At 34.8% G+C, this 576716-nt stretch overlaps 33 protein-coding genes and 1 long non-coding RNA gene across 71 annotated transcripts in view; 23 read left to right on the top strand and 11 right to left on the bottom strand.

The window, feature by feature from the left end:
• LOC139994196 (uncharacterized) overlaps positions 1 to 2188 on the top strand; it is an 11477-nt gene extending 9289 nt beyond the window's left edge. The window contains exon 2 of the mRNA XM_072016607.1: positions 1 to 2188. This exon is cut by the window's left edge and continues 1589 nt beyond it. The gene's annotated coding sequence lies outside the window, so the exon portion shown is untranslated.
• Positions 2189 to 17877: 15689 nt separating this feature from the next.
• Pex1 (peroxisomal biogenesis factor 1) lies at positions 17878 to 27055 on the bottom strand. Its single transcript, XM_072016940.1, has 15 exons — positions 26916 to 27055; positions 25046 to 25261; positions 24861 to 24975; positions 23555 to 24533; positions 23020 to 23234; positions 22534 to 22690; positions 22304 to 22466; positions 21826 to 21985; positions 21085 to 21401; positions 20915 to 20979; positions 20697 to 20756; positions 20432 to 20618; positions 20057 to 20230; positions 18453 to 18565; positions 17878 to 18148 (listed from the first exon to the last, which is right to left on the bottom strand). Exons 1-15 carry the CDS (start codon positions 27006 to 27008, stop codon positions 18076 to 18078), a joined length of 3087 nt encoding a protein of 1028 aa, XP_071873041.1. The 5' UTR covers positions 27009 to 27055; the 3' UTR covers positions 17878 to 18075.
• Positions 26967 to 32360, top strand: Cycb3 (cyclin B3). The gene is made up of 8 exons (XM_072016924.1): positions 26967 to 27107; positions 27672 to 27886; positions 28569 to 28827; positions 28917 to 29255; positions 29340 to 29789; positions 30259 to 30414; positions 30485 to 30792; positions 30896 to 32360. The coding sequence occupies exons 3-8, from the start codon at positions 28606 to 28608 to the stop codon at positions 30945 to 30947; spliced, it is 1527 nt and encodes a 508-aa protein (XP_071873025.1). The 5' UTR covers positions 26967 to 27107; positions 27672 to 27886; positions 28569 to 28605; the 3' UTR covers positions 30948 to 32360.
• On the bottom strand, positions 31213 to 37900 carry Rubicon (run domain Beclin-1-interacting and cysteine-rich domain-containing protein rubicon). Of its 2 annotated transcripts, XM_072016919.1 has the most exons (9): positions 37540 to 37900; positions 37185 to 37390; positions 36683 to 36834; positions 36336 to 36519; positions 34631 to 36228; positions 34374 to 34556; positions 34115 to 34297; positions 33886 to 34039; positions 31213 to 33788 (listed from the first exon to the last, which is right to left on the bottom strand). In XM_072016919.1, exons 2-9 carry the CDS (start codon positions 37362 to 37364, stop codon positions 33591 to 33593), a joined length of 2832 nt encoding a protein of 943 aa, XP_071873020.1. In that variant the 5' UTR covers positions 37365 to 37390; positions 37540 to 37900; the 3' UTR covers positions 31213 to 33590. The 2 variants fall into 2 exon arrangements, with proteins under 2 accessions (XP_071873020.1, XP_071873021.1); XM_072016920.1 differs by having other exon boundaries at positions 33622 to 33806; positions 37185 to 37900.
• A 179-nt stretch (positions 37901 to 38079) lies between these two features.
• On the bottom strand, positions 38080 to 40543 carry Tfiis (RNA polymerase II elongation factor). Of its 2 annotated transcripts, none has more exons than XM_072016938.1 (4): positions 40319 to 40543; positions 39443 to 39620; positions 38992 to 39344; positions 38080 to 38915 (listed from the first exon to the last, which is right to left on the bottom strand). In XM_072016938.1, exons 1-4 carry the CDS (start codon positions 40388 to 40390, stop codon positions 38580 to 38582), a joined length of 939 nt encoding a protein of 312 aa, XP_071873039.1. In that variant the 5' UTR covers positions 40391 to 40543; the 3' UTR covers positions 38080 to 38579. The 2 variants fall into 2 exon arrangements, with proteins under 2 accessions (XP_071873039.1, XP_071873040.1); XM_072016939.1 differs by having other exon boundaries at positions 40311 to 40537.
• Positions 40544 to 42858: 2315 nt separating this feature from the next.
• On the top strand, positions 42859 to 45462 carry LOC139994426 (uncharacterized). The gene is made up of 8 exons (XM_072017039.1): positions 42859 to 43059; positions 43194 to 43334; positions 43386 to 43876; positions 44508 to 44609; positions 44696 to 44786; positions 44860 to 44996; positions 45076 to 45208; positions 45287 to 45462. The coding sequence occupies exons 1-8, from the start codon at positions 42859 to 42861 to the stop codon at positions 45338 to 45340; spliced, it is 1350 nt and encodes a 449-aa protein (XP_071873140.1). The 3' UTR covers positions 45341 to 45462.
• A 2687-nt stretch (positions 45463 to 48149) lies between these two features.
• LOC139994364 (odorant receptor 9a-like) lies at positions 48150 to 50750 on the top strand. The gene is made up of 9 exons (XM_072016925.1): positions 48150 to 48646; positions 48781 to 48906; positions 48974 to 49091; positions 49200 to 49461; positions 49679 to 49780; positions 49891 to 49981; positions 50055 to 50191; positions 50271 to 50403; positions 50494 to 50750. The coding sequence occupies exons 1-9, from the start codon at positions 48440 to 48442 to the stop codon at positions 50545 to 50547; spliced, it is 1230 nt and encodes a 409-aa protein (XP_071873026.1). The 5' UTR covers positions 48150 to 48439; the 3' UTR covers positions 50548 to 50750.
• A 971-nt stretch (positions 50751 to 51721) lies between these two features.
• On the top strand, positions 51722 to 55316 carry LOC139994367 (uncharacterized). The gene is made up of 10 exons (XM_072016931.1): positions 51722 to 52490; positions 52665 to 52828; positions 52963 to 53088; positions 53170 to 53287; positions 53396 to 53660; positions 54096 to 54212; positions 54302 to 54392; positions 54469 to 54605; positions 54858 to 54990; positions 55066 to 55316. The coding sequence occupies exons 1-10, from the start codon at positions 52484 to 52486 to the stop codon at positions 55117 to 55119; spliced, it is 1212 nt and encodes a 403-aa protein (XP_071873032.1). The 5' UTR covers positions 51722 to 52483; the 3' UTR covers positions 55120 to 55316.
• A 4198-nt stretch (positions 55317 to 59514) lies between these two features.
• LOC139994374 (uncharacterized) lies at positions 59515 to 62581 on the top strand. Its single transcript, XM_072016941.1, has 10 exons — positions 59515 to 59664; positions 59839 to 60002; positions 60137 to 60262; positions 60344 to 60461; positions 60564 to 60828; positions 61276 to 61392; positions 61482 to 61572; positions 61657 to 61793; positions 62123 to 62255; positions 62331 to 62581. Exons 1-10 carry the CDS (start codon positions 59658 to 59660, stop codon positions 62382 to 62384), a joined length of 1212 nt encoding a protein of 403 aa, XP_071873042.1. The 5' UTR covers positions 59515 to 59657; the 3' UTR covers positions 62385 to 62581.
• A 3294-nt stretch (positions 62582 to 65875) lies between these two features.
• Positions 65876 to 69753, top strand: LOC139994368 (uncharacterized). The gene is made up of 11 exons (XM_072016932.1): positions 65876 to 66399; positions 66659 to 66929; positions 67104 to 67267; positions 67394 to 67519; positions 67601 to 67718; positions 67828 to 68092; positions 68533 to 68649; positions 68739 to 68829; positions 68906 to 69042; positions 69372 to 69504; positions 69580 to 69753. Exons 2-11 carry the CDS (start codon positions 66923 to 66925, stop codon positions 69631 to 69633), a joined length of 1212 nt encoding a protein of 403 aa, XP_071873033.1. The 5' UTR covers positions 65876 to 66399; positions 66659 to 66922; the 3' UTR covers positions 69634 to 69753.
• On the top strand, positions 69686 to 74978 carry LOC139994425 (uncharacterized). Its single transcript, XM_072017037.1, has 10 exons — positions 69686 to 69694; positions 71557 to 71712; positions 71803 to 71928; positions 72007 to 72124; positions 72247 to 72511; positions 72638 to 72754; positions 72824 to 72914; positions 72990 to 73126; positions 73208 to 73340; positions 74539 to 74978. The coding sequence occupies exons 1-10, from the start codon at positions 69686 to 69688 to the stop codon at positions 74590 to 74592; spliced, it is 1206 nt and encodes a 401-aa protein (XP_071873138.1). The 3' UTR covers positions 74593 to 74978.
• Positions 74979 to 75026: 48 nt separating this feature from the next.
• On the top strand, positions 75027 to 77462 carry LOC139994424 (uncharacterized). The gene is made up of 7 exons (XM_072017036.1): positions 75027 to 75924; positions 76058 to 76183; positions 76253 to 76370; positions 76494 to 76758; positions 76884 to 77000; positions 77100 to 77190; positions 77271 to 77462. Exons 1-7 carry the CDS (start codon positions 75874 to 75876, stop codon positions 77460 to 77462), a joined length of 960 nt encoding a protein of 319 aa, XP_071873137.1. The 5' UTR covers positions 75027 to 75873.
• Positions 77463 to 78552: 1090 nt separating this feature from the next.
• On the top strand, positions 78553 to 83294 carry LOC139994423 (uncharacterized). The gene is made up of 10 exons (XM_072017035.1): positions 78553 to 78650; positions 79147 to 79324; positions 79458 to 79583; positions 79655 to 79772; positions 81186 to 81450; positions 81577 to 81693; positions 81793 to 81883; positions 81964 to 82100; positions 82179 to 82311; positions 82590 to 83294. Exons 1-10 carry the CDS (start codon positions 78553 to 78555, stop codon positions 82641 to 82643), a joined length of 1317 nt encoding a protein of 438 aa, XP_071873136.1. The 3' UTR covers positions 82644 to 83294.
• Positions 83295 to 84143: 849 nt separating this feature from the next.
• Positions 84144 to 85817, top strand: LOC139994422 (uncharacterized). The gene is made up of 7 exons (XM_072017034.1): positions 84144 to 84495; positions 84617 to 84881; positions 85004 to 85120; positions 85220 to 85310; positions 85386 to 85522; positions 85594 to 85726; positions 85812 to 85817. Exons 1-7 carry the CDS (start codon positions 84462 to 84464, stop codon positions 85815 to 85817), a joined length of 783 nt encoding a protein of 260 aa, XP_071873135.1. The 5' UTR covers positions 84144 to 84461.
• Positions 85818 to 88182: 2365 nt separating this feature from the next.
• Positions 88183 to 90431, top strand: LOC139994421 (uncharacterized). Of its 2 annotated transcripts, XM_072017033.2 has the most exons (4): positions 88183 to 88443; positions 88708 to 88798; positions 88864 to 89000; positions 89955 to 90431. In XM_072017033.2, the coding sequence occupies exons 2-4, from the start codon at positions 88769 to 88771 to the stop codon at positions 90103 to 90105; spliced, it is 318 nt and encodes a 105-aa protein (XP_071873134.2). In that variant the 5' UTR covers positions 88183 to 88443; positions 88708 to 88768; the 3' UTR covers positions 90106 to 90431. The 2 variants fall into 2 exon arrangements, with proteins under 2 accessions (XP_071873134.2, XP_073968154.1); XM_074112053.1 differs by lacking the exon at positions 88183 to 88443 and having other exon boundaries at positions 88462 to 88798.
• Positions 90432 to 91534: 1103 nt separating this feature from the next.
• Positions 91535 to 93846, top strand: LOC139994375 (uncharacterized). Its single transcript, XM_072016942.1, has 9 exons — positions 91535 to 91696; positions 91870 to 91995; positions 92078 to 92195; positions 92300 to 92564; positions 92691 to 92807; positions 92907 to 92997; positions 93078 to 93214; positions 93293 to 93425; positions 93704 to 93846. The coding sequence occupies exons 1-9, from the start codon at positions 91559 to 91561 to the stop codon at positions 93755 to 93757; spliced, it is 1179 nt and encodes a 392-aa protein (XP_071873043.1). The 5' UTR covers positions 91535 to 91558; the 3' UTR covers positions 93758 to 93846.
• A 640-nt stretch (positions 93847 to 94486) lies between these two features.
• Positions 94487 to 97168, top strand: LOC139994420 (uncharacterized). The gene is made up of 10 exons (XM_072017032.1): positions 94487 to 94642; positions 94998 to 95161; positions 95295 to 95420; positions 95492 to 95609; positions 95731 to 95995; positions 96118 to 96234; positions 96304 to 96394; positions 96470 to 96606; positions 96678 to 96810; positions 97115 to 97168. Coding segments are annotated over exons 1-10 (1206 nt in total). The 5' UTR covers positions 94487 to 94641.
• A 1091-nt stretch (positions 97169 to 98259) lies between these two features.
• On the top strand, positions 98260 to 114839 carry LOC139994369 (odorant receptor 13a-like). 5 transcript variants are annotated; one of them, XM_072016937.1, is made up of 11 exons: positions 111155 to 111404; positions 111475 to 111909; positions 112559 to 112728; positions 112861 to 112986; positions 113054 to 113171; positions 113262 to 113415; positions 113646 to 113762; positions 113863 to 113953; positions 114161 to 114297; positions 114370 to 114502; positions 114586 to 114839. In XM_072016937.1, the coding sequence occupies exons 3-11, from the start codon at positions 112696 to 112698 to the stop codon at positions 114637 to 114639; spliced, it is 963 nt and encodes a 320-aa protein (XP_071873038.1). In that variant the 5' UTR covers positions 111155 to 111404; positions 111475 to 111909; positions 112559 to 112695; the 3' UTR covers positions 114640 to 114839. The 5 variants fall into 5 exon arrangements, with proteins under 5 accessions (XP_071873035.1, XP_071873034.1, XP_071873036.1 ...); XM_072016936.1 differs by having other exon boundaries at positions 113262 to 113526; XM_072016934.1 differs by lacking the exons at positions 111155 to 111404; positions 111475 to 111909; positions 112559 to 112728; ... (6 more) ...; positions 114370 to 114502; positions 114586 to 114839 and adding exons at positions 98260 to 98470; positions 98605 to 98730; positions 98800 to 98917; ... (4 more) ...; positions 106391 to 106523; positions 106590 to 107033.
• LOC139994366 (uncharacterized) lies at positions 107419 to 110137 on the top strand. The gene is made up of 10 exons (XM_072016930.1): positions 107419 to 107563; positions 107963 to 108132; positions 108306 to 108431; positions 108514 to 108631; positions 108736 to 109000; positions 109206 to 109322; positions 109411 to 109501; positions 109578 to 109714; positions 109797 to 109929; positions 110006 to 110137. The coding sequence occupies exons 1-10, from the start codon at positions 107557 to 107559 to the stop codon at positions 110057 to 110059; spliced, it is 1218 nt and encodes a 405-aa protein (XP_071873031.1). The 5' UTR covers positions 107419 to 107556; the 3' UTR covers positions 110060 to 110137.
• On the bottom strand, positions 108553 to 110113 carry LOC139994376 (uncharacterized). Its single transcript, XR_011801630.1, has 2 exons — positions 109989 to 110113; positions 108553 to 109012 (listed from the first exon to the last, which is right to left on the bottom strand). It is a non-coding gene; the product is annotated as an uncharacterized lncRNA (long non-coding RNA).
• On the bottom strand, positions 114558 to 118223 carry Mus81 (mus81 structure-specific endonuclease subunit). Of its 3 annotated transcripts, XM_072016922.1 has the most exons (9): positions 117216 to 118221; positions 117030 to 117135; positions 116821 to 116941; positions 116223 to 116735; positions 115937 to 116153; positions 115647 to 115859; positions 115442 to 115555; positions 115234 to 115372; positions 114558 to 114871 (listed from the first exon to the last, which is right to left on the bottom strand). In XM_072016922.1, the coding sequence occupies exons 1-9, from the start codon at positions 117579 to 117581 to the stop codon at positions 114867 to 114869; spliced, it is 1794 nt and encodes a 597-aa protein (XP_071873023.1). In that variant the 5' UTR covers positions 117582 to 118221; the 3' UTR covers positions 114558 to 114866. The 3 variants fall into 3 exon arrangements, with proteins under 3 accessions (XP_071873023.1, XP_071873022.1, XP_071873024.1); XM_072016921.1 differs by lacking the exon at positions 114558 to 114871 and having other exon boundaries at positions 115020 to 115372; XM_072016923.1 differs by lacking the exon at positions 114558 to 114871 and having other exon boundaries at positions 115230 to 115391; positions 117216 to 118223.
• A 320-nt stretch (positions 118224 to 118543) lies between these two features.
• Shc (SHC-adaptor protein) lies at positions 118544 to 122577 on the top strand. Of its 4 annotated transcripts, none has more exons than XM_072016928.1 (11): positions 118544 to 118783; positions 119200 to 119307; positions 119398 to 119468; positions 119586 to 119646; positions 119714 to 119887; positions 119984 to 120147; positions 120235 to 120473; positions 120552 to 120701; positions 120765 to 120892; positions 120957 to 121067; positions 121148 to 122577. In XM_072016928.1, exons 2-11 carry the CDS (start codon positions 119209 to 119211, stop codon positions 121280 to 121282), a joined length of 1332 nt encoding a protein of 443 aa, XP_071873029.1. In that variant the 5' UTR covers positions 118544 to 118783; positions 119200 to 119208; the 3' UTR covers positions 121283 to 122577. The 4 variants fall into 4 exon arrangements, with proteins under 4 accessions (XP_071873029.1, XP_071873027.1, XP_071873030.1 ...); XM_072016926.1 differs by having other exon boundaries at positions 118545 to 118783; positions 119180 to 119307; XM_072016929.1 differs by lacking the exon at positions 118544 to 118783 and adding an exon at positions 118790 to 118998.
• Positions 122578 to 124263: 1686 nt separating this feature from the next.
• Positions 124264 to 125717, top strand: Frg1 (FSHD region gene 1). 2 transcript variants are annotated; one of them, XM_072016267.1, is made up of 5 exons: positions 124264 to 124482; positions 124572 to 124648; positions 124721 to 125013; positions 125199 to 125398; positions 125475 to 125717. In XM_072016267.1, the coding sequence occupies exons 1-5, from the start codon at positions 124424 to 124426 to the stop codon at positions 125620 to 125622; spliced, it is 777 nt and encodes a 258-aa protein (XP_071872368.1). In that variant the 5' UTR covers positions 124264 to 124423; the 3' UTR covers positions 125623 to 125717. The 2 variants fall into 2 exon arrangements, with proteins under 2 accessions (XP_071872368.1, XP_071872369.1); XM_072016268.1 differs by having other exon boundaries at positions 125199 to 125402; positions 125478 to 125612.
• A 1723-nt stretch (positions 125718 to 127440) lies between these two features.
• Positions 127441 to 133678, top strand: LOC139994033 (exportin-4). The gene is given in 13 exon segments (XM_072016307.1): positions 127441 to 127640; positions 128298 to 128687; positions 128758 to 129044; positions 129163 to 129589; positions 129660 to 129921; positions 129994 to 130256; positions 130363 to 130796; positions 130873 to 131144; positions 131289 to 131473; positions 131575 to 131828; positions 131906 to 132134; positions 132208 to 132932; positions 132988 to 133678. Coding segments are annotated over 12 exon segments (3336 nt in total). The 5' UTR covers positions 127441 to 127589; the 3' UTR covers positions 132490 to 132932; positions 132988 to 133678.
• Positions 132598 to 168405, bottom strand: Unc-104 (kinesin family member unc-104). Of its 12 annotated transcripts, none has more exons than XM_072016270.1 (29): positions 168012 to 168405; positions 153651 to 153824; positions 152287 to 152369; positions 151832 to 151910; positions 150874 to 151219; positions 150418 to 150673; positions 149786 to 149943; positions 149309 to 149448; positions 148664 to 148702; positions 146690 to 146824; positions 145886 to 146332; positions 145290 to 145492; positions 145091 to 145208; positions 144192 to 144364; positions 143434 to 143612; positions 142814 to 142951; positions 141564 to 141701; positions 141110 to 141228; positions 140098 to 140467; positions 139919 to 140009; positions 139673 to 139788; positions 138985 to 139525; positions 138652 to 138841; positions 138067 to 138314; positions 137648 to 137950; positions 136772 to 137059; positions 136554 to 136690; positions 136369 to 136470; positions 132598 to 136186 (listed from the first exon to the last, which is right to left on the bottom strand). In XM_072016270.1, exons 2-29 carry the CDS (start codon positions 153748 to 153750, stop codon positions 136087 to 136089), a joined length of 5337 nt encoding a protein of 1778 aa, XP_071872371.1. In that variant the 5' UTR covers positions 153751 to 153824; positions 168012 to 168405; the 3' UTR covers positions 132598 to 136086. The 12 variants fall into 12 exon arrangements, with proteins under 12 accessions (XP_071872371.1, XP_071872370.1, XP_071872373.1 ...); XM_072016269.1 differs by lacking the exon at positions 168012 to 168405 and adding an exon at positions 159844 to 160265; XM_072016272.1 differs by lacking the exon at positions 168012 to 168405 and adding an exon at positions 159844 to 160265 and having other exon boundaries at positions 138661 to 138841.
• Positions 168406 to 168544: 139 nt separating this feature from the next.
• On the bottom strand, positions 168545 to 170459 carry Sod2 (superoxide dismutase 2). The gene is made up of 3 exons (XM_072016306.1): positions 170279 to 170459; positions 169137 to 169426; positions 168545 to 169057 (listed from the first exon to the last, which is right to left on the bottom strand). Exons 1-3 carry the CDS (start codon positions 170314 to 170316, stop codon positions 168729 to 168731), a joined length of 657 nt encoding a protein of 218 aa, XP_071872407.1. The 5' UTR covers positions 170317 to 170459; the 3' UTR covers positions 168545 to 168728.
• A 406-nt stretch (positions 170460 to 170865) lies between these two features.
• On the bottom strand, positions 170866 to 177391 carry Fl(2)d (Pre-mRNA-splicing regulator female-lethal(2)D). 4 transcript variants are annotated; one of them, XM_072016293.1, is made up of 6 exons: positions 176953 to 177391; positions 175588 to 175948; positions 173252 to 173376; positions 172977 to 173155; positions 172735 to 172889; positions 170866 to 172653 (listed from the first exon to the last, which is right to left on the bottom strand). In XM_072016293.1, exons 2-6 carry the CDS (start codon positions 175817 to 175819, stop codon positions 171935 to 171937), a joined length of 1410 nt encoding a protein of 469 aa, XP_071872394.1. In that variant the 5' UTR covers positions 175820 to 175948; positions 176953 to 177391; the 3' UTR covers positions 170866 to 171934. The 4 variants fall into 4 exon arrangements, with proteins under 4 accessions (XP_071872394.1, XP_071872396.1, XP_071872395.1 ...); XM_072016295.1 differs by lacking the exon at positions 176953 to 177391 and adding an exon at positions 176567 to 176699; XM_072016294.1 differs by lacking the exon at positions 176953 to 177391 and adding an exon at positions 176395 to 176549.
• Positions 177392 to 177530: 139 nt separating this feature from the next.
• LOC139994026 (uncharacterized) lies at positions 177531 to 180675 on the bottom strand. Its single transcript, XM_072016287.1, has 5 exons — positions 180157 to 180675; positions 179208 to 179483; positions 178724 to 179072; positions 178248 to 178635; positions 177531 to 178177 (listed from the first exon to the last, which is right to left on the bottom strand). The coding sequence occupies exons 1-5, from the start codon at positions 180583 to 180585 to the stop codon at positions 177988 to 177990; spliced, it is 1632 nt and encodes a 543-aa protein (XP_071872388.1). The 5' UTR covers positions 180586 to 180675; the 3' UTR covers positions 177531 to 177987.
• A 718-nt stretch (positions 180676 to 181393) lies between these two features.
• LOC139994031 (transmembrane protein 177) lies at positions 181394 to 182468 on the top strand. The gene is made up of 2 exons (XM_072016305.1): positions 181394 to 181544; positions 181614 to 182468. The coding sequence occupies exons 1-2, from the start codon at positions 181444 to 181446 to the stop codon at positions 182410 to 182412; spliced, it is 900 nt and encodes a 299-aa protein (XP_071872406.1). The 5' UTR covers positions 181394 to 181443; the 3' UTR covers positions 182413 to 182468.
• Positions 182469 to 182686: 218 nt separating this feature from the next.
• Positions 182687 to 189675, bottom strand: LOC139994022 (uncharacterized). Of its 2 annotated transcripts, XM_072016281.1 has the most exons (9): positions 189293 to 189674; positions 189019 to 189106; positions 188771 to 188940; positions 188334 to 188675; positions 184530 to 188271; positions 183944 to 184260; positions 183734 to 183763; positions 183303 to 183605; positions 182687 to 183053 (listed from the first exon to the last, which is right to left on the bottom strand). In XM_072016281.1, exons 1-9 carry the CDS (start codon positions 189377 to 189379, stop codon positions 183030 to 183032), a joined length of 5103 nt encoding a protein of 1700 aa, XP_071872382.1. In that variant the 5' UTR covers positions 189380 to 189674; the 3' UTR covers positions 182687 to 183029. The 2 variants fall into 2 exon arrangements, with proteins under 2 accessions (XP_071872382.1, XP_071872383.1); XM_072016282.1 differs by lacking the exon at positions 183734 to 183763 and having other exon boundaries at positions 189293 to 189675.
• Positions 189676 to 190082: 407 nt separating this feature from the next.
• Prp40 (pre-mRNA processing factor 40) lies at positions 190083 to 193625 on the top strand. Of its 2 annotated transcripts, none has more exons than XM_072016285.1 (8): positions 190083 to 190221; positions 190545 to 190773; positions 190854 to 191247; positions 191343 to 191780; positions 191870 to 192338; positions 192411 to 193046; positions 193113 to 193259; positions 193353 to 193625. In XM_072016285.1, exons 1-8 carry the CDS (start codon positions 190219 to 190221, stop codon positions 193548 to 193550), a joined length of 2514 nt encoding a protein of 837 aa, XP_071872386.1. In that variant the 5' UTR covers positions 190083 to 190218; the 3' UTR covers positions 193551 to 193625. The 2 variants fall into 2 exon arrangements, with proteins under 2 accessions (XP_071872386.1, XP_071872387.1); XM_072016286.1 differs by having other exon boundaries at positions 190088 to 190149.
• Positions 193626 to 194494: 869 nt separating this feature from the next.
• On the top strand, positions 194495 to 250764 carry P5cdh1 (delta-1-Pyrroline-5-carboxylate dehydrogenase 1). Of its 5 annotated transcripts, XR_011801533.1 has the most exons (9): positions 194495 to 194734; positions 196539 to 196752; positions 196845 to 197279; positions 197409 to 197819; positions 197890 to 198068; positions 198143 to 198331; positions 198397 to 198633; positions 200730 to 200830; positions 201151 to 202764. XR_011801533.1 is itself a non-coding variant. In XM_072016292.1 (8 exons), exons 1-7 carry the CDS (start codon positions 194691 to 194693, stop codon positions 198629 to 198631), a joined length of 1707 nt encoding a protein of 568 aa, XP_071872393.1. In that variant the 5' UTR covers positions 194495 to 194690; the 3' UTR covers positions 198632 to 198633; positions 249249 to 250764. The 5 variants fall into 5 exon arrangements, 4 of the variants coding, with proteins under 4 accessions (XP_071872393.1, XP_071872390.1, XP_071872392.1 ...); XM_072016292.1 differs by lacking the exons at positions 200730 to 200830; positions 201151 to 202764 and adding an exon at positions 249249 to 250764; XM_072016289.1 differs by lacking the exons at positions 200730 to 200830; positions 201151 to 202764 and adding an exon at positions 237822 to 238022.
• Positions 206981 to 211957, top strand: LOC139994419 (uncharacterized). Its single transcript, XM_072017030.1, has 2 exons — positions 206981 to 207007; positions 207218 to 211957. The coding sequence occupies exons 1-2, from the start codon at positions 206981 to 206983 to the stop codon at positions 208013 to 208015; spliced, it is 825 nt and encodes a 274-aa protein (XP_071873131.1). The 3' UTR covers positions 208016 to 211957.
• Positions 250765 to 306701: 55937 nt separating the features above from the next.
• On the bottom strand, positions 306702 to 539593 carry Carpa (Carbonic anhydrase-related protein A). Of its 5 annotated transcripts, none has more exons than XM_072016301.1 (10): positions 538313 to 539589; positions 414892 to 414939; positions 382820 to 382956; positions 361613 to 361804; positions 335138 to 335233; positions 329061 to 329127; positions 311523 to 311677; positions 310302 to 310427; positions 309470 to 309518; positions 306702 to 309384 (listed from the first exon to the last, which is right to left on the bottom strand). In XM_072016301.1, the coding sequence occupies exons 1-10, from the start codon at positions 538365 to 538367 to the stop codon at positions 309317 to 309319; spliced, it is 993 nt and encodes a 330-aa protein (XP_071872402.1). In that variant the 5' UTR covers positions 538368 to 539589; the 3' UTR covers positions 306702 to 309316. The 5 variants fall into 5 exon arrangements, with proteins under 5 accessions (XP_071872402.1, XP_071872403.1, XP_071872404.1 ...); XM_072016302.1 differs by having other exon boundaries at positions 306702 to 309366; positions 538313 to 539587; XM_072016303.1 differs by lacking the exon at positions 310302 to 310427 and having other exon boundaries at positions 538313 to 539593.
• Between the last annotated feature and the right edge of the window lie 37123 nt (positions 539594 to 576716).

Here is a 576716-nt window from a genome sequence, read left to right as displayed (position 1 = left end):
ACTTAACCTGTTTTTTACGATTGTATATATGATATCTCGTTAAGAGAAAATTCTAAAACCTGGTTGGAGACCTCGAGAAATACCACATCATCCCAGTGATGTTCCACAATGTCCACGAGTGATCTTACTCTTGGGGGTTGCAGCTTTTTCGCTAGGAAGACGGAACGAGTCGAACTTTTCGACGAGAATTCGTTATGCGACTCGACGGTGGATTCCAAAGCCGAATCGATAACTCGCCACGGCCAAAATCCTACAAAGAGAGAAGCGAAAGGGTCCTTTCTGGCAAAGCGTGTACAGGGATGCCAGAGAAGAGTCCAATTTTGATGAGATAACCAACCCTCTCGGTGGCACATATTACCGCACACGCGAGCCCAAAGCGTCACGGGAGGACAGAAAAGAGCCCCCATACGAGCGAAGAGAGGTAGGAAAAAAATAAAACCCTCTTCGAGCAGAGGCAAATCTCTTCTTTAGGGCGCGGCCATGCGAAATAAGCCAAACATTCTGAATGCTAACGTAGATGCGACACAGCGGACCTGTATACGCGTTATACCACCCCCCCTCGTCTCCTCACGAGATGATTTTATTGCGTCGCGCATTGATACTGCAACTCCCTGATATTTTCCCTGTGTCTTTCTCATTTTTCTTTTCTGTTTCTGTTATTTGTTAATTTCCTTTTTTAGCAACCTTGTAATTGCTAGATCGCCGGTTAGTGGTGATTGTGAGGGAGAGATTGGTAAGTGAATCGACGAAATGAATTTATTTTTACGTCTTTTTTTAGCTTTCATAAAGATTTTGAAGTCTTGTGATCCTTTTGAGATCCTTTTGCACAATTGAATTGATATTATTAGCGAAATTTTATAAATCACAAGATGTTAGTGTCAATATATCTTCCCGTGCAATACTAAAACGTTTGTTAATGAAGCAAATGGAATTTGAGGAAGTATACGTTATCTAATTGTTCTATTTAATGTAAAATTTTAGAAAGGAAATTATTGACTCATAACTTATAACTTGTTGATTTACTAATATTTATTGTGCAAGAGGACCCTGGTTATTACTGTTGTACTTTTTTATGTTATTTGTGGTTCTATTGTTGTTTTGTTTTCCAGTTAGAAAATATTGACGAAAGAGTTTATAATAAATAGACTATGAATATTTATGTATATATATGTAGAATACACATAATATAAAAAGATACATAAAATATCCAAAGTACTCATTATACTACCTTAAAGGTAAATCTTCTATTTTCTAAATTGTGTGCATAAAAATTCACAGTCCAGTAATGTGCAGCATACAAACTGTATAACTAACAGTTTAGTATTTATCAATTAATTTTATACTTTAGAAAGTTTCGAAGCTAAAAATAGTATTAAAAAAAAACTTGTTTAAAGAACGAAGTTCATACGTGATCTAGTATCGTTTATCATATCTCTCTCATAATCCTACTGAAAAGAAACTACATAAAAGCAGGACGCAAAAGTGTCGAACATTCTTTTTCGAATGGCATAGAAATATACGAAGCTGTAATTTATTACTGTGAAGCTTTAAACAATTGGCCAGTAATAATAAAACGTTCAATTCGAGCAAATTGTTTGCAGACGTGCCATTCTGTCCGCGAATTGCTCAATTCGTTGCTGGTCCCCTTTGACCTCTTCCCCCTGTTCACGCAGTTTTATTGCAGCTGATTTTTCGCGATCGACGCACACCCGTATATTCAAAATTTTATACGCTTGTTTTGCCGCGCGAGACACGTATTTTTCGGTGAAAAATTTCGACCATGACGATCGAGCCTCACTACCGACCAGAATGGAAACTAATTCCCACGCACACTTCCCCCACATCTAGAAATTGTATACAGTTAACAAAAAAAAAAAAAAAGAAGAAAAAAGAAAATCGTAACGATCATAGAGAATCGACGATACAAAAAAAAGAATACCTATAATGTAAAGCGTATTGTAAACAAATAGAAACATATCTTCTTGATATTTACATAAGTTCCTCGGCTACCGTTCATTTTCAACGTTAAACGAGAGAAAAGACGAGAAATATAGAGGATCATGTAGGGGTTTTCCATTAATCACAAAAAATGGCTGCGTTAACGCCCCAGGCGATATGCACGTAATCATTGTTAATTATTTGCTGTAACATAACGCGACGTTTGTAAATAAATTGGATCTTAACCGAAGCATTTGACTTGCCTGTGCTATATCCTAATTGCGTAAAAGATTCTTTGATAGCAGTAACATCACGTTTTGCATGTTTCCTTTAAGCATTTTTATAATACAAGAAATTAATTTAACTTTTCCTGCACGATCATTTTATGGAATACTCAAATTTCTATAATACCACAGGGCTTTGATTATTCGAACTAATCATGACACGCTCAAGGTAATCGAATATTTTACCACCAATTATTGCGAGTTACTTTATAAAAATTAATATTAGATAGAAACAAAAGCTTGTAAATAAAAATGTAACTATCTCTTTCGATTTTTGTTCCTGTTTCACGATGTTTCTTACAAGAAACCATCCTTAAGTTTTTCATTAATTAATATCCCTATAATTATGCGTTTCGTTAATCAATATTCCAATAATCAAACCTCTACTACATTTCAGTTTTAAACTACCTATTGAATGAACAGTATACTTCTTATTTCACCGAAATATTACAGATGGTTACATGTGTGCTCGAGAACTAGTCCTTGACACAGAAGGTGAAAAGTAACCAGGATCGATCAAGAAACCATCGACACGTATCTCCCACGTATTTGTAGAACTAATCGGAGGTTATGTGAAGGAGGAATCGTCGTAGGGGAAAATCTAAAGGACGAGAAGGAGGAACTTTCACGCCTCCCCTTCGACCCTCGATCCTCCCCTCCGTTGCGTCGTGTTTTATTTCTGATAGCGACGCCTCCGTCGTCGCCGCGAGGACATTATCGCCACCGCGAAGGACCTTTTCTTCCCCCATAAAGGCAATCACGCTTTCTTCGTGGCGAGATAACAGCAGAATGGAGAGCCAGAGACGTCTCCGTTCGCGCCAACGAATTCAACCACGATTCCATAATTCTTCGTACGACCATGAAGCGAGCAAAGCGATTCTTTCCACTTTCTTTCTTATTATGAATAGAATTCTGTGAAACCTACGAGCATATTGTTTTCTATGTCGATTTTCAATTAAGTAATACATGAAATTATTCGCGGTAATTATATGTTGAAAATGTTCAAGTCTTGAAATTATTTTTTAATTGCTGCTTAGTGTGTAATTAATCGTAATTTTGATCTGAAGCAACACACAACGCGAAATATTATATTAATCTTCGTTTTGATCAATTTAATGAATATAGCTATAGGACTGTAATCGTACTCTTCTTGTGTCCGTATTTTCGAAGATTTATAAAATTGTGAATTTTTTTAAGAATTAGTACGAACTAATGAAAGAATGATCTTTAATTACAATGAAATGAAAACATATTACAATTCTTTGGAGAATAGACATTTGAGACACTACTGTGATAAATTAAAACCTGAGCTTATAAGTTATAGTTATAATATATTATACAATACATATCTCAAATTATATTTCAATAACTATAACATGATTATACTTTAAACGTGTGTTTCTTTATAACTGTAACTTACAAGTTCTGATATCACAATACCTTACCAAGTAATCAGCATATGTATTTCCAATTCATCAATAGTTAGTATCATTTCTTCGTTATCGAAATAATTCGTAGAGAAATTCATGACTTTCTAGCCTCGAAAGGACACGAATACGAATAGAAGTAGTTCGATCGAAAATGTGGACGTTTAAAATCTGAAGGAGGGCACGAGGAACGACCGGAAGCCCGAAGAACCGACGTAGACTCGAAATGCACGGTGGGTGTTCCGATTCGAAAGTGATTACATTTGACTTGGATTCGTGCCTCCTTACGGCAAAGGCAGCCTCTGCCGGTACAGAGCCTCGGCAACGAGGACATTCTTCCCCGACAATACCTCCCACAATCGAGCGAGCAGCACTTCCGCGCATACTAATGGAGAGGCGCCTAGACTCCTTTGGCCAGCCAGTAGTCGACGCCCCAATCCACCCTTTCCCCCTTTTCACCCCTTTGCACGCCGCCGTGGAAAACTTCTCCTAGCGGAGAAGACGTCCTCCTCTAGTTTCTAGCAGAAAAACACCAGACCACGATGCATTTTTCCAAGGAAGTCGATTTTACGTTCTTCGACCACTTTTGTAAAATGGGAAAAAAATTAGAGATGAAATGGTTGTTTTAATGATAAAAAGAGGTAAAGGATTAGATAGGAAGTGTGTTATACTGAATAAGCTTTAATACTAGTGTTAGTATCCAGTTTCTAACGTGTACTTACATACTATATAAAAATAATTACAATAAAATGGAAAATGAAAAACATATGTAATAAAAAGCTGTTTCAAAATTAGAACTGCTAAATTTATGAAAGTAACGGATTTTAATTTTCTTGTTTATATGTAAATTATATTTTGATCTTAATAAAAGTGAACATTAATTTTATTAAAAGTATCCACTACTTTGCTAATGTACGAAGATAATCTTCAAAAAGTTCACAAACTTCTTACTCCACACATGATGCTATTACAAAGTCTTTAGACAAATGAAGATCCACGCTGAAGGAGGAGATTAAAATATTCAAGCAACTTCTTACAGATTCATAAATTTAACTATGGGCAGTTATTTATGCAAATACTTTTACGAATATAATTAAAGAAATAATAGCAGGAAAAGAAGCAAATAGAGATTTGTTTTATCCCATTAAATATTGTAAAGCACACTTTGAATACTTTAACTTTAAATCGATAAATGCATGGACACCATCGTTTTCTCATAAATCTGGCTTACTTTATACCTGCCATAACCAGTTCACAATGGAAAGAACAACGAGCTCACTGTCTATAAGAGAAATTAGAAATGTTTAACTTTTATCCTTCAGTGTGTAAAACCTACTCCATAATATCACACCTTTTTCCAAGACTCTTTTAGCTTCAAAAAATTCGGACGACATTTGAACGCGAAGAAAACAAATTAAAGAATATGAAGAAGACGACACGCGACTCGATAGACATTTTAATTGCAAATTATATAAGCGCTTTTGTAAGCACCGCGTGAGTGGTAGCTCGAGCGCATCGCACGAATCGTTTGATTGCGGAAAATGACGGGCGGCGATGGCGCGAGTGGAAGTTTTGAGTGGGCGTCGGTCCTGACAGACAATGAGGCATTCAGGGGTGGCATTGTCGGGCCGACAACTGCGTTACCGTAGACAAACCCGAAATCACCGGCGCTATCGCCGTCCCAGATCCGATTATGCGAATAATAAAATGCAGCGAAGCAGAGGAGAAGAAAGAGAGAGAAAGGGATGCAACGTGGTAAAGCAATGGATGCAGGGGTAGCGGTGAGAAGTTTGTTAATAGCGTCAGGGTTGCATCTTTTTCTTCTTTTCAACCTCACCCTGCTCTCCCTTTTTATAGGGCGACGATAATCCTATGAATTCTGATAGTGGGTTAACATAAAAGATGACTCGAAGCTCTGAACATAGTCGCAGTTCTTTTAGGCAAAGTATTTTTATATTATATTCTTAATCTATTTTAATTCTTTATATTATTTAAAGATTATCCGATTTTTATGAGAATAGAAGTGAAATTTATTAAATTGCAAATATTTTTATGAACATAATTAAAGAACAATCAAAGTACGTCAACTAAACTTTATCATCTGTATCATGTATTTCTTGTTCTTTAATTTCCAATGTTTCATAACTCCTAAAATTTTCATCACTATATACCTTATTTCAATTATATAACTCGCATTTACCATCGTAAAACAAAATTACTTATTAATAAATGATAAAATCCAGAAAGAATCAATTTTACAAATATTACACGTAAAACATTGAAGTCGGAGAATGAATTCAGAGCAAGAATACACAATGTCTTCGATAGAGGATCAATTGACAAAGTGGGTCGTGCGAATATTCGCCTGGAAACTAGGTAACAGGGACGTTGATCGGTCGTAAGGAAGACAAACGTGGCCAAGAATCGTCGTAGAAACGATATTCTCCCAAGCAGCGGCTATAATTATGCATCAAGGGTCGTCAAGTCCGGCCCAAGTTGGGGAACTTGGTTAATTAGGGACGGTAGTCAGACGCCGCCCGGTATTGTCCGGCACTGTTGACTTCCGGCCTCTTCTCGCCGCCACGAAAGCCCCGCAGAGAGGTAGTACGGGGTTGATTGTTTCATTGTTTCCGACCCCACTGTCAAATGCCACCACGCTGAATAGCGTTATTGTTATTTCAGGCCATGGCGCAGACAATCCAAGGGTTTTCGGGATCCCCACCCGCTTCGCGGTTTAATGTCGAGGTATGTCGACTTCGGGCACGTCAACAATCGCGTTGCCTTCTTCTGCTATTGCGCTTGAAACTTTACCAGAGAAAATGAACGGAGAACTGGACAAGAGTTTAATAAGTATCTCGATATATCGGCAATAAATTAGAAACGCTCGTAACAAAAATGACCATCGTCCATATCTATCTCTTTCCCGAAAGACGAGAGAATATTGTAGCATTTTTTAATTTCTTTAATTTCTGAACATGGAACTGTGTTTAATGGAATCATGAAGTTACGAAACTTTGGTAAAGATTGCTTTGTAAAACCATCTAATTTCTATTTGGTAATAAATTATGACATGGATCATTTTTCATAATAATGATAAAATTGATCATATCACAAACATTACCTTTTGTAATCTAAGAGATTAAGTTAATTTGACTTAATTTAAGAAAATTGGAATTTATAGTACCTATGTCTGGTTTCTAATAACACGATAGTTGAAAGCAAACTTTTCACATTCTTATCGTTATCACATTACAGAAGGTCGTGGTTTCAATTTTTATAAAATGACTAGCTAAAAATGATATTATTAAAAAAAAGTCCAATTTATATCGAAGATTATGATTTCCTTGCAAAAAAAATTAAATTCTAAAATATTGATAACGCTTCTGTTACGATCTCCGATAACATCCTTCGTCGATTTATCGATTTTTCCGCAAGAATCGTGTGACCCTCGGTGGCCCACCTTCGTGTCGACCGGAAGTCCGTCCAAGCAGCGCCCACTGGCCGCTTTCGGTTTTTCAATTTCGCATAATGTCTGGGCATGGTCTATCGGCGTCTTGGAAAAGCGCGCACGTGATAAGATAGCCATGGCCAATACCAGGGAATTTACGTTCGGCATAAGTTTGCCTTATATATGAGCGTCCACGGGAAATGCGACGATCCTATCGGTAGCGGCTGGGTCATGAAGATCCGTCCGTGAAATGTTGCCCTGGCTAGTATTTTACTAGTCGTGGGGGATGCGACGTGTTCGAAAAGCGACCGCGAAACCGTTCAAAACGAACGGAGATAAACTGAACCCTGTGGTCAAGTGCTGTCTTTTAAAATGGTAATCTGTTACCCGGAAGTCGATCGATGATCGTGCCACTACTATCGAGTGAACATATATCTTTGCTCATAAATATCAGAATACTTAAAAAAATTTAGATAGATCTGAGAAATCATTAGGAAATTATTTGAACCTAAGAACTGTTGTCTCATTTGACTTTCAATATTTCAGGAAATATTTTTTAACATAGGATTGAAACAAACATAGGAAGTCATACATATCAACAACGATTTCTTCATGTTTAGAAATCGTTTAAGAAGTCGTTTAAGAAGATAAAAGCTCAATTACGTCAAAAATGATCTTTAAAAAATGCAATAGGATTAACTTGGAGGATTTTAATTTCAGTATGGACGTTCAATAAATACCAAAAGTGGACTTCGAACAGAGTAAAGTGCACATTCAATGATAATAACACCCAAGGAAGGGAGTAAATCTGGGAAAGATCATTTCCGACGGAGCGTCCCATGCTTCAAGCTTCGAGAAAGAATCGCGTGTAGGTCTGCCGAAGGAAGGAAGAGAGGAGAGAAAAAAAAAGGTTAGCAGAGGGGGCCATTCTGGGGATACTTCATCACGATTTAACGCCATAAAAGTCGCATAAGGCCCGACACCGGTGATGCCCCGACACCTTCTACCGCGGATTGGAAACAAAATGTCGTAAAATATCGGGTGGGAAGCTTCGGCCAATGATTCCCTCCTTTCCTCACCCCTTTCACCCCTGCCTGTTTCCAACAGTATTCCGGCTTTCCCTCTCGTTTCCGCGCCATACCGGCTGACCTGAGAACGACGGATATAAAATCGCGGCTGGTAGGGGCTGGCAGGCCACGCGGCGGTAAATATAAATAAAAATGGAAAGCCGACCATAATGGTCGATGGAAAGTATGACGCATACCTATACCCGTGGCTGTTTCAAATTGATATTTCGAAAGTGCCCCCGATGCAGGCGAACGTACATTTTTTCTCCACACGTTCTACTCTATTTTCTCATTCCTACCTTCTTCTACCCTGTGTAACATTGTCGAGCGTGGTTCTTCCGGTTTCAATGGTCCTCCAACTGACTGTTAAGCCTTGTTGCAGTCCTGAAATTTTTATAGCTATTCTCGTTCTCCTTCTCGTTCTAGTTCCCGTTTCAACAAACGCAAAGTTTTTTAACTTTGTATTAATAGTTCTTTCATATTTCTGTCAATCCCGTGATAGTCTTCGAATTTTTGTTTTTTAATTTCGCTCAGGAGAGAAACGAAAGACTCCTAATATTCTGTTAATGATTCCACCTTTTAAACTTTTCGTAGCCCTTTATGTCATATGACTATTAGCTTGTTTACTCACACATAAACAACAGATAAGTATTGTTTACCCAAGAAGATAAATAAAAACTTCTGTCAAAATGTTAATGTTCTTTTATCGCATTATACAAATCCACGTTACTCAGGATACGTTGTACTTTATTTTCGTTTTCCTTACTCCTCAACAGTATTTCTGTCTATGGCATATATAATTGATTTTATTTCCTTTCAACAGTTCTCAGCAGACACGGCATATCGTGACATCTCAAGTCCTACTTGGTGATCCCTTCCTTCGATCGCATAAAAATTAGACCACTGTTCTGCACGCCATTTCTGGAATCCCTTGATCACTGGATCAGCCGCTGAGAGGAGGATTCGATTTTAGCAAAAGAAAATTCTATCTGCTGGCAAATCTTCGTTTTTGGTTTCGTGTACTTATATGCAGAATATAGAAGATACTACATCACTGTGTTTCATTTGAAAGAATTTACTGACAATGTAAAGAATTTAAAGGAATTCATTTGAAGATTCTTTTAATTTTTTGTTAAAATTCATGGAGAAAATTTGATTATCAATAAAAGGTTCGTTTAGGTATGGAATAAAATTGAGAGTATTCGTGCGATATTCGTTTCGTTTCAGAATAGCTGGTATTCCGCTAGTGGCTCTAGACGGTAGTTCTAATCGATTTCAAAGGTTATAACGTCTTCAACTTATCCATACGACGCCTGACATCGACTGCATTGCACCAATATCGCGAATAAATCGCTTGATAAATACGTAAAACCGCCTAGACTCGCCAGTCATTATCGTTCCTCCGACGATTCACTTTAAATAATTCAATCATAGATATGCAAATGGGTAAAACGGTACCAATATACTAGCTTCCTAACTATATCACTGGCGATTTCTTCAAATGGTCAAAATTATTGTACGTGTTGCATATTGCTAAAATATAATAACGAAACACTGTATACTATAAACTCGTCAAATTTCAAATAACCAAAAAAATAATTAAAGAATGACGCGTTTGTCTTAAAAAAAAAACATTAATAGATACGCATTGTTATTTTTATAAAATTCATTTTATTAGATTTTTATTTTTGAAAAATACGTATATTTGTCTTATTAATCTTATCTTCTTTATCTAAGAAGAAAAAAGAATGGTTTACAATCTGTAAAATAGAAGAAAAAAGAAGAAATTTTCAGTGGATCGGTGAAACGAAGGAAATCGACGAAGGGTGAATGGAAGAGAAAAAGAACGATGCTCGCGGAGACGCGACGCGAGCGCAAATTATTTTTCACGGTGACAACCATCCCCGATAGAGGCTCAGGAATCCATGCACCAATGAATATGCAGCGGAGGCAAAATATAATGCAACGTTCGCTTCTCTCTTCTCTCCGCTCTTCTATTTCCCCGTAACCAACAAAGGAAGGATTTGTCGCGAAGCGAAGCTCCGCCGCCGACAAAACCTTACCCTCTCCTCTCCACACCCCTCCTTCACCTATCTATTCGTACGCTTTGTAAAGCTTTTAGCCCATTACAAGAGCGTGTGTAGCGCGTTCGGCTCGTCGATTGATGTAATGCTATTCTTGTTGCTATATTTATGCTTAATGCATATTCCTTCAACGTGACGCTGTTGAATTATATGTATATATATTATACGTATTTGCGAGTGTATTTCAATGTTTTATACAATGAACGAGAATGTCACATGTACTCTGTGTGTTTTATTATTCCTATTGATCTGATTCTTTTACATTTACGAGGATGGTGTGTAGTTGCCTGCGCGATATTGTATGGTAAAGTCGGTCAAATGTCAAAGTTCGCATGTGCATAGCATGTTGAAGAGAAAATTGAATGAGGTTTATTCTTAGTTGTGGTTTATTCCATTCATGAATAGTTGCTATTATTTGATGATACAGTAGAAGTCCCTTTATATGATCTTTCTGAAAGACAAATAGATCGTGTAATTAGAGTTCGTATTATAGTTTACCAATATTGTCCACTACCTGTTAGTTCACATAATAAGAGTTCACATTCAGATAAATAGACTCAATTGATAGGAGTTCGTTTAATCAGACACCAATTGAAATTTCGTTGCTACAAAAGGAATTCTATTTGTGCTTCATTTAACGTTTTTATGCAACGATAATAATGTCATCGTGACTTTTTTCTACTTTTTAATTATATTAATGCAATTTAATGTATTCTAATTTGTAATGTATTTAATGTAACGTTAAGTCAGTGAGCCCTCTGAACAACTAATACGTGGTTACTACATTTATTAAATCAAATATCGAATTATGCAGAAAGCATGTTGAAATTGCCGTTTGCTCATACTTTGGTAACTAGTTCAAGAGAAAATTCGTTTGATAAAAAAAAAGACTTGGTGTAACTAATATCATCGACGACGGGCATAATTTCTGTTTTTAAATCTCGACCCATCCTTTACCATCCCCCAACACTCTTCGGTAATTGAATTCTTGGCCGAGATTACTTTAGCTTTCGCCATTTACTTCAGCTGGAGCATCTTGCAGCGAAGCTCGAACGATGAAGACTCCTTCAACGACGCTTGAACCCCGCAGGTTATTTAAGATAGATTATTATTCTCCGAGCCGTGGCAGCAAGGCATCAGCGAAAATGAAAACGCTATCATTTACAGACGAATTAATTGCCGCGAATCACTTTATCCGTCATTCCTCTCTCCGCGGCTCCTTTCTCCTTGCTGTTCCTTGCGTCGAATGTTTAATAGCATCCTGTTGTTGCACCACGTTCCTGCCATTGCTAGTTACCCGTTGTCCGGATACAACGTTTGTGAAATGGAAAATATCGTGAGAGAAATGTGTAATTGTGTTTAACGATTTACAAAGAGTGGACTGAGTACTACACTTATGTAAGTCAACATTTTGAGACTTTAATAACCACCAACTTCGAAAAATTAATCTTAAAACCTGATCAGCAGTCGAACATTCCCTTGACCACAAGGTTTAACTACATAATGCCCTATCTTTCTTTAATGACCAAAATACTGTAAGCTAAAATGATCCAGTTGAAAATTCAGAAACTTACTGCCTTCTAAGAATCGAACCCCAATAATTAATCAAAAATCAAATCTTTTCGTTACCACTAAAACAACCATCTTTTGCTAATAAGGCAAAATACAGTGACTGAAAACGATACAATTGAAAATATTTCCAAAATCGCCCTTAAAGTATCCAATCTTAAGTACTGATCAAAAATCAAATTTCCTTCTGATCGCAAGAACCACCAATTATAAAAGGCTCTATCTTTCTTTAATAGCCAAAACTACCATAAACTATGATGATCCAGTTAAAAATTTATTCAAAGTCACCGCCTCCGAAGAATCGAACCTAGACGATAGATCAAAAATGAAATTGTCCGGAGACCACGAGGACTAGCGTCACGTTACCAGAGGTCCGATTCTTGATCCTCGATCGTCTCCCATGGAAAGGGGTTGGAGGGCCTGGATTGGAATAGGATCGGAGCGAAGCGTGAAGAGGCCGTTATTGTGGGCGCTGGCGCGCGTCATTTGATCGCGCACAGTGGAAGCCAAGGCCTCTCTGTGTGCACCATTTCCCTCCTGCCAGGCTTGTCGGCCGATCCGCCACCCCCGTTTTCCCTCCACTCTCCCCTTCGCCATCGGTCGTCTATCGTTTCTCCCCGCGCCGCCGTCGAAGTTGCGCAACCCAGCCCGCAGGAAGGGTAGGTGGGCCTGTGAGGGTGGAATTTAGCCCGCAGGCCGGCCAACCTAATGGAAACAAGAAATTGCGGCAAACAGCGTTACCCACGCCTCGACGCCCCGTAAATATCGCGGCCGAGAGAGACAGCGTGGCCGAGAGCGGCGCCCACAACGGCGTCGACTGTCCTCGTCAAAAGATCCTCTGGATCGGCTACCCTGTAAGGGGAGGCCGCTGTAAAGGGTGCCAAGCGACGTGAAATGTCATCATGAACATCTTTCTACTCAGTTGTTCGATGCTATTTAATGTTTGGACTGTTTTGTTTGTTGGGGGTGAACCGCGATAGGTAGTTGGAAAGAAAAGTACGTATGTAGTTTAGAAAGCTGGATGAGCATTCGGATGATTTGTTTGAATGATTGGAGAGCTTATTTCCGGGGTTGGAATGGGGGTAATTGTTTGGCAGAATTGGTTAGGGTTTTTCGAAGATCTGCCGATTATTTTATATTGGAAGTTTTCAGTGTAAAAATTAACACATAAAACACGTGATTACAACTCCAACTACTCCAACTATTGGCTGGTGATCGGTAGTTAATTGCTGTTATTAAAAAACGAGTTTCTTTTGTCTATTGTGCATTAGTCAGGTATAGTCATGAAAATTATATTATATCATTAGACTAGTATAGTCATATAGAATTAGCATAGCCATATAAAGTTTCGGTAAAAGTAACTTAACTTCAACTAGTTACATCCCGAATTTAAGTCTCGAAACTGTAATAGATTCAACTATAATAAACTATGACAAATTCAACCCTATCACACGTAAAAACACGTAAATATGAATTAGTTTAAAATTACTGATTTAATTTATTCTTTAGATTATAGACAAATTTAACTAAAGAAATTTTCAGAGATTTTTCTATATAAGGGAAAATAATTCAATTGCCATTTCCAAAAGACAGTAGAAGTGGTTCAGTGCGATAAAACGTTGGTAACAATAGAAACGGAAACCGTAGACATTCTTGTAATGCAGCTTCCGGACATTGGACGCGTTCGAGTGGGTAGTACTCATTCCTGGTAAAAGCGCATTGGCCATCGTCTATTTATCTGGGTCTCTGATAATCAAGTTATCGCTGCTTTCTTTTCATTCGATTCGACCGACACCGAGAGATATCGGTGACACTTTCGAGGGATCGGCCACGTTTCGAGTGCAATTTATTAGAGAAACTCTCGTGTACAACGTTCCGACGATTTCCACCCCACCAACAGAATCTCCCGTGTTTGCCAAGAACGTTTGTTCTCCAAGCACAACTTTACATCATGCCATTTTTCCTCCGCGACATTCACATCGTTGCATTCATTTTTAAATTGTTCAATAATAATTTTATCTCTTTAATTTTAAACATTTTTGCTTTATGCATTAATTTATACATTTATGGGAAATTAAGAAATATAATAATATGAAATATATAACATTTAACATATGTGCATACAATACATAACAAATCCAATGTATAGTTCTCGTTACAATATTTAAATGGGCGAAACGAATCTTTGCTCATATTCCACTTTTTCCTTCGATAAAATAAAGCTAAACTAGTATTCTTTATAGAAATATGAATTTGTATAAAAATCCGCAGTCTAATTATTACAATATGTATATAAGTATATTGAATAATTATGACATAAAATATAGTAATAATAACAACCATACTTTTAAAAATCACAAACCTCCACAAAATATACGATCCAAACTACAAATCGAAATATACTCGAAGTAGCGACGGGATGCAGAAGAAAATAGTATGAAGGAAAGACGGTCACGACTTTGAAAAAAGGCGAGAACGCGACGGAAAGGGGGTACGCTGAATGTCGAGTTTTCAATCTGCCATTCTATCATTGACAATTTCGCGCAAATGGGATCGCGGTGCAAGGGCGTTGAGGCGTGCTCTCGGCGCACATTGGCGTTAAATAAGAGTAACCCAGCCAGCACGCTGCCACGACATAATTGCCTGTGAAATCACTAGATGGATTTTGCCTCCTTGTTCTGCATTTCCATCCTGTATTTTTGCAACACCACCCACGCCTAGTCCAGCCTCCAGCTGTGCCGGCCGCGTAATTCTGGGATCGAATCGCAACCGCGAAATTGTTTCATATCACAGCCGCGAATGTGATTCGTCTGTACACCCGAGAGCCAACCATGACGCGAAATTTCAATCTTCTCTGGGTGGATTCCTTTAATTTCGAAATTCTATCATAAGCGGGGATAGAAAATGAAATTTCATAAAAACAGAGCTTTCATGGAAGATTGAAAGGGAATATGATAATCCTTGGGATTTTTATTGGAAAAAGAAATCGTTTACTGTGGTTGTTATTTTTCAACTGAGAATATTTGTACGTTTATAAAGAAAAAATTGTAATGTGTGCGGAATATATACACATTTAAAATATCCAGAGCGAAACAATTGTTACAATTAGACTCCGAAGTTGTATGCAAAATATAAAGGTATAAAAAAACACACTAAAATTGGTATAAAAATGGAGTTCGTTCCGGGAATACGTTTCGTTCCCGTCCAATTTCGCTTTGTAGAAGGGGAACAATTGTTGCAGTTGGAGGACGGTGAATCTTTTCCTTTCGCGACTTCTACCACAAAGGTGCACTGGTACTTTGACCAGAGAAATGTATTTCCGCGATTCGGTAATCGCCTTACCGCGGCACAGACCGCCGTTACAGCCTTATCTTGTAGCAACCGCGAGATAGAGAGAAAGGAGACTGACGCTATAAAGAAAGAGCACGTAAATCGGAATGTACGACCAACCCAAAATTGAATTCTCTTTTTGGAAATTATTCTAGATAATAAGTTGGAAGTTTGCGAGCTCCGTGAAGAAATGAACTTCCCGGTACGAAAGTTATCGATTTGTTAGCGATGAGGATATTCTTTTCGTCCTTGGAGATTTTTACTATTTCTTAATCGAATTCTTTTCTGCAAGAAAATACAATATAGTTATCGATTAACACGAATAATGATTTCTCATAAATAATTTTTATCATATAGTATTCCATTAAAAAGTGAATTCCTTAACCACATTAATAGAACGCTCCTCGATGCATATTAACTACATGTCCTAGGATAGTTACACAGCTTCCACAAAAGACGAAACTAAACATTTGAATTTATGCAAGGAACGCCGCCGTCTTTTTAAAATTCCAAGTTTTTAAAAAGACCAATTCTCTCAGGAGTGGAAAGACAAAACCATAGGACGATCAAACGGAGGTAAGAACGACTAGAAGAAAAGCGGAAACGAGAATGCGAGGTAGAGTAACAGCCACGGGTCTGCTTAGCATAAAAATGGCCAATTATCCGGCTAACAAGCCGGCCGAGCGACGAAAACCCCGTGGAAACGCAGAGGCTGGCTGGTCCTAACTCCGTTAGCGCCTCCTCGCCTCTTGAAGCAGATTAGTTAGCGTAAATGCCGTCGGTCCTAGCATTTTTATTCCTGATTACCGTTTCTCGTCGTACTAATCTCGTTACCTTGACATTCGAAAACTTAACTCTCTCTCTCTCTCTCTCTCTCTCTCTCTTTTCCTCCACCTCCTTTTTCCTCTACTTTTCATCGACAAGAAGGGCGTCTTGAAGCGAAGAAGACGTTACGAAGAAGAGGTGAGAGAAGCTACAGAAACGTAGAGGCACCCAGCCAGTTCGAAGAACACGCGACAATGCCGTCATGATTTCCAAGAGGACTGAATGCCATCCTAATTCTTCGCGGAATAATCGCGAGTGCAAGTTTGTTTGCCTCCGCGTTCACCGGTACTGTGTGTTGCGTAATGGCTTCTGATGGTTGCGGAAAACTCACCACCGGAAACGTCTTTCACTTGGACTTTAACTGAGACGCTTAGTTTTTTAATTTTGTTATTTAAGTAACAGTGGCAGCGATGAAAAGTCGATAGAAAAGTTTTTCTTTTCGCAATATACTAGCCGCTCATACATATCCAGATATTTTTGTCAATTTGTAGTAACAGTTCATGAATGTTGATAAAATGTATAAATTAATTGGAAGCTAATGGCTGAAAGTAGTACTCATTGTCGCACACGTATTTCAAAAGTGTCAGAAAATAACTCAGTCTCGTGTTAGAATATCAAAGAGAGATGTTTTTTAAATACTTGACCTTTAGATATTTCGTAGGATCTATCTTTTTTGTCAACATTATGTGTTTAATATGCGTGTATAAATAATTCTTTTGTAAGTTTTGAAATAGTTCTTTGCTCTTTCTAATGAACTTATTCGAATTGAAATACTGTACATGCAACGATATAACTGTGTAACAACATAATTTTATTCCCATTTTTCTTCCAATAAAATATACACACCTATGAAAGGAACTCGTCGAGAGACTAGTGAACAAATCGGAACCGGAAACGAAGATTCCCGACGTTATTTCAACGAGCGCGTAATTTCTTTGGAATCCGCTTATCCCAGCCTCGCAAAACTATAAACACATGTCGACGTAGAGAGGGTTGGGTGGTCGTAGGGTAGATGCTGGTTAACCAGGCTGAAGTAGGAGGCAGCTGAAAGCTAGAGGCGGATGTCGCACCGGGGCAAAGTTAAATTAAATCACGGGCGAAGGCAGCTAATATTGTAGTTTATCTGGCGGGACATTAGCGCGGTGAAATATGCGCCTCCTTCGCCTGAACTTAAAATCAAGATTCACCGAAGTTCCCAGAGCCTCGTTCTCGCTCTCTCACTCTCGCTCTCTCTTTCTCCTTCTCACTGTGTTTCACTTCTGGAACTCGTTCTCTGTCTTACATGCGGCCACATCCTTCCTGCTAAGTCGCGCATGAAAATACTAATTATTATACCGATTATTAATACGAAAAGTTCCGTGGCGCGCTATGCCCGTGCTGTTAAGCTTCAGCATGGCGTGCAACGACGCCGCCGGAGGCTGAGTTTCTTGAGAGACGCAGGCATCCGGATTACGCTTATGCTCGGCTAAACGAGGAAAACTGGGCCCCCGTCTACGCGAACGGCTCCGCGAATCTGCAGAACCGTATATACGCGATAAAACGAAAATTAGAGCGCGTTCTTCTTTACGTCAGGCGATTTCGGTTTGCCAGAATTGTTCGAGCACAGTCTGTCTTGGCGGAGAATTCGATAATATTGTTACAGAATCGGGCTTCGTTTTCATTCGTACTCTTCACGTTATACTATGTTATATATTGCATATTATATGTATATCATGCGTATATTATATATTGTATAAAATGTGTCGGAATGTAACTTTGCGAGTGTACTCTATAGATAGATATAATCAAGTAAAAAATGTCATATAATCATAAATCGTTTAAAGGTTTATTAAAATGTTGTGTTAAAAATACGAAACACGAAAGAAACAGTAATGAGCGTACAGTTATTATGTTATAAGACAAAAATATGAATAATTATTAAACTTTGGTTTATTGGAAATAACTTTATACAAGTCAATTGTACTCTTGCAAAATTCAACATATAAGTAATCAGTATTGTAATGTATAAGAATAACGATATAAACATATTTCTTATAATGAAACGTACTTTGAAAATATATTCTTAACTACACCAAATAGAAAATCCAAATCCTTATCTTGTGTTCATGCCAATGTAGCTTTCTGATTTTGCAATATATCTTCCACGAAATTATCATTCTTTGCAAATTTGGCATAACTGCGGTGAAAAAATATAAAAATTACCAAGGATGAAACATCCGAAACCTCAAAATTCTATGAAATTCAGAAAGTTTCGTGTTCTCGAATACAGGAAGCTTTGATTAAACAAATTGATCTTCTAAAAAAAAAATCATTAAGATTTTAATTCCTAGCAAAAAATATGTACATTCTTTAGAAAAAAAGGAAAGAAATAAGCATTCCTGGTTTCGAGAGTTTCGAATTGTCACAGATCTAGAAATCAGGTTTCGACCTACTTCTAAAAATTGGCTAAGATGTATGGGTCGGTTTAAGGAAATACTTACATCCTTTTATATTTCTCCTTTTCGGCACGGGATAAAGAAGGATGAGTAGATTTGATGGAATCGATTAAATGAGTCTGAGAAACCTTAATGTCCTCCGCTTCGATCTTTCCGTCCTGAAGTCAAGGTAAGAAGACAAGGCTATTAATTGGTAGGTTAAGCGAGAAACGGCCTGTAAGTCTGCCTATATGCGTTATCGTTTATCAGTAAGATGCGTTCCTCTCGAAACGTGTCGCGCTCAGGAAACTCGCTCGCTAATTAGACGTACAGTTTGGATATTCGTGTTCTTCCGGTAGGTAAGTGCCGGCGTAACTTCGTTTTCTCAGTAGGAAGTTAATTAATGACTCTACCACCTTCAGCGTATTAGACACAAGACACTCACACCTCTTACACGTTACACGTGAAACGCGAATATTTACACGTATATCGTTTCACTTTTTACGTTTACTTTACCGCTTGTAAGTACGTGAATACTGGTATTTAAGTTAGTATTACCAACACACGAATACTACTAAAATATATAATAGCATGATACCAAAATATGTATATCATATACGCCGTGGTCCCCTAAATTCGTGATACGATTAAAGTCAGGAAGGTTCTATGATTCAAAATAGAACGAAACTCAAGAATAAGAAAATTACGTCGGGAACTTTATTCACGAGAAAATTTGATACGACATGAGGTATATCTTCTATAAAAGATATAAATTACATTACCTATATGTTGTATAAGTAACTTTTCTGATTGATGTAATGGAGAAGAATTGAAGGTCAGGTTAATAATGTAATTTACAATTAGTGTCCTTTTAGAATTGAATCGACGCAGAATAAGCGTCAATAGCAACGAGTATATTAATTCTTAAACTAAAGACTACGCTCATAAGTCGCTGTAATTTTAATAAAGTATCGAAGAAAGTGATCTCGTGGTTCAATCGCAAAATTCGAACTCTTGGAAGCAAGGTGGCAACGGAGGGTGTGGGTGGTGTCTGCCTTTCGATTTTACAGGACCGCTGCAGGCCCTAAACCGTGTATCATTATAACGCATAAGATAATAACCCCCTCGACGTTCAGTGAGGCGTAGGCCAGGATGAAGTGGAGCGAAATGGGGGATGGCTGGTGCTCTCGGCAGCGTGCGCTAATAAACCTGGTCTACGTTTCCTCAGTTATATCGCACCATACCTACCCACCTAGCCAGCTCGACACTCTATATACATAGGACATAAGCAGAAAGGGGTGGGAGAGGAGTATACACCTAACGATATTATCATCATTACGCACTATCTTACTTCGGAAGCTCCCTACAAATGATTCTCGACCGGAGTCGCGCTAAAATGCTTTTCATTATTACAGAAGAGAGATACAACGGGCCGTGTAACAAAACGGCGCGATCGTTAGGAACAGAGGAATAATTCTTTGGTCCGTAATATGTACAATTCGTTTTCGTTATTTAAACATTGCCTTATGAACTTATGTTCATGCTAGCGTTTAAGTGGGGTTCGTTGATAAAGGGTTCGTTACCTGACATTTTATCATACGTAACGTGGCTAATGTGGTGTACATATATATATTTTGTACGTAGTCCTAAATCAATTTAGACATACTTACAGGAGCATTCGCAATAGCATCTTCGAAAGCTGATAGTCTGGCCTGTGTTACCACAGCATTTAAATCTGCACCCGTAAATCCTGAAGTAAGTACTGCCAGTTCTTTTAAATCTAACCCCATCGTATCTATGTTCTGTGTTTTACACAGGGCAATTAAGATTTCCTCCCTATCCACCTATATAATTCGAGAAATAATTTTATTCAACTGTCCTTCTTATCAGAGAAACTATTACATAATTTTATTGTACCTATATAGAATCTTTGTCTGTATATAAACTTTTATTTCGAGTTATAAGAATATAGAATTTTTATTAGAATTTATTAGAATATATTACTTTTATTTGGAATTATAGGAATAAAATCAAAAGCTACCTACCTCATTCGGAAGTGGACAATATAAAGCTTTATCGAGACGTCCAGGTCTTAACAGTGCTGGATCCAATAAATCTGGTCTTGAAGACGCTGCCACGACTGCAACACCTTCTCTGTCCTCCACCCCATCCATTTGCGTTAATAATTGGTTTACCACTCTGTCAGTAACGCCAGTACTATCGTGACCTCGTCTGAAATAAGTTCGGTAATAAATGGTGCAATTTAAAACGGTTCAGGAACGAACATTAGTAAAAAATAAATAAATTTACCTTGGAGCAAGACTGTCAAATTCATCGAAAAATAATACACATGGTTTGGCACGAAGAGCTCTGTAAATTTCACCAACTTTTATCGTTAATTTTGAAACGAGAAATCACGCATATTTGCAGATAAGAATTTCTCTCATCTTTTTGACATAAAATATTTTTTAACGTTCGAAAATTAGGTCAAAAATAACTGGAAGAACATAACACAGTTAAAAACTTACTTTTCGAATACGTTCCTAACAGACTCCTCGCTAACACCAATATATTTTGATAATAATTCTGGACCCTGCAATACACATTTATATATACACATTTATATATGTAATAATTAAATTACTAAGTTGAATAAAAGGAAAAATAGAGAAGAAGGTAAAAATGTATTCGTTCATACTTTAACACTGATTAAATTAACACCGCATTCATTAGCAATCGCTTTGGCGAGCATCGTTTTTCCAGTGCCAGGCATGCCGTACAATAAAACCCCATTTTGCAACTTAATCGGAGCATTCTTGAATATTTCAGGATATTTTAATGGCCACTGCAGAATCTCTACGAGAGATCTTTTCACTTCAGCCAGACCGCCAATATCGGACCAAACGTGGCCCGCCCCTTTGTACAATTGTACATCTTGCAAAGATATCGGTGTGCAATTCTTCAGGGCGACCGCTACATCCTCTTCTGTGACCTCGACTGGAGGCTTGACCGTACCTTTTGTGTAAAAATCAACATTACAAATATTTATCTTATGATCAGAAATGGTACTAGTTATTCGTACTTCGCACAAAACATTAGAAAACTTGTAACTTTGTACCTTTTGTACAAAAATTAACATTATAAATATTTATATTAAAAATTATGCCATAATTTATTCCAATCTTACAGATGAAATTATCTATAATTCCTATTTTCCATATCTATCAATTATTTAAAACCAACTCTATTATCTCATAACAATAAAATAATAATATATAATAGAATGTACAATAGTTGGTCATTATACGAGTACATATTAATTGTGTTCATTACGACAAAAAAAAATTGTTTGATGTTAGATAAATTAATAAATGATAAAAATGAAAATGATATGACATTTTAATCTAATATTTGTTTTAAATGAAGGTAAATGTAGTACCGTGACGCTTCCAAGCGGCAAATGCAGCTTTCTCAGCCATATCCACGAGATCCTGAACCATCCATCCCTCGGTCTTGTTTCCATAGTAATCCCAATTCACGTCTCCAGGCACGTACAACTTGTCCCCAAGCATTAATTGCAAAATATCGATTCTATCCGCCTAATTAGAGAGTATACGTTATATCCCAAACGGAAACACTGATCACGATATGAGTTATTTAAACACGATGACTTTCTAATACATGGTTCGATCACCACGTACACGTTCTCTTTCCTCTCTTTCTCAAGTTATAACTCTTAATTTATATAACTTTCATTTTAACTAACTTGGTCCTTAATAGTTGATCTATTTCTAATTAATTTATACACTTATAAATAAGCGTATTATGAATTATAAATGTTTGAGACATACATTGTGTCTTCTTATACTGCAACCGAACATCTATTTTACAAATAATGTACAATCAAAATAAAATACCTTTTCTAGATTAGGAACTGCTAAAACGGTCCTAAAAAAGTGACAGCCCCTAGCCGGTCTCAGTTTTTGACCTATCGTGCTAACACTCGCACACGTAGCAATTACTGATACTTGACAACTTTCTTGATATTGTGTCACTATATTAATCAACATATCTGTGATCCTGATAACAAGAAATTAGAAAATAAGAATAAATTTTTACAATTTTATTTCAAACTAGACGGAAATACCTGGCAGCGTTTATGGTATCGGGACTGTTCTCTTCATCATTCATGGACGCACTAGTAATAGACTCTAAATTGTCCAAAAATAATACCGAAGGCTGATAATAAATACATTCAGCTAGTACGGTCATAATAATTTTTTGTAACATTTCAGCCTTTTTTCCTGAAAATTAACAAGTCCCATAGATCGAGAAATTCTTTAAGGAAACAGGGTTAACTATAATATTATATGTATAATTATATATATTTTAATACATTATATAAATAGACTGAGGATGCAATTTTATATCTTTATGAATATAACCAGAGAAATAACTTTTAAGTAGAGATATATTTCATTGGTTAAATATTTTATTATATGTTTTATTTTTTTATTTCATATATTTTTAATATTATGTGCATTTTGTTCATTTCTCCACCCTCAAATTTTCCATAAATGAACTATTTTCTATAAATAGCTAAACGATCACAGCTTACTTATGGATTATCTACCTTTTAAAGATCTACAGTTCATCATACGAGTATGTACAAAATACGGTGGATTCCGTAATTTTTCTACAAGTATCTTGCAGATAGTGGTTTTGCCTGAACCAATTGCTCCAGAAATTAAGATATTTTCAGGTTCGTATTCGAATGGTAGTTGTGTTTTCAAGCCTAGACCAAGATCTAACGCGAGTTCGCATTCTGATAAAATTTTGTTTAAGTATCTAAAACAAACAATATTTGAAGTAGAAGAAAAAGTATCAAACACGATAAAAACAAAACACATGGTGCTATTTAAAAAATTATTCCGATTTCTTTTTAATAAGAAAAATAATACTTTTGAAATTATCTGTTACATCAATAAATTCTTCATTTAATAACAATGAAATTTTACTCGAAACCTTCGTTTTATTGAGTTGCCAAGATTAGCTTAAATATTGTGGTGACGAATACATGAACCATTCTGTATATTTTGAATAATTTTCAAATAAAAAAAAAAAAAGAAGCTAATAATTTGAATGCATACAGAGAAGGGAAACAATACCTCGTGGATGTGATCCCTAGCGAGGGAGTTTCTTGATCCAAGTGTTCAGATATTCTCAGTTGACTTTTCTCTTCAACATCCCTCACATACACCCATATGTTTTCTAAATTGTTCTCCGTGATCATGGCAAACTTACATTTCTTCGGTGAGATATTCACTATACAATGACAACCATTATCCATAACGATAGCAGCACGTGCGTTGATTAACAATTCTTTATGAAAGGAACGCGTTTTAACGTAATTCTCGAAATCTCTCATAGACACAGAATTTCTCCATGAGAACAGCTCGATGGAAAATGGTAAAGATGTTTCAAAAGTATCTACCAAACACAAACTTACTTTCGCACCTACTTCTAAGCTCAAACTGCTTCTCAAACTGGTCGAAACGTACACGCTTTTATGACGAAAATTTACGTTAAAATAGTTCCTGTCCAACGTGGAGGATTTCTCTAATAAATCTTCTAATATAAACACTCTCGTTATCAATTCCGTAGAAAGCTTTGGAACCGGGGATTCGTCTTCCTCGAGAAAATTCGTGATTGTCATGTTCACGTATTGCTTGTCCTCTGAAACCTTCTTTATACGACAGATAGCAAAATTGTTTGATTGTGGGAATTCTGGCGCTTGAATTCTTGGAATAAACACGTGATAGGGGCAACGCGCAATCTCGTCGTATTCATTTCCTTCGATTGCATTCACACTGGGCATCGGATAGACTCGGTACACCATTGGTATTTTCCTATCGCGAAAACTCTGCAAAAGTTTGTAATTCTTTGCTGCTCGTTCTTCTTCTGAATTTCGATCGTTTACGCTTGGTAAGAATTTTTTAAGAGCGGAAAGCAGATTGTTCGCTATACTGAACGACTGTTTGGAATTTTCGTCTGACTCGTTCTTTTTTGTACTTGCCACTGTATCAGAAACGTGGACCTCGGAAAATTGCTCGAGTCTTCCGTATTTCATTGCTGGCTCTAGCGATTCTGTAAAAAAGAAACGACTCTGCTGTCTCTAGATATGTATGTATTTCTAGTCGCAAAATAATAGAAGTCACTACATTGATAAAAACTTATCGACTCTGTAACCTTAACTAACCACAGCCGGTAACTAAGCAAATTTTAATTATTTTTAATGGCCATTCCTATGAACATTAGCCATTTTAATTACGATATGAATTTTTACACTATAACTTCTTTCACGTTATGTCCATCTGATCTTTGTTTGTTGTAGCGTTCTAATTTTATTGGTAATAAACGATCGTTGTAGGGAACATAGGGTATCTCATTATATAGGGAATTTTAATTACTTGCCTACGATTAGCGTAATTGATGTATGTTTCGAAACCCATGCGACAATTGGCTGTCCCACAGCTACCACGTGAATTTGGCTTAGCAGTGTCGATTGCACCTTTTCCATTTGTATTTCCTAAAAGTAATACAATTTTATATCCAGTCGAGTATACGACAATGGTACCTGATTTTTTTATAGGACATACCAAAATTTCCCTATCAGGCGCAGTGAGAGGTGCAACGTTAATTTTTGTTGAAATTGGAACATCCTTCAAGAGGGATACAAATACTTCGTCACCTTCTTCAATGTTCAAACTTCTTGCAAAAATTGTACCAAGGCACAGTGTTCCACTGGGATTCGATCTTACGTTATAGGACATGTAATATGTTTCATCCTTATGCATTATTTGAATTACATTCTCCTATAATTTATAATAAATGATATTGAATTATTAAAAAAAGAAAAAAGACAGAATGTTTATATACTAATACAATTGCAGAGCCTATAACAGAAACGTGTCAAATTTGTTATATCTTTGATAATAATTTACTCTAATAGCTAAGAAGTTAAATTCACAACAAAATACAATTGATATTATAAGAAACGATTTATATCTTGTCAAAGAATAATTCATCTCTATTTAGGTTCCACTGATTTACTTCAACTTTAAATTTTATTCATATATTTTATTAAAAATTAAAATATTTCAACGCCTGGAATGGGCATTTTTGAAGCGAAGATATACGCCAGGTCATACATTTAGAATCATATAATTTTGCCTAATACTAAACTGTTGTTCACCTTTTATCATTTTGAAGTTATATATACCCTGTGTAGTAGTAGGCAAAATCAGAAGGGAATTCCTTATTCGATAACACCCAATAACGGCATCAAACAATGTATAAGAATAATAGCCGTGGATAACTTTTTCGAATTAAATTTAATAAGATAATAACAAATTTAGTGTAATACGACTTAAGCCGTTTAACCGATAAGTCACAAAAGTAAAAAATAGTTAAGAGATATCTGGCGTTGTGCACTCTGAATGTCTGGTTTTCACAATACTAATTTTAGATTACACAGGTATGAAAACCTGCATAACGGCTTACAATAAAAGCGGGTAACGCAAATCGGACTATTTTATTTTGCCAGCCGATCTCTACCATCAGTTGAACATAAATTTATTTAGGAAAGTAATACATTAGCAGCCGAAATGTTATATAATTTTTCAACTTATTGTATACCATTAAAATACCTTCTGACCCGTTTCTATTTTTACGACTCTAATTTTATTGAAATGATGGAATAAAATATTTCACAGCTCTGGTTTAATGTTTATATTAACAAGTTTAAACAAAGATAGAATAACAATGTTTAAGAAAAATATGAGAAAAATAAATGATTCCTAATATAATTTTTATATAGGTTTATATTTTTGCTTGCAGAAAACTGCTGCTGTAATTAAATTTTTTGTTAGAAAAATACACAATATTTTTCAGATCCAATAGTTTTTAAAGTGTTAAAAAAAATTCCCTAATTTTGAGAGCTGCTTTCAATCCTTATCTATATATTAGTAAATACAAAAAAATACGTGTCAAATATTTTTCCAAAAACTGCCGGATCTTTAAATTTTAAGGAATTAACCTGTTTAAATAATTACTTTAGAAAAACTTTTTTGTGTATACACATACATACGTAATTACCAACACTCAATGTTCTCCTTTTATCATATAATGGTAACAGAAACGAACAAAATCGTTTATAACGAAATCAATATAAAAATTTAAATTATTACTTGTAATAAAGTGACAATACTTAAAACTATTACGATTAATGAATAATATATAGATCTGTAATCGTCGAAATATCTTCAATGCCAACGAGAACTTTCTTATCCACTTAACCGAAGAAAAAATTAATCTCGACATCTAGCGAGACGACAGGATACTACCGCATTGAAAATCGACTCGTTGAGTTCCAATTGGTGTATCAGATATTCTATCTACCATTATATGTGTGATATATGTTTCACAATCTATACGTTTCCTAGTTGATTATAAGAACAAAGCACCAACCTTAGTTTCCAATTTACGTAGCCAGGTGTCCGGCAAATAAGCAAAACAGTTGTTCACTGTTATATACTTAACTACAAAACGTTCACTTTGCATTCTTTTGGTTCATAAAATCAAAGACCAATAAAAAACGAAAATCCGGATCACAGCACGCGAAGGTACACACGTATGAAGAGAATATATGATAAATACTCGGTATGTGACAAAACTTTCACAATATCCAAACGAAAATCCTGTTTAGTTAGGTTAGCGAACATCAAAGAAACGAAATACTCTTTATAATTACTCAAATAGAATTTATGCATCTACCCGAAGTTTCAAGCATGCTAATGTTTTACTCTAAATCGAACGATTAAATACAGGTCAAAGGTTAATTATTTATTACAATATTAAGTTCAAACTATTCACATGAGACCAAGTATTTGCAGTAACAATGTATTGTAGTATTCAACGGAACAAACAAGAGGAAGGTAGACATAAATGTTCTGTATATATATATTTATGTATATATAATAGACAATTTTTTATACATATTGTTTTGTTTTACATTATAGACAATCATAAATTGAGTATACCAAATTGTTAATCAATTAGTATGTTTTTCTACTTAAAGTTCAGAAATGTGATGCACGCGTTATATTAAAGATTAATTGAAATTGTACTTGTACAATATAAGTCATTGATTATATAAAGTATAAAAAACGGATGTATACGTTTTAAATAAACGGAACAGTATTGAATTGTATATTTTGTCGATAGGTGGCGGTCGGATTAATTTCGTCTCTGATTGGCTGGCGTAAACCGAAGTGGTCCAATAGCAGGAAGAGTTAACAATAACTGATAATTTGAACAGCGTCAACTTCAGTTGCTCTCAAGAGATAAATGGACACAGCAATCTGTTAGTAGCATAAGAATTTGATAAATGAGACACATTATTAAACTAGAACGTACTAAATCATAATTCATACTTACAAGTAAGTCGGAATAATTTATATATTGTCAGAAAATAACCTTTTAAGTGAATAGTCAATTTTCCTCCTGTATACAAATTACTAGTTTTGGGTCGTTTTTGCGATCGCTTGTCTTTATAGTAGTCATGATGAATTTATTAGACTTATTTTCATTCTTCTTTGATATTACTTTTAAAGATTGCGTATTGTAGTTTTGAAATGATAAAACTTGTGCTTTCGTATCTCATTTAACGACGTATTCTTGGTGTATATTCCCGCGCTTTTCTCTCGTCCTGAATAGACCGTTTCATGAATTAAGTCAACAATCAAAGTACGGGTACAAGAAATGTAGAAAACTCTCCCGATTTATAACAGAAAGTGATTCCAATTTTTTAATAAATTGGTTAAATATTGATCAAAGTGCTATGAAATTGTGCCAATGAACAAATAAACGATCGAATTTATTGATCATCGAGCTTTGCTTTCTTCGTAATTTAGACCACGTATATTTAACATATTGCTATTGAAAGTCTCATATTGCGTTAAAAAATATTGCTGTAATATTTATTTATATTTAGATATTTTTAAATAAAAACTTTGTTAAAATCTATTATTTAATAATGGATTTAAATAGTCGTTGATTGTATTTTTATTACTGTAAAATTATATATTAAATCTAATATATTAATACTTGGTTCCTATATAGGGGAAAATCTGAATTTTAATCTTAAGTAATTATAAGGATGGCTCCATCAAAAATTTTAAATATACAAAATAAACAAAGTGGTACTAATGTGACAAATACAAGAAAAAGAATAGCCACGAGAAGTCAAAATTCTGCACTAAACAATGTTTTAGTTAAGCCACCTGTTCTTGGTAAAGATCCCCGTGTCAAAAGAAAAGCAGAAGCATCCCCACCAAAAGAAAAGACAACAAAGAGATCTGCACTAGGAAATATTACTAATGTATGTTATTTAATTTTTCATTTTTCTTCTTTTATATTTTGTTGATAAAAGTGCCACGAAATATAATAATAGAACATATAAAATTACAGGCAATTGGGAAAACATTGGGGACACATCAAACACAAGAACCAAAGAAAACAGTAAAAAAGACAGCTGTTACTCAAGTAAAACCCTTCACACAGACAAGTTCTATTAGAACGCTTGAAAAAGTTGTGACTAAGCCAGAGGTAATACCTCAAAAACCAAAGCCAGTGCCACGTGTGAAACCAGTAAAAAAGGATGATGGAAAAGTTGAAATACCTAGTAAAATTGTAAAGGTTAGACGTAGTTTAGATTTAGAAAAATCAGAGGACAGTTCTTTGTATGTAAGTGCATTAGAAGATATTGGAGATGACAGTACAAAGAAATCCAGAAAAAGCAATGTACAGGTAAGCAATTTTTATTATATATCTTTACCTATATCGTGTACTTTTATGTGACTTTTAAGTGTTCAAATAAATATTTAAAAACAGTCTGAAGAAACCGAGAAAACAGATGAAAAAAATGAACCAAGTGAGCTCCAAGTACCTGCAAAAGTTGAAGAAAAATTAGTAACGAATCAATTGGATGCTGTTCCTAAAAGAACATTACCTGAAGGTGTTCAGTGGGATTTTGATGTAGAAAATTGGTTGGATCCATTTCAAGTTTCTCACTATGCCATGGATATTTTCAATTATTTAAAAGAAAGGGAACATCTATTTTCAATTGGAGATTATATGGAAAAACAAGTATGCCTCTCCCGATGGATGAGAGCTTTATTAGTTGACTGGATGGTAGAAGTTCAAGAATCCTTTGAACTCAATCATGAAACTCTATATCTGGCTGTGAAACTAGTTGATCTATACTTGACAAAAGTAATTGTTGGAAAAGAAACATTACAATTATTGGGAGCAGCAAGTCTTTTCATAGCAAGTAAATATGATGTTAGTATTGAAATTAATTGTATTATTTTTATTTAAGCCTTTGCGGACTACCGCCGCATATATGCGTTCTGCGTAAACCATCAATTTGGCCGAGGAACTCACATATTCATTTGGCGAAAACAACTGATAAAGCCGAAAGACTCATATCTGTGTCCTACATAAACGCGTCCCTATGGTCGAGCAACTCGTGTATCTCATATATGCGTATATATAAGAGACTCATATATGTATCATTTTAATTATCCTATGGAGAATCTGTGCATGTACATATGTCTAGAATTTGACATCTTGGAGTGCTATAAACGAAAATCGCGTCTAAGCAGAAATGTGCGCTAGCAATTTTAAATGACTATCGCGGCAGCAGCTCGGCCTCATGGTACGGTTGACTTTGAACCGTCCCGTCCGCAAAGGGTTAATTTCTAAACAAATTTAGCGTGTCTCATTATTGTTCAATTGTATAATTTTAAAGGAAAGAATACCTCCAATGGTAGAAGATTTTTTGTATATATGTGACGGTGCTTACACACAAAGAGAATTAATTAGAATGGAAATGAGCATATTGAAAGTAGTCGATTTTGATCTTGGTATACCACTTTCTTATCGATTTCTTCGACGATATGCTAGGGTGAGTTACGTTGATAACGCTTTTTTTTCATCATAATGTAACAAATTATAATTATGTTGTTTTCGAACAGTGTGCAAAAGTGTCGATGCCGACATTAACTTTAGCTCGATATATTCTTGAATACTCATTAATGGATTATTCGACAATAATGTTCAGCGATAGTAAAATGGCTGCATCTGCACTTCTCCTAGCATTACAAATGAAAGATTTAGGAGGATGGACTCCTACTCTAAAATATTATAGCGGTTATAGTGTTGATGACATACGAGACATCGTAGATATTATGAACCAAGGGTTACATCGGAAACTTAAAGAAGATGGACTACATCGGAAACATAAAGAAACTCTCACCACTATACGCAACAAGTACAGTCATAAGTAAGTATATCAATATGCTTCATATATATCTCTAATATATAATTAGAAAAACTAAATGGAGATTAAAAGTAATAATGAAATTTACAAATAATTTTTATTTTAGGATATTTTTTGAAGTAGCAACGCTGCCATTAAAAGATACTTTAAATATATAATTAGTTTAAGTAAAGATGTGTAGTTGCCAATAATATATAGGATTGCCTAATTATTGCTAGGTAATCTGTAATGACATTTATAAAAAATTGAGATGGTCACTGAGCATTAACTTATAAATCAAAATGATTGTTAATTTATGTAATAATGAAATTCCAACAAGAAAATTTTCAAGTTATCTATGCGCCATAAAAAAATCAAATAAATTATGCTCAGTATAAATTTAATATGTCCAAAAGGATCGACAAATACACGGTTTCTCTCCTTCTTTATATTTTTTTCTTTTTTTTATTATTATTAGTATTTATACAATATTAGTAATCTCTATCTACAATCTCAGTATTTGTAAGTTAATTTTTTCTTTTTTTCTTTTTTTTTTTTTTTTTTTTTTTTTTTTTTGTTGAGAAATTTATTTTAGCGCCACGCTTTTATACTTCATAGAAATTCTGATAAAAATTAATATTTTTAAATCCGTTTTTTAGCATGTAAAGATTGAAATGAATCTTTTACTCCTTTTTTTTTTTATTTATATATAATGCTATTATATGATGTCTTACTGAAGATTCGGTTGGTACACATATGCAAATATCAGTAAATAGAAAATTAAGTGGTACTCATATTTTATAGAGAGTGGCGTATTGTTATGCATTGTTGTTGCACTTTATAGACTGATAATAAATTGTATGCTCCTAAGGATAGTTACATGAAATACCAACAAATATATATTTTTACGCATTACACTCATTATCAAAAGAAAGAGATTATTTCCTCTTTCATAAAGAAATTTAGGAATTTAAAAAATTTAGATGTTTTCGATTGATACATTGCACGAAATTAATAAATTTCAATATATATATATATATAAATATGTAGTTTATAGAGGAAATAATTTCTCATTATTTGCTATTATACATAAAATTGTATTCTTCACTACTTTAATTAATTGCATACATATTATAAGTGTAACAAAGAGGTCTGTTTTTCGGATTTTACTCATAGTCACTAGTTGTGTCTGTAAGGCATGTTCTTCTTTACAAAATACCACCTGTGATATATATGTATTCAAAACTTTGGTACAGTCAAATTCATCACAATTTTCTCATAAACAATATTTATGGAAGGCATGTGCCTATCAATTAGAACATGTTGGATCAGGAGGGTAGTTGTACATAGTAAACACAATTAACGATGTGTACATATTTTTAACAATTATTAGATCAAATTTAAAGTGATTTTTTTATAATAAAAATTTATCATATAGAAATACAACATAGTAAGACTTATTGACATTACGTGGTGTACATAATATCATATTTTTGTACCAGCAGTGAATGTATTACCTATTATTTTATAAGATGTGTGTATGTGAACCATTGTAAACGAGATGTAATTTAATAAAAAATAATGACTTTTCATTTTTCGTACATATTATTCTTGTATACAATCTTCCAATACAATTTATTAAGCCGATGAAATATACAGAATAGACGGACATTAAATGAGACTCCGTGTCTCATAACCTGATCCATATTTTATTTATAATTTCGTACGTATAAAGCTTTATTTAGTTTTAATTCAAACCAGTACTATATACTGAATCGATAACATCACATATGGTACGAAAGTGGTAGGGGAATATCAGATAATCCCCAAAACGTAGGACACGAAAGAGCATTGCATATCATGTCTATTCTATACCTTGTTTGTAATACATATATTATAAATACTTCCGGAAAATAAAACAACCTATTAGATTTTAATATTTTATTATAAACTTCGACCATATTAACAACTTTTATAAATAAACAATGCATACTTTCAATCATGATAGGAACCAGGTACAGCATTTATGACTATTATATTTTTTCAGTATAAAGATAATATTTTTATAAACCATTGTACTAAAAATATTATTGCCACTTTATAATCAATATTTATAACATGTAATAATTTATTTTTATTTTATTTTTAATCATATTAAACGTCTATCAAATTAATTCATAGTTAAAAAAATAAAAGCAAGATATAAATACATACTTAGAATAATACATTTTGCAAATACGTAATATTTACACTACCTTTTGTCATATTGAAATAATTTATATTATTTAAGTCGAAAACTTATAAATAAATTATATATATATCGCTATCTTCGTGTTGACTGGTAACAGTAATACATACTACAGCATGAGTAATTATGTAATATAAAAAAAATAAATAGAAAAAATACTTCAAGAATAAAGTTACAATTACTTTAAATATCACATTTTCTCAGTCTTTACTACATTTGTAATGTACACATAATTATATTAAGTAAATTTTTTTATAAAATGCTATACTTTAGGCGTTTCAAGCAATAGAATGTTTCAATTCGTGAAATTTGCAAATATATTAAATTTTTAAAATTAAAATATAACTTTTACATTTTAACACATCTATGTAACTAATAATATAATGGAGATTTTTGGTAGTTTGAATTTACTTGTTGCTACTTGACAATTTCAATTTTGTATTAAATATGATAGAAACCAAAGCACAATTTGGGAATATCCTTTTTTTTACAAATAATAATTGAAATGAAATTTATAAATTACTAATTCGATACTTATAGCTAAAAATATGACACAAGATAATCTTACCATATGTCAAAATTGTTCTCTAGATATTCGTCTATCATGTAAACGAATGCAGCGTGGACAATCTACTTTATTAAAATTTTGCTTGCATTCATTATGAAAACATGCACCACATATTTCACATCTACTAACTTTTGTGAATTCCCACGGAAATATGACATCTTTGGAACGACATAGCTCACATACAAATCCCCTAGCTTGGCATAGCTAAAAACAAAATTAGATCTTATTAAAAGTACAAATATATAACATACATAACTCAGCTTTCATTAAAAATATAAATATTTACTATAAAAAATACTACCTCACAGCCCATAATATGCATATTACACATTTCAACTAATTCTTGCAATCTCATTGGCAAGATACCATATTTAACATGCATCAGATCTTGAATGGAATATACATGGGGTTCATTTATTATATAATTTGGTTCCTTCTTCAGTACATCTTGAACACTAAAAGAAGTAACACAAATTTCAGAATATTATCTTTTCTCACAATAAAAAAGAAAAAATGTTTGAAATTCATACCTTGTCGCAAATCGACATGTAAATAGAAAATCTTTAAAGAAAAATAATTGTAAACGTAATAATCTTGTTCTGGCTAATTGTTTTATTCGTCTATATAATGATGGATTTAAGTCATTTATTTGAAATAATGGATCTGATGTCATTTGATCCAACAGTCTATATGAAAAGTTTGATACAGAATATCTAAATGGACAAATAAATGAATATATAGTATCATTTTATAAATTATAAATGTATGTTGTCTTATTAATTGTTATACCTGTTAAAATCCCACTTAGTTAAAATTTTTCCTGGTATTAATGCTACCTGATTAGTATGGCATCCAGTACAGAAGTATCTACCTAAATACTCACAGTAACGAAATTTATTTGCATATTTTATTGCAACCTTCATTCCACATCCTGCGCACCTGTAATTCTGTTTGGCTATAAGAGTCCGTCGCCTATGTATAAAAAATATCATGTTTAACTGAATAATGAAATTATATATATATATCTCCTAAATTCATAAACATACACTGGTGGAGGATGTGATGTAAAAATAATTTGAGGTCTTGGTGGAGCCCATTCTGTTGTTCCACGCAGAGGAATTGACTGTGGATTTTCTGCATCATCTGGATTTATTGGCCAACTTTTTGGCAATGGTAACAATCTTTGTGGTACATCCTTTTCAGAGACCAGCCATTGTAATTCACTCGCTCTCGGTAATTGTTTCTCACTAAATTTACTAAGAAGTGACAAAGCTACCCCTTCCGCGGACATACTACTCTCAGTTAAAGTTGATTCTGTTCCATGTGCAGGGGATGATTGATACAAATCTGCATCTGAATATAAAGATGCCATGGATATGGAAATTCCAGCATTTTTAAGTTTTACTGCATTTCGCTCGTCATCCACTTCTAAATCTTCTATGTCATCTGTAGATATATTTTCTGAGGGAGTATCAGACGAAGTTGATAATGGACTAACACTTTGATCAGTGGTTGTAGTATCAGTTTTGCCATCACTCAGTAGTTCGCGATTCCACGTCCTTCCTTTGTACCGCTCTTCCTGTCGCTGACGCCGTCTTAATCGTATCCTTTGTTTTAAGCTATTTATTTCTTCGTCACTTTCTTCAGTTGCTTCTTCCATAAGACGCCATTGCCTGTTACATTTTACTTGTTCTATGGCAGCTATCATTGCTTCGGAAACACTGAAATGTGCGTTTTCTCTGTCCAATTCAGCATTTGCTCTAGAAAATTGTGCAGAAGCTAAAAAATTTGTCAAACTTTGACCTTCCGTTGGACGCGGAAAATATCCTATTGCCATAGGTTGAACACTGCTTCCTCCATCTTCCATGAAACTCTTCTTTGCTGTTCTTATATCTTTTTGCCCCTCAATTTCTAAATTCCATGGACTAGTGAATTCAGGCGCTGAACCTGATAAAAGAGAAGTTTTTCTTCTTGGCGTTTGAGAAATTCTAATTTCTGTAGAATTTGTGTTATATGCATTTGGATTTGCTTCATTTGGTATAAAAGAAGGAATCCGGTATTCTTCTACTGCATTTATTGATCTATCTTCAGAATTTAACACATCAGAATCTTCGCTAGATTTCTTCATACTTTGATTCTGTTTCACTTTAGTTTTGTTTTGTACTTTCCTTACAGGAGTCCTTGGCTTTACAAGTTGTTTATTATCCACATTTGATGTTGAATGTTTTAATTCGGCATAATTTACATTAATTATTTTTGATAATTCAACGGAAGATGTTTGAGGATCATTACTTTTATGTGAACTATTCTTTGCAACACATAATGAAGATGCAGAAACACTTTTTTCTACAGATGTACAATTTTTAGTTAGTGCTGAAAGACTACTCCAACTTTTCAAAGGTATATCATTAATTTCTTTAGAATCTAATGATTTATCTTCATATTTTTCATTAGATTTAATATCATCATGTTGCATAATTTTGTTGTCTGAAGCTATTTTTAATGATTCTAATTGACATTTTTCAATATGTATTGCTTTATCTCTTGCAACACTAAAATTTATTGTTGAGAAATTAATTGGATATGAAGAAGATCGACGATGTCTCTTTGGACTCGTTTTAGGAGAAATCCAACAAGGTAAAAACTAAAAACGAAAATGCTAAGTGAACGATTAGATTAAAATGTGTATAAATCATACAAATACAACGATATATACATTACAATAAATAAAATTGTTTTTGGACAACTTACCAAGGATGGATCAATTTCTGTAAGCAATGTAGGTTGGTTTCTTTCAACTGCTCTTAAACATAAGAGTGTGGCTTCAGCTAAGTTTTCTTGACACAAAAATGCCCATGGTTCAAAACAAGAAAGTAGATGTTCCTTATCAGACAAAAGCCATGGAAGCTTATGTGACAAAGAATGACTTTCCAAACTATGTCATAATAATTATTAAATTATGTTATGTAAATTTAAGTATCTGTGATTTTATATATATATATATATATATATATATATATATATATATGTTACTAAACTAATTGAGTTTGTTATTAAACATTAATAGATTAAATCAACATATTCCTTTTGGTAATTACCTCTTGTACAGCCATAACATATCTTTGTGTGAGACAATTCGAGTTGGTAAATTTGAAAGATAATCTTCTGTTTCAGGAACAACAGGTGACAATGCTACAGAAGGCTGCAGCCAATTTAATCCTTGAATAAAGATCCAACAATCTGGTTCTCCCTTGTAATAAATTTTATTAAATTCTTTTCAACATTAAGTTTACATTAAATATTTCTCTATGTAAATAATATAAAAATATATTGACCATAAGTAAAAACAGTAAAATTATTCTAAATATAAAAAAGGATAATGACATCTTCAATGAAAGAACCAATGTCACTGTCAATGTAAACAAACAATTATAACAGAGTACAATTTCATATTACATTGCAATCAAAAATTTCAATTGTATTAAACAATAGTAAGGCAGAAATAAAATATGGTCAAGTATAATTACAAATAGAAGTAAATTATATCATATTAATAACTATGCATGTCAAGCAAAAACAAGTTAAAGGATTTAATCTTACATTTCGATTAAATATTCGACAGCCATGTTTGAATATCCTTTCCATTACATTGTGAAGACGATTTAAACCACCGTAAACATCCCATACGTTTAAAACACCATCGACCAATAAACCTTCTACCGTAGATCGAAGGTTTTGCAAAAGTTGCCATTGCTCTTTGATGTGGGCGTCTCCGCACATAGTGATGATTAGAAATCATTCACTTTCTATTTTAATATATTCTTTAATTATTTTTCGTTGTGTCATCAAATATTTCAGAAAAGTTAACGACCGTTACATATTATATAAACATTATGTATAATTATTGAAAAACGTTACTTATGCTTTCCTGGATATTTATTAAATTTTCTATTACCTTCAAAAAACTTCATTTTAAATGTTACATCATTACGATCAATTTTACTATAATACTTATATGCTATCTTTTAACGCAAACAGAATCACATAATTTCATTCTTTTACATGACCTGTTAATAAACCGTAAAAGATTTAGAAACCATTAGAAAAGTACATACTGATGGACATACTTTAATAGTTACACAAATGACATTGATATTAGGTTAGAAATTAGCGTACGCGTGAAGTACGTAAACCCTTAAATCTAAATTGCTAGAAACATCCAGTGCAGTGGCGGCCCCCAACGGTGATTCATAAAAACTATCAAGTTTATGGTAAAGTCAATCGACAAAAAAAAAAAAATTATACCCGTGTGTGGTTGTACGGTAACATGTACAATTGTTAATTAACCAATCCAATATTTTCAGATGATATAATAGAAATTCTTTAATTTAAATAAAAATGAAACTTACATTCGCAATCATATATCATATCTATTTTTAAATATGAAATTTTTAACTACTATATTGTCAAAAAGGGTTCCAAAAATACTACAATGTAATTACATACATGTATTTCAGAATTGTACCCACAATTTCTAATTTTTCACAGATAAAATACGATGTAATCTCGCACAATATAAAACGAAATATTTTTATTTTAATGTTAGTTGCATACTTTTTAACAGCAACAATGCTGTATATACACAAAATAAGAATATGTATCATTCAATTTGTTTAATTTAATGAATTCCTTGTTAATATATTTTAGGTCCTATAGAGCTTCTGTGAGTCTTTAATCTTTAAATCCTATAAGACCTCTGGTAAATCAATCAAATATGAGTATATACAATTGAATGAAAACTACATACTTTTTGAACTCGTGGAAAAACTAAAAACACCATTAAGCATCCAATGTAATCTGTGAATTGTAAATATGCAATATATTTGCACTGAGTGTCTTTAACTCTAATAATAATGATTAATAATAGGTAGGTCTTGAACGAAATACATTTTCCTCTCCATTGCAATCAGAAAAAACTGTGGAAGGTAAGGATATTTAGCAAAACTTCCATCGATTTCCACATTCGTTGCATAGCACAAAAGTAGTCATAGGTTCATCAGCTGAACGTGTCTGCACTTGATTATAAGTACAATTACGTTTTTTGCACTTTCCACATTTTAATAGATCAGTTTTCGTTCCTTGTACTGTAGCAAGTTGTGCATCATTAATTGCTTCCTTTTTAAACTGTTCCCTTAATTGTTTTATTTCGTCGCTTGCCATCTCTTCTGCAGTCATAACAGCAAGCCTAGCAGGTGTTATAGCACCAGCAATAAAATTTGTTCGAAGATTAGGATTTTTTGCGTCACGTAAATTAGCGACTCTGCTTCGCACCTAAATAATTAGATATATACAATTAGGTTTCATATCTACAGGAAAATATAAAACTATAAAGAAATTAGGGCCTTACTCTGTTCTTATATCTATTATCAGTATTTTTAAATTCTGCATAAATTGCTTCTTCCAGTTCTTCCGCTAATTCCTCTGGAGTAGCACAGCCATCAATTGTATTTCCATCTACTCTTAAAGCTGCTGCCAGTAGCTCTCTACATTTAAGCCTTACAGCATCTGTGGTTGTAGGAGCAGGAAATGTAGACTGTTTTCTTTGCATATCTTTATGAGGTTTCTCTTCCTTCATTTTAACATCACTTCCATCTGTATTATCCTTTTCTTTTTTCTGATCTCCATCATCTTTGCTTTTCTCTGATTTATCGTCTTTCTTCTTTGAACTACTTGAAGTAGAATCTTTTTCTTTATTGGACCCTATAAGAAAGATATAGAATTTTAATTTATCTAAGAGAAATTTTACTTTTATGTTTACTTCTTTATTTTTAATTTTATATTTAAATTTATTTTCTTACCAGATAAAAATTTCTTCCAATTTTTAATAAGAGTTTTGGATAACGATATAACTTCTTCATCTGTGCTTGATTTTCTCAATGCATTCACTGTCATTCCAATGCGTGTCTTGGTCAGAAGTTCCAAGTTCACAGGCAACTTTTGTAATATTTTAAGTAATTCGAGTGCTTGTTCTTGTCCCTGTAATATGAACACACTTTTATTATAAAAAGAAATCTAAGTGTACATGATCCATTTATATTTCTTTAATATAGATTACACATATAGACATACATGATATTTATATAATCTACTGAATACATTATTATTATGTATCTTTATCATCAAAACATGCATTGTAACCAATTTTATATAAGGATATAATTTGTGTATGTAACGGACAATTTTTTTAAAGCGATGTTAAATGTAATCAGTCGAACTGTACAAATAATCGTTATAGCATAAACGAAAGGTCTATACTAATAAGCTTTGAATTAGTGCGACTACAGACTTTAACGACGACTTCGATACTTATGTGAATAGAAAATTTTATAGGCTGCATTTTCGAAAACTCTACAACGAAAATAACATGACTCGCCTTTCTTAAGTTTTATGAATGCATTAAAATTGTCGTGCCAAATATTAAAGTACCATAAATACGTTTTGTTGCTTTAACACCATCGAATTACTGTGTATACAAAAATTCATACGAATAAACATTTATTTTTGGAGAAAAGTTTCAAACAATATCTGTATTTGTTATATTTCTTTGTATTTGTTAAACATTTACGATGATGTATTAGAGTAATCACAGTTTATATTGGAAAAGAGCTTTGCTTAATGAACAGCCTCCAATATGCCGAGCAGGGTACACAACTATATTTTACTCACTTACTCACCGTCCCGTCTCCGCTCGACATCTTGTTTAATTTTTTCTGAATCCGTAGCACTTCTTCCTCAGCACTCATCATGAAAATTTTGTAGTTTTTACACAAGAAACCAATATAAACACATACAACACACCAATCAAATGAATAACAAAATCCGAGTAAGCTTATAACCGTAACTTGCGATGCAGAGTTCGATACTGGATAGGTAACTTGCAACACGCTAAGGTTGCGGTCATTACGTGATATTATAGTGCCATCTTTTGTAGAGGAAATAAGTTAAAAAATGACGGGAATATTTAAAAATTCTATATGAAGAACATTTCTCATTGTCAGAGGAGGAATGTATAATAAATACATTTGATGAATTTGCCAAATAGTTATCTCCTTGTCGATTTTGATATCCTTAAAATATTTTATCAAGATCATTCTGAACAATTTTTTTCTATACTTATATGGAGTGGTCGATTTTAGTTTTCGCGTTATACACAAACATATATTTGGTATCATATATGCATTTTCTTCCTATATTTTGTATAAAATTGTAGATTAGATTTTATTATTATTGCCTGTACATGCGTGTATGTGTCCATATTATAATTGTGTTGATGTATCCGTATTATTGGTATTACCCTCACGACTTTTTCATATTTATTTATCTAAACTAATTGAACAATGAACAGTTCATACAATAAAAATTCTGATTCTTGATACCGTCTATAATTTTTCGAATAATTGAAATCGACTACTATTCTATTATCGACTATCGACTATGCTATTTCAATCCATTCTGATAAGCGTAGTTTATTTTTTTCTATTTTTCGTCTATTACAGAATCGCAAACATACTGAAAAAAAGAAATGAAATCGAATGAATCTAATTTTCTTATAGACAGTAAGTATAAAGTATAACATTAATCATACGTATACACTTATCCGATATCAAATAACTTGTGCTACCTATAATAGTGAAAATAACATAAATTGTTGCAGTACTGTTATTGTGCTGTATACAGTTATTGAGTATAAAAGATTCATCCAATCATTTTACTGACATTTCTTATTTCCGGTCTATAAAGAATAGATTTACGCTTCAGCAACGATATTATTGAAACCTTCGTGGCCACGTATCTACCTTACGTATCTCGAAACATACGTATAATCGTTCAAGACATTTGGAAACATATTCGAGAAATTTAGGCAGTAAGGTTGTGCGCGCATTAGCGACAAAATTGTTATTTTAGCATTTATATAATAGAGGAACGTAGGGTATAACCGGGTATGTAAGACAAACTGTATGGTGTTACATTCGAGCTGACCTTAAGTCATTATGAGATAAGAGTAGAGCAGAGAACATCATAGTGTTTCATCCAGTGAAGTTAAAAAATTTCAGGTTGGAAAGTATCAGTGTTGTGTTGGTAAATAATTTTTTATCACTTGAATTTAAAAAATTATTACCATAAGTACTGAATTGTATTTTGTAGTCTTTACATGGTATTTTGATATTTTACTCGATTTCTTATCGCATGCTGAAATGTAAATATCTAATATAAATTATAAGATTAGGTATTTGATTATATGGTAAAACCGGTAACCGATGCTGCTTTGCTATACTTGCTTTCTATCTATAATGTAAATGCGTTTCAGTATTCATTCAAGAAATTGTTCGGATTCGGAAAAATATCATACGAAAAAAGAATTTCTAAATAATTGAAAGAAGTTAATGTAAGCTAAAATAAGTTACTATAAACTGATATAAAACAATATTTGTCAAAATTATATAAAATAACTTTCCTTTACAAGCTTTCCTTATTACTTTTGTCGAAAAGCTGCCTACCTCCGATTTTAATGGTTTTCAATGTCAGTTTTTTCGCGAATATCTCGGAAACTAAGCAAATGCATCCTTTCTACGTATAGGAAAGAGTTGTTTAGAATATCGATTTCTACAACACATCCAAAAATCATCAAAATTTGAGGGTAGGTAGTGTTTCTACAATTTCACCGTTTTGTAATAATAAAAATAAAGATGATACAATTATATCATATTTTATGTGTTTTTAATAGGTACCCGATATTAGCCACACCTATAGGATAAATATTTGCACATTTCCAAACAATCTTGATTTTCTATATCCTAAATAGCTTTTTCAAAGACGGCCTCTCATTTTCTGATTCCGTACGGTCTAATTAAGATTTTCAGCGGTATACAAGGTTCTTTTTGCCACTTGACCTTTATCAAGTACCCGGTTATGTCCCTGTGGCATTATTAACAGAAGCAGATATTGAATTTTTTTTTTATATATGAACGAAAGGAAAAAATAAGTCGTTCCCTAGTCGCGTCGTCAAATACGTATACGCCTATATTTCATACAAAAATGTTCTTTTCGTAAACGATAAAATTGTCGCTAATGCGCGAGGGCTTTAAAAGGAAGAATATGCAATACACACATATCACGATTAAAATATTTTCCATGTCTTTCTATAGATACTATATTGTTATATCAAATATATATATATATATATATATATTGTTTAATGCTATTGTTTATATGTATGTTTGTACAATGTAAACTGAAGATCATTACAAAACCGAAGAATGAAAGACGCACAAGCACTGTATTTGATATTTCTTCTTACAAAGTATTTAAAAAATATCTACTATTCTTGGGACAGTTTCCAAATCAATCGCGCTGGAGTAAGAAATTTAATCTAACCGTGATGATAGGCAGTCTATTGACATTACACTATCCAGGTGTAAGTAAAATTATTATAGATATGTTAAACATGTGAAAAATATTTATGTTGTTAAATAAATATTGTGAAAACTAGTTACATGAAATTGATGAAAAGATATTGGATACAACATAATTAGAGATTTTACTTAACAGTTTGTACAAATTTATACGTCATTATATGCAAAAGATGTGGCAAGTTTCTTGGAAGCCATACCTGTAATAACTACGTTAACAGCTGTCTTAATAAAATTGCTAAATCATGTAATTTACAAGGAAAATATATATAAATTTATAAAAAAAATCCTATAATGAAAATAAAGAGTATAAAATGTAACTATTTTCTAGTTCGAAAAGATGTTCGATATCATAAAAAAAGACTGGGAATTGTTAAGCAATAAGAGCGAAGCGCATATTCTTAAGGAAATTACTAAGGAAGGAAAGAAGCTTGGTGAAATATATAGAAGGAACTGTTGTGGCTTATTTTTTGATAAATTTTACATATTGATTGTGTTTCTATATACCAACATTTTTCATAATTTTTATACAAATGGTAAATTATTAATATTATTTTCAGCTTTTATGTTATCATGTATGTCAGGATTTATAATTATTCCATTGTCCCCTGTGATCTTGGATATCATCTCACCGCTCAATGAAACTCGCCATCGAGAACAAATGTTTAGAGTAACATATTTTCTAGATAACGATCAGTACTTTTATCCTATATATTTTCATTCACTTTGGTGTGCATTCATAATAACGATGATTGCAGTCACTATCGATTCATTATACATACAAATTGTTCATCACGATAGCGCTTTATTTGCCATATGTGGGTAAGTATATAATAATATGTACAAGTATACATATAGCGAAAGGATATCTAGTGATTTCCTTCATTCGCTACAGTATTTATGAAAAATAATAAAAATGATATTTTCTATTGAGGTACTGGTGAATCTGTAAAACCGTTACGTCCTCGTCGATTTAGATGATTTTTTAATATGTTATAAAACTCAGCAAATTGGACAACTCTTTCTTTTATATGTAACTAGCGTGTAACTTTAACTAAAACCTAAACTAATACGTGTATGATATTCACTTTTAAATCAAGCTATAAGTTATACGTATACAACAGGCACCTTTTGCAACCTCGGGTATACAGTTATTATACAAGTTATTATTAATTATTATTATTAATAACAGAGTTATTGTACAAGTCCGCTACATAATTAGCAACCAATAGTAACATGTTCACTGTTACGGACGTACAATTATAGGCAGAATTCACTATAGTGATATCGTTGGATTTTTGCTAACATCTTGGAAATTATGACCCACTGACTGTTACACGTAAATGAAAGAGTTGCTTAAAATGTTGAGCTTTATAACATATTCAAAAATCATCAAAATCAGACAGGACGTAACAGTCTTACAGTTTCACTGAGATATTTGACAATGATGTAGGCAGGCCCTCGTGACAGCACGAAAATCTACTGATGTTGACACAAATGAAACTTACATTGAATGGCTTAGGCAGTGCTTGGCTATGCATAACGATGCCCTCCAGTTAGTAACGATAGAATTATAGTTATATAACGATATAATTAAAAAGTTATAATAAAAGTTGACTTTTTCTTTGGTTGTATTTTAAGATTATTCGAGATGCTAGATGACAGCAGCCGTAGGAGTTACTTTTTTCAAATTTTATTGACTATGATCGGCATGACCGTAACAGCCGTACAAGTAAGAATTATTTTGCAATTATAGAAAATATTAATAAACCAAACACTGAAACCTATTAATACCGTTTAATTAGGCCGCTATGAATCTGCATCAACCTGAAGAAGCTCTTAGAATTGGTCTGTTTCTTGTAGCTCAACAATTCCACTTGCTTATTATTACTCTACCTGGGCAAGTGATCTCCGACCATAGTTTCGAGTTGACTAACGATATGTATGTTAACAAATATGTTGTAAACATTCGAAAAATCATCAGTTCGGTATAACATCTGTATTAATCTTATATCTAATAGATACCGCTCAATGTGGTACAACATGCCAATAAATGTTCAAAGAGTACTTTACATGATGCAAATGAGATCTAGTAAACCATGTAAGTTGACAGCAGGAGGAATATACGAAATGAATATAGAGAATTTTGGAACGGTACGTACTTGCAGTGTTAAGTTTGTAATTATTTTGTTGTACTTTAAATAATGATATAATAATATTTTTTATTTTAAGACATTTAAAACATGCGTATCGTATTTTACGGTTCTCTTATCCTTGGGTGACTGATTCGTTTTCAAAGTGAATTCGCTTTGTTCCGTCTGTTCAATTTATAAGATTCTCCGGAAGCTAACCATTTGTATTGATGTGGTAATGTGTATCTATTATACTTTTTATGGTGTTATTAATATTAAATGTGTATGTAGACGTACAATGAAATAGTGTTTATATAGAATACTATACTAGCATCGAGGTACAATAATTATAAGCACACGTAAATAAAATCTCTATATACCTCATTTCTTCTTTGATATTATTGCTTGAACAATATTGTTTCTCTTTTTAAATAAATTTTTATCACTTCAATATCATCAAATGTAGATGACATTTTGTATTTCACGTTCATAGCTATATCTTAGCGTGTAAAGGCACAGTATTTAGAACGAAACGATGTTTAAATAGTGTTTAAAACTTTAACATGACACCAAAAGAAAGGATTTAAACTAAGAACGAAAGCACGAAAACAAGCAAGACAAGCATAACACAGTAAGAAAGTTTATTGTAAAAACTAAATTAAATTAAACTTAACAAATTCCACTAAACTGAACTTGATGTAACTTAACAGCGGCGATGAAATAAATATGAGCACGTACAATTATTTCGATTAAGAATATTAAAGCGAGCGCGACTATTTAACTTGGTTTCATGCGACGCAAAGCCTGTACCCTGCGGCTACTAACACCTCGTAATGAAAGATATTGCACCGTTCTTTCTACGTCTGTCGCCTGTTCTGGCCAAGCGTGAACTGGTGGTATAAGTACTACCTTGCTTCTGTCTGAATCGAATCGTTCCGTAACGTTGCATACTTGAACGGATAATATAAATCAAACTACAATATAAGCGAAACACCGCCGATGAACACATTGATATTACCCGACCTGTGGTCTACGACTCAAACATGATACAAGAACAGATGGTTTGACCCTAACTTAAGTCAACGCTGTCCAAAATTGTCTCTCGGGTGATAAACATCGTTCCCACCATCGTACCGTTTTAACAAATATGTCGCACGTTTCATCTGTTAAGACGCTATGGTTGACTACTTAAGGTAGAAAGTGTAGGAAAAACATTACTATCACGTCATAGCACGTGACTTCACATAACATTCGAAAAGTGTAATCCGACACATTCTCATTGTTTTAAATCTATTGGGAACAAATTACTATCGCGTCATGCTATTTATATGCAATACGCTATGTGATAGTATGTGATTTCACGTGATGCGATATAATGTATTTCTACCTATAGCGTCATGCGGTTTCTCTGAACAAACACACTGCACAAAAGAATGATGGGAAGCAGGCAAGTGAAGAACCTCTATATTGCACAAATAAAAAACCTGGCATTGGTCGAAGTGACTCAGTATTATTTAAAAAATGGAAAGCTCAAACTGTTCGTAATACACAGTATCTGTTCTTATGAATTCAAATATTTTCAATTACTAGGAAGTCAATCTGTCACTGAATATTCCATGAAACGGTCTAATCGCCGTCTTTAATACTTCATCTCACTGAAATCGATGATTGTCCGAAAAAATTGGACAAATTTTGTCCACCATACCTAATTGATTTCTTTGTCCACTACAAACAATTGCCATAGAATGCTTTGGCTTGAACATAGCATAACACTCATCTGTCTGGTCTTCGTCATATTTCACCTTGAATTTACATATGAAAAAGATCTTTAAATATTGGAGAATTAGTGTGTATAAAAATCACTACTGTTATTGTACGTTTTCGATAGCTGAATCCTCGAATAGTAAGAATTTTATAATTAACACTTAATTTTAGATATTCAATTATTCCTCGTCTTATGATAAGATGTCACATACTGTTTTAATCATACATTTTCTAAAAACGTTGTTCTCGAATAGAGCCTTTCTATACAGAGTGTAAGTTAGTTAGTTGACTCTAGATTATTAGAAATCAATGTTTTTGATGCTTCCTTATCCTTTGCTTAGTAAACCCTTAAAAACACACAGCCGAACTTATCACGATAGAACTCACAGAAAAACGTTATTGCATGCCTTTCCTTTAGCTTAGGTACTCTATAAGTATAGTCGTAAAAGAAGACGACAATTCTTGTTATAGAGTCTTAAAAAGCACTTCGATAACTTTAATAAACACTCTTTTTAAAAAAGCAATTATGTTATTTACGTAGAGCCCACACTGTAATGTCGCTGAAAAATTCGTAAGAGTCGTATTTTCTTTTCTTTTCTGATGAATAGTAAAGGATAACATTAATATGAAGATAATCTGAATAACAGTATTAATGCTTAATATATGTTAATATATGTTAATCGAGATAAATTACTTTGACAAGTTAAGTTATTTCTTTTCCCAAAATTGTTAGTTAAATACTGTGCATGTACGATAGTATGACATATTTCAGAAAAAATCAAAGAAATATTTTAAATATGTTAAATTCATCGATAACATGTAAAATGAACGCAACGGCATTTATGCAAAGCATGAAACTTGCACTAAGATTTTTACAGACTTGCTACTAAGATGCTAAATATATGGAGAAACAAACGATACATACGGTAAAGATTTTGATTCTCGCTACTATTTTCAAATAATCGGAATTTGAATAAGAGAATTCAAACGAAAGGAGTTCACCTCATCGGACAATATCGTTTCAACTACAATGTCGTTTTAAATCGTCCAAATAGACATTGTATAAATGAAATCCTATAATAATTTTTGTTTAACGATTCAGAAGTCTCTAACGATCAATTTTCCGTTTATCGCGGAGTCATTCAACAAACAGATTGAAAAAAAGGAAGATAAGTACATCATTTTCTTATAGACTATCTCATAAATTTTAATGTACACATACTCTACCTGTAATAATGAAAATAACATGATGTCACTGAATGTAAAAGATATCCATATCTTATCTGACTAACAAAATGTTTTTTTATTCCAGATCTCTAAAAAGTAGATTCATACTTCGTCTTCAGCAGTATTGTTGAAACGTTCGTACTACACTACGTTTCCATAATATTACTCCAGAAATTTTGTGGACATTGGCAGTAAGAGAAAGAGATACAATATACATCTTTCACGATTAAAATATTTACAATTTCGTTCACTAATAACATTAATGTTATATCAACTATATGTGTATATATATTATTTAGTGTTTCAGAAAAATGAAAGACGCACAAGCACTGTATTTGATATTTCTTATTACAAAGTATTTAAAAAGTATCTACTCTTCTTGGGACAGTTTCCAAATCAATCGCGATGGAGCAGCAAATTTAATGTAACCGTGATGACAGGCAGTCTATTGACATTCTATTTTCCAGCAGTAAGTAAGAATATTATAGATGAATTAAATACGTTAAAAATACTTATGTTATTAAAAAAATATTGTGAATATTGGATACATGAAATTGATGAAAGGATATTGGATGCAATATAATTGGAGATTTTACTCAACAGTTTGCACAAATTTTTACGTCATTGTACGAAAAAGATCTGGGAGGGATGTTGGAAGGCATGCCTGTAGTGGCTTCGGTATCAGCTGTCTTAATAAAATTGCTAAATCATGAAATTTACAAGAAAAATGTATACAAATTTATGAAAACGAATTCTGTGGTAAAAATGAAAATCACTAAATACAATTATTTTCTAGTTTGAAAAGATGTTCGATGTTATAAAGAAAGACTGGAAATTATTAAACGATAAGAGTCAAACACGTATTCTTGAGGAAATTACTAAGCAAGGAAATAAGATTGGTGAAATATATAGAAGTAACTGTTGCAGTTTATCTTTCGATAAATTTTATACATTGAATATGTTTTTATATATTAACATTTTTAATAATCTCTATACGAATGACAAGTTCCTGATATTTTCAGCTTTTGTGTTGTCATGTATGTCAGGATTTATAGTCATTCCGTTATACCCTGCATTCTTAGATATCATCATACCGCTCAATGAAACTCGCCAAAGACATCAAATGTTCAGACTGACATACTTTCTAGATGAAAATCGGTACTTTTATCCTATATATTTTCATTCACTTTGGTGTTCATTCATAACAGTGATGATTGCAGTCACTATCGATTCATTGTATATACAGATCGTTCATCACGATTGTGCTATATTTGCTATATGTGGGTAAGTATATAATAATATTTTAGAAACGTTTCTACATAAAATCACCTGCTGCAAGAAACGATATCATGAGATTTCCTTTGTTCGCTACGGTATTTGTGAAAAATAATAAAAATAACATTTTTTCGAAATTACTTCTATCTTGAATTCAATTTATCTAGCTTCTTTTAATATAAAGAAAAATGGACTTCCTTTATTCAGATTCTTATCAATGATATAGACAGAACATTGTAACAGCAACTGGATCTACTGGTGTTCGTATAAATGAAACTTACACTGAACGGTTTAGACAATGCTTGACCATGCATAAGAATGCCCTCCAGTTAGTAACGATAAAGTTATAATTAACGTTATAATAAAGAAGTTATAATAGAATAAGTAGCAAAAGAGTTTACAGATTACGGTTGACTTTTTCTTTGGTTGTATTTTAAGATTATTCGAGATGTTAGATGACAGCAGCCGCAGGAGTTTCTTTTTCCAAATTTTATTGACTATGATCGGTATGACCATAACAGCCGTACAAGTAAGAATTATTTTGCAATTATAGAAAATATTAATGAATCAAATATTAAACTATATCGATACTTTTTAATTAGGCAGTTATAAATCTGCATCGACCCGAGGAAGCTCTCAGAATTGGACTGTTTCTTGTGGGCCAACAATTCCATTTGCTTATTATTACCCTACCTGGACAAGTAATCACGGATTATAGTTTCGAATTGACTAATGATATGTATGTTAACAAATATGTTGTAAACATTCGAAAAATCATCAGTTCGGTATAACATCTGTATTAATCTTATATCTAATAGATACCGCTCAATGTGGTACAACATGCCAATAAATGTTCAAAGAGTACTTTACATGATGCAAATGAGATCTAGTAAACCATGTAAGTTGACAGCAGGAGGGATATACGAAATGAACATAGAGAATTTTGGAATAGTACGTACATGATAGTATAAAACGGGTATAATCATTTTTCGTCATAATGTAAGTAACGAAATAGTAATTGACATTTTTTCATATCTTAAGACATTTAAGACATGCGTATCATACTTCATGGTGCTCCTATCATTGAAAGACTAATTCGTTCTCGGAAGAAGTTCATCCTGTCAATCCTGTTTTTGATGTAAAAGAATACCGAACAATGATCATCTATTGATACGAATATGGCAATGCGTATCTACATAGTAGCTAGTTAGATATATATAATAAAAAGGTGTAAATCAATGTATGGTACAATAAATAAACATACACATAAACAAAGCGCTTATTTCGGTATTACTGTTTAAGCATGAGAACAATATTGTCTTGTCTTTTTACTTTGTTCTTTCATTAATTTCAATAAAATAGCACAAAACACTAATAGTATTTTCTAAGTAAAATACATAACGATACTTGTATCATGATTTCATGTTTGTCAGTTTTTATAATTTCAAATTTAATGCTCATAAGCCCAAAATAAATTGGGAAAATGAAACTTAGCAAGATCATTTTTTGTGAAAGAACAAACATTTTAAACTTGTGAATTTCAGCAATACACGCTACGTAAAATGACAATCAGTGTTATTTATGCAAAGTATGAGATTTGCAACTACGAGCATACAGACATCTACAATATTAAAATATTTAGAGAGAGGTATGAATATGGAATATCTATTTTATTTTTTAGTGTAGAGAGTTTCAGAAGAGACAAAAATAGAAAAAACATACGAAGAAGTTTGGGAAATTTTATGTCAAATGTGCTGTATAAACATAGATCTCTTATGGATCTTATAGAACTCCAGATCTTTTTTTGGGCTTTTGAACTTTTTCCAAATGAAGGTAAAATTGAACTATTAAACATTATGGTAGTAGTATAGTATAGTGCAAATTCTTTGCTAACTCTATGCAAGATGCATATATTCTCAGCAGTAATATCTTGCAGTCTATCGCCACACGTTATAATGCTTTCACTGGACTAATGTAGTCAAATTTCTTTAGTTAAACAGCTTTCATAGCTTGTATCATATTCTTTTCGAAATAATCATTTCTTAAATTTTTCTATTTTTTTATCTAACTGTATTCGTGGCATTTAAAGGACAGATTGACATCCATTTGATTATTTACTGTATAAACTATATAGACGGTTATATAGCAATACAATATTTTTCACACTTCTGCCAATTCGTCATTTTACTTTTTCTTATTATGTCATAATCAAAACCATAAACACTTCACATCTTCATTGATTTACTAGATCTCGATTATCATAGTATAACTTCCCTTTTTTATTTTGATTCAAAATCACAAAATAAACCAACGTAAATTTCACTTCAATAAGGATGCGAAGACACTTCCTACTGCGGCTGGAACGTTAAATGTACATTAAATAAAAGAACGACAACTATCGGCAATGGTTGCTAGGAGAAAGTGTTCAGGTCCTCATAACGCGTGATGTACAAAATTCATATCGATCGACATTATCAAAACTGTCAGAACTGTACTGTAACTGTAACTGTAAGTACTATGTACAGAATACAATTTTGTTTTCTCATATTTCTACCCTATCTCATATTCGTAATCTCTCCTCTGTCTATATCTCAACATTTATCTTTGAGGTATCTATGTTCTTCAATAATAGGGGACCAATTTTTTGTCTTTCATCGAATCGTGCAACAAGCGACAGTTTTAGAAAGAGATGATCGATATTTTATGATGTGAATCCTAACTGAAATTGGCTGTCCCTTAAAAGAACGATTACGTCATTTTCTTATAGGTATGTACATATGTAACTACCGTATAAACTGCTAATACAATAACACCAGCAATCAAACAGTTTTGCCTCGATACAATAAATGAAATAATATGAAAATACTGTCATTAAGTTTCTTTACACTTTACCGAATCAATTTACTACCACTTGATACTTAGGATCTATAAAGAATCGCTTCATGCATTCGGCACGGCATGACAGTTTTATTGAGTTTGTGGTTCCGTGCGTTTCGTTTCTTTACAAGTTGTTGTTTTGAAATTTGGAAACATGGACGGTAAGATGAAGAGACGCAATATATTTATATTATACTGTGATCAAAATATCTATCGTTTCGTTTTCTAATAGTATTAACAATATCTGAATTATATTTCTGTAAACATTCTATATCGATAATTTTACTCAAATATAAATCACTCAAATAATTTTATTCAATTTTCGAAATATTTAGTATTTCAGAATACCGGGGAACAGTATCCTAATATATATGACATTCCTTATTATAACACGATCAAGAAGTATTTAAGATTTTTGGGCCTAGATCCACACCAAAAACATGGATTGATCATTGTAATTATAATGGTGATTAGTATGACAAGCGGACTTATTCCAATGGTAAAGTAAACATATCAGGGATACAAGTTATAGAAATAGTACTATAGTTAAAATGTGGTAATTGATTGAATTCTGCGTAATAAATTAAATAGTCAAATAATGTCATTAAGCAACTGAAACTTATAATTCATTAGTCAATCGTATTGTACGGATCATTATACACCAAGAATCTGGACATGGTGCTCGAGTGTTTGCCACATTTAGGTGCACTTTTGACCAGTATCGTTAAAATATTGAATGTTCATCTCAACAGAGATAATGTACGCAAATTTATTACTATTGAACAATCTTTTCGGAAGAAAGCATGTTATAAAGCTATGACAATATGTGTTATGTTCTAGTTTAGAAAATTGTTCGATTCTATAACGAAAGAATGGCAGCAGCTGAAATTAAGCCAAGATTTGTACATTCTGGAAGAAGTCACCATACGAGGCAGCAAAATGGCAAAATTGTATCGAAGTAAGTTATCATGTCTTAATTTTTTAATTGGCTTACTTCTAGTACACGTAAAAACGGTTTCGTACTACTTTATATTCATACATAAATGATCAATTCTAATCTTTTCAGATACTTTATTAATATGTATGGTACTTTTTTTACTTGTTCCACTGCTTCCTCCTATGTTGGATATCGTTCTTCCACTAAACGAAACTCGACCACGACAACAACTACTTAATGTTAATTACGTGTTTTTTGACAGCGATAACTATTTTTTCTACGTGTATTTACAGTTATCTTGGACGTCAGTAGTAGTTTCGATAATCATAGTTACCGTAGATTCTTTATTGATGCTTATAGTTCACCACAATAGTGGACTATTTATAGTATGTGGGTGAATATGATTTAATCGATACAATTATATTACATATAATTATGTATATATATTACCGCTTAAAAATTGTTAATACGTTGCAACATAATTATAAAATTACAGATGATCAGATTGTGGAGATATTTATTACAGTGGGTCACGAAAGTACTTGAACATCCAAATACTAATCTTTTACTTCTTTGTTACTAAATGTTTTATAGCTTTTATATCCATTTATATACGTTTATATATATTGATATACAATTTTAGAGTGGTTTGAAAATTTACTAATACAATAATGACAGATGTGTTGCATTAGTATTAATAAAATTTCAAAACATTTCATAAAACATATGTTGTAGATGTATACATGAAACAACATATATACTTTTGTCAGCCACTGTATATATCAATAGACATTATGATAATTTCTTTTAATTCTCGTTACATATCCAGGCACCAAATCCAGAAAAATACAAAGCACCTAAATTCATTCACTAATGAAGCTATGTCGGAACGTTACACATACAAACAGGTCAAAAATTGCGTGATCATGCACAATAAAGCCATACAGTTGGTATTTAATAAATAATGATAAGGGATAATAAACTTCCAAATTGTTATTGAATGGCATTAATCATTTTTGGTCATTGCATTTTTAGCTTTTATGATATATTAGATGAAAACAATCGACTTAGCTATATGATTCAAATTGGACTAAATATGATTGGTATAACCACAACAGCTGTTCAAGTAAAGATATTCATACAGTGAAAACCTACCAAAACTTTAAAAATCATTAACCTAATCAATTGTTTTATATTTGCAGACAGTAATTAACTTAGATAGACCGGGAGAATCAATTAGAAGCGCTGTGCTATGCGGTGCTAATCAGTTTCATTTGTTTATGCTCAGTTTACCCGGACAAATACTTATAGATCATTGCACCGAGCTAACGAAACAACTGTAGGTGTTTGTTTGTTTGTTTTCAAAACGTAAGTGCGGTAGAATCTCGAATATCAGATCACAGATTAATGAAAATTTGTGGATGGTCCTATATATGAAAGACTGAAAAGTAAGAGTAGGAACTGATTTCTTATGTTCAAACAGAGCAATTCGATTAACCGGACAGCGCATACCATGGTTAGATCGGATAATCAAGATTCTACTGTAATGTTATTAATCATAGAAAGTAATGTTTTACTGACATCGAAACAGATACAATTCTACATGGTATGGAGCACCAGTAAAAGTTCAAAGAATGCTCTACATGATGCAAATAAGAACTAGACGGCCATGTACATTAACTGCGTGTGGATTGTACCAAATGAATATTGAGAACTTTGGAACTGTATGTAACACAGCATAAGTAGATTGTAATTGTTGTATTATATCAACCGTTATTTACAATCCTTTTCATTGTAAGACCTTCAAAACCTGCATGTCGTACATTACGATGATAATGTCATTGAAAGGATGAAGTTCGCCGTTACCTCTATATCCGTTGCATTTTATACTTGGACTGAGTAAGCACGAAGATGGTACAAAAACTGACATAATACTTTGTCATTATATCGAACGTACAAGTAGTGTTAATAAATCACGATGATTAGTACATATACTTTAATTCGCAAGTGATACTGTAAACCTTCCCAAAAATTACAATGCTGGATATTTCTAAATATCGCCAGATACAATGTGTGTATCGTTTATTAACGTCATGAAGGTAAACAGATATGATACAAGTACTCAATTAATCAAGCACGTAATAATTGTTTTTTTATTTTTTGCATCACATAAAAAACATCTTTGCACAGTTATATCGGAAAACACTGCAAACGAAAACATAATGGCTCTGGTAGAAATTCGAACGACTTCAGTGAGCAATTACATATTTATCAGCGAACGCGTAAGCAGTGCAATGCGTAATTAATATTTCAGAACAACTACAGATCTTGATCTTTCAAGGAAATCGACAGGTGGCACGACAATGGCGTTCGTGTTATTTTTACCTACTATACGGTTTTTACCGTACTTTGAACCTGCTTTAAAAATAATACATACCTGTCCAGTAAACAAAATGATTCGCAGCCATATTTAATGATTGCAATTTCATACTTCATGTAATGCCGAGTATTTAGTACAACTGTTTACCAGATACTGTCCGCCAGTTCTGGAAATAAATAGGTACATTTATATACTTTACGACCATTAAATAGTTACATACAGTGTTACGCTTGCATATGGTTTCATTAACTACCATGGCGCTATTCTAAAAACCTGGTCTCATGGACAATAAGGCAAAGCTACAACGAGATAATATTTACATCGCGATTACAATATTTAAAATGGCTCGCAAATGTATTATATTTAGTATTTCAGGGAAACGTAAAACGGTATCGTGATATTTTCGAAATCTAGTACCATGAAGTACTCATGAAGTACTTACAATTAGTGACACTACTATTGTGTCAAAAGCAAGAATTCCGGAAATACTAGCGCAATTGTCGTGGTGATTAATACACAAGCATACTCCTGCCATCTGTAAGGAGAAGAATATTTTTTAAAAAGATGTTACAGATAAAATGAAGAAACTGTAGAGTGAATTACACGTAATAAATTAAATAATCAGGTAAGATTGATAAAAAATCGGAATACGAATCGTTAGTTATTACAACTATATGCGGGAATCTGTACGCTCAATGTGGACGCCGTGCTTGAATGTCTACTGAATGTAGCTGCTTGTATGCCCAGTATTCGTTAAATTATCAAATATACATAAGTATAGAAAGGACGTACGTCAATTATTTATCATACAAAGAAGATTTCAGGCAACAACGAAATGTTAAAAAGACATGCTATTTTATATATTGTAGTTTAACAAGATGTTCGATTTCGTGTCGAAAGAGTGGCAGTAGTTGTAATTAAATAATGAATTATCCGTTCTAGAAAAAATAGTCCTGCAAGGCAATGAAATGTCCCAATTGTATGGAAATAAGATTAGTGTATAAAGTTATTCACGAAATTGACTAACTTTTTAAAAGTTGGACCAAGCAACTTGAGTTTTTGTTTTAAGACGATAGAGACAGTAGTTTACTGGATGATGTGTGAGAAAGTTTCGAAAAAATAGCAAAGGTCACTTTATACTTAGTTATAATTTACTTCAATGTTCCGTACTTGTAAATGTAATTTTTTGATTTGAACCTGTAATGAAAACTTAAAGAATACGTCTTGTAGATTTATGACAATTATGTACATGCTACAAAATTCAGCGAAACCGATTCATATAGAAACAAGTCATAGGCATCGAAAGATGTAACAATGTTTAGATTGATTACAGTTATAGGCCGAAAGTTATGAAAAACTACGATTTTCACCATTTTTGACAATGTTTAGCTCATAACAACGCTAACCCAGTTCAATAAAATTACTTATCGCAGGATACCAGCATACATATGTACATGAATTATAGTAATATCAACTTTAATCAAGACCCTTATGTTTCAGACAGTCGTCAATCTTGATACACCAATAGATGCTCTTAAAGGTGCTGTATTTTGTGGAGCCAATCAGTTCCGTTTGTCTGTGCTCAGTTTACCTGAACAGTGCTTCCAGACTATTACGATGACTTAATGAAACAATAGTACGTGTTTAGTGTCGTATTTAGTGTGACAATCATATGCAAGTTATCATACTAATCTGAAATGAAACGTTTGACCGAATTGAAATAGGTACAATTCCACATGGTATAACATATCGGTAAAAATTCAAAAAATCTTTTGCATGACGCAAATAAGGAGGAAGAAGCCATGTGTCTCAACAGCAGATGGGTTGTAGGAAATGAATATGAAACACTTCAGAATATTATGTATTTCTATAAAGCTGACATAGTTATTTATATGTACTTGTATGTGTATTCCGTAATTGTATATTATCTACACTCCGATTATTTTAAATTTTAGGACCGTTAAAACGTGCATGTAGTCATTCACAATGATAACGTCGGCAAAATAATGCTTCCACGTCAGCTGTGGGAAATATGGTAGCATAGTCATTATGTTCTGACATTGAATTTGGACTAAGCAAGAATGCAGATAATAGTAAAAATAACCCACATATATTATTAATTTTGTACTATTTAAATCACCCTATCGAATATGCAAATAAAATTACATGTCTAAATTAATAATTAACTACTATTAGCACTTACTAGATTTCTTCCTCTATATATATATATATTATTCTTCTATTATATGTTCACAGTCAGTTTCATCTTCGTGTTATAAAATAAGGAGTAGAATAAAGCGACCATAATTTTAGTTACAATTATGATATGTGCATCTTGCACAATAAGTAACATGATTATATACCTACCGAATGAAATGATTTTGTCGAAAATGCAAATAACATTATTAAACAACATTTTTCATATATTGTTTTTGTTTTTAATCGATCCCTGTATCTGTGAACTTTACTGAAATGATTAATAATATCCTATTCCACTGAATTTTTTGTATATTATCTCAGAAAAAGTTTATATTTTGTATTGTGTGTAACAAGATTTTCCATTGTTCAACTATAACACGGTAGGAAACAAAATTTCAGAAATACGCATACCTTGTAAGTAACATTATAACCTTGACTTTCTTGTTCGTAGAAGAACCTTTAATTGACTATAATATCTAAAACAACAAAATAAATTCGCAGTACTTTCTTAAGGAATTAAATAATTTCAATTATGTGTACAGCAATCCTCTCTTAAGATCCGCAATCAACATTTCATTTTGAACTTTTTCCAAATGTAGGTAAAATCAGACTATTAAAAATTACGATAGTAACGTAAAACAGTGTTACTTTTGAGAGAAATAAGTTGATCGACACGATAGACACTGAATATACAATACCCTTCTAAAATCTTTGGAAAATTTTATTCTTGCCGTGAATAATTCTGGTTGGGCCTCTCAATTTGTGGAGTGGAATTTAAATCAATTCATCTACTACAATTTACGTTCTTGCTGATTTTTCTTTACTAGAGAGTGCAGGTTCTTTGCTAATTGTGTGCAAGATACATAAATTCTCAACAGTAATATCTTCATTAATTTTAGCGCACATATAGGCCAACTATATACAACTAGCAATATAGTATTTCTCATATTTCTACCATTTCGTTATTTCAGTTTTTCTTATTATGTCGTAATCAAAATCATAAACACTTCACATCTTCATTGATTTACTAGATCTTGATTATCGCAGTATAACTTCCCTTTCTTGTTTTTTCAAAATCACATAATAAACCAACGTAAATTTCACTTCAATAAGTACGGGAAGACACTTCCTACTGCGGCTGGAACGTTAAATGTACATTAAATAAAAGAACGACAACTATCGGCAATGGTTGCTAGGAGAAAGTGTTCAGGTCCTCATAACGCGTGATGTACAAAATTCATATCGATCGACATTATCAAAACTGTCAGAACTGTACTGTAACTGTAACTGTAAGTACTATGTACAGAATACAATTTTGTTTTCTCATATTTCTACCCTATCTCATATTCGTAATCTCTCCTCTGTCTATATCTCAACATTTATCTTTGAGGTATCTATGTTCTTCAATAATAGGGGACCAATTTTTTGTCTTTCATCGAATCGTGCAACAAGCGACAGTTTTAGAAAGAGATGATCGATATTTTATGATGTGAATCCTAACTGAAATTGGCTGTCCCTTAAAAGAACGATTACGTCATTTTCTTATAGGTATGTACATATGTAACTACCGTATAAACTGCTAATACAATAACACCAGCAATCAAACAGTTTTGCCTCGATACAATAAATGAAATAATATGAAAATTCTGTCATTAAGTTTCTTTACACTTTACCGAATCAATTTACTACCACTTGATACTTAGGATCTATAAAGAATCGCTTCATGCATTCGGCACGGCATGACAGTTTTATTGAGTTTGTGGTTCCGTGCGTTTCGTTTCTTTACAAGTTGTTGTTTTGAAATTTGGAAACATGGACGGTAAGATGAAGAGACGCAATATATTTATATTATACTGTGATCAAAATATCTATCGTTTCGTTTTCTAATAGTATTAACAATATCTGAATTATATTTCTGTAAACATTCTATATCGATAATTTTACTCAAATATAAATCACTCAAATAATTTTATTCAATTTTCGAAATATTTAGTATTTCAGAATACCGGGGAACAGTATCCTAATATATATGACATTCCTTATTATAACACGATCAAGAAGTATTTAAGATTTTTGGGCCTAGATCCACACCAAAAACATGGATTGATTATTGTAATTATAATGGTGACTAGCATGACAAGTGTACTTATTCCAATGGTAAGGTAAACATTTCGTAGGTACATGTGACAGAAATAGTACTATAGTTAAAATGTGGAAATTGATTGAATTCTGCGTAATAAATTAAATAATCAAATAATGTCATTAAACAACTGGAACTTATAATTCATTAGTCAATCGTATTGTATGGATCATTATACACCAAGAATCTGGACATGGTGCTCGAGTGTTTGCCGCATTTAGGTGCACTTTTGACCAGTTTCGTTAAAGTATTGAATGTTCATCTCAACAGAGAAAATGTATGCAAATTTATTACTATTGAACAATCTTTTCGGAAGAAAGCATGTTAAAAAGTTATGATAACACGTGTTATGTTCTAGTTTAGAAAATTGTTCGATTCTATAACGGAAGAATGGCAGCAGCTGAAATTAAGCCAAGATTTGTACATTCTGGAAGAAGTCACCATACGAGGCAGCAAAATGGCGAAATTGTATCGAAGTAAGTTATCGTGTCTTATTTTTGCAATTGGCATAGTACACCCAAAAACAGTTTCGTACTACTTTATATTCATACATAAATGATCAATTCTAATCTTTTCAGATACTTTATTAATATGTATGGTACTTTTTTTACTCGTTCCACTGCTTCCTCCTATGTTGGATATCGTTCTTCCACTAAACGAAACTCGACCACGACAACAACTAGTTAATGTTAATTACGTGCTTTTTGACAGCGATAACTATTTTTTCTATGTGTACTTACAGCTATCTTGGGCGTCTGTAGTAGTTTCGATAAGCATAGTTACCGTAGATTCTTTATTGATGCTTATAGTTCACCACAATAGTGGACTATTTATAGTATGTGGGTGAATATGATTTACTGAATACAATTATATTACATATAATTATGTATATATATTTCCACTTAAAAATATTTGCACATATTTTAATGCGTTGCAACATAATTATAACATAACAGATCTTCAAGTTTTTCAGATATTTATTACAGTGGGTCACGAAAGTACTTCATCATTTAAATACTAATCTTTTACTTCTTTATTTAGTAAATGTCTTATAACTTTTATATTCGTTTATATGCGTTTATATATATTTATATAAAATTTTAGATTGTTTTGAAACTTTACTAATACAATAATGACAGATGTATCGCATTACTGTCAATAAAATTTCAAAACGCTTTATGCAACATATATGATAGGTGTATACATGAAACAACATATATACTTTTGTCAGCCACTGTAGGTATCAATTGACATTATGATAATTTCATTTAATTCTCGTTACATATCCAGGCACCAAATCCAGAAAAATACAAGGCACCTAAATTCATTTACTAATGAAGTTATGTGGGAACGTTACACATACAAACAGATCAAAAATTGCGTGATCATGCACAATAAAGCCATACAGTTGGTATTTAATAAATAATGATACGGGATAATAAACTTCCAAATTGTTATTGAATGGCATTAATCATTTTTGGTTATTGCATTTTTAGCTTTTACGATATATTAGATGAAAACAATCGACTTAGCTATATGATTCAAATTGGATTAAATATGATTGGTATAACCACGACGGCTGTACAAGTAAAGATATTCTTATGTATTCCTAGTGATAATCTACCAAAGCTTGAAAAATCATTATCCTAATCAATTGTTTTATTTCTGCAGACAGTCATTAACTTAGATAGACCAGGAGAATCAATTAAAAGCGCTGTGCTATGCGGTGCTAATCAGTTTCATTTGTTTATGCTCAGTTTACCTGGACAAATACTTATAGATCATTGCACTAAGCTAACGAACCAACTGTAGGTGTTTAGTGTTTTCAAAACGTAAATGCGATAGAATCTCGAATATCAAATCACAGAATAATGAAAATTTGTGGATGGTCCTGTACATGAAAGATTGAAAAATAAGAATAGGAACTGATGAAAATTTTTATATTTCTATTCAAACATTTTTGTTCGTTTCTGATATTAATGTTCATAAAATAATTCAAAGTAAATGATGTTTTCCTATGCTTAAACAAAGCAATTCGATTAACCGGACAGCGCATACCATGGTTAGATCGGATAATCAAGATTCTACTGTAATGTTATTAATCATAGAAAGTAATGTTTTACTGACATCGAAACAGATACAATTCTACATGGTATGGAGCACCAGTAAAAGTTCAAAGAATGCTCTACATGATGCAAATAAGAACTAGACGGCCATGTACATTAACTGCGTGTGGATTGTACCAAATGAATATTGAGAACTTTGGAACTGTATGTAACACAGCATAAGTAGATTGTAATTGTTGTATTATATCAACCGTTATTTACAATCCTTTTCATTGTAAGACCTTCAAAACCTGCATGTCGTACATTACGATGATAATGTCATTGAAAGGATGAAGTTCGCCGTTACCTCTATATCCGTTGCATTTTATACTTGGACTGAGTAAGCACGAAGATGGTACAAAAACTGACATAATACTTTGTCATTATATCGAACGTACAAGTAGTGTTAATAAATCACGATGATTAGTACATATACTTTAATTCGCAAGTGATACTGTAAACCTTCCCAAAAATTACAATGCTGGATATTTCTAAATATCGCCAGATACAATGTGTGTATCGTTTATTAACGTCATGAAGGTAAACAGATATGATACAAGTACTCAATTAATCAAGCACGTAATAATTGTTTTTTTATTTTTTGCATCACATAAAAAACATCTTTGCACAGTTATATCGGAAAACACTGCAAACGAAAACATAATGGCTCTGGTAGAAATTCGAACGACTTCAGTGAGCAATTACATATTTATCAGCGAACGCGTAAGCAGTGCAATGCGTAATTAATATTTCAGAACAACTACAGATCTTGATCTTTCAAGGAAATCGACAGGTGGCACGACAATGGCGTTCGTGTTATTTTTACCTACTATACGGTTTTTACCGTACTTTGAACCTGCTTTAAAAATAATACATACCTGTCCAGTAAACAAAATGATTCGCAGCCATATTTAATGATTGCAATTTCATACTTCATGTAATGCCGAGTATTTAGTACAACTGTTTACCAGATACTGTCCGCCAGTTCTGGAAATAAATAGGTACATTTATATACTTTACGACCATTAAATAGTTACATACAGTGTTACGCTTGCATATGGTTTCATTAACTACCATGGCGCTATTCTAAAAACCTGGTCTCATGGACAATAAGGCAAAGCTACAACGAGATAATATTTACATCGCGATTACAATATTTAAAATGGCTCGCAAATGTATTATATTTAGTATTTCAGGGAAACGTAAAACGGTATCGTGATATTTTCGAAATCTAGTACCATGAAGTACTCATGAAGTACTTACAATTAGTGACACTACTATTGTGTCAAAAGCAAGAATTCCGGAAATACTAGCGCAATTGTCGTGGTGATTAATACACAAGCATACTCCTGCCATCTGTAAGGAGAAGAATATTTTTTAAAAAGATGTTACAGATAAAATGAAGAAACTGTAGAGTGAATTACACGTAATAAATTAAATAATCAGGTAAGATTGATAAAAAATCGGAATACGAATCGTTAGTTATTACAACTATATGCGGGAATCTGTACGCTCAATGTGGACGCCGTGCTTGAATGTCTACTGAATGTAGCTGCTTGTATGCCCAGTATTCGTTAAATTATCAAATATACATAAGTATAGAAAGGACGTACGTCAATTATTTATCATACAAAGAAGATTTCAGGCAACAACGAAATGTTAAAAAGACATGCTATTTTATATATTGTAGTTTAACAAGATGTTCGATTTCGTGTCGAAAGAGTGGCAGTAGTTGTAATTAAATAATGAATTATCCGTTCTAGAAAAAATAGTCCTGCAAGGCAATGAAATGTCCCAATTGTATGGAAATAAGATTAGTGTATAAAGTTATTCACGAAATTGACTAACTTTTTAAAAGTTGGACCAAGCAACTTGAGTTTTTGTTTTAAGACGATAGAGACAGTAGTTTACTGGATGATGTGTGAGAAAGTTTCGAAAAAATAGCAAAGGTCACTTTATACTTAGTTATAATTTACTTCAATGTTCCGTACTTGTAAATGTAATTTTTTGATTTGAACCTGTAATGAAAACTTAAAGAATACGTCTTGTAGATTTATGACAATTATGTACATGCTACAAAATTCAGCGAAACCGATTCATATAGAAACAAGTCATAGGCATCGAAAGATGTAACAATGTTTAGATTGATTACAGTTATAGGCCGAAAGTTATGAAAAACTACGATTTTCACCATTTTTGACAATGTTTAGCTCATAACAACGCTAACCCAGTTCAATAAAATTACTTATCGCAGGATACCAGCATACATATGTACATGAATTATAGTAATATCAACTTTAATCAAGACCCTTATGTTTCAGACAGTCGTCAATCTTGATACACCAATAGATGCTCTTAAAGGTGCTGTATTTTGTGGAGCCAATCAGTTCCGTTTGTCTGTGCTCAGTTTACCTGAACAGTGCTTCCAGACTATTACGATGACTTAATGAAACAATAGTACGTGTTTAGTGTCGTATTTAGTGTGACAATCATATGCAAGTTATCATACTAATCTGAAATGAAACGTTTGACCGAATTGAAATAGGTACAATTCCACATGGTATAACATATCGGTAAAAATTCAAAAAATCTTTTGCATGACGCAAATAAGGAGGAAGAAGCCATGTGTCTCAACAGCAGATGGGTTGTAGGAAATGAATATGAAACACTTCGGAATATTATGTATTTCTATAAAGCTGACATAGTTATTTATATGTACTTGTATGTGTATTCCGTAATTGTATATTATCTACACTCCGATTATTTTAAATTTTAGGACCGTTAAAACGTGCATGTAGTCATTCACAATGATAACGTCGGCAAAATAATGCTTCCACGTCAGCTGTGGGAAATATGGTAGCATAGTCATTATGTTCTGACATTGAATTTGGACTAAGCAAGAATGCAGATAATAGTAAAAATAACCCACATATATTATTAATTTTGTACTATTTAAATCACCCTATCGAATATGCAAATAAAATTACATGTCTAAATTAATAATTAACTACTATTAGCACTTACTAGATTTCTTCCTCTATATATATATATATTATTCTTCTATTATATGTTCACAGTCAGTTTCATCTTCGTGTTATAAAATAAGGAGTAGAATAAAGCGACCATAATTTTAGTTACAATTATGATATGTGCATCTTGCACAATAAGTAACATGATTATATACCTACCGAATGAAATGATTTTGTCGAAAATGCAAATAACATTATTAAACAACATTTTTCATATATTGTTTTTGTTTTTAATCGATCCCTGTATCTGTGAACTTTACTGAAATGATTAATAATATCCTATTCCACTGAATTTTTTGTATATTATCTCAGAAAAAGTTTATATTTTGTATTGTGTGTAACAAGATTTTCCATTGTTCAACTATAACACGGTAGGAAACAAAATTTCAGAAATACGCATACCTTGTAAGTAACATTATAACCTTGACTTTCTTGTTCGTAGAAGAACCTTTAATTGACTATAATATCTAAAACAACAAAATAAATTCGCAGTACTTTCTTAAGGAATTAAATAATTTCAATTATGTGTACAGCAATCCTCTCTTAAGATCCGCAATCAACATTTCATTTTGAACTTTTTCCAAATGTAGGTAAAATCAGACTATTAAAAATTACGATAGTAACGTAAAACAGTGTTACTTTTGAGAGAAATAAGTTGATCGACACGATAGACACTGAATATACAATACCCTTCTAAAATCTTTGGAAAATTTTATTCTTGCCGTGAATAATTCTGGTTGGGCCTCTCAATTTGTGGAGTGGAATTTAAATCAATTCATCTACTACAATTTACGTTCTTGCTGATTTTTCTTTACTAGAGAGTGCAGGTTCTTTGCTAATTGTGTGCAAGATACATAAATTCTCAACAGTAATATCTTCATTAATTTTAGCGCACATATAGGCCAACTATATACAACTAGCAATATAGTATTTCTCATATTTCTACCATTTCGTTATTTCAGTTTTTCTTATTATGTCGTAATCAAAATCATAAACACTTCACATCTTCATTGATTTACTAGATCTTGATTATCGCAGTATAACTTCCCTTTCTTGTTTTTTCAAAATCACATAATAAACCAACGTAAATTTCACTTCAATAAGTACGGGAAGACACTTCCTACTGCGGCTGGAACGTTAAATGTACATTAAATAAAAGAACGACAACTATCGGCAATGGTTGCTAGGAGAAAGTGTTCAGGTCCTCATAACGCGTGATGTACAAAATTCATATCGATCGACATTATCAAAACTGTCAGAACTGTACTGTAACTGTAACTGTAAGTACTATGTACAGAATACAATTTTGTTTTCTCATATTTCTACCCTATCTCATATTCGTAATCTCTCCTCTGTCTATATCTCAACATTTATCTTTGAGGTATCTATGTTCTTCAATAATAGGGGACCAATTTTTTGTCTTTCATCGAATCGTGCAACAAGCGACAGTTTTAGAAAGAGATGATCGATATTTTATGATGTGAATCCTAACTGAAATTGGCTGTCCCTTAAAAGAACGATTACGTCATTTTCTTATAGGTATGTACATATGTAACTACCGTATAAACTGCTAATACAATAACACCAGCAATCAAACAGTTTTGCCTCGATACAATAAATGAAATAATATGAAAATACTGTCATTAAGTTTCTTTACACTTTACCGAATCAATTTACTACCACTTGATACTTAGGATCTATAAAGAATCGCTTCATGCATTCGGCACGGCATTCCAGTTTTATTGAGTTTGTGGTTCCGTGCGTTTCGTTTCTTTACAAGTCGTTGTTTCGAAATTTGGAAACATGGACGGTAAGATGAAAAGACGCAATATACTTATATTACACCATGATCAAAATATCTATCGTTTCGTTTACTAATAGTATTAACAATATCTGAATTATATTTCTGTACATATTCTATATCGATAATTTTACTCAAATATAAATCACTCAAATAATTTTATTCAATTTTTAAAATATTTAGTATATCAGAAAACCGGGGAACAGTATCCTAATATATATGACATACCTTATTATAACATGATCAAGAAGTATTTGAGATTTGTGGGCTTAGATCCACACCAAAAAAATGGATTGATCACTGTAATTATAATGATGACTAGTATAACAACCGTACTTATTCCAATGGTAAGGTAATCATATCGTAGGTGCAAGTTATAGAAATAGTTAATATGACGGAATTGATTGAATTCTGCGTAATAAATTAAATAGTCAGGTAATGTCATTAAACAACTGGAACTTATAATTCATTAGTCAATCGCATTGTACGAATCATTATACACCAAGAATCTGGACGTGATGCTGGAGTGTTTGCCACATTTAGCTGCAATTGTGACCAGTTTCGTTAAAATAATGAATGTCTATCTCAACAGAGAAAATGTACGCAAATTTATTACTATTGAACAATCTTTTCGGAAGAATGCATGCTATAAAGTTATGACAACATGTGTTATGTTCTAGTTTAGAAAATTGTTCGATTCTATAACGAACGAATGGCAGCAGTTGAAATTAAGTCAAGATTTGTACATTCTGGAAGAAGTCACCATGCGAGGCAGCAAAATGGCGAAATTGTATCGAAGTAAGTTATCGTGCCTTAATTTTTTAATCAGCTTACTTCTAGTACACGTAAAAACGGATTCGTACCACTTAATATTTCGCACTTGAATGATCAATTCTAATCTTTTCAGATACATTAATGATATTTATGGTACTCTTTTTACTCGCTCCACTGATTTCTCCTATGATGGATATCCTTCTTCCACTAAACGAAACCCGACCACGACAACAACTACTTAATGTTAATTACGTGCTTTTTGATAGCCATAACTATTTTTTCTGCGTGTACTTACAGTTATCTTGGGTGGCAATAGTAGTTTCAATAAGCATAGTTACCGTAGATTCTTTATTGATGCTTATAGTTCACCACAATAGTGGACTATTTATAGTATGTGGGTGAATATAATTTACTCAATACAGTTATATCACATATAATTATGTATATCCACCACCGCTTAAACATATTTGCACATTTTTAATACGTTGCAATTATATAATTACAGATGTTCAAGTTTTTCAGATATTTATTACAGTGGGTCTCGAAAGTACTTGAACATCCAAATACTACTCGTTTACTTCTTTGTTACTAAATGTTTTATAGCTTTTATATCCATTTATATACGTTTATATACATTGATATACAATTTTAGAGTGGTTTGAAACTTTATTAATACGATAATGACAAATGTGTCGCATTAGTATTAATAAAATTTCAAAACATTTTATAAAACATATGTTATTGATGTATACATGAAACAACATATATACTTTTGTCAGCCACTGTATGTATCAATAGACATTATGATAATGTCTTTTAATTCTCGTTACATATCCAGGCACCAAATCCAGAAAAATACAAGGCACCTAAATTCATTCACTAATGAAGCTGTGTTAGAACGTTACACATACAAACAGATCAAAAATTGCGTGATCATGCACAATAAAGCCATACAGTTGGTATTTAATAAATAATGATACGGGATAATAAACTTCCAAATTGTTATTGAATAGCATTAATCATTTTTGGTCATTGCATTTTTAGCTTTTATGATATATTAGATGAAAACAATCGACTTAGCTATATGATTCAAATTGGACTAACTATGATTGGTATAACCACAACTGCCGTTCAAGTAAAGATACTCATACAGTGAAAATCTACGAAAGTTTGAAAAATCATTAACCTAATCAATTGCTTTATATTTGCAGACAGTCATTAATTTAGATAGACCGGGAATATCAATTAAAAGCGCTGTATTATGCGGAGCTAATCAGTTTCATTTGTTTATGCTCAGTTTACCTGGACAGATACTTGTAGATCATTGCACCGAACTAACGAAACAATTGTACGTGTTTAGTGCTTTCGAAACGTAAGTGCGGTAGAACCTCGATTATCAGATCGCAGATTAATTAAAATTTGTGAGTGGTACTGTATATGAAAGATTGAAAAATAAGAATAGGAACTGATGAAAATTGTTTCATTTTTATCTCAAAATTTTTGTTCCTATCTGATATTAATATTTATAAAATAGTTCAAAGTAAATGACGTTTTCGTACATCCAAGCAAAGCTACTCGATTAACCGAACAGCGCATACCATGGTTAGATCAGATAATCAAGATTCTGCTGTAATCTTATTAATCATAGAATGTAATGTTTTACTGACATCGAAACAGATACTGTTCTACATGGTATGGAGTACCAGTAAAAACTCAAAAAATGCTTTACATGATGCAAATAAGAACTAGAAGCCCATGTACATTAACTGCGTGTGGATTGTACCAAATGAATATTGAGAACTTTGGAACTGTATGTAACATAGCATAAGTAGATTGTAATTGTTGTACTATATTAACCATTATTTACAATCGTTTTCATTGTAAGACCTTCAAAACCTGCATATCGTACATTACGATGATGTTGTCATTGAAAGGATGAAGTTCACTGTTACCTCTATATCCGTTGCATTTTATACTTGGACTGAGTAAGCATGAAGATGGTATAATAACCGATATAATAATTTGTCATTATATCGAACGTACAAATAAAATTAATAAATCACGATGATTAGTACATATACTTTAATTCGCAAGTGATACTGTAAACCTTCCCAAAAATTACTGTGTTGGATCTTTCTAAATATCGCCAGATACAATGTGTGTATTTATATACGTTTATTAACGTCATCAAGGTAAACAGAAATAATACGGTTCCTAATTGAACTAGCACTAATAAAACTAGCACTATTATATGTAATTACAGAAGTGCACAAAAATTTCTAATTTTTCATTTCATATTGTTAAAGCGATAATTTGAAGAACTTTACGAAGTACATACTACACTATGGGCATAAATCAATTATGATTTGTGCTACTGTATCTTTTTTCTTGTTATGCTGTCATATTCAGTATTGCATAAGACTCTCTTAAATATCGTTTTTACAATATAAAGTGAAGAACCTGGCTGAAAACTTCCTAACCACAATAGTTACGTATATTATATTATCTACTATTTACGAATATTTTAATCTTCAGACCATCAAAGTGTGCATGTCCTATATTACAACGTTAATATCAGTGAAATATTGAATCCGCACTACCTGTCGAATGCAATCGTCCATACATTCGCATTATCTGTCGAATGTAATCATTTCTACTGTATGTTCTACAGAGTTTTATCTGACATAAGAATAAATAGCCAATTTGTCATATTGAATAAATTGAACGATTTCAATGAATCTGCAAATAATGATATAAAACCACACATTTCAAATACAATGTTAATACTTTAGTATATACATCGAACCTAAATAATATACATTCACTATTATTTCACTGAATCCTCCTTACATTTCCTTTAAAAATAACTTGACAATCTTAAGAAGTTGAAATAAATGCAACTTCTATTGTTACAATATTCATGTGTTGCAAACACTGGGACTTTTCAATTGAAAGTCGGAGGAAGTGTTATAACTAGGATACGCTGTGCATAAGAAGAAATGTTTTCTAGCAATCAGCGCTACGAATGCTTTGCTAGCACTCACGATCAATTGTTTAGTTGGTGTACCATAGTTAATTATAATAACAGCTGTACCATGTCCCGCAGAGCGATATAACATGTCTTACAGGAGCGTCGGGAAACCATCATTATGATGTCAAGGATGATATCACAAACTTAAAAATGATATCGTAGTGAGGTACTTGGCAACAAATCGATTTACTACAATATTTAATGACGAAAATTACGCATTTCCAGTACATTGAATGTCCAGTATAACTACCTATGAAGCATATTGATTTCTACGAGAAGGGAATCTCATGCTCCATACGACGCTTCTTATACACGCGATTTCTTCTAAAGCGGTTGCACGAGTTAAAAAGGCCAACGTTTGAAACCTGAAACAACAGCCAGTAAGGGAAAGAGATTTACACTAAAACTAAAATATTTAGTTTTCTTTAAACTAATAATTGGGCTGCAGATGTTTATGTAAATCCTACTTTGTATGAATAGATTTTAGAAATCGAACCCAGGAAAAAGATGTTTTTACATCCTGTTACATATTACAGGCAATATTATATTTTGAATATTTTATATATTTTTGCATATGATATGATCATTGATGATCGTTTTATTTCGGCTTCAAGAATCACCCCTTAAATTTCTTGACACCTGTAGCCGAAAACCCTGTATATTTTTGAATACTATATGCATTCATTACATCTCTTTTCCTTGCAACTTCACATAAATGTATAAAAACACATAGTGACTAGTGGTATTAATCCTATACTGATGTTATTTCTATGCTATTTGATATAACACGATGGTGTAATTAATCTGGGTTTTGAGTATTCAGTGCTTCAGATAACCGGAGGCCCCGAAATATTTCAAGTGCCTTATTACAGCAAACTCGAGCGATATATCCAACTTTTGGGACAAGATCCGCGTCATAAAAGTAGCACTAGAAATATTATTGTAGTAATAGTAGTGACTAGTATTGCTAGCATTACTATCCCAACGGTAAGAAAAACACAACAATCATTATATGGAACAGTAATAAAGCTAATAATCAGGCAATGTCATTAAACAATTGGGATTTGCAATTGATAGACAATAGAGTTATTTGCGTCGTTGCATAACAAGGACATGGATGGAGTCATCGAGTGTCTGCCACACTTTGTCACATCTTCCGCCAGTGCTGTTAAAATATTAAATATGCATTTCAACAGGCGAAGTGTGCGCTGATTTCTTTTTATATGAAGAAATTGTCAACTACACACGTTGTTAACTGGACAAATACTTATCTTTTTCAAGTTTAATAAACTGTTCCAACTTGTGGCAAAACAATGGGAACAACTGAAATTAAATGGCGAATTGCACGTTCTGGAAGAAGTCGTCAAGCAAGGCAACAGAATGGCGCACTTTTATCGTAGTAAGTAAAGGTATCCCAATTCTTATCATGATTACCAATATTTTTAATTTTTAACCAAAACAGTCCTTCCTAACATACGTAACATTATTTATACATAAACAATCAATTGTGTTGACTTTCAGACACTTTAGTATCTTTTATGGTATTGTTCTTGCTGGTACCACTAATTTCCCCCATTCTCGACATTGTCCATCCAATAAACGAAACTCGAACACGACAACAACTACTAAGAGTTAATTACATATTTTTTAACGATGACGACTATTTCTTTTACATATATTTACAATTATTTTGGAGCTCTGTCGTTGTAGTGTTCACTATAATAGGTGCTGATTGGTTATACATGTTACTAATTCATCACAGCAGTGGACTATTTGCAGTCTGTGGGTAAATGTCATAATGTTATGCAAGGCTAGGTTATAAGTTGGCATTCTCGCATGTACTAGTAAATACTATAATCACAACATTTATACTAAGTACACACATGCTCATTATTTGTTATCATAACCGAAGACATCGAGTTCAAAAAGCAACTGTGAATCCAAAGGTCTTTACTGCTGAATCTGTTTCTGAGAATTACACATATGAAAAGATCCGGAATTGCGCGATAATGCACAATGAAGCCATACGGTGTGTATTTATTAGAATAATCAAAAAATTAAGAGATGTCACTAATATACATCTTCATTAATTTTAAAGATTTTCAAATATATTGAAAGAAAGCAGTCGAGGCAGTTACTTAATTCAGGTTGGATTGAATATGTTGGGGATAAGCGCGACAGCTGTTCAAGTAAAAACAATCTTCAAAATGATAACAAACATTAAAAATAGTTTCAGGCAAATAATTGTTTATATTATTCTTCAGACAGTGATAAACTTAGACAGACCGGAAGAAGCAATACGAAGTGCTGTATTTTGTTGGGCTTGTCAATTTCATTTGCTTTTACTTAGTTTACCTGGCCAAGTGCTCCTGGATCATTGTTCTGATTTAGCAGATAATATGTATGTGTTTAGAAAGTAGTCATATAAACTATATATATTGATCACAAGCTGGAATAAAATTAAATGCTCGTATCAAAATAGTTACAGCTCCAAATGGTACAAGGCACCCGTGCAGATTCAAAAAGTACTATACGTGATGCAAATAAGATGCAGAAGGTCTTGTTCATTGACGGCAGGTGGATTGTATGAAATGAATATAGAAAACTTCGGAATAGTATGTATAAATTTAACAACAATATATGTACGTTCAATAGTGTATAAAAATTTCAGATTATTCATTACATATCGCAAAAACGATATTTTAAAGAACCTTTCGAAGTACATAGTATAGTATGACCATAAAGCAAGTATCATTTGTTATACTGTCTCTTCCTACCTGTTATGCCCTTATATTCAATATCGGACAAAATTCTTTCAAATATCATTTTTATAATATCATGTGAAAGGTCTATCTGGCTGAAAACTACTCTATACTACTATACAGAGTGTTTAGCTACAGGTATAAGAGAATTTAAGGTGTGATTCTTGAAACTAAAAGAAAATGAAAATCAAGCATAGAAAATTTGCGTTTTCTGATTTGTTTGTTGATTATTGCCAATTAAAAATTGGTTGAAATATCACTGTATACGAGCAAGAACCCTTACAGGAATGAAATTAGGTCAACCTAAGCAGCGGGATGCACAGTGATCCACAAATCGAACGATACATGGGCAGCAGCTTCCCTCGCACAAGCCGTAGAGAACAAGGTAATGACATTCGAAGACTTAAATCATCCTACACAATGTTTTCTAAGAAAAATCGTAGATTACACATTATACTTATTTACTCATTAAAATACATAACAGCATATCGAAAATCGTCTCGTGGAATTTTCAAGTAGAGAGGATTAATATTTCCTCTAGCTCTTTGTTTCCATAAATAATTAATAAATAATGGCGTACATAAACAACGTTTATACAAATTTCACACACGTACCGCCATCGCGCCGTCTGTGGTTGGCTTATTTTTCTTAGAAAATGTTGTGCAGGATAATTTGCGACTTTGAATGTCATTATTTTCTTCTCTACAGCTTTTCTCTTTTCTTTTATCTCTATATTTGTGCGAGGGAAGCTGTTGCCCGTATATCGTTCGATTCGAAGATCCCTGTGCACTCAAGTGCTTAGGTTGATCTAAATATTTTTCGTCCCTGTAAGGAGGCTTGCTCGAGCACAGGAATATTTCGGGCAATTTTTAATTGACTGAAAAATTTTTAAATGACTGAAAAACAAATCAAAAACAGAATTTTTTAATTTTTGATTTTCATCTTGTTCTAGCTTCAAGAATCATCCCTTAAATTTTTTTACGCATTCAGCCGAATATCCTGTATATACGTATATGTATTATCCACTACTTACGAATATTTTAATTTTCAGACCTTCAAAACGTGCATGTCCTATATTACAATGATGATGTCGGTGAAAAATTAAATCAGCACTATCTGTCGAATGTAATCGTTCATACATCCACTGTGTGTTCTGTAAAGTTTTACCAACTATAGAAATAATGTGATAGACAATTTACATGTAATACTGGATATATTGGACTACTCAGACGAATAGAAATATAAAACCACACACTTCAGAGAACGTGTTAATATTTCAGTATATAATTCGTACCTAAATAATACATTTGCTACCATTTCACTGAATTCCTTCGACACCACTTCAAGAATAATTATACAGATTTAGGCAGATAAAATTTGTAGAAGTACAAAGATAACAGTGCTGTTCTTAGAATATTCGCGTATTGCAAACAGTGATAAACATGTCGATGGAGAATTCTTAATTGAAAATCAAGGAAAGTATCCGAACTCGAAAACACCGCGCACAAAAAAAAAATGATCTCAAGCAGTCAGCGCTATGTAAAATTTCCTAACATTTATAATCAATACTCAGTTGGTATACCAACACTCAATTATAATAGCTGTCCTTCTATGTTCTGCCGAGTGTCGTAACATGTGTCACAAGAACTCCGAAAAGCCGTCATTGTCATATCAAAGACGATGTCACAAGTTTAATGGTGATACCGTAGTAGACTACCTGACAACAAATCACTACGCTAAAATATGTAATGACATAATAGCCGCATTTCCAGTAACATTGAATATCCAGCATAACTACATATGAGCATATTAATTTTTGCGACTTCAGAATGCGATCTCATACTCCACACGACACTTTTTAAACGCGCGATTCCTCCAAAAGCGATTGCACAAGATAAAGAAGCCAACGTTTGAAACCTGAAGCTAGAACCAGTAAGGGGAAGAGATTTACACCACATCAAAATAAGTGGTTCTTTTTAAACTAATAATAAGCTTGTGGATATTTATGCAAACCTATATTTGTAGAAATATAATTTAAAAAATCGTACTCAGTCAGAACTTGGCTTTACCTAATAGAATCTATGAAGAATATTATATTTTGAATATTTTATTTATTTTTGCATATCATGTGCATTCTTTGCGTTTCTTTACCTTGAAAATCCTATAAATGCATAAATATCCGCAGTATAGTAATATTGATGTTATATTGGTGTTACTTCTACGGTATTTAATATAACCTGATGGAGTAATTAATCTGAGCTTGGAGTATTTAGTGCGTCAGAAAACCGGGAGCCTCGAAATACTTCATGTGACTTACTACAATAAACTCGAAAGATACATCCAACTTTTGGGGCAAGATCCGCGTCATAAAAGTAGCACTAGAAATATGATTGTAATAATAGTGGTGACTAGTATCGCAAGCATCACTATCCCAACGGTAAGAACAACACGTCAATCATTATATAGAAAAGTAGGAAAGATAAAATAAGGAAACTGAATTGAGTGAATGCTACGTAATAAAGCTAATTATCAGGTAATGTCATTAAACAATTGGGATTTGCTATCGATAGACAATAGAGTTATTTACGTCGTTGCATAAAAAGGATATGGATGGAGTCATCGAGTGTCTGTCATATTTTGTCGCATCTTCCACCAGTGCTGTTAAAGTATTAAATATGCATTTCAACAAACGAAATGTGCGCAAATATCTTCTTGCATAAGAAATTTTTCCATACAAAAAGTATAAAAACTTATCCTTTTTCTAGTTTGACAAATTGTTTCAACTTGTGGCAAGGCAATGGCAGCAACTGAAATTAAACAACGAATTGCACGTTCTAGAGAAAATAGTCATGCAAGGCAACAGGATGGCGCACTTTTATCGTAGTAAGTAAGGAATTTAAATTCTCAACACGATTTCCAATATTTTTAATGTTTAAAGTAAAAGATCCTCTCTGACATATACATAGAATTATTTACACGTAAATAATCAATTGTCCTAAATTTCAGACACTTTAGTATCTTTTATGGTATTATTTTTACTGGTGCCACTAATTTCTCCAATTCTTGATATTGTCCATCCAATAAACGGAACTCGAAAACGCCAACAACTGCTAAGAGTTAATTACATATTTTTTAACAGTGACGACTATTTCTTTTACATTTATTTACAATTATTTTGGAGCTCTGTCGTTGTGGTGCTCACCATAATAGGTGCAGATTGGTTATACATGTTAATAATTCATCACAGTAGTGGATTATTTGCAGTTTGTGGGTAAATGTCATGATGTTATGTAAGACTTGGTATCAGTCGCCATACTCACATGTACTAGTTAATATTATATTCATTATATTTATATTAAGTACACACATTATCATTATTTATTTTCATAACTGTAGATATCAAATTCAAAATGCAACTGCGAATTTAAATTACTTTTCTGGTGAAAAAGGTTCTGAGAATCCGACATATGAAAAATTCCGAAATTGCGTAATGATGCATAAGGAGGCGATACAGTATGTATGCATTAATCAACAACAAAGCATAATAAAAGTCGACAAAATAATTAAAATATTACGAAATATGATTAATATACATCTCCATTAATTATAAAGGTTTTACAATATATTGAAAGAAAGCAGCCAAAGTAGTTATTTAATCCAGGTTGGATTAACTATATTGAGTATAAGCACAACAGCAGTTCAAGTAAAGAACAATCTTGACATTGATAACGGATATAAATTAAAATAAATCTTGGTAAATAATTATCATGTTTTGTTTTGCAGACCGTGGTGAAGTTGAACAAACCAGAAGAAGCAATACGAAGTGCTGTATTTTGTGGCGCTTGTCAATTTCATTTGTTTCTACTTAGCTTACCTGGTCAGGTACTTCTGGATCATTCTTCTGAGTTAGCAGATAATATGTATGTGTTTAGAAAATATCCATACAAATTATATATATCAAACAGGCTCGAATAAAATTAAATGTTCACATCAAATAGTTACAGCTCCAAATGGTACAATGCACCCGTGCAGATTCAAAAAGTATTATACGTGATGCAAATAAGATGCAGAAGATTTTGTTCATTGACGGCAGGTGGATTGTATGAAATGAATATAGAAAACTTCGGAATAGTATGTATAAATTTAACAATGTTATATGTATGTACGTACAGTGGTGTATAAAAATTTCTGATTTTTCATTACATATCGCAAAAGCGATGTTTTAAGAAACCTTACTAAGTATATACTATATATTAGGTTTATACTATAACCACAAAGCAGTTATCATTTGTTCTACTGTTTCCAATTATCTATTATGTCCCCATATTTAAAATTAAATAAAATTTTATCAAATGCCGATTTCACAATAAAAAATTCGAAAACCATCTGGCTGAAAAATTTTCCAAACCAATATGTTTACATATAGTATATTAAGTACTGTTTACGAATATTTTAATCTTCAGACCTTCAAAACGTGCATATCCTATATTACAATGTTGTTGTCCATGAAAGATTGATGCATTACCTGTCGAAGTATAACCTCATTAGTGTAATCTCATCCACTGTATGTTATACACAGTTTTATCAAGTATGCAACTAGTATAATAAATAGCTGATATGTAATACTGGACATATTGGATGACATTGGCGAATAAAGATATAAAAACACACCCTTCATATATAGTATTAACATCTTAACGCATAAATCGCAACTAAATAACACACATTCACTACCACTCCAATGAATTCTTTTTACGTTACTTCAAAAACAATTTCACAACATTAGAAGGATGAAATTGATGCCGCACAATGGTAAGTGTAAGAATAAGATATATCTATTTTTACAATATTCGCGTGTTGCAAACCGTGATAAAATTATCGATAGAGAATCCTTCATTGAAAATCGAGAAAAGTATTCAAATTCAAATACACCATGCACAAAAAGAAATGTTTTTAACCAGTCAGCACTATGAAGAATTTCCTACCACTTATAATCAATACTCAGTTCGTTTACCAACACTCAATTATAATAGCTGTCCTTCTATGTTCTGCCGAGTGTCGTAACATGTGTCACAAGAACTCCGAAAAGCCATCATTGTCGTATCAAAGACAATGTCACAAGTTTAATGGTGATACCGTAGTAGACTACCTGACAACAAATATGTAATGACATAATTACCGCATTTCCAGTAACATTGAATATCCAGCATAACTACATATGAGCATATTGATTTTTGCGACTTCAGAATGAGATCTCATACTCCACACGACACTTCTTAAACGCGCGATTCCTCCAAAAGCGGTTGCACAAGATAAAGAAGCCGACGTTGAAACCTGAAGTCACAACCAGTAAGGGAAAGAGATTTACACCATATCAAAATAAGTGGTTCTTTTTAAACTAATGATAAACCTGTGGATATTTATGCACACCTATATTTGTAGGAATATAATTTAAAAAATCATATTCACGCAAAACATGACTTTACCTATTACATTCTATGAAGAACATTATATTTTGAATATTTTATATATTTTTGTTTACTGAAATATCCTATAAATGCATAAAAATCCGCAGCGTCTAGTGATATTAAAGTTATTTTGATATTACTTCTACGGTATTTAATATAACCTTATGGGTTAATTAATCAATTAATCTGAGCTTGGAGTATTTAGTGCATCAGAAAACCGGGAGCCTCGAAATACTTCATGTGACTTACTACAATAAACTTGAAAGATACATCCAACTTTTGGGGCAAGATCCGCGTCATAAAAGTAGCACTAGAAATATGATTGTAATAATAGTGGTGACTAGTATCGCAAGCATCACTATCCCAACGGTAAGAACAACACGTCAATCATTATATAGAAAAGTAGGAAAGATAAAATAAGGAAACTGAATTGAGTGAATGCTACGTAATAAAGCTAATTATCAGGTAATGTCATTAAACAATTGGGATTTGCTATCGATAGACAATAGAGTTATTTACGTCGTTGCATAAAAAGGATATGGATGGAGTCATCGAGTGTCTGCCACATTTTGTTGCATCTTCCATCAGCGCTGTTAAAATATTAAATATGCATTTCAACAAACGAAATGTGCGCAAATATCCTCTTACATAAGAATATTTTGAACTATACAAGAGGCATAAAAGGTTATCTTTCTCTAGTTCAGCAAACTGTTCCAACTTGTGGCAAGACATTGGCAGCAACTGAAATTCACCGATGAATTGCATGTTCTAGAGGAAGTCGTCATGCAAGGCAACAGGATGGCGCACTTTTATCGTAGTAAGTAAAGAATTTAAATTTTCAACACGATTTCCAATCTTTTTAATGTTTAAAGTAAAAAATCCTCTGTGACATATCAGGTCTGTAAGTATGAAACCGGAATTTGCCTTTAGATGGCCCTAGCTAATAATGTAGTTATCACTAAACTTGCGCCATTGATGCCAAAAGTCTTTGTTGACTTCTTACAAACATTTTCGACTCAGAACAATACAAGTTTCACACAACAGCATAGTTTGTAATAGCGTTGAACATGTCGAATCTTGTGCCTGGAAACTACGATTTGTGGACAGCATTGATTTTCTGTTACCATTTGAAGAAAACTGCTGCAGAATCGCATCGAATGCTTGTCGAAGCTTACGGTGAGAATGCTCTTAGTAAATCACAGTGCTTTGAGTGGTTTAAAAAATTCAGAAGTAGCAATTTTGACGCGAGGAACGAAGAACGTGGAAGTCCACCGAAAAAGTTTCAAGACAGAGAATTGCAAGCATTGTTGGATGAGGATGACGCTCAAACGCAACAACAACTCGCTGATCAATTAAACGTGACACGAGAAGCCGTCTCCATACGTTTGAAAGCCATGGGAAAGATCCAGAAGGTGGGAAAATGGGCTCCACATGAACTGAATGAAAGACAGCAGGAAAACCGAAGAACCACTTGCGAAATGCTGCTCGCCAGATACAAAAGAAAGTCATTTCTCCACCGAATTGTGACTGGCGATGAAAAGTGGATATATTTTGAGAATCCTAAGCGTAAAAGATCATGGGTAGCTCCAGGCGAACCACCGACATCGACTACAAGACCAAATCGCTATGGACGGAAGACAATGCTCTGTGTTTGGTGGGATTAGAAGGGTATGATCTATTATGAGCTGTTAAAACCTGGCGAAACCGTTAATACTAAGCGATACTGACAACAAATGATCGATTTGAATCAAGCTTTGCGTGAAAAACGACCAGAATATCAAAAAAGGCAACACAAAGTAATTTTGCTTCATGATAATGCACCATCACATACAGCAAAACCGGTCAAGGAAACGATTGAAGCGTTCAGTTGGGAAATACTTTCGCACGCGGTTTACTCACCAGACTTGGCTCCATCCGATTACTATTTATTTGCATCGATAGAACACGCACTTTCTAACCAGCTCTTCACTTCTTACGAAAATGTACGAAAATGGCTCGATGACTGGTTTGCCTCAAAAGAACGACAGTTTTTTTGGCGTAGCATCCACTAATTGCCAGACAGGTGGGAAAAATGTATAGCTAGCGATGGGCAATACTTCGAATAAAATATTTTTAATCATTTTCATACAATAAACGTCTATTTTCTATACAAAAATTCCGGTTTCATATTTACATACCTGGTATACATAGAATTATTTACACGTAAATAATCAATTGTCCTAATTTTCAGACACTTTAGTATCTTTTATGGTATTATTCTTGCTGGTGCCACTAATTTCTCCAATTCTTGATATTGTCCATCCAATAAACGGAACTCGAACACGTCAACAACTACTAAGAGTTAATTACATATTTTTTAACGATGACGACTATTTCTTTTACATATATTTACAATTATTTTGGAGCTCTGTCGTTGTAGTGTTCACTATAATAGGTGCTGATTGGTTATACATGCTAATAATTCATCACAGTAGTGGATTATTTGCGGTTTGTGGGTAAATATCCTGATATTATGCAAGATTTGGTTATTAGTCGCCATTCTCGCATGTACTAGTAAATATTATAATAACTATAATCTTTTTAAGTACACACGTTTTCATTATTTGTTTTCTTAACAACAGATGTGAAATTCAAAGAGCAACTGCGAGTCCAAACTACATTACTCGTGAAAATATTTTTGAGAATGCGACGTATGAGAAGTTTCGAAATTGCGTGATGATGCATAAGGAAGCCATACAGTATGTATACATTAATGAACAACAAAACATAATAAAAGTCGACAAAATAATTACAAAATTATAAACTGTAACTAATATAGATCTTCATTAATTATAAAGGTTTTACAGTATATTGAACGAAAGCAGCCAAGGTAGTTATTTAATTCAGGTTGGATTGAATATATTGAGTATTAGCACAACAGCGGTTCAAGTAAAGAACAATCTTGACATTGATAACGGATATAAATTAAAATAAATCTTGGTAAATAATTATCATGTTTTGTTTTGCAGACCGTGGTAAAGTTGAACAAACCAGAAGAAGCAATACGAAGTGCTGTATTTTGTGGCGCTTGTCAATTTCATTTGTTTCTACTTAGCTTACCTGGTCAGGTACTTCTGGATCATTGTTCTGATTTGGCAGATAATATGTATGTGTTTAGAAAATATCCATACAAACTATATATATCAAACAGGCTCGAATAAAATTAAATGTTCATATCAAATAGTTACAGCTCCAAATGGTACAAGGCACCCGTGCAGATTCAAAAAGTACTATACGTGATGCAAATAAGATGCAGAAGATTTTATTCATTGACGGCAGGTGGATTGTATGAAATGAATATAGAAAACTTCGGAATAGTATGTATAAATTTAACAATGTTATATGTATGTACGTACAGTGGTGTATAAAAATTTCTGATTTTTCATTACATATCGCAAAAGCGATGTTTTAAGAAACCTTACTAAGTATATACTATATATTAGGTTTATACTATAACCACAAAGCAGTTATCATTTGTTCTACTGTTTCCAATTATCTATTATGTCCCCATAAAATTTCTAGCTGAAAACTTTTCCAAATCAATGTATTTGCATATATTATATTAACTACTATTTACGAATATTTTAATCTTCAGACCTTCAAAACGTGCATATCCTATATTACAATGTTGATGTCCCTGAATGGTTGAATATGCATTACCTGTCGAATGTAATCTCATCTACTGTATGTTATACACAGTTTTACCAAGCATACAACTAGTATAATAAATAGCTGACATGTAATACTAGACATCATTGGATGACATTGGCGAATAAAGATATAAATCACCCTTCTTATACAGTGTTAATATTTTAGCACATAAATCATACATGAATAATATACATAACACACATTCACTACCATTTCAATAAATTCCATTTACATTACTTCAAAAACAATTTCGCAATTTTAGAAGAATGAAATTGATGCCGGCAATGGTAAGTCTAACGATAACATAGATCCATTGTTCAAATATTCGTGTGCGGCAAACAGTGACAACCTTCTCAGTCAAGAATCCTCAATTGGAATTCCGAAGAAGTAATGCTAAACTATTAGAGACTAGAATACACTGCATAAAAAGAACATCGTCTTTCAAGATCAATGTCACAGTTTCGAAAACTCTGCTAGCATTTACTATTAAGATTTAACTGGCCGGTCGTAGGAGACGATATCAATATTTCAGGATAATTATATATAATAGTCAGCCTTTTATGTTCCGCAAAATATTTTGATGAGAGCCAGAAGAACATCAGAAAATCGTAATTCCCTTAACCATAATCATGTAATAAATTTAAAATGATATCAAATTGCACAGCTGTTCGACAAGAAAATGAATCAGTATAATATATAATAATCAAAATTATACGTTTTCAGTAACATCTAACGTCTGGTAAAAATACATATGAACCATATTGATTTCCACGACTCTCAGATAGGAACTTGTACTCCATACGACATTATTAAATACGCGATTTCTCCTAAAGCACTCGCACCAGTTAAAAACACCAGCGTTAAAAATCTCGAGCTATAGCTAGTAACAGAAAGACATTTACACTAAAACTATAAATAATATTTAGTTCTTCTTAAACTAATGATAACACTGCGGGTGTTTATGCAAACTTATATCTCTATGAATATAATTGAAAAAATCGAACCCAGGCAAAAAATGTGTTTATCTGTTACATATTATAGACAATATTACATATTGATTATTTTATACATTTTTACATATAATATACATTTTTTGCATCTCATTCTCTTAAAATTTTCCATAAATGCATAAAAACTCGCAGTGGCTAGTGAAATTAATGTTATGTTGTCGCCTTTTGTATTTCTATCGTCTTTAACACAACGCGAATGTATAATTAATGTGAGCTTGGGGTATTCAGTGCTTCAGATAACCGAAGGCTCTGAAATATTTCACGTGTCTTACTACAATAAACTTGAACGGTACATTCAATTTTTGGGGCAAGATCCGCGTCATAAAAGTAGCACTAGAAATATGATTGTAATAATAGTGGTGACTAGTATCGCAAGCATCACTATCCCAACGGTAAGAACAACACGTCAATCATTATATAGAAAAGTAGAAAGGATAAAAAGAGGAAACTGAATTGAGTGAATTCTACGTAATAAAGATACTAATCAGGTAATGTCATTAAACAATTGGGATTTGCAATCGATAGACAATAGAGTTATTCGCGTCGTTGCATAACAAGGACATGGATGGAGTCATCGAGTGTCTGCCACATTTTATCGCATCTTCTATCAGCGCTGTTAAAATATTAAATATGTATTTCAACAGGCGAAGTGTGCGCTAATTTCTTTTTATATGAAAAAATTCTGAACCATGCAGGAGGCATAAAAACTTATTTTTTTCTAGTTTGACAAATTGTTCCAACTTGTAGCAAAACAATGGCAGGAGCTGAAATTAAACGGCGAACTTCACGTTCTAGAGGAAACCGTCATGCAAGGCAACAGGATGGCGCAATTTTACCATAGTAAGTCATGGTATCACAATTCTCATCATTTCCAATATTTCTAATTTTTAACAAAAACCGTCCTCCCTGATATACACGTAGAATTCTTTACGCGTAAATAATCGATTGTACTAATTTTCAGACACTTTAGTATCTTTTATGGGATTTTTCTTACTGGTGCCACTAGTTTTCCCCATTCTCGATATTGTTCATCCAATAAACGGGACTCGAACACGCAAACAACTACTAAGAGTTAATTACATATTTTTTAACGGTGATAATTATTTTTTCTACATATACTTGCAATTATTTTGTGCAGCAGCTGTTGTTGTGTTCACCATAATTAGTGCAGACTGGTTATACATGCTAATAATTCATCACGCCAGTGGATTATTTGCAGTCTGTGGGTAAATATAATATGATGCAAGATTTGGTTATTGGTTGCCATTTTCGCATGCACTTGTAAATATTGAAATCACTACATTTATAACACGTACACATATGTTCATTTTTGTTATCATAACCGTAGACACCGAGTTCAAAAAGCAACTGTGAGTCCAAACAACTCTACTGGAACAGGTGTTTCTGAAAATTACACGTATGAAAAGATCCGGAATTGTGCGATAATGCACAGTGAAGCCATACTGTATGTATTTATTAATTGACGATAAAGCATAACAGAAAACGATAAAGTAATTAAAAAAATACGAAATGTTACTAATATACATTTTCATTAATTTTAAAGATTTTACGATATATTGAACGGAAGCAGTCAAGGTAGTTACTTAATTCAGGTTGGATTGAATATGTTGGGAATAAGCGTGACAGCTGTTCAAGTAAAAACAATCTTCAAAATGATAACAAAGATTAAAAATAGTTTTAGGCAAATAATTGTTTATATTATTCTTCAGGCAGTAATAAACTTAGATAAACCGGATGAAGCAATGCGAAGTGCTGTATTTTGTGGGGCTAGTCAATTTCATTTGTTTCTACTCAGCTTACCTGGCCAGGTTCTCCTGAATCATTGCTCTGATTTAGCAGATAATATGTATGTGTTAAAAAAGTATTCATATAGACTACATTAGTTACAGACAAAATTAATTACTCGTATCAAAATAGTTACAGCTCCACATGGTACGGAACACCCGTACAGATTCAAAAAGTACTATACGTGATGCAAATAAGATGCAAAAGATTTTGTTCGTTGACGGCAGGTGGATTGTACGAAATGAATATAGAAAACTTCGGGATAGTACGTATCAATCTAACGCTATTATAAATTTGTGTGAAGTACTGTGCAGATATGTTTCAGATAGATCTCGTACTTTATATTCTAGAACTGACATTTTAAAGTTTTATTTAGCATTAATAGCGCTCCTTATTTGTTCTACTGTTTATGTTTACTTGTTATGCCGCTATAGTCAATATTAGTTATAATTTCATTAAACATCTATTTTGGACTACAAAGTAAAAAATCTATTTGTCCACAAACCTTTGCACTGTACTTATATATTGGTATTACATTACTTACTATTTTCGAGAATTTACATTTTCAGACTTTCAAGACGTGTATGTCCTATATCACAATGTTGATGTCATTAAAAAATTGAATCCAGGTTACCTGAAATATATAATTGTATCCACTGCGTTTTGTACCCAGTTTAGCCAGGAGTACAAATAGTATGATAAATAGCCGATATAACGTAATACTTGACATTTTTGATGATTTTGACGAATGTGCAAATAAAGACATAAAGCCACATAATTTTGATACGATATTGATATTTTAGTACATGAATCGTACCTAAATAACACACATTCCGTACTATTTCACAGAATTTACTTCGTACATTACTTCAAGCATAATTATACAACTTTAGGCACATGGAATTGATGATAGTATAAAGATGATAACGCAATTCTATTGTTACAATATTCGCGTGTTGTGAACAGTGATAAGCTTATCGGTAGAGAATCTTCAATCGAATGTCGGAGAAAGTATTACAACTAGAATACGCTATTCATAAAAAGAACAATGTCTTTCAGGATCAATGATACTATTTCGAAAAATCTCTCGACAACTAATATTTAAGAGACTAGTTATAATGACAGGTGTTGCATGTATTGCAGAACGTTTTGACAGGCTATAGTAGAACCTCGGAAATCATAATTTTCTCTCCAAGTATGATGTCACAAATTAGAAATTATACCATAGTTCATATTTGTGTGACAGCAAATCGAAAAAATTCGCATTAACACTTGATGGAAAAGTTGCAGATGTCTAATAGTATAGATTGTCGTGTAAAATTACATAAGTATATCATATTGATTCCTACGATCCTGAGAAACAGAACTTTCATACTCTCCCCATGACAGTCTGAAGCGGCTACTCTAGTTAAAAAGGAGATATGGCTAGTAAGCGAAATAGGTTTACACAAAAATCGAAATAGTTACCACTTTTTGAACTATGATTAGATCGCGGATGTTTGTGCAAATTAGTATTTTTATAAATAATTAATAAAATGGAAGCTGAGTAAAGAGCTTTTTTACATATTATACTTTTAATGTCTTGTATATTTTTGCATATGATATGTACCCTGTACATTTTTTTACCTTGAGATTTCCCATAAATGCATAAAAATCCGCAGTCTACTAGTGATAGTTATAATTTTATGTTGTTCTTTTATAGTTCTTAATGTAAATTATCAGGAAATTAATTTAAGCTTGGAGCACTTTAGCGTTTCAGAAAACTAAGAGACAATCTCCTGATATATTTGATGTTCCTCACTATAAAATGCTAGAAAAATACTTGCAACTGTTGGGGCAAGATCCACGTCAAAAAAATGGATTTAGGAATTTTATAGTAACTGCTGTAGTGATCAGTATTACAGGCAACATTATACCAACGGTAAGGAAGGATCTAGTAAACCTCTCGTAGAAAAATGTTATAGATAAATTGAGAATACTAAAATAAATGAATTCCTCGCAAGAAAGTAAATAATTGGGTAATGTTATTAAACAATTGGAACCTGCAATTATTAGTCACTGGAATTGTATACCTCGTTATGTGACAAGAATATGGACGCAGTAATCGACGTTCTCCCACATTTTACGGCAGCTATGATCAGTGCTACTAAAATATTAAATATCCAGATCAACAGACAAAATGTAAGTGAATTTATTATTAGATAAATAGTTTCTTGTATATAATAAATATTTGCACTATATTATTCATAGTTTAACAAATTGCTTCAATTTGTGGCAAAGCAATGGGAACAACTGAAATTAAACAATGAATTGTACGTTTTGAATCAAACCGTTATGCAAGGCAATAAAATGGCTCAATTGTATCGAAGTATATTATCGTGTTACTATTATCTAACAAAAATTCTTTCATTCAGTATTTTTCAGGTAAATTATCGAGTTTATTCATTTCAGGATCTTTATTGAGCGCTTTGATATTATTTTTACTGGTCCCACTGGTTTCTCCCATTCTCGATGTCGTTCTCCCACTAAATGAAACTCGACCACGTCAGCAACTGCTTAAGATTAATTACATTATTTTTGACGACGCCGACTATTTTTTCTACGTATATATACAGTTAGCTTGGGGGTCAATTATGGTTGTGGTAATCATAATTTCCGTAGATTCATTATACATCCTTATAATTCATCACAACAGCGGATTGTTTGCAGTGTGTGGGTAAATATGGTGCTATCAGAAACATATAGACATACGTCATAATTATAATATATTTACAAAAGATATGCATAAGTATTCAAATGCTTCCACACGGTACTACAATGAATTTTAAAAGATGTTACAATTATTTTTTCTATCTGTTGTTAAAAATACAGGAACCGAGTGCAAAGAGCAACAAAAAATTTAGATACCAATCCAATTATTTCGGAAAGTTACACGTACAAACAGATTAAGAATTGCGTGATCACGCACAACGAAGCCATCCAGTTTGTATTTGTCGAGTAACAATAAATTATAAATAGACTGTGAATATTTACATAAAATATTTTTATAAACACGACTAAAGTAATAACTAAATATCATAGTGAATACTATACTTTGAATATTTCATATATTTTTGCATATTATATTCATTTTGTATTATTTTGCATCTTTGAATTTTCCATAAACGCATAAACATTTGCAGTCTAACAGTAGATTATCCAAAAATTATTAAACGCGACTAATTTTTCCTCTTATTTTATTTTGAGGTTTTATAATATTCTAAACGAAAGCAGTCGAACTAGTTATTTGATCCAAGTTGGATTAAATATGTTGTTAATCAGCGCAACAGCCTTGCAAGTAAGGAGCAAAGCCGAATAAAATTAAAAAGAGACATGTATTTAACTGATAGCTTTATTTTTCAGGCAGTAATAAATTTCGATAAGCCGGAAGAAGCAATTAGAAGCGTGGCATTTTGTGGAGCCAATCAATTTCATTTATTTGTGCTTAGTCTACCCGGACAGGTGCTTCTGGATCATTGTACTGAGCTAGGAAATAATATGTACATATATGTCTAATATACGCCTGAAATATGTAAACCGTGCGAGACAAACATGATAATTCCATTTATTGTTGATTTCCTCTTCAGTTTTGGTGTCTATATATATATATATAAATTATATAATATATAATATAATATAATATAATATAATAATATAATAATAATATTATAATATATAATATAATATATATTATATATAATATAGTATAATATATAATATATGATATAAATTTAATAACGAAAAATAGGTAACAGTGCAATATTTTAAAAATGAAACAACTAATATAATTAAGTTCCTTTCTAAATTAGATTTTGAACTTCTACGATACTGAGATGTCGTAATATCGGATCTTCGGGAAAGATCGTATAGCTGTTGCACTTGCACTTTGCACTTTACACTTACACTTTGCACAGTTTCGTAAATGTTGCAGTCTACTTCTTCAGGGCAGACCTGAAACTGAGGGTTTCGAACCCCATTGTCATTATTTATACTGATCGATGTTCCGCTTGGTTGATCAAACTGGTGGCTCAACTTGGAAGTTCTAACCAGGTGAATGAAGATCTTCCTAGTTGAGCCATCGGTTTGATCAACCAATCGGAATACCGGTCAATATAGATTGAGACAATGAGACCCAAAACCCTCAATTTCAGATCTGCCTTGAAGAAGCAGACTGCAACTTCTACGAAATGTTGGCCCAAAGTGCAAGTGCAAAGCGCAAGTGCAATAGCTACGCGATTATTTTCGAAAAAGCTGATATAATTAATATTATGACAATGAATCAGAGATTTGGTATTGGGAGATTGACTGACGATTAATATAAAATTAAAAAATAATAAAATATAAAAAAGTTTACCTTATCATGTTTTTCTCTGTGGTCTTCATATGTAATTAATAATTAGTCTCAATCAAGAATCGATTGATTCGAATATTGTGTTTTCTCGATGTTATAATAGATATGGTGCCATGTGGTATAGAACACCCGTGCAAATTCAAAAAATACTTTACATGATGCAGATAAGAAGTGGGAAACTATGCAGCTTAACGGCAGGCGGATTGTACGAAATGAATATAGAAAATTTCGGAGTGGTATGTATCACTATATGATTCTAATAATTGCTCGTCTTATATTAACTACTTACAATTTCTTTCAAGATCTTCAAAACGTGCATGTCGTACTTCACGATGTTATTGTCGCTAAAATAATGGTTCTACCTTATCTGTTGAAATTATTTAGTCAAATTCACTGTGCTGTGATACAAGATTAACCAGGAATGCGAATATTAAGATCATATAGCCAAGATATGTACTGTTAATATTAAATCGTTTAAATTACTATATTAAATACGTAAATAGAATTATTGAACCATCTTTCAATATTACTTGATATTTCAGAGTGTAAAACATGTTATATACCTTACCGAAATAATGAATTGACCACTATTTTACAGATTTCTTTCAGTTCGTTCCATCGAGCCACAGAGAAAAATTACATTTATGTACTAATTTTAGCAAAATACATATAATGAAAATCCAACAGTTGAGTCTAGTAACTAACTGGATCCACCATTTTTTTTAATTACATTTACATTTCGCAAATAACACCGTTGCACTTTTTTCCGTGTCAAGACTTCAGCTAGAGGTCAAAGGAAATATTATCACATCAGCCACTGCAAATAGAGGTACGATACTTTTCTGAAAATTCAAGACTTTTCAGTGTATAATTACTTCTACAATTATTTATACATCACTGAATACCTAGCTAATACCATATTGCCAGTAGCTCGAACAATATTTCACTGTAATCATAGATCTTCGATTTTCAGTTTAAATGACAGGCATCGCTATAACCTTTGATTCGTTATGTTCTTATCTATAATGCACTTGTCATTCAGCAATAGCTAGCATAGACATTATGCTATATACTGCATACTTGTCCGGCAAAGAAGTCGATTCGTAGTCATACTTAATAACCGTAATTGCAAGCTCATTAATATCGAATATCGAGTGTAACTGCATTCGTAGATTGAGTTTCGCAATTTTAAGAACAGAAACATTTATTCAATCGGCACGACGATAGTCCAAACGTTAACTGAAGTCAATTAATTGAAAATCTGGAAATATGGATAGTAAGAGATGGAAATGAGCCATTTAGAAGTCACGTCGATCAACTCTATAAATTGAAGAGCACATAAAAATGATGATATTAAAACTATTATTGTTTTTAAATTTATCTTAGAATTTACCATCATTTACGTCACCTTCTTACGATAAGTAAATTTATGGAAGTAAATTTGTTTCTGGAAAATTGAATATTAATCATGTGCATGTGTAATGCAATTTAAAAATTAATAAAAAATGCGGTTGGATCAGTGCCTGTCTTCTGAATGACTCAAATGCAATTTATATTATGACTATAATATAAATTATAAATAATTAAAATAGTTCTTTGTCAAAATATAATTTTTATGGTACTTAAAGTAAACTAACTAACTTTCATGAAATTAATCTAAACTTAGGACATTCAGCATTTCAGAAAGTCAGAACACAGTCTATCGATATGTTCGACATTCCTTACTATAAAATGCTCGAGAAATATTTGCAAATTGTAGGACAAGATCCACGCCAAAGAGATATATTCAGAAGTATTATTGTGACTATAATGGTGATTAGTATCACAGGCATTCTCGTTCCAACGGTAAGGGAAACATATCGTATAGTACATTGTATAAAAATGTATCTCTACAAATAAAGAATACATTTCTATAAAATGTACTATAATCGAAATGAAAAAACTTAGTTGAACAAATCCCTCGCAAGAAAGTAAATAATCAGATAACGTTATTGACGATTGGAACCTACAATCACTAGTCATTAGAAGTATATAGGTCCTTATATGACAAGGATATGGATGGAGTGATCGAGTGTATGCCGCATTTAATCGCAGCTATAACTAGTATCGTTAAAATATTAAATGTCCATTTCAACAGAGAAAATGTACGTGAATTTATTGTTACGCGATTAAACTTTGGGGATGAAAACATATTATAAAGTCGTAAAAATGCATGTTATATCATAGTTTAGAAAATTGTTCGAATTTGTGAGAAAACAATGGGAGGAACTGAAGTTAACCAATGATTTACGCGTTCTGGAGGAAGTTACCATTCAAGGCAGCAAAATGGCACAACTGTACCGAAGTAGGTTATCATGTCTTAATTTTTCAATTACAGTGCTTCTATGTATATAAAAGATTTGTTCTATTAATATTTTGAACATAAGCGATCAATTATAATAATTTCAGATACTTTATTGATCTTCATGATATTGTTCTTGCTGGTTCCATTACTTTTTCCTATTCTGGATGTCGTCCTTCCATTAAATGAAACTCGACCGCGACAACAATTATTTAGAGTTAATTACATATTTTTTGATCATGAAGAGTACTTCTTTTACATATATTTACAGCTTGCATGGGGATCTGTCATTGTTGTAATGATAATAGTTACCGTAGATTCGTTATATATGCTTATAATCCATCACAGTAGTGGATTATTTGCGGTGTGTGGGTAAATATCCTGATATTATGCAAGATTTGGTTATTAGTCGCCATTCTCGCATGTACTAGTAAATATTATAATAACTATAATCTTTTTAAGTACACACGTTTTCATTATTTGTTTTCTTAACAACAGATGTGAAATTCAAAGGGCAACTGCGAGTCCAAACTACATTACTCGTGAAAATATTTTTGAGAATGCGACGTATGAGAAGTTTCGAAATTGCGTGATGATGCATAAGGAAGCCATACAGTATGTATACATTAATGAACAACAAAACATAATAAAAGTCGACAAAATAATTACAAAATTATAAACTGTAACTAATATAGATCTTCATTAATTATAAAGGTTTTACAGTATATTGAACGAAAGCAGCCAAGGTAGTTATTTAATTCAGGTTGGATTGAATATATTGAGTATTAGCACAACAGCGGTTCAAGTAAAGAACAATCTTGACATTGATAACGGATATAAATTAAAATAAATCTTGGTAAATAATTATCATGTTTTGTTTTGCAGACCGTGGTAAAGTTGAACAAACCAGAAGAAGCAATACGAAGTGCTGTATTTTGTGGCGCTTGTCAATTTCATTTGTTTCTACTTAGCTTACCTGGTCAGGTACTTCTGGATCATTGTTCTGATTTGGCAGATAATATGTATGTGTTTAGAAAATATCCATACAAACTATATATATCAAACAGGCTCGAATAAAATTAAATGTTCATATCAAATAGTTACAGCTCCAAATGGTACAAGGCACCCGTGCAGATTCAAAAAGTACTATACGTGATGCAAATAAGATGCAGAAGATTTTGTTCATTGACGGCAGGTGGATTGTATGAAATGAATATAGAAAACTTCGGAATAGTATGTATAAATTTAACAATGTTATATGTATGTACGTACAGAGGTGTATAAAAATTTCTGATTTTTCATTACATATCGCAAAAGCGATGTTTTAAGAAACCTTACTAAGTATATACTATATATTAGGTTTATACTATAACCACAAAGCAGTTATCATTTGTTCCACTGTTTCCAATCATCTATTATGTCCCCATAAAATTTCTAGCTGAAAACATTTCCAAATCAATGTATTTGCATATATTATATTAACTACTATTTACGAATATTTTAATCTTCAGACCTTCAAAACGTGCATATCCTATATTACAATGTTGATGTCCCTGAATGGTTGAATATGCAGTACCTGTCGAATGTAATCTCATCTACTGTATGTTATACACAGTTTTACCAAGCATACAACTAGTATAATAAATAGCTGACATGTAATACTAGACATCATTGGATGACATTGGCGAATAAAGATATAAATCACCCTTCTTATACAGTGTTAATATTTTAGCACATAAATCATACATGAATAATATACATAACACACATTCACTACCATTTCAATAAATTCCATTTACATTACTTCAAAAACAATTTCGCAATTTTAGAAGAATGAAATTAATGCCGGCAATGGTAAGTCTAACGATAACATAGATCCATTGTTCAAATATTCGTGTGCGGCAAACAGTGACAACCTTCTCAGTCAAGAATCCTCAATTGGAATTCCGAAGAAGTAATGCTAAACTATTAGAGACTAGAATACACTGCATAAAAAGAACATCGTCTTTCAAGATCAATGTCACAGTTTCGAAAACTCTGCTAGCATTTACTATTAAGATTTAACTGGCCGGTCGTAGGAGACGATATCAATATTTCAGGATAATTATATATAATAGTCAGCCTTTTATGTTCCGCAAAATATTTTGATGAGAGCCAGAAGAACATCAGAAAATCGTAATTCCCTTAACCATAATCATGTAATAAATTTAAAATGATACCAAATTGCACAGCTGTTCGACAAGAAAATGAATCAGTATAATATATAATAATCAAAATTATACGTTTTCAGTAACATCTAACGTCTGGTAAAAATACATATGAACCATATTGATTTCCACGACTCTCAGATAGGAACTTGTACTCCATACGACATTATTAAATACGCGATTTCTCCTAAAGCACTCGCACCAGTTAAAAACACCAGCGTTAAAAATCTCGAGCTATAGCTAGTAACAGAAAGACATTTACACTAAAACTATAAATAATATTTAGTTCTTCTTAAACTAATGATAACACTGCGGGTGTTTATGCAAACTTATATCTCTATGAATATAATTGAAAAAATCGAACCCAGGCAAAAAATGTGTTTATCTGTTACATATTATAGACAATATTACATATTGATTATTTTATACATTTTTACATATAATATACATTTTTTGCATCTCATTCTCTTAAAATTTTCCATAAATGCATAAAAACTCGCAGTGGCTAGTGAAATTAATGTTATGTTGTCGCCTTTTGTATTTCTATCGTCTTTGACACAACGCGAATGTATAATTAATGTGAGCTTGGGGTATTCAGTGCTTCAGATAACCGAAGGCTCTGAAATATTTCACGTGTCTTACTACAATAAACTTGAACGGTACATTCAATTTTTGGGGCAAGATCCGCGTCATAAAAGTAGCACTAGAAATATGATTGTAATAATAGTGGTGACTAGTATCGCAAGCATCACTATCCCAACGGTAAGAACAACACGTCAATCATTATATAGAAAAGTAGAAAGGATAAAAAGAGGAAACTGAATTGAGTGAATTCTACGTAATAAAGATACTAATCAGGTAATGTCATTAAACAATTGGGATTTGCAATCGATAGACAATAGAGTTATTCGCGTCGTTGCATAACAAGGACATGGATGGAGTCATCGAGTGTCTGCCACATTTTATCGCATCTTCTATCAGCGCTGTTAAAATATTAAATATGTATTTCAACAGGCGAAGTGTGCGCTAATTTCTTTTTATATGAAAAAATTCTGAACCATGCAGGAGGCATAAAAACTTATTTTTTTCTAGTTTGACAAATTGTTCCAACTTGTAGCAAAACAATGGCAGGAGCTGAAATTAAACAGCGAACTTCACGTTCTAGAGGAAACCGTCATGCAAGGCAACAGGATGGCGCAATTTTACCATAGTAAGTCATGGTATCACAATTCTCATCATTTCCAATATTTCTAATTTTTAACAAAAACCGTCCTCCCTGATATACACGTAGAATTCTTTACGCGTAAATAATCGATTGTACTAATTTTCAGACACTTTAGTATCTTTTATGGGATTTTTCTTACTGGTGCCACTAGTTTTCCCCATTCTCGATATTGTTCATCCAATAAACGGGACTCGAACACGCAAACAACTACTAAGAGTTAATTACATATTTTTTAACGGTGATAATTATTTTTTCTACATATACTTGCAATTATTTTGTGCAGCAGCTGTTGTTGTGTTCACCATAATTAGTACAGACTGGTTATACATGCTAATAATTCATCACGCCAGTGGATTATTTGCAGTCTGTGGGTAAATATAATATGATGCAAGATTTGGTTATTGGTTGCCATTTTCGCATGCACTTGTAAATATTGAAATCACTACATTTATAACACGTACACATATGTTCATTTTTGTTATCATAACCGTAGACACCGAGTTCAAAAAGCAACTGTGAGTCCAAACAATTCTACTGGCACAGGTGTTTCTGAAAATTACACGTATAAAAAGATCCGGAATTGCGCGATAATGCACAATGAAGCCATACGGTGTGTATTTATTAGAATAATCAAAAAATTAAGAGATGTCACTAATATACATCTTCATTAATTTTAAAGATTTTACGATATATTGAACGGAAGCAGTCAAGGTAGTTACTTAATTCAGGTTGGATTGAATATGTTGGGAATAAGCGTGACAGCTGTTCAAGTAAAAACAATCTTCAAAATGATAACAAAGATTAAAAATAGTTTTAGGCAAATAATTGTTTATATTATTCTTCAGGCAGTAATAAACTTAGATAAACCGGATGAAGCAATGCGAAGTGCTGTATTTTGTGGGGCTAGTCAATTTCATTTGTTTCTACTCAGCTTACCTGGCCAGGTTCTCCTGAATCATTGCTCTGATTTAGCAGATAATATGTATGTGTTAAAAAAGTATTCATATAGACTACATTAGTTACAGACAAAATTAATTACTCGTATCAAAATAGTTACAGCTCCACATGGTACGGAACACCCGTACAGATTCAAAAAGTACTATACGTGATGCAAATAAGATGCAAAAGATTTTGTTCGTTGACGGCAGGTGGATTGTACGAAATGAATATAGAAAACTTCGGGATAGTACGTATCAATCTAACGCTATTATAAATTTGTGTGAAGTACTGTGCAGATATGTTTCAGATAGATCTCGTACTTTATATTCTAGAACTGACATTTTAAAGTTTTATTTAGCATTAATAGCGCTCCTTATTTGTTCTACTGTTTATGTTTACTTGTTATGCCGCTATAGTCAATATTAGTTATAATTTCATTAAACATCTATTTTGGACTACAAAGTAAAAAATCTATTTGTCCACAAACCTTTGCACTGTACTTATATATTGGTATTACATTACTTACTATTTTCGAGAATTTACATTTTCAGACTTTCAAGACGTGTATGTCCTATATCACAATGTTGATGTCATTAAAAAATTGAATCCAGGTTACCTGAAATATATAATTGTATCCACTGCGTTTTGTACCCAGTTTAGCCAGGAGTACAAATAGTATGATAAATAGCCGATATAACGTAATACTTGACATTTTTGATGATTTTGACGAATGTGCAAATAAAGACATAAAGCCACATAATTTTGATACGATATTGATATTTTAGTACATGAATCGTACCTAAATAACACACATTCCGTACTATTTCACAGAATTTACTTCGTACATTACTTCAAGCATAATTATACAACTTTAGGCACATGGAATTGATGATAGTATAAAGATGATAACGCAATTCTATTGTTACAATATTCGCGTGTTGTGAACAGTGATAAGCTTATCGGTAGAGAATCTTCAATCGAATGTCGGAGAAAGTATTACAACTAGAATACGCTATTCATAAAAAGAACAATGTCTTTCAGGATCAATGATACTATTTCGAAAAATCTCTCGACAACTAATATTTAAGAGACTAGTTATAATGACAGGTGTTGCATGTATTGCAGAACGTTTTGACAGGCTATAGTAGAACCTCGGAAATCATAATTTTCTCTCCAAGTATGATGTCACAAATTAGAAATTATACCATAGTTCATATTTGTGTGACAGCAAATCGAAAAAATTCGCATTAACACTTGATGGAAAAGTTGCAGATGTCTAATAGTATAGATTGTCGTGTAAAATTACATAAGTATATCATATTGATTCCTACGATCCTGAGAAACAGAACTTTCATACTCTCCCCATGACAGTCTGAAGCGGCTACTCTAGTTAAAAAGGAGATATGGCTAGTAAGCGAAATAGGTTTACACAAAAATCGAAATATTTACCACTTTTTGAACTATGATTAGATCGCGGATGTTTGTGCAAATTAGTATTTTTATAAATAATTAATAAAATGGAAGCTGAGTAAAGAACTTTTTTACATATTATACTTTTAATGTCTTGTATATTTTTGCATATGATATGTACTCTGTACATTTTTTTACCTTGAGATTTTTTTACCATAAATGCATAAAAATCCGCAGTCTACTAGTGATAGTTATAATTTTATGTTGTTCTTTTATGGTTCTTAATGTAAATTATCAGGAAATTAATTTAAGCTTGGAGCACTTTAGCGTTTCAGAAAACTAAGAGACAATCTCCTGATATATTTGATGTTCCTCACTATAAAATGCTAGAAAAATACTTGCAACTGTTGGGACAAGATCCACGTCAAAAAAATGGATTTAGGAATTTTATAGTAACTGCTGTAGTGATCAGTATTACAGGCAACATTATACCAACGGTAAGGAAGGATCTAGTAAACCTCTCGTAGAAAAATGTTATAGATAAATTGAGAATACTAAAATAAATGAATTCCTCGCAAGAAAGTAAATAATTGGGTAATGTTATTAAACAATTGGAACCTGCAATTATTAGTCACTAGAATTGTATACCTCGTTATGTGACAAGAATATGGACGCAGTAATCGACGTTTTCCCACATTTTATGGCAGCTACGATCAGTGCTATTAAAATATTAAATATCCAGATCAACAGACAAAATGTAAGTGAATTTATTATTAGATAAATAGTTTCTTGTATATAATAAATATTTGCAATATATTATTCATAGTTTAACAAATTGCTTCAATTTGTGGCAAAGCAATGGGAACAACTGAAATTGAACAATGAATTGTACGTTTTGAATCAAACCGTTATGCAAGGCAATAAAATGGCTCAATTGTATCGAAGTATATTATCGTATTACTATTATCTAACAAAAATTCTTTCATTCAGTATTTTTCAGGTAAATTATCGAGTTTATTCATTTCAGGATCTTTATTGAGCGCTTTGATATTATTTTTACTGGTCCCACTGGTTTCTCCCATTCTCGATGTCGTTCTCCCACTAAATGAAACTCGACCACGTCAGCAACTGCTTAAGATTAATTACATTATTTTTGACGACGCCGACTATTTTTTCTACGTATATATACAGTTAGCTTGGGGGTCAATTATGGTTGTGGTAACCATAATTTCCGTAGATTCATTATACATCCTTATAATTCATCACAACAGCGGATTGTTTGCAGTGTGTGGGTAAATATGGTGCTATCAGAAACATATAGACATACGTCATAATTATAATATATTTACAAAAGATATGCATAAGTATTCAAATGCTTCCACACGGTACTATAATTAATTTTAAAAGATGTTACAATTATTTTTTCTATCTGTTGTTAAAAATACAGGAACCGAGTGCAAAGAGCAACAAAAAATTTAGATACCAATCAAATTATTTCGGAAAGTTACACGTACAAACAGATTAGGAATTGCGTGATCACGCACAACGAAGCCATCCAGTTTGTATTTGTCGAGTAACAATAAATTATAAATAGGCTGTGAATATTTACATAAAATATTTTTATAAACACGACTAAAGTAATAACTAAATATCATAGTGAATACTATACTTTGAATATTTCATATATTTTTGCATATTATATCCATTTTGTATTATTTTGCATCTTTGAATTTTCCATAAACGCATAAACATTTGCAGTCTAACAGTAGATTATCCAAAAATTATTAAACGCGACTAATTTTTCCTCTTATTTTATTTTGAGGTTTTATAATATTCTAAACGAAAGCAGTCGAATTAGTTATTTAATCCAAGTTGGATTAAATATGTTGATAATCAGCGCAACAGCCTTACAAGTAAGGAGCAAAGCCTAATAAAATTAAAAAGAGACATGTATTTAACTGATAGCTTTATTTTTCAGGCAGTAATAAATTTCGATAAGCCGGAAGAAGCAATTAGAAGCGTGGTATTTTGTGGAGCCAATCAATTTCATTTATTTGTGCTTAGTCTACCCGGACAGGTGCTTCTGGATCATTGTACTGAGCTAGGAAATAATATGTACATATATGTCTAATATACGCCTGAAATATGTAAACCGTGCGAGACAAACATGATAATTCCATTTATTGTTAATTTCCTCTTCAGTTTTTGTGTCTATATATATATATATATATATGTCGGAGTAGAGTTGTTTGAGTTTTGATTATGGGCGTGTAAAGAATCTTCGCCTGGATTGTTCATTGTAGTTTCACAATCAAGATAACGTTTATTAACACAAATACAGAAGAAATAAGTTTGAACAATAACAATGGTAACTAGACGCTGATGGCAATGACCTTAGATTCGATGTAGCGAATCCACGGCCCACGGGATAACTGATCTACTTTACTTCTAAGTCGAACTCGACTTACTCCTTGTGATGCAAGGATCGCTTGATTAACTCTTTACTAAGACGTAGAGTATTCACTGATCGTACAAACACAATAGGTATCTAACCAGTGCAACTGTAAGAAAAGAATGCCTCTCCGTCGCGACGACGCTGCAGAGGAAAACTATGGTGGGATGTGCCTACGGGCACGAGGTCATAGGATTCGTCAAAGAAAACCTCCGCTCGGAGGGTGAGGGAAATAGACGTTGCTGTTAATTAGTTAATCTCCATGTTGGTGATTAGAAAAGGATGCTAGCCGCTCTCGAGAGAGAGTTCCTAGCGGGAAACGTCGCACTTAAGGAAAGCAGACCTCACGTATCCTGCCGCAACAGGCGACAGACACACGGGCTGATATAACAAAGACTGTTTGCCAATCTAAAGGACTTTAGTTTTGCGTCGGCATCTGGCGACCATCTCACCCAAAGAATGGAGTCTGTGCGTGGCTGCTGGAATGTTTCATTGTCAAGTGCCGGTACGGCCAATTCTTTAAAGGAAAGCTATGTAACTTCGTATCTCTGTTAGGTGGAACGTTCATCCCGTGACCGTGGCTACACTCGGCGACCGGTTGTCGCCTCGATCCCAAGTTCATTGTCTCAAGTTTCGAATGACTGTTTTTTTATTTGTTTTATTAAATTTTTACAATTTGTCCAGAAGGACATTTGGTAAAATGTTATAGCTTAGAGAATAAAAGACTAAAAAAAAATAAAAAATAAAAAATAAATAAAAATAAATAAAATATAGCATGTGGATGGTTACCCCCAGCGGGGTTCCATCTTCTAGGTTTCCTATTGCATCTCTATTTCGAGGTCTGCGGGATGCTTCCTCTTCAGTCTTCTTTCTATTTTGGTTTTATTTGTTTCAGCAGCCAGCTGGTTTGGGTGTGCTGCAAGTCTTTCTTTGTACTTTTTTGCGTATCTAGCGATTTCCTCTTTGACTGTTGGAATTTTTAGATCTTTTCGTAGGTCTTCATTTCTGACGTACCATGGAGCGTTAACTATTGTCCTTAAAATTTTTGCTTGCTCTATTTCTATTTTGCTTATGTGACTCATTGCTGCCGTCCCCCATAATGGGACTCCGTATGTCCAGATTGGTTTGATTATTGTTTTGTATATATTTAGTTTATTCATTGTGCTTAATTTAGATTTTCTATTGATTAACCTGTACATCTGCTTCCTTTTTGCACTTATTCTGTTTATTATTGATTTTATATGGTGCTTCCATGTAAGGCGTGTGTCTAAATTTATTCCTAGATATTTGACTTGCTTTGTTTGTGCTATGTGGGCGCCGTTCAGTTGAATATCTGGTGTTTTTCCTTTTCTAAGTGTAAATGTTATGTGGTTGCACTTGCTGGTGTTCACTTTTATTTGTTTGTTTTGCAGCCATTTTTCTATTTTTGTAGTGTGTTCTTGTAGTAGTGCGGCGGCCGTTTCTAGATTTGCATGCCTCACTAGTATGGCCGTATCGTCCGCAAACGTCAGTGTTTTACTGTTGACAGTTGTTGGTATATCTGCCGTGTATAGTGTGTATAATATTGGTCCTAAGACACTTCCTTGTGGTACTCCTGCCTTGATGTCCTTAATTTCAGAGTATGCATCATTTATTTTTACTACAAAGGTTCTGTTGTTTAAGTAAGATTTGAGTAGTTTGTAGATTTGTTCTGGAAATTGCTTTTTGATTGTTTGAAGAAGTTTTTCATGGTTAACTTTGTCGAATGCTTTTTCGATATCCATAAAGAGTGCTGTGCAGTATTGTTTTGTTTCAAGCGACTGTAAGATTTCATTGACAAGTCTATGCATTTGTTCTATTGTGGAGTGTTTATTCCTGAATCCAAATTGATGGTTCGGTATTAGTTTTTCTTTTTCTATTGTTGGTTTTAAGCGGTTATATATTATTTTCTCTAATAATTTGGAAAACGCAGGTAGTAATGATATCGGCCTGTAGGATGCAGTTAGATGTGGGTTTTTGTTTGGTTTGGGTAACATCACTATCTGTGCTATTTTCCATAGTGTAGGAAAGTACTGTATTCTTAGAATTGCGTTAAATATTATCGTTGTTAGTCTTATTGCCTTTGGGGGGGAGGTTTTTTAAGATTTTCCCATTGATCAAGTCAAATCCTGGTGCTTTACTTGTCTTTGTTGCCTCAATTAAGTTTGTAACTTCTTGCGCTGTTGTGCTGAGTATGGTGCAGCGTTTATCAGTTGTGTTGCTGGCATTTTCCACTTCTTCGTTTGTTTGCCATCCAGGGATGCTGTTATTAATTTCATACGGCGAAAATATATTTTGTAGGTGCTTTGAGAATTCTTCTGCCTGTTCTTCGTTGGTTCTGGCTCATGTGTTGTCCATTTTTCTGATTGCTGGGATTGTTTTTACTGTTTTCTTAATTTTGTTAGTGACTTTCCATAGGGAGTAGTCGGTATTCTCATGCGCGGATAGTGATTCGATGAATTTTGAGAATTCGTTATTATGATGTTCCCTTATTTTATTCTTTAGTTCCTTTGCAAGTTTATTTAGGTTTTTCTTGTTTTCTCGTGTTCTCTGTTTTTGCCATTTTGCTTTCGCTTTTCTTTTTTCCCTGATTTTGTCTAGGATGTCCTGCGGAATAATTTTTGATTGCCTGCTATTTGTTTCATAGGTGGTGGTTGCCCACGCTGCTTCCTGTATTATTTCTGTCAAAGTTGCTACTGCCTGCTCAATGTGTTCAGGTGTTTTCAACGGGATATTGCAGTTGATTTTGTTTTCGATCAACTCTTTGAAAGTTTGCCAGTTGGTGGTTTTATTGCAAAGCGACTCTGACTTGTTATAAAGTAGTGGTTTGCTTGTATATTCTATTATAATTGGTGTATGGTCGGAGTTAAGCTCGAGGCTGGTTGCTATTTTTAATTTGCTTACATTTAGCCCTTTTGTTACTACAAAATCCAACAGGTCAGGTATTTTATTGGGGTCTGTCGGCCAGTACGTTGGTTTTCCTGTAGATAGTACGTTGAGGTTGCTGCTTCTAATGTATTTTTCCAATGTTCTACCTCTCGGCGTGCTAATTCTCGAACCCCATAATGTGTGCTTTGCATTAAAGTCTCCTGCCGCTATATATTTGTCGCCTAAGGATTGGAAGTACTCTTCCCATTTTTTAAGTGTCATTTTGTGTCTCGGAGGTACATATACTGCTGACATCTGGAAGTAATTGTCATTGGTTTGTATTGTGACAGTGGTTGCTTGTAGGTGTTCTTGATTTGTTTGACTATGTAAGTGATGCTTGATGTCATTTTTTATTATTACTGCAGTTCCTCCATGTGCTTTACCTGAGGGATGTTTGGTATCGTATATGGTGTAGTACGGTATTTTCATGTAGTTTTTTAGGGTGAAATGTGTTTCTGAGACAAGTAGTATATCAATATTATTTTTATACAAAAATATTTTAGTTTCGTGGGCTCGCTGTTGCAAGCCATTGGAGTTCCAGACTGCTATTTTCAAAATGTCCATCTCTATTTTTTACTTAGCAAGTTAGTGAGTAGTTGTAACATGATTGTTGTTTGTTGTGCTTGTTGTCTTAGTATTGTGTTTAGATCACTTACCATTTTTCCTAACATTTCCATACCTTTAATGGATTGTTTGAGCATTTCTTTGATGTCTGTAACGTCTTCGATGTTATTGTTTTCATTCTGATTGATTGCAAGCGTTGGTTTGCTAATGTTTTTAGTTACTTGTGCGTAGCTTCGTTTACCTTGGGGATCTATGTTTCTGTTTATAGCGTTTAGTTCGTGTTGTGCTTTCAATGTTGTTTCGTTATCCGTTATACTTTGTTGTGGTTGATGGTCATTGTGTGATCTGTTGTGAAGTGGAGGAAACAGTTTACGTTGTATTTGTTTCCTTATTTCACATCCTTTGTAGCTGGCTGGGTGGTTTCCGTTACAATTATAGCATTTAACTTCTTCTATTTTTCCTGTGTATGGGCAGTGTATTGTTAGGTGATTTTTTGCACATTTAACACATGCCGGGCTTCTGTTGCAATAATTTTTTGTGTGTCCGTATTGTTGACACCGCATGCATTGTGGTATATCTTTTTTGTAGCGTGGTGGTTCCACTGTTACAATTGTATTTAGTATTTTTTTGATTTCATAGATTTCCTTGTTATTGGTTCTGGGTTCCAGTTCTATTAAGAATAGTGGCAATGGTTGCTTCGTATCGTATCTTGTCATATTGTTTATTGCTCTTGTTTCATGGCCAATTTTTCCTAATTCTTCACTTAAATTTTTGTGTTAGTTTTTGGATGTAAACCTCTTATAACTATTTTATAGCTCCTTTCTGTTTTGAGTTGGTACGTGTGGTATATAGCATTTTTTTCCTTTAGTTCATTTATCACTTTCCTATAAACTTCTGGGGTGTTTGTTTGAATTTTTACTTGTTCTAATTTTGTTTGTTTTATTGTGTAGTTATCCTTCCCGACTACATTGTTTAGTAGATCAATAAGCGGGTCTATTATTTGGGCCTCAACAAATATTGGTGGTGGTTTTGATATGTAAGGTGTTTTAATTGTGGTTTTGCTTGTCGGGTCATTGTCTATTTCTTCCGTTAGTGAGCTGAAGGAGTTTCTTAAAGGTAATTCTTGCAGCCATCGCTGCTTTCCTGTATCTGGGTTTCCTGCAGCATTTGTGCCTGGAATTATTTTACGTTTTTTGCTAGTCTTTGCTAGCTTCCAGTTTTCGTCCTGGTAACTTATTTTGTTGTCGTGTCTGCACTCCTCCTGTCTCCGCTGCTCTTCCATTTCTTCTATTTCCATATCATTTTGGTTGTTATTATTTTGCTGTTGTTGCTGTAAGCCTGGTAAATCTGACGACCCTTTTATGTAATATTTTTCTCCATTGGTTGCAATCTTGATCGTTGATATCTGCTGTTTCATTGTTTGTCACTATCACTATTCGTAGCACTTCTCTGAATCACTTGACTGGAGCACACGTTTGCTTACACACATCTGTTCGCCTCGGTTGCCCGAGCGAGACTACGAATGACTGTGTCTGGGTTATTTCGTGAATGCTATTGAGGCTTTTCCAAGCAATTCCAACGGGTGGCCCCGTTGTCCTTTCATCTCCGACATATATATATATATAATATAATATAATATAATAATATAATAATAATATTATAATATATAATATAATATATATTATATATAATATAGTATAATATATAATATATGATATAAATTTAATAACGAAAAATAGGTAACAGTGTAATATTTTAAAAATGGAACAACTAATATAATTAAGTTCCTTTCTAAATTAGATTTTGAACTTCTACGATACTGAGATGTCGTAATATCGGATCTTCGGGAAAGATCGTATAGCTGTTGCACTTGCACTTTGCACTTTACACTTACACTTTGCACAGTTTCGTAAATGTTGCAGTCTACTTCTTTAGGGCAGACCTGAAACTGAGGGTTTCGAACCCCATTGTCATTATTTATACTGATCGATGTTCCGCTTGGTTGATCAAACTGGTGGCTCAACTTGGAAGTTCTAACCAGGTGAATGAAGATCTTCCTAGTTGAGCCATCGGTTTGATCAACCAATCGGAATACCGGTCAATATAGATTGAGACAATGAGACCCAAAACCCTCAATTTCAGATCTGCCTTGAAGAAGCAGACTGCAACATCTACGAAATGTTGGCCCAAAGTGCAAGTGCAAAGCGCAAGTGCAATAGCTACGCGATTATTTCCGAAAAAGCAATATCATGCTGATATAATTAATATTATGACAATGAATCAGAGATTTGGTATTGGGAGATTGACTGACGATTAATATAAAATTAAAAAATAATAAAATATAAAAAAGTTTACCTTATCATGTTTTTCTCTGTGGTCTTCATATGTAATTAATAATTAGTCTCAATCAAGAATCGATTGATTCGAATATTGTGTTTTCTCGATGTTATAATAGATATGGTGCCATGTGGTATAGAACACCCGTGCAAATTCAAAAAATACTTTACATGATGCAGATAAGAAGTGGGAAACTATGCAGCTTAACGGCAGGCGGATTGTACGAAATGAATATAGAAAATTTCGGAGTGGTATGTATCACTATATGATTCTAATAATTGCTCGTCTTATATTAACTACTTACAATTTCTTTCAAGACCTTCAAAACGTGCATGTCGTACTTCACGATGTTATTGTCGCTAAAATAATGGTTCTACCTTATCTGTTGAAATTATTTAGTCAAATTCACTGTGCTGTGATACAAGATTAACCAGGAATGCGAATATTAAGATCATATAGCCAAGATATGTACTGTTAATATTAAATCGTTTAAATTACTATATTAAATACGTAAATAGAATTATTGAACCATCTTTCAATATTACTTGATATTTCAGAGTGTAAAACATGTTATATACCTTACCGAAATAATGAATTGACCACTATTTTACAGATTTCTTTCAGTTCGTTCCATCGAGCCACAGAGAAAAATTACATTTATGTACTAATTTTAGCAAAATACATATAGTGAAAATCCAACAGTTGAGTCTAGTAACTAACTGGATCCACCATTTTTTTTAATTACATTTACATTTCGCAAATAACACCGTTGCACTTTTTTCCGTGTCAAGACTTCAGCTAGAGGTCAAAGGAAATATTATCACATCAGCCACTGCAAATAGAGGTACGATACTTTTCTGAAAATTCAAGACTTTTCAGTGTATAATTACTTCTACAATTATTTATACATCACTGAATACCTAGCTAATACCATATTGCCAGTAGCTCGAACAATATTTCACTGTAATCATAGATCTTCGATTTTCAGTTTAAATGACAGGCATCGCTATAACCCTTGATTCGTTATGTTCTTATCTATAATGCACTTGTCATTCAGCAATAGCTAGCATAGACATTATGCTATATACTGCATACTTGTCCGGCAAAGAAATCGATTCGTAGTCATACTTAATAACCGTAATTGCAAGCTCATTAATATCGAATATCGAGTGTAACTGCATTCGTAGATTGACTTTCGCAATTTTAAGAACAGAAACATTTATTCAATCGGCACGACGATAGTCCAAACGTTAACTGAAGTCAATTAATTGAAAATCTGGAAATATGGATAGTAAGAGATGGAAATGAGCCATTTAGAAGTCACGTCGATCAACTCTATAAATTGAAGAGCACATAAAAATGATGATATTAAAACTATTATTGTTTTTAAATTTATCTTAGAATTTACCATCATTTACGTCACCTTCTTACGATAAGTAAATTTATGGAAGTAAATTTGTTTCTGGAAAATTGAATATTAATCATGTGCATGTGTAATGAAATTTAAAAATTAATAAAAAATGCGGTTGGATCAGTGCCTGTCTTCTGAATGACTCAAATGCAATTTATATTATGACTATAATATAAATTATAAATAATTAAAATAGTTCTTCGTCAAAATATAATTTTTATGGTACTTAAAGTAAACTAACTAACTTTCATGAAATTAATCTAAACTTAGGACATTCAGCATTTCAGAAAGTCAGAACACAGTCTATCGATATGTTCGACATTCCTTACTATAAAATGCTCGAGAAATATTTGCAAATTGTAGGACAAGATCCACGCCAAAGAGATATATTCAGAAGTATTATTGTGACTATAATGGTGATTAGTATCACAGGCATTCTCGTTCCAACGGTAAGGGAAACATATCGTATAGTACATTTTATAAAAATGTATCTCTACAAATAAAGAATACATTTCTATAAAATGTACTATAATCGAAATGAAAAAACTTAGTTGAACAAATCCCTCGCAAGAAAGTAAATAATCAGATAACGTTATTGACGATTGGAACCTACAATCACTAGTCATTAGAAGTATATAGGTCCTTATATGACAAGGATATGGATGGAGTGATCGAGTGTATGCCGCATTTAATCGCAGCTATAACTAGTATCGTTAAAATATTAAATGTCCATTTCAACAGAGAAAATGTACGTGAATTTATTGTTACGCGATTAAACTTTGGGGATGAAAACATATTATAAAGTCGTAAAAATGCATGTTATATCATAGTTTAGAAAATTGTTCGAATTTGTGAGAAAACAATGGGAGGAACTGAAGTTAACCAATGATTTACGCGTTCTGGAGGAAGTTACCATTCAAGGCAGCAAAATGGCACAACTGTACCGAAGTAGGTTATCATGTCTTAATTTTTCAATTACAGTGCTTCTATGTATATAAAAGATTTGTTCTATTAATATTTTGAACATAAGCGATCAATTATAATTATTTCAGATACTTTATTGATCTTCATGATATTGTTCTTGCTGGTTCCATTACTTTTTCCTATTCTGGATGTCGTCCTTCCATTAAATGAAACTCGACCGCGACAACAATTATTTAGAGTTAATTACATATTTTTTGATCATGAAGAGTACTTCTTTTACATATATTTACAGCTTGCATGGGGATCTGTCATTGTTGTAATGATAATAGTTACCGTAGATTCGTTATATATCCTTATAATCCATCACAGTAGTGGATTATTTGCGGTGTGTGGGTAAATATGATACTGCAAAAAGCATAAGGTCGCGTTAATCCGTAAAGGCTATCATGCGTGAAATTTCTCCCTTGATAGCATAGACGTGATATTCTTTAATGATAGCTTTTAAGGATCAATAACCATATGCCTCATTTTGTACTAATAAGAATAAGAAGATAAAACTAATAAGATTTCATTTTTTATAATTATATTAAAAATATAGGCATCAAGTCCATAAGGCAACTAGTAGTTCAATCATATTCTCTACAGAAGCTGTGACGGAGACTTACACGTACCAACAGATAAAAAATTGTGTGATCACTCACGATAAAGCGATCGAGTTTGTATTTATTAAATGACGATAAAATATAATATGGTGCGAGATGATTATTGATTGCAATTAATGTGTTTTTTCGTTATATTTTGAGGTTTTACAATATTTTAAATGAAAACAGTCGAAGTAGTTATTTGCTTCAAGTTGGATTAAATATGATGGGTATAAGCATGACAGCTGTTCAAGTAAAGAGAATCTAATAAATGAAAACAAATGAAAATTCTGGAAGCATTTTCCTAATCGAAAGTTTGTATTTTTCAGACAGTCGCTAATTTAGAAAGACCGGCGGAAGCAATTAGAACCGGCATATTTCTTGGAGCTGAACAATTTCATTTGTTTGTGATCAGTTTGCCTGGGCAGGTACTTTTGGATTATTGTTCTGATTTAGCAAATAATATGTATGTATCTAGTGCAATCTAGTATAAAATGCAAATATTCAATCGTAGAAAAAAATATAATTTATTACTCGTATCAAAACAGATATGGGTCTACTTGGTATAAAATACCAGTAAAAATTCAAAAAATGCTTCTCATGATGCAAATACGGAGTAAAAAACTGTGTACATTAACGGCAGGTGGATTGTACGAAATGAATATGGAAAATTTTGCAATTGTATGTAATATTATGGGACAGTTATAATTACTTTATATTATTAATTAGTAGGTACTTACGTCACTTCTGTTTTAAGACTTTCAAAACATGTATGTCGTACTTCACGATGTTAATGTCACTGAGAGAATGAGTTGGCTTATAGACATTTACTCATATTCATTGCATTTTATACCTGGATGGACCTACAATGAGAATAATGAGATAAATAGTCACTATGCATTGTTAATGTTGAATAGTTTAAACAACGTTATCGATGTAAATAAATTTATTAAACTATATCTTTCATAGAATATTTTTAAATATTTTTAAATATAGATTGATCTCGCTTAATAATGTAAATCATTGTTACTTAATCATTTTTATAAGCTAATGATATCTTGAAAAAATTTTTTTTTTTATTTGCGTTTATTTTACAATCAATTCTCGTTAGAGAATTTTAAGTAAATTTATCTGGCGTGGTATTATGACATGGTTAATAAGTGTTTATAGTATGTTTGATTCTATTTGAATCTAGTGCTTAGGTCTAAGGTGTAATGTCTTTTTAGCCTGCGGATCTGTTCCGACGTGTCGAGTAGTTGAGTAATTAGAGGGTTTTGGTGGTTGTTAACTCTTGTGCTATATCTATTGCTGAATTTGGATAATTCTTCTTTGACTGTGGGTATCTTGAGGTCGTAATGTATTGTTTAATATCTTGAAAATGAGAGGGACATTTCGCCACCTTTTGTAAGACTTTCTGAAGTAATCATTTTGACTTCTTTATTTCTCTATATAAAGTTACTTAAACTCTTCTCAAGACTAGGCTGATCTATAACCATTATTTGTGCAAAATTTCATTTCGCTAAAGTATTGCTTAATAATTCCTAAACAAATAAATGAGTAAATATAATAGTTCCTATAAGAATTGTATCAAAACTATGCAAACATTATATCACATGGTACAAGGTATACATATTTTATTCATGAATGTCCATTTATTTGGATTTCAATTATTGACGTATAGAGATCTCAATTGCAGAAAATAATTCTGCCGAAAAGAAATAGCGCTAACATTAACAGTATTGGGTACGGAGAGTTTAAAGAATATGTGATGTTATGTTATAGATCTCTTCTAAACTAATAATCGATAAGAAATTAATATAACTAGACCTGAGTTTGGTTCTTTTATCATATTTCTACTAAAATTACGTTGTTACCAAGCATTTTAACAAAATTAGTAGTTAGTTTCAGAACCATTGTTCGCGTAAGATATCATTTCGCCAATATACATATACAGGTTTTCAGTATGCTGGATCTTATATATGGATTTTACTCAGTAGGCATAATGAGTTATATTTTCGAATGTTATAATTTTCTTCCCTACGGCTTGTACAAGGTAAGCTGCCATCCATCTATCGTCCGATTTAAGGAACCCTATGTACCCCGCTGCTTAGCCTCACCTACTTTCGTTCCTGTAAAGTAGGTTGCTCGGCACAGGGGTATTTTGAATAATATTTAATTGTCAATAACTAAAAAAAGAAAACCGAAAACACAATCTTTTTATTCTAGATTTTCATCATATTTTAACTTCAAGTATCACCCCTTAAATATTTTTACACCTGTAGCCGAATACACTATATAGCAGCTTATTAACATAATATGCGTATAAAATTTCGAACGATGCGTTACAAATATACAACGCAACAAGTAATTGGGTGTCACTCCAATGACCATCGCACACATATGCGTGCTCCTTGCTCGTAAGATATTAACCACCAAAGAATTTTTGAGAAATAAATTGATTGAAAACCTGCTGCTATCGCTGATCGTCATCGACTAAGGCTGTGTCACTACCAGTGAGATCGATATTTCAGGGTAACCACAGGTTTTCAATTCCCAACGCAATTGATTGACACTCCAGCAACTGATGGCCTATTATTTTCATATCTACGATATTATTCGATCTCGTGCTATCCAACATCGTGCTATAATGCATACTTGCCGGTAAGCAAACCATCAAACTAATTCGATGGTAAAAATTACATGCTTTCACAGACATCGAGTGAAGGAATATAAGTGCATTCGTAGGATCCATTTCAATTTCTCGCTGTACAATATAAAGAACAACTTTCATACTTCATACTTCATACAACTTTGTTAAATCACATTCGCCGCCTCGTTTGCTAATAAGTCGATTGTACTGGACAAATCTAAGAAATTTAAATAGTAAGAGAAAACAGAATATATTCTATACTGTGGCTGACTGTGGATTCTTTTGCAATTATGCGAAATTTAAAGATGCAAAAATTCATAGATTTCTCATAATATACCAAAATATATTAATTTTAATCGGTAAAGAGAATCTCTATATAAGTTCCATTTCTTTACTTGTGTACATAAAGGTACAAAGTTGTACAAAAATTTGATATCAAATTATGATTATTGCGGTAACTCGGTCTTATAATTCACTGACTATAAGTGTTTTAATTACCAAAAAATAGATGTCGAAATAAATTTCTTATTTTAGTACATCATATCATTGTTTTCTTTTCCTCTTCATTCTACTACATTCTACATTACGATATCTGATTCGACGTTGAGTCACATTTTTCAATAAAAGACTTGAATTGTTAGTTTAAACGGCAATGTTCAGTGTTTCAGGCAAACAGCAAGCAAGATTTTAATGTATTCGATATTAGCTACCATAAACCGCTTAAACAGTATCTGTCAATTTGTGGGATAAATCCGTATCAAGAAGATCGTACCAGTAATATTATAGTAATAGCAATAATGTGCGGTTTTATTAGCTTATTTGTTCCAACGGTAAGAGAAACGTATGCTATATCACTTTTTATGGCTGTTATTATTAATCGACAAATATAATGAAAAATAAATAAATAAAAAAGTAAGTAATCAGGTAAAATTATTACACAATTGGGATTCACGATTCCATAGTCTATGCAGCTATATGATGCCATACGTGACAAAAACTTCGATAACGTCATCCTGAATTTACCACAAGTACTTACAATAATTGTCAGCGTTATAAAAATATTAAACATTTATTCTAACAAAAAGCAGGTACGTATGTATTTAAAACCTCCTGCATGTACAAAATATATAAATTAATAATCAAGGACATCATTAGTTTAGAAAATTATTTAGCTCCCTGGTAGAAGATTGGAAATTACTGGAATCCACAAACGAAACATACATGCTACATATATTTACCAAACACGGCAATAAACTTGCATCTCTGTACAGAAGTAAGTGATCATCTTATGATTTTTATTATATACTTCCACAACAATTGTTGGATACAGAACAAAATTTTTAATTAAAAATAATTCTTCCAGGAACTTTATTAACAGCTCTCGTAATATTTCTGTCCCTTCCATTGCGTAATCCCGTCCTAGATATTATTACACCATTAAACGAAACCCGACAACGAAATAATGTATTTGAAGTTCATTATGGTGTCCTAGATAACGAAGAACACTTCTACATCGTGTATGTGCATTTATCTCTTTGTGCAATTATTGTCGTGGTGACGATAATCTCGGTAGATTCGTTATACATTACTATTATTTATCACGCTTGTGGATTGTTTGCAGTATGTGGGTAAATACAATTTAAATAAAAATACTGTCAAAACTATTCAAAAATTGTATTTGGTGGTAAAAGGTATACTTCATTTATATATGTTTACTTATTTGTATTTCAATTAATCACATGTACAGATCCCAGGTTCAGAAAACTACAGAAAATAATTTTGTCGAGAAAAATGGCACTAACATAAGCAACATTGGATACGATGCTTTCAAAGAATGCGTGATGATGCATTATAAATGTCTTCAGTCCGTATCGTCTTAACTCTGATTACTTAAATGTAAACTAATAATCGATAAGAGATTAATACAACTTGCACTGATTTTGATTCATTTGTCATATTTTAAGACTTTACGACGTCCTCGAGAAATGTTGCCGGAATTTGTACTTGATTACGATGGTGTTGAATGGAGTCATTCTCAGCGTAACAGCAGTTGAAGTAAGAACATCTTTTACACACCTTAGAAATTACTAGATTGTTGGTTTTTTCTGCATTTCTTGAAAGTACAAATGTTGACATATGTAAAACAGTTTTTTATGTAACTACCATGTTTTTTAATTCTTTTCATAAAAGTTTGAATTAGGAGGAACACCCTGAGTCAAATAGGTATTGAGAAAGAACGAAACCAATGCTTTTACCTTCTAGGTAATTGTGTTCTTAGACCGACCGGCAGAAGCCATCAGAGCTATTGTCTACCTCGCAGCACAACAATTTCATTTGTACATGATTAGTCTACCAGGGCAAACGTTACTGGATCAAAGCGTAGAATTGGCCGATAAAATGTATGTTTCTAATACATATAAAATAAAGGAAGTTGAAAATAGTCTACACTTTACGAACGAATTTCACAACAGATATGACTCTAATTGGTATAAGATACCAACAAAACTTCAAAAGGTGCTTTACCTAATGCAAGTGAGGTCCAACAAACCGTGTATATTGACAGCAGCGGGGATATACGAGATGAACATTGAAAGTTTTGGAATAGTACGTAATAATGGTAATTAATAAAAGTATCATGTTATAATAATTTAAGCGTGTGTTAGTAATGATAACTCTTTAATTTCAAGACTGTTAAAGCTTGTATGTCATATTTCACCATGTTCTTGTCACTGAGAGAATAATCGTTCGTACCTACTCGAAAATATTAGTTTCTAATAATTTTATGATTTAATGACAACCCAATCTTACATTTTCTAAGAGTTATGTTAATGTTATATGATTATGATTACATTCTGAATGGAAGAAAGACATAGATTATTGAAATGAAATGATATACTTTACCAAGTACATAAATAAATTGTTATATACTGGTTCAATAAAATTTTTTATCAATTTGTCACTGATGCTGCTATTCTCAAATTTGTGGCATGTACTCATTGGGGTATTATTGCTAAATATTTTGAAAATAGTAACTAGTAGTGATCATTAATGAGCCCAATACCATATATATAATAAAAGGTTTTACAGAGTTTTACAGAGAGTATGAATATTGTAAAATATTTAATTCTATAAAAATATTATTCTCTATATTATTATTGTATAAAATTTTGTTCTTTTTTTGTACATATAATATTCATTTATGTCTTTATTCGTGTAAAATTTCAGTTATCAGTTTAGATCTTTTTTCATATATAATTGATAAATTGTTTTACTAATTACTGATCCTATAAGACGTTTTTTATCACCAAATTCAATAGCAGCTAATAATAACTCGCCATTGCAATCAGACTTCTGAAAAGCTTCAACTAGTAATCGGGGAGTTGGATAATGTTCTACAATTGCTAAGGCTTTATCTATGGACATTCCTTTCAACTGCAGTAGTTGGCGGACAAACATTTGATTTACTTTAAAAACCTAAAAAATGTATTAACACCTAAAAATGTAAACATTAAATCAATGATCAGTGATAAATAGCATAAATACCTTTTGTTTAGAAGCTGCTTTATTAAATTCTTCAAATACCATGAGACTACAGGTATTATTTAAAACATTTGTTCGTGTGATAACTTCTTTTTTACAACCTACCAAGTCTTTTTCCTAGAAAAATATATTTGCTATAAAATACGATTCAAACTAAATTACATAATTACACAAAAATATAAAAATTTGTTATAAAAAGATCACGTACTTTGAAAATTTTTATTAAAATTCTAGTTAATGATGACAAATAAAACATAGAATCTTTATGATTCTTAGTATATTTTACAGAGAAACCATCTTGTATCAAAGTATTAATGGAAGCTTGCATCAATGATGAATGTGGTATTGTCAATCTTTGACCCTTCTTATAATCTTCAATTATGTATATAAGATTTGTAATTCCAGATTGCTTTAATCTAAACTATATAAAATAATATTCTATTTAACTATATAAAAATATATAAATATGAATTATGTATACATATGTCATATATATACCTTTTGTTCATGAAATCTTCCATCTGTAATACTTGCACTTAAATCATCTATTCGTTTCCTTTCTACTATAAAGGGTAAGATTAATTCATTATTTTTATTTCTTCTACACCTAGCAATCCATGCAAAATCACCAACTTTTAAATGACGTATCTCAAATGATACACCAAACTCTGTTAGTCCTGTGATAGTAGCATCATGTTGAGGTTCTGTCCTACCACTATATGAAAATTGTTTACAGATATATGATAAAATTTTAACATTATAATTTAACAAAATGTTAACATACCCAGCAGTCTCTTGTGTATCTACTAGTAGTATTATATCAAAATTGCTCGATTCTAAATAATAGTTTCTTTGAAAATCATCTGTAAAATCTGTTTCATTATTTTCTAAATTATATACATGATTCATATCTTTTACTTCTTTCGTTTTTTCTTGCACTTTTTTTGGGTAGACAATATTTTCCTTTGATTTTTGTTTTACAAAATTCTTATCAGGTTGTTGGCAGTGATTTTCAATAGTAATAGTTTCTACAGATTTAGACTTATATGTTGTTGGAGGTTCATTTAAATTCTTGATTTGTATGTCCTTAGCAGATTGTATAAATATTTGCGTATCCTCATTCCTATTATTAAGATCGGCTGAATCTTTTATTAACTTAGACTTCTGTGTAATCAATGGTTTTAATGAGATTTGAATTCTATTTAATACTTCAAAAGAATTTAATGATATTACATCAGTAGTTGTAATTTCACATATCTTCTTTGAAATACTTATACCATGCTCTGTAAGATTATACCTATACAAGTTATACTACTTTTAATACTACAGAAATGTTAAATTCACATATAATTTTAAAAATTGTTATTAATAAATATTATTACCTAATTGGTCTACCTGTCATAGAAATTAATCCATTTTCAAACAAATCTAAGACTGAAGTTTTTGCTCCATGCCCACATAACTGTTTCATTTCCAACAGTAGATCTGTTTCTGTAGTATATCCTAATAAATTATAGCATTCATCAATAATTTAATAATTTAATAATAGAATACACTTACACAAAAATTAAAAATATTCCTTGAAAAATACCTAAATAACATGTGTCTTGTGTTTTCTTATATAATATCAATAAGGCAGCATAATTTTCTACATTCCAAGATGATAAATTTAAGTCATCAAATGTTGTTAGTTCTGTCTTGGAACAAAATATTTATTATGTTTATTTCTTTGATATGTTATTACGTCTGTATGTAAGAAATATATAAATATATTTACTCTTTCAGGTACAAAATCTGCGTCCACAATAATTTGTTGTGATCTGTGTTTCCTTTTAAATACAGGTTGTTCGTTAAAACTGCAGTGCTTGCAAACATTCTTCACACCTGTTGAGTCATTATTTTGAACTTTATATTCTTTGAGTTTTCTATCTAACATGGAGCATAATTTTGTGCCAAAGTGTTGCAATATTATACAATCCTTCCCAGATTTTAATGGCAAGGGATATTTTTTTAATGCAGCGAGTGCTTTCGAAAAATGATATTGCAAGTCGGAATTTCTCGATGCAGCCTCTTTTCTCCATTCTTCTAACCAGAGCTCAAACAGTGGGTTTGGATTCTTAGGCTTAAGTTTTATTCTTTTCATAGTATGTTTATATCATGGTATGCAAAAGATTATATCATGTATATTATTAAGTTTAATAAATTATGAAATTAATACTTCAACCAAACACAAAACATTTTTAAGGTTGAAATCTGTATGTATATCAATTTTAAGTGTAGAACTTCAAATCTTCACGATTTATACATATATTTATATACATATCCTCTTTTAAATAGAAGATCATTACTTTTATAAACATATGAATAAATACATTAAATAATGAATATTTTAAAATTATTCTTAAGAAATTTTCTTAAGGACAGATTCAAACAATATAGGATGTTAAGTGACGGTAGCTCTGACATTTCTGACGGTATTAATCATGATTTTCTAGAAAATTCTCGACTCTTCACACTCATATAATACTGAAGCTTAGGGAAAACCGAGTTTGACTACCTGTGAAAAATCAGCATGGAAGACAAGGAGCCTGTCTGTCTTACAAGAACTTGGATTTTATTGAGCTTCCATGATGATTTTTCACAACTAGACACGACTCAATTTTCGGACGGTTTTCTCTAGCGAGTGTTGAAACCTCTTTATATGATCGTAGTAGTGATAGAAAAATTTCGATATTACTAGAAATCTTAAGAAAATATTAATTCATTTAGAATTTTATAAAATATAATAAATATAATTCATATATATTAATTCATATTACTAGCCAACCAAAAATAAGAAAAATTTATATGTGTAGTACAAATATGTATTTTTGATCTGTTTTGTATAAAAATTAATATATATTTAATTCTCTTTTTCGTAAAATAAAATTATTACCGATGGAGCAATATTAATAAATTATTTATATTTAACTACAATTGATTTTAATAGATATACTTTTATCTTTTAATAATTAATAATAGAAAAGTTGTGCTGTACATAATGTGAAATGTGTAATACGAAAATTGATTACAAATCATGATATACTAAATATACATTTTAAAATAGACAAAGCATACTGGTTCAGTCGGTGATAAAGGGAACATAGTTAAATTGTCGATAATTTTTGTTTGGCATTTATGGAATTTTCTACAGGATAGTAAATGTATCTTCTAGCTTAACTTCTAACGAATTTATTATAGTACTACATTTTATATGGTGAACGAAAAAAATTTCTATGAAATGATTAGTGTATCAAATGAGTATAATTGTATCGTAGACGTGTGATTCCAGTAACCGTCTGCGAGGTATGATCTCATTTCCTGATAAATCATGTATTTGTGTGTTAATCGAAATTTTCTTGTTCGCAATTTACGGAATATCTTAGTTATTCGCATTCGGTTGTCACTGCCAGAAAAATGTATTTCAATTGAAGTATAATGTCAAGTAGCGTTGTCTGCATTATGTAATAATCATTGTCGACTTACCATCATAACTATAATTACAAAGTGTCAAAGACATTGTAGGCGATACTGTATTTATACATATTTAATTGGAAAAATGTATGATTATTAGTTTCAAATTTGAACAAAAATTACAATCATAATATGCCTACAAAACATTCTGAATGATATTATTTTCCTATCTATCTTATCGTACAAAATTTTATATTTTGTATAATATTTAAAATGCTTATGTTGTAGTTGTATACTTATGTGCATAGAATTTAGAAATGGCAACTGGAGGTAGTAGTTTTATAAGTAAACCAGCCAGAGGATGGTTACACCCTGATCATTTAGTGAGCAAAGAAGGAATTACCTATACTGTTAAAGTAAGTTTATTTTTCTATTATCAATATGTAACATTAAAATAATTTTGTACAAATTATAAGTGTTTAATTATTATATTATATGATTTTCAGTATATAGGATGTCTTGAAGTATACACATCTATGAAAAGCTTAGATTTTGAAACAAGATCATGTGTTGCCAAGTAAGCTTTTTAATAAATTTTTGAAACACATTTATTTGTAGAATTTATTTTATATGTAAAGAAACACTAAAAGTATAAATGTATGTTCTTAATATATTATGAACAAATTTTTTTTAGAGAATGTATAAACAGAGTTTGTGAAGCAGCTGGTTTAAAATCTGCAGATAAAAAGAGAAGGGTATGTATGTTATTAATTTTTACTTTTATAATTGCAGCTTTACATTTATAATAATTTATATTTGAAGGTGGATAGGAAAGTGTTAAGAGCAATAGCAGATAAACCTCGCATGGAACATACAGGTGCTACAATAAATTTAACTATTAGTAGCTGCAGCTTAGCTTTGACTAACATAGAGACTGGACATACTATTGCCAAACATGAAATGCCACGTATATCTTTTGCTTCAGGTGGAGATACGGTAAATTATATGTTACGAATTATTAGTTTTTATTATCATTTGTATTATATAATAATTGCCAGACATATGAACTGATTCATATATTTTTTTTTATAGGAAATATTAGATTTTGTAGCATATGTTGCTAAAAATATGCAAGAATGGCGTGCTTGTTATGTATTAGAGTGTGGAGGAGGTCTTGCACAAGATGTCATATCTACTATTGGACAAGCTTTTGAATTACGATTTAAAGAATTTCTTACAAAACCAGCTTCATTACAGTAATTATAGATATTAAAAACAAATTTTATTTATTATAAAATTAATCTTTAATATGTTATTTAATATATATCTTTTTTATAATACAGTCCTATGTTAAATGGCATGCGAGAAGCAGATAGAGATTATTATAATGATCTGCCAGGGAAAGTACCACCTGATATTGGCCCTCCACCAGTTCCACCATTACCAATTTCGGCATCAACACTACCTAATTTAAAACATCATCATTCTACTCAAAATCATGTGTCACGTAGCAATGTACAGAACTCTGCATTACATGACACATTTTCCATAAATTCTGATAGACATCATCAACAATGGGCAGGTAACATTCTTTTAAAATTTTATTACAATTAATAATTTCATTTAATAACGAAAACTAACTTCATTTCTGTTATTGTAGAAAGCGATAACTTAATTGACTTGAATTCTGATGGAACATCAACAAATTTCAATATTCCTCCTGAACATAACTATGTAAATGACAGTGTCATAGCAGCTACAAGAGAAAGTCATCGTGACCAAACATCACTTTTCGATGTGTTTGATATGCGTGAGTAATTTAATGTTGATACAGCATTTAAAATTCCAGCATATAACATATATAATTTTATAGAGCCATTTAGTTCTGCGATATCAGATTTGAATAGATTAAGCCCCCATTCTCAAAAGCAACAATTAAAACAAGAGATATGGTTCCATGGTAGTGTTAGTCGCGCTGAAGCAGAATCAATGTTAACGAGGGTAAGTATTGTGATTAATATTTATATATAAGTTATATATATTTGTAATATAACATATTTAACAGGATGGTGACTTTTTGGTTCGAGAATCTCAAGGCTCGCCTGGACAATATGTCCTTACTGGTATGAACAATGGTACTCCAAAACATTTACTGTTAATTGATCCAGAAGGCGTAGTAAGTATTTTAGAACATAACATTGGAAGAAATCTACATACATTGAGAAGGCAAATATTTATGATTTATTGTAATTCCAGGTTCGCACAAAAGACCGCGTTTTCGATAGCGTTAGCCATTTAGTAAATCATCATTGTGACAATGTATTACCAATTATATCAGCAGACAGTGTTTTAGTACTTCGGTATCCAATTCCCAGACGTGCAAATAATTGATTTTTACAAACTTATAATAGTGCACAAAGTAACGAATGAGATTCACATTTGGTATCGATCAATCTCACTAGTATTTACTAAAAAAAAATCGATACTGAATATGCTCCTCATAGCAAAAATCTCATGCCATGAATACTTTTCTTTAAAAGAGGAGAAAAAGATTTATCAGAAAAACGGTTTATCCTAATTTTACGTTCTATTCTTATCAAAAGAAAGACTTAATATTTCACGAAATATAATCCTATAATATTAGTAATATCACTGTGCAGAGAGAAATGTTGAATCATATTCAAAATTAAAGAAGTTATTAGATGTTAAATTATGATGATTAGTGTGTAAAAGATTTTATCAAAGTATTTTTATGTATGAATTTTTTTGTAAAAAGAAGTATATGTATAAAAAATGGTATTTACAGTATTTTTTGTTTAATTTATTAAATTGAATTTTTGAGATACTTTCTCATACATAATTTTTAAATAGTACCAGTATACTTCCATTAAATATGAACATAACATACGTATCTTTAATTGTTTACAAATACTTTATAGTTGTAAAAATACATGAATTTCTCTTTTCATTAAATATTAAACTTAAAATATATAAAAAGATAACATTAAATGATATTGACGAATATTAAAAGATAACATTCAACTTAAAATATATCAATGTTACATCTGTTAAATATTAGACGAAGATTTTTTTAAATTGACTAAAATCAATTATTCGATATAACTCAATATTAAATCAAATATAATTTTTTTATTCAATTTACATCTAATTAGTTCAACTTTTGTGTAAGACTCAAAATAGTATCTTACATATGCCATTACCACACCTCAAAGTGTGCCACAATTTAATTTTTTAGTGAAGATTTGGTACTGACTACTGAATAAAATAAAACTATACACTTTTAATTTTATATATAACTTTACCATATAGATTATGGCTTTCATAAACAAAATGTTTTGTAATTTTAGTCATTTCATGTTATAAAACTTGCAAAATAGTTATGTGCATAAAATATATATATATATATTCCATATTTGTGAGGTAATTTGCATTTGTAATCTCAATTTTAATAGAGAATTGTATATTTATATTTTATCTAAATATATAATAATCAAAGTGAATTTTGTATTCTGCATATTTATTTGCAGAAATATTTGAACTGAGTCCTGCAAAGGACCTCGCGTTTGCACTTTTATATTATGCATATATTAAAATATTTATTGCGCTTAAATATGGCCTATATTGTAATGTTTTTAGTATTAAAATATACAAATTATAATATTTAATATTTTTACCTTCCATGATTTTAAAATAGATATATATGATGATAGTACATACAGTATGAATTATTGATTATACGCTACAAAACTACAATATTAAATCGTATCTGATAATTTATTGCTTATATAGTTTCTTTGAGAATAATATCGTATATACACAACAAATTTAAATATTTGTGAATAATCACTAATATTTATATTTTGCTTAAAAATTTCGATACATGCATGTATTGTGTAAGTATATACGTATATTATTGTTTTCTAGCTCTTTCAGATATATAATAATAATATAAAATAAATATTCATATAAAAATTTTATATAGCCATGATTATGATTGATTCTAACTCTGATTCAAATACGTATGTTTGTGTAGAAAGATATATTTTTTTGTTTTATATGCTTAATCATATTCTTAACCACATTGTAAAAATTAAGAATAGTGTGGTGCCTCATAATCTAAATAACTAGCATTTGTCTATGATTGGTATATACGCCTTCCATTCCATTCGTATAAACAGAATTAGTTTACTCATCTCTGATATAAGCTTCATGCTTTAGATAGAAATACAATAAGAAAATAAATATGATGCACAATTGATCACGATCGAAACTAGGAAACTAGGGAACTAGGGAACTATACCGAAACCTAGGGAAAACGATTCGAAAATTGAGTCGTAATTAGTTATGAAAAATCAACATGAAAGACAAGAAGGTTTTCGTTTTGCCCATGTTTGACATGCTATGAATGTCTCAGACAAAAACAGAGACACTCTACTCATCTCTGTCTGTCTCGCAAGAATGCGAACTTTGTTATCTTCAGTATTGTTTTTTCACAACTAGTCACGACTCAATTTTCGGACGGTTTTCCCTAGCACATGTCAAGGTTGAGACCTGCTATATTATAGTTGTGCGATTAATTGTGCAGTAGTGCTGTTCAAGAACTTGAGGAATTTCAGGCTGGGTTATTAGTCTGTAGGAATTTTTAATTAAACAAATGAGGAATTAACGAATGGTTTAGAAAGAATACAGAAAGAATTAAACTTGAAACAAATAACTATATTTTGATAAACCAATTACAAATTGAAAAATCTTTAACCTATTATGATTTCCACATTTTTAGAATAATGTCGGGATGTCGGGATTAGCTTTACAATTCTGTCTTTCGTACTTTCGTCTGGATTACTTGTGTCTTCGGTTGTTACATAAAAAATGCAATGTGTTTACGATCAAATAAGAACAATTGTTATTAACTAATATCAATAACGGTTGTTCCCATTAGAATTAATCATATATCAGAACGAGCGATTTGTGCCTTGACAATGTTCTTTTCTATGGTAATTTACATTAATTTACATCAATTTACATAAATATGCAAATCAGAAAGTGATTAGAATTATCAGTGGCAAATAATTTGGCAGTTAAGTATTATATTTTTATATGGTTATCTTATGTTTATCTTCTATGATTATATATTTTATATATGATTATATATTATCAAAATCATATTAAAATAAAATATTTACTTAGATAAATTGTCTCTGTTCATTGCTTCTATTACGATCTTTTACAATTTGAATTTGGCGCAAATTAGTTCACACAGAGCTTAATAGAGGGCGTACATGACGGTACTGATATTAATTAATAGAACCAGTTTCCTCTCTAATAAAATTTTAGGAAATATAAGAAATACAGTTAGTAAAACGTAACTACATCGTGGATGTTTATTCTTTTTTGTAGTCTATAAGAATAAGTGCAAAACATGACAATGTTATTGATATAATCTTTATTATTCAAAATATTAATAATAATTGATAATCTTTTCATTTATATATTTACATACGTAACGTGAAAATGTCAGAATATGATAAAGTGAGAACTGGAAAACTTGTTTTGAAAGGTGAAAAAAAAAGGTATACAAATTATTCCCATGCATAATATGTTCATTTCAATGCATATATATTTTAAGAAATAATGAATTATTGTCTTTTGTTTTTTACAGAACAAAAAAGAGGAAATTGAAAAAACAAGAGAAAGGACATATTATAACCTCAGAAGATAAAGATACCATAAGTCATGGTATTTTGTTGTAATATATATGTACTTTCTCATATTGATTATCAAAGTAATTGTATTGTATGTTATTCATAGGTGGTTGGTGGAAAGCTACACAAGTGTCAGAAGTTACAGGAACAGTAGCAATTGAATTTGGAAATCATATCTACATGAAAGCGTTAGATAATGGACTATTTACTTTAGGTGCACCTCACAATGAAGGCGAAGGGCCTTTACCAGAAGAGATTCTAACAGCTTTTCCAATAAGTGAAACTAAAGTTGCATTGAAATCTGGTTATGGAAAATACTTAGGTATTGATAAAAAAGGCGTTGTCATTGGAAGAAGTGATGCAGTAGGCATGATTGAACAGTGGGAACCAATATTTCAGGTAAATATATTATTCATTGCAAGTTTTGATTATGCGTTATTTCATTAAGATTATCATTTTTATTAGTTTGTATAAAGAAATAAGATTATTCATTAAATTTTACTGTCATTAATTTAACACTACAAATGTAAAAAATATAACCAATTTTTATATATATTTTATAAAAAAAACTATGATTTTTTTAGGATAACAAGCTTGCTATTTTAAATAGCAACGATTGTTTCATATCAGTTACAGATGAAGATGATATTATTTGTCAGAAAAGAACCGCTGGATCTTCTGAGTTTTGTACTATAAGAAGTATAACTCAAAAAGCTCAAGATCCAAATAAAGACATTCCCAAAGAGGAACAGGGTTCTCTTCATGATGTTGAAGTGAATTATGTGTAAGTAGTATAGATTTTATATGAAAAGTTGTTTTAAATATAATATAAGGAACACAATATATTGACAATATTATAGGAGGAAATTCCAGAAATTCCAGGATAAAAAATTAAGAATAAGTAAAGAGGATAGTTCTAAACTAGAGAAAGCAAAACGAGAAGGAACTTTACATGAAGCTTTATTAGATAGAAGAAGCAAGATGAAGGCAGATCGATATTGTAAATAATTTTATACAAAATAGCATTATGCATTTAAACATGTATTTAGACAATTACTGACTTCTAAAATGTATAAATCTTTAATAAAAATATGAAAAAAGTATATGATTACGAGCTTGAGATAAAAACGTTCTTTATACATATATTTATTATGTACATTCATTATATTACATAATTTAATTTTCAAATTCATTATCTTAAATCATCATAATCTTCATTTGCAATCATTAAAAAGGTATTCTTTTCTTTTATAATAGATTATTCTTCCTTCTATATTGGTAGCAGTAATAAGAAATCATTTGAAGAAATGCAATATAAGAAACAAGTGAAATATGTTTAACACTACACCTACCGACACTTCTTATATACCTATTTCTACCATATCAGGTCAAAATGATTGGTGATTAAAAAAGTAATAGTTTCTATGATTTAACTTAGATAATGGTTAATTTATAACTGAATATATATAAAACGATGAACTTTCAGAAAATTTCATCCGAAGTTACTTTTGCTTAATTTCAATTATAGACTTAAATAAAATTACGTTTTTACGCTAGGTATGTCTTAATGTATGCCAATTTCGCTGCATTTTTTACAAATTATCTTATTATATGTACATTTGCCGCATCTTGTACAGATTTTCGTAGTTTTGTAACCTCTACAATATTTTACTTGACAAGTTTTTTGTAGCAATGAATCTGAACTTGTTGACTGTTTTATTGCATGGTTTTTTTCCCCGAGATTCTTTACACAACAGTAATGTATGCACCAGGTTTATAAGAATTTTGAAAATTCTCTATAAATCGATCCCATACTGTAGATACCATTGCAAGTTTATTGGTTCGTAGAAGTTAGCTTTTTTCGCTCTTCTTATCAAATCGTATAAACCTCATAATTTCAGCAAAGTCATTCCTGCTCATTGTTTTTGAAAAAAATACAGGTCCCCAAATTTTATTCCACAAATATGAGATATCTAAATTTTTTGCCTAATATGCACCGCGGGCATATAGCAGAGCAATAAATGCATCTAGTTTTGTTGTATCATTTTATTATACATTTTATTATGTATATTTTATTATATGATCCCTTATACGGGATCAATGATAAGATAAAATGCCGTCTTTACTTGTCCTTTCATTGTATGTCGTTTAGCGTATGCTGTTGGACCCTAGCAATAGTCCTAAGAAACTTCTCGACTTTTAAAATGTTTGTAACAATTGACCGTAAAAAATGCTAAATTTTATGGCGGTTCTTTAGGATTATTATGGGCCTGAGATATGTTTTGAAACATGATGGCCATCTTGATCGAGGGATGGATTATGGTTTATGACAATATTACAGACGTAACAGTTGTTATTATTTGTTATTACTGATTTTGTTTATCATCTGACTTTGAGATAACCTTTTATTTGTACTGATTGTATTTATTTTAAGAGTAAATAGAATGTTTTATCGAGCGATCAAATTGATCGCCCGCGGTAGGCAGGACAGACTACAAATATTTCTTAGAAAAAACAAGCAAATTGAAAGTAAATACCGAAAAATATATTGTATGCATGTTCTATGAAAAGTCATAGGATAGGAAGCGATATGATAACATTTAAATATGGTTAAACTTGTGTAGAAATTTTTAAATGGTCAATTTGACCGGAAGTGATAGGTTTAGTGATAATGCACTGCAATTTTATTAACATTTTACAATATACTGATTGATTTTTATGTCATTAGTTAGTCAGTTTACATATAAATATTTTATAAATTTAAATAAATTTATAAAATAATATAAATTTAATAAATTGTGTAAATTTACAAGTGATTTACATTTACATTTTTGTGCGTAGAGTATAGGTACATACAGGTTTAATTTAGTTGGTGGGAATTGTGCTGGGTTGAAGTATGCAATGAATATTGTGTATTATACAAATTTGTTTACAAACACTATTTTAGCTTAAAAACCTTTAATACTTTTAAACAAATGGCAGAACAATTAATGGATGAATTAGAGAAGGCTGCACAAATAATTTTGGTATGTTTACATTTAATAAAATTGTTTCACGAAAGTTATAAATAAACTTATTTATTAAATTTTTAAGAAAGTATGTTTACGAATATAATATATGTTACAGTACATATTATATACATAATATAAAACAGTATAATTATATTGCTATAATATATATTACAAAATATTAGAATAATTCAATGTTATTTCTTTGTTAATTTAACGTGAAAGAAAATATATAATATGAAGAAAATAGTACTTAATGTTTAGTTTCAAATGTAATCATAAAACGAATACATAATTAGATAATAACTCTTTTCAGTTCTTATACTAAAAATGTAATTTATTTTTTTACTGCAAAATTTTATAAGTTATGTACATTGTATATATGCGTACATTTATATTATATACATACCTATACATTTTATATTATGTGAAATTAACCAATTACATAAATTATTCAAAATGTTTTCATATATGTTTTGATGTAATAATTAATGCAATTTAATATATCCTGAGAAACTCATGACTATTAATGATATAATTCCATAATTACAATGTTTGTTTATATATATCTTTTGGCTAATATTTATATTATATTTGGAAGTAAATGTTTTTATTCAGTATTAATTTTTTTATTAAGTATTAATGGTTGCATTCTATTTCCCATTTTATTTTTAGGCGGCACCAAATTTAATTACAACAGAACAACGTCATAATGCAGAAGAAGTTTTCTTAAATTTTCAAAGACTTAAATCTCCTTATGAGCTTTGTAGACAAATTTTGGAGACTAATACAAATGATTATATTGTTTTTGAGGCAGTTGGTTTAATAAAAATAGCATTAATACGGGAATGGCCATTATTATCACAAACACATACTTCTTCATTAAGAGACTACCTATTACATTATGTTATGAACAAACCAAATTTACCTCCATATGTCGAAGGATCTATATTACAACTTATTGCTCTTTGGATAAAAAAAGGCACTGTAAATGACTCTGGACAAACACGACAAGCCATATTAGAAGAAATTGAAAATTTGATAATGACTGGCGATTTACCAAAAGTAAATAAAACCAATTAAATTTGCATTATTTTATACTATTGTATGCTGTAATGTTTTCTAACACTTTTAGAAACTTGTGGGATATAATCTTATTTTTATAATAACTCAAGAATATGTATTTAATTTCATGTATGTAAATATAGGTTTATCTTTGAAAACACATTTCAATGAAAAGAAGACATTTCAAGATATTGATTTGAAAAGAATTTTTATGTTTTGTTCTGGGGAAATTGAAAAATGAATTAAAAAAGATGTAGAGGAAGATAGTATAACTCTTTTAAAACCACTACTCCAAATTCTGGAAAGTGTATTTACATGGACATTTGTTCATGAATACTATAAAAATATCCTTTTCACAAAAATCTGCTCTTATAGTCTCTATGCCTTTAGATATTTTTAAATTATTTCCTTTCCTATTGTTACTCTTATTTTAATTCCTTAATTTCATTGCACAGCCAGATGCGTTTAGTATTTTGGTACGAGTAAATATTGAGTGTGTACCTTTGGAAATGGATATAAATTGGCAACGTATATTGTTAGTTCCAGCTGTAATAGATTTAATGTTCACATTGTATTCGAAAATACGAAAAAATCCACAATTAGCTCATTATGCAAGAGCTTGTTTAGTTCAAATGGTACATATGAAAAGAAACTATGAATATAACGAAACAAAAATAGAAAAGGAATATGTTATTATCTATGTGGAAAGATTTTTAGAATTTATTACAAGCGTTAATATTATCGATGAAGAAGCAAATACAATTGCTCATATTTTTAAAAAACTTTTCGTAATTTTTGATAAAAGATTTAATTTTTTACCTATTAAGAAGTTCAAAACATTAGTGGAACAAATGTCGCAAGTGACTTGCACATTTTTAAAAAATTTGGCACAAAAAGAATCAGTAAGTTACAATAAGTTATAAATAAAGAATAAGTATATGATTACTAATAAAATTATTTTATTCATTGTAGTTATGTGTCAGTGAATGCTTATATAAAGAAGCTGTAGATGTTATATTTAGTGCCTGGGTATCTATTCTGACATCTGATGAAAAATTAATCTCTCGGGAGTTTCTTAAACCACTTATTGTTCAAGTATTTGATACATATCTGCACTGTCATCTATCACCTCCTGAAGGTATAAGAAATTTTGAAGATAAGGATCTTGAGAAAAAAATACTGGATGAAAAAGATACTGATTTGGAAAATTTCAAAAGACAGATAGATATAATTGGTAAATTTTACATGTGCCCTTACATGCATAATAGATGCATATTTCCCATATCAAACATATTTCTCATTTTAGGAATGTTTGGGAGACTGATACCAGATTATACTCTTCCATTATTGGCACAATTAATCGAAGATCGTACTTCCAAATTACAAGAAATCTTCAATAAATTAGTGAAACAGACTGAATCACTTCATACAATGAAAAATGACTCTCTGCCTAGATTATATAAAGATATACATTGGCTAATACTTATAATGGGTGGTGTCATTTGCTGTTGCTCTTTCTCTGGATTTAGTTTAATACCTAATGAAATAATAAGATATGATATCGAACAGGTGTGTAGATAGAATGAGTAGAATAAGACATATATGATATAAATTAGAATTTCGCTTTATAATAATATATATATATTTTTATGAAGAATAATGTATTCCTTCGTAGATAAAAGAGGGAAACGTTGATACGACTCTTACATTAAAATTCTTCGCTTCATCAAGAAATATTTCCATCGACATTGCTACAGAATCAGTAGATTATGTTATTCGTTTAGTCGCAAGCGTTTTCCGTCTGTGTGCCATAGAAAAAGCTGCAATGTTTGTTTTATCAGATAATATACTAGGTCCCGAATTATGTCTTACTATAACGTCGTTTTTGCATATGTGGTCCTCACAATACCTTTTATCATTAAAATACTTTTATAATGAAATGTCTCCTATATTCTTAAAATGTTTCGGAGCAGATAATCAAATTGTAATATGGGCTCTAAATTTTCTTTTTGAAAAAATAGAGTTCAATATTAATGCCTTTAAAAATGAACCTGTAATATTGGAAAGAACTATGGAGATGTTGATATCACTTACCAGAGGTTTCGGAAAGTAAGTTTGCGTTAATAAAGAATGGTATTATATTTTATGTATATCATTTTACATGTAGTATGTATATGCTTTTCAGAGCCACGTGTGTATTAAACTCCAAAGGACTTGAAAGTATCATAAATTTAGCCACAAAAGAACATGACCTTCCACAAGTAGTCAAAAGAGGATTAATGAGATCAGTGGTTCAAGTTGGGCTTGACGCTGAGGTAGATCAGTCATATTGGGCATACACTCTGCAACCATTGATAGACAAATTTAAACAAATTATCTCTAATGAAAAATTTTTACAATGTTACCATCAAGAAGAGATTAAAATTCAAGTTATAGATATTTTAGAACGTTTTATTGGTAAGTTTGGATTTTAAATTTTGCTTTAAACTTAAATTTTTATTGGTTAGTCGCTTTACTAATTGATTTTTACTAGTTTAACATTAAGCGCACTGTATATAAAATATTTACTATTAATATTTAAAACATACTCTAATATTATAGGAGTAGTGCAAGCTACTATACCATTATCAAAAGACACATTACTATTTCACAACATTCATCCGATATTATCTGAGCTACCAAATTTAATATCTTTGTACCATAATTATCAAGCTATACAATTAATTTTAGAATTACTTTTTGATTATGCACATAGAACAAGACCAATTCTTCTTTACATAACTGAGGTAAAATAATTTTCAATCTAATCGTACTGCTTTAATATAACAATCGTCATGAAAAATAATATTTATTTCTATCATAATGTCAAATAAATTCATTCTTTTAGATTGATGCTGCACTTGCATCTGAGATATATGTAAGTGCAATGCGAAATTATATACCTTGTAATATTAATAGACTGACTATAGATTCAATTACAGAAGAAGGTAATTATCAGGATATCTTATTCCCGATGAAAATTTTAATTAATATTGTATCCAATAATATGTCGCGCAATGAAACAATGTCTTCACAAGGCTTAACTATAATTATGCCTATGATGACTATAGATTTACTTAAATTTCCAGATTTGTGTTTACAGTAAGTTACCATTATTTATTATTGTATCAAAATCACTGTAAAGTTATTCTAATTAAATTAAAATACATTTCCTACAGATATTTTAAAATGACGTTGTCTTTTTGTAAGGATAATCCTCAAAAAGTGCTCGATTTACCGTCCGAACTATTACAACCACTTTTAACATCAATGAAATTGGGTTTATTCTCATTTGGTTCTGAAGTAACTAAGTTGTGTTGTAATATGATTGAAATTTTAGTAAAACAGATTATTAAAAATGTGAACAAAGGCCGTCCAAAAAATGAAATAATGGCACCATTCTTAAATGTAACCTATTTTTCAAAGTAATATTACAATTAAGTTATATATAATTTTGTTCTAATTGATGTCTCTTTTTCAGTTAGTAATTACTGCTATTTTAACACGTCAAGTTGACTTAAGATTTATATCGGATGTGTGCATATCTGTTTTTTATTTGACACATTGTTATCAAGACGAATATAACCAGATTGTGCAAAATCATCTATCCACTCAATCAGATGAACAGGTTGCGCAGACATTAGACAACGGTCTTAAAAAGTTGACTAAACGTATGAATTTTCTCTGGAGATTTTATGACGACACTGAAATACAATTTAGGGATTCTTATGATGAGTTTTTTGCTAATTTACTGATTTTTTAATGATTAAATAATATCTTATTGATTTTTTGTCTCCATCTAAGGAACAAAAAAGCAAATTTTACTTTTGATGTCAAATTTAACACAAGGATATGTCACAAAAGGAATTCATTAAGCATGTAAGCTTTTTATTGACCGATTTATTACACGTTACCACTTACAGTGAGTCTAGCGAAAATCGAATAATTATAATAATAATAAATACAAGTTACAGCATCGATGCATGTCTTTTTCCATAGCAAACGATAAAAAACGAAAACGTTTTTGCAATAAAGTTTTTAGTTACCATACAAACAAGTAAGTACATGAACTTACATACTTGGTACAGATCAAATCATCGTTAGCCTTTTTATCGTATGCCCCCAGATGGTCTTCGACATTTGACAAAATGCTTATATTAATATTAAATTTATTTATATATTTATATAATATACTTTATATATAAGGTGTGTGTGTGTGTGTGTGTGTGTGTGTGTGTGTGTGTGTGTGTGTGTGTGTAAGCAAACATGTTCTTTCGCGCTATCTCTTTCGCGCTATCTCTTTCGCACTCACTCTCTCTCTCGCATACGCGCTTCTCCATTCTCTCCCCTTTAGTTCTTCCCTTTCTCTTCTCTCGTCTCCCTTTAATTTCGCATTTTGTCTTTTAATAACAACAATGATTATTAATCTTATCGACAGCGTTCCTGTATTTTTATTCACAACGCTCGTATCATTTTTCTTTCTGCTTACTTGTCCTATTTTCCTTTAATTAATTTTTTATTTGTCTACTTCATGCTTAATATTCAATTTCTTTTCCTTCTTTACGTAGTAATAAATTATGTCTTTAACCCCCTGAAGCAATACTTTTCTTTTGGTTTTATTTACTTACATGCACAGTTGTTTCTCGTATATAGTATAACAAATAAATTATGCGTAAATAACACGATTAAAATATAAATGCTATGTATCGTAGGTAATATTCATAAATACATTATGCATACGTATACGTACTATGCTCTTGTACAATTCATAGATGTCTTCTTACATGTTAAAAAAAAATGAATAAATATCTGAATTATGCATTGTTTATTTTTTATTTTGTTGTGTAAAAGCGCATGTCGTAAACCTTTATTTTAATCCTAAGTCTGTAAGTACAGTTATTCTGTAGATATACAATAAACATCTTAGAAAATAGCAATAGAGAGAGAGAGAGTACACGTTTTGCATCCTCCAGTTCGGATTTTTAATGTGCTTGCTTTCAAGAATTAATATTATGAATATTACATTTCTTATATTTATTTTCTATATTTATGTTACATGGATTCTACCATTCCCATTTTAAACAGGACTTGGAGTCTCTTTGATATATTATTAGACATAAGCAACAATCTAACAATACTAAATATCACCTTTCAATAAGAAAGAAAGATAATTAAAAAACTTTAATATTGTACAGTGTTTTTCATACATTTTGAAGGATGAAAGATCATTTAACTTTAACTTTAAGAATTAACCAACATTGCACTCCTATTGTTATACTAGGAAAAATGAAATGTAATATTTCTGGGGATGTACTGAAACACGACGTAATCAAATAACTAATTTTATCGCGGTAATTCTGTCCATCAATTCGTTCATTTTATTGTATAATAGTAATTATACGGTTTAATTCAAATTTCTGCCAATAAATAAATAATCGAAATTGATTACCCACTAACTTTTTGTATTTGAGGCTGTTTCATATCTACGCACAAATTTTCAATTGTGAAATATATATATTGTATACTTGGCAATATTAATTAAATACATTTACAATTTCAATTAAAAGGTCATAAATAATCAGTCTATCCCTTAAATTGGGGTGTGTAATTGCAATTTGATTACCACTATATGGTTGTAAAAGTATAACATAAATTAAAATAAATAATTAAAGCTAATATGTATATAAATATGTACTGAGCAATAAAATTCATGTATATAAAAGAAAAATGATTAATGTCAATACCATCGGTTCGTTTCACCTAAATTTTTGCTTCAAAGGGTTAAAAAAGCTGAGTGCGTATATAACTTATTAAAGTACGGTTTCTTGTTCTTCATCGACATGTCCTCGTTAACAAAATAAAACTATCAGACTTTACAACAGTATAGTAAGCAAAAACGGTAACAGAAGCGGGGTTCACTTTTGTGTAGACCTCCGCGTACGAACAACCGAGAAAATAATCCGCTTACAAATTTCCCATTTTATCTGCCGTTCAACAAAATATGTTGGTAATCGTTTTTCATAGATAACTTGGTTAGGTAAGATTGATAGAAAAATTGGAATATAACTGAAATTAATGAAGAAAAATATTTCTTAAATGATAATGAGGATTATGCCAGTAACTAACACTGACATAAAAGTTTTAACGAATGTTTGTACTGAATATAAAAATATACCTGACTCGTCATTTCGTCTAAATAATACTGCAAATTATCCGTATTGTTATTACGAACATTCTCTGTTGAGACAGAAAAATGTTTCCCTCGATCTTTATGTTTGAATACTGGTCTATACAGTAAGAGTACAAATTTGAGTGAAACTTGTTGTGACCTCGATATTCTACTTGTGACTCAAGTATTCGTTATTCGAGGTGTAAAAAGGTTAATACTACAGCAACACGAAACAAGAGGAAAAAGGATTATTTCGATAACGGTCATAATAGACAAACAGAATTACATAAACGAATTACTAACAATGAATTGTTCAACGATTATCGTTTAGAATTTGCGTTCGAAATAATCCGCACCCTTTTTGGTGTAGAATCTATTATTTCTCTCTTTCCTTAATTCCTGTTCTCTTCTTCTTTTCGTTCTCTTTTTCTCTCTTTCTCTCAGACATAAACACTCAGAAATTCATAATTTCGCTACATCGCCTTTTCCCTACTTCTCTTTCTCTCTCTCTCTCTCTCTCTCTCGTTCTCTCCCTCTCTTTCTTGCTTCCTCTCGCGCCACATCTTCTCTTTAATGAGTATACCTACAATGTGTATTCTCTTGCCTCGTTTTCTATGATCGTCTTAGGAATGTTTTATTTAGGCATAAATATGTTGCTCTTCACTGTATGCGTTCCACGCTTAAAAGAGAATCGCTTCGTATGACCGACTAATATCGAGAAATTCGAATATATTATAAGATAGGTATCGCGAGCTCGTGGTAATGTCTCATCAACGTTATTGTACATTTTGATCGTGTATCAAAATGAACGGAGAGACCACTGAAGGAGAATTTGCGATTCCGAAAGTAATAATGTCAATAATTCGAACACGTATAACCATTTTTTCTTGTCGAAAGATAAACATGCCCTTGCATTTAAGAGTCGTTCCGATTTTCATTTCTCTATTCGGTCGCCAGGAGTAAAAGGGCTGACGGGTAGTTAAATCAGATGTCACGAGATATTAATCGGCGGCTACCGAAGCTGGTAGTCAATCGTTAGTACGCATTTTTCGAGGCGTTTTAATAATCGAAAACTACCGAAAATCGAAAGCTACAGAGATCATGAGACTCGAAGGCCGAGTGCGACCAGCAAAGCACTTTTTCGGAAGCTTTTGCAATGACGCTCGTTACCTCGGCCAACGTGTCGGCCACTCACTTATTTTGGTTCGACTGTTGATCTATGGGCGGGACTAGACCAACAGGCGAAGCGTTATTCAGATTCGTAGCTGGCCCCTTGCGTGCTAGTTTTGACCTGGAACAATTGTCAAGTATATTTCGTTAGCGAAATTTGTTAACGTTATAAATAAATTTTTATGAATTATATATTGTGATACAAATTTATAAATACTCTCAAAACCTAAAATCTTTACTTGTTCGTATAAACGTATCGGATTATAGACTTTTTCAAATATAATTTCAAATGAACAGCCTTACCTGATTTGACCAGCAAGAAGAGGATTAATAGCGTACAGCCAGTCATAAACCTCCTTATCTCCTAAAGTTTGCAACAAATATCCTCGATGTTTTGTAACGACGCTGTAAAATAAAGAATGCCGATTTGAGATGTCTAACATGGATTATATCCAAAAGTAAATAACTTTATATACTCGATAACTTACCTGAAAGTATTTGGTACTTTCACCATAGCTAATTGATCTTCAGAATATTCAACTTGAGCAGTAGCTAAATTAATGAGAGCTCTCTCCACTGGGTCTTTTTCTTCCCGAAAGATTAAAACGTATGGTCGTCGTACAGCCTAATAACCAATGATATTTTTAGTATATCAATCAACTCTAGAAACGGAGAAATAAAAATACTGTATTCAAGATATACATACCACCCAACGTTTCTTCCAACCATTAGTCTTGTGTTCGAGAACATTTAGGTATCCTTTTCTGGCAATAACCGGACTGATGCGAATTTCTTCGACTTCCGGCACGTAGAGTACCAAATTCTCCTTTGATGGGGAAGATGAACCCAATGGAGCCGGTGCAATTGTACACGGTTGATTAGCGGATTCACTGGCTAATATACTCTCCTGCAGTTCCTGCAGTCTAGCTCTCTCCGGTGAACTTAACCTAAGGATGCACGACTTAGATCTGCTCCATACTATTATACCAGCAGCCTGCAAGTAACACTCCAGCATCACCCTGACCGTGTCCAATTTTACTTGCGGTTGTCTTTGACTCGAGATTTTCGAGTCATCATCTACCAATTGTTGTGTTTCAAAGTAGACAGAAAGCGATTCTTAGAAGCTGATTGCGCTAAAAGCGCGACTTTCACTCAGCGAAGCTACTCGAAACGTTGCGTAACAAACGATTATTGATCGTTCTTAAAAGCGAACGTGAATCGAACTTCGATCTGATACAATAATTTCATTGAGTTTGTTGCAAGCTCGTATGTGGAAGAGACAAGTCGACCTTCAAATTGAATCGAATCCTCGCAATCTTCACTCATAATTGTTAAGAAATATTTTTAAGTTTTTCATTTCAAGATATTAGTTATCCAGTTTTTAATTTTACATTTTTAATTTACATTTTATTGGCATTAAATTATGTTCGATGATAATGTGAATGAAGAAAGAGAGTATCGTTTTTCTTTGAATCTCGAAAAACAAATATCTATTTTTGCCATCGAGATAAAAATACGATGATGCGACGAAGCGTGGACAACCGCTACTAGCAGGAGCACTCAGGCATGCGGGGAGGGTTACCTGCTCTAAGTAATCACTAGCTCTCTCGTATACTGACTCTTGGGACGAGGATGATATCACCGAAGATATCATAGATGCCGTCATATCGGCCATAGTGTCTTCTCCGGGTGAAACGTCGGACAATAGAATGGGTTCTTTGCTTGGAATGCGACCTTGAATAAGTTTGATATACTTCGTGGCTAGTTCTTTTTCTCTTTCGGTCATCTCCCAAGGCTCGTAAACGTCTTTACTAGTTGAACGCTTCAATTTCACCGGACTGGCATGCGTTTCATTCGTCGCTTTCGCCATCATGTTGCAGACCTCCTGTATTGAATAAATATAATGGATGTATCTCGTTTGTTTAACTTTTCTTCAACTCTACTCAAATGTTTAAATATTATATAAAGATTCTTAGATCTTTATAATATAAGATACTTTACCTTCTCACTCTTTGTGAAATCATGAGATATTTTATTGCAGAATGACACTTTGTCGATACCGAGCTTTTCTCGTAATAATAGTGTGTGTCTTACTCTTTCCACTTCTTCTAATCTTGTTAATTTTTCTAACTCCCATTGGTGATCGAATATTAAGCTATCTCCCCGTGGTCTCCATCCGTGAAGATTCTCCTCTCCTCTAACATACGTAGAACTGGTGTCCAATACACGCCGTTGTCTCCTCTGAACGCCTGCAAAAAACAATTGCAAAAGTGGGGTAGGTACTGAATGTGGGAAAAGCGAAATGTTAGAAAGAAGTATGAATATGTTTCGTCTTGGCCAAGATTGGAAATTTCTTTGTCGAAATAATTTAAGAAGGAATAAAACATAACGAAGAAAATTGCCAATTCATTAATAACATGATATAATAGTCATCGTGATTGTCACTGGAGTTTATTATTATATAATCTAGTAATGTAGTAACATCTTTCTAATAAAATATCTCCTTTCTTTAAATTTGTGCGACTATTATATCGACGAGGAGGGAAAGGATCAAGAGGGGTCTACGCTAAGGGTAGCAAGACAAACCTGGGCTACCTGCTTCCGAAGAACGACGCAAAACCAGCTCGTAAACACCACTGAGTCTGTTTGCTTCTTGATTGCGGTAGCTTCCGCTGAATAGATGCTTCAGAGAACGTGGCCCTACTCTGGCGTCTCTGCCATAAATGATCATACTCAAGTCTTTCGTGATGATCGCTGGTCTTCCACAATTCTCCAACTACAAGAAATGATATGAAGAAATAAATCAGAGAACGAATCTTATAGAGGCATTTAATCTCTATTAAATATACAACGCATAGTCTGTGATTAAATCCCTAATAAATATATAATACAAAACATTCGAATAAAGAATAAACGTACCTCGAGGTAAGCAGAAATTGTCATGAAGATTTGTTCTCCGTAAGCTGTAACTCTATTGAGCAAGGCCGAATTATGAAGAGAACTATCCCACGCTGCCTCGAATCTGAACATGCATCTATCATCACCAGGTACTTCTAGATATTCGCCAGGGAAAAGCCCTAATGAAAGCACCGACGAATCATTGTCCTCTTCTTCCGGTTCTGGCGTGTTTCTAATACGTCCGACAACCAACTCTCTCACATCTTTCCATCGCAGCTCAGACGCTGGTTCGTGTACAATAGTAATTCGAATCCGACGCTGGATTCCCTGATGGAGCAAAAATAATCCACGACACGGTAGATCGTCGCTATGATCGACCACGGATGGTACGTATTCACCGTTCGGCGCTAACTCGCAAATCTCAAACCAAACTAATACATCGTATTTCGCATGCACGTGCGACGTGCTCGGAGATGGTAAAACACTGCCGAATTTCGGTGAACGTACGGGTTGACTGATAGGTATAGATGGCGGAAGCATTCTCTTCGGTGGTTGTCTTACGCTATGAAATACAATGCAACTGAGTTTATTCGTGATTTAAGAAAGACAATAATATCTTACCAAATCGTTATAACTAACCATCTTAAGGATTAAAAAAGACAATATCTTGTCGAACTGATAGATTTCATAGAAATTATTTAATGCTTACTATTCCAGTTTTGCATCTTTATGCAGAGGATGTTGCTGATAGTGTCCAAAAACTTCGAAAACGATTGGCTGAGTTTTTAGATATTCCAAGAATGATTTTGTTACTGTCACCGTGATCTGAACAGTATACGAAAAGAAAGAATAAAGAAATACATAATCGGAGTTGATCATATATAAATTATTTCTTTTTTTTTTCATTTAATGCAAATTATTTGTTATTTCTTATTTTAATGTAAATGTAGCTTACATTTTGTACGTGATAAAATCCAGGAGGACATCCTTTTCCTGTATTTTTTACTGGCTCAGTTGAAAATGCTTCATCGTGTCGATGCAAGAAACTAGATATAACGCATCATAATCATACATTAACTATCAATTTCTTACATAAAATATCTTTATTATTGTATTATACAAAACTAAACATACTTGAATTGGCAAAAAATGTCAGCATATTCGGTGGAAATGCCCATGGCCTGTAGCACGGTAACCCTGAATGTGAATTCAGAGCCAAGTTGCAAATGATCCGGTAGATCCTCTTCCTTCATGTCGCTGGAAACTGAGCTATCCCCTCTGCCACTGTCTGCATCGCCGATATCGTCTTCGTCTTTCACCTCCTTTTGCTCGTTGTGGCCTTCTACGACACGTTCCTCGTGTAACAGAATTTGTCGGTTCTTCTCAAGAGTCTGAGTTAACAGAGTGTTGCGTTTGTTCTGCTTTTGATTTCCAAACAAGTCATCCTCGAAAGAAATTCTAGCTGACTGTCTGACGCCACTTGAGTATTCACTGTTTTCCTCTTCTGGAACAAGGGTTCGTTACGAAAATCCTACGCCAGAATACTTTTTCCAAAAAAATATAACGCGTTTCGTGTTCTTATCGATCGCGTGCAGTAAATTTCTTATTATGACTGATATAAATTGACGTAAAGACTTCTAACATTAATACAAGCAGTGATATCCAAATAATAAGCGTATGTAATGAATAGTATGTAAAATATATTATGTATATATATTTACTTATTTAAGTGCGTGTGCATATGTGGTGAATAGTAAAATATATTATTGTAACATCTTTTAAATACTAAATTTAAATTTATATGAACAATAGTGTACGCGTATAAATATTTTAATCCACAGAGCAAGGAAACGATACAACAGTAAAATTATATGACGATAACGTCATTTTAATTACTTCTTTAATTACTTCTGAAATAATTGGTGGTACTGTTGTCTAGTTTCATTATATCGACATTGTTTCGCAATCAACTGTGTTACTGATAATATACATCTAGGTATACGCATATCAGCGATGCGGTCAACTTAATATCGCCTAATCAATCACGTAATATGTATTTAATTTCCTCCATCAGAGGAAATAAAGGAGTTAAATAAACTTAAGGTAGGAGATAATAAAAGAAAATATACAGACACTGATTACGTACCAACAACAGCTTGCACAGCTACACGCAAGTAGCCTTTTACGTCTCCCTTTTCGTTTACTATCGCTACTTTGTGTATCAATGGTACGGGATACATAAGATTGCTTAGATATACGAAAGACCTATGGCAACAAACAAATTGTACATTTATTATCAACGTTTTTTTACAGGGCCATGAACATCAAAATGCTTCGACACTACAAATACAACACAAAATGTTTCATATTAATAGAACAAAATTCATTAAAATATTTGGTTTATTTATCAACTAGGTCGTTAAATATTTATAAAATACAATTTTTGGTAATGGCTATTTTGTAAAATGTACTCTTCACCGTCTCAAAAGAAAGTTCATGAAGATTCGTTTCATCTGTCAGCTAGATTGTTAAACATTTATAAAAAAGATAATCTAAAGCATAGATTTTGGAAATGTCTGATGTTTAAAAAGGTTTCTTACCTGCCAACCATTCGGAACCAGGGAAAACGGTCGTAGAATGGATCACCTCCAGTGATGGATTCGATATTGAAATCTGGGGATGTCGGCGACAATTCTGCCTCATTATGATACATTTCTCGCATCAGTTCAAGTCTTTGTCTGCACAAAAGCGAAAACGTCGAATCTCCGTTGTTAATAGGTTCGTAACTTTCTTAGCCATAAGATAAAAACGTAATCAAACATTGTCGAGAAGCACAGTGAAGGACACTCTGTACATAATACTACACCGTATGCGTGGTGTTGTGTTCGGATGTATTCGAAAGTGGTATGACAGATATTGTAGATGTTCAAATAAAGGGACATAACATGAGAACTTCAGTGTCTTTTATTTTTCTTAAACGGTGACTGAAATTTTCGTAGAAATGCAAGTTCTATTTCATCTGAGTAATAAAGTTGATATATTAAGGACAACATTTTACATATTTCTGCTGTCCCTGTATTTTCATAATAAGAAGGAGTTACGTTACGAGTTACGATGATGTAGAACAGCTAGAATATTCTATATGATTTTTATCAAAATTGTTCGATCATAGTTGTTTAATCATAGTTTCGTGTAATTCGCAGTGACACGTGCACGGTGAAGTCACGAAGCGATAATGTGAGAAAACTTCAGCAGCAAGGAGCGCACGTGTTCAGCGGGACGCAGTTGAAACGTGTACAGGAGTTAAACCCTTCGACTAATTTTCAGTTAATGTCAATTTAATAAATTTGATTATATATTTCTTTAGTTAATATACAGACTATTTCTCTAATTTCATTCTAATCGTTGAAACTGGTACAACGAAACTTTAAACTGCCTAAAGAGGAAATAAAAAAGAAAGATGTAAATATACTAAAAAATAAGATACAAAATAAGATAAAAGAATTTTGTAAAATATACGGAGGGGTTAATTCCGCTCCGACTGTTAATATCAAACAGACTAAACACGCTTGGCCATGCAGAGATCCTTGATCGATGTACATTTTCGTTGAATTTAGCACAATTGCAAAGCGAAAGTATATTTCGTTGGTAGGGAAGAGATGAAGAATAGAGAAACTGTTTAAATCAAACAGACAGTGTACTGAGACGTAGCAAAAATACAGTGATAAGACGAGATTAAGACCGACATTTTGCACATAATCGTATATATAAAAAATTTGACAGAGTTAGAGGATGGGCGTGAAGCGTGTGACGATAAAGAGGAAAGAGTCTCACGCGTTCGAGCACCAACCTCGAAGGCAAAAGATTTGCGAGCGAGAACTTCGGATTAGAGTAGGCGGTTAGACATTGGAAAATATCCTCTTTGGCCTCCGGAGTGCTGGGGCTCGAGTCCTCGTTGTACACGTGTCGCATCAACTCCAAGCGCTGTCTATAAGTTAACACGTATTACTTGCGTGAGTGTCCCTGTGCGGTTTCATCCAAGCACGCGTCTAATTAAAAGCGATCATAGATCTTGATCCGCGAATCCGCACTTTTATCAGTTCTTTAATCGACCTCCTTACTATTCGATCGTACGACGAATTTAAAGTGCTGTCAACACTTACCGATTCTGATCGTATGGCCGAGAATAAAGAAATCGATAAAGGAACGATATTTTATTTTTTCGCATTTGATACTGATATTAGAAAAAAGAAATAAAATTATAAAATAGCTAGTAGCTATCGTATTCGGTACAAATAATGGCAATAAGAAGAAAGGTGGCAATAAGAAAGCTTTCTGATATCTAGTTTTACTCGAGAGATATGTACTGGAGTTTGAAATAAATTATGTGACTCACCCTGTATATATAAACATAAAATAATAAGGTAAAGCATGTTTAAGAAATGAAATGTTAAATAAAATGTAACACACCTAAGTTTATCGAGTGTCCAGTAATGTGTCGCGCCATTCTTCGTGTCTTGAACTTCTACAGCAACTATGGTACGCGGGAATGGTCTTTCCTCCTCTTCCTCGTCGTCAATGACAGGCAAGAGATCCGAAGGAAGTGGCGAATAAAGCGTATCCGTGAGCAAGGTAAACTGGAATTGTACCTAAAAAGGATATATATGATATTTGTGAAGCAAAAGTAGAGAAAGCTTTTGTCGCCTGGAATAAATATAAAGATGTACCATTGTGAAAAAATGAAACGACCAATAAAATGTTAAATTATAAAAGTGATGGTGAGGTACGAAACAAGCGGATGGAATTAATAAAAAAAATATCAGTAATGAATAAAAGATTAAACAATTAGAACAACAAAGGGATCGATATGGGAATTTAAAGTAATTACTTGCGAATACAAAGTATTTTTTTGACTATTAGAACGTCAAAAAGGGGGTACGCAAAAGTGCATTAATCGTCAAATTTGAAAATTTGTTAAGTTTAAGTAATTCAGGCTTAAATTAATATTATGACCGATAGTTGATTAACAAAAAGCTTTTTTTGAATAATTTATTTTAAAATATTTGATCATTTTTGTGAAATTGATCAAATGTTCATGATAAATGGCTCTTAAAAGAATGTCAAAAGATATGATGAAAGATATGAATGTTGATGATTTGTAATCAAAAGAGAGCCGTATATAGGTTTGAGTTTTCGTTAGTTCATCGAAGAATGAACCACGGATGTACCTTCTTTTTGAGTTCGACAGAAATAGCGTTAGCTTCTTTGAGGAATATAGCGTTGCCCCATAGATCATCCCGAAGACTTGTGAATTGATGATATTTCCACTTGCGGAAGGCCCAAGCGGCCAGTTGGAACTCTCTCTCGGTCCAGTTGCTCTCTGCGTCAAACAAGGGGTTGACTGAAATGCAAGCCATTACCAGGCAAAACAGTCAGAGAAGCCAAGCATTTCGTGGATACTGGTTCCTTCGTTAAAAGAAGCGACTGGCGTTCTGTCCACGATCAGATGATACACCATTTCATTTTGCAACAAGCGATCTTTCTAAGAAACATACCTCGAGACTGCCAACAACTTTTTAATAATGGGGAAAAAGTAAAAATTTCAGGAGCACAAAAGAAATATAGTGATGTCATACCGGTTAACTACATGCGTGCATCGCAAGTTAATTGAAAGACAAAATCGAACAATCAACGTACATTCAGAGAACATATTATTAACAATTCGTTACGTACCACCATCTGATCGTCTCACAGATCCGTACAATGATAAAATTTGTAATGGAATGAAACTGAAATTATATGACGGACAACGATGTATGCTCCTTTAATTAGATTTTTCTAAAAAAGTTTACGATATAAACTATAGGTGAGTCCATTACAAATTCAAACCTTTTAACGAAAGGAATATAACGATCTATTATATATGTGATCATTCCTCATTCGTATATAGAACTGTGAAAAATGTTTGATCAAAAATCACTGGCTTGAAATTATGCCTATTGAAATTATGAGAGTCAAGCTATAATTGTTGATCTTATACTATCTTGCTTACGTGAATTTCAATAATTGTAAAAAGTCAGAATATGCTATATCATAATTTTAAAAACCATTCAATATGTGTACTCACCGAAAATATCTTCCTCGATATTGTTAAAGTCTTCGGGGGTATAACTGCTGTACATTGACATCGTCATACTTTGTTCCTCAACCTGTCGTTGCAGTGCGTCTATTCGAGCCTCGTAGTTCTACGTAAAAATACAAGAAACCATATGTATGAATATTCACATTGAGTATCCATTAGTTTATAAAATATTAGTCGTACTTACCTTTCTTTGTTCTTCGAACAATTGGTCCGCCTCTTCTTTCTCTTTACGAAATTGTTCTTCCAAAGCTAATAATCTCTTCTCCATCTCAGCTTTTAGATCAATTCCTTGTTTTTCTAGCAATTCGATCTGTGCAAAGTTCCAGTCGACTGTTTCTCCATTTCCAGGAGTTTCTGCAGGAGATCCCTTCTCTCTTCGTTCACGGACTGCACAGCCAACAAAACATCTTTTTTCACATAATATCATTATAGACATGTTGAGTTATAGGCGGGTCTCTCCTCATTAAATATAAGATAACGTAGATAAAGCTATATTTAGTAATAAGATAGAAATAAAGAATGTAATAAGAATAACTCTTGGAACAACTTTTTCAGTTCTGAATACTTCAACGGTTCACACATAACTTCCATCTGCCAATCATATCGCACTCTTAAAGGTTACACACGCACAATACACATTCTTGCCGTACGTAGTCAAATTCAAATTTAATGCCCAGTCTTTCATGCTTGTGCGAAGCTTATTCTTATTGAGGGCATTTAGGTATAAATGGTATCGAGTGTAAAGGGTTGAGCATAGAACAAAGTATATACACTACTTACCCTGATCAGGATGATTGAATCTGAACACATGATTCTTTCCTAAGATGACGCGAGATCCGGTCTTCAGAACGATCGATTCAGTGACCTCACGTCCATTCACGTAAATTAAAGCTCCTTTCTTCGGAATCAGGGTAATAATACCCTCGTGATTCTCGAAGACGCAGTGCTCGCTCAGTATGTGAGGACCACATAACTGTATATCTTGCGGTATGTTAGCTTCGGCGCTACCGATACGTGTGAAGCCATCCTTGATGTAGTAAATCAAACACTCGGACATGAGCGGATCCTCATTCAGATTCACCAAGTGAGGAGTTTTTTTTGGAGAGAATACACCAACCGTGACTCCATCCTCTTTCACAGCAACCCCCATTTCGGCGAACACCGCCTCGCGTTGTAAACGAATTATCTCGGTTCGTTTTAGCTTCTCTTCCCATGTTTCATTCAATTCTGAGAAGTAAATGACAGCAAATTTCGTACGTCATAATTTTTACCATTTCGTCTAATGTTATATATATATATAATATATATACATATAATATATTATATATTATATGTCACGTTGTCATATTATATATTATATATATAACATACACAATATATTACACACACACACACACACACACACACACACACACACACACACACACACACACACACACACACACACACACACACACACACACAAAATTGTTTCTAATAGCGTTCTTTTTTAACTTTAAAAGAATATGTATCTAAGCATAGAATTTATTTTCTGTACAGTATTTCGTGTATGTAGTTTGTTAAAAAAATTAATATTTTATTTACCGGCTATAAGTTTTTCTGAAGCTTGTAATTGATCCACTGCTTCTTCAGCGATAGTCGATGTGGTATGAGACGGGATTCTGGGCCGACTTTCCTTCACATCGTCCTCGCGTTTGGTTGCTCGGACGATTTCATCCCCTGTGGGATAAATAGAATCGAATAAAAATACAGAAGGTATAAGGGGTTGAATTTAGAATGGCGAGTCTCAGCCAGGGGTATAACACGCGTCTTGAAAACATCAAAAGCCATAACTAAAGCAGTGGCGTAAGTGAAAGAGAAAATTTTTGCCAAGATCTGTCCCATGATCCGTATCACAATGAAAAATGTTCTTTAGAAAAAAACAGGAAATAGAACATATAATTTAGACATTCTCCTTCACGAATAAAAGCTGTTATTATATTATTTCATTGAACAGAGAACTTCTTTGAATAATAATATATATTGTATATAAAAGAAAGTTGTTTCAAAGTTATTCACGTACATGAAAATTAACACATTAAAACTTATATCTTTTTTCTTATGAAATACCAAGGGATTAAATTTTACAAAATATTAAAAATTCGTTTTCTTATTTTGGTTATCGCATATAAAGCAACGTTCTATCTTAAAAGAAACTAGGGATGAAATTCAATGTGAAATCTCTGATTATAAAATTGAGATTGCATACTTCACAAATTTCTGAGAATAAAAAATATCTTCGTGACATACAATACTGTAAAAATGACAAATACAAACGATCCGTATATATTTATGCAAATCAAGCGCAGCGCTCAATCAAATATTGCTATCCAGCTACAATGTTCATTAAACTTTGGTTGAAGTCTAGTAAACGGTGCTCGTGTCACTGCGTCCGAGATGCGTTCGAGATGTTCATTGTCGAGTGCCATGCAGTATCTTTAGGCTGGTTCGGGAACAAAGTGATGGATCTAAGTGGATAATAAGCGAAGCAAACAACACGTGTTTACTGGAGAGGAATTCTGACACAATGGAAAACTATAAAGCCTGAATTTATATGTGGTCGCTCGACGCGAAATGAATTGTAATTACATGTTTACATATCATTTAAGATTCTCTCGAAGACGCTAACAAGATTTTTCCAAAACATGATATTATGATGACGATGATACATTGATCTCAACCAAATTGTTCGGCTCATAACACAGTCAGTTACATTTTATATGACTATTTTTTCCTTATAACTATACTACAGATGTTTATATATTTAAAAGTGCAAAAATATACAGAATATATATAATATACAAAAATCCTCATTTAATTTTTATTTCTTGAAAAATATGAATTTCCATCAACATCCACAATCTACTTAGAAGTTTATCTTAGAAGAAATGCTACCTTTCTGAATTTCCGATCAAGATCGATTTACTTGTAACGATTTGTTTTTATCGCTCAGTTACAGCAATCTATTTTAATCCAAAAAATGTGGTAATATCATAATGAATGATTAATTGTAACAAGGATCAAGGTATCTGCTTATCCTCATATGCTGCTTACTAAAAAACTGTATCGAAAAGTCCATCGATTGTACATTGGTTTAATTTAACGTTGGTTTATAAAATACACAAGAATGTTGCGTTCTATGCAACCACTCGATGTGTCCTTCCTCTATTATTCATGTTTATTCTTATATTTTTCTTTTTAAGGAGGAACGCTAAAAGCCGCTAATTATGCAGCCTACGAGAGGCAGGAACAATGATAATCATTAGGCACTGGTTGTCACAGGGTTGTATATATATGTTAAAGGAAAAAACAGAATGCGTATCGCGAAGCATATGTAAAGAGAATTTTGTCTGAAAATCGATAAAAACACAGAGAGATAGAAATAGATAGATAGATGACACGCATTATGCACTTGGCCGTGAATGAAGCGGACGTTCAAAGAACAGGCGCAGAAGAGTGATCGATTGTCTGGCTTTTATAAGACTTTTCGTTGTGTGGATTGTCGGTTATTTTACTTACTAGATTCTTTCTTTTCATATGTGACTTTACCATCTGGCCCTACGTCAAGCACAGGGGAAACAAAGAAAAAAAAATGTACTATGTAAATGGTGGCTTGTCTACCGCACACTACTTTTTTACAATTTGTTTCTCCTTCTCCTTATTTTTTATTTCTCTCTATATATTTTTGTTTATCATCGTTTGTCCTTTCCTTCAGCTTGATATATTTTTACAGTAATATTTCTTTTCTCTTTTACACGAGCAAGTTTACTAAAACGCGTAGAACACTGCGAAAAATTATTTTTGCAACCTATTAAATCATTTATAGCATATTTTCTTTTTACACGGGAGGAATATCAATGATCAAGTAAGAGTATCGTCTAATGGAAGAAATACCATATTTCGTTTACAGTTTAACCAGTGTTCAAATATTACTCTTTCGGAAAAAGTATTTTCATTATAGAATTATTAGAAAACGTGACAAACCAACCCTGACAGATTACCAGGCACACGCAAATGTCCTCAGATTAGTAGTCTTTCAATTTAGTTATTTTTATTCAAACTATTATTTGCATATACCTGTCATAAAATGCCTGTATGCCTGTATAAAGAAAGAGGGCATCACTCTTTGAAATTCGAGTATTATATGGTGAAAAGTCAACTTACCTTCTTGCACATCAATACCCTCTTGTTTCAGCAATTCCCGTAACTTTTGAATCTCTTCTTTGAGTTCTCTGATAAGCTTCGCGTTCGCGTCTTCGTTGACGACGGCTTTGCAAACTATTTGTTTCGCTCTGTCTGCGTATCTGTAGTTTACCAAAGTAAAAACAATAAAAATAATTATTCACAAAAGTAGATATGCTAGTAACGGGAACAGTTACAAAAAAACATGCAGCCTATTACAAGTTATTTTATATAGTTAGCTGTTTTATACAAATACAACTATTGAAGAAAGGAGATTTATTCATATTCATTAAAATTTTTGATGCCAAGAATTCTTGCAACTCTAAATAACTATGCACTTGAATCGTCATGAGACTTTTGAAAAAACAGAAATGCTTGAAAAAACAGAAATGCTTGAAAAAAAAAATCAGTTAATAAAGGCGAAAATAGCAAAATTACAAGGGTTATGAATAACTATACCGTAAGGTGGAGAGGGTTTCATCGTAATTGATGTCCGCTGGACTCACTGCTGCAATCATTGCTGTTTTAGAATTACCTCCTAGATTTTCTCTCAAAAGCCACGTTAGAACAGAATCTCTATAGGGGATGAAATCAGCCTTTTTCTTCTTTTTAGTGGCCTAGATGACCAAAACAAGAACTCATTCACTGTCTATTTTGTATACAAAAATTTAGCAGACTAATATTCAATGTATTTCAAAGTATAAGTAATTATGACATATTTGATGGATTAAAAATATTACGATACATTTGATTTGTAATATTGTTAAATTAAATAAGTGAGTTAAAAGATCATGGATACACGAACTTACCGCCTAAAAATCCATAAACGACAGTAGAATAAACAGAAGACATGGATTTCGTTAATGTGAAATTTAGGCAACATCTACATAACTTTGAAAGGTTAAAATTGTGCAACTTGTGCACAACCAATTGTGCAACGTACCCATCTTTTATATGACTTGTATCAATAAAATAAAAAAAGCAATTTCATCGTAATGTTACGTTCCACCATACAAGAAATATAAATTTTAAATCATCTTCCTACTATGCATTATACATTATTTTTTTATAGGTAAAAAAGTATTGCTTACAATTTCAGCAAGGGCACTGATGACCTTTCCAAGGGTCGTCAAGCTTTTATTAATATTGGCACCTTCTTTCAACCTCGTACCCTTTGCACCAGTAGAATCAGCTCTTTCAGAACCCGCCAAATCGACCAGGGAGATTTTGCTGACTTTTTCTGTCACTAATCCTGTTGCAGAATCCTGCTTTTGTTGCGTGAAGAATATCGTAAATACGGCATGAGATCTGCTAGATGTTTCATTCATATTTGTGGCTGCTACCGTTCTGAAAAAAGAAAATAAGGTATATGAAATAAAATATTTTGAAATAAAATATCAAATATATTTTATACTCCTAAATATATTTTATATCAATTTTTATAATATGTTATATATTAAAAGTATAATACTAATCTTTCAATTAATTAGATGTTTTAATCAATTTGGATTATTAAATTTCATTAATTTTGTATTTAATGTACATACCTTGCCTTGTTCCCTTCATCGATAAGATCATGAATATCTTGATACGACATCACCGCCAATTTGGACAGGTCCTCAACGTACGGTCCAAGCAGAGGATGCTCCCGTACACGAAGGTTTCCTTTGTTCTTGGGATTTAAGAGATCCCGCACCCTTTCGCAGTATATTTCCATATAACTCACTTCAACAGAATACTTCAGGCACTCATTTGAATTGCGACTGATTTTTCTAAAGAGGTCCTTGCAAATTTGAGGTATTATTCCCTCTTGACCTTCTTCTTGTTTACCCATCATGGTGTACGATTTGCCAGCACCGGTCTGTCCGTAAGCGAATATACAGACGTTGTAACCTACGTGTTAACAAAATCATTGTTCAAATTAATTATTAATTAAATTTTTACATAATTAAAATTAATAGCTAAAACTATATCGAGTCGTACATATACTGTTGGTCACAAGTAGTAAAACTCCTGTTGATATTTGATGCAAATTGAATAATTAATAATAAATATTCAATAATAAATTTTCACTATCTTTATTTTTTAATTATTTTATTATAAATTTATCCAAACTTAGTCCAATAAATGTAACGAGTAGACATCCTAATATTTATAAATGGTAATCCGTCTACATATTTCTAAAAATTGCGAGTATTGTAAAAGGTATAACAAGATATCCTTCCAATAATCATTTATTATAAGAAATTCAAAAGAACAGTAGAATAATGTTTTCAAATTTTTTAACGGTAGCATATATTCGTGTGTCGTGAATATATGCCAAGATCGTATGAGAATTCGAACGACTAAATTCCTATCCGGATGGTATGTGGGTCCACATGTTCGGTTCCTCGACGTAAATTCCGCGGTATGCGACAATTCGAGTACATGATGCTTAAAGTATTGAGAAATTGTTCGATCAATCTCTGCAGACGTTCAGAAATTTTCCATTTGGTATATGCTCACCTTCGAAAGCATGCTCCAACATCTCTTCGCCGATATCCTTGTAGACCATTAGTTGTGAAGAATAATTTGCGTCGTTTGGCTATGACAAAGAATATAGTCCATTTATTATGTTTTTATACTATCTGTTCCCGATATCGGTTTTACGATAATGCGATAAATTATCGAATACATGTTTAACTTGTGTCCTTTTATTAGCTTCTTCTTGGTCTTAATCTCAGTAGGAGTTATTGTAAGTACCTATATAATTTAGACTCTCTTTAAATAGTTCGATTCTTGTTATTGATCCGTAATTTTAATTAAGAGTAACGTGGCAAAAACAATTCACTTTATTAATAATGAATGAATTTATGCTATATTTATAATAGATCTTTAGAGCAATGAAATGAAAGGAACACCAATACAAATGATTGATCTTTTTACGGAAATTCAATAAAACGAAAAAGGTATATACTTACGTCCATGGAAAAATAGGAATAATCGTAATTGAAGCTCTTGAGCGCATCTTTGCTGCCCGGTGGTGCTTTGGGATTCAATATCGCTGGAACACGCAAAACAGCAAATTAGTAATATAAAAGGAAGTCGTAACTTATTACTCGTCCTTACTTCATTTCCAACTTTTTCTGCGTTGTATATCAAGCATGATTCTCGCATAAGACCCATAAAAATTATATAGAAAGTTTCCAAATATAAACTTTTCTCATTCGTACGTATTGATCAAAAGCTATATAAACATGTAGCATATATTACGCACAAACAGATCGATAGACAAATAAATAATTAGATTAATACGTGTGTCACGGTCGAATAAGGTTAGCTGCAGATGATTATATAAAAAGAAAAAGTAAATATATAAAACACAAAATCCGGGAACATGGGATTACATGTCCATGTAAAAATATTGATTAACTATGTCGACATTTCACAACGAAATCATTACACACCAATGAACTGACGTCAATGTGTGTTCTCCGAACTTTATCTAATATTAAACTTGCCCCGTGATCCATTTGCATTTTACGAGACTTAAGGAACCGAAGTTCTTCGTTCAATTCGTAACGCAACATTAAAGTTGCATGAGGAATTGCATCAAATATCGAGTAAAAAACTTTTAACCAGAATTTTCACCTCGACATTTAAGCAGATTTTCCCTTCAACAAACAACGCGTGTATACAAGGCACGGTATTAGCCAACTTTGTTGAGTTCAAGTTGTTTAAATTAAAGATTTCAAATGAATGAAAGGATCGAAGGACGTGGTTATGCATGTATGCAAAATGTTAACCGAGTTATAATATCCTACTTATATAATATGTGTATGCTCCAATTATTACGTAATATTTTTCAAAATAATGTCAATTTTTCCTTTATCTGAGATTCAAATTGAATCAATGTTAAATTTGTTAATGTATGAAAACTACTTTTTCATTTCAAAGAATATTGGTTCATGAAACAATAGGAAAGACATACCTCAAATCAGGTGATATAACAGGCTTACACTCGTGAAAAACAATTGTCTAATCAGAAGGAGTTTCGTTCTATATGTTCTATACAAACACAATTACGATAATTGAACAACAAATCAATGGCGAAAAAACGAACATGCATCTATGTCTTGATAGTTAGAAGCAATTGTTCTCGTGGTAAACGCGGCAAGTGTTTTGTTTTGTCGAAAACAATTTTTTTTTTTTAAAAAAGAAGAAAAAAGGTAGAGAATAAATAATAATCAGACCACAATACAAAGACGAAGAAATGAAACAGAGGACGAAATACGAGTGGACAACAGTGTGAAAATACTCAATTATATTATTAAATTATACTCACAAGTAGTATTGCCGGACATTTCGATGATACATTGTGCCTCACGGGAGATCTCTCGATTGTTGAAGGGCCGTACCCTCACCGCCACCTTTACCGACGACATTTTCCGTCTGTTTTTAATTCAGCGTCGGATCACGACGGCGGCGGTGCTGGCGATTGACTTTTTCCTCGTTTTCTCTGTGGAAATAAGAAGGCATCGTTAGCGAAACTGGCATCGCAGAAGAAAGACACGATCGTAGGCTTTCATTCAGTAGCGGTCACGCGCTTCTTGATTAATTGTAACGATACGTTCTTTCGAGATGATCTAATTTGATATTATATCGCTAAATATTTCAGGAGGGACAGCTGAAGAGGAATGAAACGACGAAGGATTGTAATTAAAAATTTTTTTTTAATAGACGTATAAATTCTGACTGTGGGATATTTCGCGCAGAAATAGAAACAAAAGTATCATTTATTTTTTCATGAAGCAGTTTTATTATTTTATTCGTGTTATTCTATGCAACTCTTTGCGCGTATTTAAGAAGCACAACTTGTTTTTATTAAAATTCTTCACCAACATATCCCTTTTTAACTACACGTTATAAAATGTATAAAGATCTAAGAATATCACCAAACAAAATTATTTAGAGAAAAGATAAATAATGTATAAGTTGAATTTTATTAATACAATTCGGACAAGGATAGGAACGAAGTTGAAGACATATCTGTCTTATCAAATAAACGTCTTTTCATAACGTCGTATGTGCATGATCTTCTTCGATTCGTAAGGTTTGGAACAAACCTTTAAATATTAGTGAAATGATATCAGAATAAAGGAAGGTAAACGTATCGACGTCAAAACAATTTGATTGAATTTATTATGGTATATTTCATTAGGTCCTAATCGAATCTTGACGCCGTAAAGTCCGTGGCGTTAATTATCCACCAACAAGAGTAACTAGTACCTACATAGTGCATGGCGACGAAAATCGATATTCACCGACAAAAGGTTCATCTATCGGTGGGTAATTATCCTTCCATACACAGAACGGTCGGCTAATAAACATCAAACGAATCAGTGCAGGAACAAAAGAAGAGAACAGACTATCATTTATTCATAAATCCGATTAACTTTTGTAATCGCTGAAAAAGAAGTTCAGTATGAATATCCATGATACCAAATAAAGTTTCAAGACTCTACTTAAAATAAGAAATATTCAATACTTGCTTTTGTTCAGTAGATTTAATAGCAATTTTGAAGTCTATTGCTGTACATTGATGTCAGATTGGTCTGTATCACAGTGCATACTATGCCAATTTTAGACATAACTAACTATGTTGGAATAGCTTGAATTTTTACTAGAAACACTGCTTTTGACTTTTTTTACTAGAAACATTATAAAACAAACTTTTCACTTTACATTTAAAATACAAAATATATTCAAATAATATACAATAATTTTCATAATGCATATGATTCTTATCAATATTAAAGTAGTTAGATATCAATGACGTAAATGTATCATAGATTATAAATATCTTTCTATATAAAAATATGTAAAAACCGATAATTTAAGCAATTGTTAAGCGCGTTTGTTAATTTCATGAATTGATGTTTCTGATGTTTTTTTATGTAATATATTTTATTAGTTTGTGCAATGAGGAACAAAATGTGTTCAAAACCAAGGAAAGTATATTTTTAGCTAACTATAGGATGTAGTATGTACATATAGTCCCTCATCAATGGCTGACCCATTCTACTGCGGATGTATCGATATTCTCTTGTCTATTCAGCTGCACAGAAAAATCCATATTAGGTACAAGATTAGTTTTCGAAATCATTAGAATCTATATAACCAGTTTTATCTCCCTGATCAACTATCCGTGGAAATTAAGTGAACGTGTAACTTCTACCTCAAGGGCACGAACATAAGTTATATTTATAACTACATCATTAAGATTAAATTCCAACCCTATGCTTATCATAGCGAGGATGATAAAACTAATTTTCAAGGGTATTAAAATTTAAATTGGCTAATAAATGTCACTAAAAGATTACAAGATAGTTTTAATGTTGGATATAAATTCTATTAAATATTGTATACTGCGATTTTAATGTATGATTTTATTAAAATGTTAAAAATCTTTTCGTTTGATTTAGAAATAAAAATTCGTGTACTGTAGCAGAGATTAAAAAACAAAGAAAATTCTGAAACTATGTCGTTATTCCAACAATAGACCAATAGTCAGGCTAGGTTCCTTTCTTTCTGAAACGAAGCGGAACAACAGTTTGAATCATTGCATCCAAGGATCGATACGATGCATTCAAAGCAAAGAAATTGCAGAAGTTGCTCCTGAGCAAAGTGCCTTCTCCTGTAATTCAATCACGATGAATGGTAGATACAATTATCGTCGCCAGTAAACGTATTATTACCACTTGATACGACATCAAAGATGCTTATTTTATGATCTTCCCACGAGAAAGTGAAAGATCGATCAGGTGAATTGGAAAAACAACGAAAGGAGATGGTCCTGATACAAGCGTGGTACTAACGACTGAATATTGTGGTCCATTTTTAAAATATCCTCTCTGAGTAATTGGTTTGCTTTAAAGCAAGAGGTTACTTCTTTGAAGTCCGTACAATAAAGTTAATCAATCTAGTGAACTCCTAATCTATCTAATAAAACACAATAAAGAAAAATAATCTTTATTGCGCTGTTTAAATCATTCTAGCCTTCTTGTTTTTAAGTGAGATGATATGAAATAAAACTAAATTTTATTCGTAAGAAAGAAATTACATAGTATCAGAGGAGCAAGAAACGTCGAAGAATTTTTTCAAGCAAAATTTCCTACGCGAATTCCAATGAAAATCCTTTTGCTGTTATCTCACGCGAAGCATAAACGATAGTGATGTTTCAATCGAAGAAAAATCTCTCCGAGATGACGCAATTCCATGTAAGATTTTAAATTACGTCAGTGATACATAATGGTAATTCGTTTTTGTAAACAGAAAAATCTCGACATTCCCGTAAATGAATTTATTAAAACAAACTCAAATTTTCATCATAAAAATAAAAGTAAATATATATATCAATTAATGAAATATATACGTTACCTATCAGTTTTCAATTTTAAAAATTCTAAATTCGTACGTTGAAATTAAAAGAACTCGGATTAAAAAAATCTCAATGTTTAATTCCAAGTTTCAAGGGTTTTATTTTTCTAAACGTATTTAAATCTCGTGACGCACTTTGACTTCGATAATTACTGCGCCATTTAGAAATGCAAGCAAGCAGCTATGCTGGTTCGAGCTTAAAGCATCGCTTAAATGAAAGGGGTACACCGCACCGCTGTAAACGCGACATGATGATTTAGAAAAATGATTTCTTAAATCTGAATGCTTATAATATAATGGATCAAATATCTGATAACACAAGTATCCTTGATACGAGAATAATAATATCATCGCTATCGATCAACCGATAGTCACGGCCGGGTATTGAAAAAGACTGCAACCGTTGACTGACTACGCAGTGACACGAATCACTTGCAGAGTCTGAATAAGCACTGATCTCATCCATTCGATTTTATGAGCTACGATTTAAATCGTCGTACTTGCTGCAGGAGCACGTTTCTTTGTAAACCATTTTTATGGGTTTAATTGCATGATTAAAAATCAGAGAAAGATTAAACGTTATGAAAATCATGAAAATATTAATGTTTAACTTCTTGAAGGATACTGTCACATATTATGCATATACGAACAAATATTGTTAATAAGAAGTATATCTTGTACGAAATGTTTCTGGTTAAACTAAAATAGTTAACCTTTGCATATAATGGCATATGTATATGTATTAGCTTCCTTAGTTAAGGACGTTTTATCAGTTGGGAACGGAAGAAAACAGAATTTTTATTACTTTCATATTACCATCTTTATTACTCTTTATTCAACTAAAAATATATATATATAAATACCCTGTATAATATAACTTTATTTGATAGATAAAAACTATGGAGAAATTCAAATATTTCACATCTTGAAAAATGGAGAAATGCTAGGTAAGACACTTTAACTACAAAAAGACGATGTATATTACCTTTTTCTGAAAAACAAAAACTAATGATCTCTCTCTGACTTTAATAAATTTATAAAATTCATTCCCAAAGAGATAAAATTATCCTTAAAACCTACCATCCTATTTAATTACAAAATTACCCATCTATTTATAAAAATGTATCTTATTCACCGCGTAAAATAAAAAATATTAATTTATATAAGGCATTTTAATTTTTTTATTTTATTTGTTAAGAATCCGAGTCACTTGAATAAACGGTCCGGTAATTATTCTATGCAGCATATAGCGCCACTGGTGAAAAAAGAGCCATCGCTATCAGTTCAATATTCCATTGAATATTCTCCGTTATTGCAACATACAATAAGGCAGATCTTTTTGTTAAAGGAATATCAATAATATCTGAAAGGTAGAAGTATATATATTGCACGTCCGTAAATACGTAATTTCGGTACAATCGTATTGTGGTGTTCCGTATGGATGTAAAAGTTGGTAGAAGGTATCAGCAAAAAAATTTCATCTCCGCTCATAGACTGAAACGCAACAATCAGCAGGTTAGTAATTAACATTACGCTTCTTTGCTCGGTTATCGATTGACACGTTATAACACAAAAATAGATCTAAATCTATATTATTGTAGATTTACTCGACTAAATTTAGATTAAACTGAAATACGAGAAAAAAAGAAGAAATAAGATAAATACAATAGCTATTTTTAAAACTAACATGTATTCATTTAATGTTAATAATTCGTCCTTAACTTTATCTGAGATCGCTTGACTTCGTATTATCCTTTTTAACCTTTTTTAAGGTTAACTTTATACATATATGTATATTATTAGACTGGAAGTCTTTTCTTATATTCATTTTCTATTTAATTTATAATTTTATGATTAGAGAAGAAAAAATCGAAAAAGAATATAAAAACCGAATTGAATGATATGTATAGCAGGAAATGGAGTACATACTGCGATTTCATGGAAACGTATACCGCTGCGTGTGCAAGTACATTCTTGAGATGAACGTAAAAACATAGCCACCATGTAATCGATAATAGCAACCGAGTTCGAGTTACACGGTGACTCTAACCAACCAAATTTCAATTTTCTATTAATTGATTCTTAAATCTCTTATATCTCGATCTATCATCGATTCGAATATAATTGACGTAATATCCATTTTCAATATCTATTTCGATTTCCAATTGGATAAATATCGTTCCCCACCCAACGTAACCTCAATAATCTATACAAGTATAAATGAATTTTTCCATTTTCAATATGTTTAGTCAATATCTAAGATTGACGTTTTGACGTATTTAGTGAAATATCGTGTAATTTGTTTATGACAATTGAATATATTTCGATTCGTGCTACAGTGATGATTATCGATGGTATGACCTACCATTCGATTCGAGTGCACAGTCGTTGCACCATGTAGCATACGTATAGGGGTTTAAATGTACAAATTATCGTTGGATTGCTAAAAGCGTAACAAATTAGAAAAAAATTGTTACTTTTAAAGTATTTGGAAAAATGAATTTCAAGAGTGATCTATTTACCAAAATAGAAATATCAAAAATTTTCCAATACAATTATTTGGCAAGAGTAATATTATAATTCAAAAGAGTATTTAAAATTTGTTTCGAGTAATGAACAATAAAAACAATATTTTCTTAGAAGCCTGAAAATCTATAGATTAGTAACTAAATTGTAAAAGCAAAAAATAATCTTTTGGACAAATAGTTGAGTAATTAATAATTTTCCACTGCAAATTATTCTGGAAAATATATATATTTTTCCTATTTGTGCCACAATTCAAGCAAACCACCGATACGTATGCACAGTCTGAAGAGTATATTGTGAGCGATGTATACAAAATGTCGTCGAGTGACTGTTGACAGGACTCATTTACCAAAACCAAGTATAATGTGTAACCTCTTTTACCGGCAAATATTCTCAATATATTCTCCGCATATCTTTGATGTACGAGCTCAAACTGACACGGCATAATCGATAAAACAGTAGTAGAAAAGTGTCGCGAGAAGCGAGACGGGCGTAGGTGAAAGAACATCCATCGCGTATACATAGATTTTCGCGATCGATCGTTGTAGCGAAGACGTTTCTACGGTTCTTACCTTCGACTCCCTGTTCAATAACCAAGCTCAATCTGTCGTTCGTTTTCTCAAAATAAATTCGGGCGTTAAGCGTTCAGGTTCACCCTTGATTCGGACGATAGCGATGATGACTGTCGCTGATGCGACACTGGAAATGAAACCTTGAGAAACGATGGGAAACGATGAAACAACACTCAACGAGCCTCACAGTCGACGGTCACTATTATGTCGGTGCACTGATTATGCTTGAATGATCCTCAAAACTCTTAACGGACACGTACGCGGACATTATAATGTATTCATCCACGTATCGCTCACGGCTGAGCGTGTACGCGCGCACACTCACACACACATACACTCACTTTACTATTTGAGCCACCCTGCTGCACGACAACGAGTAACTACGACACCTCCGGTCGGCGGTCGGTCGTCGAGTGACGAACTGATTCGGAGCGCTTGCGCACTTACCCCCGCGGCTTCCATTAGCCGATGGCCGAGTTACCGCGTCGGCGCCATCTGCCGGTCACCTGATAGTTATCCCTACCCATGTGTCCTTTAAGCCCTTCAGGTCGCCTCGATTCTAATTTATTTCTTTTGGTTAACTTTTTTTAGTCTTTCTTCTCTTCTCCGGGCAATGGCTCGAATTTTAAGCCGTCCTATTTAATAAGATGACTTTTACAGCGAAAAACTTCCAGATCTCTTGAGTACCTGAGTCTTTTAGGTAGTGGTACTTCTAAGAACTTCATGTGCAATTACCACTTTGGTTCACCTTTTCCCTTTTTAATTTATACGTAGGGTGAGTCATACACGATTAAGATGAAATGGTTTTGGTGATCGTAACGATGATATCTGATTTTTTGTGATCTCACTTTTTTTCGTGCCTCCAACGATGCGGCTGTAGAATGTAATTGCATTTCTCTGGAGTAAAATCGTAGTCTATTTTTATGAGCAAATGCTTCGTACATGGTTTTGGAGTTCTTAGCAAATACTTTCGAGTGCCTCATAGAAACAAATATAGGGTACGGTCCGCGTACATACATGGGATTATTCGTTGCAATTGCGCTCTAAATTATTTCATATTAATAAAATAATAAAAAAAAATTCGTATTTCCTTTATTTCAACTAAAAACTATTTACTCGACTGTACAGCAATAACAAAGTGTTAAGAAATCTATACACTATTGTAAAACTACAAAATTAAAAAGACAAATTATACAGCTACACTTTATAACTATTTCTCGTCCCCTTTCTTCCTTTCTATATATAAATTCTATTTCTCTTTATCGAAATACTTACACATAAATACTCACACACCAACAACGGTATGTTTTAACAAAAGACGTCTGCGCAACAGTTCTAATTGAAACTATCGATCATAGCTTTATTCGAGCTGGCATTCATTGTTACAAATTCGTCGTCCATTTTGGAAAACGCTCTCATCTCATCGGTGTTTATATAAGTTCTTATCGATTCGATAAATTTGCTCTCTTCTACGCTTATTCTGTTCGGATCGTCGGCGAGCCAATATTTTTCAACGATCACCTGATCACGCGAAAGGGTTCAGGACTGAGCTTTCCCCATAGACGTGCTTGGGGTAGTCCGGATACAACCGAAGACCCTGCTGACGTAAAATTGCAATCTCCGTGCCTTAATACGATTTTTAAATTGGAAATGAAGCTTTGTTGATGCATCCAATATCCATCCTGGGTATTACAAATTTACTCTTACTACAAAATTATAGAATTACAATCAGAACAATTATGTAATATGATAAATGTTTTCTTTGAAATAACTAAAGCGTATTAAATACGTATTATATATGCTAGACTTTATTGCTTTCTGAAAAAGAACAAGCATAAACGAAGGTGGTTTTGTTATGAGTTAAGTCGCATAATTCGATAAAAGAAGCTATTATCCTAGAAATCAACTTGAATCAAGTAGTATTGGTCAATAATTAAACCGTGTACGGTTTAGAGACAAGTACAAGTTAGAGAAACCACATCTAATGAGTCTCATAAAACGATTACAGGGACTCGATCAGACGTTACGTAAAATTGGTTCTTTTACAACTAATGTTGTAAAGAATTAATACATCGGGAACCTAAATGTTTAACAGAAGTAAAATCAGGGAGATTCAATGAATCGAAATAAGACGGAAATCAAGAATAACGAAAACACGTTTCAAGTCACATACAGTATATGATTCGATGATATATTTAACAATCCGTAGCAGAAACTTGTAAAACATGACGTTTTACAGCAATGGTCATTAAATGACATCAAGAAAACGCCATTGGCCATATTTTCAAGAACGTCCTCGGAGAAACTTTTTACGTCTTCAGGTTTATTGCGTAGGCTGAGTGTAAGAGATATACAGATAATAGAACCGTAAGTGTAAAATATGAAGCGGAATGTAAATTCAATCGGTGAAAAAATAAATTAACGATATCGTTTTGATGGCGGTGAAACATTTAATTCTCATCGTGTTAAGCTTCTTGTTCGAAGAAGATCGTATTGTGCTTTTTATAAACTAAGTTTTAATTAAGTTACAGTAGATAACAGATTATAACATTTCAATAGGAAATATACGAGATGCAGTGTATTTTGCGCAATAAGTCTCAAGATGTATTGAAAGATTCGAAATGACTAGTCTGATTCTTTCTTTCCTATTATTCACAAATCAATGCATGTCGTGTTTTACATAATACTATATACTATGTATACTATAACACTAAAGATGCGACAGGTATAGGGGTTGCTCGGAGAAACAAAGGTCGCACACCCATCCCTCGTTAGGATATCTGTGGTGTCTATATATACAACAGTTTGTGTAAACAGAGATGTTAACAGACTACAGAAAATCTGTCAATATTTCCCAATAAGATTAAATCTATTTCCAATGAAATGCAATAGTTGATATCTCACATGTATCGATAGATTATGCTACCAGGTACATATGTACGTTATCTTTTTTTCATAAATATCTCTACCAGTTCATGCAAAAGTTGATAAAAGATTTTTTTCTATCAAAGTTTGCATATTTAAATTATTATTTTTTTATTTCTAAAGTTAGAAGCATTAATCTCGCGTTGAATACGAGATATACCATAGGAAGTGAGAACGTTTTCATGAAACAGAATTCTTCGCCAAATGAGTCATACACATCAATGACGTCAGGATACGTGCGTAGTTAACAGCCCAAACCCACGCTTTTATAAACTGCTCGTCAGATTTCCGTTCCGTTCGACGTTGAACTGATCCTTAGTCGTTATATTTTACGTAGTTTTTCTAGCCCTGTCATGATCTTCGAATTTTTGTGCCTGAATCACGTCCTCGTTTCAACAAAAAATAAGGAAGGAAGTTTAGTGTTGTAACAAAATCTCTAGCAAAAAATTGAAAGATCATACAACGATTATTTTATCTACTCTTCAAATATAAGAAATTTACTAAGGATAGAAACATATAAACGAAAATGGCTCAAAGAACGCAGCAGGGTCACAAGAAATATTATACGTAAGCAAGAATTTTAAAGATCTTGCTAAAAAAAATAGTAGAATCAAAAAGGTCATCTCTAGATATTACATATACGCAACATTGTACTTTAATCAGTATTTAATTAACTAAATAATAAATGTACCTATTTTCTATTATCTATATTGTATCATGTCTTCTTTACAGAACAAATCTGGAAAATTATGTATTAATAATTAATAGATAAATAATTTTGTCTTGCAAGGCACGTACAAAAAAATTCATTGCTAAAACGGTTAAACAAATCAAATTTTCTGACATCACTTTAAATTATTCCACTGGGCCTGCACACCAATTTCCTTCTAAATTGCACTTCTGCGCAGCAAAGTTCCCTCGCAATTTATTTAACGTAATGATAGGTTCTCCAGATAATTTTCCATAATTTATTGCCAGGAAGAACCGTGCAACTATTCATACTAATTACTCGTTACGACACCGCGTTACTCAAAAATATAGGATAATTATGAATATGAATTAATACCGAAATAAAATGAAAAATAATAAGTCCACGGTGACGCATTTTTTTCAATGCAATTGCCCTAATTTTCTCCGTGTATAATCCCACGCCTATTGTGAGGGACAGCTCTTGTAATTAAGATAAATTGATCGTAAAAGCATCAGTCCTGATTATCAGTAGCGACACGAATTGTTTGGTTTCAAAGAATTACTGCGATGCCGTATCAGGTGTGAGTTACTTTCAAGTGATTAGAGTAAACCATATTCCCAACGATGCAAAATTCCATTTAACATCATTTTTCCATCAAAAACAGAGTAAACCAAAAACTGATTTCAATCTAAAATCTTCATTTTGTAATAAATATATACGTATTATTATTTAATTATCATTTAATAAGCTTTTTGTATTATGCTTTAAACTATTTTTATAGCTGCTGGTTAAACTATTTCATTGGACTGTTATACGTTATTCTTCTTGTTAGATTTATAAAATAAAAGTACGACATGGGAACGTTTTTCAAATATATCACAGAAGCCTATTTTTGTCCAAATCAACAAATCAAATTTAAAGTAGAAATCCTATATATTCCTCTTATTTTTTATGCCAAAATAGGCAGACAAATCGAAGAAGTGAAGCCACTATTTGATGAAAAGCATTTCAGGGAAATGCTTCATTTATCAAAAGAAGCAGGCAATAAACCGAATCCCATTCGTAAACGAAAAACGGCTGCAAGAAATTGTCAAGAGACCTATCCCGGTGCACCTTATTCCAAATTCAGCGTGTCTTACATACATTTATGTGAAATAATTTTTCCACGAAAAGTAAGAAATAGTTAGATCATTCGAATTTTCTGAATAAACTTTGAAGGATATGACAACGAATCTATGATTAAAAATATTTTCGGATGATCGATCTAAGTCGACGAAGGTATGCGCACATGGTTGCTGGAGAGGAATTTGCCCTCGAAAGAGAAGTAGTATCGAAACCAGTGATACACGGTAGTAGGTGGTTGGAAGCAATATGGCGACCCTTAGTTAGCGATGTAGAGTGCGCGGGCGCCGATCGACATCGTGGTCCAGGGTCGTGCATGCCCGCTTTCTCCGTTTATGGACCAATCACATCGCGCCTAGAGGAGAAAATCAATAGGCGTAGAGGCACGGATGACGTCAGCCTGCAACCCGACGATCGACCGATGCGACGCGGGCGGCGCCGGCCAATTTCTACGGAGCAATCAATAAGTAAAGATATCCAACGATGTCGGCAATAGCACCCACGTATCTTTATTTCATCCACATACGAATACGTATCTAACCGCCTGTTATTGCTCACTCAAAAATCTAATTCAACTTTTGTTACAACCCCCTAATCACGAAAGCTACCCCTAAAGGCAGTAACCGTTTCGTCAATATAGTAGCCAAATTATCAATATTGTTAAAAGTTAGAGACTCTCGGTTACTGCATATCTATTATTGCGTTTACTCATTCATAATTTTAGATTATAACTAGACCTTAAAACCACGAAAGTTACTTCCCAAAGCATAATAGTTTCGCTGTTATAACAGCTGAAGTGTTAATATTATTAGAAAAATTTAGAAATATTCATTTATGATCTTAGATTATATAATTGCAATTCCTAACTATAGAAGCCACTTCTGAAACTGTAATAGTTTCATAAATGCTGTAGATGAATTATTAATGTTATTGGAAAATTTTAGAAACCCGGTTATCGTATACTTAGAGTTGTGTATAATTATTCATGATTTTAGATTATAACTGCACATCCTAATTAGGAATCCACCTCTAAAAAGGGGTGATACTTCTATGGGTAAAATAGGCAAATTATTAATTTGCCCTTCTTACCTAAAATGTTCTGTCTATCATTTTGTCTTTTTTTAAAATAACTGGTGGCTACTGACATGAGTTATTTGCCAAAATGATAATATTGAAAAGATATGAAATAAATATCTTGATGAATACATATATCTTTATCGACAACAAATGCTATCTTACGTTAACAGGCTGTATTGAATCAAATATTACAATATTTCGATAAAATTGTTTTTCCGTAACGTTGCATCGTGAGTAAGTTATATATAGGTAGTATCATTGACGCATGTTCATATTTCATGAGATTTCGTTCCAGGAACGTGACTGGGACATTTGACCACTGTCACAAAAATGATAAATTTTCCTCTAAATTTCCTAATATTATGTCACGTATAATTATAATTTGGATGTTCATCGTTTATAATTAATTACATTTTGCATTTTATTTTATATCATGAAAAATAGATGGCTTAATAATGTTATATAATAAGTAACATAATAATTATGAAATATATTCTACCAAATTCGTAATACCAATTTTGATAAATATATGTTGTTTCGTTTTTAATATCATAATTTTTTGATTTACGATATTCTAAACGCTATTAACTTTATAATAAATATCATTTAACATTTTTATATTAATGTATATTAAGATTAATAGAAGAGTAAATTATAACACATAGATGTCATGTTCAACGAAACTTCATAATTAGTATTCTGTTAAAATTATACATGTCAAAATTTACTGAAACGTGCAAAGTTCCGAGAAAAGAAGAATAACTTTCAAAGATATTGAATCAAAGTAGATACTTGACACTTTTATTCATAGTACCATTTTTAATCATCTATCGATACACAAATAATTTCCATCGATCATATTCAACTTATTAAACTATTACTTATTTAAAATGAAGGGCAAAAACATTACACTTTTCAAATACAGATCAGAAAAATTTCTTTATTTTTTCTCTTTTCCTACATTAAATATAAGTCCTTCCATTATCTTGTAGTATATAATATTTTTAACTGCTAAAAAGATTAAAATAATTTCAAAAAATATAAAGATTTCTATTTAAAACTTTGTTTAAATTTATTAAGTTCGTATTGGCCCGATCACTGAATCAAAACAGCGTTCTTATTCACAACAAATTTGATAGTCAATTTCTATTAACATATCCCTAATGAACTTAGATCAGCACAAAGATTTAGTTTGTGCCCCGGTCTTTTCAGCATCAACCTTCCACAGCGTTGCACCTGCATACCTTAATTTTGAAAAAATCCTAATCCTAGAAGCGCGGTATAATTTTCTTCAGTAACGATCCGCGACTCGAACGTATTTGTGTAAATGTGTACCATCGGGTGGCTTCGTATTTTACCAACAAAAACCTTGTGGCAGAAACGAGTCGATTTCACGCGCGTTCACTAAGACGAAAGCGCCCCCTTCGATCATAATTAACACTTCTGATATGCACTAATATAATGAATCATTCGAAACATGCTGCGAACGTACTTCTCGATTCATTGATCTTAGAATTAACTACATAAATACGATACATACATGCACTTATCTTTATATATCGCATATCGTTCAATCTTTATGCAAATACACGTACGAGCACACGTTAAGAGCAAATACAGATGAGAACTTTCTTTTTTCAAACCCTCTTTGACATAACAGAGAAATATATCATAGAACGTGTAAAAAATGTCAAGTATCCATCAAAATCGTTTCTTCAGATACTCATTTGCAAGGAAATATTTCGAAAAAAATTACACTTGAAATGTTCAAATTACTTACATTTAAGCCCTAGTCTTCGAATTTTTATGTCCTAATTTTGCGCTCGTTTTGACAAACAAAAGGATTTTTGAAGTTTTAAAAAATCACGCATATTAACAATGATTCTTTCATATTTTCCTCAAATTACAATTTTTTAACAATAGGAAAACCCGATTATGTCGGAAATGACCCAAGGAACGTAGAATTTTTATCCCTAATAATAATCGATCAAAATTCTTCGAACGATTTTTTTATATTTTATATATGTAGTGCATTTACGAATTGTCATCGTATAAAGTCAAACTAACCATGCTAATGAACTAACTATGAAACAGAATAAAGGAATACAATGTCGCGATGGTTTAAAACTGATCTGTCTGACTAAAGTTGTACGTATCTACTGTGTACTCCAGATTGACAAAGCAAACAGGAAATTAATTTACGGCGCAAACGGCATTCGAGGATTTATAATAGACGATGTATTGTACACAAACGAGTTTACGATACCTACAATGATGGCAACGCGTTCATGCATTCATAACGAATGTGCTATTAGTACAAGTGATTAAAATGACAAGAATGTTTTCGACTCACCAGATACGTAGGCAGTGACGTGAAAACAGCTGAGGACCTCCGGCCATACTGGTTCTAGTTCCGCGATGTTCCTCGAGACACGGCGTGGACGCGACGCGACGCGACGCAAAGCAATTCAACTCTAACCGATCGATTATCAAAGGCGCGAGTTAGGCGTCTTTTTCTTCTTTCTCGGCACTCGCTTGTGCAGCTTATTAACCGTGTGGCGCTGATGTCTGTTTTCTCTTAGCGAAATAGCGCGACGTTTCATACGAAATTTCCAATTCACACTGCTCATTGATATTATACCAGATGAAAACGGAAATGACCGCGATGGTTATCGATATATGATAACTTGAATAGCGCGATTCGATTTGAGCGCGAAAGTTTTTCAAATCGTTCTTGATGTGTAAAAGATGATTCTTTTATTAATTTAAGAATATCGGTTTAACATTTGAAAATATATTTTATATTTTTAAGAAAGAAAAATAATCTTTATGAAATAATATAATTAGTAAGATATTTCTTTTATCTAGTTTTAAACCAACAATAACTTCTCTGGCAAATTTCATTACCATTTATTACTATATGTGTACAATATATACGAAACAGATTTATATAAAATCATAAATGTCTTCTGAAGACAAACAAGAAGAGAGAGAATACGAAATTGATTCTCGAAAAAGGTTCATACTATGTAAAAATCATTTATGACACTATCATATTTTCCTTCACTCTTTAACATTTCTGAGCATTATTGTAGCGGCTATTCACGTCATTCCAGTTCACTATGTCAAAGATAGCTTTAACATAATCAGGTCGAACATTCTTATATTGTAAATAGTATGCATGTTCCCAAACATCGATACCAAAAAGTGGTATCAAACCAGTTGTAGCTTGGAGAGGATCTTGGTTAGCGCAAGTAGCTATCCTTAAAGATTTTGCTTTTGGACAATATCCAAGCCAGCCCCAACCAGAACCTTGGATAGCAACAGTACTCTCAGATAACCGCTTTTTCATTTCTTCCATACTACCGAAGTCCTTCTCAATCTGTTTGAGGAGTGCAGCTGACAAAAAAGATACTTAATTAATTTGTATTTGATTTTATTACAGAATATCTATCTTATGTAGTAAAACAATATTTACCATCTGGTTTACCGCCATTTGGTGAAAGGTTACACCAGAAAATTGAGTGATTTAAGTGACCTCCTCCATTGAATTTAATAGCTGGACCCAATGCAATTTGCGTATTAACATCACCTTTGGCGACAGCTTCTTTCATTTTCTCTTCGGCAACGTTTAAATTGTTAACATATGTCGCATGATGCTTTGAATGATGCAGTTGCATAATTTCAGCGCAGATAATAGGTTCCAAAGCCTTGTAATCATAGGGTAATTCAGGTAGTGAATGTTTTGTTCTCACAAATGTGTCTTTGCTAAAAGTGAAAGATACATAATAGAATTTTTATTTTATCTAGAAATTTGCACAATATATATTGTAGAGTTAAGAATAATATGTATTAGTTAAAAAAATAGAGTATAAATTATATATTTAACTTTTATGTTTAAAAATATCATATCTACAAAATATGAACTTTGTTTTCATTGATAATATGAATATTATCTTGTCATATGTTGTTTTTGTCATATGTCATTTTTTGCATTTCAAATTTAAATAAAATTTACTTCATACATGTATGATGTATATGGACTACAAATATAATGATATTCATATATCACATTGACAAAGTATTTATCTAACATGTATCTACATGCCAGAGGTCAAACCAAATTGATATTGATTTTTTGTATATATAGTTAATTTCAACACTTTGACAATATGTCTAAATATATCTTTTTAAAATATACCTTTGCCTTTTGTAATTTGGTTCAATATTTTCAAATTTGATGGATGCATCCAATACATATGGCTGAATATCAATAATAATTTGTCACTTAACTATCAATTATTGTAAAATAAATTTCAATTTGGAACTTAAATTGTATAAATGACCATATGAATTATATATTTAATTAAGTGAAAAGAAATCAATTTATATTAAATATAGTTCATTCCAAATTTTGTTACTATTTTCTTAATTATATTTTAAAGTACAAATGTTAATCTTTTATACAATTATGCATATATATACAATATCAATAAACGCAATTCTTATGAATAAAAGGTCTAATACTAATGACAAAAAGTAGGAAGAATGACAGGTTAGAAATTATATAATATCAACTATGCGAATGTCAATTATAAATAAAAAGTAAGATAGACTTACATTGTGTTGGAAAACAGAACACGTCTTGCTGCAAACATTATTAAAACTGTGACGAATCAACTTGTTTTTATAAACTAATATCAGAAAATGTGAAGTGCAGAAGTAACCGTTGATCACAGACTTGTCGCAATAGTTGCAAAAATCTTAATGCCGGAGTATGCCGGGAAATGGCTCGAACTCTACTACCACAACCAGCTATACAAATATCAGATATTACGTCACAGTTTTTTCCACTGACAGTAGCTCCATTACTAATTTTCCCCTAATTAGACATATTTAGATGATATAATATTATAATTCAAAAATGACTAACCTTTAAAAAATATTTTTTTCATCTTGATAAACATCTTCTCGAAGTTTATATTAATTATTTAAAAATATTTCGTATAAAATTAGGAACAAATACAGCTTTTGTGTTACAAGGCTACAGGCTTTGCGGTTTCAATTTTATTTTAATTAGATGTTTTTAATTTCCAATTTTCATAACTGTAAAAGTTGATGAATAAAAGAAATGACGTTTTACCTTACAATTATCATAAATAATTATTTTTGTGTTGAAAGGTAATCTTTAATTGATAAATTACATATTATACAATAATAATCGTTTTTGTTATAGATATATTTGAATTGAATTATCCACAAATTATATTTTAATTATAGATAAGTTTCCAAAAATTATACTCCAAATACAATAGATATACCTATTCAAAATCCAAACTAAACATTGCATACCAAAATTACAAATGAATTAGAAAACAAAATATTTATGTAAGAAACACGATAAAAAATATGTGCTTTTATACAAGATAGTATAAAATAGCAATGTAAATATTTTGTATATTTGTCCTCAAAAAAAATAAAAAATATGCAACTGTGATGTTCTGTGATCTACAAGATCAGTTGCACGTTTTACTGAAATTAATATCGTTTAATGTTTCATATAATTTACAGGTATTCAATAAATCTAACAAATAAACCTCAATTTTATTATACATAATTAAAAGCATATTTTATGCATGAATAACGAATGTTGACACGCATGTCTCACAATGAAAAAAACAATACATACATACAAATTATTGCGCACACAATCGTGTATAAATCTATGTATGTGCGTCGTTGTGTACCAGATATTAACATTTGTGTATTTACATAATAAAAAAGGCATAGCCCTGATTATTATTCTATTGTTATTTATATTCTTTATGATTGCTCTGAAAAATCTAACAAGAGAAGCTACTATCAATGTTGTAACGAATTTACAAAAAGCCATTTAAAAACGTTGAAGCATTTGTTCGTAATAACGAATACTTATTAGAAAATTTAATGTAATTTTATTGCGAAAGAAAAAATACGTTTTAACTATCTACCCCTTTATTCCAACGCCACGTTATTTTTGTGAAGATATAATCATACGTAATTCAAGTGCTGTTATCTTGGCATTAACGTGACTTCAAAAAAATTGAAATAAAAGATATATTTACGGATACACGTTATGAAAAATTACAAAACCATCAGAAATAATATTTATCATAATGTGTCTCCATATTATTCTTAAATATGAAATATTAGATTCAACTTATGTTGGGTATTAAGTCACGCTAAGCTTTGTTCATATACAAGTGTTATGTGTATAAAATCGTTCTAGAAAACTGTTCATTCTGGATCGCTTTGAAGCGTCTCACCATTAGTTAGAACTAACGCGTCATCATCAGCTTCGTTATAATCAAGAGAAAGGATACTCTCTCTTCTCTTTTTTTTATATGTCCTTTCGTCGTCACTACCTGGTGCACTTTTGTCCCTTTTGGTCCTATCCCTACCCCTAGTTATTCTAGTTAGCACCTCTTCCCCATTAGTTTTATTGTTATTTCTATTATGACTTTTGCTCCTCAGTATCCTCTTATTATTTCGATTTTCTTCATGTTCTTCTTCCCTATCACTTAATTCCTCATTCTCTACTTTAATGATCAAAGCAGCCGAATCACTTGAGCTTTCGTCATTATGATCTGCTTGATTCGGTTTTCGTTCGACCCGTTCTGTTCTTTCAGTATTAGAAAACTCACACTGTGGCGATCGCTGCGATGATAACGGTGGAGTCCTAGCACCTTTGCACACATCACTATCTTCCATTGATTTTGAAGTCTTTGTTTCCAAAATTGAATTTTCCTCGGATTCTTCCTTCTTTATTGGTGGTGTGTGAGGTGACAAACCATTCGTTAAATTATTTTCGCTAGAATTTGCTTTCAACGCTGCATTTTCTTGCTGTAACAATGTAACTGATTCGCGAGCTTTACGTAGCTCCTGTTGTAAAAAGTAAATTGTGCTCTGCATTCCTTCAACATCCTCATCCAAATCTTGCAAGAATTCATCCAATTCTGTAACATAGACATTGCCAAAAGATATTAACTACTTTGATCTATAACATATTAAAAAAATATCTATAACAAAAATAATACCTGATTGTGATTTCTTCATTTCTTCACTGAAACTTCTTTGAAGAGCAAGATCTCCCTCCAACTTAGCAATTCGTCCACTAGCAATCATGCGGCCTAATTCTTCATTTTCTTGATATAACAATCTGCATTTTGCCATTAGTCTTTTACCTGTATTGCTATAGATAAAAAAAAAATATACAGAGTGTCATTGGAAATACAAATTTGTTATTTAGTTTTATCAAAAGACGTAAATTATTATTTACCTATCTGGTGTAAATTTCCAGGCACTAAGTTCGTTCTGGGTGTCCTCTAATTTAGCTTTAGTTGTAACAAGTTCTTGCCTTAATTTTTGAATTAAAATATTAACAGCTGGATCTAACAAAGCAGATCTTAAAGCCACAGCAGATGGAGCATGAGCAGCTTTCATTTCAGCAATTTGACTCTAAAAGAGAGAGGAAAGAAGAAGAAGAGTTACGTGTTATGAAATTTTTTAATTAGTTCTATATTTCTTCTATTAAAAAGTGTAAAATCTACATACAATATATTCTTGTAATTCTTGTTCTTTAGAAGCAAGTCTCCTGACTAAAATCTTCTCTCTATGAGATGCCTCTGCATGTTGCTGCCTGTACTTGCTTTCAGAGTCCCTCAATGAGGATAGCTCACCTACAAAAAAAAATTATATCATTTCCTCTTTTAATTAAGACTTCACTGTTTAAAGCTATCTATGTGTTTCGTCAATTTGTTTTATGTTTATTATATAATCATTTAAAAATTTAACAGAGTATGAGCATATATATATAATATGTAATATAATGGGTAATATAATATATATACACACAATATATATTCACACAATATATTATATATATACACATATGTATATATATCATATAATGTACATTTTTTATTATATTTTAAAAGGTTATGATTTTTTCAACTTTATTTCAATTAGATATAAAAATACTATACTTCAAATACATTTCAAACATAAAAATCATTAAAGAAGTTATTAATTGATAATATAAATTTAAAGAGAAAGCTGTATTAACATTTATTTAATTTAAAATACAATATGAAAAAAGATGTATTTTCATGTCTTTCATAATTTTATCTATATCTTTATGATGTATAATTTTTATTCATACACTTTGAATAAAATTATATTTTCATAACTAGAGTTGGGGATTATTTTATAATATTCATTTTTATTATTTTCTCCATCTCTGGTAATAATTCGTTTAAATAATGATAAGTCATATAAATTTATGAGACACATAGAGAGCTAAAAACCTTAAAATATATATGCATATAATATAATGGTACAGAGTATTCTGTACAGTCTCTTTTGATATTTCATATCTGTATATCTTTGGTGAAAGAAAGCATAGTGGTGAAAATCTACTACATACTGTTTTGCCCTAAGTGCGCATAAACAAAATATGTTTTCATATGTATGTGACATTGATTGCCTGACAACTGACATTTTTAATTAGCGCATACTTTGAGTTTGGAGTCGTTGCATCGTGCCATTTGTGAGATTCTCTGTGCTTCCACCGAGACCAAGAGTGGACGTTACTTTTCTTCCATGAAAATAGATAGACTACTTGTTGCAGACACAGATGTTGTCACAAGATGACCTCCCGGCCTTATTTGATCAGGATTGTATTTTTTTCAGATTGGTACTTGGACATCAGGAAGTTATGGTGCAGGTACAAATGCATGCATGAATTGCGTTCATAATGGGAATAGATAGGGATGTTTGTCTAGGAACATAATTAAAATTGTTCAGTTTTATCAGATATATCTATATATAAGATGATATTAAAGATTGTAGATTGGGATAAGAATTGTTAGGATTGGAAAAAGCAGCTGGAATTTCAGATCATAACTGCATCAATTAAAGGTTTCGTACTTCACCAAGACTTAGGTTCACGCATCCCTGGCACAGAGTTTTGTGGGCCAAAGGATGACATAGGGCCTTTGTTTTTACTCTTCTGAGTGGTATATTCAGAGCCAGCAAGGATGTTGTATTTCATTCAATCCTCGCAAAGTGGAAACTCGATATCCAATGTACACACAAACACACACGCACTGTCCTGCTTCTGGCAGTGTGTTTTACTACACTGTAGAATTATATGTGGCACACTGCACGGTCACTTAAGAGCTCATACCAAAAGTAAGCTATGTGTGTTTATTACAGTGAAAGAAATGATTCATAGTGAACACATTCGTAAAAACCTTTTCATCTCTTCTTGTCACACAATATCACTTTTTTCGACATACACTTTGCTTTTAGCATTAAGTGACTTTTAATATCAATAGCAGCGCAACTTAACACCAGATAATAAAATTATGCATACATGCATAATATTGTATTAGATTTTCTGTACATGCAGTGTATATGACTGTCACATCACTTCTGCTCACCAAAAAAATTTCGAACACTGTACATATTGGCATTAATTTAATTGCCCGCACTACACATCACAAATGTAGTTTTCAAAATATTACAATATTACTGTATCACTAGCCTTTATCTAAAGTCTATTACCCAATTGATCTATCTAGTGTTTCATATGAATACATAAATTTTCTACAATTGTAATTTGTTTATCGATGTCATAAAAGATGTTCTTAAGAATTTCATCTATCTTATTACGATACTTATTTATTCAAAATTTTTTCGACTTTAGGATTTATAAAAACTTAGCATTATTATTATCCTAAACACAGTACTAATAATATGCTTAATCCCTAATCTTAGCGTCCCTATAAGAGTCTTGTCTCATACAAGAGACCGTTGTGTTCTGGCATTCATAAATTCGCTTAAGAAATGTGGTGAGTGAGGTGGTCTCACTCAAGTGATCTCAGTACCTTCCTGGGCTGCCGCCTGGGCCTCTAGACACTCCACATACAAGTCCTGTTCATGCCACTTGGCTGCTAGCTCGTCCTTTGTCATGCTGTCCAATTGTTGCTGTGTTAACTTCATACGCCTTGGTTGTCTAGGAGAATGAGGACTGCTTGGTTTTCCTCCCATACTATTATTCTGTGGACTTCTTGGTGAAGATGGACCGGCAGACTTAACATCGTTGCACTCTTCTGCCATTTTATATTAGAAGTTATTAAAACCACACCCAGGCCTATAAGTATGTTTCGAAGGCTGCCTCTTCTTCTTTAACTGTTTAACTGCAACGAGTGCGTTGATGATATGCTATTAGTGCTAGCACACATTTGTCTGAAAAAAATAAAAATATTTTTTCAGTATAATATATGTATATAATATAAATAAATTTGACAATTATATAAACTTTAATAGTATGCTAAATTGTAATTTTATTGCTTGTAAGTTGACTGTCTTACTATTCTACATTTACAATAATATTATTATTACTACAAATATATTTATTGTTATTTAACAACCATTATTAATTTTTAATACATTTTTAAAATTTCCATAACGTAATATCAATAAATAGTATATGGTATATTCTAGAACATACTCTTATAACTAAGGTTATATAGTTACAATACATTAAATAGTAAAATAAAATATAAGAATCTTGTTGTAGATAATAAATTATTTATAGAGTTATATTTACAAACTCTTTAATTTACAATTTTTAATTTATTTTTGAACAGCGTATTAATATCTAGTATAGCATCGAAAAAACATATACATACAATGCAGAGTTACTATGTATTATTAAAGCTATAATTGTAAACTTGTACGATAGTACTATACACATACACGTTATATTTACTACTTCATTTTCATAGATATTACATGCACTTGTCATGTACTAGGATAAAACTTTTTCAGGGCGCAGGTTCGGACCCGGCTTTTAGAACATACCGCGTGATTGAAGAAGGTCACGTGGCACCGTTTAATGTTTTATTGCGACATGCAAGGTAGGGAATGTAGGATCCAGTTATCTATAGTTGAAGGGAACATTGACGCCATTATGTCGACATGTCTGCCATAAACGAGAATTTCGCGATATAAGATTACCAATTTATAATTTATCTTCTCTCGAAGATCATTAAAATTACTTGCATATATGAATTATAAAAAAGGTTTAAAAATATTTCTGTAAAACAGTGCACTTATAATCATATAGCTGTCCAGATGTTTGATACAACTTTAACAATTATAACACTTTTCTAACATAGATCGTCGTGAACTTACTACTATGTAATATTATCTAACGATATAACATGATTCTTGCTCACTTCACATACCTGGTATAGTGACACGCCTATCATTCCATTGAAAAATGTTTGTATCCAGTATTCCGTATAACGTGAAACGATGAAACACGACACCATGCATGTGTATATCCACGTACATGTATATACATATATATGTGTATATATATATATATCTGTTTGTGTGTGTGTATACCAATGTAATTTCGTAGTCTGTTATAAGCAAGTTCAAGCTTTCGTTAGTGAGTTCCTCAATTGATCAATTGACGAATGGAATAAATGTGATATACAGGACTTGTCTCAATGTACCGCGCATTCCAAATACAACATCAATACGCGCACATGATACACGTATCGCGCAAATACTTGAAAACCATGCCACTATAGGCTAACACAATAATGTAACTAATCACGAACAATGATTACTGCCGACATCACGTTCAGAGTCTAAGAAACGAATGTCAGGCGCATGCTCCAATCACAATTGTCCAAATACAAGTGCTGACATAGAAATGTACCAAATGTTTTTCGAATAAATACAATATAAAGAATATCGAAATTAAAAAAAAGCAATATTTCAAAAAATTATCACCAATCAAAAAGACCACAACTTCTTTATATGTTTCCTGTAATTATTTGGTATTGATATTATGGTTTACTAATTTATAGTCATATTAAGCACAACACAGTAAAGTATATTTCAAATATCGAATCATAAATTTCACAGCACTGACTTCATTACCGCGAAGTTCTAACTGATCTAAAATATTTCAAGATGGCATGTTAAGCCCGCCATTTTCAAAACGTACAATAATACGAACCTCCGGTAACTATCAGTCTGTATAGAAAGTACGACTTCTTTTTTTAAGAATGAAATATATTAATTATTTGAAACAACATATATATATTTTTAGGCATTACAAAATAATTAAATACTATAATAGTAAAACACCTGGGTAAATGTCCGTTTAAAATGACGTAATAAACGTAAAGTTAAAGTATGCTTATTAATTAAATAATATAAATGAAGATAAAAATAATAATTTATCGCTTTAAAAGGTTAGCTTTTTATTTCTTCAATATTCCTGGGCTCATCTTGATAGTAGATTTCATTGATTTCACTTTGATGGGTATTGTTTTTGAAACTTTTGTAGGTGGTTTAATCATTGACATACGAGTATTCGATGTATTAAGTGCTCCCAAGTTTGGTGATGCCTGTTGTTCTGGAGATACAACCTTTTTTGTTGTCAATAAACCTCTGCAATTTTTGAAATAGCTTAATTTAGATATTTACATATATAAAATTAATTAATAAGATTCAATTATACCTGTTCGATAGGTCGGAATTGATCGTGAGATTTGTTTTACTTATGCTGTACTTTTTACTCGCCAAAAATTTTTGTCCTGTATCCGAAGATTTTAACAACGAGATATTAGAATTAGCAGTCGAAGGAATGTGAAAGCTACTGCGACGAAGCGTCGGTTTTACGTTTTCTTGCTCAGGTTTTAAGTTCCTTCGTGTCGTAGATTTAGGAAGTATTGGTTCGATACTACGTCGTGCTCTCGGCGTTAACGTCAAATATGCTTTTGATCGCGTCTGTTGTTCATTCGTCGATTTTGATAAAGGTTTGACGATTGTACATGTACTTGATCGAGTTGATTTATAGGGACTAAGAATAATAGCAGGTGCTGATCTTATGGATGTACTGTCATTATCTATTATGAAGATAAACAGATCTTAATAATTTCCAGTAGAATATTACTATCTTCAAATAATATTCATCTATCTAAATAAGATAATTGCCTTGAATAGGAGAAGTATCATTCGAAACCTCTGGTTTCTTGATCCGTAACACCTTAAGAGCCTTTTCTAAGTTTTTATATGCCCCTAAAACATATTCAGTTACAATCCTAGGATTCTCAATTTCGCTCTGTAAAGAAATTTGCCCTAAGGAATTGGATAATTCAGAAACTACAGAGGGAGAACTCGTAAGCTTTGGAGGTGACGGCCGTGGTTCTTCGTTTAAACTTTCGGTTTCGATGTCCCATGTTTTCTGACGTTGTAAAACAGGTTTAATTGATTGTATTGGAGACATAACACGATTTGCAGATGGATTGGAATTTACACTCCTACTTTTCTTCTCAGGAACACACTAACAATGCATAATCAAATTAGTTAAAATATAAATAATAAAAATATCAATATTATTTTTATATTATATAATATTATATAAATATTATATAAATTATATTATAATAGTACAATATTATATAAATGAAGTACCCACTTTTAAACTCATATCACCTGTATGAAGAAACATTTCCGGTTCTGTATGACTTCGCGTAACTCCAATGTCTCCCGTTAAATTATTCTGCGCGGTTTTACAAGACGTATTACTTGTTTGTGAAACGTTTAAAATGTCCATATATCGATTGACATCCGATTGGCATACGATTGTGTCGAATAGTTTATATGATACATCACGCAAAAGTCGAACAACATCTTTTGATAAACAAGGTAATAAAGTACTACCAGTTTCTTCGATTTTTTGTGATATATTGTCCTGAAAATAAATACAATATTAAAATATTCTTACTGTACACTTCTTACTGTACTTTTCATGATTGTTGATTAAAATCGTAAACTTGTACTAATTTTTTTCTGAGGAAAATAAAGAAGATATATTTAAATCGATATACTCGATATATTTATTAATTTTTTGCTGTCAAATTTTAGTTTTGGACGTTGTCGTATTTCAGATAAATATTAAATTGCATAATAGAGGTATATCTTTACTTTCATTTGCGCAAGTTATACATTATTTAGTTACTTGAGCTATTTACATATGTAGTAAATGATGCTTAAATTTAAAAATATTACTATACATAAAATAAAAATTATTCCATCCCGAATATAATATTAAACGCTATAAGCATTAGATAATTTATTTTAATTGTTAATGCTTTCATAAGACCCAAGTTCACGTGATTGAGAAGCTCTCAATTTAAGCATTTCAATACATTTTATATTATTTATTGCTCCCCCCCTTAAGTCTATAAATGTTGGAAGTCAATAAACTCCAAATGATAAACGATGTAAATACTAAAATTAATACACATTTAAACTTTAGAATTCGCGCGATCACCTCAGTAACAGCTCAGCATAGTTTCGCTTTAATACTTAGATAATACCAGGTTTAATAGAAATTATGAAAGAAATTATTAATTTTTGCATACGGTGCTTCCAACAGGTCCGGTACCACTAATAGTCCAAAAGGATGCGTCCTTAATGTGATCAGAATTGGGACATTTACATATGACTCCTCCTAATTCTAACACTGCCCTCATGTTGGAAATATCGCATTCGAGTGCAACTCTAAGAACTCCTTGATCAGGTGTTTCAACATTATTATCGTTCTTTCCTGAGGCATATGAATCATCGTGCCTTTCAAACGAGAGTAGTTTAAATCCGATCGCTTGTAAAAAACTGGCTAACGTTGCTACGTCCGGTTTTGTTGAATGTCGAATGTCGCGCATTTCCTCATTGTTCCAGTCAGCATGCGCATGTACACCAGATATCCATTTGAGTACCCACTGATAAAATTTTCGTTGTGCACTAGATTGAGAAGCATTTTGACTGTTAGGAACACACGTGCTTGTATCCATCCTGAGAACTTGTAAACTGAGTGTCACCAGAAACGAACTGTTCTTGGGATTTATGTTTAAATTTTTTTTACCAGCAACCGAAAGTATTAGTAATGAACCTACATACATATACTAATATTAAACATATAATAGTCCCTGCTATTGGGTTATAAACATTCAAAATGATACGGATAACGATAAACGAAAATATATACAAATTACAAATATCTATATAGATTTAATCTTATCGCAAACATCTTTTGTGCTATTTTTTTTCGTAAGCTATATGCAACATCTATATGATAAATGATAATATATGATATACATATATTTTTTTGAAAATATCATATAAATGTAGTATTGAATTAGAGTTTAATTATTTAATGATACATAAAAAATGTATATAGCCTAACACTGTATAAATTATAAATATTTATTTAGTATACACAGTATCTGTTTGATGATGTATTAGAATAATCGTATATAATTCGTAAAATACATATTTTATGTGGGCCTTTAATTTTTGTTTACATGTTTGTTACATGAATATAATTTGGTAACAATGTAATTCAATGTAATTCAAATTAATGTATGTATTTGAATTATTTTAACAGCATAAAAGTTATATTGCAAATTTTATAGATATTTAATTATAATGTCAATTAATATGTTACTATATTGCGTTTCATATTTTTAGGTTATACTTAGATACAAATAAAACAAGTTGAAAATTACGCCTAATTTTCTTAACTATGAATGTTTTTTATTGACTTCTATAAATTGTCATTTATCTCGATTCATTTTGTTATATTTCTTTATTGTAAATCATTATTTATCTCATCTTCTTTATTTCAGAATTTGTAAAAAAGCGGTTTTACAATGGTAATAAAAGCTACTTTGATAGCTGGTGCTCTAACCATACAATTATCTCCACAAACTTTCTTATTGCAACAATATAGAAAAATTAGAGCCAGATATGAGTAAGTATAAAAAAGTGTGAGAAGATATTAAGAATTTTATAATGTAATTTTGTAAAATTTTATAAATAGCTTTGAAAATAATGAAATACCAGTACGAAAAGATATTCAAAGAAGATTTAAAGAAGTACTAGATGATGTAAATGTAATATATAGACCAATGATAACAGAAGAACGTATTAAATTTTTTAACGTTCATGATATAGAAATGTTTCATGCTGGAACAACGTACTCAAAGTATGGTGGCTTAGTTGGAATTCCAGTGAATTTTGAATATAATGATATTAATCATGTAAATAATGGAAACATATCAATTCAATCTGCATCATTTCAATGGGATGCAGAGGCTACTGAGGAATTTCATAAGTCTTTAGTACTCTCAGAAAATGCCCAAAAATTTGCTATAGCTCGACAAATTTTAACAGTCGCAACTTTTGATCCAATAATTAAAAGTGTTAATGGAATGGTAGATGCAATACTAGGAATAGCAGTTTATGAGTTACTTCGTTCAAAATTAAAAGTTACCAAACAGCAAAGAGGTAAAAATGCTTTATGTATGAGTATTGCTGCAATTGGATCTCTTATTCTTACCTCATCAACAAATAATGAATTAGATTATTATAGAGAGACAGAAGTCAATGAAATAATGTCTAAACTTAGTAATGAATATATTCAAGGTGGTGTGGAATATTATGAAAAATTATCACAGAAGAATAGGGCCTTAAGAGTACTATTGGGACATAAGGGTACATATATGTATACACCTGTTGGAAATCAGAATACTTGGTTTATTAAAAAAAAGATCCCAATTTCTGAACAAATAAATTATTTTAAACAAAAAATGCAAAATATCCAGTCTCAATTAGTGTAGTATGTATTTTCAACATTTTATGTAAATAAAACAATCATAATAAAATTAATGACAAATTCGGAGTTAATAGTACTTCCATCCTAAATTAACTTTATTTATCAATACATATTAATTACATAATTTATATACAATAGAAATATTATTTTTAAAATACTTATCTATATGAAATGAAATTTAATTTTTCAAGTTAAACTATTTATAACACATATAATGTTGACAATTTTACACTTCGTTATATAAAAAATTACAAGAAAGCAAATACATCTGTGATAACTTTATAACAGTAAATTTTTATTCTATTAACAAATTTATAAACGGTTATAAAAGTTAATAGATAGTAGTATGCTTATAGATGAACAGCTAATATTTATAATCTTTTTATCATAGAATATATATATATATATATATTAGGAAGCAAGGTAATCACATCTAAAATTGCTTCTACCTGTAAATTGTGTCAAGCTTTTTACAGTATGTATTTTCTACATATTACATATCATATATTGGCAGAATAATAGTCATCTTTTTAAAATACATATTCCATAAATAAATACAAGATACTTACAATCTAATATACAAAAGTACTTACACAATTTTTAAATATACAGAATTTTGTATTATGCGAGACCTAGAGAACCAAGCTGAAACATCAAAAAATTAAGATTTAAAGTAGAAACACTTTTAATGTATGCAATACATATAATAAAAGTTATAAGTTGTAATATATATTAAAATAAATAAAACATTCGAAAAAAGCTAATTTTATTTCTGTTTGTTAACAGGTATTTATTTTTTATCTGTTATAAATTAATATTATTAATGTTAATGTTATGTTAATGTTATTAATTAAAAATATAAATATTCTTTCAAAAAATTTAAAAACTTTTTACCAGTGTCATTTTATCTTCTTCTTTCTTAAGTACTTTTGCTGTTTGTTCTTGATCAAATTTGACAACTGCAGCGATCACCCTAGCAAGCACCATTGTTTCTCTTCCCATCATGTATTCAAATAAAATGTTTCTAAGATATTCAATCTCTGTTGAATCTTCTAGTGTATCATGTCTTAACTTCATTAATTTTCTAAGTTCAACTAATTCTCGCCTCTGTGCTGTTAGGGTTTGTTGAAGAGTGTGAAAAGAACCAGTATTTGATTGTACAGCTGCCATTGCAACTCGTGAAGTGCTCTCTAATTCCTAAGTAAATTAATCAAAATTAGTAAATTTTAATTTTTTACTTATACTACTTATTTTTATGTTTAAAAAATAATGATAAAAGTGCAATTAGTAAAATTGGAGTGTTTACAAATTTGAAAGAACTTTACCTTGTTAATTAAATCAGTTTGCATATCAGGCTGAAAGAGACACAAGTATAAATAAAATTATAAAAAATGAAAAGATAATTATATGAAATTAAAATAAGTAATATAAATGTAACAAAATCTTAAAAGTAAATAAAAAACGAAATATAAAATAAAACGTCATTTTGTAAATTATGAGGTATTACTATTTTTTATAACTTTGTTGTAACCAACCCTCCTTTCATTTCGCCATTCCTGTGTTAATTCATTAATCTCTTCTTCATGTTTTGCTTCCAACTTATCAGTTTTCTGTTGCACAATTGATTTCCATTTCTTTTCTATTTCTTTAATTTCATCTGCATGTTCTTTCTTCATTATTGTAATTTTTTCCACTAACTGGTTTATATCTTTTGCTTTTTGTGACATTAAATTTTTATTTTCTAAAATTAGATCCTCAATTTGCTCAGATTTGGCTGTTAATTCTATTTGGAAATCTTTTAATTGCTCTTTATATTGTTGAATAAGATTTGATTCATAATTTTGCTGACGATCTAAACAGGGAAATGCAATAATATATTTACAAATATATTACTACAATATTCTTGTATATTTATTATCATCATATACAAGGTGATTTTTTCACTTTGTATATGGGTTAGGGTTCGATAATTTAAAAACAATCTCGACGAGATGATAACACCGTATCAGTATATGTAATCTATTATTACAAGCCGAAATATCATCTCTGTTAGAGCGCGGGATAATTATATGTACATATATATAAAATGGAAACAATATTATAAAAAGAATTCTAATTTACCAAATCGTTTTTCTAGTGCAGCATGTAACTCTTCTTCCTTATCATGTAACTGTGCTTGAAATTCCTTAACTAATTGTTTTAATCTCATGCTTTGCTCTTCCTCATTTGTTTTTAATTCTTGTTTCAAAGTATCTACTTGATTTTTTAATTCATTACTAACGAAATGCATTTCCAGTTCTTTTGCTTGAAATGTTATTAATGCTTCATCTAGTTGTGCTTCTAATTTTTTATTTTCTTTTTCCAATTTGTCATTATTTTTAGTAGAAAACTCATTTACTATTTCACTACTACTTATACTTTTTACTTTTTCATTTAGTGCAGTATTTGTTTCTCTAAGAACCTTTATTTCATTTTGTAATTTTTTAAAATCTTCAACAGTAGTTGTTGATTTGTCTGTTTCTATTGCTACTTCCTCTTCCACTGATGAAGATTTTAACCTTTCAATTTCTTTCAACAATTCCATATTTTTAGTATCTAGTAATTTTAACTCTGCCACTTTTTCATCTACTATAAGTTTTAATTCATCTATTTCCATTGTTAATCGGTCTTCTATTACATCTTTATTCTTTATTTGAGATAATAATTCCATATTTGTAGATTTTAATGTATCAACTTCATTTTTTAATTCAATATTCTTACATTCTATTTGATCTAAACTGGAAACCTTAGATTCTAAATTATTTACATAAGATTGAAATTTCGTATTCATATTTTCTAATTCTATAATTCTATTTTTTAAAGATAAATTTTCAGTAATTAATTCATTGTTTTGTGATTGCTTTTCTTCTAAATCACTTTTTACTTTATTTAAGCCATTTATTTCTAATCTTAAGTTATTAATTTCCTCTTCAATATTTTTTAATCTTGCAACTTCCTTGTCCAAAAGTTCTAAATTCATTAGTAGTTCTTTATTTTTTTCTTCCATGTTATTATTATTCTCTAACAATAAATTTAATTTATCTACTTCATTATGTAAACTTGTATTTTCCTTTGTAAGATGTTCTTCAATTTCTTCTACTTTTTTCTTGGATGAAGTTAATTCTTCAAGTTGGAAATTCAGTTCCTGATTGTTAAACTGTAATTCCGTATTTAATAATACACTTTCATTTAACCGATTTTTGTATGATTCAAGTTCTTTTCCTAATTGTGTATTTTCAGTTAGTAATTGTTGATTGTGTTTGTCATAATTTACAACTTTTTGTTTTAAGTTTTCATTAGATTCATTTAATTCTTGATTATGTTTTAAAAATTCGTTTTGCTTATCTTTTAGATTCTTATTTTCCAAATTGGTTTCATTATGAATTAATTTTAGCTTTTCTAATTCAGTAATGATTGCTGCATTATTATCTTTTAATGTTACTATTTGGCAGTTTTCAGATTTTAATATATTTACTTCATTTTCCGATGTTTTTAACTGTTCTAATAATTCTGCATTTAAAGTTTTTACTTCATTAATTTCGTCATTTAATTTTTGAATAGTGGCATCTTGTTTTTGTTTAATAGTTTTTAACTTTGTTAATTGTTGAATTTTTGTTTGTATTTTTTGCTGTAGAGTTTCATTTGACTTCGTAAGCTCAATGATTTCATTTTCATATTTTTCATCTTTGGCTTTTAAATCAACTAAAAAACTTTCTTTACATTCTAATTCTTCATTTAAGGTACTTACTTTTTTATCTTTTTCAGACAAATTTTCATTTAAAACTTTTATTTCTGATTCTAAAGTGTTTATTTTTTCTTCTAATTTATTGGAATTAAGGTTTTCAGATTTTAATAATGTAGCAATCTTTGTTGCTTCTACATATTTCTGTTCTAATTCCTGTAATTTTTTTGTATTATTATTTGCTTCTTCAAGTTGTACTTTCAAATCAGAAATTTCATTTGAAAGTAATTGATTCATAGCATTAGCATTGTTAAGTTCTTCCTGCAAAGATTTAGATTCTATCATTAATAATTTCACTTGTTCAGGTAAATTTCGTAAGTCATATAATTTGAAATTGAGATTATCTATCTCAGCTATAAGTTTACGATTTTTTGTATCAACTTCGCATTGTTGCTCCAATTTCATGGACATCTCATTTAGTTGTTTGTTATAATTTTCCAAACTTATTTCCAAATTAGATTTAAGATATATAGTATCTTTTAATTCAGTTTGTAATTGTTTATATTTTTGTTTAAGTTCTTCAAATTCTTGTAATTTAGTTTGGAAATTTTTAATTTGCAAATTTACACTATTCTGAATAATATTATTTGCTTTTAGAAAAGCATCAAATCCATTCTTTAAAACAGAAATTTCATTGTTAATCTCCATGAAACATTTCACTGTATTGCTTTTAATATAGATGTTATCTTCCTTTAATTTTTTAGTAGAAATTTTATAATTTAAAATATTTTTAATTAAATTATTTTTTTCTTCGTGAAGTGAAGTAATATTAGAACTATCTGTTTGAAGTCTATTTTTAAGATCAGAGATAGTAGATTTACAGGATTGAAGTTGTGTACATACTCCTAATAACTCAGTATTTTTAATTTCTAACTCATTGTTCAATGTAATTATCTCTGTATTGTCTTGTACTTTTTCTTTAAGAATTTTCATTTCCACCTCCTGATTCAATAATCTTTCTTTCGTGTTTTCAAGCATTGTTTTATATTCATGAACTTTAGCATTGTAATTTTCACATACTTTATCTCTATCAATTAGAGCATTTCTCATATTTTCTAATTCTTTATCAAGACTTTGTATGGTAGCTTGTAATTTTTCAATTGTTGCTTCTGCTTCTTTCCTTTTTTCTTCAGCAACAATTTTATATGCATTTTGTTCATTTTGAAGCTCTGTATATTTTAATTTGTAATTTGAAAATTCCATATATAGCTCTTCTTTATGTATTTGATATTCTTCAGTAATCTTTTGCAATTCTTCTAATTTATTTCTTGTCTCTTGAAGTTCAATTTCCTTTTCATTTAATTTAGACTTTATATTTTGATATATTTCAGTATCATGCACTTTTGTAGTTTTTTCTATGTTTTCTTTATTACAATCTTCTCCATGATGTTTTGAGCCCATTTTTTCATCTAGATCATTTAATAATTGCTGCATTTCTTGCTTTACTGGTTTTAAAGCTTCTAATTTTTCATTTGTTATATCTTGTACAATTTCTTTTTTTTCTGAATCTGAATTTTGAGTACTATGTGATAATTTTAGTTCTTCCACTTCAGCTTTATATTTATTAACAATTTCACTTAGATTCTCTTTGGATTCTGTCACATGCTTCAAATCCAATTGTAGCTTTTTGATTTGCTCTTCTTTATCTTCTAATTCTCTGTGTATCGAAAGTTTATTTTCAGCTAAGGATATTACAGACTCTTCCTCGCGTTTTTTTAAAATAGTCATTTGATCTGTTAAACTTTTAATTTCTGTAGATGCATAACTCAACTCCTTTTCCTTTTCTGTATAGGAATTTTTTAATGTTTCATACTGAGATTCTAATATATTTTTTTCTGTTAATATTTCAGAAAATTTTTCTTTATTTCGTTTCAAAGATTCTTTATACTTCAAAACAACATTTTCCAATTTTTTTAGTTTATCTTTTAATTGTGTATTTTCGATTACCAAAGCATTTTCTTCAGAACTAATTGATGATCCAGTACTTAGGTCAATGAGATTATCTTTTAAATTTCCTTTATCATTAGTAGTATCTGGTAAAGTAAATTCTAAGTTTGGTCCAGTCGTTTGTAAAAGTTTAATCTGCAATGCATATAACATTAAAATCTGATATAATACAGTAATAATAAATTTTTTAATATTACCTTTGTATTTAATGTATTTATTATGTGATCTTTTTCTTCAATGTCATTTCTCAATGCTTCTTCCAAATGAGCTTTGGCCTGTTGTTCTAACTGACACTGTTCTTTTAAGTCAGCTATTCTTCTTAATACTTTATCTTGGGTTTCTACTAAGACTGATTCTAACTTGCCTTTTACCCTTTCCAATTCTTTATAATGTGTTGCTAAATCTGTATATCTTCCACGATATTTGTGGTATTTTGCTTGCACTTTCCGATATGCTGAATATATTTGGTCTTTTGAAATTTTATCTAATTGTGGATTTATATTTTCATCTATCTCACTAGCAGATTGATCCATATCAGACTAAAAAGGAAATGAAAATGAACAGTTAATTACATTCAAATATTAATAATTTTTAAAAATATTATATCTTCTTGATGATAAATGTTCTGTAATACCTGTAAATGATACAAATTAGCAGGGCTTTCATAGATTGGAAAAAGAGATGAAGTATCACTAGTAATACTGCTAACTGATGATCTTCTTGAAACACCTATAGAATTTGACGTAGGTGACATTAAATCTACATTTTGAAAACCATGTTTTGCAGGACTATTTTTGGGAGTTTCTGTAAATAATCACTTTTATACTTAAATTCTTCTTAATTTAAAGAAATAAAGTAATAAATAAAAAAAGAAAGGCTTACCATCTCCTTCCTCCGTTAAACTAAAATTGTCATTAGATACAGATAATTCTTGTACTGAACTGTTGGACAAAGCAGGAGATACTACCGCCTAAATTAAACCAAGTTATTGATATACAAGATAGATACTTAAATTTTATTTCAATTATATTAGTAAATCAACATATATTTAATTATCAGATATGACAAATGTATTTTTTAAAAGTAATAATTTTATTTTATTAAGCAGATTACAAAATACGTAATTTATGTCTTAATTTTATATAAAATGTCAAACCTGTGCTAGTTGTTGCATGCTTGCCTGTAACCTGGCAGGCGATTGTTTCATTTCTTCCGCGAGTTTATCTTTAAATTTTTTAAACATTTTGGAAAAATTTGTATGATATTGTAGTTTTTTATTAAATTATATAAATTTCCATAGATTTTTATTTACATCAAAATTAGGTTGGGATCGAAGACAAATGTCAAAATTTAAACGTAAGTACAAGCATTATCCTATATTGTTTGAGAAAGTATTTTCAGAAAATATGCAATTCATTGATTATCAAACAGAATATTTAATCCTTTGATATAATATATTTTTACTGCAATATTAAAACTTTCACGTGAAAACTATGTATACGTAGCACAGTTATTGCCATTGATGTTGATAACAGTAGATTGAACTGAAACCATTTTTGAATGAACGTAGATAAACTGGTTCATTGTATGATTTTTGTGTATTGTATATAATTTTATTTCTTTCAATACTTATAATTCTTCTAAGTAATTAGTTAGAAGGAATAAATAAATAAATAAATATAGTCGGAAATAAAAATTATTTCAATTAGAATTGAAATATAATATACTATAGGGTGATCATATAATTATGTATCAAAAAATATTTCAGTTTCTTATAATATTTTTAGTAATTTGAAATATAAATTGAATCGAAATATTGGATTAAAACATTAATATAATTGTCTTATTATAACGTAGCTTTATATACCAACTTTTAATCTATATGCCCACAATGTTTACTCATTTCTTATGATCACCACATACATAAAATTTACTTTCACGCGTTAGTTGAGTATAAATACGCGTTACAGTTTACATCTGAAGTAGAATACTGTTGCTTATATCATTTAATTTGTAAGGAATTACAATAATTCTATTTTCAATGATTTGATTTAAAAGGAAAATACTTTCATTCTGTAGAAAATGGTATGGTATTATTAAACGAAGTGATGTATAACCTTACATATTAGTAGTTACCTTACATATTCTGTAGTTAAAAAGTTTATACAAATTTATTTAATTTATCTTTAAAGAAAATTTTTATAATTTAACTTACATACTCAAAATTTTTATTCCTTTTCTATTTTGTTTTGATAATATATGAGAAAAGTACACTTGAATTAAATCTTCTGAGAATAAATTTAGAAAATAATTTTTTATAATGTATTACACATGTGTGTGATTCCATACATAGAAACACTTAATTTAATTATTTGTAAGTTTAACTTGTACATTATTTTATGTTACAGGCTTCAAATGATGGTATACCTCCACCTACTGCGGTACCAGGGTTTCCACCAGCGACTCCAAATATTGCTTCCACTTTTGTACCACCTATTATGCCTACTGCACCTTTTATACCTCCTCCTAGTTTACCACCTGGTCCACCCGGTATAATGCCTCCACAGTTTTCTATACCTCCACCAGGGTTTAGTTTTCCAATTACTGCTGCTCCTCCACCTGATACTGGAGTTATAGGTTAATACTTTTTTTAATTAAAGGATATTTTTCATCTTTTAGGAATAATATGCTTTATTTAAATATCATTTATATTTTAGCTGCACCTCCTCAAATAACGGCACCAGGTATTCCTCCCCCTGCACCTATAGCAAGTGAAACCACATCAGGTGTTCAACCTATTGCAACGACAGAAAAAAAGACTGATTGGACTGAACATAAAGCTCCTGATGGAAGAATATATTATTATAATAGCGCTACAAAACAATCTTTGTGGGAGAAACCAGATGAACTAAAAACACCTAGTGAATTGCTTTTATCGCAATGCCCTTGGAAAGAATATAAATCAGAGAATGGAAAAGTATATTATCACAATGTGACAACTAAGGAATCTAGGTGGACCATTCCTACAGAGCTAGAAGAATTAAAAGCAAGAATCGCAGCTGAAGAGGCTGCAGCTGCAGCTGCAGCAGTTGTTGCGAGTGCTACAAATACGTTAGTAAAAATTATATTTATTATAATTCACATATGCATATACATATGATAAAGAAACTTCAAGGTTGTAAATTATCAATATTTTGCCTTTTCAGTATAGTTCCTGCAGGTATTCAACATTTATCTCCAAATGTTGCAATTGCGAATACATCTCAAACTAGTACACCAGAACCAGGTGGAAAATCTGCAATTGAACAAGCCATGGCTGCAACTCTTGCAGCAATAAACATTCCTACTCCACCTGCAAAACCAGATGAAGATAGCAATTCTGCAAAAGGATCAGCAAATGATAGTCGTACCAGTACTCCTGAACCAAAAATGCAATTTAAAGATAAGAAGGAAGCAATTGAAGCATTTAAAGAATTGTTAAGAGAAAGAGATGTTCCATCAAATGCTACATGGGAACAGGCAGTAAAATTAATTCAAAGTGATCCTAGATATCCACAAATGAAAAAATTAAATGAACGTAAACAAGCATTCAACGCATATAAGACACAGAAACTTAAAGAGGAACGTGAGCAAGAAAGATTAAGGTAAGTATCATTGTGTAATATTATATAAAACTAGCATATTTTAATAGGGGAAACAAAACATAGAAAAACAGATATGTCATTTCAAACAGATTGAAGAAAGCTAAGGAAGATTTGGAACAATTTTTATTAGAAAATGACAGAATGACAAGTACAACAAAGTATTATAAATGTGAAGAAATGTTTGGTAATTTGGAAGTGTGGAGGGCTGTTGGTGATTCAGATCGCCGGGATATTTATGAGGATGTTATTTTTAATTTAGCCAAACGTGAGAAAGAAGAAGCAAAACAATTAAAAAAGAGAAATACTAAAAGATTAGCTCAAGTTTTAGATACTATGACCGATGTTACATACAGAACTACTTGGCAAGAAGCACAAGCATTACTTTTACAACACGCAGCTTTTGCAGAAGATGCAGACTTATTAGAAATGGATAAAGAGGATGCATTACTTGTTTTTGAAAATCATATACGTCAACTAGAAAAGGATGAAGAAGAAGAGAAAGAACATGAGAAAAAACGTAGAAAAAGACAAGAACGAAAAAACAGAGACGCATTTATAGTAAGTTTTACAAAATTATGAAATTTTATATCATTTTTACTAATGTTTTTCATAAGAACAATTGTTTCACAGAGTTTGTTGGATGAGCTTCATGAACAAGGAAAATTAACATCCATGTCATTGTGGGTAGAACTTTACCCAATGTTATCCGCTGATTTAAGATTTTCAGCTATGCTTGGACAATCTGGATCAACTCCATTAGATTTGTTTAAATTTTACGTCGAAGATTTGAAATCTAGATTCCATGACGAAAAGAAAATTATCAGAGAGATTCTGAAAGATAAAAATTTTGAAGTGCAAGTTAATACTACTTTTGAAGAGTTTGCTACAGTCGTATGTGAGGATCGAAAATCTGCAACATTAGATGCTGGCAATGTAAAATTAACGTACAATTTACTACTTGAAAAAGCCGAAGCCCGAGAGAAAGAACGTGTAAAGGAAGAAACTAGAAAGTTTAAGAAATTAGAAACTGGCTTTAAAAATTTACTAAAAACTCTTAATGTTGATTATCAAATGACGTGGGATGATGTAAGAAGTAAGATCGAAGAAGAACCAGATTTCAAAGCAATAACATTAGAAAGCGAGAGAGTTAGAATTTTTAAGGAATATCAACATGAACTTGAAGAAAGCTGTAGTCATCATCACATTAGAAGTAAAAAAAAGAAAACAAAAAAGGTGAAACGGAAGTCACGGTCGCGATCACATAGTGTAAGTATATTATGCAATTTTAGAGTCTAAATATTCATTTTAAACAATCGTTTTATTCTGTATTAGGAGTCTGAAGGTAGTGATAAAGGTTTGAAGAAAAAAAGACATAAATCAAGATCACCAAGTGTTCCCAGCAAATCGGATAGTTCCGAGTCTGATACTAGAAAATCAAAAAAGAAGAAGAGTAAAAAGAAGAGAGGTCGTAGTCATTCTGTAAGTTCAATTAATATTGCAATATAATTAACAATTTTCTAAGTTTGTTTAGATTTAAGTTTGCACATGGTTAATTGCACATGGTTGGTATAGCGATCACATTCGAGACTTCCGTCTTCTGAAGAATCGCCAGAAAGAAAACGAAAGGAAGAAAAACATAGAAGAGCTTCTGCTCATAGTGAAGGGTCTGTTACTGAAAATGCTGAACATCATGAACTTTCGGAGGATGAGTTGGAAAAACAAAGGGCACAACTATTACGTGAATTACAAATGCAGCAAGAAGACAATTGAAAAAAGTCTGCTTGCTAATAACATCTTCTGTAATTTTAGATAATTGAAATATTAAATTAAATGTGATTTGTACAAGTTGAATTATTCATTTATTTCCTCAGTATATTGATAAAATTTCTTTATAATTGATAGTAGACAAAAAGAAAAACAGAGTAATCTAGAGAATCCTATGATATACAATGAATCATAAATCTATGAAAGTATAATGTACCCGAAGTGAACATTTTGATTACATATTTTTCGAAAACAATTCTTTAATACATTGTTTTAAGACCTTGTATCTATTTTTGTGCATTTCATAAAATATACATTAATAAAATTGTTTCGGCTAGAAAAAGATCAACGGATATTTTATATGTTTTATTTTTAGATATTTGAAACATATAGTAACAATGAAATTATTTTATTACATTCATTTGGTTCACATTTTGTTTAAATTTTGATCAATTTAATTGATGTTACTTTGTATTAATACTATACTATATTCCACAAAAAAAAAAAAAACAAAATGTAAACCAAATGAATATAATAAAATAATTATATATATATATATATATAGATAGATATCAATAGATTAATTTAAATATGAATCCAAATATACCTCCTTAAGCAGGATCAAAATAGTTCATATTATTTTTTTCTCGATATTTATAGTTATTAATAGAGAGTTAATAATATTTTATATTTCGACATTTTGATACCGAAATATTTGACGATTCTTTCAACACTATATGTATTAAATAATCTGTTACAAATTTTATGAAATAACTTCTCGGATAAAATATCTTATAAATGACAATTAATCTATAATTGTATATTTACCTATTTTTGCTGTTATACATATTTTTATTTAAGAATTAACCAACGCCCTACTTTTTGGAATCTTATTACGGCCCTGTTTCATAGTCGAATTGACGGAGGGTGGGGTATACATGGGGGGAGGTTTGGCTCACTATTTGCTCGATGGTTGCCACTGTCGGGTTTCGTAGTTTCGACAGTTCAGCATCCTAATCAGTCTTTACAGTGATTATAGAGAGAAAGGTATATTGATATCTTTGCAAAATTTTTTACGACGAACGTGAAGGTGTTCATGTAAAAAGTTCTAAAGGGAATATAAGTTAAAAGAACTAAAAAAAGACAATGTTGAATCTTTGCCGTCAAGCGTTAATAATTAACAGTCAAAAGTGAGTAGCCAAACGCGAAATTACTAACTAAAATTACACGTATAAACAAAACTAAAGCTTTCGTAGTTGGTGTCTTGTGTATTTTATCAGATATGTTAAATCCCACTATGATATATTGATTACTTTCGCGCATTAACACACGCACTATGTAATAACGATATAAACGAAGGGGCGCGTTTATATGTAGATGTCAGCTCATTGGTGTGTTATTGGTCCTCTGATTCATTTTCTTTGTCTAAACTTCTCTGTTCACATACCTCTTCGTCTACGGAAAGGATAGACTACTTTGTGGGCTCCATCGGAATTTTCCACTATAATATGGACGTGAAAGGTGTTCTTTGGTAGTTTACCGACTATCATATTTTTGTCAATGTATTTTTGTATTTTTCTCTATTTAACTATTTTTGCAGGTCACTTTCCAATATCCATTTTAATGCATTACTTTTGTGCTTTTTTTTTTGCAAAGCTATATTATAATATATAGAACATATTTGTAAAATTTAATATTAGCCAGATTTGTAGTATTGACTGTAAATGTGAACATACCTATAAGGATGCATGTAAGAAGCATGAACTTTATTATATTTATTATATATGAACGTGTCATATCACTTGTATGTATATATATATATATATATATATATATATATATATATATATATATATATGTACGTATTTCGATCCTAATTTGCTTTGTTAAATGATTCTCATAAAATTATTCATAAATATTCATACTTTGAGATAATCAGATTACGTGTTAATATTACTTTGAAATAATATTTTTATTCATCGTATATATGTGAGCGCCCTTGAAACATATTTTTACAGACCAATACATATGGATAGAGCAGACAGTAACATCTGCTATAACGGACGTTTGTAAATGTATGAAATACACAGCAAAATTTTATGCGGTAGCCCCAATATTCGCTTATTGATACGTTCTAGATTTTTTTTTACAACTATTTTTTAGATTACAACTATTTCTTTCCGATTTGTTTGAATTCAAAATTTTACACACTATGTATATCATGTAATGTTTTGCGATATTTTGGAAAGGAATGTATTACTGAAAATAGTGAATCTTGATTACAAGGCCGCTTTGTATAATTGAAACGAGCGTACCTTTATATCGATTCATTCACTTCACCCATTTAACTTATCCGCAACTTCATTGATTTAATTCAATTGGGATAATTTTCGTTATCAAATTAATTTGTAATTAGTAATGCAGCGATAACTGTAATGACATGGGTCATTGAATTTGTGTTATGTAATAATCTGACCATGATGTCGGCTTGACACATGTAAGCAAGTTTAAAATAACATTCTTCCCTGAAAATAATTTCTCTCTCCTTTTTATTTATGTAAGATATATTTTTGATTTTATTTTAGATTTTAAATAAATAAAAATATTGCTTTTGTGTTATAATGCATATAGAAATAAATAATAATTTTTTATTTTTATAATTTTTGTATTATTTTCTATTACCTTTGTCATTTATTAAAAAAAAGATTGATTAGAGAAAATCTTGTGCTGAAGATAACATCATGAGTTCAACTCTTACTACAAAGTACATAGATAAATATTGACAGATGGTATCAAGAAGCTAATATGTATTCTCTCTTTTAATCTTATTATGTTCTATATCAGTAAATTTAGATACGAGTACATTTATAAACATTATGAATGTATAAATGGGATATGTGAAAATACTTGAAAAAAATGTTAAAATTGAAATAAGTTTGATTTTTTAGATTTTTATTACTTGTAATTATATATATTTCATACTTTTCTAAATAGAGTTGGTACAAGATGTTTAGGAACAATAATACCATTGCCAAATCCTGCTGAATTTCCTTTGGAAAATGAACCTGTCCTTAATTATAAAAAAGGTAGCCCTGAGAGGGCAGAATTGGAGAGAGCTTTGGATAAAATGTCCAGTGATTGTGAGGAAGTACCCCTGGTTATTGGAAATGAAGAAATTAAAACAGATTTATGTAGATATCAAGTTATGGTAAGTTAACAAGTACAATAGTAAAGAACTAACATAAAGTAAAAAACTAACAATAGAGTATATATTAGTGACAGTTATGATATATATTTCAGCCACATAATCATAAAGCAAAGGTTGCAAAGTATCATTGGGCAACACCTGATCTAGTCAAAAAGGCAATAGATGTTGCTGTAAAAGCTCAGCGTGAATGGGAAAAATGTCCATTTGAACAGCGTTTAGAAATCTGGTTGAGGGCAGCTGATTTGATGGCAACAAAATACAGACAGCAATTAAATGCTGCTACAATGCTCGGACAGAGCAAATCTGTTATTCAAGCAGAAATCGATAGTGCAGCAGAATTAGTTGATTTTTTTAGAATGCATGCATATTTTGCCAAAGAGGCTTTAAAATATCAACCAATTTCAACCAATTCTAAAGAAACATTAAATTCAATGAGATATAGAGGAATGGATGGTTTTGTTGCAGCAGTATCACCATTTAACTTTACTGCCATTGGTGGTAATCTTAGCTATACACCTGCTTTAATGGTTTGCATTTTTTTTATTATTTCATTTTTATGTGTCTTACTATACAAATGATTTATACATAGCAAACTCAAGCGCAGTACATGTTATACAATAAATGTATATTACAAACGTTGTATCACACATTTTTAGGGTAATGCAGTACTCTGGAAGCCATCTGATACAGCTTTACTTTCTAACTGGTGGATTTTTAAGATATGTAAAGAAGCTGGTGTACCACCAGGTGTAGTCAATTTTGTTCCATGTGAAGGTCCCGTTTTTGGTGACACTATAACTGCTTCACCTTATCTATCTGGGATTAATTTTACCGGATCAGTTCCCACGTTTAATCGTTTGTGGATGCAAATTGGCAAAAATCTGGGGAAGTATAAGAATTACCCCAAATTAATAGGCGAATGTGGTGGAAAAAATTATCATTTCGTACACGCGAGTGCTGATATAGAGTCAGTTATTAATGGGACCATACGAAGCGCTTTTGAATTTAATGGTCAAAAATGTTCAGCTTGCAGTAGAATGTATGTTCCAGAATCATTGTGGCCAAAGGTAGATTTCACACATAGTTTTGATTTCTGTCTTTTCAATTTTCCAATTTCAAACACTGTTATACATATAGATAAAGGAAGGCCTTTTATCGCTTCGTGACGCACTTAAAATTGGCGACGTCAGAGATTTTACCGTGTTTACCGGAGCCGTTATAGATGCTACTGCATTTAAAAGAATTTCTGGTTATATCAAACATGCCACAAAATCGCCTAATTTAAAAATTATCGGCGGTGGGAAATACGATGATTCGTACGTTTCATTTTACATACAATCTGTTAAATATGTATTTTCTTATTATTTTTAATTCCTTTCCTTTCCATTAGGGTTGGATACTTCATTGATCCGACAATAGTAGAAACAAAAGACCCTACAGATAAGATAATAACAGAGGAAATATTTGGCCCTGTATTAACAATATACGTTTATAAAGATTCAAACCTCGATGAAACGATGAAATTGGTAGAATCCTCGACACCTTATGCTTTAACTGGATCGATATTCTCGCAAGACGAGTAAGCATTTCATTTCGTTTCTAACATATTTGTACTTTATCTCATTATACAATGTTACCCTTCAGAGAATGGGCGAGAAGAGCTCTCGAAGAATTTAAATATACAGCTGGCAATTTCTATGTTAATGATAAATCGACAGGCTCGGTCGTTGGTCAGCAACCATTCGGTGGTAGTAGAATGTCTGGAACAAATGATAAGGCTGGCGGACCTCATTACGTTCTTCGTTGGGCATCGCCACAGTCAATCAAAGAAACATTTGTTCCTTTGCGTGAATACGATTATCCATATATGAGGTCTTAGATGTAAGTATTACTAACAGCTTGCAGTTATAATGTGAAGATACATATACTGATGCAACAGCATCTTATATTACAAATTGAAAAAGAGCAGATTTTCGGGTTGTTCGATAAGAAATAATGAAATATCTTCATGCATTCCTCTATGTGAATTCATGAAATTTGCGTATAAGGCGCTATTTGCACTCACAATACAAGTGACATGGGCTTTGTAGGAATTTATACTATAAAGCAAACTGCTTAAACACAAAGTAATTCACGATAAAGATAGTCGACTTTAAAAAAAAGATTCAAGTATTCAGTGGTTGGTAATACATATACCACTTGAACAGTATTTTTTTGTTTTTAATAAATGTGTTTATCGATTTGACGTTATATAGCGTACAAGGAAGACGAACATAAGAATAAGTACATATTTCTAAACTACTTACAAAGTAGTCTCGACATAAGCAACATAAGCGCAAGTCCACCTTAATACATATTTGCTGCCAATAGATAACACTAATGTTCTGCAAGTTGCAGCGTGTAGTGTCTATATTATTAAGATCAAATGTTTTAGTACAATAATATTTTAATATCTCAGGAATTACTATATGTGGTTGCAAACAAAGAGGCATTTTTTTTTGGTCGTACATTACAGTGATACAAGAAATTTTATAACAATATTATTCAAGTATGGTGATCGAGATAAATAACATCTGACGGTGTGTTTGAAGATTGTGATGAATGCGTACTAGTTAGAAAACCATCTGCTGTGTTTTTCTGACCTTACTTTTTTATATTCTTATATAGATCATTTACAATGGTTGATATTATATTATAAATGCGCAGCAAAGAAAACATTCATTTTACTGTGTAACTTACAAGACAATATGTAGACGCGGGACGAACACAGTAAAATGCAAAAGTTACCCTTAAATCCTTACATTGTGTTGTCAAGCCTGATCGTCGATCGTTTAGGCATGTTATTGTTAATAGTGTGATTGAGATAAAGCATCTTGCAAATCGAACAATTATTAATTATTATTAATTAAATATACAATAATATGTTAGATGTTGTGGCTGATGTTACGATGTAATTTAATTTAAGTGTACCATAGCAATAAAAACACTATACAATTAGATACTTTTAATATAAATTTTTCAATTGACTTATCAGTCATCTTGATTTATTGTTGTGATCGATCGCTTTCATTAAAAGTAATTTTACATTCCTAAAATTCCGAAATTAAAGATATGTACATAATGATAACTAGCAGTACACTTAATCATTGAATGATTAAGGAACGCAAATAAATGCCACAGCAGGTAAATAGAATGTTCGTCTACCTCTGTATTGTCAGTTACCCTGTAATGATAATGTTGACAATAATATTGCATTCTCAAAAAATGATGATTCCACTTTTATGAATCGATGATTACGTGAATCGTTATTACAATTTAAATTATTATTATATTATTATAATAGCACAGATGGTAATAATTAGATATGGCCATATGCTGAAATATCGACCGATTATTTCGAACTCACGTCAACAGAGTTCGCAATGACGTCAATTAACATTCGCTAATATTTTTTTGCATAAAATTTAGCTGTAACCTTAAAAACGGAATATCTTTAAAAATCTTTTTCAAAATCTTTTTAATGTTCCTTAAAAATATTACGTCATAATGTGTTACGTCGTAATACGTTCTTTAGCTATTCTATTTTATCAACTCTTGATAGATAGACTTATATCGAGATATTTAAAGCTACAAAAGATATAAATTTTAAAGGTGCATATTTAAATTCGTATTTCTTTATATAGCTACGTTTTTATTTTGAGCTATATAATCAATAAAATTATACTTTTCAAATATTACAATTTTTAAGCATTTTTTTTCGATCTGTAATTGTAGATAAGGAAGGAACTTTATGTCTTTTAATCCCTGTGCAGTCCCTGGCCATCAAATTAGGATCACTTAAAACTTTTAATTTTTTTCCTGTTTTTAGTGATATTGAGAAGCGTGAGCGAATTCTAACATTAAAGTTTATTATTTATTACGCTGTTATACATATACATGGTAGTGATTTGTATTTATCCCCTTTATCTTCGTTATAGGCTTATAGCTCATATGCTTTCCCGTATGATCCATATGCACTGTCTTCGAGTCTGCACTATTGTGTTAAATTTCTGTGTTTTTGTCCGCAGATTGAACATAAGTAAGTAGAACGTAGCATTTAAAGATGGGTATATAGATGATTTGATCATGGCCCAGACACTTTCAATGGCATTCAAATTGAGTGAATTATTCAATCATGAATACTTTTTAGCTTAGTATCCTCGTGCCACTTTCATTGCTAAGATTTCGTATTAGTATTTATGAATTGTTTCTTATTGTTGAAATTAAGAACAACTCGCCATTTATTTGTTACAATATATGAGTATATGATATACGTATTATAACTAAAAAAGGTTTCTACATGTAATCCAAATTCGATGACCTGAAACGTCTAAAGCAAATTTCGTATTTTTTATGTAGACTTATCAGCTGGAGGACAAATTACCTCCTCTTTCTCCTCCCCCTCCCCTTCTCCTCTCACGTCCTGATCGTACCATTTGCATTTTTCACAGTTCCTCGTTTCCCTTCGTTACTTGGTTGCTGGAACTTTACCTTCTGTCATTTCCACTCGACTCTCTTCGCTCCTCCCGTTCATTCCTTCTTTTTTCTCTTTCTATTTCTTTCTCTTTCACGGCACGTCGATGGCGCCGCCTTGACGAGCCCTGGAATGGGGTTGACATTGGAAGACATCGACGGAAGAAGTGGGATTCGATGGCTTAGGAGAAATCGTCGTTAATGGCTTTGCCGAAGGATTTCCTGGCGTTCTCGGTGCTTTTTTACGAGTTTTCCGGGCGCGACGATCTAAAGCGCTCACTCAAATCAAGATTTTCACCTTTTCAACGGCAGATGAGGCGGATGGCCAACCGTCCTCGCCTTGACGCGACGCCGTTTTTTTTTCATCCATCTCTCACCGCTTTTCGTCCTCCACGATCCATCCTTTCTTTCCTTTCTTTAGTTGAGCCCTTTTAGGACCTCCCCCCACCGCTTCTTTTTTCCGTGCTCGACTAAATGACTTGTTTTTTCGAGTTCTGCTTGGATCATCTTGTAGCGGGAGGACGAAGGTCCCGTCTTCTGCCCGGTAATCTGAAATTGACGTAATGATGATGGATGCACGGTCACGAAATTAATCGCTCCGTTTTCAATATCCTTGGCTACTGGTCCTACGTTTATCATAAGAGAGAACCGATAGTATTACTCGAAGATATCGTAGAAATGTTGAATTGCAAATGTTGTGGAAATTATTCAGCAACGCGGATAAATGTATAAAATGTAAATTGAAATGCTCACTTAAATAATTATTTCGTTCATAATAGAATCTCTGCTTTTATCCTTTCAAGCATATCTTTTCGTTTGATTGTAGATGTAAAATCGAAAGAGCTTCCATTCCACTTGCTAATTACCGGTATATACATTGTTAAAGTTCATTCTCGAAAGCAATTGTTTGTCGGAAACAGAATGTCGTTATTATCGGCAAATATCGAACAATGAACGAACAATGAAACCAAAGATTTAAAAAGAACAAAAGAAAATACGTCGCAAATTTATTAATTAGCGTGCAACCGATTGGTTCATTAACGGCCTCTAATGGAACACGTGTATTTGAAATTTAAGGATTTCATTGGCAACGGATACAATAGTAAATCAAGAGAATTGGATTTTTTAAAAATCTCATCATGTAATGGTTTCAAAGTTTCAAGAATAGAGAATTTTTAATAAAAATATTTTAAACGTAAATCATTTGAAAGAAAAATACAATGAATGTTTATTTTAATTAACGAGAGTTAACGCTTGCTTAAAAGGAGGAGTATGTTTCGAAAATCATGATATAAGTGATCTGGAAATGACTGAGTGATTATTTGGATAACATAATTCTCGGCAAGACGTTGAGATTGGATAAAGAAAAAGCGCTTGAGTTCCGGTACCAGTTCGCAGACGATGCTTATATTCTGCTCTCACGCAATATTAATCGTAGAGGAGTAACGTTTAACCATTTCATTCTACTGTTTCATACACGAAATAAACTTACCGCTCTTCCATTTTGTCTTGCATGGCTTCCTACATAATTTTCCTTTAGCCAACGTCCGAGTAAATAGACAGATTTTTAACGGAAGAGTTGGTCGTTTATCCTACAGAACACTTGTTAATTGTTACCTAAAGTCACATACATATAACATTTATTATCTTATATTACGTAATTATTTTATATTACAAAAAGCGAATGGAAAGAAACTTCATTTAAAAACATTTATTTAAATTTTGGAAACAAGACATTCTCTAACGAAAGCAAATTAATGTGAGAGTGACATGTCCATTCGTACTATACTAGTCTTATCTACTAGGTATACTATAGTTTAGAGATTTCATACGTAAACTAAACAAAATGGAAACGGTTATAATGAAATTTAAAGATAGTTTTATTTCGTATAAGATCTACAAATTTATCGTTCGCTATACAAACGTTAAAATAACAAGTTTAAATTTGCCACAAACTTAACAACTCATCAAAACACCAAACTTAAAACAAAGCGTATCGACAAGGATGCTACAAAATACTTGGAAATAGATGGTCCGACGTTTCGTCTCACGACGAAGGCTCTCGTGTCAATATTCTGACGAAATTCAATGACATCCGAACAAGGCGTGCTCGTCTTGCGTTGCAAGAATACAAGCAACCAGAAGATCAGGGTACGAGCGTGAGAGAGAGAGAGAGAGAGAGAGAGAGAGAGAGAGAGAGAGAGAGAGAGAGAGAGAGAGAGAGAGAGAGAGAGAGAGAGAGAGAGAGAGAGAGAGAGAGAGAGAGAGAGAGTAAAGGCGATACTACGGTGGCACTCGTGGGGTGGCGTTGGGTTTTAAAGGGTGGGAAGGATACAATATTTCAGAGTGGCGACAAGGAGCAAGCCTGCTTGCCACTGGCAAATTAATTAAATTCCTAGAGGCTGGCTGGAAAGGCTAAGGGGTTGGTTGGCGAACCGGGCAAGAGTCCTGTGTTCAGCTCGTGGGAATATTGTAATTAAGATATGCACTTCCACCCTCCCATTTTACCCATTGCAGTTTCCACACTCTATCCTCTCATTCTTGCCGCGGTGGATGATTTACGCTTCGAAGGACGCGGTATTGTCTGTTTCGACCGTTTCTAAATTGCATTCTATTATAGTTTGGGGCTCGAGGTTGACGCGCCACCGAGATTCTACTTCCTCTTACGGCCCGCTGCTTCAAATTACTCCACTCTGATTGACGCTTAATGCTTCTGTTTATATTGTGCGGTGTATACATATGGAAATGGGTTGAGCGTGCACGCGAAATAAGGGTCGAAACACGCCGGGGGTTTCGTAGATTTGTAAAATGGAACGATGGCCGAACCAGATGTTCTCGTATTGTCTCTACATTGCTGCAATTCCTATTTCTTTCTTTTTTTTTATGCTGTCGTTGCGATGCTCTTTTCATTGTCGCGATGTATTTTTTTTGGTCTCCTTATCCTTTGCTTTCTTTTTGAACTGAAATCTCATTTTCGGTACGTGTATTTTGTTTGTTCTTTTTATTATTGGAATACTTAGCTTGGCGTCGTCGTGCTATTTTCGTGTCAACATCTTTAAATCGTTTTTTTACTGTTGAAACCTCCTAAGTGTTCTCGTATTGTATCTTTATCGCTGAAATCAATTTTACTTGTTTATGTATTCCCGAGCTGTATTTTTGCTATTGGAGTTCGCCGTTTCGAAAGTTGTATTCCTCCCTTGTTACATCCACGAGTGTGGAAAACTTTTCAAAGTTTCAATTTCATCATGCTAGAGTACCGTACGAAGATATTGCTGAAAGAAAAAAGCTTGCAGGATTGATGGATTATTTTCCACACTGCGCTGGATTGGACACTCTCCACGCAAGTAGTTGGAATCGGAACTGGTCAAGAATGATTTCAGAGAAAATGTTCATACATTAGCGATCACGTTACCATTGATCGATCACAGGATAAACGTTAGTAGCATAAAGCAGCTTTGAGTACTTTGGTAATCGCATAAGAACAAAAAAAGGCTTAGGGAATTAGTTTTACTTAAAATTAGGATCACTTAAAGTAGGATCACTTAGGATCACAGCAAGTGGTAGTTCTGTATTCGATATTATTAATAAATTGGAAAAGTTCGAAACTCAGAAGCATCTTTGTTCGTGTTTGTCAAAACACATCGGTCGGATACTCGACTGTTTTTTTACAAAATAAACGGTGGTGTTTTTTCAAAGTTTAATCCCACAAAGCAATATTAAAACGTGGCAGATTAGCATAGTGTATACAGTCTACGCGACGAAAAAAACGAAAAAGAAAAAATATTCGTTCTCTCCTCTTGCGTATGGAAATGCGATGAAATTTCCCTCCGTGAATCACCGAGACCGGCGTGATCACTGTTTTTCAATATTATCAGAACATCGTTGTTATTCACTTTGTGTTTTCAGTGAAATTTCAATCTGCGTCGCTTCTTTTTTTCTATGTATATTCCCCATATCTTACTGCGTTTCTCTTTATTTTGCTGCTTTTCAAATATTTATTTAGACATCGATATACAGCAACTTATAAAAATATTCGTACAGTGGTAGAAATTTTCTGCGACTATGTAGTGAGTTCTACGATGTTTCATCATTTTGACGATCATTATACTACATTATTGTTCATAGAAAGTACGAAATATTTAACGCAATATTTAGCGCAATTATTAGAAAAGAATTTAAGCTGTGAATTATTTGTTATATTAATAAGCCTTGATATTCAACGAGATCTTATTTTTGAAATATTCAAGGAAATGAGAGAAATGTATATTTAATTCCAAAATTAAACAGGAAAATAATTTTGTTTAAATGGATTAATTGTTAAGGTCCTTGTTGAAATAATTACTTCTAAAAAAATTCTACACTTTTTCTTTTGTATATCCGTGATCTGGAGACCGCTGTTACGAAGAGAATAGAATTTAGTGAAAAACATTCAAAATAAGGAGAAATCCATATTATCCATATTATTGAATATAAATTTTGTTTCGGATTACATGGTCCAGAAACAAAAGAGTTTTCTATTGCTGTTTCTTGTAGCCTTCAGCTAGAGCTACACACCAAGATTAACTTGTATTGTCGTTTGCTATAAATATATGAACGTGATCCCTATCATACCCTCTTCCTATTGTATTATAACACTGTAAGAGTGATCTGGATCAGTATACCTGTACTTATACTTATATCTATACTTATTTCAATATATTTTTCTATTACAAATTCATCCACTCGTTCCTCTATCAGTCAACCTCAACAGTCCTAACTCTTCAAGTTGCTTTAAAAAAACGACTTACTATGTTTTAGTCCTATGCTCTTTACACTTAAGACGACTATTCATTTTTACAGAAAATATCTTCTAATTTCTATATTATATTTTTAAATTTATTTCAAATTTTATCGATGTAATCACGACGTATATGTAAAAAGTTCCCTATGCTAAGTATTCAAATACTTTTAGCGAGCGACTGTATATTTTTACGTAAAACGAGACTTTATCACGGATACGTATTAAATGTAGAAATGTCAACGGAACGTCCAGATAGGTTACAAAACTCTTCGTTTTGACGGCGCGTATTTCCATAAACAAATGACAGGTTTCTGTAGTCTCGTGTCGTGTCGTAAAAAAATCGATCCACAAGCCGTGGTGTCCGATGGGACCCGGTGTCCGACCGATTTTTATAGAATTAAAGAACGAAAAAGAAAAACTCGATTAAACAATGTTTTCTGTCGATATCGTGAGCCACAGAGCGATGAAAATGTCCAGGCCTGAGAAACCGGTTGAGATTTTAGCCTTTTCATAGAGCGAAAACGAGATTCATTAAGTTTACCATGGCGAGCATCTACGCTCTGTTTCTCACTTTGATCCTTGTGTTTTCTATCGCCGTTCAGCTCCAAATGTTAATCGTATGTAATTAATATAAATATATTAATTAATATGAATATACGAAGTATCTTTTTTGTAATATCGTAAAGAAGGTTTCTAGCTTGAAAAACTTCTTAGAGGTTATCACGTTTTTTTTTTTAAATTGAACGCTTTTAACGAATTATCTAATACGTTGTTATTTTACGAATTATATTTTCATAATTTATTTGAATTTCGTTTATTGGGATGAAATATTAGTCGTCCTTTCGTTAAATTAACTCCTTTTTGATCGAATTAAATCATCCAATTGTGAACTCGTTATTTGCATCGGCAGTGTTATATCGCTTACTTGCCACGATAATGGCAATTCTCGCGGGGAATAAATTCGTATGTTCTGTAGCTATAAATCAGAATTAGCAAACTGCATCGTTTGCCGAGCGTCCAGGCTAACCCACTTTTGCCCTCGATGTCTCGCGTGTATTTACATTTCACTTTCTTAGTTACGTATGTAAAAGCATATAAGTTTAACAATTGTATAGAGCTTCGTAAATTCAAATCACAGGAGTCACGATAAAACCATAATACCTTGCTCCATAGGCAGACCCAAAGAAGCTATGCACTATTTTCCATTACTACGCGACCAACGCGGAAGATTCCAACAAATCATCCGTTCCTAACATACTGCAACACTATTCCAAAGAACCTACCGTCTTCAGCGTTCCCAGCTCCGATTCCAAGATATCGTTGACCAACCTGAGAACTGTTTCATCTTGGCCAGTGATACCGAACCAAACGCTATCGATTCCTAACCCAACGGTCAAGACAGAAGCTAGAAATTCGAAGGAAGCTGAGCCGAACGTGGTCGCGAAATATTCCTCCACGTTCGTGAAAACCGATCAGGTTTTACCTGTCGTTGACATCACATGGGATTACAATTCGTATCGATTCAAAACGTTTGAGTCGTGCTTACGAAATTGTTACGGGGATAGGTATCCACCAGGTGAAGTGGTGTTGAACTCGATGCAGCTGAATCTGTTGGATTCTCACACGAACGTCCCGATGAACGTTGCCGGTCTATTCGATTTCATGAAAAAAGAGAGCGAGCCGCGTTTGAACACCGTGTCGAGGAAGCTGGAAATTGAGTATCTTAATCCGTTGGATCACTTTGTGACGAAACAACCCAGTAAACCAGAGACTGTGGAGAGATTCACGGAAACGGATGAGCAGGATCGGTGGTACAATACAACCAAGAGCCAACAGGAGGACGCTATCGGGCCCGTAATCACCGGCCGAGAAAAGAATCAGCCGAATCGAAGATCCTCCAGGAAGATCGAGGTCCCTTGCAAATGCTATTTGTCCTCGTCTCGGCGTGTTTGCGGGACGAATGACTCTTGATCGGGAAGAAACCCTCTAGAAACGATTGGAGAACACGGTCGCTGGCTGTTGGCGGGACATCGATTAGGGCAACTAGCCTGATTGAGAAGAAAAGGTGGCGAGAAATATTTGTCGCGAAATTATCGCTGCTTCTTTCTTATTCTACGAAGGATTCTACGAGTTTCTTCCTTTTTGTATATTTTATTCTGACCCGTGGATGAGAGAGAAGGTTCAGGGGATTTTTGAGATCTCGCCGAGGGAATTTTATAATTTACGGCTTATAATTTACCGCGTGCAGGATACTTGTTTCATGGTACTAGTATTTTTATACACGGCTTTGTTTAAAGATCTTTCTCTGGAAATATTAGTCTAAGTAACTTAGACGAATAAATTTCTGGCTACAGAATGCGATTTTTCTGGCGATTCTTTTGAGTTATATCGATTCTCTAAGCGTTACTCGTAGGTAATTAGGATAAGTTAATCCTTATTTATGGATCATTGTCGTTTCGAGTGTCGAATATTTTATTCGGCGAAAAGTCTGTTTATTTCTAGGCGATAGCTAAAACTTAAAAGATAAAATTTGATAGAGTAGTAACGCAAGGATGACAGCCATATGTATCCAATTAAGTTAACGATTCAGATCTTCTACATATATAATAAAAATTAGAAGTAAATATCTGAAATCAAATTATGAAATAACCTAATAACTATCTAATAACCAAAGATATCAGCTCAAGGTTAATTAGATTGTTATACATCTGTTCAATCAACGTGATTAAATTATACAGTATCGGGGTTGATATCATTTTAGCACTGGCGGAGTACGAGGTTTGGCTGTAGCCGGAATCAACGTCAACTGTGACAATGATGTTTGTATTCGCTATTGACAGATATACAGGGGTCACGTGTGTATGTATTTCGGTCTTGCCGAAGCTCCGTTTTAAATAGAAATCGATAATGGGTAATAAGGATTGGATAGGGAGGGAGCTTCCACAGGATAGCTTCCTAGGAATTGCGTCTATTTATTGATCGTCCGCTGTATCGGAATATTCAGACGAACCATGGCCTCTATCCACTTTTGGCTCGTCTTACCCTTATTCCTTGTTTCTCTTGTTGTTCTTGAACGCGAATGTCTCTATTCTCTCGTAACCAATAATTTCAAGGAATTCGGTAATACCGAAATAACAATAAAATATATGATTATTGATGGTCTAAAAATTGCATAGTATAGGACAGAATTGTGAGAATTTTAATGCTGGAAGCACCGATGATATTGTATTGGGTTGTAACACAAAATTCGTACACATACATGTACTATATAATCACATATATATTAAATATATTCATATATTAGGTGGTATACATATATTATCTATACATATATTCTACTAAATAGTAGTAGTAGTGAATTTATTCATTTCAGCTTATTGAAAGTGGACTTGATTACATAGATTGCTACTGTAACTCGTAGTGTTACCGAATCTGCTTTAGATAATTATTTCTTTAGTTTCTATTTTAAAACTGATTCTGTTTCGCTATAAAGCATTACCGTTCCTTAAAACTACCTTAAACTATTTCATTGGCTTCACACTTTGCGCAGCTTCCTTTGCTCATCTCCTCTCCGCCTCTTTTTCTCCTTTTTATCTTTTTTAGCCATTCCGCTTTTCGCTCCTCCATTAGTATTTCTTTCACGCTTACGTTTGTTCTATCAATTCCTTTGCATATCCTCCATGTGTTCAAATGCCTTTTCGTTGGTTTTACAAAATAAGCATGTCTTTTCCTTTTTACTCACCTAAAATCTACATGCATTCTACAAGTTGTTATACCTTGTTCTTCTCAGTAGCTTTTGCTCCCTAACTTCCGTCTCTACTTTAAATATTTTGGTAAACTTTCTATGGTTATTCTCCTGTATTTCCTATTAATCTAGATCCTTGTGTTCTAGTCCACTGCTTCTCTCTTTGTACATCTTCCCTGCTCCTTAGAACCTCACCTGCATCTCCTACCTCTTCATCTCTCTCTCTCTCTCTCTCTTTTTCTTTCTTCTATAATTTCTCTATTCCTTCTTGACTTTACTCACATTCTTTAAAGTGTTCTAACTTTTCATATTGCAATAAATATAAGAACAGGATGAATTTATGTTACGACTGAATAGTACGAAGTTTGTGTATGCTTGTACATGTTATATATATAGAAATTGTAATGAATGCCATATGAGAAAATATTAGGGTTGTAACACATATAAGTCCCTATTTCTCCGTTTAGAATAATAAATAGAAATACAGGACGAATTTATGTTACAACCCAACACTTTTATTGATCAAGCTGTCACGTTTGGATGATTCGTTCCAACTGGTTTCACGATGGCAAGCCGTTGGTCGAAAATGAGAATTAATTGCTCCAGGAGAACGATCATCTGTCAAGAAATCGAAAGGAAAGGGCCGGGAGATAGATCAGTTGTAAGAGAGAAAAGCGTAGCTTTCCTAGCTGTGCTATTAGCTCTTAAGCTAAGCCGGAAATTCCAGACCGGAAACCGGCAGTCGCAGCTTGGTTGGATACAGTGAGGCAAAACAAAAAGATCAAAGAGAAACAGAGATAGAGAGAGAGGTGCAAAGAAGAAGGAGAGAGAGAGAGAGAAGGTGCAAGATAGAAGGTTGAGTTGCGCGAGGAAAAAAGAGGATTTATCGTGGATCCAGCATCGAACGCGTACTCTCACGTGGCCGAAATGCCGATAGTTTGTTTAACGCCTCCTATGGACATTCTGAGAAGGATTCAATTAAAGCCAGCCTTCATTATTGTCGCTCTAAGAAACCTACCTTCTTCTGCATCGCTGATTACGTTATCGTAATCGTATAAAAATTTTTTTATTCTGAGCAAATGGCAGAAATTTTTCTTGTCGCGATTGAAGGAATAAAAAATAGGGAAATATATGCTTCAAAGTAAAAAGGTATTAGTGGGCTGCGAATTTTTACGCAAGTTCATACTTTTTATAAATACAATTGAAGCAATCGAATCTAAACAGATAGTATCCTGCTTGTTTACACTGGAAATAATTGTTTATTGGGAAGTTGTTATAATCTACGAAATTACACGTGATGTGTAAAAACGAGGGAAGATAACAGTACTGTAACAAAGAAAGGAATATATAATGGAAAAACCATTAATTTTTTGCCGGAGTACTTTGGCCGACACTCTATGCGAAATAATCACGTTGTGAAATACGTGTAAATATTGAAACTTTGGCCTTTTGTACAAGTATCGATAATGTATCAAAATATGTACATTTGTTCTATTTTTCAAATATTTTTAATTCACTTTTATTCCTTCGTATCAAGTCCCATCATAATACGTTGGTCCTTTTATTTCATTATTCTTCATAAATCATGAATACTAGAAATAATTCCAAACGTTTGAACGATAACGTAAGAGGGATGGTTTTTATCGTTAATCATCTGATAAGAAATTCTACGCAGATTGTACATTATTTTTCATTATTTGCAACTGTTACAGTAATATAACAGTTCCTTTTAGTTTGTCCGACGACTTGGCCTCACGACAGCTTCACGGGAATTTGAATTTTAGAGCGCATTCTTTCGCGATACCTGTGCACCGTGTACAAAGGAAAAAAGTCACGTTCCTTCTTTAACCCTTTTTGCTTGCAGCGTCGTTTCGCGCGTCACGCGTTGCATCGTGTCTCAGACACGTAACGCAGATTCCACCCACCCGCGCCCCTATGAATTTTCATCACGATACTTCATGAAAACCCATTTGGATCTGTACACTGTCTACTTTTTACTGAACCGTGCACGAAAAACATCGTAAATGGAACTCAGATTACGCGAATCTACAACAGTTTTATCTAAACGTAAATCAACAATTTTACATTATGATTCTTTATTCTTCTTCGAATCTTATAAGACTTATAAGAATTTGCTATATCTTCTATGAATTAATCGGTTGATCAAGTAAAATGAAAAGTGAATAATAATTTTTTGTTACAAAAATCGAAGGATAGATACATTAACATTCTTCTAATTCCATTTTCATCATCTTTTTCGTGCTACATGAGCCTGATACTTACGAATTGAGCACGTAAGAGGTAAATGGTCCAACCTTATCTTCCACTTACACGAAGAACAGAATTTTCTTTGAGAAATAAAAAAATTAATATACCTCATATATATTACGAACAAAATATTCTTTTTGCTACTATTTTTAATCTCTATTAGTCCTTTATATTCCTTTCTATTAATTTCTTTAGTCTTTTGTACTCGTATTGCTAACGTGAGAATTATTTACAAATTTAAATTCATGAACTTATAATATTCCCCCCCTCGAAGATAAATTCCTCATTTTTAAAAAGTTTCACTATAAAAGCGTGGGGAAGAGGGTACGAAAAATATCGTCAACATGCGAAGAATTAACGTTTCTATCGAACTTATCCAGAATAAATCGAATACAATCGAAATTTTATGTGCGTAACGAAACGCATGGGGCAAGAAATAATCATCGCAAGCAAAGGTGAATACGTCGCGGAAAATCGGATTTCGGGCGAGCATCATGGAGCTAAGCGTCTCGAAAATTTGAGCACGCCGTCGAACGAGGTTTTATCGGGTTTCACGACAGGAAGGTGAGGAGGATGAGAAGGTGGAAAACGAGAAGAACGCTGGAAACATGCAGGAGGCGGCAATAGGATTTCGTGACAAGTCGATTTGCCGCGGAGCAAAGTTCTCGGATTCGTTGGCGTCTTCGTCTTTTACGCGTGCTTTCATGCTTTCCAACAATGTCTGCGGGAAAATTCGTGGCATTCGATCGTCGGCGAATGGAATTGCGATAATCGGACGCGAACCCATGTGTTTCGTTCTTTAACTTTTCTCTCTGAACAACATAATGATAAACTAAGTTCAGCTTAATTTGGTGATTTGGTGAGAAAATTAAGTGTGTGTTGTTATCTCTGGTAGATATACGCTATTGATCACCAATTTGGGATTCTTTTTTGGAAGTTTCTGTTGTCCGTCTGAAATTAATTCGCTACAGCTATAGATACTTACTTTCTTTAGATTTCTTTTCATTTAGGTTTTTGAGTAGAAATTATACGAACCTAAAGGAATTCGAAATTGGCATTTTGAATTTCTATTGAATATTCAATTTATGGATTTTAGCTAATTTACGAGTGATTTAATTATTCGTTTGTTGCTCGTATAAGACGTAGTACCTATATTTTAAGTATCCTATCCAAGTCTATAATCTTTCCACGTATGTTCGTCGAAGAACATTTTGACGCTACCATACAAACATTTTACCTGCTGAGTCTTGTATTTTATATTTCGAAAAATTAGGAAAGATTTGCTATACTTTAAAATACGCTTACCTCTGTTTACGTTAACTACGCTGGTAATACACCGATAATAATTTTCACTGCGACTGTAACGCAGCGACTAAATAGAATTAGTACGAAAAATTGGTAGAGCTAAACATTGAGAATGTAGCGTGTAGCTATTCGAAGCTCTTGATCGCCGACGTATTTATAGCAGCTGTTCGAAGGAAGTGGGATCGAGCGGCGCGCAATTAAACCAGCGGGCTCGAGCAGGTTCACGGGAACTCGGACGTTACGCGTGCAAGTACGATTTCGAAGGAGGTCGGTTCGAAGGCCGGGGAACTCATTTCGCGGGCGCAACTTTATGGAGATCGATGCTTCGGGAAATAAAAGCTCGGCTATAACCTCGAGTGCCTCGCGGACGGCCGATTCTCGTAGCCATCAAAGGGTGGAGTGCCGCGAGGATTTGCCTATTCCATTACGACTCCACCTTTCTCCGTTTCCGATTCCGATATCTTCTTTCGAGGTTGCCCTCGTTCGTGGAAAGCCATTCTGTGGCGTACAGTCAAACTTGCCGATGAATATAAATGTCAAGGGCAACGTGGGGCCGACTTAATGCCACTGAAACGGGCCGGGACGGTAGAGACTTCCGGTCGAACCATCAATCTCGCTTCTTGCCGTTTACCTCTCCGTTCGTATCACGCGGATCGTTGCGCAGACGTGGTTGTCGAAGGGGGATGGATAAGTCGATCCGGGTGTTCCATTGTCGGGTAAGTTGTATTCTTAGCCTCGTGTGTTTGTATTTATAAGTTGTTTCTGAACGCTCGTTTATAGAGTGTTTGGGTAAAAAGGTGATAAGACGAAATGGTTATGAGTTTGGAAGAGGTTTTAGAATGTTTATTGTTATCTCTGACGTTAGGTTGAGACCTTAAATGGGTTTTTTACGAAAGCAATTTAAAGGGACTTTTATTAGTATTGGGAATATTAATATTGGGACGTATATTTTAATATTGGTTATAGTTCTATGAAAAAACTTACGAAATGTGTGAAATAAAGTATTCCCTATCTTTCTATTTAGATCCAATTTTTTTATTTATACTTATGAAGATACGAATTTGCATTAACATTCGCAGTTTAATAATTAATATAGGGCATGACGTGTGATTCTCATTGTTGGGTAAATCGCATTGTAGGCTCACGAAGGACTTCGGATGTATCGTATATTTATTGTTACACGATACGTTCTATACGTATGTAACAAATAATTATTATTCATTATCGTATACGTATATGCACACTGTATTTGTTTGAAAGATTGTCTAATTAGTTTGTGTACTTCGTTTTAATACTGAAAATATGTATTTGGTTCAAGATTTTTCTACACATATACATACTATTTTCAAAGGAGAAAATAGAAGTTGTTAAGATACTAATTTTCTTATCGCTCCTTCGTATTTATTTTTACCTGAAAAATACCTTACCGTTTTGCACGTATCTTTCGTTTGATACTTCCATGATCGACGTTTCAAAAATCGGAAGGCCGAGGTAAGAATGTACAAAGGTTAAAGAAGGTGCGCATGTTTTGCTAACGTATGACGTTTAGCAAACTGAATATGAAAAAGGGACTGAGAGAGTACGATGTACAAAAAGAAGAGGGAGATGAAGAGGGACACGTGTTTTCTTGCTGGACATACCGATGGACATGTCGGTAAAGCTATCTTGCTGATATTGCTTTAGACACGAGAAACGTACGGCGATAGTACGAAAGGTCTATGTATATGAAGGGATCGATGGCTAACCGAGAACTTGCGGAAATAGGGATTGATGGATGGTCATCTACCAGCGAGTGCGAAAGGTGTTACGTATGCTTCACCGAAGCGACTTTTCAAACACTCAACTTCGTAAAAACTTTTCCCAATATCAATAAATATGTATCAATAAATTACGAATAATTTAAGGTGGCCCAATTATGTGACTCACGTTTGTGTGATAGTATTTTATATAATATTCACAAAATCTCTATATTTTTAATATCATTATGTTTATTTTCTGATATGAGGAAACTGTAAGTGAAGTTATGTTTTAATGTAGAAATCTGTAGATTGTAAGCATTGAAGCAGGTCATTATACATGATCACAAAGGCTGAAGATTCATAACTAGATCCTCCAGATAAATATAGATATTTTATGTTGTATTTTTGAATTATTTCTTCTTTTGGAAAAAGTGCATTTATATTTTTGTAGCATTTCTCTACTGAGTTTTTCATGTATAGATGCAGCATTTTTTCTATAATTATTATACGTAATATCATGTATAATAATGATCTTCATCTGTAACAAAAGTGACCTCTTATAAACCTTTCGTCATCCTCTTCTAGAGGACCTATCATTTCCAAAAATTACCACTTTTCCATTAAATGTAAGTCCCTAGACTTGCATAGAGTGCAAAATTAAATTATTTACGATTTCGAACCAAAATTTTCGTACGTGAATTCTTAGGTGACTAAAATTGCATCCTATAAATGTTACCTATATATTTCCTAATACCTCGTATATGTATTAATATTGCGTAATATTATTACGTATGGTTATCTATATTATTTATCTAAATGTTTCTATAAAGATCATTCATCTGATGTCACTCTTCTCAAGAGGAGGAAACTCCCGAAGGAATAATCGACTAACGCGGTATTTACGATTCGATCTTTGGTCTCAGCATGCTGGTTCGCTACTTCACGGGTCGGATCTGTATTTTTCTCCCGATCTAACGCTCGGAGACATTCCGTTTCACGCGGCGTCTCATTCCTTTCCCTTCTGCCCGTTTGTCGGCATCCATCGGTGTCCTTTTAATCTTTCTAGCCAGCTTTCCACGGCAGATTTATTCCCAAAGATTCGTTGACCGTCTCGAGGCAGCCGTGTTGGTCGTTCGACACGTTTAAATGGCTCGAGAATCACCGACTTCAAGGGAAAGAGCTCTATCAACTGCCCAGACAAAGGCGCGCTTCCGAACGAGACAGACCCTGTTTCTCCTTCGATTCTGTCTTGTTCCGTTTCAATTTCTGTTCCGTCTTACTTCTTTGCCTTCCCACATAGGAGAATTTGACGAATATCTCGACGCTCGCGATCATATGATACTTTGTGAATTGTGTTGATGTTAGAAGATGATGGGTACAACAAGTTTTAAAGAAGGGAATTTGAACTAAAATTTGTATTAATCGACGAAGATATTGCGGGAATAACGATAAGCTGAACAGAGGTAGTTCTTGATTATTAAAAAATTCACGCACTAAATATCATAACGAGTACTGTACTTCGGATATATTTCATATTTATGTATCGTGTGCAGACTGTGCATTTTTTAAATTCAACAATTTTTCACGAACGCATAAATATCTACAATTGATTAATTATTCGTATTTTAAAGTCAAGATGTATATAGTGTAAATGTAGATAATTTTCTTAGAATATAAATCTTCGTAAAAGATTGTGAACACGGATTTTATAGTGTCGATCGTCGACCATTTTTATCGAGACTCTCGAAGAAAGTCTTCTTCGTAGATTTTCGAGGAAAGACGGCGTCGAAATCAAATCGCCCGAGGCGTTCAAGTCTGCCAAACTTTACGATCGATCGTTATTAAGCTAACTCGTTTTACCATTAACGACGGCGTAAACCTGATCATTGAGCAAATTTATATAGATTTTCGAATTGTTTCGCGTGAACAACCATCGTTCTCGCCACTTCTGGCCTTTAGAATGCGGAGAACTACGCGAATTTCGCGGAAAATCGACGATAATGGCGGTGACGAGACTAGGGTACGATGGAAACGAAGTACTTGAAAATGTGTTCCCGGTTTCTCGAATTGTATTACATAATTACTTCGAGGAAATATCTTATAGGAACTTCGTGTTTTCGGAAGAGCGATACTTTTGGTTTAATTTTTCAACGCTGTAAACTTCCATGATCAGAATTTTCAAGTCAAAGAGTTTTTTTACCTTTGATCTTTTAAAATCGTTTAACTTCAACGTGCAATTTTTTTGACAAGCTTATCTTTTCATAAGCTTTTTTTTTAGAAGCGTGACATTTTGTAATATTCCCATTTTTCAAGCTGATTGTAATCCAGTATTAACTCTTTATAACTTGCAAGTCATGTACTTAATTGCTTATATGTACGCTTTTCAATCTTCATTTTATTTATCTATCATTTGCTATATCATCGATCGCTGATTTATTCTCTGATATCGATAATCTATAATCAATTAGAATTTTTTTTTCTATAATCTTACTTTTTAGTCTACAATCTATAATATCGAAGTCTTATTGTACTTAGTATTTCGACTTTGAAAAGTTTGATTCGACATCTGAGAAAGTATCTCGATTCGGAATGCGAAAATTCAGCAGAGGGAAGTATCATAGAGAGACAAAAGAAAATTTTCAATTTTATCCTTATTTTTCGTTTGAAAATCGACATGCGAGGGGATGACAGTGTCGTGAAAGAGGTAAAGGGTCGAATTCCGTACTAGATCGAAGATAATGGCAGCGATGAGACGGAAGAGAGTCGATCACAGAAGTCACTTATCGACCGAAGGAAGTCGTTTAACGCTTCGTTACGAACGGAATTCCTTCTTATTTTATCTATCGCCTCCTCCTTCTTACCGAGCAAGGAGAATGACATTTCAGGGAAACAGAACGAAATTGGCATATTGGCAGGTACTTTTTTTTTATCATTATTAATATTGGTTTTTCGTCACTGTTTAACTTCATATATAACTGACGTATACCTAGTGGGCAAGTTGTAATATCTGTAGAAAATTAGAATTTTTGTATGTATGTCAAAATATTTTTCCATGACGTATATCAGAGAAAACTATTTGCAAAAATACTCCAAACGAATTTATATTAATAACTTTCGTTGACGTCCAAACTCTTCGAAAATTAACCATTTACCCCCTTGTATATCCAGCGATATAATTAAGAAATTGAGTAAAAAAAATACATGTGTATGTAGTATGCATGACTACCCTACATCGACACAGTATAAAATAAATGTACTATTATTCTAAAATTGCTGTCTTCACCTTCCATTCGATGGATTTAATCAAATTTTAGCTTTTTCTCTTTCCAGTCCAAACCAATCATTCTAGTTCTTAATTCCTCATATTCAGAGAGAATAAAAGCTTTCGAAATATCTTGAACAACCGAATCCACTCTTTCATTCGACGTAAATCGTTCCAACATAGAGAACCGCGAAGAGAATAGAGGAACGTAAAACGAAAAAGATCGAGGTTGTAGAAACAGGATCAAAATGGTTAAGTCGATTGAGGTTCTTCATTTCGCTGGACCTTCAATCTGCTCGCGTAAGTCCTGGCTGCTGTTATCTTATCGATTGACTTTATTACCTAAGTATACTTGGTACGTGAGTAGCTCGAGGGGAATCGGTCGATTCCGTGCTAGACATTGAATCGACCATTGCTGCAGTGTCTAGTCATAGTGTGTTAAATGAATGGCACTTTATGACGCCATCCTCGTTCCAGTTGCACGTCCCGTACATTTGCCATTCTATGAATAATTGTTTCTCCATGGAAACTTTCCATTACGCGCATTTCAGTCTTGCATTCTTGTTCACATCAATATCCCGTGAAAGTACACGGGATATTGTGCAGAGTTGTGTGGAAGTCGGTTTAAACAGCTGGTATTTGAGTAATTCCAGTGACGTACAAATACATACTTATTTGGAATCGTCAGTTTGATACATTCGCGAAAGTGTACGAACGCTAGCCATATGGAAAATTGTTATGTTTCATATCGCGTGTGTTATTCATATAAAACATTTTAAGATTTCATTAGTATTGTAACAAGGCAGGGTTATCGTGATTATATCGATGAATATAATAATATACAAGAGTATATAGATAAGATAAAGAAAAAAAGAAGACGGAAGATAAAAAAAAAAAGATAACTATTTGAAACCAATGATGAAAATGCGTATAGAAATTACAAAATATTTGACGTTTATTATACGTGTTGGTTTATTAAAGAGACGAGTGATAAAAATTGTAATAGTCAATTATATTAAAATCACTTTAAATACAAGTGCAGAGGTAGTGTATGCCGGTCGTAATCGTCGCTCGCTCAATGCTACTGTTCAACTCTACGTTCGCTATTCGACTGTATCACTCGCTATAATCATTGTCCCAGAGAGCATGTTTGTCTGTTTATATCGAGCGGTGGAATTGCAAAAAGTTTAAGCGTAACTCCGGTTGACGATTAGAAATAACTTTGATAATGTTTTGTCCGGAGTTTGTTTACCTTCGAATCTAGCAGATCAAAACAACATTGGTACTCCAAGGCACAACAATATGAGTCTTTCCCGACTCGAATCTTCCGCTGACTCATGTGCAAATATTTATATATGTGACATATTTGTCGCGAATGTATATGTATTTAATAAATATTAGTGTACTACATGAACAGTCATCCGAGGCATATGCATAGTAAGGGTTGAATATGGTCTCAATGAATATTGAGGTTTATTTATATGAATAATCGATTGTTTAAATACTTTTGTGACATGGCCAAGAAAATACCGTAAATTGAAGTGGAGTAACAGAAGTTGAAAGAAATTTATAATGATTAATTTTGGAAATTTAAAACCAGTACTTTGACAACAGGCGAATCTAACTTTTTAACATTAAGAATTAGAATAGGATATTATAAAAGATTCTATTTCTCTAAGAGACGACATATTCCTTATCGAGCATTTAAATTTAAAAGTGCCAATTTCCGAGCTACCTCATTTTCAAATTACATTTTGTTAATTTCAAACTTTGAGAATTCACGGAAACTGGAAGCCAATTTACCCAAGAATAATTAAAAAATAAAAAGAAACCAGGAAAATTCATGCATTTACGTGAAGAAGTCGTGTTGTAAGAAAAAAAGGATCGGAGTGAAATCGACGAGAAAGAAAGGTTCTTGAGCGTTTCGCCTCGGGAATCGCTCGTTTTAATCGCGGACGACGATGCAACGAATTAGTCGTCATTCCGTTTTAAACCCTTTCTTCGCCACATGGCTCGAGTCAACGAGCTTTCAGAGGGTCGAGAAAGCTTGGAAGCTGGTCGCAAGGTGCGAAAGCGTGCTTGAAGTATAGAGAAGGTGGTTCTGGTCGAAGAAAGAACGAAGGCAGACCGGAAGTGGGATGAAGATTGATACGAAACAGTGAAAGGGAAGAGACTAGTCACTGATGGAAGCGGGCAAGAGAGTTTTCTCAGGGAAAAACATGTCTTCGTCTATTTCCCGAGCGGAGGAAATTCTTTGTGTTTTTAAATTAAGTTAGCCCACAGAAAAGCCATGCATTCGAACTTTATCCTCGTCCCTCGCTTTCTTCGAACGCTTTTTCACCTTTCCACTATTCTTATTTCGGGTTAACGCAAATTGCTTCTCTCATTTTTATTGCTCATTATACAATAGTAATGTGAGATAAACATTTACGATTAGAATAAAAAAGAAAAATAAGATAAAAATTCTTTCGTGACAGTAATTTTTATAAAATGTTGTAAAAATTGATAACTTTGAAGCTCTTTATTTCAATAACTTTGGTTTTATCAATCATAAGCGTTAAGATGAGGTTTCAAAAAAAGCTTTAGCGTTACGTTTTTCAGACAAACGTTAAGATAGAGAATATTTTTTGCTTGTAGCTGACACGGTGTAAAGGAAAGGACGCATGTGACGTGAGGATACCAGATTCCAAGCTCTTAGGTGCGCGTTTATATTCAAAGGTCCATTAGCGGAGCAGCGTTAATTAATATTTAACTTCCTGTCTGAAGCAAAGGGTATTTATTACGCTTTGTATCAGGTGTCTGTAAACTATACTCGGGACGTGGTTATGATAGCTTACTTTGGTTAATTTCCAATGTATACATAAACAAAGTCGGTCGCCACTCTCTCTTGTTTTTAGTGAGTTACTTGATTTTCTATCGATAGTTTCGATAAACAGGTTCGGTCGGATGAAATTGCCTACGGTGCACCTGGTTGCATTCATAAATAAATGCATCTTCCTTTTAAGGGTACCAAAAGTAAATTTCTCTATCATCAATTTTCATAACATCAAGTTTCCGCGTTTTGAAGTCCAACATTTTATGTCTCATATTTTCGTAATTATTTATATCGTAATTTCCAAATTTGATACTATGACTTCTTTGAACTCTTCAATTCAAACTTTACCATCTTTTAGAATATCGTCTATACTTCGAATTTTTATATATTTCAATATTCGAATTTCAAAAATTTGATTTCATCGTTCCATTGAAGTTCCATCTCTCCAATGACATCGTCATACTACCAAGTTTCTAAAGTAAAAAATTTCATATTCAAGAAGAAAATCAAGTTTTCTTGTCGTATATACATTTTACAAAAGACCATTTAAATTTTAAAATATGTATCGTTGTCAGTTTATAAAATGTTTAATCTAAAAGTCACACGAATGGAACATTTTAATGCTTTTGGTGTTACGAAAGTTAAATCGATGTTGAGGAAGTTGATTTTTTCCTAGCAAAACGAAGTTTCATAATCGCAACAATTTCAACTAAGGTTCCTCGCATCGTGAAATCGTTTTGAAATCAATTTATCCTTTGTCCGGTCGTCCTGACTTGTTAACGCGATGGATTAATAGTCGTTACTCAGTCTAGATGAAAATTCTTGTTTACTTAATTAATTAAATTTACGAATTCGATGTGTGTCCTGCTAATGAAAGGATGTAACGTCACCGACTTGGCGCAAAGGTCCCACGCTCTGTTGAATATAATTTCGGCCAGGGCGGCGGAAATGTACTGCCAATTTTCCAACATCGTTCGAGTGTTTGTTCGGTGGCTCCACCACGGACATCCAAACTACATCCACACGGAAACGCTTGTTCCCTCTACGCGACGAATACACCCCGATTTCCGAATTACACGCTTGCACTTTCCAAATATCTAGCAAACAGTAATTGAAACACGACTGACCTCTAGATCTCCCTGCATGTCAACTTTCTATACTTCCTCCAGCCCTATAATTACTTCTTCCTCGCGAAGAACTTTCTAATAATTTTCATCTTATCCCCCTTTGATATTCTTATGGCGTATGCATAAAAGGATGGTGGAAAATTAAACGCTGTAGAGCGTGAAGAGCAGCCATTTTGTACGTGATGTTTACGGGAGTTTGTGAAGCGGTCATGCCTTGCTTTTAGTTGATACTTTCTGGGTACTTAGTTAATGAAGTATAAGAAGTAGCTGAAATTAAAAATTGTCGCTGTGTTTGTGGTTTTAGAATTTTATCAAGGGTGAGTGTGATTACAGAATTTTATTTTTAGCAAATAAAACACGCCGCTTGTGTTTGAAAATGGCACGTCCAGTTAGTTTAGAAATGGAATAGCGTCATAAATATAGTAGCAGATTGATAACTTGCGAGGTTGGTAAAAGGTGGAGTTGATCAGTTTGAGAGGATCAATTTTCAACAGTCTAAACTTCTTACATTAATTTCTGCTGTTTTAAAAAATCCAAGAAATTCCATATTTCATGAAAGGTCCATATAATTCCATCTTTTTGTTTAAGAGTAAGTAACTTTTTCTGTACTAGATGGAAATTTGTGTTGTGATCGTATTGATTAGAAAGTCTTATACGGAATGGATTTCAGGTAAATGTGTATCTATGTCGTGTTCGAAGCTTTGGATGCTATTCTCTCCTTCGCAAGATTAAATCTCGCGCGCGCTGTACACAATGTAATGCCGCGCGGAAAAATACTCCGGTCGAGGGTTTCATCTTGGAAAGATAAAAGCGTCTCGAGGATTCTTGGAAATCGACCGGAGTTCTATCGGAGGAATTTAAGAAAATCCACTGGAATCATTGCGAGAAACAATATATGAAAAACAAAAGGAGATGAGTTTCGAACAAATTACCATCGAACGTATATTTTTGGCTGGATTCTTCGGGTAAGAAAACCAAACATAAGATACGAAAATATAAAAAGATAGAAGAAACATAACTTTGCAAGATTGTATTCATTCGTGTTATTAGTATCATGTTATTAATTTATATTTTATATGAATTATACTGTAGGGTAGATCTTTTTAAATTTATATTCTCTACGTTTGCAAACATATATGAACGAGCCAAACAAAACGAATATAGTGATATATATTAATATTTCAAAATACATATACATTATCCTATTAAAATCTAATTTAAACCCCATCTAACTTTTACAAATTAAAAAATGTTGTGATTTTCCAAACTATTCGATCGATAGAAACAAGTACGTATATACCAAATACCCGATCAAAATATCGCAAATATTTGAATATTTCAAAGTACGCAGATTATATTGCTAAAATCTAACTTTTACTCCATCCAACTTTCACAAGTGAAAAAATTTCATTTCATTTTTTTCTTCAAATCATTCTATCTGTCGATATAAAGTAATAATTAATCGCAATAGGTTCACAATAAAATAGCAAATCACCGATCTTTCTGAACACTTAGTCACTTTTGCTAGCGTCGCAGGTTGTCGCGAGTCAACAAAGAAGCGCGTCGTTGCTTTTCACAGAGACGGAAGCAGCAATGACCCATGGAAAGCGACGAGACATTCGTACGGCAATCAGGACGAAGCACGAAGAACCATTCAAGTTGTGGGCTTTCATCGTCGCCTTACAAGTTCCACCACTTTCCGTCCCCATCGCGGCTTTCTCGTCGTATATCTGGTTCGCCGCTCCTTTCCGCCCTTTCCCTCGCTCCCTTCCAACCTTTCTTTCGCATTGGACACCCCTTTTACCCACGTACCACTCTTCCATCCTCTGTTTGAGCCTTGCCGAACTGTATATAAAGTGGTGCTACTAAATTGGAAACCGCAGCTTTGTCGATGCTATTGCCATCCTCTTCTCTTTACCTTGCTCGTTTCTTTTCCTCCCCATTGAGCTCACTACCCCCCTTCCTCGCCGCTTCTTTTCTCGTTCAAACCGGTCTTGGTCAGGATGGATCGTTGTTAGAGTTGACATTGGGGCTGGATTTATTGGCCTGGCCCGTTTTTCGAACTTCTTTTGGGGTTGGTCGACCAAGCTTCGAGGGTCGCTGGATCTCACGGGTGGAAAATTCGTCTGTCCTGACGCTTTGATAACTTTTTCTCGCGCCTCGATGCGAATCCTCGTCCTCCTCACTGTTTTTCCACGTCCGAGCCGCGATTTTCTAATTTCTTCAGGCTCCTTCCTTCTAGCTCCCAGGTGTTTTTCGTTTTTTGCTCTCTCTCTCTCTCTCTTCTGTTTCTTTTTCTTTTCCTTCTTTTTTAATACTGTAATGGATGCTGAAGAGATAAGAGAGAGGAAGCGAAACGAGAGCGTTTAGGTAGATTTCGCGTTACGTTTAAGGACGATAATGGTGACTTGAGTTTATTAAGCGAAGAGCTGCCAGAGTTGAGTAATTGCCATTTACGGTTCCCTGTTTAACATGAAAATATTGACCGGAACAATTTGGCCTTTGACAAAGACCAAGTTCGAAACTTTTGTCACTCGTTACGAAGAATAATGTTTTAAGATGGAATTTGAATTTAATTACTTTTAGACTTTCCTCTGCTTCTTGCAGGATGAAAAGTTTGTGGTACAAGAAACTAGAGACAACTTTCAGGCTTGTTATAGCTCACTATATAAACAATTCCTTTGAATATTTTTTAGATTAAAATGGTAATTATAATTCTATTATTTTTTAAATATCCAACAACGTAGGAATTTCAAGGGAAATTTAATAAGAATTAGTCTCTACACATTAAAATTCATTACGTTCTATCATGGTAAAGTAATCTATCATGGTCTAATTATTATCACGAAAGCATTGGCTTCTACTTCGATCAGATTGCAAAGCTCGGTACGGATAGTAGAACGCGGAGACCGTCGATTTCTACCACGGATGAGTATAGATAGATATCAAACTGATGAGTTTAATATATGAGAAGGTCGACTCACACGGAATTAATTAGAACTATTCTGCATTCGGCAAGTACCATCGCTCGAAAATGTCCGGCAGTTATTACCCGACCCCTTGCTGTTCTACTACATATAATATCACGAAATTTACTGATCTACATTTGCTAAGAAACAAAAGTGCAGCATTTATGGGATCATCTACGTTATTATAATTTCCATATTTTGTATGGGATAATAATAAAAATTAATTGTAAGACAACTATGTAACTACTATGTAACTATGTAACTACGGTCACTTAACTAAACATCAACTTGGTCTTGATCTGATCTCAACTTCAATTAAAATTTTCATTTAATTAAAATCGACCTTGACCTGGTTTTGACTTGATCTTTAGCTGACATTAATTTCAATTCGTAGTCAAATTGACCTCCACTTGATTTCAGTATCGAAAGCAATATATTTTAACATTATTTTAAAGCAATATAATAATCGATATATTTTATCGAAAGAAAGAAAGGAAAGTTTCGGTTACATTTTATTTCATACTTTAACGTGTATCCAATCGAAACCTCTATGATTGCCTTCATCATGTAATCTTTATACGTTAGCGTGTATTTTTTAAAAACATGGTGTAGAAATGTCTCGAAGGACGCTCGAACAAGAACTCATTCAACTTTCTTGCTTTTCTTCTATGTATATACTTGGCGGTAATCTCTCCTCGCTCGTTGACCTCGACGACTGAGCAAAATTTCGCGATATCTCGAAGAAAGAAAAAAAAAGCACACGTCTGTCCTCGAGACTTTCTTTGCGGATTTCATCCGACGATATTATAACTCTCGAGGAAAGGGACCGCGCGCTCGAGTCGTTGGAAGAATGGCGGGTATCGACGTCTTCGGATTAAAGTTAATCCGGTTGAATCGGCATTCTCGTGGAAACCACGGACGCGGTGCACTTTAGCTGATTGCTTGATTTAACGTAAACGGAGGCACAGCCCACGAAGGAGAGAGGCTGCAAGGCGAGTCGGAAAATGCGCTTTGCTTTGTCTGCCCGTCGCGATATCGCCCATGGTCTTCCGTTTTCCTTTCGACTTTCGCACGCTAACCTGCGCTCCTTGTAGAACATTCGTTTCTACCAGATGCTCGACGATGATTATCATCAAAGGTAGAATAGAACTGCAATATTACGTAGAACAATGTGATTTACTGTTAAGTGGTATATGCCTATGTCCTCTTATTTTAACTTCCTATTTTTTACAACGAAGCTGGAAAGTTTGCAAAGAGTTAGCACGTTGACTACTACGTGAATCTCATATGCATCGTATATTGAGTTGGCTAATAATTTCGTCGATCTTTTACTTAGTGTATAATATTTCGAAGAACGTTGTAAAAATTATTCAAAGAAAGTAAAGAAATTTTTTGATGGGAAATATAAATTTTGTAGGGCAATAACACAGACATCTTACTTGCGATTAGGTAGACTTTATATGAAAGCAATAAACACTTGATGTGCACTTTGAAGAAAATATAAATAAACGTATTATTCAAATGTAATATCGTAGAGATGATAGAGCAGATGACTATTACGGCAGGTTGAACTATTATTTTATTGCTAGGTAAAAGGAGAGTATGCTCACACTCGCTGGCGAAGAATCTCTTGTCTTCACGCAGGCACTTGCTACAAGCGCACACACACACCGCATGCACATATTTTTTGGCTTAGATCTGCGTGTCTCACAAGGATTTCCCGTCGCCATCATCGTCTGCTGATTTTAAGACTAAACAGAAAACTACGGGTATTTAAACTACCTATAATATAACACTTATCCTAACTTATACACTAACACTACAATAGTTTGTTCTGTATAAAATATTCAGATTGTTGAATATTTCTTAATGTACGAAATTTATCTTATTTTTTATTTATTTACCAACGATCGCCATGGCACTCAACGTGTTAATCAGTGTGGTTTCCGGAAGATTCAACATTGTGTTACGCGTTTCTCTTTCCACTAAAAACTTGAGAATAGTTGCAAGTAGATATTTCCCTTTTGGAATATAGAGATGTGAAGATGCAGGATTAATTTACGATCGATAAGTCGGAGTTTAAGTAAATGTTCGAGCTGTACCGGGAACAGTAACGAACCGAGACGCGGAATAAGTGTTTCCCGTGTTCGTGGCAATCTCCGAAAGTGAAAGGTGTCTCGAGAATGGATAGAATTTATTCCGTAGAAGTTCCGAAGGTACAGGGCTGTCTTGTTGGAAAAATTTCTCCCCGGATAGGTTCCGCGCCGTTCATAGAATACTTGAAGACGGTTGCTCTCTTTGTAACAAAGGAAGATACGATCAAAACAGAGCTTGTCGCAGTATCCCTTTGAACGTTTCGAATTCCTCACCGACATGATTTTCACCAAGTCGTGAAGACGTTTTTAGAGACAAATGAAACCAATTTTCAGTGGAAATGATAGTGCAAATGGAAATATATATCTGGTATTTATAGAAAATAGCCTTGTCCATGTTAATTCTGTTGCATGAACAGAGATACCTATCGATATTCGGATTTCTCTTTTATTGAGGCAATTTGAGTTTCTACGAAGAGACTATTTTACGGTACATTGCACATTCTAACGTTAGAGCAAAATTTCAATTATAGTTATATAATACTCATTTTTATTGTATTAATACAGTGTAAGAGAAAATTCTTTTCAACCTCAGAATCCCGAAGAATGAGAAAGGTGGCTTCCGATAGCTAGGAGATATATTGGAATTCTGGAAAATTCAGTTCTTGGATTTTTCCCTTTCTTCGATTTTATGAATCATGCGAACCAACCGTCTGGTACCAGTAGCCAGTAACTAGAGTAACGACGAAAATGTTGTCGTTCTACGTGATTGAATATCGATTATGTGCCGAAACCTCTTCTTGCTTGCTAGCATAGTCAGCAAGGAACGTATCACCGGATACCAAAATCCCAATGATTTACGAAAAAGAAGGATTCTTAAGTAAACGATCCGTGAAAGCCTCCTTTTGATGTAAGAACTATGGCCGCGTGCTTATCCATCTGTGAATCTCTCGATTTTTTAACTAGCGTAATCGATTTTCTCTTCGACAGTTGACTATGTTTCGATATAGGGTACGAAAGGAATTCGATCGATAAGTCCTTTTATCTTGTCTAAAATCTTTTAATCGACGATTATCACGTGTTGACTTTCACTTTTGGTTAGAATTAATAGAATAGAGATGTACCCTTTTGTATTGGATTTTAATTGCACAAATGTAACATAATAGAAGTAAGTGTTTCTTTTTTTTCCACGAAGAAAGATAAAAATTCAAATTAGGTAAATGCCAGAGAACATCGAGATAGAATTTAAAATTTGATTCTACTCCAAAGCTTTCGTATTAATATGCTGTTTAACAGTTGTGTTGAAATTAAGTTTAAACTTATAAGAATTTTTGATAAATGTCGAGAAACGATATAGAAATCATGTAACGGTTATTTAAATTGCATAACAAAAATTTGTATAATAAATACTTATTATATACTGGGCAATAATGAAATAAACTTGCATCATCCCAAAACCAACGTGCAAGTCTTCAATCTTCGCATAAATTACACGCACAGGCGACCGAAAGGTTCCTGAATTTCGTACTTTGAGCAAATTTCCGCTGAAATTATAAGGAAGCAGCAGAAAATTATAATTGAAAGAAGAAGATACAATCAAATTGATTCATAATTGTTAGATAACTTACTAAACAATTACAGGTTCTTCGAAGTAGACTGGCATTAATGAGGATTGAGTTTACAGGTTGTTAAACTCTGAATCTCCTTCCGGTTCTTCGATATAGAATTTCCAAAGAATGTTCTTCACCGTGTTCACGTTCGCGATAGAAAATTTAAATTCTTAAGATATATTGAAATACTAAAATTTCAAGACATCGATTCGTCTTCTATTGCGAAACGAAGAACATTTATAATCAACGAATGTGATTTACGTTAATTACTAGTTATATTTGGCATCAACATAATTTGGCTTTCATGCTTTCTGCTGATTTTCTCATCAAATCGTAAAGATCCAGCGAATTTTGTATAATACTTATAGCACATATCTAGTTTCCTTGTGTAAGTATGTGCGCGCATGTAGTAGAAAATTGATACTAAGTGGAGATATCGCGAGTTAGCGAACCTTTCTAAAATATTTACCGAATACTCAGTACCAGGTGTTTAACTTTCGACGCTGTCATCTATTGTAGAACTTAAACATCACACTTAACCCTCTGTTTGCGAACTATTCCTGGTCCGCTTTCTAGAAGATTTGTGTTTGTAACCTTTATTAACGTTATTTGTAGAACTGTATATCGCTTGATTGTCTAGTGCATTTCAGTGAATCACAATTTGAAACGGATCAATTGTTTATTTAAGCTTTGAGCAAGTTTAGATCTTCTCGAGGATCAGATTAAATCCCTGAACAGTTCTTTATTTTCTAAAGAAAACTACTCAGTTCAAGAAACTTATTTCAACATTAAAAGACCAAATGGATCAATTTCAATATGTTATGCTTCGAATCAGAACATTCTCGAAAATTAACTCAAGCTCGCAACAAACAAATTGCAAATCAAACTGTCAATGAAACGTATATTCGTCATAGCCTTAGATCTTTAATGATTCTTTGCTTTGTACAAGAGTATACTCAATATACTATATCCAAAATTTTAATAAACCCTACGACAAGAACTAAATTCTCTAACAAAAATTTCATAAACTATAACGGAAGATTAATTTAAGATTATTTCAAGAAGAATATTTTAATATTCAAATGCTTGAAATTAGAACGTCCACGATCATCAATTATCTAGTTACGTATACGTTTGACGATACAAGTACTCGTTCTTTAAATCTGTAGTCAGATACTAATCAATTTTCACTTTGCACAGCTAGGTCTAATAGATTCACCGTTGGTATCAGATCGCAGCCGGTCGTATTTCCCCGTCTCGAGCCGCAAGTCTAACGGCCGGTTACTCGACGATCCCTTCGAGTTCTCGAAGAACGTTAGGATCCCTTGTGAGAATGGAAGTGAATTCGATTCCTCGAAGAATCCAGTTTCTGTCTGATGCCCTTTCTTTTTCGCTCGTACCGGGCGGAGATTCAAATCTCGAGTCGATCGACTCGAGACCACTTTGGCGTCGATCGAGTCTCTCCTTTGGTAGATTCCACCTCTTCCACTTATCCGACTGGACGATAACATCGAGAAATAATCCGGCGGTTTCCTACCAGGCGCAAGTTTTCGGGGAGAACCGTCTTATTATAGCCGACGACCAGGATTATCGTGACCGGTTCAAGGTCGCTGCATCGATCTTGTGGAAAGCTTTTCCTACAATTTCGTGGTTATCACTTTCGCTGAAAGCTGCTTGATCGTCGTTCGATGCTTTTACCTTTTTTGCATTAAGTTGGATTGAATTAATTTTCTACGAATTTTAGATTATTATTTTATAACGTATATCGTTGTTTCGTTGGAATATCGTTAATTCTGAGATATCTGTAAAGATTCGACTTAAGACACAATTATTAGATCGTAACGTATGAAATGTTCGATTTTGAACGAACAATACTTCACTGAATATTAAATGATATTCCTGTGTTTCGGAATATTTGTGAACTATATGCGAAGATATACGTTAAGTTAATATAGGAAGATTATAAGTTGTTTTTTACAGAAGTTACAGGTCTTTTAGTAGTAGCTTTAATTTTTATCTAGAAGAATTTTACAAGTATAAATAATTATAAATATAAATAATATCAGTAGCTTATTACATGTGTAGATATTGTGATAAGCGTTAACCAGGTGCTAATTCTTTTATCAACAATTGTTGATTCAACAAATATGCCTTTGATAAGCCTCTGAAGAGATTTCCTTAATTTACACTTGAATAGAACGGCAAGCACAAGACAAAAGATATAATATGTCTCGTGATTTATTAACGTATTTACTAATGCAAGTAATATGTCACTTTCGAATACGTACGTATGCACTTCACGTTTAAAATTGGTCGTTCAACTTGTCATTTTGTATTTTTATACGTCGTGCTCCATTATATGAACGCGTTACACGAGATTTTTCTCTTTTCATTACCTTTTTCACGCCGTACGAGCCCGTTCGAAGGAGGCCGAGATAAAACACGATTTGGGGCGCGCGGTGGCTGAAGGTAGGCGCAACTCTCAAGGAAAATATTGACTTTTCTGCGAAAGTTGTTCAGAAATCTCCGCAAACTATACCTGGAGCATCACCTGGAAGAGGGCTTCGGCCTGTTTTCATAGTTGGCGGCGCTTTCGTTAAAATCGATTCCACGTTTGTCGTGTCTGACTCGCGAACACGCGGCTGCTACGAATTTTTCTCCTTTTCTTTAGTACCATTAAATCTTAGATTTTTTGTATTTATCAATATTACGACTAATAATTATATTAAGTAAAAATTTGTAATCAACATCGATCATTTTCAGCATTTTCAACGCGTCTACTGTCACTCTGTTTTACGACATTCTTGATCTTCTTACGTTTCACGCAAATTATCTTTCTAAACGATTCATCGATACGCAGATTAATTAATTCGCGTGACACTGAATGGCTCAAGGCCGTTCTTATCTTTCCTCTAAGTTACATCTAGCATTATCGAACCGATAACTAGAGTGTCAAGGATCTACTAAATTAACCGACACGTGGGACGTCTGAGATTAGATCGATTGTGACTGGAGCAATTAAAACCGTAGGTATTAAACCGTTCGTTTTACTAATTTACGACAGTGGAACTTAAATAGAAATCTATTTGGTACCTTATCTTGAATATTTTACATACTTCTGTATATTCTGTGCGTTTTTGAATTGGAGCTTCGAGTTCGCACTTGTAAATCGTATGTACCAATAAACGTGTAAACATTCACAGTATATGAATTACGAATTACGTTTTCAATTAATACATTTTTCGATATAAAAATACAATATTTCTAGGGAATTTATTTTTACAATGCACAAATTCTATTTATAGATATGTTACGTCGCTTCGATATTTGCGAAACAAAATGTATTTCCGACTTTAAACACTCTTTTTATTATAAACACAGCGATGAAACAATATTTATGATACCAAAACTGGCGACATATATTTATAAAGAGGCCTGCTATTATCATAAGAACAGCAATGAAACAATCGGTAAAATTGAACAATACGCTTTACGAACAATTTAAATCCAAGGTGTCTTTATGCGTATTATACGTATATTCGACTGTTTGGTCAATTATATGAAAACTTTCCATGGTTTGTACCTCTCGTTATTCATGCTCGAACAAAATCTCATCCTTCTTTCTTTCTTTCTTTCTTTCTTCCTCTTCCTTAAATATTGTTTGCATAATACCGAGGCTAGGAGCCAGTTGCTTAATGATCCAGCCTCATCAACTTCCGTCTTTCGTTTTAATCTCGATTCCTTTCGTACAAAGGTCATCCACGACGTTCTTAATCTGCATCCTCGTCCATCCTTTTCCACGATTTCTTTTTCGTCCGTAATCTTCTTCCCTTCTTCCGCGTACCTAGCCATTTCAACTCTTCGTATTTATGTCTCCGTTTAAGACGATTTCTACTCTTCACCTCTCCTTCATTCCCCTTTTCCGTACTATCTGAATTTTCCGTCATTTAATCAGTCACTGTCTCAAAGAAGTTCACCGTCTAATTACCGCTATTGCCGCACCGCTGTTTTACGTAAGCAATTATCGTCACGCGATTTCGCTCCCCGCGTGAACAATGGAACGTGACAATGGGAAAGAAACGAATACAATTTTTGGTTATTTAAAGCTTTGAGAAGCGATTGTTTGCCGAGACATTGATAAGTTTCCAGCAAACAGAATAATCGGATAGCAGCTGTAATTTATACAATTTTCTTTTATTTCGTGATTGGAATTGTTATTGAAGACGCGAAGATGTTTATTATTATTAGACTCCATATCTCTATATATCCATGGAAAAATTTAAAAATTGCAGAAACGCAAAGAATTCGCGTAATATGCAAAGGTACATAAAATACGCAAAGTTTAGCATGTATTATAATATTTGGTAGCGGTATAATATTTAGTAAAACAAATTTCTATCCCTTTATTTGTCTTTGTAGAAATTAGCATAACGAGCCGCAGTCTAATTATCACTGGTGAAGTTTGTAATCCCGTGACTTGCAAAATTAGTTCGATCGTGAAAGAGAGTCTGGAAGATGTTACTTTCATATTTCTCTATTGTTTTATTAATACAAATTGCTGTGGTCTCTAAAAAAAAAAAAAACCCGACGATCACGTTTGTCCGCCGAACGGTGCGCGGCGAATTGCATCGAGTTTCCGTATCGGCTTTTAGCCGTGTCCCCGAAGGCTCGCTCCATCTTTATTCTCGGCGGGAACCTCAGCGCAACTTGTCGCTATTCATTTACCCTTTTTCCCTCGTTCCCAAGGGAGACGATCTTCCTCCGTTCTCTTGCGGGACACTTTCAGCCTCCGGCTCCGGACCGGAGACGTTTTGAGAAAGTGCGAACGATTGGGATTGTCTCGTCTTTTACACCGTGAAAGGACAGCCACGGCCTCGATGCACTTGAGACTCCGGTGAACAAAGGATCGGGCGATATTTTTTGCCCGAGGGAACGGACCAACCCGACAATTACGACGATCGATACCATCTTCTCCCTGCGATCATTAAAATGCTTTATTTTTATTTTTTCTTCTTTTATTCTCCGCCGTTTTATTAAATTCTTCTTTTTGTCTTTCTTTCTTTAGAATATTTTTCTCTTACCGTGTTGACTGCTGCGAGGCAGACGCCGATGATCGCCACTTGACTTGCTAATGGCGCGATAGGGAAATTTTCTGATGGACCTGGGATTAATTAAAACACTCGATTCGAATAAACGATATTGTTTTTGGAACTTTTAATACTGTCGATGTCATTACATCAGTCGATGTTAAGTATCGTGTGTACTATAAAGCAGAAAGTCTTGTTTCACGATCAGATGTAGCGCTAGATTGTACTATGTCAGAAGAATTGATTCTTAATGATTCACACTTTACTAAATCGCAAAAGAGATACGTTTACACCGCTGACCATATGTATCATAGTATTATTGACCAATTCTTAATGTTTCTCTTATTTTCTATCTTGTATCCAATTCCTATACTTCTCTATAATTGGTACATTTGGTACCCTAATGAGAAGCAGTCTACTTATTTGTTATTTACTTGTCATTTGCTTATTTGCCAAACATTCATAATAAAGGAACACATAGCGTAAGTTTATGCGAATTATCAAGATTTATAGAAACTTGCGTAACAGATCAGCTGATATTTGAGGGTAATCGTTGGTTATATTTACAAACGAGAGTTTGCAAGTTAACTTTTCCTATTTCTTTTTTCAAAGACATTGATCGATTGGTCAGCGATAAGAAAAACGAGGGAGAGTTACTTGAAATTTTGCAGCGTCTTATACGAAATTCAGTTTCAGTAATCCAGCCTCGTAGTTCCGTAATCAGGTGAAGTAGGGCGCTATAATTACAGACGCAATTTGTTTCGAGCGTCGATGCACGACTGCTTGGAAGTAGCTCAAGGATCATCGTCTTCACTCCGCCTCTCCTGTTCCGCCTCCGTGAATGCCGGGGAAACCGACAGAGAGAGTAGTAAATGCCCCTGAAGTGAAACGCTGTCGAAATAAACGGTGAATCTCGATCGGTCAGTGCTCGTGAGTACTATACTGACGTATCGTCAGTATTAGAACGTTTCACAGCTCTAGTTACCGACTAGGTTGTTCCCTTTTATCGATTTTTTTCGAGTCTCCAATATTGTTACCTGCTCGCTCCCAATTGGCATATTTCTTATCAAAACGAGGAATATATTTAATTGGTTAGAATTAAAATGACACGACGAAAATAAATAATTGTGTGTAATCAGATAGCTATCCTCGTCAAATTAAATATTAATATTATTAGGAACATTTTTTTTCATCATTCCCTTGATCGAACTATTTTATCAAATATCAAATCAAATTCACAATTTAATATTTCTTTCGCTGAACTGATTGTGCTGTTTAGCTCATTTCACAATTTCATTGTGATTGTAAGCAACTCAGGTTATTAAGATACCAATAATTCAATAAATTATTAATAATACAAATACGTTAATAAATTATTGTAATACGATGTATAATATTTATATCTCATTAATTTGTAATATTTATAAGACTGTGAATTATTATTTATCCAGTGATTATTGTCGAAGCTTAAAATCTATTATTTATCGTTGATACACCAACAATTATATATAGAATCAAAAACGTTGATATTATTTACACATAAATACGTGACTGTATGAGTCCAGCGTATCCATATGTCGCATTCGAAACTTAACGGTAATACGACTCTGTTGGAGGGATAGTAACTTCCGGCTACATCCGCTGGAACCGGAAACATCGTTAATCAACGAATGATATATAAAGTTTGGTGGCAAATAAAGTAGCCGAGCAAACGTCCCGGCGTAGAAAATTACTTTCACGATGACGATGAAGAGACGGAGAAGGAAGAAAGAAGGAAAGAAAGAAAGTATAAGACGACGTGTCGACGGGAATCCAAGAAACGGCTGGAAATAAGAAATGTCATTAAAGTTCCTCCATAGGCCACGTGTCGATTCCTTTCCTATCACGGTACCACTCTTCGAGATCTCCACTTTTTTCCTATTCCTCGCTTCTTTGATTATTCCTCATTTTCATCCACCACCACAGCACCTGATATTTGCATTGGAAATTTCTGATGGAGTGGGGATGGTCACAGGAACCAGACCGCGACAACTCTTTCTTTACTTCTTCCGTTTCCTTCGTCCTCTTCTACTTTTTCTCGGGGCAGCTTTCTTTGATTCCTTCTATCTCTTCCACTTCTGGCGTTTATCGGTCACGAAGTTTTTAATTGCGAGTCCTTGAATTCTTATTCTGAGAATGGAGAATAAATGTTAGATACGTTTAATATCAATATTGTTGAGAAATAATTCATATAAAATTATCATTCTATTTATTTATATCGCCGTACATGTGTTACGAGAGTTCATTAGGTGAAAGTAAATTTCATATAAATCTACATGAAACAATGTGTAATACAAGCAGAAAAAGTGGAAAATTCTTAAAAATTGTTGTAAGTCCATTTAATCATTTTCGTGTTTACACTACAATTCATTTATTTCATGTTCATTCGTTAGATATTAATTCTTAAAGTATATAATAAAGTCAAATGCTCTAAAAGTTAAGTAACTCGATTCAAAGCAAAGCTTAGTCACTGTATCAACAACGCTAATAAAGATCTAAATTCTATCAATATCCAAAGCTAATCCCGATTTCAGTACCGAGCCAGACTAAAAATTCTTCCACAAACTACTCTTTTCGCCTGTCACATAACACATCATACTCACTGCGTCGCATTATCACACGTTCTCCTATAAACACGAGTCTTGTCTCGCGAAATGAAACTTTCCGGGCCGTGGCATTTGCAAATCACGCGCGAAACGTCAACCGTGTACGTCAGCCGAGTAAGAAGATCGGCAGTGATTTGATTTTTTACTCATTACCAGCTAGACAAGAATTTTTATTTCGCCACGGTTGTCTTAGGTTTCTCATTCCCTTCTTCTTTATTCCTTCATTCCATTTTACCATCGCGTTTTACAGGATGTCATAAAAAAAGAGTCACCGCATATGTAAAATACGATATTGATCAAATGGCCACTTCCACTTCTTTTACAAAAGTGTGCCAGTTCAAATGTCATTTTTCATAACATTTTCTCGTAGTATTCGTTCAATTTCTTGTCGAATAATATCGTTCAATGGCTCGATTTGCATAGGCGTCTTCCTTTCTAGTGTCACTACCTTTGAACATAATCCCGGTGATCGATATCGATAATAACTTTCTATTATGATAAAATCGAACGAATACAGCACGGTGTGTAATATATCAGCCGAGAAATGGAATGACGATAAAACAAAAATGTAACATCTCTTTCATGACACAGTGTATAATCTTCCTTATCCGCTGACGTAAATACGCTGATAGGATTTCGTGACGCCCGTGTACACCCCATAGAAATACGTTTCATCGTAATACGATACGCGGCCATGAATAATAATATTTACCCACGAACGTTTCGTCAGGAAGCGACGATAGTGAATAGCCGGAAGGGTATCTACCTATCCATAACAAGCGAATTCGATCGTCAATCTCCCACGAAAGTCCACGATTTCGCCTTGATGCACGTTGTTATTCATTTGCTCATGGTGGATTTAATTAGTTTTCGACCGATCCTCGGCCTTGGCACTAATTAAACTCGCTCTCGCTCCTCTTTCTCCCTCGGCTTTATCGCTTGTGCCGCCTTGTGGGGTTGTGTAGGCGGTGTGAAAGAATTGCACGAATTTGTTTTAATTGTTAATTGGTGAAAAAAGGAACCACGTCTCGGGGGATGTTCAAAATAACGAGTATAAAGGTGCAAATTGGGGAACGACCGTATAACATTGTCAAATTTTTTCTGTTCATTAGGTTCCGAGAGGCTCGCGGATTTTTGTGAAAGATTCAATGGTGCCTTTTTTTAATGCTGATGAAATTGAAAGGGATCGCGATTGTATTCATGTTTACTGACCAATTATTGATAAAATTAATACGCCCGAGTTTAAGATAAATTATTGCAGATAGTTACGATATTATGTACTTGTTAAATGTAAAATATCGAATTCATAGTTCTAGTTACAGTTACATAACATACATATTACATATTTATACAATGTATACATAGGTACACGTATAAACCAATAATGGAACACCGTAATATCTGAACATTAATAAATCATTGTACATATGTACGTATATGACATTTGTTATAAATATTTTTAAGCAAACATATTTCTATTATTCGAATTATTTCTATTCTATTCTACACACACTATTCACATTTACTAGTACACATCTATTTTCGTACATTCTCTCCTGTTTTACAACGATATAACCGGCACTTCGAGACTTTACCACGTGCCTTCGACCAAGCTACGTCTTTGACGGTGGTCTTTGAAGGTGGCCTCTTCGTGAATTCCATCGTCGAGCGCGACCTAATTGCTCCGAACTACGTTTCGCGCAATCGAATTTCCGACGATTCCGCCACCCTCGCGTATCGATTTCCTGTTCGTTGGCTAGTGCGATTAATTTCGCTCGAGCGGCAACTCACTCGCGGTATGATAATTAAAATTTGTTGTCTAATCACGATACTATATACCGATTTTGGTTGCGATACCAATGGAACAGGCTGATCCAAGGAGAAACGGAAACGGAGAAGTGTTGTGTTGTCGGTATGTACATTACGTGTCAAAAATTTAGAATCATCATAGATATATAGAATTGAAAGAAATTGTTAATTTAAAAATCTATTAAAGTTAAAAGAATTAATATTGATACATATATGAGTATATTAAATGAAATTAAAAACATATATAAGTATATTAATTAAATTTCCTATCATTTAGTAGTAGATTTGTATGTCTACAGAAAATTGGTACTGTAAAAATGAAATATAAAATCGAATTAAAAAAATACTTCACCGGAAGATAGGGGTATGCGCAAGTACTTTTTTTAACTACCATAAAGCAAGTAGTATGTACAAAAGTTATTAACTTGCTTAAAATACTTCAAATTCATACTGATCTATCATCCCACATGATTTTTCCATTCCTTTTATGTCTATGATTCCTTTATGTTGCTAATAGCCCGTACAATCATTTAGTACGATTACAAGCAACTGAAGAAAAAAAGAGAGAGAAAAAAAACAGAGAAGAACAAACAAAGACGAAATTCCAATAAAGAGTGTTCGATCGAGCGAACGTGAAAGAAGTTCAAAGAGTAATTTGATGAACCAACAAATTCGAAAATTAAATCGATCTAAAAGAAGATAATATAAATAGTCTAAATGAAACGTTCTAATAAAAACTGAAATAATCTAAAAAAAAGGAAAGAAAAGTCAGGAATAGTTCGAGAGCAACGATAATGGTGAAGCGAGAAGGTTGGGATAAACATGAAGGGGTGGAAGGAAACAAAACGACGGAGAGCGAGAGACGGGCTGGAACGAGGGATAAGCGAACGGCTATTCCGTTTCGTTAAGCAATTCCGACGCGTTTCATCCGATAACGTCCGGCCACGAGGTTCTCTCATAACAAATGAATTTATTCGTGCGCGAGTTTACGCGGCGGGCCTGGTCACGCGGATAATTTACAAGGAAACGGGCCACGCGCGTAGATACCGGAACACATCGACTCTATAGTGTTTCCGCCGCTTTTTAACCGGAGGGTCGCGGCTTTGTTTGGCCGCTTTAAAGGGCACGGCCAAGTCGCAGCGATTTTTCACTTTTAATCTCGGCCAACCCAACTCTCCTCTCTCTCCGTCTCTCTCTTTTTTTCTGGCCGAGTCCTGTGGCCAGGCTCAACAGCTCGTTCGAAGAGCTCTTTTTCTCCCGCTTCTGTTTTTTGTACACGTCTGCGTTCTCCCTTTTATTTTTTTCGTTTGTTTGTAAAGGGATGATCCTTTATTTGATAAAATTTTTGCACACGTAAAAGGCGAGTGTTTTTTTCTCTTCGTAAAGATTCGCTTTTTATTTTTCCGTTTAATATTTCTGACCACGCGTGTAAGTAATGTAAGCATCAGTTGCTCGGTTGCAGCATTTTTAATTTGTTTTCGTTAAGTAGGTTTCGATGGAATATGGAATACGTGGAAGATATTGTACGTTGTAAAAAGGAAGCTTAAAGGTCGTCTGGGAGTTTTATCGAGAGATTTAGGAAAGTAAATTCATCCTTTTTTCTTGTGCGATAGTAGTTTTTAAAGTTTATTACGCATGGAATAACATAGAAGAACATTTGTTTTTATTATGCGGAAGATACGAAAGGGATGAAATATGTAGAAAATATTGAAATTTGTGAAAAAGGCGTAAGAGTTGTTTGAAATCCTGATTGAGCGATTCACTAGTATAAATTGTTTTATATTTCATGCAATAATGCATTTTAAACGGCGCAATAACGTATTTCTAATATTGTGGGAATAAATATCCGTATCGTAATTGATTTAATTAACTCCGCGTTAATCCAAAACGAATGTACGACCTTCTTTAGAGTTCTATTAAATTCCGCAACTAATAATTACAATGGACATTCGAATTATTAATGTTCATTAATATTGCTGATGTGGCTGCTATCTGTCCATTGGGCATTTATTAATTTCAATAATGCCGAGTAATTGTTTTTGCGAATTCCGTGCTTCGAAATCGTGACAACGTTGAACTTCAATTGCGATATTGCCGCCATTCAATTCCATGCTTATGCAGCGCTTCTATTGAACAATATTACGTATATCGCAATGGAAACTTTTGGAAATTATTTTTAACCATCATCATCGTGTATACTAAAATAATATTTCATTTAAATCTTAATTATCTTTTATTCATTTGTTCTGGAAGCTATAATAGATGATGATTAACGAAGATGCATTCATTTTCGATTCATCCAATGTAGATTCATTTTGGAAAATTTTCGATCGTGCTACTGTCGATTGTGTTGCAAGGATATTTTGTAGGAAGTCATGGAAGGAAAGAGGTCATGTAAACTCTATTCCAGTCGTCTCTGTCTCTTGATATTCTACGCGCGTTCTTTGCAAACGAGATTCCGACCAAAGCTAGAGGCGAAAACGGGAAAAATTTTCAGCTGGCTCGTGAAACGTCGTAAGAACGGACGTTACACGTACTGCAAACTATCTTAGGATGTTCCGACCGGTACGTGTCACTAGATCCTTTCCGATTTGCATTATTATCGGACGTACTTTTAACACTAGAGATGAAATCGCCCTTCAGATCTACAGAAACAATCACAGTAAACGTTCTTGGCAAATATCTTAAGGGTCTTTGCCTTTTTTCGTTTTAGCTTACTCGGGGAATTAAGAATTTCCATGCTTTCTACTTTTGTAAGTTTGAGAATTATATCAGATTTTTCTGTAAGTTAAATGAAAAAAATGTTCCTTATTTAGTAAGCGTAAGCTTATGACACGATTGCGGTGTTTAAATATTTTTTTTAAAAATGTACTTTAGTTCAAGAAATAAGCTTTTGTTTAATAATTTAGTAATGAATAATTTCATATACTTGGACCTAATTAATTAATATGTAAATGCTACAATATATACGGTTATTATAGTTAATCGATCCCATCGTTTAACATAAATATTCTTTAAATGACGTTGCCAAAATGATAAAGAATAGCGATAATTATAAAATATAGTTAATAATAATAATTATTATAAAATGTGTAATAGGTTGAACAAGACGAAGAATATAATGGAATTAAAATGAAATGCACGGAAGGGTAAAGAGTGGAATTTATTTTAACGTATAATAAATACAGGCATCTCACAGTTCATAATTATTATTACTCACGACAATGTTCGTTTCGTTTTGCGTAACAAAAGTGCCTCGGTGGCGTACGAAGAGCATTGTGTGCGCACGGAGGTTTAACCGGGGGAAACGTTTGGCGACCAGCGTCATCCGGTGTTAATACTTCTCTCGGTGAACAGGAAAAACAAGATTGTAAAGTGTGTATTCAGTGTGGTGCGCGTGTGCGTCGTTTAAAAGGCGTGCACTTTAGTCAGTAAACAGCGAGTTTTGTTAATCCCGTGTAACAGAAATCTGCAGGTAATACCATGAAATATCGCGCAATCTCCCGTAGAAACCATAAATTGAATATGATGTTTTATTCACGTACGTTTTAATCATTTTAAGTCGATCTCGCTTATTTTTCACTGTTTATCTTTCATAATAATTTGATCGTGTCATCGGAGCGATATATCCCCCCGAATCAGGAACACTTTTTACGTTTTATAATTTGATCTCTTTCCATCGTTTCCTCGCGAAACAAATGGCTAGAACGTCGTTAAAAGATAATTACCCGCCCATCAAAAGCTTTCTTGTAATTAATAGCTGCAGCGCGGGAAGAGTATAGAAATATACAGTGTGGAATCTTTATTCAACTTGTTTTTGGTAATCATGGTTATGCAGAATACAATTTCTCAGATCAAGTCGATATTCGCCATAAACATCGCCAGAAACCAACTAAAATTTCAAGAAACTTGCCAATCTCTTCAACAATTATCTTTTCACAGTCTTTCAAAAGCTAAATTATTCTTCCAATAAACTTTTCAATATACAATACATTTCTAACATCCTTGCGTTTTTCTACCTGTCTACTTATAAAGTAGATTACTATTCTTTCAAATATTGATAACTGAAATACTTTCAACCAACCTCATATTTAAATTTCCAAATTCTCATCCCTCTCGACTGCTCCAAAAACTCAGTAGCCCAAGTTACATCACACTGACGTTACATAGGCATCTAGGTGGCAGGAAAAAGCGCTAATAGTACATCAAAAGTGGAGTGTAAAAATGAGGAAATCGGGAGGCGTCAGACACTGGGTGGATGTCGCGTCGAGACAGGAAAAAGGCAACATTAAGAGGCGCTGAGCTGGCGACACGGCAATCTCAGAAACTGGCAGGAAAAAATCCGCCCTTCCTGACGCGCGGACCGCCTTCAAAAAAAGAACTGGCTAAAAGGTCGTTAAGGTTAATGTGGCGCGAGAAGACGAGGACAGAGAGTGAATCCCTTGAAGGCGGTGGCTCGCTTCCTGCTTCGTTTCGACGTTTGGCACTCTTTGAGGTGTGACTTGCTCCTAGTGACAACCTCACGTCGTCATCGAGAGATCTCGTTCTTGCGTTATATTCGTCCGATTCGAGCTTCTACACGCAGCAAAGGAATGGTTTAGTAGCTAGGGAATGGACCAGAAGAGAGATATACTAGATGGATTCCAGGCGTCGGGGAGCATTAAGGGTTTAGGAGCTTCGAGTTTCGAGAGGGAATGTCTCTTGACTTGTACGTGGATCTCGTTGGTCGCGGAGATTTCGGGAGACTGGATTTTTCCGAGGAGAAAGTTTCGAGATTTCTTAGATGCATGTTGGGATTTGCTTCTTTCTCTTGCTTTCCTTTTTTCCGTTCTTCCTGATATATGAGGTTGTGTGTTCGGGAGATTGAACGGTAAATAGTGTATGAAATATAACTTGATTTAGAAAGTGTGAACTGAAAGTGTGATGGAAGATTGTTTTGATATAGCAGACGAAGGTCGCCGTGGCCAACACTGTCCATTCAAGCTTTCTTCTATTCTTAATTACTTTCAAGAGGAGGTCAGAAAAGGAGAATGCTGCTATAGGTTACGTATATCAATGTTAAAAAGATTTATGATAATTATTCGACGCAATGATCAGAATATTCGAGTATTTTTCTTATGTGAGATCAAATTTGGAAAAAAGTTGGTGAAAAAATAGATTGAGTATTTGAGGAAATAAATTTTATTTCATAGTTTTGATTTATTTCTGTATAAGAAATTATATAAAATACTAAATAAATTTTGATCGTATCTAGTGTAACAATATTCGTACTATAATAGTCAAATATAAGTTGGTTTTTGGAATGGAGAGAAGGAGATGTAGTAGAATGAAACAAGAGAAAATTCTTCTTTACCATCTCTTTCCCTCATTACGAAAGTATCTGAACTCTCACGGTTATGCAAGAAGAAGGGGAGACTGAAGTAGAGAAGCAAGTGAAAACGGATCGTTTGTAGCCAGACGCGCTACATTACTTCATAACTCGGAACTCTCGCATTCTTTTAACAATCTTATCTCACATTCTTTTATAAACTGGCAGAAGGAAAAGGAGTAAAATATAAAACGAAATAAAACCGTGGAAGTAAGAGTTCGCGTTGGTGATTAATAATTAAGAATTGAGTAGATATAAATAATACAGTAAACGTGTTAATAAAGAATTTCTATAGTTACAATATGAAAGATTAATAAAAACCAATAAAAAGAAGAGCAAATACATTGACATGGATTTCACATTTTTACAAATATAAGAATTGTTTTGTGTACTTTACTGTGTATATCGGCTATTTCCCGAATCATTTCATGTATTTTACTTTATCATTTTTTGGCAATTTTTAAGTTTTTAATGGCAATATTTTTTTTCAACGATCGATTGTTAATTTTTTATCGAATAAAAATGTAATCCTCTCTCGTTTTGTTTTACATTTTTCGTAAAATTTGTAATAGAAGCATTTACTTTGCGGTCGATGTGTATACTTGTCATTGCTTGATTTTACCTGCGCACCTCGTAAGGGATTTTTGAAACGAAACTTCGCAGTTAACAGGTCGAACGATAGAAGCTTTAAAACGAAAAATAAAAACGATACAATCGTCTGGACGCGGTTATCGTCAAAGTTCTCGTCACATCTTCTCTTCGTGGCCACCAGCTATTTATTTTCACGGACAAATTTTATTATCAAGCAACGGTTGAAGTTAGCAGAACGGCGGGAGGAATTTTCATTGCATATAAAAAGAGAGAATCGCGGGTTCATAGGACGACGGGGGGCACGTTTCACGCCTTCAGAGAAATCCTTAAAGCCGTTTAAGCCCTGCGGTGACGCCGGATCTCACGTAGCCACGGTAGAGGCGGAGCCAGGAGTTGCGGCGTTCAACGACGGATGAATGGAGCTTAACTCTGCGGCTGTTACGATTTGTACGCGTATTCGTTCCCGTAGATTCGAATGGTTAATTCACCTATAATCGCCGCGTTCCTCTTGTGTGTCGCATTTTCTTATTACACATCACGTTCGCCGGCTTAAAAAGCGGGAACGCAACAACGAAAGAGATAATTATTAAGTTTTATACGTGTTGTTTATTACCTTTCCGCATTATTACTCTTTATTATTTATTTTCTGGGAATATTGGATTGTTTGCATATGATATAGGATATAAGGAACTATATTTAATGACAAAACAATAACGATTGTTCTTAAAATTCTTCCTCTCTTCCTTGTGAAAAAGGAAAAGGGAAAGGAAAGGAAGAAAAAGTGCACTTTGTTTGGGAATTATCAGTGGATTTATCATTAAGGCCCATCCTTAGGCATTAGGATAGTGTAGGACTCGTTGAAGGATGTCTATGAGATAAACGATTAAGTGAAGATTTTAGAGAACTGTCTCTCGTGTGCATCCCTCTATAGCTAGTGTAGTACGGTGTTCACAGTATTTTACTTCTTTCACTGCCAAAACTTCTTTTAACATGTTAACATTTGTTTGCAATAAAGAAGTTAGAAAGAACATTCCTTTGGAAAATCATAGAGCGTGACAATTTCGTGTTTTTATAAATGTAAATTTAGCTCCGCGTTCTAAACATTATAGCGAGCGCTTTATTTCAAATATTTTACATATTTATGCATATTATGTACACTTACACGTTTTGAAATTCTTCATAAATGCATAAACATGTGCAGTTTACATACAGTAACGAGAAGAAGGAAAAGAAATGAAAGCACGGAGAAGCCATTGTTTCGCTGCATATACATTTTAATTTGCTGGGACGTCATTGTCAAGTAAAAGCCTCTTGGTACGAAGATATTACAACGTTAGGAGAGGACGATGGGGTGAATGCGGGATCATCCGATCCATACCGCCGCCATGATATATCATAAGTTCCATTATCCGGCTCCCGTGTTACATTATCGCGGCACGTTTCGGTTTAAAGGCATCCCTCAGGTGAAATAGCCATTGCCTTTCTTGCCCTCTTCTGTATACGACGTCGTGTAAATTCAATTTAACTGGTTCGAAGGATGAAAGACGTGTCGAGACTCTTCAACGCCCCCTCCTTCCTTTTACTTCTTCTTCGGCTCGACCGATTTAACGGGGTAATTACCTACGTAGCGTCTATTTAGACCAGTAATGGAACTACCACCATGGTGTATTTCTTCGATTGAATTTTATGGTGGATTTTCCGCTGGAAGATGTAGAAGCTCGTTACCGGCTTCACCGGGATTCGCTGTTCAGATTTATTTTGGTTTTCGAAGAGTGTCTTTGAAGAGAGACTAATCACAAATCGAATAGAAATTCGTATTGTAGTATTTGTATTTTCAATCATATTAATACAATTTTTATACTTTTATATCCTGGCACGACGGTTAAAAGTCTCTTCCGTTGTAATTTTCTATGGGCGAAAGTAGCTCGTTATTGGCTTCATTGAAATTTGTTGTACGGACTTATGCCAATTTTCGAGGAGTATCCTGGAGAGAAGTAATCACGAAAGTACCGTAATATTTGTACTTTTCATCTAATTACACAGTTCTCGTGTTTTTATATTTTTATATCTTCAGCGAAGCATAAACAAATTTTTCTATATGTATAAAATGGAATTCCATCTGCGATAGATTCATAAATGGGATATTACTGTATAGCGCTATAAATTGTGTTTATTATATGATATTTCAAATTCCCTATTTCCATTTTCTATTCGCTCGAAAAAAGATATATTAGAGAATGCAAAGAAACAAGTAGCAGCAAATTGAATCGATACGTACCGAGTCACCCGTTATGATAACGGCTATGTAGATATTAAATTATATTCAGTATGTTTGCAGCAGCTATGGCGAGGAGGAAGTGACTCTGTATTAGAGGTCTTCCAATATGGGACCATTTCCTGGCCCTCGACCTCTGTCTCGTTCGAACCTCTTTTTTCTCTCCGACATCGACCCTTTCCTACCGAGTGTACCCGTCATGCTGCGGTGTTACGGTATTATGAGCTTAGAAATATCATAATATCGGCGACGTGTTTTCCGGAATATTGAATTTTGAACAGGAGAGAATCGGACGAGAAGTCGAGCGCTATCCTCGACGAGGAATTTAACACCTGGTTCGTCTTTTTGAAACGCCAATGTGTTCTAAGGTATTAAATATTTAAAGGGTACCTTTACTTGCTTTTAAGCTCTGTTCCCAACGAATTTGATCTCTCGAATTGAAAGGGATTTCAAGTGAGAAAAACTGTAGGATCTTTTGCAATTTGTATATTGTATGAGACTCTATAAAAGGAATACAAATTTGAAAGCATGAAAAGGTAACCTTTTCTGTAAAGACTAATTCTGATTAATTAAATGACTGACTCGTTTCGAGAAACGCGCGTCGGTAAGAAACGATCATTTGAAATAATTTTCAACTAAAAAATATTAAAAGATCAATTCTTGTCCCAACTTACCTGCACAAATATACTTTAATTAGCAACAGGATTTTTTCAATTCTTTTATTTAATAATTAAATAAAAGAAATATTTCAGTAAACTGAGACCCTGTTGTTTCTCCATATTCCTAAATTAACCTTTGAATATTCCATAGGAAACTACCGCAAAGCGTACCGTAACTTACACGAAAGAAACTTACATTCCGCTGTCGAGCCATCGAATGGAAAGTTGCTCGATATCGCGGCATTCCACTCCCCTTAAAAAACAAGTAACTCGTACACATCCGGAAACATTCCCCCCCTCGGAGAATCCGTTAAACGAGAGCAGGAATTATCGAGGAATCGTCGAACCGTCGTCTTTCAGCGACTCCATCCGAGCGGGAGCATAATCTCGCCTCGTTTCGTGTCAATATAAGGCGAAACTTCGATGAACCGTCACTCCCCGTGGGAGGGTTGCCACCGCCGTCACTCTGCCGACTTTTTAATTGCGAATCTTCCGCGAAGAGATATCGTAACTATCGTCCAGGGAGAGAGACAGGGTACCGCGATAAAATTCCACGTCCGAGAACCGAATGAAAAAAGACTCCGATTTCTTCGACGATTTTTTCATTTCTTCTCTCCCCTGTCGAACAACTTGTCCGCGAAAATTCAAGAAGATATTCCGCGTCGAGAGTCGCTCATCAGATACACCCTTCCTGCCCATTTCTTTTTTTGCTTCTCTGAAAGACGGCCGCCTTTGAGCAAAATGCGGAGAAAAGTTGCAAAAAAGTTGAAAAGCTTCCATCTTTTTTCCATTCTCTTTTTATTTTCCTCGTCTGCATGCCCCATCCAGCAAGCGCAGATGGAATCGTCCAGATCAACTTTTATATAAAATTCCCTCTCTACCGAGATGCGCGTGTAAATCAAAGGACGCAATTAATCGGAGGTTGATTGCAATACTTCGCGGACTTTCAATATCCAATTTCGAGCTGGCAAAGGACCACGATGGTGGACGACCGATGCGAGTTTCCGCCCACTCTTACAGCTTCGTCGCGAGCCGTCGCGGCTATCTCCTTGCCGGACACCGAATCAAGTCCGCTCTACCTTTGTGCACGTCGTTCCTGGGATCTATCAACTTTCCATCGAGTCAATTTCCACAAGGCGAATCGAAAAATTGTTTTCGTTTTGCTTCTGATTCGTTTGAGGATTTACTTAACGCTCTCTCGTTAGAGTTCTGTTGCTATGGTAAATTGCAGGTTTTTCATATATTGGGTGCCTTTGATGTATTAGTGTATGATAGCGAAGAAATAGAATTTGTGATAGGAATAGAATTCCACAATAAGGAAATGGAAACTTAAAATATAAATAAAGAAGTTTGTATTTTTCTATCGATCAGCAAGATACATCTGTATTTTCTGTATTTTTTTTTATGACAGATATAAAGAATCTTTTCCATTCACAGCACATACTTTTTTTGAAAATTCATTGGTTTAATAATTCTGGTATAATGTTAAATTTAAAAATATAAAAAGCTCGTATTCTTTTCATTCTATTGCACACTATATTGTATTCTATATCACGTAAAACAAGAAACTTATTTGTCGAAAAATGAGGGAAGAAAAATTATAAGAGATCGTCCTAGATGTATTTCCTAAAAATTTTGCCAAATTTCTAACATCATTGTACTATAATAATTCGATCAACTCTTATGTATAAAAATCTATTATTCAGAATAATCTTGAGTTAATTCTAATCGATTAACACGCACGAAATAAACTATTCGTCATAAAATAATTTTTAATTAACCAACGCGAGTTTATCTATACGTTATAACACGATATAAAATTTCTTATCGTTCACAGAATTCGCATGAAAACTAACTAACGTCCGCCTTCGTCTTCGTTCCGTCGAAGAACGTTGCATAGTAGACGAATGATTATACAGGCCAAGTGAAGAGCAGCAAAAACTTGGCAAAAGAAGCGAACGCGGAACGCTAGAGCAAGAAGATAATTCCTGCTGATCGTAGGAAGGATACCCGGTCTTTCCGGATCCATGGAAAAAAAGGGATCGAAGAGATTTTCAACCGGGGAACCGTGGCCAAGGAACCGAGCCTAATGGGGAATGGAGGCTTAATTACAGGCTCTGGCGGATATTAAGGGTATGCACGGCAGCTCAGTATAAACGTTGAAGCTGTCGTGTGCGTCTATCGGCTGAAATTGACTACGATAGGAGCAAACGCGGTGCAACCACAGGAAAGGAGACAGATAGACGGAAAGGGAGAAAATCGAGGAAAATAAGGTGAAACGAGGAGTTTGGGGGTTTGAAGAGGATAACGCAGATAGATTGACAGATAAGTACCACCGGGTAAAAAGCTGAGTGGTGTCTAACGAGTGACGAGCAAAGTGAGAGATAAAGAGGAGCGTGATAACAGAGATGGAAGAAGACAAAATGGTGTCTGGTTATTTGAATTGCTTGAAAATCGACGATGTGCACGATGTAGAAACATTAAATGGTCATAATTCAAGCACGTTGACAGCTCTAGAATATACCAATTAAGGTAGCTGCACGGTGGCGGATATTAAGATCGAGCCTGGATACACGCGACACCGATGTTATCGTCTTTCGCCGCCTCCGCGCATCAATGGCCTCGCCGTGTGTGGTTTTACACACGTGCCACTTGTCACGTGGCATACATCGTACGTATGTGTGTAGGTAGACGTACCACAGGGACGTACACGAGCAGACGTGGCAAACATTATTGCGATATTGGACACATAGTGGCAGCGGGCTACCAACGCGGTAAGCAAACCTCTTTAGCACAAAGCAAATGGGAACTCTGATTTAACACGACTCAGTAGTTGGGCCGAAACTCTCTGAATATACTGATTGTGGTATCATCGTGGTAGCAATCTACGACTCGTTTGGTGGACATAGCGATTAAAATGTTTTGGATGTAGTTTCTCCTTTAGGTGGTTTTTTTTAGGATGAATATGTGTGTGTAGTATAAATATACAGTGAATCACGAAAGTATTCGGAGATTTACGATACATTTATTTTCAATTATGAATATATTATGCGCGTTATACGAGCCTTTTTGAATTACCATTTTTATTTAGCAAATTGTTTAACTACTGTTCGATGTTATCATAATTGAAGAATATACAGGAAGAATACGATAGAATTTTCCATTTTTTACAGGGAAGTAGTTTTAAAATTCAATATATTGTTAAATTGGTAACATATTAGCAAAATTACCTTTGGCTTTAGAGCTAGAATATTGTTCACAATATTAAAATATTGTTTGTCTTAATAATTATATCTTTGGCTTTGACAAAATTTCTCCAACTTACTATCAATAAAGACTATCTTTAAACCTAATAGACTGTTTCTATTTTAAATCATATTAAAATTCTTTTGTTTAATAGTAAAATGATTACTAAAATTTAGTGATCTTCTATGATGTTGAATTACTATTAAACGATCCTTCACCTTCATTTTACACAGTTAGATACTTCTTACATGTTATTCTCATTATCTAAACAGCGATAATCACCATGTCATCACGTACCCTAAGAGCCCATAATAACCCCTCGAACCATTCACCTCATCTTCAGATAATCCCTAAACCTTTTTCCTTCAGCAGTTATCTACCCCCTTTGCGACGATGTTTCACTAATATCGAGCAACGACATCGACAACAATGATATCAAAAGTTATTCAAGCCTGTGATCGATATTTTCGAAGCTGTTAGACCCTCGGCTGACCTAGTTTCTCCGTAATCTAAGGCCGTAACGAAGACATTAGCGTGTTGAAATTCGAGGGTAATGACCAGGACGGAGACATTTATACAAATGAACATTTTTATGAATATAATTTAAAAAATCGTACCTAGATCTAGAAATTTGTTTTACCTACTTACATATCATAACTGGACTGGACATTTGACATATTTATAAAAAATTTAAATTGTGAAAAATGCACACAATGTAAATAATAAAATCGTTAAAAATGTATAAAATATCTAGGATATAGTGTGATAGTAATTAAAAGTACAGTATAATAATAGAAGTATAGTATGCGTAGAAAGTATAGTAATAAAATAAAAGTATAGTATGATAAAGTCCCTATAATATTTTTCATAGGTGAAATAGTTTTCTATCTCGGTTCCATTTTTTAAATTATATTCATAAAAATGTGAATTTGCATACGTATTCGCAGTCTAATTATAAGAAACACCACGTTTTAAATATTTTATAGATTTATTTATTACGTGGAATTTGTGCGTTTTTCAACCTTTAAATTACCCATAAATGCATAAAAACCCGCAGTGCAGTAATTTGGCCTGACCGATATGTAAGTAATATAATACAAATCAGTGTTGTCGTCGTCGATTAAGATATCTTTCCAAGGTATTTCCAAGAAGTTTCTACGATCGAACGGTCTCTATGAATGCCAATGGCAAATCCGATCGACTCGGTCACGCGAAAATCTCTTCGTCCATTACGCTAACGCGAGTCCGAGTCGAGAAGCAAAGTACGGTGTCCGTTTTATGTTGGACGCAAGAAGATGGAAGCATAATCGTTTCTCGTGCGATCATACGTTCGTCGTACTGGCCGGTTGCGTGGACTTCGTTTGAAATTCTATGCATTCGGGAAAGGGGATGAATATTCACGCGGAGCTCAAAGACGCGGAGTACGCGCGCGCCTGTTTCGCTCTGCTCGTCCGTTGTAAAAGTACTAATTAATGGTAAATACCAGCGATGCGCGTGGAAATCTGATGAGATTGTTATTTTCATAACGTGAATCCTTCCATTCTTTTTTCCCTGACCAGAGAATAATTTTGAATATTTCTAGAATTCTCAATGAACCTCGGTGGCTGGGATTAATTTGATTGGAATTGAATATGAATTTTTTTTTATGCGCGGTTTATTACGTTTGAAAGCTAGTATTTGCCTTGGTGACGGACAAAAGTATTGATTTATAAAGAGACCAATATTTTTTGTATTATTTAAATATATCTAATTGTAGACAACTATACAAAACTGAATTTAATCCCAACAAAAAATCTTAGTAAAATTTTGAATAAAATTGAAAATTTAGTATTATCCATACCACCTCCCTTTTAAATACCCTTTTAAATAAATAATTTAAATAAACCACGCTTTTAAATAAAAGATTTAATAAATCTTGCTTAATCCAGACATATCTACCGAATTATTTTTTTAAAACAATGATCGTAAAATAATTCTCTTTTGCGATTTCATATTTTACATTATGCTTTTGTCTGGAACGTTGCTATTACAGTTAGTATTTCAGATAGTAATAATACTATAATTTAATTAGTAGATTTAATCTAAAGAAAAGATATTACTTTTTAAAATGTTAAAACAAATTCAGATGTGTCTGAGCTAAAATATTAAATTGCGCAAAGTTTAATTTAAAACGAAAGAAACGTAGTATCTCTAAAAATATAAAGTGTCGTATTAATATTTTAATATCCTTTAGAAATAATGAATTGTTATATTTTAAAAAATCTGAAAGGTAATTTTAATCAATTTTTATTACGCAGCAATAAGTATATCGCGCCTTACGATCTATAAATTTCGATATTGTGTTATATATGGGTTTTATGTTACGTTGACGTTATATTAACGTTAATTTAGACGCCCCGACGTCTTCGTTTTTTCCTAGACTCTATTTTATTTGCAGTAAATAGCCGGGATATGATGCTGTAACGTTGTTGCGGAAATTGTGTATGAAACGATGATGCCGTTATAAAAGTTTTATCGGATAATATTATTTACTGTTTTATCCAGATTTTTATCCCAGCTTCGAGGTATATTATCTATTATGTAATTTCATCGTATAATATTGCTGGATTAAAACTTATGAAGAAATTATGTACGTCAGCAAATTATATTCGTGATGATAAATTAATAATAAATGGCTCTACAATTTTCACACATTTATTGTTATATTTATAATAATTTTATAGTACATACAAAAAGGTACGTTTATCAAATAAAACTTTAACAAGTAGTTCCTTTAAAATACTACATATATTTAATTAAATATGATTCAATGCTCTTTTTTCGGAACTCGTATGAATATTTTCATTATTCGTACCAAACAATAATTTTTATTCTAAACCTTACTGGATTTCTAGTAAATTTCTTCTGTCTCTAATGTAGTTGACAATTGACGATATGATAAACTTGGATGAGTAGTATTGACCTGTCAAGTTCGAATTTTGAGAAAACAAGATATATTTTACATACACCTAATATAATAATTAGACAAATTTTAGAAACATTTAAATCGTAACTAAAAATAAATCTATTGGACTGAGACATAAGACGATAGTAGCACGAAAGAAACGACAAGGAAAATAGATCTCGGTGGTGTCAGAAGATAAGAATACGGACACGGAATAAAAATTACAGATCCAAGTCATATATTTACCGTGAAGATGCTCTGCCACTGACTTCTCCTGCTAAGCTTGCCAACACCTTTCATATATAATGGCCGTATAAGTCTGCCAGCTCTATATGAAACACTTACGAATCTCTCGCCCGTGTGCAGGCGAGTTCTGCCTCTAGAAAACACGATTGTCTTACTGTCATTTACAGGCTACGTTTGCTAAGTAACTAATGCTCTTCGAATCTCAACCGGATATGTGTAAGTAGAGGCGTGTTAAAATACGATTGCAATGGAAAAACCAAAAATCTTATATTTTGAAAGCACATACAGTGCCCTAGGAAAGTATTTGAACGCTTATCATAGAAAACTTGTATGTCTTTATCGCTTGGCATATGAATCATTCTAAAGTATCATTAACATTGTAATAAAATAGAAAAATCATGGTTATATGGAGAATGTTTAAAACAAAATTGAAAATGTATAAATGGAATATCGAATATGCCGTAGTCTTCTTATTTTGATCCTTACAATGATATGATATTCGAAAGACATAGATACGAAATTAGATACTTTGGAAGTCTGTAAACACTACGTGAAGGAATTCGTTACCAAAAATGTCGAACAGTTTTTCAAGAAAAGGCTGGTCAAGTTACACACGGCAAGAAGTCAAATTGTAATTAAATTTTTCTTAACTCTCGCTACGAATTTTCCCTACAGCCTAATATCTACGTTTTTCTATTTTTCAATCTACGAAGTTGATCAGGCTTCCGAATGGCTCGTATATCTCTCACTTTCGATCGATGTTCCGTAATACAAGCGATAGTCCCGATCGCACGAAAGTCTCGCAATGGTCCCCAACGCAAACACACACCGTACGAAGTAAAACTTTCCTAGTGGCAGGAAAGGAATCCTCAGGAACGCCCTTCGATAAGGGTGGCGAGTAATGAGTAATAGGCTGCTTATTTTCAAAGTTCCTTTTGCGGGCTGGAGGTTTGAAAGGAGGGTTGGGTCGCGAGGAAACGAAGAGACGTCTCGACCCCAAGCTGGGTTAGGTGGCAAGGGTGGCGCAGGTAAGACGTAGAGGGGACTGCGGTACTGGCAGATAATACTATTAATTTACTTCCAAGAATCGTAAAATTACGATGAAACTTTAAATTGGATATTTTATCTGAGAATCTTACTGGATGTGCTCGGCCGGCACTCTTTCACCCCCTTTTCGTTCTCCACCCTGCAGGTATCCGGAGTTCCTTTCCTTTCTCTTCGTCCACGATTTCGAGCGCCGTCTCCTTTCACCGTGGCTCTCGCATACCATTCAACGGAACAACGTTTCCATCGAACGAGCTGTCTAATCGGTCTTATCGCAGGAATATCCCTTCCGCGAGCTTTTTAATGGCGGCCTATCAAAACGGCGGCTACGGAAGAGCGTAATCAAGAGCCGGGGCTATTAAGAGACTTCCCGATGAGAAATTCAAGGTACCAACTTCTTTGAACATCGTGTGGTTTTCGAAGTCGTGACCTAACAATTCGCGTGAGAATTCTAACAAATTGACTTTCAACGTCTCGAACTATGGAGAATTGGTAATGATCTTCATCTACTTATTTAGGGGATGCGATGTAAATTCAATTGGCGGATCTCGAGTTTGTTTGCGAGCAAGTTTATAGGCATTGAATATTGTTAGCAGGAAATAATTTAGAGAAATCTTTTCAATTATATATAATATATGATTTTTCTGTTAATCCTTGACGGATTAACGACTTCCCACACGTTTTTAAAATTTTTACTACGTATCAGTCGATATGATGATATTAGTTATCAGGAAAATCCCGGATCGATCGCTAGATCGCTAGATGCTAATACTAGAAATATCACATCAGTCAAAATGACTGGTTCTACAATTTTATAATTGTGTCAACCCTCGTTTAGGGATCATGGTCCTAGAAGGATTAATAATACCAAAAATGTACTATATAATATGGAATTCCTTCCGTAAGAAAGTAATAAATCAATAAATATAAAAATATTCTATTGTTACGTATTTTTTAAAGACCAGTCATTTTGGCTGGTCTTGGTAGAAATAGTTTCGTGTTAACTATTGGTAGTTCTAGTGTTAAGTAACTTTGGAATTATAGCGTCAATTTCTACTGCGTATTTTATTTAACTATTCATTGAAATAACGTGTTACCATTTTCCACTGTCATTACGGAAACCAATTCTCATCTTTCATTTCAATGTACACAAAACTTAAGCAACCTAAATGATCGACGTTCGTTCAGACTCGTAGATGTTTGGTAAAGTGATAGCAAACAGAGCACTCCGAGTAATAGTTCTCGGAGGGATCGTGCGATCGTTAATTTGCCCAGTGTGACTTCACCGATGCAACTGATAACCCATCTTCTATCTTCGAAGTTTCACGGCTGGTCAAACTTCCTTTTCCGCGCAGGAAGTTCAACGATCTCGTGGAGGTCGCTATTGAACGACAATGAGCCTAAGGTAACTACCAGCGTCACCATGATTGTTGTTGCTGCACGAGTTGGATGATGTCTGACCTCGGTTTCCGTCGTTATTCCGCCACTTCCTCAACCGTGAACTTGCCTTTGAAGGGAAGCTTCTAGCTTGACTGCGTAATGAGTCTTTCTACTTACGCATCGCCCGCACCATCCCACCAAATCTCGTCCACGTTATATTCGGGTATACTTGAAGATGTTCGTTGAAAATATTCGTAAAATGTAAACAGCGATTAGATATCGTGAATATATTTCGGAATCATTGATAACTGGTATAAACGTAAGAAATTTTGGGTTAATTCTGAAGGAGATTTTTGTAAAACATGTTTACATTTACAAGAATTTAAAAAAAATTCTATGATATAACTTTTTTATCAGAATACCTTTAGAAATCGAAATTAGGGAACAAAGTCTGTTGCAATCATGAAATGTTTTCAGTGGATGAGAAAAGAGAAGAATACACAAATACATAAAACAAAAAATACACAAAACGGAAGAAAACTAAAAAACAATTTAACAATGTATTTAAATGTAAAAATGTAACAATAATTAGTTTCTGAGTGCAAGAAACTGAAATACCAAAAATTTCTAATTGATATTTGTAATTCTTTTTCTCATAATTAAAAAGACATTTCAGCTATAGAGGAGTTAAATACCGTCTGCACGTTCGATAATATTTTGTAATTACATAAATAATTATATTTTATATGAAAAAATCATCTGGAATGTTTCCGTTTTTTCATCCCATAAAGAGTCTACTGTTTCACCAGTGTATACTGATATTGTGTATCGGTGTCGACTCCCTTCTGATGAAGTAAACTACGGTGTTTACGAAAGGTAAGCGACAAAACCCCGCGTATAGCCGAAAACTAACAGCGATGCGGGTCGTGAAAGCTTAAAATACTCCGGCTTGAAATTTTCGTCGGCACTGGTGCGCCTGAAAATATTTTGTGCCTTGCGGCACTCAAGATTCACTCGTTTTCATTACGTTCCTTTTTTCTGCTCTTTCTTTTTCTTTCTTTTTCCCCTATTTTACTACTTCTCCCTCAGTTTCTCTGTTTGCTTTTAAGCACTTTCCCTTATTTCTCTTTTCTATCTCCTTCCCCTATACCATCTTTTGTTCTTATTCTTTCTTTTAACAACTTTCATCGTTCCATCTATTTCTATCTCTCTTTCTTCTTTTGCTTAAGATACATTTCGAAGCCTCTTCAACGATGCGATCAAGTTATTTTCTTTGAAAGTAAGACTAAAAGATCTTTCCAAATTTTCCACTTTAATGTTACAACTATCGAAGTGACTAATTTACGATTTCTTCTAGAAATTTTAAACAACGATGCACATTTAAGGGCTTTTTATATGATTTTTTAACAAAATACAATATAGATAAAGGCTTTGCTTTTCTTTTGCATTAGTTCTAGCACTGAACAACACAACTTTTCTTTAAAATATATTTCTCCATAGTACAAAATATAGCGTCCTTTTTCCGTTATCCAAAAGTTACATCCGCTAGAATTATTCCTTCGATAACTCTAAACCACGGAAACCTTAATCATCGAAACTGCGCGGTCGCAAATAATCCTTCGCAGTTGCAACGTGTACAGGTTTTCCGGGACGAAGAGCTCGCCGTATCCTTTTCTAGGTGGACGATCGTCATGGGAGAGTGTGCGCGCGGTTGTGTACAAAAATACACGAAGAAATTCCTGGTCCACGACACGGCTTGAAAAGGGTTTGAAAACGTTGGAGGAAGAGAAGGTTTGGGTGCATCGGGGGTTAGATGGGTATTTTACGTTTGAGGGGTCGGTAAGCTTCTGATGTATTACTGGCTGAGCCTGCGGAGTCAGCGCTGCCGGTCCAACAAACTGGACAATCCGATTTTTTCCTCCTCTCTCGCTCGTCTCTTCTTCCCCGAGACGGAATGAAAAAGGACCACGACGAAACTACCGATTCCGACGAACGCCGACTAGCGCCGCGACGCTCTTGTGCCCGCGCCAAGATTCTCATGGCAAGATACAAATTGTAATCCGGTGTGATTGGATCGCGAAATTAGCGGTGCGTTAGTTGAACGTGGACGTTTTGCTGTACCAAGGAAAATTGAAGCGTTTCAGTGAGATTGGATCGTGCGCGATCTCTTTCCTTTTTTCTGCCTATCTTTTTTGCATATAATATCGCATGCAATTTGTCATAGATCCTCGGTTTGCTGGAAGAAATACACGAATGTAGAAATGGAAAATAGAAGTAGAAATAAGAAAGTGATTAATTATCGGAGCATATATAAATAAATATTTAACTAACAATCTTTGGGTTTGGGAGATTTCTCAAAGAAATACGCAACTGTAAGACAGTTTCAGTTTTATATAAAAATGAAAACTCGAATAATTTTCATTCTCAATTTTATAGAATTACTATTCAGCTCACACGTATTGCGCATAATATATGTGAACAGAGACGTTTTAAGTGTACATTCGATCACGTCAATGTAAAATTTTGATGTGAAGATTTGGTTTTTGATATTTAAGTCTTCCTCGTATTATCAAATATTTATTTTCACATTATACTAAAATGTGGGCAAGAAAATGTATTCAAAATGGACAGCTAAATTATTGAAACTTCAGAAAGTATCTACCATTTAAATACCTTTGTCCATTTCATATTATAAGTAGATTCATTATTGTAAGTAGAAATAGAATTTATTGTAGACGTATAAAATTATTATTTGCAAGTCAGGAATTGATTTCAGAATAAGGTATTTAATATATGTATATATATGTTGGATCATCTTTGGAAAACGGGGCGTGTGATGAGTTTTGCTGCGAGTTGTCCATAGTTGCCTTATACCAGATGATGTTTGTTTATGGGAATGTATTACAAAAGTTAACAAGTGATATCGATGATTAAGTGATCGATATCACGTCTATGACGGCGAATTTAGGTTCGATAACGAATACACGGTCAACGGGATGACGATTGCGATTAGGAACTCGATGTACGTGTTCACTGGGCTAGTCGAACTTATAGGATTGCACTCAGTCCAAGAGGAACTGCCCTTATATATTCCTCTCCGCATTCCACAGGTCAATCCATGTTTCTAAGGAGAGTTATTTAATTACTTTATACCTCTATTAGGTACACGTCCCTCCCGTGACCGTGGCTACGTTCAGTGACCCATTATGTCACTTCGAGCCCAAGCTCACAGTCACAAATCTCGGATAATCATAATTGACTTAACTCACAAACAGCTATTTCTCAGTTTTATTGTTTAAGTACGACTACAATAAAAAGCCTGGACTAAAGTATTGGGGACCTTCACAAATATTCCAATAGAAAGGCTACGGCGTCCCTTCATTTTCGACATATATATGTATATTTATAACGTATATGGAGAAATATTTCGAAAAATTTGCGCAGATTTTTCACCATTCTTTCTGATTTCTGTGCAATGTATATCTACAGTGTTCAATGAAGATTCGATACATCATATGATCCCACGAAGAGAATCGACGGACTGTATTTCATACTGGCCAGAAATGTATTTCGAAACGGGGTTTCTGGATTTTGATTGACTCTTTAGCGGACGGCGCACCAGTTTCGACGGATTATTTCATTTCCGCCAGTGAGATCGACTCGTTGCGTGTTTTACGTGTTTCGAGGCGTACGAATTTTTGCATTTAGTCGTCTGTTCTTTGTAGTAGCCCTGTTGACCGCGTTTTATGTCTCCGCTGAACGAGCAAAATTAATTCCATTTTTCTTCCTAGATGACAACTTAACGATAACGAAAAACGATTCACACATATATCCTTTTCATCCCGTATGTATATAATAAATACTGTGTCGTTTACGTTAACAACGTTTCTTGAAGAGACTAAAAAGAAGTATGTGATAATTCATGTTTTAACAAAATTTAATACATGTGACAAGACGTTATAATTAATCCTGTAATATTCAACGTTACGCTTTAAAAAAACATTGCATTTTAACAAATGTCTATCTAACGGAATTACATACCAAACTTAGTAATACGTTATAACGTATAACGTCATGTTCTATTGTACAATTACGCATATCATTACATAGGATTAAGTTATAACCTTTAGCGTTATATAAATTACGTTATAAGGTATAACAATATATAGTATTAGGTTATAACGTTTAACGTTATATAGTATAACGTTATATAGTATTACGTTATAACATATAACGGTATGTAGAATTACAGTAGAACCTATATCGTTACATAGTATTACGCTATAAAGTTTGACGTTATATAGTATTACGTTATAACGTAATACTGCATAACGTTATACGTTATAACGTAATACTGCATAACGTTATACGTTATAACGTAATACTGCATAACGTTATACGTTATAACGTAATACTGCATAACGTTATACGTTATAACGTAATACTGCATAACGTTATACGTTATAACGTAATACTGCATAACGTTATAGTATAACGTAATAGTATATAACGATATACGTTACAACGTAATACGATATAACGTTATACTTTACATGGTAATAGTATATAACGTTGTACGTTATAACGTAATTGGATATAACGATATACGTTATACGGTAAAATCATAAAATGTTATACGTTATAACGTAATACTATATAACTTTATACGTTATAAGATAACAGTACATAACGTTATACGTTATAAGGTAACAGTATATAACCTTATACGGTAAAAGGTAATAGTATATAACGTTATACGTCATAACGAAATAGGTTATAACGTTATACGTTACATGGTAACAGCATATAACTTTGTACGTTGTAAGGTAATGACATATAACGTTATACGTTATAACGTATTAGTATATAGCGTTATATGTTACATGGTAATGGTATATAACGTTATACGTAATAAGGTAATAGTACAAAACTTTATACGTTACACGGTAATAGTATATAACGTTATACGATATAACGTAATAGGATATAACGATATACGTTAAGAGGTAATACTATATAACGTTATACGTTACATTATAATAGCATATAACGTTATACGTTATAACGTAAGAGTATATACGTTATACGCTATAAGGTGGCAGTATATTACGTTATACCTTATAAGGTAACAGTATATAACGTTATACGTTACATGGTAATAGCATATAACGTTATACGTTATAAGGTAATAGTATATAACATTACACGCTACAACGTAATTCTATATAACGTTATACGTTATAACGTAATAGTATATAACGTTATACGATATAATGTAATGCAACATTACGTTATACGTTATAAGGTAATAGTATATAACGTTATACGTTACATTATAATAGCATATAACGTTATACGTTATAACGTAAGAATATATACGTTATACGCTATAAGGTGGCAGTATATTACGTTATACCTTATAAGGTAACAGTATATAACGTTATACGTTACATGGTAATAGCATATAACGTTATACGTTATAAGGTAATAGTATATAACATTACACGCTACAACGTAATTCTATATAACGTTATACGTTATAACGTAAAAGTATATAACGTTATACGATATAACGTAATAGGATATAACGATATACGTTACAAGGAAATAGTATATAACGTTATACGATATAACGTAATAGGATATAACGATATACGTTATAATGTAATACTATATAACGTTATACGTTAAAAGGTAATAGTATATAACTTTATACGTCATAACGAAATATGTTATAACGTTATACGGTACATGGTAATAGCATATAACATAGTACGTCGTAAGGTAATGATATATAACGTTATACGTTATAACGGAATACCATATAACGTTATACGTTATAAGGTAATAGCATATAACATTATACGTTACATGGCAATAGCATATAACGTTATACGTTATAAGGTAATTGTACAAAACGTTATACGTTAGAAGGTAATAGTATATAACGTTATAGGATATAACGTAATAGGATATAACGGTATACGTTATAAGGTAAAACTTTATAACGTTATACGATATAACGTAATAGGATATAACGATATACGTTATAAGGTAATACTATATAACGTTATACGTTATGACGTAATAGTATATAGCTTTATACCTTATAAGGTAATAGTATAAAACGTTATAGGTTACAAGGAAATAGTATATAACATTATACGATATAACGTAACATTATATAACGTTATACGTTATAGCGTAATAGGATATAACGTTATACGTTACATGGTAACGGCATACAACCTTATACGATATAACGTAATGGGATATGACGATATACGTTATTCGGTAATACCATAAAATGTTATACGTTATAACGTAAGCGTATATAACGTTATTCGTTATAAGGTAATAGTACAAAACGTTATACGATATAACGTAATAGGATATAACGTTATATGTTATAGCGTAATAGTATATAACGTTATACGTTATAACGTTATGGTATATAACGTTATACGTTATAAGCTAATACCATTTAGCGTTATACGTCATATCTTTATAGTATATAACGTTATACGTTATAATGGAGCATTATATAATGTTATACGTTCTAAGGTAATAGTATATAATGTTAAACGTTATAACGTAATACAGTATAACGTTATACGCTATAAGGTAATGCTACATAACGATGTACGTTATAAAGTAATAGTATATTACGTTATACATTATAAGGTGGCAGTATATTACGTTATACATTATAAAGTGGCAGTATATTACGTTATACGTTATATGGTAATAGTATATAACGTTAGACAACATAACGTAATAGGTTATAACGTCATACGTTAGATGGCAATAGCATATAACGTTATACGTTACATGGCGATATCATATAACGTTATACGTTATAACGTAATAGGATATAACGATATACGTTACAAGGAAATAGTATATAACGTTATACGATATAACGTAATAGGATATAACGATATACGTTATAATGTAATACTATATAACGTTATACGTTAAAAGGTAATAGTATATAACTTTATACGTCATAACGAAATATGTTATAACGTTATACGGTACATGGTAATAGCATATAACATTGTACGTTGTAAGGTAATGATATATAACGTTATACGTTATAACGGAATACCATATAACGTTATATGTTATAGCGTAATAGTATATAACGTTATACGTTATAACGTTATGGTATATAACGTTATACGTTATAAGGTAATACCATTTAACGTTATACGTGATAACTTTATAGTATATAACGTTATATGTTATAATGTAGCATTATATAACGTTATACGTTGTAAGGTAATAGTATATAATGTTAAACGTTATAACGTAATACAGTATAACGTTATACGCTATAAGGTAATGCTACATAACGATGTACGTTATAACGTAATAGTATATTACGTTATACATTATAAGGTGGCAGTATATTACGTTACACGTTATATGGTAATAGTATATAGCGTTATACGTTAGAAGGTAATAGTATATAACGTTATACGTTACATGGCAATAGCATATAACGTTATACGTTATAAGGTAATTGTACAAAACGTTATACGTTAGAAGGTAATAGTATATAACGTTATACGATATAACGTAATAGGATATAACGGTATACGTTATAAGGTAATACTATATAACGTTATACGATATAACGTAATAGGATATAACGTTATACGTTACATGGTAGTAGCATATAATCTTATACGATATAACGTAATAGGATATAACGATATACGTTATAATGTAATACTATGTAACGTTATACGTTATAACGTAATAGTATATTACGGTATACGTTATAATGTAATAGTATATTACGTTATATGTTATAAGCTAATACCATTTAACGTTATACGTGATAACTTTATAGTATATAACGTTATACGTCATAACGTAATGCGACATTACGTTATACGTTATAAGCTAATAGTATATAACGTTATACGTTACATGGAAATAGCATATAACGTTATACGTTACATGGCAATAGCGTATAACGTTATACGTTATAGGGTATTAGTACAAAACGTTATACGTTACAAGGTAATGGTATATAACATTATACGATATAACGTAATAGGATATAACGATATACGTTATAAGGTAATACTATATAACGTTATACGTTATGACGTAATAGTATATAGCTTTATACCTTATAAGGTAATAGTATAAAACGTTATACGTTACAAGGTAATAGTATATAACATTATACGATATAACGTAACATTATATAACGTTATACGTTATAGCGTAATAGGATATAACGTTATACGTTACATTTTAATGACATACAACCTTATACGATATAACGTAATTGGATATGACGATATACGTTATTCGGTAATACCATAAAATGTTATACGTTATAACGTAAGCGTATATAACGTTATGCGTTATAAGGTAATAGTACAAAACGTTATACGATATAACGTAATAGGTTATAACGTTATATGTTATAGCGTAATAGTATATAACGTTATACGTTATAACGTTATGGTATATAACGTTATACGTTATAAGCTAATACCTTTTAACGTTATACGTGATAACTTTATAGTATATAACGTTATACGTTATAATGTAGCATTATATAACGTTATACGTTGTAAGGTAATAGTATATAATGTTATAGGTTATAAGCTAGTACCATTTATCGTTATACTTCATAACTTAATAGTATATAACGTTATACGTTATAACGTAATGCGACATTATGTTATACGTCATAAGGTAATAGTATATAACGTTGTACATTATAAGGTAACAGCATATAACGTTATAGGTTATAATAGAAGTATTATATAACGTTATACGTTATAGCGTAATAGGATATAACGTTATACGTTATAACGTAATGGTATATTACGTTATACATTATAAGGTAACAGCATATAACGTTATGCTTTATAATAGAAATAGTATATAACGTTATACGTTATAGCGTAATAGTATACAACGTTATACGTTATAACGTAATGCGACCTTACGTTATAGCTTATAGCGTAATAATATATTACGTTATAAGTTACAAGGTAATAGTATATAACGTTATACGTTATAACGTAATAGTATATAACATTATACGTTATAAGGTAATACCATAAAACGTTATACGTTATAAGATGATGCTGCATGACATTATACGTTATAAGGCAGTACTATATAGCGTTATACGTTATAACGTATTGGTATATAATGTTATACGTTAGAAGGTAACAGTATATAACGTTATACTTTAACTTTTAACGTTTTATTGTATTACCTTAGAAGGTTTAGCGTTATATAGTGTTGTGTTGTAACGTATAACGTTTTGTATTTTAACGTTATATCGTGTATCATTATATAGCAACTGTATATATGTAAATGCAACAAATGTGTATTTGAAGTCAGAGTATAAGTATCACGACTCGCCATGTTGCTATGCTATGATGTGCAATATTTGTAAAATTTTGCAGAGTGTATATACTTATCGCACTTTTATGTTTGGCTAATATAACTTTCATATACCTGTGTCTATCAAACGACATATTTTCGTTTTTAATTTCTCACGTATCGAACTTTTCTAGAACCACCGTATCTGAAGGATCTTCTTCGGAAATGGCAACTTCTTTTCACAAGTACGTTTTGAGCGTGTATCTCGATCGACTATAATAGTTTCGACCCAGTAAAGCATGACGACAGATCTCCGTCTAATTATCTTTAAGTAGTGTCACTCGTCGTTAAAACTAACTGGAACAACCGAAGGGGTGTGCTTCCTGCAACTGGTTCCGGTTATGTTTCCGCGATAGCATGCGCATCTGCCTCTGAACTCGGCCTACTTATTTCACAAATTGACATGTACGCATTAAAACTGATTGCATTTGTTTCAGGGGCTTGCAGTTTCGGAATTACGATTTTGTTGCGCAGCACTATTGTTAAATAACGGATGATTGTTGGAAATTTGTATTTTTACGACTGCGACTAAAGGGATAGAATACGAGCAGAGATTTATTTCATACGTTACATAGCATAACGAGTGCTCCTTTTTAACTGTTGCATTTACAATTGCGTATTATTTACGCAACACAGCGTTTATTAATTTTATATAAACGCATACAGATTTGCAGTAAAATTTTTTTATTGTTAGAAACGACATAAAAGAGTTACGAAATTTTAGAATATCGGCAATTAAAATATCTTCGAGCGAAAGGGTTCTCGCTCCAACATTTCGCTATCTCGAGGTAAACGTATTGCTTCAGGGTGTTTTACGAGAAGAATTTGGGAACCTCTGTTCCAACTCGTTCCCTCCCCGTCTTGTTATCTTTAAGCTTCTTGCTTTTCCACCCCTCCCGTCCATTTTCGCATTGCGCTTTCTTTCATTTCGCCTCAGACTGATAAATTCCGTTCTTCTTCCTCGGTTTCTCGGCCCGAACGCTCTTATTCCTCCTTTCCAACCTTATTCCATTCGGCCTTTTGTTTCCTTATTTTCCACCCCCTTCTTCCTTTTATGCTTTCTTCCGTTTTTCGAGGTGCTCCTTTTCTTCCGTTTAGTCGAGCGCAAAGATACGCACAAACGGTATCATAGTTTTCCTTCGTGCCTTCGTTCCTCTGTTTCCATTTATTCGCATTCGTGCGTTATGCTATTTCGTTCGCCTCTACTCGTTTCTCTCTTTCACTGTTTTTTCTTCTTTGCTTCTTTCTTCTTTGCTTTCTTGCCTTTTTGAACAATGGCGAATACGCGTGCAAATTTTACCGGCCCAACTACCGTCCTTTCTCTCGTTTCGTCTTGTCGTTAGCCACATAATCTTTTATTCATTCGCCAACCGTTTTAGATTCCTTTCTTCCGTTTATTTTGTCGCGAGCATGATAGACGTTGTCTGTTTGCTGTTCTCCACTTTCTTGCCGTTTCTCTAACCTATTTTCCATATTTCTTGTCTGGGATTTCTTCTTCATCGATTTCCCTGGTCAATTCATTCTAGGTCATAGTTGCCAATTTTTTTATTTGTTATATCGTTCCAAGCGTGTAAATTTTGTTCCCCTTTTTTTCTTTTGGATCTTCTCTGTTATTTGTTCTTTTCTTTCTCCTCAATTTTCTCTGTTAAATTCCTTCAGCCATATCTCGTTATTCTTTCGAAAGCTCCTTTCTCTTCTCTGTATTATTTTCTTCGCTAACCCCCTAGCCTTCTCCTAAATCTTCTTATGGCACCACTCGTTACATTTTCTTTTCACAGCCGCACGCTTTTTGCGAAAATACACTCGCGAGTTCACTCACGGTCTACATATACACGTTCGCGTCCCGGCACACCTTTCCGTTTAAGTCTTTTTGTTAATACCACCTTCGCTGGGATATTTATAATTCGATCTATATTACGAAAATAAAAAGAATCTCTTATTTTCTTTACCACTTTATACTTCGTACTTTATCATAATTCCTCGCGTACTAAAATATATTTATACACGTCGTAAAGAAATCTAAGATCTTTCAAAAATATCCTCAGCTTTCCTAAAATTTTGTAATCTGAATCACGATAGAAATCTTACTCTTCGATTCTCAATCAATTTATAATTTTCCCACTCGCAACTCCAATTCTAAATTCAGAATTCATCGCTCATAGCATTTTCACCATCGTTTCCTTCTAAACGTACCCCTTATCGAATTTTTACGAACGTAATTAAAGAAGAAAAAATATTCTCAACTCTCTTAAATCTTCGTAACTAAAATTTTAATTATTTACAATGAAAACTACGCGCTCTACTTTGGAATTCGAAACACGCGACACATGAATTGCCCATCAGTATCTCGCAAGTGCAACCTGAAAACGAGGCCCCAATCCTTCCGCATTTAAACGGAAGCTGGGAAACCTGTTTAATAAAGCAGCCTGAAACTTCGTAATCTCAATCACAATAAAGTGCTCATTCTTCAATTCTGAATTCAGAGCTCGTCGTTTATAATTCTTTCAGTCCATGACCAGCCCTTTCTACGTATATTCTCCATCAACGTTTCAGGAATTTAAAAAGATGGATGCCAGAGTCTTTTCTCTGCTTTGCACTCGCTTCTCCATCTTCCAACCCCTCGTTCTCCGGTCACGCTCGTTTCGCGTTTCCGCGAACGCGCGGAAAGCCGCGCGACGAGCAAGGCTGGAAAAGAATATTAAAAGAAACGGCAGGGTACGCGTTTTCATATTTCGACGACGTCTTAGGGGCACGTGCGCCACCAGTGACGGGCCTGGGTTTCGATTCAAACAAAGAACGTCGCGTATTCCCATGAGAAGATATAGAAGCGCGAGATGAGTTTGAAGAATGCTGGTGACGAGCTTCTTTTTTTGGTATCTTCTTCTTTTTCGACTTTGATATAATTGAAACGAACCAAGCATATGGATAATGCTTCCTGTTTTCTCTGTTTCGACGTTCGGTTGTCTAATACTGGCAAGAAACGTGAATAGGACACGAGTCTAATGAAGTTAATTTTGAAAATTTATTTGGACGATCGCTATGGAATTGGTGGATTTGGCGTAGAATTGTATTCCAGTTGCAATTCTTCTCAGTCAGTTTATGCGAGTTAGTTTTAATTTTATTTGTTTTAAGATTGCGAAGGATTTTCCAAGGTTTAGGTCACTTTTGCCGCCATTTTTTTTTTCTGTCACCTAAATATTAGAGTTTTAAAAGATTTGAAGAAATTAAATAAGAGATTAAGATTTTCAAGATATTAAGAAATTAAAGCATGAAAATTTGTTATATGTCTGTGGTTTGTGTAGTCAGCTTTCGAAAAATCTCCTTTACAATGTATATGTTTTTTCTCTTTTAACTGTATGCGAATTTGTTCAAGTTTCTCACAGTCGATGTAAGAGGACGTTCATACTATAATTAAGTTCTAATACGAGATATCAATTATTTTTAACATACGAATTATTAAATAATCGTTTACTTGAGCATGAAATGATACATTATCGCGATAGACTTTTGCTCGAAGCTGTCACATAAATTTCTCTATTCACAGAGAATCGCGAATAGTTCTCCGTTTAAACACAGGAGCAGTTCACGATAAGAAGTTCAAAGATTAATTTAGAGGGACCGAATTACTTCCGGGCAAATGGTAATCGGGTTAAGAGTTTAATCAAGGCATTGATTACCGGTAAGAAATGAAGCTCAAACGGTTTGTTAAGTCACTCCTCCAAGGAAGGTAAATCGTACAAAGGTATTCAATAATTATAGTTTTATAATCATTTTTTCAAAACACAAATCTTAAATTTATACGTATATTCGTAATTCTTTTAAATTAGTTACAATATACAATATAGTGACAATTTTCTCACGAATACGATTTTTTTTATTTTATTACCAACATTCCTACGAAATGAAATTTCCAATTTGACCTTCAGCTTCCAAGGTTAAATGTTTATTTAGCCTTCCCACAAAAAGGAGATTTCGGTTTGACCTCAAACTTCACAGGTTAAACATTCGTTCACCTACCACACGAACATTTACGGTCAAATATTTATTCAGCATTTATCGAGTATTCAAGATCAAATATTTATTCAACATCTCCACTACGATGGAGCTTCCAGTTTGACCTAGGTAAAATGTAAAACGTCCCGAAAATGTCGATTGTGTAAAGTGAATCCTACCAGCGTCGCAGAAGTGGAAATCAGTTGCCCATCTTTTCTCCGGGAAAAATATTCTCGTTTCGGTGGAATGTTGGCTCGCAGGCAACTCAACGCGCGCCTTATGTCTTCCGTGGCATTGATTGAAGTATGTCTTCCGTCAGAGCAGCAGGATCGTCACGACATTTCCGTCTTGGTAGCGCCGTTATTTCATTATATCGGATATCAACTGTCGAATAAAAACCAAACGAAAAGAGCAGCGCTTCCTGTAATATGTAGCTGGAAAATCGTCTTCTAAATGTAGTTTGTTGCGATAAATTTGCTGTGTCCAAAAATTTGCAAAAGATGAAAGCGTCGAGTCGATCGAAAAATTCGTTTCTGCTAGAAAGTTTTGTCAAACAATGAAATGTTAGATCATGTTGACATTGTTTTGAGTTATGAAAAAATGGCAATATTTCGTATTGTGGCGACACCTGTCAGTAATAAAATTAAAAAATAAAATTGTCGATTCAATTAATTTTTAATTCTGTATTATAACAGCCACACACAGTCTGTGTTTGACGAGTATACTGGTCATCGTTTACTTTCTGCGACACATTTTGCGTACCCGCTGTTCAAGGAGGTCGCAACAGTTAACTGGTTAAGAAGAAACTCAATCATCTACACAAATGATCAATGCCGCAATACGAAAATCACGAGACTACTTAATCGTTGGCAAAAAATGTTAACGGAAATGATATTCGTGAGAGACAACACCGTCGGGTTATAACGTTGATTAGTTTAATGGCTTTTGATTTAATGGTCGGTGGATGGTGCAGGTCGGCGCGCTCGCGTGCGTTCGCCTGTCGCATTGCATGCGACGCGCGGAACGACGTGCGTTTTCGTTAACGTTCCACGCCGACCGGGGCTTCGTTTATAATTACGCCACCGCGAATGGTAATCGGTTTATTTAAAAAGCCTTTCAACGTGTCTCGGTAGACCGTGGCGGCAGCCTCCATTCCTCGTTATAGTTTGAAATACGCAAGGCGTAAGGAGCGGAATTTTTCCCGCGTGCATCAACGTAAATCAATCGGCTTCCAGTCTTACTGAGAATTCTGTCTTGATCTCCTCTCTTCCTTCAATGTGGTTTAATTTCTCTCCTTTACGGTGAAATATTCTATACGATTAAGAAAGACGTATTGGCTCTGAAAGAAATGCAAGGAAAATGTAAGGAAATTATTTGTATAATTATACTGTGCCGGTCAATCGATAATTTAATTTTTAATTTAATTTTTTGATATATATTATGAAGTCTGTATATTGGTTAATCAATAATCGATCTCCAATTAACGACAGCTGAGAGTTCTGCTCTAAATTGTTAATTTTAAATGCAAAATAAATTATTACTGATGAAGATCGAATACTAGAAAATTAAAAATATCGACAGTAAACAACAAAGTTAAACACGAAATTTCTGCATCTTTTGTGGTACACATAAATCCGCCGGGCGCAAAGATAAATGGATCTTAAAGAAGAAATAGAATTTTAATTTCCAACAAGCAGAAGAAGGGGCACGTCGAAAACGCAAAGCGCAATCGAAGACGATTGCTTCGAATCGGCTTTTTCGAAAGCCGATTTCTCTGTGACAAGACAGCGTTGGTTGCGTCTGGTCTTCTTGCAAGACATCCACGTAGCAAAGGAGGTTGAAGGAAATACCTTTATGGATGGAGAAAAAGAGGAGGTTAAACGCAGGACGTTTGCGAAGCTCGATCGGCTGGAAAGCGAGGAATCACGTGTCACAACGGCTGACATCTTCATGAAAATCGGCACGTGTCACGAGATTTTCGCGACTGCCTACCAAACTAGCTCATGTTTTCCGCTTCCTTCTCCATTTTCTGCACAGATGTACAACGAATTTTTGATCTAAACGAGAAACGATCGAACATTTTATTATTTGACGGAAATTCATAAGAAAAATGCTACGAAATTTTCGAATAGCTAGATACTTTTATCTTTTCCAATTATAATTTAGTTGTACGATCAGGATTATATTTTGTGATAATCCAAAGAGTTGGAATAAATTACTTTAAGACTATCGATATACGTATATGTATATTTAAAATATTATTTATATTTCTAATAACAACTTTCACTGTATTTTTATCCATTATAATTTTAGCAAGGATTTGAATCTAGTAGTTCTGTAAAATGGGCAAGGATTTTATATTTGTGAGAACTAAGACGACAAATTGAAATGAATTTACTTGAAAGAGATTCCAGGTTTTAAATCCGCAGAATTATGAGATTTGCTACGCGTGTGCCACCTGCGAGTCTTTGTTTCGTTAAGTACATCGACAATGAAGCGACTCTGCTTTAAAATGTTTTGAAACAGAAAAATCTCTCGATTAACAACCAACTAGATCGAACAAATTAAATTTTTATCAAATGCTATTATTATTCATCTAATTCTACTACAGTTCTTAAATTTCTTCTTTTTTAACGATACGAAGACACGAGTAAATTAAGAATAACCCAAAGAAGAAATAAACGGAACACGCACTTCTCTAACGACGGATATGATAAAATAAAATCGAACGTACAATAAAACTGGGGAATTCTCAAAACCTTTAAAAAACGCCTCAAGAAAGGGAACACTCTGCAAAAACAATAATGGTCTTGAAAATCGCATTACCAGACTATCGTCATTCTTCTTTCAAGCTCTTCTTTCGTACCTGTCTCGAACCTCTCTAGTACCAACGAGACAGGCCAGAGAATACTTCCTTATATTCCACGAGTGACTAGAACGGACAATCTCAGCTGATCGAACGAGGAGGAACAGTCTCAATAGACAGCTAAAGAAGATCCTCCATACACATTCCTGTCATATAATAAGAAAAATATAATTTGCTGTAAACAAGTAAATTATTCGCAAAAAATTCATAAAAGCGATAAAAATAATCTTTGAGTATCTTGTGACATGTCAAAAAATTTATTGGTTAGATTAGAATTTTAATAACTTAAATACCACTATAGAAGGCAATTTTTAATCACTATTAATAGCCATGAATAACGTAAACAAATTTTCCCCTATATTTTGCACTACTTTAGTGTACATCTTCGGCCCTGCAGAGGGAGAGACATAATGTAACATATAATTCGTAAAACAACGCAATTTATTGAAAACAAGAAGTACATTACACACGAAAAATTCATGAAAACGATAAAAATAATTTTTAAGTATTTCGTCGCATTCTAAAAATGTATTGGTTCGATTCAAATTTTAACTGAAATACCTCCATAGAAGGCAATTTTTAATTACTATCAGCAGTGATGAATAACACGGAAAGATTGCCTCTATATTCGCTACATACGCTCTAGCGTACATCTTTAATCGCGAAGAGGGAGACAGATAAAAAGAAACAAAAGCAGGAGGAACAGAGAAAGTATAGATGGAAGATGGTACAAAGGTGTATAAGGGGGTTGTATCAAGCTTCTCTCAGCTATCGTCGAAGGTATTTGCCGCGAGGTACATCGGCATCATTAGAATCTACCCCCAGGTAGCCTCGCGGCTCTTTGTATCCTCCTCGTCGCCAGTTTTTTGCCTCCTACCCCTCGATTCACCCCATAGATCGTCTTTCCGCTGTACCTAGCATCCCTCTTCCGTTACGGGAACACAGGATGAATAGCGTTTTCTTTATCAATGCTTTGAAATCTCGATGCGGCAACGGATAAGACCGTAGAAGAGATGATATCGCGAGAAAACTGTCCTAAGTGCGGCAACGGAGGGGTAAAGCGTGGCCCTGGCGTCTCAAGAAACGGAATTAGATTTGTTAAGAGGCTGTCCTGCCACCGGGAGTTCCAGGTTGAAAGACGCGAGGGTGGCGTGCACCTGCATCCACTCGGCGAATAATAATATCGTAGCTACGTCCACTGGCGATTTGCTTAATTTATTCTTAACGAGTCGCGCAAAACCAGTCTCCGGTCTTTGTGAGAAGGCTCGTTGATTGTTACAGAGATGGACCTGATCACGACGATAATTATCGATCGACGATTTCGACTGATCGCACGGCGAATGGAAATCGGAATTTCTCTGTCGCGGGTAAAGGGATGGATGTCTCAGAGAAGGGATAGGGGTAGCTGAGAAGTTTGAAGTTTGTCGTAGGTCGAATTGAATAATCTTGGCCGGGCCTTTGTCCTTTACTAATTATGTTACATTTGAATTAATTCAGATGCATATTATGGACATTTGGAGTGTTTGTATTTTTTCTCAATTCTTTGCGGTTCAATGATCAGTTTGCCCGGACATCGATTTCATTCTGGTAGGTTCAATGTCCAGTCTGGTTGGACAACGATTTTATTCTGGTAGATGCGATGTCCAGTGTTACTGAACAATGATCTTTGAATGTGATTTAAAGTATATCGTGTTTGGTCTCGTGTTAATTAGAAACAAATACTAATAGTAAATGGGTAATTAAAAATAAAGAAGTTTCATTATTATCTCATAAATACGTTAGTATTGTTCCGTGGACGATTGAATTCGGATCAAATTGCATTACTTAGCCATCGAGCTTCGCGCTTTACTCGATTTCAGTGTATCTGGTTCTTTCTTCCGGCTGATAAGTCCGACCAATTCCTGGAACACTTGTCTTCCTCGATCTTGTTCGCCACGTGAGTCAAAACTTAGGACGTTAGTTTCGGCTAGCAATTGCTGATGTCGTATGTCGGACCTGCCGGTGTCGTCTATGTAAATATCTGGTACAGATCTAGCGAATAGTACTTTGAAAGTAATCGCGGACCGTAAAGGGCTAACAGCAGTGATCGCTGTGAGGAAGAATTAATACAATGCAAGTAATATACAAGAATCAGGGAAATTATAAATCGAGTAAATTTCTATAGTTATGTAAAATAACGGTTCAGGAAATACGGCGAGGATACGTGAAAATGAGGAAGAAATTAAATGAGGAAGAGACACAAGTAACGAAGTCTTTCAATGTTCCCAAATATACGAAATAGTAAGACGACTAGCAAAGGGGAAGCACTCTTTCGAATTGTGCGTTTGCGTTGCAGAAAGTTGAATAATTAGCGGGATGTAACGAGCGCATATATTTTCCAAGGCAATGGTTTTCGTTTTTAGAAAAGCGCTAATTAAAGGCGAGTGGGAACTGCCGTTACGCGAAGAAGAATACACATATGTGGCATTTTTACATCTTCGTTTCACCGTGAATTCATTTTGCAACTCCCGACTTTCGTTCCTTTTCCAACTTGTTTTCTATTCCTCTTTCTTCAACATACCCAACGTAAAAGTGCAAATAATTTTATGCCGCTACCACGCATATTCATTTATATTGCTATTAAGAAAATAAGCGAACAAACCGAGCAACCCCGTTCGCAATTTCGAATTTTACCAGCGGCGAAATTCTTGTCCATTCGACGATCATTAACATCTGTTCCTAATTAAGCGGATTGGGAAAGTTTGTTGCGTGGCCAAATTATTTGTTACCTGGAAAATTGTTTCGAAAATGACCTACACACTTTTCCTTAGAACTTTCTAGCCTAATTATAAATTTATTGGCAAATGATAATTAATAGTATTAGTTAGATTATGCTGCATATGAAATGTCGTTTCCTCGAAGTTTGACTTTGTTGCAATTATCGTGAATTATCAACAATAGTAAAACAGCAGAAATTTGTTATAAATAACCTATATTCAATATTCAGACGACTAATAATAAAAATATCAGATTTTTGTTATTTATTATTATTTATTCGTATGATCTTCTTGTACGAGCTCAAAAGAGAAAATAACATAAATGTTGGAGATAAGATAAATTTATTACAATTTTTAACGCACTAAGTATATATTAAATGGAACTATAAACGAAAAAGTCGTAACAGAGCCATTGCAAGAATTTTTCAATTACAGAATTGGTAATTTTTATACAAATGTAATAATGAAACCAGCTAATCATTAAAAAAGCCTATCTCATTATGTGGAAATTATTTTCATCCATAACGTTCTGAGCGAAGAGTTGTGATAAAGTTCGGATTCCTCTGTATTTTTTTGGCAAAATTGTTGACACTGACGACCATTGAATACGAGGTTTGAACATTGTTTGATTTTAGTTACTGTCATGTCTCGCACAGAGTGAACAGACGTCTCCAACCCCCACGAGCTCCATTAATTCCTGTTGTGTGCGCACGCCAGTGTCTATCTCCAGACTTTGTCACTTGTCAGATAAAAAGTGATGGATTTTCCATCGCAGCTTCGACTAATTACGGTAGACAAAGTCCCTTCTCTTTTCTCATATATTTTCGTATTCTTATCCATTTTAAAATTTAAATACATTAACAACGTAATATATATTGCGCTTTGTATGCCCTTCGTGATTTTCTTTTCCATCTCTTCTCCTTAGTTTTAAAATTAACTCAAATCTAACTTTCTCATGAACTTCTCAATTTTGTTTCCATGACTTAATAAAATTTGACCCAAACTTTCTTAATAAATTTGAGCAATTCTTTAAGCCTCCAAACTTAACTTAAATCTAGCCCAAACCATGTCACAAACCAGATCGCTTCTTTTCACGAATCCGAAACGTTCGTTAGAAATTGTTCAAACTACTATTCGTTTCTTCTTCATCCGACACACTCGCTTGATGATACACATTACCAATTTTTAACCAAATTTCGACAAGTTTAACCAACAAACTTATACAATAATTTCATGATAAATTTTCTGTTTGCAGGAAAATCTTCAAAATTCGTTGCTTACGTAAATTCAAGTCCATAAATCGGTCTTGACATCAACTCTGTGCGCCACCCCACGGAATCAAGTTCTTCTTCACGTAACGCGATGACATTGCGAACCATGCGAAGAGAAATCGCGAGAGAGGAGAGGAGAGAGCGGCCGAACGGTCGAAAAACAGTCGGTCACGTGGCTGTACGTGCACAAGAGCAGAAGGAATACCCTTTTGCTTACTAGTCGTGGAGGGTAAGTATTCCAACGTGTTTAGTATTCCGGCGCCATTTGATTCCTCGGCTTCGGTACGTGGGCCGCATTGTTTTCGAGGCTGACATCTCACTAAGGCGAATAAGGAGGGTCGAGTTTCGTGGGAATTCGCCCGAGGAATATTATCGTGCCACCACCGTCTTCGTTTTTCCAATGTCCGTCTAACCCTCCCTCAACCCATTCGTTTCTTTATTTCACGTGTTTGTTAAGGAAAGCTCGTTCCACGCGATAATTCTTTCGATTCTTCGTTGATTTGGTTCGTTTTCGCTGAGAGAAGTTGTGTTAAGAGTTCTTAATGCTTTATCAAAAGCGTCGCTCTTGCGATGAACGATCTTATCGGAAGAATTTTGGGAAACGAGGAGAAAGATTAATCGTGTTGCTTAAATTTTCTTTATGGAGCTTGATGTGTTACTCATAAAGTGCACTATGATTATTTAAATTATTTAGAATATTGCGTAGATTATTTGGAACACCATTTAAATTATTTAGAATATTATTTAAATTACTTACAATACTATTACTTTCTCTGGATATTTTTACACAAATTTATATACAAAGGTTCCAAGTATTATTAACATTCCAAACTTGCTTATACATTTGTTGGATAATTACAATATTTTGGATTCCTAATCGCCGAAAATCTATGAACAACAATGTAAGTAGAAACTCGACGAAGACAATCTTCACCGAAAAAAACACCCCTCAAATAAAGTAAAATTAGCCAGTCAGATCTTTCAATCAGCTTCTCATTTACTACGCTCGATGTTCCACTTCCTTGGTTTATTATGCTAATTCTAGGGTCATGTAACTTCCATGTCTTCTCGACATTAGTATAAACCAGCCAGGGTCGCCTGGAACACTAAATTTTGCCGCGCGAGTACGTGCAACCCTTCGAAGCCTTAACGCGAGACAAACCTAGCCTCTTCGACGTGAATTCACGTTTCAAGTTGCGTACCGTGTGTGTTTTCACCGCGACTGCTTTCGCTTCGAAAGTTGTCGCGGCAACTTCCTAAACACGCCGCCACTCTTCATCCTCTTGCGAGCTTCTCGTTCACCCGGTTGCCTCTGCTCGCCGATTAAATGGAAGATTAACCTTGCGACACGAGCACACGATACCCCCACGTTCCTTGATACTTTAATCTTCTATGCGCGCCAGTCCTTTACTTTTACACGTAGTCAACACTGGGAATCAGGGGTTGCGTCCTTGGGGATCAGATCGATCAGCGCCGAATGCAGCCAGCTACCGGGTGTACGTTGGATAGATAAGAGATGGATGCTGAATCGAATGCAAACTGAACTATTTACTATGATTTCTTGCCGAGATTAATGACTATTTCGATATTTTGCGGGTGAAATTTTGGATTTAGGGAAGATTGATTTCAGTGTTTAAAATATTCGTAATTAACTGGGGTATGTTGGGATATATAATGATTGGATGCCGGATCGAATGCAAACCGAACTGTTTACTATGATTTCTCACCGAAATTAATTGGTATTTTGTTATTTTTTGCTTTTGAGAGAATTGATTCCGATGTTTGAAATATTCATAATTAAGGGGTGATTGGCTAATTTTCGTTTTTCTCTAGATTATTCCAGGCTCGATGGTTTCATATCTTATGCGATTTATAGAGATATTATAGTTTTTAAATGTTTTATATATTTTCTAAATAAACATGTTAAGATACATGTGTCGAAAAATTTGTAATCCGTTTTGACGCGTTACGTAACTCGTTAATACGCTGCGGATTTTTATGCAACGCTGCAGAAATGTATACAATTCACACGATACACAAAGACGAATAAAATATGCAAAGTGTGTCGATTATTGGAAATTAGGAATAAATGGAAATGCTTTTAGAAGATATAATATATGCAAATCCGTCAAGCTAATAAATAAACATCAAGCCCAACCAGGAGTAACATATAAATATTTCTCCTGTCCCATAATAAAAAATATTCCCCACATCACAATCGATAATCCAACCCTTTATATTCTACAAACCCAATCCATCTCCCTCTGCTATACAAAACACTTCTGGAAAAAAAAAATGTCCTACAAAAACTACAAATAACATCTTCATCCATGCAGACCGCAAGAGGAGTTACCGTCCCGAGACAAGGGTGGCCAACCTCCCTGTTACGTTCCAAATATTATTCTCCCAAGAGGTTCGAATTCATCGTGGCCTGATAGGAAGAAACTTGGCATGAGAAACTGCCAGGCGAGAGAAAGCAGCATGGATCGAACGAAGCTGGGGGGTGGCTTCTCCGACCACCGTTTGAGAAAGTAGCAGCAGTCGAGACGGGGAAGAGACGTCGGTGGTTGGACCACAACGACGACGATCCCGGCCGTGCTTTCACGTACAGGGAATATTTCCTTCTGGCCGGCGCCACGGCGCGCGAAATTCGGGTAAACAGATTCTCCGTGTGGAATTCGTTCGATCGATAGGAGACGCGACCCTTTCCCTTCCTGCCAAACCAGTCGAATACCGAAGGGAGACGAGTTAGTCTGTTGTGATAAGGATGCTGGGCAGAGAGAAGAGAAGGCAAGGTTGCAAGAAAAGGAGAAGAAAAAAGGGAATTGGGATAGAAGAAGGATGATATAGGAATGTGGGGATCATAGGTTCAACGAATCGAGGAATAAGATCAGCGTTGTTTTTGCGAGGTTTCAGGGGGAAGGAGGTTTCGTTACGGATCGCAGGATAATTTTGGAAGGATATTTTTATCGTTTATAATAGAGATATTTAGAGATTTCTTTTAGAATTTTTGTATTATATCTTAATAATACTATGTAAAATTACGATAGATACTTTGTTTCTAACTCGAAGTTTGTATGTTTGAGATTTTAATCTTTTTAAAAGAGCTATGGCTCTGTGAGAAATTTACAGGGCAAATCTCACCGAGGTATTTTTGTCATTTGCGTATGTTTCCTGTGTAACGTAAAACTTTGTTTATCCGAAACGATCGGCGGACAAAATGCAATAATCGATGACTTTGGATAATCAGACACTGCTACGAGTTTCAATAATAGAGGTTGACGTTCGTACAACCGAGGTTTAGCAACAATTTCGACACAACTTGTGTTCAATTATATATCAGATTAGACAAAACACACGTACAACTTCAGGATGCGTGTTCGTATAACTGAAAGTACGCTGCGCTTCGTATAATAGAGGCTCAGTTACGAGTTTATATAACTGACGGTAAACAAAAACTGGTTCGTATAAACGAGCTTCGGATAAACGAACTTCTGCTTTATCTAATAATCTTTTTTCCTAAAAGTCATTCCTGCAGAACTCGTTTGGATAAGAAAACACTAGTCAAACAAGAGGAGGGCGATTCCGGAATAAGGAAAGGAGGACGGAAGGAGCTTGGAACTGTGGAGCTTTGGCTAGATGTCCCGACGGGGGTTGGGTGCGAACCTCCGATCCATGGAGAGTCCGATTGGCGCCGGTTACAGCGAGACGCAGACGAGAAGGCGCCGCGTGTCGTTATTCTGGCGCCAGATACGCCATATCCCCTTGACTGTTCTCCCGTTTTGCAGACCTGGACGCGTTTCTCTTCGTCGATCTCGTACCATTAGCTTTTGTCCTAAAGGTATGGACGAGAGACTCGTCGTTCTGTGCAATAATTCGTAGAAGCTATAGTTGCAGAAATTGAAGTTGACCGGTGGTTTATTCCATTAGGGGATGAAGAATATATCGGTGATAAATTCTTTAACAGCCATATGTATTAGACTGTAATTATTTGGCTATTTTATAACAAATTTATAGTTATTATAATAGATGTGTAAGGATTGTTTCGAGACGCGTGAATTAAACAAAGAAGCAAAAGAAACATTATTATTTATCAAAATAGTAGACAGGCGTGATACAATGGAAGATACATAATGAATACAGTGAGAGATATATAACGTTATGAACCATTTATTCGCTAAGAATTAAAGAGATAGGATATTATCTCGTCGAAATACGAAAGTAGACGTCCTCGTGAAATGTCTCTGTATTTTCCAGCACCGAAGCGATTATCTTAATGAAGAAAAATAAACGTAGAAAATGCCGCTGCGTATTCTGACGTTCACTTTAATTAATTATGAGTGACCATCATTGCCGTAGAAAAAATCGAACAATTATAAGATACCACTTTATAATACGAAGGCGTCTTGTATATTAAAACGACCTATTTAGCACGCTCCCTCGAATTCCTCATTTCTAAATGCCACTCTCATTATGCAGGAAGAGTTACTTTGTTTAATTCTCTAATGTCACAATACTGAAACGTCACTTTTCGCGATATTGAGAATACTAGAATTTCTCCTTTTTTCTAAAGCAGTTAAGTAAGAAATTAACTATTTAAAGACACGTATCTTGTAAATTAACAAAATTTCTGTATCTCGTCTATCTTTACAGAAATCGAAAGACAATTTATATCGTCAACTTTTCAGGCATTCGAGCTATACAAAAAATTACATGGTATCACGTTCACGATATAATACGATGTTATTTGAAAAATGGTACCTTCACTAGTTTTCGCTTTGTCGCAACAAGACTCGGGTTCTCAATCCTCGAGTATCGCTTCTGGGGCACTGATGTAGATTTAATAAAGAGTCACGCGGTACTGGTATACGCGCTCCATGGGTAGCATTTGGGAAAGATCGAGTGGAAAAGAAGGGAACATGTCGTAAACGTGGCGCCAGATACTTTATATCCAGCTCTTTACACTCGGTGCGCAAGGACGGTACAGTGCGTCGCGAAAATTTCATCGGCCAACCATTCGTTTGAAAAACGTAGAAACGTACTCGATCTGCAGTTCCATTTCGATTCGATTCGTTCGCTTGAATGATCGAAGGATCGCTTAATTTTACATTCCCTATTTTTCTACATTCTAGAATAATATAGGAAATTAGTTAGATCGTTTCAGTGTAATTAATAGTAGAATTATTAAATTTCAGATTTTTAAATTTTTGCAACTACTAAAAATTTGTAGGTACTTTTGATGAAATTCATGCTGGTTTTTAATGAGATATTAGGTCGTCCGAAATGTTTCTTTCGTTTCATAATGTGATAATAGATGATCAACAATTTCTGTTTTATATTATTTTATTGAATTAGGTATGATCCATTTCGTTATATTTCTATTATTACGTTCGTGCATAGTTCAGTAAACTAATATAAAACAAAAAAACATTGTGTGTCTATTATTTCCTTATAAAACGAAAGAAACTCTTCGGACAAGCTAATAGAAATGTATTTGTCACGTGAACTTTATGCATTTGAAGAACCTAATTTTGTACGATAACACATTATCTATCGATTCCACGAGCGCTATTGTATAAAAATATTTGATACAAAGATACATAAACGTCAGTTATAAAAAATCGTTTGTTCATTGTAATCACAGAAACAGCGAATCTGAAAATCCATTTTTCGATTTTATAAATCCTTTATGCAGTACTATGTATGTAATACAAACAACAATGATATTTAGAAAAAAATATTTCAATCGCTAGAATCGCAGTGAAATAGCAGCAACCACATTGTGACAACAAAACATGTCAAAAGCAAATCTGAAAATCCTCCAAGCTTGATACTACATAAAAATACGGTATATATATCGTAAAAATACAAACAACACTTATAAAAAATCTTTCATTCTCTGTAAACATCGCGAAACAATATCGTTCACGGTATAACAATGAAACCTAACAGCAACGAATTTAAAAATCCATCTACCATTTCTACAACCAATTTAATTCCACGCAATACTATGAAATCGTTTCATAAATTCTACCGTGTTTTCGTTATTATATATTGCTTTTTAATTGTTTATTTTCTTAATTGGTATTTTTAATTGCTGTTCCCATCAATACATATTTAATAGTATCACCGTGTCTCTCCTACTTTTTTTAGTTGTGTTCATAAAAATATTAAACTTAGAGAATAGAATGTACCAAAAATATAAAAATATATGAAAGACCCAAAATATAGTGTACAATATTCTACAAACACTATAATATTTGATAGAACAAATCTTCGCTTAAGTCCTATATCTGAATCTCAAAGCCAGAGTATATCAGTGTAAAGTGCACTTTTTTTAAAAAGTCACATTTTACGTATTTTCAATATCAAAGTTTTGCTCTTCCCGATGGTAAAAATATCTCCTTTCCGAGTCGTTTTGTTTTTAATACAACAGTATAGAAGTAATACGAAATCCGTATCCTGTTACAACGTTTTTGCCACTTTCATTTGCTCTCTAAACTTTGAAAATTCTGACTTACTACACTCTGTCTCTGAGGTTTAGATAACTTTGATAAAAACATTCGTAAAAATAGCAATTTACATCAATGGTCTATGAAAAAATCCACCAACGACAAATTCATACAAAAATCCATATTCTCCTTCACAAGCCTGCAATCGTAACTGAATGGCGTAATCATCACTATCGCTAAAAAATCATAGCCACCCCATCAACGTGGGGAATTAAACATTCATCCGAACGCACCCCCCATTAAGCTTCGACGTGTTGGTCCATACGATAACGCGTCGATCGTTCCATCTTCGCTAGTCGATTCACGGGTACGATTCCTCGATAAGTGGCAGTGGACTCTATGGGAACACGTTCGCATTGTATTTCGTGGGCAACAATCGTCCTGGCATTAGGACGTCTGTCCTGCACGTTCGTACACAGAATGGTACACGGCTGAACGGCGTCCATAATTCAGAAATATCCGCCGGACTGGGCGACGAGCGAAGGGTTGGGGCTTAGAAGCGAGGGAGGCTCGTGTATCATTCACGAGAGAGACGTCACGAGGAGTTGGGCAACGTCAGCGGGAAAAGAATACACGGGACACTGGCTGAAAGCTGGTCCAAGTATCGGTTAATTTATTTAATGCGTAGCTGCTACACCAAGACGCGGAAAAAGCATTTTGGTTAACCCGCTGCTACGTTTTTCGAATTTTTATATAGCAATCTCACTTTTGTTTCTGCCATCGAGCAAAGGTTTTAAATTTTGTATAGGAAACATCGTTCGTCAAATTGAAACGAGAGGTAACCCTTAAAGGTATACCTTTACTAAATTAAAAAATTGATAAAGTTACTTACGTTTTATTGTTATTCAATGTCAAACGAAGAGCAGAAAAGTTATATTGTTTGGTCAGTGGTTCTAAATAATATGATAATATTAAAATGAAATTCGCGTGGGAAATTTTAAAAGCCGACAACGATTCCTTCGTATTTTCCTTAACCTGTTTCAGGATTAAAATGTTGCTCGATTTTGACAAACATTTGTTACATCAATTACTATTATATAGATATAAATTTTTAATTTAGCTGGTTATTTTAGTCCGTCGAGGTATCCAAGGTATATATTTATATTTTCCAATATAATATATCATCTGAAAGCATCGAATAAAGCTGGATATATAGGGCTCGCGAAAGTAATTGACCAGAATTTGCCTTAATAAATCAAGAACGTGTTTGCCAGGTATAAGAGAAAGAGTAGTTTAAGGAAACGTTAAAAGATAAGCGAATTAACCGTGGACGAAGCGGGCGCAGGGAAGGCCGTCTTTCTTGCACCATCCCCAGACGTTAATCCCGTGAAACCTAATAGAAGGATCAAGCCTTCGTTCGCTTAAAGCGTCACTAATAACGCCGAGCGAAGGAAGAGCGCGGGGTCAAAATCGTTTACGAGTAGCTTCATAATTATTTCGAACAACACTCGCTGCCACAATTAAGCGTACGGTGTAATAAGCGGCGCTTCGTTATCCATCCGGAAACGTGACTTTTTGGATTTTCGAAACTACGCGCTCAGGTCGAGTCGAACTTTCGGCTGGCTTGTCGGCAAATGAACGGTGGGAATGGTTGCTGTGACGAGAATAAAAGAGCTAGCGGAAATAAGGAAGAAAGAGAAACATATACAGCATGTTTCATAATAAGTGGGCAACATCTAAAGGATAGATTGTGCACCTAAAAGTAATGAGAAATGTTCGTATCAACGTATATTCTATTTGATACCGTTTACGAGATATAACGAGTTTTGCGTTCTGTCATTTCGTATCTGATTACCTTCATAGGAGACACGCAAAATCATCTTGCGTTTCAATGGATGCATGCAGACGTCTACAGATGTGGTGACTCCTTCAATAGCTATCGATATTCTTTGAATTTATTGAAACCCTTGTTCAATTTTATGGCGAAGTATCTCAATGCTGTCGGTAGACGTTGAGTATACAATGGGTTTCAAGTACCTATTTCTGCAAATAAAAATCCAATGGATGCATGCACCGAGATGCAAGACAGTCATTTTGAGTATCTCCTATAATGGTATTTAGATATGAAGCGACAGAACTCGCCATATCCGAACATTTTTCTAACTTCTATATTACGAACTGTTTCTTCCCTTTAGATGCTGGATGTGTTTTTTAAATATTGTCCATTTATTATGAAATACCCTGTATAAGGACAGAGAAAATAAACGAGGAAGAAAAGCAGAGAAAGGGAGAAAGAGAGAGAGAGAGAGAGAGAGAGAGAGAGAGAGAGAGAGAGAGAGATAAATATAAAAGGGAGAAAGGGGGAAGGGTAACGAGGGTTAAAAAGCGAGTACTCGTCACTTATGAAACGCTTCTCTCCCCATCGGTGGAGAAAATTGCGACCCATTAAGGGAAACGCTACGTGTCCAGGCGAAATTTTCGGACGGTCGTCGGTCGCGGCGCGCTACGTCGCGAAAACAACCAGCGCGGTCGAAATTCGCGCAATTCGCGTGAGCTAAAAATTCTAATCTGTGCACGGGAATTTTGACAGATTTTGTAAAGTTATCGTTGCATTGCCGGGACGATTTTCAATTTATTAACGACTACCACGTAGTGGCCAGGAATCATACGATTGAAATTTTTGTCCTCTATTTCGATTGATTTTGAAACTTTAAACTTTGATGTTTCCCATTCTCGTTTCTATTTTTGCTTCGTTTTTTATGTAATCGACCTAAATATTTTCGTGTACACTTCTATAATTTATCCGAACATTTGGCAAATCTTAAATGAAATACACCATAAAATAGATTTTTGATAAGATTCTAGACACACTATGGTGACCGAGATTCAAATAAAATTGTAAATGATAAAAAGGACGAATTTATCTCTTTTTGTAGCAATATTATTGACTCGCGACAATGTAGTTTTGGTGACTCGAATAATTGTTATACATATAGACTGCTTTCTTTTTTCTTATTACATATATTTTCATATATCTTTTATTTTTATTCCTTTTCATACTAATCTCACACTTTGTTCGTTGACGGTTCTACTGTTTCCACTCATTCGTACCCACGTGTAAGTAAACAATACTTTTGTAATTTACAAGCTGCTAAGCGTTCATCAGTTGAATTTCCTATTCTCCTTACTTTCTCTCGAAACTACTAATAATATTTCCACGATCCACCGTATATTCCCGTGGAGATCGTTATTTTTTCCCGAGGAATTGATCGTAAGAATGCTGGAAATTTATAGGACCGATTTTGTCATAACAGCGGCAGTTTTTTTTCGAAAAGAATTTTATAAAGAATCCGAGTCCAATAAATCGACCAGCACGATAATAATTGTCGCTTCGGTTTTATCGATTATTTTGTTAGATCGTAGTGGCGACAACAAATTAATAGTTGCCATTATTTCTTCGAGCTGAGGATGGCAAAACCGGTTCGCGAATCGAGCTTAGCAAGCGAAGTTTTTGTCAAACAATCGCCGGTTTCCAACGTACAACCCGAACAAATCGGTCTATACGGGAATTCGAAACGTACCGTGTTTCATTGTTTTTAGCCTCGTCCCGTCTGCTCTCGTCGTGCTACTAACCGATAGAAATACTACGAATATACCGCTACAACTATAGCGAAATATACAAAAGCTAGGGCCTATCGATAAATCAATATATACATATACATATTTATACATTGTCATATCAGTGTCAACGACGAGAGTTTATTAATGGGAGTGAATTACTACTCAAAATAAATATAGGATACGTTGCAGTATGGATTCATACTTCACGTTACTGTTTGGTCTTTCAATGCGCTGATGCTCCATTTGCTTTCTATAGTACTTCAAAAAAATAATTATTTGCACTCTAGGGTGTTAAATCGAGTTGACATGATTTAAAAATAAAATTGTTTATAGTACCTCACGACTTGTGCAAATTTCATAAACTTTTACCTTCCAAGTGAAAAAACTAACTAATCAATAGTTACTTTGAAAATGATACTTCTTTTACATTTTTCTGTATCTTATTTCTTTTTTCAAATATCGTATTGTATATACCGTTTCATTTAGCTGAATGATTATAGACTTATTTAATATAAATTCTTTCGTTACACAATTATTATAAATTTATAAAATTATTGTAAATTCTATGGTTTCCATAAAATTATTCTTTCTTTCATGCCAACATTAAAGATAAGTAGTAGAAAAACAATTGGAAAATATTTAATATTCCTTTCATCTTTTCTGCAATTTCACTGTTTTTTTCGTTCAAGTATCACCGAGATATAAAGCTGCATCGACGTTTGCTCGACGATCGTTGGACGATTCTTTCCGCAAGATGTTTCAGAGATTTCGAATGCCTGGATCACGCGACGGTGAACGGAACCGAAGGATCGCTGACATAGCGTGCATGTCAATACCGAGTACGCTTCGAATGCCCCGAACGACCTGAATGCCTGTACCTAGATCGCTTGGCGCAATCATAGAACGATTGCAACGGCGATCTAGCCGAACTTCGTCGACCATGATAGCGAATTTCCTTTTAGAACGTAACCGTAAACGTCGTGGAAACAACTGTTTATGGAACCACTGTTCCCTTTAGACGCAATACCATTTTGACAGGTAAACAATTGGCAAAGTTTCTGAAAGCCAGTGAAACTGCCTTGCAATACTGTGTCGATAGAAAACCGTGATCGAGATAAAAATTTCTATTGTAGGATCTTTTTTATTTTCTTTCGAAAATAAACGATTCACTGAGAAAGTGAATATCGAAACCTCTATATATTATATTTTATGCCAGTTCTATCGTTTCTTGAATGTTATTTACCAAGAAACCGGACAAGAAGAAAGAAATTTGCAAGATAGAAAATTATATCGACGTTTTAAAGAGTTCTCTTCTTATAAATTCTAGTGAGAGGAAGTAAGAAAAAGAGATAGCGTGTGTAAGATCCAGACAGGTCCGTAAAAATATCCAAGCACTTACCAATGAAACAATTCGTCCCACTGGTGCAAGCAGCGAAGTGTGATAACACTATGAAACTTTTACGGGTAAATAAAGACCACTGCACGAAATGACGTGGACATCGTAAAATTTTTACAACCCAGAAAGGGAGCATTCCCACTTTCTTTTCTTTATTCTATAAACTTTTAACGCGGTTATTTGTAAATCTCAATATGTCGCAAGGCCATTGATCCTCTCTTACTTTTCGAAGCGTCGTTAATTATTAATCGTTAATCAATTTATCGTAGATTCATAGATTGATGATGTCGAAACATTGTTCGTGATTTTTTGTAGATTCCAAGAAGTTTCTGAACGGAGAACCCGCAAGCTTCTGATTCATTCTAAATTTAAGATTTGCCCGAAGGATCTACTGCAGAATTTAAGACTTACCTGTAGAATGTTGAATCTGATGCTTGAGTTTACAGGATTTAATAATTTGTTAAATTGTGCGCGTGCTTATCTGAAATTCGCCAACGTACGAACCTACAATTATTAAGGAATTCTTAATTTGATATGTATGCTGACCGATTTATTTTCGATTTCGTAATTAAATCTTAGGCTCGTTCAAGTTCGAGTTTGCAATTTTCGATGTCCTTCTGATTCGAAGATACAAGTTTCCCAATTTGCTGTAGATTCGGAATTTACGCAATCAAAAATCGAACTTGTAAGTTTTTCTGTTTATTTTATTTATTCTACATTTAAATTTGCATGCTGTGAAATCCAAACTTGCAAAATTTCAGTGTAAAATTTTTACACTCGTATTTAAACATTTATCAATTTTATTATAACTTGTTTCTAAAAATCAAACGTCCCGTACAATAATCTCTCGTGTGTGTATAAATATAATACTTATTCCGTACACGTTCATTCTGACAGAGCCGCAGCTTCAAGCGTTAAAAGTAAATTTCTCTGCGTTCGAAATATCACCGTATCGTGTTTCAGCTCGTTAATTAACTCATATCCCGGGCTTCTATTAAATTTACATAATTTATATAACTCGCGCTTTTTCGCGCGGCTGTTTCAAGTTGCCGCAGGATGGTGTTAATTTCTGCTCCATTTTAATTGGTCGGTGCTCATTTAATATAATACAATATCAATTTTTACGATCATTGTACAGAATATAACATTGCAAATTTTTTATCTTATTATATCAATTCGTCATTTGAATAATATTATTACGACGATGCAAAATGTCCAAGCCCTCGCTTCTCTTAAAATCGTGATCTTTTATTTATGTCGTCGTTGCTGCGGATAAGCGATATATTTATTAAATATATCCGCTATCAACACAAATAAACTTAACTTCTTTGTTGAGTTCGATGATGCCCATGGAAGTTTTAACAATCGCGCGACGTTATTTAATGTTATTTTCGAGTCTGTCGCCTGTTGTTTTCACCCATTAAAATTACCACGTCTGTTAGCTCACTGAAATACGAAGCGGAAATGGCTAGCAGAACGGGCCAGTTCGCTTCGATTGAAATGTAAAATTCACGGATAGCCTCTCCATGAATATTGCCCGCTCTGTTTGTTAGCTCGAACTCTCAATTCTTTATACATTGGTCAAAAAGCAAGAGGTTTCATTGTGGAACGATCGGCTAAGAAATAGCAAACAAGTTGCATTTATGACGAGCACGCGAGATTAAAGTATACGAGTTGAGAAACATTGCAACATTGGAAAATTCTATTTCTTTTCCTTTCTTTTCAGTAAAACTCTGCTCTGAATAAATTTTCTACTGGAATAGTTTATCTTATCGTGAGAAGTAGTTAACTTCCTTATAAACGATTTATGTATTTGTTCCCGTTTCTGCAACTTTCTTACGATGAAATATAATGAGAAATCATTTGCATTTGTAAGCCAAGGCGATGAGAAATCTCTACTTTGTATAAGGCATCGTGAAATGGAAATTATCATTGATTAGGTGTACGTGTAGATTTAACTGTAAGGGATTGTCGATATCTGTTTATCGATTTTCAAATTAACGTAGCTTCTTATCGAAATGGCAAAAAACGATTACGTTCAGAAAAGAGGACTAAGGTCCGATACGAACAAACGATTTGTTGATTTTGTATAGAAGATACATTGAGATTGGAGAGAATCTTATATAGAATTATTTAACGTACATATATTTTCAAAAATTATATCATTGTCAAAATTACTTTCTACGCTCTAACCTAACGTGAACGCGACGTTCAAAATACCCGAAAAATCACAAATCTCTGAAAAAACGATTTTCCATTAAAGAAAGCTTCGTAACATCACCGCTTATCGTGTAAAGAGAACGCGTAACGACGTCGTGGCATTTATCTGAGGGAAAAAATAGCTCGCGAGGAGCTTAATAAGAGGCTGGAGAAGAATCGCGAAGATAAAGTGGAGAACGTTAGAGGATGGTTTGGTCGACGCGTCGAAGGAATCAGCGGCGTCGCGCATAAATTACGCAAGCGAACTCGTTGATTTGCTTGCGTTTAACGCGGTTAATGGAAATTTAATGCACGTCCCAACCGTGGTAATAATAAATAACCTGGTAAGGGAGATAAGGCGGCCGATAACCGCCGCCAATGAGTCGTCGAAGAGTTTCCATTTTGCTCAGGTTAAAGGATGAAGGGACAGAAAAATAGCGGCCCGATAGAGGAGGACTTTCGGAGGAGCGGCGGTTTTTCCCGCTTTCTTGCCTTGCCAGCGAACACCACAAACGAAGATAACTCGAATAAATGTAAAAGGGAAGAACGGCTGACTTTTCTCTAAGTGAAAATCGATGAAGTTTTATTGTGTGTCGAGGCATCGCGAAAACTTGCCCCTCATCCTCCTCGCTGTTCGCTGCTTTCTCTCCATGTTTGTCCTTTTCCCTCTTTCTTTCCTTATTCGGTTAGAGGCACAGTTTCGTCGCGAGAACGATCGAAACTCGATAACAGTCTGCGACTGAATAATTTTCCGCTATTAGACCTGGTACAGACGAGGGATGCGATATTGTTCATTTTATAAAGTACATTGTAGTGTATATCGATGGTATATATATCCTGGAAAGTTCATATTTTCGAAAAGGCAATGTACGCATTAGAAGAGTGCGTTGTTAAAAGCAAAGAATGCGTTATTTGATATTATTACAAATATTGACATTTATAAAGAAAAATGGAGTAAAGTAAATCGGCATGACGTTAAAATTTTGTTACGATTCTTAAAACTACAATTTTAATCCATTTTAGTATTCGTTTGTAATTTATGTTGGCAAATTTTCGCCGAGGCAAATCGATCAATCGAAATACTCCTTTAACATTGTGCTAAGAATATCAATCGAGGGAAAGTTTAAAAGTGTGTTTCGAATGCGTTTTCCCGACTATGCGGATTTATATCTAGACAATTTCTCATTTTTCCATCTACATTCGACGTTTCAACAGGCGAAATAATGCGCCATAGTGATGCAAACTTCACCACAAACGGCGATTCATAAATTCAGAAGAGTTTGTGAAACGTTCTTTCTGTCTCGAATTGAAATTTTCGTTGCTCGATGCCATCCCTATTTCGTTCTCCTCGCTCCGACTCCTTCGGCTGCATCCTCGCTTATTAATCCACCCCTCATTATTTCATAATGAAGAGTAAATGGATTTCGTCCTCCCAGGGGCCGAGAGAAGAAACCTGCAGCGCTAAAGTTGCTGCAGAGTAAATAGCAATATATCGAATACAGTTGGAAAAGGGTGTATTCTCTTCCTTTGTTTGTACTTTTCTCTAATATTAATGTTATCGTTAGTATTGTCGTTAAATTATTGTCAGCATTATTGCGAATGCTCTTGTTAAACTATGCTATTCAAATTTATTGGAAATATAGTTGACGAATGAAATTGTTGTTGTCGAAAATAATTGTAATTGTTGAAAAACGTTTATCGAGAATGGAAATTTTATTATTCAATTAGATAGTTAATGGGAATATTATCAAAGAATTGTGCCATCATCGCTGAAAATATCGTTATCGATTTAATACGTTGTGGAAATTCCAGCATAAAAAATTTCGTAATTACAATTGTACTTTTGAAAGAATTATGAAAAGATTCTATATGAATTCTAATTCGTACGAAGAATGAAAGGGAAATAAATAAATAAAGACATTTTGTTTATATGTTTTATCGAGACAAATTCGCTTTGTAATCATTTAAAATAATCGATTATTTCTGCGATTTAATGTTGTATGCATTATATCCATTTTATATGGAATTTTAAATTTTATTGATCCTTTTCTATATTTTCAGGAGTATAGACGTTTATTGAGTATACACATGCGCAACGCCTCAATCAAAGGTAATTAATCGATTATGAGATTAATGGAAAACGTTACTGAATATGATTCGACGAAATAATATTTAACGGCAACACACAAGGAATGAAGAAATATGATGATAATGACATGTAATAAAAATGACCGCTAATAGGGTTTCAAGTGGGATAAAATTCCCAAAGGTTTGACATTTTATTAACATATTTTGTGTTGGTCACGCAAAAGCATGTCTTTTCCATACCATCATTTAATCATTGCATACATAGCAATGTATTTCCTTTTTCATAAATTTCTTGTATTTTCATTTACAATTTTTATGTTAATTTAAATTCTTATACTATTCATTTGAAACTTCAATTTTGATGTAAGTTTAATTTTGATATTTGACGAACGAAGTGGTCGATATATCGAATATTTTGATATATCAAATCTCTTAGAATATCAATCTATTCATGCAAAAAGCATATTTTTAGAATGTATTAACCACTTTAAATTATATTAAATATTTTCCTCTAAATTTACAAAATTCAAATACTCTTGCTCGATCACGAAGATTCGACTTCAAATCTCTTCCGGATGTTTGGCCAAAGAAATTCTCAGACGACTTTCTAGCGGTCGTGCGTTATTTTCATCGGGGATGCCCCCGGTAACGCGGTTATGGAAATTACGAAGCTTCAAAACGCTTTCAACGACGAGAAACGGGGCGAACTGCTTACAGACCGGAGTTCGTGTTTTACTAAACTTTGGTATTCTTCTTCGTCATGAAAACAGGAAACTGGCGTACAGTTAATGAACAGTTACAGCGTTCAAGAAAGCTCGATTGTAGCCGTATGACGTGCATTTGGTATTTAAAATGTTGTCTCTGATTCTTAGCTAGAACTTCCGTGTGTCGGATTTCGAATAACATTGTTTTTATTTCGTTGAAGATGACACGATTTTCGGAATAGAAATCAATGCTGTATGATTTTTAATAATTCTAGTTTTCGACCGACGTGAGCATGATTCTATACAAACATATGTAACGCACAATGGCTTATGTTATCTCGTATACAATTTTATTATATTTTTTAAATACAAATTTTGTTTAATAATACATATGGAAGTTCTAAGATTAAAAGTTAAAAAAAATTTCTTACAGTCGCTTTTTTACAGTTTTATAATAGTCATTATATCAGGTCGAACAGTCAGAGTTCCATGAACTACACAGATATTTTGGTGCATTCATAGAAAAAAAAAAAAGAAATTATTTCCAATGCTAGGCTCGCTGTCACGCGAAATATTCGCGATTCCATCAATAGTACAAAGAACTTCAATTGTCGATCTTCTCCCTCCACATTTTTTTTCTCTCTTTTTCCCAAACGCTTTTCACTTCGGAAGGAATTCCATCGAGTCAAATATTTCGCATCGTAACGGCCGAACGATTTCAACGTTTAGCAAATTAATTATTGGAAGTGCAGCACGCGTTCCATGGGGCTGTCAGTCGTTACAAATTTACCGCGATTTGTTGGTTAAAAGCACTGGAGACGTCTGTATGAAAATTCACGACAACATTCAGTTGTACACGCTAACGATCTGTAAATTCCCCGGAAATTAGTTCTCTACCCTTCCTCCTCCTCCCTTCCCCCCGCCGCTTGCCAGCAGCTCCCGTTCACCCTTTATTGTCGAATGCGTGAAATTGTTGATCGACGATTCGTTAAGGTATGCAGCCTCCTGCTGGCTACGTTCGAAATGTTTCTGCAATATTATTTCATCGCGTTGCATCCTTTGTGACGCACCAAATCAAACGAGGTATGTATATTTAATCGTCTACCTGATTGCGTTTTATTCCACGTGTTATCTTTATCGTATCATCGTCAATGGAGACAATTTAATGGAAATTAAGATAGTGAGATATTTCTTTGATACGTAATCTTTGCCACTTTTTCGATGCTTTATTGTTTAAAGGACTTTCCATGATAAGTGTGAAAATGTCTAACTATGTACGACCTATTGCTCCTTGTCCTTTTCTAAAATGTTATATCGTCTGGCCATGGACGATTTTACTGACTTTATTACTCACTTACTTAAGATATTACAGTTATCCGACTGTAAACGATCTACTTCTGTTTGTCTTATTTTCTTCCGATGTTACAATGTCTGACTATAAACGGTTTATTACTACTTATTTTCCTCAAGCCGTTATATCGTCTGATTACATAAGGTCTACTGCTACTTGGCCTGTTTTTTCTTCTGACGTTAAAATATCCAACTACGAACGATCTACTATCGTTTGTTTTATTTTCTTCTGATTTCACAGTATCTGACTATGAATGCTCTTTCACTACTTATTTTCTGGACGTATGAAGAAACAAATGTATGTAAAATATTTTGCCACATAAAAGATCAGTGCTTTCCATTTTCGGGAATATTCATTCAACGAAGAATATCAGGTACAATAGGAACTTCTAAAATTTCAGAAATACGAGCGACGAAAGATTGAAAACTGTGCCATCGAGTCCTCCAGGGATCGCGTTTTAAGGATCGACGGTGTTTCGAACAAAATTACACAGCACGTGCTCACAGTAATCGTTGTTCTTCGGAAAATATTCAAGAAGCTACAAGCTGGCCCGGAAACACGACAGTTTCGAAAGTTTCGACGATAAGAAAAAGAAGGGAGTCGGAAAAGAGGACGTCCTTTGTCGATCGCAAGTGGCGAAGTGAATTGAAAACTTTCCTCCTAAGCTTCTTCGTCGTTTTCTTCTCCGTCTTTTTCCTTTTCCATACTGTCGTCCTTTCTTTTTTCCCCTCTACGTCCTGCATTTTCCACGTTCCCTTCACGATGCAAGTTCTGTTTTGTGGAACTTTCAAGTATTTTCGGAGGAACCGCCACGAGAATGTTCCTAGAGCACCTCTTATGATCGTTTAATCTTTGTTTCCTTCACTGTTGTTCCGCTCTTTGCTCCATAACTTAGTACTTCGAAAATTGTTTTACTCTATTGGTCTATCGAACTTCGAATTAAACAATCTTTACGTAACATATAGTTTTCGGTTGATCTTAATTTATTTCCACTCAAGTTACGTGTTTCTAATTGGTTAATAATCTTCTTCTAATAATATCGACATGATTCAGAAATAAAAATAGGTTATAAGGAAGCTTACCAGATACATGAGCATTGTAATAAAATCGTATTAACAAACAGAGAAAGTAATTAAAATAACTGGAATAATAGCGGTACGAAACGACGACGAGTGCGGATTTCTACATGCCTGGAATTCATTTGTTTGGCGGATTAATACGTAGCTAAAATTAATTTAATCGTATCCGTTAAACCGTGCTTAACCCGCGCTATAGAAAATTCTGCGCGATTTTCGAGACCGATATATGCGAAAATCAGAACAGTTAATTTTTTTTTATAATCGTCGATTTTATCAAAATTTTTTATTCGTTCGACCAAGTAAAATTTCATGCTGCAAATGGAACTATTAATATTTTATTTTGTAATCTCGTGCAATGCACCCATACATGCACGCATACACATGTACGTAGAGGTACTCATATACGTTACAGAATTAGAAATAATCTTATAGATAAAATATTAACCAGTTCTTTAGATATTCGGGAAAATCTGAAATTTTCAATTCGATTGGTTCGATTTGGCCTCGAATCAACGAATATTTTAAAGCGAGTTACGTCCATTGAATCGGTGTTTTCAAGCGAAATAAAACGAACTCGATTCTTTTAAAAGTAGAAATAAAAACTTTATCGCCGATCCTTTAATACGAAATTTATTTTCGGGATACGCCGTATACGTTTAATGAATATCGAATATCGTTGCAAATGGTATTTTTAAGCATCTAATTCAATTAATGGCATTTGATACGTAACTTGAAGCAGTACGTTTTTCAATTCAGAATTTTTCGTTATTTGACAGGATTCCATAATAAATAGCCCTGTTCCAATTTCAGCGAATATACGATGGAATCTGTCAATCCAAAAAAATACTACGAAGTTTGCAATAATTCAATTTCATAAAAAATTCGCCACAAATATATGAGAAAATACGATAAACAACGCAACAAGATCTTCGAATTTTGCCTTATAAATATATAAATTCATTTTTCCCTTCTTTATATTCTATAAATTCACGATTTGACGGCAGCAAACCGTAATTCTATTAACTTAATAATAATCGGCGCTATCCAGCGCAGTAACAATCCTATCCGCTGAAATCCAATACTCAGCATTGCGTCATTTCTTGATCCTTCCCCCGTCGATTTATATCAAATCATTCTTCGTAATAAACCAATCCGATTAGACCGGACATTTATCCATTTTATCGAAAATTCGGAGGTGTAAAAATACAAATAATATCTACTCATAATATGCAAATATTATGCGTAGCATAATTATATACATATATTATGTGAAACATACCTACAGGGAAAATAAATCGAGAATAAGATATAACATTTTCTCAAACGAGTTCACTTTTTTTAAAAATGTACTTACGATATTTGGTTATTTCGCCTGTAATTAATTAATGATTGTTCACTGATACTTATCCACTTTCGTTTCCATCCCTTTACATTTATTAATTTTCCCTACCTCTTCTTCCCTTTATTTCTTCCTTATATTATTTTTTTTTTTTTTTTTTTTTATTCTGTTGGGATACACGGTTTGGAAAAAGCACTTTTTCGATCATTTTTGCTCGATTGATAACCGTGCTCCATATTATTTTGAAATTGGTACCCAACATTTTTTCCATTTCGCCATGGGAGAGGAATGGAAGGTGAGAGCTTCTGGCAATTTATTTAATTGGCCCGACGTCCATCGCGAATGGAGATGGACGGTTTAATTGATGTACGAATGAAAATGGATTAAAGATATACATTGATAGAGACACTGTTAATGGGAATGGCGTAAATAATTGATCGCCAGTTTTTCGATTACTCCATGGTGCTCGCATCATCAACACCCTTTCAATGAGAAAAGTATTTCGACTAGTTTCCTCGGAATTTCCCTGTAATTAAGATCCTTCGTTGTAATTATAGTGAAATTTTTTCAGATTTTCCTGTCTCATAGTGAAACGCCCAGAGATTCTGAAAATAAGTTGCATACATTTGAAAATTATTTTTGTATTTCGATAGGTTTTGGTTAGTTTTCAACGAATGACTAATCGACGTATGTTCTTAAAATATCAAACATATATGTTTACTTTGATATACTTTCTCGAGCCAGAAACAAATTCCCATTCGAAAACTACGTTTTTGGAAATTCATAGAAATTTCCTTTTATGATTTCTACATGAAGACCATGGTAAATAGTAATTAGAAGCTCTGTTAATATTTTTATATGAAATCGCATCGGACAGAATATTTCGGTGAATCGATTTGCAATTTTTCTTACTGATTAAATTTAATTTTTAGAAATTCGCATGCGCCATTTTATCGGTAAGATTCGTGCGTTGTGGCTGAAGATTATTGAAAAAATGACAAGTCATACGACGTGGAGTGAATATCTCGCGAAACTCACGGCCTTAATGCACTTGCCAGGACAGAGTCGGAGTTTCATGAAAGTTAATAGAAGTTTAACGGCGAACTATCGGAGCTCTCAGCCCACGACCAACAGTTGTTTTCGTAATAAAAGTGTCGTAAATATGAGGAAGCACAGTGCTTTTTCATCAAGCGTAATAAAGTGGCAAGATCGTTGTAACGGACCGAAACTTCACAATGTTCTTACGCGATGGCGTATCTTTCGCCATTTTCTTGCAACTTCTCATACGTATATCGATCAAAAACTAGCGTAAACTTCATCGTTCGAAGAAATCTTTCATTTGTTCCAACAAACAATATGTATATATGTTATTATTATTTGTTAATGTAGTTGTTTGTGTTTCTCTGAAGTGACTCAAGTAGTTTCTGCCTATGTCGAGTACAGACCAAGTCATAACGTAGTTTATGCGAATTCTCCTAGTTACCGGAAACAGTTCTAACTATGTTGTTCTCAGTCTGTTCCCAGTCTGATTGCTTTCTGTATCACATATGGTATTATCGGATTCTGACCAAGTTGTTTTCAGTGTGCGACATTATTCAGGTGACTGACCAAGTATACCTCTATTCACAACTTTATCTACAAGTTTCTCCAATCAAAGATCGTACCCATTATTTAGAAATTTAACTTTTTCAAGATAAAGAAATTTATCATTTACAAATTTCTATGAATTGAAAAATACGATTTTTTTCATCCTCAGCTGATACGATAAAATTCTGTGCCTGGTATTGAACAATTGACCTAATATCTGTAATGTATTCTAATATTTCAGAACGCAGATTTCCTATACAGTTTCCCTATTAAAATCGAGCCTCATCTCAACAATTCTCTCAAATTAAAAGTTTCTTTCACGTATAACTCTTTTGTATAAGAATTAAAAAAAAAAGGAAAACCATTTGATATTTAAAAAGCAACACCATCCATATCAATTTCCAACAAATTAGAGATCATCATTATTTTAATAGCCGGATATCACGCTATTACAAAATCGTCGAGTTCGTAGCGATCGATTCACCGGTGATTAATTAATCAATTCAGCGTGGCAGCGGGTTCTTTGAGCGGCCGGAAGTCCGGTTGGTGCCGACGTCGAATGCACACGGAGCACGTTGAAATGGTAGTATAAAGCTTTTCAGCGCGACGGGGTCGAATTGTTCGAACGTGGTAAGTCTGTTATGGAGGTTTGGTCCTTTTCAGGGCCGGTGGAAAATCGTTTTCCAAGCGGCCATTGTGGTAGGTAAGCCGATTCCTCGTTGTCGAATAGAAACGATTTGGTATCCCGATGTATACGTAGCGTCGCAGTATCCTGGCGAACTCGACGGGATCTAAATCACGTTCCTGTATTATGCCACGTTATCAATAAGAGCTGGAAAAAGGGCAACGTCTTTGTTCTCTTTCGTTCTTTCAACCGAATCCAGACGCTTTCCCCCTTTTTCGAAACAGCTTTCAACAGGATTGAAAGCTGACGAACGAAAATAAAAAATGTGTGTATAGTTTCCTTTCCAAGATATTCTCGTTTCGCTTGCCTTTTTTTCTTCCTCAATTATCGTGTTATTGGATTTTAAGCGGCATTGTGTATTATTGCGAACGTTTTGCTATCGGTACTTAGTGATTGTAAAAAGGAATCTTTTTTTTAAAGGAAAGTCTTTTGGTCGAAGATCGCAGATTTTGGTATTCATCAAGAAATTCTTAATATCGCGAGGATTCCTTTTTTATAATTCTTTTATTAAAATTATCATATCATAGTGTTTCACTTAAAACGGAAAATTTTATTTCGGAAAATACGAGAAGTTACAAAATCTTGAAAAATCCCAAACCATAAATTACCGAATTTCGGAAACATTCAAATATTAAACAATCATATCTGAAATATTAAATTTTGAAGACTTAAAACAACCGAAACACAAAATTGTCAAGCGTCAAACATCTCAAATACTAAATTCCTAGATTCCCTGAAATCTGAAAAGGTAGATTCGCAAGTGCCTAAAAATCTCACATACTAAATTCCCAAGAATCTCAAATTCCAAATTCTCAACAATCTGAAACACTGAGTTCACAAATCCTCTAAAAAGTGTTCACCAAAAGCAGTGTCGTCTACGTCTCTCCACCAAAACCTCATTCTTCCATCAATCTCCTTTGAAAAAAGTGCGCATCAAAAGCACGATGGCTCCGAAGCGTTCACGAAAATAGCTACATCGAGCAGAAGGTTAACATCTACCATCATGATGGTTTATGTCGAATAGAGATGAAAATATGAACGAGGATCAGAACCGGAAGGGGGTTGGGTCCGATCGCGACTTCACAACGCAACGCGGCGAGGAATTATGGATACCATTATAAGGAGAAAGATTAGAAGGTCGTCGTAATATTTTTATTACCTCATTTCACACGTACGAGGCTCGCACACCGATTCGATCGGGCACAAATCGCGTCGTTGGAGCAGATCGTATCGAATGGCGTTAAGGAACGAGAATAAGAGGAGCTCCACGAGACGAAAAATCCAATTCCTCTGGCAAAAACGTGGCCCGATTAACCGCGGGCCTCGTTGATCATCGCGGATTATGTTCAACTTCGTTAATCGATTATCGACTGCTTTGCTGATCGGTGGACGCGGCTGATGAAAGTTGCTGCCGGTGTTCCGTGATCCCGTTAAAAGATACCCGAAGCCGATTCGTGCGATTTTGGACATTGTTTATGATTAATGGGGTTAAGAAGAGATCGTGGTTTTAGGTCAGATGATAATTTGTTGGTTTCAATCGATAATTGGTTGAATTAGTGTTTTGGTAATTTGATTTGATAGCAAGTAGATATGCTTTATATTTTGGGATAAATTGAATTCACAGTGTGTTGTTTATGTACAATAGTTGCGGATATTGTTTATAATTCATGGTTTCGTCAAGAGACGTTTAATTTTATTTAGACATTTAATTGTTATTCAGTTGGTGTTTTGCTATTTTAATTAGAGAGAATGTGAAAGATGTATACACACAGATACACACGTATCTTAAAAGGCGATGCTTTCTTGTACAAAGCAGAGAAATACTTGACGATGTATCTTGTTTTGCAACTTTTCACGAGTTGTTCACAAAATTTGTTATATACATCTGCATGGAAGTTCAATGTTTGTAATTCATTCTTTCGGTAATTTCCAAGGAAATACCGTCTAATTGTAAGTTTATCCTCAACAAAAATTCTAACCAACATATATTTTCCAAATTAAAAAACAATAAATATATAACTTGCGAGGATGCGTCCATAAACTCATCCAATAATTTCCTGAAATTCTCCATATTCGAAGAACACTTGAAAGAAGCAATTTGCAGAGAACAGAAGGATAATCAAAGAAGCCGCGATCATGATCGAATGTAACCGCGTCTCGAGCTGCTGTCTAGAAGAAATCCAGCTGGGAAAAGGATAAGAGGGAAATCAATTTACAATTTGCCGCATCGACGCGACGAGAGTGCTCTATAAAAAATGGCGAGCCACGGGGCTACGAACAGGCCTCAAAGGACAGGGTCGAAAGCAGAAAGCGAGTGAGTTTGAAGCTTGTTCTCGCGGGAACCGAAATCACATCCTTAATTTCCATAAAAGAGAGCGATGGACCTCTTTCCTCTCACTTCGATCGAGTGCCTTCCTCGCCTCTTATTTTCTTCTTCTCTTTCTTTATCTCCTTCCCCTAGTCTTTTACTTTTGCTTCTTCTTTTCCCCTTTACCCGATCCTCCCACGGGTGAGAAGATCTCTCTGTCTTTCGAGGAACTTGAAGCTTCGTAAGCATATCTCGTTCATCCTCTTACCTCGTTCGTGACTTTGCCACTCAGCACACCATCCACTCTTCTCTCTGTCTCTTTTGGTGACGCTTGCCTTGTGTCAGACCAGGTCAACGTAATTACCGGCGAGAGACCTCGTTGCTCATTGCCTTGTTTGTTTTTTGAGCGACACTCGTGTACTTGATGTATCGGTACATCCTTTAGATTTTTAATCGCTCGTCGTTTTTTAATTCTCTTGTTCCTGATAAGGGAGGTGCAGCGTTTGAGAATTCGAAGATTTGTGAAGGACAAGCTTGACAAAGGCGTGGTTGGCGTATAATAAGCACTATACTCGAGATGAAAAGTTATTGGAATATTTATAAAGTTTGGTGTCCCTCGAGATCTTACAGTAGCGGAGAAGTAAAAATTGATTTAGAAATAGGAAATTCTGGTCCGTGTCCTGATTAGTTTCGTTAATTGAATTGCAATCAGGCAAAGTTACCTAGAATTTGGGAATCTTCCTTTTTATCTATTAATTAACTTCGTTATATTCTCCCTATTTCTGCTATTCCTCACATTCTATCTTCGATTATCTATCGTTTATATTCTATCATTTTATCTTATCCTTAACTAGCTCGATAATTAGTATCCATAATTAAAGACCTATAATCCGGCAAAACGTAATTTCCAACAATGAATAAAGATCCTTCTCGTACCAAACATACTAAAACACACACACACACACACCATCGGAATAAAGAAAAAATATATTTTCACTCGATTTTGTTTTACATTTTTGTATGCTATAACCTCAGCGTTGGATTTCTAATATTAAAGATATCAGGTCTGAATTATACTATCTGTTGAGGTTATTAGATGTATGTGGATACAAAGGAACGCGTGGATAAATTGTAAGAAAAATATTTTAAATACTGAAGTGTAAATACAAGTCGGAATATAATTGAACTGATCCAGATCCGCACGCTAGCAGTGTTACCCTATGACTGAAAACCCTGAAGCCAACGTCGCCTGCCTACTGTTTATGGTCTGCCTTCGTCCTAGTCGTTTGCCTATACACTGTCGATGGCTTCAGTGCTTGAAAAAACTAAAAGACCAGATGTAGAGTTTTCTTAGAAGCGATGACCACTTCAACACTATCAACCAAACTCGACCCAATTCACTCAAAAGCTAGAGAAACCCCTACTCTAAAGAACACCTCTTTTTCCAAGTCAATACCTCAGTCCGGTTGCAAGATACAGCGATTCGAAGGACGTTATAGGACAACGCGCGCAAAGCTGAATGGCGGTCGAATTCCCGGAAGCGGCGTGACCCACTTTTCGTTCGTGAAAATACGCACGCAGCGTAGTAGTGATAGTAAAGAAAAAAACGTCGATTCAGCGTCCGCCGGTGAGCAGCTAGTGTGGGGTAGGTCAGTGAATGCGTGCGGGGAAGAGGCCCGAGTGTGCGAGAAAGAGGACGATAGGGAAATATTCAAAATTATGGCCATCTTTAAACGGCCATATCTTTGAAACGGGAAGTCGTAGGAAGATGAAACAAAAAACATTTTAAAGAGGAAGTTTAGAACTCTATAGCCGTGTAATTGATGAGGTGGTTTGATGAAACGCAAAAAGGTTACAGAAAAAATATTATAGATAGAAAAGGGAGAAATTTGATGGATTTCATGGTATCGATAGCGAATAATAATTGACAATATAAATATGTCGTATGAAGAATGGTGTATGCTCGTAAAATAGGACAAAAGAATAGCGTTAATGAGGAGTAAAAATTATAACGTTGTATTTGTTAAGGTTATTAGATGTATGTGAACAAAGGAACGCGTGGATAAATTGTAAGGTAGAAAATATATTTTAAATACTGAAGTGTAAATACAAATCGGAATATAATTGAGCTGATCCAGATCCACACGCTAGCAGTGTTACCCTATGACTGAAAGCCCTGAAACCAACGTTGCCTATGTACTGTTTATGGTCTGCCTTCGATCCAGTCTTTTGTCTATACGCTGTCGATGGCTTCAGTGCTTGAGAAAACTAAAAGACCAGATGTAGAGTTTTCTTAGAAGTGATAACCATTTCAACAGTATTGAAAGGTGGTTTGAGAACTATGAATTTTGGAAAATCTGCTTTTATTCGATTTTCCCTTAAAAGGACTATATATATTATCGATATACAGGGTGCGGTTGAATAACATGTACAAGCGAACGTGAGGTGATTCCTTATGAGAAAACAAGAAGAAGATATAGAATGAAACCTTTTTGTTCGAGGCTTTGTTTTAGAGAAAATCGTATTTGAAAATTTATCAAGTGCATTTGAACATCATTGATTATCGGCTAGGTATGAATAAACAATCAGCAGGAAATTATTGTATATATTAGGTCGTCCGAAATGTTTCTTTCGTTTCATAATGTGATAATAGATGAACAACAATTTCTGTTTTATATTATTTTATTGAATTAGGTATGATCCGTTTCGTTCTATTTCTATTATTATATTCGTGCATAATTCAATAAACTAATATAAAACAAAAAACATTGTGTCTATTATTTCTTTATAAAACGAAAGAAACTTTTCGGACAATCCAATACAAACTTCAAATACTTTTTTTCTTTTATGAATTAAAATTCATACAAATTTGACATAGTAACAAAATAACTTTTACATAACTTCATATTCAATGAGTTGTTTGTTAGTGTAAATCTATTTATAACATAAATGAGGACTAAAAGGGAAGTATATTATAATCTTAGTGCGTATAGATTTGAATAATTGAATTCTCAACCCTAGAGATGTTAAGTATGAATTATACTGTCAACTGATCTTAAAGATCGAGATCGGTCAAAACCCTACTTCGTCAATTGTGTAAGACGTCACTTTGATAGCCTTAGTATCACAAGATCGGTGATTCTAAAAGACAAACCTAGTGAATTCCAGAAGACAAACATAGTGACATAGAGGAAGGTTAACTAAAAATATAAGGCTTCGTGATATTTAAAAGAGTTACCGATAATCACAGGTACCAATAAAACATACGTATCATTCAATCAATATGAGACAACTGAAATTGAAGTCATAGAAATGTTCTTTCTTTCATTAAAAATGCTTAAAGTTTTCATATTTAGACCTCTACGATTTGTCTATCATTAAAACACTGAAAGACTCGAACCATAACATTCCATGGAAAATCCACGGTTCAGATTTCCCAACCTGATACAATTAGCCGACACCGGAAACGGCTAATTGACAAGCGAGAGATAAAACAGCTCGATCGAATCGTAATCGAGGCTTCCACGGCCTCGAGCACGTCAATAGCCCTCGTCAGACGTCGTCCACGTTCTGATAAGTCTGTCTGGTTTGTATGACGTGAGCTATTCTCCGCGGAATGGTCCTAAAGCCTGTCGTGCAAATTGAATATTTGGCTGTTTCGTTTGTCATAACTGTCGTCCAATGTCCTCTCCTCGAGAGAGAGAGAGGGAGAGAGAGAGGGAGAGAGAGAGAGAGAGAGAGAGAGAGAGAGAGAGAGAGAGAGAGAGAGAGAGAGAGGAAACGTCGACATCACGTCGTCTATACTGCTACTTATCATGACAGACACATTTGAGCGGTCATTCCCTTGTCGATGCGTTTCCTGTTTCTCCTCTAATGATAATGTCATGATTTATTAAGTTTACGTAGCTATTTCTCGAATAAAGGAATCGTTAACCAACGTTGCAATATTCCATTTGTAATATATACAATTTTTATATGAATTTTACATTATATATATTTGTAATATATATAAATACTGAAAATTATTCTTTGTTATTTTTCTCCCATTTAGATTTTACAGTTTCATAAAGTTTGTAAAAATAGAAAAATTAATTTTTCACAATTATTAAAAATATACAGATACTTTCGTTTTTTAACAAAATTAATCTCGACTTTTATTCAGACAAGAGGACAATTATACGAATACTTATTTATTTATTTCCATTAAATCACTTTAATTATCATGTAGATATATAGGATATTTGGGTCAACACAAATAACAGACGAGTGGTTCTAATGCTAATAAAAGTCATTCTAAATTATGTCATACTTAATAATTGACCCTAATATAAACTCAAATAGCCACACATTGTCGTTGATGATCGATCGGTCCAAAAACAGCAGCAACTAGCAATGGGCGCGAAAATTTCACGTCGGAAATTCGTAAAATGAAATTCACTTACCTCTGGCTGGTCCCGGCGGAGCATCGTCGTCGAAAGTTGCCACGACAAGGAGATAATTAATGAAGGATGAGACGCAGCCTCGCAGCGCGAACTTTGCCCGTCGTTCGACCCAATTTCCACCCAGACAATTTGTCAATGTACCGGGATTTTTCGATCGTCTACTCGCAAGATTGTCGCGAGTCCCACGGGGCTTCATCCTCCATAAAGAAACTTCCGCTAGATCGTACGTTTCTTCGAATAATTATTCAAAGCTTCGTCCAACTGATAAAAATCGCGGTCACGTGGTCAAACTAAACAGGTTCATCGACTGCAATTAATCTTAATTGATCGTGGTTAACGCATAATGTTATTGATTGTAATTATTTGTTTCGTGAAGTATTTACATGAAATTATTTGAAGATATAGGAAATAAATATGATTAGTACGTATCTATATCTTTGTAGATTTTCTTATTTCAGTGTCATTATAGGAGTACCACTTTAATATCACATAATAATTTGTTAAATCCAAAGGTATAAACCATTTAAAAATATGTAGTCTATAATCCTTTTCTTCTAGTAGTTCTTTTAACGATTCTTTCTACAACTGTTCTCATATTTTCAATGATAAATTAATATGTATATCGACATATAATATGTAACATGTTATAGTTCATGTAACTTAAAAATTTATTAGATAATGTTACAATTCGTTAGATTAAGAAATTCTTTGTTTGACTTTAAATTCAAAATTCCAATTATGCCTCAGGAATAAACGCGAATTGTTATTCCATTAGTCCGACAGTAATTATTCGAAGAAACCTTAGCCGAAGCTAAAAGAAGAGGGTGAATGAAGAAATTAAAAAATCCGCAGGAAACACACGTGATCTACAATATAACGTTGCGTTTATTGTTATCGTTATTCATTAACCACAATCGTTAAACGTTCACTTTCGTATGATACAACGTTAGGTTTCTATACACATCCTCCTCCAGCCTCCCTCTAAGTGTCCTCTTAATCTGCTTACACCTATTTTTAATAATAATTCCTTTTCTTACGGTTTCTTAGTATCTGTATTTATATACAAAAGCGCTGGATCATTCGTCCATTCGGCTAAGCTATGAACAATCCAATTTTTATTCCTCTCACGATTGCGGTTGGTCTAGCACGCGACTCTAATTTCATATCACTCCTCTTTCTTCTCTTTTTATCGTTCTTTAAGTTTCCACTCTCATCCTCCAAACATCCAAACCTATTTTTTTATTCGTCGAATCGCTCGTTCCGCTCAGAGAAATCGTCAACATTCGATCGTTTTATCATCGTCTCCATCTATTTCAAAATTTTCTTACTTTGACACGTTTCTATTCGTCGTACGTTCAGCGTCACGTTTACGTATATTGGTTATAAAATAATTGACAAAAACCTGTCAAGTAAGTCGACAATTCCATCCCCTCGTTTTCAAGTGTCGTTTGGTGCCCGGCCAATATCCGGATTATAATTATTATTTTGATTCGAATTGTGATTTTTATTCGAAAGCGGAACGAGCATGATTCTTCTGTTAGCAGCGACAGGCACACGATTGTTCTCTGGTTTAGTAAATAAAAAAATATCGCAGAAAGGACAATGGTCACTCTTTGGCGAAGTTCTACGATCACTTACATTATACAAATTACGAATAAAATTTGTTCTTCTCGACAATTTACGAAATGATGTTTGCTTTAGACATACAATTATGGCGAGTGTTTTTATTTGTAGTTTAACGTATCGACTACCATGAGATTTCTTTCAATCAATTCCTAGAACTCTCTATTGAATATTCCAGTGAAATTTTATTGGATGTGTAAATCAGTTTGATGCTTTAACTCTATTAACGTTTTCAATTAAATACTATGATCAAATATTTGTTCGTTTTGTGATACTTTCTACGAAAATATCATCTACACGACTCTTGCGTTTTTCTTTTTCTTTCTTTTTTCGCTTCAACGAAACACCTGGAAAGATATAAAATGGTAATGGACAGTGTATCGGGAGAAATATTACTTAAAGCAGTTTCGTTTCACGAGAACGCACGACTTAGGCTCTCTTGCACAATACTTACGCAACAATTATTTCGACGATTTTAAAAAATGCACCGAATTAATTTACACACCTGACAAATTCCGCGTCGACTTCCACAACGAATTATTACAAAGCGATCGCGTTTACATACAAACCTGCTATCATTCTTCTACACGTACAAACTTCTCCAAATTTCCTTTATTTTTAATAATTCATCCTGAATTCCCAAAATCGTAAAGAATTTGCAATTTCACCTCAAATCATACATTTTCGTCGTGAATTATTAAATCGTCAATTATCGATTCACAATCATGAACAGAGAGATATTTCCTAATTAACTCGCTATTTTCGAAATTCACGAGAAACACGATCAATTAGGGGATTGGACACTGGTTCAAGCGAACGTTCCACGAAATATTCCCATCTCTTAGTACGTTCGCCTCGATTTCGAGCGCTTGCCTCCCCTTTTTCGCCAACGAACGACAGGAACGATTTCCGGAAGGTGTTCAGGCGACAAATACAAATTCCAGCCGCGCTCCAACACACTTATCATCCCCGTCAAAATCGGTTCGGCCGTGATAACTCGAGGAACCCGTGCCCGTCCCTGATAGCTCGTGAATCTTCCTCCACACCTTCGAATTGTGGATGCAGCTGCTCGGAATCGACGAAAATCGGTGCCACGTCGAAATACAGTAAATCTTTATCGATCGTTTCTTCGTTTTAATTATCGCATCTGTTGGCGATTATCAGCGCATAAATTTAGCTTCCAAGTATCAAACTGGTTTGCGATTTCGCTTCTCTTAGGGAGAGATCCCACCGAACGTGTACTATCATTGGACGAATCAATTTTCAATGAAATTAATCGAAATTCACGTAGTTCGTTAGTTCCTGCAGCAATATTTTTAGTTAGAATATCTATTCAGTTAAGATGTCAATATGTTATTCTAACGTACAAGTTAGAACAACCGAGTAACTCTTCTGCAATCTTCTTCTCGAAATTTGACTTTCGACATTTTTGAATGTCATGTCTATCGATTGAATTGAATCGCTTTAAAGCTTCCGGAAAGAAATCTTTTATCGGTTCGTTAAATAGATTTCCAAAGAAGATCTTCATTCAAATCGAATAGATCTGTATATTTCAAATTTCTTTCAGTAACACAGAAATGAAATTAAAAATTTAAAAAATATCGAATTGCAAATTATAATAAATGCAATGAAATGGAAGTTTCTCGATGGTCTTATTTCATTGGTTCGTTTCGTAACGAAAATGAGAAAGATCTGCAGAGTTTTGTCTGCCATTTGGACGAATCGAGTTCCCTGAACCGTGACCTTGTCAAGCCTGTACACAGTGGTCTTTTTCTTTTTGCATGCCTATTACGAAATGTTCGCGTGAACCTGTCGCATTAAAAGCCGAAAACGTCTCTGGTTTGTATGACGGCCGCGATTCAGACGACGCCGTTGTGCGAGAGGGAGCCATCGTCCTGCCACGTGTTCGCTGGAAAGAAAAAGTCATCTTTTCAGATTCTCATCGAGATGATCCCTTCGCTAGATGGTAAGAAGTTTGGGGCCGCTCAAGCCTGGATATTATCCTGGGTTACCTCTATAGTGCATGTCCTGAGCCATCGATGGACACTTCGCATCCGGTCGCTGCCGAAAGAAAAATACAAAACTTGGTTTTCGTTAATCGTTTCTCGTCAGAACATATTATTAACACCTCTAAAGCATTAATAGAGTAAGATGAAATATAAGAGTAATATTCTTCTCTGCTATTCGATAATTCTAATAGTGATCAAATAATATAAATAATAACCCTGCTGCGATTTTTAAACTCTGGGATTGAACTCTTCTTGGACTCTGAATTTGTATATTTCCATCTCATTCTTGTTTTAAAGAGCGAAACGACACGTAGTATTTTAGCACAAAAAGAAATTTAGCACAAAATTGAGATAAGAAATCATGCCAGTTAACAACTTTCATATTTTCCTCAAACTTGAGAAGTTTCTTAACAACAAAAGAATATATTAAATCGGAAATGGACCAGAGAGCGTAGCAGGATTAAACTGTTAAAAGTTAATTTTGATCAATAAATTTCTTTTAGGTGGCGCGAGCTAGTCGAAAATTATTTTTACCGATTTTACGAATTTTTCGTGATCCAGAAAATTAATACAAACCCTATCCTTAAATTATTCTGTTAAAACGAACTCAAGCGCCATTAACACAAAAGAAATCATGATATCGCTTTCTCTCGATTTACACGCTTTATATTTGAACTTCGTATTAACATTCATAACGATAAAATCGAACTTATTCTACACGCTTGTAGCCAAGCTTCCCCATCGGTTAATGCGATTACTCGATGAAAAATTAACAGAAGCGGCCAAGTAAATGGATGGAAGGAGAGACGATGGAAAATAGAATAGAGCAATTCACCTTGTGAAAATCGATGTTTGTCCGTATAGTCCTGTAATGAAGATCCTGCAGCGGCCTCGAATTGTTTCCCAGGGGTGCTTTCGGAGTGGTCGACGGACCTTGCATTAGTTGCCTTAGTGCGTAAAGCTGGAAATGGGATTAGGATTACGATGTAACGATGCCGTTCCCTCGTTCAATATTTAACCATAAAGCAGAGCTTGTTAAGTAATGGCGTGGTCGTGGAAGGGAGAAGGATTGAAATAAGGGTGGTGGAAGCGCAAGAATAGCCCCGGGAAACCGGGAGTTGAATCTCGAAAGTAATGTACTTTAAGGTATCGGTGTTGGTGCGCCTGACACCTTATTAAATTATTTATTGTCCCGCGATTAATTTTGCAACGGTGCAAGGAGATTAATAACGCGGGCCAACGATTTACGTGAATTTCATCGTAAAATTTAGCGTACTTTGCTTCTCTCTAGTAGCCTTTTTCCTAAAAATAGATATCCTCTTGGACGGTGAATAATTAAACGAAACTGCTGTATATGTATATATATACTTCATTTGGTGTGCCGGTGTTGGAGTAACGATCGTATAAATTCTTCCTCGCCGTGTTACGAGGACAATTTCGCAAGATCTTGAGTTAACTCATAGGTGATCTGCCGTGTTAATCCAAGTACGCGTATTTGGTCAAAATGTAATTTTGTGAAAAATGACTTCTAGCGTCTAACAATTGGGCACAGATTTCAAATACGTTTCAGAGCAGAGACGTTTCTCTTATTTAATATTTCATATAGATAAACCAAAGAAAGTTGCTGGTACGCTAGTTTGACTTAACACGGCAGCGATGTAATATTTGTAATATTACTGATATATGAGAAAACGACATACTTTTGCTTACAAGTTGGTTATTTAACAAATACAGTTTTTTCCATAATTTGTAACTAAACAAATGTTTGAACGTTTCTAATAGTGGGATAAATGTTTCTGAATTGAATTGCAACTTTATTCGATCTTTTTAGTCCTATTAAGGAGTTTTTCAAATTACTGTCGTGGATACGGATGCGTATACATGTATTCAAAATTAGTATCGTGTTACGTTTATATTATACACGTGTTTATACAGAATGAAAGATAGAAGATTGACTAATTGACCATTCTACACACGAAAAGGGTAATAAAAAAAGTTCAAGGGAGGAATACAAATTGAGGTAGATAGGGAGAAGGTAAAGAGGATCAACACTTACCTCTCGCGCTGTTACGTAAATAGGTTTGTTGAGGATCAGCCATACTGCTGTTTCCCAACAGCCTGGGTGAGTCGTGCTGCCCTCGTAAGTCATGTAATCGTTCGTGTTTGGAAGGAGGCTCTTCAAAGACAGATGACGTACAGGCGCAAAATCGCCTGCACAGAAACACCAAAACTATATGAGGACAACAGAACATTTAAACCATCATCGCATTGTTCATTTCGAAATTGTTGCAAAAATACACGCTTTCGATGTTTCCTGATTTTTTACGAAAACTATCAAAAAAAAAAAAAAAAAGAATTTAAAGAAACTCAAGTAAAATCTACGCGAATCTAAGGAATTCGTTGTTGAAGACAATGAAAAGATTTCGGTAAAAAACTTGAAAAGTTATCCGATAATTGGGGGAAAATACTGGAAAAAACAGTGTATATGTTAATGATATATTTTTCTAAAATTTAGCTGTGAATGTTTCGAACATAAGCCTCCATAACCTGATAATAATTTGGATTATCAAGAGAAATTTGCCATTTATTTGACATATAAAAATTACAGGAGTAAAGTTTCAGGAAGGATTCTAAAACGTAAGGCGTAAAATTTTCGATCTTAAACAACGTAACGCGTTGTGTTCGTTGGCGTGATTATTAAACTGATCGAACGAAATCAATGTTGCCGATCCTGTATGAGCAGAAAAATCGCCTACCTTGAGCAAACAGAATAAAGGCTAAACTTTTCAAACTCTCTTTGTGCGGCATAACGAAAGCGCATCGGTAAAGAGTGGAGCCTGTCGTCTAAATTCCAGAGTATTTGCATGCTAAACGATCAAAATTCGGCGGGTTCTCTTATTCTATCGGTAGAACCGCTGCGTTGCATATTCAGCGACGTTATTTCGAACGCGACAAAATTACTCGATATTCGTCCGAGGCCACTCTTTGAACTTCAACTCGCGAAACAGACAGCCTGGAAAAAAGAGCAGGAGACTGGTTCGCCGGCGCCAAGAGAAAGGAACTTTGTATACTGTATATATTATTTATTTATTTATTTATTTATTCGTGGTAAATGGAGGTAGCGGACTATAGTAGCTTCCACGATACAACGAGGTCGTAAAATCGACTGTTGTTTCTACTGGTAACCTTATATTGTCCTTTTTATTACTGGAATATCCTTTTACGCCTGTTGTTGCACTGCTTTTTTCCTACATATTACTAGAATTCGTTCTACGACTATTCGTGTAATCCTTTTTGTTATTCTTTTCATTTTGTCTTAGTATTTTTATAGGTATTGTCTTTAACGTTATCGACTCCCTTTTTTCGTCCGGTGCTTTTTTAATTATTCAAATTCTATTTTTAGTTTGTTTATTTCTTTTACGTATTGAAATTCTTCTTTTGGTGTTTGTTATTTTGCGCTTTTTATTTGTTACATCATAGACATTCTTCTCATAGGAGACCTCACGCTGTTATTTTTATGATCGAAATTGCTTTCTTAGTACAACACGTTATATTCATTCTTAATGATTTTATTAAACATTTCAAACCTCGATGTATATTTTTCCGTATTAATAGATGAGTTAATAGATATGCAATAGCTATTTCACTCGACTATACAAATTAAGATCGAGCACTGTAGAAAAATCACGATTTCCTTCCTCCATCGAAGCACTCTATCTGTTCATAACTGACAAGACTGCTTATGGATGATTTGCGCATAGTTGGTAAGTAGGAATGAGCTCGTAATTCTGCAGTGCATATAAATCTGCGCGCAAGAGAAGCAATAACAAATTGATGCCGGTCGTCGAACGATCGTAAAGAGAAATCGTGGTTATTCCGTCGACTTAACGATTCGACGTGGCGCGTTCACTCGTAAAAGGGGTGACCCGTGTGTGTATCGTGTATCACGTTGTCGTCGTCGTCGTCGTCGTCGTAGTCGTCTCGACAACGATACGAATAATCGATAGGGTGTGACCAGGACCCGAAGAAATTCACTTCACAGAGGCGATTTCGATTCTTGAACGAGGCTCGCTCGGCCGTGAGCGAATCGCAAGCGAACTGGAAAACCAATGAAACACGATTAATCGTCGAATAATCGTCGAATTATACGATAGAATGGTTTATCGAACCGAAAATTTCACAATTAAAATAGCTTTAAAGAAGAATGTTCGTTATATTCTTGCGCTATTTGTTTGTTTTTAATTTCTAAGAAATATTAAAATATTCAGTTTGATATAGGAAATGGATATTAATTATTTAGTTAGGAAGCTAATGTACTACTTGTTAAATTATTATGGGGTAAGATTTCTTGATATGGATTTATCGATTATTTTAATTACATTTGAACAAAGGAAGATACTTGTTTCTATAGAAATTATTAAACTACTGATTTTTAAACTGGTAATTTTTTAGCAATCATTAGTATAATTAATGGTAAAATATTTTGTATAACGAAGCTTGCAATATTTTTCTTTTTCTTAGGATTGTAATTATTAAAATTACTTATGAAGATTAAATCATTTTAATCATAAACAGACTGCGGATGTTTACGTAGATTCATATTTTTATGAAACATGTTCTTGTTCATTAAGAAACAGGAAGTTACGTATTTAATAACTGAGAAACAAATCATTCCGTTTCTTATTACAAGAAAACACTACAAAATCTCTTTCATTAAAAACCTCCTCTTTCAAACACATTGCGAACGAAAAACCTCGGTGCAACATAAAATTTGATCAAAAACCCTAAACCCTGGCAAAACCGAGTTCCACTGGAAACTTTACTAATCATCCTCATAAACTATCATACGATCCACCAACTGAATCCCATGGCTCGATTCAGTGGTCTCCGCCCTTTTTCCCGTTCCGTTCTGTAAATTAATCCCAGGGATGATTAATCTGAAAGTCGGACACCGTTTCGTAAAAAGGAACTCTCTATCTTTTCCCATCGCTGGAGAAGCTTCTTCCGGCGTCATTAATCGAGCTTTAATAAAAATCATCGTCGAATGGCCAACGCTCGAATAGGAAAGTCGTGGCGAGTTGAAAAGCTTCCTGTTGCGGTGTCGCGACGTCGCGACAGCGAGCCAGCTATTCCCCTCGTATCGAGGCACGTGACACTAAGGAGGAGCGAGCGTGTGTCGGGGCAAATGGTGGGCTGACACAACGGATAAATGTGGCGACCCTCAGCCATCCGGCTTGTTCTCGTCTTTCGCGGCGAGGAAACATTTTTAGGACAGTATTCAGCCTGCTTAGAGGGCAGAAAGTGGCGGACTCTCTTTTTCTCTTTCTCCACAACCCTCCTTTCTATCCTTCTCTCCCATCTCTTACCTCACCTTAGACGCTTCTTTCCATTCGTTTTCTCGACGTCGGACGCGCAGTGAGACGCGTGTCCCCGCGCTTTATTTTTATTTATCGCGCGGCCCCGATTCTCTTTCTTCGAGGCGTCACACGCGAAAGCGCTGTGATAAATAATAAGGAGGACGCCCCGAGACGGAGAAATATCAAGCGTGTCCGAGGATCGAAGGGAAGGAGGGTGCTGCTGGAAGGATTCTCTTTGTGTGATTAATGGGCTGTTGTGTTGGAATGGGGAGAATGGGGCTGCAGCGAGAACGTTGTATTGTGGGAGTGTTAATGGCTTGATGAGTCGAGATGTGGATTAATTGAGGATGATTGGTGGCCGATTTTCAATGTTGCAAATGGGTGATTAGCTTTGAGTAGGGGGCTAGGAAGATGTTTTAGTTATTGGGATAAATCGTATTTATTTGCAGAGTATATAATATGGAGGATAAATTATGCGAAATAACGTAACTCTATAGAAAAACGCTTTCTGATACAACTTTTTACTCGTCGCTCAGTTTGCTTATTTTAATGTATACGTATACAGACATATAATTTAATATAAGACATATAATTTAGAAACAACGCTTGTAATATTTTTATTTCCATATTTATAATAATATTTGTTCCATCGGAAAAAACAAAGGGTTTTTCAAATTCCAATTTATTTGTATCTTAATTTTGCTCTTGTTTTAACAATCGCGAAAAGACACATAATGCCTTAAAAAGAATTTTCGCGTGAAATTGAAAAGAGAACTGATCTAGATATGGTAAAAAGAAAAAAGGAAGTAAGAAAGGAGAGGAAGAGAAAGTAGAGAAGCATTGAGGCAGGTGACAAATAATAATAAAGATGTGGAGAGGATGGAAATGAGGGTGAGGCCAGGTATCACAGCAGAGATGGAACCAGTTCTGAAATTCAGATGGAAAGAAGAGAAGACCAGAGGGTCGTCCGGTGATTAATGAAATGCATTAACTCTTGCACAGAGGTCGCGAGAAAAAGCGTGAAGAAATTGAGAAACGTGTCACACGTCGCTTCGTTCTATCCGATTTCGGAGAGCGCTTCAACGCGGAGGCAATGATTTCTCGAATTTCTGCTACGTGGCGCAGAAGGTTCGCGTGCACGCGTCCACGAACGACGCACCGATTATAAAAAATGGGGAAAAAGGAGGATGAAAATAGAAAAATTATTTCAACGTTTTTCAACGTCCCGTGACGTCAATCTGTCGCGGTTTACAGTTTTCGTGAAATTGATATTTTCAATTTTATTCTGCTAGGGTACTGATTTCGTTAATTTAATAACTTGAAATATAAAATGGTAAAGTATAGAAATTCATTATGGAAGAAAATGTATTATAGAACATGTGTACACTTTTGTTAAATATAAAATAAAGAAATCTATATAAAATGAAGAATTAACGGAAATTCTCATTTAAAAGGACAAAAATATGATTTCAGTACAAAGAAAATGATTCCTCATGAAACATTTAAGATAAAATTGTGGAATATCTTTCATTACACGTATGTATTACTGACCTCGAAATAAAAAGCTATCTATTTCGTTGGTTTTAGACACGTTCAGATTTTATAAAACAGGAATTTCATTCGGTATGGATGAAGTTTTTTGATTTTTACTATTTCTCTCCCTCCCCCCTCTCTCTCTTTTACGATGAAACTATATCACGAGAAAGAATAGTTAATATTTGCATGAGGAAAATATTTCATCGATTTCGAGTGTGCTGGCACCGTTTGAAAATGACCGATTTTGGAATTTTAACCTCTTGCAGAATTTTTCGTAATAAATAACGTCACGGAACGAAAAAAGATTCAATTGAAAATATGGTTGAAAGTGGCGAGAACAAAGGAATATTTGCTTCGTTCTAAATCTAACAAGAGTAAGCGGGAAGGCAGAGCGTGTTCCAAATTAGAGGAGCGGTATGAGGCGGATTTATAACCGCGTAACGTGAGGTCGAGGCGTCACGCTGAATACTAATAATATAAAATGAACTTTCAAGATAAAGCCAACGTCATTTAAAATACCGGCTGAACATACTTTTTGTTCATGTTCATTTATTGTATTATTTTATCCTTGGTTATATCTCAGCTAGAAAGGGTTCAATCTTCTTCCTGAATATAACTATATCATAAACTAATTTCTAAACTAAATATACAGTATAAACTGAACACATACAATGATTTATTCAAACTTCGTACAATCGTAGAGTCTATATGGTATAAAAGATAGTGATTCAAAAATACGAAGTAATCTTTTCATAATCATAATGTTAAAGACAAAACTCATTAATGTAAGTTGAAGAAGAATTTCAAATAAGATATTGTATTAACGTAACGTTTGTTTATTAATAAATCAACAAATTAAATTTGAACCAATCAAATTAATAAATTTTATGGTACTCGATCTTATTTTCTATCTTTTGTTTCATAAGGTAAAGATTATTAATAGTTCTTCGTCTAAAATTAATATAATATTAAACAAATTAAAAATCAAGTAAACCAACTCGTGATTAATGTACTTTTCACTGACTCTAACGATACCAATTCGAAGAATTTCAATATCTTTTAAAGCTCGACGTTATTAGAAATAGAGCGTTCCTTTACAAATACCCGTGAACGCAAATATTTGACATAAACAACAAACGTTCGATAATGTCATACAGGTTCATCCTCGCCGCATATAGCGATTACGTTTTAATCTTTAGTTTGACACAGCAGAGGACACAGGTTATGATGGCGTGCTCCATCGCTGTTCTTATATCGCGATTATCGCCACTGTCATCATCATTATCCCCGGATGTGTGGTCGAGCCATTAAGGTCGGTCAATTTTCCTAAGAGCCCTTTGCCCTCAACTTCCACGCAACGACAGCCACACGTGTGTTTCTCGAAGAACATTTGACGCAATAGAAGCATCGCCGATAGTCACTGGGTCTGTCCGTTAATAGATAACAGAACGAGTGTATATTTGTCTCGATAAGCCTCTTAAACGGGCTAATGCGCTCGATTAGGGTAATTGGCAATGTTTGTAGTTTCATGTAGCTTCTAATAGCGACTAAATCAGGCAAGAGCTTTAATAGCTATCGTTAGACTGTGGATTTTTATGCATTCACGTGATATTTGAGGGTGTGAAAATACACAAACCTACATAATTTATGAATGTAGAAAAGTATGTAGAATTTTACCGCGCAGAAGCTTAACACTAGAATTACCACATCAGTCAAATTGACTGGCTTTACAATTTTATTTTAAAATTCATGTTATATTTTTTTCCACAATGATGTAATGACTTTCGCAACGATAACTAAAAGAATAATATAATGAATTTTATTTTGCTTTTTATGCATTCAAACTCAAAATAATTTTGTATCAAGGCTACTTATACCAATACCAGTCAAAATATAAGAGGGTCCTGCAATCTGTTTATCGAACCCCAATTAACCAGTTTCTTCGTTTTGTACAACTTCCCACATGTTTAAAATTTTTACTGCGTATCAGTCGATATGATGATATTAGTTATCAGGAAAATTCCGAATCGATCGCTAGATCGCTAGATAATACCACTAGAAATACCACACCAGCCAAAATGATTGGCTCTACAATTTTATAAATGTGCCAACCCTCGTTTAGGGATCATGCTCCCAGATGGATTCATAATACCAAAAACGTACTACATAACATGGAATTCCTGCTGTAAGAAAGTATTTTTTAAAGACCACTCATTTTGACTGGCTTTAGTAGAAATAGCTTCGTATTAACGATCGATAGTTGTAGTGTTAATGATATTCTAAAATGTTGTGTCAGGTAGCAGGAATAAATGACTAGAACGAAGTATTATTGCGAAGTTAATTAGCATAATTAATAGAAACCATGAGATACGGTATAAGCTTATATCTTATAATTACTATGAATTTTGGACGAAAATGAGTATTTGTTTTGTTGTGATGGGAACAAGAGAAACAGCGAAGAAGTGGAATGAAACAATGAGGTCCATTTAATTGATACAAGATTAATTATTTTCGATCGGTCGTTTCATTAATGGGATGTTACGCGTGCGTTTAATTTCATTTATACAAACGTGATATCTTTCGAGGTCACTCATTTCATTACACACTCAGTTTTCCAAATTAATTCTGCATTTACCGGTATGATTAAATCAAACTCTGACAACCATTTACCAACCTAATTGCATAGCAGCCCGACCTATAGACTTGCTCGGTTATTTTATAACTTGAAATCAGAAACAATGGGTCTGATGTACAAATCCTTCCGAATCTTTGATGAGAAAAGAACACAGATTAAAGAGGAATCCAAGCAAGATTTCCAAAAATATGTAAATTGCTCTGTGTGTAATGTGATACCTAGTTCCGTCAGTATTTAATAACAAATGAGAACGATGCACAGAATGTACATATTATACGAAAATATCGGAAATATCGAAAATACAGTACCTGTTACAATATTCAATCGTTAAACAAATTTCTGCTTAGATGCCACTTTTATATTATTTTCATAAAAATATGAATTTGTACCAAAATTCCCAATCTATTAATTACTATATCTTTGTACCATTCAAATCATTGGTACAACTTAAAGTTAGCAAAGAATAGGTCACACAAAATTTCTTATTTCCCGACTCACTCTTCGAAACACGACTATTTTGACCAATAACTAATTTCGTAAAACGTCACGATCGTCACTGCTCGTATTAAAACTTATAATCGCACGAAAAAAAAAAAAAAAAAAAAGAAAAAAGAAAAAAGAAAGAAAAGGGGGGCCACTAAACGTCCAATCGTTTAGCTCTTTCCCTAATTAACCGAGGGGTGCTATTATTTCGCTTCGAGCTGTTTGACCTAAAAGCAGAACACGTCGGATCGCTTTCGCAGGGAAAAAATGGCTTTATCGCGTGGCATGCCAAAAGAGAAAAGTCAGGAACGAGGCTGGAACAACGGATTACACCGAAAGGGTGGCATCACATTCCCGTTTCTGTCTGTCTTTTAAAATATGCACGTCGGTTTCCCGGGAGCATTCGCGCCGGCTGTCAAGGAATTTTACCGTGTCAAGGCCAGAATCCGTGGAAAGAATGAAATTTCCGTTCTTTCATCCGCGTTGCGCACAAGCGTTCCCAATGATTCATGGTACGTTCACCGTGTTCATTACCCGGCATCGCTTGTTCGTGTGCGCACGCGAGCTCTCGCGGGACCACGCCGTCAAATCGCGTATTCAAAATCGTTTTCAAATTTATGCGCCAGCCTGCGCTCCTTCCCACGGCTTCCTGGATGTCTGCCACGCGGAAACCGGAGCTCACTGTTGTTTGCTTAACCGAGGTTCGAATCATTCTTTTGTCCCGCTTGATGGACATTGGTTTTTGTGTGTTTGCCGCGTTGTGGTTAAATGATTTAATTAGATGATTGTGTTTGCGTTCCGGTGTGTGCATTGATAGGTATTTGGTATCGTCGATAAAGAGTTTGTAGAGTAAGGTGTTATTGCATGGATACAATACTCTTCACGGATTATTAGTACGAGTGATAAAAATGGCAAAATTAAAAATGGAAAATGGTAAATCAGGTGAATTGCCCGGAGTTACTATGATCGGATTAAAGCAATTACGAATTTTTGTATTTGTATTTTTCCTTATATTATATATTTTATATTACGAATTTTTCAAATTGTCCGAAAGTTTGTATGGAAGAATTTGCAATTTACGTTTCTACCATTTCTTTGGGCACCTCGATGTCTGCCAATACTTTCGGAGACTCGTAATTTATAATACAGGGTGTATTTCGATACCATGTGGCTTTTTCGCGCCTAAACATACGCACAATTCGCGCATGTGACCAATTATATTAGTTGCAAACGATAACACTAACTGTTGCGGTTTATTTACATATCAACAGCTATATATTTGTATCACGACGAAAGCAAGAAAATTAGTGAAAAATTCAAGTTACAAAGCGTCACGAAATTCCTCAATTCGAGCACAAAGGTAAAGCCCTTAGCTGCCAGCACGTATTGCAATCGTGCTAATTTCCAGCCGACAGCTTGCACGCGCGGATCAGTTTCTTGTACGTGGCCCTCTGTACTAGAACAAAGCCGTGCAAACGGACCAACCGCGCCCCTTTCGTTGTCCTGGCTATCAACAATGACCGCTCTATGCTTTCAGAAATGCCGTCATCCAACATAGAAGGATGCTACGCGTCAAACTGCTCCCAGCTAGATAGCGATCGAATATATTTGATGGATAACTCGTTTATAACACATACATATTCATATGCATAGCAAATATTCCTGATATTAAGGTGCCTAATTTTAGATTTGTTTGTGAGATTAATTACCTAAGACGATCTTTACTATTGTCTTATAGAAATCGCGATATTTCATAAGATATTTCTTAAGAAAGATAATATTTGTTGGACTTGTAGAATAATTAAGCCACTCAGAAGTCAAATTACTCAGCTTTATTTTCTGAAGATTTCTCAATTTTGCACAAAATATGTTTATGTCTGCCTCTTTAAAGTAATTCTTGCCTCTCATCTTTTATATTAATTCAAAATTTATGTTCGGCGGAATTATTTTCGCCATTTTTTGTCTCAGATAAGTATCAGGTATTAAAAATATTAAATTATCTTCATAACTGTGTCAACTAAAAGATTTGTTTCGTATAACGAGTTCCATCTTTACTAATTTTCTGACGTGTTCATTAATTTTCTCAATCTTCAGGGTAACTTCTTGATCGACACAGTGAAGCGGGTGTCAAACCTCCCTTAATCCATCAAAAACCTGCCGAAAATTCGGTCCTTGAAGTCGCTACCATCTTGTCGGTTCTTACACCCTGAACGAACTGTCGAAAAAAAAAGAATTGTTCACAAGAGCGATCCGTCACCCTGGTAAATCCTCCTTTTTGTCTTCCCTAGCCGTGGAAAATATTTTCATCGACTGAGGAAAGTTTCGTCGACGAAATAAGCAAGAACGAAGCAAGAAATTTTTTTAATACAAATATCTCACATTGTATAATGTATAATCACTTCCAAAATATTTTCTAACATTATATTACCATTTATTAATAATGAGAATTATTAAATTAGTAATTAATAAATGACACATTTCGTCAATAAATAAAATTAGTCAAATTAAATAAGTAAGTTAATAAATGACAATATTCTGGAAAATATTAAATGTGAATTTCAACTAAATTACTAACAATAAATAATTCAATTACGTACAGAACACAATTAACAATTATTTAAAAATTATCTCGGATATGTAATTCCACGAAAAATTGAAATTGCTACAGAAACAAACAATCTTAATCGCAGCTGAATTGTCGTAACGTTTTATTTATTCGTTGGTTGTTCTCATATGAAGGAACATGTGACGATTCTCAGAGGGCGTGGGTAAGATATCGTGGGATGGAAAGGTCGTGACGAAAGCTCGCCATTAGTTAGGCGAAACAAAGTGGAAATACGCGATGCATGCATCCTGCACATGGCATCCCTCGAGCCGCGTTCGAAGATAATAGAGCATGGACCTTTTCAACGTAAAGTGGCTTGGAAAGACAGTGTACGGATTTTTCTGGTTCAAATCCGTCTGGTTGCTTCGAATATCGTACGATCTACTGTGCGATCGTGTTTTCTCTATTGTTTCTCGTGGTATCTGCCAGCCATTACAAGAGATTCATACGTATTATATACACGTAGATGTAATGAACATGGGCGGTTGTAATTTATCGACATAGTAATTTAGATGGATTCGTTTTATGAGTAATTGACAAATTTTCAGATGGACGATATTGAGAAAAGCGCAAAATGTCGCTTAATTGTTATAAACGTTAAATTGTAATTTTAAATAAGCCATTCAGAGATTAAAGTAATAAGCAGACTACGGACGTTTATGCAAATTTATATCTTTATCATAACAAATAGAAAAAATGCCTAGTAAGAATTTTAAGACGATTATACGGATATGTGTTAAGGCGATTTTAAGAAATCCGATATTCAGAATGGCACCAACCCTTAAAAGTGTTATCTATTTGTCTTTATAGTAACGTTAAACAACGTTATATTTTACAGTGACCTCATTCTCTACCAATATCTGTTTCCATAACTTAAAAGATAATCTTTTACAATAATAAAGGCAAATCTGTATTTTATGAAAAAATATTAATATTCTGAATCCATCAGACGGTGTTTTTAAAACAGCCGTTGATGAATATCAATAAGCCACGGATTTAACTGAACAAAATTCATAAACCACAATGAAAACAATTGGTAAAATGTGAGATCTATTACTGATGCGATTAATCGGAAAATATTCTCAATTTATTCTGCAAAATCTTCAATTAAGGTGAATTTACTGCAATGTAAGTATCGAATCGCTTATTCTACTTATATTTCCTCGTCGTGTCTCGCGTTTCTATCGTACTATACGAACGTCGTTCTCTTCAATTTCATTGGTAACATCGAAATTGGAAAAATCGTAACGGCAAGTATTTTTCGTTCCGCGTGTCATTCCGTATATCACGAGTAGATGGAAGTTAATATAAATGCTTACATTACGACGCAGTGGATTCATCGTTGGCACGCGAACGAAGCAGGAAGCTATAAAGAATTTTATATTTGCTCGCTGCGTCGGCGAGTAATGCGTCGCATTTTTCATCTCACTTTGGAAAATGCCCTGCATAGACACGTAGCTATATTCATATTCAGGAAAGTTGCCCGTTCTTGTCTTATTTCGTCTCTCTGTGTTTTATTGTTTCCATATATTACCGGGGCCGTTTACGATGAAAGACAACGGAAGATGTAGCCAGCCTTCTTGCAACGTATAAGATGTTCCGATTCGCCATCAACTCCATTCTGTTATTCGAAGCTTCCGTTTCACGAATACATGCAGTATTTTCTTTCGTACTAGGAACTAGCAAATCTGTCAAAATAGCAATTTTATCATTCTTATTTTTGTTTCCGGAAACGTTATAGACATACGGATGCTTTTGACAAAATTGTTAGTTCGTTAATACCTTCGAGACGGATTGAAAGTGAGTTGGCTTTATGTCTGAGTTTTGAGGAGTTTGCAGTTCTTAAGAAATTTCTTTCCTCGGGTAGTTTGAACATTGTGACCTTATATTTGAGTTTTGAAAAGTTCTACGGTGTAAAGGATTTAGTTCTGAAGATCGATGGCTCTTCTTCATATTGCATAATAAATCGCTTTTCGTCAGTCTTTTTTTTTTAATACCGCAAAACATCTAACAACGAGTAACACAGAGTTTATCAATTACACGTGCCCTTTTCGTAATTTTTAATGTGTTTCTACACTTTTGAACCATTGCATTCTGCATATTGACTTCCACTCGCCCGATAGCTGTGTTCGTGTAAACCAAATTCAATTAGTTTTGCTAATCGATAATTAAATGTACATATAAATTAACAAGTGATAACAAAACAACATGTAGCGTTAACCGTTATTACTACATCTACATCTATACACTAAATCTATAATGTGATTCGATAGATTATCACACGAGGGCTAAACTAGAATCATATATTATACAAATCCTTGATGTAATTAAAATTTAAGCTGGCGTTTAATTAAATTTCTTTTTCAACTTTCACAAATAAATTTTTCTTCTACAATTCTTTTACTTCACTTCCGTCGCACAACCTCAATTATAAAGACTCTTCTACATTTATTAACTAACTTTTACCAAATTTTTCAAAAGTTCTAAATTTCATAAAATTCGAACATAATAATCGAATATACTCAAAACTGTTCAAAATAAGAAATTTCGCGAAAATTCGAAACTTCTCGAACGTTAAACATAATTTTATTCTGCAACATGTATTACGTAATGACTCATATAAGATCCTAATTTCCACCGTATTCTACATGCTCGACATCGATAAACGCACATGATCGCGTTACAAGAGTTAACAACTGATTCTGACGAACCAATCGAACCGGGTCATGCGTTTCCCGCGCATAGAATTTCGCATACGTACACAACGTTTGAATTAAACTGATTCATAAATATTAACGATATTTACGATGCGGTGCGCGATACACGGGAACGCTTACATTTGATTCGTACAGCGCGAGCATGTGCATCATGTGCATACGACACAATCTCCCGACAATGATGAAAAATTACAATTAGGAGTATTCCTGGTAATCCATCATCAGCAAAATATTTTCTTAATTTTGTTTAAGTATCGTCAAACGGTATCGTTAATTTCATTTAGGTAAGCTGTAAAGTTTTCATTTGTCATTTCCATTGCGTCGAAACGATAGAATAAAATGGCAGGTAATGGGATTAGATCGTGGCCCTGGGTTCTGTTCCTCTTCCATTTACGAGCATTGATTAAATTTTGCTATAGTCGTTTCGTTCGCAAGCAGTGTACTTGGTATCGCTTAAGAAAACAAATCAAACGTTTATTGTAAATACTATCTTGCAATCTTTATTGTGTCAAGAAAAATAAATAAATAATTAAAAAAAATTTAACTATCTGCCTAAATTAAATTGATATACTAAAGTATCACGAAAAATTTCAATGAAATAGATTTAATTTACAATGTTATATAAAATGTATCATTCATTCTACCACATTTATTTCTCTTTAGAATCTAAAGGCATATAAATAAAAAATTCAATTATCTTTGGAAATTACTAGCAAAAGTCTAACAAAATATGTATAACTTATTACACAAAATTTACTATACCCTCCCATCTGCAAATTTCTCAAGCCCATTACTCCAATATCTATAACATTGTAACCAACCATCCCAAAACTCACCCCTTCGTCTCGTTAGAATCTCCAAAATAGCGGTACGTTCTGCAGAATCATGCCTGAGCCGTAAGGCAGGCTGTCGACGACCGGTTGTTCGGCCGGAAGTCAAGTGGTGCGATACAATCTTGCTTTCTCGCGAAATTTCGCAATAAATACCTGGAAACTTTTCGAGGAACGATGGCGTGCGCGCGTTCGTGGGTCCCCATTGTTATCGCGGATGGCGTACATGCACACATCGACGGTACAGGAGCCGACGGTACACGACAATGGAATACTTAGATCCACCCCTGTTGGTCCACCCCCCACGGCATTTCTCCATTGTCTCATGATTTATGTGCCGTGGTCGCGGTGTCAACAGGGTATTGATTAAAATACACACACAGCGGCACACGTACACGCGGCGCACACTAGAATATGACGCCACGGTGTATAGAGGAATTTATGCACACACAAGCTAGATGGACGCTGAGCATCGTTGTCCCTCGTTGTAAATCGACCGGTTGTCGTGTAGATCGTGTCCACCGCGTAAAAAGCTGCGCAACCGAGCTTCCATCGACGAATCGTTTAACGTCGAGTACCCTTACCGTGGAGGGATCACCCTTTAGGAACATCGACGCATTTCGTCGCTCCATCGAATTCATTCTTTTGGTTTAAACCTTCTTCCGTTTACTTTCGTTCGTATATTTTTTTGAGAAATTCCTGTGACGTGCTTTTTTTACAGACTATACTCTTTTACGACGTTATAAGTTTGGTCCTTATATGAGGTTTCTTGTTATTGTTGTTGATTATAGACTTTTTTATTGGCTGTTTTATTCGATGCTTTTATCGATTGCTGATTGAGAAGACAATTCTGGATAAGGTGATTTTTGTTGATCGATGGTCAAAGGGAGAAACCTCTTGCATCGATTGACAAGATATAAAGAGACGAGTTTCGGAAATATATAGGATCTCTTATGATATAACGTCAATTACTTTTCACTTTATATAACAGCGTTATCTGATCTTGCGAAGTTATTTTGGATTTCTTCGTAAATACAGATAATAATCATTGACATTAAATAATTCGTGAATGAAAGTTACTCGCCAGAAAACAAGAAACCGTCCGAAAAAAAAAGGATCTCTCGAAACTTACCAAATAAACAACCCCCAAATCTAATCTCTACTTTATTCCACCTAACCCCACTCCAAAACCATAATCATATATCTCCATCCTCTCATAAAACTCTCAAAAAAAGCCATTCATCTCATCACTGGCAATAATCCCGGAAACGTATCCCACACTTTAAACGTCTAATCGTAGCACGTTACCCTTCAATTCTTTCTCTCATTCAACCCACGAACAACCCCACAATATCGACTCTCATGACGAGATAAAGTCGCCCTTTCGAGAAACCTGGATATCTGCCGCGGTGAAGTGACTCGTTACCTTAAGAGAGTCATTTTCCATCCCCCCTTCTCTCTCTCCTTTTTTCCGTCCCTCGACTTTTCACCCTCTCGAGTCAGCGAGTCCCGCGCCACCCCTACGTAGCCTGGAGCGTCGGCACACTCCCTTTCCTGGCACCATTTTATTTATTATCCGGGGTTATCCCAGCGACAGAGTGCGCGGCCAACTTTCCACCGCGGCTCGCTGAAGCGGTCCACGGTGGTATTTGGTGCGTGAACCGCGCATTCATCGTCGCGCGTTCTCTTTACCTCACCCCCTCGGTCTACCAAGCTACTCTCCGTTTCGTTTCCGCTTTCAAACCAGAACCCGGGGTCCTGGGTTTCATCCGTGGCTCTTCCACGTGCCTTTGCGACACCTTTTGACGGTCCACTAATTGCAGTCGCGAATGAAAGACACGGACACGCAACGATGAATCGCCTGTTATGTGTATTTCATCAAGATAGTGGATGATACGGGTGAGCGTTTTTTGACTTTCGAATGGTCGTACGAGACAGAATTAGCGATGTTTATTCAGGTTATAGACATACATCCAATACGTACATCCATCGTATACATCCAAGTTATCCGAATGACGTGGTGAGCGAGCGAGAAGAGATAGAGCCGGATTTTTATAAAGGGAGCTCATTCAGCGGAAGAAGCTTGGAAGTGTCGGAAAGTGTTTCACGAGGAAATGTGTGGCAATGAGTCGGTTTAGGATAGGCTAAGATATGAAATATTTTCTTGATAGAATTTTCTATAGAGTTGAAAGGGTACTTATATATTTTCTAATAATGTCATTGCTTTTCACTCATAATTGTTGCAATAGTCATTTTATCACATAGATAGTGTGCTCAAGTCCACAGAATTCTATAGAAATATTCAGAAATAAGGCAAATTCATTTTTTTCAGTGAGAATGTAAAGTTCTATTCATAAAATTTACGTTTAGTAGAGTTCAAAAGTAAGACAGATTTTATATGTAAGATTTTCACTGTACCTTGACTCAACATCTTCAGCAACAAGAAATGTTATCCGCCGATTTCTCAAGTAAATGCCTCATAAATTGTCAAGAATTCAAACGTAAAATATAGAATTTAGAAACTTGAAATAAACGTAAGGATAATGTTTAAACATTAAAGTTCTTACTGTTAATGAGATTGCAAGCTTTAGAAATTCGGCAAATGTGAGAGGTCGGAAATTCCTAATAGGATGGTGAAGTAACAGGGGATAAATCGTGATCATTATACGGCGCGGCACGAACGAAACTATTAATATCCCATCGCAAAAGCAAACGGTAGCGGAGCTTGCTAGCGAGTTGAAAGCCTATAACACCATCAGATAGTCTGAGGCAGTATTAGTGCGTAAATGCGTATTGATAGTGTACGCTAGCGGCAGAGACGAAAGGCGCTCGCATTATACGTGAAATTACAATAGATCATGGTCTGCAAACCTCATGAATTTACGTTCTATGTTCTAGAAATTTCTGCTTCGTAAACCGATCAAACGTACTTTTCTGGATTAGATAGAATTTATATTGTTTACGTTTTGAATACTAATTTGCATTATTCAAAATTCCCAATTTATTTCATTCAAGATTAAACAAAATTCGTTCGATGCCAAATTCTACGGTTACTGAATTAATAATTAGACGATACCTGAAATTTTGAAAACAGCCTATTCAGAATAGACAAAAAAGAAACAAGAAAGATTTATGAAAGAATAAATTAATCTTTTATCCATATACTATACAAAAATTGTCAAAATACTCAAATTCTCTATATACGTATATGATATAGACTGACATATGTAAATCTGTAAAATTTCTATGAATTACGAATTGATTAATTTGACTATACCGGTAGTACCACCGTTACGGTCTCATAAATTTGAAAATATTCAGCTTATTTGCATTATACTAAATTATCATTATGTCCGATACAGTTTCCACTAAAACCTTTCCAAAACACGCAATCCCTATACACTGATCTAACAGAGAAAAAATTTACTTACCGCGGTACTTAACTTTGTTGAACACGCTCGTTATGATCTGAAGCTCTGGATGCAGCGTCTCGCCGATCTAAAACATACGAAGAACAGATTTCATTTTTAGCATCGAATATGAATGATCCTGTATTAATGTCGCGAAGATATGCACAATAACCATGTATCTTGCCTTGCAACACACCTCGTTCATCCTATGTCCTAATGCCCTAATACGTTTTCCATCGATTTTCCATGAAATGGGAAGCTCGACGCTGCTAAGTGCACCGCATGAAGAGGCAAAGGCGAACAGTCGTTTCGAAACTTTCACACTGGCCGGCTATTAAACGTAACCGTAAAAGCTAAACCGGCTAAAACCGACTGGCAACTCTCTAAAGTAAGAGATAAATAATAAAAGTTCATCTGGCCATCGAGGCTGGATCAAGAGTTTCGTCGTTTCCCCTGGTGATGGGACAGGGTCCTAGTCTACCGATCATACGCGTCATAGCTTTTCCCCGTACTCTTTTCCCCGTCTCTATTTATCTTCGTTCACAGACCATCCTTATCTTCGTTTCGACTTAAGAGTCTCGTTACCGGCAAGTTCGAGGCCATCGTGACTTTACGAGTATCATTGTTGCCGTGACGACGACGCTCAGAAATTCATGGCGTTTTACGGGGTATTCGTTATTCAAGGTGGCGTCACTATGTGGATGGGAGTGGTGTTAATGTCAGAGAGGTGGTAGGTAATGATTTGGATCTGGTACGGTTCGAGCAATTGAATATGTATTGTTTTTGATTTTCTTGAAAAGAGGATCGATATAGATAAGCATAGAGATTCATAAAGATTTGTTTAAAATCAATTTTGGCAATCAAAGCATTCATGTTCGATAAGAAAGGTAAGGTACTTTTATGTAGATCAGATACGGAATGATAATTTCATTACATATTTCCTCGAAATTTTTAGTTTTTCGTTTTTATAATCCACGAAGTGCTAAACGATTTATGCAGAAATGCTATATAAGACTATAATACAATATGGACTGATATTACAGTGTATTGTTATATGCATTGGCTTACGAAACTATTTGAACATTCACCATGGAAAACTTTTATGTTGGTATCTTATGTATTATATAAAAAGTTTGGAAATTTCATTAGCATTGTAACGAGACACGACTAAAGGAAGATATTGTTAAATATTCTTTCGAATACATAAGTATACCGAGGAGGAAGTAAATCTCAAGTACATATTCTGACAATATCCGGCATAATTATCGCGTCTTCATCCGGCAGACAAAATAGAGGCAAGCTGGATTATTAGCTTCCGAGCTCGATAACTTATTAACTGATAATAAAATTTTCAGCTCGCTGTAATAAAGCAAATTCAATGGTTACGTTACTGCGTTATACGGGTCGTTCGGTCTAATAATATAACGTGCGATTATTACGTTCGCTTTGCACTTCTTGTTACACGGTTTAATAAAGGAACGATAATATTTATTTTCCTTGGTAAAATACATATTAGACTTACTTTCAATAATGTGTATAAAGTATTTAGTAATTAATGATACAGTAAGATATTATTATGCAGTAAGAATTACCAATTATAAGACAGTAAAATCAAATTTCAATTAAATCAAAGATTTACGAAAATCAAGATTTACGATTAAATTAGTACGATGTATAATTACTAAATATTTTCATGGAAACGGAAATTAAATATTAAACGGCCACTTTACTTTCAATATTTTCTATATCTTCGCGTATTACGTACATTCCGTATATTCTTGCAGCATTAAATTTGTTACGAATGTCTTTATTGCTAAAACCGAACGTACGAAAATAAATACGATATTTCTACGAAATAAATATTCCTTTAATTTCTCTCTTCGCTTTCTATTCTCAAGCAGAAAACAGTTTGTAATGAATAAAATTTATTGCTCTCAAGAAGGAAGAAAAATCTGTCTACAAAACTGTAAAAGGCAAATGGAAATATCGTGTAAGTAAATCCAGCAGAAAATGTAGAAAAGGGAACCACGTCGTTTTCATCATCAACTCCCTCCTACGTCGCTTTCAATCAACGCAAACATTGTCCAATAATTTCACCTCGCCCCGGATTCATTAAAACCCAGTGTCGTAATTCCCACCAAGCATCAAGGATCCAGAACAAACGACTAAAATTCCAGTCGATAAATCCATCCCGGTGAAAACGGGTGACACGAGTGTCCCACGAAAGGTACACGTGGAATGGGGTAGCAATGCGCGAGTGAAAATATCCGAGAGCTCATTTAGCCCCTTCGGATTGTTCAAGCGTTGACAGGGAATGCTGCCACCGACTCATTTGGATCTTATCCCTCAGACACCCCCAGGGTATAATCCGTTTGAATTACACCCGTCAACACGACGCCCCTCTGCCACGACACACTTTTACGAGCTACCACCGTACCCTGTCGAGAGATCGAGCACCTGTTAAAGATTGGCCCGCGACACGGCAGCCGCTTTGGGGATGGTTCTAAAATATTTTCGTCGTTGCTGTGACTATGTTATCAAGGAAATGATCGTAATCTGAACAGTATGAATTGGTGCACGTGTGAGTTATTAACGTAGATCTATTCCAAACTTCATTCAAATATACTTTAAATCTGTTTAAGACTCGACCAAGTTCGTAATTTAAACGTAATCCAAATCTATTTTAAGTCTGATTAAAAATTAATTAAAAACTACCTTGAATGTAACTCAAATCGGATTCAAATCTGTCTCAAACCTAACTCAGTCCTAATTCAAGCTTGATTTAAACTGAGATAGATCGAAGAAGTTTGAAGTTTAATAAATTACATTCAGTAAAAAATAATAATAAATGAAACAATGTATAAGCAAGTAAAATTGTGTGACGTGTTATGAAAAAATGGTATAAGAAGGTATGATGAAATCTAAGAAGGAGAAGCATCTATTACTTTTACACATAGAAAATTCCAACCAACGTATAAATTCATTTACGCCACATAAATTCTCAATCTCTTTTTATCTTTTTTCTTTTTTACCTGTCCAACAAATTTTACAGACCTCTCAAGAAACACGATATCTCCTTAAAACCATGGACATATAAGAAATACATAAAAGTGAAAAATCAGGTACCTCGTCTCTATAATATCATGGTCTTTTTAAAATATTGTAAACTTTCCAAATAAGTGGTTTACATTCAGGTTACCTCCGTCACGCCGCGTCCTTAATGCATCCTAAAGGACTCTTTTCCCTCCTCGTCGTCTTTTTGCTGTTCCCTCTGTTTCACGGTCGCGCGTTTCAGCCACTAAAGACCGTGAAAGGTAAGGGAAAAGGAAGATGGGGGGCGGTTGGCTGCTGGAACTTTGAAAATTTATTCCGGAAGTAAACGGCGCGACCGCGCAAAACGAGGGAAAATCCCTGTCAACCGACGTACCATGCTTTTTCGCGAGAATACGCTCTCGCCTTTTCTTCTCTCCCCTCTGGTCTCGCGTCGTTAATTCCTCGGCTGACGACCACTGATTTTGGGTAATGATTTGGAAACGAGCCGCGCGTGGATTTTTGTGTCATTAGCGGCTGGGAACCGCTGCTAAAGGCAGATGAAAATTACGCTTGCATGCGAAAAACACCACTTTGGGTTTTGATGGTGCGTGACTGCTGATGGATGTTGGCGAAGAGGATGTTAACTACCAGAGTTGAATAATATTATGAGAATTTTTCAAGCTACAGCGTTTTTCAAGTAATTATTTTCAGCAATAACGCTGTATGATTATGGATGTTTAATTTGGAATTGTTTGATTTCTTAAATACTGTTGTAATTCGTTTGAAGATCATATCGTTTTGACCAAGGAAATATTAGTTATTATCGTTGACTAATTTTATGGGAATTTTTCAAATTAGAGGGTACTTGTTTTTAATAATAATATTACACAATTGTAAAAATCCGATTCGATAGTGTGCGCATTTGTTTGAATAACAGAATTTTAATCCCAAGGAGATAATAATTACGAGAATTGACTAATTTTTTGATAAATTTTCCAGTTAAAATATAGCTTTCTTACTCACTACTTATAAACGGGTAATATGGAATAATTGTTGATTTAAAATTTTAATTCAGGGATTGAACGAAAGAAGCGAAGATTTCTAAGGCGGAGATACAGGAATTTGATCTAATTTATAGAATTACACATAAAAATTTACAGAAGATGTGTTCTGCTCAATGAATCATTAGATTAGCACTCGTTCAATAAATACTCGAAACGATAACATTAGAATGGATAAACTTATTGCAAGAACATTTCTAACAATCATGATATACATAGAAGAACGAAACGGGAATGGTAATCAGAAAAGGAAATAGAACGAGCTAGAAACGAGTCGATGTTTCGATAAACAGTCTGAGTGAAGCGGCAGCAGCCGATTCTGTTGAACTATCGTGCCAGAAATCAGAAGCATAAACGCTTGTTTCCTGGCGTTTGTTGCCTCAGAATCGCAGGCTTTCCAGTTTCTTCTAGCGGAACACCGGTTCTAGAAGGGGTGGAAGAGCAAGAGAGAGAACGTAGACGATCGTCGACGTGAGAGAAAATGTGAGGGTATAAGAACGAGGTGGAACGAGCTGGCGAAAGCAGAACGTTTCCTTCGAAACTTTGGAATTTATTCTCGGAGCAAGCGGCACGCAGCCCCGGGAAGCCTGCCGGGTGTTTGTCTGCGAGACTTCGAAATAATTGTTCACCAATAAGAACGTCGCGAATAAAATCTTTCTACCTCTTCCTCGTACATTTTCCTTCCTCCTTTTTTTCTATTTTATTTATCTCGATTTTTTGAAATACACTTTGCTCTGTTTTTATATAATAAAATGATTTTGCCCAAATCCGAGAAGAAAGAAAGAGAAAAAAAAATTCGAGAATCTAGAAAGCTTGGAGTGCAAAGGATCCTGCAAAAATGTACAATATATATTTTATTTATTTATTTATTTATATTATACACAAGAAATATATATGAAACAAATGTCTATTTAAGTAGCATTTTTTAAATTTGTGTTCAGAAAAATATGAATTTGTAGAGGTAGTCTGTTTGGGAATAAAAATTTGTGAATTTTGTTTTTGTTAATAACAAATTCGTAATTTTTGTACTTTTCTTAGTTATCATTTTTAACGGTGGAATAAATTATATCGATCGAAAGTATACGGTAAACACGCGATACCTAGTTTACAAATTCGGGAACAAATTCCAGAGTTGCTAAACTAACCCTCGTCGACATATAGAATTCTATGATTGCTATCCTTATTTGTCAATCCCTTCTGTCTTGTTACCATGATCCATTTGGGAATTCATATTTTTGTCTTTAATTGATTATTATATAGATTGATTAATATAGATTATAATTAATAGATTGATTAATCGTCATTAAAATGAATTTAATCGGAGCGTCTACAAAATTCTACGATAGTATCGATAGTATAGATATTTTTTGGTACTTACTTCATTGCTATTTTACCAATGCTTTTTTTTTTTTTTTTTTTATACAATCTCGCCAATGTTTATTTATTTATCTTTTTTCGAAATGAAAGGAATTATAAATGTTTTTTAATATCAAAATAACTGTCGCGTACGTATATATTCTCTTTGTTCAAATACCATTCATATATCTCATGCATATTCATTTATCTAGTAATTCCACGGTGGCAGAGTGGGACGTTTGTTACAAAATTGATGCGAAACAGATGGAACGCACACTTTATTTAGCAATGTAAATACGTTCATAATACGAAGCGTTAACATGTAACAAAAAAAGTGGCGATATAAAGTCTCTAGTAACAAATCGTGCAAACCGAAAAACGATAAGTATTCGGCAATATTCAAGTTCAAAGATTCGATCATCTAGATTCCAAAAATTGAAAACACAACGAATATATCAAAGTCCTACTCTTTCATAAAACCGCCATTGCTTACATAGTCACTTATATCATATTAAATTCACTTCTGTGCCCACACACACACAAACACACATAAATCTAAACATCCCGCCATACAAAGCTCCCAAATCACCGTGAAACATCCTCGTTTTAATCATTTCATAGAAACTACAATATTCTACATTCGCTTACCTGTACCATTAACGAGATCGCGACCAGGCCTTGACTTTTGTGTTGCGCCTCGCTCATATTGTGATACAGTTCCGCGTTGAACCCGTACACTTGTATCTGAAACACACAGAGAGAAGAAGAACGTCAGAAAGTAGGCAGACTGGGATTTATTTGGCCGCGTAATCGCAACGCGTCTCCGTATTTCCCCTCGCCGTAATTACACCGACAAATTTCGCGTTTCACACGAACCAACCAGCGGGATCGTGGCCGCTTTGTGGCCCAACGATACACGTGTACATAGAAAACGCCCGCCACGGAATCGTCTTGCCAAAATTGCACGCGCCGCTGCAGCCGCTTCGTTTCGTGAGCCTTGTTCCGCACCGCTTTCGAATGAATTAATCGCCGAAAGATTTCAAAGGGATCTTGCCGGCCCTTCGCCCCTCTAACGCCACTGATTTCCTGTACATCACGAGAATTAATCCTTCGTGTACGAGCATACCTCGTACCTTTGCCACGCCGCCCTGCCATTGTTTCCCTCGATTCACCCTCGTTCGGGTAAATACACGTGCCCTTTCATTTTACCATCTATGTACGTTTAACTGTGTTTGAGTTTTCAGTACGTGGAACTTTTAGAAAATTTCTACTCTTCGGAAGTTCGTGTATTCTGGCGGTACGATCGAATTTTCTTCAGCTTCGATTCTGGCACATTTTTTTCCGTAGTTTCGATTCCACTTTTGAATTTTGAGAAATTTGGGATTTCTATGAGATTCCGTTATTCGGGAAGATTAAATGCTTCGTTTCGATGGTCGAGCTTTGAGGAAGTTGAAGTTCTATGGAAAATGTCTTGAGTCTAGATTATTTTTTATTTATCTTTATTTCTTTATTATTTATTTCAATGAATTTTACTTGTACAGTGGATAAATATCAATTATTATCAACGTATCATTTCAGTCAGATTAAGGCATTTGTCGGAATGTTCCTTAACACCAAGAAAGTTTTTATAGTTTTATATTTACATTTTGTATATTTAAAGTATTTAGATATTATAATCTAGGCATTAAATCATACTGGAAGTTAAGCTTAAAATAATAGAAGTAGTCAAGAAAAAAGTTTTATAAAAACAAAGAAGAAAACATAGTGGAAAGAACAAAAAATTATTACAGCAATTAATTATTCACAAATAATAGTAACAAACATTTAAGTTAATTACAAGACTACCCAATGCGTTGCTAACATATCAGACATCAAAATCAGTTTAAAAAGCTTTATAATGCCATTTTTGGAAATAAAAGTTCGCCTCAGAAATAGGCTTTTAATAATTAAACAAGATTCTGACGCGGCGTGGATGAACTTTGCTAACCCTGCTTAACTTGGCTCGACTAAATTAATCAAGCGTTAGATATTAACTCGTGAAATTGCTTAAGCTGTTTGACCACTGTCGCGACGATTTATGTTTCATTCGGTCAAACGGAATCACGTGAATAATTTCGTTCTCGATGAAAATTGATCTCGCACCTTCAATATTTCTTCCGACCTTATTCAAACCAATAAACCAACGATCCATATACGTTTCACGTATTTTTGGAAGGTTATATATATTTTATATATGGTCAGAAAAAAAATCATTATTAGGAATATTCTGACAACGTATCGTCAGGTAATAATAAAAAATTGTTGAGGCTATCGAGTCGGTTGATACCTTTTCCCACGCCATGTCGGTGCACTTTATTAAGAGCTTTTATTTCGATAAAACAGAAACGGCTCTATGAGCATCGCATTTTTCCCTTGTAAATAACTGGTCGATAGAGATTCCTCTATGCATTCTTGATACTGGCCTGTATTTTTTTTCTATCCTTCGTAAAACGAAAGGAAGTCAATGGTTCTCGTTGCTCGTTTTGCCAAGGAAAACTCACGGTAACGAGATCAAGAAATTTTTCGATAAAACGGCCAAGTAAAGGAAATACTGTAATTTCGTATAATCAGTGAAACACTCTTGGATATTCGTTTCTCAGGATCACGGAATTTTTCTATTATTTTTTTTTTTTCTTTTTTTGTGGAATTATCTGCTCTCCAATTTCCATATTAATTTAACGTCGGTGATTTTAAAAGTACTTCACTGTGAAATCATAAATTCTTTCGTAAGCAACGCACAGATTTCACAATTAACGGGAATTACAAAGAGTAACCGATTTGTATGAATCTTATGAAAATTTTCAATTAAGGAAATTATTAAGAATATCCAGAAACAAATTTCATAAAAATTCTGTAACTAGAAAAACTGTATAAAGACTATTTAAGAAAGATCTCATAAATGTTGCATAAATTTAGAAATCTATAAAAACACGTAGAACTGAAACTAACAAGATAATTAAAGTAAAATTGAATTGAAATATATACGAGTCATGTGAAATGAGGACAAATTTAGAGAAAATTTTTGAAACAGAGAAAAATATCGACGAATCTTTATCGTTATCGTTTCAAGCTGAATGAAAGAGGAAGCAGCTAAGAAAATAGAACGAACGTGCGACGCTTTGCAGGTATCGTCTATCTTTTCTCAATTCCCTTTGTTGTTTTTCCTAAATCGCATCTCAAAGGTGTTCTCAATCACGCTCGGGGCTGTTTCAAGCATCTACGTTCTTTCTACGCTGATGTTAAGATCGAAACGGATATTCGACGATCGTGTAAATTACAGTTGTAAATTTACCGACGCGACAAACTGCTACGTCTCCCTAAACCCTACCCCGTACTCTTTTTTCTCCCTACAGAAACGACTATTCGCGTTCGTCGTCATAAATTTCGACCAGTCTTTCGGAAAGCACCGATTCGTCTCACTTTGTTTCGATTCTCTTTATGCTTCTTTGCCGATCATGCAATTTGTTGATTAGAATTTCCCAACAAGCTACATGTTGAATTAGTAGATATCTGACAAATTGTTTAACCTCTTTGTTTTAAATGAAATTTTCTAATGTAATTCGTCGATTATAATTCGATGGATAAAGAAGAAATTGTTAATAAATTTGGATCTTAATTTCCGAAATAATGGTAGAGGAACACTAAGTTTACATTTAGAATTTATATTAAAATAGTTATAGATTTATTTGATAAACGATCTCAAGGATATTCGTGAATACACATTTACATACGTCTCAGCATTTTCTTTGTTTCACCTTCTTCCATATCAGACTGTTAACTGAACAGTTTACATTCTTTTGTTTTTGAGACGCCGCAGGCACACATACTTCTACACACTCATATTCACATACATGTATCACTACTACGCGGTCAATCTAGTCTAGCACACAAAATTATACATACTTCATGTTTAATCGACCATTCGCGGAGAGACGCGATCGCGAGAAAGCACGTCAACGGGAGTCGTAATTCCCGTTACGATTAGATAATCGACGCCACGAACTAATCGATCCCCTTATTTCTTTTAGGATAATAGGGGGTGGTTCAATTGAGTTTACACTGAATTAACACGTATAAATTAATGTTTACTCCAACAACTTTGTAAAGAAGATAGTTACATTGGTGCGTATGTATAGGTGAAGTAAGTGATTGACCTAAGGGTAGAAACCCGGTAAAGATATGTTGGCTATTCTAACGATGAAGAATAAGTGAAGTTTAGTGACGATGCTGTGTCGGAGGAAAGCTAGTGATGGGTGTGTCTAGCGCACGGGATGATCGGATTTGTTGATGACAATTTTGGTTAGGAAAGTGAGGGCAGTAGACATTGCTTCTGATTGGATGCTAAGAAGGTTGGTGGACTAGGAAGGGTCTTAGCCGCCCTCGATAGAAAGTTGCTAGTGGGAAACATCGTACGTGAGAAAAACTAACTTTCCTGTGTTTTCTCATAGTAAACAATAAGCTTGAGAAAACGACTAAGTAAAAAGATCTTTGTTCGGTTTGAAGGACCTTAGCCAGAAAATTCCTGAAATTTATGATAGGCCCTTAAGGCTATTGAAGGTACGCAGTAAGGATGTGTGGACATCTGGTTGCCACCTTGCCCGCGATGTGTGGCCTGGTCTAGATAGTGTATCGCCAGACGTAACACCTCAATAGAAATAAACGTTGATTTATATAATCTGTTGATCGTAAGAGTAAAATGAAAAAGGAATTAATGGAGAATAAAATTTATCAATCACTTTACAAAACTAATCTTGAAACACCTATAGAATATTTTGCAAATGTAATTGTGGAACGTCTATAGCATACTTGCAAAAAAGAAATAATCCTATACATACTTTGTAAACAGATTTCAAAAAGAGACTCATCTCCACAAAGAACTCAATTGCCTAAATTATTAATCTGCTATAATGAAAACTCCCAATACCAAATCATCGTAATATTTAAAAACATAACTTTCTCTTCTTAAATAGCGATACACTCGACCAACTTACAATTCGCGTTACAAATTAACCATGAAAAATACCAATTTCAGTATAATTGCTTCGATCTGAAATAGCACGCGACACGCTCAAACAGAGAAAGAGCAGCAGAGACTGGTAGAAAATCAAACGCCGACTTTTAACCACCGATCCAGCTTTCTTCGTTCTTCCGTGCAGGCAGTGCACTCGTTTCTTTCTCTCGATAATGGCATTGCCGCGGCACTTCCGCCGCCGCTTCGACCTCGTTGAAAGGCCTACGATGCGACGAGTCTTCAAAGACGTCGCTCACACTGTTGCAACACGATGAACCTTCCGAAAAGAGATGAGTGGCGGAACTTGTAATAGAAGAGAGAGAGAGAGAGAGAGAGAGAGAGAGAGAGAGAGAGAGAGAGAGATGGATAGATAGATAGATAGATATAAAGAAAGAGAGAGAAAGAAAAGGATGAGCACAAATCCAGCGCGTCTGATCAAAGTACGACTAGTACTACTTGCAGAAGGGGAAGATTCGCCGCGTCCTACACGAATTCACTTCCCTTAGACTTTCCCGCGTTTCACTTCATGCTACATTCTTAAAGTTATCCTTTTGTTTTTCTAGAGACTCTTCGCGTGGAATGTAAGAAGAAACGTAGATTTTTTTCCTGAAAATATAATCCAACTGTTGATACCGCGAGACGGATGGAAAATTAAGTGTACAGCGTGGACTCTGGTTCAGTTTCGCTATCTTTCTTGATGTCCATGTAAACTGTGGTTTTCTTTCGCTTAGAATTTCGACAAGGTAAATTCTGGTAAGAGATGATGAAGTCAGTAAGTGTTCACGAGGCAACGAAAGTAGAATAAGCTTACGTTTTGAAATGGTTTTTGAAACGTTTATTTTCGTTGATTCCAGTTTAGTTAAAAGGGTTGGAGTTGATGTTTTACAGATAATTTTGTTCAACTCGTTCATGGTAAATATTGAGATTCGCTGGAAAAGTATTAGAAATGTGCTTAAACAGTATCAAGTTAGATATCGCACTCTCGCTTAGGACGTGACGTAATTCAAGAACAGAATTTAAGAAAATGTAACGAACTCATTATTCCAGTACGTTATTTTGTTTATTAAATTTTTCAGTAAGAGAAATGATACTTCTAAAACAGGATCAAATGTCGCTTTTGTCACCTTTAGTTTACGATTCTATAAAAACGCATTCGGATCAATCGATCAAGTTATCCAAATTTAAGCAAGTTCTGGGAAATTTTTCACAGTGATAATTCGAAAAACATGTTTACATAATATATTGGTTTACACAAGAAGGTGTAGAGTACGGGTCGATGAAATATTTTCTCGTTGAGTTTCATGATTGCATTCGCGTCGCCAATATTTCGCCAGGGGAATACACCTAAAAAATTATAGCAGTCAATGATCGAGACAAATTGAATCCAGCCGGATGTAAATTAAATTTTACAATTTTCACGATGCGATCTGGTAAATGGCGGTGCGAAAAGCGTACCTGCGCGCGAAGGGGTTCGCCGTGTGTCGATTTAATTAAATTTTAGGCAGCCCGTGTAATCGAATCCTAGTACAACTGCGATTACGAAAGTCGTTCTATGTTTAATGCCCTGCAGGGAAATAGTAAATGCAATTTAGAACGTCCTGCGGCGCAGTTAATTTATTGATATCGAGAGCGCCACCGTAATTTTCCACCGGTGCTAATAATGTACAATAAAGTTTTAACGAACCCTACGTTCGCCGAATAAAACGCCATAGAAACGCACAGAAATGAAAGAAAAGAAGAAACGAGAATTGCACGTTTTGCCAGAAGCGAAAAGGGGATAGATACTCTTTTTTCGGTACAGTTACTCGTCGAACAAATTACTCATCGAAATTTAGAGAATTCAATCTCTACACGAATCTCCAATTGAATTCGACTGAAAAATTATTTAGAACGTACTATGAAATTTATAGCGAGAATTAGTTTCTAAAGAGACTACCAAACACTATAAAACACCAATTGATTATTTAAAAAAAAAAATCTCTAATCTTTCATCTTCGACACTCGTCAAATCAAACCACCAAAAACCAACAAAATTACCAACTTCTCAATCTTCCTATAATACAAACGCAGATTTCTATGACACGAAAAATTTCTAACCCTTCATCCTGAAAGATGAAGAGGTCGTAAATGTAAAATACATAGGGCTCTGATTCGTGTTATAGTACGAAAAATACCTAATTTCGAATAATTTAAAAGTAGCAAAAAGAAGAAAATTTGGCAAACTTTCCAATCTTCCTATAACACGAATCAAAGAACAAGCAATAATCCGTGAAGATTCAACATCAACCGAAAGTTCAAAGGTCGGCGGAGGAATCCACTTCGTTCATACTCTTATTCCGAATATCGGTAGCTATGAGCTGCCTGTTTTTCCTACGGCTCGTTAGATCGATCGAGTTCACCATGGTCCACTAGCTGACATCGAGATTCGTTATCGTCTCGGCTCTCGGCGATCTTAGGGTCGGGGGTGGTTTGCCGGAAATTCAGGATTCAGCCCGTCTACGAGCGCAAACACAGACATACTCTTTCAAGTATCTTCGCTTTATCCGATGGTTCGTTGGATGGATCTTCGCGCTCCATCCGCATTCTGCCTCTTACCACCCTTGGCCCATACTACCTTTATGCTTTGGCCGATACTTTGTTACCACCACTGCATAATCACCGGGTCGAAACACTGGAAATCCGCAAGCGAAGCCAGAATTACGTATTAGAACGCTTTAAACACTCGCTTTGAAGGATAGAAACCGCGTTCACACGTATACGTGTCACATATCTCTGCTCAATTGGTCTACGAGTTCTTTGGAAAAGGCTGCTTCAGCAATTTCGTTCTCGACAACGATGTCGTGATGGGACAGATTGAACTTTTGTACGGGCATTACGTATCTGCATTGCTCGAATACTTCTGCAGATACTCGTGTGGAGTATGGAATCATACGATAGTCTTGTTCTTTCAGAAATGATCAACGAACCATGGAACGATAAAAATATGAAACATCAAATTATTTTCTTACGATCAATTTATTATTATATTATTTATAAGCGAGACTCGTCGTGGTTATTTTGATCAAGTTTGAAACAAATCTAAAAGTATATACATAAGATGGTATTGTAAGCCTAAATGATAAATTGAGATTCACTGGAGCATCAGTCAGAGTTAAGAATTAAGAGCTGAGAATTGAGAAAGTTTTATATATTTTCGTATAAATAGTTAATGTGATTGTCGTTTCGTTGTTAGATATACCTTTTATTATTTATTGTTTAAAGAAATGACGTATGAAAGGCCTGTGTAAAACACAGTAGATTCCTAAAACATCGTAGCTAAAATTAATTTTTGTATGTATATTAAAGGGTAAGAATATAACATTATATTTGAATTATATGGTAATTTGGTTGTATGATTACTTGAATAACGTGAATTTGATTATGGGTTAGAACGAGGTATAAATTGCAGGAAATCGTGTAGAAATATATTATAATTTAGGTTGTATTATGGTGTTTTGTGTAGTAGGTGGGACGTAGGTCGGTCCCTTGTACAGCAACTTGGATCACGCCATGAGTTATGGCATAGTGACCTGGATCGCAACATGTTCTGCTATGTAATGTTTTGGATTACGTTATGAATTATAGGATAGTGATCTGAACTATCCCACAAGCCACGTTATCGTAAGTTAGATCATTGCAGTTTTACAATTTCGTATAAGGAAATTCAATGTATGTTATAATTAAGCTGCGATTTTTTACGCAAAATTCATATTTTTATGAATATAATTAAAAAAGTAGAACCTCGATGGAAAGTTAGTTTGCCTATCGAATATTACAGAAAGCACTATACTTTGAATGTTTTATATATTTTCTCGTGTTATATGCGTTCTATACAATTTTGTACGTGTAAATTCTTTATAAATACATCAGAATATGAGATTTAGTTATAATTTAATACATTCCATTTTACTGTGAATTATGAATAATATATTTCATTAACACATTTACTTTTTACGGAATTTATTTCACGAAGTAATTTGTGTATTAGTAAGAATTAGTAATAAAAAAATTTTTTGAAATGGAATAATTTCTTTATGATCATTATATGAATATGCGTGGCAATTAGTACGTCTATGGCATAATGGAAACTATTTTTAATTTCTCAGTTTCATCTCAAAAAAAAAAAAAAAAAAAAAAAAAAGAAGAAGAGAAAAGAAAGCAAATGATAATAGAAAAAAGATACCTCCAACTCTTAAACCTCCAATTCTTTCTGAAAAGAAACTATTTCAAATGTAAAAAAATGAAAAATCAAATACACTTGAAAGAAACAATTTAGAAAAAATCTTCAATAAATATAAATATCCAATTTCTTAAAATAGAAAAGAAGAAATTCCCTAACCTTTATTAAAAAAACACTAATAGCAGTTGAGACTTCGTGGAAAATTCTCAACCGTGACTAGGAAATTCGGAACGGCTTGAGGTTTGAAGGATAATTCGTGCGTTAGAGACGCGGCGTCGTCGCGTCACGACGTTCCTGCGGCCTATGGGCATGCCATCAGGATTTCTGGCACAATGCTGTATTCCAGCGTGATAGATATACAGCTGTAATCCCACGCGTTCATCCCCTTCGTCTCTCTCTCTCTCCCTCTCTCACCCTTCTCTCCCTAGCTATATTAACTCACGAGTGCTGCGTACACGAACGGCACTCGCGTACCATCCTATACATCTACCAACGCGACAATGCATAGGGAGCTCGAGGGTGCGCGTGCATTAATATGTAGATGCGCGTGTACGTGTACCCGTTGGGATTTCCACATTCATATGTAGATGCGTATAAGTAAACCGGTTTAATTTGTAAAAAAAGTCGGAACAAGCTTATTATCGATGTTAAATCGTGTTAACAATTTCATGTGATCGTAATATATGGCAGTTAAGTTTTTATTACAATTGTGGTTTATCGGTTTTGATACAAATACGGTTTATGATGGGATAGAAAATGGTTTCTAATGATTTGTATCGATTAGAATGATTAGCATCGAGCGTGATGGGCTATAGTACGAGATGATCAATTGAACGTAATTCACATCAAATGATTTAATTTCTATAAAAAATTATCAAACTGAAATCGTATTTCTGGTGTATAGGTCGCGACAAAGATCGAGTTAACGATTTATCATTACTACAACGGGCCAACGTTAAGTGCGACGTTTAAAGCAACTCTTTTACACGAATTTTACTGCAATTCTTTTTTCTCTGCAAAATAATATGATAATGTAAAACTTGCTGGAGCCTTCGTGCTTTTTTCCACGAAGACACCCTCTTTTCACGAAGCACAATCGACAACCAACGAAATTCAGGATAACAACGACTTTCTATTCGTATCGACTGAAATAGGGAGAAGTTACGACAACAAAGGGCCCTTCAAAGGGCGGCTTTCGGTAAACTGTTTCGATGGACGAACTCGTTAAACAACGATTCAACCGAGGAACACGGAGGCGTCGATTCATTAGTCAATTTCTTCCGGGTAAACTTCGTGAAAGAAAAATGGAGACAAGAGAAAGAAGGAAGAGAAGGAGAGAGGGAGAGAGAAAAAAGAGAAGAAAATATTACCTAAGGACGTAGAATCGAAGGGAGAAGTTGATTTCCCCGCAAGTTCGCCGTGAACTTCGGTTGGTTTGCGTCGGTGAGGAGGAAAAAATCGAGGTTTTCTCGAGTTGACGGCCTTTTAACACCGGCCGGAAGTAAGAGTGCCACTCCTGACAACAGACAATTGCAACGCGACGAGAGTCGTTCAACTATAAACGACCACTACAATTACGAGGAACGCGCAGCCACGCTCTCTCGACTGGTTAACGTTCTGCGCGGAATAATTAAGCAAATTTGCGCCGACGTTTCTGATTTAACTTCTACCGGCGGTCGCGTGGGCGAATTTGTCCGTGCTTTCCGCTCTCTAGTGTCGCGAGAAGAATCGCGGAAATAGTCTGGAGCACGTGGTTTCCCGAGTACATGCCTGCTAGACTAACGAGTCGAGTTTCCCACGAAGCGACAAACAATCGATAATAGAATTATATGAAATTATAATGTGTTGATGGCTTCCTGCAAATAGAGCTATTTATCATAAAAAATGACGTAATTTTATAATTACTACAAAATATTTTATATTACTGCAAGATTTATAAATACTACAAGATACGATGAACGTTATATAAAAATACGATTGAATTAACTTTCCTAAGAATATCAAATTAAAAAGTTTCAGAATTGTTGGACAACTGATAGATCGATTAAATATTTCGGTAATAAAGACTTAATTTGATAACGAAAGTTACGAATATTTTTCGTGGAAGTTTGATATTCGTATTTTTCGTGAACGAGAGTGGCTCTAGTTAATTATAAACCGATGACACGATTTTCAGTAATAATACCGCGATAGTTGGTTACTTTCGACGATAATCCTCTCTTACGTTATTATCTGGCATTTGCATCGGAAAGATTAAACCGTGAAGTTAAATTACATACTGTGTGTGAGATAGGAGGTGAGAGGTAAAGAGCGAGAGCAGTAAAATCAGAATACTCTCGATAACGGGCTCGCGTGCGATAACGCATATTGTGCTGATGAATTGCTCGCATACCTTTATCTACACACAGAGAATACCTTTCTACAAATCGTTGATTATTCGACAAAACATTTGGCGCAGGCGTCATGGTTGTTGGGATCATTACTGGAGTGTAAATCGAGAAGTATTCGCAGTAATTTATGCAATATGCTGGATAGAGCCACACTGATTTTATGTTTCGAGATAGATTTATCCGTAAATACCAGAAATTATTGTATACTGGATTACGTAATAAGGTCACATTTTTTTAAAAAATCATTTTTTGAAACGAACATTGTTATTTTCATATAAGATCATTTAATTAACGATGTAAGAAAATGTCAGAAGTATTTCTATTTATAAGTTGAATATAAAACTACCTTAATATTCTAAACGTTTATCTACAATATGACAAACATTCAATCAATAAAATATTCAGTGAATACAAATGATCTTAAGTAATTGATCTGTATAAATTATTTCATTACTCTGTTATTTTCTGCTAATGGATTAAATAGATTATTCACTATAAGATTGTTTGCACTACCTTTATAACTATAGAACTTCGCGTCTAAATTGAATTAATTATATCAATTAATTGATCTTAATCTAGTTATTTATATGGACTTGACTAATTTCCAGTAATAGGCGACTGTTTCTATAATAGCAAGTCGAAGAAGATTTAGAAAACTTTTAAACAATGAATTAATCAGATTTCTTCTCTTTCTAAAAGTTTGTTAAAATACTCGAAATTTGGTTCAACTAATTTCCCAACAATATAATGGTAATACGTATGTAGAGGAAGAAGATTCAGAAAATCTCTGAACGACGGATTAATCAACTTTTCCAGTTGAACGATTTTTACGAGATTCCCAGTTGTACGTTCGCGTAGAAATTAAACCAATTATGCTTGTCAATTTGCGTCCTCCGCGGTACCATAATAATAGCACTCGAATCCCGTCGCACGCTGTTTGACCATTACGGAGGCATGCCGGCTGTCATGCTTCTCGTAAATACCTACAGTCATCAAAAGGGTCCTCAGAATCCCGCAGCGCCGATTTCCATAGCCATTGATCTATTCTGAACCCAATGCTAGAATTAACCGATCGATTGGCCACCCTGCATTTCGGATCCGCGATTGCCATCGACTGGAACGCGACTAATTACATTCGCGATTCACGTTAAACCCCTTTGTTGTTCGTTTTTTATCTAATTGCCTCGCGGATTCTGTTTGATTTTTGTTTAATTCCTATTCAATATTATTTTTATCTTTGTTTCGTGCATATCCTGTTTGATTTGGTTCGATTAGCAAACTAATGGGTAGATTGTTTTATGGTAAGAAATTTCGGATAGCGGAGTATTGTAATATTTCATTTAATATCACTAGTATTGTTGGGTTAACTCAGATTGCAGCTGGGTTATTTAATTTTAAGCTTAACTTTTGTTTTAATTCGTGTCCTGTATCTTATGTAATTTTGCATGTGGTTTAGTTTGTTTTGGTTTGATTAGTGATTTGACGAATAGATTCTTTCGTAGTGAGAAATTTAGAATTGTGGAGTATTACAAGATTTAACAAAGAAGAATTTAAAGATTCGCCAGATTCGCCTAAATTATCTGATATTAGAGAAAATAGTTTTTATATTCGTGTGTATTTTATCATCAAAATACGCATCGTATATGTTATGTAATAACTAAAAAAAAGTAGATATTTTATAACGTTAATTTTCACATTAACCAAATGATACAGCACGCATCATGGATCGCTTTGAATCATTCAATTTAATCACGATAAGAAAAAAAAGACGTCGGGCGTACGCCAGGTTGAAAGAGGTGGAATTTAACGACAAAATCGAGTTCCTTGAAGCATCTTGAGCCGAGGATTTCGTGTGTCTGATGGAATTTCCTCGAGAATGGCCAGGGAAGCTTCCCATTCGTGCCCAACCATACACAGCCATGGTCTGACTCAGGTTCTCTGACCTACTTGCGTGCCCGAAAGAAGCGATTTTCGGATTCTACGGCACGTCTTACTTTTTCCACGCAAAGATACACCGTAGAAACCCGTATGGGGAACCATTTTTCCGACGAAAAATGTTACCATGCGATAGAGCCCCGTCTTCTTATTGCACGCAGCACTGCCACGAAGTTTCAGCTCAATCTTCGACGAAAAATTGAATGCCGATACGAACGAAAGTCCGAATGAAATACATTTTCCTCGTGTGATCCTTCAATGCAGAAACTTTCTCGCATTCCATGAAAATTCTTCGCTATATATAGAATGCGAGTGTTTTTTTAGAGGAATTTATTGTACTGTCTGTATTACGCGAAGATTACAGCAGAAGAATAAGATAAACTAATGTTACATTTATCAATTAATAATTTTCTTTAACTCAGTGCATTTCTATTGAATGTATTTCAATATTTTGAAATATCAAATCTCTGGTCTGTAATGTATATCTTAAATTTACTTAAATTAAGTTTATTTATTACGATAATTATTATAATCAAAAACAAGGAAGCATGGTATTTAATATAATACTTAAAAAGCTGATACTTCAAAATCCCAGGGAATCGTATACGAAACATTGTCAGTGAATCCTTGATGTCATTTGCTACAAATATATTTATCACATTTTATAATTTCCAATCTATTTTTCAAACGTTCTCTAAACTTTCTAATAATCTTCCTCGTAATCGTAATCGTATAATGGAAAAAGTTTATTTAAAAATGGAAACATTCCCTTGCTGATAATACAATCCGAAATTCATAAAAACCGATCGTACATCTTTTTCATGATTTCATAGTGGCCTGAAGATGAAACGAACGGTATGGAAGTACAGGTGACGAATGGAGGAAGATCACGTCGAGCCGTGAAGTAATGAAAAGGTTGAAGTGCGGCCAACAATTATAGCTGAGCATTCTCGATGAGCAGCATCGGGTGCTTTCAATGCGCCATGAATCAACGCCAGTCAACGGCATTTACCACCGACCGCATTCCTCCGCGTTAAGCACATCCCCATCCACTTTTATCATTCATTTCTCGTTTCAACTATTTACGCTTTTCCTTTTAGCGTTTCACTTATCTTTTACCGTATCGCTTTTTACTTCACGCGAATTTATAACCATCCTTTCCTCTCTATTTTTTCCCCTTTTATTTTATAAAAATATTATTTTAGCGAGTCGAAGCTGGAAAAGGATAAAATATTTTTGACAAACTCGATTTCATAGTGAAGATTGACAGTCGCTAATGAGAGAAAAGCCTTTTCAAAAAGGTGATGCTAGTGGAAAGTTTTATTTTACGGATGTTATTGCGAACGTAACAGTAGCAGGTTTTACTTTACAAATGTTCTTTCGGATTACTTTGGACACCATATTTTAATAATTGTAATGAACGTAATCCATCCCATACAGTGTAAAATTTGAAAAAACTTTTTGAATAATTTCGATATTTTCTATTGTTATAATTACTAATGTAGGTACATTAGTAATTAAGTGGACAAAATATTCTGAAATTAGATTTAATGTTTTATTCATTAATATTTTAGTATTTTATTTTAATAGCGTGTTAATCAAACACCATATTTTAATAATTGTAATGAACGTAATCCATCTCATAGAGTGTAAAATTTGAAAAAATTTTTGAATAATTTTGATATTTTCTATATTTATAATTACTAATGTAGGTGCATTAGTAATTAAGTGGACAAAATATTCTGAAATTAGATTTAATGTTTTATTCATTAATATTTTAGTATTTTATTTCAATAGCGTGTTAATCAAACCTACAACCTATGATTTTAATAATTAAAAGATATAAACGATTACTAAACTATAAATTAAACTAATGAAACTAATAACAAGTAACTATTGTAATAAGTAATAGCAATGAATAACTATTCGAAATATTCGGTCTACGATGCAGCTTAATTTTCCTAAAACGATCACTGCTTTCCATAATTGGATCGAGGTTTAATTCGATATCAAAGCCACGGATCGTCCACGCTCTGATTTTACGATGACTCGAAGGAAATTAATTTCACGATATTAGACGCGAACGAAACGCGCGGTTACGGAAACCGAATTTCGTTCGAACGCGTTATACACGACGTCGTCCAATTTAACGATCGTATTCTTTTACGAGATCGCTTCGTCGCGAACCGTATAGCTCGCGGTATGTAAATAACGTTTACGGTGAACGAGTATCCGCCACGTTTCCGGATATTACGTCGGGAGGAACGGCTTTGAATTGCGATTCGACGTGACCACGCTTCGTCACTCCAGACAACGGAAACGGTTTATTTTACTAGGACATTTTGCTCGTATCAAGAGTTATAAAAGTTTATTCGTACTGATCGCCTATATAAAAAAATAACATTTACATTATGATTTATCAAACGATAATATTAATAAATCGGGAAATTAGAAAATTATTTAGGTCATACAGTGGAAGTCTATTTATTAAAACGTGTGAACATTTTGTAAGTAATTTAATATTTTTATACGACAATGAAAAACTTGAACTTCCATGATGCGAATGAAAAATAAAAAATAATGGAAAAAACAAACAAACTCCAATTGTACAAATTGTTTGTCTCTCGATAAGTTCAGATAACTGCGGTTCTACTGTAAATTTTTGTTTTGCTATTTTACCATATTGTTAATTCTGACTCAGATTATAATTGTTCTTTACCAGTTATATTTTAAATAGATACAGATTGATAAATAAATCCACGTTTTATACTTACTTATACTTAGTCATAATTTGATTCATTCACGTTTAACGTTAGTTGTTAAAAGCTATAATTAATATTACAACTTCTTTCTGTCATAAGCTACAAAGAATTAAAATATGATGTTTCTTGAATTATAAAATATCAGCTGTGAATAGAAATATATATACGATGGCTATTATTTCCATGCAAATTTTTAATCGAAAAGTTCCTCTTTGGATAAGTCTCGCTAGATTGATTGATAATGTTCCGAAATGTTGTATAGTAGGTATCGATGTCGATGAATTTCGAAGATCGACAATCGCAGAATATTTACATGCGGATATATATCATATTATAACTGTGTATGTCAATACCAGTATATCGTAAAAAGAACTGTTCACAGACAGAGTTTGTTCACAGACGGATTTCGAAATTCTATGTGTGTACAACGGACTCATAAATCTTGTAAAACTTTAAACGGATATAGTTTATGAATACAGTGAATTTACAATAAAATATACAGCCGTTTTACAATCGTTTTAGAACTAAAGAGCCAAATGAATTAAACGAATCAAAATTATTCCATCTACTTTATATATAATACGTATGTTTGAAATAACGAACTAAGAGAAACGAATGGAAATGAAAAAAATCGATCAAAACACTTTGAAATATTCGTTTTATAAGAATATATTTATTTAAGTTTTCTTTATTTCCGTTAAAATGGAAACGAAAACAAATGTAGATACGAACTACCGTCGCGAAAAATGTGAAAACATTACGAGAATCTGCAAAAAGCGAGGTGTTCTGCATACGTGGATTCTGTATGTACCGTCGAACGTTATCGAATGTTGCGAAAACGCTCGAAATGTTTGCAGAGGCACGAATGTACTGGATGATATTCACCCGTGCAAAATACACGATTCGATATCAACCATGCATTCGATCTTTCGTCGTTGTTGGTACGATAAATTGTCTCACTTTCTTTCTGATAATCTGTCGAGATTTGCTGTATTTTCTCCGTCTTGTTACAACGAATATTATTTTATGAGAGAATAAATTCTAAAGGAACAATTTATCGAGTAGTATAAATTTGTATTATATTTTTCTAACTAGTGTCAGAAAGGATTTTTGTTCTCTAATTTAGTTTTGAGCTAATTTTATTGAAAGGAAGAAAGCACGCGTATCTCTACAGAGGTTTTCTAGATAGAAGAAATCCTGTGGTCTGAGAATTTTTGAGATCGTAAAATAATCACCTTAACAATTCTAATAACTTCAGAACTTGCGCAACTCTCCTACAACACTAATCTAACACTAAAAATGAAAATAGTGCAAACTCTAGTAAAGAATTTGCCAACTTTGATAACATCGAAATTGTTAAATTCCCGAATTCTCCAAAAATCCACCAACTAACTTCGCAATTCGAGTAATCTGAAAGTTTCTCTAGCTGCACAACTTCTCCTCAAACAGTTCCCAGAACTATTTCCCCCCGATACAGAAGTAATAGAGAGATTTCAAAAATTCCTTCTCGCTACTAGCATAGTGGATCAATTTTTCCAAAGTTTAGAGTAGGAACGAATCTCGTCGTGTTTCTCTATTCTACGATGGAAACAAACAGACAATGGCTGCTGCATGGTGTAACGTTCGTAGAATGATAATGAAAGAACGATTAGGATGATCCCTGGCGCACATTTCTTTTTTTTTTTTTTCAATTCCAATCGACGAGCTTTTGATCGAACCGTTCGCGATTTAAAGCAAACAGAGACGGTAATCGGTCTAACCGATACAAACGGGACACGTCTGTATGGGCATCAACCGCAGCTACGGCCAATTTGTACGAGACTGTAAACAAGAACGGCACAAAGCAAATTCCGTGCACCGGATACTACGAATACCGGGAAATGATACAGCACCGATCATGCTGATAACTTGAGCGAAAATTACCGTCTCACCAGATATATCGTTTAATGAGAACATACAAACGTGTACCAGGTATTTTTCTTAAATACTGTTAACATAATTTATATACGAGTGAAAATAGAAAAAAGAATGTTATATCATCATCCTAATCATTAAAACTTTTAACCGTACGATAATACAAAAAGTACAGCTACCGATAATAAAACTGAGAGATGAGCCATTCTTCAAGAAACTATAAGTCGAAAATGTGGAACAATTTTTTTTTTTTTTTTTTTTTTGCTTATGAGCCTTCAGTCTAGGGAAAGACGATTTTGAAAATTTGCTCGTACACATATGCTAACCCAAAGTTTTAACTTCACACTGTACATTAATCTAAGTGCATTATGAATTACTTAGGTCTTGTGGAACTTTTCATACCTAAATACCTAACGTAAATCCTGTAAATCGAAAAATTCCTCAAAGTCTGCTCTCTAGGAATTTCTCAAATAATCAAATATTATTTCATAATCGTCGAAATAATTCAATTTAATTCAAGTATACCTTTGAATAATTTTTAATGGATATTATCCTTCGTTATGAAACGTCGTTGTATATGTAGAGTGTATCCACAAAGTGATCAAAAGTAAAGAACAGATTACGAGATAAAATGTAATAGATAGAGGGTCAAAGAGCGAGGTGGAGATAACAGAACGGGTTAACCGGGTTTATTGGGACGCTATGGGGACGAAGAGGTGGGATCGCTTTGCTCTATGAGAACCGGAACCAGGTTAGAGCTCAAGTTATAATCTCAGAATTTCGTGATAGAGTATATAGTACGTCCGCCTGCGGCGAGAATGTCTGTTAACGTATTTACGAAATCCGTCTTTGCTGATTTAATCGTCAAACGGCCATTTACTTTCGTCCTCGGATGCGGCAAATGAAAGTAGTTTCAATTTCAATTTAAATCGCTTTATCATTAAAATCTTCTTCAAACAACTGTAACTACGATTTAATTCACGATGTTACAGAAATATCCAGCTTAACATTTTCTCCCTTCGTACGAAGTTTTATATCGTAAATTTTTATTTAAAATTGAAAAACCAATTTACGATTGTATATTAAAGATGCTAGTCCTTTCTGTATGTAGAATTAGGGACAACGAATTTGAATATTTCATTAAAACGAATGTTTAATTCGTGAAAAAGAATTTTTCAACCGAAAACAGAATTTCTCTACCTACAAAATTACCGCCTTTGTTAGATATCAACGATGTTTCGTTAACTATGGTTCGTTTAAACAAAAATGTTATTTCAATTATTTACTATATAATCTATTTATTATGAGAATATATAATAAATAAGTATACAACAATAATATTAGTTCGATTAAACTTTAACTTTTACTATTACCTGTCCATATCCTTATTTTTGTCCCCAACTGTATACGAAACCATGTGGTACAAAAATATCGAAGCAAATCCGTGCGAGACAGCGTCGTGTCGTCTTGCCCGTCGAAAAACGGAAATAGGAGAATACAGCGTGAGGAACGGAGACAGCGAGAAGAAGCACGGGTCACGGAGAAGGGCGAAGGGTCTGCTTGAAAGGGCTGGCAGGAGGACAAGGGGATTCCCAGAGCCACGGCACTCGAGCGAGTCTGAACCATTACCGGCATGTTTGAGCGACGAGCCGCTTTGATGCCGAAAGCCTACTCGAGAAGGAGCTGATGGAGTGGCTCGAGTGGCTCCTCGAATGGTCCCTCCTTGTCTCAGCACCTGAACCGGATGTCCACACAGGCGTTCCCGGTTTGAGAGTCACGAATTTATGGCCGGCGTGCTAGACTGAATTAGCCTAGCGCATCGTATTGTCGATTAATTATTGATCCGACTCGTTAGATAGATGGATGGTTTAGACGATGATGATACCGAGTTAAAGATTTTTAAGACTGATTTTCATAAGTTTTGGAATTTTTTACAGAGTGTTTTTAGCAAATATTTAATACGATCTCTTTTGTGGTGCTGATGAAGTAAGAAGAAATATTTGAAGAAATGAGTGGGCACCAAAAGTATTTGTAGATAGGATTATTTTTCAACGAAGAAACGTTTTATAGGTTTTTACGTTTCATTTTCATTTTTGTAATTATATGAAAATGCTGTTAAGTCAAACAAAGTTTAATATTCTTGGGCATAATTAATTAGTATGTAAATATTAACGAAAATGATCTATTATATAACAATGAAGAAGCAAATTGAAACTTCCACGATCGGATTCAGCCTTTCGAAAATGTCAGCTTTCTATCTCTATTAGAACGTCAACGAGCCAGAATGTCGAAAGATAGACGCATCATTCATTCCTTTTTTCTCGGTCGTTTACGAATTCGAACGGCAATCGATTTGCGTGCAGATATGCACAGAGTCCCGGTCGAATAAAAATGGAAATCGCGGAGGCAGTTTACGCCGGGAATCAATGCAATCCCTTTCCAGATTAAAATTTTATTTGCAATTAAACGACGATGGACCAGCTGTGTTTGCCGTCGCAATGATCTACCTTTCTGATAAAACGAGAAACAACAAACGTAAAATGAAATAAAAAAACATACAGAAAAAAGAAAAGCACATACGACTGGAACAGGTCATGAAGCATGTAGTAGTCGATTCATTCGACTTTGTTTCTCGTGATTATTAAAAACAATCAGTGATTCGTTGAGACTGAAGAATCGCGTGTAACTAAATAAATAATTGCGACACGAAGAATCGGAGGGCTCTTAATAGAACTGTAAAATCGGCCTGTCCTTGTTCCCATTGCTAAATGAATCTACGTGAATATTTTTGAGAACACGCACGTCGAACAGTTACGAATAATAGCTAATGTAAAAGGTAGCTCGGGAACAAGAGTAATTTTTAATCATAATTGCCTTGCGGCTAGCATGATCTTCCGCTATTATTATTGAACGTAATTACTACTACTTTTCAATATATTAGTTCCGGCCATTAGTGTTTCAAGGTCTCTTCTATTTCCTTAATAAATGGTTTCGTGAGTTTGTTCTTTGTTCGAAGTTGTTTTACGATTTCTTTAATTCTTTTATATATAGATAAAAACGTTAAAATCTTTATCTTTAACACTGTCTTCAGCATTATAATATTCTATCATATTAGATAGCCTATTTATAACATTTACATTAATTATTACCGTACAGTTTTTTGCTTGCTGTATCATGATAATTATTGTAGGATAAAAGTTGTACGAAAAATACTACTATAATCGAAAGAGCTAATTAAAATATGTAGAAAAAATGAGGGAGCGTGGAAGTACGTATATAGATCAATGTTTGTAGATGGTAGCTTTGGAATTATTATGCCAGACCACGCATCCAGTTATGATATGTACTCTCACTGATAGTTAATGATTCAAGCCTGACTCTTGCCACTGGAATTGTTAATGATTCAATATTTATTGACTCGCACTGACCGTGATTCATTGATATATGCTAAGCTGCATCGTTGTAAAATTTATCGCGGAACGTTTATTTATGTCAACGGAAGCAGTCTGGCCGTTTATGATTGATTTGTGCTACTGAGCGCACAGTTGACTTATACTACTGGGAGTAAAAGAACCGTTCATATAATATGTATGCAATACAGGAATATGATTATATTCAAGAATCCTGGGATTCAAAATATACAATTGGAAAATTAATTCATTCGAATATGTAGCTTTCAAGATTAGTATCAATTTCTCAACGTCAAAAGTAACAAAACTCATAATGTTACATGAAATTAGTTTCATGTAATTTCCGCGGAATTTCAATTACAGCTAACGTTGATACGTTTAAAGAGCGTGATATATTGACACTCAGATTGATAAATTTAAATCGAAATTATTACGAGTTATCCTATATTTAGAAAATCATGTTTAAAACGAGAATATATGAGGATTCCATTTAGAATTTCGAAGAATTTCCTGCTTTTGTACCAAAATTAATATTCCTTCCCACATTTCTTTTCCTACAGAACGAATTACACTTTTCTTACATATTTAAAGTACTTATGAATACGAAATTACATCATGCTTTTAAGAAATCTTAATTAAGTATTCTTTACTCTCCTTAGTTAATCTACATGTTCATAACCTTTTCACAGGAGAAGGAAATTATTTCTCCCAGCAATTAAAGTCACGTGTATGCACAAAATGAAAATACGTTTCCATTTCTGAAGTTCTATTTAGACAACAATGGGAAACATAATATTCAATTCTATTAAACGTTAATTTCATAAAATATGTACGATATTGCTACAAGAAATAAATTAATCCATTAAATTTGTCCTTTGCACGATTACAATAATAATATTATTGAATTTTCAAAGATGCAACTTACAAATTATCAACACTCTAATAATTTTCTTGCGTAATAGCATCAAGTTTAACAATGAAACAAATATGAGCTCTGCAGAAAATTTTGCGAATTATAAATCGTTCAAATCTTAAAATTATAAAATAGAAGTTTACAACTTATAACTTTTGACTTGGCAATTCATTAAGATTATTAGTAGATAAATTATTAGAGGTTCCTGCTGAGGATTAAACGTTTTGACAATTCCCTAATAATTTTTCAGGTTAACTTGAGTTTCCCCAAGTGTCTTAATACTTATGAATGGGAATATACACAGCCGTACATACGCGTGCACAGATCTGGAAACGCGACGAGTTGAGGATTTATCATTCAGCGCAGTGGTAGTTCGCCAGTTCATTCGTCAGCGAGAGTTACACGGTCGGAGCGGCGGAAAACAGGTCGGAAAAAGCGCGAAAGAAGGACGCGGTGAAAATGGATGCGGCTGCGGGCCACAAGCACGGCCGCTGATTGCGCCGCGTCCCGCTCGCACCTGCTCGCGTGTGGATTTCGGATTTGCTGCGTGCAAACACGCAGCGTTCCCGCTGAATTATGTGCTCGATTAACCTCGAATCGATTTCAACCGCGTCGCAGCCGCGTTGATTCGAAAATAATTGTTTTCCGGCTTATGATCCATTCGGGGAACTTCTTTCTGTGTGGTTTGACGTCGTTTGATTCGGTTTGTTCATGTCAAATGTGGGAATTCTAAGATGTAATTTGATTTACATCGATAATGAAAGAGTTAGTTGCAAGTTCGAATTACGTTTGAAGAGGTATGGACGAGTGTAAGATGGTTTGAAGAATAGTTGAAGTGGAAAATGCTTTGTTACTACTTCTTTTTATTTTTTTGGTGATTCAGCAAGATAGTGTTGTAATATTGGTGTTGACATTTCTTTGATTTTCATATGTGTTTTTGTATTTAATAATAGAAAGATTGGTTGAATTGTTTTAACCCATTAATAAAACTGATCATTTTTATCAACGAGTATACTCATTCGCAAACTTTTGGCTTGTGAAAGAAGATGGATGGTTTTCTGCGTTTTATTTAAAATAGTAATAAATTATTTGTATAAGATACAACAAAAGTATGCCTAAGAGGAATAAAGGAAAAAGAAAGAAGAAATTACCATTGATTACTTATGTTAAACGAATGTTGTTTCGTATGGTATAAATGAATTCGTTAGTGAATACAATGAATGACGGAGATAAAGTGTTATCAAATTTTTGGATATTTGCATGGATATTATTTGGATATTTCCATTTGATCACGCGGCGCTGTATTTACTTTCGTTGGAATTTTATCGAGAATCCGATATTGATTTCATCGAAATAGGTAGTGAGACGCGAAATATCAATCGGTAGAATACTGTGTGCGCATATTAATACTGCTCCGTATTTATATCATCTCTACAATTTTAGGATAGCATCGAATGAGATAATTACTGGTTTTTAAAAATACCCATCGTATGATATTTTAAGTGCTACAAGTTGGTTTCTCAAAAACCAATGAAGTTATTTAATTTTTTTTTTTCTTTAATTAAATGGTTCTGAGTGCGAGACGATCTTTTCTCCTTCGTTTTTTCAAGATGGATCTTTGTCATTCAAATAATTTTCTTTCTACTTTCGTTCTTGTATTATTGAAAGCAAAATCAACTGACATCTGTCACGTTATCATTGTCCGCTCGTTACTTTGTTTTATTTTTTTTTAAATTCTACTTAACAGTTTAACACGTTCATCGTCCAGCGTGATTCGGCTAAGTTTCCTGCGGAGCCCAAATTCGACCGCCGCTACGCAGAACGTAAATAGAGCGACAAGCAGGAATTCATCGTTTATCGCCTTCGATTCATTGTTTATCGCCTTTGATTCATTGTTTATCCCCTTCGATTCATTGTCTATCCCCTTCGATTCATTGTTTATCGCCTTCGATTCATTATAAAGAAAAGATTATTTATTTCTGAAATGGAGAAAGCGATAGCTATCAAGCTAGAGTATTCCGAGGGATCTCATGGCAGATATCTCAGATCTTTCATTTAGTCGAGAAGCATACTTGTGAGATGTACGTCAGTGATTTTTTCCTCCTCAAAATGTTCAGTAAACAGCGTAAAAATATATTCGAAAGTGAGGAGAGTAGTGATGACGGAGTCTATAACTATTTTTTGAAGTACCCAAAATCATCCCAAATGTGTTTGGAATGTTTTAACGAATACCATACGATATAGGATAATGTAATATATTATCCAGAATATAAATTAATAAAAAGTGTGATATAATGTGTTTTTAGTATTTTTATGTTGTATACCCTATATATAATATCATATATTTAATTAACTCGAACAAGAAGAGCATCACCGTCCTTTGATGACGAGGCCCCCACGAAAGTATACACGTTGCATAGGTATGTGCGACGTGGCGATGAACGTGTTAAAAAAATAATATATGTGTAATTCGTGTTTTGTGATGTAAAACAGTGTATGTGGTGGAATAATGTATAATGTGTTGCATTATTGGAAATTTCTCAATAAAAAAAATATTATCATTCTCGATGTATCAGTAAAGAACGAACTTAATTTTAATAACAACCGAACAAAATTATATGGAAAATATATGTCTACGAGTAAAATATCAAATACATTAACTCCTCTAACATCACAGCCTAATTTAGAAGTCCAAGGTGACTCCCAGGAAAATTAACTTTTATATTTTTCCGCCACGGGGAACAAAATCGTGGAAACGAGCGTGTTGCCTTCTACACTAATTAAAATCGAGAAGTCGTGGAGGACGGGCAACGTAGCTCGACGATATTCTTTCGCGGTTCGCCGACCGTCCAGGAGAAGAGAATTGGGTCGCACGTGGAGAGGGTCTGCTTGCCGCCAGGATGAGCAGGTCGCAGTTAATTGGGTCATCGTCACGTCGCGTTTAACGAATGTTTAATTTGTCTCGTTACGAAGTCGGCTCCGTGATTAATTTCGATTAACTACGCTGTCAGGTTCCTGCGTCCTGGTTGCACCCTTAACCTTGTCCATGATTCGTTAATGACTCTCGTTACGAATTTCAGAGATCTAACTAATATTTTTTAGGCTGTTTTGTACTTTCAACCTAGTGTAGCTAGTATTTTATTTATTTAGGAGTGTTTATTTTAATATTGGAAATATGAAAATTAATAATTGGTACAAAATATGATAGTGTAATTTTAATATAATGGCGTGTTAATTAAATATGGCAATACAGCGTCGAACAGATAGAATAAAATTTGACAAAATTGGTTTATGGATTCTATTGTACATCGTTTCAATTATTTTCGTAGTACTCTCGGTGTCTACGCGTCCTGCACACTTTAATTACACTTTCTCGAACTCTAAAGTGGTCCGACCATATGTCATTTGATAATTTACTACCTCGTGTCTTTCTTCATCCCATAGCTGCGACACGCTGTGTGATTTTAAATTTCGTCAGAATGCAATTTTTAGGCAATAAGCAAGGACGACCATGGGACCAGCAACGCGTAAAAAAAAAGTGGACAGACAAAAATTGCCTACCATTTGTTCTGTTGGATCGACACAGTAAAAAAAAAAAAAAAAAAAAAGATGAAAACAGGAAACAACTGAATTTACTTTTTCAACGTTAAACTGAATGTGGGAAGAGAGACACGAAAGAGATTCGTTTCGATGATTTCGATTTCCACATTGAAACGAAGGCTCATGATAATATACAATTAAAGGCAGAGGTACTGACAGATTTTCAACGAGAACCATCAATATCGAGTCGAGAATGGTCAATATGGTCAATGTCGGTGAAAAATTCAGTGACTTTAAAATTTTTCGCTTAACGAATAATCTCCCATCGTACGTTAAATATGTTATTCCTAATTTATATTTTATTTTCGTTCGAATGAATTCCCTCTATTTTTCTATTCCATGGTTTTATTTTGTACGGAATAAAACAGTGATATTGTTTGAAATTAGATTCGTTTCGTAGCTTAAGTGATATGAAATCGTTTCTTTCTCTGCTCTGTTATTTTTTCCTGTTTCTTTTCCCAATTTCATGACCGGATTTTATCAAGTTTCACCGGACTGCAGATATTAAATTCCGCGTACGACCGAAGTCTCTGGAATTTCGACTTTTCAACCGGCGGCCATAAAATTGTTAACGAATTTCGCTACGCTTTGCGCGACATTTTTTCCCGGTTTGTCAAGTGATCATTTTTGATTTTTATCATTTCAATCGTTTTTATAAAATAGAAATAGATTTCAACGATTTTTGTGCACGAAGAATATGTGTTTGCCGGTGTAATATTTAACTACGGTTTAGGAATATAATATTCTCTCTTCTTAATTTTGTACCTTGCATATTTTAATAAATTCTTATAATCACTTTTTTATGCACAATCTTATAATTCTTCTTTTCTGGTAAGCTTTCAGCTAAATTTCACTTATAATAAATATTCTTCCAATCATTTTCGCGAAATGGAACACGCTCGCATTTAATTTCGTAAACCTTTTACTCACCTCTGCAGGAAAAGCGTAGTTGTTAATGCGATGCTCCGATCCGTAATCGTTATCCATTCCATAGTGTATGTAGATCTCCTCGAATTGATAATGATAGGCGAGTGGGCCACCTGTTATATTGACTCGCACCTTCGCTTCCCGATCCGCTCTGAATACCAGGAACTGACCGGTGTTGTATAAATGCCCGGAAACCTGAAAACGAAATCAATTCGAAATCTTACTCGTTGGCGTAATCGATCTACCATTCTATCATTAGCCAACTTGTTGTTAAAGTTCTATTTTAAACTGGATTTGTTGAGGTTATTAGATGTATGAACAAAGGAACGCGTGGATAAATTGCAAGGTAGAAAATATATTTTAATACAGAAGTGTAAATACAAAGAAGGAACATAATTTGAGCTGGTTCAGATCCGCACGCTAGCAGTGTTACCCTATGACTGAAAGCCCTGAAGCCAACGTTGTCTGTCTACTGTTTATGGTCTGCCTTCGTCCCAGTCGATGGCTTCAGTGCTTGAGAAAACTAAAAAGACCAGATGTTTTCTTAGAAGTGGTGACCACTTCAACAGGATTAAATGTGAAAAAGTCTTGTCTCGACTAGAATGGTCTTATAATGGCAATTCATTATATTTTCAATAAACATTTTAATATTCCATTTCTGAAATTCCAAATTCCAAATACGATTCAAACGAAATTAAAATAATTACAATGGAACAAAAATGGAAAAAACTAAAGCCACTGTAAACGAATCTGTATGATAAATTATCATCGTTAATTATTTATATTACGAATTTATTAAAACGCACTAGGCAGAAAATTATAGATATAATTGTAGGTATAAAGTAACATCAACGTATGCAGTTATATTCATCACGTAAAATTAACGTAACATTTCTGTAACCTAGTTGTATCTATAACGTAAAAAGGACCGATTTTATCAAGCAGGAAAAGCAAGCACGGTTCCTAGCAAATCAAAATATACTAAAACCGTTGGAAATGATAGTCGCGTTTGCCATCGATCGAAATCTCGAAAAGGAACGTTTCTTCCATCACTTTCATAACTTTACTGCCTGATAAATTTCTTGTAACTTCGATTTTCCTCCTCTCGTTTCCATATTGTCGACTGGAAACTTTCTCACTCCGCAGCCACAGTTTTCTCGCTTCGTTCCATTTGCTTTTCAACCTAAATATTTTCTACAGTTTGAAATTCGATAAATCCATTTCCACAAGGATACAGTAATTTACGTAAATTTCCATGAAAAATTCTTTACGATATTTTAACGGAAAATATAAGTATAAACGTCAAACGAGCACGTTTCCTCTTTCTTCTTGGTTTCGCGTTATAAACCGTAATTACGAATGGCGTTTTCCTTTCATCGAAACTGAATAAAAGTCGCGATGGTAACGCGATGAAAAACCGGGGGCCCGAAGAATATGCCACAGAGGAAAACACGATCCGACGCGAGATGTATAATTAAAATGGCGTAACTCCATTAAGTCCCGCACGAAACGCAATTATCCCATATTACGCGTGCCGCGCAAATCATTTTCATTTAAATCACCGCTACTCCAGGGGAAATTTTCAATCCAGCCGGCGTCCATTGAATTACTAATCGGCGATCTGCGTAAAATTTCGACCAGCTTGTAGCGGATGTGTTCTACAATTCAAGCAAGAATTAACGACCGATTAAACTGTCTTCAATAAACCTTCTTCGATCGGTTTTGTCCAGCACGCTTTAACGCCCCAAACCATTCATCATGACTCTACTAATTGTTGCATCGATAACTGCCGCTTTCTCATCATTTGTTTATTGATATCTGGTCATTATGTTTCTGTGGTACTGACATGCCATATAGAATTATTTTCCTGTGTTTACGTATTGCTTTGTTTCGTGTAACCTTTATCTGGAGACAATGATGCTTTCATATTAGGATAGCATCAGATATATGTCAAATTTATTTATTTTGTATTTATGTTAAAAATGTACGCCAAACAAGTGCATTTCCTCTTCCTGGTTTCGTGTTATAAAACCATAATTACGATTTGCGTTTACCTTTCATTAAAATTGAATAAATGTTATCAAATAATTGTTTAAATATAATTAAATAATTATATTTCTTATGATCGTGTAATTATTTGCAATAGTTTCTATAAAATAATTTTTTTGAGAATGATATAGACAATGCAAGTTGTCAGATCACGATATGAGATATACATATGTCAAATATTATTTGAGCACGCTTTGAACGGAAAGTAAAGAAATAGAAAGCTTTGTATCTGTTTCAATAAAGTCTTCTCTTTTATCAAGATCACTTGTAGACAGCGTATTGAATTCGCCATTTTCTTTGTCATTATATAGAAACAAAAATATGGTTTATTTCAAAAACATAATCTAACTTTATATAAATCTCTCTAGATTTCTAAGAAGCATAATAATAATTAATTTTCATACAAAGATATTAAAGATTTATGGAGAAAAATTACAGGATGATTATATGCAAGATAAACGAAGAATACATATGTGATACGGAGCAAAGTAGTGGAAGTAGTAACGAACCGTCTTTAGCCAGACATATTACTGTGAATTCATTATGCATGGACGTTTCATTCCGAAAATCATTTCAATAGTCCTTTTATTTCTTACGCGTGCATGTATCTTACAATTTATTACGAATAAATAACATTGTGGAATTAATGTGATCTTTCATTATAATCTTGCAAAACAATCAAAGTACGGTAAATATAATCGCTCTACATAAGCTATGTATGTATATGGTTGTTATTTTATTGAACAATTTAATTTATAATGATAAATTAATATTAATTTATAATTTATAATTTATATTAAACACATGATAAAATATTCATTAGGAAATATTAATAAAATAGTAAATATAAAGTATTAATTTATGTTAAATATTGTAATGTTCAACGTAAAAGCGTTCCATAACAAGGCTCCATAAATTTTCATTTACAAATTTAATGTCGCTTCCCTTCCAAATTATTTACCATGTAAATTCGTTTTACAATATTCATTAAAATTCTCAATAAATTATCTTCTCTTATTTATCTACCATTTCCCTTAACATTTCTCAAACTATTTACTCACCATAAACGTATTGTCGTTTCCTTTCTAAATTATTTGCTATACACATTCTACAGTTTCATTAAAAATTCTCCAATTATTTTCTACACGAATTCCTTACAATTTTTCCTGAAAATTCTCAAGCTATTTTTGCAAAAAAAAAAAAAAAAAAAAAAAAAAGAAAAAGAAAAGAAAACATATTGTCACTTCTTCCCAATGATTCTCCCGTGATTCCTAATGATAATCGTTCTTCATCGAGAGACCTTTTTTTGTCAAAACGACGTTCGGAAGAAAAGTTGTAGAAGTTACAGCTTCTATCAAGTTAGATCGCCAAGATGTTAACTGATACCACGAATACATATGCGAAACAGAGGCGAGAGGAGAAAGGGAAGAGTTCTTTGTAACGAAGTTAATGAAGCGGTCTTTTATACAGCGGCGTTACTTCGCGGTGTTTCGCAGTTTCGAAGCCGCGTACAAAGCGTTAATTTCGCGTCGGGTTCGTAAGACCGGCAGATGAGCCCTGTGCACGGTCAAGGCTTTACTAAATTTTCTCCCTCCCAAATTTCTAAATTACCTCCCACGCGACTCTATCTTGAACTCTGTGGCTCTCATCTTCGGTCTTTTCCACCACGGGAACGTTTCCCTTGCTGGCGACCTTCTAATTAGTACGCCATCAGCAAAACGAAACGTTGGTCGAATTTGTCAGATCTGTGAAATCACGTGTAATTCTCATCTCGTTCTTGTTAACAGTCGTGTGCCGAATATACATACGAGAGCTGAAACGATGGAAAATAACATAGTGGAGACTTGCGAGGCATTTCGTTTCAGTTTCATTATTCGTTATAATTCTATCGGCTCATTGGCAGACGCTCCAACTTAAACATACAGAGTAAAATAATGCTATATAAAGCCATATTAAAACCTGTTTGGATCTATAGGGTTCAACTATGGGAAACAGCGAGTAATTCCAACATAGAAATTCTCCAATGATTCCAATCAAAAACTCTAAGATCCTTAATAGATGCACCTTGATATGTTACCAACGAAACAATACATCGCGACCTTAAGATAACCACAGTCAAAGAAGAAATATTGAATAAAAGTTCAGAAACAGATATAATATAAGAGTTAACAACCACCAAAACCCATTAGTTACCCAATTACTTGACACGACGGATCAGATCCGCAGACTAAAAAGACAATATCCTTTAGATTGAAGCATTAGATTCAACTAGAATCAAACATACTATAAACTCTTATAATCCAAGTTACAATACCACGCCAAAATAATTTACTTATAATTCTCTATGAGAATTGATTGTAAATAGTCTATCAAATAAAAAAAAAAATTATTCGTTATCTACTATATAGATCAAACATAGATTCGATTCCTTTATTCATTAAGCATAATTCCATGTAGATTAAATATTCAGTTTCAGTTTCTCTACTCATTAAATGCTACTGATTAAAGTACAGATTATTTAATAAATTAGTTTCTGTTCTTTTTCCTTCTTCCAAAGAAATTTGAGACATAAATAGAAAAGTATTAACATGGACTACGTTTAGGTACAAGATAGTTCTGGATTGTGTTTAAGGTTATAATTAGATTACGGATTTTTGCGTATTCATGTGAAACGTAACGCCGCACCTTTTCGATTATTTTTAAATACCCAATAGTATCTTTCTAATGTTATACCAAGCTCGAATAAAATATGAGAAACTTCTCATTGGCACGCGTGACTTCTCGTTTCAATCTTACGTTAAACTTCCTCTTCCAACATTACAGAACGTTTTCCTTTGCTAGAACGGGAGATCGAAGTTAGATTGAAACATAAAAATCCAAAGATTACAGTAGTTTCAAAGATACAGAAGTACGTAGATTGTGTGAAACGATTTATTCAAGTCAGAGAAATGTCATATCTTTCTCTAAAATCCCCATCTCAATTAACCACGACACAGCTACGTTATACTAATTCCATAAATCAAACTTAATCGAGTGAAACGTTCTTCAAATCACGACGCGACAATTAAACACCACTAAACATAAATATTTCATAAAATACTCATCACGAAATCCCAAAGCAGGCTGCGCTGCCCGAAGGACGAACAATGTTGTTTGACAGGTTCGCGACACGAATTCAGGCTTGCACGAAATCCGGCAAGTTGGGTAGGCCAATTATCGAGGCGGCAGAAACACGGGGGTGGTCAGGGGTGATCCCCTTGATACCTTGGTAATTTCTTCGCGGCAGGGCGGCTGACGGGACAAGGAGAACGTGTTTCGGGAGCTACGAGCAAGAAAGGGCGTGAACTCGTCCCTCCACTAGCGGATAATTGATTAGGCATTTAATTGGACGGAATAGCAAGGCCAGACACTGTGCGCCGTTGTCGCCGTGCTCTCTCTCTCTCTCTCTCTCTCATACACTTACTGGTTGAGCGAAGAACCAAGGGAAGAGACGAGAGTTAGAGGTTCCGACGAAGTGCAAGACGAGGCCGGGAAGTCCATTTTCTTGTACGTCGCGAGAAGCTGAATTATAGCGTCATCAGTTAGAAATAATGAGGTAACCTCGGGGAGAAAGCAGCCGCGGACGACACGTCGGCAAAAGTCGCCGGCAGATAACTTATTATTTTGCAATAGATTTCCGCGCCTGGCCCTGGCCGAGCTCTATTCCGGCCAACTTCATACGCTGTACCCTGACTCTCTTCCACTCTCTTCCATTAAACATGTCGCCATTTCCGCTTCGTCGCGCCCCTTTTTCTTTCGCTTCGTTCCCTTCTTTAACCGGTTTATTAAGTTTCCTTCGATTGCCGATGTTTCCTTTAGTAAATTGTATTTAACGTGCGTTAGGTTTCTCTGCTATGTTCTTTCCTTACGCTTACCTTATTTCTCTTATTTTCTCAACTTCATCCCTTTCAAGAATTTACTATTAAAAACTTTATATTTTTCGCTTTCGATAATTCTGTACGCTGAATTTGTTAATGAATATACCAGTTTCTGAAAATTCGTTCTATCTCGTTGTCACTTTGACCTTGCTATAATTATGGAATTTTTAGATACACTTATTACGTATCGTCATGCGTATCAATCTAGTTTGCCTTTCAATAAACAAAGACTGCTAGTCTTGCGAGACAAATTTTCATATAAAATACGAACAAAGATATCGCACGTATTAATGACGATTCTTTCGTATCTATTTCAGATCGAAGAAGCTCTATAACGATAAAAAAGCATCAATAAATGAAAAATGATCGAAAACCATCAACCGAATATTAGAATAAAGATTCGGAATGAGAACCGGAATAAATCTTAGCTCTTCGTCGAGTCTTTTCGACTTGAGCGAATATAAATCCAAGGACGCCAAGAAGTAGCATAACTCACCCAAAAGAACATAACTCATTATCCCTCCGATGGATCTCCACCTTTCCGATTCTAATTCGCGGATAATCCTCCCCCTTTCTCCCTCTATCTTTTTCATCCCCCTTTCCATTCTCGGCAACTTCGAACTCGGATCAATGAGGCCGCCGCCGGAAGAAGACTCGCGAGAAGCAGTTCTACGAGGCCGAATCTGCACAAAGGCCGTCCCCTTGGTTCTTTCCACAAGACCTCCAAGTTCAAACCCGTCTTCACGAGCCTTTTCGACGCGTTCCACCCTTTTCCTTCACGAAGGCAACGAACGATAGAAGCAGGAAGTCGTTCAGCCGCTGAACGAACAATCGTCATCGCGAATTCTCCTGAATCGCCGTGTGGTCTCGTGGTTTTGTTCCCCGTGGCGGCGGCTGGAAAATTCACGAGACGAAGAACCGCCACCATTGCGGTATAATCTTCTTCGTTTCCTTTCGCTCGTCCGCCGGTGAACGAACTTCATCGGCGCATCGGTGATTAATGCGGCTGGCGAGTTTCTTTTAGTTGAGTTTCGAACATCAAAGGAAAGTTTCGCGCTTTCCATCGATCGAAAGGGTTCGCGGATTCACGCAGAAAGCTTTCTTCGCTCTGACGGAGCCGGAATTGTCTCGAGTGTCTCATGGGATTTTGATAGGGTGGTGGGAGGTTCTAATGTTACCTTTCCTTCTGATATCGTGCATTTTACTAGCTGCAATTTTGACCTTTCAGTAGGTTGGCGAGAAAGTTACTCGTTGAATTATTGGCTCGGAGAAGTGTGCGTTTATTCTTATCATAAAATTTGTAGATACTTTTAGCCATATGGATACTTTATTTCCATGTAGCTTGTGATGTATAAATTGTATTTAATATTGTGTTTATTTGCATTCAAACGTAATACAATTATAACATGTACAAGGAAGAAACGAGTTATACATAAAATATCAATTAATTCTTCATAAAATGTCAAATTGTAATCCAAAAAGGCGTCCATTTATTACGATGCATAGATATCATTGACAATATTTTCTTCTGTCATCTCATCTCGTAAATCTACATCTCCCACTCGATTAAATAAAATCATCCGATCAACAGAGATCCATTGTACGTAAAATCAAATCAACAGAGATTGAAAAGCTTCGCGACTATCCTCGAAAATCTGCTTAAAGCGTGGCGAAATGCAAATGTTATTTAACGATTCGTTATTTTATCGGTTTACCTGAGCATCGACAACCAAGATGGTATCGCGCCGAGTGAAAAGGAGCCAACGCGGCGCCGAGAATCCCAATTCTTATGGAACAATAGTCTGATCGCGAGTTAATTAACAACCAGCCGCTGTTTATACGACAGTTACGACGATTTATATACCGGCAACGTTTCTGGTTTCCCCTGTTAGACTAGAAAGCCAAGAGCTCCGATTATTCTCGATGGATAAAGAACGAGGAATTTCGTTCGACTCGAAGAACACTCACACGCGTATTGCCCTCGCTTGTTATGGCAATTGCTAGCTTTTTGTGCACGATACTATATACGAAAGCATTTTGTGGATGATGCTATATAGCACAGTATTTTCACTCGCATTTGCAAAATAATTGGTTTGCACATTGTTGGAATTGGAGAATATATAGAATTTGTGTAAAAGTATTAGGATTGACCATATATTAATTGGAACAATAATTGTTAAATTGCAGATATTTATACAAATTCATAGTTTTGGTATAGCTGGAATGTCTATGAATCGAGTTCCTTCTATCGAAATTCAGAGTGCTGGAAACAAGAAATGACAGAATGAAATCAAGTCTAAAACGCTATTGAATATATCGACAGGAGATATTCGCACAAAGGCGTGAGAATGATAATTAACCCTATTAACTCTGTCTCACTTCTGTGCACAGTTGATTTCGAGGAGAAAATGAAGAAGCAAGCAGAGAAACTGACGGACAAGGCCGAGTATTTGCTTGGTCGCGGATAGTTGGCGGTTTATTCGCGAACAATGGCCGTGTCGAAGGGAATTCTCTTTCGCGAGGAAAAAGTAACAATGGCACCTCTTTATTCAGAAAGCCGTTGCCCTGAGTAAACGAGCTCCAGTTCGCGAACGAACGTTTACAGAGTCACAGTATTATCTCGGCGAATACATTCAAATATTCGCTGCTACTCCGCCACGATTTCGCTTATCTGTCTGCTTACAAATGAATATCGATCGAAACGAAACGAATGTCGTGTTTCTTTCTTTTTCTATTGCGTCGGGGTGCCTTCGTATTTTGTATGGATTTGTCGTGGCTGCTATTGATAAAGTTAGAGGCCAAGAGGCGGAGGAAGTGGAGCGGGTCTGCGTAAGTTCAAACGGATACCCAGTAGAACAGCACCGCATATGGTCAGACATAAGGGGAATAGGATGGTCTCGTGTATTTCCACGCGAGCGAGTAGAATGGATCCGTGTACGGTCGGACGGGGACTGAAATAGAATAGGACAGGGCATAACCCGACGAGGATACAAAAGGATATGGATGGAGCTTTCAAATAAATTGTAAGTAACAATTCCTCCCCTCTGCCACCAAGCAGCCCGTGTTCCGGCAAATATTACGCTGTCGTGTTATCGATCATACGACTATCTTTCTGTGAAAATAGCTAAAATTGCATGCTTCCAGTGATCACGCGAGTAACGTGAGTTACAGAAATTAAGCACGGCGTAGATTTCTTACGGATTCTATTTCTGACTCGTCACTTTGATTCGTTAAATCTTTATAGGTAGAATTTTATTCGTTCACGAAGATTGTAGTTGATTGAAAATTTTTATTCGTTTCGATTTCAGTATTAAAGATCGATAACTGAAGGATTCACGATAAAAGTGATTCTTCTCTTTTTCTCGAGTTTTTAGATAATAACGCATTCTAGTCGTTGGGACAGTCTGACGATATAGTGGAATTGATACCGTAAAAATAATCTATATCTTGATTCATTGTTCAATGAAAATTAATGGATTCTATAAAAACAGTCTTTATCGCGAGCTCCACAATTTCACGATTCAATTGGATGCCGCTCAAGATTTTTAATACTCATTCGTTTGATGGCTACGTTACTGGATCAAATAAAAATAGTCATACTGCATTCGAAATGATTTTCCTATTACAAACAGAAAGTAGCGCGTTATTCAATTATCACAAAAGAGTTACACGGCTCAAAAAAGATTGAAATATACTGCTGCGTACACCGAAGCCAGTTAAAACAGCAAAAACATTTCACTGAAATATCTTGAACGTATCTTTACCCCATCCAATCTGCCCAACCAATAAACTCGCCAGTAACACCGGAACTGAAAAATACCGGTAGGAGAATCCCTATAAAACGTTCCTCTGGCCGGTTCACAAATTCCAGCTCTCGAACGCGTTTCTGCCGTCACTTCGGTTCATCGAATTTTTGTCAGGGCCGGGAAAGAGTCGAGGGTGGAAAGTCAATAAACTCTGAATTCCGTTTCTCCAACCGAACAGAAATATTTCAAAACGTTCCCGGCTAACACAACCATGTTGGGTCACATACGAAACGAGTCACGATGATCGGAAGTCCAGACGTTCGTGGCTCGTGTCCCAATCCGCGGAGAATTAGGATTCTCTTCGAATCGGTTCGGTTTCGATCGCGAAATTACGCTGTCTGACAATTTTGGGATCGCCTAGCGAACGACGAATCCAGTTGGAACTGGCGGAAACGTGCACATTGGCGAAGATCAGAACTAGGACTGCATGTAGGGTGGTTGAAGAGGGATGAAAAAGGGCAGAGGGGATGGAATCGAGAGAAAAGCACGGAGGAACCTCGGTCGAAGACGTACGTTCGACTCGGCAAGTCGGTGGTTCGGTGGTTCGCCCTATTGTTTAATTTAAGTGCCAAAGTTTAAACCAGGTTAAACGCCGTATAAATTCACGAGGTACATGAAACCACCCTTCGACTGTTCCTTCTGCCCTTCGCGTATACCTTTCGTGTCCTAGGGATAGTGGGTGTTGTAAGGGGGATTGGTGAGGATACGAAATGGACCGAGGGATGTATTTAAATAGCGCTGAAACTAGATGTGACGTCACTGCGGCTTCAGGCTCGGGTAGTTAAGGCTGACGATAGTTAAGGCTTTTACTCGGTTTTTCACTTTGCTATTCGCTATTGGATTATCCTCTGCCGACTACGGACATTTTAAGTCGTTGCTGAATCGGGAGAAGGTTTAGGTTTCCTCGGGATAAAGTTTTAAGTTTTTAAGACGAAGCGAATTGTTTTAGGAAGCTACCATGATTTTGTTTCAATTAATTGTGTTTCATATACCATCTGGAGAACAGAAGATGGGATATTGATGAATAGAAGAGACGCTTTATAATTTATAATTGTTGATACCGTATTACAGCTGGTACTGGTAATCAAATCTATAAAAAATACCAGGTTTCAGGGATTTTGTCTTGACAATTTCATAAATGTATTATGAAAGTACAAATAAATTAATTAATATGTAAATATAATGAACGCAATGGTATGACAATACTTTTTGCAGCAACTGTATCTAGGTATAAAGTATAGTAGTTTATGTTCAAATTTTCCAAACGTTACGTTGGTATACAGTATTCGGTATCCGCGGGAGATGGCAAATTATCCTTGGATTATTAATGCGACAAGTCTCGCGTGTCCGCGGAATTAATGGGCTGTTTAGAATATTAATTTCTAAGGAAGTACCGCGAAACAGGCCCAAATGGATCTGGCCTGACGCATCCCTGTAATGTAACTATTAATCTTCCAGGTAGAAACGTGCATGTGCAGTCGGGAACCGCGTGACAAAGGGCAAAACCTTGATACCCATAACTTGTCTCGGTGTATTTCGTCCTGTTCTGTTCCCACTCTGAATTACGGTTACACCAACCAAGAGATAATCGTATCGGACTGTATACGAGAGTAAATTGTTCGACAAAAATATCGATTCGAGACTTTATTTAAAAGCAGACAAATTTACTTTAGTTTACGTAAAATATGCGCGATTTGTTTTCATTGATACAGCTCGGTAAGACATTGAATGATTTTATGATTTTTCGATACACTCAATGTTTCTGATATGTATTAATGATATGCAATAACATATATATACGTATACAGTGGTGAATAAAGGTATCGTCGCACAACAATAATTTTTCTATAAAATCTTTTCCTATATAAATCTAATAGAAAATGTACGAAGTGAAATGTCTTTCCCTTAAAGGCACGAGTTGTATTATAATTGAGAATGGTACGACGTATATTAACCCTTAACTACTATTATGAGGTGTTACAATATCGCAAACGTCGTAAACACTGGCATAATTTCCCTTTCAAGTAGCATGTGACACTAAATGTCTCAGTTATCTCGAATAACATCGAGCCTTCTAATGATACGATATGACTGTTAATGGGAATTTGGATTACAATTGTTCTATTCGAGTATTTCAAAGTTTCACCAAGAATTAGCTTTATAGTAAGTAGGCTGTTTCTCCAAGTTAGAAGTCGAATAAAACTCTAACACAGTTGCTAAAGTTCTAAAAGACTTCCAAGGCTAATGTTTATACAACATTCCGCAATATCTTAGTATCCTACACTGGCAATTAATAATTCGCCCCTGACAGTATGAAAATTTCCGAAACCATGTTACTTAAAAAAAAACAATAACTTTCGTCTCAGTAATCCAAACTTTATTTCGCATTAGTATTCACGATACAATTCCACACGCAATTCGAAATCCGCAGAACTCTTGAAACAGTAGTCTCAGAAAAATCTACGCAATATTTAGAAGTTCTTGGTTGCGACTTCGTTGTCGAAGGGTCGAACGAAATTTCTCGTGGAATTTCCAGGAGCAACGTTTCATCTTTATGCAGAGTGTTTCGGTAGGTTGAAGAGTCCGAGGGGGATGGGTGGTTTGCGAGGGGTTGGCACGAAAAGAAACGCGCATAGTTCGAATTTGTCGGGCAGGACACAAAGTGCCTTCCACGGAAATGCCCGTGAAAAGGTTTAAACGCGCACCCGAGGGATCGTTTGCTCTTCCTCTCTCTTCCCATCTTCTTTCCAACCCCTCGAATCTAACCCAACCCCCCGATGCCAACTTCCCGGAGCCGGAGTCAATCTTCCCAGGCGCAAGTAGCCGCGTTCTCACGAGGCAAGCTCATCGGATGCATTCTACGCTTTGAAACGGAACCATGGTTTGGGTTCTGTTCATTGTTTGGTCCACCCTCGAATCATCCCCTCCAACGTCCAGTCGCTATCCTCCGAAGGCACAAAAGCGCCTAAAGGGAACAGGTTTCCAGCGTTCTTCCTCACCTCCCGACTCGCATCGGTTAGCCGGCGTCACACGCGTTGTTTAAGTCAAACAATCGACCATTCACGAAGAAGGAACACCTTTCGTTTCGTTATTATCAGGAATTCGGGCTCCTTGATTTATTTTTTTCTTTTTTTTGGTTACTTCCTTTTTTTTCTTTGGAAGTGAAGATAATTTGACAAGGTTTCTATTGTGTTTGAAGAATGATTTGGTTAGCTGTTTTTTCAATTTCAAATGAACGGATAATTTTCAGAGGCGTTGCTATCGGTGGAATGAGTTAGTTGATTTGTAAATGTTAGCGGATTTGTAAATTTATGTGTTAGTAAAAATATTAAAGAACGTCTTTCCGTTACTAATGACAAATTATGTCTGATTTCTGCTTACAATTATGGTTTATTCATAAAAACGTTAAAGAACAAGTTTCTATCATTAATGAGTAACGAAATCAAATTTTTGCCACGCTTTAATAAAATTCGGTCCCCACAGGATCAAATTTTCAAAATATAATCAGTAGTAGGAAAATATGTTTATCAATTTTTGAAAAGGAGACAACTTTTACAAAGGAAATTAAAACCAGAACCAAAAACATTGTGTTAACAAAAAACATTCATAATTATATTGTAGAATTCGAAGTTACCATAAACAAATTAATTGCAAGTAGCTCGATTCTACTCCTTACGTGTATAAATATGATATAATTCATCTTCAACAGATATCACTCGTTAAATATGCCGAAGCTCTATCAGTAAACAGGCGATTTTATCCAAAAAATTAGGAATCCGAGTGGCAAGTTACGTAACTCGTTTTTCCCTAAATAAAGTTAAAAATTTTCTCAACGATCCAAGATTCTTCCATCGAAAATCGAAGCTTAAAGCAGCGAAACGATCCGCGGAAATATTCGGTGCGCGATTCGATTCTTCCTACGAAGAAACGTTTCAATTATTTCATTAACGCGTGGCTGACCCGCTAAGAAACAAAAGTCTCGAACGTTTCGCAGTTCTCGGGAAGAAGTATCGCAACATCGTGGATGATGGAGCGGTAGGCGGAAGCGAAACTCAACCGCGGCCAGAAAGGAAAAGAAACGAAGGGAAAAAGAAAAGGGAGGAAATACAAACGACTCTCGGCTAGGGCTTTAAGGCTCGCGACGAGTGTTTGCACGAAAGCTACTTCGCCAAGAGTGTTATTGTTTGATAAACTCAAAAATGACGCGCCTCTGGTTCGTTTGAAGTCCCGCGGTTCGCGAACTGCCCGGAACAATGAAGTCCCTCAGAAGAGGAAACCAACGAAGTCGTTTAATCATCGAGCTACCAAGTACCTTGGCTTTGCGTTATTTTTATTGGCTGCTGTTTGCTGTTTATGTAAGAAACTTTTTCGTGCCCTTTCATTTTTCTGTTTCCTTTAGATGCATTACTCTGCGAACTGCAGTTGAGTTTGTTACATTTTGCGCGATTTTAATCACAAAACTTCGATTCTCTTCTTTTTGTTTCGTCCTTGTTTCATGCATTCATACGTACGTTTATACAAATTTATATTCTTATGGATATAATTGAAAGAAATTAAATCCAGATAGAAAATTGGTTTGCGAGTGTATATTTATAGCAATCGTAGAATTATTTAAACAATCAGTTATCCACTACATTGATAAACCTTAATATTTCACGGGATGTTTAACGCTAATTATATGAATTCATTTTTTACTAAATGTCTATTTGTAACTTTATATGCTGTAACTTTATATACATTTCTCGGTTGGTGTAAAATTTTACTAGTATAATCATGATGCTCGTGTTTCATTGCAGTACCAATGAAATATGAAAAAGCCTCGATATAATATATTAATAAAAATTGTCCACTTTATCAATAGTATCTACATCAAACTAAATTGCTATTCATTCTTGCTATTCGTCTATATGTATATCTAATATTATCAAAATTTCCAACTAATTCCATTTCCAAGAAATTATAAAATCTGAGAAAAGGAGAAGCAATACGAGCTCGACTCATGAGCCAACCAGCCATTTCTCGCTGAGAAATAGACAGTCTAAAGGAAGTTCCGGTCATGTTCGGGCTGAGCTTCGAATCGGGACTTCTGCTCACGTGCCAGCAATCACCGTGTCAGCTGAGGCGGCCACGTGATTCGTTTCTATCGTATCCACGGTGCGATTAGAGTTAGCACGTTTCGCGTAACAAACGAAAGGTTTCGCCTTTGAGACCGTGGCCAGCACAGCTTTCGCGAAAATCGGACAAAGCGCACGTGGTCAGTGTTTCGCGCTTTTCACACGATGGAACCATCACCACGACGCTCAAACGGTCATGGAACTTTCTTTGAATAGCAGCGAACTCTGGTGAAAAATGGAAAGTCCTATTCCCGGTGTTTATTTCATAAAATTAATACTTTTTAACGTACAGTTGTCGGAATGATCAAAATCAGTAATTTGTAATTTTTCATGAAAATTTTATAGATCTATAAGACTGCAATAGTTGGAGATTCGAACTATTGTTTGCTATTTCGCATACTTTTTACAACCTAGTTGTTGAATATTTTGTATATTACAAATATGTAGATACTAGAAGATTTTAATTTGTAGCGTTTTAAGTACATGTTTTATTGCGATATATCGTAATTTCATATTGAATAGGAATAATTGATTAAATCAATCAACGTTCAGCTATCCATGTGTATAATTCGTTAGTTTTTCAGGAAAATTTTCGAAAAATAATTGCAGCGTTGACAGCAATTATTTCCGAATTACGATAGAATTGTCGATACTTCGTCACGAAGATGCACGTAAAAACGACCTAGGGAACTACAATTAATTTTAGAAAGGTTTCGGCAAAATCGAATTATCTCCGTAAATTGCTCCTTCCAGTCCTGTTTCAAATTATCGGTCTTCGTTTCGATTCGCTAGATTTATACCGTCAAAGTTTCTTACCTACTTTTTAATTCAGTTCTTCGCTCGATTCAGTTTTACGACTCTCAATCGAAATTACGTATTAATTACTTTGGCAACTTTCGCATGCTTTTCCAACGTCATTGTAATCAACAAGCCACTCGATATTTTTCGAACAAATCGCTGTCGATCTGGCATATATTGTTACGTGAACAACGATGCATTTGCATGTTAATATGAATTCGGCGATTTTATTTCGGCGTTGTTCAGGCGAAATTGACGATCGTAATTAAAAAATACGAAATACATTAATACGTTCTATGTTAATTGCGTCTGCTGCAATGGAAGATGGGTGTATTAACACCATCGTGAACGATACCGAAGCTGGCTATCGATGCGCACCGAGTATTGAAAAGTTGGATGAAATTAAAAATTCACATTGGACGTGGACAAATTTATCAGCACAGTTATATCTCTAACCTCGATTCCTTTAACGATCGACGTTATCGTCCAGTCGTTTAATTCAAGACGAGAACACTTACCAACTTTTTCATATGAAATTGTCTATACTACAAATAACAAGTTATAGTAAATGAAAAGGTTAATTTCCAAAATCTTTGGAAAATATATTAAAAAAAAAAAAAAAAAAAATGGTTAGCCTAAACAAAGGACGACAACACTCACGAACTTCTCCCTATACGTAAAATTATTTATACTACAAGCGCAATAATAAGTTATAAAAAATAAAACAATTGCACAACTTCAGAAACTTATTATAGTTATATTTAAATCATCTCGATCAAACAATTTCCAAGAACAAGACCATTACGAACTTGTTAACAAAGAAGTGAAATTCCTTTCGATTGTGATAAATATTTTATAGCGTTACGTCGGCCAGTAAATTTTCTCCAATTTAACCAAACTGCTTTCGTGGAAATCAGTAATAGAACGCGTCAGTCTCTCCTAAATATTCTTTGGCTCGTGTCGAAGTGTATCGACGTTTATTCCACGGTGGATACAAGCAGCCTTCGCCAAGCGATTTCCATAAAACAATTTCCGCAACTGCACTTTCGCGTCCTAGACGAGTAGACGTGGAATTCTCGTGTCGCGTTACGTCACGCGAATACGCGATAAAGCCATGCATCCAAGAGGGAAACTACAAGAAATAACGTTGTTCGACGAAAGCAACGTTAATCGATCGATCCTCCAAATAAAAGATCTTCGAAAAGTCTTCTATTCTATGAATACTTTATTTGATAAAGAATTATATTCCAAGTTTGATAAATTCGAGAAATGATAGTGAATTACGGTCCCTCGAGGATCAACCGGAAATTTATCGCGACGACGTGGCCTTCTTGCGAAAAATTATAGCAAACGTCACTTGGTGGAATTCTATGTGTAAATATAAGTGCTTTATACCATTTTATTATAGTCGATAGGTTACATATATATAAAATTAATGATTTAGATAAAGAATTTGTCAGTTTTATAATTATTAGGACATTCGTTAGTAAATCAATTTAATGGCTCGCTAATTAAATCGAATGGCCTGTTGAGAGATTTTAGAGGTGAGATCTGGAGATAGAGATTCGAGGCTAGCAGGGTTAATAACCATAACGAGTTAATATTATTATAAGGCGATCTTGGATTTGGCTGTTTTCTATGAAAGCTTCGATCGCAACACCCATTCATAGTTTACGTTCTCAGTACGTTTCATCTTTTGGCGTATTATCTTGGAATTAAATACATATCTCTATTTCGATGCTATTAGTAATATACTAAATCGTTACACGTGTGTATTTCTTTTTTACATATTAATATGGGAAAAATATATTGCACAGCAAGTAGAATAAATAATCGCTATGGTCAGACACAGTATGTGTAATAAACAATGAATCGAATGAACGAAATGATTATAATAAATATAATACACTGCAGTATAAATATTCCACATCAAGTAGAATAGTCGTTTTCTGGTCAGACAAGCCGTACTTTACTGTCTATTATACAATTTAATTTAAAATTTAATGTTAATATACCCTTATCTTCGGTATGTTTATTACATTACCTTCGAAATATTCTATTAACAAACTAAAATCTCTTTTTCTATAAACTACAGACCTTCCTCCTGAAAAATTTGATTACTCGAATCTCATTATTCACTATATTAATCTTACAAGTAAAACCGTTTTCCCTCCAGAAAACCAATATCTATTCGATCTTTCCGAGCGTATCGACAGTGTCTACGACATACAATCGCACAACAGTGTGTTGTCGAGCCGTTAAACAAATTGCTTCGCCATCTAAAGGGAGAAGAGATACATCAGCTCGACCGGTGCAAGGATTCTTGCAAATTCTAGCTCGCGTTTGAAAAGTGGGACTCCAATCTTTCCCTCGATGAATATTCACCTGGCAAAGCAAACAATCGCCATTCCCTCTTTCTCTTACTTTTTCTTTTTGATCCTGCCGCGTTCTTTCGATCATTTGAAAAAGTTCCGTGCAACGTACGTAATACATTCATAAAAATGTTCTATGACAAACGTTCGAATATTTCCCAAAGCCATTGAAAGCCGATGAATAGGAAAATATTTCGAGAACAAAATTCCACCCTCACCGTCCTCGATGCCTGTGTCCTCTCATTAATTATGGTTCGACGATTAATCAAGCAGTGGCTCGTCGTTGTTCGCAAGTCGCATCGGCGAGATTTACAATATTTACGTGACTCGTCACGGCGCCGCAGCGCGCATCAATTTCACAGCGGAAAATGGGCCCCGCGTAAATCGGCCGCCGCGTTAATTTCCACACATGCAATCCACGCGGCGGCTGCTCGATAAAACCAGCCCGACGTAGCGAACAAAAAGCGGAAGGGAAACGAATGACGGTGAAACCGAGCCCCCATAGCTCGGCGCACCGTTGTTATCCTCGCATCTGCGAAATCAATGACCGCTTTTTTTCCATTTACCTCGCGGTAGCCACTGCTATCGCTTGATATGGATGGACGAGGTTTGTTTCGAAGCGAATCTTTAGGATAAAATTAAGTCGCGATTGTGATGTAAATTGTAACAGCGAAATATGCCACCTTCTTGCAAATTACAATTAACGTTTACTAGTGACATTTTGTAAATCGCGATTTTCGAGTCATTGGTACTAATACATTCTCTTGTATGCAGTAGTAACAGATTTGGTAATAAAAGAAATTAAATTTCGTAGATGAATTTGATAAGTTACAGACTATTTGATCATTGTATTTAACGTAAAATTGTACGATTGTAAGGTAAAAGTCCACAATCTACGAATTTACGCTAGGAAAAAATGGAGAATTTTAGAATTTTTAAAGATATTTTCGTTGTCTCAAGAAACTAGTGGCACGTTGTAATATGTGATCGTTTAATTGATCAAGCGAGGTTGAGATTCAGACGAACATCCTATGGGTGAATCTCAGCTTGGATTGCGGTTAGATAAATTGAGTAACGAGAGGTTTGAGAGAAGTTCCATGTGGAATTTTCAAAGCCAGAATTTTCTTTTGCTACTGTTTCTCGATGTTCCTCTCTACATAATTGAATTCATGAAACTGATATCATTTTCTCGATATTTCGAAATGTATAATACATGCGTCAGAATAAAATTAATAACTGTATTACGTTTTTATTTCAATTATTATTAAAATCAAAAACTATTCTAAGAGCAAAGAGATTTAAATTAGATTGTCAAATGACAATTTCCATTTTAAAGTCATACTATCTATGATATTTAATCAAGAATGTCAAAGAAGTCTAACGCTGCATATTAAAATCAGTGATTATTTTCAGGGTAAAAGAGAATCAGCATGATTTCACGCGTAGCGAAACTGAAGAACGAATAAACGTTTAATTAATCGAAGATTATTATTTTCGTGGTTTTAAGGTATCACGAATCAATAAGACGAACGTTAAACAGCCAGATTGGTAATTAATGGATATATTATCGAACTAACGAACTCCCTGGCGTGGTGAAAAATGGATAGAGAGAAAGTGGAGAACGGTCCAGAGTGAATTCAAAATCCATTACTAGCCGGCGACAGCTCTGGGAATAGCCGCGGCGTAGCTACTCACGTTCAACTGAATGCGTCTCTCCGTGATATCAGTCTACCCAGTCAAATAAATCATCCGAAAAATGTTAATTTTCACTTGAATCTACTTCACGTATCTGCGACGCGTCGAACCAATCGCTGTCTGATGTGTTTTATTTTTTAACCTGAGATGGAATTTGTGAGTTTCGATTAAGACGAACGCCATTCTTTTTTAGAAATTTTTCTACGTTTTCTTTTTATTTATATATATTCTGTTCCTATATTTTTCTTTACTTTCCATTTTCATTAGTCTTTCGTGTTTTATCTTATTTAATATAGTATCGCCTATTTACCATTTTACTTTGAAATTTCCAGATAAATTTATTTTATAATTTAAATTTAAATCCATTTATGAGTTAACGTTTAATCGCTTTTTTGTTGGATTTAACTAAAATATTTTTAAAGTATGAAATATTTAGGAAGAATCCCCTGCTGGAGATACCAATCGATACTATGAAATTTATAACTTATTTAATATACGAGATCCCCAAATGGGGACTGTGAAAGCTAATATTATTTTGTTTCTATACGTGTCATTATTATTAATTTTATTATTATTCCGTGGTATTTTAATTATACTGTTCCTCTTTGAAACGCTGTTATAATTAATGTATTCTTTCCTAGATTAATATGCTCATACAATATATTCCATTTTTGTATTAACGTTCCCGTTCCTTTTATTCCTTCCTAAATCTCAGATTAAAATTATTTCTACGGTGTTAAGAGGTGAAACTAGATATCTTATGACCGTTAATAAAATGTAAAATGTTTGATCCGAAGAAACATTTCAATTGACTTTTTCACATACATACAAATAACAGAAATAAAATATTTGATATTACAAGATAACTAATAATACACTTTAAGTTCGAAATTATTAAATAATAGTAATATATATGTTGAAAATGACAACGTGAGTTTGTGCTCGCCATTTACGTACGCTAGCTACAATAAATAGTAACTAGAAGATTGTTCTAGATGCAATCGATAGATTTAATCAATAGGTTTAAGATGTTTTTTTGTTTTTATCCCCAGTCCATGTAAGAATGTGCAATAAAGATTCTTCGGTATGATAGATTTATCCAAAGAATAAAATAATAACTATTATGATCCTACCTCTGAATATAGAAATAACAATATAAATATAATATAAGAAATAATATAATATATAAATAATATCATTTTAATAATAATATAGATCCCAATTTTTACGTTAGATATAGATTATATCAGAACGTATAATACTAAATAAAGTAAATATCACGAAGAGAGCATCATCTCCATTGAAAGGCGTGATGATAGAAATTTCTGTCACGAATCGACTCAGTATACAATCCTTCTTTACTTTTGAATATACGAGCTTACTCAAAAGTCGAAGCACCGACAACGAGGAATAAAAAGAGGAGAAATAGAGGAACATTGAAGAACACTGGATAAATTACCTTGTGTTTGTCGACCGACACTGGTCTCAAGTGGCGGTCGAAGAGAAGCTTGTCAGGCTCGATGTTGATAGGACTCTGTCGTCTTCCTTTGCTGCACAAATACCACTGGGGATTTATCAGACCCCAAAACGAAGGTCCTGCAAACAAAGTGAAAACATGCATACATTAACGATTTTCCCAAATTTTCTCTTACAAGCAATTTTTTTATTTTCAGTCTGCCGTATAAATTAAATCGTTGTTTTGCAATCTTAAAATTACTTTCAGAATTACTACGGTCGCTAGTTTTCAGAAATAACGAGCATGTTATTTTATCAAATACATCACTGTTATTTGAGGAATGTTACAACTGGCTCTCTTACAAAGTTCCACAAAGGTATAATGTAAATTCACGTTTCATTTACGTACCGACGTTTAAAATTTCAAAAATTTCCAATTAAAATTAATTAATCGTTCTACCCAAGAAAATAGATCGAAATGATTTACGATCATCGAATTACTACAATCAATGAAAGACAAGCGATTTTTCCCCATAAGTTTCTTTATCGCAAACGAATGATACAAGAAGTCATAAATTCTAAAGTAAATTTAAGAACGTATTGTTCGTAGATCATTTTCATCTACTTTCCCATTTGTAGATTAATACCGACTTCTGACTGGCCATAAATAAAGAGATTATAACATCCAAAAGATTGGTAATCCAATCAATCAGTTAATTCCCACGACTAACAAGTTGGACGTAAAATATTTTCCAAACGAAGACTGTCGTTCGTATCAAACGTCCCCTCCTGAATCTTCTTTCTGAAAGCAAAAAAAGAAAAAAAAAAATACAATGTCTTTTGAAACAGCCGCAACTGCAGTTATGAACGCGTTATCAGGTAATGTTGAAATTGGGAAAGCATTTCGATAACGTCGCGTGGGCATCGACGAAACAATTTTTTTCCGGCGGTTTCCAATTTTCCCCGGTTCCAAGTTCGGCGAAGTTCACGGGTCGAAAAACCGCGACAGTGGCTATCCCAGGCGGCCGCGAATCGTCGTCTTGTCGTCTGTCAGCCGTTTGGAAATTTGAAATTTTTATAATTTCAACTTTTCCGTGTGGCCTGCGCCGGCGTAGCCCGCCTTCGGAACCTTACCAGTTCGCGTCAACTTTTATTCGGTAAAAGGGCTTTCGAACTCGTTTCGTAGGGCGACACGAACCAACAGGGAGCTCTCCTTCTTCCTTCTCTTCATCTTCAGCCCGTTTCCGCTCGCATTTCCCGCCGTCTCCTCTGAGAAATTTAACTTTCTTTTCGCGTGGATCGCGAGGATCGATATACCAAGAACGTTCCAACTAACGAATCCTTCCTTCGTGAATCTACGGGTTAACCAAGAAGAATGATCTCGTTTCTCATCTGCATCAAGCTCTTTTGCTGAACTTCTGAACAAGAAGCAGCGAGAACTGTTCATTGTTATAGGGTTTTCATTATGTAAGATACGATGTAAATTATTTAATTTTAGGGAAATACGTCATCTTTTGTTCGCATATGATCGCATGTGTTAAAGGTCAGTAACAATTACACGATAGAAGAAGTTTACAAGATTGTACGCTATGCAATAAATGAGAAAAAGATTCTTCTCTTTTTTAAATTTAAGGATACCTTCTCATATCCCAAGATATGATGCTAATTTAGTTGATATTAATAGTTTTTTCAATACTGATTCGTAAATATCAATTTTTGGAACTGTTGCACGAATTCTCGTCTCCTCTTCAATCAGAATAAGCGTAAAAACTTCAAAGAGCTAAATATCTCCTTTATATTATAGCTCGTACTTTTCCCATCATTTCACCAAACATTTTGAACTTTTGCCTTCGAAAGTATGTCGTTCAGGGACGAGTACATAAATGATTTAAGCGATATAAGTTTTCGAGTCAGAGAAATTGCTTCTCTACAAAAATGTGCTTTCATGGAAAAAACTCTGCTATGGACTTTACTCTGTGGCATTACAGAGTAATAAATTAATTGCCATATACATTTACGCATTGATTAATAATGTGAACAGCCACGGGCAATCTGTCATTTATGATACAGCAAGTGTTATAATTAGAACAATTAAATTTCTACATGTGATCGTAATTCGAGAAGTACTATAAAATTATAAAATAACTATAAAAGAATGAATACAAAGAATGATGAAAAGATAGCGAATCTTAATATATGCAAAATTGATATGAACGACGCCGAATCTCTCGTTAGTAGTTGTTAACATGGGAGCTAAAACGAGCATAGTCGCGGTTGAAGTATCGCGCGTCTTTTCGTTTAAAGCACGATACAATTCCGCCGCGTTCTCCATCTTCCATAGTTCTGACGTCTATGATATTAACGATCCGACGCGTCGTAAGGGTAAGTAATAAATTATTGCTCGTATAAACAACTCGTATAACCGACGCCCCAGGCACGTCAGCACGGGAATTTGCCACCGTGACGGCACGCGACGTTGCACACAAAGAGAATCTTATACAACGATCCATACACGCCGCGCGGTTTTCCAGCAAAGTGTTCCGTGATACTTTCTCATCTTCATTTAATGCATAATAATTCAGAATATTCGCGGCGACATTGTTGGCCGATCTACAGTGAAAATTTCGTCCCTAACTAAAGATCTCTCGTGCATTCGGATGGTACACAATAGCAATTAATAAAAAAGCGTTAGTAAAAGATAGTTTTAAGTCGGTTTTACGACGCGGACGTGATTTCCCTGCTGCTTCTTAGTTTCAGATTTTCCATAACATATTTCGTCCTAGTTTTATTTATAGTTAGTAGAACATTTCATTTTGGAAAATTCGGTGTTCCTTCTTGCACCTCGATAACAATTGCCAATTTGGATTTTGTCTAAGCTAGGTGACGCTTCAATATCTCGCGGACATTTTCAATTTTAATTTTAATTAAATTTCTTAAAAAATCCATTTTCTCGAGTCTTTTTTCTTCTGATCGTGAATTTAATAAACTCCAACATATATTCCTATCTCACGCTATCAATTCTTCGACAATCATTCTTATTCAAACACAACCACGTGCTTAATTTCCCTATTAATTAATCTCCAATTATCACGTTCACCCCTTTCTAAATCGTGGAAAACCTCTTAACAGCAGCCCTATCATAGCCTGCTCGTTAAAAGAAACATTTCCGAAAACGATTCACCAACGATCGTTGTGTAACGTTTCACGGACGATTCTTTTTGCCGTGTTAATGAGAGGGGTGCCATAACGATAGCGAGACACGCGAGTGCAATTAAAAATTACGGGGTCAATGCCGATGCACACAGTCGCGTTTTTACCGCGATGCGATTGTTAGTCGTGTGTTCTCGCCTTTATCATCGACATATCGACGCAATTAACCCCTTTTGTTCCACGATTCTCACCCTCGAATGGCCCGTTACAACCCCTCTTCTTCGACGATCGGGTTTCTCTTCGTTCCTCTTTCACAGGGTGAAAACAGAAAAAATTATTGGTATTTTTTTTTCTAGTTTATCTGGACTCGTTGGGAATATTTTTGGGGGAAGAACATAGCCGTAAATTTCGCGAATGATAACAAACGACTCGTTGAACGCGTCGCTGCGTGTTATAGTTTGTTGGAAGGGAAATGCGCATTTAACGATTTTGTTGGTAGAGTGCTTGTAAATGTTCCCGTTTCAGCAATCTCGCGCACTTTTTTTTTAAAGGTTTCTCGTCGAAACAGGATTTTCAGTTAATTTAGTACCGGTGCTTTTCAAGTTGTTAACATTTTCCAAGCTCAACCGGTTTTTTATACGCTCGTATCAAATATCATCATCGTTAAATCGGTGGAAAAGTTCATCTCTTTCGCCTTTGAAGTTGAACCCAGGAATTAAAAGTGAACAACTAGTGAAATGATAAAATAAATACTTAAACCCGCATACTACATGTTAAAATTAAGTAAATTAATTGTATATTATCTTTCCGACATTTTTTCTCTTTTTGGTGGGGGATTTTTAAAGTTTTCTTATTTCTATCTCTAAATACATTTAGATATGTATCACAATGTATAGATATGTTGGAATAAATCGATGCTTATGATGAAGAAAGATCTATTTCATAGAAAGGAAGATCAATTACATAGTTGGTTCTAGCATATCCTACTGTATAAAAGAAGTGTATGGTCAAGCACGCTTATTTTACTTTTAATACAAATGCAAGTAACTTGTCTATTGGATAATGTTTAATTTATTAGAAATGCGGGTCCATATGGAAAATATGTAAAGCGAAATATTAATTCGTCTCGTGCTCCAATTCTTCGTTCGTACGTGTCGACCATTAAAATGTAAAATTATTATGAGCCAGAGGGACGAAATAGCGTGTCGGTGAGTAGAGAGGACAGATCTCTCCACAATGTACATATTCATAGGTAAGTAAACAGATATACGAAACGAAACGCATCGTGCGATAGAACAGTCGAGTAATTTGCAATAAGGATGTTGATCCTGTATTGCGAGCTAGTTTCAAATTCCCAGCATTTGATACAGTTCTCCGTTTATTCTGTGTTGTGTAAATGAGAACTTCGATCGGGAAAATTTTTACATTCGCGTGGAAAGTAACCAGTTTTCTTGGAAATTATGCTTTATTACGAGACAAAAACGAAAGAAACGATACGATATTCGCCAATAACTGTTACCACGTTGTATCTGTTCTATGGTATCTGTTCTGTTGTATACAGAATATATTCCAACTTTTATGAAGCAAAATTTTCAAGATTCGATATTAGTTACTTATGTACTGTTCGATCTTTATTTACTATTTCTCTTATCAATTTTTATGTCCGTTCAATCTTTTTTGTCGTATTCATATGTATAGAATATCCTAATAAAATTTTGCCTTAAAAACTAGAACACTCTGTATATAATGTAAAATCTGCATACATAATATATACGTTTCGATGTGATAGGATATTGAACGTTTTATCGGTCGAAATATGAAAACTGAAGGTAATAATGAAAAAAGTATCAGATAACGTATCGATGCTTGCATTAGATGAACTTGCCTCGGAGAAAACTAGTTTACACAGTCGATTTTCACGCGTGTTTCGTGATACCTGACATTCAACGCTTCGTTGTATAATGCATGCATTTTCGATACTGTGTTGCTTCCGCAGCGCAATTTTTACATGTTAAATATTAAAATTTCCTTTTAAATACCTAGCGCTGCGTTATCGACGAGAACCCGTGTTTCCGCTATTACTTTTCGATATTATTTGGAAAGTGGAAGAGATTTTACGATCGGGTACGATTTTATTCAGTAATTTTGTCTAAATGTCTATACCAATTATTAAATCAGTGAGAATATAGCAATTAATTTTGTCAGGCTTCGAAATATTTGTACACAATCTCGATCTGTCAATAAAATATATCTATGTGTACAACGTGTTTTTTTAATGTCATATGACTTGAAAAGTTAATTTTAGAAAATTCGCAGAATATTTGGTAAGAAATGTATCTTGTATAATATTAAATATAAATTAATAAATATATTAAATATAATAAAATATTAAATATAATATTAAAAAACTAATATGGAAACAATTTACTGATTATGTTATATTCTCATTATGTGTGTTCAATCGAGCTCTTCTCTTCATCATAATACTAAGGCAAAATGGAAACTAATAGAAACCACAACAACACAAGCCCGTGACTACTACTACATCGCAAGCCCTTGACTATTCGCAAATCTAAACACAAATACTATTACTGATCAAACTTACCAAAGCTTTATTGTTAAAAAACACACGCCTCCTATTACAGAACTTGGATTCTCTTCGATTAAAAAATTCGATTTAAAAAATTAAAAATCATGATAATTATCTTCGATCAAAAGCCAATGTATAAGCCACGTAGCTGACACACAGCTCCTAAAACGCTGAAAACACCAGCTTGGTAGCTGGTCCACACGGCCAACCAACACCGTCAGGATTTATAGTATCTCGCTTGAGCGTATCGCGTCCAGGCGTCGGCTATTTGTCAAGCGACGCAACATTAACCCGATATTTATAACATCGCCTAGCCCACTCGCCGAGGAATTTCATTTTCGAACAGCGAGCGACCGAGCCTCGCCCCCTAACCAACGATATAATTGCATAATTAGCAGCCTGACGGATCCAGCCAGTCTCTCCAACACCGTTTTCGCGGAAACTCCGATCCAGATGGGGATTGGCCAGTGGTCGGGGTGAACCTTCGAGTTAATGAAATAACGGTGGCCAGATGGAATGATTACTTTCTTATCACCCGAAGGCAGGTAGACTATTATGGCATTCATCAGCTACCTGGAGGAAGCAGCCATTGGAGAGGGGTTGCAAAACGGGGTTGCTTCTGGAGGAAAGGGAAACGTGGCCTCGGAACGAGGTAAGGTAAGAGGCGGTAGATAACAGGAGAAAGGGTGATAACTGGAGAGCCTTACTCCAGTGTACAACCAGTTGCGAGACTGCTCCCTCCCTCTCTCTCTCTCTTTCTCTCTCTCTCTTTCTTTCTCTCTCTCTCTCTCTCTCTCTCTCTCTCTCTCTCTCTCTCGAAGGGAGGTGTAACAACCCCATTATTGAAACTTCAAGCGCGGAGCAATCATTCTGCAATTAGCAAAAGTGATTAAGTGTAGAAGCTAACGCAGCCTCGTTCGAGTCCTCTGCCTCGCGTTTGCCCTCCTCCAACCTTTCTTCCATCCTCTGTACCCTTTGCTTCATCTTCCTTCCTCACCCTTACCTGTTCAGTAAACCTCTCCCCATCCTATCCCTTCCTTCTACACACCTACAGCTTTCCCTGCAGTACGAGAAGCAACACAACTCGTAGTTACATCGCGGTCGTTGTTGATCCCCTTTGCGGTCTGGATTCCACCCTTATTCTATTCCAGCTTTCCCTTTCCCGTGTCAACTGCTTCACTGACACCTGTTTTAATTATCCACCTGTCCTTCCTGCGGGGAAGAAAGGACGGGCGTCTGATAATTCGTAATGAACGGACAAGGACAAGTGGATACACACCCTCTGCAGGGTGAGACCTGTTAACTGACGTAATTACAAGCTAGCCACCGCTGCGGATAATTGTTGGGGATTTTTTCCCTCCGCCTGTTCTAAGAAAGAAGGGCGAAATTATCCTTTCTGGATTCCTGTCTTAAACTGTCCGTCAGTGAGCTTAAATACAGAGGTAACGAAGAGGTTCGTCAGATTCCACTCGATAAGGAGCACCGACTTGGCTAGATGGAATTAATCAAGGGCGGATTAGCCCCGCCGGGATTTCTCGATAAAAACAATTAATCGGTGGATGGAACGGCTTGAAAATTGCCACGGGGGCTGTTCTTACTTGGATCGATGGGTGAAAGAAGGATCGTAAGGTTTTCCAGGATTCTGAGGTTTCTGTAGTTGAAAGATTGATTTATTTCATGATCGAGGACTTCTTTGTAAATTTTTTTCCACAGTAAGAATTATAGGGGTTCAATTGGTTTTTAAATCATCCTTAGTTTCGTTGACACGATCACATTTGTGATGTGCCCACGTATGCCGTCATGAGGATTTTTTACTTTAAGTCTAACGACGTATTTGTACGAGCCATCGACCCGTTTTCGAAGAAATTTTCAACTAAAAGAAGGATTTCTTAGTTAAAGAGTTTTGTTTTTGTTCAAAAAAGCGAGTCTCTTTTTTCTTTGTTTAAAATGTTATGATACATAAACAAATGTTTTAAATGCTTTTGATTGAAATAAAAATATCTTATTCTTTACCCAAGTGCAACGGTGTTAATAACATTTTCCATTTATTATAATACGAGATAAAATATATGATGGAATCTGTTGCAATATGCAGACGGTGTTAATTGTAAGAGGTCAGTGGAATAGTTTCGATATCAGACATATGTCATTCGAGATTGTCACTAGCTGGAGAATTCGAACAATATATCTATTTCGAAGATTTCCTAACCATCTCTGTAGGCATTTCCTGATCATAAATCTTTGCCACCTCCGACGCTTAAAGCATTGCTCGGCTACAATGAAATGTCAATTCTTGGCTAACAGTAGCGTTCCCGACCAACCACTGAAATTCTTCAAATGTCCAAGAAATGTCCAAAGTCCAAACAGAAGTCAAGGTTCAAGATGAAAGCAACTTGGAATATTTATATTGCTCATCTATAAAAAAAGATAATTGTGGGAAAATGTAACACAAATATTTTTGTATTTCTGAATAGTTGTAACGTGACCATTTTATATCCTAAAAGTAATATAGGAAGATAGTAAAATATATGATAATATAATGGCTTTCTTTTAATTTAGTTGTTTATTATATAACCGCTTAATGCAAAGAGATCTAATGCACGAAGTCAGGTTCTTATCGCATCGCTTTGATCAAATGAATCCCTTGCTAAAAGAATTTTAATTTTCTCGAGTAGCGATGAATAATGAAACGAAAGCACGGATGTATCGGGACGCTATGGCCGTAATTCAAGGTTTCTTTTCCCCCTCTCACGTTCATATCGTGCATTCAGAAAATCACGCGCAAATTGCATACAATTATCAAGCCTATCAGCTATCAAACGTAGCGGTAATTTAGAAAATAAACGAAAGACCAAAAGAATTCCGAGAAAACGCTAATCACCGACTGTTCAAGGTGGCGAAGAAACTTTTCGACCTCGTGCAATTACCACCACGATCTTCCCGAGTTAGGCATCGATTCCACGAAACTGTCTCCAATTTCATGGTTATAAAAATACCTCGAAATCTCTGTTGGCATCGATGGACGACCCTGAACATTACTCGGTCGTAATTTCTAAATTCCTCTTATTAATTTGAATAATCACACGAGTATAAACGAAAGCTTGGAACGATGAACCGGAACCGATGACAGATTGCTCTGTCTTACCGAACTATGATTAAACGTTCTGCGACTATTGTTGATGACCTGCAATTAAAAATTCTACGACTAGCGCCGACAAGTGTTGCCACACAGGTGGCAGAAACGTTAAATCCTATTTCCCAAAAACAATAAATCCGAACAATATCGAATCATCCATCCCAAACAATATTTTCACCTCTCAACCTGTATCTCCATTTTGACTAGCCAATTCGACCACCGTGACTCGGATCGGTCTATAAACACCCTCATCCATCAATCTTGTCGCTCTTGGAACTCGGAAAGCTCACGATGAGTCGCGATATCTCGGCTCGAGTTCCAAGAGAGCTCGTAAAAAAGCAGCGAGATCCATCGTAGAAAAAGCTTAATTACGAAACGGTGGATTACAGGTGGAGTAGTGGGGGTAGCCTTCATTAACGTGTGGATTTTCTGCCATCTAAAAACCGTCAGCCACCCCCATACGCGTCCGTGGGGGAGGGGGGGGGCGTTCACGACGGCAACCTCGGAAAAGGATAGTTGATTGGGCGAAATGTATTCATGTATGCATATGAATTCAGAGGCCAGGAGGAGGCCGAGGCGTCGCGACGCCTCGATGTCTACTGCGGGCTAAAAGCTGGCTGCTTGAAAAACATCTTAATTGGACTTGGCGCGCTGTCGCGATCCCAATGGACCCCTATTTCTCCCATCCTTTAAGGGGTGAACAGGCTGCCTTCGATGCTGCACCTTCCCTCTCCGTTACCCCCTCCCTCTTATATCTGGCCTTCTTCGGCATTTTGGAATCGAGATTGCCCGATAGAGCCAGACGACTGGAGACGCTTTCTTCCACGTCGGGATCGACGCGAATGTAAAATGAGAGAACCTCTTTTCGCAGCATAAGAGGATCTTGTTACGAGTGAGGACATTTTGAAGGGTTCTCTTCTTTCTGCTTTTTGCTTTCTTTCTTTTCTCGTTCGTTTTTAGGGAGTTCTGGAAGAAAGAATGGGGCTATTCGAATTGTGCTTGGAATACGAGGTGCAATAATTGACGGGTCGAGGGTCCAGCGATGGGAAGACGTTCAGTGTTTCAATGTTAAGCGCGTCTTTCGACTTCTAAAGGTATACTCAAAGGATATACTTAAAGAACAATCTACCAGCTAATGCTATTAACGAATTGACAAATTACAGGTTACGGCTTGTAAACTTTTACTTTGCAAATTTGCAATTTGATTGCCAACTTGTTGCTGTTGCTGTTGTTGTAAGAGTATCTGTCGATATTGGTAATTAAAAGTAAATTTCTCTAATAGTATTAGTTCGATTGTGTAACTAAAACCATGATTTGAATTGAAGATGGAAAATCTTCAATATGATCATTTTGTGGATGTTGAGTAAGACAAGGAAGGAAAGTGGTTGATTATATAGATCACGTGTTAAAGTTAATATTTCGTTTTATGGATAAAGAAAGTGCCTTAGTAATTAAATGATAAAGTCGTCGCTTCATGTGCGAGGCCTGTTCTATGTGTAAAGAATCTTTCTGAAGAATCAGGTGTTAAAGTTAAACATTGCGCATGTGAAATCTGATTTATGGGTAAGAGGAAGTTTTCGAAGAAGAATGGAAAGTTAGATAATATCTATATTTAAGTAGAGCTATATATAAATACAGTCTCCATAACACAATGTTCCATGACTTTTCAATTTGATTTTAAAATAAAGCTCTATCGATAACCAGACAGCGGCCAATATCTCTCCATGGATGAGATGGCCACGAATATCTTGAGAAAGAAAATACTTTTCTTAAAGCAGATAAAACCAGTGAAGTTCCTTTTTCGATATCGACACTGGGGGGAATTCTTACGATCTGTCTATTGTGATAACAAACATCAAAATTGCCTCAACGCGAAAGATCAATAATATACGTGACATCGTATAAAAGCAAACGTGACAGTGCCGTATATTAAATCCAATGGAAACAAAATTTCCTTTTGCGCGATGGCGGAAAGTCCTATAATAATAAATAAGATATACGTCTGATTAAATCTACCATTTCTCCTGAGAAAAAGTTACACAAACAGAGGAACATGTTTGCATTTGATATAACGTTTATTAAATATAGAAGATAAACATCATAGCGAAAAATCAGCTTCAACATCGAATCGATATATGAAATGAATACTTTGCTACGAGAGAAAGTCATTCTAAGTTCTCTGAAACGATAGAATGAAATAAATTACAAGATTAATAAATTTCTTGTAGCAATTAAGATATTAACAAATTCCTTAAAAGATTTTATTATAGAAAAGGAATTTATGAAAAGATTAATACATTTGAAGATTGAGAAATTATATTATAAATCAAATTGTAATAAAATGTAAATACTGCTTACTAAATATTTATGACATAAAGAAGATTACATCATTATTCCCTAATAAAAGAAATATCTCCATGCTACAAAGTTTATACCTCTTATCTATATAATTCCCCTTTTTACATCTGCAGATAGAGCCTTATAAAGCATGGAAGAGAGGAAGGAGGAAAAAGGAAAAGGTCGGAAACGCGTGGCAGCATTCCGGATACGCAGAGGGAATGTATGCAAATACGACGGCGGAAGGATTACTTACGTTAAAGCACGGCGGAGCGACAGGAAGAAAAGGGGGTTGGAGAAAGTTTGGAAGGGGCAGAAAAGGGGAAAGAAAGAAGAGCTATTTCCATAAAAATTCCCGATCCCTACCGGATCAATCTCGATATGCATGAAATATTCAAAAACAAAATGATTACAGCCTTAAAAGCGGCGCGATGCACTCGGAAATACCGGATGAAGGCACGGAAGAAAAATAACGAGCGTTGTAGGAAGTAGACGCGAAACAAAAGCATGAATATAAGATGGTTAAAAGGTCCACGGTGGAGAGAAAATATTTTCTCGAATAATATTTTACGATGGGATCATCGACTACGATGATGGGACCCATTTGACTTTGTGCCCGTTCAAACTCACTTTATGATCGTAATTAGCATTTGTTGCTTTCCCCTTCGTCGATATCGTAAAGATGAAAACCATCAACGATACTCGTTTTTATTCTAATTCGTATTGGATAGAAGAAAGTACAGTGGATACCAAAAAGTTCAGATCCGAATGTAGTTTTACACTCGTCCATAAAATTAAAGAACCACTAAATTTCAATCGAGAAATTGTCGCTCTTTGAACTACTGTAAATAACTTCGTGAGAAAATATCACACGAGAGTCTATCTGAGCTTATTTTAAAGATGAAATCGTTACTTTACCATCCCTCGATTTTCAAGAGGATTTTCTTCTTTTAAAAGATAATTTAGAATCTGATCGATTATTTCCGAATTATAAAAAGTATAAAAATAATAAAATTATTAAAACGCTTCGAACAGAAGAAACAAACGGTAATGATAAAATATCGAACGAATAAAATACTCGACTTATAGATTACCGGATTTATCGTTTCAAAAAGTACCACCGTAAGGGAAGAAAGCGAAGGGAAAATAAGAGAACCGCAGAAAGGCAAGGACACAACATTCGATATTCCCGATTATGGCGTTCAATTTCAGGAAAGCTTCTTAATTGTTTTAATAATAAATAAACGCCCGTTAAATCAACCTTCGCGTGACCGGTCGCGAACCTTAATTAAATTGTTCCGTCTGTTAATAAATTCCACCTTCTCCATCTCTTTGCATCGCTTCAGTTTTCCTCATTAATATCCCCGATTAATTTGTTTTGACAGGCAAGCTCGCTGCAAACAGCAATCTTAAGAGGGGTCTCGTCGCGAAAAAAGAGATAACCTGATTCGACGATCGATGAGTTCAGAAAAAAGTCCTCCGACCCTTTTACACCCGCGCTCCCCGCCTACTTACCCCTGATTCAGCCAGGTTGAACCAGAAGCTCGTTGGCTGGCTGCGACACTTTTCGTGTTCTCACGGAGCCGATAAATCTCTTTCTCTCGTCCCGTGAAAACGAGAGTTTCCCGTGGAAATCGAGGGACGACCAATGAAAGCCGCGAATGTACGCTCGGTGTCTAGAATTTTTCTTTCTATCCTTGTTGCTTCCCTTTCTGCCCCTTCTCGTTTGTTCGATGAGGTTTGTTTCGTTTCTGTTCTATTTAAATATTTTTCGTTCCTTTTCGAAAGGTTCTAGGTACACTGACGGTGGAAATGATTCAAGTGGATGGGTAGCGGGATTGAAATTTTTTATTAGACAAGTGGATTTTCTGAAAAGATAAAAATGTAAATGGGATTAAGTGTTTTATAGATAGGCTGCGCTCTTCCAATATTTTTTCTATTAATCTTTTAAGAGTGTAGTAAAATGTCGAAAAACTCACAATGGACCATTCAAAAAGTACCTCTCTCTCTCTCTCTATTATTGGCTTCAAACTCACAGTTTCCAAATTTCAATCGCGAGTTTCTAAATTACGTCAGAAAGAGCAGTTATAAAACTGGTAAGGTAAAAAATAACTGGAAACGATTACACGTTCCTTAATTCCTTTTCTTGAACGATTCGAGGACAGGCCGAAAGTTTTAAAATCATCTGGATTTGTGAAATTTTTGAGACCGTCAGAAGCCACGAAAGTTTCGGTAACACATTCAAAGCTTTCAAGATTTGCAGCACTCCGGAGACTTTCGAGCTTCCGTGCCCATCACGGTTCGGATAACATTCGAAATAATTTTAAACTTCACGCTACTCCGATCTGGACGAAACTTTCCGCGAAACTTGTCACGGACCTCTTAGAATGTGTCCGCGGGACAAAACTCCATTTTAAGGAAAAAATGTTTCGACCGAGATAACTCTACCATCGTGATCCGTTCATTTCTCCATTTAAAAGTTCTTGATCACACTAATATAGCGGTTTAAGAATAATATCGTTCATTGCTAGCAATTCATCAATTCTTTTCTCATATCTTTAGACTTTTTATACTTTCGCTGCCATTAACGCACACGGTGCGTCGCTCTGATTATGTAATTATAAAAAAAAAAAGAAACGTATAGTGCGTTTGGAATATATATTTATTATGGCTCAAGATAAAGACATTTCTAATGCAAAAATAATTCCAGTGATGAAGTCGTACAATGAATATCAATCTTGATAAAATTTATTCAACTCTGTTTGGTAACAAATAAGAACAAGACTGTTATTTTAGTCGAATTAAAAACGAAATAAAATTTATCACCGTCACAATTCTCAAATAAGATCCGCGATGCTTAACTCTGAAGCAGCACTCTGAAATGGTACGTACCATTCTTAAAATAATCCCAGTGATCCGGGCCGATTTTATCGCTCGATAAAACGTTCGATTCCTTTCTGAAGTGGAAGCAACGCACCGTGAAAGTTCCGACGACATTCGTAAGTAACAAGTAACGAGCGACAAGTCAAACGATCGACGATCGGCCCTCACCCCCATCTGGTCGGTTACAGAGCACAGAGGCAGGCTGGCAAGGATAAAGAAAAAGTTTGGCAACAGGAAGGAAAATCCCATTCGTCTCGGGCTTCTAGTTCGAGTTCGGAAAAATTCCAGGGTTTCTAATAAAACTTTCACGGCTGCTCGAACTAAAAATAGAGTCTTCGAGTTTCGATAGCTAAATTCGAGATTATCAGCGACAGATAACGGGGTGAAATGAAATATACTTGAAGGGAATGGCGCGTGCGCAGGTGGATTACGTCTAAAGTCTTCGTCGCACCTTAGTCTGTCGAGCTTCGAATTAATTACCGTGGTCCAATTAATCAACGTCGTTTCATCGGGTGCGTTCAAATCTAGATGTAACCCCGCATCCACCATCCCTAAACGACGATATCATTGAATGGCTGATTTTCCACGCGGTCAGGATTCCCTAGCGAGTACTCGCTTTGTTCGTTAAAGGAAATCGATCGAGGTAATTGGTTCTGTTTTACGAGTAAACGATATGAAGTCTTGTGCTCGCGTTCGCTACCTCTTAGAATTATCCAGCTGTTTGCTTAGTTTTCGTAAGATGTACATTGAGTTGTTTGAAAAGTTATGGATATTGAGATATGTATAATTTTATGTGCTAGACTAGATTGGCTGCGAGTAGTTACACACGTATGTAAATATGAGTGTGTGGAAGTATGCGTGTGCACAACGTCTCGAAAAACAGATGAATGTAACTGTCCCGTTGGCAGACTGGTATGGAAGATGGTGAGACAAAGAAAGTGCTGAGACGCGTGCAAATGTATATCGACGAAGATCCTGGAAATCGTTTATTAAATAAATCTATAACTATTTTAATTTGAATTCTAAGTGTAAGCTTAGTGTTTCTTTACTTTTATTTCGACAATAAAGATCCACAATGGGAGTATTTCCATTCTTAACAATGGAAGTAGCGAGATTTCAGAAGAATGTTGGGCCAATGTGTTCATATAGATTCATATTTGATTATGTTGAAGTGGTCACCACTTCTAAGAAAACTCCACATCTGGTATTTTTAGTTTTCTCAAGCACTGAAGCCATCGACAGCGTATAGACAAAAGACTGGGACGAAGGCAGACCATAAACAGTAGACAGGCGACGATGTCTTCAGGGCTTTCACTCATAGGGTAACACTGCTAGCGTGCGGATCTGGACCAGCTCAAATTATGTTCCTTCTTTGTATTTACACTTCTGTATTAAAATATATTTTCTACTTTACAATTTATCCACGCGATCCTTTGTTCATACATCTAATAACCTCAACAGATTATACTATAATATATGATTCCTCCATAACTTCTCCATAACTTCTGTCACGTAATGTTACTTCTTGTTCTGTGATTTTTATGATGTAAAGTTTTTTTTAAGAGAATATTCTCTTTTGCCAATATGTTTATTCACGTAGCTATAAGAGTTACACGCTTCTAGTATTAGTACAACTATATACTAATACTTGTACGATTACTGAATTTCGACAATTTGATAAAACTTCAATATTGTTACTACAAATTAATACGATCAAAGTAGCCGTATAGTTATGAGCGTATTTTGGATATGTTTTAGATGATACTTAAGCTTGTAAAGGTTGTTGAAATTCGATTTAGTTTTGCGGGTTTTATGGAAACTATGCGACATCTTCTGTTCTGCTTGGATATATGTGTTTTATCGAATGGCTATTGTTGGATTAGATCGGTTGGACATTATATCTGGGATTTTCTATGGCAAAGAAAAGGAATTATCTTTTATTGTAGTTTTTTGTTCTAACAGAAGAACTGACATTTCGTCTGAATCCACTAGGGACGTATTAATCTTCCATAGAAATTCCAGAAACGTTTTGCACTTTCCTTAAAACCATCCAAACAATCAAAGCTAAAGCTATTCGAATCCAATACTCGGAATACGTAGATAGTACGATAACTGCAAAATAATGCATTGGTCATCAAAACACAATATCGTCAGACACAGCCACACCTGTAGTTTGCAGAAGATACAAATTTCTGCCACAGGACACGCGATAGATCTCATATCTTCAACCGAATCATCATCCGAAATCCGAAACGCGATCGTAGCTTTTCACTCGGAGAACAGCATGCATCGGCGCAACAATCTATACACGTAACTTTTCAAATTGAAATTTCCATGTAAAAGCCTGGATACGCGAGTCAGTTCTACAGCGGAAAAAAAACTCGCTTCGAAAATTAGATACGAGTTGCAAACCCGTGACGAAAACAGAGAAAAAAGAACAGATACAAAACAAAATGAAAAAAAAAAGATAGGAAGATAAAAATAAAATTGTAGGCAGGGATGGACGGGGGACAAAAGCGCGAAAAGGGATAAAACGCCGCAGAGAGGCAATTACGAGTAACGGCCGGAATTACGAGCAATTCGAAAAGCTGTATACAAACAACGAGAACGAGCTTTCGAAGCTTACACGCATCGCGACCGATAACGATATCGGCCGGTTCGCAATTCGCGACGCCGTGCCGGTCCCGCCGTACAACAGACCGATTTACACACCGTCGCTGTCGCTGTTGTAAATTCGTTAATTAACTAAGGTAATTGCACCTGTAGCCCGGTAATGCATTCATCCAGCAACCCCTGAATACGCTCGAACACGTATCATACGGAGCCAGAAACAGCCGACCCGACGAGTTCAATTTGAATATAAGCAGTTCACTCGTTGTCGACTGCTTCGCTAGAAGTTCTCTTCCCGTTCCATGAGAATTTCGTTTTCCAACTGCTATCCAGAGATGACAGTGTTTAGAAGTAAGCGCTAAGTTACGAGTATTTTTGAAGAAATTTTTAACAATATAGTGTAGGAATTTTTATTTATTTAGAATGCATTAAACAGGAAATGATGGTTATTTAATGTGAACTAAGTACTGTAATGTGCTATAACTAAGACAACTAAATAGTTAATTCACAACTCTCGTCACCACAGTTTCAACGATCTCTTTCACGCGGACCACCCTCCTTGACAACGCTGCCACACTCTGACTTCTCAACTAACTACTGCCTGTTAATTCGTCTTTCTCCCTTAAGCATCCCTTTGTCTTTTCTCATAGCCCCACCACGTACGCGTTCCGCAACCGACGACACATTGATGAGCTTGTCAGCACTTAGGCTTTTTCGCAACATTGTTTATGGTTTATCCGATATTTCTTAGACAATCCGTCCACGATACTAAAATACTAATGTTCGAATCTGGTAAAAAAATAGTGATTAACGAGAGAGATAGATGGCTTCGATATTTGTGTGGCGGGACTCGACAGCAAATACTACCGGACGACACCAACTAGCATCGGACGACGGCAGCGCAATGGTTAACGCCTTAGATTAGGAACATTCGGGACTCGGGTTTCAAATCCCGGCGATCGGAGTCCGATTTTTGTTCCGCGGCATCTGAAATGAAAAGAAAAAGCAGCAGTACCCCAGCAGCGACATTTAGATCCGCAGCAGAACTATCTCGGCCTCAATACCAGCAGTAGCACTATCACAAACACAACTGTTACGTCGGTCGACTCCCTACCTGGACCGGGCCTCGCATCGCGAGCCGGGATGGCAACCATATCTGCACATCCTTATTGCGTACCCTTAAGAATCTCAAGGACCGACCATAAATCTTAGAAAATTCCAACTAGAGTCATTCAGATCGAACAAAGATCTTCTCTACGAAGGCGTTTTCTAAGATCTCTGGTTTGTGTCCGGAAAACATTTTAAAATTAGTTCTTTTTCACACGTGCGATGCTTCCCACCACCAACCTTCTATCGAGGGCGGTAAGGCCCCTCCTAGTCCACCAACAATCGTAATAGTCAATAGAAACAATGTCTATTACCCTCGCTTTCCTGGCCAAAAACTGTCATCAACAAATCGGATGATCCCGTGCGCTAGACACACCCTTTCCTAGCTCTCCTCTGACACAGCGTCGTCACTCTCAGAGCAGTCCGTTTTCGTCGTCCGAACAATCAACAAGTCTAACACGGTTCTACCTTTAAATCAATCCGTTTCGTAAAGTCTAACTAACTCATCGAGATATATCGTCAAGTCGAGTCATACTTCTGTAACACATAAGCTGTACTCATCGTCAAATACTTGTGACGCTCAGAATACTGTAAAATCTATTGTTGAATATATGTCATATTAACCTGTTAACACAGCATTGATTTCAGTTTAACCACCCCTGTTATCCTAATCGAAACAAGGGGAACGACTATTTCGCGGCGTCGATTAGCCGAATCATAGCGAGAATTTACGCCTCTCGCTGATGCGTTTTCCTCGCGACCGCGTCTCTCCGCGAACGGTCGTAACAACAACTATACCGGCTACCACAACTAACTAACAAACTGCATGTACACCTCATTTGTAAATGAACGATAAGCGATTATAAAGGAAGACAGCGTCGTCGATGTATGAAGCAAGTCGATGCAGTGCACGTCGAAGCATCTCCTTCGTAAAGTTTCACTTTCGTAAGTGGTTAATGGATTAACGCGTCATAAGTGTCCATAATATAATCAAACTGGTTTATAGGTTGTCCGAAAAGCTTCTTTCGTTTCATAAGGTGATAACAGATGAACAACAATTTCTGTTTTATATTATTTTATTGAATTAGGTATGTTGAAATGGTCACCACTTCTAAGAAAACTATACATAAAACTATACTGGTCTTTCTAGTCTTTTCAAGCACTGAAGACATCGACAACGTATAGACAAAAGACTGGGACGAAGGCAGACCATAAACAGTAGACAGGCGACGATGGCTTCAGGGCTTTCAGTCATAAGGTAACACTGCTAGCGTGCGGATCTGGACCAGCTCAAATTATATTCCGATTTGTATTTACATTTCTGTATTAAAATATATTTTCTACCTTACAATTTATCCACGCGTTCCTTTGTTCACACATCTAATAACCTCAACAAGGTATGATCCATTTCGCTCTATTGCTATTATCACATTCGTGCATAATTCAATAAACTAATATAAAACAAAGAACATTGCGAGTCTAGTATTTCCTTATAAAACGATAGAAACTTTTCGGACAAGCTAATACGTTGGAGTTCTGTAACTTTATAAGCACGTGCGATTTATATAGAGAACGTAACGTAGAAAATTCCTATTTACTAAAATCCGAAAATTTTTGGAACGAGTTTGAATTTAATTCGAAAAAAGAAGGGGATGCGCATGAATGAGTGATAAGGTCGAGATTATACAGAGGTAAAAGTTTGCTGCAAAGAGATTTTCTTCTGCTTAAGGAGGATCCTAATTACTTCTACTTTGGTCCTTAAAAGAACGGAATTCCATCCTCAACAGGGAATTAAATAGAATTTACCTCTTCTTCCCTGTGAACCGAGAGCGCAAAGTGTTGCTCCGCTTATCAACCGTTCCACTAAACACGAAAACAGTACAAAAGCTGCAACAACTTCGCGGCTGTCGAACGAATCAACGAAGCCCACGTCCCCGTGAATTAAATTACTTCACTCGAAGGGATCTCTTCGACCATTTTCGCGTCCAATTAAACGCAAAAACTTCGAAAGGGGAGACAGATGTCTCTAACTAAATTCTACTTCTTTCCCTTAACGGGGAACTCGCACGATCGTGTTCGCTGTGTTTCTTTTTTTCATTTTCTCGATCGAACGAACGAACGAAAAGGAAAACGAGTCGGTGGAAACCGCGGCAGCCATAAAAGAAAATTTACAGCAGCAGCGTACGAAGTTGAAGAAGAAAATATCGATCGTAAAGTTAGAGATGGGAGGGGAAAGCCGGTCAAAATGGGTCGTGAATTATTAATTAATAGAGCGATGCTAAGAAACGTGCCGCGAACTTCCGACGAAGAAAGGGAAGCGAACAGCAGGGAATTCAGTTCTTCCAAGTTTCGATGAAAAATAGACTCGCCAGGCGATTAATCGTCGGATTGATCGCGCCAACTACCCAACCTTCGCCTCTGTATTGAATTCTTCGGCCTCGAATTTCCCGCTCAACTTTTATCGACGTCCAAATGGTGTCGGATCACGAACCGAACGAAAATCGGCCAAGAATCGTTTCGTTTCACCTTTGTTAGGCAGTGTTTCAACGTTTAATGCCCCAATCGTTGCAACAATTGTTAAATGGGTGGAAAAAGAATAGGGTTAGATCTAAGTTAGGAAATGGCACCGTTTGAGTTAAGTTCGTGTTGCGTGCGAGGAAATGAAAATTAGCGGGTTCAAAGTAACAAAAATGAAAGAGTCCAAGTTGATATCGATTGGTATAGATACGTGATATATATTACTATGGCGCTGTGGAGAAAGAATAAAGAGAAAGACAGTAGAAAAGAGAAAAAAGAGAACGTTTTATTCGGAACCTGCTAGTGGACTCATTAGTAAAACAACTTAACACACCAGTATCTTAGATATTGAAATAGTTGTCGGATAAAAATTGTATAAGCAGGAAAATAAAAATAGTCGGGCAAGTATTTTTGAGAATTGTTTTCGGTAAAAACTCCTTTACTTTAGTGAATGTATTATGCAGAGACGATGAGATGGCTAGGCAAAGGAATGCGGGTCTGATTGGTTATTTCTGATAGAGTCAATGCAATCATACGAATCAGCACGCATATTGACCGCAAGTTTCATGCGTACAAATAGAAGCATATAGCGACTCGTATGTTAAATATTATTATTTAGAATAAAATTCTCTCTTTCCTAATAAAAAAAAAAATTGACTGTAAATTTTCTTCGCGAAATGAAATATCTCGAACTATTGTCTCATAAATGTTCGCTAAAAATCCCCACTATTTCATCATCTATCGCGTCAGACATTTTTTCCTTCCTGTTTTCGCCGCAGGCTCGTTAATTTTCACGCGAGAGAAAACGGAAAGCGGGCGTAATATACGCGTATAAATTTTGGGGAAGCTTGCTAGGCAAGGCAGATGGCGCGCAAGCTTCGAAAAAGGAAAGAAAAAAACTAGCGAATCGGCGAAGAAAAGGGAGGCTGGTGAAACAGACCTTTTCTTTTCTCTTGTTCCTTCCTACATATTTTCCGGATGGAAAAGGCGGCGCTAGTCGACTCGCGTCGAGAGGATAGCTGGAATTAAAGAAGCGGAATAAACATGCAAATGCCCGGCCACTTTCCATCTTTATCACTGGTCGGAGAATGCGGTCGTGCTGACTTAAGGCTCGACAAAGTTCTCGTCAGTGGAAGAAAGTAGAACGAAGCCGACCGTGGCCGGATCAGCCGGAGATTTTTAAATATACTCGATCCACGCCAGTGTTTTCGATTGACGCGAGATAGAAGAGAGATAACGATACCTCGAAGGGGAAGATTAAGAGAGAATTATTCAGCTCAGAGAGATCAGCTGCGCGATGATCGGATGGAAGATGCGAATTGAAGAAATGGGATTTTTAAGTAGACATTCTTCGTTTCTTAGATGTTTACTGTTGACTTTGGACGATTGGTTCGTTCAGATTCCATTAATCTCTCATAACTGAGATTTTGTTTTCTCGTCCGGCAAAAAATTGTAATTCGCGTATTATTTTATACGTCAATCCCTAAATGCATTATTTTTTCAAATATAAAAAATATTATATAATAATAATAATTTAATAATATAATTGTACTATGTATAACATAAATGTGAAATCTATTTCAAGTTTCTTGTACCTTCCAGTAGAAAAGAGAGTTTAGCATATGCGATGCATAACGAACAATTATTTTAAAAACACAATAAATTATTTAGTGTATCGATCGTATACCATTTCTATAACTTTCGTTATACAATATAACAACTGTTCGCTATGTTAAGAAATATAGCATCTTAAACATTCAATAAGTAAATAATTCTAAATATATGAGAACTTCTGCCTATACAAATATTGGAAATAATCTATAGATATGAAATAAAACTATATTCAAGTACCTTGAAGTTTATAAAATTTCCTAAATCCCGTCGACAATAGCCGAGATTATCTACAAACGTAAAACAATCCGAGAACGATATCAATGTTTCGTGGGTTTTGGCTGTTCGTCGCCAGAGAAAATCGTTTCACCGAGCTCTGATCCCTGTGAAACGAAACAGGCTGTAACGAGAATGTGGAAGGCGTTTCCGGTGGCCGGTCGGTGGCCGTGCCAGTTCCCGCGGTTATTTCGGCGGTCCGCGAAATTACACGAGAAAATATTTCGGCCGTCGAACCAGGAATCGCAAGGACGCGGTGCGCGGGAGGGCCGTAGGGGAGCGAGAGCCTGGTCCGTGCGCAAAGATTAAATGAAATTATTTAAATGCCGTAATTTAACATCCTGCCTGGCCGGACCGGGCTTCGCAGGTGTTGAACATGCATGTATGCATAGAATACGTTTCCGGAAAACCAACTCTCCTGGTGCCGGTTCATCCAGCAGCCGGCTGGATTGCACGCATACATTACCACCGCTCGAGAGGGCAAATATGCACCCGCACAGATTTCGAACCGGTCGGCAAACGACTTTTCTAAGTTCGTCTTGTTTTTCATGTTTTTTCTGTTTCCGTATTTCTGATGAATTAATACGACCAAGTGTTTGAGACGAAGGGATAAGGAAGTAAGTTTGGTACGGTTTCTTGTTTGATGCGGTTTGATAAGTTTAGTTGACATTGGTGAAAAGGAAAGAACAATGTCATGTTTCATGAACAATGATATGTTTCAGGATTTTTCTTTGTGTTTCCTTAGATGCATAAACAATTGAGAATGAGAATATTACGAATCGTATTTTCAATTGACGTGGAGTATAATCTTTACCTGATAATGTGAGCAGTATAATTCACTATATGTTTAAATAATTTTTGAAATGTTCACATCTAAATCGATCATCTATATTTATAGGTCTATACGTTCTATTTGGACGAGTAGTATTTGATGCGATTTTTGTGTATTTGTTGTTGAAGAAATTGAGAAGATGATATGACTGGTAGAGTGGAGTAACCTAGTACGTGGTCAGAATAGTCGAAGTATGTCCAGAAAAATGGTAGAGGATTATTTGAAATGATCTTAAATACATAGCGTTTGTTGGTTAAGTGGAATAAGCCAATGTATGATCAGGCTATTAAATAGAAGTATTATTCTTTGCTGGAGCCATTGTTTTTTCTTTTTTGATTACTGACTTTTTTTCTTTCATTCTGCTACCTAATGTAAACAAGTGTATTTTAATTAACAATCTTTTTGATTTTTTAATTCCGAATGAACAAAATAATAATTTATCGTGTTAATATTAATTTTTTGTACGCAAAACACAGTTTTGAATGTTAATGAAACATGAATAGATATACAGATGTGCAAGATACGCCGAAGAAATGTCAACGGAACTGAAATTTACGCGTCTCTCTGCCGCGGAGGTATTCTATTTTCGCAAAGCACTTACGCGAATTCCATGGAACCTTCCACAGAAAACACATAATTCTTACGTTTAAAAGGTAATACCGCTCCCTAAAATAATATTCTACTGCAGCAATCTGGCCGAATGAACCCAGCATCTCAGTCTCCGAATCGAATTAGAAAATGCGTTCCGTTCAGATTCGCGAGATTATTCGAAAGCGTTCACCTTATTTCATACATTCTTGCTACGAATATTCCCGGTTGCTCGAATATTCATTCGTTTCTATTATTCATAGACTCGTCCTACTTTCTCGTTTTTCGCAACTCTTGATGCATCTAGCTGTGGGAAAATACTACGAGGCCGCCTCGAAAGCAACTGCGATTCGTCCTCTTCATTTTCGAAAGGTGAACGCGATGTCTATCGGATGCTGGTGAAGTATGAAAGCATTATGTTCTTTCTATAAAAACGTCAGATAGAATGTTTCGTTTATTCGATGACGAGTTAACATTTAATAATTGACAAAGATCAAATTTTTTTCACAGTCCAAAAACAGTCTTGTCTCGAAAAAATAAGTAATTCGTGTATATTCTCTTATGACAATTTACACAGATGTGAATTCCCTTTCTGAAGTAATATTTTTACTTTCGACGATTCACGGAAACAACAACGCTCTATGTCAGTTCATAATGCAACCATAATCCGCGAATTAAAGTACGCTTAATTGAGCAGGTTCGCGATCCGCGTTAAAGATACGGTAATAAATTCGATTATTTATCAGCGGAACGTCGGCAAAGCTAAGCGGAACTGCGGTCAGTCTTCATTGTATTTGTCGAATTACAGAAATTCTCCACATTCTGCCGCGAAACGACGTTTTGGTGTGCATATTTCGCATAATATTGTCATGGTCACTAGTATTCGTAGCGTCACGGGATAAATCTTGCTAAAAGGGATATTTACCTTTCATGGTTACAGATATCATAATGTCGATTATTACAAATTACAAACAGAAAAAGAAAATGGACAGATAGAAATCACAGAAAGCAAACTGATCAACGCCATTTGTGTTAACAGGTTCAGTTTTGAAGAATTAATTAAGGAAAAAAAAAGTTCATTACATATATTTTGATATAAGTATATGTATATGTGAGTATAATCATAAGTGCATAAGTATAATTTAATTTCCTCGATACATAAAATCATACGACATAAATATCGCGTCAACCTAAGTGTTCTCGAGTTCGTTAAAAATACACAACGGTCGATACATTTCAGAACTTACTTGAGAAAGGAATTATTTATTTACCTGTGACGTTCTTGCTTTCCAAAGGAGATTATCCAGGAACTGTACGGACGAAAGGCCTAATGTCACCACAGCGGTGGAATACGCGGCATAAAACATTCATAATGCCGCGGTCGTAGGAGAAAAGAATAGATGCTGCACAACCGCTGTCAAATGTCATTGAAATGTTAACCTGATCTCACAATTCTCACTACTTCCTTTAAGATATTGATACATTCTTACAGAAGCCATATGAAATTCCTTACGTACAGTTCTTTATATTTTTGAAAATTCTCTCGTGGATACTAAAATTACATCAACAGTTCAAAAATATAACGGTATAAATGCCATTTATACGGAGAGCTTTAAACTAGGACGAACTGTCATCCGTAGAAATGTTCGTTTTACAATTCTTACAATTTTTAAAATCGATATTAGAGTTTATTAATTTTCAAAGCTTTGTTCCAGTTGCTTCTCTCCAAACAAACGCGATTCGTTGAAAAATTCAATCGGTCGAAAATTCTCATACGTCTCCGAGCTTTATTGTCAGAATAGAATAGAAATTAACGCGACACCGCGATTAAAATTTATTAATCCGCGAACAGCGGCACGACGGCTGGCAGTGTTATCGTATAGTCGCTCAGGCAATCTTGTCATCGAAACCAGGCCAACGCACATTTATCTGTTTCGTTGGATAACAGGGATGCGATTGTTACCTTTCATTCGGATTTATAAAATAAACCACGGCCGCTTCCACTTTCAATGCGGACCCGGTTTTCACCTTAACGAAGCCCGTTTCATAAAGAGCTCGCTTAATAAGTTCCAAAAGGCCGCCCGCGAGCTTAGACGTTCGTGGTTCGCCGCTTTGGAATAACTCGAAAATGGGGGGAAAAGTACAGAAGAAAAATAAAAGGGAAAAAGAAAAAATTCATTTTCGGTGAATAAGGGTAGTGACACGAACCAAACGACCTGCTATTATGACGATAAAATTTCATTTTGTTCCAAGGATCTCCTCTTCTTCTTTTTCTTCTCATTTTGAAGGGATATTGTAACGTGAAGTAACGACAGGTCAACTGAAAATCATTCAGGTAAACCACGTAAATCTTCGAATAAACTAACAAGCGAGAAAGCAGGCATGAATATTTTGATTAATCGATCGATTGTAAAAATTTGATTAACCGTTGCGATATACTAAAATATATATTCACAATAATATGTACAATTACTGATTCAGTTCTAGATTGTTATTTAATTATTTAACTATTAATTTTAGATTATTACTTACTTAAAATTATCAATTTTAGTTAATTAGTACTAGATTGTTACAGTAAGCAAATCAATTTCGGTAAATGAATTCTAGAGCGTTCTGAGCGATGTTTGTCTGAATTTTAAAAGATTTTTGACGTGGTTTATTAAAATTTTTTATCAATGCTGATATAACATTATTATTATTGAAATAATGCTTTCATGAAAGTCCTATCGTATTTTCTAATTCATCGTTTTACAGTATTTTACGACTATATCATTTGGATCGTTTTATAGACAGAAGAGGGATGTATTGTTTGTTATCTGGAACTTCAGCTTTGTGACGGTTAATACAATTTTATGATAATAATCTTTTGCGATAACCCATGCAACCCAGTGTCGAAACTGTAAGTCGATCTGTAGCGTCGATCACGTGTAATTATTAAAATCTGTTAAAAATATATATTTAAGATCTGAGGAAATATTAATTACGTTCATCGCGTTAATTTCACGTGGTAGATAAAAAAACGATGAAATCGAAGAGAACGTATAACGCGTGACCTCGCACTGAATCACCACGCGACAATATTGGAATAGGTGGAAAAGTGAAAATTACGAGCTACTACGACGTTATTTATGTGCAATTATCTTTATTTACTTCACGCTCTTCGTATAATGTTCGTTTGATTCGATAAAGAGATTGGAGATTCCTATCTCTTTCCCTTGCTTTGATTATTTACCGTCAATTTTTATATTGATAGACATTTAATAGACATTATTAATATGTTGTAAACTACAACGAAATTATTACTATATTATTTTATTTTAATATTAAACACTTCGATATTAATTGAGAAGTTGCTTGAGGCCCAGCATTCCTAGTACCTGTTCGAAATATCCTATAAATCCTTGTAGGATTTGCACTTTGATATTTCAACGTTTCGCTTGAAAGTGGCCATTTGTGTGGATTCATTTGCAAACGGAAGGATTGTTCTATCGAGGTTCGTCAAGGTCAACCGTACTCTCCACATCAAGTAGCTACGGAAAATTCGATGAAAGGAATCCGCCCCTGCGACGACCCTTTGTGTCGGATTGCCTTCCCCAGTGCATTGTCGAACGCACGACTTCAAGTCTGGGTCAAAGGGCAGCCCTGTTAGCCTTGTACGACTCTGCGGTGAACACAGAACTGATTTCGACACGACAGCGAATTCAGACACAATGGTAGATACCTCGCTTTCTTTTCGTGAAACGTCAATGAAACAAACGAGGAGGATAGATATATTCGTTTCTGTTTTACGCGGTTTTTTAGAGTCCTCGATCTACTATCCCATCGACCTCTTTCACCAATGAATGTAAAGGGTGTGATGAAATACGTACTACCTTGAAATCACTCGAAATTACAGACATTTTTCACTGTGAAATTTTGTCGGGGTTTTTTTGCCCCCTCCGAATATATGTATTTGCGTGCATCGATGTTACGATCAAAATTGATTGTATCGATATTCACTTTGGAAATTGCGACTTTTCAATTTTTGTTTCACAGCTTTGTATTTAATTAGTTTCGATGCAATTCTTTTTCGTGGATGTAGTATGCTTTTTCACAGATTTGTTGAAAAATTGATTCTTGACTCGAATTTTTATTTTCCATGACTAGGATAAAATTCGGGTGATAAGAGTGATCGAACATTTCCGGAATTTTATGTAAAAGTATCGGTAAAGTATCGGTTTAAAAAATGTATTTATTGTGAATTTAAGTTATAAGTTTATACTGCTCGACACAAACAACGAGCTGAAAATCAACCTGGCGTGAGTCCAGATTTTTAAAATTTGACTTTAATCACGTTCATCTCAACTTGAAAAAGACCATCCTTCATCTTCATAATAAATTAAATTATACCTTTATAACGATAGAAGCAATACGTTCTCGAGACTTAAAGAGGTACAGTGGATATTTTATAATAATAAATATAGAAGTCTTTATTTTATAAAAACTAGACTGACTTACATCACTATAATTCTCAACTCTTCAAACGCGTAGTCAAACACTAACAACAATGTTTCAAGATAAACGTGTCCCTAGTTCTCAAAGCCATTGGCGTTTAGTGAGAGATTCTTAATTAACTCCCTTATGCTCGCGGATTAAGCAAGATATGCTCTCTCTGGTGCACCGTCTGAGCATTTTAACAAGTGTATCACTAAGTCCCTTACTGGCATACGTCACAGTGTAAATGAAGGCAGTCTCGTCTCGCGGCAGAAATTTCATTTTCACTTCGAAATAGTACTTCCAAGGGCCGGAAAAGTGCTCTTCAAATGTTGCACAAGGCTTGCCAACGGTTACCAGTTGCGTACGAACGCGAAACACGCGACCACGATGGGGGCCGACTTAATCCCAAGCCACCTGGAGGAGTTTCATAGCATTGAAAATTTTTCATTCCCCAGCGCATTCCACGTCGAATATCTGTCCGAGAGTTCGTTTGTCATTCTCCTTTTTCACGCTTTCTCAAAAAATTCTTCTGTATTTCCACGCTCTGTTATATATCCTGATACTTGAAAAAAATGTTTTATTTGATATTAACAAATCTTAATATTTAGCGGGTCTATTTTTAACTTCGTTGTTAACTTAAACAATAAAATGTTCTATTATTTAAAGTCGCATCATGTGTCAGGGTTACTGTATTCTGCTATATTCTTTTATTATACTTTCAAATCATGTTGTATTATACTTGTTACGCCACGAGGTTTAGTACAGGCCGTATTTCTAACCGTCGCTCGCGGTCCTATCATCACAGACAGATCGTCTTATCTGCCCGACGGAAAGTATACAATGTACCGACGAGCGCATAATTGTCACCAAGCAACGAGTTCCAGAAATGTCAATTTCGGTCCGTTATTTCATTCTAACAAAGAAGGTGGCATACGTGATCATAGACGCGAACGGTCGCGTGATCCGAGCGTAGTGGGGGTCGTCTCCCCGAGAAGACAAAGAAATGATCGAAGGGCAATCAGTCTCATTTGAAGATTCAAACAACATACATCGAGAGGTCTGACGATTGAAATTAAAGTCGCTTAGTCTAACGAATTCATTGAGAGATATCGTAAAGTCGGGTCGAATTTCTGTAACACATTAACTGTATTCATCGCTAAATAATTTGTGACGCTTTTATTATTATATAATTTATTGTTAAATATATAAGCTATATTAGCCTGTTAATAGTGTTAAATTCATTGAACTACCTCTGTTATCTTAACCGAAACAGGGGAACGACTAATTCGTGGCGTCGATTATATGAATCGTAGCGAGAATTTACGCCTCTCGCTGACGCGTTTTCCTCGCGACCGCGTCTCTCCGCGAACGGTCGTAACACTTGTTATTTCAAAATGTTTTATACAACGCGTGCAATATATAGATACATATATTTTCTATGATGAGTGTTCGAATAGGTTTCGTGAGCCATTTTACATCCAACGTTGTATCACTGAGTACACGCAGCGAAGAGAAACGACAAAGTAGAGTCTACATATGGCGATATTTTTCTCCGCAGTCAGGATGAAATCAAGGATATGTTGAACGTATAGATAGACGAGCATAAGATGGTACAGGTATATATATACATATCTACGGAGGGAGTCCGTTATTGGTTGTAAAAACGGCCGAGCCATCTGTCCCCGATATGAGACCTCGGTGCACCCTAAAAATCCACTCCTGAGCCATCGATGACAGTAATAAGTCACACGGAGTCCCCTGCTCTGATCTTGTAGTGGTCTGATCGTGCCTACCAGTGAAATTCAAGGACAAAATCCAGCGATATGGATTCTTTATTTCTGGAGACAAACATCATAGACGACAGTTGTCCGGGCTCAAGGAAGACGATAGCGGGGGACAAACCGAATTTTCTGAGCCCGGAAAATTTAATAATCGAGGACCTAATGTAGGTAGAGGGAGTAGTTGGGTAAGTTGGGACCCTAGCAAACATAAGCGCCAACATCTTAGAAGAGCTAGTCCAAAGAATTTTTCCATGCTTGCAGGAAATTGAATTTCTTCTTAATGACTTGACTTAACACTTACTATTCGAACGATATATTGATTTTTATCGAACCAACAAAACGGAGTTCTACAAAGGTTGATTGAACAGCATAAAGCTTCACCGCAAGCAAAATGAGGACGCTCGTTCCAAGCGAAATATACAAAAAATATAATATTCCAAAACCAAGAGAAAGAACAGCAAATAAGTAGAAGCGTAAATCAGGTTGCATTTGTGCCAGAATTCTCACTTTAGCCATACTTTGAAGTATCAGAGCGCGAATGAAATCTCTAAACACACACACACACACACACACACACACACACACACACACACACACACACACACACACACAGTGAGACGAAGGTCGAACGTGAGAAAGTTCACGCGATAAAAAGGAATTCGACCGAGAAGCGAAGCGAAAATTTTGCGGAAAGGGGGAGGTCGAGGCTTTATAGGAACCGTGCCTTAACCCAGGTTATACGGCACTGTATCTCTTGTGGCAGCTGGCTCACATGGCGGAACAACACTAAACTCGAGGCTCTCGCGCCTCGCACAACCCTATCGGGTGGCCGTCTTATTTTTAATAAAAACTCGGCGGCGTGGCGAGATTAAAAAATTCGTGCCGGCGCCACGAGCCACTCGATGGCGTCGTAACTTAAAATTAAGAAAATTAGGAGACCTTTGCGTCGCCACCAAGCCCGTGTATCACGGAAACTGATCAATTTTTCATGTCTCCGGCAACTTAAATCCCGAAACCTTCTTGTTACCTCGAGAATGATCGAAATTAGGCATGGATTAATTGGATGATGAATTTTAACAACACGCAAGTGGACTATATTATCTGTGTTGTATGTTAATGAACAAGCGAGTTGAATAATTTATTTCTCTGCAGTAGGATTTTAAAAATAATTTGAGGACACATAAAAGGCAAAGTATACTATTTAGCTTATAAGAAAGAAGATGCGACAGTTCATATATATATATAATATTTAATTTAATATATATATATAATATATAATTGATAATTCAAAGATTGCACATGAACTGTCGCATCTTCTTTCTTATAAGCTAAATAGTAAATAGTATAGTAATAGTATATAGTATAGTAAATAATAAAAATTCATTATCATCATTCATAGTATAAGATATTATATATATATCAAATTATTAAGAAGTTCATTGCGTCTTAATACATCATAAAAATAAGAGAGGAAGACAAACTTTCATATAAAAAGAAATTGAAACAAAGAAAACAAATATGTAAGCTTCTGCATAGAAATAAAATGTCGATTTATCGTAACATAGCTTCTTAATATAGTCCCGGAGGTATCAGCTCGTCAGAGAACTTTTTCAATATTAGCCTTACCGTAGACAACCGGAGAAAGAGTGATTTTTAACGCGGAATCTTTCCGATATCTCATTATTCCGTCGAGTTCTCGAAAGACCGGAACGTTGCTCGACGAACTTGACGCAATCGATTGTGAAATCCTCGAATATTAATGGAAATTAATTCGTGCCGATTAATTTCTCTTTCTGAGCAGCCCGGTATCGGTATCGATTCGCAATTACACAGGCGATTACTTTATCCGGCAACTCGGAAAATTGATGGAAATTCCTTTGGAAATCAGATTTTCCAAAATCAAGAGAGTCAGCGTGATGTAATATTAGTTACTGGGTGGAGGCAGGGGGTGGGATTCGCATAAAAGAGATACTACATTTCCTTTTTACTTCTATTTTAATCGTTACTTATAAAAATTAACTATACCGTGATATTTGTTTAACGCGAAGATTAAAAATAAGGATATATTTATATCGTTTAGATCTTTGGTCTTAATATTTTGAGATCTTATGAGTTTGCACACTCTGGAAGTCTTTCCCTGTTAGTTGAATTAACGACGGATTTAGGTGGATTAAAGACTTACCTGAAATTCCGTCGTAGGTCCACCATTCGTCCCAACTGGCCTCGGATTCTGTAAAGCAATGAAACACAACTATTATCGAAGTGTTTGGAACTCGGCAACACACTATGTATTACTTAACTGTTATGTACGACCCATTTATATACAACAAATAATAGAATACTAGAATAATATATTGATGTTCTAATTGGAAAATAATAAACCTGATTTGTGATTTGTTAAATTTGTTATTAGAATAGCGATGATTTTTAAGTTAAAAATATAAATTAATAGATTTGTACATCCGAAGCGTGAAAAGGAATATATTTTACGTTGTACAGTGAATTAATGCATCGTATTTGCCAGTTTCTTAACCCGTATATCTTTAGAAACTTCTGCTACACCGGTGAGAACTTTAAAGTTCCATCAAGCAACGAAGAGCATCGATCAATTGAACTTCTTAGCGTCGAGAAATGATCGATCAATCGATTGATAATGGTGATTCAAAATTGAAACTGAAGCATGCGATCAACAGTAAGACTATAACTCTTGGAACGAGATATTTTCTTTCAAAAGTTTCTTTGAAGAAATTACACAACTATGTAATAATTCTATGTTACTTCATTAGAAGCTGACATTGACGTACTACGTTTCAGTTTACAATCTTTTTCAATTAATTTACATATACAGTTAGATTCTTACTTCTTCAAAACTGTGATTGTAGAAAGAAATCCCAAGGGTTTGGTCGCAAATTTATCAATATTTCATGAAATTTGAAGAAATTGACGCATTTGTAATACTGTGATAACAATATATTTGTTGAACTACGGGAAATTTTTCCATGTCTCTACGTTCACTCAAAATTTAAATATAAGGAAAGGAAGCCAGACCACAGTTTCAGAAACCCGTAAAACATTTAATCTTTGAGCTCGATAATCTCAGAAAAAGCACCATAAAAACCGGATTAACTAGCGCCCGTTTTCGAAATCTATGAAATTTCAAACGCTTTCTGAGAAAGCAACATAGGATTCCTAAACGTAACAGTACGAGATCGTTGATTCCACCGTAAAAAGCTTCTTCAAATTTCCATTCAAAAAACAGAAAAAGTGCCCGATACTCTTCGCATGCAGCCATATACACTCCATACAGAGAAAAGAGAAAGAAAGAAAAACAAAAAAAAAAAAAAAAGAAATGCTGGAAATCTGCAAACGCGATGAGAGATCGGATCGGAAACGGTAATCGTTAAATCGCTTAAAATTCAGCGAGCGAGAGTGTCTCGTCTCGGAGCACTCAACGTCCTCATAATTGAATTCTCATTCCACGAGGAACACTTTATCTTCCGCATTACCGCGTCCCTTTCCATATTCATTACTTTTTCCGCCTCGAAACAGCCGGCCGGTGCTGTCGAGAGCCAGGGCTCGTCGTTTTTTCTATATGCAAATCATCCGGCGTTCCATCCGTGGCGAACGTTTTAATGCCCTAAGCGTATCGAATAGTTCGAGATTCTCCCTCAAACAATTATTGCTTGAAGCCCCGGTTTTCTAGTCGACCCTCGTCCACGTGCGCACGTCAAACCTTCTCTCTTCTCCTCCATCGTTTCTCTTCGCTCTATTACTCTATGTCCTTCTCCAACATTCTCTCTATCTAGCTTTCCGCTCTTGCCACCACAGTCGTCAGACTCTCGGCCTGACCAAAGCGCGACTCATTCCACTTCCGACGGTGACCCATATTCGATTATCTGGATGCATGCCATCCAACCCCGCACGGGCAAACTAATTGCCTCAAATTGGAAAACTTTCTCGGCCTGTCCTGATCTCCGCCCTCTCCTCTCGCCATTGTCAATCTCCCATGCTTTTCTGTACCGTGTCCTATCTCGATGCGAGCCATGATCGTTTCACATCCTTGTTCTCTTAATTCGCGATAGGGTTCATCGGGTTTGTTACGGATACAGTGCGGGTAATTACGCAAATTTATATTTTTACGAATATAATTGAAAAAATTGAACGCAGACGCAAATTTGTTTTACCTACTACATATCGTAACAAATATTACGGTAAGGCTATCTCATACGTTTCTGCGTATTATGTGCACTCTGTACATTTTCCAACGAACGCTACGAAGGTGTATGCATCAACAAATTTTCTGCTTCGAAAAGTGTCTGAAGGCAAAAAGATGAATTCGTAATTCATCGATAAATATATAACTCTTCTATAAATCTTCGAAATAAATAATTTTCACCACTGAGAAAACAAGTGCGCTTGAACAATTTTCCATTGAGTTCTGTTTTTTCAATTAGTTCCTAAAATAAAGGAAACGTCGTGTCGTTCCTTTAAACGATCGAATGGTCAAAGGTTCGAAAAATAAGAGTTCGTATAGTGCTAGGACAAAAAAGAAAGTTATTTAATTGCGTCGAATTGCGCAACGAGGGACGAACCGCTTTTGCCGTCGTTTATGTAGCAGCGTAACGAGCGCTGTTAAACATCGAAGGAGAAATGAACCGTGGCCCGTTTGGCGGAAAGCAAGAAGGAACCGCTTGTCGATGAAACGTTTCTACAGAATGCACAGACTAGACGGTTGGCGCGTGTACGAGGACGCGAGGAACCAAAGGGAGAAGAAGTAAAACGAAAGGACGAAGAATTTAAACGAAACAGCGGAACGAGGATGGCTTCTTTTCTATTTCGCTCGCGGTAATTTCACTTTAATTATGCTTTTTACATCTTCGCAAAACCTGTTCGCAATTTCCTCCTCGGCCACCGTTTCAGAATATTTTTCGTATGTTCCGAAGATCGAACTTGAAACTTCCCTTTTTTCAGTTTTTCATTTTCTTCTCTTTTATTATTCAGCTGAATTGACTTTATAGCAACTGTTAACATGTTCAGCCTGTCATTCTTTAAATAGGAAACTATGATTACGAGGATAAGAGATAATAAAGGACATAATCAATTGTGAACAGGACATTTTTAGTTTTTCTAAATATGAATATCACATAATTTATCTTCCGTACAGGATTTTATCTTCGTGACAGGACGAAGTGACTTATTAAAAAATAAAAAGACCATGGGTGAAGACATCGTTATAACTGCGACATCGATAACCATAGTAACGAGTGAACTTCTTCGATTAATATTGTAGATCGATATTAATAGATTATTGAACAGACGCCTACATTTCCCATTTGACCTCTTTACAGTTGCAATATTCTAAATGTAAATTTAGAATAGTCCAATTTAATTTAATCTAGTCTAATTATACTATAATTTCTTCGATTTTTTCCACGCTATTTCTAATATAGAACGTTTCGCGAAATGGATGTTTTAGGAAATAGCGAAGCTTGTTTTAAACTATCGATATAATGTTTAAAATTTCTGAAATAGGTTCGAATGATACCCGTATGTTTATTAATTGGCTTTGAAATACGAACGAGAAAGAATATTGCATATAATATATTGTTGCCTTACTGAAATTTAATAATTACGTATTTAAATAACATTTTAACAATTTGTAATCTCAGATATTTCAGTTACAATTTTATATTAGCTCTTGCAGGACTTACTCGAGGGCAGAATTAATTTTAGATTGAAGCAAGATCGAATTAATTTCTTACTAACTATCGCAAAGGCTTAGTTCATGCAATATTGCACTACTGTGAACTTCTATCGCAAGTGGCCTGGGACAGCGCTTCGGGGAATTCGAAGTGTATTATCCCATAGAAATAAGTTTAGTATCCAGTTTCTACCAGGTCTAAGTATTATCTCTTGCCTATCCCTCGCGTCAACTACTTTATTTGAAAATTCACTTTCTCAAAAATTGCACTATCAAATTACTCCATCGATACTATATATTACCAATAATTTAGAAAATCATGTTAATATTGCACATATTAAGAGAAATGAACAGCGATAGGAAAACTAAAAATACTATAATATTCGAAATTTTGAACAAAACCAATCTTCCTCATGTTCGTCATAAATTCCTTTGCGCGATGTAAATTTCACAACAATACCTATTTCTTAATGAGAGAAAATAATTCAGAACTGTATAAAAAGATAATTACTGTGAGAAACGCAAACTCAGAAAAGTAAAAACTGTGTAAGATTTTAAAAAGTTTCGCACGTAATATATTCATAAACTTTCCGCTAGTAAGTGTTCGAATACTTTCGCGAGTTGCTGTACCTTCTGGACTAAAATCCTGCACATCAAACATTCAAAAACCGAAATTGTACCGTGCTCGATAAACAGCCATCCCACTATTCCACGATTCGTTTTCCACTTTCCATACTCCTCCTGCTCTCCCATGTCACTCCTTCCTCAAGCAATTGTAACAGCAACCGTGTCGTCGTGCAATTTTCAGCGAGCGAATCCCGGGCTCCATCGACTCCATCGAAAGGAAACGTAAATACGCTTAAAAGTCACTCGAACGAACCGAGGATGGAAAGCCTGGAAAGCAGGTTAATCGCATGGCCTCGGGCCTTCACGGGACTTCCGACGTCGTTCGTGTATCTCTTCCGACATTCGGTCCGCGTAGCAAATCTCGACGAAAATAAGCGCCTACGGAAGGATGAGCGAGGGCTCGAGAGAGAGGGAATTAATAATTTCCGCGCCGCGGAGGATCGTCAGCGCGACCCCAACTCTCCAGTCGCGCCGTTATAATTATGGTTAACCGAAATTTCTATATTCAACGACGGCCAACCGAGTGGAGGAGCCGCGTAACTGCCTGGGACCTGGAGACGTTGTTAACTTTAATGGCGAAATTATGGTCGGATTAAACGGGGCTCGCTCCCAACCCAGATAACTGCCGAGACCTACGTTTTCGCACTTTCTCACCAACAATCAACGTTCCACCGCGAATAACACTTTTTGTTGTCCTGCGAACCTTCGCACGAGTAGCTCGGTATTTACGACTTTTAACAAAGCTAAGTAATAGTAATACTTCTTCGTATCTCTGAGCACATTACATTCATAACAAATATATGATTTTCGACCGAACATGTAAGGCGATAAGAATTAGAAGAATATAAGATCACATAAGTAGAATACTTACTTACTGGTCAAACGCGTCATTCTTAACTGTCTATTCGCAGCAAATGTAACTATCCTAAGATTTTTAGTCAAAGATGTAAGCCAATAACAAAAATTAAGACGCTGTAAGATCAAATCAGTAGAATAATCGTATACTGATTGGACACGTTACTCTTTTATTCGATTATCAAAATACATGGGACGTATCCTATTCTAAATAATTACCCTAAAACGAAGTATGTTAAAAATGTCGATAAAAAATCTAGAGCTCAAAAGTGGCAGAGAAATCACATCCGTATCACAGGCTTGGCTGAAAAGTAACTATTTCTAACGCCCTAACACACTTTTTATTAAAACCAATTCCACGACAGCACGCGAGATAAAGTTTCTGCTCGTCTCACACCTTTCCTCGCCCTTCGTCACCAGCAGTAAAGAGGTTTATTAGCCGCGTGGCACTCGCTTCTTCCCGTAACTTCCGTGCCCGGTTTTAGCGCTTCCCGCTGTCTGTTTTTAACGCCGTAGGTGCTTTCGCTCAGCGGCATTGTAATTCCAGTATTATTCGCTCAGCCACGATAAGAAAGGTAATTGCGAAATTGCCACACCTGTTGTCACATTCTAGCCTAGTGTGTTCAAGTGTTGGTTAATGGGAACAGCAAGACACTTTGCCCACTGCGTGGAACGACGCTGTTCACTCCCATTTGACGGATATTTTCCAACATATCATGAGAAGAGAAGTTTCAAGTTCAAGACGTTGAAATGGTTGAGAAAGTGTTATTATCGGATAACTAGATTCCAATATTTTAAGTACGAAGTTATTTTTTTGGATCAGATCGTCGAATATCTTTTTAGAACTGCTAGGTTGCTGCGTAGCAATAGATTTCAGATAAATGGTTTTAAAAATTATATTGTAATTTGTTTCAAGAATGCAAATTTTTTATGAAAGCAACAATCGTCTTGACCCTTCTTTTTTATTGAGAACAATATTACAAAATTGTTGCTTCGATCACAATTTTGACGGGATTATATTCGTAAAGAAAAATGAGTTAGAGAGTGGCGTTTTGTATTTGGAAAGAAGTAAAATACATAAAGAACAGGAAAGGCAAAAACTTACGGCGTGTATTCCTTAGAAAAGTCCTGGCTTTTCCACAAAATCGTGAACATCGGCTAATTATTTCGGTGCTCGAAATTCGAGAATGTAACCGCAACTTCGAGAAGCGGAAACACGCAACTGGGTAAACTAACGCATCGAACCTGTTAACTAGAGGTTTCGTTTCAACTCGGCCCGTTCGATCGCGTGACTTTTCCACGTTTTAACCGCTGAATCGTTGAAGTAGCTTCGCCGCTAGGGCTGTTTCATCAATACTACCAATGATAATAACGTATCTACCAGCAATAATTACGGCCAGAACAGAACATTCTCCGCAACGTATCAAATAGATACTATGATTTTGTTGTCGATGAAATTGTCGATGAAATTGTCGATGAAATTGTCGTTGAAATATCAAGGGAACTTCTGCCTCCTTTGCCTCTCTTCTATTTTTTTTATCGGCGTTGTATCGCAGTCATAAAGCGGAGATTTCTACGCATGAATCGTGGAAGAAATTGCTTGTGTAACTCGAAGTTATTGTACCCACGGGGTTTCCTTGATTTTAGAGAACTTTACCTAGCGGATGTAGGTCAGTATGTATGTACTAGCTTCATCAACAGATATTATGACGGTAATGAACAAACGAATGAAGCATGGATTTTGGAGATTTTCAAACCAAAAGTGATTGATCGAGTAATTTACAAAGGATATCTAAAAGTTTTGCGAATAATTTGTAGATTATAGATATATGTATTAAATATATGGTACATTTATACCGCACGTGTGAAAGTGTATGTGAGCGTTGAAGAGCGTCCAGGTCGTCAGTTGAGACAAAAGCGATTAAAAGCGGTTAGAAGTTATTGCAAACCGTTAAAAGTGATCAGAAGTAATCAGAAGAAAATAAACAACCAAGTGAGTAGGTTATCGGGTCTTTCAGAGAGTAACGTGCATGTAGAGCTAAATAATCTGTAAATAAATTTTAAACTATTTATTTTTCCTCTCTATAACAATATGTATATCTACATCGATTAACATTGCGTTATTTTAGCCAGTTTCGATATAATCGCAACCAATGTAACCGTAAATCGTCTCGTAGCAACGCTAATCAAATTTCCAAATTTTTCGTAAAACAGTATAAAGTATTTAAAAAGTACAAATACTTTTGTAAACGTGTATATATACACTGCTGGTAACCATTAAAATATCTACTTGTTACGATAATTGAAAAATTATAGCAGACTGTACTTTATTTAGTATCTTACATTATAAACATAATAATAAAAATCATAAAGTGTATCAAGCAAGATAACTAGAACGCAAAACCAGACAAGAGTATTCAATTTATAACGAATATCAACAGTTATCCTAATACTTATGACGAACAGTGTAAATATCTCTTAGCTCGCTAGAAAGCAACTTGTACATACAAGAACGTCAGCTCGTTACTTTCATCTGCAGATTCGTCTACATCCTTTCGTGAACACACATCAAGTCCCGTTCGCGAACGTATTTAAATATTTCTCGCAATATTTCTCCTTTGCACGAGCCTCTTACGGCGCACGGCTATTCATTTCCCCGTCGGCTTGGACGAACTGTCGGTTGTTTAATTATGATAGCCGGGCCGTATCAAGCACACGAGTCGACAGAAAAGTTGGTTGAAACGAGGAAATGAAACGAGACGGTAAAAGAGGGTAAAAGAGATGGCGTGATCCGTGGTTCCGTCTCGCCTTCCGCACTCACCGTAATATGATTTCCCTTTCCGCGCTCGCGTTTTTCGCATTTCGCTTAAACGAACGCCTCTGAATGGCGATGCTGACCCTCCGCCACCACTTAATGTGCCCGTTGCCTCTTTAGCGGCCGACGACGAGGAAACGTAATCAACAGGAAGCTCGTACACGTTGCCTTCTGGATATTTCGTCTGAAATTTTTTGGACATTCGTCTGCGCCGTTTCTGTCTCACATGGCCTCCATTCGATCATTTTCTTGGTTACGAAGCTTCGTTTCCCTTTCTTTGTTTGTATGTACGCGTTTTCTTTAAATTTTATTCTGTATCGTTGTAATGACAAAGAAAGAGAATCGTAACGACAAAGAAGGAGAGAAAAAAGGGAAACATGTTTCGAGATCAGCTAATAGATTCGTCAGAAAGGCTTTTTAAAAGGAATATTTTTTTTTACGTCCTGTGAGGGAAGTACAAAACCTTTGAGTTACCCTAGTATTTGCTCGAAGCTTCGTACATTGGTAGATTTCTCCGTTCTGTTTATGAATATAAGTTAATGCGAGATAAGTTACTTAAAAATTATCTTTCTACCACTTTGGGATACGTAAATTCGCAATTTTACAATGTTCTGTCATTTTTACAACAATTATATATTTGAGAATTATATAGCAACGCATCTCAGCTAATTTAAATATAATAATAGTTTACAATAAAAACGCTGTTTCATATGCATTGATGCATTGAATGCATTGATAAAATGTTTAAATAGTGAATTAATTCCTGTCGTAGTATAATAAACATCCCTTCACTACTATCGATTCCATGAAAGAACTGAAGGATACGAAAATCGTGTACGAAGATTCATTCGTGGACAATAATAATTAAAAACGAAAAAAGAAAACGGCGCATGTGATTAAACGGTACAGGGAAAATGACATCAGAAAAACTAGCTGTATCGTGGCGGGAAAAATGAATATAATTTCAGGACGAGCAACTCGCATATTACCCTTGCAATATCCGGAGAGTTTTCTTAATCTGGACTTCGCCATGATGCGAATACGAATTAAACTCCGCCACTGTCCACGGGTTGAGCCCTTTATAAGCTTTGGTTCCTCTCTATGCTCCACCGTTACAAGAAAAAGAGGATTTAGAGAAAGATCACGACATGTAATACGATCTTTTCCTTCTTTTTTCTTTCATCTTAAGTCTTCAAGGGAAGACGATACGCAGTACTAGAAAGGATAATGCGCGGTTTACACACGAAAAAGGTCTAAGCAACGCTGTATGAAACTGCGCTCTTCTTTCTACCTTCCTCGATCCGTATACTTCCGCCAGCCGAAACAGGATTAATCCAAGAAGCGCGAGCGTATAATATATTACGCTTTTAATTGCCACCTTAGCTCGCCAACTTACATCTCCCACTGTTCCTTGTACGTTTTAATATTTCCTATTTTTCCTTCTTTATCATCCGCTTTTCACCTCGTGTATCGTTCTTTTCTATTTTACGGCTTTATTGCCCTCTTCCGTTAGCAGGTCCTTAAATACGGTGGCTCTAGGAGCTCTAATTTTAGAAGAAGCATGAAACTTCATGTTTTCAGGTGAAATTATATTTTTCGTTTAATCCTTTTGTTCCATAGGTATAAACGTTCGTATGACTATTATATGACAAGTATAAATTATTCACACGATCATTTCAAGATTTGAGTACGTTATGTTCATCGTCTACAAGTTCAACAGCTGCAAATATCTGTCTGTTGACTTTTCTGTCAAGTATTTCTTCGATGTTAGCGCTTGAACTTGAGCAATAGAACTTGGCACGAGTTCTCAGAACATTGTACGTATACGTAAGTGAAGCCTAATTCACAATCTAGTTTTGACATGTGTACAATTTTTGTCAAATATAATTGTTAGAATTTAATCTTAAAGTTAAGATTAATAATCTATGGAAGACACAATGTGTATGTTAAAATAATATTCAGTGATATTTATTAAACAAAACTACAGAACCAAATGTATATAAGCGAATGATATAATTAACAACGTATGGAGATTGTTGATTGTTGGCCAGTTACTCTCAAACTAGACGTAGGTAGTGACCCATGATCCCTTAAATATTTTGAACCTCACTCTCTATACAGTAATGAGCATGACCTGTGTAAGTGTCCTGTTCAAATGCCTGTGTGGGTGTCTGTGTAAGAGTATTTGTGCATATGCGTGCAATATCGTTGTATTCCAACAATAATATAATCTAAAAATTGTACTCGTGCTTCGATAAAGTATTATGACGACGTTATATTCGATGAATGACATAAGAAAACTGCTCCTGCTCCAATATGTAACAACATCTCCAAACATTATGCTAATCCTAAATTCCATACCACAAAAAACTCACAAAAAGATCTATCAAAATCAACTCACGAACACTCACTGAAGCAACTCGAACGAGTCGCACGCTGTTCGAATGCGTATCCTCAAAGGCTGCAATTCACGAGCAACTGTTCGAGAAATCGAAAGTGTACACAGTGGATGAATACAGCCGCGTAATCACCGGATCTACACCTTTCTCGATCGGCAAATTGTCGGGCTTGTTACACGAGCAATTGGTGGAAACCGTTTCGCCTTCGTCGCCCATTATCCCGCTTTTCTCGAACGCTTTTTCCCTAAGGGAGAGACCTCTTCTCGCGCACTCGCCCTTTCACGACTCGCGTACTCCAACACACGCGCGACCGTAAATTGCCCTTAGGTCGGCAGGAATAATTTTCCAGTGAGTTTTCAATAATTCATGGTAAGCGCAGACCCCGAGGTGTCGGATTATTAGGGCAGAAGAGAATCGCAGGATACAGGGGAATGTTCACTTGATGGTTTACCGCTTAATAATTCGACGGGTGGCGAGTTCTGCTTAGGGTGATCGAAGGGTAGCTTAAAACGGAGGGCTTGCGATGCATGGAAGAAAGAATTAAGAGCCTATGGGTCGATGATGACAACGTTGTTTTGCAAAATTTATTAAAGTATTAGAACACCGTTGCTAATTCGTTTAAAATTCGATGGAAGTAACGTTTGTGGATGTGGAAGATTCGTTTGCAAATTTTTTTATCTTTCAGATTATCTTCGGTTGGTCGTTGTGTAATTATAATGATTGATTTGAAGTATTTAATCAAATATTTTAGGGCTGCTTATTAATTTATTTATGACTGAGTAGAAATAATATTTAAAAATTCAAAAGGCTAACCTTCGTCGAATTTTATACTTTCTAGAGGATACTTTTCAAATGACACAACTCAAGTTTTTGATACAAAAGGATAATTGGAATCTTTTAAAAAGCTTTATATACTAAACACATAATATAAACGTCGAAGATACGATAACTCATCTACGATTCAATACTTTAAATCGCAAAGCGAGAAAAATTGCAATAAAAAGGGCAAAAAACCTAGGGAACTTGACTGATGAAATTCGAATCGAGGCTGCCACTATACGAGAATTAATTCAACGCGAGGGAAAGTGAACACGTGGTGCCTACTTTGAACAAGAGAGCAGGATGGAATAGAAAGTCGAGGATTAAGGAAAAACGTAGCAACTGTTCACCCACCGGACGTCGGATGCCAGACGAATTAAAAGCCGTGGTCCTTCGATAATTTAAGTAAATATCACGTGATACAAATGAAAAGCACGTGAGCCTGATACCGATTAAACACGATATCGATCGTCGAGGCCGTACCGAAATTACAGTCCACCGGACCCGGCTGGTTTCTCTCTTCCTCTGTGTTTCGGCCAGATAAGACTGGGCAAATAACGGTGTAGATACTATCGGTTCTGCCTTTCTTTTATCAACGGGCATATCAAATAAGTCTATAACTAACCGTGCAGACCGTATCTCTACGCCGGGATGCCTGTAACCACGCTCAGACATACGGTGCACGAAACATTTTCGTGTTATTAATTGGAGCCTGGTATACGACTGATCTCGAGCAGAAAATTACCGACATTGTTCGCAGCATTTCGATAGTACGGACGGTCGTTTACTTGTGCGACGATAAACAGATCTGGGATTTATGAAAATGTTCTTTCTTCGATAGGAAAGTCGAGTTTCTATGATTGAGAGGAATTGAATCGAACGGAAACTTTCTTAGAATCTTCCGAAAATACTCTACTTCTGTTCTGAATGAAGTCCATTTTTTATAAATTTCTCAATTTTGGTGAGCGAATACACGATTAGCGGTTAATTGCTGACATTCAAATGATTTATCTTGATGGAGTTACGTGGTTCAATTGTGATCGATTAAGGTGTAATTAGGGTTTGGAGAATCTCGTGAGCTGCCTGATGTTGAAGAGTAAATTCAGAAGAAGAGGTAGAAGTTAAATACCAATCACTTCATGGTTCTACTGACGATCATAACTTCGAAACGAAGTAACGAAGTAGAATTTCGGGCAGAAATCTCAGAAAACGAAATATCGTAGATAAATAGCGAATTTTTATACAGATTTATATTTCCATGGATATAACGAAGAAATGGGGATATAAATAGATATCTATTTCAGTTTCTAAATATTGCGTGCTCTATATATTATATATATAATATCAATTTGGTGGAAAAAAACAAGAGTCATACCTTTAAACTAATTTAATACACTTTGAAATTTATCTTAAATATAATTTCAATACATCTACAAAACAATTGTTAAGAAGTAACCTGTTATCGTCCTTCTAAAAACAAAACAAAACAAGAGAAACAACGAATTTTGCTTTAAGAGACAAAATATATTGCTGGTAGAAATAATAATATTTCTCAATTGAAAACTACTTCACTGGTTTTTCCAGTATTAATCATCCATTCCTCCAGCCCTATTTCCACCGAAAGTAATCCTAATTCCAGGAGAGAAATAAAATACGAAACTGAAACTGCCACGGGAAGTGCCACCAAACAAATTCTCTCCGTGGGCGTAAAATGAAAGAGCTGCACGTACAAGAAAGAAGTAGAGAAGGAAAGAACAAACGAGCGTACGGAAGAAGGGAGAGAGTAGGAGAACAAAGAGGGTGCCCAAACGAGTGGTCAAATGTAATTTAAAGAAGGAAGCCTCTCCCACTCGACCCTCCATCCCATCCTCGGGCAACGACCAGAAAAGAAGGCAGAAAGTTCAGGCTAGTTTACAATTCAGCCCGCATAGAGCAACTCTTCCGTACCCATTCTGACTAACCCTCTATCACCTTGCCTCCGCAACACCACGTCACAACCCCTCCTGTTTGGCTTCGTGAACTTAGGCGTGGTACGCGTTCTATCAGCTTCGCAAGTGCACACGTACACGTGGCCACGCTTTACAACTTTCATAACGATGCATCGATCTACGAATATTACACGTACGCGCTGTTTCTGCGCGGAAGAAACATATTCAGATACAGTGGTTATAAAAATTATTCGCATCATAGTATTTGTCATAGCGTTTATATGAGAATTAATTAAGTCCAAGTATATTAACTTTTATATCATTTTGTAGTACTTTCACACGACTATGTAGATTTGATACTATGAAAACGAAATGTGGAATCTTATGACCTAAAGTTCCATTGGAAAGTAAGATTACGTATAGATGTTTTTTTATAGCCACCGTACAAGTATTTTGAATTTATAATAAATGATAAATAAAAAATTGTAGATCTGTTTGAAGAATACAGGTGACCTTAAAATCGTTATAGTGTCACCGCTATCAGTATGGATATACGTTATTATACATCAGAAAATATTTTAATTTTCAATAAGGAAATCTTTTTCTACCTTTTATTGTTTCAGAGCTACGGCCTGTCCCAGTTATCGTCGAGAACGGGAAAGATTTCACTTGGACAAAGGAAACGGGGATCTGTCTTCGTTCACGCGATCGAATTAATTTGTGTGACCGTCTGGGCAAATAGTATGCTGCCGTCGAAAAATACGTGTAAGATGGAACGTGTTCCTTTCTGTCCGATCACTTAGATCCGCATTCCCTCTAAGTGAAATCTTTTCAGCTCCCTATTGTACGTAAAACACACATGTATATAATTTTCATGTATATTTCAAATAAAAACGGATAAATAAAAACAATTTCGAAAGTTTTTATTTAAAGTACAAAACACTAAAATAAAATAACAAAGCACAAGTAAAAAAAGTAGAACTTGTCACACAGCAGCTGTCTTTTAAAAACAGTGAACTCAGCAAAAAAAAAAAAAAAAAGGAAGGAAGAAAAGAGAGAAAGCAGAACAGTTCTTCGACCACTTATAACGCAAGATTAATAGAGGCGTCTTGCACGGTGTTTCGCATCGTAACTCGAACAAGAACAGCTGAATGTCTCCTCGCGTGAAAACTTTCGCAGCGAACATTTTTCTCGCCCTGAGCCGTATGTAGGAAAAAGAAGCAGCGTCGACGAGAGTACTTTAGAAAGAAAAAAGAAAAAGAAACGACGAGAGTAGCGCAGCTAACCTCGCGATTATGCTACGTAGTATAATCATGCGGACGTGTTTCATCTTGCGGCGTGGAATACAATTGTTTCAAATATGAGGCGCACGTCATGAATTAAACGATATTCATTAAGCGGATAATCGTGCCAGCTAACTATTCAGAGACCGAGTGCCACGGTTCCGCCGCTAAAAGTTAGCCGAACCGCTTCCGGCGCACCGTCATTTTACCCTTTCAACTTTTGTCTCGCTAGTCTTTGAATCAAAGTGCAATTCGAGGTTGGACCTTTGACAAATGTCGACTCTTTCTTGGAATGGTTCTAGTAAAAATCAGGTCTCGAAGATATGGATCAAGAATTTCTTTATTGCAGTAAAAGTGATTAACTTTTAGTAGGAAACATTGGATCACGATTCGTGATGATATACGGTAGTTTAAATTATGTTTAAGCTGGGCTACATAATTTTTGAATGTTTAATGTGTGTATATATATGTAGTGGAGTACAAATGAAATTAATTGTCATAATTACTTAATAAAAGAGAACGTTTAATGAAAAAGGAAAAAATTATAGTCAAGTGCGATTTTAAATTTCTATTTCGGTTTAGATGCGAAAAGTTATTTTCAGGTTATAATTTTATCTCGAACAATAAAGGACACAAATGAAGTTAATATATAATATTATGTCCTCAAGCGCAAAATAGTTTTCATTCTACCGGTATGGTTCTTCTTTGTGTGCTCGATCTTTGCGAAACTAGTTAAAACAACGAAGTTTGTTGTAGCAAAGTAAAGCTTCCTTGATTTCCTATCTTGAATCTCTAAAAGCCGCGAACTCGAGAAGAACTGAACAGTGCGAAAACACAGGTATCCAATACACTGTTGCAGTAAGTAATTCGAGTAACGTGTCGTGAAGTTTGTGTAAATAGATCAATCAGTTCGAAGACGAAGTAAAAAGAAAGAGGAAAAATGCGGAAAGTTCTCCATCGATCTTAATATCGTACATGCACAGGAGTGAAGATATTTTTTAGACGTTGAATTAAAGAAATTTTGTGTTCATTTATATAACGTTTCACATACGAATTTTCTATTCGTATGAAGATTTAACTCACCCCCTGTCAATTCTGATTAAGATTCTGAGACTAATACAACAAACGTCTAATTTACATCTTACAACTTCATTCAAAATTTTGCATGCACAACTTATAGCGTAAGAATCTTTTTTCGTTTGGAGGATTTTCACCGCCAATACAATGACATACAAAATTCCTACTAAGAATCTTCTGTTTTCATTTTACGTTATATATTAAACGTATTACACAGATAGCTATATATATAATATCGTAGATTTCTGTAAATCTCAGTATCGAATAAAAGAAAATTTGTACTCATTCTTAAAAAGAAGATGTAATAATCGAAACGCAGACACTAATCGTAGGAATGTGCAGTTTACGGCGAAAACGCTTTACTCGAGATTCTCGATAAAATACTTTTCGCGAGATTCCTATAAACCTACAGTCATCATGCACACTTTACAGTATGCGAAATTTTCCACGCCCATTCTTCCGATTCTCATCTTAAGCAACGGGTGCTGCGAACGTAGCAGTTCGCACTCACCATAGAAAATTGGTGGCGCGGTGGGTGTGTTCGCGGGTTAGGTGGAGGATAGGTCGTAGGATAAAAGGTCTGAGCTGGGTTTACGCCGCGTCATCAGCGTAATTGTATGCGAGGGAATAAACAAAACTATAAAGCTCGTGGTTCGGATTACTTTTCCGCAACTTTCCACCCCTTCCCCTAACTAACAACCATCCCCTTCCTTTTCCTTCTATCTCTCTCCAACGCAGACATAAGGCTATCGTTGCCAGTTACTCCTCTCTGCTCCTCTTTTCCATGGTTCTCCCCTTTCTCAGCCGCTTCTTAGCCCCCTTTCTTTCCCTCTTTTTCTCGAGCGGAGGCCCGGCCTGGTGCATCGTGGAAGTTTATGTCTGCGAGTCGCGTGTGTGTGGACGAACCGTACGCTCTCGCCAGTTTGCTTTCCTTAATGTACGAACCCGGGTACGTAGGAGAGCAAAAGATAGAAAGAGAGAGAAAGAGAGAGAGAGAGAGAGAGAGAAAGAGAGAGAGAAAGAGAGAGAGAGAGAGAAAGAGAGAGTTACAGAGCAACGTGCACACAGGCACGCTCTCAACGAATCTCAACGTCCTCTCTCGACGGTTGCTTTTTATTTACTCCATTTCCTCCTTTGTTTACTCAACGGCTCGTCCCCTTTTGAACCCAGGTTTCTTCTTTCATTTCTCTTTCTCTCCGGTTCACCATCGCCGGCGTTTTCTTCGAGCATGGCCGGCGGCGGTGGCGCACAGGGCCGAATCAAACGATCTCGACACCCCAGCCGGAACAGACCAACCACCCATCCCCGGGGGCCGGCCAATGGGATTAGAGGACGATCGGGAGTGAAAATACTCTGCCGGGTCAGAAAAGCCCTCGATTCCACTAGTCTCGCTGCTTTAAACAGGTCGCCGAGAGAAAGATGCCTCGCGATAAGCCAAGATTCTCTGCTTTAGAGCAGATCTCGCTTCCTCCTTTAGACGATATCTCGGTGAATCGTCGCGAAGATTTCGACACGTGGCGAGAGCTTCGTGCCTCTAATAAAGGTGCAAGATCTTCGCAGTACGATTTGGTAATTGATGAGATCAGAGACTGAAAAAGAGGATTTTTGTGGGAGAGATTTCGTACCGGTAATAGAAAGACGAATACTTTCGTGCAACGAGCCACTAAGTGTTAGAAATGTTTATATCATTGGTTTTACAAATGTGCTAGGATCTTTGCTTCATATAATGTATCATCTTTGAAGTAATCCTTGAAGAACGCGGTTGTTCGGATCTGTGATATTCAAAGTGCAAATTATTTCGGTAATATGGCGATATTGGGATTATTAGAATAAATGGAACGATCGACTATTTGAAAATTTAGGAGGATGCTTTGTAAGATAAATTGACAAGAAAGTCTGAATCTCTTCCCTAGATAATCATTCTCGAAGGTCTCACTGATATAAGTTTGGCTGAAAAGGAATTATTCGGTAGAACGTCGAAGAAAACGCAAATGTTTCTACAGTCCTCGTCAAAGACACTGTGTTATAGCTCATAACATAGCTTGTAATATGATCCACGTCACTGTGCTCTAATCCATGATGTGGTCTGAGCGACTGTGTCGTATCTCATCATGCGGTTTAGCTCACCGCATAGGATACCGTATGATTATACTACAGTCCATAATGCAATCAAGATCATGTTACCAGAAACCGCGATTTCTTTTTTAATACCCGTCTCCTAACTTATTCATTGTCCTTTCTTATTCAACAAAATAAATTCACATAAATATAATACAAAGTATTCATAACATTATTTTAAACATTGCGTCAAAAATGAATACAATAATTTAAAAAAGCCAATGGAATCTAAAAAATCTCTCTTGACAAAGAACGTGGGACAAATTTCATCTAGAATATTTCAAACAATTATTATACATCAAATATTTTCTTACTCGGTATATTATTTATTATACAATATTATTATTCCAGAGAATCAGAACAAGTGTTTATCATGGCTCGGTTCCGTTCCCATTGGCCATTGGGAGACCGATAGTGGAAACCACGGTTCGATTCAGACTCTGGATCAGAATGCGTAAAGTTTGAGAGGTCAAACCGCAGTCGCAAGTGGTCTTGTCCAACGCGCGAGCCACAGTGCACAACTTCTATCGTGTTCACACGATTATATGTTTGCACACATTGCATTCCGCAAACAAAAATCATATCGTAACTTATCGCTTATTTCGTTCTACTAGGAAGACATTACTACTTGGAAAATTAAACAATTCGAATTTCAAATTCGTGTATTTTCTCAGGATATGATTTTACGAGAATCATTCTCCTACATTACGAAACTTTTACAATTTTTTAAAAGCTTTCAGTCTTATAACATTATACGTATTTAATTATCGCATATATGAAAATCGGTAAAATTGTTTAGCTGATGAAATAACGTTATGAATAAACTAAAATGACAAGAGCAAAGAATGAATGCTGTTTCTCTCTATAATATCCCACGGATAATTAAAACATGTCTACCCTGTTTCGCTAATTTAATTTCACATATTTTTTTCGTATGGATATAGGAATAAAAAGGAAGAAAATAATAAAAGGAATGATAACGGTGCAATGGGGAAGAATAAAGGATAATTGGGGAAGAATACGAGACAATGAAATAGCAATAAGAGTGATTTTTCTGATGGTAAGAGAGTAATAGCTTAAGACTAACTAAGAGAGCAAACTTCCGTTCACCGTCAAATGACAGTTGAGGAAAGTTGCTTAAACGCATTAAGGAACTTCCACATCTTGGAAACTTCAAAAACGCGATTGTAAGGGATTCTTGTACACGGACGGGTTATTCGAAGCAGTAAACTCGGATGATTCATTTGCACAGGAAGGGCGAACGCTGCATTCACCAAGAAGGGATAAGTTTCAGCCTCAGAAACGAAACTTGCACGCATACGAAATTTATTTATTATTCTTCTTCGAACTTCAAAGCTGCCTCGAAACTTATAAATCATTCGCTGATACGTATAAGAATTCTTACGATTCAAAAAAAAAAAAAAAGAGAAAAAAGAAAGAAAATCCTTGTACCACATTCGTACGTACAGTGGCTCGACTATTTAAACATTTACCATAAAAAACCTTTATGTCGCAAGTGTTGTGCAAAACATTCTGAAATTTCATCGACAGTGTAAAGACGCTGTCTGACCAATAAGCGACTATTCTACTAATTTAACTCCAATTTTGTTTAGTTCTTCCTCCATCTTCGATTAAAAGACATAATATATTCATAAAGAGTTTCTACAAGTATTCGAATACTTTCGTGAGTTACCGTACAGAATACACGTTCGATTTACTCTGATATTTATTTCTATCATTAAAATTTTCGAACGCGTTCATCGGTTCTGTTCGAGAAAGCTAGCGAGGCGCAATAAAATTTACACAATCGATACCAAGTTTTTCATGGAAAACTAACTTCCGAACGCTTTCAAAGGGACGCGATCATGAAATTTCAAATAGCGTCGCACGTGCCCTTTCTTCCTTGGTAAACAGTCACAGGCAGAATGTCGAAAGCTAACTGTAAAATGCTTCTCGTCAATAAGCTTGTACGTCAGGGTAACCGACACTCTGCGTCGGTGCAAATAAATCGTTACAGCCACTGGAAACACGCGTTCGATATTTACATCGCGTTGAGTTTGATCATTTCCAAATAGGTTTCATTAGAATTTATAGTGGATTTCCAGTATGCAAGTAACCTAAATTAACTCCGGGTGCAATTTATTCTACACATTGGAGAATACATTGATAAAATTATTATTTGTAGCGTGAAATCTAAATACTAATTGCTTATAGGTAACAGGTAAATAAATAGCTCATATAGCTCAATAGTATCATTTAGTAGCACTTTTAAGTGACTGCGAGATAGTATGAAAATGGAAGGTAGAAGCTGATAAAATACTTCATTGGAAAATAATTATAAACGTTTTCTTAGTTTTTATAGCTAGTGTAAATGAAAGAAATATAATTTTCAGCTAATAGAACATTTCTTTAATATTTAGAACATGCAAATAGTAAAATGTTTCTACAATGAAGATTCTATCAGAGTGAAATTTGTATTATCGATTCGCTGCGTTCTAGCTACGTAGAATTTTTAATTATTTAAAAACTTCATGCATCTTGCAGATTAATCGACCAAAACTTCGCGTGAAAAAAAGCATGTTTATCGGGGGTGGCAATAAAGTTGCAAGTTGTTTAATCCTAAATTAAAAAATTCTAAATTAACAAAAAAATTTTAGGGCAAGGAAAAAACGCTCGGACAAAATTCTTATTAGATAATATCAGTTCAAGATAATTGCTCGATAATAAAATTTAATTACTTCGTTCGTAACAAGATCTGGTAGACTTTCATGCGGCATAAAAAAATTAATAACCACCTGTCGTTGAAGAATATATCAAAGATTTAGCGTACGAGTGGAAATGATTTTAAAAGTTAATTCGCTTGTCACCAGGATTGCATAACACGGTATTACTTTATGAATAATTTCGGTGAGTCATAGTATAGCGTGATGTCTGCCCGCGTGAAAATAATCGCCCATATATTTGCCCACGGTCTCACTATTCGAGAGAAATGAAACAGTGGCGTAACATCGCACATTCTTCGCAATAAGTCCTGCAAGATGTATTCTGACGATTCTACTAAATTTTCACGATGTTTACCCTAGCTCTTTAAATTTTTAAGGGCAGCGCAAATTTGTCGACGAGATTTACGTAACTCATACGTAAAACCTACAGGCTATGAATGCTTCTGAGCGCTGCGTAATTTCAAATACGACTAAAACCTATATTTTATTTTTTATCCCAAACCTGAAATAAATTTTACTTTTGTAACATCTCAATGTTTTACTTGAAACAAGAAAATTGTCTAGATTTTATCAAGAATTAAATGTTAAAAAGTAATAAATGCAGAGCTTCACGAAGTCAAAATAATTGTTCTATTAATCGTGAACTATCGAAAAATTCTAAAAATAAAACTTCATTAAGTCAACTGCACTTCTTAAACGAAACTATTTAGCTTCTACAATATTGATAAATAAATATCGAAGAAATAATAGAAATAAAATACGACAAGATCGATTACGATCGATTAACAATATCGTTATAAAACGTAACAATATCGATTATTACGAAAAAAGTACATTAAAAGATAATTGCTCCTAAGTTTTAAAAAGTTTGTACGAAGGACTGGAATGTTTCCATAAAGAGTCATTAAAATTAAGTCAAAGTACTTACGTTACTCAAAATACTTTATCTATTTCGTGGAAACTGGATTATTCCTGGTCAACCCGCCTGTTCTACGCCATTGAGTTAGGTTTGCACGGACGGGAGTGAAAATGAGGATCAGGTCAGAATGGTATGCAGTGTATACTCGTAAATATAGCCTCGTAAACACGTGCTGGTGCGGTGACATTAGGACACGAAAATGAACTAATATCGTGTCCCGTCTCACCCTCTCAGCGACAAGTGCTTTCTAGGCGCCGCTCTAATTACAGCTGTATAATGAACCCCTAAGCCACAACCCTAACACCACCATCGTTTTATTTCGACTTACAAAGTAACATTGAAATAACCACTTCCTCCTTGATCTATATAATCCAAAAAGGAAAAACGAAGTCTCAATGAATTTTCCTTATTTTCGTGATAATGTTATGAAAACAATTGATTTTGGTAGAAGTTATGATATTTACAGAATTTTAAGGATTGTATATTTCTTGTACATATTTTAGTTTGAGTTAGAATTGATAGAGTGCGATTCAAGACGAATTTGAATTTTATGAACTTTGAGTATTGGACTTTTAAATTTGATTTCGCATTGTGAATTTCTTATTTCTACAAATATAAATGGCCTTACAATGTGTTTGAGGCTAATGCATTATATTTTCTTTCGTTAAATTCTGACTGGATCTTCCTTATTTTTATTCGGTTCTAAAACTGTATTTGCTGAACGAAGACGTCAATTAATTTCACACATTTCGTTACATTTTCCAATATTTCGTTCGTGCAAATAAAGTGGAACAAAGTTGCGCAATACGAAAGCCGAATGCATTGCTAGAGCAGTCGATTAACCGAAAATTTCCATGAAGGAATTGCCGCGTCCGTTCAACCCCGGAATGGAAACTTTCCGGTTGTTACAATTCCTACATTCGCGAAGCTTACCATTGGATTCGTAATTAACTCCACTCCGGGACTCTTAAACATTGTCAACAATTCGCTCGACTGACCCGTACAACTTTCGTCAACTTCGGTTTCACCCAGCCGGACCTCGTCCTTACACTCCGCATCAACTTCAACCAACTTCATATTTGTTCAGTCGTGTGCATTTGATTAAGCGTAACCCTCTGACTAACGTATGCGTCCAAAGTCATTAAAATCCGAAAGAAAAAACTAAGGAAAAATCGACTTTTTTCTTTTGGTGATAAAAACATTTTGTCTATCAGCTGTGACCCAAATTTGAATTTTTGATTGCAAGGTTTGGTAACGTAATCACAGCGATTATCAGATTGACGACAGCAGATAAATTGTACAATATTAAGCTTATTTACCAAAGATGTCTTCCTTTCAAAAACATAAATACTATGTTACAAAATAAATAAGATTCTTACATAACTAAAATATAAAAGTTCTCAAATGAAACTTAAAAGCTTCGAAAATATACATGAACTTTCTACTCTTTTGCATCTAGTGGTAGATACGTATATTAAAATATACTTATCTGTTTGCAAAAACTAAATCAAACAAAAGTTCCATTACTAATTAAAATATACTGGTAGCAACTGCACAAACTAAATATAATTCGTATCTATATCTGGCCTGTTAAATATATATCCAACTTCAGTCACATAAATTGATCGTCCTTTTCAAAAATAATTCTATCGTAGCTTAACACTTCGCCATGGCACCGTGGAAAGCATTCAGTCCAAAGGTTAATGTCTCTGTTCGAGGTTGTCGACCTCGTGTCAGGCTTTCCGGTGTTATGTACTTGTCTTTTTTAACTCTGAGTCGTTCTAAGTGACCGACGGGTGGTGGCGAAACTCAGTTTACCCACTCACTGGACGAATGTCGATCATAGATCATCGTCTCAAGTCGGTAGAAAGAGCTATAGGTAGAAATTGCGGTGTATGCGTTCAAATGGCGTCGATTGGATATCCCGTGTATCAGATCAAGGATTGGATTTTAATTTCTTCGTCGTCTGTACGGTATACGGCGGTCATTTGTATTTCCCGATGTCGTTCTATTCGTACGTGAAATTGCGAAAGAAGTTTAACGAGGCGAGCGAAACGAGTCACGAAACGCGCGCTGATGTATTCGATGTTCCATGAACGCTGATGAGTTTGAATCATGCCTGGCCGACTTAATAGGCTATTTAATATTCCCCTATTTTGTGCTCGTACTTGGTGTCGTAAAACCGAACGATATACAGCGTTGTATAGCGCTTTTTTTAATAGCAATTTAAAATACGTCACATATACGTACACAGACTGAATTAATTTCATGTGAATGACTTTAGTCCGGTTGATCGAGAGCTGTTGAGTCGTACGTTACAAAATTGTGTTGTGAATGCTATTGATCGTGAGCGTGAAGAACCGGCAGATTTTTGTACGATTTTCGATAGTTGTATTTTTGTTGGTATAGCCAATCAACCAAGCAACGCCAAAGTGTCATCAAAATCAACTTCATCACACGTATGTAATATTTCCTTATAGTTCTCGAAACACTATGCCCACGTTCGTATTAAAATTAGAAACTCACTGTCTTCCATCACTCTGTCATATCAATTGTAAATATACAACTTTCAATTTCTCTTGGTTTTTCTAAATTTTCCTTAGTTCTCTAATAACGCGCAACGCCCAATAGTAGGATAAAATCATTACGCGTTTTTACAATTTTTCATGATTTCCTTTTCATTATCGCTCTATTAACGGCTGGAAAAACTGTATTTGAAGCTAACGGTAGTTTTAATAAATGAGAAAAAGTATTAGAGAGCAGGAATATGCTTACAGCCGCAATCTGTGAGAGCAGAACGTAACAAGGGATCGAATAGCGAGCGTCGCGACTAAGCTGCTTAGAATTTACGAGTTGCCAAGCGAATACCATCTCTCTTCCTCTCGTTTCTCTCTTCCTTCGTGAACTTTGCTTGGCGACTCAGCCAGCGTCTCATAAATTTCCATCCCATTAAGAATCGCTAGGTGGATTATCGTTTGAATTGTAATCGAAGACGCAAGAATAAATGAATAACAATTGTGAAAATGTTTGGTAACAGAAATATCTGTATTTTTCGTGGTGAAGAAAATATTTACACTACCGAAAGATTTTCTTTTTTATTACATGTTCCATAGAATCCAAGAATTAAAGAAAAAAGTCACGTTGGAATTGTTAACTCGAAAAACGTTTTTAATGGAAGATAACGAAAGATAACGAAGATAACGAAATAGAATATTAGTTATATTCTTGTTACATAATATTTGCTATTTATTAATACGATAAGAAGATATAATAAGTCTTTGAAAGTTAATTGATCTGATAATTGATTTCCTGAATTAATTTACTAAATTATTGATACTGATTAGATGAAATACCGCTGCAGTTTCATGGTTTCGCTCGACATTTCCATAATTGTAATAACCACAAATCGGAGTTGTAAAATATAGCGTGCTCTAGCGAGAATGATTGATAGGGACGAAGAGGATAATCTCTCGTTCGTGCAATCAACAATTTGATATATATACGATCCAAAAATTTTGCATCAGTTTCCCAATTATATCTATACTGATTCTGCTATTCATTCGAAATTAATTTCTCACATATAAATACATAATAATTTCTTACGCTTCGATCAAATTTCAAGTAAAAAATGCTCTAAAATAAATAAATTCTAAGCTAATACTTTTTCTTACATTCTTAAACTTTATAAAGCATCTAACGGTCTTAAACATTAATGTCATTTTCTGCAAATTTTAAAAACTTTAATGCAGATAATCGATGAATTAAATTCTCCACACAAAATTTTTCAATTTTCTCCAATTTCAAGGATAACTTTCCCAACTTATATTTCAATTTGTAACCACATCCTTAAAAACTGCATCTAAGAATCATTGGTAGATTAAACGCGTAATCCCTTCAATTCATATGAAATAGTAAACTTCTAATAGGAATCTACTTTATAATAAAGAAAAAAAATTAGGTTGGTTTTTCTCCGGAAGGGAAGGAAAAGGCTAAGTTTTTACGAGAACACTCTTCATGGATAAAGTCTTCTTTAATTTTCGTGGATCGCCCAGCAAGGAGAACATAATTCCATTTGGGTTAGGGGCTATTCGATTTATTCAGACAACCAGCAGGGTCAAGTGTGCGCTGTCCGTTGCAAGCTGGGATGGCAATATGTAATCCGTTTTAGCTAGCCACTCGCTGTAGGCCCGAAAGAACCACCTGCGAGAAGTTTCATTTATAACGCTGGATCAACTGGAAAGGTTGCTATATCTCTGACAGTCCATTCTTAATCCGCGCGACACGGAATAATTGCCACGAAATTTGTCCTCTTTTCTTTCGACCAACTTCCCTGCCTTCTATGAAATTAGGAAAAATAGTCGTTTTTAATTAATATTTGCAGCAATCGTAAAATACGGTTGACCTGGTTTTAATAGTTAGAAATTTGTAAAAAGTTCGGACGAGATAGAATTTGTTTCAAAGTTTTCATTGAATTATGGCAATACACATTTTGATATTTTCTCCTTTTTTTCCATGTACTTTTTTTCCTTTGTTCTCATTCCTCCCTTAGTTTCATCTCTTCTCAACTTATTTTCTTTGTCTTTCCTCTTTACATAATCATATTCCTCTCTTCCTTTCATCTCTGTGTTTCTTATTTTCTTACTCTGCTTTCCTTATTTCCTTTTTTCTGCTTCTTCTTTATCTTGCTTTGTACTCTCCTTGCTTCCTTGTTTCCTCTCACTCTGCTTTCATATCTTCATTTTCATCTCCAGTTCTATCAACAAGTTTCCCAATTTTTATTACTTTATTCTTCTATTCATGTTGTATACTAATCTTTTACTGCTATGATACAACATACCCATGCATTAAAGTTTTCCATGGTAAGTATTCAAATATTTTCGTGATGGAAAACGATAACTGCACTCGTCATATTTTTTCCACCTGGTCTTCGCGTTTATCGAAAGTATTCGCTAGTGTGCTACTATATTCGAGACGTAATTTTCCTACAGATTTCATAGTTCTTCCTTTTTTCTCCACGGATTTTCCTAATTGCATCATGCGCGGAGTTTGCTAAGACCGCTTTATTAAATACTACAACGTTTACGCTGCTCCTTTTTCTTTCGCCAGAATTTTGTTCCCATAGTCTCGCTTCGCTACCGCGCCAAAAGGTTCCAACACATTGAGCGAATTCGAAAATGCGGAGGAATACAACAGCGCGATGAAAATTTCGATCACGTGCCAGTCTTACGCGTTTCCAAAACTACGTAGCAGCTACTGCAGCAATACCAATTGTCCGTAATACCGGTATCTCGAATCTGGACCACGCTGAGATTTAAAGTAAACGCCGAGCGTGGAAGGTTAATAGAAATACGCGTAAGTATTACGAATTTCTAGACGAAACTACTTAATTATAACTTCCAGAACACTTCACCGTAAAAAAAAGCCAGCATTATTAAAAAAAAAAAAAAAAAAAATGGTCAAACGAAATTTCTTACACATTCGCTTAAATTCTCATTTCTTTATTTCTTCACTTTACGTATAAACAACGTGATACTGTAATATATGATGATATCATATGATGATACATATCTTAATGTATTGTATCATCAACTAACTAAACGATATATATATATATATATATATATATATATATATATATATATATATATATATATATATATATATATATATATATCTGTTTTCGATAAAACTGTTTGTAATTGTAACTTGTTAGTATTTCTATAATAACACCAATGATAAACAACGAAGAGATTATATAAACAATTTCATATAGTATAATACAGAAAGAAACAGATAGACATTTGACAAAATCTATCTAAAAGGCTTGCAGGATAGTAAAAGTATCGAATGCAACGTGTCACGCGTTGAAAACCCCAAATTACATACAGACCAAATCGACAATAAGAATCAGCTTCAGATATAAAACAACATCATCCGCCGACAAACAGTCCTTCCCATTTTTCCTTCCTACCTCTTGACAGCATAATGCACACACGACTCGCAATCACCCCTAGAAACCCTCCACCCATCGTCAACATCATCTTCCCCTTTAATCTTTCATCCCCTACACTCCAATTTCGTGGAAATCAATTTCCAGCCGGGGTAATACGGGAAAACTGGAGACTGGCGCCCGATGCTTAAGCCTTGTCGAGGATCAACAGAGAGGTCAGAGGCCGGAGATAAAAGAGAACGAGCCAGGGTAGAAACGTAGCGACGTACACGTGGACCAGCGGAGAGCCAAGAGGAGTAGAAGGGCGAGACAGCGTGTGCGGTTAAAGTGGATTACATATTGCTGTCCCGGCTTGCAACGTGTTGTACACTTGGCCTGTTGGCCTTCCAGGTAAATCGAATCACCGCTAACCCCGAACGAAGTTAGCCTCGTCGTCCTGGCAATCTCTGGCCACGAGGAGGCAAGCCACTCGTGTTTTCCGCGTACCCGCCAAGAAAACCGAGCGTATGCGCCATCTTTATGGGTCGTGAGCCCGACCAACCTCCCCCATCTCGCGAATCCATATTCCGGTTGTTAACCTTTCGCGAACTGACACCCTTGCTCCTTGGCAACTTTGAATTTTATGGCCAGTCCGTGGATGTCAGAGGGTGGCTCGTTCGATCCAGAAGCACTGAGGTGTTCCTCCAGCGGAATTGGAGCGGAGAGTTAAAGAGCGGTTTGGCGAATATGAAATTTGTCATTAGGTATGATAAGGGATTGTTTAAATGGGTTTATTTTTAATGGGCTTCTTTGGAGAATTTTTGGAATTGAGAAGAATGTACTGCTATTGATATATTACAAACAGATGATGAGATATTCGACTGTTGACTTTAGCTTGAATATTTGAATTGCGAGTGAATGTGGAAACTCAGGAAGTGAATGAAGGCATAGGCCTCTTGCGTAAAATCTTTTGATACGAACGCAAATGTAAATCTTGTGACGCAATCCGCACTAAATATGAAATAATCGCATCGTTTTATTTCGTTTGAATAAGTTTTTCATCTTCTTTATACTAACGCCATTATTATATCAATTATTATTCCAAAGGCCTGTTAAATAAGGAATGCACTTGGTTAATTGGGATCACCAGGAATTGTTAAAATATGCAATCTATTGGAGAATGTAAAAGTTCTTCGTCAACGTTCTTTGATTCAGAATTCTTCGTCAATACCTGGTCGCTTTCACACGAATAGTTTTATCCTTGTAACGCTCAGAAAGTACCATTCGTATTTTTTATCCTTTGCATCTGATAACGAGTTTAACGAGAAGGAAATTAAAATGAAAAGTGAAGCATGAAAGAGAGCACATCTCAGAGAGGATTATGCATTTTTGAAAAATACCTTTGAGAAACGGAGAACCCAGCAGAAGAATTCTGGTGTCGCATTCACCAAGAGAATTTCAAATTCCGGCCTCAAAGCTTAACCAGTTGGTATTTAGGTCAACGGTATCGAAAGGTTGCAGAAGCTGAATAAAATAAATGCAAATGACGTCAGCCAGATTGAGTTTAGTAGAAATTAACGAATAAAGCATAGACAATTACACTCTGTAATTAAAATCGGAATACGACGATAACGAGGGTGCAGCATGGCAGCTGTAAATCGAGGCAGCTTTAACGATTTACGAAACAGTCGTTGTTTTATATTTCTCGTGAACAATTTTTACACAATTTTTGGAATATTCATTCTATGTTTTTTGACATCCGCATTAATTAACGACTCTACGTGATCCATCTCGATATTAATTCGGTCGACAGTGATAATTCGTGGTTAAACAAGCTCCAACAAGCATAACGAATATCAGAGAGAGAGTAAAAGTTTCGTCCGATCGGAAACTTCGTTTCCTCTTTGATATTACACTTGATCGGCAAACCGGAAGCTCGCCGGCGGTACATTGAAACCGCCGACTGGCACGCCTGGTGACCGGCCAATTAACGCCTTCTGCCCTCGTGAAAATCGACCGACCAAAACCGTCCCACTGTCCAGGACCGTATTTAGGATTACACCTGAATCACTCGTATCATCCAAAAACATTGTGTCGCTATTTCTATCTCTGTCGTGAATACATCGTATCCGATTTGAAACTTTCCAACTTTCGCTCTAAACCTAAAACTTGCAATATTTCTCGCTTTTTTTAGTATAATTGAAGGACGCCAGCGAATTATAATAACACTTTACATTATTAAAGTATTATGAAAACATAAGAAAGTGTTCGAATACTTCTAAGCACCTTTCATGAATATATTTTGTGTATTATACGAAATATGTTGATATTTGATATTTTGATACATGAAAAAGTTCAAAACAAATCTGGGAAGATATATATTAGGTTGTCCGAAAAGTTTCTTTCGTTTTATGAGAAAATAATAGACGCACGTTTTTTTGTTTTATATTATTTTGTCGAATTACGTACGATCTATTTTGTTCTGTTCAGATAAACACCGCGACATTTCACAAACTTGGTTTCACGTTTGTACGAAGGTGCATTGTTGTAAAACACACGTTTGCGAAAGAAAGACACTTTCCGGACAACCTAATAGAAAGTACAAGATATTTAATACAAGTATATATTTTGCAGAAATCACAAAAATAATTATCTATTATATTAATAAATCAGAATATCCAGTGAAACTATATTTAGCAGTTATTGTGAAGATTCTATATGTGAAGTATATTCTATATGATTCTAATTCGATAGTCAGAGACTGTAAATATCGTGAGATACGAAGAGGAAGCCAAGAGAAGCATATAGAAGGAAAGAAAGAGAATAAGAGAGAGGGAGAAAGAGTGAGAGTGGGATCGACGCGTGGCGAATGTTAATTAACCAACGTCGAGACGGTCGGCCGTAACCCTTTTACTGGCTGTTCCGTGAAACAGACTGTCGTGCACACCCTTAACTATCTCCGTTTACGTTCTCGATTCGACCGCTTATCTTAATTGTTCGTGGCGAATTTGCCTCGTACACGGACAGGTTTTTGTCTCAGAATTATTATGTCGTTTTGTGCGCAGATGTTTCCGGTGAAGTTGCTCTTTTCGCTGGGGATCTTGACGAAACTATTGCGCCCCAATAGTGGCGGTAGCTAGAAGGTCGGAAAACGTTACCGTTATTTTCTGACGGCCTCCTATTCAGGTCTGAGTCATAAAAATGCCGCTGTATTTTATCGTTGTATCTTGCTATTGGTAATATGTATGATACCTCAATTATTAAACTTTCTGAGAAAATATGGGATGAAAAGAATATAGATGATGAAACAAGGGAAGAGCTACAACTGCCAAATATGTTATTATTAGCAATTACTAAAAATGTACAGCTGCTTTTTGAATAAATTAATGTTGCATTTTATTCGAATATATACATAATTAGTCTAAAGAAGCAGCTACATACTTTGTGTGTGTGTGTGTATGTATATCGTAGCAAAAAATAGATCAACGCACTTTTATCATTTATAAAATCTTCTTTAATTGGATCAACTAACTTTTATTTATTTTTTAATTAACCGTAACATTTCAATAATAGATTGTACAACTAGTACGAAGAATACCCGAAGACTTATCATACTAAAAGTAAATTAATTTTTTCATTATACTGCTTAACAAACTACTAAACTGTCCCAGTTAATTACTAAGAAAATTATGTTACTTCAAAATTAGGTTAGCTTATTGGAAGAGAATATTGTAACGATAGTTTCTATAACGAATCTTGAAGATTCTTCCGGGAAAGCTTCAATAATCCATATAGGAACATTATCGCAGTTTCCAAAGCACGAGCGTGCTTCGACGGTGAATTTCGTCATGTGAGGCTCGAGTGTGCTTCGCCTTCTGCTTGTCTCAGTGTTTGAGTTATCATGACAACCAGGGTCGCGTGACTATTTGCGGATGACAAACCCCATTTCAACAAGAAGCGTTAGCGTTTGTCGTCTACATGATCGGTTACTCGAGTGCATTTAATCCAATAATCTCGACAGGAACTACGATGATTCTATTGCTGACGTACGCCTTAACACAATCGTGTCTCCGTTCTCCACATAGTACAACGTGTAACTCGAGAACCTAAGAATAACATCCAAGTTGAACGGTGTGCTAGTGGAATGACTCCGTATATGGTCAGACAGTACGTTAATATGGATGGTAAGAAGAATATCGAATACCAAATTGATTTCCCGATGCATTATTTTTTCTATTTGACTCTTAATTCTTAACATGAACTATTATTGTCTAAATTTTCTACAAGAATATATTCTCCTATTTTTAAGACAGTACATATACTGCCAAATATTTGTATATTATAGAATATGTTTGTTCGCTTTAGTCGTAGAATTAAATTTGCCATCAATCAATTCCTGAGTATATAACCTACCTTTATACCATTTTTAGGTAATATATATTTCACAATACTGAGAAATTACACGATTTTTCGAAACAAAATTCTGTCGATATACAGTCAGACCATTATATCTTAAACGTAGCGTGTATCGCAGTAAACATTAAGAAGACGTTACTCTTCGCTAACGTTCATTATGTTGATTAAATAAACAGAAGACAATACTGAGCATACACGTCAAAACTATATATTAAACTATGTATTATATTCCCAAATTGCACAGTGACATAACAAGTAAAGAATATGAATGAAGAAGACAGCCACAATACCAATTTATGGTAGACAGTACTCTAAATTCCGTACACTAAACTTAATGATACAAAAAATGTACCTCTTTACCATTGAATCCCTGATTTTCTAAAACGTTAAAATAACAAACCACGACACAACTAACCCGCGAGTCCAACACGAATTTCGCAACACCAAATCTATGACAATGAGGATCCGGCGATTATTTGCGGATAATAATCGTCCCTATACATTTCACATCTCTTCTGGCCGACGATCGGCTGTGTGTACTTAATCCGATAAACATTTTGACGCGTGCACGTGAACGACAAAAGCGTCAGTTGCAACGGCCGCCTGTAAATTCGTCGTGCGTTGCACGCTCGTCGCTCGACGAGTACCGGCTTGTTCAAAATTTCACCCCGAACCGCACATCGCACTTCTAATTACATGGAAACGAATTCGCCGGCCACAAAGGCTACTTCCCCTTCCCCCCTCGCACTCCCATACCCCGTGAAATCCCGTTCCACTAGCGATTTAATGTAATTCCCACGGAGCCCGTCTAGCGCACGCTGAATAACGGGATTACGGTTTGTGTTTGTGTTTTTAACATTCGTCGTAACGCGTACACACCGGCCCGAGCTTTGTCATCCTGGTCATTTGCGCGAATTACCGGATCTGTAATTGCTCGTTTGCGGCATGCCAAACTCGTTGGTCTAATTTTCTATTTTCCCGCGATTATCCGTTGATATAGCTTTCGTCAGAAATGAAAACGTTCGGGTATCGAGAGTGATGTATAAATATAGACGGTTTTTAGAAGATCTGCTAGCATATTTGAATGGTTTGTTCGAGTATTCTTTGTTTTGAACGTAAAAAAATGTTCACGCGTCGATTCTTCAAAAGGAGAGTACATTGTTTTTCCTGTCGAAATTAATGTCTTGTTTCTCATTCTATTGTAAATTTTGTAGTACTTAGAGCGAGATATTTATATGATTTTTATTTTACAAGCTTCGATAACATTACATAGATACGCTTTATGCAATAATAATTAGGTAATTTAATTAACGTGTGTAGTGCGTTAGTAATTTCCGACTGTTTACTAAACACCCATACTGTGTATAAATGTATACTGTACATATATTTTATCATTCCCATAGGAAATCACGACTAAAATATTTCAATTTCCAATGAAATCATTAGTTTCGTATATCCAAATTACCAAAAGTAGCTAGCAAATATTCGAAATAATTAAGAGGAACATATAATTCCAACCTATCTATGATAATATGACTAGAACCGAAACAAAACATTCAAAGATCACGGTATACCTACGTACATTATGAGCAAGTAGCAAAACCGAAAAGCAGAGATTTTCAAGGCAATTTCCGCTCGGCATCACGCTCACAGTAACCTGCACTGCTCTCGCGAATCGTCCGTAATTCGAGCTATACCAAGGTTCATCCCGTAAAACAAGCCAACCTTTTTCCTCTCTAGTAGCCTCCTTCCGTATCGAGGGCCTGCGCACGTTCCCCATCACAAAGCGAATACGTTTACAGATGGTCGCGAGAAGGTAGCACGCGGTAATAACAAAGACGCGTGACTGTTCGCGTAACGAATACGATTTTCGAGCGGCTGCTTGTCCGCCTGATGGCTTATTCGAGTGTACAGAATCCAATAACGTTAACGGGGCCCGATAGCCAGCAACAATTCCCCCGTCGACGACACATACGTGCTCGACTTCGAACTGTGTTCTCGATTCGAGTCGCGTTTCATCGGTGTTTAACAATGCTCTCACGAACCGTGACTATTCATACGGTGCGTTATGTTTTTCTATATACTGCAATGATGTAGCGTCCCGTTACGAAACACCATTGTAGAAAACCTGGCTTCCGCCAGAATTTTACCAGAAACTGACACTGCTTTCCAGTCTACATGAAAGGGTAAGGGGAAAACACGAGAACGGTGGAAACGGTTCGAATAACAATTTTTTCACGGCAGATTTTTCGCCTGATATTCCGCCCGTTAAGAGCCAAGGGATTGACGACGGGTAGCTGTGAACAAGCGTTCACTATGGTTTATTGTGTTCTGTGCAGGTTATTCTTTGGGCATGTGATTTTATTGAATGGCGAGTGATGAAATATGGTGTTTGGTTATTTTGAGGAGATATTGAGAAAGATGTTGAAAAGTAGAGAATGCACTGGCTTAGACTTTTTACCTCTGTCGCGTAAATATGTTTATAATACTTCTAAGGTGTGAATGAGGATCTTTCGTTACTTGTGTGTTTTCAGAAGTTCATAGTTTTTAAGAAAATTTGAGAAATAACCTTAAGGTTAACGCTGTGGTTAGGGTGAACGTTTGAGTGTTGATACAAAACTGAGATTGGAGTGTGAAAATTCGATGACTACAAAAGGATTACCCAACATGTATCCACGTATTAAGCATATTATCCAATACATTTTAAATCGTGCGAAAAAATAAAATCAATCTATCCAACTCAACAACTCTAATAACTAAACTTTCCAAATAGATCGCCTAGAAATCTAGAAACTACGCGGAGAACCGGAGGAACGGCACTTAGGATGTGCAAGCAATTTCAGTTGGAAGACCGAGCTGTCGAGGATTCGGAAGAAAAGACAAGAGGTAAAAAACTAACAAAAAGAAATCAAAAGAAAAAGAAAGTGAAGTTTCTCGTATCGAGAAGGATGTACGTTTCGGATGCTATCGAACGTGTGGATCGCGTGACCACAGACAACAATCGCAGATCCATTTAGACGTCCGTCTGCATTAGAGAGTGTATTTAATCCAATAATGCCAATTGGACCAACGGGCAATTCCCTCGTTTGCACGCATATGCATCCATTTCTAGGGAAACGCGCGCTCGCGAGAGCTCGCCACTACGCTTGAGACACGCACAGCTGTTTGGGATGAGTTTACGTATTCAACGCGTGTTTATGTACAAACGCGACCGGCGCTCCCGAGCGTACATGTATATTTGCACATTGGCGGCTGTGCAACGCGAGCAAATCCTTACAGCGGTGCACGTTCGCTTGTCGTGTGGAAATCTTGCAAAATATTATAATACGCGGCAGGTCCCCAGCATGTACCGTGTACTTTATTTAGAACTCAACTGGAATTTAGGAATTGAACCGATGAAAGTATGGCGAAAGTGCTGAAGAGAAATTAACACCCTATATGTTTAGAAATATTGAAGAATTTGTAAGAACAAATAAATAACGTTTACGCTTTGAATTATCGTAATTTGGGAGTAAGGGATTGGTGACAATTAATAGAATTTGAGCATCGGATGGAAACGTTGGGAAGATGCTGAGAAGAAATGGACTACGCGTATCGTGATGGATTGTTGAGATTTAGACGAGGAAGAATGATTTTATTTTGTGAAGATATTAGGGAGGAAAACTTGAAATCTTTTTCTTTTGGCTTGTTGAAATTTGAGAATATTCGAATTTAAATCAGAAATGGTTAAATATAAAGGTATCGAATTTATCTTTGCATCCAATAATATACAGCCATTTGATAGAAATTATTCGAAAATATAAAATGAGAAACGAAGACAAGATGCTATATATTTCTGTTTCCAAAAAATTTAACAAGAAACATCTAAATTACGATACTAATGATATTTCAACACGTAACACAGATAATATTCATCGCATGTTCATCGTATGGTGAACTTACTGTCAACTGTATGTAAACCTGATGCATGAATTGAGCTTAGTACGCGAATCTGTATGTCTGACGCATGCCTGCATATACTACTTAATCGCATACGTAGATGCATATATACGGTCTAATATGAAATTCACATACGCATTAATCGGGCGAGTAATTTCCAATTACCTTACAATTTTCTGTCAAATATTCTATCGTCTAATCGAAGCGATCAATCGATAATTTATAAAAGAAATCTATCATCATAGTTGTATCACTGTAAGGGATTAAACATAATCACTTTAATTAATACGTAAATCTTAATCACACGCCACTAAGCCCTTTACCATTTCAACCATGACATTCTAGATACGTAGTGCAGGAACGGTTGTAACTAAGACTGTACGTAATTCAATCTTCTTACCTAATAACGGCAACAACAACAACAATAACAACAGTAATAGTAACGACGACAACAACAACATCAACAACGATGTCAGTATTTACTAATCTACCTGAAAACAATTCACGATATTTGAAAGAAGAAATGAAATAACTTACTTTTACGTAAAGATATAAAATATCCAAAAGTAAATTCGATATCGAATTAATTAACTATTTATACTACCAGAATTTTTAGTTTCTCTATAATTTTTATACAACATTCATAAATATTCCTTGCCAGAGAAAGAAAAATATTGGATGCTTTCTATGTATCTTCATATTAAAAAATTTCAAAGAAATATCTTCTATATCTGACTAATTATTTACTTATTCCACTAGAAACTATTTCTCTATACTAATAATTTTTCGATATACACTCATGAATTCTTCCTGACGCAGGAATATTTATTATATACTCTTTATATATATATCTGCGAAAAAGTCTCGAAAAAACATCTTCTACATCTGACTCATTATTTAATTATTCCACTGAAACCATTAATTTAATATATATAACATATAATATATAACTAAATGTAATAGTTCCCAGTCGCGATATTAATAAAATTTTAATATCTGTTTTCAAAAATTCAATGATAATCCCAACACGTCGACGGATAAAAGTCAATCAATTGGCTGAACCGAATTACAACAAGCCAACCGGAAATGATCCCTGCTCATCGAGCCAATTACGAATGACAAGCGCGGTTTCGTTGTGGCCGGTCGTTTGTCTCAACGATCGGATACTCGAGTGTATTTAATCCAATAATGCCAACGGGACCGGCGACAATACCCTCGTTGACGGCATACGTTTGCATATGCCTCTATTTCCGTTTCCCCTCCGCTGGTGTGCGCTTACGAGTGCGTACGAGTGGTTCCGTCTGCCGCGTTTGCGCGTTCAATCCCTGCCTCTGTGTACGTTCTCACTTATACCACCCTGCCCCATCCCCATCTACAGAGTGTCCGAATTTTAATCATCTCGCTATTCTATAACCGCTCGAAATGGAAAAAAATATATTTATTTTTGCGATTATATTGATTATCTAATTATGTATAGCTGTGAATGTTTCAAACATGAAGATAAAAGTAAAAACTGGTTTTTTGCAATTAAATTGCTGTGAATATTCTTCTGAGTAATAATATCATATATCTGAATAATATTATAATATATTTTATAAGCTCAGCTTTCTTTTTTCAATCCTATCAGTGCATTCATAAAAGTTTATTCCAGTAGTGTAATTTATACAGTGTATTTATATAGTAATTATTACAGTGTATCTTTTACTTCGTAGAGGTGATCAACGCTGTTCCTTAAAGGATCAATCAGCGTTCTACTTTCAATATATCTTCGATATTTCCATTATTTTACATTATCTATCACTCTTACAAATAAATCAAACGCGGAAGATAACTACACCCTAGATACCTATTTTTGCAGCCCTTCAAAGAAATCAATAAAGCGTTTCCCATTTAAAATCGCGTCACTTATACTAAGTATCAACTTCATCCACACGCTGTCGAATTTTCAGTCACCCTATGTAGACTCATGCACGTACACAGAAGCCATTTCTCTCATCGGACTGAACGCGAACTCCTGCGTTGCAACCCGTTCGCGTGTACTCCCTTCTGTTTCCTCTTTGCACACAGACAACCTCACACGCACACACACGATTTTCAATTCGCGCAACATATAGCTCCTATCTATCTCTAGGAAGATGCGCCCGTGTATCGTTCCGTGTATGTATGTGTGTATGTGTGTGTGTATCCATAACCCCCACAGGATGTTTCAGGTTAGGATTTCTCCGGAATGTTAGCACGCGCGGGAGGTCTGGTAATCCGCTCGGGAATGGTGAGGCTTGAATTTGGGTCGCGCGATAAGGGTAATCCAAGGGTTTCGAAATGCCGGATAATTTCTACCAGGACCTTGTCCCGCCTTGCGCGCAACACAGTATTTCGCGGCGATCGCGGCCCAGAATGCAGGCAATCTCGTATCGCGCGTAGTTTCCAACGGATGAAACTACGTTTCTGATTCGGTTGTTGGCTGCGTTTTCGACTCCAGGATAATTATTATCGCACTAGCAATGAAACCAAACGCCCGGCAGGATTATAGGCGAACCTCGCGGTGGTGGTCAATCGAATAAACCGGAAATTTACGAGTCGACCTTCTGCTGCAACTCTCGAAACACACGTTAGGAACGCGTTTCCGGTCGACTTCGTGTGTTTATGGATCAAGAATTGGGTCGGTGGACACGGAGATTTCTCGCGAACGTTTCCCGCCCGACACGTCAAATAAATCTTCCTTTAATTTCTTGGACCGGCTGTGAGCTTCTGGTTTCTCTAGCGTACTGCTACTTGTCCAACGTAGAAAATACGGTGCACGTCGTATCTACGCGCGAGACTTTTCAAATTTTTTGAGACTCCACTACTTGACTCTTTCCGATCTTTGATGTATCGTCGGTGATTTATCAGATATTTCACTTTCCTGCAGCCCCTTCCTTTTGATTTCAATGACGCCGCGTGCAGCGATATTTGATTTTATTTATTACAGTTAGGATATTAACACTAAATAACCAAATCGCTACTTTTAAACGCGAGATGTAAATCTTTAAAAAAATATCTGATTTTTGGAACAATACGATTTTTTAATATATTTTTGAATTATTATATCAATATGAAGTGGAACATATCGACGATTAAATTCACAACGCTTTTCTACTATTTCGCATCAAACTTTTAATAACAACCAACCAAGCGTATAAAATGACCTAACATAACGCAACTGTACAAGTGTACAATAGCAAAAATCGCGAAAGCACCCTACGATCTAGCAGCAAGAAATTCCAGAAATACGAAATCGAAGTCGATTCCTTCGATGTTCCTGTTACAATCGCCTCAACTCTGTTCGAGCCACGCAACCAGACTGAACCATGAACCACCCTCTAGCCCAACGCAATTCCCTCGTTTCCGCCAATTCCACGAACAGCAATAAAACCGAGCACAGAGAACCACCGTTACAGAGAATCTAACCGGAAGAGGGTGACCTTATCCTCTCGCGAAACCAGTAATTTAAAAGCGGCAACTTTGAAGAGTTAGCCTATACGATATCGTACGTAACGGCATCGCGACGTTGAAAGATAATTCCTAGTAGCCTGCACTATACCATACTCGACATGCGTTAGTCGTGGTGGGGATAGGTTATACACACCACGGTGTGACCGTACGTGGAACGCAATCTTTTTCCACCCTTCCTCTGGACTTCCGGCCACGGCTTCGTTTCTCCATGGCAGAAATACCTACGAGCTCATGCAAATACCTCGTCGAAATAAGGTCGCGTACCGTTATTTCGTACTTCTCCTTTTTCTCGCCAACCCGGCCCCGTTTCTCCGTTCGGTATTTTGGCCCCGATAAATTCCTCCCAGATTCTCGAGAATCCACCAGGAAAGGATCTCGGCGACGGTGCTCTGCTTAGAAAAGATAATAACGACGATAACGGTTGTATCAGCGAGTTCAAAATCCGCGAAACGCGGGTGAGACAGTGGTTCTGTTACAGCCTGTTCAACGTCAGATTACGATAAATTAGAATACAATGAATTATGGAAGTTTACATAAAAATGTAAACGATACATGATTGTATTATTATTATATTTGTACTAAGTAATATTTGTACTAAGATTGTCGTACGTTTTGGGTTATCTACGGAATCAGTATAGAAAAACGTTTGACTGTCTGGCGCCAGGAATTGATTTTGTGTCTGACCCGCAAGTGATTGTTCTACTTATTTCGTTCTACACTCTTTTAATTGCTTCTACCAACTGACAGCTTTGGCGCCTGGCCAGTAAAAGACCATTCTACTTATTGTTGGTTGCATCCTTGGCTGTTCTTCCTCTTGCAGTAGATATGTCATAATTTCTATAAATATTCCCAGATTGGTTACGAATTGTAGATATATAATCATGGCCCTTGTTACGTGTAATGTCTGATTACAGTGCTGAAGAAATTTTAAAATGTTTTTACATAATACATACAATAAAATTCTCTTTCGCGAGTCACTATATATTATATTGATAGAGAAAAGACCTGATTTGAACATAGCCATCGATGATACGAAATCTATACACATAAGTTTCTTTTTATGATGTGTAAATAGGGACGATAGCAGCTAATGGCTTCGCCTCGTTCGATGCGAGAATGGTTACAGAAGAATCGAAGAGAATATTTCTGAAAGAGGTGCATACAACTTTGAAGTCGGTTATTCCTCGCTGAATTCTTCGAGTCAGCGGAGGCTGGAAATATTATTTCGTCTCCGCGATCCTTCCAAATCCTTCCTATCGTTCTCTCTCTTATTGTTACTCGATCTTTCGCCCTCTTTCGCTCTGTCTCCTTTTCCTTTCTCCCTCTCCTTCGACTTCTCGTTAATCGAGACTTCGAACTTTAGATTACACTGCCGCCTTCTGCGTGGTGACTGCCGAGAATTCAAAGGGCATTGTGTCGAAAGTTGGAAACGAGAGAACGACCGACACGAGGAAAGGGAAAAAATAAAGGAAACTCGGTCGAGTTACTCCAGCGACGAGGGAGAAGAAGGACGACTTGCAGATCTCGAAGCGAACTTTATGCGTCCCCGGCATTCTGAAAAATGGATCCTCGGCTAGGGGAATCTAAGCCACGTGGCTTCTAGCAGTAGAAACAGTTACGCGTGTCAGACGAAAGTCGCGAGCACGAGACCGGCAATACGATTCTCTAGCTCCCTCCGCGAAGTGGGAAACGCGTATGGTTATTTGACTTGGAGATGGAGCAACTACAATGCTATGAAATGATTCACGACGATTGAACGTCACAACTTTTGGCCCTGTTCTGCAGACGATGTAAATGCATTAGGTTTCGCATCGTTCATACCACGAAGTTACTTAGCTGTGTAATTTTATGAGATAGCAAGATTGGAATACGAAGAGCGGAAGTTAGGAAGGGTACAAATACCTTTATGGTGTAACTTTGTATAAATTGTAATTATGTTACAAATTTTTTAATGGAAGGAGAAATTTGTATTTTAACAATAATTGAAGCTATTCTATGAAATAGGGATCATAGTAGTTTTAATGTAACATAACGTAGTGTCGGTGTATAAGTTAGGGTAAGTGTTACATTGTAAGTAGTTTAAGGGAACAGGGCGCTATCGGTAATGAGAATCCATCGCCGATAGTTTCCTGTTTAGTCTTCTATTAAGTCTTTTTTGGCTTAGACTAAAGAGGATGTATATGGGTGTGTGTATGCTTGCAACGAGTGCCTGCGTGAAGACAAGAGACTCTTTTTACATAGCAATAAAATGATAGTCCTGTAATAGTCATCCGCTCTATCATCCCTACAATAATATAAGATTGCAATATAACAAATAGTTTTAATCTGATGCGAACAAATGTACGTTAAATAAAAATTCTGCGAAGTTGTAGGTGGGATTGATAAAAATTTGTATATACTTGTACTTCGTAATTACGAATGTAAGGAAAAGAATTAAATTGGTAATATCCTGAATGGAAGAACAAAATTGTATTTTAACAAGGCTTGAAAGTATTCTATGAAATACAGGCTATGTGCGGAAAAGAATCATAAAACCATGCGATTCTGAAAAGCACAGAACACGAAAACAAATCTGCACTCTGTTACACGCTCTGGAGACCTACTATCTCGCAACGCAATAAATTGGAGCTCTATCTCGGCCAGCAGATACCCAGGTGTAAAGAAAAACAAATTTCTTGAGTCGATGCTTTGCATTTTTAATATCAACCTCCTAGTCTCATGTTTTTTAAGACTTCTGTTCCCCAGCTTATATCCAAGTTGAGATTTGCTTTACACCGTTGCAATTATTCTGGGAACAATTTTAATTTAGAAACCTCTTTTATTAGCTTAATACAGTTAATTCTTAATGTGTTTGAGGAGAAACAGTTTGCTCCAGGTAAATAAAAAGCTTGAATTGCAACTGGAGCTGAGTATAATATAATCAATTTTCACATTAACTCGATTAAACAGCTGAGATAAATGAAACAAAATTTCGTTTCTCCGATTGCATTGAATATTCCATAAAATTATTTAATCTTGCTATGGTCTTCGGACGTGTATTTCTAAAACTCTTTTATGTTCTAACGAACAAGCTTTTAATGCTTTAAAGAGAACTTTCATTAAAACAAATCAAAAAGAGTTATCCAAATAGATCAATAAACATCGATTTAAAACCATTCTTAAGTTTCTCTTTAAATCTGAGAACTTTTTTAAGATTAAAAAAGAAACTATCGACTCAAAAATAACTTCAAGAACATACACCTTCGACCAGAAATATTGAAACACCTGCTCACATTCAATAAAAATTTTACGCTTTCCACTGTTCTTATTTTCGTCTATTTATTTTATTTTTTTATTATATATTCCGTTATTCTCATGATACGTGGCTTGTAGTACAAGACATTAAATAAAATAGAAGTTGTTAGAGTTTTCCAATAAATAAAACGAATAGGATCCCTAATACTTACGATCAAAAGTGTAAATTAAAATTCTCTCAATCCATCAACTTTTTCATGCTCGAAACAGAAACCCGATGATTGAAACAAATCAAGAAGAGTTACTCAAATAGAATGATCAATAAACATCAATTGGGCCGTACGAATGGACCGATCAATTGATTCTGGCTAACACGATCAACCAATTACAGACTAGGAACCAACCACAGGTTATGAGGACAAATCGGTTGGTCCACAATATTACTTGATCGATTTATTCGATTAACTATTAACCATCCGGCTAATCAGCTTCATCGATTACGCGAATCCGGTCGATACGAAGTGCATAACGCGTGAACCGTTGCGTTGACGAGTTAGTTAGTTACAGTTTGACCGGCTGAATAATTGAAGGCAATTGGTTAAGGGACTGGGACGTCTGTGATAAGTTAATCGATTTGCAATGGTTTCACAACCCGTTTGCACGCGTACGCTATACGAGTAGTCACTCGAAAGCAACATTGAACGTAGAAATCTGCTGTCACTAAGGAATTCACTAGCAGACCATGTTAATTATGCGGTCACTTGTATCACTTCGCATCGTTGTTTTCATTAACAACAGGGTCTAGATTAATTTCTGGTTATTACGCTTTTGGCATCGCACTTGTATAAACATCGAATCCTATCGAAAGTACCATGCTTCGTTTCTGAAGTTTGCTTTATTTGGATACTGTTATCGATAGAAAATTTGATTCTTTCGATTCATAGAAGCGATCCAATGTGAAATCGTATCGGATATGAATTATAAATACGTAATTTGAACAGAGAGTCTTCTATAATTGAATGAATTGGTCCTATTAGGACCATCTATGGAATTTTTAGAAATTAAATTTTACTGTGTTCCTTTTTTCTATTTCTATAGTGTGGTCCTCAAGTAGTTAAAGTTAAATTAAAAGTTAAATATAACGATTCTAAAATATAGAATATCAAAAATGAAGAGACTTGCCTAAAACTCTTTCACTCCTCGAAATTCATCCCACGATTGAATATCAAGCAATTATGTCGGAACAAAAATAAATGGCATACGAACAATCCCCTATAAATTCCAAAAAAGAAGAATTTAGAAAATTCTCCTTCCAACATGATTTAAGCGATCATATTTCAAGAAACTTGCAAAGAATATCCATAAATCCAACGGAACAGAGTGAAACCTGACACGGTTGTACATTTTTGGCGCAGCAATGAGAACATTCGCGTTTTATTCAATGTATAAACGCATAAATTCCCTAAGTTCGTTGTTCGGCGTCATTAAATTTCGCTGGTCGCACGAAACCCTTTTAACCTGTGTCGTTCTTTCTTTTCTTTTTCCAATCGGTCGACAAGAGAAAGCCACGAGAAAGCACGCAATGCAGACCGGATAGCACGTACTACATGGCGATTCTCGTAGAACCACGTAAAATACTGAGCAAAATTGTTGGCCAAACTATTCGCGAACGTTCCGCGAACTATGTCGCGTCAACGTGTCTGAACCGAACATGTAACCAATGCTATATCGGATTATACTAGCCGTGATATTACATTTTCCCATTTTTATACTAATCCGTATGCCATACTTATACATACCACCTTTGTACTTTGTTTTTACACCACCTGCTCTAGGTGTTTACGCGTGTGTTTTAACCCATTTGCATCATGGCTCTAATTAAGAGGACTGGTCTCTATCACCGCGCGTAGTCAGTCGTAGTTGCAATAAATGACATCCGAATTCTTCATGGGGTTTATCGAAAATTTACTGTTCAAAACGATTGGTAGACAATGTTACTTTGCAAACATCGCATCTTACATCCATTATAACAGTGGAAAAAAGTAAAAATTGTTTATTTAAAAAAAATTATTTACATTAAAATGGAAATAAAAAAAAGCAGTCGCAGCGTGCGTAATAATCCGCGCTTGGTGATAGAAGACAGTCGCAGCGCGTGGATTAATCCGCGCTTGGATGCAAATAGGTTAATTGAGTCCTCTTATACTATAATTTACCAATTAACAATATTAGTAAATTATCGAGTTACAAATTACAAACTACGAACTCCTCTTTCTTATCTGACTTCACATTTTGGGTCATTTCTTCAGGATTGCAACAGTTTCAGATCTGTTCTGAAGAAGTAGATTGGAGTGTTCACGAAACGTGGAAACAAAGTTCGATGGACCTACTATCAAGAATACGACGAGATCCGAAAAACCAGAAATCTGGCATCTAATAAACATCGCTAAACCGTACACACATGAAAGAAAGATCCTGTCTGTCTGAAAAACGATGCCCTCTTAAGCATCGAACGATTTCGACGGAATCGTGGAAACAGGCTGCACAAGAACGTAGAATAACAGAGACAACGAATGGTGGACGAAGAAGAAGAGATGAAACAGGGGGAGAGAGAGAAGGTTCAAGCTCGAGCTATCGACTGATGGTATGTAGTAGGATAGGATTAGTCGACCGCAGACTAAATTGGGTTTCTGTACAGTCGCCTGCAAATACTTCCTCGACAGCCGGTCCACGGTTAGCAAAGAGTCCGAGAAACGTGTAGGGGCATCGTACGATTAGGGGAAGGCTGGCTTTGGAGATCGAAAAGAGAAATTATCCTTCGACTTCTGTTTTTCAATTAGGCCGTTATCCTTTGCACGAGCTTAGCTAACTCGCGATTAGTCGATGCTACCTACGAACAAAGATTCTTACGTATTTTATCTGTCGTATATTATGTAGAAAACAGAATGTAGAAAGAAACCCATAGATCTATGTTATAGACGTAAAAATAGAGTTAATCTAGAGATGAGTATACTTAAGAGTAAACTCACTATAAAAATAAAAAAAGAAAAAAAAAATAGGTAAAATGTACATATTCCGTTACATTATGGAAAAACGGTAATAAATGCAAACAAGCATAAAAGGAATTTTATTCCTTTGCACCTTTGAATAGATTCCACATGAGAAATCGTAAAAGCGTAGACCATAAAATACAAAGATACGCGTAAGAAGAGAAAAATGCAAGAAAATGTAATTGACTGTCTATGATCATTAGATATTAATCTAGCATATAACTTTCCTCCATTTCTGTTTTAGAATTCTCATAAAAAAAGGGAGAAGAAATCGACACATAAGAAGTAAAAGGAAAATATTCTATGAGCGTCGTAAGGCTTGGACACCTCCGATCTTCACTATCTTTTCAAACAAATTCAATGAGGATCTCTAGTTACATGCACAAGATAAAATAAAACGGACCTTGTGATGTTAACCAGCCTATTATCAAATATATCCAATTCAGTTGCTGCAATTAATTCTTCGATAATCCTACGGCGAAATATTTTGATTAGACTGCCTGTAGAACAAACGCGAGTGGAATGACGCTTGTATTCATAGTAGAAAGACCGCTTTGGGTTAATCTCCGAGGGAAATTAGGATTCAATCAGAGAATACAGGTGAAGGTTCTTTCAACGTCGACGAATTTATGGTAATTTTTGAGAAACCTTTGAGGCGGACGCGCACAAAAGTTTCCACGAGTTTCAAAGGGAGGAAGAGGGTGAAAAATTACGGAATTTCAGTCGTTAGAGAAATTCGTTGCTCGCGAAACAGCTAAAATTCCAAGTAGCCCGTGGTCTGCTAGCAGCTTCAGCTAGGAACGAATGGAATTAATCGTTTTAACGAACCTATCGACTTTTCCACACTCACATACTATTGTATGTGTGATAGTTTCTCTCATCAACGACGCATGATTACATATTTGACTGTGGTTAGCGTAATATTGGTTATACCATTGTTACATATTATATATTCTTCATAGAATCAGTACACCAAACTTCCTTTTAAAAATCTATATATAATTCTACACTTTCTAATTAATTTCAATTATTTTCTAATTATTCTAATTCTAATTAATACATTATTGTAATACAAGAAGAAACCTTGTTTTAAAATAATAATCGATGCTAGGAAAATACAAATTAAATAAAGTCTTAATATTGTTAATTGTTAATGTTGTTAATATTGTTCATTTCTTTCGGAAATATTAAAATTACCGCCTCCTTAATATAGTTCGAAAGTGTCCGACAAGTTGAGGTGTATCTCATCAAAAATCGCAGCAGAGGGGATTAGTTCAAATTTGAAAATGCTTCTGAAACATAATTGACACGGCATATCATCGGATCTGTTAGAAATTTCAGTTTTATAGGCGTCGAATGAGCCGGATGTACAGAGATCCGTTTTCTATAACCGGATTTTTCAATTCGGAGATATTGCGCCCCGTTTCGAATCAATCAGCTGTTATCGCGATAGGAATTCTGACGCGACGAGAGAATCTCTCGCAGACTTGCAATTGCGAAGGAAGAACGATATATCCGGCACCGTGTATAAAGCCAAACTATATCAGCTACGGCCGTAGGATTTATGCGCGTATAGAATTGCAGTTGAGCATCTGGCAACGGTGATTTAGTTTGCATTGCAATGGGATTTACAGTGTGCTCGAGATACCTATTTTCCAAATTGACCTTCAGATTGAACTTCGACGCGTGTATGCTGATTGACATGCAACGATCTTGCTGCAAATATATACGTGATTTCTAAATTGTAGACAAGATATTTACTTAAAATATAAGATTTCGTTCGGTTCAACACGTATACCGATACTTGAAAAACTTTATGATTATTATTCCCATCGGAACTACGTAGACTATGAAGAATCCCTATATTCGATGTTGTAATAAAAATCTTACAAATAATAGAATTTAATTTTTTATCCATAAAGATTTTTCTCAATCATTTCGTATTATTAGATTTCCCATTCTGTAATTCTCTAATTAATTCATCTAAAATTTACTCCGCGGATCAAATAAAAATATTCGAAGATACGTTGTACTCTTCGAAATTATACAATTATCTAAAAATCCTGTAATTATTTACAGTAAAAAAGTTTAGAATACTATAATAGCATGAATAATTGAAATGGTGATTTATTAAGGAATAAATTTTTGAATCACCTGCGATTAATTAAAATTAACTAGTATTTCCCTCTATGTGGTAACTAACGAATCTACTTGAAAGCGATATATCCTGCAACAAAGGAGGTAATTAACTCTCGTTCGGACAATGTTTGACAACGGAATGAAAGTCCGACTCTCGACAGGAATTCCGGCAAAACGAGTGTTAAGTAGAAATTACTCGACTGTTAATTATGCTAATGACGTGCCAAACTGCGCGTTCGTCGAGATTAGATCAAACATCGGAGAACAGAGAAAGTGAGGTCATCCTTTCACCGATAGAAATTACTGTCAATATTTTAATCGAATCTCAAGATCGCCAATACACAAGTAGACTTAGGATAGGCCCACAAAAATTGACCACCTCTCACAGAGAAAATTTTAAAAAGAAGAAAATATTGAACAAACAATAAAACAAATTACAAATTCGTTTTTAATAGCGAAAAAACAAAATTGCTCGACCGTGATTGCAGTTTACCAACAAAAAATAAAAAAAAGAAAAACACACATACACCACTATATGCTCGCATACAATTTAGTCGGCAAACCTCGGTCATTTGTTACGAGAATAAATTTTAGAAATCATCGGTCGTTTTATAAAATACCCTGAATCGTTTTTATTTCTTCTTTTTAATTTTTTTTTTTTTTTTTTTTTTATCCAACGTCGGATTCGCGCCATGATTCGGACCGCTTTTTTTCTCCCTAGAATAATTCACAAGTTTATCGATTTTCTCAGCTATAAAAGCAATATCGGGGACTTATTTATTTGCGTGCAGCGTTGAATGGCTGATTCAATTTTTTTCCTTCCACCCTCCAGCCCTCCTCCGCTACTTTTTTTATTCCCCTGTTTTTGTTTTTGTTTCTTTTGCGTAAAATAAACGGGTGCACAGTATTTAGTTAGTCGCTGTAACGCCACTTCTAGATCGTTATTTGCAAATCGACCCTTTCACCGTCATAACAATCTGCCGAAACGAACGATTTAATTTATACACACTATGCTTCTCGTTTCAATTTATAATCGGATATATGGAAGGGTGGTAGAGCTGTTAGTGTGTACGTTGGAATATATGTCACCAGTGAATGGAAAAACTCGAGCATGTGGAGGCATCGGTTAAATTTCACACAGGATGATCAGTAGATGGTTTTATAAATACATCTATCAAAACAAGCGGGACAGTATATCCCATTCGGCTGGAAATAATTTTTCAGTAAAGCCTTTCAGAAATAAATAAACAGGATTGTTCATTTATCGTTCATTTTGTCAGAATATTGATTCTATCGTTAATCCTTCGGAATTCTATATTGAGCTAAATTCCTCTCTCGTCCCTTTATTATGTGATTTTGCGAGAAATATCTTCTTACATTGAAATTTCATGTAGAAATTTCTTTGTAAACTATATTGAACTAATCAAGATGGTAAACTATAAATTTTCCGCTTAACTATCCATTATCTTCTGTCTCGAGAGGAATATTTTCTTATGCACACGAGTCTCGTCCAGATGAAGATGCTTCTGAGATTTTAAGAAAATCATTGTTCTTTATGAAATTACATACTTTCGTTCAATGTATATAGATACTCGAAACGTATAGCTTATTTCGCGAAGAATTCGTTAATCCATGATACGTTCTTTTTTTTTTTTTTTTTTTTTTTACAGCGAAATAACACATTCTATTTTAACGAATATTATCACAATAAAAAACAAAAACAACGTTGAAACGAAGTTTTAATAGACTTGGTAAAAAAGAACTTGTTTATGTCCAAATAAAATTATTGCAAATTGCAGATTCTTTTAAACATCGTATACTTCCTCCATTAATCTATCAGACAGAGCCGGATAACTCACTGCGTTATCACGCACAAATCATCGAGAATAGTAGTTCGCGATGCGATTTTTACCAGAAACATTTCACATCGGGTCTGCTGTTAATTTCCGAGAACAATTCGCACGATCTAGCGACCGAGCCAGACGAACGAATCACGCTATTCCCTATCAAATCCCCACAACAGACCCTTCTTCCACTTTCGTGTTTCATTAAAATCACAAATAAATTACAGTGTAGCGCGATCGACGAGGAAAAAACGAGGCTCGATAGTCAGCCACGCAGCAGTCGTGTTTTTTTTCTTCTTTTTTTTTCCGGACCAAATCGAATCGTAACGCTCTCGAATCGCGCCTTCCAGCGAACTGAAACATCGGACCAAGATAAAACGATGGAAAAGGGATCTGGAATCGATTTCGCTGAACTACACGTGGACGTGAATCGATGTAAGAAAAAAAAAGCATTCGCAGTAAGAAGTAGAAAAGAAAATACAATACAGAAGGATGAAGGCCTTTCCAATATCTTTCACGTGATCTTGAATTTCACGAACTCGAATAACGATTCCTGGATTTTTCGATTCGACACCGTGGATTTATAGAATTCGTGAAGACGAAGAAATCGTTATAAATTCTTGAAAATGGTAAAATCGTGAGTCTTTATCTGGAAAAATTTTCTTGCATCCAAATGTAAATACGAAAAATAGAGTAACTCGGTTCGTGGAAATGATTACACGATTATTCTCTTTAGCTCGAAACGCCGGTATTGATTGCAAGTCGGTGCTGCTGCTGTTGCCGCCGTGGTTCACCAAGTGTCAAGCGCGTCGATAAATCAAACAAATTGTCACCGCGACACTCGATCGCGTGTCTCGAAATACGTGACGCGCATCCGAGCTACGCGCTTTCATACGATCTTAGAAGTGTACGGTTGATGATTAGTTTTCTGGTTCCGACGGTATTTATTTAACCTTCCCGAGCAATTTTCTTTTCCAAATGGTTCCAGAGGTAGTTATTAAATTCTTTATAATTGCAATTTTCTTGTTTACGAGGAAATAGAAAGGCTTTTCTTGTTTGTTTGCTAATAAACAAAGTATCCACACGATTTTCCTCCTATAAATATCGCACACCTATATTTTACCGCCCTGTATATAGCTTTATACAGAATTAACCCTGTATGCTATCCCAGTTCATGTCCATTAAATTTCATTTCTTTCTTTTTCTTTCCTACAAAGATTTCATTGATATTAACATTTTAAATTGCTATTTTCTAATAAAACGTCTTCTCTTTCTTGCGTATATTAAAACAAATATTATGTTATTATCATTGTTATTAATTTCAGAAAGACAACATATTATATCAACGTGATATTATTATTTTTATTAATATTGTGCCAACTCTTTCTTCAATTAGAAAATTTAATAAACTCCAATTGCTTGGGACAAGGAATTTTTTCTGCGTAAAAGATTATATTAAGTTTTGAAAAAACGAACATTTCCGAGAATATTTGAAGCATATTTCATTTCCTAAATAAAATATAATATAAAACAGAGTTTAAGGAAGTAAAACAGTGATAAAGGAATGAATTGCTTTGGATGCAACAGAGATTTGTCAATTATGATTTAAATCGATTTGAAAAAATTTATGATGAAAATAGTGAACGAATGGATGCAACTATCTAATTCACTGTATGAATGGATTTTTTTATACCTTTCCTTTTTCATGGAATATTTTTCTCCTATTCATTTGTACGAATTCACCATTTCGGGACTGAATATCACCGGTATCCCGGCTTTTTTTTAAGTCAAACAAAAATTTGGTCGAAAATACACATGTTTTTGTTTTCTGTACACGAGAAATTGACAGGGAAGTACATTGTCCACTTCGATGATAGAAGACCCATTTGTCAACCAACGGACAGACAAAATATTTTCAAATATAGTGATTCGTGATAAAGGAAGACCGCTGTTTTTGCAATGTAGTTTGATGTCTATTAAAAAACGGATGACGAAAAAATATACCGCTAACAACCAAAATAAAAGAAAAACAAGCTCCCAAAAATTTTTAAAAAAGATACCTTCTTTTGAATAAAAATTTAATCCGCACAAGAAGCTGCGGATCGTAAATTACCTTTTCTTAAATTAAAAGCAGCGGTCTTAAATTATCTAAATATACAATTACGACGAAACTCGAGATTTTCAAACCGTTAATTCACCTTCATTAGGAATTCAGCTAATTCTAAATTCAGAAGCAGATCACTGGATATAAAACCATAGACATATTCATCCACTTTCGCTTGCGGCATATAAGCTCGCCCAATTAAATCTCGAGCGATGCACGATCGATTCGAAATCGGCTAGCCACGATGGGATCGTCGAAACCGAGATTTTTAATTAATCTTCCATCATTTTTCGATCGACCGGTATTATTCCGGCTTCCCCGGTGGATTATTAGCTTCCGGCCAAACACAGCGGGACCTGGAGCACGCCGTTGGAACAAATGGGGCCGAGGCTATTCCGTCGAGTGAACGTCGATCGGTTCCCCACGAGCAATTATCGATATTCCTTTCCAGCGCATTTTTCCGTACCCAGTATCTTGCTGTTCGAATGCCGTGAGTCGATATATCGCGCGGCGGGGAATTTCACGTGCGTGGCGCGCCCTGACCCGTGAAATTGAACCGTGTGATTTCGTTCTAAGCGATGGACGACCACCGCTTCATGCGAAAGTGCGCCGTGCTAGAAGCGCCGGGTACCTTACGTATGAAAGATCGCGCACGTTTGACTTCGTTCGCTACCAAGAACGTTGGACACTGTTACGTGACGCGATATCAATGATGCAAAATAAACGCGAATGTGTTTATGTGATTATTGGCAAAAAGAAATCCATTAGTAAAAAAAATTACATATGTATAAGATGCAGAGAGTTTATAACCAAAACAGTGTAAATACGCAAAAATCTCAAGGGAGATACAAGTACATAAGTGTTTAAGTAACCAAAAAAGAAAAAAAATCAGTTTATCGAAACAAAATTGGCAAAGATCCATTAGACCTTTTACATATTGTACATAGTTAGATATTGTCGATTACACGCATTGTTTATCTTTGTAATGAAGGTTGTTTCGAAAGATGGAGATCTTACCGCATAAATTGACTTCTTTCTTTCATATTCTTATTATGTATGTCGTGCAAAAGATATTCATTTTACCATGTTTATCTACGTAACTATTAAATATTGAAAGAATTAAACTGTAAACTGTAAAACAACTAGAGATTAAAGTAAATTGGCTTTGAGATAATATCATGGGAATTTGTAGAACAATCTTTAGTAATGTACCTTTCATTTCATTTCAAACTATCTGCTACAGAATTGATTCCTCAATACATATTCGTTATTGGATGTTTCTTTCCTAACCTTACTATAGAATTGTTTATGTTCCTGACTCTTCTACCGGTATACAAGAAACTTTTATGCAATATATCTATAATTCAACGTTAGAGTTTAGAAGGAAGGAGTTTAGAAGGAGTATACTTTATACTCCTTCTTTACTAAACACATACATAATATGTTAATCTATATTTTCGAAAAGCTATCTATAATTTATAAAAATAAACTACAATGTGTCACAATGAAGGAGTAAGTTTAGTAAATGTATATACATTGATCAGTCAATCTACTCACAGGGCATTTATATTGAAAATATGATCAAATATAAATAAATATATCTTTAGAAAATATACTCTTTTATTGGATAGTGGAATATGTATACTACCATCAATAAAAGTTCCAATTTTATTGCTTATGAATATTTAATATCATCCAATTCATGTACCTATACTTTGATTAATAATTTACGATTTTATGTTTCCTTCCACTGCATACTAAAAAACGAACTTACACGCCAGTAAAAGACAAATATGAAAATATTTTGTCATAAAGATTTTACAATTTTCTTACCTTGTACCGGAATGCCTCGTAACAGTACCCGGCAACACCGAAAATTATTTACCAGCTTCCCGTAATGCAACACGAACGTGGCACCAACCTCATAACTTATCAATAGCTCGGCGGCAAGGCACGAAACGCAACATCACCGCACCACACGAATGACTGAGCGAATAAAACGCGATGTAAAACGTCACTGTACTGGCCGAATAATTCATTACGACGTTAGAACACGACGAACGGACGCATGATCCACGTTGCTCCGCCGGCTCTGAATCAACACGGAAAACTATAAACATTGCGTGGAACACGAAACGCTAACGATATTATTACCACGACGCGCGAACTACGACTGACTTCATTCGGGTCACAACACAAAACATTATTTACATGAAACTATTTCTGCTATACTAATTTAGAGATCAAACACGCCGTTTCTTCGAAATCACTCACAAGATTTAAAAGAAAATGCGAGAATTTCGACGCGTGACTATTTATCGCAGATTACTATGCTGTAATAGATGTCGCTGATAGAGGTTAGGTTGGTGCGTGAATTTGGCGCGCTAATTTGACGGGCGAATTTTTAATTTCGTATTATATTGCTTAATACGTACTAATATATTACTGGTTAAATAACGCGCGATGAATATAAATAATTATGAATGTCGTTGAAACTAAACGCGGTGAGATATTCTTATACTTTGTACTTTCTTCTTGAATTTTGTATCTTTTTACTTTTAATGTATTAGTTATGAAGTTGTAGAAATTTTAAAATTAAGTCTGCCTTTTTATTACCAGTTATTAAAACTTTATAAGTATAAGATGCGAACTTTTAGTTTTACATATTTTTACTGTTAGTTAAAAATATGTAAAACAAATGTATAAAATTTTATAAAGTAGATAACAATTGCAGATAAGAAGTTTATTGTAAAGCATATTTGCATTGTTGTCTCAACTTTATGGGACTTTTAACTTCTCTCGCGGATACTAAGGTTTTATCGTCGAAATTTTAATTAAATCGAACCAAGGATACAAAAGATTTTGGTCACGAAGATTGCACACTGCCAACCGGGAACGAAAGGAACTACAAACAACATAAGCAGCCACGTTATCAACTGGTCGAATTGGGTCTTATAACCGGTACAATAAACGGCGTTCTTATGAACTAACAACAAACGTTTTCTACTCAAATATGAAGATCAAAATGAAAGTTTTCATCGACCACGAATGAATTTACCTGGCTGCACATTATATTTGCTGCCTTTCTACTTCCAAATGATTCCATGTTCCTAAAGAGACGCATTAAATCGATGAGAATTGTATGCAAATTTCGTCATTTATCTCGAACGACTGTAGCGCAACGGAAGCTATCAAATTCTTTTGAAACTTATTCTATTCAGAATGAGTTCTAATTTCGAACGGAAAAGGAAAAAAGGGGATATATACACAAGTGTAATTCGTAAATTTGAGAAAAACTGAGATATTATATTTTTATTATTTGTCGATTATTGTAATTTTGTCCGAATACAGAATCCAAGGATTTAAAAAATCTTAAATTAGAATTTTGTATGCATGAACAGTTCTTTAATAAAAAAATGTATCAAAATAAAGAAAATTATTATTAAGGAAGAATATGGAATATAAACAAAGAAAATTCATATCTCTGTAACATTGATTCCAAATTACAGAGTGAGAAAATTGGCCAAAGATTCATTATAGCTGCAATTGATATAACTGAGAGTTATTTTAAATCTCTGGTTGGTAATAATTCGTTGCAATTTTTGTTCGAAAATGTGGTATACGCGTAAATATCTACTGTAGAAAGCTATTTAACTCAAAGTATTGTATTCCGTTGTAAAGTATTGTAAAGCGTTTTATTGTCATAGTGTTCTGATTCATTTCTTAGAAATTTCGCAGCCGTTCTTCTTATAAAATGTCAAATACTACAATTTAATATTACGTCTGTTGAAACAGGTGGTATATACCACTACGAGAGTAGTAAAGGTACTTTCATTAAAAGGATATAAATAACGTTAAACCGCTTTAAAATGAAAGATTGAAAATCTCTGGAAAATCTCGCTCCCAAGACGTTAAATTATGTCCCGATCAATATCAAAGTAGCGTATTCAGGTGGGAAATAACTCAGAATGAAGAGACGCTTTTACAAAATCTGCTTTCAGTCCTGATTTTCTGGTTCACCAACGGAAAATAATTTCGTAACTCCGTACAAATATACTTTGCCTTACGCGATGGCCACAACGTTTGCCAAACTTCCTAACTTCCTTGTGCAACTATATGCGTATGAATGCGGCGCTATCATACGTAATATAGACAAAATTTAATATGTCGATAGTCGAAATTTCATGTGTACGAGTAATGCGATATATTTCGTTTATTCTATTACATAAGTTTTTATTTTCTTGATCGTTTCCTTAGTAATTGGGTAAGTTTTAATTACCAGTTTTCTAAAGAAATTTTCATGTTCACAGAAGTCCAATCTGAATCTAGTCTAATTTCGGATTTCACATTGCAATAAGATTACAGTTATTGATGAATATGATTTTTCGTAATTTTCCCCAAATTCATTAATTTTGTCATTAGACTGTGGATTTCTATGTATTTGTGGAAAATTTAAGGACACAACATTGTACAGAACGCACATAATATACAAAAATATATAAAATATATAAATATATAAAATACTATTTGTTCAAATATTTAATACGTGAGGGACACCTCTGCTAGGATACTATTCTTTTAACTGGGTTCATACAAATATGAATTTATGTAAATATCCGCAGTTTATTTATAACATTTTCGGAGTTATTAGAAAAATATCTGAAACATCTGTCGATTCGCACAGAATTGCCAAGGTGCACACAATTTTCACGACTAGCAGATATGTCTGACGACGCGAAGGAAATAGTACATATACAAATAGTACATCAAGAACATGAAACGTTGTCGGCAAATACTGTCGCTTCCTTGTGAAATGTGCAAACACTTCAGAATTTTGTTGGAGAAAAATTGCGACAGCGAATCACGGTTGGCGCAGTTAATTATGTTACCATGTGCCTTGTAATATTTGTATAATTCATCAATTTTTCGCGTAATATTTTTACAAATTCTTTTCAGTTCGATTGACTTTATTTGTTTTTATTTTGTTTGTAATTTGTAATCATTGTTTCACTGTTTCTAATTATTCGTAAACAAACAAATAAAAAATTCTCATAAATAAATTATTAATGTGCAAAATTCAATGTATAAATTGTTGTTAAATGTAAATAAATCATTAATTAAATTGAGACACTTCTCTTTTCGTTCTGTCAAGATATTTCACTTCAAAATCAACTTGGATGGATTCTTAACGACCTAACTTAATTGTCCATTAAGAAATCGTACCTTAGGATAGTATCTGATCGATAGCAACAGCAGATTCCTTTCCAATCGAGAGCCAATAATCGTACTCGTCGGAAGAAATAAAGCGCAGCAAATAGTCGTTCCGCCAGTTTGTTTGAACTTAATCGAATTTTATTTTTCCAAATAACTCTATGCTATATAAAATGTTTATTTCAACTACGTACGAAATACGCAATCGTAGAGAATCATCGAAATTCTCGCTAGACCAAGAACTATACAAATTGACATTTTAATAAACATAATTCAAGGAATAAAATCTAGATCAAGATTTATCTTAATTTAAATTTCCCATAAATGTACTTACAAACATTTGCAATCTACATTTGATCACTAAGAAATACCACCATCAACAGCGAAGAGTGGCTACTCTTACAATAACCAACAACTGTATTACATTATACATTTTTAATTATGAAAATCGAGTCGTTTTTTCATTCCAAAAGAATTATACGCAATTTGATAAAATATAAACTTCGTAATTGATATATCGAAAAGCAGTAAGGAGTTTGCGTAATCGAATGTAAGATAAATATTCTCTTAAACATCTCGTTAACTTTGCCATGCGAATCTTTCATGAATTAATGACGCCATCTGTCCCATCTGTTTCCCGGAGATCGTATTGCAAAATTCATCGAAGCTCGATTGAATTTGCATCCAAATACATAGACTGGCTACACGCCAGAAAGTACGGCAGCCTTTCGTTGAACCTTTACTAGGGCGCACCCACCCCTTTCGCGTACAACAAACTTCGTTCGACACAAAGAACAATCGACGATGCTATTATATGTCCACTGCAACCTCCCTTCAACCCTCCATCTTCCTGCTCTTTGGCATAGCGAACGCGTTTAAAAACACGCTACGAACAAAAAGTTCCCTTTCATTTTCAGCAAGCTTTTGCATCCAATAGGCAATTTTAACATGTTATAACTTCATTATAAAATTCGATGAACATACAAGTACACGAGATGACGAGCGTGACGAGCTTCAGAATTTATTTATTGTTTGGAGAATCTCTTTGGAGTATGTAAATGCTGCTTGTCTCAATCGACAGTATTTCTATACCTATCGTAATGAAAATATATTGCTCAAAGTATTGTATAAATCGGTAGTCGTAAATGCCAAGTAAAATTTCTGTCTTCAAACAAAGTCAAAATACTACAACTTTCGAGCAAATAACTATCGTGATATTTTACGGAACAACACATCCTTCATGCAATAACTAAATAGAGCTTAAAGTTTCAGGTGTAATCGATATAAGAGCGGAATTAATGAGGCTTAATAGGACTGATGGAATTTACAAGGAACACATTTCAGGAAATTATTACGTAATTGGCGTGTAGAATTATTTGCAAGCGGGTAATATTAGTTCCCTGAAATATCTGCGGAATAACAGTCCCGTGAATTTTCGTTCGTACAATGTGGCTGCTTTCACGCCACCTAGATAACATAATATTTCTCTTGCATAGCTGAAAAGTGGCAACTTCGTTTACATCGATTATTATGCAGCGAAAATATTGCAAATTAAACGGGCCGCCGACAGGGTTCCGCTTCAATATCCCGTCTGTTCCGTTACGTCAACGTAGTCTCAACTAATCTACGTTCGTTTCACCCTTACGAATAGCAATTAACCCCTTCGACGCTTCATGAAATTAAACAAAAAGATATTTACTCACTTTTTATTTAATTCAATTATTTAAATAACTATGAATTATTTAGATCAATTTTATGTGTAGTATAGTCAACTTATGTTGTGAAATTTCATCCAGAATCACACACAAGTATGCATTTTACGCGACAGTAAATATAAGAGAGGACATTACCGGAATTAAATTTTCAAGCAAGAGATCCTGCAGACTACCGAGGCGATATTATTAGTAAAATTTGACAAGTTACAAGCTATTAATAATAACAAATTCTCTCGAATAAGAAGTTTGATGCTAAATAAAACGATACTTTATTTCCCTTATCGCGTAAAATTATAAATTGTGAAAATAGAAAGGTTTTAACTTATAAATCGCAACGTATAAGTTCACCTGTATTAATACTTGATAAATTATTATTAGATAAGGAATTCTGGTCGGTGATCGTTCACTGCTTTAAAACCTCTTTCGCGTACTGAATCTCTCCGAGGCTAATTAACTTTTCCTAAATTTCTTAAGTCTAAATGTACCAAAAAGTTGGATAGACTTTTCAAGTTATTTCTTTGCATTCTCTGAATTTGTCACACGTAAATCGACAATTTCAAAGAATTCTATCATATTCAGCAAGATTATGTATTTAAGGATCAAATGGGTGACAACCTTTGCTTATTATGAAATTCAATTTTTTCGATAAATAACCTTAGTTCAAAAGACTGACGATAATATCTGATAGCACGGACAAGTGACAAGAAAACTTCCATCAATGGACGGGCCAGTGACAGTTCCGTCGATGACGAGGTGAAATAGTAAAAAGGACCCTTGCGCTGCGGCAGGAAATGGACTCGCTTAAAAATTTACAGTTACGGTGGTTAAAACCCTTGGTGTCACGTGAACTAGTGGAACGCACGCCGGGGAATGCGAGAAATGCATTTAAGTAAAACTTTTACGAGAGTTTTTCGAGTACTTCCGAAAGAATTCTTCGTCGCTTTTATCCGGATTCCTCGGTCGTCTTTTTTTCCATCTCTACCCCTTTTAAGTTCCTTGCCTGTGCTTCTTTTTCTTGGGAATTTTTGGTTTTAATAAGATTAGATCGCGCTTAATGAGAGCCGCGTAAAAATGCTAATGTACTGTTGCGGTTCTAGCAGATGGTTTCAGTGTGTAAAAACGCGACTACCAAACGATAGAATATGGTGCTGTTGTAAAATTATTCTGCGGTAAAGTAGTTAGTAAATCGAACAGAAAAATGAAGTATGTACACGCTAAGTACTTTTCTCAAATCACAAATTTCTTTCTAATATCAAGAACCCATATACGATCGACGATCTTTAAATTAAAACATAGAGAAACGTAACGATGTTACGAACATGATTCGTTAAATTTTACTTATTTATCTTGTAATAAATTAATTTATAAAAATGGGACCAGTATCATAATACACGTATCGCGATTTTATTAAATATTTATATTAATGTTTCTTCTGTCGCCTTCATACGAAATATATCGTTGCCAAGGTACACAGAATGATATCGCGAAAACGTGAACGCTTTTATTGGTGTACACGTTCACACATTCAGTATCTATCGCAAGCGTATCTCCGTGTGAAACTGGTCTAAGTCATTTGTTCTTGAGAATCACACATTAATCGTATATATGCAATAAAATGAAGAAATTAATAAAAGGTGGAGATGGTAACTTTTCATACATAACTTCCCTTCCTTAATTAACAAAAGTTCAAAGGCAAATTCCACGCGATTAAGAAGTTCGAACCGGCAAACCGGAGAGCAGTTTCGTTAAATTCTGTCCGTGGCGCGGATCGCTTTATATCGTAAATAGGAGCGCGAACGGCCGTGTTTGCAGCATCAAATATTGATCGATCCCGATACAAAAGTGATTGGCGCGAGCATGATCGATGAGATATGTATTTCGTGCTTCCGCCCATTGAATTTCGGGCTTCGATACACGTAGCTGGCTGTGTTTCACGCAGTGAAATTTCGAAATTTCATTCGCAAGAGGGGAAAGTTTTTCGACCACCGTCCCTCGGAGCCGCATCGATTCTCATTTGTCATCGTTCATTAGAGGAAACAGCCCGATGTCCTTAATTAATTAACAGCAAACGTTGAACAAAACTTTTTTCTCATCGGCCCGAAACTCTTTCGACGCCGCGGCTGCGTAATGGGCCACGAATAACGCGATCGGCCCTGCAGTTTCGTTTTGTAGAACTTAATTCGCCGCTGCTCGAGAACCAAGCTATCCGGTCAAAGTGTCGTGGCTCAGCACTTTCGTCGCAACAGAGATGATGCTCTTGAATTTTGAAATTACTCCCACGTACAGAAAGAACAATGTAATTTATCATGTTTCCTCTTGTGGTTTTTATTTATGAAAAATGGTAATGTAGGATTGTTGGAATACAACGATATTACACGCATAGGCACAAATACTTTTATACAGACACCCACACAGGCATTTGAACAGGACACTTACACAGTCATACTCATTACTGTATAGAGAGTGGGGTTCAAAATATTTAAGGGATCATGGGTCACTACCTATGTCTAGTCTGAGAGTAACTGGCCAACAATCAACAATTCTTACATACGTTGTTAATTATATCACTCGCTTATATACATTTGGTTCTGTAGTTCTGTTTAATAAATATTACTGGATATTATTTTAACACAAACATTGTGTCTTCCATAGATTATTAATCTTAACTTTAAGATTAAATTTTAACAAGGATTTCCATACTGAAAAAAAGAAAAAAAAAACGCTTTCTACCGAATCGTCCTTGATTCATTGTACCAGATATTGTAGTTCAGACATGTACGAGTATTCCTTGTTATAATATTCAAATAAAATAGATGATATATTGGAAGATCAGCATAATTACCGTATTTCTATAAATTGGATTAAACATTCTTCCAATGAATCGCACATTTGAGATGACTGAACTAAAACTTTGTTAAGATAGAACGTTACTTTTTTCCAGTCACAGAACGTATTGGCAATACTATAGCGAAAACAATGAAATATTAGGCAAATCTAAATGGCCTTTCTTCTTCGCTACAATATTCAGGAAATACCTGAAAGTTTGACATCCAACGTTTCTATCCCTACAACGTTAAACAGATTCCAATTCCAGATAGCGAACATCTCGAACATTTGTCTTAAAGAGAAGGGATTTGTCGACGGTCTGGACAGTCCAATTGGCAGACCAGTTAGATCCCAGTCCAGTGGTCCTCTTTCTCCCTAGATAATCAAAGACACGCGCCACAGAGGGCTACGTCAAAACCACAGAAGTTTCCATGGGAGGGAAGAGATAGCGAGAGAGAGATTACTTCCGCTTTAAGCGCTCATCGACCAAAATATCGTAGACGATGATTGACCTAGCAACGTATATTTGACTGGCCATGTAACACTTCAGACACATCAAGGTATTTTCGATAACGCCGAACCGACCGACAATCATCGATATCGATCGTAGCTTTAAAAACGATGCGATTTTAACAAAATATTTTGTATAACGCATGTAGTATATGGAAAACGTGTTTCTACAAATGTTCAAATACTTTTGTTGGCCTGTGTATATCAAAATATATATAGCAAAATTTACTACAGTAAGAAGTTGGTGTGTATTCATCGCGGTAATACTTGAATTCGAATTCAAATTAAAATCTATTCGATGGCAGAGCATAGGTTTCAAATGACACAGCAAAGGCAGAGACAATTTAGAAAGAATAGTTGAAAATTGAGGATAGAAGAGCTTGAAGTGCATCGCATTGTTCATTTCGACAGAGGATTGCTCGTGCGAATAATAATCCAGCCAATGCGGCGAGACAGGTCGACAATTCCCGTTTATCCACGAATTCGCGGCGTCGCAATAAGCCACGGTTTTTCGCGCAGCGAAATTTCGACTGGGAATTGACCAGCGTTAATTAACGCAACCAGACAAAATCCACGAAATTATGAAAGCAGTCTGCAGAGTTTATACGAGTCGATTGACTACGCATCGATAATCGCTCGACTTCCCTCTATGATTAAACTAACTTTTTATCAAATGTCGAACGAACGACGAGAAAAAAGAAGAAAGAGATTCATTGAATGAAAAAAATTCGAAGAAACCAAAAGGAATCGTTTTATGCTTCTAAAAGAAGAAACAAGTAAAATCATATTAGCGATTTATACGATGATGTTAGTTATTGTTTTAACAAATATCAAATAACTCAATGAATATGAAACTTCAACAAAAGTATAATTTATAATAATACGTTGAAGCATATAAAGTTTAATTTTAATCGTGAATACTTTCAGATGCATCAACTGCTACAATTTACAAAGAGTTATTTGTGACAATTAAAGGTAAGCGATATTCAAAACACTTAAATTCATTTTCCTGTGTTTCTTATATACAATGAAATACCAGAGTAATAGTAAAAATACAAGGACTTCGTTGCTAAGGATCAAAATTTAAGTTCTCTGCTTCCGTAAAGTAAAATCGTCTATTCTAGGCCGCGTTCACAGTGTTCATTTTCCCGCAAACTTGTGATCGTTAGCGTGCGCTGTTTGTGTTTATGATACTTGGCTAACCATTAGACAAACACCATAAGCTTATTTTCAGTAAAACAAGACGAGGTTAATCGCGTCTAACAACACAGAATTTCTTCCGTGAGAAAACCAGATGGAGCAAACGTTATATATTAATCTGGCAGAACTTGTCATGATTTTTACACAAGAGTTTTGAACACAAGAATTAATAAATTCGTCGATCTCATATAATTTTTTCTTTGATCATTAATGAAACTTGGATCCTGATGAATTAGTAACTATGTTAACAGCAGGAAAGAATCGATTTGAGGAAAAGAAGATGGGGAAAAATTCCTAGTTTTCTAGAAATATCTGTTTACCAGTTTTCATTTCACCGACTTTAGCTCGTGTTCAAAAATATTTTGCACTTTCGGGAGTCGTGAGGAATAGACGCGTCGCGAACTTCCTGTCCCATGGGAGTATCCGCGTGAAAAGCTCGAAACCCGCTTCAACGTCTTCACGAAGCTTGACGCCTGCGTTTCACGTTCTTTTCACATTTTGCGTTGAATCGCTACAACGACGCTCTCGATCGTTCGATAAAATAGTGTTTTTCTTGGTATTCTTTTTCTTCAAACCTCTGCAGGTAAACTGGGTCGTTGACGATCTAAGCGAAGTTTCCCCCTCGCATTTCTTTGAAAAGAATTTTATTTCTATTAAAAAGCTTGAAATACTTTAGTATTATATTTTCCTAGGAAAAGACTTGAGATATCTGACTGACGATCAGTAAATGATCGTGTCAGTAACAGTCGAATTACGAATTTTAATCTACAGAATTACGATTTCATTTTGTATGTACGTAATAATATAATTCCACTCGGAGTTTGGCCATAATCGAGGAAATAACGTAACTAGATAAGATCAAATAATTTCGGAAAATATATCATGATGTTTGACAAAGTTGAATCGATTCACCTAATGGATTACATTAGATTAATCAGCAGCAATTCGGAACAATAGGTACCTGAATTGACTTGTAAGATTGGAACGTTCAAGATGGTCTAGCACGATGCGATTAATCAGCACCCTTTACCGGCCTTTACCAAAGGAATTTAAATTAGGACTGGTGTTATTAACGTTAACCACAGAGAGGCATTGAACCCATCTGTCTAACTACTCTTCCAACTGTAAATTGCATCTTCAGAAGGATCTGGACGATTTGATTTCTTTGCGAGTTCAATAGGGTTTCAGGACATTTTTCTAAAACTTAGAAATCGTCTGAACATATTAAAATCAAAAAGTGAATAAAGATCCTTAGATAGATGAAATCTTGCAAATAGCAGTGTACCAATGATGAAAAACGTTAGAACGAAAATTCAATATTATTTACAGAAATTTTAATAACGCAACAATATTTCCATCTTCGATCCATCTAAAATTCATTTCGTTTTCGAAACACGCTGGAAATTATTGACATTTCGATTTACCTCAATTTCTTGCCAAATAAAAAATTCCATCGTTGAATTATAAAAGAATCACCAGCTTCTACCACTACAATGAATTTTTATGAAACAAAAAGCTCCGTACTTCGATATCCCATTTTCACATAATCGATACTTTTTCCGGCTCTAAACTTCTACAAAACGAATATCCACCCTCAATTTAAATAACAGTTTATGAAAACAATTTTCTAAACACCTATTCTGTAAAATATGAAGTTTAAAAAGATTTTCTCTTGAACATTTCTTCACGGTGAAGTCAAGAAAAATAGGAGACCACAGGCGAAAAATCCGCAAACAGGGATAGACTGGGACCGTGTAACCGCGATTTAAAGCGCAAATTACGCCCAAGTCTCTGTGGATGGGTTTGATTATCAATTAAGGGGAAGATTATGAGCGTGAGCATCGTTCGAGGTCATTAAGCTTCTAGTCCCTAATTAGCCGGCTAACCTCCACGGATATTAGGTTTGTACGTCATCACTGTCTGACGAGAAACTGTCAGCTGAAAGAAGAAAAGAGAAAACTCTACTGAACGAGCAACCAAGAAACACGCTATAATTGACATGCGTCGAACCTGCAACTGTGAACCTTTCGATTGTTTTCCGATACGAGTTCCCTCTTCTTTTCTCTCGCTTCACTTACCAACATAGTGTATCAATTCCTTCTTTTGAACTTAAAATATTCTTTATGTCTACAATCTGTCCGTTCTTTGTGAGTCTCTTAGTTTTCACTTCTTTGTGTGATTCTGCCTATGGGCAATATTTCTCTCGTTCTTAATTCGCAAAATTAGCATAAATTGTAAAATACTGTTAGAAACACATATTTTATCGATGTAAGTTGGAATTTTTATTCGAACTAGACGATCTTTGTCCAACTTGAATTATCGGTCTTCTATCTGTATTAGATAAGATTAGCTGTATGATTAGTGGACAAAATTCAAAGCCAAAAATAAAAAAAAGTGTATGTTTCATATAGAAGCGTACAAATATCTATGAAGGGTAGTGTACGTTGTGAGAACATTTTAATAAATTTCTCTTCCATTGTAATTTCCACTAAGAACGATTGTACAGACATCACACCTTGGTTCGCTCTTAACACAATCGGCAAAATTAATAGTCTATTCGAGAATTATGCCTGATATATCATTACGTATTTTTGTGTGCATCCTTGCACCTTCAGGTTTCTCACGCAAATGTATAAAACCTCCTGTGCACATAAAACTCTGAGCAAAATATCGAAAAAGAATCGTTAATCAAGTTAACCGATGTAAAAATCAGATTCTTCCAAACTTTGTCTCCTTATTGTATCGAAAGTAAAGTCTTGCGACGTTTCAATATAAATCAACAGCATCTCGGAGGAAAATTACTTCATCGCGTCGTCGTACGCTCCAGCCAGCTATTTTCTTCGGCGAACCAGACCAACGGGTAGCTATTTAGGAGCTTAACACCTCGCCAGGAGGTCCGGGTGGGGTGCGAGTGTAGCTGGTGGCGTTAGGTGGCTGCTAGCAGGCTTGCAACCACTGTGTCACCTTTATCACCTTTATCACCTACTGCAAATTGCCACCATTTGGATGCTAAACCCCGAAGTCTCGCCTCGCTGACGACTATTTGTAGAAACGCATCGGGCTACGAGAGCGTTGGAAATAGTCTTGGAGACAGAAAGGGGGTGGAAATAGGTTGCACTCGAGTGTTTACATAAGTTTGATCGAAAGAAACAGCATGAAACGCGAAGAAAGATGAAAGTGAGAAAAGAAGAGGACGAAGGAGGTGGGAAAGGAGTTGCAGATATGAAAAAGGTTCAAGTACATAGTGAAGTTATTTGAGAGAAAAGGTTGGAGAGAAAAAAATGTAGGAACGAAAGTGGAAGGTGTATAAAAGGAAATAAAAGAGGAGAATTAGAGAGGAAAAGGATAGGAAAGAAAAGAATACGTCCTGAGAGGGAAATGAAAGAGAATTCCGGACCTATACGACTGGCATTCGTTTTCGAAACGGTTTAATCGGATTACCGAACGGTTTGAGAATACCATGTATCGCGAATTTTTGCTCGCGCTTTGGGAAAATCGAGTCGTTTACCTATTGGAACGACTTTCAATTCAATACGAATATAAATGTAAACTGAATAGTATGGTATCTACTTGTCTTACTTGAAGCAACATTAAAATAAATTTATCTGTGTCGAGATTAAACGTATATTGAATTTATCACTTACACGTACAAATGACATAGAAATGAGTAATTGATATAATGAGTAAATGAGATATAGCGTTAAAATTAGAAGAAATAGTATAAAAAGAATGATAGAAGTTCCCGCGCATTCTGATACCGTCTTCAAATTAGTATCCTCAACGATATAACGATAATAAGAGAAAAAGAACAAGAAATCTTCGTGTAATACTTGTTACTCAGACGGTTGACTCGCATCCGCGAGTGTATGCTCAAAATTTCCCTCTACGACGAATAAAACCTCACCGAAGTTTTCGTGCTTCTACGAAGTCGGCCAGCTTATATAATGTGCTTTGAATTTCTTTTTCCGCGCTTTTATAACGTCCGCCACGTTCCCGCTCGTTGCACCTATACATTTTGATCTTTCAGCAGCTGCGGCTCTCTCGCGAATCCTCCTTTCTCTCGTAATGATTCTTCTCGCCCCTTTCAAGCTGACAGATTGTTAAGAATACTTCATAGTGAGTAATGCTACGCTCCCTACCCCTTAAAGAAATAAACACATTCGACGTTATATCTCTGCGTAATATCACGTAATTTCCCATTGCTATCGATTATCACTAGAGTGCAGATTTGTATGCAAATTCATACTTTTTGTAGATAATTGAGAATTATGAATAACAAAGGAACCGAACTAAAATAGAGAGTTGTTTTATCTATTAAAAATTTCAACGAATAATCTGCTCCGGATATTTTATATTTTGTTGCATATTACGTGCTATTCCATGCATTTTCGAATGCTTGGATTTTGCAAAAATGCATAAAAATTTGCAGTATAATCACTGCTTTCTACACTAGCATTGCTTGGATGAAGAGGAAAGTTTAAAATTCGATGGTTATCCAATGTCATCGGCGATTTCCATAATACGAAACGAGATAACTTTTATGAAAGATCAATGGATCAAAAGTTTGGAGGAAAAATGTGAAATGATCAGAGGAACAAGGCACGAGGACCGGTTAAAAGGATGAATTTTAAAGGAATTATAGCACGAACGCGTATGGCCTCGCGTGATTACATGTTTTCGTATAGTTCGCTTCGTTTTAACGTTCCGGGCAATTAGTTGTCGGATTCCTCGTGTCCCCTGTATACACGCGTTCGCCAACTTTGCTATTACCGTGCCGACGAAATTTGGGAAACCTTCGAGCCGTAAAGTTTCGAAAATCCTACGAAATTGGCCGACGCTACCGCTTGAAAAATAACCAACCGGTAGCGCGAAACTCACGTAGCTTCGTTATTGTCTCTTTTTGCTGTATTCTCGATTGAAAATCTCAATTGCGAAAAATATCGTTCCTTGGATTAGAACAAATCTCGGATTTTTCAAAATATTATACTGAACAGTTATTTTTGGATTTTTGGAAAGTCGAATGGAAGATAATTCAATGGTGTTACCATACATTGAAAATGGTAAAATTCGACAAAGAAAAATTAGATGAAGTAATTTAGATAATAAAGAAATAAGAAGAGAAAAAAATAATATAAAAACGAAAGACCTTATACTTAATAAAAATGCTAATAAAAAAATGTCGATCAAAATATACAAGTACATAAAATATCCCGAATTTAATTAATTATTACAAGTTTCTTACTCGACGAAGGATAAAAAATGGGATAAAGCACTCGACCAAGTAACTGGGTCCAAAGGGTAGAAATCTCCTAAGATTTTCCGAGGCTGCTCGCTAAGGCGGATAAAAGACAGAAACGCAAAGGACGACGACGAAAAAGACGAGAGGAGGAGAGCGGAGAGATTATGTATTCGGTTGCTAGACAGGATAAGTGGATCTCTACAGCGACAGTGAATTAAGTTTTCACTGAAAGATAATGTACTACTTAAACCGACCTCTCTGATCAGTTAATTCTTAAAAATTCACGAAAGAACAAACCCATTTGAATATCCTTTTCTTCGACCTCGAATTAGATTTGTATTATGATTCGTGCAATTTCCTTCGACCACGTAGCACCATTTTGCGAAATACGAGTGCGAATTTGAAATTATAACTAGTCCGAGACACAGCAGTGAAATGAATAAACGATATGTATCAAGTATTATATGGTTTAATAGCGAATGAATGATACCAAGTCATTTATAAATGTTTTGAACGAAGTAGGTAATGACACAATCGCGATGGAAGGCTATTTTTAACATACATATTTTATCGTATACATGTATCGCGTACATTTTGCCGGATGAAATTAGAATTTAGTTTAAGTAAATTCTTAGAAGCTGGAAAAACTCATCAAAAACTCATTTTACTCGCCTCCCTCGATAACCTTATCTTCAGACCTAGTCTATCCTATTATTTTCAATGTATTAATCAGAATCAGCTTCACCGTGACTAATGCGTTAATGATAACTGTGACATTTCAAGAAACTACATACTTCAAATACCTACATTACTACAAACAACGCTTCTACAACGAGAAAATACCTTAGGAAAACTATGAAAAGTATCGCAATACAAACCTTTTCTTTAGAGTTCCTCTGCTTAAACAAGCAAGCCAGAATAAACCAGCTGCGATCAAGAGGAAACGAAATTTCAGAAAAGTATACGTAAAAACAAAGGAGTTTAATGTTGGGCAAACAAAAATGCTTTTTCGGGAAATTAACAGGACGGCGAAAAAATAAAATTAGTCACGTCTGGAAGGAAGATCATGGAGTTAGAAGAATTTGTGAAAGAAGCATGGGAGGTCGTGATTAATTGTACGAAGCCAGAGGTTCCAACGCCCTCTGTTCTGTCACACAACGCGTCGATATTCTTACGCGAAAATACACCATGGAAGCCGAGATTTCCACAGGCGTTGCAAAGTACCTGGAAAATATTGTACGAGGGAAAAGAAGCAGCAAGCTTCTTTGTGGTAACGAAGTTAGAGAAATACGACTAGTCGGTCGAGAGGTTGGAACTCGCGCAGCTGCGCGAAACTTACAGCCTCCGTATACTCGCACGATCTCTATAAAACATGACGCAGGGTATTAAGAATGTTATTCGCGAATTTCGATGAATCGTGGATATACTTTGTCGCGGCAGGCTTGACTCTCGCCCAAGGAATTTGTTGAAGTGGTCACCACTTCTAAGATAACTCTACATCCGGTCTTTTAGTTTTCCCAAGCACTGAAGCCATTGACAGCGTATAGACAAAAGGCTGCGTCGAAGGCAAACCGTAAACTGTAGACAGGCGACGATGGCTTCAGGTTTTTCAGTCATAGGGTAACACTGCTAGCGTGCGGATCTGGATCAGCTCATATTATATTCCGAATTTTGTATTTACACTTCAGTATTTAAAATATATATCTTCTACCTTACAATTTATCCACACGTTCCTTTGTATTCACATACATCTAATTACCTCGACAGAATTTAACGATTGACGGATGAAGATTTGAATCCTGTGGTATGCTGCAGATCGGCATACATTTTTTGAGACGTGTTTTTCTAAAAAATTTCTCAAATTTGAAAGTATATCAGAGGGTTGTTGTTAATATCTGTGATGTTTAATGATTTTCAAGTTTAGGCTGATATTTTTCTTAATACAAGTCAGTGTTTATCATATATGTCTCTTCTATGATCTGCGAATAAACTGTGGACTGAGTCCTACGATGTTGATGAGTTTTCTATCGATCTCGTTGATTTTGTCGTGCAAGAACAATGTTCGAACATATAATTCGACGTTCTTAACGAGATACGTTTCGATTTCACAAGATTTTTCCATTTTTATTTCGACTTTATAATTATCGCGCCGAAAAATCGTGTAAGCAAATATCGACAATTTCTGGATAATTTGTAACAAATTCCATTACTTCTTGCTACTTCGTAACAAACCTCTCGGCTTTTGGATGAGCAAGTTCTACAATCGCCGGATGGTCTGCAATAAATCCCACAACCCTTGGTTTGTCCGTTCTAGGTTCTACAACTTGCAGGTGGTTTATGACAGGACCGATGACCACTATATTCAGCAACTCGGATTCTCACGTCGTTCTCAGGATCCCACAGCTCAATTAATTCGAAATACTACAATATTAGATTTGAAAGTTCTTCTACTCTGTAGCATCGATTAACAAATTAATAATTCAATCGTTATATAAATCAATATATTAATAATCAACGCGCCGCATATCAATATAGATACGATTAGAAAAACGTAAATTTCTGACAATAAATGTTCTACTACAGAACATCCTGACATCTGCACATGCTCTCTTTCTCTATTTTATCATTTTCACGCGCACAATCAATAACTACCCTCATATCTGCCAAACACACACGCTCTTCCTTTACACGCTAATCTCAAACACTCTAATCCTTAAACCTCACACACACGCAATAAACAAGCAGCCACAATTTCCATTTCCACAAATATTAACTTCTCGAGCGACTTGCGTACTTCAGCTCGCATGTAGAGAGGATCTCGAGAAAAATAGGGGTTTCCTTTCTGAGAGGACTTAGAGAGTGTATATTTCACAAAGAAAGAGGTTCTAAAGCTACTGGAGGCTCTTTTGCCTCTTGCCACGCCGGATATAGCGGAAAAGCAGCCCTGTGGTAGGGATAAACGTTGAACGGAGGATAGGAACGCCAGGGGTTGACTCATCGTGGATGGGTGGGCCACTTCCTATGACGATAAGTTAGGAAGGCGTTTCGCGGATGTTCGCGCCATTTGCGACGAGCGCTGCCCGAGATAATATGGAGCCGATAGACGATACTGGCTCGCCGCTTCGCCGCTATTGCTGATGTATAACGTCAGGGACATCGTTTTATCTCATCTCTTCGAGCGATACGCTCACGTTTTCGGCCGTGTTATATATCGCGATCGAACAACCTGTCTCGACTCTTTGACTCCGCGTATCACGTCGACTTGACGAGAATCAAGAGATTACTCGCGTGTGACGAAGAAAGTTCGAAGGGGAAAATTATCATCTGTAGTCGAAGATGTGAAAGTATTCTGTTTCAAGATGTTTTATCAAGGAGCCTGCTTTCTTTTCATATCCATTAATTGATTTCTGTTTAGGACAAATTACGTTGTACATGGTTATATTTCGTAGTCAAATTGATTTGTTCTTATTAAATTTTCATTTGATGATTACAGAAATTCCTGATACAAGAAGACTAACGGGTTAGGTATTAGAGATGCACAGAAGATGGAGAATGTTGGAAGTAATAGGTCTTGATGATGCTCTTAACCCTTTAAGTGCTCGCTAAAATAATTTAACAGGGTTGAAGACGGGGATTCGCTTTTTTTACGACTTCAATATACATACATACGTATAGTTTAGTTTCTCTTATTATTATTTTTAATGTGTGGACTCAAACTTTATTTACAAAAGAAGAAAAGTAAAAGAACGATACGATAATAACGACCAATCGCGAGAAAGTAATAACGCGAGATACATCAAGGAACCAGGTACATTGCAAAGCAAACTGTGATCGTTTAATTCAAACTCTAATTCTCTATTTCCAAGTCACAGAAAGGAAAAATAGAAAAATACGATAACAGGCAAAGATCACTTTACGAGAGATAAAAATCCAAGATCTGACAAACAGTAAAAAACCATAGGTCAATTACAAACCGTAACTTGAACTCAACTCGTTTCCCGTTCCCATAGTGTGTACGCGAGAGTTAAATATCGCAGCGTAGTTATTTCTCGTGCCGAACAAGACCGGAAATAGACCCCCCGGCAGGAAGTCGGCGAATAATGAAACAAGCCGGATCCGTGACAGGAACGCACGCGGCAGGGCGCCGGATATTTCCAGGTGTGCACAGGGTTTCATCGGTATGCGCACGCATCGCGGCTGCGCCTCGGGGAACCTGTTTGAGCCGACTGGCAAATTGAAATCGTGCTTCCGTCGTATCTGGCGTCGAGCCCGGAATTTCTCATCGAACGTATTAATTCGACTGAAACGAGTCAAAGGGGTGGGAAACATCGTGCGAATCTGCTTGCCTGTCTTGCGCGTTTCTACGCCGCGATTTCTAGATTTCTCGTGATCTTGCGTGAGATTGAGAATGCCAGCGTGGAATGCTGCATCGTGGATGTTACGTTGAGCGTTGTGGATCTCGTCTAAACGCGGTTGAGGAAGTCGAGACACGAGAAACACGGTTTACTGATGGACGAATGGAGGTTTAAGAATCCTTGGAATTTAATACGATGGTGTTAGCGAGGCGAAGTATAAATGTTCAAGTTGTATGCAGAGATTGTACGCGTGCGATAAAACCTCGTTTATAAGAACAAATTAATTGATTAAACAGCTTGAGGTGCTTAGAAGAACTTAAGTCTCAGCCTTATTATCCGAGTTACGACGCGCTGTACGAATATATATTTTCATAATGAATATACGCGATCATTTGCTTGCGTTTGCGAAAGAAATTCCGTGTATCACAGAAGGAATAATTGAACGGTAATTATTAACACAGTTTATACTTATTTATCAAGAAATCTTTATACGGTTCTGTAATTAAACCTCATCTTACTAAAAACAAATCGATCGATACTTGTGAGTAGTAGTATACATCAAAGTGCAATAAAGAAGCAAATTACTCAACACTAAATCCTCTATCACTAAATAAACTTCAAACAATTAGCGAAAATATACAAGATACGAAAGAATCGAGTTGACACGATGAGTTAACTATGCTTGCAATTTATCTCCAACAGCTAATGTATCGCGCGACGAACATGCATGCTGAGTGTTGGCGCTGATTCGAGAAAAAAGCAGGCCAATAAACGTCATTCCGAATTATCAGAGTTCAATAGCCCTAAGAACAGCGTCGCAGACAACAAGGGTAGTCGTCCACTGGGAAACAGAAGCACCAGAAGAAAGACCGTCTGGTGTCGGCCACAAAAAAGTGCTGGCTACATAATGGCGGTAGCGGGAGGGAGGGTGTCAACGAAAATAAACAAGAAGAACACACTAACGGGACATCGGGTGGTAGAAAGGGGTTCACTGATGTTGTGATAAGGGGTTGAGAAAGGTATTGGTATGGGACGCCGGAGCGTATCGCCGCTAATGCATGTACAACGTGCCAGGAGAAAGAATTGGTAACCGAGCGGCAGATACCGGCGAGGTAATTTAAAATCTACCCTCTCACCCTGTAGAAATAGCGACTGATCCTATCCTGGAATACCTAAAAATCTACCTTGCCCTTTCTTGCTTTTCGTAGATTTCTGGAACCCATTGTTGAAGTTTCTTGGATCTTTAATTCTGTGTAAAAAAATTCCAAGGATTTTTCTGAACACTAAGTTCGAAGGAAGGATTAATAAGGAAAGGTTTGTAGAGCTGACTGGTACTGAATGTATAATAAGCGAAAGCGATTCATTTATGCAAGTGGTATTAGATATGTAATTTCGTGCAACGTGTAACATGTCTAATTTTAATTTCTGAATCTTTAAACATACAGTTCTGTACGGTTGTTTGAAACGCGGTACGTATAGTATGACGCATAGAATTGCCCTGTAAATTTTAATTCAAGCCATACTTTTACAACAATCTCCCGTGTTAGATAATTTTTAATATGTACTACTATTTTACATGAACAGCTACTTGTCGAAAATTTATAGTCTCAGTGTGATATTGCATTGAATTTGATATATTTCTTCCATTCAAAATATATTCGTACAAATGTGTTTTATATCCGAGGGAGATATAAAACTGTCCATCAAGAATTAAAAATTCAAAAAAGAGATCAGAAATATGAAATAGCGGACAGAAAATAAAAGAATAGAATGTACTTTCCTACAAAGGAACGAAATCGTTTAATCAAACTCTAAAACCAGCGTCTGCGTTTCATCCACATAAACACGAATAATGGACAATAACAATTTCCTCGTAGCACGTTATATGACTCCATATCCATTATCAGTTTAGTAACCCTTTACCACTTCCTATATAACCAACCTAAAACACCAACAGCTAGCATCGCAATTAAAAATTACACCGCTCTTAACATCCTGTACAAAGAGAAGCTCATCAGGCTTTGCCAATTGAATTTTACATCTACGAATTCGTTCGAATGAAATTTCAAAGAAAGTTCACGTTAAGCGTGGCCCTTCCTCGAACTACCTTGGCCGTGGTTTCCGGCAACAAAGATTTTACTACGCAGGAATAAAAAGGAGAATACGAGGAGAGTTCAGTTCCGCGAAGATACGAGTTCGCGTTTCGAAGCAGATGCTAACAACGCGTTGCTGAATTTCCAGATTAGCATCGCGTTAAAACCAACTACGCCATGGCCGTGTTATAAACCGCCACGGTTTCGTGTCCTCATAAAAACTTGCTCACTGTAGCATCAAAGATTTGACAAACTTGTTTCACCGAGTGAAATTTTTACTGCTGCATCAGCTAAAAAATCTACATTCATCTCGACAATAGGATGCTGAGTTTATTACGATTCTTCATTTTATTTGATATCTTATCGCGACGAAGTTGCAACATTTTATTACGAAACGTGATTGGTTTTATGAGCTTCGTTGTTTGTTAAGGGAGGTCTTTTTTTATTTTCTCTTAAGAAGATTGTGTTAAGGCAACGTTCGTTTAGATATGATCATCGCAATTTTTCTTATAAAGGAATGATTGCAATATCGCCGATTTCATTTCGTAAATTTTCAGTAACTATCGTATCTAGTGTATCCTTTTGGAAAGATAATGGTGTTTCGGAAGATCAACCAACAATAATTAATAAGGATAATTATGAATTTGTATGAAATTTAAGTGTGTAAAAATATACAGAACGCACATAATATGTAGAATTATACGAAACGTCCAAAGCATAATGTTTATTATATTTTAATTTCTTTTAATGTAAAAATTAGAGAAAAAGTAATACAATTAAAGAATTTTTAATTCCAAAATCCAATTTTCCTATTTCCATAAAAATATACTTCCCTACCTCCTACATTAATGTTAAACTACATCGAAATTAAATGATTCGACTCTACTAAAAATCTCCCATTACAATTTCAACGTAGGTGCTTTTATTATTAACGCGGATGAACCTGCGGTGATAATAAAAATCACATTATACGATCGGAACGAGTCTGTTCATCGATTTCTCTTAAAAGAAGCAAGAGAAATGATAAAACGTAACGTGAAACGTTTCTCTATGTCCTCGATATCGTTGTCCAATATTCCTTCATAAATTCATGACGCCTTATGTTCGTACACGACTTCGATTTCCAGTTAAAATCGGGTATTAATTATCCGTCAGTCGGACACTCGTTCGGTTCTCGTTCTACTGCCGTTCGACGCCAGCACAACTCGTTTGGTTTCATCTGAGCTTCTTTTATTCACCAACGCGACTTGCCTTTATTCGATCTCTCGTTCTGGGATACTCCATGCGCCTTCCAGCTATCATCTTTCAACGATACCACCGGATCGTTCCGTTTTTCGCGTGAAAACTCCTCCTCCCTCTATCCACTACATTTTTCTCTCGTTCTTCTGGCCCGGTTGCTTTTTCCATCCCGATAAATGACACAAGGATATTACGTAAACGACGAAACATCGAGTCGCCAATCGAACGAGCTACGAATACTACCGCAGTTAAATGTGTTAATATGTGATAGAAGATTCATGGTGGATTGTTAAAAATTTGGATCGATTATACACCATAAATTACATTTTTCAAGCCGCTTTGTAGATCAATACTTTGACCAGTATTTGAATTTTCATTTTTATTTTGTTATGTGCTAGGAAATAATATTGATATATCTTGTATTGAATTCTCCTCGGCTTTTGATTCATCAAATTCTTTTCATATCGAATTTTTTTATACGAATATCGAATCGCTATGACATCGTTGAATGTTTGATGAAATTGCGGTAGTTTCGATACCCTTAGTTTTCGTGAATCAATGTTTTTATCGCAGAAAAAATATTCGTTGATTCTGCATGGCTATCTTTAATAAATCGTCAATTCTATAATAATTAACTAAATCAAATTATAGAATTGTAGAATTAGATAAATAATTCACCATTATCAAATATAGAAAAGAAACAGTTAAAAATTGTCTATTCTATGATTCCGCAATTCCTACTATTACTTTGTCTGGTTACGTACGTGTGTATTCTACTGTGCCCCGTGTTATTTAATTGAACTGATACTACGTGATCGTCTGACCACGAATGAACTCGTACTACTTCCTTAACATCGACCATGCCTTTAAATTACTTTGAATATACTGTAATATTTAAGAAATCATTAATTACAACTAATTCCATTGAAGATGCTTTTCGCGTACTTTGACACGCAAGAGCAACAGCAACGAGCAAAACTGATTAGAAAATCTTCACGTCCGCATACAAATGACACCGGTGCCTCTTTGACTAGTAGCGCGTTCAAGATTCTTGCCTTTGGTGACAAAAGATCCAAGCAAAGCATGGAATAATTCGCAAGGAATTCCTGTGGTAAATAGATGAAAGATATTCTGACGACGATGATCTCTAACCGATATCTCTTTGAGAGAAGAAAGAGAGAGACTATCCCCCTGTTTTATGATTCAAATGTAATAAAACGCAAAGGTAGCTTCTAAAATCGAACGAGGATTTATAAAATATTCCACATCCTTCTAATAATCTCGGAAAAGATTTAAACGCGAACTACTTTTCACAATCTTTTTATATGGACAATTAATCCACTAAGGGACAACATTGAATTAAAACAACGTTCCATTTCCAGTTTTTTTCAGTGAATATCCGTTATAAAATTCTCCTGTTTTTAACATAGCGAGTACGAAAAGAAATTCTGAAAATTTAATACGTTTTTTTTGTACGCCTTACGGTTAACTTCATAGCGAAATATCGAAACATATATTTAAAAAACTTTACACATTTTATAAAAAAGACTCTACAATCTCCATTATCTCTCAACACTCAATAGATTTTCATTCTCGACACATGACACTCCCTAACTGATGACTAAACTAATCTACTCGCCAAATTCAACACCAGAAACTCCCCTCAAAAGAAGCAAAAGGAAATAAAACTATTCGCACCCTGTTTCCAAGCATTCGGTACAATCTCGTCCGAGCGAATCGATTAAAGGGTCGAAAGCCGATCAAAAGAAATCTTGCCAAGGATATCGGGATTCTTCTAGATCCCCTTGTTTGGCAAGCCGCTGGTCGTTGTGAAAGGGGTACAATTCCATTTCGTCTCGTTGGCCTTCCATAAAAGCGGACGAATGCGAACCTTTTAACGGACCGAGTGTAAACCTACACCCGTGCTCCGTAAGCTCGGCCGTTTCTTCACCCCTTTTCGACCCCTCACCCCGTTCTAGCATTGCCAACCCATTGCTCCGTGGGACACAGCATTCCTGCCCCTTTTGCGACGCCTCCTTACTTTCTGTCACACGTTTTCCGGTAAACGATGCTCGTAGTTTGCTGTCGCGATGAAACTTGTTCCTAGATTCCGTCATCTTTTCCACCGTAACCCCTTTCAACCCCTTGGGCAACTTCGTTCGTGGCTGTAGATCATCTGCGTTATTCGTCAGCCGAGCACGAGAGAGCAAAGAATATTCAGAAGGATTTTAAGGAGTGAATGTATTAAGTTATGGTTGCTTTCGGTGTAAACAGCGGATGATACAGGGATGGTTCTGTCATTTATTTATCTCTTTTATTTTTTCTTTTTCCTTTTTTTTCTTTTTTATATTGATGTAAAATACAGTTGAAAGAAGAGCGAATTTTTGATATATGATTTTTCTTGCAGATTGTAGAGAACATAAAATTTGATTTGATTGCTCGTAATTTGGTTTAAAAGATTTAATAGATGAGTATATTGGTTTTGTTTTTATGAACGAAATAAGTTCCTCAGAAAGTATCCTACTTTTTCATTTGCGAAAGATACAGTGCAATAGATTGAATTCAAATGGAAATTTTTTAAATGGTTGAAGCACGTTAGATTAAATGAAATCCTGTAAAGAGAGAATTGGATCTGAAATAAAAATGTAAAAGTAGTACCAGATATATTGGGGTTTAGCCAGACATTTTATGATTACTGATACACGTAATAAATTATTACTCAAGATAATAGAACATAACTGACGACTGATTTTGTACCATAAAATGCTAAGTGCATTTAATGCTTTAGTAGACTTTTATGGAAATAGAAATTGAAAAATGTTACAGTAATACAATTTACCTCGATAAACGAAATCAAATAAAAAGGAATGTAACGTTATAATAAATGAAATTTATTTCAAGATTAAATAACATAGTTAAAGGAAGAATCTTAAATTGAATTGAATGTTAATGCTTCGACAGACGCATATCGAAATCATCTTCCACGAATATTCCGACGATTCGGGCAATTTACGTTTGACGGTGACGCTTTATTAACGAGATTCTAGCAATGCGGATATATTTATTGCAGTAGAACATCCATATATACGTGTATCGGTGAAACAAGTTCCGAAATAACTGGCCGCGGGCAAACAGAAATAAAAGTGATCGAACAGCGCTAGCCTGGCTCCGGCTTAACAAACAGCCAGCGTCAAACTACAAATACTTCACCTATTTTCGTCCGTGGAAATTACAAAACTCCATCGACCATTTCCTCTTTTTAATCTCCAAAATGAAATTCCCATAAAGATTCCTTGCTACCAATCATTCTTTCAGTATGTCACAATATACTTGCATTCGATTGCAAAGCTACCATTGATTTTATTCAATAAACTATTTTTTTTTTATAAATTTTTATTCTTTATTTGTTATCATACTGCCTCCATACATAGTTATTTGTTTATTTTATTTCAAGTTATTACTTTTTTCTAGTTTATTTGAACTGCAGTCGCGTGTATGATCACATATGTCTCTATAATACTGTGCACGTTCAATATCTAGTTTTACTACTGCGCCAGACTATGAATATGGTTATTCCACTGCGTATCTTCAGTTAAAAATATAAATATAAATTATTTTACTAAGGTGTCATTCCAGAAACGTGGAATTAAGAGTACATATTGCAATATGAAGCAATTCTTAAATTTTCAATGAGTCTGATCACAAATATCCGTATATACTTATGCTATTGCATCTATCTAATGGAAGACATAAATATAAATTGTTGCACCGAAGTATCATCTAAAATTAGCGATACTTCATCTAATATGAAGCAATGTTTGAATAATATATTTTGATCTTTAATCGCACATCTAAAAATTTTCAGAGATGGCTTCTCCGACATTTTGTTCAATGTTATATAATAGGATCGAAATAGTAATTCAAACCGTTTGTATTCACGATAATGGACAGTAAAATATTATCAAATTTCGAAGCCCTACGTCTTGTCAACGAGCAAAGTAAATAACGAGCACTTTTTTGCATAAACAACGAAAATGTATCTCAAAAACTATCAAATATTTAGTAGCCTTTAATTTGTTGTAGCATCTGTCGTAGTCTCAAATAACAGTAAACACTGTAAGGAAGCAATGGAAAATTGTTCCAATAAAGAAACGAAAAAATTTGTATAGAGAAAAAATTAATGAATTATTATGAAGATGGTAAATGATCGTATATGTACAAAAACTGCTATTAAATAGCAGGTTAACAAAGGGAATTAATATGACAAATAAGGGGGTATATATGTACTAATACATCAAGATTCTCCATTTTGTACACTTAAGTTTATATTGGAAATATATTAGACAGTTTAACATTAGTGGAGTGGATTCGTCGGTGTCATACCTAATTCGTTAATATTATACTTAATTATGTCAGTATTTATATTATGAATTTTTATATATATTCTACTATTATACATTTTTATCATAAATAGAGAATAGAAAAGAGTAAATATCCAGTATCAATTACCTACATAAAGATATTTTATAGCAACGACTATTAGAGCTAGCGTTTTCAACTGAACCTCTGAGATACCCTGGTACAGAAAAATTACTCGGCTAACCAGATATATCGTGAGACACTCAAATACATGAAATAATCGAGAGTTTTGATACCCTCCGAGGTTAGGTTACAATACTATGTAATACAAAACATACGTTGTTGGTACTCGGTTTTAAGTACTGCAAAATAGGATCTGTCTTCGGTTCGATCATTGTATGTATATATCATCTTGATATTTTAATAATGTCCGATCAGCGGCTTCTCCTTTGGGACTTCCAGCGAGTTTCGGGTATTTCACGAATAACCCGCGTACCCGAGTATCTCGTAAGTTAGAGGCTTAATAACTATAACTTCAGAGATCGAGAAGGATCGAGAAAACTTCGAAACTCCTATAAACAAGGTCGTTACAACGAACAATCTCTTCGTCAATTAACGCGCAACCCGTCGCATTCTTTCGTGCTAGTACGATAGCCCTTAACCGCTTGGACATCTTGGCGTGACTCGCGAAAATATCCAATTGGAATCAGGTAAACAGAGAATTACAGGGACAACGATGAATCGCGTCGGGCAGCCGCTATTAGCCGCCGATTATCGGAGTAATTGCGGCCTCGAGCAATCTCGAAAAAGTTAAACAACGGCCAGTTTATCCGGCTTTATTGTATCGATTTACGCCTCGTTATTTTCACTGCTCCCTAACGTGGCTACCAACTCCGGGTATTAACGAGTGAAACCCTATTTTCCCTGCACGACCTCCATCCTTATCCGACCCTTCGTTTCGCGTCTCTTACATCCCCTCTTACGCTTCGCCGTCGTAATTATATCTCTCGCTCCCTTACGAAGCGCGACCGAGACTTCGTCGAGGATCCATAAATTTTCTGCAAGAATTCGCGGCACGTTGCATCGTCGAATTCCCGAAATTTTCTTGCCAAAAATATCTCAGAAATTCGTCGACGACTTTCGTTTCGTCGACACCTTCTAACGCCCTGCCTGTCTTCCTTTTTGTCCTTTTACTTTAACGTACATGTGTATCTTCTCTGTATCTTCTTTTTGTCGGTTGGAAGCTGAAAATTCGAAATTCTCCTCTCTTTTCTTTTTCGCGTGTGTATTCTGTGGTAGCGGTTTGTATTTATTCAGCGTTCGCAAGTGCATGGAAGAGTGTGGCGGGAAAATTTGAAAAGATAGGGGATGGGATGTGCGGAGTTGCTGGAATTTTTGCAGGCGTGTAACTCAAATGGGAGAGGTATTTTTAGGTCGGTTAATTGAGGCTACTGGTAAAACCGCGTGCTAGATCGTTGAATTGGAAAGTTTGAAATTAAAGTTGGCCAGTATACTTTTCTTCTTTTGCGTATAGTACTTCTAGATTAGATCTCGTATCATCAATTTATTATTACGACACGATGAAATTGATTTTAGAAGTCCGACAGATATACCATGGAATATTGGCATCTGCAAGAGTGGAATAAATTCTGGTACAATTTTTCAACAACATTTGTTACGTCTGGCAACACTTTACCTAGACCAGGCCACACACTGCGGGCAGGATGGCAATCAGATGTCTACACATGCTTACTGCGTACCTTCAATAGCCTTAAGGGCCTACCATAAATCTCAGGAATTTTCTCGCTAAGGACTTTCAGACCGAACAAAGATCTTTTTACCAAGTCGTTTTCTAAAGTTTATTGTTTACTACGAGAAGACACGGGGTAGTTAGTTTTTTTCACGTATGATGCGTCCCACTAGCAATTTTCTATCGAGGGCGGCTAAGACCCTTCCTAGTCCACCAACCTTCTTATTATCCAATCAGAAGCAATGTCTACTGCCCTCACTTTCTCAACTAAAATTGTCATCAACAAATCCGATGGTCCCGTGCACTAGACACACCCATCACTAGCTTTCCTCCGACACAGCATCGTCACTAAACTTCACTTATTCTTCATCGTTAGAATAGCCAACATATCTTTACCGGGTTTCTACCCTTAGGTCAATCACTTACTTCACCTATACATACGCACCAGTGTAACTATCTTCTTTACAAAGTTGTTGGAGTAAACATTAATTTATACGTGTTAATTCAGTGTAAACTCAATTGAACGACCCCCTATTATCCTAAAAGAAATAAGGGGATCGATTAGTTCGTGGCGTCGATTATCTAATCGTAACGGGAATTACGACTCCCGTTGGCGTGCTTTCTCGCAATCGCGTCTCTCCGCGAATGGTCGATTAAACAACATTTATAACAACACATTCTAGTAAAGTTCTTTATACAGAGACTATCCATCAGTTTCTCAGATTTCTACAGTTAAGATAAGGACGGTTCTCTTAAGCTCGTAAAAAGACTCATCTCTTTGATAAGCGACAATTAAAACGATCATCTGGTCGTATAGACGATCGATCAGTCCTCATAGTTCCGTCATTTCCTTTCTCATTTTCATCGCGAACGTTCTGGAAACCATCAAGAGAAAGTAATGGAAAATGCGGTCGTAGAAAGGCACGGCATTATCGGAAATATTATTTTCCTAATTTCATGGGAAACGACAAATTGAAGCATGCTAATTAAAACTGCCGCGCTGGACGGCATCGATGCATCGCCTGGTAATTAAAAATGCATCGTTCCGCGCGTGAATCGCGTTCGCGGCTCGTTCGAAACGTGCCATCTTATCGTTTTCACCTGTGCGAAATTAGATTCCATCACATCCGTGCGCGCGAATTTCGTTCGTATCGCTTGAACGGATTTTGGGTATTAAAAAAATCAATTAACCCGTGATATCGACTATAATCTGAATGGTTCGTGTAATTGTAAGCTTTCTGGGAATTCAGTTAATATGTGTTTTTAACTAAATTCGTGTAAGAGTCGAGGCAGTGGTATTAAATCGTTAATAAATTATCGTGGAATTCTGTAATTTGTCTTGCGCCGTATATAACAGTAATTATAATGATAATTTATTTATCTCGTCTGTTCTGACATTCAAGATAACTTTCTTATAAAGATATAGTATATCTTTACCAACATATGTAGAACATTGCAATAAAAGCATAAGATTTAGCAAATGTAAATACGCACTGAGTAGTCGATGCATGAATTTACATAAGCTTTTATCGCATCGAATAACAATAAGTGAGAAATCATTATAATACACACGAATATACGCTTCTCTAGAGCCGCGTCACACAAATTCAGCCATATCGATAAAGATACGTCGATCGTGTAACAAATTGCATCTCGAGTACACGTAACACAAATTCAACGCATTACTTTCAACTAAGCACAGTCTGATCAATATCGAATTTATCGGAACTCATTAATTTAGTTCGTTCGGAACGTACATGATTATTAATTTCGATCGATGTTGTTCTTTTAACTAGGTTCATCGATCAGCAATTTCCATTCACGTTAACGAGAGAAAACATATAAAACGCACAAAATCACTGGCGTCCTCATTTTTTCTCTACGAGCAAATTACAGAATGTCATTTTCGTCCAAAATGTTCATTAACGAATCGTATCGGGCCTTCCTTTTTGACGTAGAACGTAAAAAGCGTGTCAAACTGTTTAATAGACGATGTCATATGCAGGTACAAATAGACCTACTTCCAATCTTCTGTATCTCCAACATTTCATATTTATAGAATACAAATTATTCAAAAATGCCTAAAAAAATTTCACCAAATAGGCCATGACTCTATTAAAAGAGATCAGTAAACATAAAAGATAGGGAATAAATTCCACGCCATAGTGTTAATCACAGATGGCATCACAAACGCGACAAATAGATAAATAACGTGCGAAAATGTTGATACGAGCCTCGCGTAGTTCGCATATACGCGAAAATAGATTTCCATGCGAATAATGGCGTTTGAGCACGGTTTAACGTGCTTCTATCTAAACACGTGGCTAAACAATTTTTCAACGAGCCATATACCGTGGCAATTATTAATCACGCGTGCGGCACTATCCACGAATAGCTGTCCCCAGCGTGTACGTGACGTTCCAGACTGGACTATAACCGGACTCGTGTGTTTGTTACATTAAAGAGAGATTAGGAAACCCGCATAGACGCGTGTGTGCATTGTATACCTTTGACAAGACGAACGTCAACCGACGATTCCGACTGGTGGCTGTAATTGTCTTGCAGAATGAAACTTCTGAAACGCGCACAGTATAGACATTCACGTGTATTCAGACATTTTGATCAATTTGTAGTTACAGTACGTACGTTTTATCAAGGTGAACAAATCAATGATAAACTGGTATTTCTGCGAAAATAAACAAGATGCGAGCGCAAATTTACCAAAAGCCGAACGAATTCTATATTCAAGCAGAAGCAGTAACGAAGTTGTTAGCGAGCTTCTGTTGTCACTCGGAAGTAACTCAATCTTAACCCAACGATTACGAGGGAACTTTGTTGCAAACACCTCGATCCTTTGCAACAAACTTTAATTGAGAAGAGACCCTTAGCCGCGAACCGAATGGGTGTCATTTTCCATCGGAGATAATGTAAAATCTTGTAACACGAGATACCATCCGGGAAATAGTTACAAAAAAATCTCAATTAAAACCCACCGTTTCGTCCCTCCGCTCCTTCACGGAGGAAACTATTATAATATCGAAAATCGAAGACCAACGGATCCAAAGTTCCGTAATAATATTCTTGCCGCTGGATACAATGTCAGTCCTCACGGGTATACTCGACAATTAAGAAATATAAGGAACTACGAAATCATCTAAAGACGATTTCTTGTCAAGTTTGTAGCATTTTTCGGTACTAATAGCACATTTCGGCATTAATATGTGGTATATATCTGATATTATAACACGTGGAATAAATCAAAGAAAACTGGAACACTACTACAGAGATCATATTTCAATAACATGAAAATACGATGTAAATTGAAACTCGAATCACAGCGAGATAAACAGAACAGGATTTACAATTTGTACATCCTTTACGAAATCAAGGAAACGAGGTAGCAGAATTGTGGAAGAAGACTTCGTTACAATCAGAACGAGAATGAATAAAAATGTAAAAGGCTTATTAAAACAATCATTCGTCCGCAACATGGAACACCGTGGAGGGCGTACCTTTTTAGATCGGCGCACAAAGGGAGTCTCTCTTTTTCTTTTTCTTTCTCCCTCCCTCTCTCTTTCTCTCTCTTTTTCGAGTTCGAAACGAAAATGAACAATCGGAGGGAAGGGGTTAGGGAAAACTTCCGAAGACGATAAAAACCGTGGAAGCTCGCGGAAAGGACAGATAGCAAGCGGGCAAAAAGATGGGGGTGTAAGAAAAACTTTAATTGCGGTTTATTCTGTCTTTTGTCTAGGAAAGACAATTAACAATTATACGTTTTTCCCGACGGTTTCTTCTCTCGTGGTCCGGGTTTATAGCTTTCGGCGCAGGCTTGTGCAAATTCTGCGCCTCGCAAAAAAGATTCTCATCAGAGAACGGAATGAAATCCCACCCACTTTTCTATAATACTATCTACGTTCCTTCTCTTTTCATCTCTGTCTTTTTCTTTTCTTTTTCTGCTTTCAATATATAAGGTGTGACAAAACATGCATAACGTATTTGTGCTGTCGATTCTAAACGTTAAGAACACATCGTGCACGCAATTTTCGCTTGTGACTTACTTTTCAAATTAGGAAAAATTCTATTTTACACTAGAAATACACTGGCATTAACGAGTCAGCTGACGAACCTCTTTATCTTTTGGTCTTTGTGATACCTATCTGGAATCCTGCTGTTTCAGTTGGTTCTGCCTCTTGGAATATCTGTCAGCTGTCGTTTATCCGTGGCGCGGATGACACGCGACACACGTGTTTCCTAATCTGTCTTTGTGACGTTATGTACGCACGCGTGCACTCTCGATTCGCGTACGCGACGACGACAAGGGTTGAAACCCGGAGGTGCACCTCCTCTCCCTTCCTCTGATGAAAATCTTCGACGACACGACCTGGGGAACTGGGTTCATAATTAGAATCTAGGACTCATTTCTCGCGTTCCATATTCGGCTGATGCTATGAATATTTCACGGGTGTAAGTGTAATTTCTTTTCGGTTGAATTTTGACTGACAACTGCAGATCAATTCATTTAGAAATTTAGAAATAGGCAAGGAACGATGGATAGAGAAATATCTAAATTAAATCCCAATAAAGTATAAACATGTTATTACGTAAACAATGATACGATACAGAGTACAAACTTTAGAAAGACACAAAATATCGATACGTCCAAGTCCATTCCAATGGACCAGAATATAACTGAGGCGAGTTACTGTACATAAACCACTGTCTAAAAATTTACGATTATTGTATTTCGTAAAATGGAGGAATTTAAAACAAGAACATTTTCTTAGAATTCTTTACTGCTTCGGAGAATCTATTTTACAACAATTTGTTGAAGTAAAGGAAAGCTATTATTGATATCCAGACTACTATATTTATGCATTCATGGAAAATTCGAAGATGCATGTCTAATTGATAAAATGAATGTCCACGTAGATTTCACTCCTTTGTGTTCGCACAAATTTAAATTTGCCTATACACCCGCAGTCTGTTGATGTCTGTGGCGTTTATTTCGAATTAATAACACAAATTTGCTACAGTATATTTATGAAAATGATCATTGGTGTATATTTTTCCTAGAAGTAGCACGAGAAAACGCAATTCGCGAAGAGCTCTTCGGATGGTGACATCGGTAGAGGAGCCAGTTGGCAGATTTCACCTCGCGGTTAGACGCGTCGTTTGCGCGAGCCAACAGAAAGCAACGCGAGGATTGTAAGAGGAATGAAGAGCCGGTGCTGGACCGGCCAACAGATAACGCGAGTGAAATGTGCGCGAGCATTATTTTTCCTGGGTAAATGTCCCGTAATAGAAAAAAGGAAGATCCTGGAGGACGCAGCTGCACGCTCATACAATCAGTCTCTGCGTCCCAGGGAGGTTGCTTTTTGGTGGTAGAGCGGAGAAAAAGGAGGAAATGAAGAGATTTTTCTTTTGACATTTAAATGCATGATTTTTTTCAGGTGAAATAAAATATTTTGAGAAATTTCTTCTTTATATGCTGTTCAAACAGAAATAATTTAAGAAATTTATATTCTTCTTTTGATGCTCAATACCTTTTAGTTTTGAAGGGAGATTTATTATCATCGTAATTCTATGAAACTGCATAGCTCACAGATTATATAAAACAATGTTTGAAGTATTTTAGTGCAACTGCGCTTCAAGTGCTCATGAAAGTAGTAGCTACGCCAAAAAGTTCGAGTTATAGTTTACTTGTAAATTTATCCGCTTGTGGTGATAGTTTATTCTTCGATAATATAAGTGTAATCGAATATAGAAAGGAACAAAAATGTAGAAATATATTGAGGAAAATACATAGATGCATTTTGGAAATATAACTATGTTTCCAAGTGACAAGAATGCATTTAAAATTAGAAAGAAAGAAATCGATGTAATAAACATTCGTGAGCAATGTTTGGAAAAATAATCAAGGGGTAGATATTTAACTCCTCAGGAATATTACGGGACGAATTGATGATTGTGTATGTAGCACAAATTGATTATACTAATAAAACCGTTATTAAAAGCATTGTTAAAATTGTCACGTGTTTTTCTTTCACTTTATGTAACGTATAATCAGTGAACTTTTTAATATAACTCGTGCTTTTTGAATTATTACAGTCACGATGCAGCACAAAAGTACCCAGATACTTGTTTATTTTGGACGTAATTTAATTACAAAATATACATACACAAGTAAAGGAACAACCATTTTATTCTTTGTTACCAACATGATAATGTATGGTAGACTATAATAACGAAGTGAAATTGATTATTAAAGGCGATGTTCGACAATGAAGATAGTATCCGCGAGGAATGAGCCTAATTTCTGAATTATACGAAAAGTTCATTTAAACTTCAAAGCAAACGACAAAACTATTATAGTAATTGAATTACGTTGTTCTTCTTTTTTTTTTTTTAACGAGAACGTGGTAAAGAATTTTTAATTTTTTAATAAGCTCTACCAACACGATTTGTTATCCCACGTGCGAGAAAATCTTACGGTTAGATAGTAGGACTCGTTAAACCAAGCAAAATTTTCCTCTGCAATTTCCTTTTATTCTGTCATTTAATTTACTCCGATTGCCCATCTTATTATTTCTAAATTTTAAGTACAATTTTTTCAATCTTCTTCTCCACATAAAATTTCCATTGTTGATTTCTTTTTTTTTTTTTCTTTATTTTTGTACATTTATAACATTTCCTAACAAGTTAAAAATCTAGAGAAATAATGAAGAAATAACTTCGAGCGTAAGTAGAATGAGTCACGGTAAGATCAGCCTTAACATTCGCCTTTGCTAAATAAAAAGTCGAGAGAGCTTTAATTTATTAATCGCGTAATAGAAATGGTTTATCGATAAGGATAAAAGATTTTGTGAGTCTGGAAGATGGTTGCATAGATGATCTCGTGCACTTTCTTCATTTTCCGCCACTTTGGCTGACCAGCGGTTTCAGAGTCGGTCAATCGGTCCAACTCGGCTCGGTCAACCGATATCAGTGATCTTGAAAGGGCGCCGCTTTGCGAAACTCAAGCACGACCACTCGAGAGATCGTTTGCCTTCGATAAAACTTCCCCTTCTCCGTATAAGGGGTGGACCATTCGAAAGCGAGTATATTTCTCGGATACAGGTATTTGTTGTAGTCAAAAAGAAGTTCCAAAAGAAGATATGAAATAAACATAAAATAGCTCAAACGTATTTTTTTCGTTGTAGAGAAAACTGTTTTCAAGATTAATCGATTGCTAGTAAAGATTTATTATTCAAACAACCAGTTTGATTACCAATGAATACCAATGACTAAAATATAAAACTTGTATAGGAAGCAAAAAAAAAGCTTCTATTCATATATTTCATGAAAAAATCATTTTAAAAACGCTAAAAATATACAGTTGTAAATCTATAAAAATTCTATGATAAATTACGAATTGGTATTTTCAGCAGTTTTAGTAGTTTTAGTATTATAAATGTAAAATGTTGGGAGAGAACAAGAGATGGTGAAGATAAATTGGATATAATAAAGTACTATCATTAGCATACCGTTAAATTAATGCCAAAGGACCGTAGATTAGGTAAGAAATGAAATTAGTAAACTTCTCTCCGTATTTACAAAGATTGCAATCGTAACCACGAACAACTTCGTTTACACGAAGTTCAATTACAAGCCCACAATGCCGGTTTGCAAAGCTGCGACTTCCTTACCTTTGTACTTTAAAGTTTCAGGTATTGATTTCATCTCACCGTTCTCGGAGCAGGCAAACCTTCATTTTCATGATACAATTCGGTAACGCCGCTTTGAAATTGAATAGAATCTTTCAATTAAAATGTGGACAAAGGAAGGACATTAATTAACACGTTATAGTAATACGTGATACGCGTATCTATAATCTTACAATTTTATTTTGCACATTCAACTCTGTATAATTGCATTCTACTAATTATCGAATGTTCTCTTATCTTTAAATCTCCCTTTTGACATTATTAATTTCTACATGTATTAATCTTAGATTAAAACGAACGATTCTAATAAATTGTAATATTCGTTTGTCACGACAACAAAGAAAATTCGGATCGGAAAGAGTCCATCAAACCATAGAAAGATTTTTCACGCTCCAAAAAAAATATGATCGGAAAAGCTCTGTCCTGTGTATAGATAACGTGCGACAAATACACAGGATTCCATTTAATCTATGTTTCGTAATTTCCTTTTCAATCCTCTTTTAGATTCTTCTTCCAACTTGCACATTTTCGTGAATGTTAATTATAGCTGTAGAGATAGTTGTGAGAACACACGTTATATAGTTAGCCACCAAGCAGTCCACGTTTTCCTGCTAAACGCCCTTTCACAATACCGTGCATTGATTCCGGCAACGCCGATACCAACGACCGCTTGGAACTAACTTCCATTCCGACGTTCTGTCCTCACGACTTTACGCTTGCCACTGCTATGCGCCGTTGCAACTTGGAATTATCACTCTCGAGGATGATACACAGCTAAGTGGAACGTCTTTCGCTGAATATATAGCTCGAATCCAGCTATTCTATCGCGAGTACTGTCCATTTAGAAACGGTACAAGCTTTGGATTTATAGTATCAATGAAATACTTAGCCTCCCTTAAGCTCCACGATATAATCATTGGTGATAAATTATCGTTACGTGTATAATTGACTTCGGTGCAATTTTGATTAGAATTTTTTAATGAAGCTTCACTTATAAATCGTGTAATGTAAATTTAATCGCTATTTGACTATTTGATGCAACATTGTGTATGCATAGATGGTATTTCTTTGAAAGAGCATAAATTGAAAGAGCATAAACTGAATTGAGATAATTATTAGAGATGAATCATAATGGAGAGGAGAAGGGCAATACAAGACAGGGAGTAGCGACAATAAGGCAGCACAGCAAGGAGGCAAAAGCCCAAAAGTTGCCATAGTTTTAGAGACAGAATATATAATGGAGTGCGATATAACAGAGTGCATAAAAGGGGAGGTAAATATATAAGAAAAGAGAGATAGACAAGGAAAAGAGTTTAGATAGATATAAGGGAGGAGGCAATAAGGTGATAACGCCATAAGACTGATAGAATGTAAAAAGAGTAACAGGTAAACGAGATGTAAAACCGAAAGCTCGTCCAAAACCGAAAGGCACGGATTAAGTAATAATAATAATATTAGAGATGAATCAATCTAAAGGGATGAAATTGTTCGTCCGTAATAGGATAATTATTATTAGAAGATACATTTAAAACGATAATGAATTAGTTATAGTTGGAAAATGAAATTAACACAAACTTCTATATCAGAAAGGAATGTGAGTTACTAGCGTGTTCCTAAAATTTGATTTGGAAAGATTCTTTAATCGAAACGAGAGTAACTGAGGAATTTCATCTGTGTGAATTTTGAAAACAAATATTGATACTTATACCAGGTTAAGATAAATAACTAATAATGAAAAAGGAAGTATAGACTTCGACATTAATTAAGTTTCAAAGTCGCGGCCCAATCGTGTACGGCTGCAAACCTAACTTCGGGTAGGTCTGGATTCCGTCTGGATTAAGATCCGCGTTAGATTACTCTAACAAGGTTAAACTTATCTAACCTAGATTAGACTTATACTGGCATATATCTAATCAAGGCTTGGCAACTGTATCTTTTCGATTCTACTATCCAAAATCATACAACAATCGATGTTCTGCAGTCTCTCGCATGACGCACAAAAGTATAAATGTAACAAACACGGAACGCAACAAATATTTCGTGTATTGTTTGTATATTTTATATTTTGAGTTTATAGCATTAAATTATTCCAATAAACCGTAGTTGGATAAACTGAAAATCATACAAAATTGGAGGAATTCACCTTTTTCAAAACGAACCCAAGTAACATAAATAAAAGCAGTTGTTGCACTGAATATCTCGTTCTCACATTTATTTCAACAACTAAATTACTCGGTTCGTTCGTTTCTTGTCAGAGTTTAATTTTGCTCTCAATGCCTCATATTATCCATTCACAAATACAAAAACACGTTTTTTTAAGTTCCCTTGAAAAAAGTCGACAAACTCGCACTTTCGTCGGAAATAGACTCGTGTCGATGCGAATGAAAAACGATATCTTCGCGACTCGTTGATCAAAAACCGCGAAATTTGGTGAACTATCGAGAGCTCGGAGAGTCTTCTAACGAAAGCATTAAAGATTAACAAACGAAGGAAAATCTTCGAGCCATCCCTTTACTAGTAACATCAACTACCATCGTCGCGATGCTTGTACTCAATAAATCGTCTCCTTTTTACACAACTGACTGGCGGTTCGTTCGCAATAAAGACAGGGCAATTCATTCGCTATAATTTCACCACGTAAACGTAAAACGACTCGTAATTTTGCCAACGACGGTAACAGCCATTTGAGTCGGCGTTTTTAGACGTTTCGCCGGGCTCGTAATTAAAATCGAACACGAGACATGCTTATGCTTCGGGGGTCGAAAGTGCGCGAAACCGGCCTGCGCTACCTGAATCGAATTAAAAAAAGAAATAAAACAGAAATGAAACAATGGAAATACAGGGAGAGGGGAAGGAACAGGAAGAAAATTGGAAAAAAACAAAAGAGTTGGTTAAATAAAGGCGAAAGGGAACGGAACAAGCACATCGTTTCCAACGAAACCGTACGTAATTTCTCGACTGCATTCGCGATCCTGCGTTCGACTGGTCCGCGGGAAAACGCTCGAAATATTGCGATCGCAATTGCATTATTCCGCGGCCGTACCACCCGGTGTTTCGACGCAGGGAAAGTTTAATTGAAAAGGCTCGTATAAATATATGTATATGTAGTACGTATACATATATGCCATGTTATCGATAGTTCATCGATCGAATTGTACCGTACGATTTTAATAAGTTTATTTCAATCGGGCTAGTACTGATTGAACGAGCCACGAATATCAAATACTTTTCGAATTTCGTGAGTATTGCCGATTCGACGCGTCCATCCGGAGCTTCTGGTCCAACGTTCGCCTCAGTTATCGTTCGATCCGTTCCGCGGATTATATTTTGTCCCATTAACTCCGTACATCCGAACGAACCGCTGCTGATGTCATCAGTTCGCGTCCAGTTGCCAATTTCGCAGTTTTCTCCGACGACCTGCCGAATGAACACGAACCACGCACCATCGACTACATTAATATCGTTTCGTCGGTTACTGGGTTGTAATTCATATAATTGGAGGCAGACTTTTTTGTTAGAATTTAGTTCGTTTCGCTGTTTCCCTTACTCGTGGAATAATGAATTTATTGTAAAATTAGAGGAAAGCAGCGTAGAAAGTTCTAATGAGAAAATTATTAATTCATCGAGTTCAGTGTTATCGTGCGAAGCAACTTTTTACGAGTCAGTAGGATTTCATATGTATTAAGTTGATGTAAAGATAAGTAGGCAGATAATGGAAATAAATATCAATCAAAAAATAATACTCAAGTATACAACACTGGTACTAATTCGATACAATTTAATTGATATCTTACTGTTGAAAATTGTGGATCTTTGAAGCCGAAATAATGTTATAGGAACACTAAATTAATATTGAGGATTAATATTAAAACAATAACATATTTATTTCATGGACGATTCCACATATATTCATCGATACATATTTGCACGCGTCTCAGCACTTTCTTCTATACCCGACTCTTAACCGACTGTTTCTCGACTTTTTCTCGACTGATCGTTTACATTCTTTTGTCTTCGAGACGCTGCGCACACACACATACTAGCACTCACATACAAGTATCCCCACTACGCATTTAACCCAGTAGAGCACAGAAAATTATACATATCTCAACACTTACTTTCACTACCTCTTCACTTATTTTTTTCTCCGACTGTATTAGGTACACAATCCACTGTCCTTTAAAAAGTGACCCTTAAAAAATCTTTTTGCATGTTTAGACTCCAACTACAAAGATGAATGTGATTTTTGTCTATGAACCTATTAAGATATTCCATTTAATAATATACAAATTGCGCGTTTATATATACAAGTACACTTGTCGTATAATTTTCAGCATTTAAGATTGTTCTTCGAACATATCCCGCGCGTGTTAGGAAACGCCGTGCATACATGCAGGTGTGTTTGTCCTCGCGATTACTCGAAAGGGTAGACTCGTAAATTTCGCGAGCCGATAAGAAGAGAATTTATAGAGTTCACCAAGTTCGATACCGGGATAATATTGGTTTTATCAAGGGATTTCAAGCGTTCACGAAATCCGAGTTTCTTAAACGATCAGTATCGTGAACCGACGTTGGGTAAATAACACAATTTTAATGGCTGTCCTACGGCCGATTACAGGCCCCTTACGGTAATTATAGTTTATGTCCACTTAACGAAGCAATATCCACTTTTCCAATAATTTATATAGCGAATTTGGTTTCTAATAATCACTGGATTAAAATACAGAAAATTCATTAAACAAGCATAGCAATATATAGTAATTAATAAATTAACTTGAATAAAATTGAATAACGTGATATTAACGTAATAATTGTATAATAATATTTAACACAAATTTATATAAGATTCTTTATTCTTTTAATGTGCTTTATTAAATAAATAGTTGGTAATTATCGATTATTTAAACAACCATTGTTGATAATGAAGAAAAGTCAAAGGATACGAATAAATCAGAGTAAGGCGTTTCTTTTGAAAGGTATTATTTCACAAAGAAATGATTCGATACAGAAGAAGAATGTGTTCGTTCCGTCTACTATTGGAACGTGGGCGTTCTTCGCGAAGCAATGCACGGGCGAACCGATTGAGCGGGCAAAAATAATTGGAAAATAATTCTGTCGATCGGAAATCTTTCCTTGGTCGCGCAACGGGCAACGTTCCTCGTTACTTTTTTCCATGGAAAACGTTGCGTACCCTGTAAAACCTGTCATTGCTTAATAAAAGACTTTGTTTCAAAGGATCATTTACCGACGTGTAACATGATAAATTGTACTCAGACTGTTTAAAATATTTAATCGATCGATCATAAAACTCATACGACCAAATATGCCATCATACTCAAGTTATAAGCACGTTTGAGTTTCAAAACACATCGTATAATTAATCTAGCAAATATTATACACAAGGAAAGATATTCTCCCCTTACCTCAACATATTCAAATTTAATAAATTCCAAACGTGATTATAAAAACTAATATACAAAAATAATATTATAAAATAAAATAAGCAAGCTAAATATATTTCACCTTCGACTGACTCAAATTCAACCATTAATCATCGTTTAAACTAACTCATACCAAATCTCTTAACCGGCCCTCTACTATCATCAAACCTATTCGCACCAATCTATCCAAACCTGTTCAAACCAATCCAAATCGAAATCAACAACAAGAAATATCCACTCCAATATTAATCCTTCGAAAAGTACTCCAAGCATGAATCAAGAAGATCATAAGTAGACTAACTGTGCAAATTGAAATAAACGGAACTTATATGCATCGTGTCGCATTCCCGCGCTTTTACTGTCGGCTCATTTCATTTTCAACTGGCAGCAGTATGGTTTTGTTGGTGTTACGACGTTATGGTCTTCCGCCGTTATTGTCACTCGTTCCCTTCCATCGCTCGTTCTAACCGTTGACGAACCGACGAGGACGAAGACCCGACATCGTCCACCAAATCCTTCGTTGAGTTCGACCAAGTGGCCACTTTATGACTCGTTTTTTCTTCATTGAAATTAAACCGACTTCTGTTCAACAATCTTTTTTTACACTGCACGCACCTTACACGTTTTGAAAAGTTTCGCTCTTAAGGGAGTCGTGCTCTTTTCTTTCATTCTTCTACAACCCTAAGGCGGTTAAAAAAAGAGAGCTTGACTATAGGGAAAATTAAGCTAATAACAGAAAGTTGATACGAGAGATTGTAGCGATGTTTGATTTGGCTGATTTCGTTTTGATTATATCCCTGCTTAAAAGTCTAAAACAGTTACTATGTTAGTTCTAAAATTAGGGAAAATGAACCTTCATAACGAAGATGTATACACAAATGGCATTTAATTTAAACTATGTACTATTAATATACTTACAATTTGGTTGAAACACAATTCAGAAATCCGATTAAAAATACATATCATAAGACTTTCGTATCGTATGTGACACAATTATATTATAAACAAATATATAAATATTTCAAATAATGCACAATAGGAATAATGTCAATGTTAGATTTAATTGTTTATAAAGTAAGGATTTTGTTTTGTATCGATAAAAGCACGCTAGTCAATGTTCCTAACTCTCTTTTTTTTCAAAAAGATCCGAACTTAGAAAGTGTGAAACACGTTCTATATAAAGCAATTTTATTTCGATTTTGATTCTACAATTTCCATAGCAAGGGAATTCTACGCGAAATATAGAAGGCGTTTTTGAACGAGGTGCTAGGACGAGCGTCGTTTGAATTTAACTAGCAATATCGTCGATATATCGATGTCATACCGTCTCGTATCAAATATATCATAAATTTTTAGTACCCGATTGCGTCACACTCGATACGAACGACGATGGCCAACAAATGAACGTTATTTATACATTCACAACCACGTAGAAGAAATCTTAACTTTACTGTTATTACGAAATAAAATCCTTTATGAAAATTTTACATATAAACAAAGAAAAGATATTTTACTTCTATAAATCAACTATGTAACTAATTTAGTTAATAATCTTTTGATTTTATGGAAGTCTACCAAAACATTATGTATTATCGAAAAAACAATTAAAACAACCCTACCATTCTATTCCGTTATTCTAGTTTCGTAAAAGGCTTATTAAACAGAGTCAATTCCTACCGATACATATCTCAAAATTGACGATTTTCTAAATATATCTCAGTCCGCTGGACTGTATGAAATACGTTACTCTACACGGAAACTTAAATAATTTGCGGCAATAGCAAGTTTTGATTGGAAAAGCAATTGAAACGATGAAACCCTTCGGTTCTCTTCGTTTCATTTTCTTCCCATACTTTCATCAGTCTAAACGGACCTCCGTTCGCGTGTGAGAACAAGCCATAACTCAGGAATTCTATTGCCGAACTTAGGTTATAACCGCAAACTTCCTTTTAAAGGTCTATCGATTCTAAAAGTTCTTTGGTTAATCCCACCCTCGTTTCCCGGATCCCATTAACGGATGCTGCCAGCAATCACGAACTGACACATTGTCGATCGTAAACTCCTTTTCGATTATTATTTTACTCCCAGTAACCTACAATTTCGGTGAATGTCAATAATTATCGAAAAACAATGCGATTTTGAATTTTATTCTTACAATGAACGATCGAAACAGTTAAATTGTTTAATTGTTTAATTGTTAAGCTATTAAATATTGTTAAACTATAGTAAATACGAATTTTTATAATTGATTGTATCCGTGTTACATTAATTTCTATATCACAGTGATTTAATAAATAAAATTATCAATTGTAATCTGAATTACACTCCTGATAACAAGAAAGATATTGCCGTAAAACTACTTGATTTGTGGTTAATTGTTAAATACAAAACATATGATATCATCGAAGAATGTTTAGTATTTAGAAAAGTTTATTGTACGAAATGTTTGCATTCCTTGTTATTCGATTTCCACATAAAGAATTTTGGCAAAGTTAATTAATGAACCCGTTGTCGGAGAAAAATAAGTCGACTAATTAGGCAGGGAGGCAAGTCTCAACTGTTTTAAATTCAACAAATACGAGCATTTTTTTCGTCGCATTATTCAGAAAACTACATTAACCCAGACTTCGTAATTCATGTATATCCCGGAGATCTCTGTTCAACCGAGCCTGTTTCGCAAACCGAATATAGCTTAAAAATCCTCGAACGTGGTATAACTTCGGAATAAAATTATTAATACCGTAAAAAGCATCATTCCTTGGTCTCCGTGTCTTAACTTGCCCATTGTACAACCGAGTCTTAATTAGTGAGAGTGAATTTTACCAAAATTAGCTCCACCGGGTAAACTTCGCTAACTAAGTAAATTTAAAGCAAATTCCCCTAACCGAGTTATTCGCTAAAAGCAAATTGCACCAAAATCAACCAACATCACGACAAATTCCAGTTCGTTCACATTCTCTTCGTTCGGCCGTAGATTTAAGAAAAAAGCTAGTGTCCAAAATAAAGGAAAGTTATTCCAAGAAGTATCTTCGCGAATAAACGAGGACTACTTATTCGAACGGTTTAATTAAATTGCTCGAGCAAAAAATAATCACAAGTAGGTACGAAGAATTGAATTAAAGAATTGACCGAGAGAAAATCTCTCCAATTTTATATCTATATCTTATTTAAAAAATTTGAAAAAATGTATTTGTAATAGCTCATGCGTCACTCGTCTGATTAGACACGATCCTCGTTCTACTTATTTACTTATGATATCTTTTTATCACATATTAAGTCAAAATATTTTATATTTCCTATTTATTTAGAGATTTAAATATACTTTGTTGACAATTATCGAGCCAATAATTCACAGATGTAAGCATTAGAGGAAGAAAGCTCGTAAAAGAGAAGAAGTTAGGGGAAGAAAATTCAACCACGAGAATTGAAAGTTCCAGGAGACACGGCGGCATGCGTTTCTCGAGACATTCACGATGCTCTCGATTTACGCTTTACGAACGTGTTCCCGTGCTCGTTGTTATTATTACGATAAATCTCATGAGCTTCATGAAAGTCGATAATTTCTCGCTCGGCCTTTTGTTGCAACTTCTATACTCATCCTCCGCTGCAGCCGCCAACCACCTCCCTTCATTTCCTCATTCCCTGTTAGTCGACTTACGACTTATCCCCCAAATCCCATTTCTCCCCATTCAGCAGGAAACAGGAAAAGCTACAGTTTCACAGACATTCATGGCCGGATGTTCGTATCACAGGAAGTAGGCGAATAAAGTTTCAAGGCAAGATTCTGCTGATCTAACCTAACCAAACCCGGTGAAACGTTTCCGACCAATGGGAATAATCGTTATATTTTAATTGACCATTTCATGGAAAATTTTGATCGAAATGAAATAATGAAAATTTGATTGTTCCTTTACGATAAGATGGGGATATATATAATCGTACAATACCGAATAACGCATAGTAGCAAATTTCCTCAAAATCGCGAATGAAATTACAATATTTTTATTTTTTCCATTTATTTAGTGCCTGTTATTCAATTTCAGAACAACTTTTCCCCTTTCATTAAATCCCATGTACGTTATAAATCACTTCTTTTGAAATTCTATCTATTTCCTATCATAAACCTAGTGGTCTATTCTACTTCGTCTATTCTAGTCCAAATTAAAGTGAAAAAATATATAGTGATCGATGCAGCATGACCTGCCTCTATGCTATTGATAAAAAATTTGAAATCACTTTTCCAGTTGTACCCACCATGAGACTCTTATACTAGCTTTTTCTAATAATTCCTAGTTTTTGATTAAAACTTTTTCCAAACTAACAAAACCAGAATGAACAACGTGACTTCTTCAAATTCATGAACTTTATAGAATACGTAGCGACCCTGCAATTTGTCCCAATAATATACATTCAAATACAAAAGATATCGATGTTATTTTTACAAATATATAACTCGAAATTCTAGCAAGCAAGAAATTCCAAAAAACTGATAAATATCTTGGGGTAACTGCGTGGGAATTTTTGCTGACAAAATGCATGTGAAATATCTCGATATTAGGAAATCCTGTTATTGCACCTTCTGAGACTTATTTATCGAATTCTGGCCATGCGAAAAATTCCCCTGACAATGGCTGAACCCATCACGTCGACGAAAGAGGCGTCTTTCTGCTTTCTTATAAAACAGACAGAAAGCGGGATCACGGGACCAGAATGTAAATCAAACGGGAAGAGGATCTTTACTTTTAAGCGAAAAGATACGAGCGAGAATGAAAGTGGAACAGCGTTCGATAATCTTTCGGGTCAGCGACTTAATAGCTATCGATTTTTCGGCAAACATTATCGAGCTTCGTTTTCCTCGAAGCCAGGGAAAATCAGGAATAGATAGAAAAAAACGATTTCTACGACGTAAATCGTGATTACCTAGGCATAAGATGTTTTCTGATCGAAGGTAGAAAATGTTACGTTATTTGAACGTTTTATGAAAGCTTTCGATGATTCCTGATAAATCTGCAACTTTCTAATCAATGCTCGGATAAATTCGTTACGTATGTTACTAACGAACCATTAACGTAGCTTTAGGAAAATTATACTAAAATTTCAATGATTTATTTTTACAGTGTAATAATTGACAATAAGAGTTGAATGTTATAATCTATAATACCTTAAATCGTCGGTATAATATCTAATTTTGAATTTTAGAATGTATGCAATTTTTATTTATTTCAATTTTTATTTTTATTTATTGTTTCGTACTGCATATTCTTGTATCAGAGGCATTGATTTCTTCAGGAAATAAACCAAATTTTAATTTTATATTCTAGACACATATTAATTATATAAAAAACATTAGAGCGTGTGAAATGAGTAATAAATAACGAAATTATATTGGAGAAAATTCAGGGATATGAAACGTAATATATTGATGTAATTTTTCTGTATTATGATAATTCTACATTGATGAATACAGCTTAACAAATGAACAGAAATATGGGCTCCCGGTGCAATAGCGAAAACGTCTACCATAATATTGCAAAATATAACGAAAGGATCACAAGTAAAACATTTTAAACATATTAATTTCTATTGTTATTGCCATTTTCATTTTATTTTTCGTTTCCTTTACTTACTCTATAGATTCGAATGTTATTTGAAGTAGAATAACATTGTAATGTATTTGATGGCTAGAATTAAAGTTATGAGTAGTAAAAGTTACTCGCTCTTTAAAAAAATGTATTAGATTGACCCAAAATTAGATTGTTCCTTTCAATTGGAACAAAATGGATCATACATAATTCAATAAAATAATATAAAACAAAAAATGATATACATCTATTATTTTCATATAAAACGAAAGAAACTTTTGGGATAACTTAATAGATTAATATACGTATAGTGAGAGAGTGTTACAGTGAGATATGAAAACCACAATTTAGAAACACGATAAGTCCATTTTTGTAGGTATTCTAATTTTGATATTTTCTCGTAATTCAAAGGGAGTATTTTAATATGATATATTTGAGGAAAAGAACATCCTGGTAGAATAAATAATAATAAGATACAGAAAAATCTTATATCTAGAGATTTGCTTAAATCGAATTGATAGTAAATTTTCAAATTGCTATCCTATAAAAGATAAGAGATATAATTCATCATGCTTTTCCGATATCCTTCAGTTTTTCTTCCAGTCAGTTTGCTTCTAGTCAGCTTATCGCGTAACGTATTTTCAGATTTGCCTCAAACTTTACCACCACGATTATGACAGCCGGTTTTCACAGCAGTACTAATGACATTCCAAAATTCATTACTTGTTACTTCAATACATTTCGTACAACACACATAATACGTTTATAAAATGCATCTACAACTATTCGAATACTTTCGTGAGCCTGTTATCCGCTCCGTGACGAGATCTCGTGTTACCGTGAGAAGATCTCGCGTATCTCGTGGCACGTCGATAATTCTTCCAGTCGACGCGTTAAAAGCCGTCCCGTGGGAACGTCGCGACCCAGCTTCCCGTTGTCGAAACGTACGTATGTAAGTTTTAAGAGGCAGCCATATCGTCGTCGCAACTTTTCCCGCCGAAAACTTCTTCCGTTACGGGGAACAACGAAGAAATCCTTGCGTCTCAACCATCTCGAGGAATCGTCCGACTGTCTGACGCCGATATCGAGTTTACATCCACGCGATAGTTCCATCGATGCTCTTACTTTTATTCGAGAGAACGCTCTCTGTACCCCGTAGTATCCTCGCCGTAACTCTTCCCAGAAGCTCGCTGCGTTTTGTCGACCGACTTACGACTCCTGCTTGGGACTTACTCGTCGTCGGAAATCCAGCTTCTTTCTGTCCAGACACCGGTGGATCTTCGACCCGGAAGTCGATATCAATTCGACGAGCCGGATATAATTTCCACTGACTGCGAGGATATCGAGCGAGTTCGATCTTCTACGGAGCGAAACAGCGTTTCTGAATAGTTTCCATTCGAAAAAGCCCGAAAGTTTTTAGGTCGAAACTTCTTATTTTAGATGTGGTTTCAAATGAGATGGCTAGGTTGAAGGTGTTCATACATTTATGAGAATATTTAGAGGGCTGAGAATTATGGTGATCCAACCTTGCTGAGTTCTTTCGGTTATTTTCGACCCAATTATATTTTTCTAATATTAAAAGATAGTTTGATCATGTTGAGAATTTCGGATCTTAATAGCCGAGATAATGGTATATGAACACTAAATTTACACTTGGAATTTATATTAGAATAGTTATATATTTATTTGATAAATGATTCCAAAGATATTCATCGATACACACTTGACGACGTCTCAGCACTTTCTTCCACAGTCGACTGTTAACCGACTAAACAGTCTACATTCATTTGTTTTTGAGACGCTGCGCACACACATGCTTCTACACACTGACATTCACATATAAGTAGTACTACTACGCATCTAACCTAATCTAGCACATAAAATTATACATATCTCAATAGATCAAAATAAAAAAGGCGTTATTGATATGCATGGTTTCTCGGTTCAATGTTATGTTAAACATACTCTTGAATAATTACACGTTCCTTTCGTTTGCTAAAGTGAGAGCAAGATTGAAATACGAAAGTTTAAGGACAGTAGAGTTAAGGTCACTATTTTTATAAAGTAGCGTTTTGCATTTATCGTTATAAAAGGTCGATTACGTATTTTACAGTCATGAAAACGTATCGTGGAAGAGAATACATTGTAATAAGCATCGAATTAATATATTTTGCCTAATCTAAAGAGTTTATTTTAGTTTAGACTATTGCGAATTAAAGTTGGTAGTACATCCACACCTGCTTAGTCTACTAATTTCCTCTTTCTACTTTGAAACATTCTGACTGTCACAGAGAGATCTTTACTGTAAGTATTATGGTCCGTATTATTCTGATCTGAAATTCTAAAACTAACGCGATGCATCTCGGAAGAGCCAATTTTCTCTTCTCTTGTGGTCTTAGCGCGTTTTCCCTGGAGAAAGAAGTAATAAGATTGTCTTTGTCTCACAGAATGCGGTTGTAGTCTTGGTGGAATTTTTACGGGAATAAGAATCATAATTTTAATCAGTGGCATCGCTCTTTGGAAAGCCATGAGAACTCGGATTCCAAATTATACTCGATATTCGTAATATCAAAGATTCTAGGCTCGTATCGAAACATTCTACCTTCTTAATATTGAAACTTTTATAACAACTTTTATATTTCTAATAGTTATAAAAATTAGTGTGTAGACATTCTATAGATTATGTAGAGGATATTAAAAAGGATGTTTACATAGAATCAAGAGCATAGAGTATGAGTAAAATACATTTTTTTATAGGAACCTTCTTGATTGTCTTGATATCTACAATTATTTTTTATCCTTTTAACACATTGTAGGTATATGAAGGATGTATGTAGCTTACAAATGGAAATTGTAGAGAAAACACGAGATGAATTATAATTTTAGATTTTAGTATAAGAGCGATTTTGAAGTTGAGAGTGCTTTCAACTAACCTCATGTTATCAAAGTCGTATTTTACATTTTGAATCTGCATGTAACTTACAAAATCGATTCAAACTTTTCCAGACAAATTATTCTCTATGTATATATTAATATATTAATATACCCTCTTTTAGTTTCCAGTTAACATAATTGTATAATATGGTTATACGAAATGCTCGGTATACGTAATTACGTTAATAACGTTTATTTATCCGTTTATATTTTAAATCATTTAATTAAATATACAAAAAGGTACATGTGTTTTCAGACGTATATAAATATGTTTGTACGCTCGTTAATTTCTCTGTATAAAAATATAAAAGCAGCCATAATGGATTTACGTTCAATGAATTTTAATTTATCGCACATGCTTCTAAATAAAAGAGAAACAAATTAATGACCCGCAAAACGAATACGTTTTTCATAGAAATGTTGTAAATATTTAAATCTATCGATAAAATGAAACATTAATTCAATGAACTTGGTTATTAACGTAATCCGATATACGAACTAGTAAATATCATTTAGCTATTTTTTCCAGGCCATTGTCACTGTTCTCGCGTTCCATACTGTCATCTCAGCTTTAACAAAGTTAAAGACTTTCGTTCTAACTTTTAGTTACATTTTACCCTATCGAACACGACAGGAAAATTTGTAACCTGTAGAATATCCCGTACGTTATATGTAAAGAACTTTTATTCCTCAAACTACATATATTCTGAGAAATGGAAGAAATAAAAGAAAACTATGGATGAAAAGAAGAGCACAAGGGAAAATTCAGTTGAAGATCTCTATACTTTAAAGGCTAAAAAATATTTCCACTGTAACGGTAGTAGTCTTCGAAAGATGACGATGAATGAAAACTTCGACTAATCTACGAAACTCGGGTTATGGGTTTTCACAGCACATTTAGAAACGAAAATTCGTTGCTCGTGGCAGCTTGATACGTCGGTGTTATAAAACACGTCGGCCACACGAATGGCCCGACTTTCAGGCGTTTATAGTAGCTTTCGTTTTAACGGATAGCGCTTTACTTTCGAACTATCTCAAAAAAGTGTCACGTGACTATAACGTTGTACCGTAAAGTACTGTATCAAGACCTAGAGCTCGGAGCCATCGTATGCCACCATTAAGTCAAAAAATGATCGAGAGCTGAAACGACCAACTCAGAAAATCACGATAGAAGACAAACAGTTGTAACAAAGAGTAATACTTCCTTGACGGCACGTAGAGCTTTTGTCGTCTACTTCTAACCAGCTCGATGCAACATTTGGAAAAAATCGACACGAGAAATGAGACAGGGAAAACGTTGTTCGTAGAACGAAGTAGAAACAGAGAAAGAGAAAGCAAGAGGGAGCACGTATGACGGCGAAGTTTGTCAAAGTAATTCGAGTTTTCTTCGAGCTCCGATTCCCGTCACGTACGTTCAAGTTCTCGTCTTTACCACCTCGAATCCTTATTACCCTATATCCGTGACTATAATCCCGCTGCTTACCGAATAACCTCGACCGAGCCGTGAAATCGTCGTAATAACGGGCCGGCGGTTTAATCATCTTTGACGGTCGGAAACGTCGGGATGACTCCGCGCCCTTTAGAATGCGAGAAAATTAATTATGGTGATGGGGATTCGACGATCGTTAGATACTGTACTCAGTTTGTTGACTCCATTGCGAATTTCTGTATGAATCGAAGAACAATTTAAAACTTTGAGTAGTAGTCTTAAAATAATAAAGATATTAATTCGTTTACGTTTCAGGTTTTGTAGATATTTGCGACACACTATAGCTTAGTTAAATCATAAATTTGTTTTTGATAAAAATACGTTCAAATTATAGTGAACTACGTACTTTTTTTTTAAGATGAAAAAAATGAATGTCTTTCTATAGCTAATATTCCATTTATTTAACCATCCTCATTCTATTTACGAATGAAAATAATCAACATCCTTCGAATCTTAACGCGCTATGTGCCTTTTTACAAGAAGGGAAAAGATGAGTTTCTAATGAACTTACTTGTCTGGACAGATACGGTCCTTATTCTACTTAATGAAATGCCTAGCCTTTGCCATAAAACATAAATAAGATCTAAATTTATGTTCCACACAGATTTTATTTATTATCGTTTTACAGATTTAAATATGCTTTATGACAATTACCGAGCCGATAATTCACAAATATAAGCAAATTTTATTTTAATTTCTCTCTTAATCTTCCCATGCTAGATTTTACGCCCCAATTTCAATACATAATACTGTACTTTAACAAAGTTAATAACTAAACGATAAATTCACTTGTAGTTTCATCGTATAATATTCTTAGATATTTTCAAAAATTATAAACATACACCTCGTCTCACATACATCAAACACCCAACATAACAAGTCTCTAATTTCAGCTTCTTCGAGTCAGCAATTTCTCATCGTTTAAAATTCTTCTTAAACTTCGTTTAAATATTTTCCCCTAGGCAAAGTTACCCCCTCGATCTGCCATCAATCAAGTATTCCTCTTCGAATAGAACTCACCCTTATTTACACCCTCTGAATTCACGTTTCTAAAACACGTATAAACCTAAACACACAGTATCGTCGTTAAATTACTGCTAAGTGTAGCTAGTTCCTCGACGTTAATCGCCACGACAATGCTTGTGTAAACTAGACCAAGGGGCACGTATCAAGGGGGTTGAATTGAATGGACGAACAAGAGGAAGAAGTAGAAAGAACCCATGCTTTTTCCACCGGTACGTGCACAACTGCCCCAAGGAATTCAGTTAATCGTTTCAAACGCGAGGAATCTCGGGAGAAACGACGTGTACTTGGTGTCCGGGAAACGAGGAACGATATAGACAATCTGTGGCAGGCAAGTGACTTTCCCTTCGTCAATTCCTGTAATTTAATGAATCTTCAAGAAACCCTCGCCACTCGAACACTCTTTCAACTCGATGGAATTTAGATCAAGGGGGGACCAAGTTCGAAGATTCGTTCATCTCGAAAGGAATTTCGAAAGTTTAATTATTTTAAGCTGGTGCCTGGGAAGGGCTGGAAATTATTTTTAAACAGGTTCCGGCTGATACTGTAGGAAATAAGGTTTGAGATGCTTTGAAAAATATTATTAACAGATTGCGGATATATACCTTAGTTAAATAATAATAGGTTGATAGTTTGAATATACCTAAACCCCGCAGAATCATAATCAGAAACGATTTACTGCTCCAATTAAGAAATTAGTACTTCGAATATCGATAAAGTCCGATTATCGTCTTGGTTGCAACACGAGTAATCATTGATATTCTCCTTAGCGATCATAACAGTACTTTATTTGAAGAACCGTTCCTCATTTTAAAATAATTAGTGACCTTTACCTTTGTGATGCAGTTATTATGATAAGAAAATGGTCGTTCGGAATTCAACGATCATCTAAAAAGCTTCTAAATTAATGATGGAATTGAATTAATATGTAATATTTTAAATTTATTTATGTATCTTCAATAAAATATTTAAAGCAGAACATTTTTCAACCAATTACGGAATTACGTTTGCATCGAAGATTTGTATTTAATTAGATAAAATAGGAGAGTATTACAGCTTTTTCGTGCAATTGTAAACGGTTAGCCGTAGGTATTCTCGCTTAGACGATAAATTAGAGAAATTTTTAGTTATGTTGTCTATCATTTATTCGAAACGACTGGTTTCGAACGTTTCGTGGTCAAAACTACAGGGCCATGACTATTATTAACAACAACAACAAAATGCGAAACCAGGCGCAACGATGATAGCGAAACGAAGATGAACAACAAGGCTGCATACGAACTTTAACCGCAAATTGCAACCACAATACAGGTCGTTATAGCGTGACAGGAAATTAATGCTATAGCAAAACGCGGTGTCACTTGCATTATAATTCACGACAACATACTTTTCCCATCTTCTTCGTAATTTCATCGGCCTTGCCAATAGGATTTTTACCAGCTCAGAACGCAATTTCGCTATTTCCGTTCTACAGGAAATTCTAATAAGGAAGATGTACAGGATATTCTGGGTAGAACATAGGAACGACAGGTTGGAAAATATTTTAGGTATTAATATTAGAAAGGGAAGATTTTAGGGGATAAATTATAGTTACGAAAGAGATGTAATAAAAATATAAAATATGTTTTCCAATGGTATTGAAAGTAAAAATAATAATTCAAATTAATTTTTCTATTTCATACTATACTAATAAGTATAAAATCATAACCTTAGTAGAGTTGTCTTCTTGTCTGAATTATATTTTCTTGTCACCAACATCAACAAGAATGACATGAAATTCAAGTGTTAATTATAAATATAAACATTTTTTAAACACGACATTGTACCACGACAGAAAAATTTACTTATAATTATCAATGAGAATTGATTGTAAAATTCATCAAAATAAGAAAAAAATTATATCGCATAAAAATTCGTTATGAAGAGATATTCTTTATGTTTGAATCAATATCAAATTCTTTAGATAAATCAATTTTGCGAGGATTCAACATTTTCAAAATCTGGAAGCAACCACGAAGGAACACTGGAAAATCTGATCACGTCGACAACGATAATTAGCCACCGTATAAAACATCGATGATCAATCAATCTCACTAGAGAAACACATTGCTATTGAATCAACAAACCTTTACCAGCGCGAAACATTACACGATTCGCTCCCTCTGATAGACACACACAATACGATTACGCTCCTAATTAGCACGTTGTTCTCGCGTTTCAACCATACCAAACGCTCAAACACTCGACTATATGCACGATACTTCGCAATAAGCCTCTTCTCTGCATCCTGATATTTTCCAGCTCGGCTTAATGCATTTTTCCCTCTCTCTTTCTCTTGGAAATTCTCCGTTCTCACGCGTATCGGTTCTTAGCGAGAGCCTTAGCTTTTAAAATATGTATGAAAACAATCATATGGTAAATAAAAATATTTGGCAAATATTACTATTGATTTTTCTACGGGAGACAATGAAAAACTTGTGGATGGATGGAATAAAGGACAAGTTAACCAGGTAATCCAAAATTGATGGAGAAGATTATTTGGACGATTATCATTAGAACACACACCGGTCTGAGAATAACCCAAAGTTCAATCGAAAAAATATGATTACGTTACCCCAATTGGCATTAAGCGGAGAATGTCGATTTTAATTACCGACGTCATTTTCGACTACGTAGAAATAACAACTATTAAAATTCCAAATCCTCAATTCCGAAATTCAAACAGAATTCCTCCAAAATAGCGTACATTAGCGCGATTTATATTAATTTTAACTAGGGTAATTGACATTAGGGTCTATTAGTGTATTATAGCGTCGTATAAATTTAGGCTGACTATTTTAATAGTTGTGCGAGCTATCTTAGAATAATCATACTAAATTCATTACCCTAAACGAACAGACAAGACATCAAGAAAAAAGGAAAAACGAAGGAAAATTTGTACCGCGTTTAAACGATCACCGAGCTGGCTTATAATGCTCGACTGCGTCTCTAAATAACGCGATGCGTCGAAAAATGATGGCGGACGGTATTTGTTATCGCATCGCTCCTCGCCTCGATCCTGAAAAACCTTCTTCGTTCCCAGGGGAGGTCGATGTTGCAGCGGTTCCATGTCCCGCGGCACGTTCCGTCGCGATAATCTCGCTTTTTTCGCGGCTGGAAAAACCGAGCTCGCGACCGAAGAGCCGTGCGTACATTTTGAGCTCGTTAAATCGCGACTCGCAAGTGGGACAAACATGTCTGTGCTGGAATACTATAGATTGTTATGGCAATTTAGGCAATTTTTTAGCCTGAATTATTAGAATGGACCGAGTAAAGGAAAGACGACAAGTGAGATTTCATTTTTGTGGTTCAAGCATTTGTTTAGTTTTAATTAACGAACCTGTTTGTAATTATTAGAAATTATTGACGAATATTAGTTAATTTTGATAAGGAATATCGTGATCGGGTTGTAGGAGGTATAATGGACGATGTGTAATTGTAAACTGATATTAAACATTGAATATTAGCAGTAAATTTTTGGAAAATTTTAATATTCCATTTTTAGTGATTTCATGTGTCAATTTATGCAAAAGAAGGTACATAGTTGTACCTAGTAAGTATAGTTCTGAACTGCCTAAATAGAAAGAGTAGAGTAAAATGGCAGACGAATTTTTCTACCTTCGTTTGAACCAAGCTTGAACTTCATGTAGTTGCTACAATTATCATGTATGGTGCTGTGTGTACAGTATACTACTAGTTCGCTTATGGAATACGATATGCTTGCGATATGATACTTATACAATACTATAAAATAATATACAGAACAAGATATCTAACTCGACGACTCTAAATTCCCCATAAACAAATTATTTTATGAGAAAATGTTCTTAATAAAAGTTGACTAGATTCAAGAGGAACTTAGTTTGATGTTATTTGTTTCTCTTTATAGATGAACGTATAGAAGACATATAATGACAGTATAATAAAATTTCTCTTTCAACATAAAATCATATATTTTTCAATGTACTTATTAACCGATGTATTTATGCAGAATGTATAATTTGCAACAAAGCAATAATCTTGCTTAATAGAGATGTAAAGGTCCAATTATCATTAGCTATTTTCAAGCATGAAAGGTTCAGTTCCTTTTGTCGCTACATAATTGGTTTCTATAACATTGCGTATTATATAATTGCGTACACTAGACAAGTAAATGGATTAATTAACCCTGCAATTAGTTATTAACGATTAATAACATTAATTTGATAATACTACGATAATTCATAGCCGTGGGATCTGCAGTCGAAATCGTAATTTCTAATTCAGAGGACATTGTACGATGAAAATGCCGATTTAGATAATGCTTCTACCACGTAATTTGGTTTCAAATTAAATTGTGCACACAGTAGTCAGCATTAACGTTATTAACGGCAGTACAAGAGATACTTGTTCATACGGACCGATTTAATGCAATTTTAGATCGCGATTACGTTCTAGCTTTGTGCTTACACCTCGGGCGCCGCGTCATATCGATAATTCTAGGACAACCATTTTGATGTAAATAAACCACAGAAATAGTAACAGTAGTGTGAATAATTTGGAAGTATATAAATTTTAGCATTTTTTTGAATATTTTGAACAAACAACTCTTTTCTCTCTTTTTTTTCTCTAGATAAATTAGTATTTTGATGTAGAATGATAACTGTTCGTGATATCTGATACAGGTATAAGTTGAAGTGGTAACTGGTTAATTAAAGTTTCATCGAGATGAATAGATAATAGAGAAGTTAACATAGTACGAGCAGCGAGGATTAAAATATATTTATAAATTAATTTATAAAATCCTTGATGTATTAGTAATTCGCTCCGGTAATCCTACGCTCCAGTAATTTGCTTGCATTTGAATTAAAAATTTCCATTACGTTACATTACTAAATCTAATCTATATAAAACGCCAGAGTAAAAGGTTCCACTGTAGGAACAGAAATTACCAATGAGTTATTAAACATAAATTGCGGAGATTTATAAAAGGAAAGATTGTAAAAATTGTATGAAATTCGTAAAAAGGTAAAATGTAGTAACAAATCTGACATAATAGTAGTAAAAAAATAAAAATCACATTGAAACACCGGTCATTCAGTTTTAAAGAGAAATAAATAAAATAAAATGTGTGAAACATAATACATATTAAACACAATAAAATACACAATGATCCATTTATATAATATACGTTTTAGTTGTTTAAATAGCGTAATTTAATACATCATATCACATATAATATCAAAAATAACAATTAACGTATCAATATCCAATTAAAGGAAATCTAGCAATACACAAATATTCATACATATATACTGTTAATAATTTACTAATTCAATATTACCATCGGCACAAATAAAACCAATTACGTACAATAATTAAGATAATTTAACTACCATCTCCAGGCTTAACGAACGGACAAATCATTCTTTTTCACGTGTTCTAATCGTTTTTCGCTTGTCCAATATTCTTGTACGGAACATTTTGCCCGTCGTTGAATTCGCCATTTCGAATCTCATCGCGTTAAATTACGAATGAGAAAGCCCTTCCAACTCCATTTGGTCGGCAACGTTGCATATTGCACACAACAGCATATTACATGCCGAGCATTACAGCGAAGGTGTCTCGTAGTTGAAAAGAATTCGTTCTGAACCCCCGTTGCTTATGAAACCCCCCGCAGTCGGGGGAGATTTCCCTCATTTCCGTTTCTTCTGCTTCGTAATTCTGTCTTGAATTAAAGTTGACCTGTGAATTCGACTCTTCCGTTTCTCTTAAACCTGTCCCTTGCAATTACTTCCGGGCATTTTCAATGCTACGCGTAATCCTTGTTATAGAATTAATAGAATGATCACTTAGCCAATTTTTTTCATCGATAAAAATTAAATTTTCCAATATCTTCGATGGCATTTATTTTAATTTCAACATCATAATTTCATGTTAGATCATTTTAATTCGTTATAGTTTGTTTATCACCTAAATATAGATTTTAATACAATCCGTTTCTGTATCTCCATCTTCTTAAATCTATTCATCAAAAGATATTTGAACTTGCTGCTCTTTACGTTCGTGCAATTAAGTATACGATTGACCTGGATCGTCGTATGTACAGCAATTTGCTTTAAGTATTAAATAAATTTATTTGCTGGAAGCTTGTTAATCCTCCTTAACAAAATTATATCTTGCGTCTGTGATATAGGTTTTGTGTTTCTTGTGTATGTTTTTTATTAAATAACCTCATTGTCTAAAAACATGCGTTAACACCCTATAACAAAGTTACATATTTGGCAACTAGATTTACAAAATTCTTAAATAATCATAGCAATCATGCAATCATATTAGAGAATTACGTATTTTTTATCTAATTGAATCATAAATCATTTCTCATTCGTCGAGAAATATACAATACAATCATGACGTTATATAAAGTAATGAAATAAGAATGTCACACATGTGGAATAGATAACGTACGATCGATCCGACTAATCGCGTAACAGACTCGACTGCTTGCAACTTGACAGTCTGTCACGGAAACGTCTGCAGACCGACGCGACGTGGCAGCGGCGCGTTTCCGCCTAGCGAGCTATAAGCGTGGCCATCCGCGCGGAAACGCACGCGAAACACGGGATACGTTCGTTGGGTATCGTATGTGCGCCACGATGAGTATTTCATACGAGAAACGCGGTGTAAGACGACGAGGACAACGAGTCACCCATGCACAAATACAGATGCTCCCAGCCAGTTTCCTCTACATCGAACGAGAGGGCTGAAATTTTACTTGCTTCTATTATCGTCGCGTGTTTGTAGCGAAATGACGAATCGATTAACGTTAACTCATTCATTTATAGTAAGTGAAATTTTATGATAAATTAATTTATGAGAAACTTGATGGGAAAGTTTCAAGTGTCAAGATTTAAAATTGAAGGTATTTAAGTTGATGATGTCACGGGCCTCTTTATCTCGTGTTTGTTCAATAAATGATACAGTTAGCATAAGAAAGAAAAACTAAGTGAATACAAATTCACCATACACGCAGTATGTGATAAATCTTCTTCAGCTGTAACATTGTTCTGAATGGAATCACTTCGGTTCGATCAAATGAAAAATACAGGCGCACACAAATACCTACTTTTCGATAACTTATGCATCCTCGAAGTACCATTTTGCAGAGTCTATATTTGGAGAGACCTTTCAAAAATAAAATCCCTCTTTCCTATTGATTCATTCGTGACATCTCTAGGTGAAAACATCGATGCTAAAATCGGTTCTCGACTACCATTAACAAAAACAGAACGTCCAAAAAGTCTTATTTCTAGACTTTGCACGTTTATATCTTGAACCGCCGAATTACTTACGAGTTTCCGCCACGCTAACCACGCAAAACTAATAGGGTCAGGATCGAAAAAGTTCCTCTTTATCTTGCAACTAGTTTATCAAGTATAAAAACAGAGTCAGAGCCAGAGACAAAATGAATAGAAGATTTTCATCGATTTTAAGGTCTTCAATAACATTTTTCATTTTTTGAATAATACATGTAAAGCGGTTTTCAATGAGCTATAATATGAAGTAATATAAAGATTTGAATAAAAAGAGAAAAGCAACTAATCGTATAGTATAAGAGAAGATCGTATTAATCGAAAAATCTAAATTTCTCTGTTTAATTATTTCAATGATCCGCCATCAACAGCCATTATCGTCATAATCAATGATCTTCATCGAAAGTCTACGCCAATCTCTACGCGTCACGAAGGCCTGAGAATGGCAACGCGGTACCTCGAGTGTCCTCGAGCGGCTTGCAAGGCCCTCAAACCGGAAGAAGAACGCTGATGCAACTGCTATTTATCTCGAACCAGACCTCGAGCATTATCATTTCAAATTGGTAAGCCTGGTCGATCCTGTGCGAGGCAGTTTCGAGCCGTGAAGAAAACTCGAGAAAATAATCTCAACATCCTTCCGTCAGGATGATAAACTCCTCGTCGAAAGTGTGAGTGGTCTTTTGTTTCATGGTATTTCATTCTCTTCTTACAGTTGCGTGTTTCGTATCATCGAATAGAAGAAAGAAAAGGTACGTCTTTTAAAGACGAACTTTATAATGCAATTAAGTTCGTTATTGCTCTAATTAATTTTCAACTTTTATTCTTACATATTTGTATTAACGACATGGGTAAGTAACACGTTAATGAGTAAATCATCTTGTTAGAGTATGCTAAATAATCTCGTAAGAAATTTGAATACAACATTGTCATCCAAGATGAAATATATTCCTGCACTATGTATTCTTTAAGTTCGCTGCTAATATTTAACGTGTAAAAAGTAGATTATGAATGATTAGGTATAATTAAAATGATACGGTGATATTTCACAAATTAAAACAAATAATAACTTAAAACGCGAATCGTCTCAGAAGTTACAGAACAAGCTAAATACAAACCATCCTCCCACATGCTTCGATATTCCAGCTATTTCTCCGTGGAAGTTTCGCAGGAAATTCCACTTCTGTATTCATTCGCGAACTTTTGACCCATCAGCCTGGTTCGAACTTGGAAAGAACCTTCAGACGTCTTTGCGTAGAAGCAATTAACGTGGTCGAAGGGATATAGTTGTTTCGAAACGGGTGAATAATTCAGAAGGAGGGCGGAAAAAAGGGGCGGAATCGCGCACGAACAGGGCGTAGGACGCCTCTGACGACGCCGAGCACCGCGACGCGCCGTCAATCACGTTGATTGACGCTTCGAGCCGACGGCGAATAACAATTTGCTCGAAATAACTGACAACCGTACTCGTCGGGCCACGGCCGATAATGAATCAGGACAAACACTCTGCCAACTATCGCTTTCATCCTCTTTTTCACCTTCGCTAACGATCTTTTACCTTGTCATACTCCAATAGTTTTACAGCACCGATTATGAATGTTTTCTTTGTCTTCCCTGTTGCTTTGTTTGCTACATCGAAGATTAATTTGTCTTTACGTATTGGAGAAAGGATTGACAGTGACGAAGATATTTTAATTGTTTGGTGAAGCGATTGATTCTAGGTGAAGAGGTAACGACATTCAATTTGACGAAAATAATATTTTTAGTAGGTATTTAACATAAAATCGTTTAAGACAAAGTATTAAAAGGTACAAAATCTTATAAAGTCTTATCACGTCCCTTTCTATTTTCCTATTATCAGTTCCTCTACAAAATACCAGCCGAGAATGTAGTTAATTAAATCGACTATACAAAGAACAAAGACATCGAGCAAAGTACTAATAATCCCGATGCGACACATATATTCGAAATATTTAGGCTAGTCACTTCAAACCCGTCTCGAGTCTGGTTTTATCGAGGTTCTCGCGTAATTATGTGCTGGTTGCTGTCAATAACGACGATAACAATCGACGAGGTTCAATCGAGATAGCACGTTTATGCGATAATGTGAACGATTAGACGCAGGCTGAAGCTGCGCTGTTCCGAAGCTACCTAGATCCAGATTGAAAATTACGAGACTTCTCCAAGTTATTATCTCGATCTTACGACTCATTTGTGTCGTGCTTGAGAATCAGAGCCGTTCAAAATTTTCATATCGAAATTTTTGCGTATTCTTGCTGGTTCTCTCTGGAAAGAAAGAATTTTCAGCGATAATCGATCTCAAAAAGAAGACACAGATATTTTTATCATTGGCCAAAATGGTTTGGACAGATCGAAAAAGAAGGTCTTTTGCAATTGTACTATCCCACATATTTTGGCGAACTTTCCATTTACACATAGTACAATGACTCTGCTGAGCTAACTACTTAGATTAACATCACCAAATAGATAAATAAATAACAACTAATTAAGAAATAATTATTACCAAACCCTAACCTGGGAATGGTTGCAGAAGCAACATTCAGAACAAAGAGAAGGAAGAATATTGTAACGAACGAAATTCTCGAATGCACCCCTCGTTCACGTAGATTACGTGGGAACAAAATCGCGAGACAAAGCTATTACGCTGCAGACGGCGCATCGTTCGGTTGTTTGTTTGATTGCGTTTCAATGTATAACGCTGACACGCGTTTCCTTTCACCGAAAAGGACGACGGAGGCGAATGAGGGACTTCAGCCACGTTTCCGTACTCCGGTTTTAACTTCCAAGTAGCCAGAAGCAGGGCTCGAGTTTAACGTAACAATAGTAGTTTCAACTTCACTTCTATTATACTTGCTCTTTTACATAATGGAGACATAAGACAGTTTCACATAATTGTGGTTATTTTGACATTGTTATAGAGTAAATTAATTAGTCTAATTAGTCCCAAACGTCTACACGTTAATCAATTAGATTCAAAAATATCATTGGTTTGTTTTTTTTTTTTTTTTTTTTTAAATAGGAACATGAAGTATCTTTATGCTTTGATATTGTTATATAACGATTAAGTTCAAATAAGATAATTAAACTTTGCGTTATGTCTAAGCGAATTACGTCTACGCCTGCACAAAATGTCGTCGTAAAGATTTCTGTTGCTGATTGCTGTTTTCTGAGACAAAGTGCAACATTCTAAATCGAGAACGTAATCGTCGAAGTTATTTCGTTGAGCGTTAAAATAATTGGAGAATTTCCAGAGGTCACTTGAAAGTAACGAAAGATCATTAAAGTCGAAGATCACTTAAAGACCACAAGAGTTCATCGATATCGTATTACTGGGATTGAAAATCAATTCTAGGTCATAAATTGTGAAATTAAACTTGAAAAAATTAAATGAAAGTCATAGATCATAAAAATCTCGTCACTGCTATAATCACTTGAATTATAATCGATGTAGCGTCGTTGATACTAAAAATATTTTAAAGAAGATACTTTAAATAAAAATAAACACCGAAAGAACTTCTATTTGCAAAATCATCCGACACTTTCTGGGTATAGTACAACGTAATTACGCAACAATTTTCAAAGAAATTATGTGGCGCAAAAAGAATTTTTAAGCCAGTTGTATAACATTTTTTATGACAATTATCGTCGCTATGATTAAAATGTGCGTGGAAAGTCAGTCACAGTTAATCTCCGCTAGATTAACGTCTGATTCCGCGTAATGTATTAACGGGACAGGCGCAAGCAAGTGAAATGGAAGAACGTAATCACATTAACGGGGAAGTTAGTGTCGGTTTAGGTGGCATGAAAAGTGGTAGAAGATTACAGATAGCGCTCTCTAAGTATCCGTATGCTGTACACCGCTGAGGGACCTTTACTTTTTTAAATGCAAATACTACATCCTAAATATTAATGTGCTTAGCGTAACGCTTTTGAAACGACCGTGTCCTCACCATGGAAAATCGCCAGCATTTTTTATACGACAGCTCTCTTTAAATTACTAAAATTCGCTGGAAACTGCATTTTGCTGTGCGACTCGCTGATGGTTATAGTCATTTTATGTATCTTATCATATTCATGATTTAATTCCATTTAAACTTGTGTAACGACGATAATTCCGACAATAATATGAAATTGAGAAGTCTAGAACCGTCTAGACGTAAAATAACAAAATCTTCTTTCTACAGATAAAATTGCACTCCGATCGAAAACGTTTGGCTTACTTATTGAAATAGAAAACGCATCCTGTGAAATAAATTTTCTATCATAAATTCCTTCCCAATTTCGTCGAAATTCTTTAGAAATCGATTTATAAGAAAAAAACTTGATACTTTAAATCAAAGTAGTTGATTCGATGTAAGTACAAAGGAATAAAAGAGGAAAATATGGAACAAAGAAAAGAGAAACGGTATTAATTTCTTCGAGGAAAATTCACGAATAAACAATTATGTTCGATTCGAAAAGCTCGTGAACGATTAAAGTCCTGTTGAATCTTTGAGGGGTTCGGGCGAAAGAGGAAATGGGTGTACGCTCGGCTCGATGCCGGGGAATAGAGAAAAATTTACTTCCTCATTTCGACCGAATACACGATACAGTTTTAGAGCTCCCTATAAATATTTGCTCGCTACGAAATATTTGAAAACGCCGTAATGGCCGCAATATTTCGGTAAATTTCGCCGGCAAATATTCGCAGTTCGGTTGGCAACCGGGTCGATCAACCGGGATTAATAAAAGTAAATCTGAAGATTACCGTGCACCACAGTCTCACCCTATGCCTAGATTGATTTCTGTCGCGATTACTTGTTCATCCATCTCTTTTCGTTTCACCTCCTCGAGGCTCACACGATAAATGAACGGGCACTTTTAACTGCCGGATACGCGCTACATTTGAAAAGAATAAATCGCCCAGGTTTGGAAAGAATAAATTACCTTATTGGATATTACGGATTAATCGAGAAACTTTTAAGATAAATAATTTCATAAAATAAAATGAACCGAATGGTAGAAGTTTCAGTTTTAATGTTTTTAATGATAGAATTATAATTTTATAATGATTCGTAAAGAACTGAAACTTGAAATAAAAGATACACCCAGTGTATACATATAGATGTTTATCATAAACCTGTAGGTTATTTTTTTAGGAAGTTAATCAATTATATAATAAAATAAAATAAGATTGTATTATGGAAATAAACTGTGTCTGCTTGTCAGAATGGATATGTTTTGCAAAATGTATAAAAGCTAACTTGCTGGTAAACCGATATTTTTGAAAAGAACGAGCCAACGAGCTTTTGAATGAAATAAATTACATCGTTCAGTACAGTATATAATAATTAGATAATAAATTGAAAATAGGATTATATTCTAGAGATAAAATATGTCTGTTTGTCAAAATGAATATCTTTCACAAATATTTCAGAGTAGTAATCAAAATGGAATAAAATGTCAGATGTATAAATATTCCACAGATGTTATACGTTTATATGTACATATACATGTATCTCCAAAAAATTTATATATGTACATTAAATATCATATATTTGATGTTTATATACTTAAAATATAATATTTTTACACGTAAAGCAAAGAAAAAGAATAAACGAAATAAAGTAGTATAAGACACTACCTGATCAGCCGCTTCAGATAACTACAAACACATCGATTTGATTCATCTTGCGACACTACGACACACTTTTCGCTTCATTTATATCCTGTACGAAATATTACCAACACATTAGCCAATATACCAACAACATAATTTCTTTCGCTTCTAATGTTGCGAACGTGCTAATCCTACGATTATTTCAAGCAACCGTACGATCCTCAAGTGACATCGCGATTTTGTCCATCCGCTTGTAGCAGAGTCGTTTAACTTTAAAGCCTGCATGTAAACGAATATAACTTAATTCCAAACAATAAACGGAACCGTTTCTTCATGAAAACGATAGCAATAAAAGCTAGGGTTGAGAAACAGAGGGAGCGAACCGGTGAATTGCAACGGTGAACACTCGAACGAGCAAATGAAATTAAACGGGTCGAGGCGAGTACATATTTCATTAGACGCGTAATCTTGTTTATTGCAAGGTACACTGGTAAGTAATTGAATGTAAACAGTGCAATTTTCCGGCGTTCGTTTGCTCGATTTCCCTAGAAAACCGATCGATCCATGCTAAACGAATCTTTCGCGCGTCAGAGTTCCGCGAAAGGGGAAGAAGAACGAGAGAAACGAGCACAAACTAGAAAAAAAAATGAAAGAATTATCAGGCAAACGGAGAGAATAGCTGTGTACAAGCGGGCAGAAAAGCAGCTGGGAAAACGAACTCATAAAACGCCACGCATTTTCATTCATTCATTCCCCCGTTCTAAAGCGAATCGACATCGACTATTTCCCCTCTTGACAAAGATACAAGGCTAAAAGGGAGAAGAAGAAAAGAGAGGGAAAAAAGGCACAAAACAGGCGAGGAAAAAAGGCAGGAACAACGCGTTTTGATTCACTTTCACGGCCTCGTACTCTTTCACCTTGCAGGATTTTTTTCTATTTTTATTTTTCTTTTTTTTTATGGTCGACACGAAAATCCACCGTCCATCCATGCATATCGTTTTTTATTTCCCCCGACGAAAGCTCTGTTAATGCGCGCGTTAACACCCCACGATCCGCGGTGGCTTTTTTTACAATCCCTTTTTTCTTCGTCCATTGCTAGCTCGCCTTTCTCTCTCGCTTTCTCACATTTTCTTTTCTGTATCTCTTCTCTCTCACTCTCTCTCTGTCTGTCTCTCTCTCTTTGTCTGTCTGTCTGTCTGTCTGACTCTCTCTCTCTCTCTCTCTCTGTTTTTCTGTCTAGCTCCTCTTCTTTTCCTCACTGTTGTGTATCCGGCCGTTTCTCTCTGTCTCTCGCTCTGCGTAGATTACGAGGGCTGGCACGCCGTAAAATCTGCCGACACGTGTAAAAACGACACGCGTTAGCCCGCGGGGTTGTTCCCTGTTTTATTTTCCTTGCAACTATTTGCTGTAAACCGGCAACTCCGAAAAATCTCTTTGGGAACGGGCACACGGCTGCTTTAACGTCCACTCGACGACTTAACGTCCGTAATCTAGCTTCACTTAACTCTACCGTGACGTTCCGTAACCAGTCCTACCCCATCTACTTTAGGCTCGTTCCTGCGAGGATTAAGAATCCTCTCTCGTTCTTCGTCTTTTTCGCAGGATGAGACTCCGATGGTTTATGGATTTCCGCTTTCTGCGCCCGTTGGGGATAAATCGGGATACAGTCGATTACCAATTTCTTTTTCTTTTCCGGTTTTCGTGTTTGGTCGGACAATTAGAATATTTAACTTTACGTCGAAGTTAATAGAGTTGATCATTCGAAAATTGGGGATAAAATCGAATCCTGAAGCGATTAAGATCATTCGTAATAAATCCCTGCGATGAAAATCGATTGGTATCACCTTAGGATTTATATTCAATCAAATTATACATTAACGTTAAACAATATTTTTCGAAAGATTAGAAACTAATTTATCGTAAGGAAGAATAATAGTATCAGTAAAATAAAAATGTTATACACGACAAAGTTGGAAATTTGAAAGATATAAATGATAGAATCAGTAAAATAATATACTTACAAAAAAAAGGACAATTATTACAACACGGCAATTTAATTTGGAAATAAAAGTTATGTCTAAAACCAACCATGATACAGTTAAAGCTAGGTTTTTCTCCTTAACAAGTTGACAATTAATTTAGAGTAACAAAGTAAAACACTATCGGTATTCATATTGGAAATTAAAATTCTTCCTTTCTTTTCGAAAGTTTGCTAAGTCGTCGCTACATAAATGGTACAAAGTTCGAATGTCCTCGAGCGTCAACAGCTCAAGGATTAACCGTATTCCACTCGTTTAAAACCAGATTAAACGAGCTTCCTTTCTTTTTTCTCCGACTTTATTAACTAATTTAGAGCGAAGCGCGGAGGCAGGAAGAAAAAAAAGAATAGTTGGCAAAAAGTTTCGGTCAGGTGGTGGTTAGCTGCAAACTTGTCTGGCGCTTTACGACACTTCCGAGTTCGCGTTCCTTCGTCATACGGGACAAAAACGGCTCCTGTACGACCTCCTTCGAGGAAATCCACGTGAACAATCCTATCAACCTACAATGTACGCGTCAACGAAGCCAACTCCTTTTGGGGGATAAAAACAACTTCTACAATTGCTACATTCAGACAGTTCAATTCAACAGCACAGTTTTCTGACTGTTTCAAACCAAATCAAGACTGGTCATAAAATGTTTACATAAAGATTTTCTCGATAAATCGCGATGCATGAAACTAACAAAATAGAGCAGCTATTTAGCTGTTTTTCAAAAACTTTTGCAGGACAATTTATCAGTGAGTAGTAGATACGTAAATTGATCATATTTACAGCGATGATACAAAAGTTTCTGGTCAGATACATGTTCCGCTAAAAGCGATATTTTATACAAAGAATGTATACTATTATTATATAATAAGTATACGACAGTGTTCGTTTCAGTGTATTATTTTTTTATTAAATAAAGTGGTGTTAGATATCCCTTTTAGATTGTGGCGTGAAAAATCTATTTGGTCGAAAATGTTTGTACATTGTATACTATTTTCTTCGACTATTATTTTGATTCTCTTTCAATTTCTTTCGTGTATTATTTACGTTGCTTTTATATATTATCGTCTTCGGATGTTTATGCATATTCATATTTTTATGAATATACTATCATCTACTATCTTCATGTACCATCTATTGTAAAGGGTAATTTGATTTGGATATTTTATATATCTTTATGAACTGTGCATTTGCATCTTTGAAGTTCTGTCAATTGCATAAACATCCGTGGTATAATAATATGAATATGATTTCTCGTCTTATTCATAATTTACTGGACACTTGATAACAAGATTTAACTTTTAAAAAAAATACCTATCCAAATAAGTTCCTAATAGGATTGTAGAAATATTGTATAATCTAGTTCTGTTCTTTGTAATACAGACAGTTCATAACTGTCAATTTTAATTGGTATGTAAAACATTAATTTATCACTGTCCTAAATCTGCTAACGATCTCTGTAAGGACTTATGAATAGCAGTGTACATATCATATAATATTACCATACAATACTCTGTAATATTATGTATACGATATTATACTACATCGATTGTGCATTATATATGTAATGGCCAAACGCCATTCATTTGATACTATTATTAGTATGAATTCTCTGCACTCCCGAAAATATTTTTCATACACGATCATACACCAACTTTAAAATATTTTTATGGTAGAATTTGTTGAAACCAAGTTTTCGTATGTAACTGTGTAAAACCATTTTTCTCCAATTTTTATCGGTTAAAATAATATCAGAAACAATATTCACATTATTAACGTCTACAGCATCAATGGAGCGTAAAGAACTGAGAATAATAATCATTATTTATATGAAATGTTTTTGAAACCATGGTACAATCGAAGAAAGCTTCGTTCCTCGTCTAACAGCGGGACACGTACGTGTTCGTATATATTTTTCAAAAAAATCATGTTCGGATATTCGTTAAATACACGTGCACTTAATTAGCCATAATCTGCTTGGTTAACCTATCTAGGTAGCTATCCCAGTAATCGTAAACCAGTGTCAGAATCAGAGTTTGGTTTACAGTTTAAATTAACACGAAAAGCTTCAACGTTGTAATGTTTTACCGATAAAAAGTTTTAGAAAATTTGGATGTCACGAAAGAATTCATGCTCGATAAATTGAACAAGCCTAAAGAAATGTTACACTTTATTCTGAGAATAATGAAAATTGTCTTCAACTAACAAATAAGACAGAAATAATCGAGCTAGTGAAGAATTTCATCACATCGTCATTTTTACTAACTCAAACATCTGTGTGAACATCGACCGAACACGACATTATTTTTAAAATACATCATCTTTTCGATGCAACTAAAATACACGTGTCTTTAATAAATATTCCAATTAATCTTCGTTGAAAACAGATCTTTACACGAAAACGCTTCATACTAAGTTTCCAATACACTCTTACACGAATCATCGCCCTTTTCTACTATATCACCAGATTTCAATAACACTCAGCGTTACCAATCCCTTTCGTTGAAAGTCAGAGAAGCTCTTGCTACAAAGAAACGAGACAAAAGCTCACCGTTGACGATGACGATGACGCCCAACAGGCAGAGCAGTAAGTGTCGCAGGCACATCTTCTTCCGTCGAGTAGAGATTACCGAAAAAAAGGGGGACACGCAAAAAAGGGATCCTCACTTGCTTCTGTCGGACATTGTTTTTCAATCTAGTTGATGGAAAAAGCCTCGTCTCCCTCTTTCTCGAACTGTCTCTGGCGATCAGCCGACCAGGGACAGACGGATGTTCATCGCGATCCTGACACTTGTTATCATCTTGCACGAGAACTCCGTGGGAGTTCTAGATATTCACGCCGTTACTATCCAAATGGAAAATATCAGCAATCAACTCGGATTGATTTCAACTTGATGATCGAGAGGAGAGTCAAAACGAACAATTACAGTTAATTAGAAAAAAGACTTTAAACAGTCATCGAATAGAACGAAGCTCCGACAGGAATTCGGACTTCTCTAGATGAAATCTCTCTCCTTTTCTGTCTCCTCCGTATGTTTCTAGCAACTGAAATCCCCTTTTCTGATTTTCCCTCTGTTGGGACAACGACTCCTAGACGGCTCTTTGTCTCTCAACACAGATATATAATATCTCTCTTCCTGCGGATCTTCGATCTGCTTGTTTGTTCTTGATGACGTCAGCTAACCACAAACTGTCCCGCGATCCTTTGCAAGCTTGCCGCAAGGAGCGAGGGATGAGACCGAATAGTCTCTCGAGACACACTGCTCCCGACTCAGGGACCTCTTAACGTAATTGCTTTTACCGTGTGTCGAATTTCTACGGATCTTAACAGACAAAGCAACCAGTCTGGTTACGACTGTTTCTTCCTTTGCGCACCATCCGAAACGAAATCCTTTTGTATCACTAAGGAACCAGACCTTGTTCAACTTTCTTACACGAAACGTGACTCGACTCTTGCACTAAACTTTCATATATCGCAGTTCGATCTGTTAGCAATTTCCAGCGTGTTACATGTATCGAAGGTATTCGAATGATAAATAGTGATATTTCTAAACTCGACGTACGCACTCGTGGGAGCGACGGAGTCGAGAAGTGGCGCGTCAAAGACCGAAAGCCATGAAACACGAACAAGAACGCCACGATAAACTTCCGGCCACGGCGAACTCGCGGCGCTTACTGAGTCTCTCGAGGCGCTCTTCGAGGGTGACGAGCACGTTTCTCACCCCCACCATCGGCAACAAGGCCGCCACACGACAGGCCGCGCGGCGATCGGTCGCGCAAACGCACTACCAGCCCACGGTGGTTACGCGTGACTCGCCGTTCGACTCGCGAGCGTCGAGGCGCTTTTCAAGGAGCGAACTGACTGTGAGCAGCGGCTAAGACGGCCGTCTGGTGGGGTGCAACAGAGAGAAAGTCGCGCACGTAAAGCGCAGACACACGTATGCACGCGCGCACGTAACAAGATCGCGTAACGTGAGCGTGTCAACGTGAGCGTGTCAGCGTGAGCGCGCGGGAATCCAACTTGCGGCACAAGTTATGACCTCAAAGGGATCGTTAATGAGCACCCGCCAAATTAGTATAATGGCCACTCGTCTCATCCTACGCTTTTCAGAAACATCACCGGTCTCTTTTGACTTCTTCTTGTGTTTCTTGGAATTGGGATACTGTCGGTGGTAATATCGTTCGGTTATTTTCTCGCAGATTTTCGAAAAATGATTCTATTATTCCGAAGATGCGAGATTCTTTCCTCTTTGGAAAGCTGAAGGGTTGTTAGAAGTAAAAGAAATTTGGTTTCGTTAAAACTAAAGATACTAGAGTTTTAAGTATATATTTTTGTTTTCTCTTAGACTATGGAGAATTGTCTGATATTAATTTAATATCTGTTCAATCAATATCGATAATTTTAATACCAATAATCAATTTAATATTAATTTAATTAATTTAAGTAGATTATAATCATTTGGTATTCGCGAAATTTTATTTCTTTATCGCTGGAAATGTCAAAGCTTTAAGTATATGTTTTTATGATTTTGATTAAAAACAACCGTTGAAATGAGTGACAACTTCCATCTGTGCATTCGACATTAATATTAACGGTAAGATTGATATGCGATACTTGTGGCACGATACGAAGCACAAAGAGACTCTGTAAACTGAAATCTGCATGAAAATTTGCACAGTGTTCCCTTGACGCACTCGTACGCTTTCGATTTATGCATCATTCGTCGATGAAATTAAAACCATGTTACATCGAATACTAAAAGGGAAAGGAGACGTATCTAAAGAAAATTCCAAGAGCAATATAGACCTACAATTTCTAATGTACTTAAAAGTTTTTCCTCGTAATAACTTTAGGATTTCATCTTTAGAATGTTATAATTCTACTATTGGTTGGTCACAACGATACAAGAGACAATACAACACACTCGAACATCATTAACACCGTATCCCGTTGGTTTTCAATACGTTATATCGAACACGAGAATACTCGACACCTCGGCAAATTTTTACGAGAAAATTCCACTGGCATCGATACTCATCGGCGATCGTTAATTAATCTCTATAACACGATCGCGTATATCGGAAGTAATACAAGCTACCGGTGCACTAACGAGCTACGCGTCATACACGATCGATGTAATTATTAATTAGTTTCTCCGTATCAAAGCAGTGCCGTGAACTCTGCTGTCTCTACAGAGATGTAAATAATTATTCAATAGCGGTGACACTGTAATCTGTAATAAACAACGCGTTGATCTATAGCTCGTTTAACACAAGACAACTTTAAATATCGATCGATGCATCCGTATCGAAGGGAAGCAGACTATATCATTTCGTATTCAGCTCTGACTCTTTTATACAGATCTTTGAATTATAAACATCTTTCTCAAGAGAAATTTTGTAAGCATCATTTATTGTTTCAGGAGAATCTTTAACAATTAATATTGTTTAAACAGAATGTGTAAAAATTAAAAACATTAAAATATCTTTTCTTTTTTACGAAATGATTCGCGTTAAAAGATTACAGAACCCTTTATACACTAGATAAATAACAATTTAAATCGCGATACTTTACACCTGGAGACTTCGATTAGTTCAGCTTGTTCGCGGTCAATCAAGGAAAAAGGACTCGTTCAAGAGAATTGAAGAAACGTTCATGGAATAGGCTAACGCGGTGAATTCTTAGTCGATCCTTTCAAGAGATGAGCAGATTTTTGCTCGGTGATTTAGCAAATTTCAATAATAACCGAGCAGAAACAGGCGGAAATGAATTCGTCGAGTGATAAAAAAGAAATTTTTGGCTGCCAGGTCGTGCTTTGATCGGCGGTTCTTCAAAGCACCGTCAAGCCCCCTGTCTCATTTCGATTCTGTTTTACTTTACCCGCATATCGATATTCTCACCGTCGCACTTTTTTTTTGTCCACCCGTCTTTCGCTTTATTCGCGTCTTTTGTCGACCAATTTTCGGCTTCGGGTAGAACGGCTTTCGTGAAGGTAGAAAGGAGAAAAAAAGAGAATAGCCGTCCCTCATTAACCGCTGCTGGTACCTCTATGGGGAGGAGCTTAATGCCTAAAAGAGAATAAAATTTCCCTGTCCAAGCTGAAACGAATTTCACTGCACACAATAAATCTATTCCGTGGACGATCCGATTGAAAATTTTACCTTTTAAATGTTACTACCGTTAAATCTCCTATCATTGGTACATTCTTTCCTTTTTCTTTCATTTGGGAGATAATAACGATCCTTTGTTTCGTTTGCTGATTATATGAAAAAGACATCGTAAAAGATTCGTACAATTTTAAGATGAGAAAATGGCTAATGAACCGAATTATCCGACTACACACAAACTAATACAACTTTATTCCTATTATAATACATGTGCAAGTTATTGGGGTACTTTTCCTTATTTCCTCTTCAAGATTTCGTGGTGATAACGATCTTTAAAACTTTGTCTTACTTAGAAAAGATTTCTATAATTTTATAGAAAAGCCCTGATAAATACTACTTCGCTTCTATTATAATCTAGGCCCTATTGGCATATTATTTTCCACTTTTTATTTTAAACAATTCAAAGTAACAATCCTTTATATTTTTATTATATTAAAAATGTGCCGTAAAAGATTCGTACAATTCTGTGAAGAAATACCGAATGATCGCACAGCTGGCCATGTGCCAAGTAATACTACTTGATTCCTATTGTAAAATACATCTTATTGGAATATGTTATTTTTATTCTGAGTTATATTAGAAAGTTTCTATACATGATTTGTATAATTTTACGATTAAGCAGTGACGAATGAATTGATTGGTCACCCGTCTGACCATATAACACAAAATACTACTTGCTTCGTATTTTACTCTGTACTTCTTCGTTGAAAATACATCGCAAGTCTAGATTAGATACTTCTCCAAATAATATACAGTGAAATGAATTAATCGTTCCGTAAGAAATATTTAAAATCGAATAAAATATGTATCGTGTCAGTATTGGCTGATATTTGCAAAACCTGGACGAGAAACGTATTTTCACATTCATAAAGTGCACGTATTTATCGCGTGACGTTCATTTGCATGCATATTGACGGAATAAATTACAAAATTACAGTACAAAACCGATCCCCCGTCCGTCACAAATGATATTCCCCCAACCAAAATAAAATCCACTAAAAACCCGTCTGCGAAACGGAATCATCTATTAAAATCTACCGATGAAAGTACTTAATTTTAACTCATCGTGATTTTATTCGGCCGATACATCTTTAATCGCACGAATTTTATTTAAACGATCGCATGATTGACGAGTAAAAAGAACATTAGTGGCAACACGTATGATGTAATAACTTGCCGAATAAACCAAGAACCGTCCGTTTAATGGTTGTAATAAAGAAGAAAACGCGGCCGTGAATTATTGAATCCCGCGTGGAATTCGCCCCGGGGGGTGAAAAAGGTTGTTCGAAAGCGCGGCCGTTAATAATGAACGCGGCGCGTTGCCGGTGTTTCGAGTCTCGCGGACGAAATTAATGTTTTAACGGGGCCGAACGTCGCCGTTGTCCGCGACTTTCGTGCCAACGAGTGCGTTTTTCGACAGGGACCACCGACATAATTAAAAAATATACACGTACGTGTCGGATAACCGAACCGACCGATAAATATGCAAATGGCCGACGTGAAACCGAAATTCCAACGATATGGAGATTCGAACGAAGTTGAGGACGAAACAAAAATTGCAAGATAAAGAAAGTTCAGAAGAAAATACATTGAAAAGTAAAAATAAAAGGTATTGTATACAAGAAGAAAATGAACGAAACGTGGGAGAGTTTGTGGGCAACCATGAGGAAATTTTAAAACGCGATTGTTAAAAATTACAAAGGAACACGGTTTTTCCTGTGAAAGAGCCGAAGTCAAATTTTTAAATTAAGCTTAATGATTAATTAACGTGTTCCAAATGAATATCGTGCTGTTGGAATGATTTCCACGCAACGTGAATTCGTTCGAATAATTTCCGCGTGTACCCGCTTGCTCGGTTATTTGATTCGTTACTTTGTTCCTTAATGCGTTAATCGATATATCAATTGGGGTATTCGATTTGTTATTCGATTTGTTATTCGATTTTGATCGGCTCCAATTTTCTGCGTCAATCCTTTCGCTATTAACGGGACCTACGTATACACGTACGTATGGTTTACGCAAGCTACTAATGAACAAAGTGTCGATTGTCCAATATAAATCGCATAACCTGCTGATATCTCAACTAGAAGTAGATTCTATAATCTGACAATCGGAAAATATTTTTCTAAAGAATTAATCAGAGTAATCCTAATTAAAAAGTAAAAATATTTCAACTATGACGAAAGAATTAAATCGACGCCAAGTCACTGATTCAGAAAGAATCAACACGCCAAATATCCGATTTGTAAAATCGTCAAGAAAAAAATAAATTACTTCTACCTTGACCGAAGAAAAGGAAAATTCAATAAAACACAAGAATCAAACACCACGATCTATTAATTTATTATTCGTTTTTTATCTCGTTATCCAATCGATCGAGCCCCCCTTTGGCCGCCTAATTTATTATTTAATTTTAATTATTCGTCGATTCAGCCCGGTTTAAGCAAACATCGCGCGCGTTCTCCATCGACATTATTCCGGCCCTCTCCCCCAGATGCGAAACTCCTGCTCGCGCGAATTACAACGCTGGACTATACCGGGATAAACTGACCACCGCGTATAGCTGTCCAAGTTTATCCAGCCGCGGCGTATACCGTTCGCCAACGATTATTGTGACAATTTCATTTCGCATTATCCAGTCGAACGGCCAATGACTCTATCGGCGAAAACTACCTCGTTCACCCTCCATCCCCTTTCCTCCAACCCCCAACCCCCAACCCCCTTCGAAACCGTGTTGCGTTGCGTTCAGTTCCCCGACGAAGCAGCTACTGGCCGGCCCCGGCTACAGCGTTCGCTAAATTTCCCTTCGGGACATGTTTCGCGCATATCGAAATCCCATTTAATCGAAATTTCGAATGAGCCGCGTTCCCCTGTCCCTCGTCTCCCCATACCCTCACCGATTACAGACACCCCTTCGCGCACACTCCCGAGCCGCGTCCTTGCATTTGCAAGAAGCGAGAATAAAAGAAAAAAAGGAGAAAAGCGGGTGGGAAGTGAATTGGGAATTTATTCGAAGAGAAAGCGGGGAATGGCGAGTCTGTCTGGATTGTACGCAGCAGCCGGATTTGGCGGTTTTAGTGGTGAATGTAAGGATATTGGGTTGTGACTGATCTTTAGTGAGATTTAAATACTACAGAACAAGTATTTTTCATGATGAATTAATGATAATGGAATAAAATAATTTGAAGGTATGAGGATTCTTATTCAGAAGAATTGTCGATAGTCTTGAAACTCTTTTCTCTTGATTTTGACTATTTTCTTTCTTTCTTTCTTTCTTTCTTTCGTTACTCTTCGCAACAAGTTCAAGATTACTTCCATTCTTTCAACTACGTATATACCTTTCATACTTTAATTGATACCCTTTTTCTGTTATCCATAAAAAAGTATTGAGGAACTTATTTCTGAAAATGCGTCTCTTAAAAGATATTTTAACTGTTTGGTATTTAAAAAACAAGAGAAACTTAAACACAAGGGTACTGTCTCGTATCTTACCAGTTTTGCCCCAGTTCTATGGAACATCCTGTATTTTCGCATATAATTCGCCTGTACTTTGCACCTTTAAATTTTCCACAAATACATAAACATTCATAATATAGTAATTAACAAATAACAATTTTCTATTCCAAACCCATTTCTTAAAAAATATCTACTTTTTCTGATTCTATCACTTTTATAATAAAACCAACGGCATAGTATGGAAAATTAGTGCAACAAACAACAGATGTAGACATACAGCTACCGTCGATACATGTTTATATACGTTTAATTCGATATTTCGATCAACGGTTAATTGACATTCCGCGAGCAAACCGATCGTTGCTGCGCGATCATTAAAATACAGACCGAGCGTGGCTATCCAACAAAGAAATTAGATTCCGCTTGACGCACGCGGATGAATTTGTAGCACCGCTTCTCGTGCAATTAACAATACACCGTTTAAAGGCGAACGTCAAGCTAAGGTATCAGTCAGACTGGCAGGTTTCTACGGTCTGACCGTGTCAGCTTTCGAAATTCTAACTGAGAGAACTAATTGGAGCCAGAAATATCGGATTGAATAAGTGAGCTCGAATAAAACCGTTCGTCGAAACAAAATAATTACCTGGTGGATACGTTTATTTCGCGTGTTCCTTTTATTATTTCGTGAAAATTTTCCGGTCTCGATCCTTCGACCCCGGTGATCTAGTAAATAAAATGCACCACCATGAAAAATAAGGGCAGAATGAAAAATTATTTATAGTAATAACTGCTTATGAATGTCACTGTTTGAAATGTTGTGCTAATATTGTAATATTAGCACATAATACTATGCGTTACGATTTTGTGTTATTATTGCATAATTATGCAGTAAATATGTAGCAGTATTGAAAAAATGTTATGTATGAAAATATTTTGAGGAATTAATAAAAATGATCAACCTTTTAGCCTTTGCATTTTAGCGTCAAGTCATAACTATGACACGCTATCCACTTCTTGTGCCATACAGTGATGAAAATCAGAATCATCGTTTGCTACTAAGGAGTTAACATATTGTACAAAGTTATTTTATGTATGAAATTATCTCTTTGTTTTACAAAATTACTTCATCTTGAAAATGATATAAACTGTTTCCTTTTGTATCACTGTGTATATAGAGATTCAAACAAAATGAAACGAATGAGAAATTCCTTGAAATTTAATGGCACGTCAAGAAGTTAAATATATTACAAACCATCTTGAAAGAGTAATTAAATGCGTTACAAATGTTTGACGTAACAGCTTTCAGACCGCTAAATATTTTCGTAGCTTTTATCATTTCAACGAAGAAGCACAAACATCTAACTTCTCATCTTTCAACCTCCAATTTCGCGTTATCTACGGTATTCAAAATAAGTATCTAACATATACAGAGTGTTCTTCGTACACAAGTGAATATCAGTTACCATAAATCATCCTCTAACTTCCCTGGTAAAATACCTTCTATGCACTTGCAACTACACGCTTGCAATTACAAACAGATCTTTCCTTACGAGCATAAACATAAAATTGTGGGACGCATATTAGAAACGATTCTTGTCAAAGTTTCCCAACTCTAACACAATTATGCTTTCTAGCAATCAAAATGAAGAAAAATTCACATAGTGGAATGGGTGTGACGAGAAATGATCCATGTCCTGACTTATCATTGAGTGAAACTTAAACAAAAATTGAAATAAAAATTAAATAACAAGGAAAGAATTTTCAAAAACAAGCTTTAACCCTGTTTAACATATTTATAATTCAATCAAGCACTGTTTTTCTAATATACGAGTATACGATTGATAGACTGAAAATCATGGTAGTAATAATATCAAGACTTTGAAAACTTGAGTCTAGTCTAGTATTCCAATTTTTAAAAGCATCGAGCCTTTAGTTGGATAACAAATAAATGTATCTGTCATCCTGTGTTGTGATTGACGTTTTAAGGACCTGAACAAATATCACCAATGTTTTAAAACAATAAATTCAAAACACCATTTTATAAGAGTTAACAACGAATTGACTTATATCGCTATATATTCTCAAGCCTCCAATTGTCATGAACAGTCAGATAATAACAACCTAAAACCTTTTCAGAACAAAAATCCGGATATCCGTAGTCACATGGACGATCAGTGATTCGATAGAAAATGAGGAAGAAAAATACAGCATCCACGTTCAACGTGTATAGATACACATATACATCTACGTATACGGACTATTCGTCGATCGTTGGAAAAAGTTGATTGCCTATCAGCGGCGGGCCGCGATAACAGGTGGACTGTTATGAGAATAAATTCACGAAGCGTGGAAATCGTCGATCGGCCGATTTTTCAACGCTCGTTACGCGGCAAGATTTCACGAATAAGCAAACTGCTCCGTGTACGATTGTTCCCTTCGATGATCGATTCGGCCCCGATTATATCCTCGGTAGAAAAAAGGTGGAAAAAAGAAAGTGCAAACATCCCCGGCCAACACCAACCCTTTTCCCTGGAACAGTTTCCCCGATCGACTGGTCCATTTTTTTCATCTTTCAGCCAAGAATTTTTCAATATTCGCTACACTTCCCTCGGGATGTTCCCGCGTATCGATATTCCATTTCGTCGGGCGGAATCGAGCGACCATGGCGACGCTGCACAGATCACCGAGCCTAGCGAACAAGAGGGTTGAGGGGGTTGAAAGGGCGGAAGGAAAAAAAGAAAGAAAATAAAGAAGCGGGCCCGAGAACGCGTTGAAAGATGTGACGAGACCGTCGTTTACCTTTATCGTCGCCCTTACCAGCCGAGTCGCGTCGTTATATGAACTGCCACGGTCGCACCCTTAACGCCTCGCACCCACCCCGTGGGAATTTATTCGGCCACCGAAATGACGGTACTTACGGGACTCCGTCGATTGAAACGGGGCCTTGCGCGTTCCAAAGGTATTAAACGTGGATAATCTCCTCTCCGTGACTTTCGGATATTGTCTTTACTTCGTTCGTACCCATCGGCTTTTTATGCTACAGTGTTGCGTATGTTCAGCATTACGAAAAATAGGATTTTTATTTATTTACAGAAATTCTTTGTAACTTTGGGATGTTGAAATTCTCCATACTATTAGATCATTGATGTAGATATTAATTTCAACAGAGATAAGTTGTAAAAATGTTTTTACAAAAGAAAATCGTAAAAGATCACAATTATACGAATGAAATGTAGCATTGATTCTTAATTCTGAAACTAAAAGCATTTCCTACTTTTTACATTTTATTCCCTACTTCTAGTTATATTCGTTCGATAAAATAATAGTGTTTTAAGCGCAAAAGTAAGTCTGCTTTTACCATTTTCGACGTTACTGGCCAAGTGGTGTGGGCGTAGGTTTTTCAGGTTTCGTTTATTGATACCAGCGCGGAAGGGACAATTCGAATGAATAATTCGAATATTTGTTGCTTGCCGAGGGATTCGTATTCAAATGCACGCCTGTCCCGGTGAATTTTTTGACGGGGAGAAGTCGTAAAATTTCCGTCATTCTGCTCAATAGATAGTCGACGTTCCGCAGGGAGTGAGGGAAATTTTTAAAATTTAAAGCTCACAGAAATGAATAAAAGAGAGAACAAATTATTATTAAAACTCTCATAAGCATTGTAAGTATTTTATGATAATTATCGATAAGTTTAAAATGGAAATATAGATATTCTGAGACTTTATGCGTCTCTGATATTTTAATATTTTATCTGCACAATTGCTCGTACTGTTTTGAATTTTGTAAATATCTGTTTCTTGCAAAGAGATTAATAAAATTATACTTCATTGGTACAGAATCAAATTTATTGATCTCTGTGGAAAATTCAAAGGTAACAGACATATAGTACATTGATTAGTGCAAATGTTGTCCAATAAATATTAATTTTATGAAATTACCTAACTGCAGCGTAATTTTTTCACTGAGAAATTTGTTACGTATAGAAAAAAGGAAAGATGCAAATAAATTTATAAAGTATAAATTCTATAAAAAGGAAATCTACAAGATAACGACACGAATACTTTTAATTCACATTATTTTATACAGTACTGTCTACAAGATTTTCATACTATTTTGCAAGAGAAATGTTAATTTGAGACATTACAACGTTAAAATCGTTATTTGTATGCTGTATGCAAATCATTCAGAATGAATATAAAACATTCATAAATAATTAACATAGGAAGAAACCAATCAAGTTAATCAAATTTAAAATTGAATCAATTTAACGATGGCCTTGCTAATTATCACATACGATATTTACGAATATGTGACAAATATTTGTTTCATTCGAGCTTGTAATTCACGTATAATCTTCCGTCTATGTGTGCTTCGGGAAGTTAATTGAATTTTAGTCACATTCATTCTGCGGTAAATAACAATGTGCGATCGCAAGTATGGCTAAACTTTCCGTAAGAAAAACGAAGGAAAAACTAGCTATTATGACAGACAATGAAGTATATTTACATCTACATTACTCGAAAGAGAAACAAAGATAAAATTAATATTTATAATAATATATTTGTAGCAAATATGGAGTAAAAATATACCTATATAAAATAATTTTATACGCAACTATTTATTATATAAAAATAACGAGTAGGTACTAATACAAAAATGATAGGTAAAACCCAAATTATATAAATAATATATGCATAATGTATAGAAAAAACTCCAGTAACATCGCTAAAAAGCAGAACGTAGCCAAAGCAGACTATACAAAAAATATATCGTTGTACGAGGTGAGAAAAATTTTACGAATGATCGTATAGTAGAATAAAGAAGGAAACGCATAATGTATATATTGAAAACTGAACACCACGAAAACAGAGGCACCGTGACGGAAGTTGGTGGCTTGTTCGTATAATCGAGGACAATGGAATCAGCGGTGGTATCGAAGGAAAGGGAGGCAGAAAATTCGTGGTAGGCGAACAAGTGGCTGAAACTTGCCGCGAAAAGGCCAGGCATATCCGGCAACGCGTTTTATCGACGCGTAGACCGGCGAAATCCCGAGGGAACGTCCTCGTGCGCAGCTAAAAAGGCCCGGATGAAGGTGGATGAAGAGAGCGGGGGAGAGGATGGCGAAGGATTTTTCTTCGCGGCACGCAAAGCGTGCAAATTAGAGTGGCGGAACGGTAAAGGGAAGTTCTCCGCGGCCTTTCTAAATTCGGAGGCTCGCGCCAGCTGAAATATTAAATTATCGCGCGGCGAACTTTCAATTTAATTAATGCCAATGGAAGTCCGGTGACCCAAAACTTCACCACTTCGCCACTGCAGCCAGGAGATTCCTTTTTTATTCCTCCTCCTCCTCCTCCTTCTTCTTCTTCTCCTTTCTCTTTCTCCGTCGTCGGTTTATACCTTGGTCTCGGTATGTATTCACACTTCTATGAGAGGATAAATAGAAGCGAGGAAAAGCACGAGCGGAAATTCTGATGATTTCTATGGATGGTTGCAATTGAGAGCTTGGGGTGGGGGAGGTGGAGAGGCGGTGAGTTTGAGAAGATAAATTCTTGTTATGAATAAAATATATAGAAGGTGCTTTGAGTAAGCGAGACAAGCTGTATTTTTTAAATGGATAGGCGTGAGAAGATAAACTGACGTATATACTTTAAAATTAATTTTATACATTTCTATGCACCATGGATGCACCTTAACTACAATTTGTATAAAATACAAGTAACCCAGTTACTACTCCGGATATCTGTACTCAAGTTCCTTGCTTTTTCCTTCCGCTTTTACATGACAATCGATGTCCACCCTATTATTTGCCTGGCGATTGTTTCAGTAACCTTCAAATTTCAACAGCTCCCAAAAATTATTCGAAGCAACGTGACAGTGTGAAAACATTCACCAGTGGCAATCGAAAAATCGACGAGTTTCGGTATCAACAGCGTCCGTTTCGCAAAACAGCCGCGAAGAGAACGCCAATGGAAAATGTGGAAAAAGAGAGAAATTCGAATGAGAGGAGGGAAAGGATGGGAGGAAGCTTGCAAACTGGCTTGCGGTAGTGATTCAATTTAAAATGGACCGTAGAAGAGACGCGCGTATAGATACGCAGATGTCTCGTGCGTATGAACACGAGCTTGCAGATGGCACACGCCTCGTTTCCACCCGTATTATATTACTTTCTATTGGCTCTCGTCACCCCGACGCGAACAGCAGGAACGCGAGAACGCACAGAGAAGCACACGGGGTGGTTGAAACGCGAGGGAAAGAAGCAAGAGAAAAAAAAGGCTGGCAACCTTGCACTGTGAATCCGCACTCATAAAAGCTCCATTTTACACGTTTCGATGGCACCAGGGAATAACGTCCGTTACGCGATATTTTTTCCATCCTTTTTCCTTTGCATTTCTACTCTCGCGTCTCTTTTCTCCCTTTTCCACCTGTGTGCGCCCTTTTTTTTTTTTGTTTCGTTTTTGCGACCAGCGACACACGGGATATGAAATTAAGGGAAGGCAAGAGGAGGAAAGAGACACGGATGAGTTTCACAACGACGCTGTTTGCGTTGAATTGTTTCGAACGTTCGGTTCTCGGATTCAGACGTATCCTTCGCCAAATATCGAGCTGATAGAATTTTGAGAAATTTAATCATCGTGTAAGAGATTTAAAAATGACGACTGGAAGTGAAGGTTTAAGAAAGTTCGCAGTTTCGTGAAGATTATTAGAGGAATGGAATATAGAAATTTGTTTTGCCCATTAAGTACTGTATTATACTTTAAATGCTACTCTACAGTAACTGCCGCAAATATTTGTACTATTACCACTAAAAATTTGTATGTCTATGTTGCATATGTTATATAAAATATTTTTCCCCTATCTCTACCTTTTTGTATCGCCAATTACAGATATTTAGGAAACAACCATGATTGACATTCATGATTGATCATTGAGGATGTACATTAAGGACGTGCAACGAAATTTACACGTAACGTGAAAACTCTTCAAAGATCAACCTTGTTGCGAAGACACGTAAAAAGTACTTTGTAGAATCTAGAATGTCGCCTCAAAAAGTAAAATAGAAAAGGTCAGGCAATAAATTCCCTAAAGTTTTAAAAAATAATAATATGTACTCTAGCGGCTTACAGTAAAGACCCGACAAACAAAAATCCCTCGATCTCCATTCTGCCGTTGTTTTCTTCGCGCTAGTTACACAATGCGAAATACAGTTTCGATCGGATTAACTAGAAATCACGACGCGCCACCTCGATGGTATAGCGGTGCGCAAAAAGAAGAACCATAAAAAAAGGGCGGAAAATAGAGAGGAAGATGGAAAAGCAAAAAAGAAAGGGGAGATAAAGGATTCAGCGCAGTTTCCACATTTTTCCTGATCATTTTCCACACACGCGCTACCGCGAAACGCATATATGTAGACATCGCAAAACGCTACGTGAATGTGCTATTCAATAAATTCTCGGCGGCGAATAGTCCGTTACGCTCGCTAGGAGGCGAACAACGCTAAACACGCCTACAAAAAGGCACTATGAAACCACAGGCAGAGAAACGTGACCACGATGCACTCTTGCACTCGCAAGAGCCTACGGGATATTCAATCGCACTGTCAATCGGGTTTACACCCTTTTCTCGCCTGATAAACTATCCGTGCTTTTCAACCAGAAACGCAGAACGAAATGCCGTTAATACCAACCCCGAAAGAGTTTTCCAACCGTTCTCCAGATAACCTCGGATTTTCTACCATCGACGACGAATAGGAAATAATTATGAACCGAGTGGTTCCACTGTTTTCCAGTTGAAATTGTTTCCATCGTGAGAGATTTTCATCATTTTTGCTCGGTTTTTCCGATTGTTCGAGATTTTCGGCTCGTTCTTAGGGTATATAGCGAGTGTACAGATATTTTTCCAAAGTATTTATGGTGGTGTGATATTATTGCTGTTAGGGGTGTATGCATTGGGTTAAAATACTTATATCAGAAACCTTTTTTTCTATACAGATTTTCGTTGATAAGTTAAACATGTAAATTACTTTTCTTTTTCTATTAAAGACAAAATGGAACGATTCATTGTAAGAAGAATTTAGATGTTTTCAAGATTTTAAGTTACTGCGTTTTATAATTTTAACGTATCGCAAATTAGATGACTCAAATACTCGGTACTATATCTAGAATAATATCGAGGTATCGTGAAACACGCTTCGAACGAAAGAGACTCGTTAACGGCTATCCACCTTTCGTCGAGTTGCGACAACGGTGTTGCCGATCGATCGCGATCGGTACGTACACTCATCCCAAACAGTAGCTCGAATGGGCTATTCGTCGTTCACATTTACCACTGATGGTTTTGCACGCAATTTGGAGTCACGCCAGGACGTGGTTTCCCACGACCATCGTGGGAGGATACCGGGAGTATGGGAAGCGGGTTGGAGGTCGAGATTGTGAGATGGAACAGAAGATAGGCAGGCCGATCGGTTGGTGGATGAGGATGCGGCGTATTCAAGCGGATTGCCAAGTGGCCGGTGCCACATACCGGAGAGTCCGGCGGTTTGCCATTAAATTGGAACCGAACTTTCCCCAAGTTCATGCTTTATTTAGAGAGGACCTGCTGGTCAGACTTCCTGATTCGACGGCCAAGAAAACACCGGCCATTCTCCAAGATTTGTCCTCTTCTCTTATGAGAATTCTTCGAGGCGTTCGAGTATTTATGCTTGGTTAAGTAGAAACCTTTCTAAAGGTTTTTTGTGAAACGTTTGTTTAGTATGGATACTGAAGTATGTGGAAATATTTTCGGAAGAAATGCTTGATTTTTTGAAATGACATAACTTAATCTTCCAATTGAGTCGTTTTATGAGATTATCTTTTACAATTACCGAGTTAAAAGTTTCTGAAGACAATCGTTAAACATATATCCTTTTTTGAAATTAATTTTTGTCGAATAGATCCACCTTCTTCCGTATAATCACACAAATTTTTATTATCCGTCAATTTTTGTATGATTAACAATTTATTTTAATGAAAAATTCTGAAATTGTGCTGCTAATGTCCATTAGAATACTCAATTAATAACGTAACGTAACGGAAGAAACGTAGAAGCAATTTAATTCAAATTCTAGGAGATTCAGAAAAGACGTTCGTTTCACCAAAGAATTCACTTAGAGGAATATATCAGACGGATCTAAGCGTCTCAAAATTACAGGAAATCGCGTTTCGAAGGTTTCCAGTGCGCTCGATTTCACTGTCGTTGCCCTCAATGACGTTAACCCGACGCATTCGCCTGACACTTGAACGTTTCGGTCGAACTACGACCACCTTGAGCCGACCAATCTGACGACTCTACTCTGAGAAGTCTAACTCCTGAGAAACCTTCGATTCCGCCATACGACCAACCAGCCAATCTAACACCTCCATCAGCCAATACAGCGGTCCAAACTGGCCAACCGCTGTGACATCTCTTCTAACTATTTATCTATTCCGCCAATTCCGCTTGCCCCAGCGAGATACAGACCTGGTTGTTCGACCACGTGCCAGACCATACACCGTCCTATTCCGCTTCTCCGAACAAGATCCTATAATTCTTGCGAAAGTGATACTATTTCATTGTGTCTGATGGAGAATAGTAGTATTTTACTTCGTATGTGGGGAATATTTATAATTTTGTTTAGAATCTTTCCTTTCTTTGCTCTACCATCCATATCCCTGACTTTTGTTTCGTTTCATCATGAATGATGTATTCTACTTATTTCATTTCTTTAATGGTTTATGTATCGAATAATACAATTTTTGCAACTCAATATGAGTACATACATATTCGTTATATTGATTTAGATTCAATCTAAAGTAAGCCACATATTGCAATAATGTAATCCAAACGATCTTCACTGTCGTTTAGAAATAATTTATTTCCATGTCTCATATATTTTTTTTTCTTTATATAAATATATCAGTTATACATTTACACAATTGAAGCTTTCAATCATATTACGCCATACAGAAAAAGTTTCGCTAAGAACAATATAATTTAAGCACACCACGTCATACGAGTCATCCTGTACATCAAAATACAAGCCAGAACCATAACAAATAGATAAATGAATAAATAAAATAACGCTTATCATAACAAAAATTCTCTCGATTCGCTGAATCAGGCAACGTCCGATCCAAAAAGATTCAGAAGGATAGAATTCCAAAGAGTACGGAATAAAAAGAAGGATAGCAAGGAGTAAAGGCGTTACAAACAAGCCAACAAGTGAACACCGACGATACCAGTTTTTCTTGATCGTTAGTCAATACCAATATCGGCGGGACGATTAAATTACCGAGGAAGTCAGGGCTGGTCGCGCTCGATCCGGTAATTGTTGCGGTCTTCGTAGATGGCTTCGGCCGGCAATATTCGTCGGCGCCCGATACATCGACACCAGATGTAATTAGATCGACGACGCTTCTAGATTTCAATTTCGTCGGGAGGCACGCCGAATTACCGGGTACACGACGCTTCCTATCGTTCCGTGGCATAATGTATCGTCGTGTTAATCGAAAGCTCCCGCCGGACTCGATCAATTAACGAAATCGTTCTGCTTGCTCCAACGATCCCTCTTTTTCGACAACGCGCCGAAATACGTCGGCCATATAACTCTTAATTCCAACTAATGTTAACCGTTTTCTCGTTGTTTCACCGTCGAACGTACTACTGTTTTCGAACGTTTAAGAAACATAACTTTTTCAATCTTTCTTGTCTCGTTTTTCTCTACGTGGTTTATCTCGTGGAGAAATATGAAAAAATGATTTGTAAATCAGTGAATTATTTTCGTTGCTTAAAAAAATGAATATCTGTTAGATAAAGATGAAGGTTGCTAAAGAAAGAAATAATTTTATGCAACATTTATCACGCCGTTCTTTACATACTATGTAGTCAATACAATAATAGTTTTACGGAATTAATGATTAATCTGTTAGGCGTGATATACGTGTGTAAATAAAGTACGTTTACAACATTGCTTTGTATTTTTAAAGAGTTTCAAAAAATAAATAAAGGTCTAAAAAGAATTGAAAAATATTGAATAATACGTCAACTAACTTCCATAAAGCGTTGAATAATGTTGCGAATGTGAAGTATGGAATAAAGGTAAAATAACGTAATCTATAATTTTCCAATAATTGCAAAGAAATAACGAAATTTTGTGGAATAATTGTAGTAACGAAGAATGACACTTGCTAGACCTTGTAACGAGAGAACAATGGCATAATAATATACAATATCACGAGTAAAAAGTACGATCACGTTATCGACTATTAGCCGCATCGAAAACGTTACATCAGACATCAATTAAATATTGAACAGCGTTGTTACACACAGACTAATCCTTTTTACTGTGCCGTTAAATTTGATTCATTCGTCGTCTCGTAAAATTTAACTTTCGATTAAACCGTCGCGTTGCCCGCTTAATGCGATTGACGCTTTTGGGATTTAAAGAACAATAAATTTAACGAGGGATCAGAAAAAACTGCCTCTCGTGTACGTCGACGTTTGTTCTCCTGTCTTTCTCCTTCTCTTCTTTTTTTTTTTTTTTTCTATATTCTTTTTTAGTCCTCTTAATGAATTTATCTGTCGACCATGTAGCCTCCGTATATATTCAACCGTTTTGTTTAACCGAACTTCAATCTTCGTTAACGCCAAATGTATACGTAAATGCCATTATTCTTGAAAGTTTGAACAAAAAGACTTTGTTTTATTCTACATAATTTATGTAATTTTTTGTAACAACGGACGAATTTTTGTATACTTCTATACTTGTATACTTTCATAAGATTTATTATCAAATGTTAATCCTAAGCTGATGTCTGTGAGAACATAGATGACTATAATAACATGTTATTAATTGTAAGTTAAGTTTGGATTAGGCTGCATAATTTCGAAATACGTACTTTTAACTTCTGTAGAATGTTTAAACATTTGATATAATTCTTTTAAACTTTAATGATATTTTCATCGTGATAATTTTATTATAGCGTTATCGATATTTTAATAACGCATGAAATCCATCTTAGAAATAATATAGAAACATCGTTCTATCATTTCCCATGCTCCTATACACCAAATCCTATTTTTATTGCTAAATTTAACCAGAAAAAAGGGAATATTTTCGGATATGATACTACATTTTATTCCATATATCGGCAAACATAAACTATCACCGATCACGAGTTACATATTGATTTCCTCTAACGCCCATGAAACTTTCAAGCACATTCGTCTTTCCAGAGGAACCAGACAACGACGAGCGGGATTCGCCTGGAAAACCAAGCCTGGTCAGCCTGGCCCTTTCGTAAGGACATCCGGACGTTTGTCAAATGTTTTCTTGCGACGACTTGTCGGAATCGGGTCGGACAAATTGGCTGGACCGACAAAAACCTTCGTCGAGCTTTCGACGTTCCTCTATGTCCATCTCCACGCTGTTACCAGAGACGCTACGTTCTCCTTCTAGGTCTGTTTTTGTTCCTGAACTTCCGTGGCTTCTCACGCAAGATTTCTCTATTACTCCTAATGAAACGCTGCGAATCACGAATCACGCTCAGCACTAAACAAGCGATAGAGTTTAGATTCTAGAAAATTTCAGTGGCAGGATAAGACGACGTTGCTTTGTTACTTATTACTGGTTGGGAAAGTGAAATGAGTAACTGTGTTAGATAGTCAGACTATAAAGTATTCTATCGGGATAAATGATATAAGTTTATTTAAAGTAATTTTGAGTAGTACTTGATTCGATATTTAAAGAAATTGTCAGGCAAAGTACGATATTATTAGATACACATTACAGTAGGATACTTGGTCAAGTGGTATGAATCAGTGTGTTGTCAAACGAACAAAAATATTTTCAGGTAAGGAGTAACTGAATTAGATAGGCAGATTATAAAGTATTCTATCGGGATAAATGATATAAGTTTATTTAAAGTAATTTTGAGTAGTACTTGATTCGATATTTAACACATTCGTCGCCCAGCGTGATTCGGCTAAGTTTTCTGCGGGGACCAAATCCGACCGCCGGTACGCAGAACGTAAATAGAGCGACAAGCAGGAATTCGTCGTTTATCGGCTTCGATTCATTGTTTATCGCCTTCGATTCATTATAAAGAAAAGATTATTTATTTCTGAAATAGAGAAAGCGATAAGCTATCCAGCTAGAGTATTCCGAGGGATCTCATGGCAAATATCTCAGATCTTTCATTTAGTCGAGAAGCATACTTGTGAGACATACATCAGTGATTTTTTCATCCTCAAAATGTTCGGTAAACAGTGTGAAAATATATTTGAAAGTGAGGAGAGTAGTCATAACGGAGTCTAACTATTTTTCGAAGTGTCCAAAATCACCCCAAATGTGTTTGGAATGTTTTAACGAATACCATACGACATAGGATAATGTAATATATTGTCCAGAATATAAATTAATAAAAAGTATGGTATAATGTGTTTTTAATATTTTTATGTTGTATATCCTATATATAATATCGTATATTTAATTAATTAACTCGAACAAGAAGAGCGTCACCATCATTTGGACGGGGCCCCCACGGAAGTATACCCGGCGCATAGATATGTGCGACGTGACGACGAACGTGTTAAAGAAGTTGTCAGGCAAAATACGATATTATTAGATACACATTACAGTAGGATACTTGGTCAAGTGGTATGAATCAATGTGTTGTCAAACGAGCAAAAATATTTTCAAGTAAGTGATTTAAATTTGTCTACGATAATTGTAAGTAGTATTTGGTCCAATATTTAAAGGCATTAAGGGTTAAGAGACGATATTCTACAGAACTTAATAGGTCGAGTGAAGTGAACCAGTAGTAGACTAAATGATTAATTTATTATAATGCGCAATGGAAAGAGAAAATTAATAACGTTTAAAATAAAACTGTACTCACAACACAGGAATGATAAGGCTACGTTCTAAGTACTTTAATCACAAGTGGGCTTTTATACATACTTCATTTGACCGGCTATTTGAAGAGAATGTTAATTTATTAAACGTACTTTGCACGTATATGCTTCCTACCTGACCTTGTATATATATATAGAACTTATTATTATTGGCAAGGCAAATGTTTTAATTATGAGCGTTGAGACAAAGCAGTAACTCTCATGCAGGAACCTATTTGCATAATTATATACTTTTAATGTTTCATTTCGCCCCTTGGTTTCCCACCCTATGTAGGTATTACCAACAACCTTCAACAACCAAAGTCTATAATCATCCCCTCTTCGAGATCCAAAGACTTGGAAACATCCAAACTACAATGTTGTAACAAACGACCTGACTAATTGAAAAACCTACGTTCTAGAGTCTATTGAGTAAATTAAATTAGATTGTAGAATCATTGATACAGAGAAAGAACCGAAGAGAAAAAGTTTCATTATCATAAATTAAACTGCAAAAATTCTTAAAACAAAGCACAATATAAGAAAATGCTAATAGAAGGAGACTTTAATAAACTGTCTAACAAAATAACATGCATTGCAGCCATCTTAAAAGCGACACAGTTGCGCGGAAACTCGAGAAGCAGTCGTCGAAATTTCAATAGGTGACCATCGAGTCGGAGGGCATCCTGACGTCCGTGTCACGGTGCACGTGCACCGCCTGCGAATGTGGACAAGGCTTAATAACAGTGGAAGCTCGCGGTCTAACATTCCAACGTGACCACCAGCACACGCGGTTAGCACACCTGAGGGATTTTGAATTATAATCAGAAACGACGATAGAAGGTGCACCTAGCGTTTCCAAAGAGAAACGGAGGCAGATGAACCGTGGGTACCTCACAGGTGAAACGAACACATTCAAGCAAGTAGTATCGGTCAGTGAGTGGTACGACTAAAGTGAAAGAAGTACAGTAGGTTGAAGATATAAACATTATTTTTAAACACTTTTCCTTGCAGCGTATGAAATATCTAGATTTATGAAAGATTTCTTTTGAATACTAATTACGCATCTCCAATATCAGCCAATGTTACTAATTCCTCTCTCTCTCTCTCTCTCTCTCGCTTCGTTATAATAAGCTCTATCACCAAAAAAATTCGGATTACACGTTATGACAAGATTATTACATAGTGGCATAGATGAATACGTAGTCGGACAACTATTATCACAAACTTGCCTTGCAATCTGACATATTAAGCTCATTAAACCAACTGAGACTAACGTTTTAAACGAGAACAAGCAGAGAAACCCGATAGCTTCACTGTTATCCTTCGCGTATCTCCCTTCACGATCTTGTTCGCGGAATGGCCTAGTAGTAGTGCAACCCTATCCGTTGACTTGGACAGGTAATATAAGTATAAAATTCGAGAACACGTGAAATTTCAATAGGAACTCGCGATCATTTGGATGGAAAGGATAGGACGAAACGATGGCGGTCGCTCGAGCATGGTAGGGGCTTAATAACGGTGGGAGCTCATGGCCTAACATTCCAACGTGACCGCCGGTATACGCGGTTAGCACACCTGAGGGATTTTGAGTTATGGACGGAAACGACGGTACGAGACCCAACCGATGGCGAAGGTGAAATGGAAAGGTGGCGGTGCCACGCCAGGGTTAACAGGATGAGACGAGGGTGGCGAAAGAGACGGCTAATGTGCTAACTCGTAACGTGCGTCTCGTTCGCGAGGTCGCATTAATTATTTCATATCCGAAACTCAATTTTCCACACGTACCTCGTGTAGCGCCCTCGCTTCCCTCCGTCTTTCCACTTGCAATTACCAGCCTATTCAAACTGCCTTTCACGACACGAGTCATGAGTCGTGCAACGATCTCTGAAGGCATCTCGACGAACGTGCGTATAACAATAGGGTGGACAAATAGGAATAATTTGTGCAAAGGAGCGATACATGCAGTAAAGATATTTGTTACTTAGAGGAATTTCATCGTTTGTACTAGGTGCTTTAGGTTGGGAATTTTTATGTATTTATTCCTGATACAAGGAATTCAAGTGGATGAAAATAATAGTTATTGATTTTCGTAAAATAGATGAAGATAAAAAATGATTTGTTGGCAACTAATGAATGATTTTGTTTTTTACAATCCTTCATCTTTTTCTGTTAAGTTCTCCTTTTCGATTTTATATATCTATATATACAAGGTTTGATAAAACTCCGATGGTAACAACTTCTGTTATTTAAAACTCGATCCTCGGAAAAATTATCGATGAGTTAACTTGATATATTTTGCCGAATAATTGATTTTTGGTTGGAAAATTTTGTCCATCCTCAAATTGCTGGAACTTCGTGGAATAGAAGCGTACGATAGTTTATCTGAGTTGGTTTTAAGGGGTAGAGCTTCTTCTTTCTCATTCCTGAACTGAACTTTCGAGAAGACTTTTTTATACTCGAGGGCAGGATAGAGAAGTGAACCACTGATTTTGTTTCTCGAAAATTTTACGGATTTCTCATAATTTCCAACTCTGAACTGTCATTTATATACACACGCTCAAACCATAATCTGAAATACTTCAAACACTCTCCTCTCATATCTCCAACACTCTGAGCTGAGTATACTCTGCGTTTTAGTACAAACACTCCTAACTCGGTCGGCTTACATTTTATCATTTCAACGTTATTAACTTATCTTTCTCAGGTTGTCGAGTTATATCTGTATTTTCTAATGATACGATCCTCGGATTTATAGGAAAATAGGAAGTTTTCTGGATGAAATCGTTTTTATTTCTCACGATTTAAAGAAACATTGAAGGATTACGTATGTAGTATAATTGAGTATAAAGGAATAGAAGATAGGAGAAATCTATAAAAACCAAAGATATTCAAAACCAAGATCGTTAATAATCAATAGAATACATCGAATATTCCGTCGAATATAAAGAATACACCGCGAATTATATATTTACACCAAAATTAACATCGTAAATTAAAGAGGAAAAAAATACAAAATAAAAATTTTTAATTTATCACGTTCGTAATACCAGATCCACAGATAATCCATAGAAGATAAAGAATACACCACAAATTGTATTTTTCTCTTGTATGTGAGGATTAGGATCATATATTGAACGTAAAGTTAAAAATTACGACGAAATAAACGTTGAACCGCAGCAGAAAGAAAAAGGAACGATACGTTCGCACTCATAGATCTTCCGAGTAATTATTATTCTATAGTAGGGTTACCGCAACCGGTCCGCAAACGGCTGGCATTTGTCGTCGATCCATAATTGCCAATAAATCAGCCTATTTGCGACGATACGGTGCAGCGAAACAGTGAACCGGCCGGCTAACAGAACGGCATAAAGTTACTACGGAAACTTACCGCGATTAACCTCGTTTGGGACGCCATTGCTGGTTGCCCTTTCACTGTTTCCGCGAAATCAGGGATATCGAGGACGTACAGTGAGTTATCGTCGCGTTTAAATGCGTTCCACCATTACGTCGTACCGCTTGCGATATTTGCAACTGTTTGTAAATTGTTTCGGAATAATTACCAACGTATCGTGACGAATCTTCGAAGAATTTCATTTTTAATGCATCGCGCAATCGTCGTTAAATACGTATAATTCTTTCTGGGAATTTGCTTCGTGCATCGTGGATTTCTATCGGCTTCGTTTTTTATTGAATCTAATGATAATGATAAGATGATTTTATGTGATAAAATGATAATTCAAAAATTATATGATTTCGTAAGATATTTATAATAATATTTTATGAGATATTTTCAAGTATTTGAATCACAAAATATCGCACTCGCTCGTAGTATAATACAATGAGATCAAGAGGAACTTAAATAGCTTTTTTTAAATCCTGGAATTTTCGAGCAAACATATTTGTATAGATTTCAAAGATTTTGTAATTAAAATGAACGAGATATTTTCCTTTATTTCAGAACACGAATCGATTATTAGCTCGCAATTTCAATAAAATAGTTGCAACAAAACCGAAACTAATAAAACCTAATTATCCGGCTTATATATACTACATTTAATATATTATTAAAAATTCGAAATTCAAAGAGAATTTGCGTCTGATTAAATCGTATACTCATATTTGCAAATATCGTGAGAGCGATCGACCAACCTGCTGGTTGGCCAGGCACAGAGATGTTACCACGGAACAGAATGGAACACGAGTGTCGAAGTTGTTCCAGCATGCGATGGGTCACGATTTCGAAACAGCATTACCTAGCGTATACCGTAACCCGGTGTAACTAGTAATCTGAACTAGCTCCGGCTATAGTCAATCAAGATCTCATGGTGGACCGACTACGATAAATTCAAGCGATTCCACGGAATACCGTTACCCGTGATTTCATTTCTTCCCATCGTTTCTATGTACTCCACGATCCAATTACTTAATTGTACCGCAAGAATGGATAATGTTACTAACCTGTAGATGCTAATGCTGAACACTATTTTAATTAATTGCTGTCCATTTACTCAGGGAATGATGCGATTTTCTTTTATTGTACTAACATTGTTTTCGAATTTTGGAAGTAGCTTTTTGTTGTTCCAGGTCATTTCAAGATTTAATTCAAGCATATTTCTATAGGTTTTAATACGTGTATAATATAATGTATGATTTTCGTCTTATAACGTCAACGTATCAAAGATTCTTCATATAATTAAAATTAAGGAGACATATTTAAGTGTCCGTCTCATTTTAGAACATCCTATATATTGTTGTCGTATAATTATTAAACTATGTATTTTTCCAAGGACATCCTTTTATCCATAGTATCGAAATTCACAGAAGCTTCAGTACCCGTGGGAATTGAAATTCCATGTGTATTTTGCGGTACGGTTTTTCATAGATCTACCGGTAAACTAATAAAATTCCGTATCTCGCTAAAACCGCCGCAAATTGGGTTGGAAAATCAATATTTGCTTTCAAAATCTCGAAGTTTACTTCTACCCCTTCCGTTCCTGCCCCGTCACCCACTTTCTCTGCGTCGCTCACGTTTTGTTATCCTGAAATCCATCCTACACAATTAAATTCTCCGATTCATAACGCTTCTAAAAGAAATACTAACCCAAACGCCAACCACTCCTATTTACTTACAATTAAAATTATTACAAATAATAATTTAATAATATTACGTTTTTATTATTGAATAAATATTTGACAACCACCATACGAAATAACTAGTAGAATTTCAACAGAATTGCAAGTGTCCTTTTTCATCGTTCCCTTTACTGTTTCAAAATTCACTTTGAAATATTATTCAAAATATCATCGTTATCTAAACGAAATATTACAACTAAAAGGAGAATTATCTCATATTAGACGAATTATTCTGAAATCCATAAATCGATCTTTTCTTGAGTTTCATTTAAGATAATAACAAATTATTCTTTAATGAGAAATACTGAAACAGGAATTAGACATCGTAAAAAGAATTTTCTTTGCATCTTATCTGGAACTAAGTATTGTTTGTTATTTTCTTGGAACAAATGAATTTTTGAACTGTGCATTAATTTGATACGTGGATATAGAAATTAAAAAATCTAAAGAAAGTTAAGTTGATCAGTTTAGTTCCCAAAAAGACTCGCACTTATTTTCTACTACAATTGACTATTTTAAATACGAAATTATCTTACAATAATCTTATGAAAATTAAATTATCTCAAATAAAACCATCTCACTAAAGATGTTTCGCAACATCTTGGATTAATATTACGCTTAGCCAAAATCAACACTTAACACAGATCCGAGAGATCGTTGCAAACTTGCCTTGAAAAACTCGATCAGAGAGAAAGTTCAGAAGGGTTACCTTTGTGCAACTAGACCGCCGAAGTTCCATGCAAGATTAGGACGATCGTTTGTGCAGACTTACAGGAATTCTGCTGAACATCCTCAAAGACTGTCTAACACACGCACACACACACACACACACACACACACACACACACACACACACACACACACACACACACACACAGAGAGAGAGAGAGATACACACACAGATACGCACAGTCCACACGGATATACACACATGTGCGTATACACTTGTATGCACCGTGGCACTCTAATGATCACAGGCTTGAAACCGAGATTCCCTGACAACATGGCGAATAACCTGTGCCATGCAAAGCTAAATCCAGCAGGCTGATGAGCAGCTACCAGTGTTGTTCATCGCGACACGCAAACGCTAATGTTTTCGCAGGAAATCGCGAACCCAAGTAAACGTCGATCAGTTAAGCAACGAACTCCAGGACTATATAGTTCTACAAACTGTTGACTAGGTGTCGAGCATTGTTAGAGAAGACGTAGTATCTGATTTACTGACATTACGAAATTTGTGATAGAGAAGATAGGTCTCTTTTCAGATATTTAACTTTATTATACGTTTTGGGAAAGCTTTTGAAACACTTGAATTTTTCTGTAACTAAAATATTAACTTTGAGAAGAAAGAATAGTTATTTACAGGCCACGGGACTACTCTCTTGTGTCAATATTATACTGAGGTTTTCCTCGAAGTTTTAAGAATCTTCTTATTTGTTGATATAAGAGAATAATCGAGATATAAAAATTGGAAGACCATAACAGGCTTGGATTTGAGTTAGATAAGAACCATCCCAGTTCCATTCTGTCTATTATCTGTCTATCATAACAGAGACATTTTACCAGTAATTCGTACACTTCCATAAATCCTAATAAAACTGTATGAACTAAATTTACACGAAAGAAACATTAAAATCTACTCTAAGCAAAGTCTACAATCTCACACAGAACGACATACGTATTGAGTTGGTTCAAAACACAACCTAAATATGTCATTCACCCAACGTAATACAAATTTTTCTCGTTCAGTAAAAAATCTACCAAGATCCATTCATTCAATAATAAAAATTCTCGGCCGGATTCATCCAGCACATTCTACTTATCATCCCAGGGACATTCAGAAAGAATTTCAGAAAGCATTTCATCAGAAGTGGTGTTCAGCCAACAGAGCAGAACCAGCTCTCACACGATAATTCTGAATATGTCGCGTGTCAACGACGTTTAATTCTTCTCGCGTAGAAAACGAAAGACAAAATATAGCCGGGCTTTTCAAGTGGTCCAAAACCACGATTCACGGGGAAAGGAACTCGAAAAGCGTCGATGGTAAAAGAGGGGCGGAGGTGAGAAACGAGAAAGAAGCGAGGAAAGAGACGCAAAGAAGAAATCGTGCACGAGCGGCAGTGGCGGCGGCTGAAAAGTTTGCGTTTCATCCTTTTCAACGGTGGCACAGCCCTTTCATTCGTTCCCTGAATCAATTCGAATCAGCTCGCAAGCGCAACCACGGTTCTCTCGCCATACCGACACTGGCAAAAGCATGAAATACCGTGGGAAGCCGCTGGAAAAGCAACCCCGTGTCTCTAACTGGCCCTTTTTATCGCATTTCGTATTAATAACTTTCCATCCGTTTGTATCCCCTTGCACCGCTCTCCGCATTTTGTTGGTTTGTTGCCGCCATTTTTCCTATAGAATAAAATACACGAAACAGAAAACGTTCGCCTTCTGAATGAGAGATTTTGAAGAGTAAGTTCTAGAAATTGATGAAAGAGCGTGGGAATGCAGTGAATGATGAATGTTTAATATCCTTCTCTTGTTATATTTCGTTGCATACCTTTCTACTACAAAAGGGGTGAAAGGTGCTAACGTAGAAGTTGAAAGGAAATAAGACTTTCAAGTTGTTTAGAGAAATTCATTAAATTACCAACGTATTGAAAGACACTAAATTAATTAAATTCAATTATATCAAAAGTAATGAATATAAATTTTAAATTAATTTAATTTTCTGCATACCAAAAAATATACGAATCGACTTCGTTCACTTTCTATCGATTTAATTAAATTTGTACAAGCTATCTTCACTGCAATATTCCATCAATTGACGTTCAACAAAAACATTCAAACCAAGTGCCACTGCATATATTCAGATATAGATATAATTAATAAATTCTTCTAGATTGCTCTAAAAAATAATTCTTCACGGTAGAATAAAACTTAATACGTGTTCGTTATTAAAGATCATTTCCAAGGGCTTCTCGACGCTTAAATTCGCATTCTTAGTTGAAATTTTATTTAAGATAAAGACTTCTATTTCGAATAAAGACGTTCCACTCACGAATTTCAGCGAATCTTCTTCATAAACTCGCTTGTAGTAACAAGCCAAGTAAAATTACCGATGACAGCTCGAAAATGGCCACTCTATCGGGTTGCACGGAGAAAGATCACGAGGAGTATACATGAAAGGGAGACAATCGGCGCGAATAGTGTGCAGCTTGACACGCTAGAAGATGTCTTAGCGCGCGTCTGAAAAGCTCGCGTTCGAAGATGCGCACGAAAAGGGGTTGCAAAGGGGAGAATACGGAGGGATGGCTGATGCGAATTGAATCATGGGGGCGTTTTAGCGTCTACGTGGGCTGCATCCGAAATTTTGAAGCGTCGAACCATCCAATACTCGAGATCTACCTGATACACTCCACGGAAATAAGATTTATGCCGAAAAATTTCGGAGAACCTTTTAATTTAACGCTGTTTCCACCGAAAAACAACGTTTATTCAATTTACTTCCTCAAATAATAATATTTTTCACTGTTATTAATAAAAATTTTCATGGTCTAAAGCGAGCTCTTTGCTGAAAACATATTACGATGAAATTTCTGGAGGAACGATGCTTCGCGTGGTTTTTATATGGATCGTTGATTTCCAACGAGACTAGTTCGATAAACCAGCAACAGCCTGTATGTGCAGAATGTTCAGTTTGATACTACAACTACCGACGAGTAAAGTATAAAACTTGTATAGAAGAAATCAAAATAAAATGTATATGAAAGGATACCGCGAAAAGTACAAAAATAACGAATAAAGATATACGTGTACTCTAAAATTAAATATAATATAATTCAGATCGTGGTGCTGATTTATGAGTCAACGATACCATTTTAGGATTAGTATCGTTGATTACAGGGCTAACAGCATAAATATTTATTAGAATAAGAACAAAGAAGTAACATAACGTATACCTTATGTCACGAGTTGTACGCATCCTGTCACCCCCGTACTGTACGTAGGTTCTCTTCTATTCAGAGAAACGCGAAAGAAGAGGAATAGGTGGTGGGAGGAGGAGTTACTCGAGACTCCATCGATTTTTAAACTTGTTCGCTCGCGTGCAGAGGAGGAGAGGGAGACCGCTCTTTCAGAATTTGTCCGATTGAAAATTTATCCGATGCGCGTGGTGTACCAAGCAGCTCCTGTCCCTCCATTTCACCCCCAGCCTCGCTTTCGCCCTACCTTTTCCCACGTGAATTTGCTTTATCCACCTTTTCCCCTCGTCTCTTTCCTTTATTTTCAATTTTCTTCTTCGTCACTTCCTCCCTTTTCTTCCCGTTCCTCTTGCCCTTCTTTTTTTCTTCTTTTCACCGTCGACAACGCTCGTCGATTATTTCACGATCACACGAATCGAAATATTTTATTATCAGGTTTGTTGTAACTGGTTTCGAGGATTCTGAAAAATTCAGCATCGACGGTATACCCCACCGCAACTTTTGAAATTCGTAGGAAAGTTTTCGTTCAGAGATAGAGAGAAGCTGCAGAATCAAGTAGAGAATCTCTAATGGGTGTAAGAAGAAAGTCAGGTAGGATGAATTACGAATGATGTAATTTCCACTCGCGGGACTATACAGAATGTATGGGAGTATACATTAACGGAACAAGTCGCTGGTAACGCGGTTTCGTCAATCCTTCCTTGCATAATCTCGCTATAATGGCATAACGGTAAGTAAATTATTCAAGTAATGCAAAAGGAAATAGGATAAATTTTCATATCAAATATTTGAATATCAACGTTGAAAATAAACCAATTTTTAGACAAATCGAATATAATAAGAAAGAAAAAGAAGGATAGTGAGAAATAGTAGTGTACGGAAGAAAGGAAGAGAAGGAAGGACAGGAAGGAAAAAGAAGAGAGGAAAAGGAAAAGAAAATGTAATGATAAGAAAGAGCAAAGTAGAGTCTACATATTTTGCCACACAACTCATTCAAGACTTTTAACACTAGAACTACCGTCGCGCGAACTAGAATATGATACTTGTACCAAAGGTATCAGAATGAAAGATGTATGAAAAAATATATAAGCGAGGGAAGAAATAAACCTTTACAAATTACCATTCAGATTACTGAAAACATGCTCGTATAAATCTCGAAAATCTTATTAAATGGAATATTAATTGTAAACGATCCGCATCTCATCTGACATTTCTAATCCTTTCTCACTGAAAGAAATAACTTCTCATTTCTTTCTTTTCCTTTTTACTCTCGTAATTTGCTCTACAACTCCTCTAACGTCGGTAGAATTTTACCACAAAATTCCAAAATTTGTAACATTTACAAGGGACGTTCTCTGTATAAGCTTAAGTATAAAGTTACTTAAAGAGAAATGAAGATACAGAGGCGGAAACGAAGCTGGATATCCGCGAGTGCAAGCACTTCAATTTACTCGGGCCGAATCGAAATTGCAAATGAGGATTAAACGTGGCCGCAAACGCTGGGGCAAGTGTCGATAAATAAACGGCTTGACAAAAAGCGTACCGATCGGATTCGACGACTTCTACAAATCTTGCCAGCCGGAAGGTCGGGATCGAAATGCGACCCATAACAAGATCCGGCTGGCCGCATACGCATTACGAATAACATTACCATACACCGACGTTCCGAGACAGAATACCGTGTGTGCAAGCCGGTGAAATGGACCGAAATCTGATCAGATCCATAACTCTTTTGCTCAGATAGTCACTACGATGTCCGATAAGTAATCCATCCTCTAGTTCAACGATAAGCCAGGAAATTATTTCTCTGCTTTACAAAGTTCCACACAATTACCATGAGTAATTATGTGGTCACTGTTTTCGAGAATGAAGCGTTCGTCATTTGCTCCCAAGTTAGAAAGTTCCGTCTGTAAATTTCTCATTTTGGATGCTAGTTTTTGACGTCTTGTCAATCGTGCTGATTGTCTTTAAAAACTCCTCAAGTACTAGATATATTTATTTATTTTTCTGCTCGACACCCTGGGAAGAATTAACAAGAGATATTATATTATTTGTATTTACTGATTTTTAATTTGAAGAATCGAAACTGAATTTACTATTCGAACTAAACTTGCTCGTTATATCCATACGAACAATGTTCCAATGTTACAGTCGTAAGAATGAAATTCGTACTAGTCAAGCGCGTGAATCATCTAACGTCGCATTCATTATGCTCGTTTTTACTAGATCTATTAAAAAGTTTTATTACGTTTAAAAACTTGAAAAGAGAGTTTAATATGATAACGTTCGATTTTTGTCTCTCTCCTCTGGTACTTTTCTGTTGTGAAACCCAATAATTTGACTGCCCTTTAAACTCTATTGTGTTTCAACTACACCTCCACTTGCAAGAGAAATACCTAAGAAGTGAAAAGGGATAGATTTCAGGGATGTTTAAGGCATGTAAAGTAAAATGGTAGGAAAATAATATTTTCCGCGTGTTCATACTATCCAATATCATACTACCCTAATACCACACTGTGCAAAACCATACTATCTATTTTGCAGAAAAAGAAGAAAAAGAGTGTTTGCGGGTTAAAGATAGCTGCGGTTAAATCGAAATGGCTGGCGATAAAGCGCGTCGTCAAAATGTAACTGGCATTATCCGCAGGGCCGGCTACGAGGCAATAAACCCGTGGACACACTATTACGGTAATGCGTAGTATCGACTGGCTTGTTTCTGATGTGATTGATACGATCAGACAGTGGTGTTATACCGCTTGTACGATCGAGGCCACCGATGTCAAACGATCTACTTTTAAATTAGCCGACTCTGTCCAACGCATTACTGGATAATATTTCTGCAATACCGCGGCGTCGACAATGAATATCGATTAAAGATTGGAGATCACACGTTGACGATTTTATATCGCGTAATTTAACATTTATCGCAATGACTGTACCATTGTGTATCCTACAATTTGACATTTGTGGTTGTGTGACTGAAATAATAAAACGAAATTATGGTACTTACTTAAAAGTCTACTTCATAATAGAATCTATTTCGTTGGATTTAATGACACTGACAAATCACTAAAAATTATTATTGATGATTCACGAACTTTTCATAACCAAATTCATTTCTTTTTTGTGCAAAAATTTCTCCAAATTTGATAAAGGCTCCCAAATATCCCAATGAACTTAAGATATAAAAACAAGGTCTTTTGGAGAATTTAATCGTCAGCTTTAACGAACTTTCGTGTGTTTCTAATAAAACGAGTGTAATGCCGAACGTTCTTGTTGAGTAAACTCCAATCAACGCAGCAGTGTATGTAGCTGAAGAAAGAGGAACGTAAGAAGCCAACGACGAGTAAGAAGTCAGCAGCAGCAAACAAGAACGACGAAAGTTAATGTTATGAGGATGAGAAATCAAGGCGACAAGGAGCGACCAAGCCGAAAGAACGCACGAAACTTTGATACGCTTCAGGAACAGGCGACAGGATGGAAGAGTGGAAAAGTCAAGGAGCCAGACACAAGGAAGAAGATGTCAAAGTCTATGAAGCTGTTGAATGAAGAAGTTCGAGGTATTAGAGATCTTAGAAGTATTAGGAAAAAAGCTTTTGCGTCAACACTGAAAGAGACTTTGGATATTAAGAAAGTATAAAAAGTATAAACACACACGTAAAGTGCGAAAAAAGGAAAGGAATGATTAATCAATTTTTCTGTTTGATGCAGTTTAATTTAGTATATGTGTTGCTGAAAACTACTGTCAAAAGGATTAAGATTAATTAAAAGTGTGCCAAGCATGTTGAAGCTGTGAAAAGCCGCCCGCTTCACTTCCGGTTTTATATCGGTGATGTACCTAAACCAGTTCGCAGCTGTTTCGACACAGACTCACAGAAAATTCTTAATATAATATTCAAAATTCTCGGGCATTGCACAAATGGTACCATTCCTCTTAATCCAATTTAATTTGACTTATTAAACTCACCATCTGGCGGTCTACATGCACCTTCCAGATTATCGCTATTAATTATTTTCACAGTTCGTATAAACGCGATACACACATAGTATAAGTACACTAGGTGTTAATAGGAATCGTTAAAATCTAGAAAACCTTTTATTTTTTCACCAAATGACACTTTTGTTAAATAAAATTAAATAAAATATGGACGTGTAGAAAGACCTATATCTATCCTTAATCCATTGATAATTTGGAGAAATTCTTATTCAGCTATTTGGAGAATTCTGAAATCTCAACCCTAATTAAAAGATATATAATAGTAGGAACTAAGAACAAATAATTTTTCGTGATAAAAATGTCAAAAAAAATTCCTTGAATTAATGATCAACACTTATTCTTCTTCCGAAAGTCCTGAAAACAGCTGCAAATTATTCCAGACGGCAGTCGGTCGATTGCAAAACCTGGCAAAATCCCGACCGCGGTTACATAATTTACGCCAATGTTTTCTACATCTGTTCACGGACCACCAGTATTACACGTCTTTTTCAATGTCACCGTTACTATCGTACAATTAATAGCTGTCTTTTAAGAGCCAGCTCTCCGGCCTTTTCAAGCATCTATAATTCATCATCGAGGGCCGCAATTTTCGTCGTCCGATGATCCGCAATGAAAATAGCAACGATTCCGCGAATCGATGATGTGACCTACCCAATATTGGTCATTTCACCGAATAATAGCTGGCTAAGTATGTTCGACGCTGCCATGGTTTATCGAGGCCATATTATCAACCATTTAAATTTGACGAATTCGATACACAGCTTGTGTACAAAGAATAGTCGATATAGAGTTTATTTAGATTTAAAAAAATAGAAGGAATTTATTAAACATAAAATCTTAGCTCTCTGCACCCTGAAAATTTGTATATGAGTCAGCAAGTCGTGTATACTACGAGTATTTTTGATCCTCCCATACGACCGGCACACCTAGCTTACTCAACAAAAATCCTATCACTTCCCATAATATCAATATTAATCCTTTAACTATAGATATCCACATTTTCGGCATTATCGTTGATGTATAATCTTTTAGAGTATATTATTTGTATATTATTTGGCAATTTTATATTATGGTATATATTTGGTAATTATACATATTTATATCAAATTACTGTCTTGTACAAATTTCTGAATTATATATTGTATACTTGTTTGAAAAAAATTTTTATAATTGAGAGTACCTAATCAATTGCAGGAACTTCTAAAATCCTTCAGCAAATTGTGATACTGAAATAAAAATTCTAAATGCTTTCATAATGCCTAAGTAATAAATTCGCTCGATAAAAACAATAATGAGATGGATTAATTCGAAATTTAATGAATATTTTTCGTTATTAGTACACCCAAACCTCGATACGCTTGGAAATTAATCAATAAAGCACTTCGTTTATTAACTAATTTATAATTGAACGAGAAAGGGAGGAATTTCAATTCTTGATGTGTCATGTTACATCGCCGTTAATGCTCCGATTTAACCGGCTCAATGTAAGGGCTGCTCGCTTCTGGGGTGAAACAAGCTGGTTTCTTGTAATCGCGATAACACCGTGGGGATGGAAATTTTACGACCGACCCCGGCTATAATAGTCCTGGAATAATTTAAAATTTTTCATCAGCGACCCATTAAGCAGCCGTTTTTCGGATTAAGCTCGATACTTAATAATGAAAATTCATTTTTCCTCGAATCACCCAACCCCTAGTCAACTACTCGTCGGCAATCATTCCTGTCGCCAGTTGAAATTATCACGGACAGGCTTTTAATAGAACGAACGAGGGACGTTTCCGAGATTTAAGTGACTCGCGTGATAAGTAGAAATATCGTGTCACTTTTCTATTATTGATGAATCACTGTAGGAGAGAGTCTGTATTAACCGAATTGGGCGTTTAAGTGATTAGAATAGTATCACAGGAAAATAATAAAGGATAATAGAATCGATTATTTAAATTTTAACCTGGATATAACTTTTGTTAACTTGTAAAATTTCGTTACTAACAGTTCTTTAATAATATCATAGTTTAGCAAATAAAAAAAAATCCTGAATTGATTTCAATAAATAACAAATGATATGGAGCACAACATCGATAATTATAACATCGAAAAGCAAACTTTCCAAATTCTGCTGTTTGTATGTATTAATTGCAGGATCTTACTGTTACCTAATTTACTTATAATTTTTTGGTTTTATTTAGAATCTCTTTACTTTACGAAGAATTTCAATAAAATTGCCAGTCGCATACGTTCACGTTGTCAAATAAAATGTTTACGAGATTCTAAACTGGTAAAACTTTTACGATGAAGCACTATGTAAGTACACGGCTCTTTTGACGCAATGAAATCAGAGACGGCTAACAACCGTCATCGAGCTCTCGTTCGTTAAGCAGAAATGAGCAACGACCTGGAGGAACGAAACGTCGCAAAACCAACGTAGACGGAAGTCAGCGTTGCACAATCGTGCCAAACGATTAAGGCCGCAAAAAGGAAGGTGTAGGAGGGTTACAGGGAAGGGGAAGGTGTATAAAGTGCGGCGTAATCAGTATTCGGCCAGCGCCGACCGGAAATTCAATTCCATCTTGGGGTTATAAATTTTTTGCACCGCTCGTAAAGGCGTGCTCGCGGAGAATCATCGTGATATATCGGGTGTCCTGCACAAAAGGGCGCGCGTCAGTCGAGTTGCAAAGGACGCGGGAGCCTTCGTGAGTTAGCTGCGCCCTCTAAGGGTTCTCTTGAAAAAGAAATTTCCAGTACTGGAAAAAGTATATCCATTTGAAACTGCATCCTTGTAATGAATATTTCATAGACGAAACTTTTATCTTGAAAAGTTTGCTATTCTTTTGCTTTCTATTTTTATCAACTACAATTAAAATCAGTTTTCTACTGCGTGAGTGCTTTCTAAGTTTTAATTGAATTTTAAAGATTCGTTAATTTTCTACGTATACTATTGAAAGTACAGAATTATTTTTAAAATACGCGGTGATAATGATAAATTATAATTTATAGTTTGTTTCGTTAAATAATTTATATTGCAACGAAGAAACATAAAAACATGTAAAAAGCACTACTATTCCCAAACTTATCTCGAATATTGTACGAAAGGACAGAGCAGACCTCACTTAGTAGTAAAAGCTCCTTTATTAATGATTCCAAAGAAAGATTAACGAGAATGAATCCTAATGCTTTTGTTCAGGAATCAATTTCTATTATTGAAAATTATCTAACTTCCACAGGTGACTACCGTAGTTTCAGACATTACTCGGGTGACGCGTGACCTACCGCGGAGGAGACATCGATAAAACGCTGGAATATCCGGATATTCCACAAAATCGAGCCTGCTATCGTCAGGAGGAACCAGCTCTCTGTGATTTCGTCGATGTAACAAGAAATTCCTGCGGTCAGCCGAGCCGGGGATCAACGAAGAAACTTTACCCCTTGGAATAGACGCTCTATCGAAATTGAAATATGAATATTAAACGTTAAGCGCGTCAAAAAAAAACTGTTCATTTCACGGACATCGAAATGACGCTATCGTTTCTTACCCGATCGTGCAAGTATTTTCCAATTCTATTTCGCGATATTCGAAAGTGAATGATATTAAGGTAACGAAATTTTAAGCCGAAAACAAAATTCACTTAATGGATAGGAATAGTTAATAGTCGACAAAGAGAACAATATGTTATAGTCAAAGATGTAACTGTTTAAAAAATAAGCGATAAATATATGAATTCGTAAGAACGAGCAATACAGCAAATTAAATGAAAATTATATTATTACAGTATTACGTGTCTCTCAAATCTGGACCAGTAACTTTGAAGCTTCTAAATTTGAAAACATTAATAATTATTGAATTAATACTCTCACAAAAATGGAAAGAAATTATTTTTATCAGTAAAAAATATTTAAATAAAAATATTTTAAACACCAAGAGAATCCCTCGAGCTTTGAAGTTGTGACTCTTCTCTTACAATCATTTTTATTTTCGTTACTTTCGTAATTACAAATGACATAGTGTACGAACGATTTGGATAGAAATATTTCTATCAAATGGACAGAGAACTTAATCGAGATGAAATTCTTGAAACACCAACGACATTTATACCATCGAGTTCGAGGCAAGAGGAAGCCCGACTGCGATGCAGGGATCGAGAAAAAAGCGGATGAGAGTTAGGATTACTGTATAGGCCGCGGTATAAGACGAAGCTTTCGAATGGAAGCTGACTATCAAGTAGCAAGGATAGATGCCAGGGCAGACGGTATTAACCACTCCGCCTATTGGTATTGGCACGTGCACTCGGGGAAAATATCGTCGGCTGGAGGATTCGCGAATA

Source organism: Bombus fervidus, chromosome 14, assembly GCF_041682495.2.
Source record: "Bombus fervidus isolate BK054 chromosome 14, iyBomFerv1, whole genome shotgun sequence".
NCBI classification, from domain to species: Eukaryota; Metazoa; Arthropoda; class Insecta; order Hymenoptera; family Apidae; genus Bombus; species Bombus fervidus.
Note: the sequence above shows the minus strand (reverse complement) of the source record. Positions and strands in the feature narration are given on the sequence as shown.

Coding starts and splice junctions, on each gene's coding strand:
- Pex1 (XM_072016940.1), bottom strand. CDS start 27,008: ATGCAAAGTGAACGTTTTGTAGTTAAGTATATAACAGTGAACAACTGT. Junction 23,235..23,554: donor CTAGGGATCACATCCACGAG/GTATTGTTTCCC, acceptor TGTTTGTTTTAG/ATACTTAAACAAAATTTTAT. Junction 20,757..20,914: donor GTTAGGAACGTATTCGAAAA/GTAAGTTTTTAA, acceptor TGAAATTTACAG/AGCTCTTCGTGCCAAACCAT.
- Cycb3 (XM_072016924.1), top strand. CDS start 28,606: ATGGCTCCATCAAAAATTTTAAATATACAAAATAAACAAAGTGGTACT. Junction 28,828..28,916: donor CACTAGGAAATATTACTAAT/GTATGTTATTTA, acceptor ATAAAATTACAG/GCAATTGGGAAAACATTGGG. Junction 29,790..30,258: donor TCATAGCAAGTAAATATGAT/GTTAGTATTGAA, acceptor ATAATTTTAAAG/GAAAGAATACCTCCAATGGT.
- Rubicon (XM_072016919.1), bottom strand. CDS start 37,364: ATGTGCGGAGACGCCCACATCAAAGAGCAATGGCAACTTTTGCAAAAC. Junction 34,298..34,373: donor ACTAAGTGGGATTTTAACAG/GTATAACAATTA, acceptor TTGTCCATTTAG/ATATTCTGTATCAAACTTTT. Junction 34,040..34,114: donor ACATGTCGATTTGCGACAAG/GTATGAATTTCA, acceptor TACTTCTTTTAG/TGTTCAAGATGTACTGAAGA.
- Tfiis (XM_072016938.1), bottom strand. CDS start 40,390: ATGATGAGTGCTGAGGAAGAAGTGCTACGGATTCAGAAAAAATTAAAC. Junction 39,621..40,318: donor TGTCGAGCGGAGACGGGACG/GTGAGTAAGTGA, acceptor TTCATATTACAG/GGACAAGAACAAGCACTCGA. Junction 39,345..39,442: donor TTGGAAGAAATTTTTATCTG/GTAAGAAAATAA, acceptor TCTTTCTTATAG/GGTCCAATAAAGAAAAAGAT.
- LOC139994426 (XM_072017039.1), top strand. CDS start 42,859: ATGTTTGTACAATGTAAACTGAAGATCATTACAAAACCGAAGAATGAA. Junction 43,060..43,193: donor TGACATTACACTATCCAGGT/GTAAGTAAAATT, acceptor TTTACTTAACAG/TTTGTACAAATTTATACGTC. Junction 43,335..43,385: donor AAAATATATATAAATTTATA/AAAAAAATCCTA, acceptor ACTATTTTCTAG/TTCGAAAAGATGTTCGATAT.
- LOC139994364 (XM_072016925.1), top strand. CDS start 48,440: ATGTTATATCAACTATATGTGTATATATATTATTTAGTGTTTCAGAAA. Junction 48,647..48,780: donor TGACATTCTATTTTCCAGCA/GTAAGTAAGAAT, acceptor TTTACTCAACAG/TTTGCACAAATTTTTACGTC. Junction 49,982..50,054: donor TGACCATAACAGCCGTACAA/GTAAGAATTATT, acceptor CTTTTTAATTAG/GCAGTTATAAATCTGCATCG.
- LOC139994367 (XM_072016931.1), top strand. Junction 53,288..53,395: donor AATGGCAAAATTGTATCGAA/GTAAGTTATCAT, acceptor TAATCTTTTCAG/ATACTTTATTAATATGTATG. Junction 54,991..55,065: donor ATATTGAGAACTTTGGAACT/GTATGTAACACA, acceptor TTTCATTGTAAG/ACCTTCAAAACCTGCATGTC.
- LOC139994374 (XM_072016941.1), top strand. Junction 61,573..61,656: donor TAACCACGACGGCTGTACAA/GTAAAGATATTC, acceptor TTATTTCTGCAG/ACAGTCATTAACTTAGATAG. Junction 61,794..62,122: donor ACTAAGCTAACGAACCAACT/GTAGGTGTTTAG, acceptor ACATCGAAACAG/ATACAATTCTACATGGTATG.
- LOC139994368 (XM_072016932.1), top strand. Junction 68,093..68,532: donor GGACTATTTATAGTATGTGG/GTGAATATAATT, acceptor TTACATATCCAG/GCACCAAATCCAGAAAAATA. Junction 68,650..68,738: donor ATGCACAATAAAGCCATACA/GTTGGTATTTAA, acceptor TTGCATTTTTAG/CTTTTATGATATATTAGATG.
- LOC139994425 (XM_072017037.1), top strand. Junction 71,929..72,006: donor TGCATTTCAACAGGCGAAGT/GTGCGCTGATTT, acceptor ATCTTTTTCAAG/TTTAATAAACTGTTCCAACT. Junction 72,915..72,989: donor TAAGCGCGACAGCTGTTCAA/GTAAAAACAATC, acceptor ATTATTCTTCAG/ACAGTGATAAACTTAGACAG.
- LOC139994424 (XM_072017036.1), top strand. CDS start 75,874: ATGATTGTAATAATAGTGGTGACTAGTATCGCAAGCATCACTATCCCA. Junction 75,925..76,057: donor CAAGCATCACTATCCCAACG/GTAAGAACAACA, acceptor TGCTATCGATAG/ACAATAGAGTTATTTACGTC. Junction 76,759..76,883: donor GGATTATTTGCAGTTTGTGG/GTAAATGTCATG, acceptor TCATAACTGTAG/ATATCAAATTCAAAATGCAA.
- LOC139994423 (XM_072017035.1), top strand. CDS start 78,553: ATGTGTCACAAGAACTCCGAAAAGCCATCATTGTCGTATCAAAGACAA. Junction 79,773..81,185: donor GATGGCGCACTTTTATCGTA/GTAAGTAAAGAA, acceptor CCTAATTTTCAG/ACACTTTAGTATCTTTTATG. Junction 81,694..81,792: donor ATGCATAAGGAAGCCATACA/GTATGTATACAT, acceptor TTAATTATAAAG/GTTTTACAGTATATTGAACG.
- LOC139994422 (XM_072017034.1), top strand. CDS start 84,462: ATGCAAGGCAACAGGATGGCGCAATTTTACCATA. Junction 84,882..85,003: donor GGATTATTTGCAGTCTGTGG/GTAAATATAATA, acceptor TCATAACCGTAG/ACACCGAGTTCAAAAAGCAA. Junction 85,121..85,219: donor ATGCACAGTGAAGCCATACT/GTATGTATTTAT, acceptor TTAATTTTAAAG/ATTTTACGATATATTGAACG.
- LOC139994421 (XM_072017033.2), top strand. CDS start 88,769: ATGTTGTTAATCAGCGCAACAGCCTTGCAA. Junction 88,799..88,863: donor TCAGCGCAACAGCCTTGCAA/GTAAGGAGCAAA, acceptor TTTATTTTTCAG/GCAGTAATAAATTTCGATAA. Junction 89,001..89,954: donor ACTGAGCTAGGAAATAATAT/GTACATATATGT, acceptor ATGTTATAATAG/ATATGGTGCCATGTGGTATA.
- LOC139994375 (XM_072016942.1), top strand. CDS start 91,559: ATGTTCGACATTCCTTACTATAAAATGCTCGAGAAATATTTGCAAATT. Junction 91,996..92,077: donor TCCATTTCAACAGAGAAAAT/GTACGTGAATTT, acceptor GTTATATCATAG/TTTAGAAAATTGTTCGAATT. Junction 92,808..92,906: donor ATGCATAAGGAAGCCATACA/GTATGTATACAT, acceptor TTAATTATAAAG/GTTTTACAGTATATTGAACG.
- LOC139994420 (XM_072017032.1), top strand. Junction 96,395..96,469: donor TAAGCGTGACAGCTGTTCAA/GTAAAAACAATC, acceptor ATTATTCTTCAG/GCAGTAATAAACTTAGATAA. Junction 96,811..97,114: donor ATATAGAAAACTTCGGGATA/GTACGTATCAAT, acceptor TTACATTTTCAG/ACTTTCAAGACGTGTATGTC.
- LOC139994369 (XM_072016933.1), top strand. CDS start 98,357: ATGCTAGAAAAATACTTGCAACTGTTGGGACAAGATCCACGTCAAAAA. Junction 99,266..113,645: donor GGATTGTTTGCAGTGTGTGG/GTAAATATGGTG, acceptor TCACATGTACAG/ATCCCAGGTTCAGAAAACTA. Junction 114,503..114,585: donor ACATTGAAAGTTTTGGAATA/GTACGTAATAAT, acceptor TTTAATTTCAAG/ACTGTTAAAGCTTGTATGTC.
- LOC139994366 (XM_072016930.1), top strand. Junction 109,001..109,205: donor GGATTATTTGCGGTGTGTGG/GTAAATATGATA, acceptor TTAAAAATATAG/GCATCAAGTCCATAAGGCAA. Junction 109,502..109,577: donor TAAGCATGACAGCTGTTCAA/GTAAAGAGAATC, acceptor TGTATTTTTCAG/ACAGTCGCTAATTTAGAAAG.
- Mus81 (XM_072016921.1), bottom strand. CDS start 117,581: ATGAAAAGAATAAAACTTAAGCCTAAGAATCCAAACCCACTGTTTGAG. Junction 117,136..117,215: donor CAGATTTTGTACCTGAAAGA/GTAAATATATTT, acceptor TTTTGTTCCAAG/ACAGAACTAACAACATTTGA. Junction 116,942..117,029: donor ACAAGACACATGTTATTTAG/GTATTTTTCAAG, acceptor ATAATTTATTAG/GATATACTACAGAAACAGAT.
- Shc (XM_072016928.1), top strand. CDS start 119,209: ATGGCAACTGGAGGTAGTAGTTTTATAAGTAAACCAGCCAGAGGATGG. Junction 119,469..119,585: donor ACAAGATCATGTGTTGCCAA/GTAAGCTTTTTA, acceptor AATTTTTTTTAG/AGAATGTATAAACAGAGTTT. Junction 121,068..121,147: donor TAATTGATCCAGAAGGCGTA/GTAAGTATTTTA, acceptor TTGTAATTCCAG/GTTCGCACAAAAGACCGCGT.
- Frg1 (XM_072016267.1), top strand. CDS start 124,424: ATGTCAGAATATGATAAAGTGAGAACTGGAAAACTTGTTTTGAAAGGT. Junction 124,483..124,571: donor TTGAAAGGTGAAAAAAAAAG/GTATACAAATTA, acceptor TGTTTTTTACAG/AACAAAAAAGAGGAAATTGA. Junction 124,649..124,720: donor TAAAGATACCATAAGTCATG/GTATTTTGTTGT, acceptor TGTTATTCATAG/GTGGTTGGTGGAAAGCTACA.
- Unc-104 (XM_072016270.1), bottom strand. CDS start 153,750: ATGTCGTCGGTAAAGGTGGCGGTGAGGGTACGGCCCTTCAACAATCGA. Junction 148,703..149,308: donor GGGTATTGATGTGCAAGAAG/GTAAGTTGACTT, acceptor TGCTTGACGTAG/GGCCAGATGGTAAAGTCACA. Junction 140,468..141,109: donor AGCTGTGCAAGCTGTTGTTG/GTACGTAATCAG, acceptor CCCTTGTTCCAG/AAGAGGAAAACAGTGAATAC.
- Sod2 (XM_072016306.1), bottom strand. CDS start 170,316: ATGTTTGCAGCAAGACGTGTTCTGTTTTCCAACACAAT. Junction 169,427..170,278: donor GTTCTGTTTTCCAACACAAT/GTAAGTCTATCT, acceptor TTTCACTTTTAG/CAAAGACACATTTGTGAGAA. Junction 169,058..169,136: donor AAATGGCGGTAAACCAGATG/GTAAATATTGTT, acceptor CTTTTTTGTCAG/CTGCACTCCTCAAACAGATT.
- LOC139994026 (XM_072016287.1), bottom strand. CDS start 180,585: ATGGATACAAGCACGTGTGTTCCTAACAGTCAAAATGCTTCTCAATCT. Junction 179,484..180,156: donor CCGGACCTGTTGGAAGCACC/GTATGCAAAAAT, acceptor ATTTATTTTCAG/GACAATATATCACAAAAAAT. Junction 178,178..178,247: donor AATTCCGACCTATCGAACAG/GTATAATTGAAT, acceptor CAAAAATTGCAG/AGGTTTATTGACAACAAAAA.
- LOC139994031 (XM_072016305.1), top strand. CDS start 181,444: ATGGTAATAAAAGCTACTTTGATAGCTGGTGCTCTAACCATACAATTA. Junction 181,545..181,613: donor AAAATTAGAGCCAGATATGA/GTAAGTATAAAA, acceptor TTTTATAAATAG/CTTTGAAAATAATGAAATAC.
- LOC139994022 (XM_072016281.1), bottom strand. CDS start 189,379: ATGTTTAAAAAATTTAAAGATAAACTCGCGGAAGAAATGAAACAATCG. Junction 183,606..183,733: donor AAACTGATTTAATTAACAAG/GTAAAGTTCTTT, acceptor TAATTTACTTAG/GAATTAGAGAGCACTTCACG. Junction 183,054..183,302: donor AAGAAGATAAAATGACACTG/GTAAAAAGTTTT, acceptor TTGATGTTTCAG/CTTGGTTCTCTAGGTCTCGC.
- Prp40 (XM_072016285.1), top strand. Junction 191,781..191,869: donor CGTGAGCAAGAAAGATTAAG/GTAAGTATCATT, acceptor CATTTCAAACAG/ATTGAAGAAAGCTAAGGAAG. Junction 193,260..193,352: donor AGAGAGGTCGTAGTCATTCT/GTAAGTTCAATT, acceptor TGGTTGGTATAG/CGATCACATTCGAGACTTCC.
- P5cdh1 (XM_072016292.1), top strand. CDS start 194,691: ATGTTGAATCTTTGCCGTCAAGCGTTAATAATTAACAGTCAAAA. Junction 198,069..198,142: donor GGTGGGAAATACGATGATTC/GTACGTTTCATT, acceptor CCTTTCCATTAG/GGTTGGATACTTCATTGATC. Junction 198,332..198,396: donor TCGATATTCTCGCAAGACGA/GTAAGCATTTCA, acceptor GTTACCCTTCAG/AGAATGGGCGAGAAGAGCTC.
- LOC139994419 (XM_072017030.1), top strand. CDS start 206,981: ATGGCAATTCTCGCGGGGAATAAATTC. Junction 207,008..207,217: donor TTCTCGCGGGGAATAAATTC/GTATGTTCTGTA, acceptor CTTGCTCCATAG/GCAGACCCAAAGAAGCTATG.
- Carpa (XM_072016300.1), bottom strand. CDS start 538,367: ATGTGCCTGCGACACTTACTGCTCTGCCTGTTGGGCGTCATCGTCATC. Junction 414,940..538,312: donor CGTCATCGTCATCGTCAACG/GTGAGCTTTTGT, acceptor ATTGCTTTACAG/AATCCGAGGCCAGTTGGGAC. Junction 361,805..382,819: donor TGTCGGTCGACAAACACAAG/GTAATTTATCCA, acceptor TTTCGTTTTCAG/GTTTCCGGGCATTTATACAA.